This window comes from Drosophila virilis, chromosome 2, assembly GCF_030788295.1.
Source record: "Drosophila virilis strain 15010-1051.87 chromosome 2, Dvir_AGI_RSII-ME, whole genome shotgun sequence".
Taxonomy (NCBI): domain Eukaryota; kingdom Metazoa; phylum Arthropoda; class Insecta; order Diptera; family Drosophilidae; genus Drosophila; species Drosophila virilis.
In genome coordinates this window covers 22,389,979-22,795,093 of record NC_091544.1, presented here as the reverse complement: position 1 = coordinate 22,795,093, position 405,115 = coordinate 22,389,979, and the positions used below count along the sequence as shown (strand labels likewise).

Here is a 405,115-nt window from a genome sequence, read left to right as displayed (position 1 = left end):
CCTTAGAGCGGCGCCCACACACATATGTTTTTGCCTACATGGGAGTAAATATGTGACCAACTATTTCTCAATTTTATTGAAAATTGTCAACTAGCTGAGCTGCGCATTAGTCAAATGCAGGGAGCTCACAGCCTGCCTAGCAGCGACTTTCCTTCACTTTCCTTTGCTTTCCCCTTTGCTTTGCTTTCAAGAAGGCGGCAGTCAGCTGACAATTCAAATGACATGCATGCTATTTGTTTGCCCGCTTGTATTTGCCAGACTCTGTTTATGCGTGTGTGTGCATCCCTTAACTGGAACTGTAACATTTCAAAAGCGAAACGCCATTGAATTCTACGCAGCATGCCTTTATATTTTTCACAAAGTTCCCGGTCAGGACACTGGTCTTACTAGTCTTGTGGCTGCCTTTGGCGACCACCGTTGAACATTTTACAAATGCCATCTGGTCTATAAGAAATACGGTGGGTGGTTATCTGCCTGAAAATAGAACAAAGATTTTGCTTAAGCTTTGAACGATATGAAATGTCATATAACATAGCCTACTTCCAGGCGGGAACAAAGGAGAATCTTACTCTAAGGTTAAGGCCAAATATTCAGTTTCGAGAATATATATTTAAGAACTGTTTTATAAATTCTTATACCCAGTACCAGATAAATCAAATCACGCCTCAGAGCTGAGACGTTATCATCAGTCCTCTTGTCCGTCTACACGTTTGCAGAAGCAGAAATAATACAAATATTGCGGAAAGTGAAAGTGCCGTAGTCTTTACATAAAATTAAGGATATCCCATCGAGTATATTACACATTTTGTATACTTGCACACAAAATTTATAAATTGAATGGCAAAGGCTGTTTCCAAAATACTTTAATATTACGAATATTTGCGATTTGTTTCAGCATGAATCTTTAGAGGATGTCTAAAGTAGTCTTTCGTGTGCATGGCCAAAATGCTTGGAATTTGTCGCGAAATGGATATGCTTTTGTGCAAATAAATGTAACATGCATACGGAAACATCTCCGAAAAAGCATATGGCACATTTATTCTGGATCAGCACGAGCTGATTCGATATAACCATCTGCGTCCATGGACGGGTCCAGGTTTATCTTTTTTGTGAATATCTGGTCCCTTTAGATAATATAGATAAAAAATCTATCGTCGAGCGCAGACAACTATCAAATACCCTGAACTTTCATCTCATTTACTCAAGCTATAGGAAAGATATATACCAGATCTGTATATACTTAACAAATTTGGGGATTCTAATCTAAGCCTAATAGAAAATGCTTACACAATCGACGGGCAAGGCTGGGTAATACCCGCTAGTACCCTATATATTGTCATAGATGCTTCTTTCTGTTTGCTAGATTAATTTTCAGAATAGCTAGCATATCTAGGTAAAAATATCACAAGTAAAAAAAAAAACCAATTTATACAATAAAGGTGAGCCTGAATATGTATTAGTATGCCTGTCGATATGTTGGTATTGTGTATGTGCCTAAAGAAGAAGGCTAGAATTAGCTAAGCGGAGTTCAGGTTAACTCCTCATCGGGTACCCCCTACAAGAGCTCTCTTGTTAGCTTGCGTCTTTCTAAACCGTTTTTGGGATTAGTTGCGTAGAATTGACTTTAAGCAATTTTTCCAAGTTCTACAAATTAGCTTCAAATATGAACAAAAATGAAATGTATGCCCTTTTCCAAAATCACTGAAGGACGTATTCATAAATTATGTTTCTCTTTGGAAATGAGTTTGAAAGGGTGCGCAGGTAACTTGATCTTTCATCTATAGGGCATTGGAACCCTGCTCAGGGGATTGATTTTCCAAAGCACGCCTTAAGTTAATTTTCAGCTTAAATTTACTAGTTAACAAAATTTTCAGACAACAATTCGGTTAGTAAAGAGTTTTATTGGTATAAAGACATTTATATTGAGGATAAATTGCATTGCAACTTTTGACATTCTTATAAAATGGGTGGCAATAATTTCTTGTTGTATTTAAATACTTTTCAAGGATTAAAATGCGCTTCCCAATACAAACACAAGACAAAGCACGATGGCGATAAATCAATTCTGCATCCCTGTGATCTATAATAATACTCTTTAATCAAACAACAATATTTTCTGTGTGTCAAGCATATATTGAAGGTTTTATATCCTTTTATACTTATTTTCATTGAGTACAGTGTATCGTAATATAACAAGGAAACTAAAAGCAATTGGACAAATTGGTTTTTCTTACATACTTAAGGAAATATCCTGGTAATTCCTAATAGCGATTCAGTAAAGGCAAATTGCCAACTAGAAGCCATCAACATTCGCCACCTGCTGAGCGCTTAATAGTAAATAGTTTAACTACGTAACACAAAAATCGCTGGCTAATGCAAAATGTTGAGAAAATATTGGTGTAAGTTTGGAATTAGCACAGCCAGCTCAGGACACAAGTCTCGATGCGGATGCCCCAGCTGTCGTCGCTAATTGGCATTTGGCTGTATGTGTAACGCCATTTGACGAGAGAGCGCACAGCGTGAAATAAATGCCCCAAATCATGATGAACATTGAAATTGCATTGAGATTTGCGAGGCGAAATATGTGTGTTTATGGCTAGCAATAAAATCTAATTGTAACAACAGCAACAAACGCTACAACAACAAAAAGAACAAGTGCAGCAATGACGTCAAATGATGACAGCCATCAGTTGCTTGTATTTCGCTGCAGGCAAACGCCTGCGACATCTACAGGCGGCGCTCCAATTCAAAATCAGCTGCCCTGTGCAGGCCCAGGTGCCTGCCCAACAGATTATTCACCACGGCAAACGGATCATAAATCTTGGCACCAATATCTGACTGCTCATGACGAACATGGCATAACATATCCATATCCAGTACGCGGCCTGGCCAAATGCTCAAAGCGTGCAAGCTAATCTCAAAGGTCGCAGCGCTGCACACCGGAACAGGTTAATAAATTTCCCAGTGGTCCGAGCGCTATTCGAATCATTTGGCAAGTCCCGTGGCATATGTTCGCTCTGTGCTGTCTGTCTCTATTGCGCCTGCGACTGTCAGCGATTCGAGGATATCGTGTGTTACTATCTTACGATTTTGGCCAAAACAGCTGCAGGCCAATGCGGCCTAAACTCAAGTAATTTCAATTTAGTGTTCCAGAAGACAAGTTCAGCAATAAATCATCATTTGCAGCTCTGGCTGTAGCTATGGATATGGCTGTGGCTGTGGGGGCAACAAACCCGCGCAAACCAGGCAGCTAGCTTCCAACCAGTTTGGCCCACACCTACTCCAACAAACAAACACACACACACACACACACACACACACACACACACACACACCTGCTTTAACTTCCCACCGAAAATGCATAAGCAGAAAAATAAACGTCAAAGAAAACATTTTTAGTACTTGTACGATGACAAAAAAAAACAAAAAATAAATAAAATCACGATTCTTATGCAGGTTTTCGGCACAACTAGTTTTGTTGGATTTTAATTGATTCGGCGCATGAGAAAAAGCCAGCGCTGTACAAAATGCACTTGAGATCCAGATGAACTTATGTGGCGTTAGATATCAAAAAGAACAACGACAACAACAACATGAGCTAAAAGTCAGCATCGATGCTCATATACACGCACGCCACATACATGAATATGTATATGTATTGATAGGCTTAAATGTGTACGCCATTATAATTAGAACTCCTAAGGCGATATTTACATGCACTTACATATTTACATGTTACACTTGAATTTGCATCTGAATGCGTTAGCGTGTGTGTATGTGTGTGTATGTGTGTATATTTGTGTAATTTTAAACATATTTGCTGTGTGAGGCAGAAAGTCAGCAAAGAATGCTGCTGGCCTCTCTTTTGTGCGGCGCTGCGACTGCGGCTGCGGCAGCCGCTGCTGCCGGTTTCTTCTGAGTGACACACTTTTTTTGGAAAGAACTGCCAGAGCCATTGGCTGGGCCAGAAGTAGGTGAGCAGTCAACGCCAGCGTCTGTGCCTGTGCAGATATATGTATATGTGTGTATGTATATGCGTATACAAATATGCGTGTATATGTATGTGCGTTATCCATTCAACGCTTCGTTGCATTGAAATTTCTTTTTCGCTTTCTTTTCGAACTCTTCAAAGTGCCAGCATTTACTCTCCCTATTACTCTCTCGTGCTCTCTTTTTCTCTCTGGGTCTCTCTTCGTCTATTTACTCACTCTATCTTTAAAAAAATGTATATCTCTCTTTTTTCATTCTGTCTTTCTTTCTTTCCTTGTCCTTTAACCAGTTAGACGTTCTCTCGGTCCCACTCTATCCGCTCTTGCATTCTTGCTGCCACCGCTGCCACCCACCCACTGGAACCGACCCGCCGTCTCTATATTTGTGAATGTGAATGTGTATGTGACTGTGTGTGTGTGTGTGTGTGTGCGTTTGTAAGTATATGGGTCAACTTGGAGTTCTTGGAGAAAACTGGTAGTTCCACTCTGTGGCTTGTGAATGGAGGAAAGTGATATGGCCACATGATCGAAAGCGAATGCGCTGCTGCCAGCGTCGCAGTCGCTGTTGGCTTTGGCGTTGGCATCGGCGTCGCTGTCACCGCAGCGATTGTTGTTTATGTCATTTGAAATGCGCCTTGTGTCCAAATCATAGAATTCTTGCTTGCTGGAAATGAGGTCAGGTTCAACATTGGTGTGGTGGCATTTCCGTTTAAGGGCCCGACTGCACTACCCTGCGTATGCGCACTCAACAAGTGCATGCAATGTGCAAGCTGCAGCTGTCCAAACAAGAGCAACAACAACAAAACCAACACGGCCTTACCGCAGGGCAGACAGGGCAATTCAAGCCGTGCACTTGTTTACCTATTTGCATTCCAATTATGTAAACTAAACGACACGGCCGCATAGACAAAAGTTTTTTCTTCGAAAACATTTTTACAATATTGTGACTGCTTCTGCTGGAGCGGCTGCTGTCGCTGTCTCTGCCGCTGCCAAAAGGTGAATGAAACCTGATGAATGCCAGCAAAAAAAAAAAAAAAATAAAAATAAAAGCAACAGCTATGTATGAATATGAAAGGCAACAGGTGAGACGCTGCAGCGCTTACTGATTTTCACCTGATACAAACTCATGCGCGTGCACTTATAGTTTACTGTGGTATTGCCGTAATTGTTGCTTTTGTTGTCTGTAACGTGCGCTTGGAATTCGCAAAATGTTATAAACAAAATTGAATAAAAAGCAAAAATACAACACAATTTTCTGCCGCTCTTAAAAGCAACGAAGACCACAACGTCGACGACGAAAAGATTACACAAGCTCAGCGTCGACGCAGGCATCACAAATTACATGCTAAACTGGAGGGGGCAGCGAATGGGCATCAACGGGAATCGGCCATTAGAAACTACGCTGCAATCAAGAAAGCTCTCGCGCTCAGCTCACGGCTAAAGCTTAACAAGCCGCTGCCATCGTCGCCGTCGTCGTCGTCGTCGTTGTGAACGCCAACGTCATCATCGCTGCAGCAGCATCCCAATCCGCGATCTCCAACGTCGCACAGTGCATCAATTATTTGATTCTACGTCAAAATAAAAAACCCATTGCCCAGTCTCCGGCAAAGTTTAATATTTTAATTAAACTTTCTTGATTATTTTCTTTTTCCATACGCTTTTTTATTTTTTTGTAAGCTACCTTTAGCGAATATAAAAAGGTTGTCGACGTCTATTTGTATAAAAAAACAAACGAAAAAAAACACACAATAATTGTTATTTGCACAAGTTCAGCGACATTTGGTTGCTTTCATATATTTATTATTTTATTTGTTATTATTTACAATAGAAAAAGCAATGGATAATTTCTGCGATATATATGTATTTAATATTATAAAAAAGCCACAAATTGGAGATGAGTAATGCTAGTAAAGTTTTCTTACTTTTACTTTGTCATTTATTTCATCCTGAAATTCGCAGAAATATAATTATTAGCGATTTGCGTGGATGTTGACCAATGTAGATGGACTGCAAAGTGTAGAGAAATTTATCATTTCACTGCGCCCACCATCAGCAGCAGCAGCAGCAGCAGCAGCAGCAGCAGCAGCAGCAGCAGCAGCAGCAGCAATAGCAGCAACAACAACAGCAGCGATCGCAGCAGCAGCAAGTTTAGATATTTTTTTTTTCTTTTTATTTTTTTATTTTGGCACTCAGTTGGCTCCCATGTGGCTCACGCGCGCTCAGCTGACGCTTGGGTTGACGCTCGGGCTCTACTCACGCTCTCGTCCGCTCTCTTTGATACTCAACGCTCATCGTCATCGTCGTCGTCGTCGACGCCGCAGACAGCGCCGCTGTCGTCGCAGCTGTGGCTGTGTCTCTGGCTGGCTGGCTGGCTGGTAACGCCACAAAAACAACACCACAGTTTTTCGAAATTAGTTCTAGTGAGTCTGTGAAAGTGTGAGCGACTATCGGACGACGACGACGACAAGGAGCTGAAACGACTTTACATTGAGTTTTGTTTCGTGCACACGCGCGTTCACCAAGCGACCCACACACAGAGAGCTGATCGACTGCTGCAAGAGTTTGACTCTGACTGGGCAAAGGCTATTTAATACAGCAAGTTCAGCTGGGGAGCTGGCAGCGAATAGGCAGAAGAAGTCTATATCCAGACATCCAGATCTTAGGTCGTCGCCAGTGATCGATCGATCAGTCGATTCTATAACTAGAACACGTGCAACATGTCGCATCAGTGCAGCTGTGGTCGCGATTTAAACAACAATTACGTGTCCTATACGAATGCCTACGCCAATGCAAACGCGGGCCTGGATCGGGACGCCAACGCAAATTCCAGCAGCAAAACCAGCGCCTCGCATCACACGCAGCTGACGGCCAAGGTAATGTTCGGTACGGTGGGCGCAATCAAGGAGCTGCGCGACAAGGAGCAACAACAGTCCCGGCATGCGGCTGCCCGCGCCGGCGATCGACGTCAATAAAGGCGGGCGGATGTGCGGGCGCTGGTGGCTGGGCGTGGCTAATGCCATGTCCGCCTGGCAGGTGGCCGGGCGTAGACTTGAGTGAATCGAGTGCTGTGCGGAAGTTTGAAAGTTGGCTGCGGCCATTCCCAAGCCAGGATATATTCAATTTGTGATTTGAATTTTGATAGCTGTCTGCCCGCCAGGGGCTCCAGCCCAGCCCAGGGGTCATGTTAGAGGCTTAAAAGTGTTTAAGGGACAATGCGATTGTTAAGCGAGTGTGCAAAACGAGGTGGAAAGAGTTACAATAAGCCAAGAATCACATTCCGTATTGTAAAAATGATTTTTATCGCGAATAAGAACGGCACAAATATCCGTATCCTCAATCTATATATCACATAGAACATCTAATGGAGTTCTACAGCACACTTAATATATTCGCTCCGTCCCACTTTATCTGCATCTGTATTTGTATCTGTCTCTGATTCTATCTTTCTCTCTCTTTATAAAACACTAAAATGTTCCTGTTTTGCAACACTTTTTTCCCTATATATTCCATGGCGTATCCAGTTGCCAGTTACAAATAGTTGAGCTGTGGGTTTTCTTTATCTAAATAATGTTTGCTCAATTTCCTAAAGTTTTTCAAGCTATTTTTGTTAAAAAGGCTTTTGGGTGTAACTCTTAAGTATATAAGAAAAAATTAAATTTTGATATAAAATTTATGTAAATTGTTTATCATATTTATACATATATAGTACTATATAGTGCAATACTTTAGCTACATATACCCTAAACACACACTCACACACCCCTACATAATGCATAATTTTAAGTTTATGTTACATTTAAACGCGACACATTTTGCAAAAATAATCCGAATTGCTGTTTGTAAATTTTGAGGCCGCGTCTGGAGATTTCCAGACCGAAGCCAGAGTCGCAGCTGTTACAAGATGCAAAGCACGTATACACGCACAGACATATTTCTACCAAGCATAATAAACCTTGTAAAATTGATATTTCGTTCATTTCATTATGAAATTTCAACGTTCCTCCCAATGAAAAATCTGAAAAAATTTGTAAGAAATACAAAACGAAAGAAAAAACCGAAAAAGATATAACAAACTAAATACCGTTTTAATTGATCATCATCCAAACGAGAAAAGCGTTAAGAAGAGCTCGGCAAGTGTCTGCATATAAACATACATATGTACATTATATTTATTATACCTAACTTTAATTTTACTATATACAAATATGTTAAACCTAAATTAACATGCAATAAATGCAAATAAAATCTCAAATTTTTAATCAACTAATTCTACGTACAGCTACTTGCGGCATTTCAAAATTCAATTAAGCTCCACAATAAGGGTAAAGGTAGAAAAGGCAACAAAACAAAAATGAAAAAAAAAAGGAAAAAACTTATCACCAACAAGTTTGGGCGCAAATACAATCGTGGGCGTTGTCATTGTCGTTGTCGTTTTCATTGTCATTGTGGCTGCTCTTAACCTTTTTTGCCTGCGTGTGAAAGTAAAAGACCAGCGAAAGACAAAAAAATACGTATATAAGAAAGCATAAATTTTGAATTACAATGCAGCAATAGAGAAGTAAAACTGAACGAAATGAAAGCGAAGTCTGAATCTGTCAAATGCAAAAGCACACGATTCTTTGTCCGACGCTGTAGTCGCTCTCACGCTGCGTCACTCTTCTAACCAAGTATGACTCGATTCTAACCTCAACGGTGTGTCGTCGATAGCCGTGTGCTCTCTCTCTCTCTCTCTCTCTCTCTCTCTCTCTCTCTCTCTCTTACATGACTGTGTGAGTGTGCTGAGCGCTGAGTGTCTATTCTTACGCTCGTAACAGTGACCCAGTCAGTCCCCAATTAGTCCCGGCCCCGCGTCTGCCTCTCGTACGTACGTCACAATCATCATCAACGCCAACCGCAGCCGTAGTCTGCAACATTCCATTTCGTTTCGGGTTGACGCCTACGTAGCCCGCTTCTTGCTTTTCGCTTCTCGCTTCGCGCATTCTCTGCGCTCGCCGTGCATCGCTTTTGTTGGATCAAAGTTTGTCGTTTGTATTGTTTAGTTCTTGTTTTTCTTTTCCCTCTTTCTTGCCGAACTGCGCACTCAGTTTAATTGAATCCAATTGCCCATGTGCGTGGCTATTGTCATGCAAATTCATTTGCTTACGTATACTTAATTTAAGATATGTATACGTAACACATTTGTAGCTGGAACGGTCTGTGCACCTCTCGCAGATACAATCAGCAATGATCGATGGCTTATGGAATTCCTTATAATTAAAGCTATATATGTAAGCAATATCTTGGTGTTATTTCAAGTATTCTGCGCTTATCTTTACCAATTTTGTTCATGACAGTAATTAAACTTTGGCATGCCACCTCAATACTTTTGTTGAGCACTAATGACTAGATACAGTGAATTCTTTATAGATATTTATATATTATTATTTATTATTAAATCAGAAACTATTTAATTTACAACTTTAGTTTTTAAATAATGTATTTATTGAGATTTCAAATCGTTTATTGTATGCTCAAAATATAAGTTGACATATTTTCCAAGATCTGTCTGAAATTAATTTGACATGTCTTACACACTTTTCCTTTCCCTCCTTGTACTGAAAGTTCGTTTTAAGTCAAGAATATTTTTAGCATACAACTTACATTACGGAACTAATATGTAAATTGCAAATCTTAAATATCGATGTTAGATACATATAAGTTTCCTACAGGCTGGAAATGGGTGAATGAAATATATTTGCATTACAAAATCCATCATTCTTGGAAAAAACTGGTTACGGATTGTGAAAAATCCACCCTGCCGAGTGGAACCTTGAATTCAATGTAGAATGAATAGAATCTTTTCCATTCTTGGATGCCTTTGGTACAGTAAAGAATGTTAGAATGTTAGCTATGTGTAATATACGTATATATATATATATATATGTATATACATTATCATTTTTAATTAATCTTCTGAAAAAGTAAGAAATATAGAGTGATTTCCAAATTATCCGCTTTTTTTACTATTGAAGTGTAGATCTGCAAACAAGAATCTTAAATTCACTTCACCTGTAATTGATGGCTAAAAAAATGTAGGCTTACGTAATCTATACTTATTTTAGTAAGGATTACGATGCCGTTAGTCACTGCTAACTGCTTCCTCGGCATTCTAGTCACTCTGCTTTTATTCGTGGTGTCAAGTTAACCTCTCAAGTCTGAACGGTCCCGAATGCAAGGTAAGGACTTTCTATGGAAACTCTCGCCAAATTCTTTATTACACACTGGACAGCTTTCCGCTCGAACGTGCCAACAACAGTAATGAAATAGGCGTCAGTCTTGATTATAAACTTAAATTCGACCAGATTCGATTTGTCAAGACACAGTTGAAACAAAACATGATGTCCAGTTGCCGTCATAAACTCCAGTAGATTCATCTTAGAATGTTGCTTTGTGTAATATTTATTAGCGGAGGCGTCTCCTCTGGCTTGAGCCTAGACTACCCCGACTAGACTAACACGTAAGTATACAGCTTCATCTCTCAACCTGTCGACCTGACAGCTCTCGGGTCTCAGATGTACTTTTTCATACAAATGTTGACCACCATTTTCCCTACTTTTAGCTCGAATCTTACGGATTGTGCTGCGCCTCGGTCACCATCCAGTCAGCCAATCAGACAATCAGTATGTTTTAGCTTTCCTTAATTTATCGTCGATAAATGTTTTTCCAGAAATGGTGTTATTATTGGTATTAATAACAAAACTTTAGCTGGCTCATTGTCATGTCAATGCACACTTTGGGTCTGATGCATCTCTGTTAAACTTAGGCTCTCGTTTGTTCAGTGACTGTCAGCTTCTCTCACAGTCGAGCTGAAAGTGTGTAACCGTTTCAATGGTAATAAATCAACTACTTAATTTATGAGGTGCAATTTTTAAGATATTTTCGCTATTCTCAACTCGTTTGGGTGGGGCGATAGCTTAGAGTAAAAGCATCTTTGCCCCCGGGTTAAATATTTGTTTGTGTGTTTTTGTGTATTGAGCTTTTTCGCTTTTTCATAGCGAGAACTTTCTCTTCTAATTGAAAGCAGTCCGACAAGGCGGAAGATAACCAGAGTGTGATGCAGACAAGCTCTCGAGTGGGCTGCTGAGGTCGACCCCAGGCCCGTGCCCGGGGCTTGAAGCTGAGCACGCAGCTAGGAATTATTTGATACGAGTGGCGAGTGGCCCGCGCATTGATGACGATCAATGAAGTTGCCCACCATGCAGTAAGACATTTTTGCAGCCGCCGGCTATTTTATCTCTCAATATATACAACAAATTCGTATTGGCGCTGATGGCTGAGGTGACGGCGGCAACGATAAGCGCCAAACTGAAAATAAATAATAAATATGTAGAAGAGTGGAAAAAACAACTGCTACTACGAGATGCCCGCAGCAGTACCAGCAGCATTCAACAGCGAGAACTGGTCGCTCGCCTGGAACTCTTGACGTTGATATATATATATATATATATATTTTTTTTGTGAGCAATGCCGCGTCTCATGGAAGTTGTGGCATCGGTTTGGCTCCAACTCGGGCTCTACCTCTGGCTGCGGCTCTGTTTCTGGCTCCAGTGTGTCGCCGCGTCTGTGTCTTTTTGGCTTCTAATGGTAGCTGTAAGGTGAGAATCGATTTAGTTCGGTTTACGGCGATCAAAGATACAAACGCGAAAAAGTTTCTATTTTGTGCGGCTCTCAGTATTAAAAAGTGAAACCGTGTCAGGAAGAGGAACAGGAGGAAACGCTGTGACATTAACATTACCATTGACATTAACATTATCATTGACCTTAAAGTTAACATTAACATTAACTTTAACATTGCACCAGTGAATACCTGTCGCCTATTCATGACACAAGACCCTCAAAAGTGATCGAGCACATTTCCTGCTACTTTATCAATTGCAGCAGGAGTGAATCAATTTGGCTGCCAACTGAACTAAAGGTATATCTATTTCCGTTTTGTTCAAATAACTACCTATGACTGTTGGCTAAGTGAGCGTGTCCTAAGCTTTTTCATAGTTCGCGAACCTTCGAACAAAAAGTTTTAACGCCGACCTGGTAATTTCTCTATGCCAACGATTTCCTGGCTTCAACTATTGCAAGGCCCGGCTACGCCGGCCAGTCGGAAGAAGTGCCTTATGCAAGTGTGACCATTTGCTGTGGCCAACAACACATTTAATTGCATAATTTGTGCACGAAAATTAAAAAAATATATATATATATATATATTAATTATTATGCACGGCCAAAGTGTATTGGCAAAGACGGTGATGATAAAGCTTAGGTGGGGATGGATAAAATTCAATTTGATGCCGATTTGTGTTATACAAATTAATTACATTTATATTACTACTGCCTTAATAATGGCAATATTTCGTATACATCTTACCTCTTATACTTAATGTCTCTTTCATTAGTTAGTTATATGATCGGACTTGTGTCTACATATATATGTGCACTTTCACATTGTCAGAGGATGAGATCTTAAAGTCCACCCCCTTTCATCAACTTCAGTAGCCACCACTGCATGCAGCTGGGTAATGAACAGTGAACAGAAGTAGATGCAGCAACTATTAACATTACGAGTTAGGCGCATGCACACAATTCGAATGAATTGCAGTTAATATGCTTATATTATGCAGAGAACCGCCACTCTTAATGCCTGTTATACGTCCAGTGAAGCATATAATCTGGAGGTATTGCATCAAAAGATACAAAGATATGCACACCGTAGCACAAAATCACTCGGCCAGAGCCAACAAAAGTGCGGAAAAAGTGTGAATTGATGTAGAATATAGAGATAGCGAAAACGATCTTGTAAAAAAGGAAGAATAAAAAAATATATATTAAGCGGGTCTCGAGCCAGCCAAACAATTAATTATATCACATAACATTTAATGACAACTTTTACTTTGCCGCCGGCTACACAAAATTTCTAAATAAATAAATTTAAATCAAACATCGGCTTGCATTCCCTGATTGTTGATGCAATCTAACACATTTACAACAACAACAACAAAAACAATCGACATTACATTGGCGATCCGCGACGCAACTCCGTCCGTAATTAAAGTTAATTTCCGCGTTGATTGATACAATTTAGTTTTTTATACTTTAGCCAGAGATAATTTTAATAAGCAGTCGAGAATGCCCGACTAATAGATACCATTTACCTGCATTTACCTGCACTCTTTGCTTTTTCTTTCACATTACGAAGGATGTATCTGAAAGATTTTTGTAATTATTTTCGGATTGTTTTAAAATGATATTCCTATTAAAATGAGAATGTGGAAGATAGTATTTCTTATCAACATTAGGGGCCATATATTTATAGCTTTGTTAGTCTCTGAGATCGACGAGCCAGCTTGAAGATAGTCAGGGTATAAAAATGTTGTTTAAGAATTTTCCATGACTTGCATCTAAATCTTCAAACAAGGTCAGCTTAATTTAACCCTGGTGTGTGTAAGTTTTAGCACCCCCCACCCCCCCTAAGTAATAACGAATTGACATATTTCAGATTTACATGTACCCTTTGAATAATTGATACTCAAGAAATGTATATGTACAACATTCCATAGATTCCAATAATTAGCCATAATTGACAAGTTAGAATGCTTCAGTCAAGATTAGGAGAAACCCTCAAGCGGTCGCTACAAATAGTCAAGCTTTTATTAATACATATGTTCGCCATGTTACCCTTTCCCTTAACCTATCTTCTACAACATTGGGGTTTGTTGTTGGATCTTTAGGCACATATAATATGGAAACCAAACGTGTGAAAATACCAAAAAACTAGGCTATGCCTCGTAAAATTTGTTTTGTACAATATTGGATAACGCGAGAAAAAGTTATCAATGAAATAAAATACTTTGGATCTGTATTTATTATGCGAGATACGAGATTTGATGAATCTAGCTCTTATAGCCTCCGAGATATGCGTGTCGACATGGACAGGCGGATGGAAATGGCTACATAAACTCATCTGAAAATGTTGAGCAAAAATATATATAGTTAATGGCATCGGAATGCTTCCCATTTCCCGTGACATAAACAGCAATGTACCTCTTTTTCATTCCATTTATTTATTTTTACAAATTTTTTTTCACTTTTTTTCATTTGCGCAACCAAACATAGCTACTAGTGGATGGGTCTATAAAGGAACAAATTTTAATGAATTAAGAGTTGCAATAATTAGCTTTAGTGAAGCTGCCCAATGGGTATGCCATCAAATAGGTCTTATGACATAGCTCATATTCGAACTTTGATGTGTTTTTACAGTTTATCAGCTCCTGGGCATTGGTTGAACTTTCCACATGAGACACAAAGTTGTTATGCTGCGGTTGTTGCTGTTGACTCTGCTGCTGTTGTCGGACGCGGGTTGGGGGCATGATCAGAAGCCGGAGCCAATAGGGTATGCTAGCAGCAAACCGCCCACCCAAGAGCTACCTCGGCCATTAACGTTGCCAACAGAACTGACATTCCAGCAGAGCCAGAGGAATACGCGCTCCCGTCGACCCACTCTGATGGATGTGGCGTTGCAGCAGAGCGTGCAGCAAGGACTCAATGCCATGGCCGAGCTGTATGGCAGAATACAACCACAAATGCTGCTTAATGGTGTGCGATTGGTTTTTTATTGCTGGAACCACATTTGTAACTTTTTCCTTTTGAAGGTCAAATGCTGCAGGACAACCACCCAGCCGCCCTACTATCGCGCTTCAACGCGCCCAATGCAGAGTCAGAGCAACGGGAGATGGCCGCCTATGCAACCATCGAAGCCACAAAAGCCTTTCGCCAAAAGTAAGTCCTCGGGCCAGCCAACAGAACGGGTGGGTGAGTGAGCAAAATCCTTGCCAAAGGCGCATAATTTAAGCTCAGCTTGCAACAATTCTAGTGTTGTTCGGCGGTAATACTTTTTGGTGGATTGGGTAACAGAAATCATATTTGTTTTTGATTTACTTTGTTTTTTCTTTAAACTAAAACATAATCAAATATAATCAGGTAGAAGTAATAAAAGGTACAACTCTTAGTGAAAATGCTCAAATTTCTATCCTAGAGATATATTATCTAAGAAGCAAAAGTTGCCGCACCCGAAGTTAATTGAAAGAAAACAAAGCCAATAGAAATACATAGCAATAATTTGACAATTTAAGCGGAGACGCTTCTGCATACCGATGCCACCCCCATTCCAAAGCAGCGGTAACTTTCTCGCTTGATTAACGAGTTCTACGACTCCATGACACCCTTTGCTCATGAGTTGAAGTTGAAGTGCGCTGAAAAAAGTGCTCCAAAATGTGACCAGTAGCGGTATGGAGGCAGGAGTGGGAGCGGGAGCAGTAGCGACACCCGTAAAATCATATCTAAAACGACAGCCAACGATGGTTGCCGTGACAGCTGAGAGTAAACTTTCACTTTGACATTGAAATGCCACATAATTGCAAGCCAGCATCAGCAGCCGTCATGGTCTGGACCACGCCAGGCCATTTAAGTTAAGCCAAATTGTATGATAGCTGAAGTTAAATTAAATTTGCCCGCTGGCTGGACTGTGCTGGACTGTGCTGAGCTGAGCTGTGCTGGGCTGAGCCGAGTAGAGCTGGGCAGTGCAAAAGTAAATGACCCCTTTGGCCAGGCAGCGGAAACAGCAGTCGAGCAGCCACCGCAGCAGTGTAGTTTTTCCAGTTTGCAAGTTTTCACTTTTCACAACGAGTTTAAAATTCGAGTTCGGCTTCGGCTTGCATCTAAAAAAAATCCGTGCAATTTTCCACACATAACCAGCATTAAGCACAGCTAAAACAGAACTTTCACTCGAAGACAGTCACAATTACAAAACATTAACACACACACACACCCGCTCGCATATATGTAGGTGCAGGTGCAATGAGCCGAAGCTGCCCAAATACTTTTATGTAATCAATGCAATCAACTGCGGTGCCCAATGAGCTGACAACAATAACAATCCGTGACGAAGGCGCCACAGCACTTAAAGTTTCATCCCAGCTCTTTCGTTTTTACCTACCCTGCAGACATAATAAATAAGCATCAAATTGATACCCCCTTATTCATGAAATATGAATCTTGTTTTAAGAAAGCCTCTTAAATAAATTAACCCTCCTAGCTGAGGGTATCTCCTAGTCGAGCAATCTCGATTATTGCTTGCTTGCTGATTGCCCAAAATTAAATTACGAAATATTTGATGCGGTCGCTTTTATTAAAAGTCACTGCCTTCATCGATGATGTGACCAAGCGTTAGCGCTCATTAATATTGCCAAAAGCAGCATTTGGCCAAATTAGAAGAAAGCGAGTGAATGTGCACGATTGTAATTATATATTATATGTGTGCATTTATGTTTATGGACAGCGACATCAAACCTTAGAAATAATATGGTGAAAAACGCATGACGCTTTCCCATTTACACTCTTCGTCTCCAACTCTGCCTTGGTCTTTCAATAAGTCGCAGTGTGAGCATTCGCAATATGATTACATCAAACGGCGACAACAAAAAATCCATACCGAACAACAAAGTTCGCCGGCGACTTATATGCCAAAGAAAGATACAAACACAAGTGAATAAATAAAAGCCACAAGACGCGACTTTCGTTTTCTACAAGCGCCAAGCGCCGCACGAATTCGGCCTCAAGCACCCAGCAGTACGAAACCTTATGTACACACAAATAAATGTGTATATATGTGCATACAGTGTATATATATGTATATAAAAAAAGAAGCATTTTTTTGTTTTTGTCTGCTGAGTTCATTGAACGGCGCGGCTGCGGCTGCGCTCTACAGCTGTGTATTCATGTGTAGACAAAGATTGCGCATACGCCTCGTTGTCTAAGGTAAAGGGCGTTGAGTGCTTTTATAGGTATTAAAATGAATAGTTAAATGAAAAACCAGAAAACCGAGATCCGAAAAGTACAAAAAATAAGATCAGTCATTTTCCACTTTCACCGCACAAAGTACAATCAACTCGTTGACTTTCTAATACCCTTAATTTTGATCACCATCTGCAGAGCATTTATTTATCTAAAAATTATAAAAAAATTATAAAAAAATATTATAGTGCAGCAAGATCAAATAAACTTGTTAGATGTGAGACTGTCGAAACATAAACTTGATGGATTTGTTTTGACTTCATGTCAAATGTTGAGAGCGGTATCTGACTTTTTATAATTCATTATCCTTTTCTGGATAATAATGCCCCACAAGGGTATTTCGACTTTTGTACTTTCTTGTGTACAATTTTTCGTTCATGAGATGTACGAGTGTTAAATATAAACCCGAGCGTATTTTCAACCCTTTCCATTAAAACCTATAATTGCAGTCTCATGTATTATTGGGACTTTCTATTGATCAGAGTCGTTTTCATGATAAATTAATTATACCCAGAGAAAGAGTAAAAACCTGCAGGTAAAGCCAAAGCAGCTAAAGCAAAGTCAGCTGCTCACGTTGTGATATTTTATGCGTTTTCCCACCACATACTTATACATATATATATATGTATATACATATTTACAAATATAACACTGAAAACGCAAATTGCTTTAATTTGTTGGTGGATCTCGCATCTCAACACCGGCAGCATTGCGACGAACTCGTTTGGGTCTCTGTTGGCCATGTGGCTCCCAACTTCGTGCAACTTGAACGTTTTATAAATAGATGCCGCTAACGTTTGTAGACAGCACTTGAAAACAAAGTTTGAACGCAGCCATGTCGACGATAAAAACATAGGCAGGATTAGGATGAGCTAACCAGAAGTATTGTCTCCTCTCAGCTTCCAGCACATCGATGAGCTAGCGCGCCAATCGCATGCCCACAAGATCTCGTTGCGCCGTACGGCGCTGGAGGGGCTATGCCCTGTTCGTGATCCGCCGCCTTGTATGCCAGCCTCGGAACGCTATCGAACGCACGACGGAACATGCAACAACAAACGGAGACCACGCTGGGGAGCTGCACAGATGCCCTTTAATCGGTTCCTGCCGCCAGAGTACGGCGATGGAGTGGACAGTGTTCGCAGCTCTACAGATGGCAGCACTTTGTCCTCTTCGCGTTTTGTCAGCTTGCTGGTGCATGGTGCACGCGAAGGCGAAGCCCCACTGACTCTCATGATAGCGCAGTGGGGCCAGCTGCTGGATCACGACATGACGTCGACGGCACAACCACGGTTAGGAAAGCTAGCGAATTATTATCCGGTTAACTAAACATTTTACTTTCGGACAGGTCCATCAACGGCTCTATACCCAGTTGCTGTGGCGGCAAGGACTTTCATCCATCGTGCTTTCCAATCAAGGTGCCACTGGATGATCCATGGCTGTCGCCACTCAAGGTTCGCTGCTTGGAGTTTTTGCGTTCGGCCCCTGCACAACGTCGCGACTGTGTTCTATCCTGGCGTGAGCAAACCAATCAAGCAACGTCCTATATTGATGCTTCGCCCATTTACTCAAACAGTGCCAAGTCCTCGGACAACGCACGTATATTTCGTAATGGCCAACTGATCTATGGCCGTGGCAATCCCTCTGATGATGTTTGCCAGCGCGGCGCTATCGCGACACAGTGCATCAGATCCGGTGACGGACGTAGCGGCGAACAGCCTGGTCTGCTGGCCATGCATCATGTGTGGGTCGGCGAGCACAATCGCATTGCGTTAGAGTTGAGTGAGCTGAATCCACACTGGAGCGACGAGAAGATCTATCAGGAAACGCGAAGAATTGTGGGTGCCATGTTTCAGCACATCACATATAGAGAGTTCCTACCAGTGATACTGGGCAAAGAAGTGTGTAAGCTGTTCGATTTGGAGCTACTGAGCACCGGTTTCTACGAGGGCTATGATCCAAAAGTCAATCCCACCGTAGCCAACGCGTTCTCATCAGCAGCCTTTCGATTTGGCCACTCACTGGTGCAGAATTCCTATATGAGATGCGACCGCCATCACAATGTTATCAACAACAGTAAGTTTCAGCGATATTCTTAAATGCTAATCCATCAGCATGCTGTACTATGCTTACCTTATTTCTAGATGTCAGTTTGCATGAGGAGTTCCAGAACGGTGACATTGGTACTGCTGGCTCACTGCATCGTCTGCTCCGAGGAATGGCTTCGCAGCGCGCGCTCAAACGCGACGAATTTATAACGCCTGAGCTGACCAACCATCTGTTTCAGACACCAGGCTTTCCCTTTGGCCTAGACTTGGCCGCTATCAACATTCAGCGTGGGCGGGACCATGGCCTAGCTCCGTACACCTCGTGGCGTGTTCCTTGTGGACTGAGTCCTATTCAAAGCTGGGATGAATTTGGTAATGTTGTGCCTTAGTGGATCGTTCAGCATACTTATACTTCTCATCCTTATCTCTGTCATAGCCAATGTAGTGGGTCCAGAGTCGGCCAAACGAATTGGCCACGCCTACCGGAGCGTTCACGATATCGATCTATTTGTCGGTGGTATTGCGGAAAGACCCGTAGTTGGTGGTCTGGTTGGTCCTACTTTTGCCTGCATCATAGCTCAGCAGTTCAGTAACTCGCGTCGTGGTGATAGATTCTGGTACGAGAATGGCGGCTTTGAGAGCTCATTCACACCAGCGCAGATCCATTCGCTAAGGAGAGTATCGCTAGCGCAAGTTTTATGCCGTGCAGTGGGTGGGGGCACGTTCCAGCCACATATTTTTATTCCTGCTGAGTTTACAGACAACGAACGTCAGAACTGCGGCACTGGCATTCTGGGGTCCATTGATCTTAGTCCTTGGTTAGAGCAAGATCCGTTTTTAGCTGCCAAGCATCAGCCCGATCATGTTTTTAACATTGTACAACCGGAGCTGTCCCAAAATGAAATGAGTTTTACGTCAAATCTGAAGGAAGATAAGGCGGGCTTTTCAAACCGCGTAAAGCCTAGCCAGCCTCATGTGGACTTTAGTCCCAACTCAGCTACGGGCTTTCAGCGACCAAAAAATGGAAGCATACCCAAAATTAACGACAAACTAGACCTAAAACGAAAGACTCTGACCACGACGAAGACCAACATCAACAACAATAGAAATGTGACACCTACTCGGAAGATACCTGTCACCGGAATAAACAACAAGCTAGACAAATCACCCAAAATAACTATTAATATTAAGAACTTGATCACTAGAAAACCAGGAGGAACTACATCGAAGCGAACAGTGATTATAAACAATGTCCCAATCGAGCTACGCAGTGCCGTGGACGGCAACACAACAACGACAGAGACAAGCCACGAAATACTTTCGGATACAGAAACCGAACCGTACTCCAATGACACAGACTTGCCAGAATTCCGAGATACCCACACTTTTCATGAAACACACTCGAACTATACTCCGATAACTACTGACAGACCTACAAAAACGACGCCAATCACGAAAGAAGCCCATCTACAAAACAGTGACGCAGACGACTTGATTGACCCACTAAGACAAACATCTGGGGACCTTAGCAATAGCAAACGAGTGCAGCGTGCTGTGCAAAATTCCAAGGAACTGATTAAATCGAAAACACCTGACACAGTACTTGGCACTAGACTGTTGCACAAGCAACGCAATCGCACAACAGCCCAAATCGTTTCTACAACAAAGGCAATTCCGAGCACAACTGCAAGCCTTTTCCGTGTCAGTCGTACCACAAAATCGTCTAAATCGTCCAAAACAACGAAACGCGGCGTGGAGCTGCGCAGCCATTACCAAAATAGACCCGCCTATCCCCAAAAGGTAGTTGTAAACGGACCCAACGCAAATGACCAATATGAAATTGAGATAAATATACGACAGACAAACAAAAGTCCAATAACGAAACCACTCGGTTCAGAACATAGCGACTACACTACATCGACCATTTATAGGCCCTATAACAACTACGAAAATAGCTACGCTCCACACTATATGGACTATAGCAGCACTACGCCCAGTTACGGGTATTATCTAACACAAAGGGACCCAATCTTACAGTCACAGAAAACGAAACCACCGACAATTATTTACTTAACCGACAACGATGACAGACGCACCACAACACGGGCACCGAACATTTTTCAAAACTTTTTAAGCTTTGCCACCAACAGTTTAAATCCAAATGCCAATCGACGACCCACACAGGCGCCGGAGCCAAGTCCAATTTCATCGATCCACCAAGAGCGACCTTATCAGGAAACTAATGTGATAAACAGTCCAATCAGCGGTGGTGGCTCACATATTATAGCCAGCTCAGCGTATGCACCACGGCCACCTTTCTCACAAGCACACCCGGTTACAAGCAGCTCCCAAATAGGGGCAAGCTCCCAATCTAATTATCTGCATGCGTCCAGCAGCGCCGTTAGCTCTGGACACTTTGGCAGCATTTCGGGTGTGGCCAGTGCAAATGGCGCCGATAGCACATTCAGTTTTAATATACGTCCGCGTCCTGAAGTAAATCCTGTTTTTAGTTCCTACCCGCGCCCGCAAAACCTTGCTGGAAGCTACGGCCTGGCTTCCCAATCGCCATACAGGCCGGACTACCCGCAAAGCCAGAGCGAACTATATTACGATCGGGAGCTGACCCAAAACCTTAGTCCTTTCTCTACTGGCACTGCGGGCCACAGACCACTGACCCAGACGCAGACGTACTATGCTCGCATGCCGGAACTAAAAGAGGCAAGCGGTGCCAACAATGACTTTTCGAATACGGACCACAAATTGGATATCGTACGGGACTACGACTTTTTGAGCCGAACGCTGAACAATATTACCATCGATGAGAGTACACTTGAGAGCAATGAAGATTACGTATATGACGAGGACGAGCTTAACAAAACCATTGACTTCACCAAATTAGGTAAACAGACGAGTGGCATGACGACATCTTCGATGACATACAATAGGAACAGTTCAGGCAACGACGAACCGACAAACTCAACTACGACCACCTCGAATATAACTTACCTGGACGACAACTTCGTACTGCCCATGTTGAAGAACAAGACACATATAATGTACGTGACAGAAATGCCCAAACCAATACTGACATCCTCAAGCCGAAGCGCAACTAACAGCAAAGTGACGATTTTTCCGGACAGCGTTGGGAAACAGCTGGGCGGGCATATATTGGCCGAAACCGAGGACTATGACGAACGATCGACAGTTGTTAGTGCAGCTCCCCAAAAATTTTCCAATCTAGCATTTGCGCCTATAACCGTGCTTACAAAACCGGACAGGTGAGTTCAAAGGAAGAACAGCATGAGGAAGAAGCACTGAAAAATACTAAGTTACGTTTAACTAACAGGCCTGATAATTGGGTTATATTCAACAAAACGAACGAAGAGCCGCCTCTACCGCAGCCACCAGCAGTGAGTACGGGTATGGGCGCAGAGCCCACTGCAGAGGTGCCAAAGCCGTTCTACAGTGTAAGACGCAAACAGAATATACGTGTGGCAGAAGCAATCGAGGCGAATCCTAAAAAGCCAGAAAAAGAAACTGTAGCGCCATTGGAATGATCAGTAGAAATGCCAAATTAGTCTTAATTTATTTATTGTATTTAATGAATATACCCACTGTGGGAAATGTACTATGCATAATCATTTAATTTAAATTTTACTTACTGCTATGATTTAAACATTTTTTTTTGGCGCGCAATCAGCCTTGCCAGATAACAAAAATAAATAGCGGCAGCTAATGTTATCGATAAATATAATAACAACGGTCACACCGCCTATCGGCTAGCCACCACAATTACCATCTATAAACTGAATAAACTGAATAAACGAAGAAATTTTCGCTTCCTATGTAAATTTTTATATAAAAGACTGTGCAACAAAGCAATCGGGATTCGATGTGTGCGGCGGCGTTTAACTGCCGTCGCTGATGCCCGCGTTAAAAGCTTCTTGTGGATATTTGTGTTACGGTGGCCCTGTTGTTGCTTTTGTCGGTAAATTTTTAAGTCTGATTTTCGAGTCTGTGAGGCAATGGAGACTGATTACCAAAATTACGTCGAGTCATTGTCGGGGGTTTCTTCGGATGACGATGATATCTCCACGGTGGATAGTTCTGATGAGGCTGAGGAGCCGACCAACACGCAAACTCACCCATCGCAGACGCAATCGCGAACGCGAAATCTGGTACAAATGTTGTACGACAGAGAGGTATGTGGACTACATACATACGTATGTTTGTATGTACATAGGATCCTCAAAAGTTCACTTCTAATAAATGTGCACCCAAACTCCAATAGCGCACAGGATTTTTCTCAGGTCAATCACGGGAGGGCCAAAAACAGAAACTTCCTTACGACCAAGTGCCAAATAGATTAAAATTATATCTCAAGGACGTGTTGGCAAGCAATGCGTTAGAAGGGTAAGCGCCCCCAAAAAGGATGGGGCAGTCCCAAGACTCGCTCTAAGACCATTTCTTCCAGGCACATATTCATGGGACTGACTGCTTGTGGGCAGTACATGATCAGCCATCGAGTCGTGTGCAACGACAATACATCACTGAACCACTACTCCTTTAACGTAGGCTACAAGTACACGTAAGTGATCGCATTGACATATAAACAGCATTAAAACATCTGTATTTTCCACCACACAGTCTTTACTTTTGGCTCTTCCAACCCCACAAAAAACTGCGATATTTTTTCTCGCGCCGTTTGTTCGATGATCATGTGGTGGACAATCTAAAGTCGGTCACCATGACACAGTGGAAAAATGCAGACCAGCAAATTCTGGTAGTACATGGCGCTGCAACGGAAGAGAGCGAAGAAAGCTATATAACATATGTCAAAGTTCCTAAGCTTGGTTGTTTGGAGTGTCGAAAGCTTTGCGATGACGGTCCATGTGATTAACATTAATGCATATGTACTGATGGCCCAATAACCTACATTATATATTTTCAGATTCCTTTTACAACGCACACTGTCTAAATTGCCATTTGACAGTGCACACAAAGTATTCCTCGACCGAAACGGACCCGCGCTTCGAGCCGACAATAAATCTTCTTTGTCCAGAGCGCATTCTCATTATCTCGAATGGCTTCATGCACATGCTGCGAATCGACGTGGACACGCCGGCCGTACCCAATAGCAGCTCCTTGCCACAGCAAAATTATAGCCTGCCCTGCACTCAGCAAACACTGCTGCTACCACGCACTCCACTAGCCAGCGAGGAAGATCGCTGCTCGGTCCCCTTTACTGGTTCTGAAGCGGATAGTGAGCACAGCGTTGTAGCACGCATTATTGCGGATTTCAGTGACATTGAAACTGATCATACTCACCGCGCTAATAATGCCATTAACAATAGAGACAACGAAATACAACAGCGCAGCAATGCAGAACACAATAGCATCGGCTACGAAAAGTTAATTTTTTCGTCCAACTGCAACAACGGCGTAGCTGCGTCTAGTATGACACTGTTGGAAACGACCTTACCAGTAGTTATACAAAATGTTGTTGGCACCAATGAATCCACCCAATCAAGGAAGCGCAATCAGCGTATTGTCACTAGATCTTATCGAAACGGAATCACAACAATTGATATGCAAGTAAGCTTTCCATGTTATGCGCGCCTTATGCATAGTATAATTTTAAATTTTGTAGAACACATCGGCTTCCAGCTCAATGACAGACAAATCAAATGCCTACGAGTTCTCCGAAGACAACGAAAAATGTGAAAAGATTTCAACTTTTCGCAAACGTCGACTTGCTGATAAAAAATATGAATTCTCTGAGGATAACTCTGAAAACATCATACCGTTCACGAAAATTCGTTCAGCAGGACGTACAACGTTTAGCCCATCAACCGCTAGTTCATCTGGCCAGCGTAGTCTGCATCGTTTTTCACCAACGACACACTACTTTCACAATTCCCCATGTGCTTCCCCATCATCATCTCCACACCCAGCACAGCCATCACATACCCCGCCACCGCCGCTGCATTTGGGATTTCGTTCACCGCCTTCCAGCTCGAGTCTAATGCGGTCACCCAGCCGCAATGCAAATGCAGCCACGGTTGCTGCTCAAATTTACAATCAAAAGTCGCCGCCGCTGTCCCAGGCGACACAACAAATGCTCAGTTATAAGCCCGTTGGACCTTTAGGTGCATTATCCCCATTGCAGGTATCTATGGCCAAGCGCTTTGAGATTGGAGGATCAATGTCACCCAACGCCGGGCTGTCATTTTTATCGCCGCGGCGTGATGAGCAGCGCATTGTCGAAATGCCCGTGCAAGGTGGAGTTATGCCAGAGAAGCCGGTGTGCACCAAGAAGCTGCGACGTCGCTATGTAGATGAGGACGATGCCACGTCTGTAATTACGAGTGAAGAAGGTAAGCCTTCCAAACATTACAATATATAATGTCGTATATCGTATTTGACTTATACTGTTTTATCCATAGACGATTGTATCTCCCCGGGCTATCATACCTCGCTTCCCATGGAGGTGCACGGCTCTTGCTATTCCGAAATGCAAATGATTTCACAGGCATCCTTTCAACGCTTGCGCTGCAGCAGCGTAGTTATAACACAGCACTCCTTCGATCTTGAGACTTTCACATATTATGTTATAAGCATGATCTGTCAAAAGCATCAAAAGATCTACAATGTATTTTACGACTGGGCCTATGAGTTCATCAGTGTTTGCCCACTAAGCCAAACTATTAGCTGTATGCTCATGGCACAATTCTCGGCACGTGATCAAATGCCTGCCACTCCAACAAATTGTATGTACTGCACTGGTCGCATGGGCTGTGTTTTTCACAATCGACAATACGAGTGTCGTATTCTTTTCACCTGGAACATGGAAAGTGGACAATGGCAGGTACTTGACTATGGCGAACTCAAAGAAATGCACGAACTGTTTAGCCCCCTTAAACGGCTGGGGAAATCTCGTTTGACTTTTGCTCAGGTGGCCAGACAGATGGCTCAGGAAATGTCAGCCAGTCTAAACCGGCTGCCCGATTATACCTCTCATTTGCGAGTACTAAACTCAGATATGAAGAAGTCGAAATCATCTATTTGCGATTTGGACAACATGGTGGAGTTTCATCTGAAGCGCACGATCAACTAAAAACTGTTGTACAGTTTTGCCGTTCCCGCGCCAAGTACAAGTGCATCTAGTTCAGTTTTAAACACAATAACTTGTGCTGTATTTAGTTTTAAAAAACTTTTTTAATTTAACAAAACGCTTTTGCAAAAGTTTAAAATGCGTCCTAGTTTTGACTGAAATCCTTTAATTATACTACAGTTAGTAGTTAGTTTTACGACATACATACAATAACGCATTTGTATATACTAAAATACTTTTGATATTTCACATCATACTAAATTCAACTTTAAATAAATAAGTAAAAGAATATGAATGTGGGCTTAGAAATATGTTGCCACATAGCTAGATAAGCCTGTCCTATGGGTTGACTTAAATATACAAATCTAATCATATTTTAGATATTAAGACTTGAGTGAGTGATTGACATTTTGAGAAGCTAATATGGCCAATACATTGCTAATTCATGACAACCAACATTTAAATATAAACTATATGTGCTTTTCAAGCATTTATATTTTGTTTTTTATTAAGCTTTTGTATGGGCAATAGTTACAAAATTTAAACCTATCGCTTAAATGTCAATACCATCTATGGGGTATGTACTATATTCTTAAATTTAAGCCGACAACCTTTCAAATGCTCTTCTGGGTCTTAGAAACATAACCACATTTTGTTGCTTATCTATTGTGCTCGCTCTGAAGACGTTCTCTCAGTTTTTGGCAGCAAACAAATTTCAGTTAGTGGAGTAGATGTTGACGTATGTGACATATCAGTTCGGGACTTCCTTTTTACAATTCTAATATTAAGAAATTATAATTTGTTTAAATTAAAATGCGAGAAGAACTCACCGTTCAGCAATGGGTTTTAAGACATCTTTTTTTATGATTGTTACTACGAACAATATGACACCTTGGCCAGATGTGAGCATATCAGCAAAATTAACCCACATTGAATTTACGTTAAAAAGTGTACAAAGATATGAAATGATTTCAAGAAACCAGATCACGCCCACAATAATGAATAAACGAAAAAACATTTCGAAACTAAAAAATAATATGTGCAATAACTGACCCCATACGATAAATTGTTAATAAAGCTTACTTGGTCAGATTCCTTAAGTTATGCTGGCATTCCGTTTTTTTCAACTGGCGTTTGTTATTTTTATTTTGCACAAATATCCGCATTGCAGTTTTAATAAAAAATGTTGTATTGCATACAATCAAAAGTAATATTGGGCCATAAAAATAGATCATAGCCGACACATCATAAACTAAGCAAAAAGTTAAAGTTAAATAGATATATTAATAAAATCAGAAATTTCTTACTATTGATCCAACACGAATAAAGCCCAACGCCAGGTTTAAATATAAACATATTTGGATCCTCCTCATTCTCATCGACTTCGTATAAGAAATCAGCCAAGCATGTAATCATAAGAAAGATGGCCGCAACACTCCAAACAAAAATATTGTAATTCATAAATCGGGACCTTCGGCCAACTCCAATGTTGTTAAATGTCTTCCACAAATTGTAGTTTATCAACAAAAGCCACAAGAATGTTGCCATGATTGCATAATAGCCACTATAACCTGAAATACAAATTACACTATAGAATATATAATATCTCAATCGGACTTACCTATCAAAAAGCATATGAGACTGTATTTTTTGTCGACCCATCCAAAACTTACAACAACAATCATGAGGAAGCTGGCAGTTAGGCAAGTGAAGTAACATGTGCAACATTTTCCGTGGATTGATTTAAAATTCGGCAGATACAGGTATACCACAATTATAATAGCCAGGCAGAATATCGACACCGTCTGGACTGTAAGTATTAAGTGGAATGTTAAGAGATAAACAATTCAATACACCTTTGAGACATAATCGCCGGGATGATACCCTTTACTGGGATATGCGGTAGCCGCTAAAATTAAATGGAATACTGATTTTGAATGTGATTCCTTTAAACCTGGAATGTGTTCCTTTTCATGCTTCGCTTTTTGAACACAGATAATGATAAGTTTTGCTTATTTGCTAATTTCGAATCACAATTGAAAGGAATACCATTATTATGCCAGGCACAACTAATTAGTTTTGTATTATTGGTTTTTCGAGCATTCAATGTGACATATATATAATACATACAGCTATGATTTAACTCTGCTACTCAAATGCCGAAAATGATGTATCTTACTATATGCGTTGGTCTTCTCAGTTGGTGGCAGGCAATGGTGAGGTTGTAGTTCATAGAGGAGCTGGCTATTCGGTCGATGAATTGGTTGCAGGCAATAGTCACGCTTAGATAAGTGCTCTCCATCGAAATGACGGACCAGAGTACCGTTCTGGATTATTAACAATATTGAACTAATAAAAAGGAGAATTGTCAAAAACTCAAACCTCAAACAAAGTCCAACCATGGTTTTCGTTTCCAGCGGCGTTAAGCATTAGATGGTCGTTACAAGGCACAGGGAGATGCTTTTGCACAATAAATTCCATAACATCCTTTTCTACTTCTGCGCCATCATGCATTGTTATATTCAAAATAGAGCTATAGTTTAAATTAATATTGCCTTCACATATCCCCTCTCCTTTAACAAGTAACTTTTGAGGATCACAACAAAAGCGCACACACGACTTGATTTGGCAGGCACATCCTCTTGTGTGCTCGGGCACCGGCTCGCGGTCCCCATTAAACAATATCTGGTAGTCGTATAGGCCGACTTTCTCCTTTGGTATTAATATATCCTCGTATAGATATGTTCCATTCTCGAATTTGTGGCTATTCGTAAGGTCGACAGTATCAAAATAATCGCAGCCGGAAATATCTGCCATTATTGCAGCAATGAGTGCACTGAGTATACCAAGAGCAAATGCTACATTCCTCATTATTATTATCTAGAATTCACAAAAAAAAATACTTAAGCTTTAATTTTAATTCATTGTAGAGAGTTTCTAGTCGGGAGCTCCCGACTAGGGAGTACACTGAAACCCCTCATTCCAACAACAAATGCAGTTCGCGCAACGCACTCGTTTCAAGTAATAAGGATAAATTAAAAAAGAAGTTCCCTGGGTTCGAACTCGCAACTGTCTTGCTCTACTCAACAGCCATACCAATAATTGAGTATTTTATGAGAAAAAAACAAATTAAAATAGCATCACCGAAAAGCAGATGCGCAAGGATAGTAGATTAGTGGACAAAACAACATGCCAAGTGCGCATAAGGAGGTCAGATTTTTTGTCAGGTGATTCTTTAACGTTGAGTTTATGCTGTGAATCCAGCACATCTGGTTTGATTTGTCAGGCCAGGCAATTCATGAGCTCCCTGATGGAATTTGAATCTCACTTACCAAAGAAGGGGAATTCGAACAAGTTCAACTATGTCTTGCCCTTGAGAAATATTTCGAACGAATACAAGTTAAATTTTGAGCTATTGACGTTGACGATCTGCGATTTAGGCTCCTTACAAAAGATAACCTCATTACAAAAACAAACAATGAAAATCGTCGTCATTTAAAAAACACACCAATAACTCACTCCAGTTATCCGCCTGGATGTAGAAGCCTTGCAGCATTAAAACAAACTGGAATAAAAATCTGTTATTTTTTGCTTACATTTCGTAATGTGAAAATATTTTAAAACTGATTACTCAGAAAACGCTTTTTATATTTTGTATACCCTGCAACTATTAATAACGGCTAATAACGGCTATTAAAGGTTTTTGCAAATGTCCGAGCCCAGAAAGCTGATATATTATGAATCAGGTCGACGAGATATAAAACAACAAAAGCTAGAGACTTTTTATGTGATTTATGTCTCACAAATCAGCACTATAAATCAAATTTGTATTTTTTAGCTACCTTCCCTATTCACAAAAAATGAAAATAAAATATATTTAAAGCTAGAGCCTTGTAATATCGAACCGAAAGTGGGGAAGTTAATCAACATTTAATTTCACATGTATGGGGCAAGTGGTTGTGCATAAATGTATCATAAGTACTTGAATGAGCTTTCTGGAATCCACATTGACGTAAAAGATAAATATAGCCTTACTTCGAACCTTCCAACACAAGGCTTCCCAGAAGGACAACAATTAGGGAGAAGATGGATTATTTGTAACTAATTGTCTTTGTTAGAGCTGCGTTATATTTATAAATCGAACTTGTTACCAATAATAAACTAATTACTTATAGTTAACATTGCCCACATTCGTTGTCGGGAAATATATTTATAGCAATGTTACCCTTCAGTAAGTATTGAAACAAGCATTGTATTTAGCTTTGATTTAGTGTAGAATCATAAGTAATAGGTTTATATTTTATTATAATTTATGGTATTATCCAAATTAAGTTATTTGATAGGTATGTCGTCAAATCAGCATTTGTTCAGTTCAAATATTTTATTTATTTTTTTTAAGAGCTCAAAGTGTAATGCCAAAAACCAAAGTAAAATGTTGACTCAGTGGTACAGGATATTTTGTAGTCGAGCACACTCAGCTACAGCATTTCTACTTGTTATAATTTATACGTTCGACTGCGATAAGATCCATAAATAACATATTTCTATTTATCAAAGCATATGAGAAATTACAAACAAGCTACATTATGAGAACTAATGCTACAAACAATAAGTAAGAGGTTCTAGTCGGTAGCGACCGACTAGGGGATACCCTTAACTCTCTACTCCCAACACCAACTACAACTATATATACTATTCTAGATCATGTTTGGTGACTTGCTCTTATTATTCACCAAAAATTGCTCAAAAAACAGGATTTCGATATAGATTTCTATCGATTGCTTGGAAACGGAGTAAGTTATCGATTATCGGAAACAAACTCGATCTGCGCGGACACTCTCCTAGTGGACCTAGTGGACCTACAGCTAAAATGTCAAGTCTCGAGCTCTTATAGGTTCTGATAACCTTGCATACATACGGACGGACGAACGAACGAACGAACGAAAGGACGGACAGACGGACATAGCTAGATCATCTCGGCTATTAATGCTGATCAAGGATGTATAAACTTTATGGGGTCGGAGGGGCTTCGTTCTGTCTGTTACATACACATATATATTTATATATAGTATAAATAATATATTTATTTATGAGTCAAAAGCGCTGAAACAAATATACACTTTTTACTATTTGAACAGTGTGTTCATAGTTACGGCGTAACACATTTGAATGTACATAAATGTACATGTGTTTGATTATGATATTCTAAAAACATGCCTTTCATAATGTTCGTGGTTCATGTTCGATCTGCGGGTGATTTGTTATATCGACTTGCGAAATTGCATAGAACAAAAAGGCACAAATACTCGACTCTGCATAAATTTGTATTGTAATAATTTCTGTATTGCGTTTACTTCATATGCAGGATTGAGAACAGGGCAACAGAAATTTTCAATCTAATGGCGATGATCAATCGTCATCCGGGAGATTGAAGCCTCCAAGAACAACATACGATCTTAATATCACTGTTCTTATATCTTTTGAATTTGGGTCCAGTTCAGTTTTCTATCGCGATCGAATGAAATTCTCTCTCCAGTGTGATAGTGTCTATCAAGACAAACAGAAGCATGACCTTTGACAATCATGCTCACAAAGTAAATAATAGACAGGTAGAACTTCTTAGAACTTCAATAGCCCAGTAGCAGACGAGCAGACAGGATGAAAATGCATTTGTTCAATAATTTTCATTTCAACTTTATTACGTAAGTATACATACATATATAAAATATATTAAACAGTAATGTAGTAGTATTATATAAATTGTACTGCAGTTAACGTAATAATCATAAAATCCATAAAACATGAATATATTGTGCATAAACTTTTAGTTTTTAAGCAGCAAAAGCATTTTTAGAAAATAATTTGATTTTTTTTTTTCTTTATTTTGCTCGTTTAATTATTTAAAGGTCATATAACATGTCACAACATTCAAATATTTTATTTAATAAACTTAATGACAGAAACAGTGATAAAAAATGTATTTACATATTCATTTAAAACAAAAGTAAAAGTCCCCATTTCGAAAATGAAATTTGGTACAAACTTGAACGAAATTGACGTATTTTGTAGATTTGCCCAAGATTTTAGCAAAAACCTTGAACCCTAAGAACTTAAAAAAGTTGGTTGCTAAATAATAAAACTTAAAACGAATATTTTGTATATAATTTGTATGATAATAATATATACATATCAACATTTAAAATTTTTCTTTTTGTTTTTTTTTTTTTTTTTTCGTTCTTAAATGTTGATTTGACTAGTGGTTTATGAATATTTATTTATTTAAAAAACGCACTTGGAGCCTGATTTGAAACCACAACACTTATTTAAGTTTCAAAAAAAAAAATATGTTACACATCTAAAAATACATTTAATTCACAATTAATTATAATTTAAATCCATTAGATTTTTTAATGTGGGCTGGTTCTTGGCATCAAACATGCACATTTCAATGTGTATATTTCTATTAGAAATTTGTAGAATTTTTCATTTGTTTTTATTATTGAAACTATTTGTAAACAAAATGTACATTAAGTTGGCTTAAAACAGTTCAATTTTGATGTAGACTTTGCTCAGTGGATCAATAAACAGGCGCGCCTCAAAGGCTGCGTCCAGTTCATAACTGGTTGCTCACTGTCCTTCAATTTAATCATCTTATTTATACAGAATAATAATTGTCTGTGTGTGTGTGTGTGTGTGTGTGTGTGTGTGTGTGTGTGTGTGTGTGTGTGTGTGTGTGTGTGTGTTTATACTGCTGCAGCCAAGCGACTCCCAACAGATTGATTTTCGCACAATATTAGGAATTAATCATTTAATGATTATTCACATAAGAGGTGAGGTAGACTTGTTCTCTTCCGTTGTCTGTGGTGCGCCCCTCCTTTCGAGTCAGCGGAGCTTACCAGCTGTTGCTAATGGCCTGCTCCAGCTTGGCCTTAGCCACAGCGGCAGCAGCAGCCGCCTGCACGGCTGCTGAGCTAGCGCTTAGTGTGTTAGCGGTTGGGGCGACCACGGCCTGTTGCTTACCGGCAGCAACAGCAGCGGCAGCAGCAGCAGCCGCTAACAATGATGCCGAGCTGGACATAAAGTTGACGTTTATGTTGATGGGATGCACCACGGGCATGCTTGTGTAGCTCTTCTCGAGCAGATCTACACCGTTGAGGTACGGCACCAGTGCATTGAAATCCACATTAAGTGGAACATAGTAGTTACCCTGTCCGTGCAACGCAAAGATAGGTACAGTAAACGAGTGACGGGGTGGCAGGGGCGCCGTCGTGCTGCTGGGTGTGCTTAACTGTGCGCCTGCAGCGCTCAGCTTAGCCAGTAGCGGACCGGAGTTGGAGTTGCTATTGTGTAGCTCCGCTTTGATGTCCTTAATATCACTGAAGCTAAAAGAGGACTTTTCGTCGCGCACCAACACCATGGGACGTGGCAGAATTGTGTTGCTAGCCTCATTGTGCACATCCAGCGGAAGGTTTCCATTGCAGGCTGCTTCAGCCAGCTTACGCTTCTTGGCCATTATGGGTGCTATCTCAGGCTCGGTACCGTCCTTGGAGTGTTCGGAAAGTGCGTGCAAGTGCGAGTGCTCGCTCTGCAGGTGGGGGGCGTGCTCGCTGCTCGTCTCCTCGTCGTGTAGCTCGTGCACAAAACGCTCCTTGATGTGGTTCTTGTACTTATAATTGTTGTTGTGTTCAATCTCATGCGAGGATTCCGAGTAGTTGCGCATCCGCAGCGACATTAGGCTATCAGTTGTGTGATGATTATGGGCCAAATGAGCATGCTGCTGCAGCAGTGAGTCCCGCGGTGGGGGCGAGTGCATGTTGGAGGTATCCGTATGAAGCAACGGTTCACGCGAAGACTCAAAATCGTGCTGACTACTGTCTGTGTGATGATGAGGCGCCGTCGATGTAATCACTGGCGCCTGATGCGGCTGCTGGTGGGCAGCAATGGCAACAGCGGCCACAGGCGTCTTCGCCAACGTGTGGCAAGTGGATGTCGATGTAGTCGAACTAGCCGCATTGCTGCTTGCAGTGTTGGAGCCTGTTGAATTGGTGGGTACATTATCGGTAGCGATGCCATTGACCATGCCATTTCCGCTGCCCACAGCAAGCTTACTCGGACTTTGGCGCTCCATGCTGGTACTGGAAGTGCTGGCATTGGTCACAGCGGCAGCAGCAACGGCCGCCGCGGCTGCTTGATGACTACGCTGCAGCTGATTGAGATGATTGCGAAAACTCAGATCTTTGACATCATTATGGTCACTGCTGTGTTCAGAGGCGCCCTGAATTTCGCGCAAATGGCACAGAGGCTGATGATATGCCTGATGCGGGCTGCCACTGGAGGCGCTCACATTATCCGGCATGTGGCAGCTGCGGGTGGATTTGTAACAGTCAGCTAAGAAAAGCAGAGAAAAAAAAAGTTAGTATAAAAAGTGATTGATTTCATAGAAAGTTTGGTTACATACCTTTGAACACCTCGTCAATATGCTCCTGCAGGCGGGCCAAAAGTCGATAGCAAAAGTCCTGCATTTGGCTATCGTAGAGGAACTTTGCCGCCTCCTTCATGCAGTCCATGTAACCGCTGCGGTACTCGCTCTCCTTTTGGAGGCACTCGCTCTGCAAGTGCTTCAGGTGTCGGATGGCCATCTCAATGATTTCGGTCTTCTCGATGCGGCCACGCCCCTTGCGCTGATACTGTGGCGGTATGAGGCGGGATAAATCAGCCAAGCAGGAGTTCATGCGATCGCGTCGCCGCTTCTCAATGATGCGATGCGACAATGGATCTTGCTGTGGAAGCATACAAATAAGGAGCACCATTAGTATGATCTTTACCAGAGCCTAGCAGCTAGTGAGTAAAAGGTTATGAAGTTTCGGGACCATTATGCTAAATAATGATTCTGGCCAGTGGTATTCGGTTTTGTTCTTTTTGTCATGTTTATTTAATTTCGCTTTATTTTCGTTAACTTTACTAATTTAGGTATTGTTTTCATTTTTATTATTGTATCTTCATGTTCTTGCGTACAATAAAAAAGGGTCAAAAGCGGCGGCGACTTCTCGGGATGCTGTGCGTGTGCGTTCTGTGTGAGTTGTAGGCGTGTGAAAGTGGGCGTAGTCGTCGACATCACTTGCCATTGCCAGTAACCAGTCGCCAGTCGGCAGTCACCAGTCACCAGTCGCCAGTCGCCAGTCGCCAGTCGCCAGTAATCAGTTACATTATGAGTACAAGCTGAGAACTTGTTGCTCGGGCGCTTTTTCTTTTGATCCTTTGATCTTGTTTTCGAATTTGATTAGTGTCGCGATTTTTCGCTCTAAAATTGTAATATTTACCCTCGATGTTTTATTACGTCTTCCGGTGGCATATTCAGCATCATCCTCGCTGTATGCTGTTGCCGATGTTGAAAAATTTAAACTAGATTCTGTGCAATAAGGAAAACTGGAGACAGCTGCTTCGCTATAATTCGTATGCGTTTTGTTTCATATGCAAAAAGAAGTGGGAAGGATAAGAAACACAAATAAGTCCAAATCTTGTTCAAAAGCTAGTCAAGTTTTTTGTTTTTGTTTTTTTTTTTTTTTTTTGTTTTTCAATTGTTTTCATTGTTTTAGTAATGCATTTATTAGGCGCATAACTTAAACTGACTTAGAAATATAAACGTAAGGCTAATTATTCTAAATATTTATATGTAGTTAAATTGTGTTGTTTTTTTTTTTTTTGTTTTATGGGTAATGCTTTATTTGTTTTCAAGTAAAATTAAAAATAAGCCTAGGCTGCAAAATGAAAAAAAAAAAAAAGAAGAAATATGTATTAATCGAAATGTCAATTTGTGAACAGCAAAACTCTCTGTCTGTCGCGCATCCCTCACTCACACTCTCTTACATATCTCAATATCATTTCATTTCTTATAATGTTCCACAGTTGGTAGTCAACCAGCAGCTAATCCGAGAGTCCCCGAAAAGGGCCACCAATGCTTGCACACCAAGTTGTCGCTTGGCTAAAATCAAACGAGCGATTTGTTTTGATTTGTTTGTGGTTAAAATACAATTAGCATAGTGTACACAAGTTTTTCATACAAAAACATACTCAGCTATATAATCAGGTAACACAAACACACACACACACACACACACCTATACCCAGAAATACTTACACTTATACAAAAATAAAACAAACTCTTTTTTCGCCAATTTGTGGTATGTTATGCTGCTTGTTATCAACACCTTTGATATAAATAAATAATCTCTCTGTTAGATTAAATAATTTCTCTAGCCGAGCAACAACAGCACTTGAAAGTTGCCAACACGTTTAAACAAATAGTCTGCATACATTCTATTTTAAATCTAAATATAGAGTCTACACGTTTTGATAGCATGTGTCAGAAAAATTATAAATGAAAATCTTTTTAAATGCCAGAAACTTAAGTGCAGCGTACAAAACAAATTGTTGCAATTTTCGTTGCATTAAAAAACAAAAACCGTTGCCAAGTGAGGCAAATAAGTAAATAATAAAATAAATAAAAAAAGAGTGAAACAAAATAAAGAATAATGCAAATATTTAATCAATTTCAATGAGCACCAATCTCTGACCAAAACAAACCAAGCTAGAGAAATAAAGGCACAAAACATAAAAATAAAGAAAAGAAAAGCAAACAAAAGAATAACAGAATTGAAAGAAGAAAAAAAAAAAACAACTCGGAAAGGCCGCGTCAGAAAACGCTAGAAAACTTGTTGCGAATGCCAGCAACATTTGCGATAAGCGCCAACACGCAAAGATTGGTCGAGTATGTAAACAACTGACGTACATATATAAGTATACACAAATGCTTACATACATACATACATACATACATATGTAGTGAATACCAGTACCCACCAGCTTATGGCGCTTAGAGCTTGTTTACTTATCCCCCACAGCAGTGCTATCAGACTGTAGTGAAATCTATAAGCTGCGACTACTGAGTACGCCGACTATCTGGCCAGTATCTAGGACCACTTATTGGTTTATTTGTAAGCCGAAGGAAGCTGTAAATGTCACGCACAGATCCGGGCTCACACTGCGTATGAGTAATGCGCACTTTGGCACATCAGAGTTCATTTTGATGCTGTTTGCCAGTTCAATCTATTTGCATATTGAAATACACTTAAGAACTGATCCAGTTGAGTTGCACTCTAGTTGATTTACTGTCATCTGGGCTGCCAATATAGGGCCAACAGGCAGTGCATCCCAGTGGCAGTCCCGTGCGCAGGGCGTGTTCCTATTTTACCGCACTCAAGTAACAGTCGGCCTTTGCACCGAGCGAGCGGCGTCAGTTGCCAAATCACTCGCTTGATTCATGAAATATCTACGCGATTCCCTGAACGCTAAACAATGAACATTGAACCCAATGGACACGCCCCTTATGCTCGCCCAAACTGGCAAGCTTTCTTGTTGGCGTTTTCGAATTTGGGGGCCAGTGGGCCAAAACATTGTCGACGATGTCGTGCCGTCGTGCACCTTTGAGCTATTAAGTAATTGACGAATAGCGGCGCTCACATATACATATATATATATAGATTTGAGCCACTCGAACTTGTAGTGTATTCAACAATTCGTCTATGCGGCATCTAGCTCGTATGCCAAATGACGTTAAATGTTGATCAGCCGTAAGCTGCTTGCCAGGAGCATGAACAGACATCAGAAGCACGCTTTGAATGCGCATTAATTGGAAATCGGAGCATTAAATGAAACGAAAGGAAAGTTATCTTTAGAGGGCCGAAGCGTAAATACCCTTAGGGTAACCGAGTTTTACTAGTTGAGCGATAAATCTTAGTGATGTTTTATTAAAAACTTCAGCTTTATGTAAAAGAGAGCGACTTGTTGAGATTAAAAACAGACAGAGCAACAGATATCAAAGTCAACACAATCGAAGATCTCTACTTTAATGCTATACACATTTCGTGACGAAATTACAACACCCTTTCAATAGAGTAGAGTATAAATATATATATTTGCTAATTGAACGTTTTTGCACACGCACGCCCTCAAAGTTGCTGGCGATATCGTGCGTTAACCTAAAATTCTATTCTATTGATATTTCGATTAATTGTTTCCAGTTCTATTTGACTTCATAGATAAGATATCTTTTCCGCTACACGTGACATAGGCTTAAAATTTCAAGTGTACATACGTATGTATGTACATGAGGGAGTGTAAATATGAGTGTGTATTCACGAATACTATCAGAATTGATTCACATAACTTTAAGATAGCACAAGTCCAAAGTAGGCATCTAATGTTTTGTTAGTCTAATCGCAATACATTGGAAATAACCACCTTATAGACTGTATTTAAATTGCTATAAAGATAATGCGACTAGCTACTTGGAATAGTTTACAATATTTGTGTACGTGCGCTGCCACAAGCAAATCAAGACTGATTGGTCAACAACACATGTCAGATCGAGTGTATTTGTCGGAGGGTGACTAATAAATGGACTGAGTAGAATATTTAAGAGTTATATACTTATATATACGTACCTAAGCAATGGCCAAGTGTAAACAAATTTCTGTCAATTTCTATAACAAATTTATTGCTACCACGACTGCAGAAACAATTATAGAAACAAGTCCGACTGTTTCAATGTCAAGCATTTCCGTTACAAAATCTGGGTCAGATGAGAAAGACCTTCGCATCAGCTCATAGATTTCCAGATTTTGACGCTTTAGTTGAGTGTCGGCAATGAAAATGGGTGCTGCGAATTGTGAAATGCTTAAAAAAAAAAAACCAACCTAATAGAAAAGCGAAAGCACTAAAACGATGACGCACTTCAGGGGAATAACAAAAAGTCAACACATATATAAATATTATAAATCGTTGTCTTGCCTTTGGTAAATTAGCGTCAAGCATTTAGTGAAAAACAAAAGTGATCTGCCTTTACGATGGAGCAATTAGAGCCTGCGACTTGGGAGACTGGCACTGGCACGCCCATCAGCCGTTATAACCTTGACTGCACCTGCAGTCTGAGACGCTGCTGATAAGATAAAACCCATATAAACAAATACTAGTGCAGGCCAAGCCGCCCGCCGCCAGCCGCCAAGCAACAGTCGTAAACAATTATTAGAGTGCTGGAAATTTTTAGCAATAAAACTAGTAGAGTGTTTCACACAAACTACTTAAGCAGAGATCACGTGAGATGTTTTTGTTATGCTTGAAAAACTTGAAATCTCACGCTAACCGGTTGCAGCTGTTCAACTGAAAATTTCAAAAAGCATAAGTATATATGTTTGTGTATGGCTGCCTGGACACGTCATAATATCGCCCAAGCGAAGTGCAGAGTGCTTATCCATCACAAATAAGTCAACAGAGCGTAAACTGATTTGCCAGCAAAACGTGTCCACGTGTCAATTGGAGTGCTTAGCAACAGCGGGACAGCGAACTGAACTGCAACAAGCGGCAGCCACCTCCCCTCCCACCCCTTATAATAGTACTTTTTCTCACTTATGTATTCTCTACATCCAGTAAACAATTCAATAAACACAAACAACAACAATTCATAACAGCAATAAGCTCAATTGAGCACAAGCGGTGAGTGCTGCATGATTTATTTGATGCATTACGTATACGCCTCTTGTTGCGCCCATATACAGACATGCATAGATACATGCCTGCATATGCATATGTATTTGTAGCGTTTGAAAAAAGATGATGCAGCGGATATTAACATCGTTTGAATCAGCCACGTGAATGACTGCAGATTGTCAGAAATAAAAGGCACAAAAGCGGATTGGCACTAGAAACTTGTATTTTATTATGACACATTATTCGATATCTGAAAAAATGTCATAGTGTCAAAGGTATTGACATTACGAAAACATCGTCTACTCTCACATATACATCTCGCACATATATACACACAATACACTCACACTCACGTGGCATACTTTTAGCATAACTGGGTCAAAAGACATAAAAATTCATCTATTTAAATCATTTAGCAGCAATCAAATGCAACGTAGCACCATCTGATGGACGCTGTTGACTCATCTGCCCCACACAGGCCCCGGCGGGCCCAGAGACTCGCCTCACAACATGCCCAGCCAACATTGAGTGCATTAAGCACAGCCAGGAAGCACACATACATATACAAATACACATATGCACGTACAGAAACACACACAGATAACAAATTTCGTGAATTTCTCAATATTTGCATCACGTTTGTCAAACGGCACGAGAGATCGCGAGCTCTATAAAGTGGATGCATATGTATATATCTACATATATACAGATGTATGTACACACATGCATATATATTCAGACACTTATATATATATGGGTTTGTATGAAAACAACATGCATGGAAACGATCATGTGTACGTGCCTCTGGCGGGGATGCCAATGGTCGAACGATGACGATAAGGCGACGCGACTCCGTATGGCATTTGGAATCCGATTTGAAATCAGAATAAGTGTCCGCTCTGAAGAATGGCGAGATCGCTAGGTACCAATTTATATATGTATATGTGTGTGCGTGTGTGTAGATATGTGCGTATAGATAAAATTTGTACTTTTATTTATAGAACGCAAGCATGCGTTTGTTGTTGTTAGTTTGTAAACATTGCTATTATTGATATAAGCTAAATAGATCACTGAAGTGTGTATTAAATAAACGCACATCCTCGATCATTTGCGGCTTGCTTCGACGTGTTGTCTTGCTGAACATTTGGGCGTACTTAATCTACATGACGAGTCTGCAGCAGCCGTCGAGACTTCGCCATGTAACACAAACGTAGTCAGCAAACAAACACACTTTCTCAGAATTCTGTCGCACGGTATTATCGAGAGGCACTTATTACATATCACAAATCGCGGAGCACCAAGCACTTGCTTATCACTGGGTCACGGCCGGGATGGTTGGGATCACGTTGTCGCAAAGATCCCGAAATCGAAAACAACGAGAGACAGCTGCGTATTTGAATATTTGGCATTTGGAGCAGCTGCCTCGTCGTGCAACAAACCCGAGATCTCACACATTGTCTCTCAACCAGCACTCCCTTGATTTATATGTATATTTAGGTAAATCAGTTATCCGGCATCTGCGATGTGCGTCACGAGCTTTTATCGCGTGCTTGCTTATCTCTTTTATGGATGGCTTGTTTGTAGTTAAGTTGTTTTTTATTAAAGCAGCGTTAGAGCAAATTATAAACATTGTAGATATACGACGCTTTCGTAGACGCGTGTTTACTTCAAGTGCCAAGTGACGATTTAAGCAAACTGCCAAGAACTGAATGATATCGGGCACGACAACGATCGCGATAACAATGTTGACGCTAATGCCAAGAGCCTCGTCCTCGTTAGTCAATTAACTTGTTTTTGTTTTAAGCACCTAGAAACCATAACAAGCGATCGCTTAACAATTAAAAGTTATAGACAAATCCCTAAGAACAGGCTTTAGGGTTTAAACAAGCATTTCATTTTTGTCAAAATGGTAAAAAAATAAATAATAAATTAATATCGCCTTCAGTTGTCATGGCTCACGTGATTGCTTGCCTAATAATATACATAATTAATATACATACAGACATATTACATCTTGAAAGGGTCATTTTGAAAACAAGAGCAAAACAGCTTCTGTGGTAAATGGATTTTTGAGTTTTCAAGCAAATAATGCTGTTATTATTTATATCACTGTTGCATATTTGATTATTCAGCATGGGAAGTGACTATGTGTGCATACACATTATTGGGAATCACTTAAAGGCACAGCGCCAGTGTGGACTAGACACTGGTGACACCAAAATAGACGAATAACAATCAACAGCAGCAACAACAACAACAACAGTTGCTGACCTTCAAAAGGACACCGACTGGCACACACGCACGCACACGTGTGCATGTGTATGTGTTTGTATGCCTCAACACGGAGCCAACACGCCCACAAAAGCCAATCAAATATGCGGGGCCAATTGGCTGTTTTTGCTGCTATTTATAGCCTTATAGCATTTTGGCCGTTGACATTTAGTGGGAATATAAGCTGGCTTTATAAAAACCAATCAGTCCGGTCTCAACCCAACCTTTTATTTATTTATGTAATATGTATTGTATTATTATATATACATATATATGTACTATATGTAAACGTATGTACGGTGTATCGACCAATGCCCGCAAAAACAAAATTCCAATTGGAATGAAATGGCGTGGTAAATAAAATTCAAGTTCAAAATAAAAATACAAAGAGAAGAGAGAAGGGAGAGGTGAGGGGCGAGAGGCGAGAGGGGTAAGCCCCAAACTGAGCGTCACGTTTACCCAATCGTGTGTTGTTTTTTGCTTGTGCTTTAGCAAAATGTTTGCATAAATAAATACATAAAATAAAAATCCATTTTGAAAATAGATTCAAAGGCGTCAAGCAAACGCGAGTCTGTCTACCCACGTTTTTACTTGCTCTTCGCTTGATTTTATTCTTCAATTCGCTCAACTGCCAAAAATAGCCTCACGATCCATACCCAATCGCAACTCACAAACACACACACACACACACACACAGACACACATATGATAAACTGTTACAATGCCGGTTGAAAACTAAAGCTAAAACTTAAAGAGATGAATTTTAAAAATAACACTAACTAAATTATGCATAAGCTTAACGCGCGCAGGTGAAAGTGAGTGTGCTTGTTGTTTTTGTAGATGTTGTTGTCGTTTTCTGTGGCAAAGGCTTCCTTATTTATACCTACCTCTCATACTTAACCGGATGTGCGGCATGACCGTTTGCTTCGCTCCAGTAAGGCTCCATGTTGTTGTTGCTGTGACTGCGGTGGCTGCTGGTGCTGCTAGAGGCTGCGATCCTTGGCAAAATTGCGATGGCTGCTTTGCGTGGCTCCGTCCTCTGCTGCTGCTGCTGCTCCTGCGTCAACGTTACTTGCAGTTGCGGTGGAATGGTGGACGGTATCGCTCTTTACGTCAATGCAGGAAAGACAAGATAAAATGCCGGCGAAAGAGCGCACAAATTTATATGACAGCAAACAGGTTGTCGGCCACGGCGAATTTATTTGCGGCGAATTACAATTATTTTCTTGCTTGTATTCTCTGGTGGGGTCACTTTTAATATTACACAAGTCCACTTGCTGAACAACGTATTTAAATATTCTACAAATTTAAATATTTGAATTTTAGTTTTAGGCTATTTAATTTTTATAACAATTTATTGTATCACACTTAAATATCCAATACTCTTTGCACACTTGCGACACCCCTAACCGTTTTACATGTAGCATAACATTTCGAATTGTCTTTCTGTTTATGTTTAAATTGTTAAAGGAGTAATCCGTTCGCGATAAGGCGCATCACTCGTCTTTCGGCTGTAAGTGATGACTGTGCTGCGTTTATCAGCAGCGTTAGTCTTGCGTTTTTGTGACTGTGCCGATAACGGAGACAGCAACGGGTGCGATAAGACCTTAAGTACACAACACTATGATCGCCTTTATGTACTCGCTGATATACTTATGTATGTGTACGTATGTATGTGCTAGGCGGCTTAATTTGTACTGAGCGATAGTAGGGGTTTCGTGATGTTTATCAATGTGTCAATTTAACCACACTTGTTGTACCACTGTAAGCCTCGGGGCCAATGTTTAATTGTATTAGCCTGGTCTGCCCCGCCCGTGTTAACTTGATGCCCACACGTTTTCTGCTGGCGATGCTGCTGCGTTCGAAACCTTGAAATTTTTTGCACTCGCGTCTCGTTTTGGTCGCGGGACTTGCTCTCTGTTAAACACGCACACACGCTACCAGCTCCGCACCGCACAGTACCAAAAGCGAACGATTGTCGAAAAACGTGATTGGTTTTTTTTTTTGTCACACGGCTGCGATTTACACGTTTTGCACTTTAAGCTTTTTTATATTTATTTTATTAATACACAACTTCCTTCGTTTCACAGTGGAATTTTACCAGCACCAGCACCCGCGTGTTTGTGAGCTTTTCGTTTGCTTGTATTTGTATATTTTACTACACAGCACTTTCAGATGTGTGTGTATGTATGCCTACAATTTGTTGTTGCTGCTACTTGCTTGGCTGTTGCTATAATTTTGTATTATTTTTTTTTTTTTTTGTTAAAACACTTGCGTTGACTGCAAACATCAACTGCTCACTTCGAACGGTCGAATTGAAATGAATGAAAAATACGCGGCGAACGGGCTAAAATTAAAACCAAGACGGCGAACCCGAATTCAAAGTATGGAGAGCTGAATACCCTACACAAAATACAAACCCTGTACATTTAATAATTTTGGGATTTTCTAACTTAAAAATTATATTTCAGATAATATAACAAATTCTGTTTATTTCTTAATTTTAAAATTTTGTATATATATGAAGTTTATATACGCCTAATTTGGTATATTGTTGTAAGTGTTTACAAGCCACATCACACTTGAAGTATACTTTTCACAAAGAGTGTGCATATACACAACACGAGACCAAAAACGGTGAGCAAGTTGAGAGAGCAGATGACGTGCCTGGGCTATCAGAGAATGAAAATTGCAAAAGAGCTAGAAAACGTGAGAGAGCGAGAGAGAAACCGCCCCGCTGACTCTGAGCGAAGCACTTTGTCAAGTCATGTTGGGCTGCGGCTGGCACTGTGAGTGAGTGTGTGTTGGTATGCGCTGGCTTTTAGATCTCTGTGAATGTGTCTGTGCGTGCGTTGATGTTATCGCATTTCGTGCGCGGCGAACGTGATTGCCACAGTGGGCCTACGAAGAACACATTCGTACATATTTTTGTAGTATTTATATTTTATGTACATACATGGATTAGCTAATCAATGTTTTCAAACGTAAGTATATCAAATCAAAGACGAAAACTTGTTAATACTTACAGCTTTTAGCTGTGTTTTTTTTTTTTGGTTGTTGTCTTATATTAATGTTCATATGTTCTAGAAATCATTATATTGTCAGTTTTTAAATTGTAAAACAAGCATTAAATATTTGCCACGTGTAAGACTTATAAGCACTACGGTGCATATTTTGATGACTAGACGACGCAATCTTGTAGGCAGCCTGCACCAGCCGTAGCACAGAAGTGCGGTAAATGTGCCTATTTGAATAAAAATTTATGTATACAAAACATGCACATATGTAAAGTGTTCGTTATGTACGAATACGAAAAGCGCAACCATTGTTGCGCGTGAATTTCTACAATTATATATATATGTATAAACAGAAAACTGTATATGAATACGTATGTGTGTTATTAATAAGCACTTAAGATGACTGCAGTTGTTACTGTTGACAATTGTTGAAAATAAAAATGTATATACATATGTCCATGTGTGTACATAGTCCAGGCGTACATAGTTTTTTTTTCGATTTTTTTTTTATTGATAATAAACATTCACCCACACACTTGCACATAAAGATTACCGTTATAGAACTGAGTGGTCATCGGGGCGTGCGTTGCGTGCTCTTTCGAGTTGTTTCTGTTGGTGTTTGTCTGACAGCTTTCAAGTTGAAAGGCAAGCGCAAGCGAAACAAAAACAAAAATAAATAAACAGCAACGTAGAAACCCAAGGCAAGTTAAGCAAAACAACAGCAACAGCAATAACAACGGCAGCAGCACATAATAAAACACGTGAACGTGACAAATTCCAAAGCGATTCGCAGCTGTTACATTGGGCGGCGGCACCATCAACGCCGACATTTGACGGCGAATTGCGACGAGGCGAGGATTGCCTGGCAACAAAGCAACTGTCTCACAGATACATATTCATGCAAAACGCAAGCTCTCATTATTGTTTTTTAATGCAAACATACATACATACATATGTATTATTATTAATCGAAATAATAATCATACGCTGAGTTGGCCGTTCATTACCAGTGCGATGAGCGGTGGGCGCACCGATATCTCTGTCTCGCTTCCATACACACACACTTTTTTATCTCTCTCTCTCTCTCTCTCTCTTTCAGTCTCTCTTCCGATGTTCTGCCTCTCTGTTATACGCGTGAGCAGCTTTTTAATCAAGACACGTTGAAAGCGGCCACAGCCAGCGCAAAAAAATTCATAGCGCATGACGTAATATCTCACGCGAGGCGAGCGTGTCAGCCAATTCACATACATGCATACACAATAAGTTTGTATGCAGAAATATGTGTATGTCAATATGTATGTCGGCTGTAAGCCACACACTCACACAGCACACATGCCAGTTTGTTGTTGGTCACGTGTTGTGCAAATGTTTTAGCTGTGTGCGTGTACGTGTGTGTGTGAGTGTGTGTGTGTGTGCGTTTGTACTATCAGCACAACTCTTTGTTTATACATATATGTAGTGCGCGTACATACATATATAATTTTGTTTATTTCATTTTATTTTCCAGCACTTTAATTAAATTTAAATGCCAGCGGTCGCTACTCACAAAGGCATGCAATCTATTTTTAGCGCTGCCAAAGGTCAAAGCAAATCAAAGCAACAAGTCACTGCCCAGCACGCTCGACTAATGTCACAAACGTGTCCAAGTCCAATGCGCAATGAAAATGGGCGCTGGCTGAATCAGCTTGCATAAGCTGCATTCCTGTTTTTGCTGTTTTTCTGATCTCACAGTCAGCTGGACAGTTGCATTTGTAAAAACCTACAAATGAATGTGTATGTATATATGTAGATATTTGCGAATACTTTGCCTTTGGCTGGTGACACGTGCAACGCCGCAATGCAGCCACTATTAGCTAATGGCGCATCAGATGTTATTACGTATACGTAACGTACTCAAGCCAACCAGCTTTGACATTACACATACGCCCAGAGAGGCACGTGCACGTCATAAAGCTGATACAAATAGTTCAAATTACTCACGCACCTTGCCCCACATTATGCCCCTCAGCCTTATCACAACTTTATATTTATTGTACAATTGTTTAATATACAGTTAGAAAAGTACATTTTTCTATTTTCGTAACTACTCGCACTTGTTTTAAAAGTTGGTTTTTGTTTTAGTCACGTGTTAGAAATGCGTTACGTGGCTTGTAAATTTCCATAGAAATGAAATACAATGCGACACGAAGCTGACACAACAGCAACTAAAAAATGTACAAAGTTGTTTTTTTTCTTCTTTTTTTTAATATACGAGGCGAGCGGCGTGATAAAAAACAAACACTTGTGGATTGTTTATATGGGCATAGTCCCAAGCGCTGACTGAGCTAACTTATGGACACATACATACACACACACACACACATGCACATGTATGTATGTATATGTAAGTCTGCTTGTAGGTTTGCATGCGATTATCTGTATTTGTCTCTGTATCTGTGTTGTTTTCTGTATCTTTATTGGTCTGTTTGCGTTTTCTCAACTTACATTTATACATATACATACATATATATATATATATATATAGGTGTGCACAACAAACTCATGAGCTGCTTGTTAGCTATTGTGAAGCTGCTCAGCAGATGTGCACATTAACAAAATAATATTAGAATAACAAAAATAAAGGGTAATTTTAAAAAGGGTTACAAGATGAATTAATTATTGATTTTCTCAAGTTGTTGGCATAGTTGAGGAAATAAATCAGGGAACTTGCAAGTTTCGAGAATTACCTATGCACAAATATTCGATGATGAGATCTCAGGATTATCATTCATTCGTAATTAGAAAGAGTAAAATACATTTTAATAGCTTTATGTCTTGTCAGACAAGTATTTTCTTGTTTGATTTGGCTATAGTCAAACTCTTACAGATCGATTTTCGTAAAGCTGACAGTTAAACACTTTAAAATTTGCACATACAAGCACATTTGAATTGTGTACGTTATATGTATGTACGTGCATATATATTAACTGCAATTGGCACCTCATATTAGCATAAGCTAATGAAATTGGTCAGCCGGGGGCGGTAGAGTGGCTCAGGCAGCGGCCAGGCCCAAATTCGCTTGGGAGAAAGGCCACGAAACGGGACAAACAAAATGGGTGTGTGCTAACCAATTTGCTTCATAAATTTACTATATTCGATTAGCATCACATTTAATATATGGCTGAACAGCAGTACGTACATACATATAGATATATTTTTATAAAAAATCAAAGAGTCGTGCACACTTTTGGCTCATACAAATTGATAGCGATAAAGTAAGAAGCAGAGGCAGTAGAAATGTGCTTATCAGCCTGCCAAAATTATAATTTCAAAGTCGAGGTAAATTCAATAAGGGTGTATTAGTTCACTGATAAACGTACAAGCAATACAAAGTACCTGAGTATATATATAAAGGTTGATATATACATATATATACACTTGTTGATAATGTAAACACAATTTTCTTTCAATCCAGCTGCAGCAGGAAATCTCGAAAACTATTTGAATAAAAATAAAATGGTTCTGCGCAGTCGGCAGTCGTAAAGCCCGACACGTGTTAGCGCGCATAAACAAATGAGTATTAGAAAACCCCGATACGAACAAACGCACACATTCGTAATAGCTATAATCTCCGTGTGGAAAATGTGCGGCAAAATTAAAATTTTTGAATTAATTCAACGTACATAAAAAATAGTACATTTAATGTATACACATCTGTATGTACATATATTGCGCGCTTTTTACACCAAAATGGGGATTGCCCCGATCAGGTGTATTAGCTGCGGGAATGCCTGAATTGTATTGTATGAATATACATAGAGAATTGAAAATGAGTTTGAGATCTATTAATGAATCAAATTTAATGTGATGCGTGTAGCGGATGTCCTGCTGGATGACCTGCAGTTTCCATTAAAAAGGGTGTGGATTTGGCGAAAAGCGTCAAATACGTATTTGCACAATAGTTTTTGAAAATAAATGGAAATCCGTTTGGTTATAGATGGAATTCTCAAAAACGCTCAAATGGGGCTAATTAACTACTTGTGGCTCTGAAAATAAGTATGAAGCCGATGTGACTAAACTTGAAACTTGGCACACTCTCATTTCTATCCAGGAACGACGCATTTTTAAAAATGGTCTCAAATGAATTCAATCAAAAGTATCTCATGCTTAAAGCCGATCAAATAGTAATCAATACAGTGTTCCAACATTTTTATCAAACTTGCGAGTGGAATTTCCTAAATCCGCGTCCCTTGTGACCCCTAACCCAGTTATAATTTCAGACATGCAGGACAACTGTTTTGTACATAAAGATAGATTGTTAATATAATTATGTATTCTCTAGAAATAATTTCTAATAGATACTAATGATGAATTTATTTGACAGATTTTAGATACGTAGAGAGAAAGCTATAGAGATAGGTTGATATAGAGAGATGCAACAGCTTGGACAGGGTAGCTTCTAGTCGAGCAGCATTGATCTTAATTAGTTTTTATTATTATTTGCATTTCATTTGATTTCAAAGTATTTTGTTATTTGCCTCGCGGTCTCGAGTTCTATTTTCGATTCGCGCCAACTTATGTAAAACTTACAAACTGTGTTACACGTTTTGCATTTAAATGCTGCCGTTGATAAATCAGACAAAGCGGGTTTTTAATTTCCTATCGAGCTTGAGACTCTGGCGACAAGGTGACGCCAAAGCTTTGAACATAGCTGTTGTTGATGTGCATATATAGTTTGTATACTCACGTGTAAATTAACGAGCTCGGTATTACGTTGTTATCTCAATGGTAGAGCTCTGTACTACTACTAGCTATGCCTCGCAGCCCGCGACATCGCCATCTGTGGGCATGGTTGCACCACACTTTGGTGTTAACTTCTCTTTCAGTTGGTTGAAAGCCATCCTTGGTTGTCATGAAATATGTTCTTAGCGTCTCAGCCATCTTGGTCTGGCGTATGGGGGCTTAATAATGGATCGGTATTTTCTCTATACCAGCTGGTAGTCTGCTTAAAGCTGTTATTGGTAATACTTGTTGTATTATCTACCGCACCTGAGTGCAACGTTCTTACTTGGTTGCATTTCAAATTTGTATTTTATGCTCTATTATTATGGTTTAGTACATTTTTTGTTTGTTTGTATTGGCATCCAGCTAGTATACTATAAAATATCGTCAATCAGGAACGACAGCATATATAAAACTTGTCTGGACTGCCCAGTTGTCTGTCTTGACTGCTGTAAGTAAAATAACCCAAGGAGAGCGACGGTTCTTGGCGTTACGCATACGCCACGTGTACAATTCAAAGAAGACGTTGTTATGCCAATCCAAAGCCGAGAAACACTGACAATGTTGCAAAACAGTCGCAGCTAACGCTTGTCATGTCAGTTACATCGGCCCAGTTACGAACGAAATGTATCCACGTCTATACATATATATATGTACCATGTACTCTAAAGCAGGGCCTCTTGACGCACTTTTCGTATCGTAACGAAAATGCATACTGTGCGACTAGAATTTGTGCGCCTGCGGCTGACAGCGACGTTATACAATTTCGAATTAAATGCGTTTTCAGGAAAAATAATCATACCGATATGAAGAAAAAAATGGTTCCCAGTTGGAGACTGATTGACGTGGCTTACGTGTGTTACGAAAGTCGTACTTTCCTGTGCTCAACTACTTGAATAACTTTCTTTTACTGTGCATAGTGCTACAATCTAACTTCGTTAGTTCTAAGGTTGGCTTAGCTAATAAGCTTAACTTGCGAACAAGTTATAAATTACAAATATGTCTTGTAAGCCAGGCAGAGGAGCTGTGTGCCTTTCAAATTGCATGCAGAACAAGCTGGCATTGTTATACCCTGAACCCATTAAAATAGGTATAAGGGTATATTTTTCTTTGTGGAAAATCCAAATGTATGTAACAGGCAGAAGGAAGCATATCCGACCCCATAAAGTATATATGTTCCTGATCAGCATCAATAGTCGATCGAGCCATGTCCGTCTGTCTGTCCGTCCGTCCGTTCGTCCGTCCGTATGTATGAATGCAAGGATCTCAGAACCTTTAAGAGCTAGAGACTTGAAATTATAGATGTAGGTGCTCCTAGTGCCTGCGCAGATCAAGTTTGTTTCCGATAATCGATAACTTACTCCGTTTCCAAGCAATCGATAAAAATCGATATCCTGTTTTTGGGCAATTTTGGTAAATAATAAGAGCTAGAGTCACCCAACTTGACATATAGCTTCTAAAATAGAATATATATATGCATTTGATGTTGGAAGAAGAGGGTTCGGGATATCCCCTCTTACCTGTTTAAATATATTCAATTACGAGCGCAAAATAAAACTACTAAGAATTCTTTTTGGATAGCATATATGATCGAGTAGTGTTTGGTATGATCAAAAAACTCAACTTTGGAATTCAATAATAAATTCCAGATTATTAGCGATCCATCGATGTCTGTGTTTTTTTTTTTGTGGTACAGATGTTTCATATTTACTCGGGTCCATGACAAAATTACTGCCAGTGTCTTAATTAGCCGCTGCGGCTTGCGTTTGTTGTGTCAAATACACATTGAAATGCGAAATGCCACTCGCAAATGTAGATTATTCGAGAACAAAGGTTTTTGAATCTTTTCTGTTGACTATCCGATAGTACTCAAACTTGGTTTCAAACGCCAAGCCCTTCTTGATGAAAAATGGAAGTCAAAAATGTGGTGTAGCTTTTTTTTTTATCATTATTTAGGTTTTTGTGTGTTTCAACCGATTGATTTCAAAGTCTGTTCGGTACATTAATATCTATATAAAATATAATTTAACTCCTGAAGTTGAAAATACTTCGGAAAAACTCATTCTTAGACTCCCTTAAGATACACGCAAAATGGTTTGGAGCCTATGAATGAGCTTCTCCAGATCGATACAAAATTAATATCTCCTTTAAAATTTTGACGGATGCCTGTTTTCACCTTATTATTGTCCCTCGTAGTCAACTCTTTGTATCCAAGCTTCAATTCAAACTCTACAGAGTGTGTATTGATAGAAAATCTTACACTTAAATTCAATTTTAACCAATCGTAAAGTATTAGACTTTAACAATAATAAACTGATGTTTCCTCATGGTAAAGAATAGTATATTATCCTCTTCATTCAAATTGTGCCTCTCCTGTAAAGTTCTTAAATATATCTCGACTCGAACGCTTCCATGCATTATGTGGGACATCATAGCTTGGGATCGTTTAATAGGCGTAAAAGAACGTATAAATGCTATCATGAATTCATTCAATCTGAACGATCGGTCTTGACATGTGCAATTAGTATCCTCTAGTTATGTTTTTAAGAAAATTCAATGTCACAGTCTGTAAAAAATGCAATTCGTGCTAAATTTAAACATGTAAATAAAAAAGCCCGCTCACCTTTTAAAATGACCGCTGTGAACAAACAAAAAAATTGAAAACAATCGCTGTAATGCAATGCAATTTTGTGTGGAAAGTTCAAATATGTATACATCAAATGCCCGGACTATGCGACTGTTGAGCTAGCAGAGCTCGCATGTTCCCGAGTCCACGAGTCAGTCAATGTGCAACACGTGCGCGAGCACTCAGAAACTGCCGGCTGGGTAATTGAGCAAAACTGGACGAGCAGCATTGAGAATATATATATAAATATCTATATATATGTCTTTTTAGTAAATGGTAGCATGTATTACTGGTCTGAAATAATTGATTGGCTTATATGTATGCATGTATTCATATAGATATCTTTATATGTATATACAATTTGCGTGCATACGAATATGAATATATATTCAATTATTGCAGACAAGTAAATTCATTCTACCATTAACTAGGGAGGCATTGCCTTATTGAACCGGTAGTTGTTGTTGCTGTTGTGCCAGTCAAGTGTTAAAATTGCACTTCGCAACAAATTAATTAACAAGTATATAATGTGCAGTAAATTGGTCACGTTTTTTACGAGGTAACGCAAAAACAAATATAATAAATAGATCGTGTTAGATGACAAGCCCAGAGCAACGAAAGTGTACATAAATATGAAACTTTTATGAGCCTTTATTTAATTTTCAACTAGTTTTTCGTTAACTAAAATATATAGTTATTATATTGTTGTATCTCACATATTTAAATGAACCGCCAAATCCAAATGCATGCGAACAGTGTGAATGGCAAAACCAGACATGCAACACTGTCACGTTGCCAGACAGCAGAAATTGTATTCGCATGGCAGTTGCGATTTGGTCGCTTGCCAACACTGCACAATGCCGAGTCAGCTGTTCAAAGTTAAGTGAAACAATTTTACTCACATTTTAACAATACTTACCAATTCCGTGCAATAATATTAGGCAATTAATTACAAAACCAACGTGCAATATTCATCAGCTAGCAACATTAACAGCTGAACCGATAATAGTGTGGTGTTCTGGAAAGCGCCCTTTGGTCAATAAAATGCCAACACTTTGTTTGTTGTTGTCCCCTGTTGTTGCCAAGGAAACGAAAAACCCAAACACAACAAGTTACGTCGCAGCTCGGTCGATCTTCTGTGTGTGTGTGTGAGCGCCACACTTCCTTCCGGTCTGATTTTCATACCAAATGAAGGATATCGTACATACAGGCAACAAAATTTTATTTTCGTTTTATTTCTTTAAAATTAACTAAAATAAAATGACCAAAAAGTGCAAATAAATTACTTTTGAAATGCACATTCTCGGCCAGGATACCGACAGAAGCCCCCGATGATACTACACATTTGATATGGTAAGTGCTAGAAAAATCCATTGGGCTTATTTAGGGCTAACCCACGCTCTGTCCATTCGCCCCCCTGGCAGGTGGGAAATATTTCACATTTTTTTTCAAAAAAAAAAAAAAAAAAATGAAAAATGAAAAACTTTTAAGCAACCGTAAACCGCCGCTAGCAAAGATCAAAAGCACATAACTTTTTCCATTTTGCCAGCATTACTAGCGTTTGTAACATTTGTGGCACAGTAAATGAGTTTTCATTGAACGGGAAAATGAGAAAATTACAGCAACTCACTTACTCCTCGACTTTTCCAGCGCAACACAGTTTTGTAAAGCTCCATATTTAGAGGCAATTAAGACGAGTCCTTCCCGGACACACAAACACACACCAACCCCCATATCCAGGTACAATTTTATAACAGCAAGGCAGCGCATACTTATGTATATATATGTATCTATATGACACAGCCAGCCGCGTGCACCTTCGCATCCAAGTGGCGTGTGCGAGACTCTTACGGCTGCCATGGCCGGTTGCACATTACAACGTGCGCGGTGCGCGAACCGAACGACCACCAGGTGTAAAACAAGCATCTCGGTGCATGTTTCCGCTTTACTGCCCCGCACCATGTTTTGCTTGACTGCCTGGGCCGAAGGTGAGGCGGTGCGCGGGGGCGGGCTGGGTCGGGCTGGGTCGGCACATGCCAAGCGAACGCACCCATAATATCTGTCAAAGCAATTGACGACTGATGCCTGTTGTAATAAGTGTCAACAATGCACACGCTCATCATCAGAGAGCAGAGTTTCGACGTGCTTATTGTGATCTGAGCTTGGTAATTTTGCAATACGAAACTGCACAGGTGTCTTGGCTCAGGTCAAGCTTGTTGCCATTCAGCTAACTCCCAATTAACCATTTAAATTAGCCTGCAACATATTTGGTTAAATACCCATAGAAACAGTCGTAAGCATAAGAAATTGCTGTCCACAGTTTGCCCACAGTCATGATGCTGACTGCGTCTCTGACAATTCTCTTGACCGCATTTTTGCAGCTAACCTCCTGCTGTAGCAGAGCGGATGCTCCCAATTTTAACTAATTAGTGCAAAGGACAGTTGTCGAGTAACGGGAACACGTTAGAGAATAACTTCCTCATGACATATGATAATATTTAAAAATTACAAACGAAATGAAATTGTTGGACGTAATTGAGTTGAAACATATTCATATCAACTTTATTTCAACAAAGCTGCTCATACTGAAAGTTAAACTAACTTAAACTCAAATTAACGTTGATAACATAATGAAATGCACTTTACAATTGAAATATAGTTACGATTATACAAATGCACAAATGTGATTATTTTTTCTTTTGAAACCTGTTTCATCTATCAAGAATCAGGTTAAACCAAGAATTCGCTTGAACATCTCTTCATCATACTCTCCGCACTAACAAGTCGATCGGTACATTAACGAGTTTGTGACAATCCGACTACTGGGACCAACACATACTGGCTGGAAGGTGTTCATGGTTTTCGGGTTATAATTGCGAGTGTTATTAGATAGATGGGTTCACGTGAACAATATTAGAAGGCGCTAGAAAATTATTGATTATTAAAACGAAAAGCGATGAAATACTTGCAAGTACCTATATTTTCGAATAATAAAGCATATGTATTTCTTTTATAACTTTATATAGAGAAGAACATAAGACAGTCTCTGATCTGCACTGCACATGTCCAGCTCTATATTTCCTTTCTCGCAGCCTGTTCCCAAGCGAATCTGTCCGATCTCTCTTTTAGCCTTGGCCCAAACACATTACAGATTTTATTTATGATGGTATTGATTATCATCCATAAAAATGGATTAATTTTGGTCTATGGGATGCGAGGGTAAACTGCCTTCGGCGTGCATAAAAAAGTTTTTAAGGTTTATAAAACATATACACTCGACTGTATAAGGAATAAATGTTGTTGACAATATGTATTTAGTATCCTTTTTAGTATAAACTAAATTTGAAGTTAACGATTAACGACAACAAGGTGTAAAAACTTAGATGGAGCAGGTTGTTTTTGCTAGCTTTTTCGATTTTTCGCTGCTTATAATTCTCAAGTGGTTATAGCTTTGGCTTGAGGGCAAGTCTTAACTTATATATTATTTAAAGTATGTTAAACTTTTACGTCAATATGTTGGTAGATCGAACTTGATTAAAACTATCATAGATAAAACGAAACCAGAACTCGACGCAGTGTCTGATGCTACTCCAAGGCGATTCCTGTTATATTCAAATGTATTTGCGACAACTGGCAGCTGCTTTAAACCTAACATTTTTCTATATAGGTTATATTTTTTCCTGTCGAGGATATGCTGTCTTCCCGCAACCCAGTCGAGACTCAACTGAACCGAACAAATGTTACCTTTTCGGTAAAAGCGTCACGCTGACTGAGCCAACAACTAACTCTTCCTATATTGTCGACACAGCTGCCGCTGGGCATTTAGGACCTTGACGTAATTGCATTTCCAAGGGGGTAGCAGAGGCTCAGCGCCAAAAAGTATCCTGAAACTGCAGTCCTCGTTGGCAGGCCATTTGCGTAGCGTAGTTTGGGCCGTGCCTAAACGCATTTCTGTCTCGCTTGTGCAGCTGAATGTGTGTGTTCTAGACACACCACCACTAGTGAAAAACGCAGCAGCATATTGACCAACTCTATTACCAATTAACTACCCCCTACGCCCCGCCGTTGGCACTTCAGCTCGAGCGGCCACCTGCCCGACAATAATAGCTGCCTGAATATGATTCGTGCTGTAGTTGCACATTTACGCTCGTTGCAAGCACAGCAAACGGCAGCACTACCACATACAAAAACTGCCACAACGAGAACAGTATCAAAAAGTGAAAGATCCCCCGCAGAGGTAGTCAATGGAACCAAAGCTTACGGAAATATGGCAAACGGTTGGTAAAGTAAGAAGAAAAATTCGAGAAAATACAACAAAAAAAATGCTAAACTTATTTGATCAATAATTCGCCGTGGCGCGTCCTTAGTGATTCGATATTAGTGTTAGTGTGTGTGTGTGTGTGTGTGTGTGTTCCTTCTTTATGTGTGCTTGTGTGTGTTTCTCTTAAGCTGCATTTTTCACACGTTAAATTTATGAACTTGTCCGCATGGTTTTACTATTTGATTTGTATACTAATGCCCAGGCGCCTTGTGTTTCCTGGAGGGCAACGCATTAACCCTCTACTTGCAACACAACTTGCCGCCAGGGCAGCCCCATTCCACACCCACTCCACGCCCCGGCACACCCCGCTTAAATGACGCTCAATCGCCGCTGACTTCGTTTATTGTTTATAAACAACAACTCGGACTACAAGTTCGACTATATGACGTATGCCGGGTCGTCGTTGTCGTCGGCGCCCCGTTACCTCAACTCCATCACTACTTCAATGCATTCCCAGTCCCAATCCTGCTCAAATTCCTAGTTGCCGTCTCCTGTCTGGACACTCAACTGGCTGGGCTGGAGTTGCCAGCGGCGTTTCGGTAAATATTATTTACATTAAACCGGTTGCCCAGTGAACAACTGTGGGCCAAAGGGAAAACACAAAGATGTGCCAGAGAGCGTGACTTTGAGTGAGAAATTCATAAATGCAGTTTGTGCAATAACGGATCTAAGTGTAAAAGTCAATAAAAAATATACAAAAATCAATTAGATAAAGGTATTTGCAATAAATAAGTGTGGTGTAATAAGCAGATGCGCTTGACAGAATATAATTGGCGCGGAGCTAAAGTGAACAAAAAAGAGCGCCTGTCTTCGGCACGCCGAAGATTTAATACCCTTATGGGCGCGTTTGCTGAAAACTGGACCTATTAATTGTTGAATTTTGTAAAAAATCTTGAAATTAAAAAGTTTTCAAAACAAAATCTCTTTCTATAGAACAGACGATATGATATGGTAGTTAATGCCAAGATATCTTGAAAATTAACAAAAAACTCATACAAAAATGTATTTCATACCGAGTATTCGTATGGGATCAATCAAATGTATTGCTTGATCATATCGTCTCGGCTTTTAATACTGATCAACAATTCGTGATTCATGACAATATTTTAGTATGCTCTAGAAGGGAATAAAGCAAGTACCACTTCTTTTAAGATGTGTTTTAAAGAAAAATGAATATAAACACGTAAATTGCTGGACCTGGACATAATTTTAGACCAGCCAGAATTGATGTTAATAAAAAAACCTATTTAATAATTTAATTCTATATGAGCTTTGATAAGGCTGCGAGCGAGTCTTGAGAAACTGTGTATATCAATGCTTTTGGCCATATTTGGAATTGTTAATAGCATATAGCATATACATATACAAGCATATACAATGAGTAATTAAAGAGGCTTCTAAGTACAGTGTAATTAGTTCATGCCACCTACACATACGGCCACCTACCTGAAAGGAATGCTACAAATGACATATAGCGCCTAAAAGATGCCACTGAAACGAGCGCAAATCAAAATGGCGTCTTTCTGTTCGATAACAAAGGCTAACAGAAAATTGTGCTGAATGCGGGCTGCTGTTGTTGCTGCTGTTGTTGTTTCTAGTCGAAAAGAAGAACAAAGCGACGAGCAAATCAAAGTATGAAGAAAATACCTGTGAAATGTTTAATTTCATAGCAACGCCCCATCAGAAGCAGTCAACCCCCAAAAGCAAGTAGGCAAGCAACAATGCCATCAAGAGAAAGAATATCAACAAAAACAGCAACAACAACAAGAAATTCCAAATGCATAGCACATCATATAGTAAGAGGCATTTGTATGGCACTTGATTTTGTGTGAAGGCAAATTGGGTTTCTAATTTTAGCGAGGATATTTTAGGCTTTGTAGCGTTACAATCAGTACAATAAATTTTCACTTTCATTGCAGCTGTTAGGAACTTAAGTAACTGAATACATTTAAGCACCGCAATTGCCTTACACCGAGAGAGCGAGTGAGCGAGTGAGCGAGAGGGAGAGGAAGATCAACTGCTGTCTAGTCAACGAATTTCGCATCGAAAGTGCAAAACTCTGGCCTTTTACTTTAACCAAGCGACTTGTAGAATAAATACATTTTACAAATACAATTAAGACCTAGATTGTAGAGCATTAAGCAAATGAAATGAGCACACGCTTGGCAACCCAGCGCCAGTTCATCATCACGACGAGCGCCGCCGTTGAAGCCGCCACGGTAGATGCCAGCCAAACAGATCCCAAGGAACAGCAACAGCAGCTTGTGCCTAAAGCTTCTGGCGATGTGCTGACCGTAGAGCCGAGGACACCCGCAACACCGACAACTCATGCTGAGGAGTTTGAGTTCTGCACCGAGGATGGAGTTGTTGTGGCTGCCACTTTGGAGGATGTCATGACACAGGTTGCCATCTCTTCTCTCTACATCTTACATAAAATCAACAACCTTACGATGGCTTTCATTGATTCTGTTATTCTTACAGAATTGCCAGCTCTTACAAAAGAAACTGAGAGACGGCATTGACGATGACACCACAACGACCACCGATCAACTGGAGGTCATTCGTGTAGTGCTGCCCATGGATACCAGTGACTCGAGCCAGGAAGCGCACCTTCATGCCCATATCCATGCCGTTAATAATGTCAGCAGCAGCGAGCAGGGAGCCACGGACACAACCAACAGCACAACCACCATACACACTTTGCCGGGCCTGAGTACCATCAAAAGTGGCGTCGATCTGGCGCAACAAGTAGCCAATGGCCAATTGACCGTGGTGCAGGCTACCGAGGATGATGAGGGCACACCATTCATCACTGTAACGGGTGAGTCGAAGATACATTTTATATCTAGCCAATATTATTCTACTATCTGTTTTTCAAATGACACAATGTCAGTGTTTCATAAGTAATTCATGCTGAATATAAAGATCCAAGTTATACATTTGAATTCTTGCCAAAAGGCAAGTCCATAACAAACAGGATTATAAATTCACCCCTCACTGTTGTGATATATAAAAGGATCAGGATAACTCTGCTTTGAATTGCTGCAAACTGTTGTTGACTATACTTAGGCTGTCTCAATTAAATTCCAAATCTTTAAAATGTTTCAGTTCATAGCCAACGCAGAAGCTGTAAGAACTGAAAATCGAGACACACACTGAGAAATAGTCTATTAAGAACTCGCCTTCATATTACTAATGAGCTGTGTATCAATAGAAGAGAAGAATTAGGCCAATCTCGATTTTCTTTCATTCTACTGCTCTCACGACATTAACGCTTGTGACTTCTTCTTGTTGTGTTCAAGCTTAACACATCTTCTACAAAAAGAACTCAACCGTTTTTATATATATTGTTTAATTTGTATTTTTCATACGCTTGTAAAGGGTATTATGCTTCTGTCATTATCTGTGTAACACACAGCAAGAGCCATCTCCGACCCCATATATTCTTGATCAGCCTCAATAGCCATAGAGTACCGACTGTTTTCTAAAGGGACCACCAGTCGCAAAATTGGTTCTTGTGTGAAAAACTTGCTTGCTTATCAATATATATTGATTATACCGGCCATTGACAAGTTTCAATATGCAGCTCATATATAGGAGCCAAATCTAATTAAGATCGTATTACTATATTATTCAACTAAATTTTAAGTATGGGTTGTAAATTAAGTGAAACGTATGACAAAATATTCCGTGATGGTTGAGTAAAGCGAGTTATTAGTTATTTGTTATTTCTTTCGATTGCGCTTCGGCTGATTTTTGAAATGGTTTGGTTTCAGATTCGGTTCATTATAGAAATACGTTAAAATTGCAGGTTCGGCTTAAAAAGGCAGAATATGTATATGTTTCCGGGTTCTGTTTAAAACAGTCTTGCATTATAAAAGTTTATTTTCGAAACTTTAAGGTCGATGGACGCCGATAGATGCATATGTATCATCCAACGCCTTTTTGGTATCTCATAATTAGATTTTTGTTTACAAAAATAAAAAAAATGCAGGAAGTGCCACTTAAACAAGCACCTAAATGTTTTAAAAACATAATATCACAGATATGCATATATGTCAGTCATTAATATGTATCCAGTGGCACCCAGTTTTTTTAATTGTTACAGATACATATTTATTATAGTTAAAAAAGCGAAAATTTGCCTGACTTTGGGCGAGCGAGAAAAAACGCGCGCAAGCCCTGGCGGTTTACGCGTTTACGTACGCTCACGCTTGCAGAGTCGTGCGAAATCAAAGCGAAAAAAATCCAGCAAACAAACAGCAAACGGCAAAAGTCGCGCCTTTGTAAACAAACATAATCACAGGATCAGCATGTCGTCCCTGAGGGGCGGTGCGGGCAGGGAAATGGAACCAGCTAAATCCCTGTGCATTTTAAACGTTTGCTTGATATCACAATTAAAGCGACTTAATTTGAAAACTGAAACGAGCAGAGATGAGCGGGTAAGAAGAGCCCAACATATACACTGATAGACACCGACAGACAGATAGACGCACAGACTTAACAGTCACCCCGTTGCGGATGATAGACCTACCTGTGCAGAGGTAGCCTTAACAACAGGACACGGCACCAGTTGCGGCACGTGCAATACAAAGTAACGAAAAGTGTGGCAAAGTGCAGCTGTGTTTTCAAGGGGAGTGAATTGGGAGCGATACCCTACACCCGTACACATAATTATTATATTCCACTTCAGCGCTACACAATGAATTAATCGAGATTACACTTGGTGAGCACTATCTATAGGGCAGGATCACACGCTGCCGACTTCGATTGCGACTGCCAACTGCGGCTGCGAACAGCGAACTGTACAAGGAAGGGCAGGGGGGGCGCGCCGGAAACTAGAACTGTTTGCCCATGATACTTGATTTTATTAGCGCAAATTACCACCACCAGCGGAGCTAACAACAAATACGGCAAGTAATCACAACAAATTGAGGTGGGATGATGAAAATCAGAAAGGGAATGGAATGTCAGACAAGGGGGTCAGAAGGACAGAAGCGCTAGCACCCTTCACGCGGCGACTCATTAATAACCGCCCGTTGTGTATTAATACTACTTATGCCCTCGACTAGGGTATGTCGACGATGTGATTGTAAATTCAAGCATTCAGATATAACAGAAAATATCACGAGTGCATATAAAGTTGAGCTGCGAAAGAGTATACAGACTTCGACGTTCCAATAATCGGTTATCTTTTTGTATTGCTTCACTTCAACGCATTGTGAGGAATATTTGACAATTGAAGGTGGACTACGGCCCAAGTTCAACACAATACTCGAAGATTATATAGGGAGAACACTAACTGCCGCCCCCGCTCCATTCAGCTGTCCTCAAACTTACCTCTGTCTCGCACATAATGGGAATGTTTCAATTGATACGATTTGGTGGGGTGCTCATCAAATCGACGATGCAGAAAAAGCTTAAAAATTTAATAAAGGCAACAACTAAATATGGAACGCTGCAAACTCAATCCTTACCAGCTAACTATAGAGGAGCTTAACTAAGGCACCAAAGTGGTTGTACTTTAGCGGACTGTCCGGGAAAATCAGCATATGCCGGGCTTCTTTTAATTGGGTAAACAGCAAAGTTTTCTAGATCGCAATCATTTTCAAAGGCAAATCGCACTTCATATAGAATTCTCTGCTATCTTAGGGCCGAATCTAAGGCAACGTTTGAAGCTGTATAAAGCGTCCTGAATTCAATCTGCCAGACCCTTTTCTAAGCAAGGTGCAGTCTGTTTACAAAAGGTTAATTTCTTGTTGTTGATTCGACTGCAGCAGATGCACGGATAAACTGTGAGCATAGCACAACAATTGTTGGGGATGAGGCACCCTGCACTTGTCGGCTATCCTGGCAACGAATTTTCATTTGCAAGCATATGGAAAGTTTACTAATTTCCATGGAATATTTATGAAGCATAGTTTTATTTGTTAGCTTGTTGCCAAAAATATGTGGATCTGACTAATCCACTTTTATTATTAACAATGTATATGCGATTATTTTATATAAACATTTTTACTAATAATTTCCTTTTAAAAATCGTTAGGAGATACTCTGTACTCAGTACAGTAAACATTCATATGCATCATATTTAAATGCAGTTCTTGAATTGAGTTCATAAAAAAATAATAATAATAATAATATATATATGAATAGATTATGTTTCTTTTGAGGGCGATAAAAAATTGAAGGTAAAAATTTAACATGTTTAAAATTAAAAATATCTAGAAAGAAAGGCCGCTTTCGGCACACCGAAGACTTAATACCCTCACAGATCCAACCTTCTCATAGTGATTTGCCCGTTATCTAAAAGGCACAGGAAAAATAGTTAATGCCGAGTAGGGTTAAGATATCTTGAAAAACATAAAAGTTTTCAGTGCAAGAAATTACTTTTCGACCGATCGTTCCTATGGCAGCTATATGATATAGTAGTCCGATGTAAAAAGGATTTTGTATAAATGTAGGGACCATAGTGAAACGTTCAAATGGCGGGCTTGGTCAATATATCTTAATAGACAAAAAAGTTTTCCATGCAAGAACCTGTTTTTCGAGCGATCGTTCCTATCGCAGCTATATAATATAATGGTGCGATCCAGCTGGTTCCGTTATGTCGGAGTGCAAATGCACTGCGTGCAACAGAAAGAGGGATTTTGACAAAGTTTAATGACGATAGCTTTTAAACTGAGAGACTAGTTCGCATAAAAACAGAAGACCGACTGAGGGCCATGTCTATATCGACACGGCTGTTGATACTAATCAAGTATACTTTATGGAGTCGCAGATGTCTCCTTCAATGCGTTATACATATCCCGACAAAATTATAATACCCTCTGCAAGGGTATAACAGTTTGATTAAGATCAGCGAAATCAAAGAAGTCAAGGTTAGTCACTGGGATCGACACGTTTATACAGAAATTCAGTTAAAAATATAGCCCAAGTCCACACAACTCTTACTCACTGTAGGATCTGTGATGATCCCTATTCCTATGCCCTTTTTTTATCAAATTTGTATAGTAAAGATTTCAATTAACATTGGTTACATAAGGCTGCAATCTTAATTCTCCTCTGATCTCTATCTGCTGTCGTAAGTTTAAAGGAAAACGTTAACACACAAAAATGTACAGATTGTTGTAAAATGATTAATTCGGCATTTCTCAATATGCTTGGTCAAGTTGAATTATGGCTAGAAATGCGCTCTGAATAGGATTCGGCACGAACAGAAATAGATATGCATTGACAGATAACATAGTTGAGTTGATCTCAGTAAAAAATTGCATTCCAAATTTTTGTCATAGAAAATTTGCGATATAACCGAAACTTCAAAGTAATAAGTGGTTGAGTCAGAAACCACAGAGTAACTTTTCATTTGACTTTGTTGCTTTGCTAAGCCCAGAAATGTCAAATAAGTTTCACAGGTTTGAAGTCTAAAAGCGTCAATGTACCCGAGGCTTCATACTTAAACATGTGTATGCCCATGCTAGTGTCCACAGATCCACATTCAAACAACTGAAATGGACACCCACCGAGTACAACTGATCGCGTGTGCATTTCATAAAGGACCAGAATTAATATCCGAAATATTTGTTTGAATTCAGGAAAGACTGAATTAACACAACGATGCCGAGTGAAAAATATGTGAAAAATACCACGCGTGCACGCAGTGGCAAAGTGGCAGGCATATGTGTTATCTTCAACAACAGCCCACCCAACAGCCCACCTACTGTCCCCCATCCACGGCGAAGAAAAGCGCGTGCCGGCAGCAAACGTTTTGGTTGGCCAGCGCCAGGGCATGCAGCATCCGCTGGGGGTTGCTGAGAAAGCGTGTAACTGCACTTGTGTTTGTGTGTGTATGTGTGTGTTAGCTAGGCGTGTGAGTGTGTGCGTGAGAGTAAGTGAGAGAGAGAGTCGTTGATGTCCTAGCAACCACCAGGCTGTGTGGCTGCGACAGGGTAGGCAGATGGTGGCAGCTCTGCGCCCGAATGATTGGCTGCGTTGCCTTGACGCCGACGTTGCCACATGCCGTACTGCCTGCTAGCAGTTGCTGTCTCACTTGCACCAGCAGCATCTTTGGGCTGCTCTCGACACTTGTTCAGATCCCAGAAAATGCGACTTTGAGCCCGGAATTAGCTGGCGCCGCTTGAAAAATAAAACGCTGCCACTGCCGTCTCCAGCTCTGGCTCCAATCCCGAAGGCTAAGGGTTTGGGTTGGATTATTTGCTACGGCGACTACGTTGCCTGCTGCCAGGGTTGACTGTGGGCGGGCAGGTACAAATCATAACAACGCAGCATCAAACCAAGCACCCACCCATCCACGGAGCCACCAACGACAACACCACCACCACTACCACCGCTGTAATTTAATTCGTTGCTGCGCCGCCGCCGTCATCGCCGTCGTCATCATTATTTTTCGGAGGCATATTGCTAGGATAACATTTGATTTTGAGTTCAGTTGTAATTCTACCGTGCATACGTTCTGGTTGCTCTTGCTCCGTTGCTACGTCACAACGTTGCCAAGTCGTATTTCCGCCATTACATCGCCTGGGGGCCCACCCACCGCACACTGTTCACAGCAGCAACAGCAATAGCAACAGCAGCAGCAAGTTGTGCGGGCGTTTTTCCAATTTTCACTTTCACTTTTCCTTGCCACTGTGAAACAGTTGCCCAAAGCAACCGGGCGACAACATCTCGGCTTACAATCAGTGGAATCTGCACAGTCCGCTTGCGCTTCCGGACATGTGACTGCTGCAGCAGCTGTTCAGGGGCACTGTAACACACGTAGCAACTTTGGCGCCACAGTTTACTCATTTGCGAGCTGCCCACTCGAGAATTAAAACTAAACGAATGCATTCGCGATTCGACTTCGAGTGCCAGACGCGTCACCAACAGCAAAAACACCTGCACCATCATCATCATCAGCAGCAACAGCAGCAACACCAGAGCCCGCACCAATACCATCATCTGCCCGATTTGGATATAACGCCACCGCCGCCGATCACTGCCGCCGCTGCCGCCTACACGAATCTTCTGGAGAAGTGCCGCTGTAAGCTGCAGCCACAGCACCACCATCAGCAGCAACAGCAACAGCAACAGCAGCAGCAGCAGCCACTAGCTCAACATCACCACCAGTTGCTGCCGCAGCATCAGCACCAGCAACAGTTGCCAGTGGCGGCGACAGCAACTACATTAGCGCCGCTGCCAGCCGCCCAGCTGCAGTTGCAACTGCACCATCATCATCATCACCATCACCACCAGACGTTTGTGGCCACCGCCAGTGCTGTTAACTACAGCAGCTGTACGGCAATTGGTGCCGCTGCCGCTTCCTCCGCGACATCCTCAAGCTCAGCAGCAACTACAGCAATGTATCATCACCACCACCACCGACGTCACAACAATTTGTCCTATTGCGGTGGTAAATATTTTGCATAGCCAACAATTTCAGTTCGAATCCTATCAATGGCTTTTAATTGACGCTCTGTTTACACTCTCCGTCGTGTGTGTGACTGCCGGGTGTTAGTGTGTGTGCTTTATGTGTTTATGTGTGCCAACTTTGGGCCATCAAACAAAAGTGTCAAGTGTCTTACTCAGGCATCATTGGCCATGTTGTAGACTTTCAATTAAATGGAGTTAAGCGGCTGTCAGACATATCTACATACATCGGTCTATCCGAAGAAGTCACAGACTTGTTAAAAAGTGGACATTGACAGTTCAGTGAAATGGTTTCTAATATCACATTTTTCTGAAGTTTGTGCAAATAAAACATAGTCTGACAATGTTTAAAAATAATATCAACCGTGCAGAAAAAATGCATATAATTTTATGTTAAACAGAAAGCAGGTCCAAATTTTCTACTTTCCATCTGTCACCTCAATATATGATCATATTCTGATAGAAATATATATAAATTTCAATATTTTTTTTCCAATGGTAGACTTTGCATAACTGTTGAAGCCGAGAAATACTTTTGGAACAACTTAGTCGCAAAGGTTTTAGTTGAACTAGTTAGTTTATAACTAACACTAAAATTCAAAAATTGTAATGCCCATTAAATATTTTTTTCGAGTAAACCCCATTTGTCGAATTATAAGAAACATCACTTGCCCCACAGTGCCCTTTTACGAGACAAGTTTATTCCAGCTCGCATCCCATATTATGCACGGTTTTTGTAGACCGATCATTCCAATTTGCGAGGTTCTGCCTTTAAAAATAAGTTAATTATAATTTTGCAGGGAACTGGGGAGGCGACCCGAAAAGTATTTCTGATCTTAATGTATCAGACGTGTGATGTTTGATGAACCATGTCTCAAAATCGATTTTGATCGACATTATGAAAATGGGAAAAAAAATATTGTAATAAGAGATGGGCAGACGAATGCTCTCCTTTGCCTGTTACATACAATTGCACAAAAATATTAAGTATTTTAAATGGGGTACAACAATTAATCCTGCTTTAGTCGGAAGTGCGCGACTAGCAGAGGGCGATCTGCTGTGGATTCCTTCTATAAAAACATGCAGACAAAAAGAGATAGGAAATTTTGTCCAAACTTTATGTTTAAAAGAACATATACAACCCACTTAAGTGGGTGTTAATACCAAAACCTGAAATGTCCTTTTCCAATTTCGCGTGGAACTAGGAAAGGTATACAAGAGGACTATACGAGAGAGTCAACATACTAAATTTTGTGTTTCTTTAAAGCTCCGAGATAGGTTTCAAAAACAATATTTAGATATAATTTCTTATTCATTTCGATTAGTACATTACGGACATTACGAGTATCTATGCTCAAAATTTCAAGAATTTAGCCTTCACCTCCGGGGTAGACATACGGACATATAGACGGACCTGTCTAGATTGACTCAGCTCTCGATACTAAGTAGTATATAGACACTTTATGCGTTCTGAGATGCCTCGTTCTGCCTTTTTACCTGCATTTACCCATTTGATGAAAAATTGAGTGTTCTGGTTTTACAAGCACAAGACAAAACTTATATTTGGTCAGCAAAGTATATAAAATCAATCAGCTGTATTTTGATTTTTTGTCCATTTCCCGTATCAAATTGCTAAATACATGTAACACATTTTCAAATTCGTCCATGATTTAACATATTGATTTAACAAAGTTATGCTGCATAAAGTTTTGATTTGAAAATTACAAAGTCATTTTTTTAGATCGAAATTATCAAAACTGTTTGATGTAGGCAAAAATTTCGTATAGACGGTTGTTTTTTTTTTAAATTTCAAAGCGCGGGTAGTAGGAAATATTTTGACGAATTGCAATATATTGTTTATCTTTTAATTAATTCTTTTTTCGACTGAGTAATTTATTGTTTGTTTGTTTATTTATGATATTTGTTTATCTCAAATTTGTGTTGTTGCCTTTCAGTTTCCGGTCAGGATCAAAACTATCAAGTGCAATATGTTGACTCGGAGCTGTATCATAGCAATTCCAGCCAGACACAAATGTAAGTTCATCAGCATGGGCAGCATGGGCTCACTGTTTAATATTTTGTCCTGTCCACAGGACGTATCCGTTCTGTCCGGTGGGCGACTACCAGAGCAATGGCCAGACATATTACTCAACCTCGGCAGCCACCGGTAACTATACAACCACAACGGCAGGGAGCACAGCGAATGCACACTCCACGACGCTGCCGTACCTGGTGCCAGTGGACGATACCCTGCTGTTGAATGGGTCCTCGCAATCACACAGCCGGGACTCACCGCACAGCCTGACGGTGAGTAAAAAAACGAGAGTTCAGTGAGCCGGTGACATGCACTAATCATTTGGCTTCTATGTAGCATGAGGTATCCTACATACAGGAGGCGCAGAGCACACCGCAAACGCCCACCTCCACAACAACCACCAATTCAGCCAGCGGCGGCAGCATCGGCAATGGGGTCGATGGGGCGTCGCCCGATAGTGACCAGAGCGCCATGGCCACCAGCAACAAAATTGCCTCGGCAACGGTAAGTAGTAGGGGATCTGTTTTTGCCATGAGTAAGAGCATGGTGGGTCCGACATGCTCTGCCCAAAAGCAGCAGCACTGGCAGCGGCTGCGGCAGCGGCTGCGGCAGCAATAGCAGTAGCAGCGTTGCTAACATCTCTCTCGCACGCTTGTAGATTAAGTGGCTATCGCGCAACTACGAGACGGCCGATGGAGTCAGTCTGCCACGCTCAACGCTGTATAACCACTACATGCAGCACTGCAACGAACAGAAGCTGGAACCGGTGAATGCAGCCAGCTTCGGCAAGCTGATACGCTCTGTGTTCTCCGGTCTGCGCACACGTCGCCTGGGCACACGCGGAAACTCAAAGTACCACTATTATGGCATTCGCATCAAGCCCGGATCGCTACTAATCCATCAGTCCATGGAGGATAAATCGCTGCAGGGCTATGGCACCCCGCCTGGCAATGGAGCCATCGCCAATGTCAGCAGCAGCAACGCCAGCCAGCTAGCCAGCTCAAATGGTAGCAATGGAATGACATCGTCTTCTGGCCAGCGCAATTCTGGCTCCAAGAAGCACAATTTCAAGCCGGAAACCTACGAGGCGTGCATACAGGTAGGCAATGCGTGACATCTCAAATCCGGTTCTAAGCATTACTCACTCTTCATGTTCGTCTCGCTTGTAGTACATTGGCGACGGTGCTGGCGCAATGCCAGTCTTTCCGCCCATCGAACTGAGCCATAGCTTTCACACTGAACTCACCCTGGATGATGTGGATACGTTCCGTGCCCTATATCGTGAACACTGCGAATCATTTTTGGATGCTGTGCTCAATCTGGAGTTTGGCACCGTCGAATTTTTGCTGCGTGACTTTTGGAGCACATCGGACAACAACAATCTGGACGAGTGCGAGGAGGAGAAATACTTGAGCAAGACAAAGCTGTATCTGTTGTGCCACTGCGCAGAAGTGCAAAAGTTTGTTCGCGAGGTGAGTACGGTGGATGCCTCGTATTATGTGTGTGTTCACTGCAAAATTCTATTAGAACAACTGAATATAGAAACCGGACATCGTATATCCGAGGCAAGAAAACAAATGCATATTACAGTTGTGATTGTTAACGGGCATAGCAAATTCTGATTTAGTATTTAAGCTTATTATACCCTTCTATATTGTATTATAACGTTGTCCGGAAATGTATGAGCAGATCGTTTAATAGTAGCTATATAACGTGATAGTTCGTAAGTCAAGAGCCTACATTTCGAACGAATGTTCCTACCGCAGCTATATAGAAACAACACAACAAACAAGATATCTTGAAAAAAAGAAAAGATTTTAATGCAAGAGATCAATTTTCGGCGTATTTTTCTTGCCATAGAACGATAGCTATATAATTCGATACTCCGATATTTTGCTAACCGTTTATATAAACATTATTAAATGATTTTTGAATCCTATCTTAAAATAGGTTGACTATCAGTTCTACCAGAACACAGTGGACGTCATAATACCAGATGTGCTCCGCTCGATACCCAATGCACTAACACAAGCAATTCGCAACTTTGCAAAGAACCTGGAGCTGTGGCTGTGCGAAAGTATGCTGGGCGTGCCGGAGCAGCTGTCACAGATCAAGACCAGCGCCGTTTCGGCATTTTGCCAGACACTGCGTCGCTACACATCTCTTAATCATCTGGCACAGGCGGCACGGGCTGTGCTACAGAACGGTGCGCAGATATCCCAAATGCTTAACGATCTTAATCGCGTGGACTTTCACAACGTACAGGTGCGTCGATTAAATGCAGTTGATCTTTCAAGGATCGCAACTTAAAATTCCATATGTTACAGGAGCAAGCCGCCTGGGTAAGCCAATGTGCACCAGCTGTGGTTCAGCGTCTGGAGAACGATTTTAAGGCGGCACTGCAGCAGCAAAGCTCATTAGAACAGTGGGCCAGCTGGCTGCAGCTTGTCGTCGAATCAGCGATGGAGGAGTACACAGGCAAGCCAAGTTACGCGCGAGCCGCACGTCAGTTTCTGCTTAAATGGAGCTTCTACAGCTCCATGATCATAAGAGACTTGACACTGCGGTCCGCGTCGAGCTTCGGCAGCTTTCACCTAATACGCCTGCTGTTCGATGAATATATGTTCTATCTGGTGGAGCACAAGATAGCCGAGGCACAGCAGAAGACGGCCATAGCGGTCATTTGTGAGCGCATGGTAAGCACCAAAGCAGCTACTAACGAGAGTGCCATCTATTAACTGTCAACCTTTGATCAGAAGAAAGAAATGGACTTTGAATTCGAGTGTCAGTTCGCCTACATAACCAGCGATGGGGAACAACAAACAACGGCTAGCTCGGTCAGTGGAGCTGTCCCATTAGCTGCTGCTGCAAGTGCCACTAGCGCGGGCAACGAAGCCAAGCGTCTGAAGCAGGAATGAGTGGTATGCAGTGCCACACAAGTGAATAGCCTGGCTTTGTATGTATCGAGTAATCATAGAATTTATGTTAACTGAAATTATTTGGGTATACCAAATCGAACACCCATTCTAAAGGTCCGTTTCAACTGTGCATTTAAAAGTCAATGATGTGTGTATGTATTCGTGTATTAGGTTGTAGATTAAGTTCTTCTCAACTGTAAACATAATCAGTTAGCTTTTAGGCATATGTTTGTCTATATGCAAGCAGTTTAAATATTATTATATATTTAAAGAATTGCCCCCACATTCAAGTAAGGAACCGTCCAAGCAGCAAGCTAGTCACGCCCCTGCAGCGTTGGCCTTGTCTGATCTGATTATGTATTAATGGGATACACTTTAGTTTAAGTACATGTGCATTAGTATTTGTGAACTAAGCGTCTAACTAAACTATGATACTTGTGTTTAACTTTAAGAAAAAGCTATTTGTCACATCAGTTTTGTCTGGTTTCAACGAAAATTGTACAGCATAGTGCTCGGCGCATACATGCACAACGAAAAAGCACACACCCACATTTGCATATGCATGTGTAGGTACGCACAAATACACATCTACCATATGCACGCACTGATTGCAGAACTGTATAGATTAGTTAAGGAAGCGAAAAGATCTGGCTGGAACGGCTTGCTCAATGGAAAACTAAGTTAAGTAAACTACAGGCCTTAAATGTGCAAATATGAACACTCAATTTTTTAAAAAACCATACATTTTACTGCATACCTACGTACATGTGTTTATATCTGAAAAATATATAAACACACACACACACACACTTACATATATATATGTGTAGATATATTTAAACTGCAACTGAACATTTGTATGGTTATTCCTGAAGCATATACAAAGCAACAAGTACAGAGAAATATTTTAACAGAGGCACCCAACAAAGTATTTTATGCCATTTTAGGTATTTATTCTAACAAGAAAACCTTTTGTAAGCCATTCAACTAGAATTAGTTAAACGCAGGAGATGCAATGTAAGAAACTCAAAGAAATCTAGTCTTAGAACGAATATCGCTTGCAAACGAGAAAACGAGAACATTTTGCATACGGCAAGGTCCGAATTGTAAAACCTCAGATCACAACCAATCAAAGTGAAATCTTATATTACTGTCAATATATTAGTCAGTATATTATTCCTATTGTGCTAATGCTCTAAACATTTTAAATCTGTGTGTTTCCCAATATTGTTGTATGACCTATCTTTAAGAACTGAGTTTTACGAAATCACCGCGCAATAAAAAAAAAAAACTCAACGTCATTAAGTTTACACAAGCTGTATTGCTGCCCGATTTCGTGGTACAGCTTTAATATAGACGCGAAATCGGACCAGTAGGCTTTACGATTGCTTTCCAAGCAAAATTGTTCGAAACAAAAGAAATTATACAAAATTGATTGCTCAATCTGCAAATACTAAGCTGAAATCTTGAGCTTTATTGGTTGTAAAAGCAAAAACTAAATGAAACGAAAACAAAATGGAATATCAATTCAAATCAAATCTACCTATTTATAAATGTGAAATAAAGATGTCTTAAAAGTAAATAAACGTATTTGTTTCTATCGAAGCGTGTGCTAGCCTTTTAATACTTGCGCTGTATGTGTATTATTGCATTCTGATATTTTTTACCATGAATTCCGGACCATTCCAGCTTGAGGCAAATTTAAATACCTGTCTATTACCGCCAAAATAAATACTTTATTACAGTCCGTTCTTTCAGGAATAATGTGGTATCGACCTTTTTTTTACATTACACTTTTTATTTGCTATTTTCGAAGATCTTTGCTTATATTCATTTTCGGCATATTTGATCGATCGTATCAGCTTTCTCCTTTTCACAGAACTTTCTAAAAATATATGAGTTTTTTTTCATGACAAATGCATTATTAATGTATTAATGCTATACAGAAAAACCAAATCATTTTTGAAAGTCCTGATGCTGATCCTTTACAATACCATTACAGCAAAGGCAATATAAATGCTAAGAGGAGTGAGCCCCATACATTCGAATGAGCTTCAAAATTCGAAGGCTTTTCATGTGGCTTTCCGCTCTTCAGCCGAATGGCTCCTGCTCACCACAGGAACAATATCTTTCTGGCTCGCTGGTGCGAGGAAAAGCAACAAACGTTTTGTTGGTCAGGTAAAGAATTATAAATAAAAAAATAAAGTAATCAAATGGCTTGAAATTTTTTTATTGTTTTTTTCTTTCTTTTTTTTTATGTCAATTGTGTTGTACAAATTGATTTTCTAACAACTCTATACAAAAATTGTTTATTTTGCTTAAAAATTTGATATATAATACACATAATTCGTACTTAAAATATATAATTTGTTAACTGCTATTAAATAATGAATATTTCAACAAAAAATGTATGTACTATGATTATTGATTTTTGCGAAGTGGCTATGGAGAGATGTAAATTAGAATTGCAAACATTTTTGATGGCTTCAAATATATCGATCGATCGTAATAATCATTTACATTATTTGTAACTTGCAATAACCTTATTTCAGTTAACTTAAAAACTGTTTGTACTTTGTATTTAAAATCTGAGGTCTTGTTTACATTCATGTAAACTGAGTCCTGAATGTTCGGCTGTATACGGTGTTTTCAAGTCTTTTCAGTTGGAGAATTTTGACAATTCGTTTGGAATTCTTGCAATGCTGCTCGGTTTTGGTTGATATTAATATACATTTCATTTACAGCTAAAGTAGTATACAATCTTTTTGGGTAAAAAATATTTACATACCATATATGTAATATATAATATATTTCAAAAATGTAATTGACTCTACTTTCAATTATTAATACGAGAATTCGCACTTTAATTATAATCTTATATATATAAATATATAGTATATACTTGGTATGATTCTACCAACATCTGTCACATGAATACTGGACCGGCAAGTTTTGGGTGGTTGTTTTCAACATTACCTTCACAAATATTTATATAGAAAATTCGCTGAAAATGCTTATAAATGCCATTTTTATGTACAGTTAACAAGTGTGTAAATATTTGTAAACGGTGAGTGCTTCATTTTTCGTTGTCCAACATTTTTATGTTTGCATTTAAGTAGAAAACCATTTCAATTTTTGTTGCGTTCGATTTTTACAATTATTCTTGTTATCTTTTTCGTTAGCCAGAAGCAGGCATGATTTGTAAAGAAAACAATCGTCAATAGTAATTACAACATAGATTATCATAAAATTATTTTTTTCGTTGGAGATCAATTTCAAAAATTCTCTTTATAGTCAAGATTTTGGAAAACAATTAACATAATTTATGTTTCGTCATTGTTGGATTCGAGAGATTAAACAATTACAAATACTATATTATTACAATTATTTCTTGAGTTTTCCCTCAAGCGTCAAATATTTGTTAACGGCACTTCCTAGTTATGTGTCACATATTAGTTGAATGCTTGAAACATAGACATTTATTTGAAAGATCCCTTTCAATATACATGGAAATATTGTATTGCGACACAATTGCTATTAGCGACTACAAAGCGCGCGGCCGAATTGAATAACAAACCTATTTTAATCGATAGGATCGAGCTACATACACACGTACTTAAACTCGAGTGTGTTTATATAGAGCGAAACTGCACAGTGCACACACAAAAATCAACTTAGGATTAAAGTTTTAAGCGTAACTGATGGGTGAGCCTTAAACGTAAACCTAACACTTAGTGTGAATAATATATATGTATGTATAAAAGGAAGTCTGTTCCCCTATATGATGCGATTAACTAGAGGCATCTTTCGACGATTGTATGTGGGCGGCTGCTGCTGCATCACTTGATGCACCTGCTGCACCTTAACTTTCTGGCCATATTTCTGCTCGAGCTCACCGGCAGGACCGATGGCATAGTTAATGTCAAGCCGTGCGCGCTTGGGCGACCGATAGCCATCATTCGCATTCAGATCGGCTGGGTTAAGCTCAATGATGCTCGATTTTTGACCGTGGGCAATAGCGTGACGCACTGCCTGCTTGTCATCCTCAATATCGATAGCATCGTACAGCTCGTCAACCTGCAGGGAATAAGATTACGAATCATTAACATAAGCATGAGCACTTGTAAGTTTATCAATCTCACCTCAATGTCGAATTCGGCGCTCTTCTGCGCGACTAGCAGATGATGATCAGTTGGCAGGTGATTGGCAGATTGATTGCTTGGCTCATACTCATGAAGCACGTGATCCTCCTGAACGTTATCTTCATCATCACTGTTCGTCCAGCTAGAAATTGAAGTTAATGTGTTAATAGTGTTCATGGAAAATACTGTATCGGGTTTCATTTTTCGTTTAACTTACTCAACATTATCATTGTCCTCTTCTTCGACTAGCATCGCATCGATCATAGTGTCATCAAAGTCGTGCTCCTCTAAATCAGAAGATTCCTCAATCTCAGATTGCGAATCCAGCTCCACATCAGAATCGGCCGATCCATGCTTCATTTCGCCACGCTCCAGGGCCTCCAAATGCTCGGGATAAACCATAGCGCCGCGTATTGCGCCTGGATCCTTGCGCGACCACTTTTGCACCTCCTCATCCATCTTACAGATACGTTCTGGATTCATGGCCCAGCGGCATCCCTTGCGTTGATTTCCGTTCGTTGCCGGCCGCTCAATCTTCTCAAAGCATTTATTCAGCGACAAATTGTGGCGCACGCTGTTCTTCCAGCCGCTAGGAGCATTCTCAAAATAGGGAAAGTGCTGGCATAAGAAACTGTAGATTTCCGATACGGGCAGTGAGCCTGCACGCGAATTCTTGAGCGCCAGCGCAATAAGGCAGGAGTAGGAGTAAGCGGGCTTCGGAAATGCGCTGTTCATGGCCGCCGGCAGCTTCACCTTCTGCTGCAGTGGCTTGATATTGTTACTGCTGCTGTTGTTGTTGTTGTTGATATTGTTGTTGATATTGTTGTTGTTATTGTTGCTGTTGAAACTGTTGTTGCTCAGCGCGGCAAAGGACAACGGTGAGGATGACGTTGTGGGACGGCCAGTAGTAGAGGAGCAAGTGGACGAGGGCGACCCAATGCTGCTCTGCACATGCATCTGATGATGCGGCGAGTGGGCCGCCGATGCAATGCTTTTGGGCGCATTGCCACGTTTCTGAACACCGCCCGCGTGCAGCGTCGTAATGTTATGCAACGGACTCGCTTCACGATCCCGCTTGAGCACGATGTTGCCATTGGAGGTGAGCGGTGCGCCGTTGGGGGACTTTGCCGACGTTTGCTGCTTCAGCTTGTTGTATGTGGCGCTGTTGGCAAAGGTCAGGCCACCAATGCCGGGACCCAGCTTAATGGTGTTGGTAGCGCCGCCAGCCGTAAGCAGGCTGGTGTTTTTGGCAGTGGCTTTTGTCTCTTCCAAGCCGGACTGCACCTTGCGCAGCTCAGTGCCCAGATCCTTGCGCACAGCATCCACTGCCGATGAACTGCGACGCTGCAGTGCAGAATTGGTTGCCATTGTAGCCGGCGCCGTGGTACCACCGCCGGTCGCAGCCGACGACGAAATTGGCAGAGCCGAAATTTGCTTGGGTATGTGCGCCATCACCTGCTCTCTGCGCATCGAACCGGCGCTTACTTTCATCTGTGCTGGCGAGAAGGTCAAATGCGATTTGTGCTGATCGCATGGAGAGGCGGGCGGCGCCTGTCCAGCCGCAGATCCCGCTCTGCTCTGCGTCGACTGGGCACCACGCGACTTTTGGGGCGATCCAGAGCCAAGCAAGGAATTCGAGCCGGAGTTTGAGTTGATTAGCGGCATCACGGATATCGGATTGACACATGCCCCAACATCCGCATAATAATCGGCTGTGGACCAGAAATTGGCGCAAGAACCCATCCACTTGGCTGTGGGAGAGGCGTGCAGCGCACTGCTGGCCAGCAGATTTGCATTTGCATTGTGTGTCGACGATGATATATTGCTGCTGTTGTTGTTACTATTGTTTATAGCCGAAATGGCTTCCAGTGCGTGATCGAGCGAGGAGGTCAAGTCACTTGAGCTGCCCACAACGTTCGCAATCTCTGCCCTTATGTCCACATCCAACATATCCTGCATGGAGTCGGACACATAAAAGTCCAGCGAAGGCCCCGCCGCTTCCTGTTGGCAAATATACATTATAAATTATCTAATTTATTCGCAAGCACTCTTGTCTGCTTCTTAACAATTCATTAGATCTTTGTCAGATTATGTTCACCTAGACGACAGCTTCTCAAGCCTTTGTGGTGTATTATCAAGCTTATTCAGTTTTTTAAAGAACAACTTTATGTGTGGTAAGATATCTTGACCAGACTCTTCATTTACTAGTTATAGAGATAGCTGCTCAATAAGAGCCAAATCTTATCAAGATCGTGGGGCAAAATATTTGGTGTTCCACATTTTCACCAGACTCAGCATTATAGAGCTTCACATATCTGCTTAATCGTAAGGCGAATGACTACAAGGGTATTTAATCGTCGGCGTGACTTGAAAAACGGTGTGACCAAACTTTACGCTCAACAGTGTTAAAAATGCTGCCAACTGTCGTTAGATTTTCAAAATAAAATATAGATATTGTTTTCCACAATATATTGAATGCATGTTTACATATTTCTTCTCAACGTGCAACTTGTTGACGTTCGTTACGCATTCCATCACACAAACATGCATTTCGTATATGTATACATTAATATGTATGTATGTATGCATGTATGTATACACTTTTCCTTTTCTACGTGCGGTAACAACAAGAACTGCGATGTTCATGGGAAAGAAGCAGGAGCCGTTGTTCAAACCAGTTTTACGCTCAAGGCAGGCAACGAAAGGCAGGCACAGGCTGCATATGGCACAAAACATACTTCTGTACATACTTACATATATGCATACACACACACACACATATACATATCAACATATATATTTGTATGTATGTATGTATGTAACTCGGCGCCAAAGTAATGTCCAGCAACAACAAAATTGACTTACAGCACATGCATTCAAAACATGCACACACATACGCACATGTGCATAATAGCGCCTGAACTTGGAACATATACGTATACATGCATACATATGTATGTATGTAAGCATGTATGTATATTTGAGTCAGAGGAGGCAACCATCATAAACCGGAAATCAGTAAAATTGAAAGTTTTATACAATCACAGGCTGAAGTGGCTGCTGAGAATGTAAATATAAGTACAAGCATACTTAGGTACATATGCACATACATAATTATTTCTTGGTCTAGCTCAAATATCAAATTTACAGTATTTATGCTACAATTTACAGCCGCAAGCTTAGTTGTCTTATATGCATGCATACATGTAGGGATGACCATTCGATGGCCTTCACAAGCACTTGAGTTCTTTATGTTCATATTATTTTATTTAGAGAAATTGGTGAACAAGCGTAAACTTATGATTATTGTACATTTTCCGACATGTATTTCAAAGACAACGAGCAACAGCGAACACATCTTTTCATTGACTCTTCTAGCTTACAACTGAGCTTCTCCTTCTTGTATTTTTATCGATAAATCTATCGTTGATTAAATATCCATAGCAGGGTTGCATATGATAAGTGATTTTATATTACCAAATGAGTATAATGCCAACATTATACTCGCCTGTTTAATTTAACTGATTGTAAGTTCGACCACTCCTAGTTCTGTTTCCAACTCCTACACTCGGCCATCCTGACTCTTCATTCGACCCGAATGACGACTCTTCTGTTAAATTAGCATTTGGCTCCCATTTTTTCATGTATTCTGCTACAGTTGTAGTTTTCCCTGGACCTTCGTGGTCGCCTACCTTTTCTACGTCATATCTACCATGGTTTTGAATCTTTACTATTTTATATGGACCAAAGAATTTAGGTTTCAATTTTAAACCAGTACCATACTGTGTTCTCTTAATGGCTACAAGTTCGTTTATTTTATAATTGGACTCTTTTTTGCGATGTTTATTAAAAGATTTTCGGTTTTCCTGCTGTATTTTTGCTATATTTTGCCGCGCTTCTTTACGAACTTCTTCTCTTTCGTTACTTAGCTCCTCTATAGCAGCTTCTTCTAATAGTTCTTGCAAGTCCGATATTCTTTTAAGTTTCATCTCCACACCAGTCAACAATCTAAACGGTGAAACTTTAGTGCTTCTTGGCGGCGTACTGTTGATTGTTTGTTGAACGATATCAATATGCTTATACCAGCTACAAGGATTTTCACGACATAGTTTAGACAACATTGGTATTACGATTTTGTGTATACGTTCTACCTGGCCGTTTCCTCTTGGAACTCCTGTAGCTATCGTAAGATGCTGTATACCTTCTGTTTCACAGTACTCCTTGAACAGGTTTGAAACGAAAGCTGCACCCCTATCTGATATTATGCGCTTAGGATTTCCAAACACTGCTGCCTGCCGTCTTAGTCGATCTACAACTCCTTCTGCGGTGGTATTTTTTGTTGGATAGAGCCAAACAAATTTTGAAAACGCATCGACTATCACTAGAATATAGTTATAGTTTTTACTTGTCTGTTCTATTGGACCGACATGATCCACATGGTACGTGCCTAAGGGCTTGTCTTCTTTGTCAATTGGTGCCAAAAACCCTTCTTTCTTGCCTGATTTGCTCTCAGATATTATGCATTCTACGCAACTTTTTACAATTTTTGGCACTTTTGACGATAGCTGCGGAATATAGAATGTCTTCTCGATTGCTTCTTGAGTTCGTTTTGCTGAGAAATGCCCTTGCTTGTGTGCAATTCTTATGATTTCGTCTTCCATCAGCGATGGTACTACTATAAGTTCCTTGATGGGATCCTTGTATAAAATACCATGCCTAACATAAAAATCTTCGTATGTGCTACAATCCAAAACAGTTAGCACCGCTCGGACCCAATCATCTCTCGCTTGTGCTTGCTGCAATCTGTGCTGCAGTGAGTCTTCAAGCATAAGACAGGATACGCGGCTTAAAGCATCAACATGCCTCATTTTGCTGCCATTTCGATGCTCAATACTGTAGTCAAAATCTTGAAGGAAGAGTGCCCAACGCGAGACTCTCAATGGAATATCTCCACGTTTTTTTATGGTCAAAGCGAAAGCGTTACAGTCGGTCACAATCTTAAATTTTATGCCAAGTAAGTAAACGCGCCACTTTTTCAAGGCCTCGACTATAGCCAGCACCTCAAGCTCATAAGAATGATACTTCTCTTCTGAGGGTTTTGTTTTCCGACTTAAATATTGAATTGGATGCAACAATTGATCGTCCGAGTCTTTTTGCAAGAGTACACCACCATAACCATTCATTGAGGCGTCCGTATGCACTTCAGTCTTGGCTTTCGGATTATATAATCGCAATACTGGAGTACTAACTAATGCTGATTTTAATTGCCTGAATGCGACTAGTTGTTCTTCATCAACTTTAAATTGCACGTCTTTCCGTAACAAATCGGAGAGCGGTTTGGCTATCAGCGCATAGTCTTCTACAAAGCGCCTAAAGTACGATGTTAATCCGAGAAAACGCTGCAAACTCTTTCGGTCATGCGGTATAGGAAAATTTTGAACTGCCTGGGTTTTTCTTGCAGATGGTCTTATTGTGCCTCCCTGTATAACGTACCCTAAAAAGTCAACTTCCTTCATGAGAAACTGGCACTTGCTCCACTTAATACGCAAGTTAAACTCTGCTGCTCTGTCCAGTACGCGCTTTAACTTTTGGATACCTTCATCTATATCCTTGGAGGGAATTATAAGATCATCCATATAAGTTACGACTGTACCATCCTGTACCAGATCTACAAGAATTGCATGAATGAATCTGGAAAATACAGCTGGGGAGTTCGATATTCCAAAAGGGACGAACAGGAATTCATATTGCCCTGCACTTGTTACAAATGATGTAAATTTTCTCGAATTTGGCTCAATTGGAACATGAAAAAATCCGTTTGCGAGATCAAGTGTAGTAAACACACTTTGGCCCTGCAATCTCTCAATCACATCGTCTATTAAGGGCATTGGAAAATTGTCCCTCGCGATCTTTTCGTTTAGACGCCTGTAGTCACAGCACAATCTTTTGGTACCATCTTTTTTCGGAACGAGGACAACAGGAGATGCATACTCCGATGTACTTGGCTGTATGATCTTTTCTTCTAGCCAAGTTTTGATTTGCGAATCGACAATAGACTTGTCCGCATGTGATATGCGCCTTGGGCGTTCGAAAACTGGACGCTCATCATTTAACAAAATTTTCATTTCAATTGGACATTTCTTCTTCATTTCAGGTGAATAGTTTTTAATTATTGCTTGAACTGCGTCTGCAACAGGTTTTTCTAAGTGATGTAGATCGATCTCAGCCTCCTGATTTTCTGCAAAAAAACATACATCTTTGAATTCTTGTAAAAGCTCTATGTCTGGCTTCTTATTTTCGACAGTATCTTCTGTTATTGTTGATGTCTTGTCAATTACTCTCTCGTTTGCATTGTCCTTCACTTTGGGTCGAAATTCTACGAAATTTTCCGATACTATTAAGTCCGCTTGCTTCAATACGCTGTTTCCTATTACAGCTGAGTATTGGATGTCGTCTCTGCTCGTAACATGAAAGGTTATATCCAGTAAGATACCATCAACTTCGACTTGAGTGACAAAGCTTCCCAGTGTATTTAGCTCACTATTACAGATACCAACAAGACACTGTTTTTCATTATTCAGTTCAACTTTTCCTAGCTCTTTAAGGATATCATCGCGTATCAGACAGAGGTCACAGCCTGTATCGATTAATGCAGAGAAGCATATGTTCTTACAAGACAACTCCTTAAAAATGCATTTTCCACTACTGTTGGCCTTGTTTATCATCGTGTTCGCATTTTGGCCTTCTTTCTTCTCCACTGCACGCGATCCTGAACAGTTAGCTGCCTTATGCCCTGGTTGAGCACACTTGTAACATTTTATTGGCTGTCTACATTCTCTGGCTAGATGTGATGGATCGCCGCATTTGAAACATTTCTTAATTCGTTCTTTATTCAAGTCAGGTTTCTTTTCTTCGGTATCGTTATGCATCCTACCCGTATTAGACGCTTGAGGGCGACTACTACGGATTTTCTCATATACCTTGATTTGTTCTTTTAGTTGCTGCAGAGTCTTGGCCTGATACAGATTACTTTTGTTACTCCTCGAGTCAGGTATTCCCTCAATAAAATATTCTATCAGGCTTGAGTCATCCAGGTTAAGAGGTCCGCCAATTTCCATAAGGCTATACAGATATTCTATATAATCTTCACCTTGACGCTTACGCCTATTCCGCAACATGCGGTGGACGTCTATTGATGAAACTACCGTCCCAAATTCTTCCAATAGCGCTTGCTTTAAAGATATCCAATCTGAAATTCCATGCTGACTGCGCACGAATAATTTTGCTGCACCTTTTAGTAATTGCTTTGAGTAAATAAATTTCTGAAGGTCGTTCCACTGCACTGCCAAAGCGTTATCTTCAAATTCATGAATCCATTTTTCAACAGCTGGTTGATTTGACCCATTGAATTGCGAGAGTGAATCTTCAATGTCGCGTAATGTAAACGTTGTTCGGACTATCTGCATTGGTGAGCTTTGACGGGTATGAGCCGACCCAGCATCGTCATACTCAGATTCATTATCGTCAACCTGCAACCCATAATATTCTAAAAGTCGGTCTTGCAAAGTTTGCTTTCTACCTGTTGTTACCAAACTAAGTGCCGATAACTTTTCTTTTAATTCGTTAACTCTTAACGCCAAAATTTCGTCTCTGTTCATTTTGTTATCGTCGTTGCTCGCTTTTCACAATGCTTAAAATTGAATCTTACAAATAAACAATTCAATGTACTTAACTTAATGGTATAAGTAATTAAACTCTTATGAATCAAATTTTAGTTTTTTTTTTCAGCAACTTTAGAAATTATTAAATTATTATATTCGTCTGTCTTAACTTATACTTTCACTTTGTGTTTGCTTACACTTAATTTCTTCTTTGTTATAATTTGATTCTTTGAAAATTTTTTACTGATTTAACACTCTTTACTCAACAACTAGTTAATTATTTTCATATAATGACGAAATAACATACTCTGTTGTTGATCTGTAACTTGATACACCCTGTGATCATCGTTGTCGTGTTGAAGCACGTTCCAGTCACACGCTCTTTTATTGAAAGATTCCGCGCTCTTCGCTCTTCGCCTCTTTGATCTGCAACTTCTTATTTCATCACGAAGTGAAAATTTTGCGCTATCCAGCCTTTGCTACGCAGAATTTAAAACATCGCCTTCTCGCTTGCGCTTATCGACCACTGTCACGCAATACACGACTGTTTGTCTCGCTCTTACTAGAGCTCTCTAGGCATACTTCGCCGCTGTCGCCATTAATCCTAGACGATTCTTGACTTTTTCCATTTTTTCCAGGGCATACGAATTTTAATGAATTTTCATGCACCCGCTTCGTTTTATGCTCCGATTAATAGTCTTGCATACGTTTGTACTCGTTAATCAATTTACGAATTTCACAATTTCTGTCTATCCCACTTCTGACACCAAATTTGTAGGGATGACCATTCGATGGCCTTCACAAGCACTTGAGTTCTTTATGTTCATATTATTTTATTTAGAGAAATTGGTGAACAAGCGTAAACTTATGATTATTGTACATTTTCCGACATGTATTTCAAAGACAACGAGCAACAGCGAACACATCTTTTCATTGACTCTTCTAGCTTACAACTGAGCTTCTCCTTCTTGTATTTTTATCGATAAATCTATCGTTGATTAAATATCCATAGCAGGGTTGCATATGATAAGTGATTTTATATTACCAAATGAGTATAATGCCAACATTATACTCGCCTGTTTAATTTAACTGATTGTAAGTTCGACCACTCCTAGTTCTGTTTCCAACTCCTACATACATTCATATGTACATATATTATGTTGCATAAACATATTCTCATATTTGTTTGAAGTGCAGGCAGGCAACTGGTCGAGCTAAAATCAACCACCGATAAAAATGTTGCCGAGCTAAACATGTTGCAGCAACATTTACTTGAAGCTAAACGCGACAGGCTGCCGGTTAACAGCAAATATACGATAAAAAGGGGAACAAATACACATACATATACATATATACAGCATATGTAGATGTGTTTGTGCGTACGACCATTAAAAAAAAAAACAAAAAACAAAAAGGGAATAAAGCCATACATAAACAACAATTTCGCAGCAGCGGCTCCACCACGAACAGAGCAGGAATACAAACACCGCAAAGTTGCGTGCGTGTGTATGCATAACAGCGAGCAACGAACAGCGACGTTGACGACTTGTTCATGTTAAAAGCGATTGGAAGAGAACTCACTGAGTACACTCTGCTGCTCTTTACGATGAAAACATAGAACATCGACCGCGCAACAACAGAGTTCTCTGTTGAGCGCACAAGCAGTACAGTTGGCAACAAAACATCCCGCAAATGAAACACCAACAGAGCGAGCTAAAACTCAGCGTACAGCGGTCGTCTGAGCACTTTTTGTGCTGAGCTGAGGGTATTGCTTGAATTCTGTTACGAAAAAGGGTAGTAGGCGCCAGTTTAACAGTAGACACTCTCAACATCTACGTTTTGCCATTTCGTGTTTCGGTTATTAGGCGCAACTCCACATTTAGACGCACTTTACAAAAAAGCTGCTAGCGCCTGTTACTTGCCGGTGGGGGCGGTTTTTTGTTGGCCATGAGCGTGTGTCCTTGGACACATTCCGTCTCATTGACCCGGCCCTGGTTCTCGTCTGCTCATGCTGAAAATCAATAGATGCGGCATACACAACGCCTCGCGTCGCATGCTTCACGAACGATGATAAGTTGCATAATTTAGCAGGATATCATAAATGTACGCACGCTGTCCATGTAGGCGGACGCTCTTTTATCAGTCCCGAAAATGTTGTGGGATGTAAGCACCCACACCTATCGCACACATCTTGTGTCTGGCTAGCTTAATTTTGGGCAATATTCACGGCGCATTTAAACCTTTGCAGCTTCCACAAGTTCTGCGACTTTTTGTCGTACTCTGGAATCGTTTTCCCGCCCATGTCGATGTCCAGCTAATGCACTGCTGCGCTCTTCCCCTGCCGTCCAACACTAATTTGGAGCACGGCAGGTGTTGCACATTTACGTTTAATGTTCTTGAAAAGCGGCAGCTGCCTCACCATGGACAAGAAGAGAAGAACCCAACTTTATTCGGCGCACTCGCTCGATCCTACTGTTAAAAATATCCTACATACACATGTACATATGTTGATAAGTTCTGGGTAATCCTATTCGGGCACAAGATATTTTGCAAATGCATATTATGGTAAGATGGTGACATATGCCAACTTTTGAAGGGAAGATAAATATCTCGAGTAAAAAAAATTAATCCCGTTACTGTAGGAAATATATTTGGAATATTTCGATGTCCAGATATCTATGTACATATATTCTATGAATACACATAAATTATAAAATTGTTCTAAATTTCAACTAAATGTATTTTTGATTTGTAAATAACTAAGCAAAAAATAAGTTACAGTTTTCGTGACGAGTTTTCCCCCTAAATTACATAAATAATTGCGGATTGTCCTACTCTTCATACTTCACTTTTATGGATCGTCATTTGTTTTTTTAAATATATGTATGTATATGTATTTAAAATGAGTGCGTACGTACGTGTATATGTACATACATGTGTGTGAGTGTGCTCCGATAACCTTTTGTCAGGCTGGCAGACAAACCAGGCGGATAGACCGGGCGTTCGGCCGGCAGCTGCAATATTGAAACTCAGGGGTTGTCCCTGTAGTCAATACAGACCTACACGCATACACGCATACACACATACATACATGCATTCCGAATAAATATGCTTGTATATGTATGTATGTAAGTTAATATTAATACATAGTTGGTACTCTGTAAGTTGTGAGCTGCATTCACAAACGGAAAGGAAACTTCCTGCTTCTAATTGGTTCTATTTGCCGATGTTCTTGGGTGGTAATTCATATCACCTGCATAGGTAAGAGTGTTTGTACATATACATATGTGTACATACACACGCATGCAAACGATTGGGAAGGAGTTTCAGTGTTTCCTCTCGCTCTCTCGCTCTCTGTCTACCCGACGTCTGCTCTCTTTGTTTGAAAAAAAAAAAAACAAGAAAAATAAGGTTTTTGAAAAAATGTGCCGAAATAAAAATGCATTGAACAGGCGTTCAAAATTGGCAGCAGGCAGACGAAAGGCAAAACATTTGGAAACTTCGGTTTGGACCAGCTGCTGACTCCTGGATAACCTTTCGAGTTGTGCAACATTGAAATGAAAATATGCATACATGCTGACATGCATGTACATACATCCATACATACATATGCAATTGAGCATTCGGCAGGCAGCATGTTGAACACTCAGTGTCGCACCCTTGGCTCAAATTATGTCCTAGACACTACGCCTGGGGTGCAGCATTTCCTATGCCGCATTTTTGTTTGGTTTTCTTTAATTTGTGTGCGCCTGTGTATGTGTGTGTGTGTGTGTGTTTGTGTGTTATCGGTAATTCCTTTTTGGTGCCTTCGCCTTTGCAGCTGCCGTGCATCTTTTGTAGTTGCTACTACCTCACCTCAGGCTGTTACATTTCTGTTTGCGCCGCTTTCACCTTAAAATTTTAATGGCTTGAGACTCTGACACACAAATCCAAATCAGATCCCAGGCGCAGGTAGGATAAAGAGACATATGCCCGGCCATTTTGCAGCCGACTAATGTCTTTTCCGTTCTTATGAGCGCCTATTTGTAATTTACATTATGGTCCAGAAGAATCCGAAGCATACACACAATTCAGTATCAGAATCAGTATCAAATCTAAATTAAATATAAGTTGTCCCCAAATGGGATCCCAAAGCGTGTCACTGCACACGGTACACGGGTGCCTGGGCCGTGAGAAAATCTATGCGGCATACAGCTGGGCGCTCATATTTAAGCAACAAACGAACGCGGGCAGCCCAAAAGAGAGACAGGTTGCCTCACATGAATGTGAGTTTGAGTTTATTCTTTTTTTTTTTTTTTTTTGTTTTGTGCTGTGGCTTGTGGGTGTCTCATTTACTCACTCAAACTCAATTTTGCCGGCCGGTCGGCACGTTGAACTTTGAAGTTTATGTATGTGTATGTTTGTGTGTTTGTATGCCCTCTGTTTTTTAAGGGAGAGCAAGAGAAAAAGCTTTTGATGGGTGACCGTTGAGCGGTCGGTCTTACTCTCTTCCCCTCACAACTTGTAGAGTTTGAAAGCAACGTATAAGATAAAAGCGTTTCGCTGTGTTTGCGTTTCTTTGTTTCTCCTCACTCACAACATGCACACACATACATGCATGCATACACAGACACACACACACGAATCACACTTGTGGCTGCTCTAATGCGTGTGTTCGGTTTGTGTGCTAGTTTTTGCGAGTTGGTACATGTTGCATTTAACAGGCGCACATGCTTCAATAAAAGATTGCCGCTGCTTATCATGCTAGTAAATGCAAAAACTTTGTAGGAGGTCAGGACTAAGATTATTAATATTAACTAAACATGTTAGTGTGTTGCTGCGAGGCCCATGTGCAAATTTGCTCTAAAATGCGAAAAATAAATAAAAGACAAATGTGCGTTTCCCCAGCTACAAAAAAGGCAGCCGCCAACAAAATCGAGGTGAACGTTTGGCCTTCAAAAAGTTTAAAACGCAAAAGCAGAAGATACTCTAAGAGACAAACCAACGAAGCAGCAGCTCAAAGAACACTGACAAAACATACTCATATACGGAAGATACACATGCACATGTCCATGTATTGTTCAACAATAAATGTTAAATACTTACGCATGATTCAACAATGTACATTTAGCGAGGTTAAGCCACGAGTGGAGAATTAGAATTAGAAGAATTCTGCTGATATAAATGATGACAACAAAAACCAACCCCCCCGTTTCCGCAACTCAAACTTCAACGAACAACAGCAACGTTTTCGCCGCTACTTTTACTGGAAACAATTTTTAGTACACACAACAGACCGCTGTTGAGTCAGCCATAACATTGGCGCCACCCTAACATAAACTTGGTCTCCACACACAATTATAGCCAAGTTAATAACCCGAAATATAAATACTGAGGCATAAAAGAAAAAAAAATAACCGCTTAAAGCCTCAGTAAAGGAAGTCAATTTTATTAGAATGTATGATTTAATATACTCTTTAATATTATCGGCTCTACTTTAAACAACGGCTCTGTTCCGGTTATGAACGCCTGTTTGTCTCCTAAACACCCCCATAAATCAACGGTGCCAATGAGTGGGACTTAAGAGCAAATTCAAAGCAAAGCGATCGCAAATATGTACATACATATGCATAACATACATGTGTACATTAGTGTGCGAACTACTCGCTGTGTTGAGCTGGCGAATATAAATTTAAAATTTGAACGTTACGAAAGCGAATCTGCCGACGAGCACAAAGCGAGCGTAGCAAAAACCCAACAACAATGCTTCGCCGCGCAATAACAGTGTGAGAGAGGGGTCCGAAGCAAACTGTTCTTGGGGCGAATACGAAACAGTGGAGGCCCTGTTCAGATGGCAGGGGAATGCAGGTGCAGAAATACTAGGAAAAATTAACGTTGGAGAGCTGATACTGAGAGCTCTGCTTTTTAGACTGCGGAGAATTCGCATAAAAACGAACGTTACAAATTTGAAAATGAACGATAAAAGCATATATCGTTGTATTGGTTAATGTGCTTATATGTCTTACCGGCCGACAAATATGAATTTGCTAATTTTTGTTTGTCTGTGTTGCTTTCTTGCTTTTCTTGAATAAATACTCGCACATGTGTGTGTGTACATTAATGCTCGTACAATTGTACTTACTGCATATTTACTGAAGAAACCCTCGTGAATACTGCTTGAATAATCCTCCAATTCGAACATGTTGTAGCCTTTTAATTTGCAGATTTACTGTTGCACATGAGATTTGTTTTGATCACTTTCCTTAAGTCTCCTTTCTTAATCCGTTTGTATGTACAAAAACCGTTACGCGTCCGGTATAAGAGAACAACCGTTTCTTTCTCTGCACTTTGTATTTTATGATTTATAATACACTTGTATTACTTTTTATACTAAATACATTTTTGTTTACCATTATTTTATTTTGCTACTGGCACATTTCTTAATTATTTTTTAATTGACTTCCCTTTATCGGCAAAAATAATATTTACAAGCAATCACAAAATCCCGAACCGCGCACACGTCCGCTCTGTTCGGCCTTGTTGTTGCTTTTGACTAGGGATGTTGATGGCGTACTACGATATCGATAGTTCGATAATCAATAGATGAGAACACGATATTTGTGCACGATAATAGAAATACGGTTGTGCTATCGATATAATTTAAAGCCGACTAGGACTTATTGTTACTACAAGAGCACTACAATTTGTTAAGATATCAATACTGAAAACTTATCACCGTAAAACTTTAAACAAAATATTTTAAACAGTTTTTGAAACTGTCCATTCCTTTACAATATATGCGTTTTAAGCAGCTCATGGGCCAACTATTAATTTGAGCATTTCAATTTAAATCATAACGGCCATTCCATTGCAAAAATTAAAAGCAAAATATGGAAAACGTAATTTTTTTTTCAATGGGCTTGGGAGCGTTATTGGATTTGGCAGCACTTTATTATTATTTTCATATAAAATCTGAAACACATTTATGTTGCTTAATAATGAAAATTGTATATAACATATCGATATTTTGGTTCTCCAATATCGTAAATGTTAACTTAACCGCTCAATTGAGCAGCAACAGCCAGCTTACGGATATTTTGAGCATAACATTTGTTGCTATTTATTAGATATTTGTTTATTAGAAATTTGTTATTATATGCAATGAAAGAATGCCTTAACTTCAGTATTCCTAAAAAACAAAAACTTTGTAAATTGTGTGTATAAACTGTACATATTTATTAGTTTTTAAAAATTAAGCAGATCGTACAAAAAAATAACAAAAGTTCATAATGGCGCTTATTTGTTTATAATAATCCAGTTTGTATATGATATTACGAAGTTTATGCAGCACTTATAGTGCGCCAGATCTTATGGAATATTGTTTTATATTTTTATATACATATATTTTTTTAGTAATACATTTTATTATTGAAAATTTACTTAAAGTTAAATCAAAATATTGAAAAAATGCGAATACTAAAGTTGAATTAAATGCCTTTTCCTTGTATGGTTTTGTATGCTCATGGGTACCATTTTTAACAATTAAATTTTAAACTCACAATAGTTATTAAATTTTAACGTGCATTTAATCAGAACAAATGTAATATTTAAACATGTTTAGGTTGGTTAAGCTTTGTTCCGATCTTTTACTGTATTACAAATATATAATTTCCTTTCGATTTCCTTAGCATTAACTATTAACTGCAACAAAATTTCCAATGAAAAAATCCAAATTTAGAACATTTTTAAACTTAAACAAGAACATAACTGCGTTGACAACCAAAGGCTAACTAATTGCTAATATTAAATGTACTTATTTATAACTACTACCAAATATTTCCCTTTTAAAGCGCAAAGCCGCCTCCGTAGCTGGGTTACGTACAGCAGTCGACTTCTTTTTAGACGTTTTCGGGGTGGCAGGCATCTCTTTAAACCCGTGACGGGTTTTGGGTGATGCTAGAACCTCTTTAAAATACTTTTGGGTGGGAGTGCAGGGCTCGACTTCCACGATGCTGGATGATGTTTTAAATGTTTCAATTCTTCTTCGTTCTTTCTTGGACATGACCGTTACATAACCGGCACTCGTTTTAATACGTTTGGGGATATGGTGATTTTCTTCGTCGGAGCTCTTTACTGGGGACTTTTGTACAACTGTGGGCTTCTTTTTCTTTGTCTTCGTCTTCGTCTGCTGCTTAGACTTTGCGGGCTTGGCATTAATATCCGGTTGAGGAGACAGTTTCCGAGCCAGCGACTGGGGCTATAAAAGGCAGCGTTGGGCACATATAAAGGTCATAATTGACACTCAAACATTCTGTTGCAACTCACCTCTTTATTTGCTGCATCAGGCGCTAGCAGCTGCATGGCACGCTTGATAGCTTGCTTGGTGGCTTGCAGACGTTTCACATCCTTTTTAATCTTAGTCGGCTTTTCCGACACCGATTTAGTTGCGGCTGCGGCAACTGACGGGCCATTGGCGGGGTCGGCAATGCAAGTAGACAGAGTAGCAGCGTACAGGCGACTCTTTTGCTTCTTGCCCGCTGCGATACGCTGAAGAATTTTGGAATTTAATTAAATTAGTTTCATTCAGTTATCTGATTGCTTACTTTTTTCTTCTCCTCCAGCTTCGCTTCATTTGCCGCCCGGATCAGGGTATCGCAATATTCTATATAATCATTGCGACTCTTTGGCTGGACTACTTTTTCTACGGACAGTTCATCCTTGGCCTTCGCTTCCGACATTGGAGCGGGAGTGGGCAGTTCCTCTTTAACAGCTTCGACTGCCACACCCATTTCGTTATCGCTAGCTGCTGACTCACCGAATTTGGCCTTTTTATTTTGCATTTCCGATAGTACGCTGGTGTCCAAGCCATCGACAGCTCCGCAAAAACTCTTTGACATACGCTTGCGCTTCATCAGTTGGATCTTTTCCTCGGCCAGAGTTTCTATAAACGATTGCGATGGTTTGACATCGCTGTTCAATTGTTCACTGCGACGTTTCAATTTTGGTTTCGGCTCCTTAGGGGCTTTATGTGGATCCTGTACGTACAGAGTTTGCCGCCGCGACTTCTGGAGGGGATTGAACATTTGCCGCAAGTGCGATAAGTCGCAGGAGGAGAGTTCACCCAGAAGTGCTGCCTCTTCCTCACGCTTTTGTTTTGCATGGAATGACGACGATTCGCTAATAGGTACCACTGACTTGACAACCACCTCTTGTTTCTCTTCATTAGAAATTGGCTTTTCTTCTTTAACGATAGGCGATTCATGAAAATTAGCGAGTTTTTCGTTTGAATTCGATTTTTCATCCTCTCTAGTGGTTTCATTATCTTCAGGTGTTGGCTTATCACAAACATACTCTTTGTCTTCACTTGATTCTTCACCAGAATCGAGCACTTCATAGATGCTCCTGCTCGTATTTTTTTTGACCTCGTGCTCGTCGCTCTCATTGGAACTGGAAAGAAGCTCTTCCACCGATAGATCCGCATCTTTTTGAAACTCTTCGCCCAAGTTTATGCCAATTTGTGGCGCTGTTTTGTTAGGGGGATCGGAATTATTTGGCTTTAATTCCGGTGATTTCTCGCATGTTGATATCTTGTCGGCTTGTTCGACTGTCAGTTGACCTGCTTCTCTATTCATATCGCTCTCATTTTCATCCATTTGTATCGATTTTTCAGTTAGTTTTTCTTCTTCCGTAGAATCATTTTTCTTAATTTCTTTATTCTCTTCAGGATCCTCGTCAGCACTGCTGTCATGAACAATAATACGACGCCGTTTTTTTGGTTCCATGTCAGCTTCTTCAGAGGCAGACGAGAAGCACAAAGATTCAATATCATTGTTGTCATTTGGCTTTAATTCCGGTGATTTGTCGCATGTTGATATCTTGTCGGCTTGTTCGACTGCCAGCTGACCTTCTCTATTCATATCGCTCTCATTTTCATCCATTTGTATCGATTTTTCAGCTGGTTTATCTTCTTCCGTAGAATCATTTATCTTAATTTCTTTATTCTCTTCAGGATCCTCGTCAGCACTGCTGTCATGAACAATAATACGACGCCGTTTTTTTGGTTCCATGTCAGCTTCTTCAGAGGCAGACGAGAAGCACAAAGATTCAATATCATTGTCGTCAACTTCGTTATCGGAGACTATAAACGACATTTTTTCATCAGCACTGTCATCAGAGTCATCATCAACTGTGTCCTGACTGCCCACAGATTCACCATCGTGCGGTATTTCATTTTCTTCGATTTCATGGCGGACGGAACTGTCCATTGAGTCGCCAGACTGATAATTATTAATAACCTCTACCTCGTTAGCAAAAAACTCGCACACAGGACTCTCTTCATATTCATCTTCCTCTTCATCCTCGTCTTCGCTTACAAGACGTCGGGTGGGAGTCTCTTTAGCTGTCTGGACATTCTCTTCCTTGTCTTCCAACGCTGAGAGAGGTTTTATCATATCAATTTGTGGTGGAGGCGGATTTTGCTCATTGGACCCATTAGCTTGGCTCAACAACGGCTCTAGCTTTGTTAGAGGAGTTGAGCTGTTACGTCCCTTTAAGATTATGGGCTTTAAGGGCGTCTCGCTCTTATCCCTTACCTCGCTATTAGCCTTACGACCAGCGAGGCTATAAACATCTCCCGCAGGCGTACTTACGCGTGCAGGGGTCTTTGGATATTTCTGCTTGATAGGCTCATCAACTTGACCATTGTTATTGAACCCTACACTCTTCATAGGCCCTGACCGTTTTTGTTCTACCAAACGAGTCTTTATATTAGGTGTTAGATCTGGCAAACGGACATCTTCGATTACATGAGCATGAGTACATGTATCATCACTCTTAGGCGGCACGTCACGCTGCTTCATAGATATATTCCCGTCAGTTGAAAAGGGTTTATCAGTGATCTCAGCGGACTGCTTTATCTCCTCTTTGTCTTCGATAGGCTCTGCTATTATTCCAACTTGGTCGTCATTCTTGGCTACATCTACATTGGACACAATTATTACATTGTCAACTTTTGACATATCCTCTTGGTTTCCAATTAGAATGTCTTTGACCTTGACCTTAACTTTGGGAGTTGCTTTTAGTGTGGACTTATCCCCCACTTTAGTGGTGGTAACTGATTCTTTAGTAACGCTTTCATCGGAGTGCATCGACTGTTGTGCTTCAACTGGCGAATCTACAATTTCAGTGGCTATTTCAATCGACTGCATTGTTTGTTTTTTTTTTCCTTCAGGTGAATTTTTCGTATCAAATTCCTGCTGAGGCGTATTGTTTACAGCGCGTCCAATCACCGGAGGCGTTTTCGACATTGAACGCGTCACACGCCTCTCATCTGGTGGCGTACCAAACTGTGTCTGCATAGGTCTGGAGTCAACAACAGCAGCTTTAGAATCTTCGGTAACGACGTTCATTTTTTCATTGTCAGGCTCAGCCTTTGTCTGCACTTGCATCTTTGTGTTAGATTCTTCTTCATTTACGTCCTCTGGTAACGGCAACTGTTTACGAACAGATTTTGCCGGTGTGCGGGTGCCCCGTTTGACAGAGGACAAGGTCACAGTAGGGGTGGCAGGCTCTGGAGTCTCTCCACGGGCCACCGACAAGCGCGTGGCGCGTGTCGGAGTCCTCAAATCGACTGTTGCCGAGTTTAAGCGAGTTCTGCGCATTGGACGCGGAGATGCTACAACAACGCCGTTCAATATTGATTACGTTCCAGTAAATACAAAATGCACTTACCCCGGTCGGCGGCCACATCCAGCATGGGCGTCAAAGGGCGACTGTCTGTATCCAGGACGGACAGGCGGCGTGTACGTGCGCGAGTTACTAAAAGTGGTAAGATATGGAAGGATATAATGATATCTGGCATTTACACAACATGCAGATTGGGCCGGAACAACACGGTTTTTTCTGTTCATGGCGTGACATTTTGAATTCAAACGGTTATCTGCTTGAAACAATACTACTTACCACGTGGAGCGTCGTTATTATCGTCATCCATTTCAATTTTCTTGACATGCAATTCTTAACAGTTTTCTTTTAATATTTAAAGTAACAGAAAAATCCTACAATGCTAATTACAATTGTGAAATTTCAGCGAGCAAGCAACCGACGCTAAACTTAGAGATGAAATAACCAAGCATTGCAAAGCGAGCACCGTCTCTTAATTTGGAGATTTACTGTTGCATATGAGCTTTGTTGTGATCAATTTCCGTTAGTCTCCTTTCTTAATCTCTGTGTTCGTACAAAAACCTATATTTTCATATTTATAATACACTTGTATTATTTTTTAAAATATATAAATTTTTGTTAACTTTTTTTTTATTCAATTTTTCTACGCACACACATCACGTTTCTAATAACATTTCTTAATTAATCTTTAATTGGGTTCCCTTTATCGACAATAATAGTAATAACAATCCCGAACCTCACACTCGACGGCTCTGTACGGTCTTGTTGCGGCTTTTGACAAGGGATGTTGATGGCGTACTACAATATCGATTGTTCGATAATCAGTAGATGAGAACACGATATTTGTGCACGATAATAGAAATACGGTTGTGCTATCGATATAATTTAAAGCTGACTAGGACTTATTGTTACTACAAGAGCATTACAATTTGTTAAGATATCAATACTGAAAACTTATCACCGTAAAACTTTAAATAAAATATTTTAAACAGTTTTTGAAACTGTCCATCCCTTTACAATATATGCGTTTTAAGCAGCACGCCAACTATTAATTTGAGCATTTCAATTTAAATCATAACGGCCATTCCATTGCAAAAATTAAAAGCAAAATATGGAAAACGTAATTTTTTTTTCAATGGGCTTGGGAGCGTTATTGGATTTGGCAGCACTTTATTATTATTTTCATATAAAATCTGAAACACATTTATGTTGCTTAATAATGAAAATTGTATATAACATATCGATATTTTGGTTCTCCAATATCGTAAATGTTAACTTAACCGCTCAATTGAGCAGCAACAGCCAGCTTACGGATATTTTGAGCATAACATTTGTTGTTATTTATTAGATATTTGTTTATCAGAAATTTGTTATTATATGCAATGAAAGAATGCCTTAACTTCAGTATTCCTAAAAAACAAAAACTTTGTAAATTGTGTGTATAAACTGTACATATTTATTAGTTTTTAAAAATTAAGCAGATCGTACAAAAAAATAACAAAAGTTCATAATGGCGCTTATTTGTTTATAATAATCCAGTTTGTATATGATATTACGAAGTTTATGCAGCACTTATAGTGCGCCAGATCTTATGGAATATTGTTTTATATTTTTATATACATATATTTTTTTAGTAATACATTTTATTATTGAAAATTTACTTAAAGTTAAATCAAAATATTGAAAAAATGCGAATACTAAAGTTGAATTAAATGCCTTTTCCTTGTATGGTTTTGTATGCTCATGGGTACCATTTTTAACAATTAAATTTTAAACTCACAATAGTTATTAAATTTTAACGTGCATTTAATCAGAACAAATGTAATATTTAAACATGTTTAGGTTGGTTAAGCTTTGTTCCGATCTTTTACTGTATTACAAATATATAATTTCCTTTCGATTTCCTTAGCATTAACTATTAACTGCAACAAAATTTCCAATGAAAAAATCCAAATTTAGAACATTTTTAAACTTAAACAAGAACATAACTGCGTTGACAACCAAAGGCTAACTAATTGCTAATATTAAATGTACTTATTTATAACTACTACCAAATATTTCCCTTTTAAAGCGCAAAGCCGCCTCCGTAGCTGGGTTACGTACAGCAGTCGACTTCTTTTTAGACGTTTTCGGGGTGGCAGGCATCTCTTTAAACCCGTGACGGGTTTTGGGTGATGCTAGAACCTCTTTAAAATACTTTTGGGTGGGAGTGCAGGGCTCGACTTCCACGATGCTGGATGATGTTTTAAATGTTTCAATTCTTCTTCGTTCTTTCTTGGACATGACCGTTACATAACCGGCACTCGTTTTAATACGTTTGGGGATATGGTGATTTTCTTCGTCGGAGCTCTTTACTGGGGACTTTTGTACAACTGTGGGCTTCTTTTTCTTTGTCTTCGTCTTCGTCTGCTGCTTAGACTTTGCGGGCTTGGCATTAATATCCGGTTGAGGAGACAGTTTCCGAGCCAGCGACTGGGGCTATAAAAGGCAGCGTTGGGCACATATAAAGGTCATAATTGACACTCAAACATTCTGTTGCAACTCACCTCTTTATTTGCTGCATCAGGCGCTAGCAGCTGCATGGCACGCTTGATAGCTTGCTTGGTGGCTTGCAGACGTTTCACATCCTTTTTAATCTTAGTCGGCTTTTCCGACACCGATTTAGTTGCGGCTGCGGCAACTGACGGGCCATTGGCGGGGTCGGCAATGCAAGTAGACAGAGTAGCAGCGTACAGGCGACTCTTTTGCTTCTTGCCCGCTGCGATACGCTGAAGAATTTTGGAATTTAATTAAATTAGTTTCATTCAGTTATCTGATTGCTTACTTTTTTCTTCTCCTCCAGCTTCGCTTCATTTGCCGCCCGGATCAGGGTATCGCAATATTCTATATAATCATTGCGACTCTTTGGCTGGACTACTTTTTCTACGGACAGTTCATCCTTGGCCTTCGCTTCCGACATTGGAGCGGGAGTGGGCAGTTCCTCTTTAACAGCTTCGACTGCCACACCCATTTCGTTATCGCTAGCTGCTGACTCACCGAATTTGGCCTTTTTATTTTGCATTTCCGATAGTACGCTGGTGTCCAAGCCATCGACAGCTCCGCAAAAACTCTTTGACATACGCTTGCGCTTCATCAGTTGGATCTTTTCCTCGGCCAGAGTTTCTATAAACGATTGCGATGGTTTGACATCGCTGTTCAATTGTTCACTGCGACGTTTCAATTTTGGTTTCGGCTCCTTAGGGGCTTTATGTGGATCCTGTACGTACAGAGTTTGCCGCCGCGACTTCTGGAGGGGATTGAACATTTGCCGCAAGTGCGATAAGTCGCAGGAGGAGAGTTCACCCAGAAGTGCTGCCTCTTCCTCACGCTTTTGTTTTGCATGGAATGACGACGATTCGCTAATAGGTACCACTGACTTGACAACCACCTCTTGTTTCTCTTCATTAGAAATTGGCTTTTCTTCTTTAACGATAGGCGATTCATGAAAATTAGCGAGTTTTTCGTTTGAATTCGATTTTTCATCCTCTCTAGTGGTTTCATTATCTTCAGGTGTTGGCTTATCACAAACATACTCTTTGTCTTCACTTGATTCTTCACCAGAATCGAGCACTTCATAGATGCTCCTGCTCGTATTTTTTTTGACCTCGTGCTCGTCGCTCTCATTGGAACTGGAAAGAAGCTCTTCCACCGATAGATCCGCATCTTTTTGAAACTCTTCGCCCAAGTTTATGCCAATTTGTGGCGCTGTTTTGTTAGGGGGATCGGAATTATTTGGCTTTAATTCCGGTGATTTCTCGCATGTTGATATCTTGTCGGCTTGTTCGACTGCCAGCTGACCTGCTTCTCTATTCATATCGCTCTCATTTTCATCCATTTGTATCGATTTTTCAGTTAGGTTTTCTTCTTCCGTAGAATCATTTTTCTTAATTTCTTTATTCTCTTCAGGATCCTCGTCAGCACTGCTGTCATGAACAATAATACGACGCCGTTTTTTTGGTTCCATGTCAGCTTCTTCAGAGGCAGACGAGAAGCACAAAGATTCAATATCATTGTTGTCATTTGGCTTTAATTCCGGTGATTTGTCGCATGTTGATATCTTGTCGGCTTGTTCGACTGCCAGCTGACCTACTTCTCTATTCATATCGCTCTCATTTTCATCCATTTGTATCGATTTTTCAGCTAGTTTATCTTCTTCCGTAGAATCATTTTTCTTAATTTCTTTATTCTCTTCAGGATCCTCGTCAGCACTGCTGTCATGAACAATAATACGACGCCGTTTTTTTGGTTCCATGTCAGCTTCTTCAGAGGCAGACGAGAAGCACAAAGATTCAATATCATTGTCGTCAACTTCGTTATCGGAGACTATAAACGACATTTTTTCATCAGCACTGTCATCAGAGTCATCATCAACTGTGTCCTGACTGCCCACAGATTCACCATCGTGCGGTATTTCATTTTCTTCGATTTCATGGCGGACGGAACTGTCCATTGAGTCGCCAGACTGATAATTATTAATAACCTCTACCTCGTTAGCAAAAAACTCGCACACAGGACTCTCTTCATATTCATCTTCCTCTTCATCCTCGTCTTCGCTTACAAGACGTCGGGTGGGAGTCTCTTTAGCTGTCTGGACATTCTCTTCCTTGTCTTCCAACGCTGAGAGAGGTTTTATCATATCAATTTGTGGTGGAGGCGGATTTTGCTCATTGGACCCATTAGCTTGGCTCAACAACGGCTCTAGCTTTGTTAGAGGAGTTGAGCTGTTACGTCCCTTTAAGATTATGGGCTTTAAGGGCGTCTCGCTCTTATCCCTTACCTCGCTATTAGCCTTACGACCAGCGAGGCTATAAACATCTCCCGCAGGCGTACTTACGCGTGCAGGGGTCTTTGGATATTTCTGCTTGATAGGCTCATCAACTTGACCATTGTTATTGAACCCTACACTCTTCATAGGCCCTGACCGTTTTTGTTCTACCAAACGAGTCTTTATATTAGGTGTTAGATCTGGCAAACGGACATCTTCGATTACATGAGCATGAGTACATGTATCATCACTCTTAGGCGGCACGTCACGCTGCTTCATAGATATATTCCCGTCAGTTGAAAAGGGTTTATCAGTGATCTCAGCGGACTGCTTTATCTCCTCTTTGTCTTCGATAGGCTCTGCTATTATTCCAACTTGGTCGTCATTCTTGGCTACATCTACATTGGACACAATTATTACATTGTCAACTTTTGACATACCCTCTTGGTTTCCAATTAGAATGTCTTTGACCTTGACCTTAACTTTGGGAGTTGCCATTAGTGTGGACTTATCCCCCACTTTAGTGGTGGTAACTGATTCTTTAGTAACGCTTTCATCGGAGTGCATCGACTGTTGTGCTTCAACTGGCGAATCTACAATTTCAGTGGCTATTTCAATCGACTGCATTGTTTGTTTTTGTTTTCCTTCAGGTGAATTTTTCGTATCAAATTCCTGCTGAGGCGTATTGTTTACAGCGCGTCCAATCACCGGAGGCGTTTTCGACATTGAACGCGTCACACGCCTCTCATCTGGTGGCGTACCAAACTGTGTCTGCATAGGTCTGGAGTCAACAACAGCAGCTTTAAAATCTTCGGTAACGACGTTCATTTTTTCATTGTCAGGCTCAGCCTTTGTCTGCACTTGCATCTTTGTGTTAGATTCTTCTTCATTTACGTCCTCTGGTAACGGCAACTGTTTACGAACAGATTTTGCCGGTGTGCGGGTGCCCCGTTTGACAGAGGACAAGGTCACAGTAGGGGTGGCAGGCTCTGGAGTCTCTCCACGGGCCACCGACAAGCGCGTGGCGCGTGTCGGAGTCCTCAAATCGACTGTTGCCGAGTTTAAGCGAGTTCGGCGCATTGGACGCGGAGATGCTACAACAACAACGACGCTCAATATTGATTACGTTCCAGTAAATACAAAATGCACTTACCCCGGTCGGCGGCCACATCCAGCATGGGCGTCAAAGGGCGACTGTCTGTATCCAGGACGGACAGGCGGCGTGTACGTGCGCGAGTTACTAAAAGTGGTAAGATATGGAAGGATATAATGATATCTGGCATTTACACTACATGCAGATTGGGCCGGAACAACACGGTTTTTTCTGTTCATGGCGTGACATTTTGAATTCAAACGGTTATCTGCTTTAAACAATACTAGAGAAATAACCCAGCCGCAGGCCAAGCATTTTCATTGCTACTTACCACGTGGAGCGTCGTTATTATCGTCATCCATTTCAATTTTCTTGACATGCAATTCTTAACAGTTTTCTTTTAATATTTAAAGTAACAGAAAAATCGTACAATGCTAATTACAATTGTGAAATTTCAGCGAGCAAGCAACCGACGCTAAACTTAGAGATGAAATAACCAAGCATTGCAAAGCGTGCACCGCCAAAATGGCATTTGCATGTGTTAGTCGGTTTTCGATGATTTGCAACACTGCTTACAACGTTGCACAAGAGAGCAATTGAAAAGTTTGGCGCCAATGAGCAGGTATTTTGGTTTTTCGAATTTTACTTTTGTCAAAAGAATTCAGCCTACTTGTATATCAAGAGTATGCTTGTTTGAATGACAGAAGAAAATGATCCGTGTTCTTTACTGACTCTGGCAAAATTACAAATTCCATTCCCAGAAAGATGACATACGTAAATTCGTTATGGGGCAATAACCGCACTTTATAAATTGTGATCTGTATCACATTTAAAATTAAGCTTACTAAAGATCGATCCATATTAAGGCGACTACTAAAATCCAAATGATTCTTGCTCACCCTTGCAGATATTTTATTTGTCTGATCGCATATAATTTATATGTACATTAGTATCATTATTAGATCAATATATATACTGACTCTCCTAACTGAACGATGCAAGCTAAAATCGCAACTTCTTCCGCAAAATGTACACTGTTCCGGGTGGAATTCAAAAATCACCTGAACATGCATTTATTTAGTTTTTATGTAGTGCTTTGAATCGTGAATTTTCCCTGTCTCTCGCATTTATCCATCAAGAGAGACGGGTTTTGCAAAAAGTGTGTAATAAATTAATTTTCACAAACATCTTTGACAGTGATTTTGAAGCCGATTGGATGGTTAATGAAAAACTTTCATGCAATCGTTTTTCGCCAATGCGGATGGATTTTTCAAAATCAGACAAAACTTAAAACTTCGCACGAACAACCTATGAACCGCATTTTCAGGTCAAGCAGCTTTATATATACAGATGTAATCTTTATTATGTGACAAAAATTCTGTACAAACTTACATAATTGAATGCAAAAATTAAAACATGCACGTTTAAATCATATTCTGTTTTGCAAACTCTGGATTAAATTGGCTATTGTACTTTTGGACTATTCGCGGCGTAGGGGCCGGCGTGTTTGCAGCATTACTTGGCATTGCCGAATCCTTGGGAGCAAATAATTGTTCCTGACGACGTCGCTCTGTTTCTTCACGCAACAGCCGTTCCTTGCGCAGCCGGTTTAATTTATCGCGCTTTGCGTTCGTGGCCAGCTCTTTGTTTATTTTTTCAATCTTGTCCCTTTTATGCTTGTGTTTCTTGTGTTTTTTGTCATGTTTCTTGTCCTTTTTGTGTTTCTTGGATTTCAACATTCGAACTAATACAGGCGATGGTTCTGGTGTCGGTGTGTGTTTTCGTCGCTTGATCGAATTTCGAACAGGCTGTGTTTCTCCTGGGATCAGTGTCTTTATTAATGTGAGTGGATCTTGTGATAGTTTTTGTTTTAATTGGATTTCAGTTCGATCGAAGTCAGCATTTTCGGGACGTTTTGGGGCCAATTCATACCAACTGCGCACCTTGAGAGCTTCATTTGTATCCTGCCCCAGATAGGTGAGGTATCCGATTTGTTTCTCATACTTTTCCTGTTCTTCCTTTTTTTCCTTTTCCAAATCTTTGTTGGTTTTCTTTACATGACTTTTGTAATCCGCAAATAGATCTACTGCAGATGTAACACCAGAACTGTGTGTTGCGGCTGCTTCTAATGTACTCTCACTGCTTCCTTGAGCACCAGTTCCTACTATTACGTTTTCAGGCAAACCCGATTGACGTCTCAAATAGTTGATGCGCGCTTCGCTCTCCTTTACAAGTTAAAAAGTTGGTAGTTAGTGTATCTACGGTTAAATATGTATGTATTCTGATTACTTACGGCCAATTGCAATTTGTCCAGCCGTTTTTTTTCGTCTTCCTGAGCAGCTGCTTCATCCCGCCGCACCCGAGCAATATTATCTTTAGTGCGCACATGCCAGCTATAAAATGTATGAATTAATCAATCAATAGTTGAATATTTTATGCCACATTTAGATTCTACCGTTTTTTGGGCAAGATATTCATCTTGTTGCAGTTGCTGTAAAACTTGATTGCCAATGTAAACAAAACGCGCTATGATGTGAATGGCAGAAACAGTGTTGTGTAACGAATGTGTCGAGTGAAAAATGAAATCAATTTGTACTTGTTATTACAAATAGAATTTGATTTTGTTTGCTGCACATCAAAGTAGCTGTTGATTATTTAGCATTTTTATTTTAACACTAAACTTTAAATCTACCCCTACATGCCTACACAACTCTGAATTGCAGTTTTTGACAATTGGCAAACGCTAAGGCGAATGGCAAATCAAATACTCATCTGTCAGAAGGAAGAAAAGGGGACACATTTAGGAAAAACTGCAGCGCAGCAGCAAGAGTCCCGACGAAAGTAATTTTAATTGTGAAAATTTCTTGATCAATTGTGAAACAACAATTCCCAGGATAGGCAAAGTTCGCGTTGTCAACCAACCTAAACGCGCGCACGACGCCCGCATGTAGTTAAAGAATGGAACAGCGTATTCTAAAGCAAGACGGCTACTTGGATGTGGGCGATGACAGCAGCAACGATGGTGTATTGCCTGGCGGAGCACCAGTGTTCGAAATTCGCAACATCGTTTATCATCCGCAACTAAATGTGCTGCTTGCGTTTGGTGTCAACAATCTAGTGAAAGTTCTAGATGTCAATTCCGGCGTTATACTTCAGACGTATCAATTGAGTACAAATGGTAAGCAGTACCACCAGCAGCACTAGTGTATACACATATATATATATGAATGTATGGAAAAAAATTACTACACAGACGCACAAATACAAATACACGAACAAATGTCAATTTATTGCATTGTGTTTTGTAAATTTGTCTGTATTCGTTAAGTTCCAATATGCATACATACATTTGTATGCAAGTGTATTGGTGCATGTTTGACAGGAAGCGTTGAACGGATGCAAGGATATAATATTGTTTTATTTGATATGTTCTTGATTGCCATAGAGAGTAGCTTAAGCAATCTTGGGGATTTATTTATTTGTTTTGTTTTTGTTTTTGTTTTTTATTTTTTGTTATTGTTTTACTTATTACGCAGTTTACGCATATGTTGCGCTGACATGTGTACATATTTATGTGTGTCTACATGTGTATGTATGTATGTATGTATGCCCTTGCTTGCTCATTCAATCCAACTAATTGCAAGCTTTGATGAAATGAGATGGCGGGCGTGAGTCGTGAATTTCTTGTGGCAAAATCTCTGCAATTTTGTTTCACTTAGAATTATTTTCTTACGTTTTGCAGCGGACAGCGTTATCCATGGACGCTATATGCCATTGCAAGATAAAATCTTGTTCTGGGATGGTCACAATTTGGGCCTACGCGGCGACTACAACGGCGTTTTGCTATTAGACACCATACTGCAGGCGCCAATCGGTCAGAATGATGATTACATTAAGCTGGAGCTTATATTGTCAGAGGCGATCATCTTTCAGAATTGCATAAACGAACTGGAGAGTGAAGGTCTCGAGTGTCCGTGTGATATTAGCAATGAGCTGACACTGAAGATTAACCAGGCTCAGCTTAACGCTAAGAAGGGCATAAAGGCGCAACGCGTAAGTTTATCATCGCTTAACGCTAATGGCTGTTTACATTTACATGAGTCGCCATATAAGTACATGCGCATATTATATAATATAGAATATGTTTACAATTTAAAACTATTTTCACAGTCGCTTACATGGTCGTCTTAATGTTTCTTAAATAGCCGTATGTCATATAAACGTTATAATATATTTTATTTTCGTATTTAACGTTGCAGTGGAATACAATTTGCTTGGAAGTGCCCTATTCCAGTCTAAAATTGGTAGCAAACAATGTGGTCATATTGCTGAAACGTTTGGAACGACACATTCCTGTACTGGCCATAGCATCGGCCATCAATGAGCGCCTAACGGACTTGTTAATGGGCTCCCGTTTGCCGGATTACGGCTGGAATTTTAGCAATTTTCAGCGCGTTCTCATGCACTCGGAAGCAGTGCGGCGCCAAACATTTGAGAAGTGGCCTCACATGGATTATAAATGGGCGCTACCAGATCAAATGGCACAAGCTGGCTTCTATCATCAGCCGTCATCATCGGGTGAAGATCGTGCCATGTGTTTTACATGTAACGTGTGCTTGGTTTGTTGGGAGAAAACAGACGAACCCTGGAGCGAGCACGAGCGCCACTCACCTCTATGCCCGTTTGTAAAAGGCGAATACACTCAAAATGTGCCGCTGTCCATCAGCTATGCCACCAATCCAGCATCGACCGCGCCGGGCATGGGCTTTGATATAATTTCTAACAGCGACTATGCAAATGTTCTGTGCACGAGCTGCACTCAGTCAGGCGAGCTGAGCGTGTGGAGCATTGAGCGTCATCTGAAGCTTATGCACAGTTTCCATGTCCCCACACTGCTCAAAGAAGTTTTCGAAGAGAACTTTGAGTGGGCCCGTATTACGGCCATTTGCGTGCTACCAAATGCGCGTGCCCGCACTAAAGTCAACTATGTATACTCGGAAAACTATAGTGGAACCGGAAACAGCAGTAGCGCTGCTCACGCTGCCAGTATGCACAGCAGCGGCAAGTTTGGCGGCGTTAATACACAGCATATAACATCTACATCGACCCTGCGTGCCGGAGTTGTGGGCTCAAAGATAGTGCTAGGTGTGACTGTGCGGCAAAGTAGTGGAGAGATGGCATTGCGTATGGTGGTGCTCAACATAGTGGAGTTGGATAGGCACAGCGAGAACTCGGCTATTATCAGCAATGACAGCGGCAGTGTCTCAAGCATTGGAGGGCAGCTCAAAAAGACATCTTCGCAGCTGGGTACCAGTAAGTTCTTTTTATCTTCTTATAATTTCACTAATGTGTGTAAATGTTAACGTAGATTATTCCTACTAAAGTTGGCGTTACTCTAAGCATTTCTATTGCTTTTAAAAAAGTTACAAAACTTAACTTGAAATTAATGTATATTACATTGCAACTATAAAAAAAAATTATTTTAAAGCGTTCAACAATCTCACTGTATTATGCTAAATTATTCAGTTTTTTGCTCGGTTAATAACGTTCACTTTACTATTTCTATTTTACTTCCAGCTTCCAGTGACTCAAATGTTGTTGCCAGTCAAGTGAGTCTTGAATCCTCTAAGGACGATGACAACAAATCGCTGACGCCATATGAAAAATTTGCCGACGGCTTCGACAGCAACGGTTTCGTTTCCGCCTTAATGACTTATAACAAAAACAATGATGTCAACCAGAGCGGAAACAACTCTTCTGTTCTGTACGACTTTGATTTGTCCACGTTATCGCAAATACTTGATAGTAATCTGGACGATTCTTCCTCGGGGCTAATGGTTTCCTCAAATACGGTTAATGTTAGCAACAGCTTGTTAGGCATGAGCAATGACATGGACAAGCTTATGGATGAAGCCGAAGTGTCACATCAAAATAACAATAACAATGACAGCAACACTATAGGCGTAGGCCCCACAAGTAACAACAATAACAACAATAATATCATCAACGGCAACAACAGCACTAGCGACAAGTTGACCGCCAGTGAAGAAATCGACTGCCTAGTAGAAAGCTGGACGAGCGTGAAACGCATGAATGCCATGGATGGCGCCCGTAGTGCGAATGGAGTTCCATTAGATTCCCAGGAAATTATAGAGATAGCGGAAATTATGCCCACCAGTCCCAAGTGCAATCAGCTGCTAGTTAAACTAATGCGCACCAAAGCTCCAGATTCGGAACCCACAAAGATCATAATGGCCACGGTCGCTAAAGAAGATGAAGAGCAACACAATTTACCCGCGGATATAGGTAAGTGAAATATTTGATTATTCTTATAAATGTTATACCTATACCTGATATAAAAATAGATAACATTTTTACAAATTCGGAATAGTTTAATACATGAATATTAAGCTTAACTAACTATAAATATTAGTTTAATTATTACATTTTCGATTCGTATGGGCGCGTATATTCAAAAATCTCGTCTCACAATGTCTAATAAACTGTTATTTTATTTGTAATGCAGATGAAAATAATTCAGAATGCAATGTAGCCGCACAGTTGCTCCTCTTTGATTACGATGACATGCAAATCTCCAATGATTATACGCTTGCCATGACCTTCAGCCGTGCTAAGTGCCCCAAGCAGCTGTGCATCCTGCCTCCATATGCATCGTCAGCTGCTTCTGATGCGAAAGAAGTTGGTTCCGTCTGTGTGGTGTGCGCCGATGGATGCATTGAAATTTACTCCCTGGCCGATTTTCAGGCTACTACTGTCATCGAGGAAGAGGGTGAGCACTTTGAAGCCGTGGTCTATTGTCGCAACTTGGACAGGCTTTGCTGCTGTTCGCGCCAGGGTGGCATGCTGTTTTATTCTCTTAACGACGGCGACAATGACTCTGGCGATGAGTTACTGGAAATGGAGGATGACTGCAGTACCACGTTGACACATGGCATGGATTTAAGTGTAACCGATGGAGTGCGCAATGCTGCGGGAATTGATTCTGTTATGAGCGATCCGATGATTTGTGTGGATGTAAGCAATGAGGCAGCCGCCGGGACATCAAGTCAAAACGCACATGTGCAGACATCACCATCGGTTGCATCTTTAATGGGCAACAACACAAATCTGTTGGCATATAAGACCACTGACCTGACGCTCGATGATCTGCGCGTGTTGTACGCACTAACGCAGTTCGAAGAGAAGCTAACAGTGTACTCAGCTGAAGTACCAAGCTGCTGGAACGATCTGGGCCAGGTACAAAAGCAGCGCAAGCAATCGCAAAATATGCGTCATGGAGGCGATGAGCGTGACTTCACACGGACTTGGCGACTGCACAACGATGCGTAAGTCGTTGGGCACGAATATTATGAACTTCATGTTTTAAAAATGTTCTGTCTTTAATAGGACCACTTGGGATGAACACATAATTGAGCTAAACCTGGCACAGCCAGTTTCATTGGGCCATATCGATTTAAAATTTACTGTGTACCAGCAGTGCTCTAATCCAGCAGCCATTCAGGTCACCCTACTCAAGCAGAATACTAATGGCTTTGGCTACAGAATGAAAGGACCGCATGCCAGCTATAAACCCAACGTCATTGATGATAATATTGACTTCTCATATAGTGAGGCACCAAATAGTAAACAGCTTGTATTCTTTGTTTTAAACACCTATCTGTTCATTCCTAATTTACAGTTGCCAGTGAGAATCCGGTACTCAGTGAGGAATATCTGTTGGCTCACAATGCAGAAGTGCTGGCCGGCCCCATCGAGCTCTCTTCATGCATTGATCTGTGTGATCAAGGCGGTACCGCCACCTTAACCTCGCCCAAATTGTTTAAGACGCGCACACGTAATTTTCTTCTGCATATCAAAACCGTATCAGATCCGTCTAAGGAGGGACAGAGCAAAACGAGAGGTTTGTAAGCACTGAAATATTAATGAGAAACGATAAAAGTTTGAATCCATACCCTTGCATAATAATACATAGACATAAACATAAAAACAGCTTGAGCAAAATAGAACAACAAATTATTTTTCAAAGTTTTCTGTAAGTTTTTCCATATAAACATTAGCCAATTTGATTTGGGTATATTAGGTCCGGACCAAAAGGAAATTGGCTAAGTCAGCTTTGTCATGTTTCGGGCCCTTTACTTTATTGAATAATTATTTGCAAGGGTAGTTGATTCTCGGTACACCGAAGATATATTGCTGATCGTTACCTTTTTGGTTTTGGTCACGCTTTTTACTCCCCAACAATTGCAGCTTCATCTGCGCGACGCAAGAGTCCGCACCAAGTTGAAGATTGTGTTAATCGTACGCGAAGCAGCAAAATAACTCCCACGTTGTCCAATGCAAATCAAGCCCATCTGAAATCGGGAAAAATGAAAATTATTTCAGTTTTGAGCGGTCCGCTTTTAAACAAATATGCGAATAATTCAGAACTTCCACATGTTCAAACAATCGTCGTACCAAAGCATTCGTTGAGGTCTCGTCCCACTGCATCTGGTCCTTTTGTTCGTCGAAACACAGGTAGTTCCCGCCGTTTCTGCAACTTTTCCTGTTTTATTTTATTATTAATCTGTTTTGATCATAATATTTCCTCGTTTACTGCAGGTTGCGATTGGTTACACGAGATCTCGATAAGTGTGCGCGCCGTGAAGTCACATAGTCGCATAAGCAATGGGCGCATTCAGCGCATTGCCATGCTGGATAGTAACGGACTGTTGGAACAGCTCTTCCGCATTGCCAGTGATTCTGAATCAACTCCACTGACCAAGAATCTGGCACTTGATGTGCTCAACTGGATTTGTTTCATCCGTTTAAATCGCTTCCGTTCGCCAAAGTCTGAGCGTCTCAAGGACCAGATAAACAAGCAAACAGCAGCTAATATCAACGATCTGCTGGCTCAGCAGTTTGAGTGCATTCACTTGTCCGAAAAGCACATCGAAAAGTTGATGCGCAACTGCATAATCTATAGTGAGCGGACCACGGCGCACAAATGTGTTAAACTGTTGATTATGCTGACAGAGTAAGTACAGAATCAATCTTATTTGTTGTTTGTAATAAAATGTAAACTTTTGTATTTCTTTCAGAGGCATGGCCAATCTTCCCCGTGAATTACAGAAACATGCTTCGCTGGATATCAGCATTAAAACTGCGATCACCAATACTTTCCATGAGCTACCGCGAGCACAGGGCGCTAGTGTGGTTCGCTGGTATACGATGCTTACCTGCGCTACATCCACTGCAGAGTCACACAACAGCATTTCAGAGTATGCTATCAATCTGCTTAAAGACATAGCTAGCGAAATTGATAAACGATGGGACCCGCATTGCGCACTGCTGAGCACGCGTTTTGGACTGTATGGTTATCCCTTTGAGCCGGAAATTTTCGACTTTGATTTCCCCAATATAAATCGACATGGATCAAACTCGTCGGTGGGACTTACAAGTGTGATACGAAGCAGTGCAACTATATTGCCAGTGACAGGTCTCGATATCAAGCGTTTGAGCTCCATAGGTGCTAGGCTATAAATTTATGTCGGTTTCATATATTAATAAATTACTATTTGCAGATGGTGTTGACTTTCGCACCTTTCCGCATCTAATACGCGGGAAGAGTATTAGCAATCAATTGCGTGGACTGTTGGAGGTGGTACAGTTGCATTTTAATTGTGTACAAACATCAGAGGCCACACGCATTGATAACATTGACAGCGTAGTCAATGGTGCTGCCAGTGTAGTCATAGAGGATGTGATGATGATGCCGAAGATGGTTGCGACCAAAGGCAAGGATGAAGAATTGGTAAATAACAGTTCTCAGTAGATTAAATCATTGTTTCAATTTTAAAGTTGCACTAAAATATTACATTTGCAAATATGCTCCTACCAATTTTATTTTTAGCTAAACGATTTGGTTAATGATGTGGAGTGTCTGGTGGAAGAGATGAAAGACAAGGATGTTAAAACCGCTTTTGGTTCTTTTGGCATGGTTAACGGCTTTAAGGATAAAGCTTGTAAGTTTTGTTGAATTATGAAAAGGTTGATTGGGCTATTCCGAATTTTGTCTCAAAAACTATTTCAGCTGTATCATCTCTCACTGATTTGGAGCATGCTTTAAAAGAGGAGGTAAAAATCGAGAAGGCCGCAATCATTGATAAGCTGAAGATATCTAAGTTTTTGCCACAGCTCACACTTTGGAACAGTTACATACAAAAGAAGTTTGGCATAAACGAAGAAAATACCTACGATGCCTTTGGGGAGCTGGATAACTGGGAAAAGCCGGTAATGAAGTCTTGCCTCGATGTTCTACCTGAAGAAGCTTCGTTTTCACAATCGTCAGATCAGTCCCAACCAGCATCCCAAACGGGTGGGAATGACAACTCACAGAACATGACAGATGATGCCGTAGATCGAGAGAAAATCATGGAAAATTTGAGTGCAAATCCTTGCCCGCCAATTGCTTGGCACAAACTACTAACGCCCCCGCCCAAGTTGATGATTGTTGTCGACCGCATGCATTCGGGCGCCCGTCGCTTTGTCGTACTCGACTTTGGCCAACACATACTACTAACGGATGTGGTAATACCCGCCTGCGATGAGCTTACGTCCCTCAATATTGATATTTGGTGCTTTGACGAGGAAACGGACTGCACGCGCCTTGTGCAGGTCTCAGATATACAGACCAAAGCACTGGTGCTCAGCGATATGCAGCCACCACCTATTTGTCGCTATTTGAAGTTGACAATCGTTGGACGTATCGGTATGTCATCCACCAAATGTAAAGTGCCGCTGGGAAGTTTCTTTGGTCATCCTGTTGTACTGGAGCATGATGGTTATGGTGATCAGCTTGTGCGTTTTGTTAAACAACCAGCCCAATCTTTGCAGACGCACCTTAAGTCGCTTAATGCACTTTACGAGGATGTACACTGCCGATACAGTTTGGCCAGCTGCAAATTGATGGAACTTCTGTCGCCTATGCGCAACAGCGAGTTATCCAATGTAGCCCATTTACAGGCCTTTATTAACAAGCAACGTGATGAGGAGCTCAGCTGTGGTATGGACAATAACAACAAGGTTGTTTCTCTATATGAAGAATGCATGCTGTTACAATACCAAATCAACGTTATTCGAAATGTGGTTCTGCGTTTGGAACGTGCTTTATCGCCCAAGGCGCTTCGTTCGCCTACAACTCCTGTACTTATTGAGGAGACGTTACGCAACGCATCGCGGGATAAACTTCGCGTATTGAGTCTTAGTCTGGTCGAGGTGTTGTTGCACTTCTCCATTGAGTATGGTATTAAGAACATACTGCCCGTGCATCAGCGCTTTAATGTGGTTACTGCTAAAACACTATTTAATTCCTTGGTTGTTTATGGCGATGCACAATTGCAGTTGACAACATGTTCCCTACTGGTTCGCATGTGCTGCTTTCAACCTTGGTGGGGTGACTTTTTGGCTGATACTTTCTGTAGTTTGTTCTCGGCGCAAAATTGTAAGGCATTTCCACAGGATCGGTATGTTAATTTACTTACCATCAAAGTATATTGTGCATTTATTTAATTGATTTTTACTTTTCTACAGCATCTTCTTTTTGCTCACATACTTGGGGCGTCGCAGCATTGCAATGGGCGCTTGTCGTTCCATAGTCATAGATGCTGTGCTCAAGACGCTAGTCAAGTTGCTGGCGCCTATTTCGCCGCACTACAAGTTCCAGTCCGAGCAGCCCAGTACTTCAGCCAGTGCAGCCGAACGCAGCGCAGCCATGGGAAGCACGTCCGACCTTCAACTGATCACGTGGCTTTTATTGTTCCTTTCTGTCTGTCTAGATGACAACAATGAGCGCAAGGATAAATGTGAGAATCTTTTACCTGGCACCAATTCGATAAATACTAATGCTTTATATCAACACAGCTGCGGCGCGATGGGACTTTATGAGTTGTGAAAGCGACTTTACAAAGACCAGACCCAATAATACTCCGAATAGTAAGCAATTACGCTGCTTTAAAAAGCGAATAATACAGCAGAACAAATACTCTGTTCAACCCTACACAGATTGGGGCAAGAAAATCTACATGATACAGAATGAGGTAAGACAATATGATTTGCTATTGTAAAAAGCATCAAACACTCTCAATTTTGAATCCCTTAGCATCCCGGTATATTTATGGAGCTGTCGACTAAATCTAAGGCTAGCGGTGCAAGCAAAGCAACGTCAACTGGGGGAAAAATCAATATGGTATCCAGTAGTATGTGTGCGCCTAGCACCAATGCCAGCGGCAGCTCAGTTAAGGCCGCTAGCACTTCCACATCATCGCCTAAACATCTCGACGGCTTGGGAGCTAGTACTGATGGAGACAGTAACTTTGACAAGGGTCTAAAAACGCTAAGCATGACCAACATCAAAGTGGTCATTCGTGGGTTATTCGCGCTGTTGCTTGAAATGGATTTCGATTGCAATATGGATCAGTTTCTTTTAACGTGCAAAGTAATAGCGCGTCTAGTGGCTGCGTGTCGGCCCTCGGTGAGACTGTGCAAAATTGTGACAACAGCACAACTCGAGCAGCTCATACGTTTAGCCGTGTGGAACGATCAGCAACAGCCCTGGGCGGTGCATGCAATTACTTGCCTGCTTCAGGTGATATTTCAGTCAGTTCATTTTAGAAAATTGTCTAATAGTATTTTCGCCTTTAGGACCTGTTGGATGCAGACAAACAGTACAGGGATAACGATGCCACACCCACAAACGATGGAGCTCGTTCTATTGTGACGACAGCTGTGCAGGAGACTCGTGATCTTTTTAGTGATTATAGCTGTAAGTAACTTTCCTTAACAGATTTGTGTTATATTCTTGCAATACGGGTATGGTGAATATTTGACAATTTTCCGGTCCGTTTGATTTTTCAAAACTATAACAGTTATTGATATTTATAGTAATATCGTTAGAATTTGGCTCTTGCTTGAGATGCCTTTATTTTTGGGTAAATTAGTTTACGTATCTGAAAAATGCAAGGGTGTATTTAAGCCTCGGCAATAGCTCGATGGTAGGCTTCCATTGCTATTGTGGATTGCATGGTAGCTTGCGCTTTGCCCTGTTCTCTACTGGTTTTTGAAAAATATATTTCTCATTTTTTTAGCATCCTTCTCTTCCTCCGTCGCACAGGCTGTGCTACATATGCCGACAGCAAGTGACTTTTATCCGGAGGGTAAAAAAAAGAGACCTAAAACCGCAGAAAACAAATTCCTGTTGACATGCGCTTCAGTTGTAGGAGGCCCAAGAGGGGACTCTGTTCCCTGGGATCCCCCGAAAACCGATGCTCATGTTACCATATTACCTCTACTATACTGCACTAGTATTTATTTTTATTTTAATTTGTTAAACATTGCTAATCCCTTACAGCTGCCAAATACAATTACCTACCATCTCTGATCGAATGCGAGGATACTGAGTTTGACGAGATGCTGAACGACATCGATATGATCGAGCGCACAAAACCTATTACTAAAAAAGAGAGTAATGCGCTCTGCAAGAATACGTTTAGCTTCTTTTGCAAGTCCATATCCATCGCTATGGATACTCGTCTGGATGCTGGATTGGAGCTGCACGTGGAAGCACAGCTGCGTCGTCTGACGAATCGTACATCGCTTGATTTGTATTCCTCGCTACCGCAGGTGCTGACTAATGAGTTCGTATCGGCACCACCAGACGCTGCGCCCTGGCCAGAGTATCTTACGCAATTGTGGTCTGGCCCAGATTATAGTGGCCGCAACACATATATTATGCTGAAAAACGTTTTTGATTCTATATTGGCCGATCTGCATTATGAGGATACGTGGGTGCATCTGGAGCAAGTGTTGCAAATGTGGCTAACACTTAACTGCGAGCTGGCCGATAAGCCCTACACGACGGGCATCACTCAAACGGATATACCAAAAATTCCATTTGGTGCTAATGCAGTGCAAGGGCTTTTACTGGCTCTAGCCTGGCACAATGACATTAAGCTGCGCACTTGGTGCTTAGGCTTCCAATGCCTATTCCTTGCTTGTAATTCATTGCCCATTGGCGACGATGTTTCAGACTGCACGCGCATAAATGAGGTCATTGTGAACGATGAGAATTTTGAGAAGATGCTGCTGCGCTTTTTTTCCGGCTACGGCATGAGCTCCTCCATTATTACAAATCGTTGTGTAAGTTACTTTCTCCTGACAAAGTGACCCATTTTGCCAAAATGTTTTTATCTTCCTCTGTCAGGCTGGTCCTACCATTTGCAAGCATCTACACGAACTTCTGTTATGGCTGCATAGCAAGAACGAGAGCTGCGGTGGACTCATTCCATGTAAGCGTCGGCTTAAAGACATTCTGTTGCATGTCGTGCTGCAATTGGTACAGCCTGGCGGCGCTATTAGCAACCAGCAAGGCCCAATCGATGCTCAGAATCAGCTGGTACGCGATCTGCTTTTAATGCCCAATGATAAGGGCGATCTAAACATTGCGCTTAAGATTATCGAAAGTGTTTGTAAGTAGCGTAACTGCTTACTGGCGAAAGTCACAGTTTTAATTTTTTTCTCGGTTTTTTAGCGTTTCTAGTCTTCAACAACATTTCCAATGGCGAAAAGCTGCAATGCCAGCGCGGCAACGAAAATAGCAATGCTGGCAATAATTTCAGCAATTTGTTTGCCAATGTCTTGGGATCCGAAAATCCCTCCAAACAAAATGCCAATATCTGCGATAATTCTTTGATTATAAACCTACTCAAACTGTCCTCGCATATGGTTCTAACGGAGATGCCCAGGCAACCTAGTGTATGTTAATTCAGCCAGAGGATACCATAGTTTTTAATGGCTTTTGTATACTACAGGAGGTCACCATACCTGAAGAGGAGGAGCTATCTAATCAAAGCCAAACAGATGAAACGAAAGCTGAGCAGCTGAACACAGAAGGGCATCGCAGCAAGGTCCCATGTATAGCCGATTGGGGTTCGTACTTTCGTTTTTTTTTTGTCATAATATATTTTTAATTTGACAATTATTTTTCTTACAGTGCTGCGCCAGTTTCCCACTATGAAGCGCTTGTTTGGGGCCCTCTCTCAGTGCTCAACGAATACGTTTACTATGATGTCCTCAAGCTGCTTCTTTTCACTCAAAACGAATATGGTACTGGATGAGCCACAGACCATTGCAGATGCCGTTTTCAGTTTAATGATCACTCTAAGTGAGAGGGCCTCCAATCCACGTCTGGTTGTAGCACCTATATGCCAATATCTAGAGGAGAGTAAGTTTTAATTTTTGTGTTGTAGGCTTGTTATATATGTTAGTATTGTTATATTTTTGTTACAGCCACCATACAACGCAATGCCACATTACCACGTCTTCAACTATCGGAGCCCTTCCTTTGGTACATATCCAAGGTGCTGGAAGTGACAGCGGCTGTGCAAATTTTCACACAGCTAGGTGGCATACAAATCATTTGTCATAATTTGGTGCGACTTAACAAGACTATTATAAACATGCAACCGGGACTGGTAAGTCGCTAAAGTTATGCTTTAGGGTAGTTTTCAGCTAAAAGTAGATTGTATCAAGTAGAATATATATGCTATACATATATGCTTGGCCAAAATTTATATTCTATTATCAGTATATTGATAAAGTGTACAGAACACTAAATATTTCATAAGGAATATTACAGTATTGCATTTGTTTACTTTACAACTAGATCTCAATGATTATGCAACATATGACGCGTAATACTCGGCTCAAGCTCAATAGTCCTGTTAGCAACACTAACGCTTGTAAGAAGACAACGTCAAGTACTGGCGCGCCAACTACGACAACAGCAGCACAACCGTCTAGGAACGGTAGCGCCCAATATGATGGACTTATCAATTTTGCGCCCTTTTCACACATAGTATCGGAGAATGATGCGGCGCAAAGTGCCGAAATGCTAATCTCAAATCCAAATGCCACTCATAGACGACCACGGTCGCCTGCCTGGAGCTATATGTTCTATCCAAATGAGACGCACGTTGATTTGACGATAACGCTGCCCACAGCCATTTTGCTCAAGGAGGTGCAGCTGGTGCCGCATACCTCTAGTTTGGCTTCATGCCCTTCGGCTGTAGCTTTGGAGCTGTCTCGTGATTATGGTGTTGGTTCTATTCCCGTGGGCGCGCCCATGGCAACCACGGGCCTTACCTGTATACGTCTTAAACTAGCTAAAGCTGAAGTGGCTACCAGCATTGTACTGAGACTTTACAAGTAAGCAACACTTGTTGGCGTCACTTTCCAATTACAGTTGTAACAACCATTTTTTTAGACCCAAGGATTGCGGCAATGTGGGGCTAGTACAGATTGCTGTTTTGGGTCAGACGATCTTTGGTAATCGAATGCAAGGACTTCGCAGCCAAGGAGTTTTTGGTGAATCTTTCGTTGCCTGCTCAGCGCCGCTAAGCTCGGCCGCGCTGTCGGCTATGGATGTAGATGCATTGCCGGAGGATGATGCTTTCGCCAAAACTAGTATCGGTTGGGTGCGCATTTTATCTCGATGCTTTCATGTAGCTGCTTTGCAACCTGATAGCAAGTTGGCAGACTTAATCGCTTCGTATCCGGCTGCATATCCCGGATTTTTGGAAGCCTGTTGCTCCCTGCTGAACATTATGCCAATGATACCTAGCTTTGCACAGCAGCATCTTGAAACTATACTCATCAAGCTGGGGGCGTACAATCATGAACTTAGCTTGCAGCTTCTGAGAACTTTGCTTTGGCATACCACACCACAGGGTAAGTCGCAACTCAGTTGCTTTGTCAAGTACTAAACTAATATTTTGCCAAATATTTTTGCAGTGTTTAAACTCTCCAACGATGCTGTGTGTGATCTCATTTACCAAGTGGTCACCGGGTCAACAGCGCACATGCTTGATAAGCTACGCGTGCTTTTGGACTGGATTATGCAACTTCATGACACTTACAGCAAGCAGGCCCGCTGTAATAATCCGCAAAGCGGGTTTGTCAAGGTTATTGCTTCAATTTTATGGCAAGTGCAGCGACAACAACAGGTACCCGATCTGCCACAGCTTATTACACCGGCCTTTTTTGAGACTTGCTACCGGTGGATAGCTGAACTTGAGCATGATGAGCCCTTGAAGAGCAGTTTTGATGCGCTTATATGTGCACTGTGCTACATTAAGCCCGAGCTATTTAATCAATTGTTAGTTAAGTTGGGTGTGAAGTTGGAGCAGCAGCCTCGTGGTAAAACGGATGATAGCAAGGTGCAAAGCGGCTGCGCTTGGTTCCGTCGCGAAGGCACTGAAAATCTCACACAGTTGTTGCAATATCCGGCTTTTCTAAAGACACTCGCACTGGCTTGCCAGTCTCCAGTGGCCGTGTATCAGATGCTGGACTCGGGTTTGCCCAAGCTACTGGCGCATGCAATCTACGAATATTGCACACACATGCTACAAACATCAGAGGTGCAATCTGTAGTGCCAACGACCGCAGCTTCTTGCAGCAATCAGGTTGCTGCTGGTGGAGATTCTTCTCTTACCGACTTTGACAAAGCGGAGGCGAATGTCGGGCTGGGCACAGTGCCACTGCTTAGCTCTGCGAATGTTCCTAAAGTGCTGGACTTCTTCTCCGAGTGCTGTGCGGAGGGTCCCATGCGTGACTGGCTGGGCACCTTGCAGGGCTCAATGTTTTGGAAGCCGCTGCTACAGTTGCTTTGCAACACACACTTGGCACAATTCAGCAAAACGTTGCCCATGCAGCAGACGTTCATTCGTCTTGAACGGGCAACAATTAATTTCTTTACACGTGTGAGTGCGTGTCATCCAGCCAATCAGGAAGTGCTCACTTCGCTGCTCATTGGCGCCATTATCTGCAAGCCATTGCGCTCTGCGGCTGGCAGTCGTCCAACAATCTCCGGCTTTACGCGGCAGTTGGTGTTGCAGCTATTGCTAGAGAACGAGCACATTACGGTCTCTGTGCACAGCCAACAGCCGTTGCAGCGGCGAGATACCTTGTCTGCCATCATGGGTGGTACTGGTGTTGCGGGTGCCAACAACAGCTTACCCATTGCGTCGGTCAATCATCATCCCGCCAAACGAAGCAGCGCCCATCAAATGATCTTCAATGTCACTACGAGCACCACTTGTCAGGAGATCATGCAGAACTGTGTTAGTGGTAAGTGATTCTAACTGAAACCCTTAAAATAAGGAGGGTAGCGTTATTGTTATGATTACTCAGGCTTAATTGACAACCATTATTACTTTACATCACATACAACTTTAATTGAGCGCGTACCAACTAGTACGTTGTTAAAGGTTGAATTGTGTCATTAATTTCGGACTATTTTAAGTTGCAGAATGTGAAACACATTTGTATACTTTGATATTTAGATATGCCTATTCTTATTTTATTTTTTTCTTTTATTAATTTTGCCTTTTTATTATTAATTTCATTTTTGATACCATAGTTTATAGTAACTTAGTGTATCAACAACCAACAGATCAGCGCACTGGTGGTGATGGCTCAGCTAGTATTTCAGCTGCTGCCAAGTCAAACGACACCAAGCTCGATAAGTCGTGCTTCATTAACTTTAACAATATGGACGCAGGCAGCATGGAGTTTCTAACTGTTGGGGCTGCGGTGGCGGCTAAGGACAAGCGCATCAAGGATGCCAAAAACCAGGCAGCAGTTAATAAAGACAAGGAGACCCAAACATCAGGCATGCAACTGCTACCCATTAGTGAGTGAAATAAATAAACGCACATAAATCGCAGTCAAATATTAAAATATATTTTTTACAGATACCTTTAATATTGAGGAGTTTCTACTGCAAGCGGCACATGCTGGTATTGGCAGCCAGTTAGTTGTAGCAGATTATCCGGATATACTGTTGTCTGGTGACGCCACAATTTCGCAGGTGTTGGCCACACTGCAGGATGCTGGTCACTCGTTATCCTCACCCTGCCTTTCATTGGATTTGGTACACCAGCGTTCGTTGGGAGATGTAGCTATCGAATCAAAGAAAATCAAGGCTGTTTGCACTGAGCCACTGCCGTCTCCGTTACAAAGATTTTCCAGCAGTGGCGGTCTATCACTGCTAGCACACTATTTGCCTACTGTGTATCCTGAACACATGGGCCGAAAAGCCACTTCGGTAGCGGCTGAAAAGGAGAAGAGCCTACCACTCTCCGATTGGGTAAAGCTAGAGCCCAATGACGAGATTTACGAAGATCTGGAGGACACCATTTGTGAGCCGGCAGCTAAACAAATTACTGTTAGTTCTGTACCGCAACATTCATTGGCCGCTTTTGGTCTCTTCCTACGGCTGCCTGCCTATTCCGATGTTCTGCTTAGGGACAAACAGCGTGCCCAGTGCCTCCTGCGACTCGTACTAGGCGTTACCGGAGATGGCGATGGCAGTAAGTGCAGCAAATTCATTACATATAATTTTTTATTTGCTAATCTATCCTGCTTGCTCTACAGATGACATCTATAGCCTTTCGTTGGCACCATCTTTACCAACATTGCCGTTTGAGGTTTTCCGCCAGCTGCTCGATAGTGTGTCGCTCTCCACGGATGACGGCGTGCTATTGCGCCGTGTTGTTATTGAAGTAGGAGCCATGCATCTTGTGCTCAACTGTCTTGGCATCTTTTCGCATCAGTCCCATAATAACAAGATTGGTGCATTGATAAGCGAGCCAACATCTAGTGCTAACAGCAATGGCAATGGCAACGGCAACGGCAACGGCTCAGCCGCAAAAAGTAGCACTGCAGAAGAACCCATGGCAAGTACGGCGACGTCGGATGATAAAAGCCACATATACTGGGCAAAGGGCACTGGATTTGGCACCGGCTCTACGACACAGTCGTGGAACGTAGAGCAGGCGCTTTTGCGCCAGAAGAGTGAGGAAGAGCATGTGACGGTGCTGTTGTTGGTATTATCAAGTTATATCAACCCCGGGGATTGCATACCCAGCGATATGCGCGGAGAGGATATACTCGCATACCACGATGTGCGTACTGTCACTGGCGACCTGCCGCCAATTTTCCAGACTTTGCTGCAGCAGTCGTGTCTCATACCAGCGCTTAGCTCTTACCTGCGCAACGATTCAGTTTTAGACATAACACGACACATTCCTCTCTATCGTGCCATTTTAAAGCTGCTGCGTGCGCTTTCCCTATCTAAGAATTTGGTTTCGTTGCTACAGCCGAATGTTAGCGGGGAATGTACACCACCAATTGCGGAGCTTTTAAAAAACATGAAGACCTGCGTTGATACGTATGCCAAGCGGCTTAAGTGAGTCACTCATAGGTCAATAATAATTAAAAGTACTAAGCATTTTTCTGCCAACAGGGTCAACAAAAAGTCCAACATTAAAGGCCAAACTCATCAGCTGACTTTTAACATTGATGATGGCGATGACGAGGGCCTTGCGCTGCTCATACCGGATATACACGAGACATGCGTGCTCGTCCAGAAGACGACCGATGCAGATGCTCTCATTAATATGTTGCATACGCATGAGGATGGCATGGGTTCATTGGATCGGCCGCTCAGCAAATCAGTTGAGCAACGCTATCTGGAGTTGATGAAAAAACGCCAGTTCGATACATACGATATGATTGTGGAATCGGACAACAACAGTTTTCGATTTGTTGTTTCACATCATTTTGAGAAAATGGTTCGTTTAGCCGGCGATCGATATCATCCCTCGCGTGTCAAGCGGTTGGCGCAGGAAGCAGTCACGCTATCTACCAGCTTGCCGCTAAGTTTTAGTAGTTCTGTCTTTGTGCGCTGTGATACGGATAGATTGGACATAATGAAGGTAGTATAAGATCTTATAATATTGATGATCTGATCATTAATTTCTACTTATTAGGTGCTAATAACTGGTCCGGCGGACACGCCGTATGCCAACGGCTGCTTCGAATTTGATGTATTCTTTCCACCAGACTATCCCAACTTGCCCATGCTCATCAATTTAGAGACCACAGGTCGTCATTCGGTACGGTTTAATCCCAATCTCTACAACGATGGCAAAGTTTGTCTGTCAGTTCTTAACACCTGGCACGGACGACCCGAGGAGAAATGGAATGCACAAACTTCCAGTTTTCTGCAGGTTCTCGTCTCCATACAGTCCCTGATATTGGTGCCTGAGCCGTACTTTAATGAACCGGGTTTTGAGCGCAGTCGTGGAACACCCAGCGGCACCAATTCGTCCCGCGAGTATAACAGCAATATTTATCAGGCGTGCGTTCGTTGGGCAATGTTAGAGCAAATACGGAATCCAAGTCCCTGCTTCACAGATGTAAGTTTAAATTTTAAAATGACGCCCTTAAAATGAAGCCCTCAAAACCATAAAAAAATTTCAGGTGATTCACAAACACTTTTGGCTAAAGCGAGAGGAGATTTGCACACAAATTGAGGGTTGGATTGAGGAGCTAAGTAAGCCACAATATACCGAACGCGCTAGTCGCACTATATCCTTTAACTCAATGGTGTTGCGTCGACATTATCGGCATCTTCGGGAAGAGCTGGCCAAGCTAAAGCCACCACGTGGTCTGGAAGATTTAGATGCACCTTTTAATCCGGTGGCTACGCTGCCGCCTATGGATGTGTCTTCTACAACGTCAGCCACCACAACGATAAATGCGCAGGTGGGCACTGATGACTCACTGGTGCCTGAACTGAATCTAATGGTTGACAACGGTGATAGCGATATGTCTATGCCAGCTGATTTCTTCAAAGATATGAAGGATGAAGGGTTGCTGACGGGCGAAGAGGAGGTGGTCGAAATTCTAAGTGATACGGAGAATGAGAGCAGCGTGTGGCAGGATAAAGAAGAAGACACGCCATAAATTGCTCCTTAATGCCGCTTTCGTGCACTAGACACTTTTATTTATCGTTATAAGTTTTGTTTAATGCTCTTTTGTTTTGTTTAATTTTGTAAGAGAGACTGCAACTGCAACAGAACTTGGTGTGCTTTACATAAAGAAAAACATATTAATTAATGTTATCGATGAAGATCCCTTTGAAAAATTAGTTAAAAAATATATTAAACATATTTATCAAACTACCAAACATAAATCACCCTTAAAAATGTGTATTGAAAAGAAAAACTTCATTTTAGCATACACTAACACCGTCTTAAAATCTACACTTCTATCGCAACTTTTATAAATGCTTCATTAAATGGATCTATCGGTATATTGAAAGTAACCATGTGTGTATAGCATAAAATATCACAACTTTAACAACACCACCAAAACTAAATTAATGTATATTAAACTATGTATGTAGTTCTTTAGTTAAATATTTACAAACAAAATGTGCAGAGTTACTTTTACAATAAAAATGCTATGCATATTAAATTTTGTTTCTCCAAAAGCGCTTTTGTTTTTTTGTTTACTCTACACAGAACGTTTAAACTTATTTAAATTTCGGTGAGGTATATCGTAAGAAATCATACGCTCTAAAGCAGCGTTAAAATTCAAGTTGATGAAAGCTTCATATGTTTTTTATGTAATTTTATCAACCTCATACACTTGCCTGTCAGTAAAAAGAAATTAGAAATTGACTTTATGAATATACCCAATATAGCTAAATAGTTGAGACGAAGACAATGTGAACAACACATTCTCCTAGGTTGAGGCAAAGACAATATTAACACTTTAGATTGTCTTTGGTTGAGGTACTCAGTCAGACAGAGTCCACTTATTTGGCTGCTTTGTCTGTGCTGTTTTTCATATAAACTTGAACGCCGTTTTCTTCACTTGAAGACCGAATTTGCTTAGTACTAAGATATGAGTTTATAACTATATTTGGGTTCCCTGCAATTACCGTATATACATATGTATCAACAAATAATTTTAATTAACCTGATAAAAAAGAATATTTATATTTTGAATTTAAATGTTGATGTTTTAATAACTTCATAAAACGGTATATGGTATACTTGATAAGTATATGTGTAGGATGTTATGTTCGAAATTATGATTGTTTATTTTTCTCAAAAACGTTACCAATAAAACGAAAGATATACTATGGTTTATGAAGCTCATTAAGCGGTATCTATATGGCGATCTTTTCGACATTTTTACAGAGTAGCCGCTGACTGCCTTGAAAGGTTTTTATCTTTTACCAACAATAATTATAAATAACTTGGATGAGAGTGAAATAAGTAGAGGAGTATATAAATTTATGCAACAAATTCTTCACTCTCGATACAAATAGTAAAATTCATCAATTGAATCGATCAAATGAGAGCTACACCTAAAGAGATCACCTTCTCTTCTATTGCCATTACTTTTGCTTCAATGCCTTGCCATGTACGCTCTCGCTCTAACTGTACAGTTAGATTGTACAATCAATTGAGCAAATTTCGACAACCTTAAAGTAAGATCTTTCCCAGCACTGGCGTCGATATTTTTTGTAGCTGGTTTCTTTGCTCTTTCTTCAGTCTCTTCCAAGCAGTCGACTGCATCAGTTCACGACGATTGCAGCAGCGAGGATAGCATTGTGTTTAGTATAAATCGATCGATCGATGCCAGGCAAAAGGCTATATACCGCCTGATTATGGAACTTCACAGTGTTGCGATTGGGGATGGATTGCCAGTAAGTGATTGAGCAATGATTTTGCATCGGGGTTTCCTTTTCCGCTATTCATATATAAATCAGTAGATTTATATATACAATCTTCAGCTCAAAGAAGTTTACATAAGTGGTGAATTTTCAAAGGGAACTTGCGTGCCAATTGCCCTTAATTGCCATTTTTTGTTGTGATTCTTATCGGTTAAATGCATTTTTTTTTTTGGTTTTTAACTTGATCTCATTCATTGTGAAGCCAATAATATAGGGATCTGTATCATAATTATTTAGCAGAATATGTTTGCCTGAGGGGCGATTTGCTGTCGCATCGTTTACTAATTGCAATTTGTCACATTTTCCAGCTAGCAATTTATGCTAGTGATTTATTAACTCAACTCAAGTCCAGTATTTTGGCCTGTAATTTATTGGTTTATTAATATATAATAAGATCGAACAAGCTGGGACCCGTCCATTTATTCAATAGTTACTAGTCTGAAACTCACGCTCAATTAATCAGAATTCCAACACGAGTGCTAACATTCTGTCTATCTATTATTTCGAAAGACGGAGGGGAGTGGGTATTGGGAGTTACCCATAAAAAACCCACGATCTAGCTAATCATATTGCCATAAAATAATGCTAATTAATTCAATCGCGGTTGTTTATGTAAGTTTTATAAATAAAACAAAAATGCAATTCCCCTGCATGATGCTCCCTGATATGCCTTTCAACAAGCCGAAATTAGCATAAGTCAATAGAAATTTAATTAAATATGCTATAATTATAAGTTCAATTTCCTAGTTGCATAAATTAGCTGTTATAACTTAAGTTAAGTTTTGTTTGTTTTAGGCCGATGCAGCCAAGCTAAATGATGCCAACAGGGCGCCAACGCCCACAGCCAATCCTCCGGCGCCGCACGCTGAGAGATCCAAGCCAAAACTGCTTTATGCCATTAACGAAAATCCTGGTAAATTGTGGCCCATATTCAAGCAAATTGGCGACTTATTATTATTATGTTTTATGAACAGTTTTGTAATTTCGAATCGATCTGTTTCAGAGTGGTATCTGAGCATATTTCTTGCCTTTCAACATTATCTTACGATGATCGGAGCGATTGTGTCAATACCATTTATACTAACACCGGCACTGTGCATGTCCGATGAGGATCCCAATCGTGGCATTATTATATCTACAATGATATTTGTTACCGGCATTGTTACCTACTTTCAAGCGACATGGGGCGTGCGTTTGCCCATAGTTCAGGGTGGAACTATATCTTTTCTGGTGCCCACTCTGGCCATACTTGCGTTGCCTCAATGGAAATGCCCGCCCCAAGACAAGCTTGATGCCATGAATGAGGCGGAACGCGAAGAGTTGTGGCAGATACGGATGCGCGAGCTGTCCGGAGCGATCGCAGTTTCGGCGCTGGTACAGGTCATATTGGGTTATACGGGACTTGTTGGCAAGATCTTAAAGTATGTGACGCCGCTCACCATTGTGCCAACAGTTTCCTTGGTCGGCCTGACACTATTCGAACACGCTGCGGAAACGGCCTCGAAACACTGGGGCATTGCGGTGGGGTGAGTGTCAGCAGGTAAACTAAACTAGTTTCCATTTCTTAGTGCACATGTTTTTACAGGACTACCGGAATGCTGACACTTTTTTCGCAAATCATGTGCGATGTTACGATTCCAGTGCTTGCCTATCGAAAGGGTCACGGCTTGGAGGTGCGTCAGTTCCAGCTCTTCCGTCTGTTCCCCGTGCTGTTGACCATCATTATTATGTGGGGCCTTTGCGGCATTCTAACGGCCACAGACGTGTTTCCGCCTTCGCATCCATCACGCACAGATGTGCGGATTAATGTGTTAACCAGTGCCAAGTGGTTCTATGTGCCGTATCCGGGCCAGTTCGGATGGCCCTCAGTGACGTTGTCTGGAGTGCTGGGTATGCTCGCAGGCGTGCTGGCCTGCACTGTGGAATCTTTGAGCTATTATCCTACAGTTTCGCAAATGGCAGGCGCCCAGTCGCCCCCCTTACATGCCATTAATCGCGGCATCGGTACCGAAGGCCTGGGCACGGTTCTGGCTGGCCTCTGGGGCGCTGGCAATGGCACAAATACTTTCGGCGAGAATGTGGGTGCTATAGGTGTGACAAAGGTGAGCAGCAGAGCTTGTGACGTGTGCGTACTGACTAATCTTTTCATATTTTTCTAGATAGGTTCTCGACGTGTTATTCAATGGGCCGCTTTTATAATGGTACTACAGGGCGTCATTGGAAAGTTTGGCGCCATATTCATTCTAATCCCTGATTCGGTGGTCGGAGGAATATTCTGTGTCATGTTTGGCATGATCATAGCGTTTGGCCTCTCTACACTGCAGTACGTCGACTTGCGTTCTGCAAGAAATTTATATATTCTTGGTCTGTCGATATTTTTCCCCATGGTGCTGTGCCCCTGGATGCAACAACATCCGGGTGCCATTAATACGGGCAATGAAACCGTCGACTCCACGTTATCTGTGCTGTTGGGCACGACTATTTTGGTGGGTGGCTTGCTGGGCTGCCTGCTGGATAACATTATTCCCGGTAAGTTGTGGTCAATTGACATCTAAACTGGGAGATTACTAACTTAATTTCTCACAGGCACACCCGCCGAGCGTGGACTTATCGAGTGGGCCAACGAGATGCCGCTGGGCGACGACAACATCAATGATGGCAGCGCCACGGATTATGATTTTCCGTATGGCATGGATGCCATACGCAGCTGGAAATGGACCTACTATGTCCCATTTATGCCCACCTACAAGTTAAAGAAACAGAACTGAAGTGATTTTTTTGTCGTTGAACGTTGAACCCGTAGATTAAAAAAGATTTAATACTTGATGATTGTATTTATGCGTGGTGTTTATTGATCTTTAAAAATGTTTGCACTCTCATGCTTTATTACATTTTGTTACTTGAAATTTTCTACCCACTAGATTTTAAATTCGCATTTTGTTTTCGCTACACCCGAATCTTTAACTCTCGTTATTTCTATACGTATCTTCTATTATTTTGCAATAACATCAATAGTTCTAGTTAACGAAAGAAAGCTTCCATATTATCGCCAAATCGAAATATCTCAAATAATCATTCAGTTCTGTGTTGCAAAAAATAGTAGTTAAAATTATTGGTAAAATTTTAACGCATTTTTCAGCGCGAGGCTCTTAAAAATAGCATATAAAATATTTTTGAAATATCTGTTAAAAAACTAACATTTTTCCACATTCCCTCCTGTACCTTCCCCTGCTTATAAATTAAATCAACTTTATGTCTAGGGCTAAATCTAAAAACGCCGAAGGAACCAAGGCACAATCATTTGAAAATCGTATATGGCATTAATGATCGGTCGAACCTAAGACCGAGACCATTTTAACTCTTGAACTACACGGTTACGTTCTTAAGTTCTTGTTTTTGTTTTGATTTCTGAAACGCCACTATGTTTATTTGATTAGTTAATGGGACAACTAAGCGCAGAGCTCAAGCGCAATCTGCACTAAATCTAAACTTTGGCTATATAAAAAATATCAAAAATGATTTATGTCTAATTTGGTGCACTCAATGTGTGCTCCGCTTTCGAATTTGTCATATCTAAGCTGTCCCAATCTTTGGCAGCATTAAACGCTTGGCTTTCTAGAACCTATGCTGATTATGATGGGTCTGTGCGGATTGCATCAACTTTTTGATGCCACTGCTGGCGCGCGAGGATGAGGCCGAGGCTGACGAGGAGGCAGTTGTGTTGGCCGAAACATGAGCAGCCTTTTTTCGTTTTGAGTAGTAGCAGAAAATGCAGAAGCCATTCTGCGGTGTGGAACATCAAATATTTGTGGGACTCCGCGTAGCTGACGAGGTACGGTAGCGCGATCCGGAGCTTTAAAGTATAAAAATGGAAACTTTATTGCCGCTGACATATGACAATGCCCAAACCTGCAGTACTCACCGTGAAATGCTAGAGGTATAGTCACGAACTGGGGTGCGAGTCTCTCGTCGGTGGTAGCTGCCACCCGCGCTGCTGCTGCTGGTGCCTGTCGTTGGCTGTTCCAACAACGACATGGTGCGATGGTCATAGGGTCGAATGGAGCGTCGTCCCAGTGTAGCATAGCCATCCAAATGGCTGCTAGCGCCAGCGCTGCTTCCCGTGCCGGAGGGCAGAGTGCCGTTTAGAGTGTATGAAGAGCGACGTTTCGGATTGTATGTGTTGTAATAGCCGTTGACGCCGCCTACGGCGCCATTGCTGGGACTGGAGCTGGAGGAACTTTTGTAACGCATGGGCACCGAGCTATAGTCGTGCGGCTCATAGCGTCTGCTTAGGAACGATGGCGATGTGTTGCGAATGTCGTTAAGACTCTTTCGAGGCTTGCTAGTTGCTCCACCAGACGCAGAGGTGGCATAGTCCAGCGGTGAGCGATATACGGGCGGCTTCAGCTCAGTGCCGACGGGACTCAACTTTAATGGTCTGAAAAACTGTTGAGTAATGTCCGGGGAATGAGCGCGTGTCTCCACTTCAGGTGCATGCAACTTTTGGCTGGAGCGCGCCTTCACCGCTGCCTGCTGTTCCCGGTAATAGTCCCGCACCGCTGAGGGGCCAACAATACTGCTGGTGCGCCTGGGCTTTTGCTCGTTGAAGCGGCTGTAGAAGCTGCGTCGCTTAATGCGATCAATTACACTCTCATTGGGATCGGAGCTCTCCGAGCAGCGTGTAGGCGAGGACAGCTGAGAGGCGCGGGAAAGGCGTGACACCGTCGGAGAGGGCGTTGCATGCAGCATGTAGTTGTCCTCGGAGCAAACAGACCAATTATCAAAGTACAATTCAGGCTCTTCGGTGGGAGACATAAACGTGGAAGTCGAGGCACAGTCATCCTGGTAACTTCTCGAATCCGAAGAGTAATTGGCAATGTTCTCGAACGAAGGCGTCAGCAGGTTATTGCGATTGATCTCGTGCGCCGACGAGGTGCGATAGCCCGAAGTTTGTGAGCTGCAGTTATTGTTGGTATTGACAGAGTTGTTGTTGGTAGTATTATCCACCGATTGCTGACTCGAGCTGTTGTTGGAGGAGGCGCTCTTCATGGCGCCCGGGTACGGCGGCAAATTCGAGTACAGCCCGTTGCCATTGAGCAGCGCCGGGTTCGTCTTAGCGCCACGGTAGCTGCCACTCGTGTTGGTTGTGGTTGTCGCCGCGCCACTTGTGGCTCCTGAGGCGTTTCCGCTAGTCGCATTGCTCAGATCCAGCATCAGACCCTTGCGTTTCTCTTTGTTGCTTTGCATGTTGCAGCTAGACATCGTCGGGGTTGTCAATGTCGTCGTCGTTGTTGTTGTTGTTGGTGTCGTCGTCGTCTCAATGCTGTCGCCCTTTGCGCTTTGATTTTGTACGCAGTCTGGGCAGATCGTGTCACAGTTGCAGTTCACTTCAGCGGCCACGGCTTTAGTTTTGGCCACATTTTGATAAATGGGCGAGGTTGGAAGTAATGTGTCCTGCTCCTCGCGCACTTGTCTCTCAATGTTACTTGTAGAACGAGTGCTACGCACGCGTCGCTGTTCGCTGTTCTCCCGGTCAAAGCGTCGCAGAAGGCCACCTAACATTTTGTTAACTGCGCCGCTCTGCTTTCCACTGCTGCTGCTGCTGTCGGCGTGCAGCTCCTCAACGCTGGCGGATCGCTTGGGACTGATACTGGTAGCGGGCTGTGTGCGTGGGACGGACCGTTCCCGCAACGAGCGTAGCATGGTGTCAAAGCGCGATCGCTTGTCGACACGCTTGTCCTCTGAAGCAGCATCCTGTGGCTTGTCCGCATCCATGGTCTTCTTCTTTTGCAGCAGCGTTGATGTCGACTTCTCCAGTGAGCCGTGCTCCTCTGGTGAGCCTTGTTTCTGTGTGCAAGCCAGCGCTGTGCTGGGCGTGCTCACTTTCTTCTCTTTGCTCATTGCTGAGTCACGGAGCTTCTCGAATTTTTGACCTATGGCATAGAACAGGCCCTTGCTGATTTTTTTTTCAGGCGATTTATCCTTCGATTTGATCACCGGACTCGACTCCTTGGAGCTGTCGGCTGGTGTAGTTGTTGATGTGGTTGTGGGCGTGGATGGAGTCACTGGTGTAGGCGGCACTAGCTTGGATTTCTTGGAAGCTTTGATTATTTTCTTAGTGGTCGTTGGACGCGACTCTGCAGATGAGGAGCCAGTGTCCTTTTCAGTCAGTGAGCTTGTTACACCTGTGGGTGTGACTGATAATGATTTTTCTTCCGACGTGGTCTTGGAATTTGATGCGCTCGTCGCCTTTAGCGAAGTCTCGGCTATGCTGGGTATGGCGGCGCCGCTGTGAGTTACCTTTCTGAAATCCTTGGGCATGGTCAACCTTGTGGCTGGATAGCTCTTGGGACGCATCAGTCGGCTCTCTCTTTGTGCTGGTTCAGTAGTTGCCTCTGTTGACGACGGGGTTGGTTTACTAGGCAGTTTGCTTGGCAGCGCTGACGGTGCCGACTCGGGCAAAGGCAACTCTGGGTTACCTTTGAGACTTAGACCCAGATCCTTCATGGGATATGATTTGGGTCGCTTCAGTTTAGTCTCCTTTGGTGCGGGCAACTGATTGGTTTGTGTTGCTTCTGATTCAGCTGTTTTATTTACCACCTTTTTAACTTTTCGGACAAGCGGAGTCGTTGTTGTGGAGATGGCGTCTGGGTCATTGTTTAGCTCAGCTTGCTTTTCCTTCGACTTAGCTTTTTTCAATTTCTTTATGGTGGACGTTTCTTCAGATTTGTCACCCCGTGGCGTCTCAGCAGCTGCTTGCTCCGTCGATAAACGCTGCTCGTGCTCGTTCTGCGTGCGCACCGAAGACAGCAGCTGCAACTCCTGCAGTATTTTGTTAGCCAGCTCGTGTTTATCGAGTTCTGTTTCAAGTTCACGTGAACGTGATTGGCTTCGTCTCTTCACAGGCTGCTGTGCAGCGTTCAGAGGTCCTTCCACTGCATCAGAAAACTGCTCCATGCTCTTGTTGCGGGCATGTCGCTTTGCTGTTTGTACTGGCTCCACTTCAGATTCCACATTGGGCAAGCTGTGCTTGCGATGGTGCAGCTCCGTTGTTTCTAAGCGATCACTGGATCTTTCCCGTATCTCCCGTAGGGCACTTTGAGAGTCACGCTCGCGTGGTTCATCAAAGAAGTCGGGCCGCAGAAAGCGTGAGATTCGACGCTGCGAGGAGCGTCTACGCAAGGAGCTACTGCCGTCGGCCACGGCCACACTGGCACCTTGTGGCGGCGGCGATAGGTAGCCGCTTGGTGGACGCCCCACCGCAGCACTATAACGCTTTTCCGGCACCTCCTTCGTAAGCGCCGCTCCATTGGTAGACTTACTCAAATATGGAGAATAGTATTTATACTTGTCATTAATGTCGCTAGTGTAGCTGCTGCTACATAACGAGGATTTGCCATAGTCATCTCGGCATACGCTGCTGCTGCGGCTTTTGTTAGCCAATGCGGCTGCGGAAGTTTCTTGTGCTGGCCCCTGGCTCGGGGCTCGACTCAAACTGCGTCGATAGATGGCTGTGCTGGCTGCTGTCGTTTTGGGCGCATCCGTTTGCGGTTTGGGTGAGCAATCCTCCTCTGGCTGCTCCGGCAGATATCCACGACCGCTGCTCTGACTGCGTTTGTACAACTTAATGGCCGGAGTGGTGGTTGCAGCGCCGCTCTGCACGCTTAGCGTGCGAGATAATTTGCGGGCCTGCGTTGGCGGCAGCTTGGCCAGCAGCTGCTCCTGAAAGCATTTTGGTAGGCCTGGGGTAATGCTAGATAGCGTTTCCAGATCCTTTTTGCTGAGTCGCAAGCGCGACAGATCCAAATCGGCCAGATCCAGCGGCTCTTCGTCAGTGCCAACTGTTGCAGTCGCATATATAGTGTTCTGGGCGTCTCCATTCTCCACATTGGCTGACGGTGATCGAGGTTTGTTGGCACCGCTTCTGAAGTGATGACCTGTGAATGGTAGATGTAAAGGTGTCGCTTAAGTCTCGAGCAGCCTGAACCATAGGCTCCCGCCACGGAGTGAGCTAAATGCTGTTGGGCCAATATGCAAGCTTACCCACCTCGCTGCAGTGCACACAATTCAAGCATCTTACATAACTGAGTACCTGTACTCCATGTCGGTGTCCAGAAGTACCTGTAAACATTTTGTATGTTTGCAACCAAAAGAACTTTGCACACTGGATCGATCTAGAGTAACATAGCGGGGTTAGCTCGTTAAAGCAATTATATAAAAAAAAAAAATAGATTATAATAGTAACATACAACAATATCAAATTCGTTCCAATCAATAACAATGATTAACTCACGTGCAGGAGGACATAAAAAATAACAATTTGTTGGGTTTTTTCGTTTTGTTTTTATGTATTTTGCAATATATCAAGTTAAATGATGTTTATTATTTCATTTGCAAATCGGCATATAAAATAGTTTTAGTCTTTAAATGTAGTTATGTAAGAGTATGTATGAATGCATATAAAAATATTGCTTAGTTGTAATGCTGAATGCTTGAAGCAGCCTTTGCGCTGGACAAATAACCTGTTCGAGTTCAGTAAATGACTTGAAAAATGATGTCAATTGATGATTATTGTTTGTAGTTTTAGGTTTAACTGTGAATATCTTAAATCAAACTCAAATTGAGCATTTACATAAATAACTAAAACTTTTTAATATTAATTTAAATCACAATTAGTGTCAAGTGCTAGTACTTATAACAATCATCTTTGCTACGAGCACTCTTCTCTTTCTCTCTTCATTCTCACATTCTCACTTTCTCATTGACAATCGCCAAATTTGGAATAATTTTTAATTTGCTTTTAGTTTAACAAAACAAACAAAATATAAAGTTAATGTGCTTTTAGCTTAAATAAGCGTTTAGGTAATAGCATTTGCTACGTTTATTGCAGTATCCCCTTGGGCGCATACTGAACGTTAAATGTGTGGCTTATTAAATGCGTTCGACAAAATTGTTAAAGGTGAATATTTAAACAATCAACCAAACAAACATCTATGTGAAATTCAATACTGAAATACAAAAGGTAAATAATTTTGCCAGTTGCTGCCACGCAAAATACCAGCATCAACATTTGCATTTGTATCAGCATTTGCTTGTTTGCATTGTTCGCCTTATGGCTTCTTGAGGTTTCTTGTGGTTGTGATTGTGGCTGTTGTGGTAGTGCTGATGGTTTTTGCTGTCTTGGGTGGCATTTGTTTACTCTGTTCCCGGCTGATGGTTAACTGCGGAGCTGTGGCGATGGCGACGGCGACTTTTCGTGATTTTCTTGTGGCCGTTGCCACCATTTCGGGTTGCAGTTGCGAGTTGCTTTTGGTATTGGTATTTGTATTGGTATTGGCATTGGTGATGGTGGTATTTAACGGACTGTTGTTAATGGTTATAACATGCTTTGTGGGCGTGGTAGAAGTTAAGGATAAACCAACTGTAAACGAAATAAGCATGAAATGTTGTAAACGGCCAACAAATTGCAAATAATCAAATAATCATTAAACCAACAAAATATGTTATATTAATAATATATGCCAAGTTAGCGGCGCCTACAAAGGTATGACAATGAAAGTTGCAGTGCGTTAAGGCTTTCAAGAAAAAATAAAAATAAAATAAAAGTAAATAAATAAATAAAACAACAACAAATATAGAGCAGCTGAAAGTTTGTGTTGTTTGCTGATGATAAGAAAATATGTTTGCTCTTCTTCTGAATAATGACAACAATTAGTAGCTGAACATTTTTGTACATTATCGTATTCAAAGTTTTGGACATTTTTTTTTTTAGTTTAAGTTGTTCTTAACTTTGCTAAAATTATTCAAACAGCGTATCCTGTTTATTATTGGATAAGAATCATAGTTTTTTGTTTACATTATATCAATTGCTTTAAATAAATTCGTATTAAATACATTTTTTCTTGTTGATTAAAAATAGCCCAGAACTCAGAAACTTGTTTTTGGTTTTGTTTTGAATTTCGATTTTAAGTTTTGTTTGGTGTTTCTACCAAGTTAGTTATTGTTGTTGTTGCGGTTTTGGGTTTTTATTTTGGGTTTGGTTGTGCTTGTGATTGTGGCTGATCAGCTTAAACACAGCATTAAACAGCGTGAACAAAATTAACTACATCGATAAGCTTCAAATGCATGTGTGGGCTAGTGTATATATATATATATATATATGTGTGTGTGTGTGTGTGTGTGTGTGTGTGTGTGCGTGTGCTTAGTGGTGTTATAAATTAATTTCTTGTACAACACAAATTTGGTTTAATTATTATTAAACTAAAAACATAAACAAGAACTTTGGAACTCAAACAACTTGCTTGGTTAGCGCATTTTCCTTTTGTTTTTTTTTGGTTGTTGTTTATGGTAAAAAAAAAATTATAATTTTTTATAAATATATGTAAAACTAAAACAAATTTAAGGTAGCGGGGCCATTTGCAAACTGTACAACAATAATTATAGTATTATGTATGTATATGTAGATATTTATTTAACAAAATTCTTTTGGTTGTCAAACGATTTTTCTTGTAATTGCAAATAAAAGAGCCATGGTTTATTTTTTCTTCATCTGTATTTGATTTGGATTCGTTTGTTTCTATATAATCAAAACAAAAGTGGATCGCTTTATTGTCATCAAAATTGTTTTCACTGTAAAATGTAATAAGATTATTTATGTGTTAAATTTGTAGCCGTTTAGCCGCTCGGGCTTCTTGGCTTGTTGTTAAGATTAATTACATATCCTTTCTTGTTTGTTGTCAACAATTTAATATTATTATTATATTTTCTTCAATTTTTTTTCCTTGAACAATTTTTAATAACATACGAGTAAATGTAAATGAATTGAAATTTCGTGTATTTGCCAAATTCTGTTGTTCCTAATTCAATTTGTGTGTACAATTTTTGTAGCTGTAAAACATATAAATATATATATACATATATGTGTATGTATATATGTACATACTTATATTTTGTTGAGCATTTTGTTTAATTGGCCAAGCTAAAAATTCTATATAAATAACTATATAATTGCGCAGATATTCAAAACTTTGAATACGATTTCATATCTCATTCGACCTTTGACATTTTTTCTATCATCATTGCAATATTGCATAACATTTTAATACTTAATTAAATAATAAGAAAATCTGGTTAAGCAAATAATGAAAATAATATCAAATAAAACAAAAATAAATAGATAAATAAATAAACAAAAAACTGTGCAAACATTACGCAGAAAACATTTAACTGAGTCGGCTGGATTCGTTGGGCTACGAGAGCCTAGACATGACTCTTTCAAGAGGTATATAGCAATATATGTATGTATATATGTAGATACATATTATGTTTGTATGTTTGTAAATTGTAAAGCGGCAGCAGCATTAAAGGTTAATAACAAAAGTTATTGTGCTCTAGGACAGGTAGCAATAGATCAATAAATAAGATATATAGATAGATAAAAATATAGATATACTGGATAGATAAACATAGATAGAGAAATAGGTAGATAGATAGATAGAGTACTACTTTTGATAGTTTCGCATCTCATTTAGATGGATATGCTATTAAAGAGATGTGCGCACACAGAATATTGAAAAAAATAAATAAATAAAAATAATTCATAATCGAACAGAAAAGGATTTGTCAAAGTATTAATTGGCATTTTCATTTGATAATTACAGTAAACACTTAATTAATTGCTTATGTTTGTTGTTTTTTTGTTTTTTTTTTGTTGGTTTTTAGGGGTTGTATTCAGGCTGCACAAACTTGTATATACTAAATAAGTAGATATATGTAGTAGTAGTAGTAGTAGTAGTAGTAGTAGTAGGTATTCACTTGATTTGTTTTGTTTGCTTTGTTTGTGTTTTTTTTTTTCATTTTTTTTTTTTGTTGATTTGTTTCTGTTTTTTTGTTTTTGTTTATGTTTTGTTTTTAGAATACATCAACAACTACTAGAAATGTGTATACAAGTATATATCGAAATTGAAATTTCTTATTTACGTAGCATACTTTTGGATCTGATATTTTTATGATTTACGTTGTGTTCGCATCGAGAATTGCAGTTGCTTCGCTTCGGTTCGCTTGGTATCTGTTGCCTGTTGTCTGCCTACTGATCTAAATATTTACTCTTTATTCTGTGATATTCACCTCTTGGCAGCGTGGCGCCCGTGCGTGAGAACATCGACTCCATTTCGCTACCCAAGTCCCGGGACATGCTGTGACGCCAGGGTGCACCGAGACCGCTGCTGTTGCCGGCGCTGTTGAGGCGGCTGTCAAAGAGAGAGAAGAGACCCAGCCAAGATTATTATAGGCACATACCTATACACAAGCATGTGTTTGCGTGCATAACACATTTGAATGCATTTGTGATTGTGAGGAATGTCGGACAACGTTTAGCTAAAGGACTTGCACATTGAATAGGCCAACTTACAGGCAGCATTTGGAACCAGGCCAATCAATCAACCAATTGCGTATGCGGCTCGTAATGCTTAAGACCTTTAGCAAACGTTGTCTGCACCTAAGAAACATAGGCGGATATAGCTGGGTGTATGTAGTACTTTAATATTTAGTTATACTTGTCGATAGATGATAGTTGACAATAGTTGAAGTATTATTATCTGTGCCCCTTTAGCTCCCACTTTGTATACTTACACTTGCTTTTTTTCTACCGTTTGGGTATAGCTATAACTGACTTGTGACCTATGCTCGCTTTTGTTTGTTGTTAGTTGAATGTTTATCAAATCAAATGATTGGAGTTGTTATTTAAGGTTTTAATATTTCGAGAGCAGCATGTAAAAGATTTATAACAAAATCATTGTAATTGTTAACGTTCATAAGCATTATAAAACTTGTTATACATAACTGGGTATGTTGTGTATTGAAATGATTGGATTCTCTCTTTAGGCCTTATCGTCAATCACTCACCTGCCGAAGGGACTGCCCTGACCCCAGAAGGACCTATGGCCTTGTGCCTGCCGCGAGATATCCGTTAGCAGGCGACTAGAATGACTGGGAAATCCGGCTGTAAGGTCACTGTTGACGTTCATGCGATTCGTAACAGCACGCACCTGAAAATGGAATATGATCAGTGGGTGCAACATGTATATATAACGTTATATTTTCAACGGGCATAATATATCAACTTACACGTTGCAGCAAAGTCGAGAATAAGTTCTCCGCGGTTAGTATCTCGAAACCATCGTCGTCATCCTCCTCGCCAGAGCTTTGAGAATCGTTGTCCTGGCTAATTTTCTTGACTGGCCTCGAGCTCCTACGTTATTGAAAATAAAGTAAAATGCAACATTCTGATAAATACTCATGAACTGAAAGGCATAATCTGTTTTTGCAAACCTAAGTCTGTGCGGGGTAAAAAGCGACTCATCATCGCCGCCATCACGAGTAATAGAAGTTGTGCGCATCTTCTGGAATGGCGAACTCTCATCGAACCCGCTCTCACTGAGGAGTGAGCTGTAAACAAAGTTTAAGACACTTAAACAAAATTGGACAAGTTTGCTGCCTACTGAACCTTACCCAATCCGATGCGATGGACGCAGTCGGCTGAATGTTGAGCGACTGGAGGCGGTTGTGTGAACTGACTCGGAAGGCTCAATGCTGCGCTCACGTGGCGTGATTAAGCCTCTACCCTCCACGGAAATCGGTATAATTACTTCGCGTGGACTCTTCTTAATAGGCTGCGAGATGCCCGAACCGCCAGTAACAGTTGATTGCGACATGGTCGTTGCTGTTTCCGTCTCGGATTCAGCAGTGGATTGACGTGACAGCGAACCAGAACTGCAAGGAGTTACAATTATTATCGAATGTGGATTTCTCGCAGTTCCACTCACCGATTTGTGGTGTTGGAGTTGGTGCGTCCATAAGCTTGCTGTGTTGGTGGCCGCTGTATGGTTATGATGTGCTCTTTGGGCTCTAAGCTTGTGGCTCGCGCCTGCAGTGAGGTCTTGATGGGACTGTATGGTATGGGACCCTCGCGAGGTGGCGCACTGCGCAAATCAGCCACTGGATGCTGCATTTCGGTGCTGAAGCGCATCGCCGGCTGCGGCTGCTCAGGAATACGCGGCTTGATTTCCAGCTGCACCTCTGATTTGGCATTAATTTTGCGACGTGGCAACGTCGCTGATTTGAGCGTAATGGATGCGGTAGACGTTTTCACTGCGCTGCCTAATGAGGCATCGCCGCCCGGTGAAGCTGTGTATATGGGATTTTAAAGTTTATTAAACATTTAGTTAATCGGTTTCATAGTGCGCCTGGCCTGTTGGGAAACGAACAATTAAGCAAGAAGCATAGATATGGCAACTTGTGGGTTGGTTGCTGGCTTGGAAGTATTCAAGGACCAAACAATCGATTGTTAAGCGTGTAATTGCTTGTGATTGTGTGTGTGTTTGTGTGTGTGCGTGTGTGTGTGTGTGTGTGGGTGTTCGCGCGCTTATTTGTAGATGGTTAAGTTGCAGCGGCAGTGACTAGCGGCAGCTAAGGCGGCTACAGATACGAATATGTACTAACAACAAAGAGCAACAAGAACAACAACGACAACGACAACGACAACAACAACAACAACAACAACAACAAAGACAGCAACAACAGCAAAGAAGAGCGAAACAATTCTACGAGCAGCAAAGATAATTAGCTTTAGTTTCAGATCGGGTTTGTTGTGAGTTCCATTTATGGGTTAACAGAAAGCAGAGCAACGACACCGACAACGGCAACAAGAAAGGCCAATTCGGTGACAGTGATTGAGAGAAACAGAGACTACAAAGGAACACACACAAAACGCTAGATGCTATGGCGCTGGTTAAGCTATTTCCTTTTATCTAAATATCTGATTCATATGTTGGTGAGTTTGAGGTATCAATAGGTAACCAGCCTCAAGGCAGCTGCTAGGTAACGCAACGGGAACGGAACGGATTTGGTTGACGGCAGGGCAGAGCAGGGCAGGGCAGGGCAGGCAGGCGGGCAAGCAGATAGGTGGGTAGGTGTGCAGTTGGGCGTCGCGTGGCACTGTGGAGCCACTGCCAAGACTTACATTTCAGCCACATAGCCGCAGGCAAGGCAGATGTATTAAGAGTGTCTTGAGCTTGATTATGAAATGGTCTCGTACGCGAGCTGACATTGTAATTGATAATTGGCATCGTATTGTTGTTGCTGTTGCTGCTGGCATGGACGTGGGCATGGCTGGGGGCATACAGCGGCGAGGGCGGTGGCGTAAATAAGGCACTGCTGGCAAATCGCTGATGCTGCTGTGCCTCCTGGCACTTCTGCTGGTACTGCTGCTGCAGTTGCCTGAATGGACTGCTTGTGGGCAACGGCTGGAATATGCTTGCCGTGCTATACGCCGTTTGTGGCTGCCAAATGACCGCCCGTGGTGGCGTCGATATCGCCCCTCCAGGAACGCCGCCCGAAAAGAGTCGCTGTTGTATCATATGCTTAGCAGCTGCTAAAGCAATTGGTGGCGCACTGGTTGGACTGCTGCTAACATTGCCAGTGAAATTGTTGCTGCTCTCAGTGCGCAACGGTAACATTGCACCGCCCCCAATTCCGCCGGCGCCAGCGCCACTGCCGAAGCCATTGCCGATGCCAAATAATGGTGTTGGCCTGCGTATCACTAAAATTAAGATGATGATTCAATGAATATGATGAGAATGTATGTGGATGTATGTGCTTGTGCTATGCGAGTGAATGCTAAAGAGCAAGAGAGAGCAGAAAGACAGACTGAGAGAGGGAGAGAGAGAGAGAGAGAGAGAGAGTGGACAGGTGAATCTGAGACAATGATCAGTACAGAAATGAGTTTGGCATGTGCTCTGTTTACTTTGGGACTATGATCTGTTGGCATGACCAAGCGAGTTGCATTTGGAATCGGTTCAATTTGTAATTGTGAGTGTATCAGATTATATTCCAAAAGCCAAATATAATCCATGCAGCACTCCGCTGGCAAACGGTTTTACATACACATCGACAGTGGGGAGATAGTTATGTAAATATTTGGAAATACAAGACGCATCAACTGAAAGCTATGCACAAGTCTCGATCAGTAAGCAGATAAGAACGGTTTAATCATTTAAAAGTTTTCCATTCACTGTCATAGAGGAGACATTTTATCATTTATTTTGTAAGTGAAATGCTATGAAATCCATTCAAAAAATCTGTCTTAAATTCTTTGAGACCTTTCCTGAATTGGTGACATTTATGTGAATGATTTGCTTTTAAGAAAATTCAAAGTAAGCAATCGAAATTTATATATGTTAGTCATTTTTTTTTTAGCAATTATATCTGTTATTTGTCTTTTGTTATTCAAAATCATTTCATTTATCCGTTTTACTTTCTATTTCCAAGAAGTTGCAGTTAATAAGGGTTTAAAGAAAATAAAAAACAAATAAAAATTGTCAACAACAGAAATAAATATATATCAATTGTAAATGTTTAGAATTTAAGGACATCGGTCTTTTAATCTGGAGAAAAAATATTGCAATTGTATGTAGCTGTTATTGCTGTAGATACCTTATCAAATCTGTCAAGAACCTCATGCGTAGAATTAGATGAAATTGTGATTCAGAATGCAGATATCTTGAGGATCTTAGCCTAATATAAGGATACACATTCAAAGTGGTTCCCCAAAGCGATAGAAAACGTAAAATTGGGATAAATTTCGAATTTAAATTCTGAATAAGATTATCGCTAATCAATTTGCTGAGTGTGCGTTCTAAGAATTCGCTTAACTGCTTAGCCGCTAGACTTGTGCTTGACGCAATTGCTTGGTAATGTATAAAGAAGTGCTGGTAGTCAACTCGAAAGCGCTGCGGGCTTAGCTTAGTTTATCATTATCAGATATTATCATATATGGACATGCATTGGCATTGGCCACTTACCCGGCTGTATGGCGTTTCCGATTATGGCGCGTGCATTCTTCAACTTACGCTCGCGCTCCTCCGCTGTTATTTCGCTAACGCCAATTGTCTCTGTTTGGGCGCAGAGCTGGTCCAGTTCCTTGTTGGACTCGTTCTGAGCCTGTTGCAGCAGCGCAATCGAGTTCTCCATAGAGCGACGCGCCTCTTCAAGCGAAATGGAGGTCACGGAGTTCTTGGAATCGCTGGCCTCTAGGTTTCCAGACACTACTGGCGAAGGTGGTGGAGTGACCAAGGCTTCCTGTGCCTCAGCCTCTTGAGCCGCAGCAGCTGCGGCGGCCACCTGCTCCAGAGCGCGACGCTCACCTGGTGTGGGTCCGGCCACAGGAGTCGGGTTTATGGCCTTGCGCTCGAACTCCTTCTTAAAACTGCCTACGCTAACGCCGGGTATGCTGAGCTTTTTAGGCTTCTCTGGCGCTGTCGATATTGGAGGCGGCGGTTGAAACTTCTCTGCTGTTTCTAGGATGCGTGACTTGCGACGATCCGCATTGAACTTGTTGAGTGTGGACTCATCCTGCAGGCTACACTTACGGACGAAGGGTGCTAGGGGGGGCGGCTGCGATGCAGAATTGCTGCTGGTCGTGGCTTTTCCTGTGGCACTCTCATTGATCGCATTCACCAAATCGGCGGTCTTGTGTTTGTTCACAAATTTTTTTATCACTTTGGTGGCGTCCTTCTCCTCGGGTGTTTCTACCACCGCATCTAGTTTGGGACGTGTTGACTGTCGCGGTAACGCATTGGCGAGTGGTGCAACAGGTTCGCTAATAAGTTGCTCGCATAGATTGCCAACTTGCTGCATATCCTGTGGCGAGTAGCTGGGCGCCGTCGTGGACGTTGACTGCTCGTCAGCAGGGGTAAAGCTCTCAGTCTCCATAGCCTGGGGCGCCGTTATTGGTGTTGGTGTAAGTGGTGCAGTTGGTGTTGGTGGCGCAAGTGATTGTGCTGTGGCTTCGCTGACCACAAATGAACTGTTGGCCGGCTTCTCCTTCTTTTTGGCTGTGGTGCCGGCAGCGTTCTCGGTGGAAACCGTGGGCTGCAGCTTGCGCTTGGCTTGCACGGGGCTCTGGGCGGGTGTTATGGTGCGTGTGGGTGAAGGCATCAGTGCAGCTTCACCACCAGCTAGGAAAGCGTAATTATCACGCCCAGAAGAAAGAAAGAGACAAAGGGAGAGAGAGAGAGAGAGAGAGAAAGGGAGGCGTGGTTTAATGAGTGTGGTTAAATGAATTTGGTTTCAAGTTGTTTAGTGCACTTGAGTGTGGTCCATTTGATCGTTAGGTGGGTAACGGAGTTGGAACAGGGAACCCGCATGAGCAGCAGTTAGTTAGTTGGTGGACAGGGCACATTGTTGTGTATGCCAAGTTAGTTCACAGCACTTTACAATATACAAATATATACAAAATTGTGCACGGAGGAGCTCTAGGGTCTTATGGTCATTACAAGCATGATGAATTTAGCATTCGATATTCGATTCAACTCACCAGCAACCATGTCAAGAATGCGGCGCTCTGCCTCTGTGTTGGGCCCACCAATATCACGTATAGAGCCCACCGAATGCGAGCGTTGAACGCGCTCATTGGCCGCAGCCTTAGCGGCTGCTGCTGCGGCAGCTGCGCCCTCTGCTGATGGTACCACGAGCTGATCTGCGGTAATGGCAGCAGGTGTCAGTGACAGGAGTACATCGAGGCGTACCGGCGTTTGATTAGCCAAATCCTCAGCCAAATCAAGGCAGGAGACATTGTCGTTCTCGTTCACCCACCAATGCGAGCAAATTTGCTCGATGGTGGCTCGCTTCTGTGGAGACACCGTTAACATTTCCCGAATGAGTGTCGAAGCACGCGACGGCTTGCGTGGCTCATAGTAGTCGCCCTGGCTGATCTGTTTGACAAGTCTTTTGAAATTGGAACCATCAAAGGGCATGGAACCATAGACTAGAGTATAGAGCAGCACGCCCAAGGACCAGCAGTCCACCTCGGGTCCCTGGTAGGGTGTGCCTTCTACAATCTCCGGCGAGGCATACAATGGTGATCCGCAGAAAGTTCCGAGCAGGCGCTGATCGTCGAACACATTAGACAGGCCAAAGTCGGCAATCTGTAAGAGAAGAATTTACAAATACTCCAAAGGATTAAATGTGGACTAGCTACTCATTAGCTAACTAAATGAAACATTTAATCCATATAAATAACACGATATTTATATGGTATATATCTCAAATTAGGTATAGGGTATATTTAAAATAGGTTTCAATGTCTAATTATGAATTGTAAGATTTTAGTATCCGAATGTTACCTTGGCATTGCCCTGTTCATCGAGCAGTATATTTTCCAGCTTCAGATCGCGATGGCATATCTTGTGTTTGTGACAATAGTAGACGGCCGTAGCCACCTGACGAAAGATGCGACGTGCTTCCTCCTCGCTAAGCACCTTGCGTTCGGACAGGTAGTCGTATAGCTCACCGCCAGCGGCAAACTCCATGACCAGCACCATTTTCTCGCGATTCTCAAATACTGTAAGTGAGTTACTCTTATTAATATAAATATAATGTTGTATAGTGTTCCACGTGGAAGAATTGATTACCTTCATATATGTGTATAATGTTGGGATGCTGCACTGAGCTCATGATTTGCACCTCTCGCCGAATGCGCACGAGATCTGCCTCAGCCTCGATTTTACATTTCTTTATCGTTTTGATGGCCACCTCCTGGCCCGTTTCCTTATTAATACCAAGCTGCACTTTGCCATATGTGCCTTGACCCAACTTTTTAATAATATCAAATCTGCAAGAATCATGAAACTGTAGTATTTAAATTGGCATGGGAAAAATTAATTACCTTTGCCGCAGCTTCTTGCGATGATTGTTCATTTTGACATCCCCCGTGTTGGATATGCCACTCAAAATATTGTCTATTTGGTCCTGTGGTATGCCCGACCTATGTCCCATGCTATTCGCAGAAGCATCCAGACCTGCAGCTGCACCTGCAGCCGCTTCCGCCGGCGCCCCATTTGTCGACGAGTCGGGTTTGCTTATCACCATGGCTATGGCTGTGGCTGTGGCTGTGGCTGTGGTTGTGGCTGTGCCTGTTGTCGAGTCAAATTACTGCAAATGAAACAGAAAAAGGGCAGGTCTGTTAGTATATGGTTCACTTGTACCAAAAGCAAATATGTAGTTTGCCATGAGCAAAAACAGAGCACACATGTCGCCGCACTCATCCATCAAACGTTCAATCAAACGGACAATCAATTAATTATCCACGATGCGCCAACGAGATGAAACCAGCGCCAGCATGACAGGGCCTTCACAAATCCATACTCGACCTAGTTTTTGATAACGCTAAGGCAAGGCAACAAATTAGTTGCAAGACGAGCAGATTTGCCAAAGCTTAAATTTGCATTCCGAGTACAAAGGATTAGTACCATGAGATTAGTTACAATCTTTTGTTTACAAGTATACATTATGTAAGATACTTGTGATGAAGTTTAAATTAAAATTAAAACCCAAGATAAGAAACATTAGGTGTCCATTAAATGTATATCTTTTATAATATTTAGTATATTTTAAAACCAAATTATTGTTTTTAAAAATTAAAATTGTAATTTTTAAGAAAGAACCAAATTAAATATCATCAGCTGGGATAACATAAATTCAGCCAAGTATAAGCACGGCTATTTATACAGATTTAGCTTCATGACCAGACTAACGTCTAACACCCCAAATATATTAGTATGCCAGTTTGTCTGACTCTATGCCCTGTCATGCTTAAAGCTGCATCAGGCGAGGCATGGCAGGGGTGGATGGGAGTGGCGCACAACGGTCAAGTGAACGACTCGCACTGGACGCTAATATCGATGTCACCCTGATGTACCCGCCTTGTGTTTGTTTCGTTACAGATTTTAGAACACTAATCCGTCAGCCTTGCGCAGGAGCGAAGCTATAAGATACAAGTACAATGTACTACATGCACAAACATGAATACTTATGCAAGTAAGTTTGAGAATCTAAGCACTTGTCTGTGACAGTTATGACTTAGAAGCGGAGCAATGCCCCACAGAAGGGATCGACATGCACGTTGCTTGGCAATGCTCCAATTATAAATGTGCACTTGATGGCCGCTAAACTAGAGTGTAACCAAAACAAACGAACACATATACAAACAGAGCAGAACAAGAAAGAACATCTTCGATGAATAAACACCCTCCAACAAATTGTTTTTCTTAAATTATTATATATATGATTTAACATGGATTTGTCGCCAAGTGATATTACTAATATATCTTAAAAGAAAACCATTTTCCACACAAAAATCATTTTTCGACTAAACATATAAGTTAAAATAAAATTATATATAATTTTACTTATATAATTAACTAAATAATTGACATTAACTTGAGAACTTAGGGACGATCTGATATTGGTACCAATCAAGAAACTTTATGGAATCGGACATATCTCTTACTGTCTATTGCAGACATCAGTACGAAACCAAGCAGACCAACAGTTAAGAGTAACCCAAGAAACACGAGCTATACACACAAGTAGCACGCCAGGCAGCAGTAAAGACATCCGCTGCAAGCCATGTGCAGTGCCTGGCACGAGTCACACTCTCACTCACAGACAGCCAGACATATATACACACACACACACACACGTCACACCGTATAATACTGGGTTTATCTTTGAGATACTGGCACATGCATTACAAATGCGTTGGGGGCGCGTGCTCAACAGGAATAAATAAATTAATCTCGGCACGCAATTGTATTAGCGCTCATCTATCTTGCGGCTTCTGGGGTTCTTTGAGCGGTTGTGCGGTGCAACGAACAGTTTTTAAAGTGCGCTGAACTCTGCTCGTTCATTTTCACTTCAGGCAATTCAATTTGTGTATCTGCAAGATACAATAACAATTGGCGGCGTCCAGTGTTCTTGTTTTTTGGCACACAGAACTCAGCACATGTCATTGGGCAGATAGCGCAACAACTAACTACGTGCCAAGCAATGAGCGCACCGGCCAGAGGAGCCAAAGTTGGACAGACAGCCATCAGAGATAAACACGAGCAACGCATTTTCCTCTCACCTCCCCCTGCTTCATCTCATCTTATCCCAACCCATGCTGTGCCATGCCATGGCATACCAAGGCAAAGTTGCTAAAATATCTGCGCTCGCTTTTCCGTCAGTTTGGAATTTCTTGCATCGTTGTCGTTTACGTCAAGGGAAAATATTTTCCTTTTTTTTTTTTTTTTTTTTTTGTTTACCAATGCTGGTACCCTCAGAGCAGGAGGAACGACAGCCAGAGCCACAACAACAATGACAATACGAATTATAACAGGCGGCCATATAAATATGCAAATGAAATGTTATATCTGGGTCAAGTTGAGCGCCACATTTGCTGCTATAAGAGTTCCACATCCCTGTCGTACATTCCCTGTTGTAGAATCCTCAAACATTCAAATTGGCATTGCCCTTAACAGAGATATATCGTTCTTGCACTGATGACCACATTAATCCAAGCGAAAATCGTTCCATTTAATCGCATAAATTTTTCAATGACCATAAACTGTCGATAAAAAATTTGTGGTTGATGTTGTTGGTCTGCAAAAATAAATCGATTCCTTAATATAATTAAATGGAATCTCTGACAAATTATTTGTATTTGCGGTGCTTTTGCATGGACACACAAATTAACGTATCAATATTTAAGGACGATTCCATTAAAAGAATTTTTATCCACTGTTAAACCAATTAATTTGCTGTTGTTATTCAGCCATATTTGACTGATTGACTGAAGTGTAACCAACTTTCAGAGTCCTTTAGAAATTAACAAGTAATGAATTTAAGAAAACAGCAAAATAATAATAATGAAATACTTATATGCCAAGCCCTAATCAATTAATCAAGACGGAAGACACGAAGAGAAGGCAGACATATCATAATTTCGATTTTATGTTATCTTTTTAAGAAGTTCGAACATTATTTTTTCGCTCGTACAATTGTTTCTTAGCAAATACCTTACAATCGGTGTATTTGAATATTCAATATTATTAAATGGGTGGGTGAGAAGCCAACGATTGTATTCATGCGTGAGGAATATTTCATTGGCCTAACAAAAACGCAGATGGGCAATGTCGCGGCAGTTTAATATTGAAAACTCATGAATGCACCTTGAAATATGAATTAAGACAAACTTAGTACTTTCATATATGCAGGGAACATTGCATAACAATAAGCAAAGTATTCTGACTAGCGGCTATTCACCCGATGGTTTTACAATATTGTAAAAAATATTAAAAGCTTGATCATTAAAATTTTGCACAATAGCAGAAGAAAATGCGCTAGGCAACTCACAAATGTTTACCAAGTATTCACAAACAAACAAATAACAAATAACAAATGCAATTTTTCCTGGTACAGAAAACTTTTTTTTGAGCTATGTACCTAAAGTTTGAAAAATTGGTTGAACTTTTGATAGTATCTCACAACTGAAAACACTCGTTTGTTCAAATCTTTGCACTATATACACACATATTTCGGAATCATACGATTTAATATATATGCACGCATGTACACACACAAATTTTATTGGGTAGTCGATTAATAAATGAAATGTCTCTTGCGACAATTAAACCAAACAACCGGCAATTTTATGCGTCAATAAGTCAGAATATCTTGGCCTCGAATCTACGTTCAATGAACGCAACATAAACCAAATAAAAATGGACATTAATTGTGTTAAATAAATCAGACAATTTATTGTTATTATTAATTTGGCACTTTTTGTGCGGGGGCGATTCACAAAGAAATTATGAATTATATCATTATTGAGATGAAATACGTTTGACAAGACGGAGATGCATGTCCTCAAAGGCGATAAAAGAAAAGCTAAGCACAACGGCTGCGAACACACAAAAGTTAAGAGAAAGGCAACCGGAAGATTAAAAACATTCATGAAATAAATAATTAAAATGTTGAGAACAAAAAAAAAAAAACAAAATAAAAAAAAAAAAAAAGAATCAAAAATGTGAAAATAAATAAAATAACATAAAAGAGGAAGCAGAACGAGCAAGACATGTCAAGCATTTCCTTTCCTTGCACTAAAGTTGGCACACCAACACACACACACACACACACACACACACACACACACACACCCACACCCACATACCCCTTACACCCACAACTGACTTGCAATGGGCGGCCGCCATATGCTGAAAAAGTTTTTCTAGCCCTGAGTACAACAATAACAGCATCAGAAAACGCCGTCAGCCGTCTGTGTTGTGTCCGTGTGTTGTGTGTGTGTTTTGGGGAAAACAAGAATTTTACGCTCTGCTCTTTATGCCGGTGCAATAACAGCTCTGAGCAGAGTTTTCATTTTTCATGCACTGTATTGCTCTTGTTGGCTTTTCATACCCTGTATTTGGTTAACAGAAAGGTAAAGTATACATAATCTCGATCAATGATGAAAGCCATGCCCATCTCTGACTGCATCAGTCTGTCTGTTTAGCTGTCTGACTATACCCACGCGTTGATCTGAAGTTATCTGGAATACTACACATATTTTTCGCAATCGATTAGTATCGACAACATATCTTGTAATTATGAGTGCAAGGGTTTTAATGCATGTATGAAAACAAAACAAAAACAGTTCAAAAGTATAATCTTGCTTTGTGGCTTATGCATATCATAAAGATTGGACTAGAATGTATATATATTTTATATAGTATGGGGCTGAGGGAAGAAGTGTAGTGGCTGCCGTAATTATGCTTGTGTTTCGGTCTACAATAGTTGTACATTTTTGTTAAAGCAATCTGAAACAACGTATAGGGTATCTCCTTGCTTGGCACTTCCGATTTTTGGTTTGTTTTTTTGTGGTTTTGTTGTTGTTTGCAATTTGAATTTTTAATGAGTGCGTTTTATAGTTTCGCGTTGGATTTCCACTTTAGCTATGAGCTGTTTAGTGAGAAGTTGTATATACCGCTTTGAATCTGAAACGAACCGAAATCTATGGTTTTTTCTTGAATTATAATCGCATTGTTTTTTGGTTCTGGTTATATTTGTTGACCAAATAGTTGAAAATAGCGTTCCCACTATCTCATTTCTATCTCACTCCCTGATTCTCTATCTCTATCGCACTGTTTTTGTAGCTGTCTATGCCATTGCCATCGTCGCCTTTTGTTTGACACTTGAGTTGTGACATTGCTGCCATTGCCATTGTTTGTTGTTGTTGCACTCGTTGTTGCTCATGTTGCAGTTGTTATTCGTCTTGCTGTCCACTTTCACGGATACTGCATTTGGCAGTCGGTTGACACGTAAATGTTTGGCCTAATTGCCATTTTGAAAATGTTTGAACAACAGAAGAGTTCTCAAATTTTGTCTACATGTTATTGCCAGAAACAGCTAAAAGGGACATCATAATGTATAGAAGATCAACAATGTTGCACATCCAATTAAGTAGCTCACGATTTGTATGCTTAAAAACTAACCAATATTCCCCTGTTCAATTCATTTGGCACATAGAAATTTTAAAAATTTAATTATTATACAATTTATTTTTAATTATAGCTAAAGTGTTTTACAAGAAACAAAGCATTAATATATATATTCTGAAACACATCCCCACACCATGCTGACTGAAATCGTACATTGCGTATACGTAATATGAACAAAGACGATTATATTTACAACTTATATTATTTGAACAAAGAAACGCCGACGGGGTAAGCAGCTACCTTTCCACCCTTTCTTCGAGCACAGCTAGGCTGTATCCGTAATGATTAAATAATGTGCAACCTAGTTATAAATAATTTTGGGTAGGTTTTCAGCTATTCAATTCAATTAATTTGTAAATAGTTTGGTTATTGCACACTTTCTCAACAAGATACGGAAATGTTGGTATAAATGCAACCAAAGGCGGAAAAATTGTTTTGAAAGAATAAATTCCCATAGAACACTATCGACAGCAACGTCGTCTGTATTTAAAATCTCGTATCTCGTAAATGAGAAAAAATTAAAAGAAATTTTTAAAAATAACTTTCAGCTAACACGCAAGCGGAATTTTTATTCGAGCAAAAGACCCGACCAGCAACGAAAAGTAAAAGCGCCAGCGACAAAAACATACCCAACTAAATAGCACACGAACGAGGAAGCAACTTCGGTCTTCTCTAGAAGAATCAAGCGGGGTAATTTCTCGGGATAATGCCGATATACATAGATACACACACACACACACACAGAGAGAGAGGCACAATTGGGGTATTTTTTACTAGCACTGCCAGTCCCTGTTGTCTGGGCATGATAAGTAAGTGAGCACACATACATATATATATATATATATATATATATATATATATATATATATATATATATATATATATATATATATATATATATATATATATATACATATATATATATGTGTATATATATATGTGGTAGGTATGTACTTTTCATATGTAAGCATTTACCTCGACTGTAGATTTGTTTCAGTTTAATTTCTTTTTCGCTGCTGTACGGTGGGGCATGTAACTTTCATGACCAACACACCCACATGCACACACAAAGACACACAACACACACAAATACGTATCGCACAACGTCAATTTTCACATTTCGCTTTTTGTCAAACTGAGAATTCTTCACTTAAATATTGCTCCATATATAGTATAAGACTTATGTACATATATACCATGGGCTATATTCTGTATATGTATCTCTTAAATTATACATATACTTATGTATATATTTCGCGCTCTGGCCTTTAGCCGCCGTTGCCGTTTGCCACCTTGTTCGCGTTGCTCTATCCGGTCGACTGGCTGCAGCTCTGAAAATTTTCCTCGATTTTCCCCAAATACTGAAATGTTGAATTTCGCTCCTGCTACCCAATGCTGTTGCGGCATTGTTATCCTAAAAATAAACCCCTACATTACTCTCACCATAGCAAGATCGCATCATTTGCATCGTTCTCTCTCACAGTTTCGCTCTTAATCCCGCTCTCGCACACGATCTTACTCTCCATTCTCGTGCGTTCTGCTCACGTGCGTCAGGGAGACTGGAAGCTTGGAGCGGGGCGCGTGCCATCGCATTATGTGTGAAACGATCGCATCGAGATCACGATCGTGCATATAGATTCGACTTGGTGTGTCTATAAGCGAGTGCGTTCTAACCATACGTAGTACATACCCATGAATAACTAAATTTGTACATATGTATGTACATGTATGTATGTTAATATATATAGTGCACTGTATAAACATTAAGGGTGGGTAGTGAGAGCACAGACCATAATGGCAAAACAGCAGCAGAAGTCGAGCACCAAATGGGCAATTGATTTATTTTGATATAATTTGCCTAATGCCCCCACAGATCATTATTACGACTCAATGTGTATGTGTGTAAATATTGTACATATATGTATGTAAGATGGTAAATATATCTGCCTACAGTGTATACACATTGAACAAATTCAAAGGTCATGTGCGCGACTAAGAGAAAGCTGGGTATGCATATGACAAGCATCTTTCATTTGCATGCACAAATTATTTTTGAGCAAATACAGGAAGAGCAGTTCGGTCGCCAGCTAACTCAAAGTAATTAACTGAAATATTTATTTTGGTTAGCATGCCTAATAGAGAAATCCGCACTTGATAATATCAATATCTTTCAAGTTTAATTATATTTTATATGAAAAGAAAGATGTTTTTGTCTCGGCTAAAAGATTATATCTCGATGTTTAACAGATCAAGATTTAATTAAATATACACCTAAATAAAGTTAGTCATTTTATAGGCACAACAGAGTAATTTGAATATATATATACCTATTATTCTGACTTACATGTTGCCTGATTAATGATCAATGTGCAGTCGAAACTACAAAATAACTACGGTAAGATCTGTGAGAACTTAACTAAAGACGTGATTAATTGTTTTTGGAAATATCACTACCTGAGTGAAAATGCAAACGAAATCTTTCAATGCGGTAGCAGTAATGAGTTTATTGCCCAGTGCTTATCTTAACACTGTTTGCCAAAAAGGGAACACAAGGTACACTGACCCTGTGGTAAGTGCTACTCGGACTTGAAATGGAAATATCGCGTTCATGCCTCGGCGTCAGTATGTATTGTTATTTTGATGATCTCCAGCAACGCAATATTTAAGCCAAGCCGAATATGCGCTCATCGGCCCGCTTCTTCAGGATATGTTCATAGGAGTAAAGTAATACTAATATTGCGTAAGCAATACTGAATATCATGTCTTACGCTTACTCATAGTTCAATCAATAAGAAAGATTGGAAACAATGACACCAACATAAGGGTCTGTATATCTATCTATACATATTGTTTTAATTACTGACTAATCGGTTGTCAACGTGCAGAAAGCTCAATTTTGATAATATTTCTCAAAAAGAATATTGGAAAGCTGGCACGAAAATTACGCTTGATCAATCACGAAGCAAAGATTCACAAATATGTACTTAAGTTACTTAAAGTACAAAATCAATTAAGAAGCGCCCACCCTTAAATTTGCAATTTGCGTATCTTTTATGCTTAAATTACAGAGGCTAATAATGGTAACGATAAGTGGCGGCTTGTCAAAAACAGTGAACAGCACAAGAGACTGAATATTCTATGACATTTTATGCGAATCTAGTCAAGCGCGCCTTTTGTGTCTGCGACAGCACAAAATGCAAGATATGTTTGAACGGGTCCAGACCAGAATATAACACACCATACTCCAGCAAAGTTGGAATAGAAAAGCCATATTAAATACGTATTGAATAAATGCACATATATTCAATTATATTCTACGTATTTTCATCAAATCTATGCTAGCTTTAAAAAAGTATATGCAAACGAATTTATGTGTATGCCCAACATTATTTAAAAGTCAATGCACAACTAAATTGGATTGCATATCCTTATAAAAATGCTCTTTCGTATCTTAACGAATTAACAAAAGAAATTCCTTCGTAGTAGTACGAATGCCATTACATGCATTAAATGGATGTTTGAAAATAAAATGTGGAGGGTACATAATGTATGTAAAATCATTCTTCAGTGTCCGTTGGCAAGCAAACATCCAAATTACATCTACTATTTATCAGACAAAACAACTTGGCCAATGCTTCATATCTCCAGCTGGGCAACCTCGAGGCAGTCCTGGAAAGAAGCCCAGCGCCAGCAACATTAATCAAGAAGCTCAATCTTGTAAGCACATTCCAAGGACCCATACGATATGTGCGTGTCTGTCTGTTTCTTTGAGTATCTATGAGCACAGTTTAAATGTTCCCAAGCAGTGGACGGTGCCCAGATACTTATTTTGTGTGGCTTACATTTGCATATGCAAAAGTGTGCAAAACATTTCAAAGCTTATCATCACTGGGCAAACACTGGTTGACGATGATGATGTGAATGAACATAATGATGATGATGGCGATGCTGGTGGCAGCGCAGAAATGGCAAAACTGCAATATAAGTATGCATAGCCTTTTAAATGCCTGTTCAAACACTAAATATTGCATTATGCCAAGTTTATCACCTTATAGTTGAAGCTAGCGCAAATATTTGCCAGGCAGCTTGCCAAGAATCAGACGTCGACTATTTATCACATGCCAGCCAGTCGGCGACTGGGCCGACTAGTTTTGGCCCACTTCCGCTTTTGGGCCACCGACAAGCTTGCCAGGAAGCAGCACAGAAATGGAGCACGGAATTGAACCCTAATTGGGGTCGGGGTACTAAGTCAACCTTAACGGCATAAAGTGAGCTTATATAATTTCCGTACGCGTTTTGCCTGTCAGCGTGCCCGACTATATATACTATAATATACTTTATATCAAACTCAAGCACATGTCGACTAGCTAATATGCATACATGATCACATACGTACACGCTTACATATGTAAAACATTTTCGGGGATGACCCACAGGCCAATCGACCTATTTGGGAGCACGCCCACATTATCGCCAATGCAACAGCGAATAGCCCGTCAAGTAAAAACAAAAGAAAGCACACAAATTGCATGACAAAAGCATTGCTAACAGCAACAACAAAAACAATGAGCACAATATGAGGGCGTAAGCATTCAATGGGCGTGCACCCTGTGTGACGTTCATGTCAGCAAGTGGCCCAAAAATAAACGCGACATTGCTGGAATTTTGCGCCAGCAATAACCGGAAATGTCATTTTGGGCTCGCTGCTCAGTTCTAAAAGTTTCAACACAGCCAAACTCTGCGCTCTTGCGTGTGTACGGGTGTGTGTGTATGCCGCCCATAAATCAAAAAACTTTCGCTTCCCTCAAAGCATAAATAAGTAGTTACCATAGAAGTGCCCAAGTCTTTTCAATGGTCGGCTCGCGTTTATTAAAAGTCTCGCTTAAATGAATTTTAAAACTTTTGCACACAGGCATAACCTGCCCACCCCGCCCCAACACCGGCGACAGCCGGACAGCCTCACCACACACATTACCAGCCTTCATTTCTTTACATTTCAATTCAATTCATTTCATTCAATTTTATTTCTTTGCAATGCATGTGGCAAATTTGCCTCAACTATGCGAATGGCGGCAGGCAGGCTACAAAATGGCGCCCCGTCGCGTGCGACCTCGTGTGTGTGTGTGTGTGTGGGTGTGTATGCGTGTGTGTAGATATGTGCGTCGGCCATTTTCTCGCCGCGCTTAATTGACTTTGCATAATGTAGAAAGCGTTAGTTATGTTGTTCCCTGACCTCAAGTAATCCGTTTCTAGCATTTTTGTTGGAGACCTGCTAATTGATGGCCCTGCGTTGGTTGTCATTTTTAATTTACGTTTAAAATGAAAGGACGACGCACTTTAAAGTCAACTTATCTATGCAAAATGCTATTACAGATCAATTAGAAAATAACATATTAAAGCTTTTAGCAAATCAGTATTCGTGTTAGAGATAAGTAGAAATGTAATTGTTAATCACACATATACCTTGATCAGCAGCGCTTTAATTCTACGTCAAATATTTACTAGCCGTACCTTTTAGTTATATTAGTTTAATATATTTCTCATAATCAGAGACAGAATTGAATTAAAGATTGCTTAATCTAGTTTCGATTTATAGAAAAGGTTAAATGTAAGGATTTAAGCTCTCCAACATTCAGAATCCAGTGGGTTTTTTGTTTTGCTAGTGTATTTTGTATGCTTCTTCGATTTAAGATAATGGATAATAGGAAGTGGGCTTTTAAATGTATTGAGGCATCTATGAAACAATGAAAATGACCTCAACCTGGCCATATTTTTATATACGCGTTGTACACAGGAATGCGTATACAAATACATACATATTTTTAGGGGTCTTCGAGATCTGATAAGTGTCTAAGCCTTTTTACCCATCTCTCAATTATCCATTTTATCTACATAACTAGTGTATATAAACAACAATGAAAATTACTCGCAATAACAACAAAAAACAGCAACATCATCGCCTGGTTATCACTCATTTACTTAATTGAGTTGTCGTTGTCGCGCTCCATTTTGTTGCACTTGGTTTTCATCTTTTGTGGTCACGTCGCAACGTCCAAGTTGTGGGTAGTCAAGCGAGGGGCGTTGCAACATTCCAAAAGATATTGTGTAATGGCGAGGGGGGGGGGGGACATAATAGTGGTTGCCAGAGTCTCCGCAGCGGACTCTTGTTGGCATAATTTACGGTTGTAATTGTCGCACGTTGTTGGCTTTTAGTGTTCCGTTTTGTTTCGTTGTTGTTTTCTGGCTTTATGCACGGTTATTCACTGTACTGTGACACATGCTGAGAGTCTGCGCCTCACTTGACGCAAATTACTTGCGGCAACAACTTAATCAGCAACATTTGTGTGCCAGGCCAGGTAGCTTGTAGGCTAATTGATGCGGCTGAAGAATCTAGACGTGAATTAAAAATATTGAAAAAGCGTCTGCTAAGGAAGTAATTTATGTTTAAGCTTCCGGAACTCTAGCTTTTTATAATTTCTTATTTTCACATGAGGTCAACTATGGCCGTCAGCTCAAAAGCTGGACACAGCCATTCAGAAGTTATGTAATTGTTGGTCTTCTCTTATCCAGAAGCACTAAATAAAAGCTTTTTTTAGTTTAGACTTTCTCTTAGATTAAACATACATTTTTTTCCTGTTTGACATATTCAATAATCTCATTGCTGATAATATTCTTCAACTCTTCAATCTAGCACTACAATTTTAAGCAGATCTTTCGCTTTTTGATGGCAGATTTTTATTTGCTTTATATGTTATTTAAAAAATTCGATATAACTATTTGTCTCTGGCAAAATAATTGAGTGCACTGTGTTTATTCGCGAAAAAAAATGATTCTGTGATAAGCGCAAAAAACGTTTTATAAAAAATCGCACTCAATATGTCGATGATTCGGTTTTGTTTTAGTTGGTGTGCAGAAAAATAGAATTTGTTTTATGATGCAATACAAATTTTGCTGATTGCTTTGCAGTTGCCAACTCGTACAAGCATATAAACTATATATAATATATAGAGAGAAAGGCGAGCGGCCACAAGGTGTATTCGCACATTTATATTTAATTGAAAAACTTTGATTGGATTTGCACGCATCATTGATGAAATAGATTGTTTATCCTGAGGGCACATCTTGCTATGCTCCAAATAAGAAATTTTGTCTCCTCTGGCGCTCAACGTATCGAAGACTGTGAGAGATACACACGTATGCAGATCCGTGGGTTTTTCGTTTATTCCTTTGACATTTATGCAAAAGCTGCTCGCTGTGTTGTTAATTTATTTCGACATTTAAATGAATGCGCGCAGAAATGACAAACTGTCGGACTGTCTATCTGGCAGTTGGTTTGGGTGTCTGTCCGGGAAGGTCGTCACTTGAGGGCGCTCTGATGGCTCTGGCACACTTTTCAGGCGGCACCCTTAACGCCACGCACTGACCGCTGTCCACCGAAGTGGGCTGACCATTTAATTGCGTATTTTTTGCTGCTTTAAGCACATTCAATTAAAGAGCACAGTCTTACAGACACGAGGGAGGAACATGGGCGGGCACGGAGGCGTGTATTGCCACTGAGACGCATGTAATTAAAATGCATTTTCAAGTTGTTTTGCGCTTTTGCCGCTGCTCGTTGTTGAAGTGGCACACGCGGGGAATGGGAGTGCCTGAGAGAGCACAGAAATTCGCAAGGAGCGTGCACAGTTTTGCAACTGTTGTTGCCATTTAGTTTAGTTTAGTTTTTGTTTTTACGCCAAAGTGCCTTTTAAAATAAAACAAAAAATAATGAAAGCATAGAACGTCAAGAGCTGAGTGCTTTTCTCGTGCCTCGGATGAGATGCATGTCCGCAGATCATGTGCATGCCATTAGAAAGAGCTAAGATTTCATTACTGAAAATGTTAAGACAAATTTAATTTAAATGCAATGCATAAACATTTGTTTATGATACGTTTTTTTAGATTTCAAATAGAAAATTGTACTTATTGCGTCGTTCGAAAACTACATATAAATCTCACTTAAAGGCATAATTTAATCGACCAACAAGTAAGAGGTTCAAGTCGAGAGCTCCCGACTAGGGCATACCGTGAACCCTCTTCTTCCAACATCAAATTCATATATATATTCTATTTTAGACGCTATATGTCAAGTTTGGTGACTCTAGCTCTTATTATTTACCAAAATTGCCCAAAAAAGAGGAGTAAGTTATCAATATCGGAAGCAAACTCGATCAGCGCAGGAGGAACACTGCCTGTTACATACATTAGGATTAGGCACAAATACAATATACCCTTATACCCATTTTTAATGGGTTCAGGTTATAAAAATAACTTGTTAAATCTTAGGCGTAGAGTGCAGCGATTTGCGAGGACATAAAATACGATTCAAAATTCTTAAGTTGAAAAACAATAATTAATTTAAAATATTGTTCCCGTTCCGTAAGGTGGGTTTAGTTTATCATTAAAATATCAGCCCTCAATAAAAAACATTCGACTTAATATTATTATCTAGTGTTTATTTTTCTTATATTTTTGTTGAAGTGTTTATGACTTGAACTGCAGATTGGCAAATAAATTTGTATAAATGAAATGCATAAAAACCAATAAGCTAGCAAAGCAAATAGCTGCAATAGTAACAAAAACTGAATTTTATCGAAATAAACAGAATGGACTTTGTTTTAAGGGTTGCTCACTAAAAATTCCATTGGTATTATTTTCAATTCTGAGTATCTATTTATTTTTAATTGAGAAATAAAGAATATACATTAATTTATTTATTTATTATTTATTATCTTTTCACGTCAGTGCTTGCTTCGTTTTATTAGCTTCTAGTTGATAAGCATTGAAACCGTTTGGTTGAGGTTTCGTTCTGAGAGCTGCTTTAAACACATGACGAGGTGGCCGAGAGGTTAAGGCGTTGGACTGCTAATCCAATGTGCTCTGCACGCGTGGGTTCGAATCCCATCCTCGTCGAGGTTTATTTTTTCAGTTTATTTAATTTTCGAAAGTATAAAAGTGTATATATTCATATTACGACGTGTACTTCGATAAAAACAAAGAAATAAGCAAGTGAATGAAACATTTTTTTATACCCTAAGCTCCTTAAAAAACCCTTTTGCTTTTGGGGAAGTGTGAACCATATAGTATATAGATTCTTGATCAGCGTCAGTATGCGAGCCTATATAACAATTTCCGTTTGTATGCTTGTATAAGAGCAATATTCATTTTAACTTCATTCACTTGACTGGACTAGTCTACAATTTGATTCTACAGTTTAGTGTTTACTACCCCAAGATCAAGTTTTTCAAATATATAAAGTTAAAGAGGTATTATTTACAAAAAATATATCTTGTTTTCGTCTGTAACTTTTATTCTGTATAATAAATATAAGCATAAAATTATGTGAAGTATATCAAATAATAAATATTTCATATTAATTAGTTAACTTTATGCATATTTAGTCAACTTACGTGGCCTGAATTAAATGTTGGGTTGTTTCTGAGAGGATCATTTGCGGTTGTAACGTTTGAGTAAAATGCGAATGCATTCAAAGAACCACTTTACTTCAACTTAATTACAGACACTTAAAATAACTCTTTATATAAAACAGTAACATCCGATCGGTTTTAAACTTGTTTTCTAAGATGGTTGTTTAAATTCATTTGAAAAGTATTTCACACTTTCCGTAAAATCCATCTTTCCTTGGTAGAAATGAGGGTACAAGATTTGGTGGATGACGTTTCGGGTTCAAGCAATCTAATCTTTATGAAAATTAATTTTCAATATAATAATAGATAAACTTGTTATAGATAGGTGTCGATTTTGGTTTTCTATTATTCCAGTAGATTTATAATTTGTTCTCTGAACACATTTGTAAAGTGAGAAATAATTTGATCATCTGAAGATTTGCTGAGATGAATGCATAAAGAATAAATTCTCAAACTCTATTGCAGATATATGATATAGTGATCAGAGATTTATAAGATTTGGCATATATATATAAGGAGTAAAGGGAAACTTAAAACTTTCGAATTTTGTCTATATTTCTTAAGGAACAAAAAGTTTTCAGTGGCAGCTGTAGCATATAGAACTACCTGCAACAGAAAGAGGAATCTATGCTTTGATGTAGAATACATATACTATATGCGCTCAGAGATGTTACATATGTCATGACAATCATATAATATCCTCTACAAGATTATAAGGATGCAATTCTACTTAGTATTATAACCAATGAAAGTCTAAACTGCAGGTTATCCGAGGAATTCATCTGAACAGTTTATGGAATTGTTAAGTCATCAAAAAGTTTAACTAGAATTTAATCAATCAATTTAAATAGCAAAGTTTGCCATAATGCCGTGGGAAAAGTATGGCAGCTGTGTTCTTTCTTCGACTGGCTTGAATATGAAAAGGCGTCCTTGATATTATCGCCCTTTCGTTGTTGTTGGCTATTATAAATGGCAAATAACGTTCTATACGAAGACATATTTATATTGTCAATTATGCCCAAAACGAAATTATTATGTTAATTACAAAGAATGTGCTGCAGAGATGAGTATATCAACTCGTCCCAACTCAAAGTCGAAACAAAGAAAAGACACTGCCATAAAACTATTTTAACAACCATAAAGGCAAACACAACAACACGATATTTAAGTAAAAAGCTAAAACAGAACTGTTAGGGTTAGCTCAACGACAAATGATTCTGTTGGGGATGGGGAGAGACAGCACACATAAAACAGCTAGCAATTTTCATATTTTTGGCGCAGCGGGACACAGGAAGCTGGGAGCGGAGCAAATGCGGGAGCACAGATAAAAACAGAGCACAGGCACAGAGCAGAGAACAAAAGACCAAAATACTATTGACTAGGCGGGAGACAGTGACATTAGCCGTTCCACCAAGTGGGCGTCCGTATACCGAGTACACAGCCGTACTATGTTATATACACATACGAGCTAAAATTGCGAACTTTTGTCGCCCATGTGCGTTGTTCGACAGCTTTTCAGTTATGCACTCTTTCACAGTCTCAGCTGTCAAACATTTTGAATCATAGCGTAGACAAATGGCGCTAAACAAGCTATCAGCGCGTGTGTGTGTGTGTGGGCCTCACCCAAAGGCAGCTGCTGTGAGCGTCGAGTCATTGACGTTATAATCAAAAATCATAAGACGCTCCACCACCCACGGCAGCAGCATCAATAGCAAAGTTCTTAAGGCTTTGCAAGCAAGCACCATCAATGTAGGTCAGTCCGAAAATAAAATGTCGAAAAACAAAATCAAGTAGACTACAAGGGAAGCAAGCAAGGCAAAAGCGCACTGAATGTTCTAATACTCTTACTGATGCTAAAATAATGCAAATTTGTGAATGATACAAAATTCATAATGATTCGCAAGGTTTGGACCTTCTCTGATGATCACACTTATTTTTATTTACGTTAGGAATTTATTTTGTAAAAATTAAGATACTAATTAAGATACTAGCCAAGAATAATACAGGAAAATATTTACTTATTTCGTCGAATACTCTATATTTATATATATATGTAAGCGAAAATGTGCATCCTTTTCCGTGTTACATAGACTGTGTCCAGTTTTTTAAGACCAACTTTTAAAAGAGCGCAACTATTCATGTATGTGTTGGCACCGTCGATGTCTTCCAAGGCAGAGGCAGTCAAGAAAAAACACACTGACGACAGCGTCCTCAACGGGGACAGCAAAAAATGCAGTAGCAGCACCAGCAGCAGTTGGAAGAATAACAACAACATTTGGAACTACTGTGCTTCCTTGAGTAAAGGGACTAGCTAAAAGTTTTATTGGCAGGGCGTGACGAGGGGCGGACGGGTATGGCTGGCAGCGCCTTGCTGCAGCAAATGGATTAAGAAAACGTCGTCACCGACGTCGACGTCGATGTCGCTCCTCAGCTGAGACGACAAATGCGTAAGCTTTGGATTCGGATTATTTGCTGCTCTTGGTAAGAATACTGTTTGGCGGGGCGAGTACTCAGCGTGGGCAGCGACGCTTTATAAACAAGTGTTGATGGCAGATTTGAACGCACGTCTTACGGCCGAAAGCTGCAGCCGAGCACCAGCTCAGAAGCAGCTTGCTTAAATGGGATTACACAAAATTTTGCGGCTGCTCGAGAGCTCGCGCAGAAGCGGTTGGAGAACTGCATTCAACTCTTTTCAATAGCGCAATGAGAGTTGTCATAGTCGGTGGTCGTGGTCGTGGTGGCATAGTTAATGTAGAACTTCTTGTGGTGCTACTGATTGCTATTTGTTTGTTTGTTGGTGGCATCTGAGCGAATTTCTTGGCAACTGCATGGCCATACAAATCCAGAAAGTTTCTGGCCTTTTTTATCTCTCTTTATTTATTTATTTTTTTTGTGTCTATTACTGCTTGTTGCTACTGCAGTTTTATTAAAGCTAATTACAGTTGAGGGCGAAGCCTTAAAGCATTATTCGCTAGATGGGTCAAACGCGGCGTATGCGTAATTTGCCACACCCTGCGCATTATTCAACCATTCGAAAGGAACTTTATTTAGTCCGCTTGCTTCAGACTGTAACTTTAGACATAATTAATTTCACAACAACTACGTCAGGCATCACATAATTAATCAATGTAATGCATTGTTGTTGTTATTGTAGCTGGGTGTGCGCTGTTGTGGTAATTGCGTGCATTCAGAAAGGGATATTATACGGTTGAAGAAATAAATTAGTATTCAGCACTTGAAATCGATTTATGAAGTAGCTGCTGGTTAATAATAAATAAATAAATAATCGTTTATAACAGATTATAATGCCTTATTTAATTCTCTGTTCCCAATGAGACAGATCAAATCCGTTTGTTTGTCTCTCTCCTATTGTATATTCACTGATAACATAACCCCCCCAAAGAAACTACAGCAACTATCTTAAAGTCAAAGTTTTAGTCAACAAATTGGATTTTGTAGTTTACTAATGATTTCTGGAGATTTATTACTAATTTGCAGCCAGTATCGATTTCAACTTTTTCGACTCAAGAGAAAACTAAGTCAAGGAAAGCTCAAAAAGTTGTTATCGTTATTTTTTCATACTTTTCTTCTGTTTTTCTATAAAAAGCAACCCGATGAAGATAAATCAATCATTACAAATTTGACTGCTAACAACTAATAAACTTTTCAAGCGGTGGCTTTTATTATATGTTTTTTTTATTTTTCAAAAAGTAGGTTAAAGAACTACTTTGTGGGGTCGGTCTGCCTATTACATTTGGACAAAACTAGGAATATGGTCAAATCGTCTCGACTATAGATGTTCTTCAAGAATATATATTCTGTCTAGGGAGACATTTATACACTTGCACAAACCCATTATATAAAGTTTACCCATTTTTAATGGGATCAGACTATAGTGACTGTGCCAAGGGAAGAAGAAGCCGATTTGTAAACTTTATGTATGCAAAGAAGGAAGCTTGAGGCAGCTCGGCTGCGCGTTCAAGTCTAATGTCAATAATAAATATTAAAAGTAATAATTTGTGTTCGGGTTTCCGTGTAGCATTATGAACGCCTCTTCTTGTGAATTGCACTTATTTGAGTCCTAGCGCGCCCTTAAACTTATCACCTTCAATATGCGAATTCACAGCCACGCCCACCGTTAACTTCTCTGTTGCTGCATGCTAGTTTCCGGCTCAAAAAGTGTGGCAGTGACCACATAAATGCAATATTGACGCCCCGGGCCAACAGACATAACAGCAAAGAAATAACAAACACGCAACCTCCGTCATAAACAGACCGTGCCACGCCTCCAGGAAAATTACTCCGATATATGTGAACCTAGAAATGTATTTGCGACCATCTCAAAGTTTCGCGTGTTGCACAGTCCATATCCTTGACCCTATTTGGGGATAGAAGCAAGCATCTGTACATTGTCATGGAAAAGGAAAACGCAGGAGGCGGGGCGCATGCTACGTGAAAATGTCATTAACGTGCCATCGCGGGTACACTCGGTATTGCTGCAGGATCGGGGGCGAGTTGGAGGCGTGAGGAGGCATCGTCAAAAGTGTTGATTTAGTAGCACAGTTGTCTTGGAATCAGCGTGGCAGCTCCTAAAGCGCCGTTTTAATGCGAGCAGGCTGGCAGCCTTGACCGATATTTCAGTGGCAAGCACAAACACAAACACAAACACTCACCAATACAGACGGAGGCACCTCCCCACACACACAGACACACATGCACATCGAATGACGAAAAAGTGGCAGAAATAGTAAACGCTGCATGTGAAAATGTTGACGCCGCTGTAAGCGTCGCTGCTGCAGCTGCACTTCAGCAAACTTTTCCCAAAATGCGCCGTCATATTTTATGCACACTCAAAATCACACATTCACATACCCACACAAAGTCCCATACACACACATACACACATAAAGCATTTTAACAAATGGCATCAAATTGATTTTGCCACGCTAAGCATTTTTGGGTTTTAGGAAAAGTGCGGCCGGCGCCCGCCACCCCTATTCAGCATCTATTCAATGTGTTAGTTTGTGTGCTGCAAGCTTTGCATATTTACAACATTCGTTGCACCGTAGAGCCGGAGCCGGGGCCAGAGCCAGAGCCAAGAGCATCATTCATCTGCCACATTCTCTGGTATTATTTTTTTTATGTATCTACGTACATACATATGCATACTCGAATTTAAATATAAATACACTATGCTACAAACATAAGACGCGTCATAACAAATGTATCCTTATATTTCTAACACAACTTGAAAGGCCTTTTCCACTGAAATTTATCCATGTTTGCACATTCATGTAACCTTGTGCATGATTATCATGATTGCTATCCATTCTTCTAATCTCTTGTTTAAGGTCAAAGAGTTTAATATTTAACTTTTTCCAGTGGTAAAAGAAACAAAGCTCTTCGCGCTCAACGCATGTCTATTTTCTGTTTGGAATATTGGGTTCAATTTATGAACTCAGTCTATATTTATATATATATATGAATATTAGGATTTTATATTAGAATTTAATTAAAAGTGGCACCTCAACATAAACATTTATTACAAAATAAGCTCTTAGTGCGAATAGAAATAAGTTATCTGATTTGTAAATATCTGGGACATAGAAGCTTAAAATTGTTGGAAATAGTTCATTAATTCTTGTTTTATATGTTTAAATAAATGTTTGCAATCTTGGGGCAGAACACTTTCACCATTTCCCGCAGAAACATTATATAAAACTGCAAATATGTACTTAATTATATGTATATATGTAGCTACATATATGTGTGTTTATTTTTATGGCATATACGAGTATTCGTAATTTTTTATGATGGCGAGCACGGCAAAGTGGCTGCATTTTTCCCTGATTTAAAATGATTGCATGCTGCAGGGGGTGGTGGGAGGATGATGGGGCAACAACTGGCGCCACATATGCATATTTTTTGGCTTGGCGTTGCGCGTTTCTGTAGCTGCCGTGTAGTTGTTGTTGTTGTTGTTGCTGTTTTAACCTGACTTTAATTTACCGCCGTCCTTGTGTCAGATTTAAACATTTATTTGACATGTTTTGCTGAAACGCATTTAGGAGGAAACTTACATTAAGGTATGAAATTAATTAACCATTGATAAGAGTTTTTACTAAATTAAGAAAACAAACGGATAGAAAAGACGAGTTTGCGATAGTTTTGGAGTCTTAGTTTGTTTCGTTTCGTCAATTGACCTGGCTACAGAATATCTCTTAATCGCATAGTTGTCCCCACGTACAACATCATCAACAACGTGCAACATCAAATTAAGTCTGGTCTAGAGCACAACAGTATGCTTCACAATTGGACGAGAAGCTAAAAGGACTATACTTGTACCAAGAGAGCGAGACAAGATACCTGGGCGCCACGCCTAACTTTTCCCAGTCACATCAAAGGAACAGTTTTACGCTGCCGGAATAGACTGGCCAAACTATAATGGCTCCTTAAACACTGTAGCAAACTTTCCCTTGCCCGTAAACGGTTAGTTTACCCTTAAAATGTGTCAACTATTTGGCGAAACGCAATACAGATCTGTGGCTTTGCTTATCCATCATTATATAATCGCAAATGAGTCCTCTCCCTCCGAAGTACAATGCTGCGCAGAATGGCAGCGTACTCTGCAGAGACCTAAAGATCCCCTGCGTGGAAATTCCACAGTGCCCAATATAACAACTGGCTAGGCGCACACGCCAATACGCATGCTAGCAACTTTCAAGGGGCCGCCCCTTTTACCCAGACACCTCCTCCCTACATAGACAACATCCACGCCCAGCTACCTCCAGGACGACGCAATCACCTTCCCTCAGGCACACTTCTTGTTTTCCACCTAGACGTGGTGGATTTACCGAACGGTATAAATTTCTCTTAAATACATTTTGTAAATATATACTATATTTTAGATATGTACTTTCTCTTATAAATTAAAAATTAAGCAAATGAATACTTTTTTAATGGTTTTATAGTTTTATTCGGCTACTTGAATGTAAATTGTATTTTATTTTACAGCCTTTAATGGGCTTTGTGTGAAAAACTTTATTGCTCATCAGGAAATTTTGCCAACTAACCTACCCCGACGGGGTTCTAACCCAGTTTACAAACACCTTACTAGAAATAGCCAATAAGAAGCAATTACCCGCTTACCCCATACCAATTAAAGAGCTAATCCTCTAGCTGGCATGGGAGCCCATGCTTCGACTGGTGCTATTCAACATTTTAGAATAAATGCTTTTCAGTGCTTAAGTAAACTACCCAAGCAATTTTCAAATGAAACTAAAGCAATTTTCCGTTTTTCTTGGTAATACGCATAAAAATGCATTGAAGCGACCAGTTTAAATAAATGCTACAATCTCCTTGAGCTTTATGGCTCCACAACAATAAAAGCAGCAACAACAAATACGACTGGAAAAGCTTGTCGAAGGCGTTTGCTTGGACTCTACACATTTGCCACATCTCTCACAGCCTTCAGCTTGAGTGACTGACGGGAAAGGCATCAAAAATGTGGCTCGGTTTTATTTAACTTGCGGATTTCATTAAGCCCAGCTCAGTGGCAGTTTCAGCTACTCAGAGGCTTCGCTCGAGTATTACAGGAAACCAGCAGAATACAGCCAGGTGCACTCAGGTTGGGAATCTCTGGAGAGCTGGCGAAGCACTTTGTAGCGCCTTTGTGTCGGTATGCATGTGTGTGTGCTCGTGTGTGGACGAATGAGTTAAGAGTAGCGTGCTTCAGTGTTTTCTGTTGCATTGTTAAAATAGAATATTTACTCGGCAACATTGTCTATTTGCAGAGAGTCGTCAAAGTGGAAGTGGCTGGGGAAGTGGGTCAGCCAGCCATCTAGCTGTAGCCAGTCCGAAACCAACAAAAAGTTTTTCTTTTCCGCTTCTTATTGGTCTAACAGTCGGACAAGTTCGCACTGATGATGACGGGCTAACAAAATTCACTTGCTCGTAAAGCAAATCAAATTAAAATCAATTAAAATTAACAAGCAAAGCAGCCGGCAAACCAACGACCAGACCACCCCACAGCGCTGGCAGTGACGCCTTCGCGAACGCCGATGCTGACGCCGACGCTGACGCCGACGCTGACGCCGACGCCGACGCTAAATGCCAAGCGAATGAATCATGCAATTTGCCGTGCTGCTCCTCTTCGCGCTTTACCTTTCTTGCTGTTAATGAAGGTGCGGCAGTAAGTAAGTACCTACACATGTATGCATGTATTCCCGTATGCAAGTAAATTGAGTCGCCGGTACGACAGAGTGGAAATAATATTGATAAGCATAGACGTTGAGGCAGTAGAAGCGTCACAGTTAAAAGAATGCATCCATTTAGTACGAGCAAGCGAAACAGCGCGAGAGATAAAGAGAGAGAGAGAGAAAGCGAGAGAGAGAGAGCCAGGTGCTCAGCGCATATCGTTGCGTGCAAATATTTAGCACCTTATCGGCACGTATATACATACTTAAATACATATGTACATCCACACACATACAAGGTACATATACAATATGCCGTTGGTAGTCTGTGTCTGTTTTAGTAAGCATATGTGTGTATTGAGTCAGCGCGCTGTTAACAGCCCACTCATCAAGAGCCGACTCGTCAACAGCCGCCTACACACACACACACACACACACACACACACATAATTACCTTCAATAGTAAAGGTGAGATAAATGCTTGTTGCCTGCAGAGAGCATAGCTAAATTAATTGAAAACGTGTTGCATGCATCGACTGGCGCCATCTAGCGCTTAGATCGACACTTAGCTCATGCGTAACCATTTGTCTAGCCAAAAGCTAAGCAACATTCAGACATGTTGGCCCATTTAGCACGCTGGCCGAGTTGGTTGTGCAGCTCCTTGCTTTTTGCTTGACAGTTATTGCACAAAGTACAACAGAGAGGCGACAAATGCAAGAAACACAATAACAAAGTTGCAAGTAGAAAGTTTACTCACCCACCCACACACACACACACACCAATATACACATTTAAACACAGAAATTGTTTTCTGTTTTTGTTGGGTCTCTGGCTGCATTTCAATTTTATTGGCACAAGGTTACAAAGAAAAGGCAGCCGCCCACGTTGCAAACGCCAAAGTTTATGCGGTCGCTGCCGTGCTTCTTCTTCATCGTCTTTTTTATGAGCGACTCGAACTGCACTGAAATTAATATGAAATTGAATTTCAAGCTGGATTTCAATGTGCCAGATTTACAGTTAGTCACAGCGTAGGCAGTGAATGACTCAAAGCCTCTGCTCTTAATAAGGCGTTAAGAAATAGAGCTCAAATACTCAAAATGAAAAGAGAGATGAACTCACACGTGCACAAAGCACGAAGCAGCGAAGTGGCTGCAAAAACGTCATAAAGCAGCGACTAGAGAATAAGAGACGCGGCGAATGAGCGAACCGCGCTCAGCTGAGCGTATGACGCTTTTGAAGCCCGACTTTAAAAGTGTTAGCGTAGGCACAGAGACAGCGATGCTGGCAGCTGTCGCTCACGTCATGGCGTGTGAGCGAGACAAACACATATGTATTTTGTGTCTGTGTGTGTATGTACATACATATGTGTGTCTTCTTTTGAATGCACACAATCATTGCACTTGTGTGTTGGGTTGGGGTATCTTGAGGCTAGTGCTTTACAAATTTTTGTGTGGCAGCTATGACTTTTGTGTGGGTGGCGCTTACAAGGCTGCTGTTGGCACTGCTGCTGCTAGTAGCTCATTCACAATAGACTTGTCGCAGTCGGCGCCGCCGCAGCTGTCGCTATTGTTTGCTTGCCTGCTAGCACAACAAACAAATGTTTTTTAGTAATGTTATGTGCAATACGCCAACCAAGAATTGTACAGCTAACTGTTTTGCCGTGGCCACAGAGAAGCCTTTTGAAGGGCACACAATTATGCAGCACGGTTTCACAAGACTATGAACATACATACATACATACATGCAGATATATATACATATGTACGTATATTCATATGACAAGTTGTGCGAAAAGGAAAGAAAAACTGACACAGCAGCGAACAATAAACACATATTTAAAACTGTGACAGTAAGTAGCTGCTTGGCGCAATAAACAACAATAACAACACTGTGCACTGCTCAGGAAAAACTAAACACTAACAACTAATTGCAAGTAAATGGTAGCGTAAGGCTAAAGCGACATAAATTCGTTTTATTGCCTGTCGGGCGAAAATACAGCCAACTAATAAATACGGCGAAAAGCTGCTGGCACTTTGTTATTGTAACAGTTGTTCAACAACGTCAACGCACAAGCTGTTTGCACATGCGTACATAATATGTATACGCGTACTTACATACATACATATGTACATTTCGATTTACGTACGAAACGTATGTAGTACATACATGCATACATTCATATGTATTGGACACTTAGCTGTGGTCAAAATGTTTGAAGAAAAGAAAACGGGCATAAAATTGGGCAACAAACGAAACTGACAGAGAGAGAGAGAGAGAGAGAGTGAGAGAGCGCGCCAAAGTGGGAGAGCGATATCAGCGAGTGGGCGACGTTGTCGACGTCGTCGTTGCCGGCGGCATACATATATACATACATACACACATGTATGTATAAAAATGTGTTTAAATATTTCAGCTAAATTTTCGTCTTAAAATTATATATACACATATACATACATACACACATACATATGTAATGATTTTGAGTTTGAAGTCGAAAGCGCAGATGGGAACGCGAAAACGTATACATGAATATACATATTTATATTTATTATATTTTTCGCAATGGTTGATTTGATTTACGGCGAAAAGACACAAAGCCAGTTGCGCTGGCTTGCATTTGTATGTGCATGCATACAAACATATACAGAAGTGTTAGAGTGAGAGAGATTAATTGGCGAGCGGCTTGCTCAACTGATTAGCTTTTACGCACAAATCAAATCAAAGCGTATGCTTGCAATTAATTTTAATAATCTCATTCATAAAGAAACAGCGCGCTTCGCACAGCAACAAAAACATCAAAGTGTACGAGGCGAACAAAGCAAGCGGTGAAACTAGCGTAGAATTCCAATAAGAATGAAGACGAGGCAACAACAAACAGCAAAGAGCGAGAAAACAAAAACCAGTAGCCGCCCAGCACTTTCATTTTCGCTGTCAGCGACAAACACAAAAAAAAAATACAAAGAAATTATGTAATTTGCTAGCGTGCTGCTTAAATAATAATAACAGTTAATGCCAAAAAAATAAAAAGTATAACGTGCACCCACGCACACACACTAACACACACAGGGACAGTAACACACAGTACCCGTAGACGGTCGGCGGGTAAGGCTATTGCTAATTTGCTGCTTGAGAGGCGAGGCCCCCACTCACACAGCCGTAAACACACACATACACACACAAACACGAATGAGAGAAAATACACCCACTGGCATTCGCACGCACACGTGCACACGCACTTACCGTCTGCTATTTGTTGTTGATGTTCGCTGTTGTTGTTCTTGTTGCGCGCTCACACACACGCGGTATCTTCTAGCTGCCGTCGTTTTGTAGTAGTTGTTGCAGCTGCTCGTTGACCCAAAGGCCGCCAAATGTTTCCATTTTCTTAAAATGCAGCCATCGGAAATGGTTTGACTGGCACCAAAACACAATGCACCGTTTGATTGGTACACAAATAATCATAGGCAATTGTTATAGCGAAGGCGGTATACAAAATATAATGCGTTTACACACAAGCATGTACGTACGCGTAAGCACGCATGAATGTAAATATGTAACGTGTAAATAACTTTAACGGTTAATTGCGCTTTTAGAGGCGGCGTTTTTGTCGCCAACTGATTTCTTTAATTTTTTTTATTATTATTTTAACAACAATTTGACACTTAATTATGATTTACCCGTGTGTATGTGTGCTTGAATTGCGTGACCGTGTTGTATTGACACGAATATGAATATTTTAAATTATTTAAAAATACACAACAGCAAAGCGGCATGCGGAGCACAGAGCACGCACCGAAATATAAAATGTTACTAAGAAAAAAACTCTGTTAAATGTTTCTTATAAGAGAAGTTTGATAACAGAGAAGGGATGCGCTCGTGACAAGAATTGACACGATAGACAAATACGACTCTAAAACGTTACGCCAAATGAGTCGAAATACAATGTTAACACAAAATGTTTCTTTTGGTTTAAGGTGTCGTTGTTAAATAAATAACGTAGTTGGAAACAGTTTTATTGCTTATTAATAGCACCAGTTTAATTGAAAACGCATACGCGCTACATAACTGCCATCTCTAGTTCGAGTCCAATGTACAGTAACAGCTGTCGCTCTGAGAGTAACACAGCTGCTGTTTTTCAACATAGCATATCGATAGATTTAAACCTTATAAACTCGATAGTTCTGCAGCTTTATTCGTAGAATGGAGCATATGGAATTGTATTTTACATGAGATAAGTCAACTTACAACATAAACTTGTTATTCTTTTCAGATAGATGCTTCGAGGAGCGCTTTGCGTCTAAGAACAGCGAATGCACGTCCTCAATATCCTCCTTAGAAATCTGATTGCGCCCATTTACCTTGCACATCTGGTGAGCCGGTGTCAGTAGCTGCACGGCATAGCGTAGAGTTGAGCTTGTGCCAATCTCGCTGAGACGCGAAAACGCATTCTCCTCCAGCTGGAGGCCTTCGGTCTGGGCACGCAATTTGATTATCTGCTCCATGTCCGAGGTGGAATACAGAAGCGTGCGTATGATGAGCAAACGATCGAGCAGATCCAAAGGAATACCGTGCGGTGAGACTATATCGGTGGTGCCACTGCAGGAGAGCAGAAAAATGGTTATAAATCTGTCGAAACGACGACAAAAAGCGTTCACAAGGCTCACCGAATAACGCAGCGTCCTCGATTGGTGGCAAATATGACAATGGGCGCAATCGGCGACTCCAGAGATTTGTGCAGATAGGTGAATGTCTCCAGATCGAGCATGTGTATCTCATCAATGAACAGTACGCCAGGCACTAGCTCAGCAATGCCCTGATCAATGTATTTGTTAACCACTTTGTTAATCTCCATGCGCAGCTTGTCTGTGAGTAGCAACAGTTAGTTATCAGGCTCAGGGAATTGCAGACTTCGGCAAATTTACCTGTGATTTCGGTTTTCTTGGGCTTCATCAGCTGGCCCATCATGGAGAGCACATCTTGGCCGCCCTGGGGGCGTGCATTGGCTACATCTAGATCATGGAGAGTGACATCCTGTATGACTTCCTTCTTCTTGTGCACATCGCCCTTGGGCAGTGGCACATACTCCTCCGTCTCCAAATCGAACTCTGTGGCAAAGGTGTCGCTGCGTCCCTGACGCTTTACGGCGCCACTGTTGGCCTCAATGTAGATGACATCGCCCACCTCGACCTTCTCCTTTTGCAGTGCATCGAAAATGCTTGGATCGAGCTTCAGCTGCTTGGTGCCCTTGGCGGTTTTGAGGCCAATAACCACGTTGCTAATGGTCTTCCCGTAACCACCCATAGGATTCTCAGTCTCTACTGGTGTCAGCTCGGTTACTTCTCCTTCGTATACTTCTTTGGTCTCGCGTATGCGCAGCCCAATGGAGCGCCGGAAATTCTCCATGAGCACTTCGGTCTTCTTGATCTCATTGCTAAATACTTCGGAGCCGACCATCGGGCAAAACGGAACCTTGTTACCCAACTCCTGTGCTATAGCCAAAGCGATGGCTGTCTTGCCGGTGCCGGGTGGGCCAGCTAAGAGCAGGGCACGGCCGGCCATTTTTTTAGATTTGATTAGATCAACCACAATGCCGGCAGCCTCGCGGGCTGCCTTCTGGCCAACCAGGCCAGCGGCGCTCTGTATGGCTGCCCCGGTCTCGTCCAGACCGAGTCCTTTCACGTGGCTGTGCGCCGCTATGCGTTGGGTACGCACAGTACTCTTTACTTCTTCGATTTTCATGATTTCAATAAAGATTTGAAAACCCTAAGTAGCTGTCGTACCGTTGTCGATGCAAAAGCAAATTAATATTATTTATTGATTAAACAAATTCTATAAAATGAATTTTGTTTTCCGCTGCGCACGCTTCTTTTTCTGTCACCAACACAACAACATATGTTGTTGTCGGCATCTAACAGCCTAACATTCTCTCAAATGTTATTAACAGCGTGCCCAGAATCTTGTGTCAAAGCTGCCGGTAATCGTTTTTCAGCGTGAATTATTTTCAAATTATTTTATTAGAATGTGGTTTTTTGACGAACTGTGCTTTTAATTATCATCAATTTGTTGTGAATAAATTTATCAGCGGCTAACCGCTTGCATATCTCATATGTTAACAGAACTGGAGCCAAGCAGCGATATATATCGAATATCTAGCATTGGCTTGTCGTAATCAGCTATTGCGCCGCTCGTTGCGAATGTTTCTGTAAAGAAGAAGCAACCAGTTGAGCGCGCCCTTGAATATCGTTTTTACTTTTCAAAAATGGGTTCGTTGGAAATGCGAAAAGCAACAAATTATTCTGAAATACTGTGGTTTCTTAAAGATCTTACCGATATATTCTTAAATTTAAAAACATTAAACTGCGGCAATGTCTAGACTCGTTTTTCCTTAATAGATTCGTCTACATTTGCCAATTCGTTTTCTGTGATAAGTTGGTGTTTATATTTAGTCAGATTGGCCTTAAATTTATATAAAAAAAATTGATTGCAGATTTTTTTACCAATTTTCAATTTCACCCGCTTTCTTTCATTTGATCCACTTGAACATACTTTTGCAGAGGATATTACAATATTGTCACGCAATGTGAAGCACTTCGAAATATATATATTGTATGTATTCTTGAACAGCAACAATACCCGAGTCGATATAGCCATATCAGACTGCCTCTTTGTATGCAATGTTGTTTTTAAGCTTGTTCCGGGTCGATTTTTTTATTAAATGGGAACAATCATTTGGCAATAAGGCGTCAGTACAAAAACATTCTAAGCTATATGTATATATATGAAGGAAAAAACATTGCCTGGGTAAAGCCGGGTAATAGGCCGTTAGCATTTATACAAGTTTATTTCCTAATTAAGGTAGATTCTTTTCAATTTGATTACAGGTCTGGCAGGATGGGTGGACACGTGCATACCAAATGTTTGTCGCCGTAGGCATCGTCGATTCTACCAACAGTAGGCCAAATTTTTGCGTCGGGCTTCACAAACAACTGAAGGATAATTAATATCAGTAAAGTCAGTTATGTTTGAAAATATATTGTGTTATGTGCTTATGTACACTTACAGCTGGAAAGGCAGCCTGCTCACGTGTGTAGGGGCGGTTCCATTTGTCCGAAATGACCTGGGCCTGTGTGTGCGGTGCCATTTTGAGCGGATTGACGGTTTTGTCCATGCGTCCTTCCTCAATTTCGGTAATCTCTTCACGTATGGATATCATGGCGTCGCAAAAACGATCCAACTCCTCCTTGTCCTCGGACTCAGTTGGCTCGATCATCAGGGTGCCGGCCACGGGCCACGACATAGTCGGGGCATGGAAACCATAGTCCATTAGCCGCTTAGCCACATCGACTGCCTCAATGTTGGCCGACTTTTTAAGATCTCGTATGTCGAGTATAAACTCATGGGCCACCAGCTGTGAGTTCTCCGCCTTGTAGAGTGTTTTGTAGTGCTCTTCCAAGCGCTTGGACATGTAGTTTGCGTTAAGAATAGCAACTTGAGTGGCTCTCTTCAAGCCACGACTACCCATGAGCTTTATGTACGACCATGAGATAGGGAGTATTGCCGAGCTGCCAAAGGGCGCTGCGGAAACGACACCAAAGCTGAGCTCCTCGCTGCTTAGTGGACTGATGACAGGGTGTCCAGGCAAATACGGTGCCAAGTGTGCTTTGACACCGATTGGGCCCATACCAGGACCTCCACCGCCATGTGGAATGCAGAAAGTCTTGTGCAGATTCAGATGGGACACGTCGCTGCCATAGTCGCCTGGCCGACACAGACCCACCTGGGCGTTCATGTTGGCTCCGTCTAGATACACCTGACCACCATGCTTGTGCACCAATGTGCAGATGTCCGCAACTGTTTCTTCAAAAACTCCCATGGTGGAAGGATACGTAATCATCAGGCAGGACAGCTCGTGGGCGTGCTCCTCTACCTTATCGCGCAGATGCGCCATGTCAATGGAGCCGTTTGAGAGGATGCGTATTGGCTCCACCTGTGAAAGATAGTAAATGGGCTCTATTCATAAATTCTAATTGGTAAGCAGGCGCGGAGTTACCTTCATGCCGGCCATTTGAGCAGAAGCTGGATTCGTGCCGTGCGCCGAAACAGGAATCAGGCAGATGTTGCGATGGCCTTCGTTGCGGTGCTCATGGTAGCTTCTAATAGCACGCAAGCCAGCGTACTCGCCCTGAGCGCCAGAGTTAGGTTGAAAAGATATATTATCATAGCCGGTGATTTCACACAGATCCTTCTCCAGCTCCTTGAACATTTGATGAAAACCCTGAGCCTGCTCAACGGGCGCAAAGGGATGGATGTCTGTAAAATGGCGAAACGAGCAGGGTATCATCTCGGTCGTTGAGTTCAGCTTCATGGTGCAGGAGCCCAGTGGTATCATGGAGTGCACCAGTGAAATGTCCTTGTTCTCCAGTTTCTTCATATACCGCACCATGCGGGACTCGCTAAGGGGAAATTATCTGTTACGCTGTAAATCGTCAAGCTTTGAGCCTGGCTTGGAAACCAGACGTTACCTGTGATAGCTGTTGAAAATGGGATGCTGCAGGAAAGGCGATGTACGCAGAAACTTGGAGTTTTCAATGGAGTTTTTAAGCACGTCCTTGCGCGCCAGCAGCTCTGCCACCGTTGTTGGTGCCTTAAAGGTCCACAACAAATCGTTCACATCTGCTACACTAACCGTCTCATCCAGAGCCACGCCCACTGTGCCATCGGACAAATAACGCAGATTGATGCGTTTGTGCTCGGTTCGCTCCTTGAGATCCTCCAGTGTAAGATCCGCCGAGAGCCTCACGCGCAGCGTATCAAAGAAGTTTTTGTTAATTACCTCATGGCCAGCCTCCAGCAGACCCGTCTGCAGAGTTAGCGCAAAGTGATGAATACGATTAGCGATTGCCTTGAGACCTTCCGGACCATGGTAAATGGCATACATGGCGGACATATTTGCGAGCAACGCCTGGGCTGTGCATATGTTGCTGGTGGCTTTGTCCCGGCGGATGTGCTGTTCGCGTGTTTGCAGAGCCAATCGATAGGCATCGTTGCCGTCCATATCGCGGGTGACGCCAATCATGCGACCTGGCATTAGACGCACCAGGTTCTGCTTGCAGGCAAAGAAACCGGCATGTGGGCCGCCATAGCCCAGGGGCACGCCGAGGCGCTGGGATGTGCCGATGGCGATGTCCGCACCGAACTCAGCAGGCGGACGAAGCAGAGTGAGAGACAGCAAGTCGGTTGCCACAACAACTAGCGTCTAAGAGCGAAAAACGGGATAGTAAAGAATAAGTAATCCGTAATTAATTTTGGGCAGAACTTACGCCATTTTTGCGAGCAAGAGCCGCAATGTCCTCGAAGTCTTTGACGTCACCAAATGTATCCGGATACTGTAGCAGGATGCCAGCCAGCTCGCGGCTAGGCAGATCTGCCTGCTCGATAGGACCTACAACAATCTCGAGCTCCAAGGCTTCAGCGCGCGTCTCCACCACCGACAAAGTCTGCGGATGCACTTTGTTTGACAAGTAGAGCTTCCTGCGCTTGTTGTGTCGTGTGGCCAGGCACATGGCCTCTGCGGCGGCAGTGCCTTCGTCCAGCAGCGAGGCGTTGGCGACATCCAGACCGGTGAGCTCGGAAACTAGAGTCTGATAGTTGAGCAACGATTCGAGGCGGCCTTGGGCAATCTCTGGCTGATAGGGCGTGTACTGTGTCGTCCATCCGGGATTCTCGAAAATGTTGCGCACTATCGTATGGGGCACATGGCAATTATGGTATCCCATGCCAATGTAGGAGCGCCACAGCTGATTCTTGAGCGAAATATCACGTATGCGTCGTATCAGCTCGTGCTCGTCTGTAATGTGACCGATTGGAAAAGTATTTAGAGTCAATCGCCAGTCAACGACAGCCGCAGAGACCAAAATCCAACCAACAGCAGATAAGCGCTAGCTGGCGGACCTATTGAACCAGACTTATCGCTTATCATCACACAAAAACACGCCAGGGGGTCCCGAGCTGGCAAGTGTCGGCGTAGTTGCCTATTTTTATATACTTTTCCACTACTTACTCAGAGGCTTGTCCAGGCTTAGATCCCGTTTTAATTGTATGCTCTGTGGCACGGCCTTCTCGGTGAGCTCTGCCAAGGACTGGGTTGAAAGCGGGTTAGATCCTGCGCTAGTCTTTATCATTTATGTCTTATAGAGGCTTACCTTAAAGCCCAGAGTATCGAGCATGGCAACAACATCCGTCTTACGTGGGCCAATGTGGCGACTAGGAAAGTCAGACTTGGTGGGAAAGAGTACATCCTCCACGGATGTGGTGGCCAGGCAGCGCTTGTGTAGCCTCAGCACTAAGCTGCAGCTGCGTTTCGTCACAAGCCGTTGCATTTTCGAGCTATAAACGGCCAACTAATCTACAGTATTATATGATATACTCAGTGACGGTAGCTGGATTGCTTTAGCTGCTCGCTCCTGGCACGTCCAATTTACACGGCTGTCAACCAGCGACTGTTCGACTAGTTCGCCCATTCAAGCTGTTAGAGCGCCGCTTGGACTAATCGCTTATCAAGAGAGATGCTGCCGGGCTCTCAGAGAAGGGCCGCAGAGCGGCTGGATTGGAGAGGTGAGCATGTTTTCGGATCCCAGATCCGATAGAAAGAATTTTGAATGCGTACATGCATTAAATGCATTACATATTTATTTGTTTGCTTTTTCTATTCAAATCAAAACATTACAACGTTTTGTAACAAAAATATTTCGTATCCAATATTTTGACAAATTTTCAACATTAACAAATAAATATTACAAAAGTTTTAACAACATGAATCCACATACATACAAAACGGAAAAATAACATTATAAATATTAACTTTTTGCATAGTTTTCTTCTGTTCTTCATGAACTGAACTGAAGCCCGTAACGTTTTCTGACTACCTTTTTTAAAGCATATATGTTCTTTGCTCGATTTGTTAACAATTGCGTACATATATAACTGTCTGCTACTGACTGAACCATATAGCATATATATATATATGTATATGTCGTTCTATATAAATGAACTCAGATTGCGTATTCATAAAATTTTTCTAATCGTTTTGATTAACTTTTTGTTTCTTTGCTTGGTGTAGTAATAATTCTTGAAGCCATTTTTGTTAGACATTTTTGAACTGGTTTTTCCATAATTGAAATTCTCGAACTGCAAGTGTATGCATGTATAATATGTTTATATATATCTATATATATATAATTGTAATATAAGTATTTATATGTATATGTGTGTACATATGTATATTCAACTATTGTTAACGGCTGCTCTCTGTCAGTCAATGAACATCATTTGAAACGTTCCAACTAACGCCTCATTATTGTGGCTTCATATCATAAATATTACAAAATTGAAATTCTTTGAAGAAATATAATATATAAGTAATTGTAATTGAGTGCCCAGTAAAGAATTCAATTAGACACAACTCTTAAAAGATTGATAGCTTTAGTAATGCTTTTTTAGTAAGTATTTGAAGTAAGAGTTATTTTGTATAAAAATCGTTTCGGTTCTTTCTATGATCAGCTACGTGGATTGGTGCCTTGAATGCAGATGAGGTAATTGCAATTCGCAAGAAGCCAGAATGGTTTAGTGCAAGAGTTTCCTTAAAATTCTGATGTGTATATAATATAGATTTTGTTGGTTATATTTGTAGTTAAAGGTGCCCCTAAGTATGATTTTTGTTTTTGTTTTTGTTTTTTTTTTTTAGAGTATTTGTAAGACCTATTAAAGTTTATGTGTGTATTGCTTGAGGGTTTCGAAGTTATCTTTTTGTTATAATTGCAACGAGTAAAAAAGCATAAAGTAACTTGTTTGAGCTTGTGCTGTGGGCTGAGATTGGGACATGCTTAGATGATGATAACCTTTGCTTAAAGGAGAATGCCCTATGGCTTATCTGGCTCACTTGAGTTGTAGTTCGGGCTGTAACCACTCTTGTACTGATGCTGACCCAGGGAAGCACTGCCATTACTGCCTAGGCCACCAGGCAAGGGGTTTATCAAGGGTTCTCGCAATGTGAATGTCATCATGGGATTGTAGACGCCAGTGGAGTATGTTTGCAAGCTGGAGCTAAGACTAGAGACGCCAGTGGTGGTTACCGGATCGCTCAAGCGACTCGTAAATGAGCTAGTGAAATTGTAGGGCGCAAATGCCGATGCTGTTGTGGTAGCAATTCTGGTGGAAGCATGAGTGCTCGGTGTAGAAGCTTGACCGAGAGCACTTGAATATGGGATGCTTGTGCTTGTGCTGGTGGTGAGTATGTTATCACAGCTGCTGCGCATGCGCAGATCCGAAGCAGTATCGCCTGGAGAGGCACCGAGCTGGGGAGCAATAGCGCTGCTCGAAGCTGGAGCTTCGGTAGCTGTATGGGTGGTGAGGTATGAGTAGTTGCTGCTGCTGCCCGCATAGCTACGGGACATGTGAGGTGAGTAGCTGCTTGAGGTGGTCACATCGAGCATGGGATCATGGCTATATTTGTGAACAGTTAGAGTGTTGGGAATATCGCTGTAGCTTTTGGTTGTTGCCGACGGAGAGACAATGGGTGAACGGCTTCCAGTACGCGGTAGTGATTGCTTCTCAATTTGCCTCTCCGTTAGAAAGCGATCGTAGAAGGTCGAGGTGACGGTGGTGTGCCGTATCTCTAGCTTTGCTGGCTGGTAGACGGGCGTATTGGAACGCGTTGGCCTGTTCGGGTCATAGGGCTGGCGATAGGGCGATATGGGCCTAGGAAAGCTGTCAACGGTTGGGTTCGCTGTTGTTGTGTTGTATCGTGTGGCTGTTGTTCGTGACTCATATGGCGAGCTCAATGGGGATTTGCAGGCCGAGCGTTTGTCGTCAGCGTACTTGGCGCAGGTTTCTTCTAGTTGTCTATCTACTTTATGAAACTTAGTTAAACTATTGCAGCTACTTAGTTCGCTACGATTATCGTCTAAATAATTTGGCAACATATTATCACGTCTTACCCTACTACTTTCCCGTTCCTCTAGCTCCTCCGCTTCCCGTCGGCGTCGCGGCGAGAGCTCCCTGCTAATATCTCTATGCGAACGATGATGCGGCGGACTGGTGGCAAGCAGTGGACTGCCCGTGCGCATGGACTCCACGGATCCCAGTGAGCGATGCTCTGAGCTAATGCGTATGGCAGGTGTGTAGTCACTATAGCGCTGCGTTCCACGTCCTCGACTCTCGCTTCGACTGTGTGTCAGATCTTCTGCTGAGCTCTTTTTACTGGCAAAGTGCATTGAGTCCGAGAACAAAGAGTCAATATACCGCTGACATTTCTCCTTCTGATACGACTTCTCCTCGCACAAGCTGTCAATGGATTTGATGCTGTTCTTAATGGAGCTCAGACGTTCGTTGATGTTGTCTCCAGTACGCAGCGGGACGCCCGTGTGCGTTCCTGTACGAGTGATGGGCGATGTTTCCTTAAAAATGAGGAATTATTAATAAACACTTGTTACTTAAAAAACCTTATTGTTATGCTGCAATCACTCACCCGCATTAGGCGACTGCCTAGGGCGTCGAGTCCCTCAGAGCTTGCGGCTGCGGCCGCTGCGCCGCTGATGTAGCTGCGACTAGCTGATGCTGAGGCTGACGGCTGATCTGCAAGAGTCTTCTTAAGAATACGTTGTAGAATTTTAGAATTCTCCTCCATAAAGCTTAAAACATTATTTGTGTTGCCCACCATTCGTTCGCGTGACTTGGGTCGCCACGAGTCCTCGTAGTAGTCCTCGTCCTCATCGCGAAATCGAATGACCTTAGGGCTAGTGGGCCGATACGAGGTCGTCTCTTCGCGCCGATAGTATTCCTCATTCTCGTCCCGTCTCATTGCTGACTTGGGCGTTGTGGGCGCTTGGCGTCGGGGACTTTGTTCGCGTGACTTGGCTGCTTTGAACTCTTCGTAGGAAACCGAAGGCGAAACCACATCTTTAAGTTTTTGATTGAATTCCTTGTAGTCTTTTTGGGTCTTGAAATCAAAGCGTTGCTCCTGTTCTAGTGCAAGTATCCGTTTATCAAGTTCTTCGGCAGTGGGTGGCTCCGGTTTACTCGGGGAGTAGACTAAGCGCTCCAGGCTGTGTACCGGGGTCTTGGGTAGCTGATCAATTAACATTTTCTTTCGCTTAATATCATCGATAGTGGGTGAACGGGAACGTGACTTATGACGGGCAGGCGACTTCAATTTCTCGTCTAGGAGGCGTATGCGATGCTCCAGCTCCCCTGTAGTCGGTATTTCACTGTCGTCGGGACTCGGATCCAGCAGCATTTCAAGCGGATGAATTGGTGGCTTTTTACTGGGGTCATTCTTGCGCTTAGCCAGATTGTCTTTGGACTTGGAACGCACCAAATCAAGTACGCGATATTTGTATTCCAAGTCATCAGAGATTGGCAAATCATCTATGTGCCTCTGGCGACGAGCAGGAGATGTGTATGGACTTTTTTTATTGACTGTGCGCGATGGTGATGTGTGCGGTGTATTCTGTCCTTGGCGTGTCGGTGAAGTGTAAGGCGATTTTGTGGCACTCTTGTCCTTACGTGCAGGCGAAACATGTGGTGACTTGGCCGCTGACTTGCGAGCTGGAGATGTAAATGGTGATTTTGTATTCTGTTTACGTGCTGGACTGCGGGAACGTTCGACGACCGGAGAAGTCTCTCCTGCCACAGGCACGTCGTCATCTAAGCCCTTGCCTTCGCATAGCTCAATGTACTTGTTTAGGTCCTTCTCATGCGATAGCGAGTACTGCAGTTTGATCTTGCGCTCGATTTCAGTCAGTCTCTGCTCTACATCGATCTTCTCAACGTCCTCGAGTAGTTTGATTTGACGCTCGAGGGAGCGAAAGCGAGCCTCTAGCTCTTTAGTGGACGGCAGATAGACTGTTTTTCGTTTTAAATGATGTTTAACTGGATTCGGACCCCAATCATAGTTGGGCTCATTTTCGACTGCCTTTTCTTCCTTCTGCTCTGCTGGTTCCTCGTCTGGCTTACGACTGGTAAAGTCTTCAATTTCTTTGCTCAAATCGGATATGGCTTGTGCCTGCTCAATTTGCTCGGCAGACGGCTTGTTCTCTGCGTGCACTAGTTTACCATCTTTGGATTTAACAAGATTGCGATCGTTCAGCTGCTTTTCAAGTGCTTGAAACAGTCCCTCAAGCTCTTCAGTATTGGCTCGGGTCAAACGGCGCACTTTCAATGCTTTTGGTTCATTATCCATTAAAAGTACCACAGTTTTGTTATTAGCATCCACCGACCCAATATCACTAGAGTTAATAACAAGATTAGCTGATGACTCGTTGGTTGATTCTTCGTCTAACTTAACACTTTCCTCAACACCATCTGATTTCTCAACATCTACTTTTAGGGGCACATCTTGAGCAGGAGTAGTTGAAGTTTTTTCCTGGTCAGTCGATGGATAAGTTTTTTCCTCCACTTTGTTTTCTTCGTTGCCTACATTGGCTGAAACTTTTTGTTCTTCTTTGATTTTGTTTTCTGTGTCGGTCTCTTTGCTACGTGTTTGGGCTGTTTCTTCATTTTGTAAGGTTTTAGATTCCTTAACAGTCTCAGGCTCAGAAGTTCGCGCCGTTGCCAATGGAGCCTGCTCCAACTTTTCAGCTTCGTCACACTTGACGCTCTGATTGTGACTATCTTTCTCCTGCTTTCGACAAGTATCACTCTCTTCGCTTTGCTCGGAAGGCTGCACCAACACATCCTCAATGGTAAACTCGGGATCAGGGATTATTGTTCCATTTCTTGCACGCTCTTCACTTAACTGCTGTTCCAGTTGTTCCAATCTTCGTCTCAAATCATCTGTTGTTAGCTCTGCTTGCGGCTTCCGGTTTTCGCTGTCTTTGTTGAGCAGCATTTTAATGTTAATGCTTATGTTGATGGGCTTGTCCGACTCCTCAAGCTCACTGAAGTTCTGTGTGTAGCGGACCAGCTCCTTGCCAGTTTCTATATCAGTGTTAAGTTGCCGGAGAGAATTGTCGTCGTCGTCGGTATTTTGTGGAACCTTTTCTTGTTGTTTTTCCTTTTCACGAATAGCTTCCAGCAACTTGAGACTGTTCTCGCTCAGTTGCTTCTCTAGGGCTAGAACACGCTCTTCCAGTTGGGCCTCCGCTTGGCGCGAGGTGCTCGGCTTGTCATCATAACTACTCATCCTCGATGCAACTTCGGAATCACTTGCACAGCGCTGCTTGTAGAATTTCTTGTACAATTTCTTTTCCAAGAATTGTAAGCGATTTTCCAGATCAGCCCTTGAAGGCAAATCGGAGAAACGACGAACCATTCGCTGCGCTTGCCAGGGTTCGTAATTTCCCGATCTGTAGTAAGCGGTGTTTGCAGGTGCTTCCGATGTCTCATCGCCCATTGGTGTGGGTCGCTGTTGCAGCTGTCGCTGTTGTTGTAGGCGCTTTCGCTGGGGATTGATTTCGCTGGGCTTTAAATTCTCCTCGCCCGGTGAAAGACCTTGCATTTTGCTTTGCAGCTCTTCAATGAGAGCGCGCTGCTGATGCTTCCCTGGATCTATGGTGATTCTATGGTCTGGTGGTGGTGGAAGCGGTGGGGCTTCAGGTATATGTGCCTCGATGGCGACATCCACTTGACGCGGAGGCGACTTTATCTTTGGCTCTGATTTCGTTGAAGTTTCTTTCTTATCCTTGGCATGCAACGCTTCATAGCGGCTCTCCAAATTTTCAGTTGTGGGTGGTTGTTTTCTAGCTGGCTTCGGATCTACCTCTGAGTCATCTAATTCTGCAATTACTTCCTGCTCGATACGTTCTAATGCCTCGTTTACAGTTTCGTTTTGCCCGGTAATGTTATTTTTGCTACTCATGCGGCGCTTCAGCCTTTCATAACGTTGATCCAGATCCTCCATAGAGGGCGGCTCAGAGGCTCGCCTTTTACTCAGCTCTTTAAAATTTGCGTTCTCTGGCGGCTTAGTCTCAGGATCTGATTTGAATTCTGATTTGGCAGTTAATTTAACTGCATTTGTTTCGTTTGACAAAAGTTTGTCAGCTGTCTCACATTTGGTCGCAAATGCTTTACGTTTTTCGTCTTTGGCTTTCGTTACTTCAGCTGCCTCTTCTTCAACAGTCATTGAGGTGCTTATTGACCTAACTTTGTCGTCAAATGATTTGATTGATTTTTGAGTATTTTCCTCATTTTTATCTTTTGCAACATTCTCTCCTTCACTTAGTTGTTTTCTCTTTTCTGGCTTTGCTTCATTCGCATTGAAAGTGCTGACGCACTCAGCTTCATCCTTTGACTCTAGTTTGGAGCTGCTCCGCTGCTTTTCCAAGGCATTGAAACGTTTTTCAAGCTCCTCTGTTGAGGGTGGCGTTTTCCGCTTGACCACCTCCACTTCCTTCTTGTCCTCTGTACTTGATGTTTCTTTGCTCTTCTCAAGCTTGGCTTTTCCGTTTTGGTGTGCAGGCTTTTCATTATTTGGTGTTACAGTTTTTTCAGCAACATGCGCACTTTCTTTATCTTCGGTTTCGTGTCTTTTATCTTGAGAACTTTTCGGATCATTCGCATTTGGTGGATCTCTGTGCTCGTTTTCAACATTATCGACTGCCCCGGCTGGCGCCTCAGATACATTTCTTGACTGATTTTTATTATGCTCTAGTCCCTCATCTGGTGGCTCTTTTTTCGCTTTTGCTGGACTGTTTTTTTGAACACTTATTCTTCGTTCTAATTCATTATAACGATCTTCGAGCTCGGCTGTTGAAGGCAGTTTTTTAAGGCGTGGTTTTTCTAGATCTTGTGGACTTTTGGATTCCTTTGTATGGACTGTGTCGCTTAGATTGGCAGGTTGTTTTGTATCCGTCAGTGATTCTTCTGAATTATGCAGCTTGCTAGTTTTTTCGCTTCCGTTTCCCTCTTTTGAGCTGCTACCAGCCGTTTGTTCCTGATCGGTAAGCTCCACGGGAGTCTTGGCATTTGATTCAGTTGAACTTATTTGTTTTGTCAAGGCATTAAAACGTAGTTCAAGATCGGCTGTAGACGGTATGCGTTCTGGCTTCTGAAAGCACTCGGCATTAAATTCAGAGTCTTCCAAACGTTGTTTCTCAGCACTAATCTGCTTTTCCAGCGTATTGTAGCGCTCCTCCAAGGCCGCAGTGGTCGGTATGCACTTTGTACACTCTACGTTATCACTTTGCCGTTTGGGTTTCTCCTGACTGAGTCGTCGCTCCAGCGCCTGAAATCGTTCTTCTAGTTCAATCGTCGAGGATCTGGTCAATGTTTTGCGTCTGGGATCTCGACGTTTACTGCAGGCACTACTTATAGTTGCAGGTAATGGACCCTTCTGTGTTTCTATCGTCATGCTTAGCAACTCTTTGTAATCATCTTTGTTTTCGCCGGGAATATTGTCATCGCGTATTTGGGGCTTGTCTTCCAGGTCGAATGGCAAAGCCTTTGCTATATGTTCAGTACTTTGGCCTTCTACCAGAGAACGCTGGTCTTCTCTGTCAGTAGCCACTTCCGAATCCTCAACGCATAAGGAATATGCAAGCTCCAGTCGCTTCGGACGCTCCACACTATTCACACGCTCGAAATACTGATTGGTAACGCCATCATTACTAACATCGTAGCGACTTGTTGGGCTTTCGTCTTTCCCTTCCATCCTGCGTGCAGAACTACCAGCATCGGCTGGATTAACCGACTCGGTGTCTGACATTACATATATTGATTTGGGCGTAGACAGTGGACCAATGCTGACCGTGCTCAGGCAGGTGGCAATGTCCGGTAGTGAAGTCAGCTGCAAATTGCTGGTGTCTGGTAGAGTGTTTGCTCCCAACGGCAGCGGAGCCTCTTTGCTGGAGGCCAGATCACCTGGTGCTTGCGCCCAATCTAAGTCTCGGGCATAGCCAAAACGATCACATTCCGTGGCACTGTCCTCCTCCTCTTTGGGCACAGGCTCCTTTTCATCGCCGCTGTCTGTTCCCATTAGCATGAATGGTATTTCATGTGTGCTAGGCGCCCATGATTTGGGTCTTTTTCGCTCTACACTTGGATCTCGCAATGTTGCCAGCTTGGGTTTTTCTTTGAGCTTACGCGCCAGCTTTGCTTTGCGTTTGGGACTCTGCTCAAATGATTTGGGATCATCGTCATCGCACAGACTGGTGTCTGTGCTAGAGCCATCTTTTTCATCTGCTTCCTGTTCGCCATCGCTGTCCTCGCTGTACGAGGAGCTATCACTTTTGCCTAAACGTGATCGCAACTTCTGTGACTTAACCATTTTGGCATCAGCTTCATCCCGCAACATGGCCGCGCGATCCGCTTTTATCTCCTTCCACGTTAGACTGTCCCGTCGTTGCCGTGTGGCATCCGTATCCCGCCAGAGCAGCGTCTCTCCGCGTCGTAGCTGCCTCTCTCCTGACGCAGGCGGCTTGCTATGCAGCACCGTTGGGAGAGAGGGCTTGCGAGCTGGCGGTATGGCACCCAGAGGTGCACCCACACGTTTGCCCTTGTTGGTGATTATGGCTGGGCGGCCAAGAAGCAACTGATTGACCGGCAACTGATTGGAAGGCGTTTGGCGCGTTGAAGTGGCTGTGGTGCAAGCGGTGGTCAGTATGACATGGGCCTGCTTCTGACGCTCCCGCAGACGATCATACTGCTTCTTCAGTAACGATATGTCCAATGCCAGGCGATCCTTCTGCTCTGTCTGTGGCTTACCTGCCCCAGACGAGCCGGTTCCCATAGAGCCGCGCCTGCCCCAGTTCAAGCCCCATACTGTGGCCACGGCTAGACGTGACTCGTCGTCTGAGTGCGTGTCTTCGTCGTCATAGTAGAGTCTGTAAATTAGGTATGATTTGTAGCTGCAGCTAAGGTATTCTCAAATTTATGCTTACTGCAATCCCTGTTTGTTGCCCATTGGCGCAATGTTGTACAGATGCTTGTCCCTCAGATGCTTGATATCGGCTATAGGCCCCAGCTGTACCACCTTCTCGATCAGGCCATTGGAATCAATGAGGTGTCCATTCAGTAGCTCGTTGGAGAAGGAGCCCATTTTGCCATAAAAGTCATCAGCAGTGCGTGCATTCAAAACTCGCCTGTAAACACACAGATAATACATTTTCATGAGATTAAAAGCAGGTAAGGTGGTTACTCTAGGTGGTTACTCTGAGCTCGTACGTACACTTCTTCACACAAAAGCAAACAATTATATTCACAAACACGATCAACGTTTGCCACGCAGCTTACACTGCGGCTGTGCTTTATCCTTTAGCCCCGCTTTATGGGAACGAGGTCAATTTTTGTATGTTATGGAATATGTTGACTATGTTAACCAACATAATATTTTTCTAGTTTTTATGGTTGCTAGGCTAATATAGACGTGTTGATACAAACAAATGAACGCACGGACAGGTTAACATGGCCAGATCAATGGATGATCGCGAATATATTAACTTGACGGATTCTGACTTTGCAGAATACTAATATACTCCTTTCAATTAGTCCAGGGTATAAGAAATCCTTAAATTAGAAAAATTTTAGTTTTAACTTAGGGGTTCAAGTCGGTTTGATCCAAGCCCGAATAGCAGCCTTGATTTATTCAGCAGCTTGTCCTTGCCTAAGCCAAAGATTGCTTTTTCATTTCATATCACTTGAAAAAATGTGCAACGACCTCATATATTTTAAGACATAAGTCTAGAAATGCCTTTTTAAATCGGCTACGCATTTCGTAAACATTAATATAATAATATCTGCAAGCGCTTACAAATTGAAACAAATGGAAAAGTCTGTTGGCATTTTGGCTGAAAATTGCGGCACACAACTTGTTTCGACAAACAGGAAAATTGCATTTGGCAAGCGAAAAAACTTTTGGCAAACGGTAGCAACCTTGCGCCTGCCACAAGCCTTGACACAATTTTGAGCCTGAAAGCCACTAGAAAACAGACACCGAAACTGACGCCAGAATTGCCACCCCCCCCAAATTTTGAGCCATTGCACCACTCATCCACCCCACTACTCACTCTTCTAGCAGACTCCATAGAACTAGAGCCGTGCGTAGCAGCACATCGCTGCCCTCAATGAGCACCAGATCCCAAACGCGGAGAACACAGGACATCGGCAGGCAGGTGCAGAACATGGTGAGGAACCACTGCATGGTGAATACGTTGGTGAGCGGCGGCTCGTAGGCATTCTCCACGGGTCCCTGTAGTCGCTGCAGATGCTTGGCCAAACGGGGCAACTTTGTTTGCATTAATTCCCGAAAGACACCCATGTCCGCTTGAAGGCCGCCCATAGAGCCGTAGAAATAGCCTGTGGGCAGCACGCCCTCTACCAAATATATCATGACCTTCATGGACTCCTCCTCTTCCTTGTCCATCACTTGCAGTATTAACGCGCCCAGCATGTTGAAGCCCTGCGAGGCGAAAGCCGTTGTCAATATTTGAACATCAACCAAAAAAATGCCCGGACACTTACTTGACAGTAGCCCACCTCTGGATTGTAACGTGCATAGCCGAGCAATATGCGCTTGAGTTTTGCCTGGTTGATGGAGCCTGCGGGGCCTGTGCATAAATTGGAGCCAGTGCGGTGCAGATCCTAATGGGAAACAGTTAACAGATTCTAGTTGGCTTCAGCAGAGCTAATTTCCTCTTACCTTAACGATTTGAATGCCCAGCTCCTCATCATCCTCACGCCACTCCTCGCAGAAGCACTTCTCGCGCTGCTGTGCCCAGTCCACATTTTTCGACTTCAGATACTTATCCGCCAACGACAGCCACAGCTAAGGGACCAAAGGCATGAGAATAATCAGAATACTAAAGCACATGGCTGTCCTAGCTTGCTCCGATTTACCTTGCGCCGAAACTCTGGTGGGGTGCCGCCTGGCAAGCGGGCCACCAACTTCATGGCATGCAGCCATTGATTATAATCTGAGGCAGCATCATCCGCACCAGCATCAGCGTTGGAGGCCGGCGTAGAGCTCAGCATGTTGTTGTTGTTGCGACTGCGGCTGGGCGCTTTGCAGTAGCCGCTGTTGTTGTTGTTATTGCTCGTGCTGCTAGTGGGTGAGGTTAGGCTGACTTTCGGTGGCGGTGGTGAGAGACTAAAGCGCATTTTAGGCTGTGCATCGTCTGCAAAAGTTGTCAAATTAAAATGTTTATTAGCTGCTTTTAAATATTGGCCACACTTTGCAATAAGTAAATTGTTTTCTTTGGCTATTTCTGTCTGGCCTCACTTACAATATCCGTGCAGTATGCAAACTTTACCCAAGTATATTTATAAATAATTAAAAAGATTTTGTATGGCATATAGGTACGATTTTTTTTTCGATTTTAAAAGAGCACGCGCGAAAGAGAAGAAGAAAAAAAAAATGAAATATATGTATATATAATATATTACACTTGTTCAGTAAAACATTTGAGCCCTAAGGCAATGAGAACGAAATGTTAACAATGAGCGAAAACTTGGAGGCAAGCTTGAAAGCAATCTGAAAAGAAAGTGCTCGCCACATAGTGCAACAAACAACATGCAACGACAAATGCAATTTGCAGACGAGCTTTGTGCCACATTGTGATAAAATATGTTGCAATGAGAACGGCAAACATGACAAGCCACTTTCTACTGCGGAACGTGCGGTTGCTGCTGCTATCCATAGATGGCTTTTATGTGAAGCTGACCATGATATTTGTTATAATAAATGTGTGGGTGTGTGAGAGCTACCAGGCGACACGTGTGTGTATTCCAGTCGTTGGGAGGTTTGCATGTGTATGGCATGACAGTGTGTGCGCGTGTATGTGTATGTGCATCGATATCTGTGCGCTGACTGCTAACTGCTGACAGTCTGACAGTCTGACAAGTCGCATGTGGTGGCCAGTACTTAGTTATTTGCTCTTGGTCTTGGCCATCCTTCAGGACACCCATGTCCGCCACTTGATACGTTGACATTCTGATGTGCAAACTAAATTCACTTGAGCTGGTTTTATCTGCGCCTTCAAGCGTATAAATCTTCACTTTGTTGTTATAGCTGCTGTCGGTTGTTTTCCTTCACTAGCCATACACGTGCCCTTACATAAACACACACATGCACGGACACAATCTAACGCGCGTCAAAGGTCAAGTTGTTAAAAGGAATTGTATCGTTCTGACTTTATGGTAGCTGCATAGATTAAGCGTGCTTCGCTTGTTTCTTTTTTCGAATTCATTTTAGGTGTACTTTAGCTGTTTCTTTTTCTTTTACAAATCATTTTAGCTTTCGAATTTTCAGCTTTTGCTTCATTTAATCGATACATGTTTTTTTATTTTTCACTTGATGGCTAATAATTTGATTTCAGCGTCGTTTGAAGTTTATTAGCTGCATATTGTTTGCGTGGGAAAATATATTTTTCGGTATACGTGACTTAAATTTTAAATATCAAATTAACGTCTAAAAGTTAAAAGCTTTAAAAGATCGAAAATAAAAACTTATTTAAGTTGACGTTTTGCCTAAGTCTTGGATGAACACAGCAATATTGTCGGCAATATTCACAGCAATTGTCATTATCTTAAACAAAATATTAAAATAAAGTATAATTAAATATTTCTCCCACCACTGCGGTATTTATTTCCTGGGTTGATAGTCTTGCATATAAATGTGGAACATGCAGAAGTAAATATCTCGGACTCCATAAGTCGAGTCGTATAAGTAAAGTGTGTGGCTTCGGTCGGTTATCGAAAATAAAGTAAAAACACTTCTAAGCCTTATGTCCGCCAGGGTATTGAATCGTCGGCCTGATAAAGATAGCCGATCTTTCTTGCTTAAATCTGATATGTTAATGTTACTTAAAGAAACATTGAAAATCGCTGCTTTTTTATTTTTCTAAATATTTTACAATTTGCAATTACATTTAAGGGAAATGCGATTGAATCGACCAGCGACAGAAAATTTAACTTGACCTGTGAAGGACACGAGTCTTTCTTTGGAGAAGTGCTTCCTAGTGGAATGTGCATATACGACTAAGTACTTAGCATGGTAAACTGTTCTAAGCTACGTAAACATTTGGAGCAACCCAAAAATAAATTGGACTTAAGATGGAAAATCCGATTGATATCTTTTCCGTTTAGACCAACCGCCAGATGACCAATTTAAACTAGACTTATTTTTATCATACATTTTGTGCCCTTACTACAAATACCTTCGAACATTTTTAGTTATAAGTCAAAGTTTAGTAATGCATGCTAATTTAAGAAATTTGTTTTAATGAGATATAGGGAAAATAAACTAAAGATTGCCAAAAATATTTCATACCCGTCAACTTAACGAATCATCTGCGTATGCTAGCTAAGTAATTAAATGTAAATCACAAACAGAAAATTGGAACATGTAAAGAATGTATTTCCTGTAAACGGAAAATGTTGCGCAAGCTGTCAAGCGCTTCCTTCCTATAAATCCAATGCATTTGAGTAAATTTATCAAATATTACCGAAAACATATCAAGGATTTTCAAATTGAGTAAAATGGACGGGGTGTCTGATGAGTATTTAGTTTTTTTTTCAGGGACCAATGATTAAAAGTATTAATTAATAAATAATTTAATTTGTACTGGTCGGCATTCATTAGAATTCTTATTTCATCGAATCAAGCTATAGCAGTATTTTAATTAAAAATAAAGCAGTTTCTTGACTTTCAATGTCAGCCATTTTAATTAAAAAACCAAACAGAAGTAGGCTCATTCATAATTAAATTGGAAGTACAGCAGAAAAAATATAAAAAGTTAATTGAAAAATTTTCAAAGTAAACAACAACAAAAAGTCTTTTCAATCCGACCTAGGCTCAAAAGAAAGCTCTCAGATTTTTCTTATCTGTAAAGTCTTATGGGAATGCTTGCGGCAACATTCCCAAAGTGTATACATAATGTACACTGTAAGAAATACATATACAATTATGTATTACGCAAGCTTATAACAGATGATGCCAGCAACGAAATGCTTCCCATTTCCATTTGTGTTTGCCAAAATTAGCGCAAAAAGAAAGCAAACAATGATATAAAAATATTTTTGCTTACAAGAGTTCTCGAAAATATGAATCCTAAGAGCAAGCTGAAGATTGTATGCAGAACTTTAATGACAAGCAAACAACAGGCAAATAGCTAATGAATTTCTAATTGCACAAACACTTATGTAATCGCACAAATTAAGTGAGGCACATAAAACAAATTTATGACCAGCGATGGACACGACTCTCAAAGGGACATGTATGGACTCTACATTTGCCTACAAAGGGGCAGATATGCGTGCTGCAAGGCAAGATTTATATAACAATGGCTACAAAAAAAGATACAAAAAGCGTTGGCCAGTTTTAGTTGGGCTACGCGTAATTATTTTAAATGCACTTCAAAGTAACAGGATACAGGCAGACTCGTACGTGTGTGTGTGTGTGTCCATGTCAAGGCTGTGCCAGTCAGTTTGAACGAGCGCTTGACTAGGCCTTGACCAAAACTGAATTCTAAGCCGCATCGCTACCGTCCCTTAGCTGTCCGTGTATGCATGTGTGTGCCATGTGTTTATATTTGGCCAGTCAAGTGAAAAAACGCAAAACGCGACACTTGGCTTAATGAGCCAAGCGCACATTTGGCCTATGCTGTTAGGATGTAAATAAAATCCGCAAGCAACTAGCCCCGTCTGCAATCAGAGCCGTACCCTTACGAGCCCGTTAGAGTAGCACACACAAGCACTTATCCTCGGGGAATGGCTTGACGCCTGAGCAGCGTCACTTAGTCTGCAGCAATGCCACTTTATTATGTAATTCCCTTTTCCTTTTCCTTTCCCTTTCCTTTTCCCTTTCCTATTGCCTAGCAGAGACTGTGAATGAATCTTCTTAGCCAAAGCGCCAGCACGTTCAATGCAATTGGCGTCAATTAAGGCTGCTTCAATCGGTCGCCTGACCAGAGACATAGCCAGACAGACAAGTCAGAGAGTGAGAGAGAAGGAGAGGCATAAGCGATGAGGTTACATATTAAATAAAATTCTGCATGGTTCATTAACCCATTGAACCCTATTGCATTTATCGTTGCGAGTGCAGTTTGTCGCGCCATCACGTGACACGGACAAAAACTTGAAATGCCGCTTAAGCTGTCACTTCACGCACACATGTACGACTACATGCACATGTATATCACGTTGCGTTGTTGCATGCGTTGTTTTGGTGCATGCAGCGCTCACGTGGCTGCCAGTGCTGTCCTGTTCCTGTTCCTGAGTGCCTGTGTAACCGTCTCCATTTTTTAATGGCTCTCCAAAGTGCGTTGGCATTTTAGTTGTTCGCCGATATTTGATACCCTTCCTGCCACTGGCAGGACTATCTTTTGCATAGCTTAAATTCTCTCACTTAAGTAAAACTCGTTTTGTTCAACATTAATCATGCAACGGATCAGCTGTCTGCTGCACTTCAATCAAGGCCAATCAATTTGTCCCAAATTGCGGCCTGTCAATTTCAATAAGCTTTACATTCAACTTAAGCTTTCCCCTAAAAAGTATTTACACGTTTTTCACTCTGCCCTCAAGGTTACATAATCATGTTCAGTTTGCGCCTTTTGCATATAAAAATGCGAGATATTGCTCAGAAATCAGCTGCCTTTTATTGTTGTCGTTCAAAGCAAGCCGTAAAGCAGAAGGAAACGACACGCAAAGGACCAAAAGATAACGCGTACATTGTGATAAGGGCTCATCCTGCAACGTTGTAGCTGCCAGGTTGAGTCTTTTTGATTGGATTTATAAAATTGATGGGAAACACGTCTTCCATTCGAGTTTGGCCAATTTTGCTTGCATATGGTGGTGGCTGTTGAAATTGCGAGTGCAAATAATATTCATTTTAAGTAAACAAAATTATTGCATTATTCGAAGAAAGCGCGTGTTTTTGGTAGTTTGTAGCCAACTACTCAAAACTATTAACTCAAGCTGCCAAAATCTTTGAAAACATTTAAAAGGCCAATTAAAGTCATACCCAATATCGACAACCGTTGAGCTTAAGTTGTTTCTTGAAATATCGAAGTTAACCAGAAAAACCAAATAGGGAAGATATTTCAGACATATACAAATGTATACAAATGGCAACAAATAAACAGTTTTGGCAGAGGACAAATAACTAGAAACCAATTTTCGCCCATTCAATTACCCTACAAATTGTATTTATGTGGAAGTACTTAGCCAATCTGTTTTCTTTGTAAGAAAAATGAAAGAGATCAGGTTAAAAAATCTATTGACTAAGTCTATATAAATCTAAAATTTCGTCTAAAGACAGACAGTCTTAAATCCTTAAGAATATATACCAAATTTACAAAACTCTTATCCTTTAACTATCTTTCCATGGTTCGTCTTTTAAAAGCAATTAATTTAAAATTTGTGTGTGTGTATAGCTTAACGGCCAAATATTAGACATGTATGAAAACCTCTCTCAAAGTTGGATGCATTATAAAAAGGTTCGTCTTGTTTTACTATCGCTTTAGCATTATCCATGTCTTATTTGGTAAAGAGTATTGTTTATTATCAACTTTGCCGCTGATAGCCAAGCTGTACGTTAACCAAAGTCACGGCTACTGTCTCCTTCGTGCTCGTAAGTCCGTAAAGAGATGCGTGGGTGCTTTAATGCGAAATTGTGACGCTTCCTTGCGCTGATTTAGCAGTGATTAAAATTTAATGACAAGGCGCGAAAGGTGGGATAATTCAACTGACACACACACACACACACACACTACCACACACTACCACGCACATACACATAGGAAAGATAAAAGAAATGGTTAAAGTTGTAAATGTAAAGCTAACAAAATCAATAACAATAAGAAATATTCTCCACAAGAACAACACTGGGACAAGCAACAGTTGAGGGTGTATAATCATGCGAATGTGTGTGTGTGTGTGTGTGTGTGTAAACAAAGCGTGGGCGTATTACTTATATTTGAAAACTGTTAATGACAGACGACGTCATGAGAAATTATCTAAAAACAGAATCAAATGGCGACTGCACAAATATGTGGGAAAAGTGAGGAAAATTCTAATTAAACGGTTAAAGTGGAGGGCTGAAAAGGGCGAAAGGGGCTTATGGCCAACGCTGAAACGCGTGTAAAAATAACGAAATGTAATGTAAATGAATGCCGAAGGCAGATCCAGTCGGCGCTCATGTTGGGTTCTGTCATATTCATGTAAAAAATGCAAATCTTAATTACAAGCGGACCCAAACAAGAGCTGTGCGCGTTATGCATATCTAATGCCAGGCGGGCAATGTGTGTGTGTGTGTGTGTGTGTGTGCGTGCGGGTGTTTAGGCATGTGGATGCTTATGAGCTGTTCGATGAACACCAGATGAAAATTGAAGTGAAATGTATGCAAGATTATGGGTTTGCATATAGGTTTTATAGAAAAATTTACCTTTTTGTTGGTAATTGTTTATGTTGTTGCAGTTAAGTTAGAGCAATAATGTAGACAGATTTAGAAAGAAATAGAAAGACATAAACAGATATAGCAATAAATGTACAATTATAAGAAATATCAATTCTGAACACACACACATAGAAAAGGCAAACGCAGCTGAGCAAATGCTCAACAATTGCTTTGATCGCTTCAAGGCGCGCTAAAATGTTGAGGAGCACATTAATTAATAAATACAGCACATAAATGTCACGTGTATATTAATATAAGTTGCAATTAAAGTATTTCATTTATCAGTCAGTTTGCACAGTTTGGCATATTTACCCATGTTAAGTAAACGTGCGCTGCTTGGTATGCTACGATTTCTGCGACGGCTTTCAGTGGCGCCTCATTAAAATCAAGTTGTGGTTGTTCTTGTTGCTGTTGTTGTTGTTGTTGTTGTAGTAGTTGTTGTTGTAGTTTTGTATATTATTTTTACATTTTTGCATTGTTCGTATCAGCTGTATGTAGTTGTAGTTGTAGTTGTTGTTTTCGTGGCCTATTATTAGTATGGTTTACACAATATATACATAGATATAATACATAAATACAGAAGTTTGTTACGAGTTTCTATGTAAATGATATATGCTGATATTAATGTTATATAACATCCCTTGGAGCCAGTATACAACAGGCACACACACACACACACACACTCCAGCTCGCATATTAGCAAATGTTTAATGCGTTTTTCCTAAACTTCTTCAAATATTTGCTTTAAGAATAATGAAACTGAAAAAACTGGCAGCACTCACAGAGAGGTAGTCAAAACCTTGACAACAGCTAGAGCTGCGCCAGTTTTATAGTTGGCCCATGGGCTTGGATTAGGTAAGAGGACGACATCGCATTCGCATTGTGTGACTTTTGCACTGTCGTTCATCGATTCTTTTCTGCTAACTGGCGTCTTGACCCACTTTTTGTTTTGGCGAAGCCGAAACGTCAGCAATAGCAACAAGAAATGCTCGCACGCAACTACGTTTGCATCACAATTTTTACTGCCAAAAAAAAGATGAAAGTTGAGCCTTGCAAACTGCAGATGACCGAAGCCTCCTAGAAAAAATCAGCGAAGCGCAGCGCCAGAAAGGGTTTGACATTGACTTTGGTACAGTTCTTAAAGGCTCAACGGGAGATTTTTGAAGAATTAAATTAGCGATTTGGTTTGAAATTATAAATAATTTGAATAGCTTCACATGCGCAATATATGCTCAACTCGTTAACTGCTTATGACTTCTTGTTGGTTAAAACCATTCACTGTTACGCAATGGCTCAATAAATATTTTCCACATTACTAAAAAGTAACTAAACTAGTTACTGCTTTTGTCCACTGTCATGAATATTTGAAAGTGTGTGTGCATGTTGTGAATCACAAGAAATCGGATACGCCTCAAAGGCGACAGGCCATACACACCAACATGCTCAGTCATATCTATACGTGGGCAGTTCATTTGCATAGGTGACCCCGTCTCCGAGGGTGTGGGTGTGTGAGAGGCGGACTCAAACAATATCAATAGTCAGCAATATACTTTTAATAGCGCTGACGGAAATAGGCCGCTGAAATGGCGCGCGCCCTCGACCGCTTAACGGAAGTCGGCTCGATAAAAGAAACTTTTGCCTGACATACTTTTAGGCGCTGCATTAAAATGGGGCCCTCAATTGCAATTATTGCATTTTTCCGGTCGATCGATAATATTGCGTGATTCAAATAACCGTCAGCACAACAGCACAAACGCGCACATAACTATAGACAATGGAGATTGTGTTATATCTGGATGCAATTACTTGTGCCTTTTCAAATAATAAAAGTATATGCTACAAATAAATTATAAAGCACAACTGCCTTCGCACGTGTGCGTGCTTTTATCGAATGCTGCCGCTGTGGCTGCTGCCGTCAACGTCGGTCGATCTAACACAGTTTTATGTGGTGGACGAATATCAAGGGTAATGCTTAGCAGCCACACAAAACGAGCCCACACAATGACGATGCCAACAACTGGCGGGCGACTGTGGCAGCGCACTGATATAAAAACATAGATAAAAGAGGCAAAATACTTGCGGAGGCCAAGCTCAACAGCAGCAGTGACATCTACACGTGCCAGCACTCTCACATGCATTTATACATATAGAAACGCATTGGAAGCTACTCGTAGTAGGAGCTGTGTGTGTGAGTGTGTGTAAGTGTGTGCTTGCGTGTGCGTTTGTGTGTGCTGCACGTCAGACAGTCTCTAAGAGCCCGCCAGTGAGTTGTTTTCATGTTCACTCGCTTGGCATTGTGTCGTCATCAACCCCCAGCGTGGACGCACACACACGCCAATACACTCACCCACACATATATGTATATACATGCGTAGGCTTACCTGCCTACCACACACACACACACAAGCACATACACGAAAGTTACATTCATTCAATGAACTTAACCAACACACACACACTTGCACACACACACATATATATATATATATCCACACATAAATATATATATATATATATATATCCATATATAACACATACATGCGCGCTGCGTGTAGTTAATTTCCTTCAGCTTTGCTTTCTGTTCTCCGCACTAACGACGCACACAGCTGAGAGTTCCGCACTTGACTGATTTGGGTTTGCTTTGGAGCCACACTGCTTACCCGGAGGCCAGAAGGCCAGCTGTCGGTCATGCGCACTGCGTCCGTACACAGTCGTAGCTCGACAGCTGTTTACACTGTACAAAAGCGGGAATGCTACTTACGAGTCTCCACAACGAGTATGGCAGTGACAAATTCGCACAGCACCTCCTGGTGTCTTTGTAGACGATCCCTCACAACCAGCACGCGTTCCAGCAGATAACCCATCATCAATAACTCCACCTTAAGCATGGCACAGACATCCACCAGCTGGCGCACATTTAGCGTCTCCAAGACATTCTGATTTCCAGCCAGGCTGCTAGCCATTCTAGCCACAGGTCCCTTCTTGGTCGATCTTCTGCAGTGACGTTGCTCCTTGGAGATGCGTCTATCCTGACCCTTTTGACGACGGCAGCGACGCAGACGTCTGGCTTGCTGCTCTTGCTGGCCATAAATGTCGCATAGCAATGCACTGAGTAGAGTTTTGGTTTCGCTGTGGTTGCCTCAATTGTGTTAAGGCTTATCTTGGCCAAATGCTAATTGCAAAGCTCACCTCATTTCGGTGGCCCACTGATAGGACACAGCGGTGGGTAGTTGATTGTTGACTCTGTTGCCACCGTTGGCAATGGCTTTTGCTTGTTAACAGGCTGTTTTTGGCTTTGTTTTCTTATATTTTGGGTTCTCTTATGCAAAATATATAAAAATAGAAAGTGAATTAACATAGTAATCAAAGCCAAGTGTGAGCTGCTTATATTATTTAAATGTAATTTAATTTTGCCACATTTGTGAAATGTCAGTAGTTTGCATAACAGTTTTATTTATTCGAAAAAGTGCACTTTGTGCACTTTGGTTTAGTACATCAAAACAAAAAAACCTCTTCGAAACTTAAGTGAGGCTAACCTAGATCAATCCGAAATCAATATGACGGAAAAGGTAGTTTCAATTTAATTAATACTGCTTAAACTTGCATTATTTAAGAAGCACTTCACGCACTCCAATTCAATTAAAGTATGCAGTACTTATTTTTTAAGTTTCATAAATTTTTTATTTAACTGCTTTTTGCTGTTCAATTAAGTACGTGTGTAAGATCTAAATGTTCTGAGATAATTTTGTGACAGACGTTTCTTGCCTTATAACAAAACCCGGAAGTGGTACAAAATTTAAAAGATGTCAAACATATATATGCTTGCTGGCATGTAACTCAACACAAACAAAAAAGTTGAACATCCTTGGTCTCAGTAGAATGTGCGATCCATATGCGTATTCAGCGAGAAATTTCGATACATTCCAAAGCGCACGACATCATTCGAGAATTTCTGGGAGAGTGGAAAGAAACGCTTAGGTATGGTATAAGCATTGGGCGCATAGTAGCCATATTCGGAGTTGCATGTGCGATACATAGTATTGGTGTCCTTTTCCACGCCGTAGCCCTTAAAGTTGTCTGCAAGCCGAGCGTAGAGATTAGATTGAATGCACGCGTTGCAATCAATATGTTTGGCTACTTACAGGGACATTTGATGTCCTCACGCTTGTGCAGATTCTCATAAAGCTTGGCTGTCTGCACCACTGGCTTACGTTTTATAAATTTTAGAAATTCTACTTCGGGATTGAAGGTCTCCAAATCATCACAGAAATTGTCGCACATTTTGATTTAAATTCGCGCTACTTTTAATATATATAAAATTTTAGTTCTGAGTTGTTTTCGTTAAATTGTTAACTGCGCCTAAATTCGAGCTTATCGAACAAATAGTTCACTTGGGCAAAGGTTGCTTGGTTACGAGATTCGACAGTGAACGGGTATTTGAAACTGACGCAAAGAAGCGCCATTTGAAAGCCACCTGCCAATGACGCCTGCGCCCTATGCGCTGTCAGTTTGACAGATGATGCTGAATTAACCCTGTAAAAAACATATACACAAATTACCAAGCAGCTTGTTTTGTCTTCCTCATGCACAAAATGTACAATTTGTCCAATGTGCTTAACTTTATCATATGCATGGCGAGCTTCAGCCAATCTTTCGATGGCACCTTGGCGGTCAAGCGGGGACCGCATCATCCGCGCGGCGAGACCCGACGCGTGGACCAGCATCTGACACACGAGGAGCAGTGAGTTCAAGGGGGGTTATGCGTACCAATTTGATAAATATTTGGATTTTTTAATGCTCAATGCACAGCCGCATCGATGATGATCTAAGGGACATGGGTATACAGGCGAGCTTGGATGATATGAGCGAGGAGGAAAAGATATTCTACATGTTTAAGGTGCGTAGCTCTCGTTGAGAAGTCCATTGTCGTATATCTGTTACACACTCACACACATGCACACGTAAATAGGCTCACGACAATGATAACAACAATGCCCTGGATGGTCTTGAGATGATACAATCGGCCATGCATCATAATTATGATTACTTCAAGAACAGCGAACGCGACGATTACCTACCAAACGCCAGTGAAGACTTAGATCATTTTATAGGTAAGATAACTTATGAAATATACTTATATATGGGCTGAGGTATATTCAACGATTTAATAGAGGCCATTGACAAATTTCTACTGATTGCGGATGATAACAACGATGGGCTGCTGCACTATCCGGAGTTTGTGAAGGCCGTTACCGGCGGCAAGGAGCAGTTGGCCCTGGAGAGAAATTTACTGCGCTGAACTGAATGCAAGAGACCTCATCTGGACACAATAATAGATATAGCTTAGTTAAATTCTAGCGTTTAGCATATGTAATTCCATGTTGAGCCAATGAGACTGTACAGAATACACTTACACACACATGAACACATTTAAACATATACACTCTAGTCGCAGCCTAAAGCAATACTAAAATATCACTATATAAATACATTTTTCATTTGTACTACAATACATAAAGACGAGTATGATAAACAGCAAACGAACAGGCATCAATGCCCTGGCTATAAGAGGCCATCGCAGGATTGGGTAGTGTTGCAGCTGGCTCCTCGATAGCCATCGTAGGCGGCGCGCTCCATCAGCACGATGAGATCATTATAGCGCGGCTTCTCCAAGGGTGCGCTTTGAATTGTTATTCATACATAAATGCTTGATATGGAAAATATATTTCAATATATATGCTTGGCTCACCCCTGGAATATTTGAATGGCGCCCAGCAGGGCACGGGCTGCCTTGGCGTACTCATAGGCAGCATTTGGACAGGCACAGGCTGCGGCATACAGGCAGTCGTCGTGGCCGGCTCCCTGGGCAGCTAAGAAACCCATTATAAGATAGTCATCGCCGGAGGTGATACCCAGGCCAGAGGTGCCGTCTATGCGGGATGCGGAACGTGCATAGCCATGGCCATAGCTGCTCCAGTGGCCCGCTCCCAGTAGTCCAGCCGAAAAGATCAGCACCTTAAGCAGCACTATAATCAGCAAATTGGTCAGATTCAAGCTGAGCACCTGTGAATAGCTGACACATGCAGTAATTATGTCTCGGTTGTAATATGCAAATATGCACGCACTTGACTATTTCCCGCTGAGCGATGCAGCAGCTCTTTGGCCACCTGTACAACAACATGACCCGCCGGGCTGGCGAACATATCCTGAGCGCTTCTTAGCCACGATAGCGGTCGCATTTCAATCTGGCTGTCATTCAGTATATTGGCTGAGCTCTCCAGTGGCTGCAGCTGGAGGCTTACGCTGGCTGCCTGACAGCAGCTCAGGACTGCCAGCAGTGTCAGGGACAGCCAAAGTGTTGTTGCATAACTCCAGTTGGCTTGCGTTTTGTTTATTGTTGTTGCTGTCATTGTGGCAGATCGCGTGCGCATTGTTGTTGTTTTGTGGTGTTTTTTCGTCAGTTGGCGCGTCGTGACTGGTCCGAGGCATGGCGAGTGCCTGGCTTTTATCTGTCGCACATCTGCCGACCAAAATTGTTCCGCCCATACAGGTAGTTAGCTGCACAGGCAAGGCCAGAAACCCAAGCCCAGGCCCATGGAGACATTGCATGTTTATGTTGTGCCTCGCTGCACCATAAAAGAGAGCACGAAGAGATTACCGGCAAGAGACGGCGATGCAGCGAAAGATCGAGTGTTTTCCTGGTGTCATTAGCCTAAAATTGGCCAGACAGTTTTCCACTTCAAGGATTCGCACCTGCAACCGGCTTACCTGTGCTATTCTCTCGCCAATGTCAAATATTTCCAGGTAAACGCACGCGAAATTGAGCGTGGAATAGTCCCAGCTTAAGTTAAGTAGCACACATTTATCTATTTATTATTATTATTTTTTTTTTGTATCAATCATCAACTCTTTTATTGTTACTTGGGTTTCTGTTGTTGCTGTATTGCCGTTGAAACAGTTGGAAAGTATTTATGGAATGAATAATGAATATAAATGAATAATGCTTTTACATATAGATTCGCAATAAATTTGTTTGTCTTTCAAATGTTATTAATGTATTTGTAGATGCTTAATGAGCACGTTTAATTCAATTCATGTAAATTTTCATTTTCAAAATTTCGATTTTCATATGCAATTACAGACAACATACAAGTACATAATATGTATATAAGTAAGCGTGTATATATGTAGATACTTCTTTACTATACTTTCACAATAATACGAGTATTTAATTTGTATATTATTTTTCAACATATGTAGTATGTATAAGAATTATGTGTGTATTTTATAATATATGTTCGTTTGTTATTTAATATTTTTGTTTGTATTTTTCGTTTATTTTTGTGTTTCTTGTGTACTCTTGTAATATTTCAGCACTGGTTTCATTCATTATGCGCTCCATGATATTATCTTATATGATATATGTATGTTAGCACGATACGTGAATGGGTAAAGCCTTTATGCATATAGGTATAACTCTGTGCCTGTGTGTGTTTACCTTTTGGTCTACATTTGTCATTGTGTAAATGAATGTTTCTAAAAACAATTGAGTATGATTTAATATGTGCCAGTTGTCGTTATATTAGGTATTTGAGTTGATTCAAATGATGATGTTGCAGTTACGAATGTTAAAATGACTAAATAATTGTTAGCTCAGAGTTATTCGTAAATGTTTTTTAAAAATGAACTAGAACCCTTTGTAAACGTTATTATTAAATTCGTAATATGTATTCCGAGAACTGTTCGCTTTTGTAAAACACTAATAAAATTTGAGAGTTTCAATGAATGGAAATCGTTCTGAATTGTAAAGCTTATATTAAAAAGGGCTTGGCTAAAAATATTAATATGTCTATCGTTTCAATTGTATATATTTTAACTAAATAATTTAACTGCTATTTCTTTTTCTATAATTTAAAATACATATTTTATTTATTTTGTTGCCTGGCTCGAGGTCTGCCAACAAAATAATTAAAACGGTCGGAAAGGTCGCCAAAAACCAACACTAAAATACATATTTCTAAAAGTTTTGAACATACAACCCAAGCTAAAAGTTGGTTTAACTATTTTCGCGATATGTAACAACAAAATCAATCTAAATATTTATCTATTGTTAAAAATAATGCTTAAACATGTGCGTAACAAAATGAATAAAACATTTACTGCTGCTAAAGCATACTCTTCAGTTAATACTGCAATAAGCTTGTTCGCATATACATATGCATTATATAACATTTTCGTTGTTGCCTTTAACATTCACGAGTTTTCAATATTATAGAAAATTTGCCTGCCTCTGTTCTTTCAATCCATTAACAATTCGGTGTCACATATATGTGTATATAGCCATATATATGTGTACTATTGCCGCGAAGCATCCTTTGAAATGTGTTCATGTTCTGCTCTCGTAATTTGTTCATTTATTTAAATGTAACATTGCTTGGTTCGCAGCTGGTATTAGGCCCTTCGGTAGTTTGTTGAATACTTTGATTTTTTTGGTTAGCCGGTTAGCCCAATATCATAGACGAATATGTTTGTATGTGTGTATAAACATTAACTACTAATATAAGTACTGTATAATAATATTTGTGGGCATATAATAAACATTTAATTTGTGTGTAATAGCCTTTGTGTATGCCGTGGTATGTAACATTTGCTCATATATAATTATTTTGAAATAAGTACATATATACGTTTGTATATATTTATATATTAATAATAACCATCGTTTGCATTATAAACATTTAGTATATTAGTTGAAGATTCTTTTTCATTTTATATTGTCTTTTATCTAAGCACACGAATCCAACGAAATTTGGATTGTGCTCTTTAGTAAGTGGTTTATGTTAAGATTCATAGTTTCATATCTCATTTTTTGCTCCTCGTTTAACAATTTAATTTGGTAATTTTGTATTATTCGAATGAATTCAATAGCAAGCTAACATGTAAGATACGCTTGCAAATATGCATATTTAGCAATATTTAATATGTCATCAAATTTTTCTCAATAGTTATTAAATTGGATGTCAATAAAGTTATTCCCAATATTTTTCTTACTCTCAAATGGAAAAGGTTTCAAAACGTTTCTCGAGTGTATATCCTCCAGCTCATGCTGCAAAACCAGTCAAGTCATCATCGAAGTTTCATATACTTATGGGCTTTACTTGCATTATTATTGTTATTTTGGTGGTTATAATTATACATTGTGTAGTGTAGTGTATTTTCATAGTCTTCTTCTTCTTTCATTTTCATATTGCAACTGAGTAGTAACTGCATACATATTTAATATATATATATATATGTTAATAAATATATATAGAGAATAACAGGAAATGGTACATATACATATATATTTATATTGTAGCATATTCAAATAACTTGTATCGATAGTGAAAACTATAGTAACTCAATGTGTATAGGTGATGCTGATGCTGATGCTAATGCTGATGCAGTTGAGTATATTTTTATGTATTTCTATGCTTATGTTCATTCCCTCATGAAACCAGGAAACTTCGGAGGCAGAAAAAAGACAGTTTTCCTATAGTTTAAGTGTAGTATGATTTATACTCTGAACGCTGCTTGTTCTGCGTATATGTGTGTGTGTGTGTGTGAGTGTATGTGTGTGTGCGCGTGTGTGGATTTATTTTAAATCCAATTCATCTTCCTCTTCAGGCTTGGGGTTCCATCGTTTACTTGTTGAGTTTATGCTGCTAATGCTACCCGAATCGCTATAATCGCTGAAGGCCGCATTCTGTATGCCCTCATAGATCTTATAGGTGGAGCTGGCTCCAACGCCGCTCGAGCTCATGCTCATGCTTTTGGCAGCGCCAAAACGATCGCTTTTATAGTTGGAGGGCGGACCACCGAAGATCATGTCCGCGTCAGAGATGGAACCGCCGGAGCGCGTGTATTTGCCATTGCCTGGACTAGAGGTTGTTGTCTTGCCGTCCCCGAATATGATGTCCAAGTCGGATTGCTTCGATGCTGTAAATACAAATACAAGTTAATAACGGCATTCACCATCAACTTCGAGATGCACATCAATTTTGCGTGGGTGCAGTTGAGAGCCAATTCTAGCGCACTTAACACTAGCACTACTTATGCCAATTGCTTACACACTGATTAACGTGATATGTATGAAAGATGTCAGAATGAGCGTTACCAAAAATGCGTCCACAAGTGATGCACATATGACAGTGAATATGAGGTATCTTAGGCAATAAAGTATAAGTCATCCAAGAGTCTCTACTCAAGCGTAGCTCGTAATGAGTGTGCATGCATAACTCAAATGAATTATGAATCATGAAATGAATCAATTTGGGGTTCAGTTAATAAAACCTACATGCATGCATACATACATACATACAAGAAGGTATGTACTTATGTATACATCTCTGTTTGGGGCCAGTCTATGTAATTGAACTTTTTTGAACTTTTGATAACTCTGCATTTGCTTTCTTTACTCTTTAGTACACACTCACACTTACATACATACGTATAGAGAACGTTTAAGATAAATTATAGATAAAAACAGAAACAGTTGCAAATACATCTATTGAATTTTGGACTACTTGAAGCGACTGCAGATAGTACTTGTTGTTGTTTTTGTAGTGTCCAGTGTGGGCGTGTCTTTGTGCGTGCCGAGAAAGCCAGAAATTAACTGAGTTTGCGGTGCGGTCTATCGAGTAGTTACTGTACGGCAGAGTTCCTGTTGGTTGTGGCATGTGTTTCGAGTTAGCTGTGTTTGTGAAGATTCGTGCGTGCAGGCAAGCGAATAGCAGCACTGGCGAGTGGCGAACTTACAAACAGTTTGCGGCGCACACGTCGTATACGTTATGTTTGGCTTACACTTCTAAAGTTGGCTATCAATGAAGAAAATCAATGAAGAATACACAGTGGCACCTAATTTTCTTTGGCTAACGCTCGATTCGCTCTCTACTTGGCTAAAGGGGTTGTTATCGATTACATTTTAATTTGGTCGCTGCTAAGCTCGCATTATATATGTAATCTCGGTATATATGTAAAAGTATGTATGTTAGTATATAAGTATGGTATGTATGTATGTGTTATGGGTTATTGTGAGAGTATTGGTTAGTTGCGTTGATATTGCTGCTGATGCTGATGCTGATGTTGATGCTGATGCTATTACTGTTACTGTTACTGATGTGAGATTTAATGACAATGGATATGAGCGTAGTTCAATATATATTTGGCAGCCTAGCAGTCTAGGTCTTGCGCAGCGTTAGGCTGACCAGCAGCACGCCCACCGCTAGATAATTACCATTGCTCTCGGAGCGGGAGTAAGAGGGCCGCGTGTACGAGGGCAGATCGCTGGGATTATTGTAGCCGGCCTGCGAGGCCAACGAATTGGAATCGTAGCCGGAGGTGTCACCAGGCAGAGCCGCTGTGGTTACAGCAGCCGGCGCACTATAAACACTGGCCGATCTTATGCCAATAGCTGTGCGCCAATCATTGTTGGAGGCCGAACTGGTGATGGCAGCGGCGCCAACGGCACCCGTGCTAATCGCTGTTATACCGCTGGCCTCTCCGGCGCCTGTGGCCGTGGCAGCTGTGTTTGTGGTGTTAGTGTCCATGCGCGTTATGGTCTCAATAGAACTGGTGCTGTCGTAGTTGCCGTAGCTGGTCTTGTCTTTGCTGAGTGAGCTGCTGAAGCTGCTGCGATAGGCGCTGGCGCTGACGCTGGAGCTGTTCGTATTCGTGTTGATGTTGGCATTGGAGCTCACATTGGGCGGCGGTGGTGGCGGCCCAGCTGGTGGTGGCGGTGATTTGATGGGGTTGCCATTCCGATTGATGCGTGACGAAATCGAAGACGAGGATATTGATGATGAAGATGAGGTTGTGTTCGAGGCAGCGCCGATGCTAGCGATGCTAACAGACTTGTGTGGCTCCTTGTCGAATGGATTGACGCGTTCCTGTGGCTCAAAGTTGGTTACTGGCTGGTAGCCGCCAGTTGTTGTTGGGTTATCCGTAGTTGTATTAACGCTATCCGAAACGCTGGCAGCAACCCTAGCGGTTGAGCTGACCGCTGTTGTTGCTGCTGCTGGCTCCTCCAGCGGTCGACTGGGCTGTGTAGAGATCACATCCATGCCGCTAGATTTGCCGCCCGAGGCGAACGAGAACTGCTTTCCCAGAAAAGAGCCGCTGAAGGCACTGCCTCCGCTGCTGGTGGGTCCAGCGCTGCTGGGCACGCTGCCCAGGCCGCTGCTGTTACTTGTCTCGCTCGCCGTTCTGCCGCGTTTCTTATTAGCGATTTCCTACATGTCACCAAAGATCCCCGCAAAAGTCTTCCTCAGGTTCTTCATGGTGTCCTCCGCGTCCTCAACGACAGAGGTCTGAGTTTGCGGAGGACGCTGTCCGACCCTGGACACCGACGAGATGCTCGATGCCTGCGACGTTTGCGAATCGCGGCGCACGCCACCCACTGTGCTGGGCACCGACGAGGAAGGCTCCTCTGGCAGCTCTGAAATGCTGCTGCGGCTGCTCAGCCGCCCAATGGAGCCCACCGCCGGAGAGGTGCGTTCCGGAATCGGCGGTGGTCCGCCCATCGGTGCTGGCCTGGGCCCGGCGGGCAGCGGCGGTGTAGGTGCCAGGTCATCAGTAGGACTCTCGGCGCGAGAAGAGACCGATGATCGTGATGGCAACTTAGCAGGTCCAGTCTGTGCCATACTGGGACGGCAGACATTCTGTATGTTGTGTACAAGCTGTAAATAAGAGCTCAAACGTTGTTCTGGTATCTAAACTCACCTGCATGCGTCCCGACACCAGATCGGCTATCTGCCTGCGATCTTCCTCCTGGCTGTCGCCAATTAGAGCGAAGGTGCTATCACAGGCACTAATAATGTACTCGCGTCCATCTTTTCCTACCACCACCGAGACGCCGCACACCTCCATGCCGCCAAACAGTTCCGATATCTGTAAATAATACGATATATAGTATGCACATATATTTACAAGTGACTGTACATAGCTCGACTGCATCAAAATCATAATCTGTTTTCGATTTCATGCACAGTTCACAGTTCTTCTTCTGTGTGGGCTGCTGTTGCAGTTGTTACTTTTTTTGCGTTTGTTATACTCTGTTTCGCAAGGTAGCGAGTATATTGGTTTTATGCGAAGTTTCACTTGTCCCCTTTCGCTATGAGAATTGCAAACATTTATATGTTTTTCATGAAAAAAACATTGAGAGAAAATTTCCTATCTCTCATAATATTTAGACTTAATGAACAGGAACACCGAATATAAAGTACTCTTATATATATATATCTATGCATAATTAAGAATTCTTTTAAAGAAGAGCTTTATATTCAAATGATTGTTCGTTTAGAAACGTTTGCACCCATAATTTAGAGACTGTGATTACGCTGGGCACAGAGTATCGCGCAGTCGGGAGATGGCAGCTGCAACGTTTTGACTGGTTGTTGTTGCAGTTGCTCTCGCCAGCTTTTGGTTTTAATTACAAACACAGTTTGTTTTGATTAGAGGTTTGTTTTGATTAGCTTAGAACTGTGGACATCAGATCTCTGATGAGGTATACGGCCACCCACCCAAAAGCTCATAACTGAACTGCCGCGCTGCTCGGCAGCTTATCTAAGCAATGTGCAAATTGCAAGAATTGCGGCTCAATTATGCGCATATGCGGATATTCTGAGTCAGCCTTGGGCGCAGCTATTTTCGAGCTGAGTTCTATGCCATTTATGGCAATGATAAAATGCCGCATTTGATGGCATTCTCATGTTTCACAGTAATTATTGCGGTACTCAGTGTACCCGTTGCATCATAACTAATTCGCGTAGTATCTAAGTGCACTCTGTTTACGCTAATGCGCTTTGCATATTCATGAATGTTCGAATTATTCGAAGCAAGCGCCGGCTCTCGATCGGCTTGTGGGGCCCAACACCGCCCAGGGTTAAAACCCACCGAAACCAAAATGTGAGCCCAAAATGTGCCGCAAATAATTCAAGTCGATTTTGCAGCTATTTTGATTGGCAACGTTTGATAAATGTGCGCTTCGCTCTGGGCTGCCTTTCACATACATGCTCACAAATGCAGCCTAAGCGTAATTTTTTGCTCTATAAATGGGCATCTCAGCTTTCTGATCAGGCCGCCAAAACATAGAAGACTGCATATATCTATTGGCTAAACAATAAAATGCTGAAGAAGAGTATGTAGTAGAGTAGAATAGCAACATCATTTAAAATGATTTTGCTTTGCTGTTAGTGTATTGAAAGTTCGTAGCGTTCGAATTGGTTTGCATCTGATATTTGACTTACTGTTTCAAGTCAGCCAGCCGAATTGTGAGACTTACCTCATCCACCCAGGTTTTGTACTTCTCGGTTAAAGTGATTTGCTCGAGCATGGCGGAGCCTTGATTGGTCTTCCAATTTCCAGTGATGGATTTGCGCCTGTAACAGAGAGCGGCAAGCATGAAAACATAATAAATTAGTCGAAAAAGCGTAGATAATGTGCAGAGGCAGACGATTTGCATTGGGGTTACTTTGAACTCGCGGTCGAATTTCGTGAACCCAGACAATGAACTGCACTTGGTAGATAATTGCCAATTGGGCTGCATTTAGGTTCCTTTTGTTTGCTGACAGTTGCAGCTAGGCCCAAGGTCAATTGCCAGGCAGCGGCATATGCACTCGACCTTATACCCATCAAGTCAGACGTCGCCATCTACATTGATATCAAGTCTTTCAGCTTTTAGCGTTGCGTTGCCGGTGCCTGTCTGCGGCTTGTGGTCTGGACATGTGGTCACTTACATAAATGCCTTGTAGTTGTTGCCAATCTTTTGAATGTGCACGCTGAACTTGGCATCGATGTAGGGCTCGATGGTGCAATAACAATGCGAATCGTTTCCAGCGCCGCTAACAAGTCCGGCGGCATCTTGCAACGCGCTCTGATTCTCCAGACGGGCTGTGGCCACTCCGCCATGGCAATGTCCAGCCTTCAGTACGCTGGGGAACTTGGTGAATTGGAACTGCAGTGATGAAAAGCAGCAAGGTCTAAAGTTAAGACTTATTGGAAATATGTGTATATGGAATAAAGTATATTGATGATACTTTGTTTGTTGTTGGTTTTTCTTTCATTTGCTGAGCAAATTTGTTGGAAGAGCGCCAAAATCGGGTTGCGGGTCGTTATTTTTGCTCGACTTCCGATTTTTATTTTTTTCTTATTGAATTAGTATATTATAGTATATACGATATTAAACGTGTGGGTGGAAATGTTGTTGAATGTGCGCCAAGTTTTTTGGCTCAAAATGCAACTTTCCACGAATTTGTTTGATTTTTATCGTGAAATATTTTCTAATTGAATACTTGTTAGTCAAGATCGATATTAATAAAACAATAGAGAATAATGCGTAGTTTATTAAACTATTTTTATATTCATTTTTAAATTTAATTTCAAACTCTTGCATATCTTTTATTTATTCATATCTATTTATAATAATTTCCAAGTTCGTTAACATATTTTTAATATTTTCTAATAGGCGCTGAAACATCGCCGAGCTTATTACACATATATATATTCGGTTCACAGCCATTCCCATCCCCATCCCCATCCCCAGATCCAACCCCAATATTTATCTCACAAATAGCACATAAATCATGTACAAGCAACTGCACACATTTTAAATTTATTGAAAGCACCAAAGAAAATATCAACAAACCATAACAAATGATGACGCAGACAGAAAAATTGTCGCAATTGGCGCGAGGCACAGGAAAACGCTCAATGAATATCAATGACAAAGTCGAGCGGATGGCCGTTCTAATGGAGCACTGTACAAATTGTGGTCACACCCCCGCATAGCTGGCATTCCTGGAAGCTGGCAGCAGCTACAACAACGCGTAGTACCTCAAGTGGCTACTTGTCTGGAGGTCTTCTGGTTATATCAGCGCACTTAAAATATGCACTGTGACGCATCCACTGAAAGATACATACATATATGTATGCGTGTCAGCTGGCTGCTGGCTGCTGGCATCTACCTAGCAGCTCCCACATATTCTCGTATATGCAGATTACGCTCGCAGATCAGCTTGTAGTTGTAGTTGTAGGCGTAGCATGAAGCATGGCCATGCCCATGCCCATGCCCTGCACGTGTGCGCGCCACATGGCCAGCCGCTTGGACCGGTCATGTAAGTGGATGTGAGTGTGGACCTGGAAGTAAGTCATAGCTATGGGGCTGGACTATAGTATAACTAAATTATTGCCTGATCTGCTGTCTGAGATGCGCCATTTCTTTGCCATGCTGTGGCATCTGTGGCGCCAAATATGTTTGCCGCCGCGCCGAGAGCATAAACTGTGTGCCCGCACTCGCAATTAATAAAGCTGCCAAGGTAAAATAATGCGCAGAAATATGCAATTGAGCAAGCCGCTGGCCCCTGCTAACTGCAAGTCCCTCGTCTCTCGCCCCTCGTCAGTCGCTCTCACTTGTAATGAATTTATGACGCTTTTGATCGGCCGGCGAAGACGGAGATGGCGACGACGAAAGGCTCTCAAATCAGGCAGTGGCAATGGTAGCCACTTGAGTGGTGCATTGTGCGGGTGCACAAACGACTCAAGCAGCCGAATTAGCTCAAACTTATTGAGCTGCATGCTCCCTATTAAATTATTGACGCTTTTGATCGGCCGGCGACGGCGAAAAACCTCTCAAACCCGGCAGTGGCAGCGGCAGTAGTAGCCCCTTGAGTGATACATTGTGCGGGTGCACAAACGACTCAAGCAGGCGAAAAAGCTCAAACTCGATGAGCAGCATGCTCGCTCTTTAACTGTAACGATCGCTGGCTCTCTCCCGCCACGAACCGAGTGGCTGGCTTGCTTCGGCTATGAAAGCACTTGAAACGGTTGAGTTCACCATTCAGTGCAGAATAGCAGGCGCAACGAAGTAGAACGCACGAAGACGACGACGGAAACGGCAACGGCGCGGCAAAAATTATTGTGAGAAAAATAATTAAATGAAAATTCAACAATTTAAATCCGAATGTGAACAGTGAACAAATTAAGAAAAAGACCCCCTCGTGGCTTAAAAGTGTTAACTAAACAGTTTTGATGCTTAACAATTAACAAGTTGCAAAATAAATTATTTTGTTAAACTCGCTTTCTTTGCAGTCAGCTGAAAAGTCAGGTATTATTAATAATTATTTTATTTTCTTTTTTACTTAAAGACATTAGGCATATTAAAATTAAAGAAATACTCAAGCAAGCAAGCAAGAAACGCGCGCGTTTTGATTGCGTTTTTCAAACGCGCTCTGCTCTGAAAAGTGTGGCAGACGTCGAACTCGCAGTTGCAGCATCGTTGACACAGCGACACAGTTTTCCACACTCACGCACACATATGTAGCTGCATTTCTTTCTATTTATTTGTGCTCGAACATATTTGCGTTTATTTTTAATTTGTTTTTATTTCATTCTTCTTCTCGTTTGCCCGCTTTGCCTTCGCCGCGACGCATTTATTTTATAAATTTTGTGCTCAACTTTGAGTTTTCTTAATAGTTTTTAATGTCGCCAATTTGTAAACAAACTGCAGCCATAAAATATACAAATATTTCAGTGTTGTGCAATTTGGCATCATAAATCCGTTTAATATACATATACATATATAAACCTTAGCAGCTATGTGTATTTGTACGCATATGTGTAAAGCTTTTCCAACACGCTAAAAAAATGTCAAGGGAAGCTGTGCGAGGCGTTTTCATATTACGCATACGTCATGTGTCTCGCTTTTGGCATTGGCCATTTAACGACTTTAGGCCTAAAATAAGTAACACGAAACGTTTAAATTCCTCGAATTCAGTGTCGCTCTTTGCTAATTTATGCAACACTGACAACAAAATGTTTTTGCATAAACATGTGTCTGTCGGCCGCAAATGCATTTTAAATATATTTCTTTTATTTTTATCAATCCTGAGTTTTTGCAATGCTCTTGTAAGTTGCCTTTACTTGAGTTTAATTTTGCTTTCGTTGGGCACACGAATAAAGTCGCTTATGCCTTAGTCAGCTTCTTAATATTTTGCTATACTTTGTATTTATTCTTGGAATTGTATTCATGTAGCTCGCCCGATTTTTATATATTGTGCCAATATAAGTATACACATCTGTTGACTTATATTTACATTTTTTCGGCGAAAGCGATTTTCTTAAGCGGCAGCTGTCTTGTTTTGTTTTTTTCACCACAAAACTTGGGATTTAGGCCATATTGAATTTAATTTGCCCATTTGTATTGGCACGTTTCCGTGTAAAATGTACAGGAAAATATAACTAGCAATGACATTCCATAAGGTCAAACGAATTTCCGACTAACCAAAATCAAATCAATTAAAGGACTATGTCAGTGTAGTTAGAGACTTTAACAAAATATAACAAGAAGCTGAGTCTTGCCAAAATCGGGTTAAATTAAATTATATTCTATTGGAATTGTTCGGAATGGAAAAAGTTAGATTTTTAGTTCTTTGAGCAGAGGATGACTAACGCGCTTGTGTGTGACAAAATTTCCCGCCATTGTCATTGTTCATAAGGAGATACATTTTTTAGAAAGTGTTTTCACAAATTTTTGTTATTCATTAAAAGATGGATACATATATCATATAAATGTACATATACAGAGAGACAGAAAATTGGGCACGAAAATATGAAAATGTGAAATTAAATGAAATGGCAGAAATATTTGATATACTTGTCTGTGTTATTTAAGAACTCATTCATCAACCGAATAAGAATATTTAATGTAAAATGTTTTCACTGATATTTTTAAGATACATACAAAATTGACTACAACTACAACAACAAAATTCTACTGGAATAAATAGAATATTTTGATATCTTTAAAAAATATTGAAATGCCGGAACTTAGGCTTAAATATGTATTATGTACTTTAGATTTAAACTCAAAAAGAACTGATGCGCAGAGTTAATTATTATTTTATTATTTTTATTACTGAGTCAGTTGTTGCAATGTTTATCAAGCTTTTAACACGCCGGCCACAATTCTTCTGCACATCGTTCAGTGTCAATTTTTGGACACTGCACTCAGGTTCGAAAAGTCAGTAAAGTGTTTAAGGCATTTCGCCTTATACAGAGAATGATTGTTTATTATTTTACACTTGTTTGACTTTTGGCACAAGTCTGCGCCGTTGGCGACACACCCACAGCCATTTTCGGGATTATCTGTCAGACATTCGGGTGGGTGTTGTTGGTATTGCCGGGGAGGGGGGGGAACAAGCAGGCGACCACCAGAAATCCATTAATAATTTTCTTGTGCGGCTTTGCAATTAAATATTATTGTACAATTAAAACGAAATGCTAAAGACAGCGCAACAAAGACAACCATACAATTTATAAAGTTCGTTCGTGTAAATTTCAGACTTGCGAAATTTATTGACAATGATTTTTGTTTTTTCTGTCTCTCTGTCTGTCTCTGCTGCTGAAATTGGGTATGGATATGGTTATGGGATGGGGATGGGGATGGGAATGGGTCTACACGGTCTGTTTGGTTTCTGTGTGGGCCAAAGGCGCGCAAATTGACGTCGCCAGTGTTTGTCAATTTGCCTGATTGTCTGTCAGTTTTTAAATTTATTAAACAAGATCTGTCAAAGCGAAAATTTACGAATGAATATGGAATTTGTATTTTAACATTCACGCAGAGCAGAGCGAGTATAAAGACACTTCAATAACTCAAATGATAATTTGATGCATTCTTTAAGAATTTCCAAAGGCTGATTAATTGTCATAAATGCTTTAGCTTCAGTTGCCAAAAATTAAAAAAAAATTACTAAAAACGATGCCGTAAGCTTCAATTATTTTGATTTTATAGAATTTCGAATAGTTTAATTAAACTATGCAAGACAAATTTATCTATTGCCCAAACATATTAACTAATGAGATTTGCTGCAATTGCAACTTTTATGCACAAATAATCGAAGAGATATTTAAATTAAAAGTAGACCAGTTTTTTTTCTGAATCTTCGTAAAGTTATGATGAATGTATATATTATTTATTAATGTTTATTTCTTGTCATTAATATTATTTTCTTGTCTGTTATCAAAGTCTTCGAAATTCCGACATGAATATGTGCCGATGTCACGACACACTGCCTTCCATTGTTGTCTGTGCTTTGATTTCATTGTAGCAAATATATAAAATTACCAGCAATATACATGTGTGCATATATGCACACATTAATATCAAGAAGAAAACAATTGTTTTGGGTCCCAACATAAAGATATGTATATTTTTTTTATGACTTGCGAGGCAAACTTATGAATGCCCCAGGCAAAGCCATCCAAGCATCCAAAGGGTCAAGTTTTATTTGTTCTTGGTGAACATTAGCAATTTTAATTGAATTCCTTGTTACGCATCCTGGCAAGCCTCGGGGTGCTGCGTTTTGTTTACATTCCCAAGCCGCCGGCTCGAAATAATTTGTGTCATAATCAGCGAACGAAACATTTTGATTTTTCGAAACAACAACAGTGCAAATATGTTGAATATTGAATATTAAATGGGGAACGTCGAACGTGACGAACGCCGACACTTTAAAAACTGTGGCAATTTCGCATTTTGTTTATTTACCTACCCGAAACAGACGAGCGTATTGAGTGGCCATATATGAGAAATGCGTAAGATTTATTTTCGGCATTATGATGCCAGCATGCAAGTCACTGCAGGCTCGCTCGTATGTGGAGAATCGTTGTGTGCATAGAGAACGTATGTATCCATATAAGGAGCAACTGCGTTCACATTCACTTGAAGTTAATGATCCATTCAGCCTGAAGCAGCCAAATTGTTTCTGTACCGATGCGAGCCCGATATTTCAATATATATTTGCCAAGCAGCTTTAAGGGTTTCGACCCAAGCCGAAACGAACCATAAACGAATATGGTTTAAAAGGATACAATATTATGTGCAAATATATGCAACAACAAAAGTGAGCTAGAGACTTGATTCTCCTATACTAAACGCAGGATGAGCTCAGATTTCATTTTATCGATTGATTTTTTAAGCTAAGCTCAGAAACTAGAAGAGCTAAGCCACCAAATTAAGCATTTATCGAACGAATAGAATATTGCGCTTAGTTTCTATATTTGGAGTCTTCATATTTCTATATGTATATTAAGTACGTTATGATATTTTCTATAGTTTAGAAATGTATGCAACCATCTGTCTTGAAAGAAATCAAGAAACAGCATTTAGTAAGTATAAGCTTCCAAGTAAGAAGCTCTAGGCGGCAGTTTTTGTGTAAACCTTATTGGAAATGATTCTAATCTTCAGCTAGTAAACATTTGGCAAGCCAGGGCTTGTACCCAATCGAGGCTGCACATATGTGCAAAACCAAGTTCATGAATCGAAGTTAAGGCTAGAGAGTTGGTTCGAAAATCAATTTTTTTGGGCGCATGCAGTTGTGGTCAAACATAAGTGTAACGATTTATTAACCGGTACATGACTGGGTTTCGACAGCGATTTTCAAATAAATGCCAGTTGCGAGCGCTTTGTACTGGCGCCGCCTTGTCAAGATCACGTCACGCTAGAATGGAGCCGTCAAGCTTGGATGCAGTTGCAGTTGCAGCTGCTACTGCTGTCGTTGTTGCTGTTGTTGCTGTTGGTAATGCGTCAGTCGAAGTCAGAATTCAATTAGCAAACGAGGACTGACATTAACATGTCTTATCAGTTAGCCATTTATACTAACTAACAGGTGTCTGTCTGTCTATCTGTCTATTCGAATGCCTGAAGTCAATCGCGAGAGTAAAACGTTTATGTATTTGGCAATCACACGATTCGTAGCAGCAACCACATTTGCATGTCAAAGTTCAGCTGAGAAACGGCTTGACAATGAACATTAATCAAAGTAAACATATTTTGCTTGGCCAGTCAGGGCCATGGTTTCGGGCTCGGGCATCATTGATCATGCTGATTATGGCGTTGTCGATCGTGACTTTGATATTTTCCATTAATTTTCTTTCATTGTGCTCATGCGGCAAGCGGAAAAGCCGCCACAGACAAAAAGGTCGCCAGTGGGCAAAGAAAGTTTCGAGCTTGTTATAGAGATCGCCAAAAAACACCGAAACAGATAAAAAAAAAAAATAGTAGGAGCTTTTAGTTTTGGCGTGCAAACTGCGTTGCATTTTGCTTATCAGCTGTGGCAATACAAATATTTGATTTGGTAAATGGAAAGCAAACACTTTGCGGGGTAAATGCAAATGCTACAAATTGCATTTAATCAAAAGATACAAAATGCCGATAAGGCTTCATTTTTAGTGCGAAAAGTGGCTGCAGTCATGGACATATTAATAAAGCCCTGATATAAGCTGGCACACTATCAACCCATATACATATATACTATTTGCATCATATTCCGACTTAAATGTGGCATGTGACACAAAGGAATTCAAATTTATTACATTTTTCATTTAGACATGTATTTGTGCATTCATCATGTTGCTCAGGCCTATATCAATCAAACCTCAATATAACTTCTTATGAAATTACTTACTCAGTTAAGTGATTCATTTCAAAATTGTTAAAATTTCCATTTTATAAGAAACATATTTCAATCAGTTTTTATAGACTAACTAATAATGTTTTTTATTATATGCAAAATATAGTTTTTTAGAGTGCAGAAATCATTTTGCGGAGGAGTCATTTACTAAAGAAATTTTTTACGATTAAGATACAAATTCGTTGTACCGACCGATATATATATTTATATATATAAGTATATGCCTTTATTTATACATCTGCCCGGCCCCAAAAACGAATTGTTTAGAAAGTCAATCAGCAATAAAAGTCAAACAATTGCGAATTGTCACAAAGCGCAAAGCCGAAAAGTAAATGACCGCTGAGGCAAAAACAGCAACAAAAATAAATATAAATAAAAACAAGCAAGAATGCTCTAGTCGGGAGTGCCTGACTAGGGGTTACCTGAACCTTCACCAAACCCAAATTCAGCTATAAAATGAAGGATTCTTTACCCTGTAAATACTATTTTAACAGCTACATTTCTATATTTCGATTTCTATCTGGTCAAGTTGTCGATTTTCGGAATAAGAAACTCTTACGGCGCGGGCATTGGAAGGACCTAGGTCTTATATATTCGGAGATCAACGCGTTGCCAGTATGCCCTTTTGCCCATGTTTAATTGGTGTAGGGTATAAAAACGAACGTCAAGACAAAACAAATTAAATATTTCGGGCTTTTTATTTCCCTCGATTGTGATTCGATTTTATGTGCATTGATTTGTGAGGCGCGAAAAATAGTGTTGTCTGGCATAAAGACCACAATGTCGGAACTATTTAGTTGCCCCGAGCTCGTGTTGCATGCCGCCATCAAGCGGGAGAGGTCGAGTGATTGTGTGCCGCAAATGGCGCAACATGTCAATATTTTGTATGCCATGCATTATGCAGGCATTAGCGGCGTTTTATGACTCAATTAAGTGGCCATAAAACAAAGTTGTGCAGCTCTATTTACAGAGCAGTTTAATGGCCTGCTACCGAGCCGACCAGCCAGCCGATAACCAGAAGCCCACTAATTATGCGGCTTTTCTCTGGAAGCCGCTTGGCGCGGCATCCAAGTCCGGCCAAAGCCAAAAACCAAAAGCCCAATCGCAACGCTTGAAGTCGGTTTGCGGCGATGTTTTTTTTTTTTTTTTGCCTTTCTTTTAGCCCTGTGCAGTCCTTTTTGCTGTTTACCTTTTTGATTTTTTCAGTCTTTTCAATGCCCAGTTTCAGTCACCCAGTTACCCAGTTACTCATTTACCTGGAAAGCCGCTGTCTGGGCAAGTGTTAATAATCTTTGTAAATAATTACACAACTAAAATATGTGGCTCTGTTATACGATTGTGAAGGGTATCATGACACCTTCGTTTTCATAGTATATAAAGTCGATTTAACCATGTCCTTCTGTGCGTCTCTCTGTTTATCCGTTGGAGCTGCCATATTCAGCCTTTTCTTCAGCCTTTCTGATTTCGGTAGCAAGTAGTATATTTAAATCGGATCGGACTATTATATCATATAGTTATGGACTCTAGAATCGATCAAAGTTGAGCTTTTGCGTGGAAAAGCGTTCTGCTTTTCAATATATACGCCGCAAACTCAGTAGTTACGAGCTTCCTACTGTCTTCCCAATATCTGCAAAACTGTAATCCCTTTGTCTACAAGGGTATAAATTAAACTGCAAAACAGAACCTGCTGCGCCGCACTGTCACGCTGTTTGTGCTTGCGGGTATTACAAGTATTTAAATAAACATGCATTTGTATATCTAAGAGTATAAGTCCTTTCCTAAAAAATTGAATTATTGCATATGATAAGCATTAAATTCCCACAATATGATAAGTTGATGCAGCTGGCAGTCAAAATATTACCGTATTATGATAAAATAAAACAAGTCTACAATGAGAGTATATTATACAATTTTATATTTAATTATTTCTTGGAAATGCATTTAAATAAATAACTGCTAATCGCTTTCGTTTCGTTTCTGGAATTACACTCTCTTAACTGTTACTCGAATCTTGAGTTAAAACAAGTTGCACAACATCACAAGCAAAAAAAAAAGTATTTGGCTCAAATAGCGTTAGTTAATATTAAAATGGTTATATGAAAGAAAGAAATATTAAGCCAAACAAATTTAATTTAAGATTTAGAAAAAGTGGCTGCAATCCAAAATGCAAATTGTTGATTGAGCGAACTAACGAACCTAAGAGGAAACTTTTCTTATTTTCGCCAAAATGTGACGCATCTGGAATCTTTGAAAAATTTCACATTTAGTGCGCGCTTATCGTAATAAGAAATACTAAACACATAAAAGTCCGCGTCTGAATATGCCACATACCACCATATTTGGTATGCACCCATCATTGGGTTACTTTCAGCTTTTCCATCAGTTGCTTAGTACAAACTTAACGACAGTACGCATAAGGTATTATAAAGTATAAATATATGTTCACCAATTCTCGTGTATCTGCATTCTCAAGATGTCAGTATCTTATCTCGATTTTGATTGCAATCGTTTATCTCCCCATCTACCCCATGACACCAATCTGATATATGTCATATGAGCACCAGTTGCTTTAGTTGGGGCACTTTCTTTCACAGAATATGATGCTCTTCCCGCGCCCCTTTGTTTGCAGCTGTTGTTGGACTCGTTTAAATGGGCTTAGGGCAAAGTGGAAATCAATGCTAATTAAAGTCATGTCCATATTTGACTATACACATGCATGCATGTGTGCATGTGTGCATGTGTGTTTCGAAACTTTTGTTGGCGGCCCGCATAGCAAAGTGACAGTCAGATGCTGAAGCCGACTGCCGACTGTTTCAGTGTCAAATGTCAACTTCCATGCTGATGACGATAGGACAACAACAGCAATGTCAGCAACAACAGCAACAACAAGTGTGGCAATTAGACGACTCTCAAAGTGACGTCAAAGCAACAGCCCATAAGTGTTTATTCATATACAATTAAGTGTGTATGCATGTGCCTCTCTCTGTGTGTGTGTGTGTGTGTGCAGTGGTGCTATGATATATAACATTTAATTGACACATGTATAGCTTGTCAACAAAACACCGCTGCCACTGGCATCGATAGTCCACCTCAGTCCTCACCCGTATTACCACCCACCCCATCCCATGAGCACTAGCTTTGGCGTTGACATGCCGCCAACGCCTGCTGGCTGCTGTCCCCCGACTGCTCGTTGGGGCCAACTTTAAAATATGCCTGCGTGATATATGGGTACGCTAATTGTGGCTGCTGATGGCGATGGGTGGGAGCTGCTATCGTGGAAAACTAAACGAATGGAAATCGTGCGAATTTGCAGCGAGTGTAAAAAGTTGTTTCTTGTTTTCTATTGGTTTTCCAGTTGATTTAGTTGCTAAACGCTGTTCACGTTACGAATGTGTGCGTGCCAGTTTTGTGTTCGCTTGTTTGTTGTTGTCTTGTTGGCTGTTTGTTAAACAAATCCACGCCGTTAATTGCCAGCCAAAGTGTCAAATCCAGACCGACAAGACACAACAGCCCAACAAAACAAAACCAAAGAAAACAAATGTGCATTGAAGCCAGGCAAACTGAAAGGAAACTTTCCTCATGAAGAATTCCATGAACATAAAGATATTACGACACAGATCTAGATTTGACAAGCTTCTACTCCAGCAGCGCTCTTCAGTTGGCCCATTAGGGCCGAGGCGTCTGCTCGTCTAGCTGCCACTTTGGACTGCCACTTAATAAATAGTTTGATGCATTATTCTTGCTTGGATTCAATCAATAAGGCAATCGACTGTGCATCCCCTCTTTACTGCCGGCTCCGTCGTCGTCTTTCTCCCTGCTCAGTTGTTTTTCTAGTGGCTTTTCCGCAAAATGCTTTTAATTCAATTTTATTTCAATTTAATTGCCATATTGCCGCTGCCGCTGCCGCTGCTGCTGTTGCTGTTGCTGGTGCCGCCTTTGCTTTTGCCTTTGCCTGGCATAGCCATTGCATATGTTGTCTATATGGGCCTGCCTATCTCTGTCGATCAGTTCGACACGATGACTGGGACCTGGAAATGGGATTGCGACTGCGACTGCAAATGCGAGTTCGACTGACTGGACTGATTATTTTGCCCCGCTCTCGATATTATACAATATTTTTGCGTTGATATATATGCATGGCAGCAGCTTTTCAATGGATTTCGATTTCTTTGGCTCAAGTTTTCTATGAATTTCCCGTAAACAATACTAAATGGAATGGCTGGCATGAATTACTTTCTGGCAATTGAACTACTTTTCGAATTGTTTTCCAATGCGATTTATGCGTACAGCTCATGCAGGGGCATCCGAATTGATAGCACAACACGAGAATAACATTAAATTGAATTCGAATGACCATTAAAATATATGCGAGTTGTTCAAATAGATAATAAAGCAGCTTTTGTTATATACACTTTATAAAGTGGCTGCTAAAGTAAATGTAATCCACAACAAACAATGCGAACACAGCAACCTCTTGCCCACTTGATAATGATGCGTGCCACAGGCGAGACGCATTGACAGTATTAATTACTTGGACACTGGGGCGTATGCGTAATATGTGACACTTGACAGCGCCTTGATGGATGCATGATTGGGTGATGGGTGGCAGCACGTTTAACAGATAAGCCTATAGCATAAGTAAGGCAGAGTTAATGCAGCGCTGACAAGTGACCTTCAGCAGTGGCTTTGGGTTACCGCAAGCAGTAAATCGTCATACAAATAAAATGCAATCATATACATTTCCCTTTGCCTTACAGCACCGCGCACATTTTGTTATTGGTTTCGGATAGTTAGCAAGGCGACACACACGGATTGGAGCTGCCCAGCTTGACGCCGCCATGGAATTAACAAAGCCTTTGAGTTTATTGGCGCTCGCACTGTTCGCAGTGCTGGCATTTTATGGAAGCTCCGCAGATGCCTGTATGTGCATGCCCTCGCATCCACAGACGCATTACTGCACTGCTGATTATGGTGAGTAGAAATGGGAAGCAATGGGGTGTTAAGTGCTATGTGTAAAGGATGCTCACATATCCTTGGAGAATTCTATTAAAATGCCAGCATTTCCTTGACAGTTGTGCAGCTGCGCGTTCTGCGCAAGTCGAATTCCATCGAGCCGGGCAAAACCACCTTCAAGGTGCACATAAAGCGCACCTATAAGGTAAGCACTCGGCACTCGTGGCACTGCCCCTATATCATTCCTCTACAGCCGAATCGTTTCTCTTTTGCCTAGGCCACACCGGAGGCCCGCAGAATGCTGCGTGACGGTCGTCTGTCCACGCCCAATAATGACGCGATGTGCGGCATTCAGCTGGACATTGGCAAGGTGTACATTATAGCTGGACGCATGCCTCAGCTAAATCTGTGCAGCTACTACAAGGAATACACTAAGATGACAATCAGCGAGCGCCACGGCTTCAGTGGCGCCTACGGCTTGGCCTGCAACTGCACGGTAAGTGTGCTCCAGCCAGCATGTGCCCCAATCAAAATAGCTGCCAGCTAAAATCGAATCCTTGCCATTTACTCGCACAGATCACCCCATGCTTTGGCATGCAGTGCCTGCGACAGCGGGAGTACGCCGACGGCTGCAAGTGGTCGCCGTACGGCAAGTGCGAGCGGGACTACTCTGCCTGCGTGCCCCACAACATCAAATCGCCGATGGGCGATATTCAGCGCTGTCGCTGGCGACGTACGCAGCTCTACAAAAAGTGCCTAAGCTATCCGTAGAATATGCAAAAGGCGGCCGGAGTGCCTTCTGTTATGCTACAGTTTTTATTTAAATTTTATATTTGAGTTTTGTGTAGAGCTTTAATTTGTACGTTATGCTTAATGTGTTATTTATTAATGGACGGCTTTTAGATGTGACCACGATTCAATGTAGCTACTTAATTAGTAATTAGCTCTTAATGTTTAATACACTTACCAAATCACGCGGATTCGGGAAGAATGTTTGCTCGATCAACGGAAAGCCGTCGCGTCCCAGGCGACGCTGCAGCTGCAGCAGATGCGAGAACACCCATGGCTTGTCCTGTCCAATAACAATAACAAAGATGCCAAATGATTGCAACATTAACACCCACAACAGGCACTCGGAAAGAGCTCTCAACTCACCTGAAACTGGTAGATGGAATGCAACGAGTTGATGCTGGGCACTCCGCCGTATTTGAGACCCAATATTGTTGATCGGTAATCGCTGGAGCCGTCACGCGGCGGCTGACGGATCAATACGAAATCCGGGCGAAAAGAGCGGGCCACCTGTTTTTGTTTTGTTTTTTTTTTTTTTTTTTTATTTTTGTTTTGGTGTGTGATATTCCAAAGTTACATTAGAAACCAATATGAAAAGCAGAATATAATTTTGTAATTTTAGTTGACTCTTAACTAATTAGATGCAAAATGACAAAATAAATACGAAAAACAGCCGTTTATCTCGCACTCCCAGCATTACTTGCGCACATTTAATAACAGTGGCTCAGGCCAGAATTCAATGTACAATCAACTTATATGCTGCTCCGTAATTATATATGACAGACAGCTCAGCCGCAAGATGCAGACGTGTTCATTTTACACACACACACATTTACGTAATGCATACACTTCTGCCGCACGTAACTATCGGATAATTTTATCACGTACCTTGTGCTATGCAACAATCAAGGAATTGGCGATTTAAACGTTTCACAGCATACTTTCAGGCGGGGCCAAGAAATAACTGTGGTGAAAATGCATGCAACAGTGTCTTGGATACTCTGTCTATCGGATACAATTTCGGATAATTTTGTCTCAATACAAACCATAGATAAGGTTCATAACTTGAATAGAATTAGAGTGTTTGTCAAATATAACTTGAGAAAACAGAATTTTCAATTTTAAAGTACTGCATCTGCCCACAGCAGTCTGTTATACGTAGCTACTACTGACTGCCAATCATTTTTAAGGTACTAGTTTGATGTAAGATAGCTGCGCAGCTCATTAGACTAAAAATTATTTTAGTACCCACTTCTACTGTGAACGACTGTCCTGCTTGAAGTGCTTAAGCTGCAAGTGCTTTGATTACTGGCCCGAGTGCAACCATAACTAAAGAGTTGTGGGATTATTTAATCACCACTATGCACACACGGACACAAGTGATGTGGAATGCTGGAAAAGTGTTGATAAACGTAGTGCTTGAGAATCCTTTGGACTGCACGTAAATTGAATGCGTGGCCCGGTCGGAGCCTTTGCTTGGCGACGGCAGCAAAGCACTTAAGCCACTCCAATGCGAATTAAGTTGAAATGTTAGGGCAATAAAAGCAAAAATAGCTGAACTGCAAATAAACAGACAACTAACAGCAGAAGGGACCAGACAGGGGCTATTGCCTGTGCGCAATGCACTAATTAAGAACAAACATGAAACGACCAAGAATAGGGAAAAACTCACCCGGGTGCCGCTGCGATAGGCGGCCATTGTAACAACCGGTCCGGTATCGGCGCTGGAGACCACGGTTATGTCCTGCGGATGCACAGTAGATAATAGAAAAAGGGCTCACAATTGTTTCAGTGTTCTGTGTGACGCAAGCTTACTCGGAACTCTGCCTGCTCGACGCGTATATCGAAATCGCCATGCAAACGTTTGCCGCGGAAGTATTTCGACCAGTCCGTGTTCTGATCATCCAGCACCAGCAGCGTGAAGTATCTGTCCTTGTTAAAGGTGGGCGCACGCTGGGTGGCACTCTGAACCGCAGCTCCTGCGTGTGGTAAAAGTTAATTGCGATAAGCAAATAATTTAATTTAAGTTTCATTCCCAGGTTCAACTTTGCAGCAGTTGTCCGGGCAACTCTGAAATTCGTTTTCTCTATAATTTCGCAAAGCGAACCCATCTAAATGTTGACTATAACTGAAATTGTTTTCATCTTTGATTTGGCAAATTGTAATAAATATCTAATATTTTAATTAAGAAATAACACCTCAGCGCTGAAAATTAAAAAATTAATTACATTTTAATTGATTTTCGTGAATTCTATTGAAAGCCATAGAAATCCATTTAAATTGTTAATTGATATTGTTTAGATAAAATACAAATAATTGACATTGAGAATTATTTGGAATTGAAAAAGCGAAATTACGAACTGTATGATGTCGATAACATGAAGATTATATGATACACGGAGTTCGATTAAATTGCACCCGAGTATTTGCGTAGGAATTCATGAATTGTATTAAGCCATAACATACCCAATATGGAAGCGCCCTGATCACGCGCTGCGCCTGTTAAACTCTGCACCCGCTGCAAGAGACTCTCTCGCGACTTGGCTGGGCTGGTGGGCGCGCTTACGCCTCGCGGGGGCGCTGGAGCCGCCGAAGCCGGTGCCTTGCCAGCGCCGAAGCTTAGCGACAGCTCCGGAGCTGCGCCGGCAGGCTGCGGCGGCAATTGGCCCGGTGCCGGCGGTGGCGGCATGCTCGGCGGACCGCCGGCAACATACGGCTTAGTTGGCTGGTCCTGTATAGGACGCGCAGCCGGCGGCAAGCTATTGGGATCAACATCATCGACCTCGGAAGACAAGTCTCCCGAGCTGAATCTGCACATGTTGCGTGGATGTGGATTAGATGTTTGTGTTGGGTGTGTGGTGTGGTTGTTGCGTGGGTTTGTTGTGGTTTTCGCCAGGGCGTTTCAAATGCGAACCGTGGAACAAGTAGACAAGTGAAAGGTGCAGCGCATTTATGTGAGAGAGCAAAAGAAATAGAGGAAGAGAGAGAGAGAGAGAGAGAGAGAGAGAGAAAAGCGCACCATTTGCGGGGGGGAGAGAAAATAGACAAACATATGAAATCTCAAATTAGTCTCGTCCTGAACTGAAGCCCCCTCCCCGCTAAGGAAGGGGGCGTTTCCTTTTAAGGTCTTTACCTTCTCTTCAGGAAATTAACATTGGAAGTGAAGCTTGATTTAAACGATGAGAAATTCAGGGTGCTGCTTTTCGGTTCCTGTGCGGCACGCGAACGAAATAGAGAATACAAAGTTAACTTTAGACCAACTTATTAGTTAAGTGCTTCGAATTTAAGGCATTCAATAAACGAATTGTTGTTGTAGTGCATAGACATCGTATATTGGGGCATACACTTAGGCAGTAAGTATGTATGTGTATAATTGAGTATTCAAGGCAAAACGTTCAAAGCGTTACGTAAACATAAAATGCAATAAAATACTGCTCTGACTTTAATCTGTGATCAGTAATCTGTAATTAAGGTTGGCACGATATGGCCGATTTTAGGCCGGAGATAGTGGCCGTGCCTAATTGGCTTGAGTCTTAATTACCGTCATACTAGACGTATACTTGACGGTCACTTCGAATGAAAATTCACGCAGTGAAAGATGGTAAAAATCGTAAAAAAAATATATATATATACAAGAGCTAGCAATAATCGTATTGCTTAGAAAGGAACCCCAATTTCAAATTTCATATGTCATCTTGTTTAGAGAACGATTAGTAAATTTATTTAATTATTTTTGTTGCGTCGATTTGTTTTGGTCTTACTTACAAACTGTCAACTGGTCGTGTGTTAGTAGAACATGGAATGGCAATGAAAATTTGTGAACTGAAAACTAGGTGATTTTTATTGAGCTTGGAATGTTCGAACGAACGCAGTAAAAGTCAGGATAAACGAAACAAAATAATCATTAAGCCGAGCAACAGCTGAATTTGAATAAAAGAAAAACACTCGTGTGCATAATGAACATAAAAACTAACTACATCGAAAAGGATATTAGCGATTCCGAGCAGACTGGCAACAGGTGCCAGCCTAACTGCATTTGGCCAAGCTGTTGCGAAGGACAACTGAGGACACTAGTTACCAAGTGCTAAGCAGCCACATTCATGGAGCCATGGGCTTTGTGCACCCTTGTGGACTCCGCTGACGAATAAAAATCAATGAATTTCAGTGGCCCGTGCAGGGTGGTGCCTTGTTGTCTGTCAAGTATGTCAAACACTTGTAGTCAAAACGCTGCACGGCCTTCTCGTTTTGTTGGACCTCTTGTGTTATATATTTGAATGGGCTGCGCCCCTTGGGCCCAAAACACTTGAAACTTTTCAAGCTGGCATTATGAGCCAACACTTGCAGCACACGCACAACAAACAAGCTGCCCCGGGCTTGTGGGCCATTTCGGGTTTATGCTGGCGATGTGTGCGCAGTGCCAAAGCACTGCATGCAAACAGTTTAAAATTGATGGCTGAGCCAAGCTTTAAAGGCAACTGAACTAAACTGATAAGCGGAAAAATTGAAAAACTACAAAACAGAACGTAAAAAACGGGCATACATATATGAAGCAAGGCATGGCATGACATATCTGTGCGTGTGTATAGCTAAATGAATAGTTGATGCTGAATGACAGTGAATGGCGGTGGGAACGATGGCTAGCATCGAATGATATGTGAATGTGGCACTGCCTTACCGGTGGCGGGGCGCAGATTCGCCCACACCCAGCAGTTGCAATGGCGCTAATATTGACCGTGGACAACGATGGACCCGAACAGTTGGCCTGGGTTCAGTGTCGTTGGCGCAGAGCTCCTGTTCAGTTGGATGGATGCCTTGCAGCTGCGTGTTCAACTTTAAAGGTCTCCGCTAAATCCTGCAATTAAAGAATAAAGAAGGTTTAATTTAAGTTTGTTAAGCAAATTTATTTACTCAGCGCTTGTCACAACAACTTTTGACAATGTCGCATAGAACAAACATCTGATTGGCGAGCGAACAACAAGAAACAGACAGCTATCTGGTCGCCAGCCAGGACAAAATGGCAGGCGTCCCAACTGTCTGACTGCCTGTTTATCTGTCTGTCCAACTGACTGTCAGACAGTCTGTTCAACTGTGGTCGCTACTGTTGTTGCTGTTGGTATGTGCGACCAACTCGAACGATTATTATTGTTGGTTCAATGCACTCCCTGCCGCAAAATAGGACAAAGGATACAGGCAAAACTGAGAGTAAGAAAAAATATTGTAAGGGAAAATGTCGTTTTGTTACAATATGGTATACTTTTCCATACCGACGAAGCCTCTCAATTTAATTAAGAACATAGAAAACTTTTAATACGTTTGCTGGGATCTTGTTATGTAATTAAATTGGATTGAACAAACCTGATAAGCACTAATAAAGATATATATGCATACAAACCCAGTGCTAAGCTGGCACAAGAAAACTCAAGGGCTGAAAACGGGCCGAGACCTAATTCGAACATAGAATTATAATTTCTTTCTTAATATGAACCGAATTAGTTAATAACAATCAAAAGTTGGAATCTCGCGAAGTCGTAAAATCAACTTACGATTAATACAACCGATGAAAGTTCGTTCTTTTTAACCGATCAGATTGAACTGATTGACAAATTTGTATGTCATAATCGATGTAAATCGTAAAACAAACAGATCCATGTACTTCTTTGGAGACGTTCGCTAGTGAATATCAGGGCTTAGGAAAAGTGCGTTAGCAAAGCGTAGGATACGCTATTTATATTGCTAGAACAGTATTTGCAACTTTAGCAGAATAATAGAAAAACATTGTCAAGCATACGTAAATATATTTCTGTGTGCTTAAAGCGAAAATCTCAAACCTTTAACTTAATGTGTCCCAAGGGCGTCTTTTGATGAATCTCTCAGCGCCAAGGATTTAACTTGTTTTGTCGGAAAATTCAAACAAGTCATGGCATGCTGACTAAAACCACCCTCGTATTAAAGTTGTAGTTAAGAAATGTTTTACTGCTGCTCACTCAAAAACTTAAGTGACTTAGCGTGTGCGTGCCACAAATTGACACAACGGCCTTAGACGCAATTTGGTCTTCTCTCTAGTATGTCCTTGCCAGGCTCTAATGATATGTACATAAATTGAAATTCGTTAGACAGCGAATGGGACTTGGAATTGCAAATAGCAAATTTACAGCGTCATAAAAGATGCATGAAGCTACGATTCAGACAATGTTGGACTTGCATTTATGATATAAGCTTTCATTACGGGCTATTTAAAGCTGGCGATATTACGCATACGCCGTGTAGTTCGGCAATGGCGTCACTTGGTCTGGACTGCCGCTTACTTTGTGCCACATTTGCGTGGGCGCACCAAAAACAATTCTCTTGTGGCTTAAGTTTGAGTATGCACGGGTGTGTGTGTGTGTGTGTTTGAGAGTGCAAGTGTCCGTGCTGCTACTTGCCGCTGTGTGACATTTGCCATTTCGGCGAAATCACGCCCCTTCTCGCTTGCTCGCTCGCATTCGCACTCATCCTTGAATACAAATGTCAAAGTTGACAGATGAGTCTGCCGAAAAACGGAATCAGAAAATGGCACATTTGGTGGCAAGCAAGCTGATATTGGCAATGTGTGTTTATTATTTCATGCAGTGTCTCAAATTGTTTATTGCACGCAAACTTTTGCTATAAATACAACAACGATGAATCAGTATCTGTCTCTGTAACTTTTGATTGCTTACATTACAGCTACAGCCCCAAAGGAAAGCGGACAATGTTGAATTTTCGCAATATAGAAACTGCTATTTGTACTCCCGCAAACTGTTTGTTGCATAGCCCACAATGTGGCTTGCTGTACTTGTTGTAATACTTAAATCAAAATAGTCGCAATTTGATAAATTTTGCAAAAAATACACGGTCTTCTACATTTCCACAGCTTTCTTTAAGCCAACTGAAATCTGTGCTTCAAACTACTTTGCAGCGTTTGGCCCCTTAATGGGGCTAGATTGCAGCACAGTGGTCACAAGGATCCATCAACGTCGACACGAGAATGATGTTGAGCACACAGCATACAGCTGTGGCTTAGGAGCAGGTTTTGTGTGCCCTTAAAACAGTTCCCGGACTGGTTGCACACATAACAATGGACGCAGGACGCACAAATGCAAAAGATAGAGGCAAACACCTGCAGCCATATCCAAGAGATATTCAGACCGCATTTCCTTTTCTAGCAGGTAGCACATTTTTTTTTGGTTCATGGGACTTGAGTTGACTTCAGTTTTCCATTAACGAGGCGTTCAATGTGCCTTCAACGGTAATTAAAGCAACATATAATGAGAAACCTCGGGAACTGACAAAAATGTGACATAAATATGACATCGCTTGCGGCAGAGGTCAAAGACTCGTACGCTAACAGCAGCAGAGGAAAAACAACAACCACACATTGTGCACGGTCGCCCACGTGCTGTGTGTGTGTGTGTGTGTATGTTTATGCGGGTGTGTGTGTATCTTTTATTAGCAAAATTACAAAACGCCATTCGTTGCATATTTCAGGGCTGTCTGCTATAAATACTCGTACATATTTGTTTACTGCTCTAATTAAAATTTGCTAACTTGCCAATTAGCACAGCATATAACAAACGCGAAAGTTATCTACCCACTTCCACTACCCCTTTACCGTCCCCTCCCGCTATGGTCAGAGTTTTGGCTCTGTTGTGGGTTTGTGGGTTAGCTGGCTGCCAATCCTCGCGTCTAATTCAATAAAGCGCTTCTGTCTCAGCCTCTGCTTTAGCTTTTGCCTGGGCTTTGTTGTTACGGCGTCTGTCTACGCTTATCACGTACACACACACACACACACACACACACACATACACATACACACAGTGTTTGACTGACTTAGTGATACAGAATTTTTACCGTGTTTCGATTTTTGGCAGTTCCAAATTCCTTTGGGTTTGAGTCGCACCTTTTTCTTAGCTAAACTGAGCAGAGGAATTCACAGTTTATTTTGATTTGTAATTAAGTGATTAATTTTTTAATGAAATAACCGTGTTAGATTTTAGATGAATTTAATTATCAAAAATGAACACAAAAATGCTTCTATTTTTAAAATTTGCTTCTTAAATTTCGAGCACACAATGCAAAAAATAGCTGAACTATCAACGACGGTGATGAAATTTTCACTGAGCGTCAAGTCGAGTTGTTATATATTAATTTCCCACCAAAATGTAATGCGTAACGTGAGAGAGCGAGAGCGAGAGCTATTGGGAGAATGCAATGGATGTAGAGAGGGTTAACACGGCAATTTTTTTTATTAAAATATCAACATGACCTTTCACAATTCTTAGTTAGCTAAACCTTAACAAATTACAATGCAATGTTATGCAAAATAAAGAAATATTGCCCTCGTTAAATGCTAAAAAAGTGCAATTTTTCCGTTATTTTTGCTGCGTTTATCAACACTGAACAACGTGCACATTCTCAGAGCAATGTTACCCTCATAAAGCTAGTGCGCATGCGGCTGATAGTAAAACTGCGGGAGTATCGATTCATTCAAGTCTTTGTACGCGTGCATATAGCAACCACCGTTACACATGCACACACACACACACACTCAGACACTCACACATGCATTCAAGAGACACATACATATACACGTGCCTGCTTTTTACGTTTATCAGCAAGAGCGTAACGTTAACGGTATGAATGATATTAGACCAAGTTGGCGCACATTACTACATCATTTTTCAGCGATCTGGCAACACGGTTCACCGTCACAAGCAGCAGATGTGTATGAAATATCAAACAAACGAAAGATGTGGCCAAAAAGCGAGACATGAAAAAAATGTCTGTATGTAAACACAAAACAATAAAAAGCCAAAGCAAAGAGCACACAGCGCAGAGCACACACAACAACAACAACAACAACAACAACAACAACAACGAACGACAGCAACGGAGCGGCAACTCAGCCAATGCTAACTCAGCTTGGAGCCAGAGCATCCAAGCAAAGGCCCCACGCTGCCAGTTTCAGTCCCAACAAAACTCTCGAGCCGTAAAGTTGTTGCAAACGTGACAAGCGGAAACTTTAACTCCCAGTTGCGTTTCAGTTAAGCGCGTATCAGAACAGCCAGAAACAATAAATTTTGAATATTGTGTGAGTGTAGTTGCCTTAATTTTAACAAAACACATGTTTTAAGCAACAATAAACTGTTTTCGTTAGCTAAAAACAAAACACAAAAAATTCAGCCAAACTTGTTGCATAAAACTTGTTTTCACGTGCTTGCTCGTTTACAACAATAAGCCAAAGAGCGCAACAGCGAAGTGAATTCAAAAAGCAATAGATAAACCACTTTGCATAAATAAACAACAAAATACAAATGGCAAAATTCATGGGAACAAAAAAAAACATTACAAAATAATTAACAAAAATTTATATATAGGAAATGTTAAAAGTTGTCAAGTGAAATGCTCGGAACTTGCGCGAATCTGCGAGTAGCTCTCCGATCTGCGAGTGCCGCTCTTAACTTGGCTTTAACCCAAACTGACGATTTCTCTTAGTTGCTGTTTGTACTTTTAACGAAAAGCGATCAACTGTTGGCCAAATATTTGTAGCGCTATTGCATAAAATGTGTTCAAACAAAAACCATTTCGTTGGGTTCAACTTTTGCATGAAGTGTTAGATGTCTACTCAATGCTTACAACAACTGCGTGTGGGTGTGTTGCTATTTCCGCTAAAAATTGCTCAGAAAAGAAAAATTAATAAGACTCTTTGGTTAGGCTATAGATTGACTTGAATCCACTATTGTATCAGATTGCATCTCACTCATGAACATTTCAACAATTTGGCTTTGTTTTTTGCGACAATGCGATCCCATGACGTAAGCGCGCTCTCAGCTAGCGCTTTTTTGCCAATCTCTTATAAAGCGCGCCAATTTATTATTGTCATTTATTTGTTTTTCGATACCTACAATTGGCATTCACACATATGTGTATCGCAGAAAAACTTGTTTCGAACACTCATTCTCGTTGTTTCATTTGAAGCGATTGGCAAAACCTTTTCCTCGAAAAAAAGCAGCTTCATTTTAAAGTTTAATGCGCGGTGCTCAGATCAATCAGGTCGGGGTCGCTTTTAATTTTGTTTTTACAGCCAACGTGAAATAGAAAATGAAATCGTGTACGTGAGCAGACAGATGCGCCGCTTGTGGTCCACTTTGCAGCAGAAATTTCATAGATAAAAAATCATATTAAAAGATTAGAAATTAATGTAGCCGGCCGTCTACACACTTGTGTCACGTTCACGTACTTAAAATTTCCTAGAAAGTTATGGCTAGAAAACCACAAAAATCTCAAAATTATCTGAACTGCAGCTGTGCAGTTGAAAGCGAGGCAATAAACCGCAGGAAATCGGCTAGCTAGGGTAGCAAAGCAATTGTTTAAAGCTCGCATTGTTCTCGCATTGATGAGTCAATGTCTGATGAGCATTTGAAAATAACAACCAGCCCGACGACAACAATAACAAGTTGAATGAGTAATTCGTTATGAAGTGCAGCTTTTCAGTTGCTAACTGCGTGAGGCGCATGAAATTTGCCATAATTTGCAATAACAATTTGTACAATTGCTTAATGCAAACTGCTTGATCAACGACTTTTTGCAGTTGCCAAAAGGATTCGAATACGCGGCGCTACAAAACAAAAGACTTAGGCAACGAACGTGCCCCCACAATGACACATCGTACAAAGGAAGCTCACGGCTCCGGTTCGAGCATGACGGCTCTATGGCTGCTGCTCAGCGCGCTGCTAGTCACACAGGTAAGTTAACACCAGCACCAACATCCACTCCAGGTGCCCCTTTGGGCTATAGGAGTGGCAGATATACAAAAATAATTATAACTAGTCGCACTTCTCGCGTAGTTTTCTTCCATTTCACTTTTCATTTGCATACAATACTGTTCTGGATGGGCCAGGCATAAAAACGAGGTTAACCGCGAGCTCTGACATTACCTGACCATTTTCATGGGGCACTCATAAACTCGTACAAACAACATTCGCTGCGGGCACGTGAATTTTCCACGGCAATTTTCCAGGCAAGACAAATTAATGAACTGTGCGGCGGCCGCAGCTGCGCCAGTTGCTCACTTCGCCAGTTCACCAGTTCGCTAGCTTGTCAGTTTGTCAGCCTATCAATAGCTAGGCGGCAATTCAAGCGACTTGTGCGCTTGTGCGCTTGTTCTTCTATTTTTCACTTCTCGAATGTGCCACTGACCGATATCGAAACTTTTACCGACCGTGTCTCTACTAGGAAGCCCTTCTACCAAAAGCCAATTTTCAATTGTTTGCGATCGGCCGTGAAATGCTCTGATTTCGTTTTCGGCTTATGAAATGGCACAAATCTATTAAAGCGATAGCTGCACAGGCTTGGCATCAATTGGAATGGGTGTAAGCCGGTCTTTAAGCAGCTGCATGTCCGCGGCGAATGTGTGTCTGTGTTGGTTAGCTAGTTAGCTTCTAGCTGCGATGGAAAGCCCAAGCAGAAATACAAAATAATTTGTTTTGGCCGCAGGCTTTTATTCAGCTTGGCTCTGTGTCGCTTGTGGCCAGTTGATTGACAGCTGAAAATAGCAAAAACTTTCAGTTTCTACGTATGCAAAGCCATATGCATAACGGGTATATTGAACTAACTATTTATTGATGTCAGCGGCCGCGTAAAATGACATCATAAAACATACAGCACATTGCCCAGCGCCCACGTGGGGCGTCTACAAGGCGTTTTGGGCTTGGCGACCGCAAGTGGCAAAGAGAGCTGCCTACAACTAGATGCAAAACTACAACAACAACAACAACAACAAAAAAAAACAACAACGATAAAAGGCAGCAACAACTATTTAGCTCTTTGTTAGCTCTAGCTAATGCAAAACTCACAGAACCTTGAAGCAGAAACAACGGCAAACAAACGCAGCGAAGCAGCTTTGAATCGCTGCGAATGATAATGATGAAAATGATGAAGATGATGAAGATGTAGATGAAGAAGGGCTTAATGTTCATTATGAGGATATGGCTGTTAATGACGATTATAATATAAGTTTACCAAGTTTGTCTTTAAAACTGCACACACACACGCTTACACTCAAACACACATATGAGTGCGTGTTGAATATCTGTTAAATTGAATTTTAGCTACCTTACGGTACTTTTGTTGTTGCTGCTGTTGTTTTTTGCCTTAACGCCGCTTTGCTTTTCACACTCATTAAACAAGAAACGAACTTGCGTTTTCGGTTTTTAGTCTCAAAGGTTGTTCACACAAAGACCAACAGCCGAAATGGTAGATTTTTATATTTGGGCATCGACAGGTATTTAAAATGCGCAACGCATTCGACAACTATCGACCATGTTATTAATTATAATTGTCGCCTCAATGTAAATGCAATACAAATATCGACTTGCCCATTAGCAGAGTTTAGCGAGCAGTTGTTGTTGTTGTTTTGCTGATATTATTATTATTGTTGTTACGGGCCATTAAAATCCATTTCAATGTCACAGCAAACAAAATATGCTAATTTCCGAGAGACACCGAGAGACACACACACGCACATGCTGGGGGTCTTTGTATGTATATGGCAAGTGTCCACATATGAATATATCTTAAATATAAAAATGTGTGTTGGCATGACGTCATTGCGTTCGACTGTTGAACGTTAAATACAAAACGGCAACAAACAAAAGTAAAAAAAAATAATAAACAAGAGTGCTCTAGTCGGGAGTGCCCGACTGGGGGATACCCTGAACCTCCTGCTACCAACACCAGTTATAACTCGCGTTAGGCGCTTCTTTGCCTTATCAAAGTTCCCTCATGCGGAGTTGAAATTGTAAATATAAACATTTTAAGTCTCTAGCTTTTATAAGTTCCGAGATCAACGCATTCAAAAGACAATACGTTATAAGCTTGGTGGTATGTTGCGAAAAGCCAACTAAAATGGCGAATTGGTAAACAAGTGTTTCACAGATGACACTGATATATCTTTACCATATGCATATGTCTGTATAAGAATGTAGTGCTTTTCGTCCGAATGTGAATCATTCTTTTTCGTTTCGCTGGAATGGATTCTTAGAATCAAAGCTGAAGCTTCAGCAGCAACGTAAACAAAAGACTTAGGCAACAAACTTGATGATTGTTGAGGCTATTTTGATTGAAGTTCTTTCATCCCAGCTTCCTTTTATATGAGTCTTTGCTTTGTGCGTAAACTAACGGGATAGGCCTTGTACAGCTACCCGGCATTAAAGACACTCAAAACGTCGGATCGCTTGTTGTTTATTTTTTAAGCTTTTGATAACCACAGAATGCAAATAGAATATTTCTGATGGACGGCATTATGCTCTAATTAACAGTCTGCCAGCCAGTTTTTGTTATCGTTTTTGTTTATCATTTCGCATCCAATCATATCGACCGCAAAATTGAATGCATTGAAGTGAACTGCCCGAGCTGCACCTCGCTGGGTTGTCATTCTCGTACTAGCCACCGCTGGACTGGGGCAATTAGAAGAGCAACCAGTTTCTTGGCCGCACGCAACCGCCACTGGGTTAGTAGTGTGTCTGCGTCTGGAGACGATGTGACTAGTTATGTTGCAGGTACTGGGTATAGGCCAGAATGCCATGCCGATTGCTATTGCCATTAGATTGCGCAGCTGAGTGTGCTGCGCACCTAGATGCCTATGCTGGCCATAGTTCTCACAGTGTAACGAAAAAATATCAAAATAAATATAAACAAAAAGCGTGTTTATGTCATGTCAACAATCTGACCACGAAATCTATTGGCCTGTAGCATTCTGAGTTGACGCAATTTAACGCCGCGTTGATTTCCAGTGCAAATTATTTTGGCCAGTTCCCAGTTCTCAGTTGGCAGTTGGCAGTTGGCAGTTTGCAGTCTACCGTAAAATTCATTAAAATTTATGCAAAAGCGTTTGGCATATTGGGTCATCATCAGCAACAGCAGAGTAGCAGTAGAAGCAGTGACCGCAGTAGTTGGTTCTCAGCAGTGCGCCAACGGAGAAAGTTCTTTCTTTTGTTTAGGCTCGGTTAGTTCACTTCATTATTTGATTAGCTTGCATTGTTCACGTGCAGTGCGGACTGCTCTGCTTCTGCTTCTGCTTCTGCTCTTACCACTTTTCGGCCCTGTCACTCAACGCAGTCACCAGCAGCAACAATAACAACAACAACAATTTAGCAATTGTTTTTTTTTTTTGCCTGGGGTAAAAGTGGGTTTTATTTGAAACTAATGGGAAAAACCATTTGCCAGTTCTGCTTTTGTTGCATTTTTGTTTGCTGTCTCTTGAAATTTCCACTGTGCTTGTCTATTGGCTCGTCATTGGGGCTTACGCTCCCAAACTTGTGCCTCCAAAAAAGCAACAGACTATCTACTTTTGTTACTTCATGCAACCGAGTTGCTTTCAAATACTGTTTGGCAAATGATGCGCATGGAAAGTGGCGTTTATGAAAATTGCTCAGTGCCCTAGGGTATTTCGGAAAGCGTTGTATGGCCCAGCAGCTTAATGATGGGATTTTCGTGCATTAAAGCACTGAGTAAACAATTTCAAGCAATTAAATTAATAAATAAAGAAAGTGTCGCATGATTTGACCTTACCAAAAATCACGATGCAAACTGGTCTTAAATAAACTTATTTATTGGTAATCTACATATTGTCGGCTGGTCTCACATTAGCTGCATTTCGTTACCATTTCAGAAAAAGTTATGGTTAACTACTTATTTTACCACTCAAATCATGATTAATGACAATTAAATTAGGAGCCCAATGTTATACAATTATAGCAAGAACTTTCGGCAGTTTCCCAGCATTATTGTTATTGGGTTAAGAGGGTTATAGCCGAGATAAATTCAATTAAAGGCAGCTTTCAAAACATTTTAGCCCATTTCAACACAACTTAAAAGGCAGCATGATGCCCTCAGATAATCACATCAGAGAAGACGAAGAAAGTGCTTGCCATGCTCATAAGTAGCTGCAGTTTATGGAAAAGCCATTAAACGAAATTTTTCTTTGGCTACTGTTAGACGAGAAGAACGCCAACTGCGGCTGGCCAACTGCCAGGTAAAAACCACTCAAAAAGCAGCAATTAGTAAAACACATAAATAAGCAGAACATGTTCGAGGCACATGACATGTTCTATGGAATTTTTTGTTGTGCATCAGTTAACAGTAAGAAAAAGTTACAAGACTCTTTCTCTATTGATTGCTGGTCAGAAGCAACAGACGCAGCAGCAACAAAAGGCCATACACAAGTGCTTATTATTATATTAGAGCTACGACAACGTAAAAGCCATACAATTGACCCCAGCGTGTGTTGAAAGGGGGTTTGCTTCGGGCACCGTCAGCGGCAACAGCAACGGCACCAGCAGCAGCAGCAGCAGCGCCGATGCCAAGTTCAAGTCCGGGTCCGGGCTGAGGTCTAGGTCTGGGTCTGGGGCGGCTGAGAACGTGCAGAAGGGTACGTGCCATGAAATTAGCGCGTCAGCGTCAAAACATCAATGGAACAGTGCGCCAACAATTGAAATTTAATTATAGCGACAGCGTCATTAATTGCAGCTCTTATTTTTATTCCAAAGGAGTAAAAAGAAACGGCCTAATGGGCTGTGCGAAATTGCTGTTTCAACCAAAGCCTTTTGACAGCCAGCTCTCATTACATAAACGGGCAGCATCAAGAGTTGGTTTAGCCTGTCCTAAGCTCTGGCTTCATTAAGATTTTGGTCGGGCCCAAAACGTCGACGCCAAACATAAATACGGCCAACTGCGCCGGCTGCGGCGATTGTATAGCGCCTGTAATACGATCTGCGACCGCTTAAACGGCAATTTATGCGCTGCCAGCGAAAATACCGTGACAATTTGCAATCAGCAGCAGCTTGGCAGCCAGCAAGTTTAGCGACTGGAGGCTCCAGCTTGAAGACGGAGACTGCATGCGAGTGGCCCGGCTGGTCGGTCCGGGGCTTTATGTTATAATTTACTTGGCAAGCTTTATTACTGCACAGTCGCATAGCGGAAATTCAAATGCACACAAAATATGTTGCGGCGCACAACCCCTGAGCCCCCACCTACCAGCCCCATCGTTCTGGAGGCCGCCTTTTGTTATGCACGAGTTTCGTTTTGCTTCTAACACAAGTTGTTGTTTTGAGCTCCGGCTTTAACATTAGCGAATTTATTTGGCAATCAGTCGAAAATATGCACAGCTGCAATCGCCTAGTCGCAGTTCAGGCTCTGGTGATTGTATCGCTCAGCAACTATTGCGCAATATTAATGTTTTCCAAAAAGGCAGCAGAAGGAAACACACCCAGCCGGAATAGGAGAGTGTGTGTGTGCGCTTGTATAAGAAGTCTGGCCACAATTTAAGTTAAATTAGTTGTGCGCATAAATTACTAGCATATTGTCATACTTTGCTTTGGAAAGAGCATTGCAGCTATGCAGTTCAAGTGGTAACGCCTTATCAGTTACAAGTTTAATATGCCTTTAAAAACAGATCTTAGTGCTCTCATTAAGAGTTTCTGACTGGGAAATATTTCAAATTCGAACTTTAATTTAACAGTTGTCAAGTTTGTTCCCTCAGCTCCACAACATAAAAAACTCATTTCTATTGCTAATTAGTTCTTATAAAGATATTAAGTCGCGTACTCTTGAATAGAACACTCTTACGTTTAATATTTAACATTTCAGCTTGCAAAGCTTATTTAATAACTTGGCTTATAGACTGTTAGCTTTTGGTAAGCGTATATGTACTCCGGTGTTGCTTGCAGATTTTGAATTTACTTCGTATTTCACATTGCTTCTTGCAGTTTTGTCATTCTTCAGCAGTTAATTGCCTACTCGCCGGCAACTTTCTAGTACTAATTGCACACATTTCTGTTCCTAATAGTTAATAGCTAAAGCCGTGTCAAAAGACTTTTGGTTTACGGCAACAGTGTTTGACCCCTTGCAGCTATATAAATTATCAGTGGGCAGAGCTTAATGGCTCAGGCCGGCAACCAGCCAGCCAGTCCAGTTGGAAGTAACTCCAGCTGTGCGTGGCTGGGGCTGACTCTGATTTTGATACGATTTACATGCGGTGCGGCAAACAAGTTTGTGCTGTAAGTCTTTTGTTTCGCCAGTAATCGCAGGCTGAAAGGAATTTTATGAAAAATCACCCAAGTGTCCTGCGGCTGCGGCTCCGGCTCCGGCAGTGGCTAATGACTGAGCACATGAGCCAGTCTAAATCCATCAAAATCAAAGCCTCGGCTCATTGGATTTAATGGTCGCTGGTGCTCGAAGCTGGAGCGATGGCTGTGCCGTGACTGACAGCGCAAGTGTCTAATTGTGTTTGAGATTTTCGCTTTTTTTCGTTTGTTGGCTTTTTTTTTATTTTATTTTTTTTTTTTATTTTGTTTCTATGTAAAACCAGCAACAATCAGAGCGTGTTGCATAATACAAAGGCCAACAGCTGGCAACAATTTTTGTTGCGATTTTAACAAGCCCAACGATAGCGAAACGAGCATGCAAAAACAATTTTAATTGACTGGCTCCGGCTGAGGCTCTGAGGCTCTGAGGCTTTGTCGCGGTCTCTGTAACTGAATGCAAAATGCAAAATTCATACAAAACAATTGCATTTTGCCAAGCGACAAATTGTCATGGGAGTTGCAGTTGCAGTTGGAGCTGGAGCTGGATATAAAATTGGAATTGCATTTGCTACGTGCTGTATGTGACCCTCGAGCGTTGGCAGCGCGCATTGAACTGCGCCGCCAAAAGATGTGGCTATAATTGCTAGCATGGGACAAAGGAAGCGGACTGCCTTTAACTTGGCTTAAACAATATTATGGATATTCGGGGGGGCCCACAAGCGCTGCAGTTACAAAGCTATAAATTCCTTATGCGATGCAAAGTGGACGTTCTAGTTGGCATCAAGCTCCAAAGTAGCTTAGAAAGTGGCACACTGGCCAACATGTTTTTGGCATACACAAGCTGCAGCTGAAATTGGGTCGATTCGTTGCTGAATTTCACTTGACGCACAGTAGCCGCAACAGAATCAAAAGCAGAGTCGACTGCAATATTAAAAGCTTTAATGAACGGGCAGTTGCCGAATTGACTGTAGATCAACATTTTCTCATTTCTCTGGGCACCTTTCGAAAGTAAATATACATAAATCAATGGGGCTTGTCAGGCGTAGGGAATTGTTTCGGCTTTCGTTAGACAGGCGCTCCGGATAGTTGGCCCAGCCTGAGGGCCGACTCCCAAGAACGTGAGCTGGCCAAAGAGAAAATAGCAAGCGGCATCAGTGCGATTGTCATGACATGACTTACTTAACTTTTGTGCTGCTTATCTAGCGCCTACGGTCTGAAACGCCAGTTCCAGCTAAGCTTTGGCTTTGCAGTTGGCTGGAGCTGGAGCACAAATTCAATTATCACGACGTCGCGACGGCAACCCAAGTTGCCCAACTTGCCCAAGTTGAGAGCATGCCAATAAATTATCTTCAAGCCAAATGGCTTTGACAGTGCGCGACTGGAGCTGGACCTGAAACTGGCCCAAAACGTGCAGCATACAGCTTTGCCGGCCCGCTGTGGCCGCTAAAGAACTCAAATTCAAATAGAAAACCAAACTGGAAGCCAAAGTTCTAGGTTCCAAGCTTTCGAGTCTGTTATTGCCGTTGCCGCTTGCAATTAATTGCGACTTTTGCTGACTCGTTGGCTAACCATTAAAATTAATTAGAATTCTTGTGTTCATATGGCTCTCCATGCTTACTCAATGAGTTGGCTAAAAAAAATTTCTACCATATACTCCTAAGTGCGTTCCCAGGGTCCCTAAAGTAGGTCATCTTAATTAGCAAAAACTTTATATCACTTTGTTCTCCTTTTACAGATAACCGCACAGGAGCCGGCGGCGGTGCCCGGGGAGTTTGCGCCCCATGTAACAGCCACGTGCAAGGCGGGAACCATGAACATCAAGGTGAAATTCAGTTCCGGCTACACAGGCGCCGTCCATGCGCGGGATCATCGCACACAGCCCTGCATGGCCATGGGCGACGGCAGCGATTCGGTTGCATTCAGCCTCAACCTGTGGGCCAAGCAAGGAGCGCCAGACTATTGCGGCATATTGGTCAGCAACGTGAGTGGAAGCAATGTAAGCATAACCATTCAACGCTTGCCTAACGATATTAACCTCTAAGATAGCCAGCTCCATTCCATTAGTGTGTTTTTTCTTAATTTATTTTGCTTCAAACAAACAACTGATTTCCAGCTTCAATTCAAGTACTCTTTTTACACCAACTATACCGGCAAACAGGTATACATTGTTCCTTCCGACCCATTGAATGGATCTCTTTTGTCTTTTAAATCAAATCAAATCAAATCAAATTTGTGAATCAATTATTCATAATTAAGAATCAGTAAGTGTCGGATATTTAAATTTTCGTTATCTTCTGTGATTTACAATTTTAATTAAGCAAAGAAGAGAAAATAACAAAGTTGTGCAATGCGCTCAGTCACAGCTTTTTCGGCTATCAAACACATTAAATAGCCGCGTATTAGAAAAAAGTTACCCAGTTTCTACGCTTAGACTGTGAAAGTCACGATAAGCAGTTAATGTAGCAGGCTCCTTAAATTTAAGTTTTGCATTAACTTGTTATGGGAGCAATTTAATTAATATGGAACAATAAAAATAATGTCAAATAGCAAGATAATGATGGACAGGTATCGCATAGTCGGACAGCATGCTCCACTAAGAGCTTGTCTGCGGCATGCGACGCAACCATCGCTAGCTGCAAAAGGGCACGGCCTGGGGCACGCATGCCCATAAATTTAAGCGCGCCTCGTATCTGGTGTACTTGAGTCTTGGCCCCAAATCAAGGCAAATCAGAAGACGACAACGACGGCAACAACTAGTCGTCAGTCTATATAGTAACGATGGCAATAAAAATCAAGTTTAATCCTACGTGCATCACGGGCGTTGACAGACGGCGGCTGCGTGTGGGTAAGCAGCCCCCAAGTTGAACAATGGCAGACAAAGGTAGTCAGGGCCCAGGCAGAGAGCCATTAGCATTAGCCAACGCCATATGTAAGCAGATATCGCAGATATAAATACGCGTGTAAGACGATGTGTTTACCTCACACTGTGTGTGTGCGTGTGTGTAAATGTAGGTGTATCTATTATATTCCAGTGTGCTGAACAGTTTCGAAATGCAAATTATCAGCAAACGCGTCATGTTATAAGTTTAAGCACATACGAGTACAACATTATTAATTGCAATGTCAAATCACAAGGCTGCGCCCTGTATCCCACTTTTATAAATAAACTACAGCTGCGAGTCCCAGAATATCAGGCTTACCTGCATAGGTTTAGCAGATTTATTTCAGAGCTCTTGGCCCACCTTCCGTTTGCCGGCCAAAAAGGGAGGTCCCCCATAAAATTAAATCACGCTTATCGCGACGCCAGCTTTAGTTTTATTTCAGCTCTAGCTGGCTGGCAATGAGGGTGTGGAGGGTAAGGGGTGAGGGTAAGACTGCCGGGCAACAACTGGAGCTGGGAGTGCCGACTGCGCGCCGGCGTCTAGCCGTGGCCCAGGCTGCCGTCGCAGACAGTTCACATGCCCAGACACGGCTTTCCACGCTTCGGCTTTGACAGCATTCCAGGCTGTTGTTGTTCATGTTGTTCTCGTTGTTCTCGTTGTTCGGCGTGTGCTCGGTATTTGTGTCAAAAGAATTTTTTGTGTGTACTCAAAGCTCTTAAGCAATTTTGAATCTATTTCTTGGCAAATATTTTCGTAGAGCTTTAATTGCTTTGGAAATGCCGTGACTTTGGCTGACCTTGGCCAAGCACTCCAGAGACACAGACACAGAGACAGAGTCAGAGTCAGACAAAAGAGATGAAGACGGAGCCTTAAGCCAATGCCACAAGCACAGTCACTGGCCCCAGCTGAAGCCTGGGCTATGTGCAGCCTCTTTGGAGCGCCGTAATCTCTTTGATTTGGTTTTTATGGCAAAGCCCTCGCATTGCCGTACTTGGCAAAGCATGAAATTGGCGCTGACAATGGCAAGACGCCCAAGCCGCAGCCAGCCGGCAATTTAACATAAAGTTCAAGTTGTTATTGTTGCCATTGTGGGTTGAGTTTAGTGTACTTGAACTTATTTCGTATAGCGAGTGGGTCGCTTTGCCCGCAAATTGTTTGCCATTATTTTATGATGGGTGTTACAGTGTGTTCTTTCTTCAATATTATTATAATCATTTAAATGTTAATTGCATAGCACAGACAAACAACAAATTGTATGCCAATTTACCATTTGGTAATTTTTGAACATAGCCTCCGAGCTGTGCCGAGAACTGTGCGCCGAGCCGCATCGCATATGGAAAATCAACACAGTAATTTTCTCGACTTCTGCTTGGTTTGATAATAACTTGATAATGAGCTCATCCGTTGGCTGCTGTCTATCTAGCTGTTCCTCCACTGCTTTACGCCACTCCACCCCATTCTGCCATTGCATTGCATTGCTTCACCTTGGAGCTGAGCTCGTCATTTAATCGCTCCACTCTACTTGGTTTACCTTTTCTCGATCCTGATGCACGAGCTGGCCAACAAATTGTGACACAATTGCCACTCGATCTCTACCCAATTGATATTATTTTGCAGCTGTGCCTGAGGTATTTATACGCACTTATCTAGTGTTTATTTGCTAACAGCTTCCACTAATGTTGCCTCTACTTACATACTTATATACTTCTCTAGTTTGTTGAGTCATAAGCTAAGAACACTGATCAGACTCGAACCTTAAAGGTTAAATTCATTCATAAAACGCTGACAACATTTAATACGTATATAGTATGCAAAGATCTTAGCGCAGGCGTGGGACGTCAACCAGATAAAACAAATATAATTTTTTATACATATTAAAAGTAAACCGGTTTCTCGAGCGACTCGCAGCTGCTAAATGGGACAAGTAAAAATTGTAAATTAAACACAACACGGATGCATATACATAAATATACGAATGCCAGTATTTGTGTGCACATACATGTGTAATTACTATATAAGAAGCTGCCTCATTTGGTCAGCTGTAGCTGCCTCTTTTTATGGCAGTTGCTGTATTACTTAATTGCTGTCAATTGCGGGTCAAGGCTATGTGACTCATCATTGAACAACTTATGATATGCAGTACTCCACTGATATGCCCTACGGAAGCTGGCAAACGACAGTTCAAGAATTCCAATAACTTAACTTGCCGCTTGCATAATGATGAGCAGCAATTATAACGAATATCTCAATTCTGTGCTAGTGTGAGCGCATTCTAACAAGTTGCTCGCCTAAGTCTTTCGTTTAATGCGCGTCTCTTATGCTGGCGCGGGCAGTTACATGTGGCTGCACAATTAAAACGCTAAATTATATCAAATACCAGGCGGCATTCGAAATGAAATGCAAACATGCTATTACCGAAATGTCTGGCAAAGTCACTGAGCGGCAGCCAACTCATTAACTGGAAAGTGCAGCTATTAAAGCGGCTGCAAAGCATAAGATTCAATGAAGTTCAGAAGAATGGTAAACATGGCCGAGAAAATTGTTAAATAGGATAAACAAACAACTGGAAAATATGTCTGTCTAGTATGGGGCCACCTGGCTGGCTGACTGCGTGGCTTGTTGGCTGACAGCGTCACACTTGGCGGCATTTTGCATTTCCTTGTTGTTGTTGTTGTTGCGGGGCCGCAATTACATCACGATGACAATTAACGTTCCACAAGAGCCACAGACTGCAGCAGTTGTAGGATCTGCCGAGGAGTCGGTCGGTATTTTTATTAGCCAATAAGCCCCATAAAGCCGGCGGTTATTAAGAGGCGCTCCCAACGCCTGCAGCTCAGTTTATTAACGTAGCTTTTTAAACCCAATCAGCATAAATGTTCTGTACACTTTTAATAACTAAAGATTTAACTCTATCCCCCCTCTCACGCTCTCACTCTCATTGTCTCTCTGTCCCCCTTAGCGCACGGAGGAGCGGTCCATTCAGCTGGCGGTGCGTGTGCATAAGACTCTTGAACTGGCGGATGATAAATTTTATGTGATTACCTGTGGCAAATCGGGCTATACTCGGTAAGTTTGACTACCCAAACTCTAGCTGTCTAGACAATTGCACTTCTATGTAGATAGGTGTAATTTGGCCGAGCTTCCGTCAGGCCAAAGTGCTTCGCCAATTTCAGCTTATTTCACGAAACTTGTTTTCGGCGTCGGCGCACAACAAATGAAATCTAAAACCAAATTATGCTGACTGAGCTTTATGTACATAAGTATATATGTGTACATGTGTACACGTAGGTGTTGCCTTTCTTTTCACCTTTTTGCCAATGCTGGACATTCCAAATGATTTCACACGAACAACATGCTCAAATGTTGTGCTCAATTAACGGTAAATTATTTATGGTGCCTCTTAAAGATTACAATCTGGAGTTGTACAAACAATTTAATTTGCCTTTGCCTCATTTGCATAATGCCAATGACTTTGCTACAATTTTGAATTACGCAAGTTCGTTGTCTAAGTCTTTTGTACGACTACCGCTTCAATGAAAACAGGCCCACACAAATAGAAAAACAATTTAGAAAAATATGGGTATGTTCAAAAAAAAATCATTTCTGCAAATTGTTGCGCTCTGTTAACTGCACACAGGAAAAAAAAAAAACCTGTAAGCCAAAAGGAAATTAAAAAAAATTGACAGAAATGCACAAAACAGCAAACAAGGCAGCGAAAATTAAACCTATTCATATAATATTGCATATGTTGGTATGTCTGTTTGGTATAAAACGCAACTGTCTATAACGTAATGACCGGCAATTGCATAATGCTGGTGCTGGTGCTCGTGCAGTTTGCTGGCCAGTGAAACTGCAAGCGAATCGCAGTGGGCAGCACTTTTGGGTCTATTGGCTGCGCTTTTAATTAGCAGGTGCAGCTGCGCAATGGGGGAAGTATGCCTAGAAAACCGTTAACTAATGTGCCACTTCCATTCCCATTCAAATTTACAGCGATGACAATGCCCATGTTGTGCTCAAGTTTCTGGAGAACGATCACCGCGTGCGCGAAACAGTATATGGACACGAGTATAAAATACGCGCTGAGTTCTCCAAGCCAAACGGTGGGTAATCACAAAGTCCCTTATATGGAGTGTGTGCTAATAAAGATTCCCTCCAATTATCAGATACCTATGGTCTACGTGTGGGCAACTGCTTTGCCTTTGACAAGAAGAACATCACCCTCAAGCTGACAGATGATCGCGGGTAAGTGCGACTGAATCTTTAATCAGCTCCTGAGCTGTCAGTCAACTAACGGTATATTTCATGCACAGCTGCCCCTATGATGCCAATATTATGAGCCGTTTTGTGCCCACCGCCGATGGGCGAGCTGCCGAGGCTACGCTAGCCTCCATGTTCAAGTTTCCCGAGGGTAGGTAGTCGAAATCAGCTTATACGATTCAAATCGAAAACCGAAATAATTCTAAATGGCCTTCTCAGGATCCGAGGTTCATCTGCAGTGTGACGTCGTACAGTGCTATGGACGCTGCGTCGAAATTGACGATTGCAGCGAGGTGGCCCTGGCTGGTTTCACAAAGGGCAATGGTAATGGACCACGCAAGTTTGGACCCAATGAGGAAGGTTCCAGCATTGCGGGAACAACTGTTTTCGTTTTGGATCCCGCCGAAGCGCGACGTAAGATAGAATAGAAAAATTTAAATCTGAAATCAATCGAAATGATAATACAATTTCTCAACTTTGCAGTAATTTCGCCGAATTGCGAGGATGGCATACGACCCAGCTGGCTCCTGTGGCTGGCCATAACCTTGGGCGTACTGTTCCTCATCATGTTGCTAATGAACATTTTCCTTTGCACTGCCATGAGTTGCAGTTGTGCCAACACAGAGGTAATTATGCTCTAAAAACATTTCGAATGCAAGTCTGTTATACGTGTGACCTGTACTACTCATTGCAGATCATTGAGAAGGAGCCCTCCATCATCGAGGAATACGATCCTTACCGCAGCTGGCATGGCAGCCAATATGGCTCCCGTTACTCGCTACATGGGCGTGATGCGCACAAGGGTTATACCAGCGGTGGCTCGACGATACACTCAAATAGGTCTGATAGATATTAAGCTGATCTATAAACTACACACACAAACACACAAGAACACAAAAGCTCTACTCTACACTTGATATGCATCTACTCTGCTCTTAAACATTTTTTTTCTGGTAGCTGTGGAGCCAACACAGACACACACAAACACACCGACACATATATATGTCTATATATATATATATAGATGTATCTTTATATAACGCATGCCCAAATAGCCTTGTATCGTATCTATGTATCGTATTTTGTTGTATTCGTATCTATTGTTAATTCTACTGAAGTGCCCTGAAGCCCTGTTGGAGAACAACTACAACAAAGCAACACAACTTGTGTTCACAAAAACAAAAGACATAAAAGAATGGAATGAATTTATTTCGTGCCTTGTATTGCAACTGTAATTAACCGTTGATAATTTGCATTTGTTTAAAATGATGACTAACTTTAAACCTAAACTAAACCTATCGAATAGAACGTACAATTTTCTCTGGCCCATACCTGAAAACACTAACAGTCCACTTTAAAGATTTGCTAACTAAACTGTCAAATCCTTTTTTTAAATACACCACATATTATAATTTGATAATGATTTTGTATGAAACTTATCAACAAACTTATCCAACGTACTACTTCGAAGGTCTATACCAATTGATAACGATTATGCAATTGTACATTCACGACCCGGCTCTAGACATTCCTCCACGTTGCATGGACAGCGTGCGCATCGCGGACCGCCCAGTAACATATAAAAATGTAAAACATAAGTCAAAGTGTGACAGTTTTAAAGTTTAACATAGTTTAGTTACGTTTTCCCCATTTCAAGTAAGTCTCAAATGTATATAACTAAAAGCAGTCTATTAAAACTTTTCCAAATTCTTCGCTGGAAATAGGCCTAAAACAAATGATGTCTCTGTAAAATACTAAATGAAAACAAATACTATATATTTCATTAAAATTTGCCTAATATTTAAATAACAACTAAACATAAGTCATTAGTCTATCATAAGTTCGAGCGAATCTGTACGAGTATTAGTGAAAAGTTATAAATAAATGTAAAAAGCCACACGCAAAATCACTAACTCGAAATGCAAAAATATGCAAGTAGCTTAAAAAGTTAAACAAACCCTTAAAGTGCGTTAAACGTAAAACTTACGAATTGTAATTAATTTAGAATAAAACATATATTAAATTTAAAAACCAGAAAATTGATTGATCGAGATAATAAAGTAACAAGATAAACAAATAAATAAATGTTTCTTATTTTCTTAGAAACAATTCTATCTGAGTAGCTCCCCTTACAAGTAAGCATATTAGACATTCCAAGAATATCTGTGATTGACGCACACATAACTTTGCAAAAAAAGCTAGAAAGGAATTCCCAATTTTTGAATCCAAGAGGGATAGATTTTGCGAAAAGTGTGAAACACGAATCAGATGACAAACAAAATAGTTGCGAATATTATTTTAAAAAGATAAGCAACCCTCTCATGAATCGGAAATTTTCCGACTTAGCGTGCCCCTTCAACACATAGTTAACTTAAGTGAAAAGGTCAGCTTGATCTGACAGTTTTATATATAGAGTTTAGAAATAGGTGGCAAACCTAGGACGGACCAAGACCTACATATGTAAATGGACGTGTCGAAACGGGTTCACGAACAGAACATATTACAGATTACAGCGCAGACGTGTATATAATAATATTACATTATTAATAATAATAATATTACTTTGTTAATAATTTTAATCAAATTGAAAGCCAAACCTCTAGCCGACTAAGGCGTCAACGGCGTTTTGCAAATGTGAACACCGCCAAAAATGATGGATATTTAATTCTCTGAAGAGATGAGCTTCAACATTTTTCTCGCATACAAATCTATTCCGACTGCAACCGTATTCTAACTAAGTCGAGATTGAAAACTTCGGGTTGGCTGATTTATTTGCCGACAATATTTGTCCATGTAGTTGTATATAATGAATGCACTCCTAAAAGTATGCAATGATCTCTGAATGTTTATTTTAGTGACATATTTTCTTCTGCTTGTTCGTATGCTTTTATTATTATTGTCGTCTTTAATACGCTGATAGACAAGAAAACATTTCCATAATATTACCAGCAAAAAAAATAAAATTAAAGCAAAGGTTACAAGCTGTGCAATTTCTAAACTAAGAAAATGTTATTTTTAAAATGTTGTTTTCTTATAATAATAATAATAGTGATATTAATAATAACATTTGCAATAATATTCATATTTTGAATTAAATAATCGAAATTTAAGTATTTGCCCTTTTTATTGAAGCTATACATATTACTGTCAAACTCTGATCCCATAAAAGTTAGTCTACTCTTCATCAGCATCAAAGCTAAGAGGCAATTCTGGGTATGCAGGATTTATTTTTGACATACACAAATAAACATAAACATAAACATACTCTTGTTGCTAACGAAGTGCTTATGCAGGTATAGCCGCGGATGGTCTTCCACAATGAATTTACCCAAGTTTTGTTTTTAAATATTATATATTTGTCTCACTAATAATTTAAAATTCATTTTAGTTCATTTTAACATAAAGAGAAAAAATAATAACTTAGTAAATAAACTATAAACGGCTTTTGAAAAATAATTTTGATAATGTACGACTTCATTTCTTTATGACCATAAATAAACAAATCACATTTCAATTTGGTCCATTTGAATTAAACAATATTTGATTATATGTGGTAGATATACTCAACGAATGAAGAGAAATCTAGATGCGTTTAAGCAAAAATTCGGCGCCTACCCTCAACAGTGCTAAATCCAACCCTGTGCCAGGCTTATCGCCATTCTGCGCTCACAACCAGTTGTGCTCTCTCGGGCGTTCGCGGCATGGGCTGGCGGTTCCGCCACAGCTGCCGGCACAGTGTTCCCAGTTCTGTTGGTATTTTCGCATGGCAGTTTCAGTCTGAAATCGTCGGTCGTTGAGCGCGGAAGTGCCGAGTAAGAGAGAGAATACGGCACAGAGCGCGATTTGTTTGAATGGCTGGCACGACAAGCATGGCCACATCCACAGCTACGTTCACGTTCATGTGTGTGTGTGGATGAAAGAACAACAGCGGCAGCAGCGACGTCAAAATAGTAGTGAAGCATAAAGACCAACAAAATAAAGAAGAAATAAGCCCAAAACTTAACAATAACAACAGCAGCACCAACGCCAGCAAACAATCAACGTCAGCGTCTTGTTTTTTTTTTTTTTTCTGTTCTTGAATGCGAGGTGGAGTTGCTGTTGTTGGCACCTCGTGTACCTGGATCAGTTGAGCTGCCGTATTCGCGTGTTCCGCCGCGCTGTAAATCTCAGTTACAAAGTGCATCAGTGTTAGTTAGCAATTGTAAGTGACCATGGCGCGATTTAATAACAGTGTAAACATCCCCACAAACAAACACTAACCAACAATAACTACTTAGTCTATGTAAGCCGCGTGACTCTCAAATTGTGTGCATGGATCCGGTTGCTGTACATTATAATGCGAATCGATTGCAAATAGTCCAAAAAGAAAGGATAAATATTTTAATAGATATGCAGGTTAATAGAAACTCCCCATAGCAATGCGTAACTATGTGGTTATTGCAAATAGTTCTGTTTCTATGTGTTTGCATGTATGTACGACTTTGCGTCTGTATGTCAGCTGAACGCAATGTGAGTCATCACAGAGTCCGCATTGGTCAATGTGCAATCTCAGCACAAAGTACTCCACTACATAGAAATTTATTTTTAACCCTCGGCACACTCAAAATTTGCGCCGCATGCAAATTTCGACTAGACGACACTCGTATTCAAATTTGAAAGTGCGCCGATGCTATAAATACCAACAACAACTACAACTACAACAAAGAGTTCGCCTTAATTCAAAATAATAATTATTTAAATTTTGCTCAGGTCCGCTCAGTTGTCATCAAGTTCGTCAAAATCAAATGCCAATAAAAAGTCATAAAAGCACTTATGTAACTAAAAAAAAAAAATACCCTTACATATATATGTCTGTTTGAAATGTATGTACGCGCATATACAGATGTAAGTGTGTGCATTTCTGTAAATATATGTTTGCATACATGCCATACATATATTTAGACGCCCGTCGAACTGGCAGCAGTCGCCAGTTTTTGCTTTAAATGTCATTAACCTCGACGATTTGAGTTCGAATGTTGTCGTTTGTTTTGATTTACCGTAAAAATACAAACTTATCGTTTATTTAAATGATAAGATTTTTCACGTGACTTGGTTTCCTTCATGTTGCCTTTATGTGTCGTTGGTTTTCATTGTCAAGAGTTATCCAAGAAACACTTACTCCAACGATAACAATGCACTCTATTATATAAGCCTCAAGCATTTGTATACAATGTAAGGTTAGTTGTGTAGGTATTGCATACGTCAATGGGGTATGCATGTAGGTGTGGGCACGGTTCTCCAGGAATTGCAAGGCGAGCTTAAAGTTGACAACTTATAATCAATTAGCAGTAGAGAGTACTATTATTTATTTTCCAGTTCAACTTGCGAGCGAATATGTAAATAATATAAATAAGGTCAGTTAGAACATTAAGTGCAAAGGCGATTAATAATAATAAAAGGTCTTTGAGCCTGTCGATAAGGCGCATTCATTCAGAAATAAAGAGTGAACATGTGAATGCAGTTATGCATGTAATTGTGGATGCTAAGTTAGAGTATACCCTGTAATTATTGCTTGAAATTAAAATGATACTTTTCAAAATTTCAATTTAACTATAATGGATTAATAATATTAAAGGGTTTTTTTATTAAAGAAATTAAAATACGAAAATAATTGTTAGTACAAATGCCATGCACTAAGATTCCCTGTAATGATAGACTAAATTGGAAACACTCTCTACTTTTCTACATTTCTATTTAGAAATAAACTAGGAAAAAAAAGAGGAAAATATAAGAATATAGCTATCGATTTATTATTTAATTATATTATTTATAAGGCATATTAAATAGGGCATATTTATTCAGCATTGTGATAAATCTCGTGTCGCAATTCATCTTCTTGGAAGTCTCTTTGTTTACTTATTACGAAACGGCTCAAGCACACAGAAGACCCAAATGACTCATTTGCTTATCGAATACATATTCATTATACTCGTTCGCTTAAAATTCGTACAACTAAATACTCTAAATACTCACTAATTCACAGTTAGTTGATCACGCTGCCAAATCGAACTGCACGCACGTCGTGATCCAGTTAAACACATATCAGAAGCCTTGCCCCGTAATCAGCAGCCAAATTCAGCATATAATCAGCAAGCTACGTCAAGATTTTGTTTTTGTATGATTTACGATTTTAAGTGCTAAAAAAAAAAAAAACAAAAAAAAAACATGGCTGTATTGGTAAAGGTAAACAGGCATATATACATATGAAAATACTAATGTATGTATACAAAAAGTCTACCATTTTTTGTGCGGCCAATTTCATCTGTAAAACAAGCCAAGAAATGATGTCATGATCCAGACCCAAAAGCCTGGCTCACACTCACACACATACCAAACGTGCACACATACCACGAATACTGTAGACAATTTTATTTGTGCTCTGAGCTCTGTTTGTATTGTGTATTTCGATCATTAGCTCACCGGCTCATTCGCCGAATGCCATTTATTTATTTATTCTCTGCTATACGGAAATTCATCAACGTACTGCTCATTGAATACAGACTTTTCCCACTCGAAAGGGGAGACACATGAGCTCATCTTTACTCATTATTAAATACACTATTTATGCATTTCTCTTTACATACACTCTACATAACATACTCATGTGTCCAAGTACATAAATACCAATAAAAATAAGAGTAGTGGTCTTTTAGTCCGGAGTGTCGCCTTGCTAATATCCTCTACCCAGAACCAAGATGCCGTAGTAATAATTGGAATTTCATGTTTGTTGTTGTTGTTCTTTTAACGTATGAGAAATGCATGTTAGAATAACTTCGGTATTTCAATCTCATTGAAAGCTGTTTGATTGAAAGAAACTAGATCCGCACTGGCTCTATATGTAATTCTCTGAGGTCAACAGACAAACAGTCCAGAAATATATCCAACTTATGAGTTCCACTTGCATATTAAACGATAATGCCCTTAAAAACTAAAGACTTTATTTTACGAGACTTGAAGTGACATTGTAAAATTTGTTTGCTGAACTAATTAATGTGAACTCAAATGCGGCTGACCCTCAGTGACACCTCCAGCTGGAACTGTTGCAGCCTCAATGGCATCGCCCACACGCGATCTGCCAGCGCTTCGATTTGCGTCAATTGCTACTAAAGCAACACACATACATTGATATATTTGGCTTGAGCTCGGAGCTTCTCTAAAGTTTCCATACATTTTTTAAATTGCTGCAATTAAATTAATCAGCTCGTCACTGTTGCATTTGAAATGTTAAATAGAATGCAATGCATGCAGTTCAATTGTATTCCGCATTTTAATGTCGCATGCTTACATGACTTCCAGTTGAAAATATCGATTTTTAAATTTCAAATATATTATTATATTTGTTGTTGTTGTTGTTGCCCCGGTTAGCTGGTAATTATCTGCACATTGCGCAGATTACACGTCAGTTACAATAAAAATGAATTATTGACTCATTATCCTTATTATTATTATCATTATTGATCAAATATGTTTTTGTTGTTTCTCTAAATTTAAGAAATTTATCACCTCGTAAACTGATGACATTGGCTATGCCCCAATTAAAACAAAGCAAAATGTACATTTATCTAAATCGCGAAGCGTGATAAGAAAACATAACTGACTTTAAGAACAAAACCAACATTGGTTATAACAAAAATCTCAATTGACAATATAAAGGAGAAAATTAAATACAACTTGCGAAAATGACAATAACATATACAGGTGAAGTGGCCACCTGCCGTGGCTTTGGCTGCTTTCTCAAACTGCTTCTCAGGTAAGTGCGAGATTTTATTCTCTATATATTAATATATGTACTTAACTTATGTACAGAACTGTTTGTTCTGACCCAACCCTTATAGCTAGGAAAATGATGTGATGCAAGTGCACGCTAAGACGGAAAATTTTGAAAAATATACATATAAATAATTGTTAAACAGCGGCAATATAAACCTCTTTTGTATACCACTAACAAGCCTAAAACTTAATTTCAACAAGAAAATTATTTTCATTCTCAAAAATTCACTTTTTTTGGGGGAAAGCTTTAGTTTTCTTAAATCAGAAAGGTACATTTTTCATTTTACAATATAAGTATATTTATCGATTCCGAATATCTACTACGGTAGATGGAACGGGAAAATTTGACTTCCGGCAGGCGGAAAGTATATATATAATATAATAGGTTTCAATACTTGTATATATATACATGTAGGTGTATCAAAACTATTTTTGCACTTTCAAATTACAGTGCTAAATGCTTGTGTATGAGGAGCGTGTAAAATTGCAAGTCTGGTGCTAATTAAAGAACTGACACAGTTCGACAGAGCCAGTAAATTGAGCGACTCTCCGCTGGCTACAGCTAGTGATAGTCGTCAGACATCACACAATTGCAACTAATGCAAGTAATAGAATTTTCCATGCGTTCCACACACACACACACACACACACACACACACTTAAATTGTTGTGCACACTAGATTGTAGTTGAGCCGATAGCAGCAACAACTCCACCCACACATGATACTCGTGTCAGCACATCCACCTCGTCTCTATTGGACCTGTAGCCTTATCAAAGCCGTTTGGGACGTCATGTGTTTGACATCTGTCATGCATGTAATTTGAATTATAATTTAATATTAGGTAGCCAGTGCTTCTAACGATATCTGTTTGAATGTATGTATGAGATATCTGCACCCCCACTTGTGTAAATGTAGTTCACACTTATTTGCATGATCCGCTGATAGCGTCAGCTGCATTGATTGTTACGGCTAATCAATGAACTGGCTGCCCGAGATTTGATAGTGTAACTGAAGCTCTGTGTTATTGCTAATTTAACACATTATCATACAAATTTAGGGTAAGAGAACTAAAGCACATAAGTAGAAGCCAATAAGCAGATTGTACTTTGAAACTGTTTCCAAATTTAAACTAATTTTAATAACATTCAAAACAAGAACTGAGGCACGGCATCTGTGCATATAATAAATTTAATTAAAATTATCAACGTCGGCAAACCTTGAAATCTTTCTGGCAACGATACAAAGTCAAATTCTGTTTGTCATTTGTTTATCATAAATGATTGTGTTTGTTTTTTTTTTTTTTTTTTTTGCTATTTTATCAAAAATTTTGGTGATAAGAGCGTGTTTTATAATTAGTAGGCTTTCATTTGAAATGATGGTGAGGTTATTCACATATACATACGTATGTATATGTGTGTGTGCTTATTTTTATGACGTTTCGTCAGCCACAAGTGGACGGTGGCATGATTATTATTGTTCAATATCAGGATGGTAAGGCTTTGTGATGACGTCGCCAATTATAGGAATATTGCTGAACACATGCCAGACGCGGTGCCGCACATTAATAAAATTGTCCGTCGTATACGATAAGTTTAGGGTATAGCCCAAACCATAAACGATGATATGTTAGTCGATCTACTATATTAGGGTTTTTCGTGTGCGTTCTATTTATAATAATGATCTGATATCCAATTCCCTTTCAGGTGGCGCGGAAGTATTTACAAATTAGTTTGGCTGGATCTGCTCGCTTTTCTTACACTATATTATTTGCTGAATTTGGTCTACCGCTTTGCGCTCAATGAAAGCCAAAAAGAGTAAGTGCATATTTATAACGAATATAGTCCATATTAAATGTTTCTCTTTTTTTCGCTTAGAACGTTCGAGGCGATCGTGGCCTATTGTAACAGCTATCGTGATCTCATCCCGCTGTCCTTTGTGCTCGGCTTCTATGTCTCAATTGTAATGACACGCTGGTGGAATCAGTACACATCTATTCCTTGGCCGGATCCAATCGCTGTATTCGTCAGCTCCAATGTGCACGGCCAGGATGAACGCGGTCGGGTTATGCGTCGCACAATCATGCGCTATGTGTGCCTGTGCCTCACGATGGTTCTGGCGAATATATCACCACGCGTCAAGAAACGATTTCCTGGCCTAAACAATCTCGTGGAAGCGGGCTTGCTCAATGAGAACGAGCGTACAATCATTGAGACAATGAACAAATCTTTTCCGCGACCCTCCAAGCACTGGCTCCCAATTGTGTGGGCGGCCAGCATCATTACGCGGGCAAGAAAAGAGGTAAATAATACTAAATATAAACAAGAGCACTATTATGCAGCTTTGTTCCTTTGTTTGGGCTACAATATGAAAATTACAAATTTTGACAGGGCCGCATTAGGGACGATTTCGCCGTGAAGACCATCATCGATGAACTAAACAAGTTTCGAGGACAGTGCGGACTGCTTATTAGTTATGATACGATCAGTGTGCCCCTGGTTTACACACAGGTGGTTACTTTGGCTGTTTATTCCTATTTCCTCACCTGCTGCATGGGGCAGCAGTGGACGAATGGAAAAGTCGTGGGCACCAGTAGCTATCTGAACAAGGTAGATTTGTATTTTCCAGTGTTTACCACGCTGCAGTTCTTTTTCTACATGGGCTGGCTCAAGGTGGCTGAGTCTCTGATCAATCCCTTTGGCGAGGATGATGATGATTTTGAAGTACGTCTGAACAATGGTAGCTTTTAAAGTTTTAAACTTATTCATAAGTGTCTGCTTCGTAGGTTAATTGGATGGTGGATCGCAATCTGCAAGTCTCCTATTTGATTGTAGATGAAATGCATCATGATCATCCAGAATTACTTAAGGATCAGTACTGGGACGAGGTGTTTCCCAATGAGCTACCCTATACTGTTGCTGCAGAACGGTTTCGCGAGAATCATCCGGAGCCTTCCACAGCCAAGATCGATGTACCGAAGAATGCGGCCATGACCTCTGGGATGTCATCTGTGCGCATCGATGAAATGGTTGGTAATAATAGCACCGGCGCCTCTGGGTCTAAGCCGCCTTCAGCTGAACAGCCACAAGGCGCACCTATGCAGACAGTTACTTATGATCTTTCCAAAGCTGCGCCAGATGAGGAGGTTAGAATCAAAACGTTGGCAGCATTCACTAGCGATACGAAGTATTGGCACCAAATAATCGGCTACCTTAACTAAACGTACATCCATGAACATCACTCATGTACATGTGGCGGAAAATCAAAATCAATCAAAAATCAGATCAAAACGTATTTTCTAACCTTCTTCTATCCTAAACTGAAAAACAATTCCATATGGGATTCAGATCTATCATTGGCATTTCAAATCACAACGGTGCTTGGTATTTATACCTAACCTTATATATATTTATGATATAAAATGAATTGGATGTTGAACAGTGGATTCTAACATAAGCATTGGGGATCGTTCTCATGCACCTGTCAAAGTTGTCAGCTAGACGTGAAAACTACACATACTTTAACTTCTAGTCAATTAACATCAACTTTGACAAGAGCATGAGAAAACAGATCTGAACCAATATCTCTTAATGTAATCGGTATAACAGAGATCGGTCTACTAAATAATGGACGTAAAATAAACTTTTTAGAGGCTCGCCGAAATGTACATATAGAAACCACTGCGCATTATCACTAATCTAACTAAACTAATTATACTGTACTCTGGTGTTTGTGTCTCTTTAAACTATAAGACTGCATACTAACTTTTGATTCTAACAATAATCTGTTTGCCTACAGCCTCTAACTGCACTACGCACTGCACGGCTTTCAGTTGCTTTTGTGCACCCCAGAAAAAAAACTGCACAAATCGGTTTCAAGTAACTTATGCTCACTTTGAACTCTCCACATTAACAGCAAAGTGCATTTAACTAATGTTTTACATTGTTTCTTTCGTACAATGCAACTCGCAGGGCGACGACGCCAGCGGCATACATTTCTCAGCAGGCAATGGCAAATCGCGGCTGGGGCTAGGCTCCTCGCCCAGTCTGGTTAGTGTATCGGGTACACTGTCCCGGGTAAATACGGTGGCGTCGGCACTGAAACGTTTCCTAAGTCGCGACGACAGCCGTCCAAGCTCTGCCACGCCCACCGAAGATCCGGGCAAGTATCGCTTCCCGAGCAGCGCCAGCTCGGCAAGTTTAACGGGCACCACTGGCGGCCCAGCTGCTGTGAAGCCCGCAGGCAGCATGCGCATAACCCAACAGGTCATTGAGGAGGTGGACGAGCAGGCCACCATTACGTCGATGCGTCCCAACGATCCGCGTCCCAATGTAAAGGATATATTTGCGCCGGCCACTGGTCAGCCGCAAACAGCGCCACTGCAGCCGCCACCGCCTGCAACAGGAGCAGCAACACCGTCACGCTCCCAGCCAGTGGACATACCCAGACGCTCGCCGCAGTACGAGCGCGCCCACTCGCAGTATGATCCGACGCCATCACTCTTTCCGCCTGGTGGCGTGGATGCTCTGCTGAGCACATCAGCCCCAGCCGGAGACAGTCCCTTACTCATGTCAGCAGCCACGGCGCCCAGTTCGCCGGTGGGCGACAGCAGCAAGTCGCTGTTCGAGCAGCACAAGGCCGCCAGCCGTGAGACGGGTAAGTGGTCAGCACTTGTGTGGGGAATGGTACCAATAATGCCTTCCTCTTCCTGCTTCCGATAATCACATTTAACATTTATCTTCATATACACTCACATACATATACACATTCGACGAATGCGCGTTTAAAACTGTTAATACTTAAAGCGATTGAGAGACCCGATGCAGCGCAGATTTTCAGGTGGTTCGTGACGCCCGGTAAAGTTCAATCATTGGCCAAAATAATTTATTTCGTTCCTCAGCTTATTCCACGTAAATGTTGCTAGTCCTCAAATTGTTATTGTTGCGTGATGTCGTTTAATATTTTAAGTTTTCTTAATATCATAATTTTTTTTTTTTAATCGAAAAATATGTTGACTTGTTTATTAAATACTAACCAGAGCTTAGCAATTTTTTTGAATTGGTAGTTTGTATTGTGTTGCATAAGACCCGATCCAACAGTTGTGGGTTTTCAACCAGGTAATGCCCTCCTAACTCCAAATTTGTATTTAGAGTTTGCCTAGCCGTAATCCTTCTAGCCGTTGCACGCATTTCTTAATCTTGATTAATCCCAAATGCCACATAGTTAAATAAGCTAACGCGACTCTCTGCCCTTACAGTCGAAAATCTTGACATCAAAACATCGAACGATATACTGGCCAACACAGCTGCCGATGCTGCTCCGAATGTCGGCGATGATTTTGAGAAGCTGAAAGCTGCTCGGGAAAAGGAGAAGCTGGTGCGCCAGCAAATGAACCTGGCCCGTACCATTAGCACTGCCCCGGGTGTGGATCCCTCCGGAGTTGTTCCGCTGGTGCCAGTTGTGCCCGTGGCCATGCCAATGATGGCGCCCACTGCGCCCCAGCCGAACACAACGACCGCGCTCCCGGCTGTTGCTTCCAGCGCCGATTTACTCGCCGGCGGCGAACCAGTGACCAATTCAACCACTAAATCCGAGGATGCCACCCCAGGAAGTTGAGCTGGCTGGCGTTTAGTATTCAGGCATACAGTTTAAAGTATGCCACTTGTGTTGTACAACTTTTCAAATAAGATAAGTTAATTATTTAGCGTATTAGTTAATTTATATAAGCTACTGAACTTAATGCCTTAACATGCAGAATGACAGAAACAGATTAAGAATGCTCATAACGTTAAAACGATCTTGAGTGAGAATGTACCCATTTAACGCAGTTTAAATACCTATTATTTAAAATGATGTCAAAAGTGATTTGAATCTTTACAATAATATAAGTTTTCTAAATTGCCAGAAAATTGTGTTTTAATTAGAGTAAAACTACTCTTGGGCTTGTGCCTGTCCTTTCAAGAAATGCGTCCGCCCAATCGAGGCAAAATAGAAATGGGTTGGTTTAAATAAGCAACATGTGTTATAGGCAATTAACAATTATCTAGTTTGAGTGTTCGACTAGAAGATATATTGATTTTATGCCTCTTCTTAATGCTTATATACCCCTTTGTAGAAAATGCTTTCACACTTAGCTTCGGTTTTTACTGTGTATAAAATTATTTCTAGCCATATTCCCGTCCGATTGTTAATATTGGAGCCTTATAATGGAAGCCCGAAAAAGCTCGTAAATGCTGAGTTAACATATTTTATAAACTACATTTGACATATCATCAATTCTTCTAACCATTATTCCCGCACAGCTATATGACATGGTATTCCGTTCTTGGAAAGATTTTGCTTATAATAATGCTCGTAACCCTGACCCAAAAACATAACAAGGGTAGACATTGAATGGTAACAACGATAATAACTAAGCGATGGTGCAACTCTCATTTACATTAACCTACTTTCGATTACCATATTTATATTAAAACATTCGATATTAATTATATATCTAATGATATTTAATGTAGTTTTAGAAGCTAAGTCGATACAACTAAAAGAAATTAACATAAACGCCAAAAGCGTTAAAGGAAAATTGATCAAGTTTGTTGGGTTGGTGATTAGAAAGGGTTTTCAATTGCCTCATAAGTTGTGTGCTTTTAGCGCCATCTAATAACGAGCCACCTGGCCACCGTAGCGATCCTGTGTCGGGCGAGTACCTCCATACATCCCACCGGCACCACTGTTACCCTGATACCCGCTGGAGCGTTCGTTGTAGCTGCGATCAAAACGACTCTGCGCCTGCATTGGACGCCAGTTGTCATCAAGGGTAGTCGACTTTTGCCAAGAGTTGTTGCCATGCATGTTTGACGACATTCCATTATTACTGTAGGATTTCAATTGGCCGCCGCCACCACCTAGATGAGCACTACTGCTGCCGCCGGATGGTGCCCATATGTTAACGTTGTTTGAGTTGCTACCATAGCCGCCAGCTGCTCCGCTGCTGGTTGAGTTCTCATAACGTTTGTTGCTACTAAAATTATAGAAAGGGAGATCAGCATCAGCTGTCTTCAATTAAATAAGAGATTTGGGCTTACTGGGACATGTCGTCAACACCACTACGCCTGTAATTGGAGGTATTGCTGCGGTCGGAATCATTGTAGCGCCCACCGCCCCCACCATTACCACCGCTTGTGTTGTTCTTGTGACCATAAGTGCTCGCAACGTTGCCAGTGTTGTTCTTGTGCACATAGCCAGTACCGCCGCCCGCGTTGCTCTTGTGAACATATGAGCTGCTTGATCCGCCAGTGCCAACGCCACCAGATGAAACTGGCAAATGACGTACCTCCACCTCGCGTTTGTAATCATCACGTTTACTGGTAGTAGATGATGAATAATCGTGCTTGGAGCTCGAGCCATAATCATTGCCGGATCGCTTGCTCGGCACCGTTGCGTAATCATCGATGGCACCACGTTTAGTGCCAGTGGAGCTACCATAATCGCTACGCTTATTTGAGGTATATTCTAGCCGCTTTGAACTGGAGTAGTCATCAAGACCACGTTTGGAGCCCGATGATGTGCCATAATCATCATGCTTCTTGTCATAAGTACTGGTACTGTTAAAAATACAGTTGAGTAAATATATGTCTAATACACATTATGAATTATGTGGCCAGGCCATCACTTGAATAGATAACATACTTGCGTGAACTGACCAAAGAAGCATCAAAGCGCGGCGGTGGTGGAGCATCAAAGACAGCGGAACGCTTGCGGTCTGTAACATCGGTATAGCGATCATCAGTACGCTTACTTAGCGAACGCTTAACAGGATCATCACGTGATTCCATAATCCTGGAGTACCATTAGTGGAAAGTGAGGAAAGATGAAAAGAGCAAAGTTTACAACATTAGCAACGTTTAAAAGATAGGCGACGAATTCGGTACATATATGTTAAACATAGTTTAAACTACGATGCAGTTCATTTGCAGTTGCATAAATATACATGAATGCAAAAGCATTTGCCTAGACTGCCCGGCAGTTTTTCGGGTTGAAGAAACAACGTGGCTGCTGCAACTTAATACACTAATTTACACGGCCAAATGCCTTTTGAGAATATGAAAAAATAAATATGGTGTTGTTGTTTTTAGCGTTGTGTGTGCAACGCGTTTACGTTTATCATACTTCATCTGTTGACGCTTCAATTCGAGGCGCTCCAGCTCGATTTTCTCACGCTCCAGTTTCTGGCGCTCCCGTTCCATGCGCAGCAGTTCGGCCTTCTCACGCTCAAGGCGCTCCCGTTCGATGGCCAGCTTACGTCGCTCCTCGGCCAGACGTTCCTCCTCAATACGCTGACGTTCGCGTGCCTCACGACGTCGTCGCTCCTCCTCGCGTAGCTCACGCTCCCGTTCACGCAAACGCTGGCGCTCCCGCTCCTCACGAATCTTCTGATAAGATAGCATCTCACGCTGGCGTCGCTCGCGCTCACGCTGACGCTGCTGAATCTCACGGTCAACGTCGCGTGGTTGGCGTCCCGAACGGCGCTCGTTGGATTCATCACGGTTTTGAGACCTATGACCCGTGCCAGAGCGATGATCACGATCGTGGCGCTTGTCACTGCTCGTCGACGGCTTGTCCTTGTCGTCGCGTGATGGCTTGTTGCGCTCCTTGTCCTTGCCGTCCCGCTTGTTGCTGGATTCACCGCCTGAGTTTTTGCCCTCCCCGCTAGTTTCACCCCCCTTCTTATCATCTCCACTGCCCTTAGCGCCGGACTTTTTATCGTCATCCTTCTTCTTCGACTCATTGTTTAACTTGCTGTTCGCCTTGTTGTTGCCCTTGTTACCAGCATCTTTGGATGAACTTGCGCTGCCGCCGATTTCATTCTTGGTGCGTTCCACTGATATAATTCGGCCGTGCAGCTCCGTACGATGTAAATTCTCAATGCACCGCGAAGCATCCCCAGATGAGGACATGGTCACATAGCCGTAACAGCGTGTGCCTGGGGTACGGGTGTTGGTGACCACCTTGGCTCCAATCACCTTGCCGAACTTGGAGAAAATGGCCTTCAAGTCACTGGCGCGTGTCAATGTAGACAAACCAGACACCCAAAGATTACGTGACAGCAACGCCTGCTTCCCAACAGCACTAGACGAAGCACCAGCCGCAACTGCGCCTCCGCCCGAGCCCGACTTGTTGGCAGCGGCACCCGATGCCGATGCTGCGCCCGCTGCTGTTGTCGATGTTTTCTCTGCAAGTTCCATGTAAATAATAACAATATTGGAAGAGAGTTATGGTCAGAGCTGTGAGTGGCTGGAAAACTGTTTTGGTATTTGGTATTGATTGTGATCATTGATCATTAAGGGAAGCACTTTAAACGCACACTTTGTAGCTGCTGCTGCTTGCTGTTGTATCGTAATTTTTCGACATAACGAACCTGTGACTGATTCTACATTATAAGTACATGTACATAATTATTTACTGCGCCCTACGAAAGCTAAGAGAGTGTGAATTTGATTGGGTTGCTGCTGATGCTCCCACTACCGCTTCTTCGCATGTTGCTTCCACCATTAAAAGGGATCTCGTACAGTGTGGACATTGCCAATAAGTCACAGTGGCATACGTTAAGATATCGTCAGCTGTCGTGTGTGAAGGGTCGTCGTCTGGCGGGAATCGTCTTATCCGTCATCATCGTTGTGGTTCCGCTGAATATTACAAGCTGCAGCTCAAACACGGGTCCGTCCTTCCTAGCTTATTGTGGATTTCGGGCGATGATATGGTGTCCGTAATACAGTTGGATTGTAAAGCGCGACGCAGGACTCCTGGCGTAAATTAATGAAAATCGACGAATTTGGCCAAAATGTAAAATCTTTTTGCTGTGCAAGAAAAACGTCCTCGATAATTTATTTCCATTTTCCAGCGCAAGGCAATTGTCAAATCATTGTAACCTCCAATTCATTGGCGAACGTTCGTTTGTTTTAAGATTATTTTATGATCAAACAGCTCTCTTTGGCAATCCAGAGGCCTTTAGAAGGGTAGCATACTGAATCCAAATTGGATGTTAGATTGAATATGTATAAATTATGTATGAGCCTGGTTTGAAGTATCAGCCGGTGTAGTAAGTGCTTTAGATTTCTGATAGTATTCCATCAAGTTGAAATGCTGATCGCTGAGATTTGATGATTCCATGCCCAACCAAATTCACACTCTCTTGCACACTCTGTTGCTCAAGTGTGCCGCACATGGTTTTATTTCGCAAGCTTTACTTAGTTCATGCATGGCCTAACCAACTTATATATGCGTATATATTTATATATATACATATATAACCTTTCAAGCACACGATTTTCCTGGTAAAATAGTAACTTAAATTACCTTTATCGTCTTTTTGGTTCAACGACTTGGAAGCCAACTTTTGATCGCTATTCGGTCCACGTTAAAAATTTTGAAACGAAAAGAACGTATAAAGAAAAAAGATATTCGTTATTAGTATTAAAAAAAAATTATAATGGGCATGCTTTTAAATGACAATTGGGTAGAAGTTCATCACAACCAACCTAGAGTCCTTTTTATCAACAGACTTGTCATCCTTCTTCTTTGATCGAGCGCTCTCATCATCCTTGTGAATCTTTTTGTCTCCGTCCTTAGAAACCGCGTTCGATTTTTCGGTTTTATTTGCCGGTTTAACTGTAAATTATTCCATTAGTAAGTATGTTAGATGAACAACTCTTACAAGATAGCTTTTTTTCAGAATTCCTCTTCACTGTCTTAAAATAACATTATGCAGTGATCTTATCTAATTCTTGGTAAATTGATTTTTCAGCAAAAGCACTAATGACGGTAATTAATTTAGGCGTACTAAATCTCAAAAAGCTTCGATACGCTTTGATAAATTGGCTAATAACCCAATTTTGACAGTTTAGTATACTATACTTATGATTTATGATTTACATACACATTACATGTGGCACAAGGTATATGAATAAATTAATGCTTACCCGACTTAATAGACTTGTCGTCAGGGGCCTGAAACGACAAGTTTAATTTAGCAGTCGACCACAGACATATATAATAAAAAATACCTCATCATGTAAAAGTTTCTGCTCGTCTTCACCAATTGTTAGGTTGATAGATTCGTCATTGTCCATGTTTACAGTGTCGCCTGTATTCTCTTCCTGCATCTCTTCGTCGCCTGTAGGTCCTTCGCCTTCTTCGGCGGCGTCTCCTTCAATGGCTTCTTCATTGCCATTTTTCTCATGGTCGTACTCCTCTGCTTCCTCTGCATCCTCTTCTTCCTCTTCATCGTCATCTAATATCACACAGACATCGTCCACGTCGCCCACTTGATCTATTTCGTGCCCATCATCATCAGCGTGATGGGCACTGTCTTCGCCGTCTCCATTTGTTTCGTATTCTTCGCCCGCTGCTTGGTTTTCTTCTTCGGGGTCAACGGGCTCTTCCTTGATTACAACATCGGTCATAGATTCTTTCATTGGCATCGGCATCGGCTTTTTTGCCTTTGCAGCCGATACAATTAAATGTGTGTTGGGGTCGACGCCCTCCTCTTTTAAGGCCTACAAATGTGCACAATGTAAACCAGCACCACTGTCGGATAATCCTCGCGTATACATACTCTTTCAAGGCGTTCGATGAGCACAGCCTTTGGTCCGACAGTCTCCAGCTTGCGCTTTTCTAGTTCATCCTTTAAATCACACACCCGCAACTCGCCGATTTTCTTGCCGATTTCGGGCATATTAGTTTACTCTTATGCACAACTATGACACAATAACCTTTACTTAGTTAAAAAGCTCACTAATATCTCTAGAAAAAAAAGAATATTAGAATTTTTCTCGATTTTACAACGTGTTGTTCCGTATGCCAACTGAGAAAATTTTACAATTTTTCCTATAATCAAAATGGCGACATAAGAATACCTATCAGGGTTAAGGTATCGATAGCCCAGGGCTACGCGACTATTTTTTGGCCAAACCAGGGGTGTACCATTAAGCTAAATGGCATTAAAATGCCTATTTTGTTTTTAAGCTATATGGATTGGTTAAGTTTGTCTAAGAAACATTAATAATAAAATTAAGCTAAGTTGTTTTGTAATTTGAAATGGTACTAGAGCTCAAAATACATGTATGTAATCTATTCGAGGGTACTCGAATAGGAGATACCAAACACTATATCATTACAACTCATGCACGCATATGTAGCAGTACCATGGAAATATCAGTATTGGCTTTTATTCATCGCGAAATTACTTTAAAATTAAAACAACATTATATTAAAATGTATAATAAAATTATTAACCGATTTAAAACAATCAAAATACTGTTTGGGAAATGAATATTTTGGTATGCCTTGGGTTGCCGCGCACGGTCTCACTCTTTATGTGCAGTATTTTTTTTTTTTGGAAGCCTGTTTCTGTAAATGATTGCAGATTTGTGCACCGGCTTACTATGTCTGTGGTTATAGAGACCACGCTAGGAGATTTGACCGTGGACCTGTTCACGGACGAGCGACCAATTGCCTGCCTTAACTTCATAAAACTTTGCCAGTTAAAATACTACAACTTCAACTTATTTCACACTGTGCAGCAAGGCTTCATTGCTCAAACCGGCGATCCCAGTGGCGTTGGAGATGGCGGTTCCTCAGTATGGGGTGTTGTGGAAGGCTCCCAAAAACGTTTCTTTGAGGCCGAATACATACCGAAAATACACCACTCAAGTGCGGGGATACTCTCGCTGGTCAGTGCCGGGAAAAATCTTGTTGGTTCCCAGTTCTTCTTTACGCTCGGTGAAAACCTGACATCGTTGGACGGAACTCACTGCGTTATTGGTGAAGTTGTGGAAGGACACGAATTGCTTCGGAAGTTGAACGATGCAATAGTGGACGACAGCTTTCGCCCATATCAGGATATACGCATAACTCACACTGTCGTTCTCGAAGATCCGTTTCCAAACCCCCGTGGTTTTCAAGTCCCCAGCCGTTCGCCGTCTCCTAGCATCGAAAGGCTTAAAAATGGGCGCATCGCCGCCGACGAAGACATAGACGACACCAACGGTAAATCCATGGAGGAGATGCAAGAGATGTTGGCAGAACGCGAAGCCAAGGCACGTGCTACAATTCTGGAAATCGTAGGGGACTTGCCGGATGCGGAGATGGCCCCGCCAGAAAACGTTCTTTTTGTATGCAAACTTAATCCTGTGACCACGGACGACGACCTGGAGATAATTTTCAGTCGCTTTGGCGTTGTTAAAGGCTGTGAAGTGATACGAGACCGGAAGACAGGTGACTCCCTACAGTATGCTTTTGTGGAATTCGAAGATCAAAAATCATGCGAGGCTGCCTACTTTAAAATGGACAATGTGCTTATTGACGATCGTCGCATACATGTGGACTTCTCGCAGTCGGTGTCTAAGGTGACTTGGCGGGGAAAAGGTCGAGGAATTATTGGTGCTGATGGTCGATTAGACTTTAATAACTTGAAAGAAAGGAATGGCAGTGGAAATATTAGTCAACCGAGCAAAATGGATAGCACTCAAGGGCGTAAGGATAGGAATAGAAATGATGAACGCAAAAATCGAACTTCTTTGGAAGAACGCAAGAAGGCTCGAGAGCTACGACACCAAGAACAAAAGGACCGCGACAAACGTGCTCGAGACCAATATGTTCAACGTTCAAGATCAAGAGACCCTAATATTCGGTATAGAGAACGATATGAAGGACGTCATTCCCGATCAAGGGATCGAAACGAACGTAGAAGGGCAACATCGCCTTACAGAGGCGGAAGTCGATACTCACCAGAACGTGGGCGGCGGGAAAATTTACGTAATAGAAGTAGAGACAGAAACAACAGGTAATTTGTAATGCGTTTATGTCGAATTATGCTTAATAAACATATATTTGCAGACCCACGTTTAAATCCCAAGAGAATCCAGAAAGCCACCGACGTAACGCTGAGAAAAGTTACAAGGAAAAACCATCAGAAGATAACACAAAAGACCGAAGACGTTTCGCTGTAGAAATGGAGAGCAAAACTAAGAAAAAATCAAAGCGAACTAAAAGCAGCAGCTCAGAATCCAGCAACACCTCCGATGATAGTGAATCATCGTTATCATCTAGTAGTTCGGATAGCTCCAAAGACAGCTCCTCCTCATCGGATCATCGTAGCAAACGCAAGAAGCACATCAAGTCGAAACATAAGAAAAGCAATGCAAAAAGCAAACACAAGTCCAAAAAAAAACGCAAAAAATAATGCTTTTAATGTATTGACATTACAAATAATTTAAACTATTTCACTAATATCCACAATGTGTTTTGTTTTTACTTCTTACGCGATTCTATCTCAGCCTCTAGGGCAGCCATAGCTGCCCCACCACAACAACCTGTGGACTTATCATTCCGCCGTCTGCGTGGAGCTTCAACCACTGCATCGGGGTCGAACATCACGTTGTCTAGGCGAGTAGTCTCTGGCGTTATACGTAGCTCTGTAAAATAGTCGATATCATCAGTACGGAAAAATATTTATGTAATATTTACTCACCAAAGACGTTGTCATCCCGTTTTTGGGCCTGAATTACATTCGTTCGCAACTCGTGGTCCACCTCCACAGCTAAGTTAATCATCTATAAATATTCAAATTAATGTTTGTTACCGTGTTGTAAAAATATGCATGCCACCTTTCGAATCTCCTCCTCGTTGGTTTCGTTCCGGTTCTGCTGAAATGATTCGTTTATCTTATGCCGGCCGGCCAACAGAGCCCTGTCATCGCCCTGAAACACATATTGGCGAGTGCGATGTAACTTTTTGAACGCGCTTAGCACCTATTGTTTGCCAAAATAAGAAATATTAAGTGTATTAAATTAATATTATCATTATTAAAGCAGCAACTCGCCTGACGCTTCAAAGATTGGGACATTATTTTACGTCATTGACAATCAGCTGATTTTGGAAAAAAATAGTCAACTCTAGGGCAGTGCAGAGGTGCACATTGTTCAGTTATCGAAAATTGTCTATCGTAAATAGTTTCGATAGTGATTTGTTTTTGACATCTCCAGGTCAGTTGCAAGAATTTTTTACGTCGCTTGGTTGTGTGCGACGGTTGTTTCGGCGTAAAGGAATACTGTGGGCATTTTTAAAATGCTGTGCTCTTTGAAAATCTAAATTCTTTAATAATTTAATTACTTAATAAAGCAATGCAATCTAACACAAAGTCTATCAATAAGCAATAACAATAAGCAACATCTATTTGGTCTGCGGTCGTGCGTACGCGGGTGAAAAGTGAAATTAGTTACTATTGGACATTTAATTGTGTTCGTGCTACACTCAGTAACGAAAGAAACTTAGCCGTGGGCGGGGGAGGGCCTTCCTAAACAAACACGAAACTGGCTCAAAACGACAAGCTAACATTCTTCCTTAAGAACATGGAGGAAGAGGAGGAGGAAGTGACAGACCTGAAGCTGCAACTGTTCCACAATACAGTGAGGGAGCACATTGTAAGTAACCACTGCCATCACTATTGTGACGTCACATTACATCAGCACCACCACCCCTAAAAGTACCATGCAAATTGATGCAGCTGCCTTCGCCTTGTCATTGTTGCAGCTGTAACTGTTAACTGGTACACCAGCGTAAGCGTCGCGAATGTTGCCTCAACTTGCAGTTGATCGGCGACGCGTATGATAAACAAATCAGTCGAATAATCGCTGTTTACATGTGTATGTGAGTTTGTTTATGGTTCTTATCAGGGAAACGCTACGCGATTTACGAACTATGCTAAGGCTACAATGTAGAAATGTGCGATAGCTGCTGCCGCTGCTGCTGTCACTTGGTTTCAATTTGGGCTGTAAATCAACTGATTTCCTGTTAGAAAAGCCACTTTTGAAGGCGGCGAATAAGTTAGCTGAGCTTGAAAAACTGAACCTTAAAAATATATACATGCATATAAAAACGAACAGCAGTAATACACTGCCAGCAGCAACAGGTGAAAGTGCTTGGGTATATTAATAAACATTTCGACTTGTAATGCAATCTATAAACACCTATGTGTATGTGTTAAGTATGTATGCACGTGTGTTTGGCTACAAATTAAGAAATACAGCAAGAAAAAGAATAACAAAACATTTTGAAATATGTTCACAAATGTTGCACTTGCTAACAGTTTCAAGTGCACGGCAAACGGGCACGATTTGTGCTCAATCTGTATGACCAACTGTGGCAGTCGTGCGCCGCAGCTGTGGCATTTTGTTTAAACAATATCCATCGGAATATAATTTGGTATTTTCATCGGGGCATGACACAGTCAACACAACTTGTTTGTGTCTGCCCGTGCGATGAGATGTGGCGCTTTTGTTTATGCAGCTAAAAATAGGTAACTAAACAATTTGTTATTTAATTTATACAATTGTGTGTATGTATGTATGTATATGTAACCTGTTCGCAGACGTTCATCAAGTGTCAAAATTGACCCAGGAAATGAACAGCCTGTGGCCGTTGGGGCAACTGTTCTTTGGTTGTTGCATGCATTACCGAAAATTGAATAATGCCGGGCTTGTATGTAGGTCAATAATTAGAGTACGTGTGTCGCATTCACAATGCTTTCCCGTTCGAAGCGCCCATAAATTATGCAGGAGCCCTCGACCGAATTGAATAATATCAAAATGTTTTTGCACTCTCGACACTAAGCCTATAATTAAGTAAATGCATATAAAACGGTTACTGAGAAAAATGGAAAGTATACACAGTCGAATACAATTGCCTTCATTAGGACAGGCAATTGGACATTAAAGAAAACCAATATACCCTTAATGACTCTGTGGACAGTGTATAAAAAAGGAGAGCCAATACCAACAATTCAAAAAGTATTCTATTCCCCTGTTCTTCTTTTTAATTGAATGTATTAATTGTACTATTTCGATTCCTTCTGCATGGAGAATCTTACTTCGATACAGCAGCCTTAACAGCTGCTCGGATTCTTGACACTAAAGTGCCCTTAAAAGGTTGTGCAAAGTAGTTGTATGGTTATTTTGGCCAGCACTGTATGCGAGTAACTCCGAGCTCAGTTCACTTATTGTAGCTTTTACTTTGACAATTGAGCTTTACGTACACTTTGCAAAAATGGCAACACGCTGCCTTTAATCACAGTCAATAATCAAACAAAGCGCCCCATTACTCAAAAAATGGTTTCGTTCAAATATAAATAATAGCTTTGCTTTTTTTTTTTGCCATTTTCAAAACATCTTTCACTTAATGCAAGTGCGCCAAACGTATTTGTGGATCCACCGGCTCGACCATTCACCGGCAATGTAGTTTCACAACAAGATACCGCCCATGTAGGCAGCGTTTATGATTGTTGCTGCAACCCGCGGCAGACGCCTGCTGCCCCCCTTGGCCGCAGTGTGCATCGCTATTTATAGCCAAGATATGCGACGCATTGCATGTTGGCGTTTTGGGCGTTTTTCATCTCGAGTTCATATCGTGTCATTGACTCGCTGCTCATTTCGGGTAACAACTAGTTTGCACAGAACTTGTCGAATTTGTCAGCGCTCCCAGCATCACTTTGTTCGGGTGGGGTTAGTATATAGAGCCGACTTTTCTGCAATCTATCTTTCGTATTTGTCTTTAAGCCTCATGCATTGGATAATAAAACAAATATATATATTTCACATGTGTTTTTATTGCAACCGGACACAACGGTGCGAATCTGTTCTCTCTGGACTCAAATGTATTCGTATCGCATTCATTCACCATTCGTGCCAGACTGAGGCTTGGGCCTTATCTCTCGCATTACTATGTGGACTGGGCCATGCGTTCCAAGTTCGTCAGCTTTGAAAAAACGTCACGTCAGTCGGGATTATATTATATTCACACTGGGTTTAAAAATAAACTACGCACAACTGAGAGCGGAACGGAGTAAGAGAGAGTAATAATATTTATTTTGGCACGAATAAATACAATGCCGCCAATCATAATGGCTATTAACGCTGATTGGATACTTTTAATCAAATCAATCAAACTCAATCAGCGTTGTTGCTCCCAATACGCCATTAATTTAATTGAAAGCTTTCATACTTCATCCTTATATACATTCATAGTTTATGTAGTTGTGATAATTATATTCGGGCATCTGAAATCGGAAAAACAGACAAAAAGCTGGGAAAATACGAATGGGCGAAAAGAACGCCCATTCTACACATGGGTATATATTGTTTAGTTTTGATCATATTCTTTCTGTTGTTGTTTGCTTCTTTTTTTTTTTTTTTGTCTTTGGAACATGAAAAAGTCTTTTATTAATGATACATGTATATGTAGACGTTTTGTTTTGTATTTTTCGCAGCGCAAAAAGCAATGACGTGTGCTTTAAACGACAGACAGCATCTGTTTTTCCCATTTATTTATATTTGTTATCTATGGGCATAGGAATACCTTTGAGTTATTTTAAATTGATACGGGATTGTACCGCAATAAACTAAGAAATTAAAACCAATTCATGGCGTTTCTCTAATCAAATCTGATAGAAGATACTCAGCAAATAAATAATATATATACATATTTAATTAGGCATAGGCACATGCCATATTCCAAGGTGTGTCCAAAAAGTACAGGGAATTATATAAATTCATTTTCTCTATTAGTTTAAATAACACAATATAATTGTTAAACATGATCTTACTAAATTAAATATAAAGATATACGTGATAGACATAATGTAAATGATTGGTTACATGCAACATTTCGTACTAATTATTATAATTATATATTAATTCCTACAGCAATGTACATAATGCTCATGCTTAACTGAAACCCTTTTTGGCACCGACATTTAATTGGCTTTAATGTCTGCAATGTTTCTAATCCTTATCAATGGATTTTTCGTGTTGTCGGCTGCTGATAAGAAATATTCCAAAAGACAAACTCTTGACCTTTGGCCACAACTTTTACTGCGGTAGAAGCGTATTAGTTATTAATCATCAGCTGCTTGCTTATATTGAAAAACTTTTCAAATAATATATATGTACTACCTAGCTATATATATATATGTTAAAGCCATGGGAAATTCCCATTTACGTTAACTTAAGACCCGTATTACGACAAAATCAGATTGTGTAAATAAATCAACTGGAAAACTTGTATGTAAAAAATGACAAAATATTACTGAATGACTTAAAGACCCCAGCATGTCGACCTTCCTGAGCACGGCGCATTGTTTTCAGCGTAGTTAAGAGATATTTTCCACTTTGCCTTTTCTTTTCCGATTATGGTCTTATTATTGTTTTTGTTACCATTGTAGGGCGTTTTAAAGAAGGAGACATCTGTGGTCCCTTAAAGTTAATAAGATATAAAGTAAATATAAATTCTTGATCAGCGTCAAACAATATGTCATTTTCTATCCAAATATTGAAGCTATCCGACCACTATCCAAGATATTTTCACACAAACTCGGCATTTACAAGCTTTACCTCTTTCAAATATCTGCAAAGCCGCTTAAGGTGAATGTTTACCAGGGTATTAATTCTTGAATTGGTCTGGTATTGCTTATATATATTTTTTTATTTATTCTTGATTTCAAAATATAAAAAATGCGCTTTTCTTTCGAAACGTTTCACTTTTTAAGAACTGTCGAGACTAACGTATATACAAATATATTTCTATACGTAGATTGCATGAAAGGCCTTGACGCGAGCATATGCGTATATGTATATATTTAATTATGATAACAATCTGAAAAGTGTCAAATATAAATACAATTGTGGAAAGAAAAGAATGCATATATGCGCAATGTATATAAATACAAAACAAAGTTTTATTATTTTCCCAAAATCGACAACTAACAGAACGTTTCTCCCTTTGCAGATATTCTTGTTGCTCATCATTCTACTGTACTTTAGCTCGTATGTGGTCGTCTCGCGTTTCCGTCGTCGCGACCGCGACGATCTCTATTCAAATGACGAGGACGAGGTGCTGGTCTATCGGATAAGGTAACGTATTGTTGTTTGTGATATGGACAGGTGGGCAGAGCGCTATGACAAAGTCATCCACTTACATCCCAAGACATGCCCATAATCAATGATCAACTCTTTACAGCTTTTGGCTCTGCACCTTCACACTGGCAGTCGCCGAGGGCGCTGCCATGCTGCTGCCGGTGTCCATAGCGAGTAACGAGGTGCTGCTGCTGTATCCCAACAGCTATTACGTCAAATGGTTGAATAGCTCTCTAATACAAGGTGAATATAACCTATATCAAAAATTAAACATAACTCTATATCAACTTTTCACTTTCGGTTCCCAATGCAGGGCTGTGGAATCATGTGTTCCTTTTCTCCAATCTATCGCTGTTCGTCTTTCTACCATTTGTTTATCTTTTCTCCGAATCGACCGGCTTCGTGGGCCACAAGAAGGGCATCCTGGCGCGAGTCTACGAGACCTTTACAGTATTTATATTGATGGCTATCATTGTACTAGTTCTGACTGCCGTGCTCAGCGCAGTGTTTGGCATTGAAAAGTTCCAGTTCTTTTGGTTTCTAAGTAAGTACGGGGAAGAGGAAGCGGTTCCGCCCGATCGCACCCAGAACCGCCTCCTATTATAGATGGCATCTAAATGTATTGCTAATTTCCGCTGTTTACGCTTCACAGATTTGGGCAGTGTTCACCTGCCGTTCCTTTATTCATGTGTCTCATTTCTAGGCGTAATGCTAATGCTGAGTAAGTACAATACATTCAACTATACTTATATGCTTTACATTTGCTCGCCAATCTGACCGATAAATTTCTCAATATAGGCCAACTGCTGGGGATTATGACGGCGCGCTTGGGCAACACTGTCCTCAAAGTTTTCGGCATCATTTTGGTGCTTATAGGCAGTGGCTTTGTACAGCCAGGCGCGCAGATTTGTCTCCTGCAACTTGTCCAATACATACTGGCAGTCGTCAATTGCACGCTTGTAATTGCGCAGCCTGCAAACCACAAGATTTTGTTAAAAACTACGATTGTGGCTCATGGGTTATGGGAACACACACCTGATATAGCACAAGGCGCGATTATTGTAGGTGATGGCGCTATTCTTAACGCGCTCTATTGCCTTGTTGTAGTGTAGAATAGCCTTCTCATAGTTGCCGTTGCGAAATGCCTCGTTGCCTTGACTAAGGATTATACTGACACTTAGGAGATCTTTCTTAAACAAATACTTGCCTGCGCTGTAGTTCCGCCTCATATTCACGTTTGGCACGCGCCTGTGCACGTTCATTGGCATCCCGTTCGACCTCCTTCATAAAGCTCTGCTGGTCGGTAGTCTGTGCCCTGGCCTGCTCCTCGCGCTTATTGATTACAGTGCGATCCTCACGTACAGTCAATCGCACTTTGTCCACGTCGATGTTTTCAAAGTCCTCAGCAGTTTTCGCTTTTGGCTCCTCATTGGCATCGGTCTCGGGTTCACCTTTCAATATGTTGTCGATTTTTTTCAGAGTCGACTCAAAATCGGCAAAATCATCATTGTGATGCTCTTCCATTTCGGCTATGCTATATAATGTATAATGAATAAAATATTTCGTTTCGTCAAGCGTTTGCCGGCTGTAATTTTAGTTTGTTTGTTTGGCAGCCTTGGAAACCGACTAACGCTGTTTACTTTTTTTCACGCTTACTTTGTTTTACAGTTTGTACACCTTACGGATTTGTGCGACTGTTTGGCGTTGTCAACCAGGTGCTGGTTAGGCCCATGCTGCTGCGAGACGTGAACGAGGAGTTCAGTGCCTTCTATATGGAGGAGGCTAGCGTTAAGCGCAAGCTGGCCTACATTGACCTTCACAATGTGAGCATATCGGATGCTAAACGGGGCAGTCGCTTTACAAATGGCAACGGGCGTACACACAGCTATCTGCCACAGCCGCTGCTGCAACATTCGCTGGCGCATTTGTACCAACGCAAATCGCTTGTCGGGAATGTCGATGAGCAACACCAACTGCTAAACGAAAGACTGAAAGAGCTATACAGTGAGCGAAAGGAGTTGGACAAGCTGCGCAAGTCGAGCACTTTTCAACGCACCTTCGTCTATCCGCTTGCCATGCTGCTGTTACTGTTTTGTACAGCCGTAACCATACTGCTGGTCGTGCAAAACACACTGGAGCTGCTCATAGGCATTAAGGCGCTGCCGCTGAGCACAAGGGTAGGTCTTCATATTATGATTAAACTTACACAGATTTAAATATATGTATTTTCAGCAATTTACGCTTGGCATTTCATCGCTATCGAAGCTTGGACCGGTTGGCGCCGCCATGGAAGTGTGTCTCATATTTTATCTAGGCGCCACCTCGGTGGTGGGTTTTTACAGCATGCCCTTCATGAATAATGTGAGGCCCAAACGGCGACAGACTTCGCTGCCTCAGCTGATGTTAAACTGTGGCTTCATGCTGGTTTTGTCCTCTGCGCTGCCACTGCTAAGCAGGATCATAGGTATAACAAGACGAATGTATACTTATCGTGTGTTTGCTAATCTGTGTCGGTTTTCTTTTCAAGGTATTACCAACTTTGATCTGCTGGGTGACTTTGGAGCCATCGAGTGGCTCGGTAATTTTCAGATTGTCCTGCTGTACAATCTAGTATTTGGCACAACGACAGCGCTGTGTTTGGCCAATAAATTTACGGCGACGGTGCGACGAGAGCTTCGTGCACGGTTAGTCGAGAACTATGTGCTCTTTACTAACTACATGAGCTTCATCAACTGATATTTAAGACAGCGACGCGACAAAGCCTTGCCATGCCAGCGCCAACGTTACGCTGACCAGCTGCTCAGGCGCTTTGTCGAGTCGCCCTTTACGAGTCTAACTAGTTTATATGCCAAGTACTACGATCTTAGTCGTAAGAGTAGTCGAAATACCACCGCTAGTCGTCAGGCAGACAAGATGGACTGTTAAGAGAGGAATGTGGAGGTGCAGCTTCCGACATGAATTTAAACTACTTTATACAGAACTGATATTGATATTTAAATGTTGCGCTGTTTATTGTTGTGCTTAATTGTTGTAGTTTATAGTGTACGCACAGCATTTAAACTGCATTTCCGCTTTGTGCGTGTAGACACCCCCACCCCCACACCCACACACACACACACTCACAGGCAAATGGAAGCTACAGTTACGTTCTAAGATTTACATTTGTGAACATCTATCAAATCTATTTTGTATACAAACATTGTGTGCAACATAAACTGCTGTCAACAGATTAGGTTTAGGCTAAATTGTAGGTGTTTTTAAAATTTTATTAGTCTGAGTCTATAGTCAATGTCGATATGTTTATTCGATATCCATTTCATGCATATTTTTACAATAATTCTCGTATTTGTACTAATTTAAAGCAAGAATTTTAACGCATGCGTCTCATTGTCATTCTTAATCATAAACAAAATAATTTATTTTAATATATTCATATGTATGTCAACAATAATGTTCCTTAAATGGCGCATACGCTAACGCGCCTTTCATCATCTTTATTGCACACTAAAAACAATAAAACAACAAACGTACATATACATATGCATCTAAAAGTTATGTGATATAATAAAAATAAAAATCGTTTAAATTTAAATTAATACAGCTTCTTTCATTTGGCATACACTGCTTTTAGCCATTATTAGTTTCTGTGATGCAGAACTGATTTTACTCTGACTTCTTTTATTTACAGTTTGACGGCGCTTTTTTTGCTGGCTTAGCGTGTGTTCAAGGCTTGGTCCAGATATCTCTAATTATATAAATACTGTGATCTTAAAATAAATAGAATATATATTTACACGTATTAACAATATTCTTTTGGAAGGTAAGAAGCCGAGAGCATAAGGCCTTAAACTTTGCCAATTTTCTTTTGTCTGTCTGTTAGTCAGTATTGTATATGAAGATAATAAATAACATGATATAACTATCAGCAAGGGTATAAAAAAGTGGCATACCCCCAGAATGTTAGTGGCGTGAGTGTTATCGATGTTTCCATCGTGTGCAAAACTAATATGCGATAGCTTGCTTTCGATATACCTACAGTTTGCACATCGCTAATTTTTGTATTGGCGTCGTTGTAAAATTATAATTTTATTTATAAATTTCCCATAAAATATCTGCAAAAATATGCTTAGTCGTAAGCGTCGCGCGAGTTCAATATCAAGTCGACAAGATGAAGATCCCCTTCTGCTAGACGATTCGACGCCGGAGCAATCGCCGGTACAGCAGACACAATCGGCGCGCAAAAAGCGGCGCTTGGATCCAACGGAGCTGTGCCAACAGCTGTACGACTCCATACGTAACATTAAGAAAGAAGATGGATCTATGTTGTGCGATACATTCATAAGAGCACCTAAGCGCCGCCAAGAGCCCTCCTACTATGACGTGGTGGTGAATCCCATCGATTTGCTGAAAGTACAACAAAAGTTAAAAACAGATTCCTATGACGATTTGTACGATATGATGAACGACCTGGAATTGTTAATAAGTAATGCAAAGGCGTTCTATAAACCCGACTCGGCCGAATTTCAGGACGCCGTTGCTTTGTGGCAGCATATACAGACTCAGCGTCAACGCATCATGGAAGCAAATGGCTTCGCGGAGGAGGAGCCACGTGCAAAACGTGCGCCCCGCAATGCGCGTCGGCTGACGAGCAGCACTGAACCAGGCGGTGGGGATCTTGACGACGATTGCAATCAGTACGAAGAACTTTTTGCATCGATAATGACGGCCACGGATCCGATAGGTGACAGGGCTATGCATCGCATGTTTCAACTTTTGCCGTCTAAGAAGATTTATCCTGACTACTATGATGTTATAGAGCATCCAATTGATTTACGGCTGATTGCCACTAAGATACAAATGAACGCGTATTCTTCGTTGGTGGAAATGGAGCGCGACCTACTGCAAATGACAAAGAATGCTTGCCTTTTCAATGAGCCTGGATCGCAGATTTATAAGGATGCCAAGGCCTTAAAGCGAATCTTTACACAACGACGTCTAGAGCTAGAGACGGGCAAGGGCAAGCCAGTCCGACGCGTCAAGAGTTTGTCGAGTGCAGCGATAGCAGGTGGGTTGAGTTCCGGAGAGTTACATAAATGGGTGCCTTTTGTTTAAGGGAAACCATAATCTTACCTATATTTTAGCGCTCAAAGAGGAAGTGGATAGCTCGGACGATGAGGAGACCAGCAAGAAAGGCGAGGGACCCATGTGGGCATTATTTGATCACTTGTATAATGCTCCTGGCACATCAGAGCATCCCGGTGTCACTGGTCCGCCGCTGGGCAATTCTTTGTGGAAGCTGCCTGTGCGTCGCTTTCATCCTGAATACTTCGAGCTTATCAAACGTCCCATTTCAATGAGTCAAATTCACACTAAGCTAAAGAAGGGCGATTATGCGAACATAAGTGATCTCACTGGCGATCTCTATTTGATGCTGGATAATGCCAAAAAAGCGTTTCCAATCACGCATCGCACGCACAAAGATGCACTGAAAATGCTGAAACTCATGAATGCCAAACTAGTAGAGGAATCGCTGGAAGAAACCAGTGATATGGATGAGGATGAAATAGACGAAACTTTCACAGCGAGCGTGCAGCCAGAGAAGCGCAAACCGGGCAGGCCACGAGTCAATTCAAATTCCAGTACGGCGCACACGTCCAACAACTCAAATTCACCCAAAACGAATCGCATTGCTATCAATGCGACCATCAAGAAGAAAATTCTCACTATACAAAAATACCTGGTGGACTTTACGGTAGGCAACCGTAGGCCCATTGAGATGTTTATGGAAAAGCCACCGCGCAAGGTATATCCAGATTACTATGATATAATACAGAATCCCATTGACATGAATACCATTGAGCACAATATTCGTGCCGATCGGTATGCCACCGTGGAGGACGTCGTTGCCGACTATCGACTCATGTTTTCCAATTGTCGACAATATAATGAGGAGGGTTCCAATATTTACGAGGACGCCAATTCGCTGGAACGCGCCCTGAACGAAAAGCTCAAAGAATTTCCTGGTCTGGTGGAGGTCAAGAGGCCTCTGCAAAAATACAACAAGCTTGGGCGCAAGCCAAAGGCAGCGCTGCTAGCTGATCGTGATCGCCTCTGGCAGTTTTATGAAACGCTGCGAGACTATCAGGAACCGAAAGGCAAGCGCCAATTGTCGCTAATCTTTACCAAGCTGCCATCAAAAAGCGACTATCCGGAATATTATGACATAATCAAGGATCCAATGGATATGGAGCGCATTGCACAGAAACTAAAGCAGGCCGCCTACGAAAGTGTGGACGAGCTGGCCGCTGATTTTCTGCTCATGCTTGAAAATGCCTGCAAATATAATGAGCCCGACTCGCAAATATACAAAGACGCTTTGGTGTTGCAACAGTTGACGCTGCAATTAAAGCAGCAGCTGCGCACTGAGCGTGATGCACTGCCGGATGTCTCGTTGGCTGTTCAGGAACTGTTCTTAACGCTCTTTACTTCGGTTTACAATCACCAAGACGAAGAGGGACGCTGTTATTCGGACTCTTTGGCTGAGTTGCCCGAGTATGACGAGTTGGGCGATGGCGCGAAAGTACGCGGTATATCCCTGGATCTGGTCAAACGTCGTCTGGATAAAGGAGCCTATAAGCGTTTGGATGTCTACCAGGAGGACATGTTTTCTTGTTTGGAGCGAGCGCGCAAATTGTCGCGCACCGACTCGGACATTTTCCAGGACTCCATCGAACTACAAACGTATTTTATACGAAAGCGAGATGAGCTGTGCAAGGACACACTGAGTTCGCCGGCGCTCGGCTTCACGCTAGACAAATTGCTTTTAGACGTGGAGGTAATGCGGCTGCAGAAGGTGGCCCAAGAGGAACAGGATCAGGAGCAAGACAAAGATGACTTCAATGCAAACACAAAAGGGGAAAGCATGACAATCAACCAGCAGGTGTATTCGCCTGGCGACTATGTGTATGTTCAGATGCCAGAGAACAAGATTCCCAGTATTGCATGTATCGAAAGGCTATGGACTACGCCGAACAATGAAAAGCTAATGCAGGCCTCAATCTTTCTGCGTCCGCACGAGACCTATCACGTAACTTCGCGAAAGTTTCTCGAAAAGGAGGTCTTCAAGAGCAGCATCTCGCAAACCATTTCCATGGATAAGGTACTGGGCATGTGCTACGTCATGCATATCAGGGACTACATTAAGTTGCGGCCCGATGGGCTGCCCGAAAAAGATGTGTTTGTCTGTGAATCTCGATACAATCTGCAAGGGCGTTGTTTCAAGAAGCTTAAGAATTGGCCAACTTCGCGCGAAAGCAACAACAGTTCGGTGAGATTTGTGCCGCGCGACACGCCATTGGAACTGAAGCGTGTGATGTCCGTCTTTAAGGAGCGAATTGAAAAGCACAAAGGCGAGCTAGAGGAGCTTAAGCTGCAGGAAGCGCTGGTCGAAAAGGAAAAACCCAATGTAACCTGCGACGCACCACCAAATGCCCAGGATAACAGTGTATACTATCAGCAGTATAACACCATTTGTAGCGGGGTCATCAAGACCGGTGATTTTGTTTATGTGGCCACGCAAAGTGGAAAGCAATCCGTTGCCCAAGTCCAGCAGATCTGGGAATTAAATGGAAAATCGTATTTTAAGGGACCGTGGTTGCTGTCACCTAGCGAGACAACACCAGCATTAGGCAAGCAATTTTATCGCCAAGAGTTGCTACTAAGCACTGTTGAGGATATGAGTCCCGTCATTGGTATCGTGGGCCGCTGTGCTGTGCTGGAGTATGCCGAGTTCATTAGCTCCCGACCCACAGAAATCGCTGAGAGTGATGTGTACATTTGCGAGTCAGTCTACGATGAAGTTAAGAAAGCATTACGCAATCTGGTAGTCGGCAATTTGCGCAAGTTCCAGCATAGTGCTGAGGTCACCGAAGATGAAATATTTTATTTCAAATCGCCCATTAAACCAGCCAAGGATGTGAAGAACGAGTTGAACGAGTTGTCCATGCTAGAAGATTCTATGGATGGTGATACGCCATCGCTAAGCTCGGATATAGTCGCAATATCGTCCCCAGCGCCGTCCGTGAACTCTACGCCGCTTACCTCTAAGACAAAAATGAAATCGGCAAAGAAGAGCCTCACTGGATACATACTGTACTCTAGCGATGTGCGTAAGGGTAAGCGCTAATTGAATTCCATTCAAATTAAGTTGGTATGACTCGTATCTATATTTAATAATTTCTTGTCGTCTGCAGGTATAAGTCAGAGCAATCCGGATGCAACATTTGGTGACATTTCTCGCTTAGTGGGCAATGAGTGGAAGAGTTTGCCCTCTAGCGTCAAGCAAAGCTGGGAGGATCGCGCCAACAAGCTGAACGAAGAGGCCGCTGCCTTGCGTCGTGAGATTGACGATAACCAAAATTGTGGAAGTCCACTGCCGCAAAGCGCTACTGGCGGTCAGGACTCAGGTCCGGCGCTGACCTTTGAATGCCTATGGGACAAGTGTGACTATCAATTCGAAGAAATGGCAGACTGTACTGAGCATTGTCTTTCCGATGCCACTGGACACATTCAGCGACACCCCCAGGCAGGCGTCGAGATGGAGTACGTGTGTCTCTGGCGTAACTGTCCGCGCATACGCAAGTCTGTCCAAGCTTTTCCCAATGTGTTGCGGCTCATTAAACATGTGCGCGAGGTACATCTGAGCAAGTGTGGTAAACCGTTAGGGATCACGGAGCGCAGTAAAAACTTTGTGCCCCGCAAGCAGAAACTAGGACCTCAGTTAGGGTCCAGTGTACCAATCCCATCCAACAACGCGCACTCACCCCGAGCACCGCTTAACGCGGAGGTTGCGCAGCAACAGCAACAACTGCAGCTTCAGCAACAACAGCAGCAACAACAACAGCAGCAGATGCAGACTATTGTTACGGGACCGCCTCTGGAGCCTATGTTTGTAACTGTACCACCCCGTTCCAACCGTGTCATCCACTCCGAGGCTTATATTAAGTACATTGAAAGCCTGCAGACGGGTAGCCATTTAAGTGTCAGCGCCTGCAATAACAATTGGCGTCGATCACTTACCCACGTGCATCCTACCCAGGTGGGAAAGACGCAGTTGCCTGAGCACTGGCTGGGCCCCAATATACGTGACCAAGAAAATGTGGTGCAGGCGCTATGCCATTTACGGAACTTCATGTTGGACGATGTGCTGGAAATACAGCGCAGCTGCAATTAAATTTGATTCTATGAGAGTTTGAAAATACAAATTTTATCTGTATGTCAAAAAAAGTTAAATAAGATAACTATATAGAAATACCATTAAAAGTCATGATCATTGCAATACGACAAAAATCCATCGATGACCCGAATGTAAAAAAAAAATCTTCATCTTGTCCTCTGTAAAGAAAATAAACATCTTTTTCTCTACAAAAACCTTCATAATTTTTTAATCCTTTGAAATGAGTTTCCATAATAATAAAGGTCTGAGGGGTGTTTCGCACAGCAGAATTTCAATATTCGAGTTACTAACAGTACCCGACAGTTGTTAAGCATATGTCCACACAGGCTTTATTTAGACGAACTTTGTTTCTTAACGTATTTAATCTAAATTGGATTTTATTAATATATATTCTTTAGAAACAATAAGATGTCAAATGGTTTTTGATTGACGGTATGTGACTGGGAAGATATGAGTACTTCTGTCCTTAGCTTTAAGTTTATAATAATTTCATATTTACTATCAAAATACTTGCCAACAATATTTAAAAACGTTTGAACTCTGGCAACATGCACCGACAAGGTGGCAGGGCTGGTCATAATTTGCAGAGAGTGGTCACACTGAATAAACTACAGCTGAGTTTGTTTATTTTGTATGTTGTGTGCGGAAAATTGAAAAATGTCGAGCGAGGAAAAGAAAAAAAGAGGCAAAAATTTTACGGCAGAGGAGGAGCAAGTGCTCATGGAGCTGCTGGAAGAAAGAAAGAATATCCTGGAGAATAAAAAGTCGGACGCAGCTACCTGGAAACAGAAAGAGCAGGCTTGGGAAGAAATGGCAGACACCTTTTACACCAGAACAGGCATTCGGCGCGAATGGAAGGCATTAAGAGACAAGTTTATAAACATGAAAAGGAGGTCCAAGGTAGAACTGGGTGAGGACAAGACCCACAGTTTTCGCATGGGCACAGGAAAGTTTATTGCCTTGATGGGGGATTCAACAGCAGGCTTGAGCAACCAATTCGACAGCGATGCTTGTAAGTATTTGAATTTGGAAAACGCTTGCTACTATCAAATCTAAATCCTCCTTACAGCCAATGTGCCCAATGACATGAGCTTCGAGGGGGAGGATGACATGTTTGCAAGTTCCACAGATGCGCACGATGTAAGCACATATTATTATAAGCATGCAGTTGGAGATTGATATATTTTGGTTTGAAGGTCGCCAATATTTCTGCACACAAGGAAGTCATGGCAAGCACAAGTGTCGACTGGCCCAGTTGGAACCCAAGAACCCTGCGAAGCTTGGATGAGGAAAAGATTAAATTGGTGTTGCTTCAGCAAGATTTTTATAAGGGCGAAAATTTGCGAGCGCAAGAAAAACATGACCACGAAATGCTTAAAGAGAAAATCAAGCTGGATCAGGAAGTCCAAGAGGGAAAACTGCGAATTGAAATGATGGAATTGGAAATCCTTGAGAAACGTGCTAGGCTAGATTTGAAATGTGAGTAGAACGTTGCTTAACTGTAACTGTAAGCATCAATTTATTTCGACTTGTATTGCAGAGGAGGCAGTTCATCTCGTTTGTTGCGCTGTAAAAAATGAGTTGATTATCAATCCTTAAGTAATAGAAAAAACAAAGCACCTTCGGAATGCCGAAGACTTAGTACCCTTGCAGATATATAAACAGAGCTGTTGCTATCGCAGCGCGATCCTAATTAGCGCCCAAAACAATGTGTAATATCCGGCCGATCTTTTGACGGAATCTTCTTTTATATTACAGAGCTGCTTACTTTCGTATTATTTGTTTTCTAAAATCAATCTGATTTCGTTGTTTTGGCCGGATCCAATATAAAAATGTACATATCTTTAAGACTCGCAAACGAAATTGAGCACAGACTGACTTGACTATATCCACTCAGCTGGTCGTCGTAATTAAAAATAGTTTATGGGCTCAAATTATTAGCCCTTATTGGGCTATACATACATTTCGTCAAATGCAAGGGTATAATAAATAGGCCGAGTTAAGTTTATGGATAAGCTAAATAAATTTCGAAATAATTTAGTATTAACGCTGTCTATCGCCTCAGTCATTATTTTGTGTGTTATAGGGAATCCGGCTAATATATTAGGCTCAGCTGATGTTAATTTTCACCCAAAGAACTGAAAGCTGGTTACCTGATCTGAATATTTATTTTAAAAGACGCTATAAGGGACCACGGTACTTGCTCGAATTGTGGAAACTCACCTGTAAGCATTGTATGACTAGCTCTGAAGCTAATAAGTTTAGCTAATACATTAACGTTATAATTAATAACGTTATCAGTAATATAGTGATCGGCACTAGTTTTGACTATCGGCCTTGGTAAATTTGTCTGCATGGTAACTTTATTATGCTCAAAGCAATCTGAATTCAACAAATTGTATAATATTGTATGCCAACTTATTTTAAATAAAATATTTAAAATTTGGCTCGGCAAGGTAATTATAGCGACCACTGTATCTTAAAATCACGTTATTCGCAAACCGCATCAAAAACTATCGTATGAATTTGGTGTGTGTGTGTGTGTGTGCCCGTGTGGGTGCGCAAGTGTGACCATCTGTTGGGCATGACGTCATATCAGGGTTTCTTCTCGCTTTTGTTTTGCTACGGCAGTACGACAACAAACCGGTTCCTATATTGAGCACTGATAGTGTCACTTGGTTATTTTGGCCACGCTTATCTAATTGCCTGTCCAGATACTGCTCACCCAGTCTCAGTAGCGCTCGCATGCTCTCTTTTGATATTCTTATGGCGCGAGCTGTGTATGCCTTGCCTCAAAACTTTTGTAAACGAAAAGCCAGCAGTCAGTCGCAGTTTGTCGGTGGTGGATAGTAGTCGTTTCTGTTGGTCGACATATACGTTTCTAAATTTGAGCAGCAACAATGTCCGAGGGCGAATCAAAATTTGGATTCAAGGACATGGAGAAAGCGTTGGAGACGCTCAAGCTGTTGGAGAGTCATGATATGCAGTACCGCAAGCTGACCGTGCGCGGACTACTGGGACGTGCCAAACGCGTGCTGACAAGTAGGTTACCAACGAGTCTCTTTTTTTTTAACATTTCACAGCAATTTGCCTTTGTACAGTGACAAAAGCAGCAGAGAAGCTAAAGAACATAAATGATGCTATTGGCGTGTTTGAGCAATGGCTAGAGGAGAATGGCGGCGGTGCGTCCAACAAAAATGCAAAGACTGAGGGTGACGATAAGGTGGAGACGGTGCCTGGTCTGGGCTTTAAGGACAAGGCGGCGGCGCAAGCAACTCTGAGGTAAGAGCAACCGACTGTGCATACCAATACAAATCAGCTTTTAAGGCAGAAGGTCATAGTCAGCGGCACTTTGGCTATGCCGCCATTATGATGTCATGTCACAGTTTTAGTGTTTAATACGAACGAAAGAGAGCTCGCCTCAGTTTCCTCTCTGACTGCTGCTCTCCGTGCGTATACACATGCAAAGCATTTGGCATGCTATGCGAACATATTCGGCATCCATAAACATTCCACTGTTTGTCTATACAAATACTTATATTCCTATGTGGGAATTGAATTGATATATCGAAACATTTAAATTGCAGCATTTTGGAGGAACGCGATCCAGAATATCAAAAACTGGCTGTCAAGGGTCTTATTGGCAGCTCGAAAAGGGTGCTCTCTGGGACCAAGAATGAAGATAAAATAAGTGCCATCAAGGAAGGCGTGCAAGTACTTGAAGAGTTTCTTGAAAAATTCGAGACGGAGAATCGAATCATGGACAATCGCGCCTATCTTTCACATGCAGTCGTGGCCAAGTTGCCTGAACCAAAAGACAAACTGGCGGCTGAGTTCCTGGCTGCTTATGGAGGACCCAAGGCCAAGGGCAACTACAAGCACCTGCGAACGATGTATCCGAAGGACGAGACAACAAGTTGGGATATAATACGTAATCGTCAGATAGCAAAATTGCTGGAACAAATCAAAAGTGAAGATGTCAAACTATTCGATAAGGAGACAGGCGCGCCTAGCGAGTTACACTTACAGCTTATACACTGGGCCTATAGTCCGCAGCCGGACAAGGTAAAGAGCTATGTGGACAAACTGGCCAAGAAGTCACCGGAGAAACGCAAGCTGGATACTGACAGTAGTAGCGACGCTGACAACTCCAGTAGCAACTCGGACGAGTCAGACGAGAGATCAGTACCGAAAAAGAAGAAGAAGGAAGAGTGATATAAACACACAAGTGGCATAGGCTGGTTTGTGTAACGAACAAAAAACGGTATATACTTTATTTTAAATACGTCAACTCAACCTTAACGCGATTACAATTTAGTAGTGGACACTTTCTTTTGTATATGTATGTATGTTATTTGATGTATGTATGTAATTGCTGCTGATAAGGCCTCGCTTAGATGAGCTACGCATCTAACGCTAGCCATCTAATAATCAAATACATGAAAATGAAAAACACCTTTTCCGGTCTACAGTCTATGTATATGAAATCCGACCGGCAAGCGATTGTGCCGTTGTGATCGTTGTTCGATAGACATCGATTTTTTATGGTGGCCGACCGATAGACGCTTTTGAGCACTGCTTGCCGAAAGTTTCTCAAGCGGGGCCGTCACAAATTTGGTATTTTTCATTAACGAAACGCAGTCGCACAGCAAAGCAGTGTGACCCCACACACCCATAAAAAATTAAATTACACAATATACATGAGACATGGGTGTTACACCCATACAGTGGTGTTCCCACACTCCGCCTACTGGTACTTATGCAAGCCACTGTCATAGTAATCTGCGGTTGTCGATTTTTGCACGCGAAGTTGCGACTGCGACTCCGGCGATGACTTCGCCAACGACAAGGTCAACTGATGCTGCTGGTCTGCTTGCTTGCTTGTGAGGTGCCCATATGCCATGTTAAAGAGCGCATCGGGATCACAGACGAAGCGATAGACATAGCGTTCACCATTGACTTTTTGCATGATTCCCTTCTCATAGTAGTAGCGCAGGCTACGCGACAGCTTGTCATAGTTCATAGCTGGTCGGTTCTTCTGTATGCCCCAACGGCGAGCTACCTCCTCCGGTTCGATGAGTTTGAATTCCATGCCACGACCTGTCCAGGCGATGCAGCTAGAACTGGATGCATTGCACACAATACGAAACGTAAGCATGTTCAAAGTCATCTACTCCTCCACTTACCTAGTTGCCGGTTCGTCAAGTAGGGCCACCAAAAACTGCCATAACTGGAGCGAGCCACGACGCTGGCTGATGGTCTGCACGTTGCTGCTGGTGGATATTGCATTGCTAGCGTAAAACTGATCAAGGCGCAGCTCCGCATCACTGGAAGTTGTGGAATCAACCACACTCGGACGCAATGGTGGTGGATAGGTGGAAGATATAGTGGCATTGTAAGGCCCACTGTCGTATTTAAGATCTGTTTCGCTGCCCGTCGCTGTGCTGGGTGAAATATCACGATAGACAGTGGCAATAGACCCGCCATGCGTCTGGGCATTCGGCTGCTGTTGGTGGGTGTAGTGTGGGCCCGCGGCATAGACAGCCGAGCTGGATATTACGGCCGTATGACTAAATTTAAAGGCGGAGGCTGCGTGCACCGGAGTCAGGTGAGCATGTGTCTGCTGATGCGTATTCTGCGCCTGCTGATGCTGGGTATGAGAATGCAGTGAATCATGATGCTGCTGCTGTTGTTGTTGTTGTTGTTGTTGTTGTTGTTGTTGTTGCTGTTGATGTTGCTGTGCGGCGGCGGCTGTTGTGGTGGAGTCGGCATGCTCAATCTTGGTGTTGTGCTGATGAAAGTGCTGACCAACTGATACATCATTGCAATACACAGCAGCCGCGGCAGCGGCGGCGGCAGCAGCTGCCGTTTCTGAAAAAGGTGGGCAGAGCCAGAGAGCCAAATAAAAGCCGCTTTTGGGCATGTTTAAACATCAAATTGAGAGTGGGCACTAATTACATCGTATATTTACACTCTTTGCAAGAGTGTTTCATATTTTTTTACCAGGACAGAGACTAAAAAGAAAGGCTTTGGCTTTGTGTAGTTGTCAGACTAACGCCCTTAACCATATTAAGACGCATAGTCACAATTAGTATATAGTCACATATATTGATTTATTGCAATCTCCTGTCGTTCTGTGCGTCCGTCCTTGGGGGCCTCTGTATAAATGAAATTCAATTTGGTAGCTCTAGAAGCTAGAAACATGCGATGTGGAATATATACTCGTGTATATTCGCATAAGTGCCCTCTATAGGGAGAGAAAACAATTCAATCGCAAAGAATCCAAAGAAGAAACCTACAGAAATTCTTAGAATTTGCAATATGTATATAAGCTCTCAGATGCTTGCGTTCATACATACGGACGAACAGACAGACGGGCATGGCTAGATCGACTCGGCTATTGATCAAGAATATACATATATACTTTATGGGGTCTTCTTTTTGCTTGTTACACACATTCGCACAAAAACATTGTACCCTGCTTAACCATTTTCAATGGGTATAAAAAAGAGTCACATAATATTTCAGATTTGACGGCCCCCTTTAAAGATAAACTCAATATCGATATTTAAGGCCACGCCCAAACGAGACGCCTCAAATCGTGGAAGTCTATATCTTCCAATAAAAGACCTTGAAATGAATATAAAAATAAAAAAAAAATATTTTTGTAATAAAATAGTATGCTTGAAAGCTCTTCCCATAGAATGTTGTTTTTTTTTTCAAATAAAAGTGAAGTTTGTTTTTTGAATATTAGGTGTATAATAGAAATGAAGGGTAGAAATACGAGTTGGTCAGCCTGTTTTGTTGTTTCACTAAATGGCCAAGGTATTTAGCACGAATTAATTATTTAAGGAACCCACTCCGAACCCTTGTAAATGCTCAATATGCTGCAATTTAAGGGCAAACAACAGTGAAAACCCCGCCCGCCCACTCATAAAGCCCTTTTCATTAGATGGTCGCCTGGTCCTGGTCTCTCCTTGGCACTCGCTCAAAATCACATCAGCAGGCAACGCGACTCGACGCTGGTCGCATTAAATATTCAGAAGATACCTCTGCATAATCCATGAGAAAGTGTTCGACAAGTAAAAACATCATTGCCGATAACAGCAAACGAGCAGCGAACGGGCGTTGAAAACCTGTTGGCTGCCAAAGCGTACTGCACAGTAAGTATTTCCCAGTGGTGCGACCCACACCCTTAGTAGACATGCTCAACTGAATCCACTCGGCGGCTGATGATTGAGTTGCTTGTTTGACTGCAACCCCCATTCCATCCGCTGCCGGGGGCCAACTAAGAGCATCGCGCTACTGTGTTGCTTTCAAATTGAATTCCATGCCCATGCCACCAATTGGATTAGCGGTTACTAACACCGCGGATGTTGTTATTGTAAATTATGCGCGCGATTTCTTACATTTTATTCAAAAATGCAAAAGTAAAAGAAAACCCAAGTGCCCATGCGAGGCATCTTGTAGAAAAACAAATTGAGTTATTGGCAACAGAACTGATAGCTTCAGCTTCTGCAGCTGCACGTAGCTGAGCATAATTTAAATAAATGATGAACGCATGGCTTTAATAATTTCTTTTCTGACTCTCATTTGATCCAATATAAAAATGTACATATCTTTAAGACTCGCAAACGAAATTGAGCACAGACTGACTTGACTATATCCACTCAGCTGGTCGTCGTAATTAAAAATAGTTTATGGGCTCAAATTATTAGCCCTTATTGGGCTATACATACATTTCGTCAAATGCAAGGGTATAATAAATAGGCCGAGTTAAGTTTATGGATAAGCTAAATAAATTTCGAAATAATTTAGTATTAACGCTGTCTATCGCCTCAGTCATTATTTTGTGTGTTATAGGGAATCCGGCTAATATATTAGGCTCAGCTGATGTTAATTTTCACCCAAAGAACTGAAAGCTGGTTACCTGATCTGAATATTTATTTTAAAAGACGCTATAAGGGACCACGGTACTTGCTCGAATTGTGGAAACTCACCTGTAAGCATTGTATGACTAGCTCTGAAGCTAATAAGTTTAGCTAATACATTAACGTTATAATTAATAACGTTATCAGTAATATAGTGATCGGCACTAGTTTTGACTATCGGCCTTGGTAAATTTGTCTGCATGGTAACTTTATTATGCTCAAAGCAATCTGAATTCAACAAATTGTATAATATTGTATGCCAACTTATTTTAAATAAAATATTTAAAATTTGGCTCGGCAAGGTAATTATAGCGACCACTGTATCTTAAAATCACGTTATTCGCAAACCGCATCAAAAACTATCGTATGAATTTGGTGTGTGTGTGTGTGTGTGTGCCCGTGTGGGTGCGCAAGTGTGACCATCTGTTGGGCATGACGTCATATCAGGGTTTCTTCTCGCTTTTGTTTTGCTACGGCAGTACGACAACAAACCGGTTCCTATATTGAGCACTGATAGTGTCACTTGGTTATTTTGGCCACGCTTATCTAATTGCCTGTCCAGATACTGCTCACCCAGTCTCAGTAGCGCTCGCATGCTCTCTTTTGATATTCTTATGGCGCGAGCTGTGTATGCCTTGCCTCAAAACTTTTGTAAACGAAAAGCCAGCAGTCAGTCGCAGTTTGTCGGTGGTGGATAGTAGTCGTTTCTGTTGGTCGACATATACGTTTCTAAATTTGAGCAGCAACAATGTCCGAGGGCGAATCAAAATTTGGATTCAAGGACATGGAGAAAGCGTTGGAGACGCTCAAGCTGTTGGAGAGTCATGATATGCAGTACCGCAAGCTGACCGTGCGCGGACTACTGGGACGTGCCAAACGCGTGCTGACAAGTAGGTTACCAACGAGTCTCTTTTTTTTTAACATTTCACAGCAATTTGCCTTTGTACAGTGACAAAAGCAGCAGAGAAGCTAAAGAACATAAATGATGCTATTGGCGTGTTTGAGCAATGGCTAGAGGAGAATGGCGGCGGTGCGTCCAACAAAAATGCAAAGACTGAGGGTGACGATAAGGTGGAGACGGTGCCTGGTCTGGGCTTTAAGGACAAGGCGGCGGCGCAAGCAACTCTGAGGTAAGAGCAACCGACTGTGCATACCAATACAAATCAGCTTTTAAGGCAGAAGGTCATAGTCAGCGGCACTTTGGCTATGCCGCCATTATGATGTCATGTCACAGTTTTAGTGTTTAATACGAACGAAAGAGAGCTCGCCTCAGTTTCCTCTCTGACTGCTGCTCTCCGTGCGTATACACATGCAAAGCATTTGGCATGCTATGCGAACATATTCGGCATCCATAAACATTCCACTGTTTGTCTATACAAATACTTATATTCCTATGTGGGAATTGAATTGATATATCGAAACATTTAAATTGCAGCATTTTGGAGGAACGCGATCCAGAATATCAAAAACTGGCTGTCAAGGGTCTTATTGGCAGCTCGAAAAGGGTGCTCTCTGGGACCAAGAATGAAGATAAAATAAGTGCCATCAAGGAAGGCGTGCAAGTACTTGAAGAGTTTCTTGAAAAATTCGAGACGGAGAATCGAATCATGGACAATCGCGCCTATCTTTCACATGCAGTCGTGGCCAAGTTGCCTGAACCAAAAGACAAACTGGCGGCTGAGTTCCTGGCTGCTTATGGAGGACCCAAGGCCAAGGGCAACTACAAGCACCTGCGAACGATGTATCCGAAGGACGAGACAACAAGTTGGGATATAATACGTAATCGTCAGATAGCAAAATTGCTGGAACAAATCAAAAGTGAAGATGTCAAACTATTCGATAAGGAGACAGGCGCGCCTAGCGAGTTACACTTACAGCTTATACACTGGGCCTATAGTCCGCAGCCGGACAAGGTAAAGAGCTATGTGGACAAACTGGCCAAGAAGTCACCGGAGAAACGCAAGCTGGATACTGACAGTAGTAGCGACGCTGACAACTCCAGTAGCAACTCGGACGAGTCAGACGAGAGATCAGTACCGAAAAAGAAGAAGAAGGAAGAGTGATATAAACACACAAGTGGCATAGGCTGGTTTGTGTAACGAACAAAAAACGGTATATACTTTATTTTAAATACGTCAACTCAACCTTAACGCGATTACAATTTAGTAGTGGACACTTTCTTTTGTATATATGTATGTATGTTATTTGATGTATGTATGTAATTGCTGCTGATAAGGCCTCGCTTAGATGAGCTACGCATCTAACGCTAGCCATCTAATAATCAAATACATGAAAATGAAAAACACCTTTTCCGGTCTACAGTCTATGTATATGAAATCCGACCGGCAAGCGATTGTGCCGTTGTGATCGTTGTTCGATAGACATCGATTTTTTATGGTGGCCGACCGATAGACGCTTTTGAGCACTGCTTGCCGAAAGTTTCTCAAGCGGGGCCGTCACAAATTTGGTATTTTTCATTAACGAAACGCAGTCGCACAGCAAAGCAGTGTGACCCCACACACCCATAAAAAATTAAATTACACAATATACATGAGACATGGGTGTTACACCCATACAGTGGTGTTCCCACACTCCGCCTACTGGTACTTATGCAAGCCACTGTCATAGTAATCTGCGGTTGTCGATTTTTGCACGCGAAGTTGCGACTGCGACTCCGGCGATGACTTCGCCAACGACAAGGTCAACTGATGCTGCTGGTCTGCTTGCTTGCTTGTGAGGTGCCCATATGCCATGTTAAAGAGCGCATCGGGATCACAGACGAAGCGATAGACATAGCGTTCACCATTGACTTTTTGCATGATTCCCTTCTCATAGTAGTAGCGCAGGCTACGCGACAGCTTGTCATAGTTCATAGCTGGTCGGTTCTTCTGTATGCCCCAACGGCGAGCTACCTCCTCCGGTTCGATGAGTTTGAATTCCATGCCACGACCTGTCCAGGCGATGCAGCTAGAACTGGATGCATTGCACACAATACGAAACGTAAGCATGTTCAAAGTCATCTACTCCTCCACTTACCTAGTTGCCGGTTCGTCAAGTAGGGCCACCAAAAACTGCCATAACTGGAGCGAGCCACGACGCTGGCTGATGGTCTGCACGTTGCTGCTGGTGGATATTGCATTGCTAGCGTAAAACTGATCAAGGCGCAGCTCCGCATCACTGGAAGTTGTGGAATCAACCACACTCGGACGCAATGGTGGTGGATAGGTGGAAGATATAGTGGCATTGTAAGGCCCACTGTCGTATTTAAGATCTGTTTCGCTGCCCGTCGCTGTGCTGGGTGAAATATCACGATAGACAGTGGCAATAGACCCGCCATGCGTCTGGGCATTCGGCTGCTGTTGGTGGGTGTAGTGTGGGCCCGCGGCATAGACAGCCGAGCTGGATATTACGGCCGTATGACTAAATTTAAAGGCGGAGGCTGCGTGCACCGGAGTCAGGTGAGCATGTGTCTGCTGATGCGTATTCTGCGCCTGCTGATGCTGGGTATGAGAATGCAGTGAATCATGATGCTGCTGCTGTTGTTGTTGTTGTTGTTGTTGTTGTTGTTGTTGTTGCTGTTGATGTTGCTGTGCGGCGGCGGCTGTTGTGGTGGAGTCGGCATGCTCAATCTTGGTGTTGTGCTGATGAAAGTGCTGACCAACTGATACATCATTGCAATACACAGCAGCCGCGGCAGCGGCGGCGGCAGCAGCTGCCGTTTCTGAAAAAGGTGGGCAGAGCCAGAGAGCCAAATAAAAGCCGCTTTTGGGCATGTTTAAACATCAAATTGAGAGTGGGCACTAATTACATCGTATATTTACACTCTTTGCAAGAGTGTTTCATATTTTTTTACCAGGACAGAGACTAAAAAGAAAGGCTTTGGCTTTGTGTAGTTGTCAGACTAACGCCCTTAACCATATTAAGACGCATAGTCACAATTAGTATATAGTCACATATATTGATTTATTGCAATCTCCTGTCGTTCTGTGCGTCCGTCCTTGGGGGCCTCTGTATAAATGAAATTCAATTTGGTAGCTCTAGAAGCTAGAAACATGCGATGTGGAATATATACTCGTGTATATTCGCATAAGTGCCCTCTATAGGGAGAGAAAACAATTCAATCGCAAAGAATCCAAAGAAGAAACCTACAGAAATTCTTAGAATTTGCAATATGTATATAAGCTCTCAGATGCTTGCGTTCATACATACGGACGAACAGACAGACGGGCATGGCTAGATCGACTCGGCTATTGATCAAGAATATACATATATACTTTATGGGGTCTTCTTTTTGCTTGTTACACACATTCGCACAAAAACATTGTACCCTGCTTAACCATTTTCAATGGGTATAAAAAAGAGTCACATAATATTTCAGATTTGACGGCCCCCTTTAAAGATAAACTCAATATCGATATTTAAGGCCACGCCCAAACGAGACGCCTCAAATCGTGGAAGTCTATATCTTCCAATAAAAGACCTTGAAATGAATATAAAAATAAAAAAAAAATATTTTTGTAATAAAATAGTATGCTTGAAAGCTCTTCCCATAGAATGTTGTTTTTTTTTTCAAATAAAAGTGAAGTTTGTTTTTTGAATATTAGGTGTATAATAGAAATGAAGGGTAGAAATACGAGTTGGTCAGCCTGTTTTGTTGTTTCACTAAATGGCCAAGGTATTTAGCACGAATTAATTATTTAAGGAACCCACTCCGAACCCTTGTAAATGCTCAATATGCTGCAATTTAAGGGCAAACAACAGTGAAAACCCCGCCCGCCCACTCATAAAGCCCTTTTCATTAGATGGTCGCCTGGTCCTGGTCTCTCCTTGGCACTCGCTCAAAATCACATCAGCAGGCAACGCGACTCGACGCTGGTCGCATTAAATATTCAGAAGATACCTCTGCATAATCCATGAGAAAGTGTTCGACAAGTAAAAACATCATTGCCGATAACAGCAAACGAGCAGCGAACGGGCGTTGAAAACCTGTTGGCTGCCAAAGCGTACTGCACAGTAAGTATTTCCCAGTGGTGCGACCCACACCCTTAGTAGACATGCTCAACTGAATCCACTCGGCGGCTGATGATTGAGTTGCTTGTTTGACTGCAACCCCCATTCCATCCGCTGCCGGGGGCCAACTAAGAGCATCGCGCTACTGTGTTGCTTTCAAATTGAATTCCATGCCCATGCCACCAATTGGATTAGCGGTTACTAACACCGCGGATGTTGTTATTGTAAATTATGCGCGCGATTTCTTACATTTTATTCAAAAATGCAAAAGTAAAAGAAAATCCAAGTGCCCATGCGAGGCATCTTGTAGAAAAACAAATTGAGTTATTGGCAACAGAACTGATAGCTTCAGCTTCTGCAGCTGCACGTAGCTGAGCATAATTTAAATAAATGATGAACGCATGGCTTTAATAATTTCTTTTCTGACTCTCATTTGCTTACCTTCGTCGCTCTTCTTCAAAATGCCCGCGGGTGGCGATGGTGGAAACCTGGCGGCAGCATTAGGAAAAATAAATATATTGAAAATAATAATAAGAAAAAAAGTTGATTGACTTAAAGTCGCCTTTTGGTTACAATCTACTGGCTTGTCTTGTCAGCGGCTGTAGTTGTGGCTGCCACTTCCACCTCCGCTTACAACTTACCTGTAGCAGTAAGGATGTGGGTGGGTGTGCGGGTGCGGGTGCGGGTGTGGGTGTGTCACAGCGGGTATGTCGAAGAAAGTTGATGTTCTTTCATGGCGCACGCCTTTGACATTCACTGCAGATCCAGAGCGGCATCGGACAGGTGGGCACAAGAAAAGGAAACATTTTTAATGTGATTTTCAGCAGTAAAAGTTAGGCAGCTCTGCAACTTTTGTTAGATAATATTTCGCATTACAGCTCGCGCCGGGATATCTTTGAGCCCGCAAATCGACCTTGTCATATGCACATGGTAAGTGCTCCTAAGAAGACTTTCATACTAATACTGGAGCTATCGAATAGTGGAGCAAACGCACATTATAAAAAATCAAAATCAAATAACTAAAGATGCTAGCAAATCCTATGAATTAAAGTAAGTTATTAATAGAAATACAGAGATTATTAGAATTTATCAAGCTGTATGTACATTAATCTAACGAATCATACATATATATATATATATATAACAATTTAACAAGCTGTAAGAACATTTATCTGAATAATCATATATATATTTGCAGACCAGCCAAACAAGTTGTTAAGGTCTTAAAAAAACTCAAAACTTTTGTCGGTTTAGTAACAAGTGTCAAATCTATTAATTATCAGAATTTTATACTCAACTTAAAATGTATATAAAATGTATGTATATCTCTTACGTTTACGGAGTAAATGCCAATTTAGTTATATGTATTGAAGTTAAAAATCGTTTCGATATTCTGTAATTCTTATATGAAGCTCGAGTATTCAAAATCGCTTCAGGTTAAATTGCCCCGCAATATTTTCTTAATAAAAGACGCGTGCAAAGCAAAAAGTTAAGCTATTTAAAACAAACAAAAAATAAAATAAAAGCCTTCAGGCTGAAGGAATCGCAAGCAAAGCGAAACTCATGCCACATCCCCATTTGATTTGTTCTACGAGAAAACTCATAATGGGAGTTAATAAACAAAGCGTGTAAATAGCAAAAGCAAACAAGAAGACGTTGATGCACTGGACGTGGAGCTGCATCCAGGCGGACGTGGACGCTTACCATTGTACCTTGCGTTCAAGTAACCCTCCGTGGAAGTGTCCAGCCCAAATTTGCCAATGGCGGCTGCTGCTGCCGCCGTCGGCGCTGGCGTCGTGTACATAACTAGCTCATCTGCCAATTGATGGTGGTGATGGTGATGGTGATGATGCGCGTACCAGGACGTTTCTCGAACAAGATCTGCTTAGAGAAATAGTTAATGGTATCCTACATGTGGCACGATCCACTGTTAAGTCACCATTGCATAGAGCAGTAGTTCCCCCATTGACGTTGGTGGCCAAGCCGTTCATAAGAGCTCCTGCAGGTGGCGTAGAATTTCCGGACATGGACAGACAACAGGGTGGCGACCTTTGGCCATGCGTGGGCAGGGGGAGAGTACAGATGGCTTCCATAAGCGTGTGGCTCACTTCCATTTCGCCGTGACTGTGATTCTGGCATTTCTTGCGCTCCGTTTCTGAGTTCGCGCAGCTAGAGGAAGATGCGGAGGATGTGGCCTTGCCGATAACCGGCAGTGTTGAGGTGACACAGGAAACCACCGAATCTGTGGTTATAGTCGATGTATTTGGCGCCGGGTGATACAGCCCATGGTGATGTGGATGCGAGTGCGAATGGGGGTGATGGTGATCCAAGTGCGTCAGTGTCTGCTGTAGCTGCTCAAGATGAGTCTTGGCCTCGCTGTAGTCGGCCTGTTGAATAAGGAAATGAATCAAGGCGCAGCAGGAAATTATGAGTTTGTTTTGGGTCCTTCTTCAATTTTGGCAAATGAATTGCCAATCTGGAATTGGTCCTGGGGTTGCCGCTCGGGCTTTAAGTGACCTAGCCCACAACTTTAAAGCCACCTGCTGTGGTGACAGCGTTACTACCCGTGGCGCTGGTCGAGCAAAGCTGGTTACGGTTAGAGTTACGGTCACGGCTACAGTTACAGATCCCGGTACAAACAGAATAGAAGCAAAGTGTTCGTCACATTGACATACTCAAGTGTGAAGAAGTTGTGGCAATTAGCTTAACAGCTTCTAGCTCCGGCCTTGCATTGTGTGTGGTGTACGGGTGTCAATTGTCTTTTGTTGTGCTTATGGCTGTGTCATTAAGTAATGAGGCATTGTCCACGTCAAAGCGAAATTCACTAAAAGAGTAAAACAGGGATTGGGACTGGGACTGGAACTGGGACTGGGACTGGAACTGGGACTGGGAGTGAGAGAGTATCATACACATAGCACTACATATGACAAAGACAATAGAAACCTGCGTTTTATTGACACTTTTACACTTAATGAGCTGCGTAGACTTGAGGTCAGCCGAGTTTAAGGGCGGTGACACCTGTCACTCTCTCCGCTCATTACGGCTGGCAAGCATTTCACTTTCTAGCTGGTCAGTAAGATCTAATGATGCAGGTAAATTTAGCGTTGATCTGCCATTCGTCTTGGCTTTTGGGGCAAGCAATTTAAAGTTTGTTTTAGCTGTCAATTTCCGCATCTTTCCGCCCACTATCGAAGTGTATTGGCACTTGACACCCAGAAACTAGCACACACCAGGCGTTGCGCTTCGGCGCGTTTGAGAATCATTTGTACTAAAGATACCCCTAATTTCGTAAGTGTGTAACTACATACATACACACATACATACAAACAAGCTGCAACAACTTTAACTTCATGCGGAAACGCAGAAAGCGGCAAGTTTCTCAGCTAGAAGGCACAGAACGTGCAATGTGCAGCTTTCTCCGGCTATTTACACAGAAACTAGAGCTAAAGGTTATGTTAATTTAGTACATTAAGCTTGAAATGTGGCATTATATTTTGCAATATTTAAGTATACAATAATAGGAAATACTCCGCCATTGACGGTGGTTACCAATTTAGGTATTGCAAAATATGGCTGCAGCCAGGAAAGACTCTGTCTGTGCTGAATTTAATAAGTGCAAGCAAACAATTTGTAAAATCAAATTACCGACATAATTTAGCGTAACCGTTAAACGCAGCCGGCGAAGCGTTGCCACTTGGCACGCGGTTAGTGCAGACACAAGAATTATCGGAACTAATCGTTTTTTGTTTGACAGTTTTTTTTTTTTTTTTGGTAGATGTCAAAACGGAAAAAAGCTTTGGAAGTTCATACTGATAATGCCAGAAAATTGTCAGATTACCACCTTGTGGGTAATAGTTCATTCAATTAACTTACAAACCAGTTGAGCAAAACCAACTGACTAGCTGGCTGATCAACTTTGAACTTTTGCAAACAATGTGGGTGCGGGTGGCTAATATTACGACGCATGCGCGCCCGCAACTTAAATTACGAAACGTGGCGTCGAGGCTAGCGTTGATGTCGTGTTTGCTTTAAGTTTGTAAGTTACTTTGATCTACTTTGCAGCCGCTGCGACAGAAGACAATGCTTTTCTTTTTGCCTTTGTGCGAGCTGTTTTTTCCACGCTCGTATGCGTTGCTGTACCTGGCGCTTGTCGTGGAAAACACTTTCACTGCACATGATGAGGCAGTGACACGACTTCGGCGTCTCTCAGCGTTGTCGTCGTGAACTTCTTGTGGGTGCTGCTGCTGCGGCTATGTGTATGGAAGCGCGACCGAGCGAGTTTCTCGGTCTCGCATGCGTTGCCGCCGAAACTGGGAGCACATTTTCGGTTGAGCAGTGGACCAGACTGGTGGTGCTTTATCCGACTCTACTTGACATATACGTCGAACACTTCAATGCGCAGCGCCAGCTTTAAGACATGCCAGGATCAGAATCAGACTTCATGAGTAGACCGAATAATTTGATGCGCTTTGTGCTACTAAGCGCCTTACTACTGCAAGGTGAGTCCACGTACAAATTTGGCATATAGCGTTTCACATTGACTGACTGACTGAATTATCTGATTTCAGCTGTTTTAAGCCAGCCTTACCAGACGCCACACCGTTGTTCGAATCGTCTGGAAAACGCACTCGAGCACATGCGCCGTCGCAGTGCTCAAAGCAAGGAATCGTCGCGAGGGCGTTCCCGTTCCATGTGGGAACAACCGTTTCAGACTCCATATCAGCTTTATCATAGTTTTTATGGACAGCATACCGAACCTGAGGATGATTTCTACAATGTAGGCGGCAGCCCAAATTACGGGCGTGGCTATTATGCCAAGCACATACGACGCAATGGACGTCCGTCCTATCAGTCCGCCAGTGGATTAAGCGGCAGTGCTCTGGAATTTGAGGAGTTACTGTCTTCACATCAACAAAAACAACAGCAGCAACAGCAACATTATCAGCACCGGCAACCGCACAAATTAGCCATATCGCGGGTGGAGGTTGAGGATCTTAAGGTTAGGGTCCCGCCGGCAAAGTCCTCCTCACGCTGGGTGGAGATAGACAAGTGCAAGTTCAGCACTGAGAATTCTACATTGGACACGCGTCTTATTTTTCCGGACTTAACTCTCAGTGGCAAGGTAATCCTGCAACCTACAGGTGGACGTTGCCACATGATATTGCGCATGAGGCACGCAGGAATTGAGTTTCGCACGGTGCCGTTGGGCCCAGCATCAGCGGCGCCCTCTTATGAGCAGTCTCGAAGGTTGGGTGCCGCCTCTGTGCGCACAGATTCGCATTTTGCAGAGCCTGGTTTTATCTCCGTGTTTGCGCACGGCTGCCAAGGACCAAGTGGCATCAGACTCCGCCAAAATTCGAAACGCCGGTTCGGCTACGGCGAGGGTACGGCACCACAGGTAGAATTGGGTGAGCCACACGTAATCCTAGGCACCACTGGCAAGTATCAAAAGCCAAATTACGATATCCGGCTGGAGCAAACTACTCAGCGAGATCAGAGTCTGACTTTTGGAAGCAACGAGGGATTTGGTGATTCAACCGAGTTCTTTGATGTGAATGGCGACAACTTTTACCGACGGCGACAGTTGGGTAAACGACGCCGACGGCGTCGTCGCAATACGTTACCCGCCGATTACTCGGATGAAATACATTTCAATGAAGACGTATTGCACTTTGAGGATGAGCAGCTGCAGCAGCTTGTCGAACCAGATGCCCGTGCTTTTGCTGATATTTTCTCTGGCGGAAGTGGTGGCGCTAACGGCAATCACGAAGAGTTTGTAGGTGATGCCATGTCCAATGAGCTGGAGAAGCTCTTTTCCATGGGCGTGCGTGGTTTGCTTACCACCTACATGCAGAGAGCCCTTCAGCCGGCCATCAAAGAGACGCTTATGGAAAATATGGGCTACACGCTTAGCTACGGCTGAGATCTGTGATCCGCCAGGATTTAAGTTTATTATACGAGTTAATGTATGAACAAGGTCTGAACGAATTAAAGCTTTAAGTACTTAAGGTTAAGCTATCATTCCCTTTTTAATTTTCCTGCGGGATTAACAGTTTTTTTTTTTTTTGTGTGTGTTGATCTTACCAATTTGACTGTATCCATGTGTTTAGGTCGCTAGATCTCGCACTTGACTGAACTTTACACACACTGGCGGATGCACTCTTGAACTTGATTGTTTTTCTCATGCAAAATTTCACTAATGGGATTTCACCTTGTTTCCGTGCATCAATAATTTTGAATTATTAATCACTTCATGGCATTCACTAGTCACAGCCAGTGATCGGCGCATTCCGTCAATACCGTGCAACGGTTATGAAGTGGCCGTGGCAACTGTTAGCTCTGCACAAATTCTTAGAATGCGTCCAACGTTCTCTATGATTTATGTGTTGGGGTTCAAGGGTTGATGGGCCGTTAGGATGCTGCGTCACATTGCGCAGACTCAAAACGCCCACCAAGAATGTAATTGGCGTGTAACTTATATTTGCAACAGCCAATCAGGGCTTTTTATTTTTTTTTATAAATTATTGTAGTTACATGTAAAAGATAGCAAAAATATAAGAAAATAATAGGAAAAGCACAAACGGAATCTTTTACGTTTAATGATATTTCATCAATAAAGAAACCTCTTAAATATAAAATTGCTAAGTGCATATAGTATTAATATTTATAATTATTAAAAAAAAAAAAAATTTTAAATTAAGAACCTAACATAGTTTTATTTTGAATTTCAAAAATTCCGCGCAAGTACCAGTGCTTTCGTCCAAGCGGTAAGGAAGAGAGTTGCCAGTCTTTTTAAGTTCCACGGCGATAGATACCTAGCGTATTCTGGCGTATCGATATATTGAATGAAAAAAGTATCGATTATCGTTACTAAAATAATAAAGTGTATTTATGAAATGTCTCTGATAACTTGTAGTAAATGTCGGTAATAAAATTAAATGATTTGTTTTCACCTCTACAAATGAAATATAATTATAGAAATTTACAATTACTTACATATATGTGAAAAAGAATGATTTAAATATTTTTTCCTGTTTCAAATATCGATTGGTCGATACAAAATCAGCATCAACAATAATAATTGAACAGGGTGGGTGCGAGTGTAGGTGTCTGAATAAACAACAAATATTAATATACCTAAGTAGAGTTCATACGCTGGACTATTGCGGAAGTAAGCGATATCTCTATTGAGAAAAAATCATATTAAAAATATGCTGATTACGCATTGTGTACGGCCCAATTGATAACAGAGGTGATGACGCGGTCAACGGTCAGGCGGTGGTGTTGGTTGTGTCTGTACGCATTATATAATTACAAACACATCTATAAACATATGGCTCTAGGTGATCCTTAAGCCCTTACCGCCAAGTGAACAATAACAATATCGGAAACAAAGACCAAAAAGTCAAAATACAACAATGAATGCATAATAATACTTATGAATCCGTGCGTTAACCTTGGGAACACAATGAATTTCGTGCCATCTCCAATTGCGTCAATGTAAATACATATATTTCAATACCAAGGTATTTTTCCCATTTCAGATCGTCCAACATCTTCATTGCACATAAGAACATATAACATACTTAATGCATGCCAGGTTGGTCGGAAACTGCCTCAGACAATGATGCTGTAAACAAAGATTCAGAAACGGTTTAGCTGATTTCAATTTACGAGCGTGTTTCTTCTGCTTCACCTGCATACTGGCGACGTATGCAACAAGCGCAGCTTGGCAAGCGCACGGTCTCCGACAGCTGTTCCAGATACAGCTAACACAATGTCGGACTGCACCGGCGTGAATATGGAGGCCGATACCGGAGCTGCTGGCACGAGCAGTTTCAATGGGAAGGAGGGCTCCTACATACGCACAATAGAGTGGGACATGATGAACAAGACCAAGTTCTTTCCACTTTCCATGTTGAGCTCATTCTCGGTGCGGTGTTGCTTGTTTCCACTGACTGTGATCAAGACTCAGCTGCAGGTGCAGCATAAGAGCGATATATATAAAGGCATGATTGATTGTGCCATGAAAATCTACCGCTCCGAGGGCGTGCCTGGTCTATATCGCGGCTTCTGGATATCTTCAGTGCAGATCGTATCGGGCGTGTTTTACATCAGCACCTACGAAGGTGTGCGACACATACTCAGCGATTTGGGTGCTGGTCACCGTCTTAAAGCTTTAATTGGTGGTGGCTGTGCGTCGCTCGTTGGTCAGACTATCATAGTTCCTTTTGACGTAATATCACAACACGCCATGGTACTCGGAATGTCGGCTCATGCCGGCGCGAAAGCTGATATAAACCCCTTGGGTATTAAATCTTGGCCTGGTCGCAGCCGCTTGCATATATCTATGGACATAGGGCGTGAGATAATGCGACGTGATGGATTTCGCGGCTTTTATAGAGGATACACTGCCAGCCTAATGGCCTATGTCCCCAACTCTGCTATGTGGTGGGCGTTTTACCACCTATATCAGGGTAAGTTGTCTTGCTAGTATACATTAATGATTTACGCTTCACACATATATTTATTCAATATGTCACCGAAGACGAACTGTATCGTATATGCCCCAACTGGGTCTCTCATCTTTTTATCCAATGTGTGGCCGGCAGCTTAGGTGGCTTTACAACGACAATACTAACTAATCCATTGGACATAGTACGGGCACGCCTTCAGGTAAGTCTTTGATTCGCCTTCAAAACTGTCTCCTATCACATATTAAAATTGTATTGGCTTGCAGGTGCATCGTCTAGACTCAATGAGTGTTGCTTTCCGTGAATTGTGGCATGAGGAGAAACTCAACTGCTTCTTTAAAGGCTTATCCGCACGCCTGGTGCAGTCGGCAGCCTTCTCGTTCAGCATTATACTAGGCTATGAGACCATCAAACGGATTGCCATAGACGAGCAATACAAGCATCAAATACGCTGGTAACGGAACGCACAACTCTAAAGAAAACCAAATAAAATCGCATTTGCATTTACGCAACGTACTGAGGAACCACCAGAGATTTGTTGCTGAACCAGCTGGAGCGCATCATGTGCTCCACTTTTGTAAATAACTGACGAGATGAATAGTAAAAAGCACAGGTTAATTAGCTAAATTAATAACAATGATAATTTTTGTTAGGGCGTTTAAATGTATCTTACAAATAGTAAAAAAAAATTGTTACGCTCTGCAATGTTTACGTACATAACTAATGCAATTTAACTTAAAAATACTTAAAGTGTTATAGCTTAAAGTGTACATTTTTTGTTATAGTGATTTTTACATTATACTACCAGAGGCAATGGAACGCAGCTTAAAAGCAGAAAATATAGCTCGCGTATACATAATAACAGACTTGTACATTATTAATTTAAGTATGTAATTGATGATGATGTTGATAATAATGTTACAATAATACTTTTTTAAAGCCAAACTGGACATTCTAATTCTAGTACTTACCTAGCTGTGTCCTTTTTATCACAACAGGGCGCCCTATTTAGGCACTTATTGGATGTATGTGTGTTCGAAAGAAATGTAGTTTTAGCATGCATTGTAATAAAGTACAAACCAAGAATTTATACACTTTTAGAACTGTGAAACATAAATTTGATGTGTGTTCGGTCACTGCGATCCCTACATACAGAAACTTTCCATCTTACTATATTTACCAAAAACGTGAATTTCATAGTTTTTGAGCCTTCGAAATATATATAGAGATAAGAAACATTGAAAATCTTGTTTGCTCCATATTCTAGGTATGTATTTTTCGCATAGTTTGGTAAAATGAATATCGATGAAATTTCATTGTAAGCGACCAACTTAATAATTAAATGTACAGGTCATGTCTTCAGAAATTTACAACTGGATTGCCAATCAAGGCAATGTTTAATATTTGTGGCGTCGAGTTTAAATAATCAACCATTGTTTTCAATATCAGACTGGTATAGAGATGACAATAGATTATTTCAATTTCAAAGTGGATAATAATGGCAGCCATGATAAGCAATACCAAACTGTATTAGACAAAATCAAAAAAGTTAAAGCCCATACTGTAAAAAATACTACAAAAGACAAGATCTTTAAGTAACTGATCAATTCTTTCTTATTTGACCATTCTTGTTAATGTCATCGGTATTAGTCGCATGTTGTGCTTGAATGGAGATTTTTTGAGAGCTCCAACTAAATTTCATTTCGGTACCTATACCAACAATTATCAATTCCATAATAGAACTTACCTATATATATAATGTATACGCCTAATGTAATGGAGGGCACAGATTAACCTCTATATAATGCGTTGACTAATAATTGACTAATATGCTGATTAGAAAACTATGCACGATATGTGGATGCAATCAATTTATTGTAATATTCAGTCGCAGTAGCTATAGACGATGCCATTGTGATAAGGTTTACGGTCTCAAGGTTGAATACATTTGGAGATATACAGGTATATTTATTTAATAATTCAGTGGCGCGACACAGTAAATGTACCTATGGAAACGAACAAAATATATTCAGTTGTATACACTGTGAAGTGCACACTTATTAGGAAATAAGTTGCACGAAATTTTGGCTTAATTTTTATTGGTTCGACCATTTATCAGGGTAAGCACCAGCACATATTGAAAACTTAGGAGACTACAATGTACAGTATTAAAAATGCAAGTGGAATAAGAAAATAAAAGAGGGAAGGTTTAGGAAAGCATCTTGCGAATCATGTAGTTGAGGATGCCGCCATTCTGGTAGTAAGTGATGTCCACCTCGGTATCAAATCTCAAAATAGTCTCAAACACTGTGCCATCGGCCTAAAAGAGTATACGAATTGAATTATTAATTAATGTTACCAATTCTTCATTAACAAAAATACATACTTCAACTTGAATCTTTTGCCCAGGTTTTATACCGCTTTCGGGCAAAGCAATGTTGTAGACCTCCCGACCGCTTAACTTCAGAGTCTCAGCACTCTGGCCAGGTAGGAACTGCAGGGGAATAATGCCCATGCCGACCAGGTTAGAACGATGTATGCGCTCGTAAGATTCCGCAAGCACTGCCTTTACACCCAATAAGAATGGACCTTTTGCGGCCCAATCACGAGAGCTGCCACTGCCGTAGTCCTTGCCAACGACCAGCACCAGTGGTGTACCTTCTTCACGGTAGCGTTCTGCTGCATCAAAAATGTCTAGTTCCTCCTGGGTGGGTATATGCAGTGTGCGCGGACCGGTCTTTGGAACCAGTTTATTCACTATACGGATGTTGGCAAATGTGCCACGTGCCATTATGGCGTCATTACCACGACGCGAGCCATACGAATTAAACTCACGGGGAGTTAAATTGCGTTCGGACAGGAAGCGAGCCGCAGGCGAGTTTCTGGCAATGGAGCCAGCGGGCGAGATATGATCAGTGGTCACAGAGTCACCCAAGAAGAGCAAACAGCGCGCCTTTTGAATGCTCTTTAGCTTAGGCAGCGTGCGCGTCATGCCCTCAAAGAAGGGCGGACGCTTAATATATGTGGATTCGGCACTCCACGGGTACAGCTTGCCATCAGACACCTTTAGAGTTTGCCAGTCCTCTGAGCCCACTTCGATCTTACCTATAAGCAGATAACAGTTATTATATATAATTCCCAACATTTTACGTTCACTTACTATAAACCTCCTGGAACATAGCTGGAATAACGTGCTTGTTCTCTACTACTTGTATTTCGGTGCGCGTTGGCCAAATATCGCGAAGGAACACGTTCTTTCCATTACCATCCACGCCCAACGGCTCCTTCTCGAAGTCAATATCAACGCGCCCGGCTATGGCATACGCAATCACTAACAAGGGGCTAGCCAAGTAATTGGCGCGCGTGTTGGGATGAATGCGACCCTCAAAGTTACGGTTGCCCGATAAGACGCCGGCACAAACTAAGCCATTCTTCTCAATGGTGTTTACCACGTTCTCCTCCAGAGGACCTGAGTTTCCAATGCACGTCATGCAACCATAGCCCACAATATCAAAGCCAAGCTTTTCCAAATAAGGAATAACACCAGACTCTTTCAAATAGTAGGTCACTACACCTGATCCAGGCGACAGTGACGTCTTGATGTAAGGCAAAATGCTAAGTCCTTTCTCGACAGCTTTCTTGGCCAGTAGACCTGCACCCAACATCACAGAAGGATTTGAGGTGTTCGTACAGGACGTTATGGCAGCAATGACAACGGATCCATGCTGGAGTTTGTAGGTTTTTCCATCGTCCCACTGGAACTCGGCGCTGGCCGCAAGGGCTTCTGGTGCAATAGCAAAACCCTTGAAGCCGACCTAAAATGTGGCAACAATAGAAAACGCTGATTAAATTTATGCGGAAAGACAAATCGACTGGTAGTTCAATGACCCTGCTGTGCCCGAACTATTTGTAGGTCAGTTTGTTTGCGGAAGCGGCCGCGTGAGGCCCCATCAGTGCAGTCAGGCCAGGCCAGGCCAGGCCCGGGTTCAGAAAACGTTAAAGTCCAACGAATTGCAATAAAAACAATAGCACTTCACAATTTTAGAAATTCGGCATAAAAATATCGAGCGTGCCAGAAAATATAGCGCATTCTCAGCAATTTTTGGTAATAACCAAAACCGATCAGCCAGTGCTGCTGGCGTTGGAAACTTGATGCGTTGGCAGCGGCCATTGAACGCAACGGTGCTTATAAGAGCTAGCTGGCCAAGAGCCAGGTTTCAGTTCTGAGCGTTACGTGGTGGTGTCTTGCCAATGCACTTGGTACGGCATTTCACAATTAACTGCATTGGTGTGCCCGCTTATGAGGGACTCGCAATCATTAAGCTAACACATCAATACAATTCGCTGTGAGAAAAAAGTACAAGTGATACAAAAAGTCTACGTTCCAGCGATTTTGATTTATATCGAGTTATCTAAGGAAATAGTAGCCGTGATTTTACATTAGAAGCTTTCACATATCACAGTTGCTGTTTCTTTTAGATAGCTCTTTTGTAAGCAGCCTAACAGACGGTTCGGGGAGCAGTTTGAGAATTTTTTAGAAGTGATTTGGATTTCAATTTATGGGATACACCAAGTTCAGTTTTGTCAGATGTCCAAGCATCACTGGGCTTTGTTTATCTCATAAGAGTGAAATTTGTTCAACTTACAGGGCTGGACAAGCATGACTTAAAGTCTTCGGGCATGTTTGAAACAGAAACACGATCGTGCGGACGTTTGGGTCCTGATACAGAGGTAACTACCGTTGAAAGATCCAGGGTGATGGTCTGGAAGTAAGATTATACGTGAATACAAATTTTATTAAGGTATGCAATCAACTAACCTGAGTAAACTTTGGATCTTGAGCTTCCTCGGCATAGTTACGCAATTGTTGCGTGGCCTTCAGATACTCACGAATAGTGTCGATTTTCTTCTCAGATCGATCTGTAAGTATATAAATAATTCAATGAGTCAAAAACGTAACATCTGACAGTTTGCTACGCACTTGTTTGCCGCATGTAACCGAGCGTGTTCTCGTCGATGGGGAAATAGCCCACGGTAGCTCCATACTCGGGACACATGTTACTGATTGTGGCACGGTCCGCAATACTTAGCTCTGCTACACCTGGTCCATAGAACTCAACAAATTTTCCGACCACGCCCAATTGTCGCAAATGCTTTGTAATGGTGAGCACCAAATCCGTGGAAGTCGCTAGAGGACTTAGTTTACCAACCAGCTTATAGCCAATGACTTCGGGCAACAGCATAGAAATGGATTGGCCCAACATCACAGCCTCAGCCTCAATACCGCCCACACCCCAGCCCAGCACACCCAAGCCGTTGATCATAGTAGTATGTGAATCGGTGCCGACAACGCTGTCGGGATAGAGAATCTTGCTGCCATCGCCAGAATCACTTTCAAAAACCACACGGGCCAGGTACTCCAAGTTTACCTGATGCACAATACCCGAGCCAGGCGGCACAATCAGCATATTATTGAAGGCACGGGCACCCCACTGAAAGTCAATGGAGATTATAAATCTAGCACAGAATGTTAGAGTTCATGCTACGCAAATTTCACCTTTAGAAACGTGAAACGTTCCTTGTTTCGTTCAAACTCTAGATTCTGGTTCTTTGCCAAGGCATCTGGGACGCGGGCAAAGTCAACCTGCACGGAGTGATCAATGACCAAGTCGGCAGGGCAGATGGGATTTATTTTCTCGGGATCGCCACCCAAATCTAAGACAGCATCACGCATGGCCGCAAAATCCACAACGGCAGGGACGCCGGTGAAGTCCTTCAAATTCATCCATTCAAATTACATAAAGCAACAATATACCTGTTGATCACAACATGCAACGCACCTGCAGAATAACACGCGCTGGCTTGAATGACACCTCCACATCATTGGAGCCCTGCTTCAGAGCTGGCGTCCAGCTCAAAATGCTCTGTACATCCTTCTCGAGTACATGAAAGTTGTCGCAGTTGCGAACCGCAGATTCCAAAAGTACACGAATCGAGTAGGGCAGCTGATCTGTAAGCAAATGGATTTTTACTTACGGTTAGTCACCTTCAAAATCAAACAAGACAGATACTTATCAGCAAACAGCGGCGTTTATTAGGGGCACTTGTTTTCGATTCAAGCACTTGCCCTTTGTGATTGGGTAACAAACAGTACTTGGAAAGTTCTCACCTTAGGTGCCCAGAAACACGCGCCTCACTTTAAAACATTCCGTTACTATATGGATGCATAGAAAATACACACAAGCATACACAAAATTATGTTTTCCACACGCATGTCTGAAGCATCAGGCCACGATTTTGTCCGATAACAGCAGGTTGAATTTGTCTAGCTCATGCTGATAACTGTCGACATAATACCAGAGCTATATTAACGTACAATATAATGTAGTCGGACCTTATCAAAGCATGCCGGTGTCGTCGTGTGCCTGGCATGCCCGAACGATCCGCGCCGACCCCTCACCTCCCTCAATAAAGCAAATCACATTGATAACTTTCGCTTTCAGCTAAGCGCTAGGCGAGTTTTAGAAAGCTGAGACTGGACTAATGACGCCCCATGTCGTTAAGTAAGTCTCACCTACCCACTGACACTGTTTGGACTTGCAAATTAAAGCGGTCGCTGCTGGGAAGTTGGGGTCAAACTTCAAGTCGTTGCTCTTTGCATTGAACAGGTGTTGATGCAGCTATTTCTGTACCTTTACGATATCGGCGGGTCGACAATGTTACCACGTAGCCAGGGAATCGAGATTTACATAAAACTTACCATATTTGCTATCAATGGAAGCCAGATCAAAGTACTTGTACACCGTCCCATCTTTAATGAAGGATTTCTCGAATTGCGCAAATGGATTTTCACCTGTAAATTATTGTGCGCCTTTATAAGTAATTATATAAGACCCTGGACAAGCTTAATACTTAATACTGCAAGTGGGGCTTACCAGACATTGCTTTGCTTTTATTTATTGAGAGCGATTTAACCTGAACTGCGGGCGTTTACTTTGTGGAATGAACAAGCTTTTGAGATTTTACCTCTGGTATTTGTATGGCATTGTATTTGTATCAGTTACAAGTCACGGGTGGGACAAAATATTAAATACTTGAGATGGCGGTGGTACGCAGCTCACAGAAAAATATCAGTGCAAAATTAACATTGTATTGCATGCTGACGTAAGTTGGCAATGCAAATGTTTACCAGCAGGAAGGCTCATGCTCAAATAAATAAATGCTTGAAATAAACTTGTGATTTACAAAATGACAAATATTTTATTAAAGTGGCTTGCGTGCTTTTCATGTGTACAACCTGTTGATTCGATATTTATTTGTAGGCCCTATAATACATGCATCGAGTAACTGTTGGGTATATATCGCTCATCACTAATTCGCTTTTTGTTAAATCTCATTCGCGCACGTTGTTTTTCGGTTTGATTAAATATTAAAATGAGTAAAACAGATATTGAAGAAGCCTCGAAAGATAAATTGCGCGAGATGCACTGCAAATTTAATGCGCTCTCCCGCTGTGATGGTTCTGTCATGTATAGCCAAGGTTTGTAATGCTTTCCGCATTGTGTTAGAATGCCGGCTGAGATAGTCACTTTATTCTGTAGGCGCCACAGTAGTCATAGCCGCTGTGCTGGGCCCGATTGAGGTGAAGACACAAAACCTAAGCATTGAAGGCAGTTACTTGGAGTGCAATTATCGTCCTAAAGCCGGTTTGCCACAGGTAAAGGAGCGCATACGTGAGGCGGCCATACGAGATGTCTTGGAACTGGCCCTGCTGAGTGAAGCATATCCGCGTGCAAAAATGTCAGTGCAGGTGCAGGAGTTAGAGGATCGTGGCAGCGTAAGTTATTCAAATTGTATTGCTAAGCTTATCGACTAAAGTAGTTGCTTTGTAGATAGATGCGTGCGCCTTGAATGCAGCCTGTTTAGCCATGCTCATTGGCGGCCTGCCCTTAAAGTACAGCTTTGCGGCAGTACACTGCATAATCAATGAACAGGGTGAATTTGTGCTGGACCCAGATCAGAACGAGACCCTGCATCAGCAAGCTAGCTTCACATTTGCCTTCGACTCTGTGGATGGGAATCTTCTGTTGGTGCAAACGAAAGGCGCCTTCAAGATTGCTCAGTTCAATGATATTGAATGTATTTGCCGCGCGGCCAGTGCTGAAATCTTCGAGTTCTATCGTAGAAATATAGCCAAATATCATGGCAGTAGTGCTGAGCAAGCCGCGGCGACAAAAGAAGGCAGCAATGGCGATCCCCCAATGGAAACGTGACGTACAGTAAATAAGTGTGATTAAATCTGGAAAACCATTTTTATTGGCCGCATAATTTAAATTTATCTGCTATGGTAGTAACTGCCAATGCTGCTGATATGCAACGGTATGCCTTTGAGGACTTGTGAATTGGAATCTACGATCCGTGCGACCACAAAATCACCCACGTTAATATCCTTTGCGCTCACATTAGCTTCGGCTGTAGGCAGGGAGGCGGCAGGCACAATGACTTTTATATTGGCATCATTGCGGCCAAACCAAAAGTTTTCGGACCGCTTACTCTTGCCCTCGATCAGTATAAGCTGCTCCTGCCCCTCGAAACGTTTATGCAACTGCGTGGCACCTTCTCGGAATGCCTGCACCATGCGCTGCAGCCGAGCGGTTTTCACCAAAGCTGGGACATCGTCCACATAGCGTCTGTGGGCTGTGGTCTTCTCGCGCATGCTGTAGGCAAACAGAAAGGCCACGTTATAGCGCACACTTTCGATGAGTGATATGGTGTCTTCAAACTCAGAGTCCGTTTCACCGCAAAAGCCGCAAATAAAGTCACTGGAGAGACCTACATCAGGTAGCATTTGACGAATGTGTGACACCAGCTCCAAGTAAGCTTCACGTGTGTATCCACGGCGCATTCTGGAGAGAACCGCCGTGTTGCCCGACTGCGCGGGCAGATGCAGCTGCTTGCAGACATTGGGATAGTCGCGAATGACGCGCAATACTTCGTCGGAGAAGTCTTTTGGATGCGGCGATGTAAAACGTATGCGCATTTCCGGCACAGCCTCGGCCACACTTTGCAGCAACACTGAAAATGGTAATCCGCCTGTTTTCGGCTTGTAAACCGTACTAAAACCTGAGGCCAAATTGACAGCGGGGTTGTCCGGATGCTCGGAGCTTTTGTCTCTGTACGAATTGACATTTTGACCCAAAAGGGTTACCTCTTTGACACCCTGCTCCTGCAGCGTCAGCACTTCACCCACTATTGACTGCAGTGGACGGGAACGTTCGCGACCACGTGTAAAGGGCACAATGCAGTAGGAACACATATTGTCACAGCCGCGCATAATCGAGACGAAGGCTGTGGGCGAATCCGAGCTCAAGCGCACGGGCATGACATCCGCATAGGTCTCGTCCAGTGAGAGCAATACATTGATAGCCGAGTTGCCATAGTGGCGAGCTACGGCTAACAGTCTTGGTAGATCCTTGTAGCTATCAGGACCGGCAATGACATCCACGCATTGCTCCTGCTCGAGTAGTCGCTCTTTCAATCGTTCCGCCATGCAGCCAAGGATTGTCAATTGTAACGGCTGACGTTTGGTGCCACGCCGCTCCTTTAATGCTCGCAAGTGTCGCAAACGATTCCATATCTTTTGTTCGGCTCCATCGCGCACCGCGCAGGTCACAAGCATTACGACATCAGCATTTGCAGCATCTTCGCAACGCTGGTAACCATGTTTCTGCAGAATGCTCCACACTACCTCCGTATCGTTTGTGTTCATCTGACAGCCATACACCTCGAAGTGCACCCGCCGACCATGGCCATTGTAGTCTATTGAATTCAGGTATGGTATATTATTGTCCTCCGCATGCGAGTTGTCCTCTTCCCTCAGCCTCCGCTTAGGTTTCACTGTGAAAAAGTCCTTCAGGCCGGGTCCACGTTCTATGCGTTCAATGAAAGTTTCACGTGTGCTGCTGTGCGAGTAGTTGGTGGGTGACGTTTGTGTGGCAGGGGTAGCAGAGCCTGCAGCAGCAGCTGTGGTTGCAGCTGCATTGCTTTGGTTACGCCAATTTTGTCGCAGACAGCCACTGACTATCTGCCAGCGCAATCTCATGACAGCTTGGTTTAAAAACAATCACTTTTGTTTAGGAATTATGTCACAAGCTAGCTAAAACAGGGATTTTTTTTTATCGATAAATAACTTTTTATATTTTTGAATGTTATTTATCGATATTTTTCAATAGAAGTGAAGTCGTTGGTTGAGGAACTGAATAATGCACCGTAGGCAGGGCTGTTAGGGAATATAAGGTTACGAAAAGGTGCTAAGCTATTACAACATTGACTCAAAAAACCAAACCAAACTAATACTGTAAACTGTGCACACAAAACTTGGTACATTTTACGTCCGATAGGTGAGGCTATTAAATTATTTCAATATTGTGTACAAATCAGTAAGTACTGAACGTAGCCGATAGGTGGCGCGTTTCAATATTTCAAAATTTTGTACCCATAAATAGGTACTGAACTTGTCCGATAGGTGGTGATGCTCAATATTAATACATGTATTTGCTAATATTGGTCTGGTTGGGCACATTGCTAAATGAAAAATATTCCAACGTGTACATGAATAAGTACAAAATATATCCGCTAGTCGGCTATCAGAATTTGAACTTCCGGTCACTGCACCCATTCCAATTGGCTCCAATTGATAAGCCAGAAAGCCGATGCAACCTAAGATTGATTCAGATATCTCAAATCAAGGCACTGCGAATCGTTTGCAATGCATATTTACCATGACAACGCTTTCTTCCACAGTATTCTCAAGAACCCATGGGTCTGGGACGAAGTGTCAAGAGAGTACACCCGCTGGATTTTCCAAGGAACCAAAATAATTCAATCATGCCCCCTCCCCTCACTCGCGCTAATTAAACATCGACATAAATAACAATAGGAAATAACTTTAAATGAAGCACAGCCAGGTAAGTGCCCTTCAAAACATTTAATAATTGTCGACGCATGTCAGATTTTAAGTAAAATAGTTTTTTCATCCCAAAGAAAAAAAATTAAGTTTGATGACATAAGGGAAGATATTCAAGATATTCAAGAGTGAAATATTAATTACTATACAAGAATTGACATATTAAGTGTATCGAGATATTCTCATTTTCGAGTTATTCAAAAATCTAAATTTATCAAAATTTATATGTTGCTTTTAAGTAATTTGTGTACATAAAAAAGCTAGAGACAATTTCTGAGGACTGACGAACAGAGTGACAGACGGACGAACATGGCTAGACCAACTCAGCTTGACGGAGGTGTTTACCCCTGTCTTCCGTAACATTTGCACAGTATACGCATTTAATCTATTTTCCATGGCTTCCGGATGTACAAATTATATAGAAAGTAACGAAATCCTTCAAGCCACCTTAAGGTTAGTCTAACACGACTGAGTAAATGGGAAACATACAAACTTTGAATAAAGTCAAAGTTGAAGTGAATAAATAAATGTGTCGTTACAAGCACCATGTATTTTAGTTTGCTTGGCAAAGACAAATAGCTACAGATACAGATTCAGATGCAGATACACACAAGACCGCACACTTGAGGGTACCAAATTATCCGGCCTCATTATGAGCTTATCGTGGTCGAGTTAATAATGCACATGCAAGTAGACACTGCACAAAATGTGGGCCTACTTGGCCAAGTCAACGTCGTTGATGATTTGCGGCTTTGCGGGCCAATAACTGAGTAATTGCGTCAGCAGCTCGTAAACAGATGCGGATCTGCTGGCCAAGCTGCCAAGTTGCCAAGTTGGTTAGATTTACAAGGCTCATATATGAGAGTGTAAGTGTGTGGGGGAGAGATATGGGGCGTGGGCGTGGCGTCTGGCATATTTGTAAACACTTACTAGCAAAAATATTTTAATGAAAACGAAATGAAAATTCCACTTTTGGCCAAAAGAATTTTGTAATTACAGCGAAAAAATTCGGTAATTAAATTCATGAAGTTTTTGGCACTGCGCAACGAAGCGTTTGGCATTTTCGGCTCTAGGGCTCCAATGCTCCAGGATCCCAAACAACTGTAAGTGGGATCTCTTGCGCGTGTGTGCGAGTGTGTGTGTGTGTGTTTGTGTGACTATGCCACTCTGACCGCCTTGTTGGTTAAGCATTTTCTTGTATTTTGTCGGCACTTTTCCGCTAAAGTTATTTTCGTATGGGTTTCGCTTCTGGCTGCCGCGCCAGCAGCAGCTGCTATAAATCTTGGCGCCGAAGTTTCACTGTTCCACTGCTCCATGGCCTCATAGAATGGGGACGTGGATAGAAGTGGAGCCAAACAGCTTAAGCTGACTCGGGCCATTCGTAATGCGTATTTCGGATTGTACGTACATTTTAAAAAGCTTCTCAATAACTCACCAACTTCGACTATGAGTGCCTATGATAATCATTTATGTTGTGTTTAGTTATTGCAATTAAGCTGACAATTCTGCGCTTAAACACGAAACACACTCGTGGCCACTTGAAAGTTTACTTCGACTTAAAGCAGTTTCCAAATTGATTTCCCAACAACTAAACAAAGTGCATTGCATAGTTTTAATAAGAAATGTTCATAGCATATAAACTTTTCCTATTGAATTTGCTTTCACTATTCGTGGATCAAGCTCGTGTCTCAGTTGGCTTGCCATGCCAACGCTCTGTGGCCCCTGCCCACCCTTTCTCAGTCTTGTTCGCCCACCATCCAACCAAAAACGACACATTTAGGCGCCATAACGTGGGCGCACGCATTATGATCCCCCGAATGGCTCAATGTGTATAGCGTGGCCTTAAAATGCGCCCAAACTTTGCTTACAGATTTCCCATTTTCGGAAAACCATTCGCTCCTCGCCTCCCCCTTTGCCTGATTCGTTATACAGCACTGCGCTCACCGTGGGGCTGCTTGGGGCCGGCGTGTTGGGAGTGGGTACGGGGTGTGGCTACACAGTGGTGTTAACGGCACTGCTGAGGGTAATTCGCTACCCAAAACAAAGCAAATGGGGGAAAAAAAAGTAACCCAATGTTAATAGAAAATTGTGCGCTGTCGTCGTCACCGTCAGCGTCAGCGTCGCCGTTGCCATCGTTGTCGTTAAATTGAAATTGTCGCGCAAATAAAAATTTGCATATTTTAGCATTGATTTTGCGTCCCCACAGCCAGAGCCATGCAGCAGTCCCTTTGCGAGGCCCTTGGGATACGCGTCGTATGCGCAATGTTTGAGTGCAGTCAATAAATTAAGCAAAATCGCAAAAATTGCTCAAATTAATTACAGAACAGTGCATAAAACAGACAAAGGCTCTGCCCAGACACTAAGCCATGCTATGCCCTGCACCCAGATCGGGTGTGGGGTGTGGCGCTGAGGCCTCATTACTGGCTGCTAGTTCCAGTTGTTGTCCATACTAAATCCTGACGCTGTCACAATAAAATCCACTCAAGCTAAACATACGTCAGCTGTGATGAGCAGCAGCAGGCCGAGTCCAAGAACGGGGTCGGGGACTGGCGCTGACACCCTCCAAGCCGAGTCCGTCTCCAAGGCAAGTTGCACAAATTTATGCGCTGGTCAGGATGAGCATGGAAAAAACGGTGTCCCTGTCAGTGACTCGAAGGCGCAGCGTGTACTGCAAAACGGCTCATTGATTTATTTACGAGCTCGACTGATGTGTCCACTCGGCTAAGGGCTGGCTGGGTAGGCTGCAACAGTGGGCGTGGCCGGAAAATGCATTCACGAGATGACCATGTACTGAGTTCCTCGAATGCTTCGCCAGCAAGGGTGGAAAATAAGATTCTGTTAATTTGTAAAAACAGTTTTTCTAGACATACAAAATAAACAGGCGCCCAGCCTTTAAGTCTGGGCACGTCTCTATTATTCATTTATTTATGTCTATGTATAGTATGTTTTAAGGTTAGAAAGAAAGAATTACTTATTTGAAAGGTTACTATCTGGCCACGGTTTTTGGCTCCACTGTGCTGAGACCCCCACTGCCAAGTCAGGCATCCCCATATAGATTCTCATTCTCGCTGTCTTTGCTGAGCATTGTGACTTACATAAACTGTACTCGACTTGTTCGTGGAGTCATTTGGGGCCAGGACCGTAGATCTTTAAGAGCAATGGCTTTTGACACACAATATGCCTGCTGCTGATGCGGGGCGCTTCAATATTTATGTTGTGATTCGGTCGGCAGCTTTAAAGGGTGTGTTTGCTGGTAATTTCCAATGTCACGTGGCGGTAATTACCGGTGTTGCCAGACACACAAACACACACACACACACACACACACACACATACACAGTCACATGCGCACACACAGGCATACAGACATACGTGATCACACAGCCCAGGACATAGCTTTGAACTGCACGCCAGTCAACACCCTGGAGGTGGCGCAGCAGGCTCTGCAGGCCCAGTGCGCTGTGTTGCAATGCGTCGCGACGCGTTTTACAATTTCAATTCATTGAATTTTAACGGCGCCTACAACAAAAGCGCGCTGCCTCCTGTCGCCCCCTCTGATCCATGTCTCGCACATGACCGCCGCTTACCAATGTTTGTAAAACGTTGTGTGCAACATTTGGCGAGTGTCCTGCTTCCTGCTGACTGCCAATTGGCGACTGGCAACTGGCAACTGGCAACCGGCAGCCTCAGACTGCGGGCGGCCCTCCGCTGCCTTTGTCAATATCCATTATCCATTGAGTGTGTAGGTCGTTGGCTGCCGCCCGTGGAGCCGGAGTGAGCCTCGATATTAAAACGTGTTTTATCACGCGCCGCCATTTCGCGGCCGAGTATTCATTCCAATTGCGGCCAGATTGCACTTTTCAAGTGCCTGTTAATGCACTTGGCCACTTGGCCAGATCTGATGCGCTGTTGGACAAGTTAAAGCTGCCGCCGTTTGCTTATTTTCTAGCAGCTATTCAAATTAGAAAAACAAGCTGAAAGTGTCAACAAAAACGGAAAGGGTTGATGAGAGGCTATGCACATACCAGGCAGCAGCTGCTGTTTGTCCTTTGCCGCCATTTTGTGCGTGCCAATGTTGTCGTATTCCCTCCTCTGCCCTGTGGCAGCTCCATTTGCTCCTGCCCTCGCTCTAGCATTCTCCTGCTTCTTGTTTCGTTTGGCTCTCCGCTGTGTGTCTCTCTCTCTGTGTGTGTGTGTGTGTGTGTGTGTGCGTGTTTCTGTGTTTGTTACATTTTCGTTTTGCAATTTCATTAAATTCCAGCATCGGCCATAAATCTTCCACTCTTCAGCACGGCTTCTGTGCTTTGAAGCGATAAAGGTACGTCTGGCACTGTGATGGCTGCCCCCGAAATGCCAACGGCAACAACAATAACAACATTGCCAGCATTGGTTTTATATTGGGCCACACACACACACACACACACACACACACACACAAACACATACACATGCAGAGCAACACACAAAATGGCCGTTGAAGTGGTTGAAAGCGATTACGTTGAATACCAAAGGTTGATGTGTGTTCCTCTGTGTGTGTGTGTGTGTGTGTGTGTGTGTGCAAGTTTGCGTGTGTTTAAATGTTGTATGAATGAGCTTTTTGGGGACAGGCTGAGGCTGGACAAGCAACGGGGCCATGAGAGTTATGTGGGGTCTACTTTTGGGGTTTTGCGCTCGAACTCCTCAAAAGTTGTTGTACAGTGTAAAACATAAACATGGGTTAGTTACACTAGCACATGGCCTATTAACTTGTAAATTTTGCTCTTGGGATGGGCCGGGTCATGCATTTAAAGTTCTTCCATAAGCATATTAAATACTTAACAAGATAACATCAAAAATTGATCAATTTGACTTCAACTGTAGCAATTCGAATTGTTTTTAACCCTCCTCTGTCTTAAATAGCCTTAAAGCCCTGCCTACACACATTTCGGCGGCCGGTCAACCAACAAGCCACCATTATCCTATTCCGGAGCTCATCTAGTGCCAACCCCTTGGCCGCGTTAGTCCAAGGCTCAGGACAGAAGGAAACGCAGCTGTTTTGGCGCTCCTGCTGCTTATTAAACTGAAATCCTCGCTTCAAGTTGCCACTGCTGCAGCAGTCAAACACTTCTGCAACCGCCGGGCAAATTATTATTTTATTTATATTTTTCGCATTCCTTGGCAACGTTTTCCAAGCACAAATTGGCATTGGAGCACTTATTTACAATACACACCTTTGGATACGCTACAATATGCTAATTTTTGAATTGTTCTCTCAACTTTCCTTTGTTTCAGTTTTGGTTTAACTTAAACGTTTCATTTTCAATTTTCTTATCAATGTTCAGATTTTAAATATAGATTTTTGTTTTTGTTTCCAATGCCTAAACCTATAGGCTAAGTTTTAAGGCAAGTTGTGTGGATATCTTCGCTTAAATATCAAATCTCTAACCTCTATCCAAGTATCTGTGGGCTTCACCTAAACTGAGTCTCCAAATAAGGGCCATTTGCTATGTTGGTATGAAAAGTGGAATATGTTACTCTACATACAATTCGACAGATTATTCTTTTCTTGTTATTTTATTCTTTTTTATATGGCTTAATTAAAAATGTACAGTCTAGAGTTCAGCTCAATTTGTTTCTATTAAGAACACAAGTTTGAAATAATTTTTCTATTGGCAGCTTCCGATAAATTCACATGTTTAAATAGTCCTGTCTGTAAAATTATTCGAAAGCCATTGCCTATTTTATTGTACTTTGACTTAATAAATATAAAAAAGAGCATTTTTAGATTCGTCTATTTCTCGGCGTGAATGCCAGCTCTCATCTTGTATTGCTGCTCTCTATATAGATATATTTTTAAATTTGTTCCTGCTGCTGCTGTTGTTGGTTGACAATTTTATAAGCCATCGTCGTCTCTTCTGACCCGCCTGTCGCAGCTGTCTCTGCCGACTTTGCTGTCTCTGGCGTTTGTGTTGCCACAGCGCGTGGCACTATAATTGAATGTCTCAGGTGTTTTGTCAGACATTGCTTAAGCCTTTGCCAGGATTTTCTTTTATAGCGCTGTGGGACAGGTTCCCAATGATTCTTCGGGCCTTGCAGCAAATGATTGCGCCTTTTAAAGCTCTTAAAGTGTTGCATGCTCCATGATTTGTTCGACGGAAGCTCCGGGGCAGGCATTTGTCCTGGGTTGGGTGGCGTGTGACATTCAAATCCGCGCTGTTTCACTGGCCTGGCCCGCCTAATTAAAACATTCATCTTCATTTTCACCTTTTGCCTAATTAATTCACACAAAAATCAACTAAATTAATATGAAAAGAACCAAAGAAGCTGCCAGGTTGCTGACCAGGTCCCCAGGCTCCAGGCCCCACTACCCGCACCCCGCACACTCACACTCGACCCTATTACCGAAGTTGTTGTTGTTGTTGCTGCTTTTCGGACGCTAACGAGAATTAATGGTTTGCAGTGTGGCACACAATTACGACGACGAAAATCTTAGGTAAGCAGCAAAATTGTCACCACGCGCTGGAAAAACCTTAGCTACGTAATTGGCTTTGTGTACGGCTGGGCGAATGGCGGGGGTGGCATTTGGGTGGTGCCAGTGTCAAAAACTGCTCAATTTACGTGTCGTGAAATTAATTTATGCCCAATGCAATAACCTCGACAACGTCAATAAAATACATTACAAGAATATATCCCCCGAAGTTAGGCCGGGAGGGGTTGCTTCCCTGACGCGGTGCCTAATTGTGTTCTGTCAATTTGAAATTAAAATCGTATGCTACACACACCCACATCTAGCCATACACACACACACACACACACACACACACGCTCACACTAGTGTGGGTGTAAGGAATGCGCCTTGCGAAAAATTTCCATAATTTAACGATCTATATGCAAGTGGCGCAATTGAAGCGTAATTAGACTTTGGCACTTACTCACACACGCACACACGCACACACACACACATAAGCACAGTCAGAGCACACGAAATTGGCAATCGTCTGGTGCGGGCTGCTGGCGCTAATTGGTTTCTGGTCAACAGCATCGGAGCAGCTAACGTCGCCATCTTTGTACGGACTGCCTTTCAGCGGACGCCAATTAAAAACGTGCGCATATTATGCTTTATTGACCTCTCACTCCAGCCCCCCACGACATCTATGGCATCCATAGCATTTGTGGGTGAGAGCTGAATGGGTCGATCCCCTTGTTACCTGTTCCATGGCCATTGTCTTGCTTGGCGTCGGTGATGTGGGCGTGCCTTTTAGCAATAATAACGTCCTCGGTTGGCCATAAAACAAATCATACAACTTTATGGTCACCTTACCAATACCTTCTGCAATGTCCACTGCGAACTTTATCTTTTTATATGCAGCATTATTGCCGCAGATTAGACACGGGATTTGGTAGTGGTGTGTGCATGTGTTCGTGTGTGTGTGCTCCATGCTGGATGGGGATATGTTGCCTCGCATCTTTCTGTTTTTTTTTCCGATTGCCAGCAGAACGAATTAAATATGACCATTTGTATAATGGGCGAGACTCGAACTCGCCATGCGATACTCGTATCTATTTAATATGTGGGCAGCTGGCAAATTGGACGTGGAGCGGGGCGGGTAGCACTCATATTTGAATACATATTTGTTATGCTATGGCCTCTGCCAAATGCAAAATGCATGACATTTTCTGTTTAATTTTCAGTTCTGTAAGTGCTCCGGCTTAACTCTGGCTCTAGACAGCAGGAAAGAGAACGTCGCGTAGGCTTTTAGGCTATTGAGGATTTTAGAGATAGGCACAGTATTTGTATATAGGCCTGTGCCATCAATTTGGACGAGTCCTTGCACTGTTGTTATGTCTGTTCATTTGTGCTTTTTTGTTGGGAATCTTGATTGTGTTCAGTTAGTTGCACTAAGCTGAAATCTTAGAGTAGGTAAAAGACGTTACAAATTTAAAAATTAATAAAAAAATGCAAGCCCGAAATCTTTGATTAACGATATTCAATATTTAGGTGGGAAAATTGAGTAGAAACATCCTAGCATATGTTCAAAGTACTGTAAGCCTAAACTATTGGAGAGCTCTTATACAAATAGAGTTTTGATGTAAGATGGTATAAACGCAATAGACGGGGAAGGATTATATATTATGTTGAGTCAATTAAGCTATTTTTCTGTTTGTCTACATCTCGGAGACTATGGCTAGAGTAAGAGTTACGACATCAAATTTGGTCTGTAGATGTGATTGTAAATAAATGTAAGTTCATTAAGAATGGCCGCTCTAAACTATCTGATAGCTGATCCCATCAGCTACCATAACAGCCATTGAAAGCAGACGAAGAAATTGACAAATGCCATAAAGATCCGACATTAAGTATTTAAGCTAATTCCTACAGAACACTTTCTCAAAGAATGGGGCTCAAAAAGTAGCAAGCAGGAGTATTTATGACCGTTTGCCTAGAGTATTATTACTTGTTTGTTATTATTTTAAGTGCTTGCAACTGTGTTTTTTGAAGAAACTGCGTTGAAATATCTTTAAATGCAAAAATGTAACCATGTACGCAGACAACAGGAGAAGGTAAATTAGAAGCTAACAGTGAGTGACTACGTAAGAGTGTAAGCAGGAGAGGGAGGAAGCGAAAGAGAGAGAAAATGGCGGTGTGGTATGGTGGGGCACAGTGTGGGTCGCTCTGATTGCGGATGCTCCGTTCGGGCACCAGTGTGCGTCATTTTATTTCGCATTAAGAGATTAAGATCAAAATTAAAATTTAAATTACCACGCGACACACAGCGTGACATCCACTCCCTCTCTCTCTATCTCTTTCTCTCTCTCGCGCGCTCTCTCTGTCTCTCTATTTTTTCTTGTGCGTGTGCGTGAGCGCATGTGGATATCTGCGCTTGTTTTTTGATGTTGTCTTAAATTGCTGCAATGTTTTGGCACTTTGAGGTAGAAGTAGAAGCAACCGCCTTTCCAGTTGCGAAACGTTGCAAGATGCTTTAATTAATTAATTGGCATGCCAGACAGACGCAGCTTACCCAGTAGCTGCCGCCGGACCGGATAGCTGGGGCCGTGGCAGCAGCACAAGTAGCAGAAGTAGCAGAAGTGGAACCATCAACTAGAGGATGACTGACAACTTAATTGGCTCTCTTTGCAAAACTTGCCATTAACAAGCCGAAGTCGCTTGCAGAGCACAACAGGCCTTCATATATGTAGCTGCGTGAATCGCGATATGCAGACCAGAAATATGTATGTTTGATTGTATATGTATCAGCAATAACAACAACAGCAAGCTGACAGCATTGAATTAAAGCGACCCAAAAATGTTGCTAGGAAACCGGAGCTCATCGTTGCCGCTGATTGACTTTAAGCAAAAGTTTTCACAATGCCAGCAACAGCGCCAGCAACTGTCACACGCCCCACCGACGCGCTTTTCATGCCGCTGGCCACGGCCAGGTTAAGGACTGCAAGTGACGCGCTAAGCCGAAACGAAACTGCAAATTCTCCAAACAGAAAAGCTCTAGAAAAATGTATGAGCACTTAAGTTGATTCAATTTAAAATTGTGGCCCCACCGCCCAGACCTGTCCAAACAGCCTCCGCAGCCTCCGCAGCCAGGCGCAACAGCAGCAGAGGTAGCCACAAAATGTGACGCTGACGTTTTTTTTTTTTTAATTAGGCTAAGCCCGTGCCTAAAGCCAAGTTACCAACTGTGCCTGGTTGCTAATTGTGCAAGCGTTGCGGATGGGGAAGCTGGAGAAGCGGCTCTGGTCCTGAGCACTGTTTCCGCTGCTAGGGTAGCTCTGGTCAGGTCACAGGTCAGGCTGTAAACAATGCAAAACTTTTTGGCCGGCTGGTGTTGTTGTTGCTGGACTTTGCTAGCAGAAAATAATCAAGAGCACAGCCGCTGCAACAGCGGCACGTAAAACTAACAAAAATAATAACAAAAACAAAATGCAGCGTGAGGAAAGTTTTGCGCCTTTTCAAGTGGCATCAATTTTGACATTCACCTGCAGCGTAGCAAAGTTTTCGAAGCCTCCTAGCTCTTAGCTGGCTGGCTTCGCTTAAGCCGATTCTAGAACGAAGTTGGGCAGCTATTTTATATGCGCTGACTGCTAGCCCATTCACAAACACACACACACACACACATAAGTGCAGACGCCAGTTTGCTTTAAATCCTATTGCAAATGTTGCAAAACTTTTTTGATATACAAAATCAGAGAAGCGCCTTGGCGTATGCAATGGAAAAATTATAAAACTCAGAGCGGCCAGGATGTGTCCGGATGTGTGTCTACAAAAATAACAATTACTTGTATGTGGGTATGTGTGCATATGTGTGTGTGTGTGTGTGTGTGTGAGAAAGTTTTTTGGCGCAATGGCACGGAAGTTGCAGGCGGTTCCTGTTGAGGGGTGGGCGAGGGGCCATCACTAGAAAAGTGCAAAAGCTCGACCGGAGCATTAAAGATGCCATAACTGAGTGTTTGTTGTTGTAAATATTGCTGTTGTTGTTGTCGTTGTTGTTGTATTTGTTGTTGTTGCGTTGTGTGCCGGCCGTCAAAACTTTGCTAAGTAAAACCTCATGTGCATCTAATTAAAAATATAAAAAGTTTATTTTAAAGCCGCCAAAGAAAACTTTGTCTCCAACGGAAGTGAGCTTGTGTGCGTGTGTTTGCGTGTGTGTGCGTGTGTGTACATGTTGTTTATGCTGGCAGGAAGCGGGGCGGTGATACTGAGTGCTGTGGAATATTCAAAAGTTGTTGGCATGTTTATCAGAATGAATGTGAATAAGGGATTTTTGCAAATGAGCTTCCAAATTGGCATAACTTTATGTACAGTGAACTTTTGCATATTCGCATGTTTAATTAGCTCTTTTTCCAGTTTCTTGTCGCCTCTTGCAATAAGATATGGACATGCTAATGCATAGGTATGATTCTCTACAAGTGAGTTTAAGACATGACACAGCACAGCATTTGAAGAACCTACGCAACAACAGGGCTTCTCATTAAGTGTTTGAGGTACACCATTTAAGAGAATATCATTCATTAGACTTCCTTCACTCAAAATGCTAAATACTTGTTTAATGGTCTATGCAACCCACCAGCAGTAGCTGCACAGAAAACCCATTCTGATGGGCACAGCTGCATGCACAATGGGTTGGGTATGAGTAGCGGCCCTTAGCTACAAGTCAAGAGCTTAATGGTTTGCTTGTGTCACACACGAAATGCTCAGCGCCAGCAACAGCAGTGAAAACGAAAAATTTTGGCTGCCAACTAACCAGACCCGGACCCGGACTCGGCCACAGTTCCGTTCCCGTTCCCCTTCCCGTTCCCAGTTAAAATCCAAAACCAGAACCCTGTAGTTGTGCCCAGATAATGGCTGCACTGACAGCCACAGCCGCAGCCAGTTTGAGTGACTGCCTCTGACTTCGACTTGTGCGTCTCCGGCCAGTCCAGATGTCATTAATGCAACTAGCATCTCACAGTTGGGAGCCACCTTAACCCCCGACAAGCCGGAATGCTTTGCATGGACGCATGTGATATGAGCTCGTCCCCTGGTTTCATTTTTATCTACGCCCCCACCTCTGTCTCTCTATCACTCCTTGCTAACCCTTCGCGGCCAGCAAACAGGGGCAGCAAAAAATAACAAACGAGCACAACATGAGCTGAAAATAAGATTTTTGAGTCATTTCGTTTTGTTGCGTTTATGTTGGCTGGCGCTTGTGCTGCGGCTGCCTCGAGTCCTTGCTGCAGCCTGTGCTGTCGTCGTCATAGTCGTCTGGCTGCCTCTCTGCCTGGTTGGCTGTTTGGCTGGCTGTTTGCCTGACTCTGTGCTTCACTGGCTGATGTATTCATGAAATCGTGTGATTAATGGCTCGCACAACATTTGCACACTCTACCCGGCCATGGGCAACGCCAGTTTGAGCTTCCTCTCCGGCTCTCCAGCTCCTCAGCTCTCTCTAGTTGCAGCTTTGGCTGGTGGTTTGGCTGCTGTTACAGCTACCACTGCTCGACATGCGGCGTATCTGTCTGAGTGCAGATAAACATGCCAGTCCCCAACACCGCAAGGCCCAATCTCACCCAGCAAATGCTGCGCATGCAAAACGAGCAAAGAGCACGAACTGCGAACTGCGAACTGCGAGCTGCGAGATGTGAGCTGTGAGTTGCGACAAGCAACGAAGGCAGCAGGACGCAAAGCGAACGATGGCGACTTTGGTCACCAAAATTTTCCGGCTCTGCGCGTTTCACTGCCATTTTATCTGAGCCGCATGAGGCGATGAAATTAACAAACATCCTGGCGCGCTGGCGAAAACAAAAATGCGTCGTAATTAAAGCGAATTTAATTGCTTTATCCTTACAGAGCTACACACAACACACCGACACCGCAGCCACATCCACACCCACAGACTTTGCCTATAACTATGCCATAATCTTTGACACTTTTATTGCGTCTCTAAAAGTTATTAACTTGATTTAATAAGCAACTCGGACAACAATAACAACAACAATATTAAGCGTGACTTCTTAGCATTTTAGAGTTTTATCTTAAACTTTGAAACCCTAAGAATTTGATCTCGCCTTGGCATTCGGAACGTGGCTTTAATTAACTCATTTTTCATTTGAATCGCCCCGCGGCATAGAGCACAGAGAGCTGGCAGAGCTTAGCTTATCTTATTGTCCTGGAACTGGAGTACAAATACCGTAGCCTGCCTGCGGCCGCTCCAGAGCCCATCAGTCATCCATGGCCCAAGCCTTTGTCTGACTTTCTATTGCGAAACGCTGATAAGCCGACTACGAGCCTAGATTCATGTTCTGGAATTGGGTAGTGGGGTCAGCTGCTCCTGGGCTTATCCGTTGGCATTGGAACCTGAAATTGAAATTGACTTTAGATTGCGTGAAATTATGCGCTGGTGCGTTCCCAAAGGCTTAGCAAATTTCGCATGGCCTCCATTGATTTGGCAAACCAAGAACTAACCACAAAGCGCCGCATTTTCAATTATGAAGACTGTAATTTACTTTATGGACTTATCTAGAAAAACAGCAATGTCGTTTGTAACATTAAGCATAATTTTATGATGGCCCGCAACTTGAAGTGAAAGTCCTATAAAGCGTCCACTGACAGCGGCAACGATGCCTCCCTCGGGCTGTGTCAAGACAACGGCAACAGCAATAACAACGGCAATGGCAACTGGGGCGACTGAAGCTAAAGCAAAGTTGTTTCACTTTTAATCAAGTTGGATGTTGAAGTTTTTGCATGCCTTGGTCCTTGGCAGCGTTAACGTCTTGACAATGTCTGTCATTTGGTTGGGTCAAAGGTAAATACGTACAGACCGCAGCAGACTTTAAGCCAGACGCTTTTTATGGCCAAACAAAACCCCAAAATTGCAGATTTCATTTTATTTCATTGCACTTTTGTTCGGTTGCAAGAAAATTGTTTCTTTATATTGTGTAAGGATCGGGCACTCTCCTCGGCTGGATGTGTTCGGCTTTTGTGTATCTTTCATTTGAAATCAAAAAAAAAAAAAAAAAACAATGCAGGTAAAAATTTGCAATTGAAATTGAGTTTTACATAGCGTGTATTCCGCCTGAGTCAACAAAAAAGCTTATAGAGGAAAAATCCCAACAGCATGTCGATAAGGTCTCTCAATACAGCTGTACTTAACGAAACCTCGCGGGGATATGGTAGATATAAGAGTTTTCATCCTATGAAAAGTCATCCTAAGAGAAGTGGAGTCGAGAAGAAGAAGAACTAACGACATTTTTTGTGGGTTTGCAACAGACTGACAGACTGACTGTCGCCTGTACGATAAAGGTTTTGGAGTGGACCCAAAATATTCCATAACAAAAACTAGGGCGGTAGCCGAAAAACATATATACTTGATCTAACAGAAGCTATATGTCAAATTTGCTGACTCTAGCTTTTGAAACTTAAGAGATATGCCCAGAATTTCAATATCGTTTGCTTGAAAACGGGCTATCTCACAGCGCCGGATCTGGTAGGACTTACAGTTAAAAGTAGCTACAGTCAAGTTTCTAGTTCTTAAAGGGTCTTAGATTGACTGGGATTTTGATGCTGAACAATAATGCTGGGGTCGGCGATGTTTCCTTCTGCCCGTTACATACAAAGATCGTTTTGGGATATGTCGCCGAATGCCGAATTCTTATTATAATAATTGTATTTATAGCTTTATTATATATAAAAAGCTGCAATCTTTTAAATTATGGCTATTTTAAGATTACTGTAACAAAAAGTATTTTAAACATTTTGCGCTTTAATGAAAGGTAAAGCCTTCCTTTGATTTTATTGAGAAAATGATTTTCCAAGAGTTTGTACATGTCTGCGGGGATTTTATGTGTTTATGCCTTGCTGAGCGTTCAGAATATAGAGCCTGCAAACGATGATGTCTCATTAATAAACATAAGCGCCAAATGTAAAGCTGAACAAAGCAAAACCAAAATCGAAACCATTTACAACCTCAGTGAGCAACGTAAAAAACGAAAGACCTGAGGGGGGACACATTTCGTGGCATAATATTTGTAATCAAACGCAGTCATAATAATCAAGTCGTAAAAAACAAATCCATTTTCGCGCTTCAATGAACGCCAAGAGGATGGCAAGAGTCAGACTACAGCAACAGCAGTAAAAACAATAATAGTAATGGCAGCGGGCAACAACATTTTTACACCTTTTGCAGTCGCAGCAGTAGTCGCAGCCAGAAAGGATCAAGGATAACGGCAACAACGATGCTGACATTCGATAATAATAAAGACTATCTTTGTTTAAGCAAAAAAAAAAAAGAAAGAAAAACGAATATAAAAAAAAAAACAAAAGAAGTGAAAAACCAACATGGCCATAAAAAACAAATAGCTCAATGACTCAGGCTGAGTTTTATGAGCTGTGGAGTCTAGATGGAATAGCTTGAGATCTGCAAAGAAGCAACCTGTAAATTTGCGTGTGGTTTATTTAACATTTGGAGAGGCGTTGACAAATCTGGGAGTGTACCCATTACAGCCATTAAATGGCTGTAAAAATCAAACTGTAAATGCTGTAAATTATAATGTAATAGAAATATAATAAGCGAGAGTTCAACTCAACGCAAGGATAATATCGTAAAATCGGTTCGCTCGTAAAATTTGCCAGGAAGCGTCAAATGAAAAGCCCGGCACTAGTTTTCACACCAAGCAGCCAAAAGGCATGGCTTGCAGTGTGCCACGTGGTGGAGATCCTATGGGTTGGGAGCTGGCATCATTACACTTGAGTGTTTTACAACTTCCGTTAAGTTCGCCGGGGCTATAAAGCGTAATCTTCATGTTTTTATTACAAGGATGGTCGCCAGCGCGCCCTGTTTGCCAGGCAGCTGTGTTGTCAATGGAGCATCGAGGACATCAAATTGACAGCTCCTTGGAGTCGTAAAACTCTGCGGACTACTGTTGCGTACATATGTTGATGATGTTGGCACTGGCGCTGGCTCTAACTGGCATTGGGGTAATGATTGTCACCGGTTAAACAATTAAATTGAGGTTAGAATGAAACATAAAAAGCGCATAAAAGGGACATAAACCCGAGCAGACAAAGCGACGACCAGAGATGCGAGCCCCGACGATGTCGTCAACGCATCGTAAAAGCTTTAAGCCACAGTTTATTTTCATTTCGAAAGGATAACAACCAAAACATGACCTGTATGCGATCTGTGGTCTCGTAAAACTTGGTGATAAGACACTCGCCGTTGGTAATGATAATAAAATTATAATTTACCCTCTACATATGCTGCCCCGAAGTGTCTATGATGTCGGGATTCTCTGGGTCTAGTCTTGTTTCTGTTTATGGCCCTCCCTCTCCGAAAGCACTTCATTTTGGCATTTCGCTTTTAGGGCTCGATGCCATGTGAGAAATTGTAAATTGCGCTAATAAGCATTTAAAATTAACTAAATGCCCGACTCGTCGGGCCAAACTTGATGGCTTTTGCCCTGGTTCTGGTTCTGGTTCCGGTTCTGGGAATGTGCGGATTGCTGGTTCGCTGAGTTATCAAATGTGCAAAGTCGTTTTGCGGCTTTAAGTGGATAGGAGATGCGTTTTTCATGTTCTTTTCGGGCAGTAAACGCTCTAGACATGTTTTTAATAGCAAGTCCTCAAGCCAATCGAAATAAATTGGCCATTTGGCAATTGATAGTCTTAAGAGATTACAATTGCATTGCCAATTCAACTAACACGAGTATTAGTACTAGAATTGACAATGGAAACTATAGAAATGGTAAAATGCCCAGACCGGGATTGAGCCTGACTACGGGATACTAAGCCGCGGCACACTAGGGGAATCCTTTTGATCGACCCTTTGGAGAGTTTTTGAGTCATGTTACATTTGCAAAGCGTAGCTTAGCAAAGATTCTTTAAAAGATTTCGTAATGCACACGTCCTTGGGGCAAAGGCGCTCAAAGATATGGTGGGTGAAGTTTTGGGTTCAAACTAATTTGAAATTATCTTTACTAAAATTCTCATTGATAAAACCATATATAAATACACTATAAATGCGCATTTTAGCAGTTGAAAGCAATGAAAATTAGATTAGCATCTAAGAACTGAAGTTAAAAACTTGGCCAGGGCAATGCCCGGGAGCAAGCCATATATGTCAAAGGTATTTTTATAAGTAAAATTAAATTTAAACAATCAGATCAAATAATATTTCTTGATTAACAATTTTCCATCAAAAGGCATCAAATGTCTTCGTTTCTGTTAGGTTCGTGAAACAAATTTCTTAGTATATTGTTTGATTCTAGTTAACGATTGGCTGTTCTTTTTATAAGCAATGCGAATTTCGGCTTCCATACGTATAGCAATAGTTTTTTAATAATAATATTAATATTTAAATATGGGCTAGAATCAAATTTTTAGGCGAATATACATATATATGTTTTGAAGCATGTAGATTTGGGTAAAATTCTAATTTCTCGACTTGCAAAAATAGAAACGGCAATAAGCAGAAACACTCAGGCGCACTTAGCCACATACACACCCCCATAAAGAGACGATTACTTCCGCCATTTTCTATGATGAATTGCTACTTTTGCTTAACATACACAAGCCCACACACATAGACATTCATTCACATACCCATTAGGCAACAGAGAGGAGATGCGCAGACATCTATCCAGATCCCGGGACCCAGGGCAGTTAGCGACACAGACCCACATATACGTATATACAATGGCAGAATCCCTGTTTCTGTGGATACACATTTATCCAGTCGTCGACGGCGTTGACAGAGCCAACGGCAGCAGAAAAAGCGCAGGACGAAAAGAACGCCGCACTGGCAATGTAAAGCAGGTGAACTCGAGCCAAGCTGCGCAGTCTTGTTGGTGTTGTTAGTGTTGTTGCTGCTGTAGCTGGCAGCAATTGGTGGCAAAACACTGAAAGGACACAGGAAGTGCACTTTGCCAGCATACTCACAAGCACACACACACATATACACACACACATACACACAGTATATATATACAGATACAGGACACCCTTGCCGTCATTGGGGTGCTTTTGCCGTTTATTTATGCCTGGCAATCATAAAGCGCGCCCCAAACGCACGCACACACACAGAGACTGTGTGTTGCCCGTAAGAGAGAGTGCAGGTTATGGCTTTCTATAACCCAGGTTCTGTTGTCGTGCCGCCTCTTTCTGGCCAACGGCAACGGCTGTGTCTGCTGCTGATGTATTCCATACAAATTGCAAGTTTTAGTGCTTTTATTTTTCGGCACTCTCCGGCAAAAGAATCATCCATCAATGGTATTACGGCAAGGACAGAAGCCAGCAAGCAGACGCGAATGCTTTTTGAGTGCTGCTGACGTTTTTGTGTCGCAGACGCAGACGTACCCAATGCCCAACGGGGCCGGCAGCAGGACACAGAGGATAACAACCCCCTTTAGCTGAGGCATGCGGCGAAATTTGTAAATTTTTCGCTGCAAAACAAAAAGAAAAATTCTTTGCTGACATAAGAAGGGGGCAGACATTAATGCTTCTCTTTCTCACTCTCACTATCGCTCTCCCCTTTCTCTTTATCTCTCGCTCTCTTTCTCCAACCGGCTGATGTTGTCGCTCAGTGCTTGTGCTGCGTTTGTAGAATAATAGCATAAAATATTGTTGTCCTTGAACAATTTACTTTTATTTTATTTTTATTGCCTACATTGCGGAGTTGCCTCTGTCCCTTGCTGCATATGTGTGCTGTGTGTGCGTGTGAGTGTGTGTGTGCGTTTGTGTTATTGTGTTTGCTATGGTGTCTGCATTGTTGTTGTTGTCGTGCCGCGTTTTTGGCTTCATTAAATTTATGTTGCAACGAACCATGCCCCTTTTTATGCCGCCGCCCCCGCGGCAACGTTTCGGGCCTAGTTGCACGTGCCGCGTTGCCGTAAAACAGATCGTAAAAGTTTATTACTTGCGGCTTTTTGTTTGTATGTGTGTCGCGGATACTGTTGTTGTTGCTGTTGCTGTTGCTATTGTTGTTGTCGTTGTCGTTGTTGCTCCTGCCGCCGTTGTCGCTGTCAGCTGTCAAATTGAATTTGTTTATATTGCCAACAGCAGCAGCAGCGATGCCGTCGAGCCCGTTAAGGCCACAGCCGCCAGTCAGCTCCAACAGGTTTCATTTTCACTTGCCGGAAATCATTGCGTCATGCTGATATTTTGTATTTTAACGCCCAATGGCACCGCCCCATTTCCCGCTCGGGCTGTCATGCTCAGCTTTGTGTTTAGGCTGCAAAGTCGATTTTTGTTGGTTTAGGTCAGTTAGTTTTTGGCTTTGACAGCTCAAAGTCGAGGTCAACTTTTGTATGCCCATCATCAGTTGGCGTGTCTGTGGCTGCTGTTTGTATATATGTGTGTTAGTGTATGTCGCAGTGTGTGTGTGCTCATATTTATGTGCCCGCTGGACGAGACGCGTCCCAATGCCCAATGCGACGTGCCCTTGTCAGTGGCCAAACATAAAAAATCGATTTTATTATAGCCGTTTGTCTGCTATCGTATATAGATTTTCTGTCAGCTGCGATATTGCCTTTTGTCTGACTGGCAAAGTTCTGCCAGTGACAGGCTTAAATTCTGCCCGTTTCTCTTGTTTAGGTTACCATTTTTAAAGCCTGAAAGTGAAAAGTGAAACGGTGCGTATGCATAATATTGAGAGCCCTTATAATAAAAATAAATATAATGGAAATTATCCAATAATAAATTGCCATGCAAGTGAATAGATGCGAGCACACGGACAATATATATTAATGTATAAACAGCAAGTGTATATTAAGACAAAGGCGATATTTATCTGTGCGAAATTACAAAATAATTAGCCAAAAATACTACAACTCTTGAATGGGTATCTTTAATTTTACTACACTTGAATTTGATTGGACTGAATGGCACTAAAAAGGAGACTAGATCAAGACTAAAGAGAAGCGTAAATGTAGTTTGCGTAAAATTATGAAAACTAATCGATAAAATCAGACTCATCAACTAGATAACTAGAAAAACCTTGTACTAAGAAAAATGTTTCTCTAATTTGTTATACCAAACCCATTGGAAATGCTTAAAAAGGTGATAATTTTTGCAAAAAATGTGTGTTATAATATAGAAATATTCTTGATTAGATTAAGAAACTTAGTTCATCAAAACATTGAAATAGACATTCTTTTACTATATATATTATACGCACAACGAGCTTATAACGAACAAAGCAAAGAGTACCAATGTATCAACAAGGTTAATAGATCAGAGCTTTTAAAGCTTTATTCAATAAATTTGCCTGTTCCAAGAAAAGTTTCAAAACGACGAAAAATAATAATATATGAGAGTAAGAACAGCTAATCAAATCGCATCACGCTGGGAGAACGAAAAGCTTGCAAAAGCTTGCTCAGCACGCTATCTTAATAAGAGGCAGAGGGAAATAATTAATAAAACATATAGTCAAATACGTACGTTGAGAGCTTCAGTAGGCAAAATGTTGTCGAGACAGTTGTGTGGGCCCCAAAAGCTATGTGTTCGATTTCTTCAAACTGAGAGGGCGTTTGCTACAAAGGCGAGTACAAATATTAAGAAAATCCATCATTTTTACCCGAACTAGTATTTTATTCATAATTGTATTAGCAAGGCGCAGCAGCTGTTGTAGATGCCACGCCTTTGGACCAAGCAAAGCCCTTCTCGGAGCTACCCGGTCCCAATAAAATCAGCTTTTTTTGTTCTTTTCTGCCAGGCGGTAAGAGATCTAAAGCTTTTGCTTAGTATTCTTCTCTTTATTTCCCCTTTTTGCATATTTGCTCACTTGTTTTTTTTTTTTTGGAATTTTGTTTATAATTAATGACCAATCACAGGTCGCTATAGGAATGTTCCGGTGAATGATATGTTTTTGGATATGAAGAAACGGTATGGAAACATTTTTCGCATGCCAGGTCTCGCTGGCGCTGATCTTGTCGTTACTATGAATCCTGTTGATTATGAGACGGTCTTCCGCAACGAAGGACAGTTTCCCTATCGGCTTGGTTTCGAAACATTTGAGTATTTCAAGAAGGTCCACAGACGCGATTTATTTGAGGGTGTCGATGGTCTTACTTCAGGGTAAGTTCTACGGGAAAACTTCTTTGCTGTAATTGAGATATCTGTGGTTTGTTATACAGCAACGGACCTGCTTGGGGCAAGTTGAGAAAAGCTGTAAATCCGATTCTGTTGCAGCCGCGTAATGCCAAGTTGTATATAAACAATCTGCTGAGGGTCAATGATGAGTTTCTGGAACGGTAAATCGAGACTCCAAATGGTGTAAAACTGTTGACAGTTAGCCTGACTTTCAATTTGCAGCATACGAGCGATAAAAAATCCAGAAACTCAAGAGATGCCTGGTGACTTTGGCGAAGATATTCGCCGTTTAATCCTAGAGTCCATTGCTTCCGTGGCGCTTAACACGCGTCTCGGATTGTTGAGTGAGAACCGGGAGAGTGAGGAGGCGAAACAATTGATCATTGCATTGGAAAACATTCTTGATCTGAGCTTTCAGCTAAACTTGATGCCACCGATTTGGAAGTATCTACCAATGCCCAAGTTTAAGAAGCTCATAGGATCCCTCGATACTATTGTAGATATTTGTTATAAACACATACAAGAGGCGCTGCAGCGCATCGAACAGGATGCCAGGGCTGGACGTCTTACCACTGAGCCAGGTCAAGAAACAAGTATATTGGAGAAGCTGGCCCGTTTCGATCGCAAGGCAGCGGTGATTATTGCCATGGATCTGTTCTTTGCCGGCGTGGAACCTGTTAGTAATCGATATAAGACTCTTTGGTGTAGTAGCTAAGATTTTCAGTTTTACTTTTAGACCCTTGTCAGTTTGACCGGCATTCTCCTTTGCCTGGCTAAAAATCCTGCACAACAGGCACGTTTGCTGGACGAGATAAAGGGTGTGCTGCCCGATAAGAACTCATCATTGACCATGGACAATATGTCACATTTGCCCTATCTGCGTGCCTGTATCAAGGAGGGCATCCGTATGTATCCTATTGGCCCCGGTACCGTGCGCCGCATGCCCTGCGATGTGGTCTTGAGTGGCTATCGTGTCGTAGCCGGTACGGATGTAGCCAATGCTGCCAACTTCCAGATGGCCAATATGGAGCAGTTTGTACCGCGAGTCCGCGATTTCCTACCCGAGCGGTGGCTACGTGATGAGTCCCACTCGAACCTTGTGGGTGATACGGCCACACCCTTCATGTATCTACCCTTTGGCTTTGGACCGCGCGCCTGCGCTGGCAAGCGCATTGTCGACATGATTCTGGAGATTGCCGTTGCCAGGCTGGTGCGGAATTTCGAGATCGGCTTCGATTATCCGATTGAGAACGCATTCAAGACAGACTTCTTTGTGAAGCCAAACATACCCTTCAAGTTCAAGCTTGTGGAGCGTTCTGTGTAATTTCTATATATAAGTCTATGGTAATGAAACCTTCAAGATATAGCGGAGTAACGCAGCTCCTTCAAAACGAGTAAACGACTTTCGAGGGTTCTGGGCGGCCGCATGTGTTCTTGCTCAAGTATCCTCTTCAGCTAAGCATTACAGCAACAACAGCAGCTACTTGACTCAATTGAGATTGGTCGCTGTCCCGCAGCATACCCACAGCTCCTGTGGGTGTGTGAAGTGCACTTGTCTGTGCCCGCAAAGGAACAAATACTTGACTGCTTCGAATGTGTCTATGACGTAGCGAATCATGGGCTCTGCTGCTTGAGTAGCATCTGTAATAGCCATCTCAACTGTAGTTAAGAATCGAATACCTCAGTGAAGTGCGACTCTCTCCATTCTTTTGCGAATAGTATCAATGTGTTCAGGCACATTGTCATAAAAAAGTTATGTCTTTTGGAATGCTCAAAGTGAGATTCAATGGGGCAACTATCAAAGTGGGATTTATCTCTCCTGTTTAAAAATTGCTAACTACTAAAATGTATCAGTTTCTATCAGTTAATGTTGCTAGAAAATAAGTTCATATTCAGGGAAGGGTCAGTTAAATTCCAACTCAATTTCCCACTTTCATTTGATTTAGTTGTCAAAATTGTTAAAACTATTCCATAATATTTGTGCCAACTGTCTGATTAATCTGTTCTGATTTGTGTTTTATTATGGAGTTCAAGTCAATACGTAAATTATAAAGAAAGAAAAAGATAATTGTTCAAAAAAAGAAAATCCTTTAGGTTTTTATATACAAAAAGAGCAGTAACAAAATCAATGTAACAAACAACCGAATCGTTTGCTGATACGGAAAAATAACTTCGAAAAATTAAATCTTGAAGTTCTTTGACTCACATACCTATTAAAAATGGGTAAAGAGTATAATGTATTTATGCAAAATGTATTTAACAGGCAGAAGAAAGCATTTCCGAGCCCACAAGGAATGTAAATTCCTGATCACCATTGACAGCCGACGCGATCCACCCCCTGCCTGTCTGTCTACGTATTTATGTATGCAACAGTCTAATAACATATAAAAGCCAGAGGTTTAAAATGTGTCCACCTAGTGCCCAATATCGAATTCATGCTTTTTGAGCAAATCTCTTAAATTGTAGAGGCTATAGTTACTACACTTGACATGTAGTTTTATGAATAGTTGATATATATCAAAGTATCTTTCACTTTTTACCTTTCACCACATGACTATAAATCAACTAATTAAACCAATTATTACTCTCCACTTATTAAAGTCACAATTTTAATGCAATTGTCTATCGGTTAAGAACCACAAAATGATTGAAGAATATGTGTTTTGCCTGCATCCGTGTTTGCGCCATCAATTCCAAATTGCAAGACATTGCGGGTATGGCTATTGCAAGTAGTGTGGCCTGTTAAGAGCTCGAATCCTTTCTAATAAATTTTTTTTTAATTTATGGTTTTTAACGAAAGCAAATATGTTCGTAACTTCAGGGGCAGGGTATACCCTAGTCGAAATCTGCCGCCTCTTGTTGTTTTCTTATTTCATGCATCACATAATATACGGTATACTTTGGGGCTGCCTTTAAAATGGTTTGTGACTTAAATGCGAACGAGTAGATCAGCCTCATGATGGTTCAATTATAAACATCGGCTTTGACTTCCTGCATAAGTTGATTGTTGGGGAAATGGATTCTTCTTTTCCGTTCGGGCATATTCAATTCTCTGATCCGTCCAGAAGTACCAGAAATGATCGCCCCTTATTCCTACCTACCAGGACAAAAGATTTTCGTGTACTATGCAAAGATTACAACAGTTTGAATTACGTTTTTTTACCTTCGGGAACTCACTGACTTTTCCCAGCTATGATTAGGGGTATAGCTTGCCGGACAGGCTAAAAATTTTCGACCACCAGGTCGGTGATTTCCCATGACTATCTCTTCAGCCTAGATTACATTATTGAGATATTTATGCAGGTGCATAAGCCAATAACAAACCTTTAATATGTCAGGATGGATCAGACAGATCATACAGCTTCCATGATAATGATGGGTTATAAATTGTGATATTCTATTTCTTTTTAGCATTTTAGCATCGCTTTAAGGTTGACAACATATCTATAATGCCGAAGATAATATTTCAAAAATATATATGTTTCCTTTTCTAATCATTTGTATATAAAATATTGTTTTTTTTTTTGCGCCATTCCCGATAAAACGAGGGGGCTCATTCTTATATTTATGACATGAATAACACATATTATGTGGAGTAGAATTGCTCACTTATAATGCTTATTAAAATTATCAAAAGGATTCACAATAGTTGTTGTTGACCAACATTGCAGAGGTTCTGGTACTGAGTCACTTCTTAGACTAGTTAGGACAGTTTTGCCTAGACAGTTAAGTAAGTGATTTATATGAATAAATATTATTCCAAGCATAGTTATTTATGGAAAGGTACGATTATTAAAGAATATTATCTATTAACCCAATTTTTTAAAAAGCGCTCGCTAATTATGGCGTTAGGTTGAAATCAGGAAGGTTTTTTGTTTGGCTTGTGTTCTGCTTTTAAAAATTATATTTTGTCAATTTGGTAATATTTTGCTTGTATCAAATACATTTATTAAAAGAAAATACCATTTACTAAAGTATTTGATTCTTAAAGCTAGCTATGTCATTTTGCCATTTCTCATTGGACTTTGTAAAGAATTCATCGAGTTTTTGCGCTTCTTTTCACTTCGTTATCAGAACAACAAATAAATGCGCTGGCATAAATAATGCAAAAGTATTCATTTTGACATCAAATAGACACAGTTGCATTGCCCATCCATGTTTGCTGCTGGATCTTGCCACCTTTTCTGTTACTTGGGGACCTTGTTTTTGTTGCTGGCTGGCTGTACAAGTGCTTGGGCGGAACTTGGACGGTCCGGGTCTTATCTTTGTGTTCTCCGCCGTTGCCATCGCATCGCAGCTCTCGTATGTCCTGCATTTTATGCTACTTTCCGTTGGAGTCGTCGTCTTGTGCATTATTAAAACTATGTTCTCTGATGGTGCCAGTCTTGGTGAACCTCCTCCGAGGAGCCTCCATCGAGCGAAGCGGCAGCACTTGAAATGTCAATGCTGGCCATTGCAGTGCATAAAGTTTTATCATGTCCTGCACAAGTAAGCGGGCAAAGTGTGGGGGGGGGTTCTCTGTCACGATGCTTGTGGGGTCTGAACTTTGGTCAGGACGATGGCAGACAAACAAAATGAATGGAATTCATTATTGGACGGGTAGGCAGCTCTTAAAGCTACGGCTAAATTGAAAATGCATGTCAAATATCACACACAAATCACGGCCGTGCTCCAAAACAGCAGCGCAGCTTGCTTACTGCAAGCTTTGTTGCCTGCTTTTAGGCGGGGTGGCATGCATTTGCACTTTATGACATGCAGCCCTCATAAACTGAGCAATTAGACATGTCCGGCACATACAGGCATAGACATAGAGACAGGCATACATATTGGGCTGTGCAGCAAGATCTTGACAATTGGAATTTGGCTTTCGCAGTGAACTTTGAACGGTCATCAAGGCCCGTTGCTGCTGCTCGAGCCTGTGACATGACATGGCCGTCCATTGCCGAGCTGCCAATTTGCAGTGGGCAACAAGACGGGCGTGGCAAACGGACCACGTCTAATGATGGTACACATAACCTGCCTATCTGCCGCCTTCAGTCTGTGCACGCCCACGACCACGGCTAGCGCCTCGTTCTGGTAGTGGTACTGCTACTGGTTGTGCTCCTGGTTCCCATCCAAGTGTCATGTCACAACGCACTCGGGTTGCCTGTCAATTTCGCAGCTGGGCGTGTCTGTGCATGGGTACGAGCATGACTTGGGCCCCAGTGCCAGGCATTAGCATGTAAAAGGCAAAGTTTAGAGGAAAAAATATAACACAACATTGCAGCGCAGGACAATCAGTAGACAGACTACGACGACGACGACGACGACGACGATGACTACCCCCATCCAGTCACACCCAGCCTGTGACCCGCCCTGACAGGCGTCCATGATTAATGGTTGTCAATGGCATGCTGTTGTTGTTCTTGTTGTTGTTGCTGCTGCTGTATCCTGACTTGGCTGCATATAAAAAGTAATTTTGTTATTTTAAGAAAGCGCCCAGGACTAAGGCTCAATGCCGGCTTTCGGTTTTGCAGGAAATTGATTCTCCGTCGCATGCGGCGCACTTTTTTCCAGGCCGTTGCCGCAGGAATTTCCCAACTGGCTGCCAGCCCCGCAATTTCGCAACCTTTTGCACCCCGTCAAGAAACTGTGCTGGTTGCTTGAACTGCCTCACTGCGAGGAATTCCCCCAAGCATCCGCCAAGCGCGTAGACTGTGCTAATGGCATTGGCAATGGGGCAACAGGCGTAGAAAGCAACAAATTTAATTTATTATTTCGAAAAGTAAAGCATTTCTAATCGAATTGTATTCTAAATACGCCACGCATACGAAATTGAGAAATTGAAAAATTGTCCCCGGTTGTATTACCTCTCCACTTGTTGTTGTTGTAGAATATCGCTTGGCTGCGTATTAGTTGAAAAAATTTAAATTGTTTGTTTGCCTTGTCTATTTCATTACAGTTTGTTGGGGATATTGCGGTTATCAGATTCTTGACATTAATGATTTCTCTGTGTGAGTGCGAGTGTTCCGAGTGTTGTTGTTGAAAGTATTTATTATGCTGCGTCTCCACAAGTAGAGTCAGCGAGACGCTTTGTATTGGCTATGTATTGGCTTTTAAGGTAAAAGGATATTTTTGTATGTAAAACATGTTTTTATTCAACTTGAGGAACGAACTGTCGAAAATTAAGTTGTATGAAAAACTTTTTGTTTTTCAGAATATCTGAACCATACTCTTTCCCTGTATCGATCGTATAAAGAATATATTATAGATCAGCATCTGCGACTGTCGTCTGTCCGTCACTCTGTTCCTTTGCAAATTAGTCTCTCAATTTTAAAGCAATTATCTTTAACTTTTCTAGTCTGGCTAGCATACATATGGTAAGACGGAGGAACGATCTGTCTTAGCCAAAGTCGTTTACGAGCTTCACTATTGTCACATATCTGCAAAGCGTTTTCGTTTTTGATTTGAATTAAGACAAATGTATATTTTTTGTGATTATTGTGAAATTTAGACATTCAATTAAATGCATTAAATACGTGTCTTACGGCTAATGGTGCTTTCCACAAATAGTTCGGCTATGTATAAATAAGATCTCTCAGACTAAGGCAACTTCCCAGAAAATGCCGCGTATATTCAATTTTCTTCAGCTTAAGTAGGCAATGATGCCGACTTCAATTCACCACAAATTTAACAGATTTTTTATAGCTGGCGTTATCATTGTATTGTTACAATAGATATTCCTTCCATAGCTATATTGCACGGTTAATTGTATATTCTAAGCAAGTTCTAAGCCGGAACCGTAAGACTTGATAGCTCGATATTTGAAAAAATATGTTTTTCTTGATTTTCGTATTTTTTAAAATGCTTATTTTACAACCCATTTATGTTATTTTGTGCTCCAGTCGATTTTCGGTTTATTGTCGAGTGTATTAAAATGATAGAATATATTGCGCTAAAAGACAATAATAATTGTACAAGTATTATGATCCAATATTTTAAATTTTACTACGGTATTGATTCCTGTAGGCCTTGGCTGTTAACAAGCCCCGCTGTATTTATATTTTCTATAAAGCCTTTCACCTTGTGTTATATTATTTCTCACCCGCATAATATAATCTTAAGCGAGGGGGGTCGGGGGAGGCAATGGTAACTGTGCTCCAGTGTTTTTCCTGCTGCGTCGTATATGTATGTGTATGCGTGTACACATATATTTTTATTAATTTTCCAAATGAATTCCTGGCAATGGCGAAAGGACAGACACAGTGCCAGACACCAAACAACGCTGTCAGAAAATAACAAAAAAGGATACAAAAAATGGGGGCCATTTGGTGGAATCTCAGAACTGAAATCGTCCAAAAGCTGGAGATGCCCGCTTTTTGGTAACTGTTGGCGACATTATTACGTTACACACTTTACGCAATAAATGTGCTCTTACGTCATGGTGGCCCCCTCCGCGCAAACCGCTTCGTCTCCCAGTCATACTCCTGCTATTCAAAGTCGGGCAAAACAAAGCGGAATGTCTTGCATGCTGGGTATACGGCTGCCATCATTGTTATGTGAATGTGACGACTTTTTGACTTCCGTTCCGCTGATGTGTTTCCGTTTCCTGTTTTATGCAGAGCTCATGTGCTTTGTTGCCTTTTTTATATGTCACTGACGAAATACACATAACAAGGATAATATCAAAAGCAGCAGCTGTTGCAACAACAGCAGGAAGAAGCACACGGCCTGGCAATTTTACGCCAAGTTGATTTGCAGCCGACAACTCGGTTGCTCTTCCACGGAGCGAACTGTTTTCTGTGCATCCTCAATTTCCTTTTTATGTTATTTTAATTTTATGTTATTGTTATGACACAATGAAAATAAAATTGAATTGACACTGAAGCATCTCGACAATGCCTGTACGCCCCGATTCCGCCCAGCTTTGTGATAAGTAAGACTCTTAACGAAACTGGGTATGTGTGTGTGTGTGTGTGTGTGTGTGTGTGTGTGACAGTTGTCGGTGACGGTTTTATTGCCCGGTCACAGGATATTCAAATGGGCCATAAGTGCGGTTAAAGCGCTTCGTTCGCTTGGCCAAATCCCAATCGCAAGAACTTTCAATTTTCGATGCTGCCAGCTGACGGCGTGACCTATTCACAGCTCAGTGTAACCCTCGAGTCCTTGGCTGACAATCTTATTTGTCGCGCAGGTTCAAAACAATATCATAAAGTAATTTATATGCCAGCACTTGGACCAGAGGCATGGGCGTGGCTCTGATGATATATGGGGGAAATGGCTTTTTAATGACAACGACGACAACAGCAGCTTGTACAAATTACACACACACACACATACACAAACACACACTCGAGTATAATGTACGTGTGTTAAGCGTCGGTGCCGGGGGGAAAGTGAACGATTGTGATTGACCAGACCGAGCTGCACGCCCACCGTTAATTTTGATTGTCTTTGGGGCTGCTTGATAAATGGGTCACACGTACGAGTCTCTAATAGATGGCTGTTGTGACGGCGACTTCATCAAAAGCGGTCGCTTTAAGGCCAACGCATTGGCCGTCGGCCATTGACCATTTTGTTCATTGATGGGCATGAGATTTTTCTGCTTAAATATTCATTTAGCTTGAACATGAACCGCGTTCAAATCCGCTCTCTGGGACAACGCGACAAGGGCTATTCTGCCTCTGACTCTGAATCTGACTCTGGCTTTCGCTCCGACTCTGTGGTCGCGGCTGTTGTGTTGGCTTTGCGCAGATAAGAGAATTGTCCTGTCAACTGGAATGATATATGCGCCAGCGCATTCAAATTGGGCTAACAGACGAAGCCGCCAACCAACGAGCTGCCCATGGGCAGGGGCAACGGGGATGTGCGATGGCAATGGACGATTCTGGGGCTGCTCCAACCGGGCGGATGTGTTTTTCTCGCACATCAGCGTGCGTTTCCTATGGCGTAGCGCTGAAAGTCGACAGGCTGCCATCCCCACCTGCCCCTTGCACATTTCTTCCCATACATTCATATATGAAATGGATTTTTTGCGAGCGGGTTTGTCGAGTTGAAAAATTGGTGTGAAAATTCAAAAGGAGTTGCAAGTGTCTGCGTGGGGTGTTGCAAAATTACTTCGTGTGTAAAATTATGCGAATTGCGTACTGAGAAAAAAAAAAAAGTAAAAATATAAATAAAAAAGCAAGCAAAAAGGTGCGCGCATATTCATGCAGTTGGTAAAGGTGTCGGCGGCGTGGTAGGGCTGACGCTTCATGCAGGGTGAGTGGGGGAAGGTCTGCCGCTTGGCATCTCACTTTTATTGCATTTCAACACTTGCGTAAGCGCGCATGCAAAATTTCTCATAATAAATGTAATAAATAAAAATGTGAGTTGAAATGTGACAGTTTCTGAAGTGCGGGAACAAATAGAGCTCTGAAATGAAAGGATACCAAGGATTCGGATGGTGTGCGTGTATGTGAATGCGTGATGCGTGACAATAAGACAACTGTGCTGCTGTGGCAGCTTTATAAGTTATTAACGAGACTTAGATGAAAATGGAAAAGTGTTGCTAAAAAGAATTTTTGAATTCGGATTGCATCACTCAGCTTGCCTTATTGATTGATTGAGAATGTTGAAATTGTGTTAAAGTATGAATTGACAGCAAATAACAAATATTCAATAACCGTTGCGGCAAAATATTGCTGCGGTCAATTCAAGTAAGTGAGAGAGAATTGGATGCATATTTGAATTTGTCATTTGTGCATTCCCGGATATATTACAAACCTGAGACATTTGGAGCAGCTGTGCATTCCCGGATCTATTGCAGTACTGAGAGATTTGTAACAGCTGTGCACTAGAGTAAATCCTACGATTATTTAAATAGGGAATATTATTTTCAAGACTCTACTTAAAAATGACGGCAAATTAACACCATGATACTCGTTTAATCGTGGAATAGCATATTCTGTGAATTATACTTGCGCATATTCAATTTTCTTTTTAAAATAACTTTGAAACAACACGTGAAAATTTCCAGAACGCTCAGAACAATAGAATTTGGGCATACGAGTTTTTTTTTATTGTATTACTTGTCACTTTTTGACATTAATTAACATCAATTCTTAACATCAATTAACTACAGCAGTAACGTGCTAGCTTTTTAAAAGAATATCGAACTTATATTATTCGAACAGATCGATGTGTGTCAATTATTCGAGCAATTTCAGTCTCTCATACTACAAATTCATCATTATTGGACTATTTTTCAGTTGCATTCATTTTTTAACTCTCACGCTATTGCTTCTCCAAATTCCCTGACTATTAACTTACATGCTGTCAAATTTGTCAAATTACGTAGTAGAAAATAAAAAAAAAACAAAAACAAAAGCAATAACAAAAAAAAAAGAAAAGAAAAACGAACACGATTTCATGAGTTAACAAGGGGAAAAATAGACATTGACATCAAAATCGCTTAATGCAAAATCAGCACAAAATGTTCAACGCAACGAAAAGCAGCGTCATCAGTTACAAAACAGATACAACAACAACAACAACAACAATAATAATAACAACAACAACAAGACACAACACTAAAGGCAATGAAATAATTGACGCCAGTTTGGGGTAGGATCCTTCGGATTGGGATTGGCATAGGGATAGGAAGAATGTTTCGCAGCAGCATTCTTTGAGAATTGAGCTCATTATGGCATCACGACTGCCACACCACGCCCCCATTAGTGTAAAAAGCATGCCCACGCCCACTTCAATGTACGAACACGACTGAAAGTCAAAGTGTAGTCAGCGCGTGGTCAGACACGAGCGGAGCATGGGACGAAAATGGGCGGGATGCCATCGCCCGGCCACTGTTCCAAGGGATGTGACTTCGTAACGATTTCAAATTGCGTCAAAGATGAAAAACTACGAGAGTGTGTACATAGTGTGTTGGTTTTGTGATTTTTGTGTGCGACAGCGAAATGAGCGCCAAAAATGTTGCTTAGGCAGGAGATTGATGCCAGCATCCATTTGAGTGCTGCTTAGGTGCCACGGGCGGGCACATCATCAGGCGATGCCTCTTGGTTCGGCTTAGTGCCAGCCTCAGCTCTTCGATGTGCAAGTTGCCCGCTCTTTGGGGCGTTCAGGCTGAATAAATGGGTGTAAAGGGCAAACAAAATGATTAATTGCTCTGAGCTTTGATCGCCTGCATGCACACAACAACAGCAAGAGCGGCAGGCATAGTGAAAGGATATGCCCAACAAAGGGAGCAAAGGATGTGGATGTAAATGTAGATGTAGATGTTGTTGTAGCTGGCAGGGGGTTTGGCTCTGGGCTGCTGGCACCGGCGTTATAACAGAACGACTTTGCTTCCGTTTGAATAAACAAACACGGAAATGTAACCCTCACATTTGAAGCCAGCAGCAGCAACAGCAGGCAGCAGCAGGAGGCAGCAAGAGCTGACCAGGACAAGAACTATTGCTGACCAAATAGCCAGCGGCTGAGCAGTAGCTTCGGCACTGCAACTCCCACTCCTGGTGCGACTTACGCAAAGTATCACTCAACAACAGAGCGGCTAGCGTCGCGTTTTATCCTTTAAAATCCTCTAATGAGAAGGGTTGAAAATTTGCTGCGGTCGCTGCTGTCTCTGATAACGTGGCCGGCACTGGCCAAGCACTGGACGGATAAAAGGATAATGCGGGTCTGCTCAGTCTACTTCTCTCCAACTCTGTGCGTGTCTATGTGTGTGTGTGTGTGTGGGTGTAATGTAGCATGCCAGGAAGGCCATTCAAGCGACTGTTTGTTTTAAAATTACATAAAAATTGCTGTGTATTTAAAAAAAGGATTTCAAGGATCAGGCGGCTTGGCGGACAGTATGAAACGAACAGTAACTGCCATATTTTCAGCTGGCATCGTAAACTAGTTAGAGTCAGGTTCATGCTGCATCCTGAGCAGCCTGTTAAGCCGGACCAAAAGAAAACAAAAATTTAATGAAAAACGTTGCGCCCATAAACATTAAGAAATTTTAGCCAGCCTTCGGAGCCCCTTCCATCCGCCTGGCCCCATGCTTGCTACGACCCGGCGATAAGCAGACAAATCGCTAAGAAAAATACGCAATTTAAATGCATAACACACACAGGACATGCCTAATGCCAATAATAGAAAAGGAAATCCCGTCACAAATCCTCCGAAGGCAACGTTCCGAGTATGAGAAAAAAATTATGTAGCTATATGGAGCAGATACACACACACGCACACACTCGCTCACACTTGTATGTTGGCCAAAGTAAAAGACGTTAGAAAATATAGAAAGTAATCTTACAGAGACACTAGAGCACACGGCCTCGTCCTGGCAAACCACCTTTGGCGACATTTTGTTGCAGATTAAGTTCTATTCGCACATGGCTGACTTGAAATACGATACACTCACACAGACGCACACACACGCTTTGAATCATATCTGTATGTAACTCTCTGTGCGTGTGCGTTTGTGAGTCTCAAAGTAATTGGGATATCCTGCGAGCATATAAAGTGGATATAAAGTAGCAAAAATCGGCCTCAAGGCACAACGTCGCACCGGTTCTGGCATTTTTATGCGTTCAAATGTCGTCGTGCTTCATCCGTTGCCTCATCCCCTTCTTCAGACCGCCCCATCGTCATCTGGGCCAACCATGAAGCTGCCTGGCCGTGTTTTTCGGTTTGCTGAAATTATTACAATTTCATGGTTCTTTTTTATTAGTTGTCGCGTGGAGCTTATGATTTCTGATATATGACATGGGGCCAAGTTCAAGTTGCAGCTTTCGTTGAAATATATTAATAAATTTTCGCACATGTGTGTTTCTCCACGGCGTGTGTTTTAATATTGAAAACGTACAAATGTCTTAACTTTTCTATATACTGATATATATTTTGATTACGTTGACATTTTTGGTTATATTAGTTGATATAATAGCCTTACAGGCATTAGATGTCTGAATAATAAGTGGACCTAGTCTGATAAGATTTCTGAATAATATATTTATTCATACAAATTTAAAAAAAAAAAAAAAACGACTGATTAGCAGCTTAAGTTAAGTGAAATCATTTTAGCAAACAAATAATAACAAATATTTTAGCTGTGAAAATTAAATCAAAAAGACTTCGCCAGTAAGTAGTATTGGCCATACTTTGTTATTATTATTGTTGGTTTTAATTTATTCTCTTTGCTTTGAATTCATGAAAAATGTACACATGCGAGTGCAAATGTACGTAATATACAGCATATTTCTTGACTAGTGCGACCAGCAGTCTCGCTCTGTGCGAACACTTCGGATAGTTTGTAAGCGAAAGTCTGCAAATTTGATATATGTACTAGAAGGGGCTTAGATTTTCATTGATAACTGCTCCCAGTACAATAGATTGGCACACATAATTTGGTATGCAGCTGTTATATACAGATTAAGAAGACATGTATAAGTATGTTTGCCAAGAGTGCATTTGCCATACTTCAAAAGGATCAAAGATAGCATGGGTGAAGTTTCAGCTTTCGTTCCATGAGCTCCAAAGTTATTTTCAAATCATAAATAACAACTTTATAAATAAGGTTTTAAGCGATTGCAATTCGCAACCACATGTGTGGCGGACTGAATAAAGTTGTATGCTACTTTTTTGTTTACCATGTGATCGCTATCAAACTCATTAAAGGTTTTATGAAAAATAAACTCGATAAATGCTTTAAACCTTTCACAAAATTCATCACCCCAGAAGAGTGAGAGGAAAATCTTGATTCCAATATTTGATGCCTAATTTGATGGACCACAAACTAATTGTGAAATATCTATGTTGAGCATAACTTGACATAGAACGATTAAATGCAAATTCTCAATGAACGAAAAATGGGTAAATTATTGAAGGCCAGGGAATATCCGTTAGCAAAATATATTATATATATATACATATGTGTGTATATACGATGTGTGTTATTTTGTCCCAAGTATTTATTGTAAGGCATCTTATTTTATATACACTAAGTGAGTGTGAGTACAAGTGCCTACGCTATACAATTGCCCCTTCCGCATCTATACATTTAATCAAATGTGTGCGCTTGTGGAGCTTAATGTCAACTATAGTATTTGTTGTTGTTGGTGTTGATGGTTTCATTGCTGCAAATGCCAATATGCCGATGCGAGCCATGGATCTGGGAATGCAAGGTAAATATAATGCAATGCGAGTACAATAGATAGCATTTTTATCACATGTAAAATAACAATGAAAGCAAAATGCAATTGCTGAGCATCTGGCAACACCACAAGCCTCCAATCCCGGCAAAGCCTCCAGGCCCAATCGCAGATCTCTGTCCTGGCAGTCCTGAAACAGAAGCCATTTGTCAAATGCATCGCCATCGTTGGTGGTTGCGTCGGTGAAGCGGTGCAGTGGTGCGGCGGTTCGACGTGACGGCGGCATCGCCAAATGCGCGGACGCTGAGCCGCAGATAAAACCGTTCGGAAAGCACAAAACAAACATCAAACAGGCAAACAAAAAGTACAACAACCAGTACAACAACAAAACATGCGCGTGCATGAATATCAAATGCGACACGCAGACGACAACAACAACAACAACAACAACATCAGCGGCAACAACAACAATAGGATGCGTAGCAATATTTTTCACGCGCCATACATTGATGTAGATATAGAGGCAGAGTGTGAGAGAGAGAGAGAGTAACAGACAGAGTGGGAGAGACATTCAGAGGAGTGCCGGCATATCCTTGCGCCATAATGGGATTATGGCCGATTAATGCATTGACATGTAACGATTTTCGATTGAATTTATCGTTTTTCGGCGGCTCGAGCCATTTTATTCATTTACGCCCACACGTATGCAACGGTATTTGCTCGCACGCACACCACCAGCCCATTCGCACACACACGCGCACGCACACATTGGGGACATGTGTGTGTAGCTGCGGGTGTTAGAAAACAAAAGCGGCATTGAGACAAGCCAACACAATGGACAACGGACAGCAGACAATGGACAATAAACAGTGGACAACGGACAGGACAGTATGCAAAACAAAACTAACGCCAAATGTTGACGCTTCCTTTCATAGGCCAACAAGCAACACTTATGTATACACTGCAAATATGTTAGCGGTACCGCACAGGCTTTGCAGAGATGCCTATCTATAGTCCATTTATTCCGACATGCTTCGAACACCTACCGTTACGTATGACAATTCAGGAGAGAGATTCAGGCTTAGCCCTGTTATTCCTGACTTTTATTAATAATGATATTTTATCTACCATTAATTGATATATATATTCTGACCGACTGACTAGTTAGTTGGCGTCTGACTGTCAGATCGGTGGTCAACAAACTCTTTAACACTTTAAATGATTGTATGGAACAATTTGGTTTTCATCCGAACGAAGTATATTTATTTCAATGACCTTTTTGACAATTACTTTAGGACATGTTTAATACATATCATAGCCATAATTGTGAAAAGTAAATGTAAAATGTTATTTGGGATGCAAATTGGTCAAGTAATAATCTATTTTACCACTTGCGGGAAATTTGAAAAAATTGTGTACAATAGCTTGATTAAAACAGCCTGTTGAATCCCCACGTAACACAAATAGTTAATAACACAGGACATAATAATATTCGAGATCAGAGCACAAATCCTAAGTTAACCGAATAATTGGGCCACTGTTTTTGTTGCTGGTGAGATTGTTTGAAAGCACTTTTTAGGCAATTAAAACTAACAATGCGCCGGAGCTGGTTGAAAGACAAAAGAGCCCCCGACGCGTCGGCAGCGCCGGCTGTGATTAACACATGTAAGCGACACAGTTGGCGAGCACCATCGGGGTATGCAGGATTTGCAGTAACAGCAACAGCAGGAGGAAGGATATGCAAGCACATGTGCACACTGTGCCCATGGTTTGACTTTATTAATTGAGCGGCATAAGCTTCTCCAGGGTGGCTTGGTGGTTGCTAACGTTGGCTCGATTTCGTTGCAACTGTCGCCACTGGCGTCGATTAAGTCGTAATTAGATTTAAGGATATGGCACCAGCGGCACAGCAAGATGATGAATTTCTCTTGCTCGCATCCTTTGCGTGCACACCCCACGGGGCCAGAGACTGCGCCTGCACGGACACGGCCAAATGAGCAATCCACTGTCCACAGGCGGCAATCGGAGCTGGCACCCGGCAGCCGAGCAGCTTATGGCATGTTGTGCGACGTTATCAGCAGGAGTCGTAGTGGTGGTCTGTTCAGGAGCAGGAACAGGGACAGGGACCGGGGTATGGGCTGCGGACTAGGACCAACCCCTGCCGGCGCTGACGCGTGTGTTAATCAGCGTAATGGTACGTTAGTCCTGGCTCACATGGGGGCTGAGATGGCCTGCTGGTGGGCCATAAGCTTGGCCCGATTTCTTGAACTTACTTGCGCATTATTAGCAGCGGCGAAGAGTATCCTTTGTGTCCTTGCTGGTGGCACTATTAGCGTGGTGTCTGTCTGTCCGTCTGTCACTGGATTTATTGCAATCATTAATCTTATTTGCCGCCCGACGCACTCGCACTCGCCACCCCTTACGTATGTTGCACTTGCGTCTCGCAGTTTTTATTATTAAATTTTTGTTGTGTTTTCTCTCTCTGATTTTATTAATTTGGCCTTTGTGCGTACGTCGACTGGCGAAAATGTTTCCATTATGCAGTCGCGTCCAGTCCGAGCTCGTCTTGTGATTGACGTCTGCCAGAGATTCTTAATGTTTTGCAGGCCTTAGCTTATAATTGCTTAGCACTTCAGCAAGAACCCGCTGCCGTCCTCTGAACATCTGCCCCTCCCTGCTGGAACCAGAGTCCAGCCATTTGAATCACTCCTGGTCATTAATCATGCCAAATTGCAGCAACGTTTGGTATACTGAATGCATACTGCATTTTCAATAAATTGGGGCGTGCCCAATCTTAACGGACCCAATGGCTGAGATTGACGGTAATTGGAAGAGTAAATTGTACTGTAAATTACAAATTATTGTTTTCCTTACTAATCAATTTATTGGTTTTAATTTTAATTAGCTAGAACTTTTCGCAACATACAGAATCCAATGCAACGTTAAAAAGTAAAGCTTCAGTTCTGCTGCTTGTATTGATTTTAATTTCATTAAAAATAGCTAAACAGTATGAGAGATGTTACATTCAATTTATGGTAATAAATAAAATAAAATGATTCGTTTTCAGGGGAAATTTACATCTAATAAAAGAGAGCATCCTGAAAAGATAAAATTCTTAGATGGGAAAAAATCAGTTAAATGTTGTTATTATATTCCTTTGATATTCTTTTTTCATAGGTCTTGGCTAAATTTAAAACCTGGAAGTGCAAAACATGTTTCCTGACAGGCTAAGGCTAAACGGCAAGGGCTAGAAAGCCAAACAAACACAAACTTAGGAGTTTGAATATCGGATTCACAAGCGCGAAGTCGCGAGAAAAAAGCAGAGAAATAAATGGAATGTATAATGACAAGATGGATTCGTAAGGAATCGGTCAACTACGACCTAAATGTTTGCATTCCTTTCTAAAATGCCAACTGAAGTCGTTTATACTGACTACAGTGAAGCGTTTGAATTTCCCCCCTTCTTCTCTTTTGCATTAGATTTTTTCTGTTTTAAAGGTAGTTTCTGGTGTTTCTCAAGGTAGTCATCTAGGACCTTTACTATTAACTCTTTTTACAAATGATCTACCCTCGGTTATAACACATGCCGGGTACTTATGAATGCGGACGATGTGAAACTTATTCTTTTATATACTAAACCCCACATCATTCTCGTACACAAGATGATTTGAACGCTATATAAGTTTGGTGTTCGGCAAATCTAAAATTTAAAATTGTTGCTTAAGTCAATTTTCGTTAATCATATTTTTAGATTGATGGGTTAGCTCGAATTAAAAATTAACAAAGACTGGCTATAATATATATTTAAACAAATTTAAAGTTTACGCTTTACTTCAGGAATATATAAATATCGACACGATGTTCATTTGCACTTATGTGTATGCAGAATGTGGGTTTTTTTTTATATTGTATTCACAATTGGTTTGTGATTACAAAAGCGTATCGTGGGTCATGATGTGTGCAAACATTAAATGGCGTCGTTACAGGCTCTCATCCTGTAGGCCCAGCGGCAGCCATGGCTCTCAATCCAACACACTTGCCGTACGCACAGATATATGATGCGTATCTGTGAGATACATTCCATATAAATAAAACAAGAGGAGTTTATATAGCTGGTAGCTTTACAATTTAAAAGCAAACAACAAACATTACACGCACCGCTGTGTATACGTGTGTGTGTGTGTGCCAAATGTGCGTGTAATTGCAAATTCAATGAATTGTTTACATTTCTTTGCGCTTGTTTGCGTCACAGGCCCCTCACTTCACCTTTCTCTCACTCTCAACTTTTGCTGGTCATGTTTTGTTCTTTTTGTTCTATGTTGTTGTTGTTGTTGTTCCTGTTTTTTTTTTTTTTTCTGTAGCTGATTTCATTTATAATTCGTGTGCAAAATTAAATTAAAGCCAACTGACAGGCAGCGGGAACAACAGCAAACGGAGTCGAACCGCCCGCCGGCTGGGCATTGCGTTTTAGCTGGCAATCATTTCCATTAGCCATGGCAGCCAGCAAATTTCACATAATTCACAACTGGAAAATTGCTGTCAGTTGCGCCAAGAAGAAAATTTGAGTCGAGCCTTGCATGGCTTGGCTTGGCGTGGCGTGGCGTGCCGTGGCATGGCTCCGGCACGCATGCATCAAAGTGCAACTACAAGACGGCGCACAGCAACAAAAGGCTAATTGCAATTTGACTGCGTTTACAAAAGTTTTGCAGTCAAAATTGCTTTTTTACTATGAATAATTTAACTTTTTTGGCTTTCGATTTGGAGTATACACGAAATCACGAAACCATCCAAAATAAAAACCGAAGCTGAAATTCTTTTGACATTGACAGCAGTACGAAACGCAATTTGCTCGCCTCGCTTCGCACTAAAAAGTGAAATATGAAATTCCAACAAATGTCAGGCCGGTCTAGAATTGAGAATTGAAAAACTATTTTATATTGCACAAGTTTAGCTTTCTTAACAAATTGGCGCAATTTGCCACACGCAGCAAATTAAACGGCGCCTGGGAAACTGTACACATGTATGCACCCTGCTAGAAGTCGCAACATGTACTGAAGCTCTATATATCAGCTCCCAGGGGCGCAGACTATGTACATGTACATATATACTATGCGTCCATATCCAAGACAACTTCTCCAGTTGCCATTCCTTGCTACTTGCGAGGGGCAGCGAACCCTTTGCTGATTCATTCATCATTCATCACGTTAAGCGTTTTATTACACGTTGCGCATCAGTCTCTTAGGTTCGGCTTAAATCCCATTACGGTAATTAAATCACATCCATATGAAAATTACATAATTACAACACTCACACATACACACACACGCACGCTGGTTCATACAGAATTGTATATACCCATAGTTCATATACGCAAGTCTATAAACATATTAAATATAATTTACTTAATGTCAACCCTGAGAGGCATTTTTAAACGCCGGGAAATGAAATTTAACACTTTGTCAATTAGTGCGCCCGGGTTCCACAATTCCAGTGCGTGGCTCAGTGGCTTACATAATTTTATGACTGGTTTGGTCTAGTGCAAAGTTCAAAGGGTGACCAAGCAGTCGACGGCTCTATATGGCTATGGGCCCAGACTGACCCCGAGCAACCCTTAGGCGAGCGACGAGTCCTTCACATATTTGCACACATTTGATTTGCGCGACATTTTGCCATCCAGGCCCCCCAAGGATTTAATATTAACATTGGTAATTAGAAGTCATTTTCGGAGGGGAAGATACATAAAGCAAAGTTTGCTTGCTTTGTTTTTGCTAGTTGTTCGCAGAGCTGATTTGGAAAAGCTAAGAAAACATTAATCAAGTTAAGATTGCCATGAAAATGTTCACAGTTTCTCCTGGAAGTGGGAAAAGCTTATTTCATTCATTTAGGCATTGCGGCTTGTTACTAATTAATAAGCATTTGAATGCCTATATGGTTCAAATATTATTATTTTATTGTTAACAAAAGCTAATAATAACATATTAATATTTAGCTTAAATTTATAAAGTGTATCAAGAAAAACTCATGAGTATGTGCAGTATGCTTTTAGTTAATCAACCAAACAAAAAACTACTTAAATAATTTTCATATTAATGAACCAGAGAGTAGAACTCTCTGGGAACAAAACTTGGAAAGTCTGCAACTGTTAGTAAGTACTGGAAATGTATCTTAAAGGAATGTCGTTTCATGTATTTCATGAGGAGCACTTGGATTATTTGAAGATTATAATGTAAGTGTGGATTGTTGTGCATATGAGCTTTAAAAACATATTAAATACCCCAGCTTCTACTTATAACAACTGGTTTAGCAATTTTGTTAGTGCCTTGTGGGCAGCCACATCAAAGTCAAAAAGCTAATTGAGTCTCACAAATGAAACACCTGCAGCTGAACACAAAACATGTTATATTTTGGATCGACAGGTCAGCCGACATTTGTACACATTTGGTGTGATAGAAAGAGATGCATATATTCGGACAATGAGAAATTAACGTAAACGAAAACGTAAACATTTAAAAGCCTCGCAGAGCGTGATAACTCAAATTGTATATTACGTAGTGGCCGTGCCAGAAATGTTTTGCATTTGCCACTCATATCGGGGACGAGTACTGTTTGGTAAGTGGCAAACAGAAACTGGCAGACCAAGCCTCCAGGCTCCGAACTGCAGCAAATGCAAGTACAATGGATATAATAACAACAACAACAACAACAACCACAACCATTGCACAGAAGCAGTATTCGATTGTCGTAAAGAGAGCTCGTATTTTTCGGATACATTGCCGAATGACAAAATCATAATTGCTTTTGCACAAAATATTTTGTGGTGGAACAGATATCGGTGTGCAGTTGCAGGGCCAGATGCAGAGCTGGAGGGGCAGCGGCAGGGGCAGGTGCAAGCACTCTCAAAACAGACAACCTGACAATGGTTTAAATGTATTGATAATGCATTTTATGAGAGTGTAAAATTAACAGGGCTACGGACAAACAGGCCAACCGACAAAGGTTAGCAAATTACGAGAAGCGTCGGTTGTCGGGGCTCCTCGTCCGAATCATTGGTGCCCAGTTGGGGCTGTGGTTTTGCATATGGAACCCAATCGAGAAAGAGGCGTTTTATAATTAAACCACAGTCAATTACAGACAAAAGCGTCACTCAGGCATCGGGCCCAGTACCATGGCCCGTGGGCAGTGCCGATAATTGGTTTTTCATATTAAAATTGGTTTGGCAAGTGGGCGTAGATTTGGTCATTTCTAAATGTTGCGATTGGTAATTGCATTTCACAATTAAGCGACAGGCAATTGAAAGCCACGTTTCTCAGATGCACCGCCAAAGGAAACGCACCACAACTTGTTGTTGCTGCTGCCGCTTTTGCTGTTGCTGTGGCTATTGGGCCGACTCACATCACTTTTTGCCAACCAGCCAGACAGACAGTTGACAATAATGTTGCAAATAATATGACGAAATGTAGAACATAACCGCCGACAATGGTCAGCCGGCCTCCTCTGCAACTGGCCTGAATCGGGCCCCAGCAAACGGCCATCAAACATAAAAATTTACGACAAAAATTGCCAAGAAACACATGCTCCACATATTTGCCGGACATTTATTGAAGTTAAGTTCGCTCTGCGACGCATAAATAAAACATAATCCTTTGCAGCCGCAAATGCCGCAAAGATCGGGCCGAGCAAAAAATTCAGCTTCAGCTTCAGCAACTGCAAACAATGAGCCAGAGCCAAGTAGCAAACGAGAAACGCGCCAAGAACCTGTGCGCATGTGCAATTGATCGAACAAGACTGATGGAGCAACTGGGATTACGTGATGCCCCCTTCACAGCCCCCAGAGTGGTTGGCATCTACAAGAAACTCCAGCTTTTTCCAATTGAGTTTGCAAGTTTTTGCTGCCGTGGATTGCGGATTTTTTCGAGATTAAGCTGAATGTGTCTGCTTTGTGGCTCAGTGGCTCAGTGGCTGTGCGACTCAGCGGCTCGGTGGCTAGTGGACAGTGGTTTGGCTGGCTCGTTTGCTGGCCGCTGAATTTATTTAATCTGCTGCGGCGTCGGCGGCGACTGCTCAAAGCCACAGCAACGCATAATAATTTTTCACATTCAGCCAGCCAATGTTCCGAGATCGCTTCCAGCGAGCGACGAGAAAGCATCGTACAAGGGGACAAGAGCGTCAACAACAACCACAGGAGGAACGACAACGACTGCGACAACTGGCTACTGACTTACATACCCGAAAAGCGCATTTATCAAAGCCCAAACGAGCTGCCGATGTGTTCGGCTGCTGCTGGGACCCAGCAACCTGACCATCCACTTATGAATGAAGAGGCCCCTGATCTGAGCCCAAGCTGCTGCTCGTACTGGGACGGAAGTCGCCGTTAAGTGCTGCATTGAAAGCGTGGAGCGCACTTTGGGGACACAGATTGAGAAGTCATTAGATATGAGTAAGTGGGCAACTGGACAGCCTTATGAGCTATGCCAAATAACTCATGCCTTTGGTCGGTAAGAATATGTTAAGGAAATTGCAAAAGTCTCAAAAAAGGTTGAAGAACAAAAACTAGTATAAAAAAAAAAACAGTAAAAGCAGAAAAATAAAGTTTTTATTATACATACTTGTAAATATTTGAACAAGGCAGGCTGTGTAGAATCAAGCGCTAGAAGCGAATATAGCCTATGACTCCAAAATATTTAAGCCCCTTATTTTCTGATACTGACTATATTGATAAAATCACTTTGTATTTGTATTTTAACTTGGCCTGCATATTATTTATATGTGAAATTTGGAAAACAATTGCATCCAGAAGCGACATTAATTCTCGTTTAGTATCTAGATATTATTTTCCTTAGCTCAAATTGTTTACCCAAAACAAAATGATAAATTGAGCGAAAGGGAGTCAGAGAAAGAAAAAAAATCAGCAAAGGAAATTAAAAGACATAAGGCTCTAACCAGATTACAAAATCAGCAAACAAAAAAGTTTAGAAAAGGAACTTGCAGCAGCGGAAATGTCAGCCAATGCAAGGAAACAAAGGACACAAAAGGATAAAAGCAATTAAAGCCCGTAACCAAAGTGGAGAACAAGCCCAAGAAAAGAATGTGAAGGAAAGGCAAATGAGCAAAAAAAGAAAGAAAAAAAAAAAACAATAACAAAATGCAGCCGAAGTCAACGACATTAAGTAACCAAATTCTATGCAAAACATTTTTAATTATAAATTATTCAAATTTACAAACATAAATCATGGCACGGCGGCCGCACGCACATTGCCCGAAAGCGATTGCGATTGCGACGGGATGGTCTGCGATGGGTGGCGATGGGCGTGGAGGGGATGTGCCGCAGGCTTGCCAAGATCCTGTTTTGAGGAGGGTTGGTGGGAGACAACATTAGAAAAGGTGCTGGGAATGTGGAAGCCCAGGACTCGCTTTCAGACTCATTGGCTTTGGTTCTGGTTGTGGTTCTGACTCTGGCTTTAGGCCTGGGCATATCGCACACATCGCGCCACATTCGCATAATCCTGATTTATTGCCGTTTTGTAGTGATTGCACAAGATTACGCGACAACAAATAGATCCTTCATTCAGGCCTCAGTCACGAAATGTTAAATTGTAATCAAACAATGGGCCATAGGACAAACTCGGCGTGGCCCAACAAAAAAGTCAACTCGGTGCTCTTAATTTACAAAACAGGACAAAGGCAAAACAACTGAGTGTGCAGGGTGGGATGGTGGTTCAGCTGGAACGGGAGAGAGTTCGTTCAGAAAATGAGATTTGAATTTAAAGATTAGGCGCATGTCCTGCCGCGCGTCCTGGTCAAATGTGGCTGCAAGTTGTTGCCCGCTTACCTTTTTGTGCTTGGCTACACCCAAACACATACCAACAGCAACACCAACGAACACACGAACACACACACACGCAAACACGCAGAGCAGAAAGATAATGCCAGACAATGGCCAAAGTTGTCAGCCAATGCCTGGTGCCCCGGACCGCCACGAGGACACAGCCAAGTTCGGTTAGCTCAGTAGCTCACTTTGCTCATCTCCTTGGCTCCTGCCGCCAGATAAACACACAAAAATCATTAATTATCCTTGTTTCTTGTTTTGCTCGACTTCTGATTCGCTTTTAGCTCCTGTTTTTTGGCAAAAGAAAAAAATATTGATTTGTTTCTAATTTTAATGAAAATTCTGCCTTTTTTTTTGGGTTCTGCCTTAATTTAACTTTTTTGATGCTCGCCCAGCGATAGTACTTGCTTCTTTTTTGCTATTATTGTTGTTGTTGTTTTTGTAGATGTTGTTGCTGTCTCTCAATTCAGTGTCCTTTCACTTATCGCAGTCTTGTGCTTGGCTGCAGCAGCAGCAGCAGCAGAAGCAGCGCCCCGAAAATGTCACGCAAACCATTTTCCATTTTCCGAAACTAATGATGGAAGGTATTTTAATTATATTCTATCTGCTCGCTTTTATTCTCTCAGGACTTTTTCTGTGCACTGCTGCAGAAATTTTCTTATCATTTTCATTTTCATTACTCGCTGTCTTGGCTTTTGCTTGACTGATTTTGAATTTTGTGCTGGGCTCAAATTGCGTATTTGTTGGTATCTTTTTTTTTCAGTTTTATTCATTGTTTGAAATGCAATTTGCTGGGCAGCATCATTAGCAAGATTAATGAGCCAATCCAATTGCAGTCGATGGAAGGAGAGAAACCAGCATTTAAAAAGGAAAATAAGTAAAGAAAAGGAAGGAGTTAAGTGTCCTCCATGTTGATTACAGTCGCACCACGTGCGAATTTATATGCAATAAGAATTGGAAAATATATGTATACGTGAGTGAGTGCAAGTGGGTGTAGAGCTTTGTAAGAGAGCAACACACATACATACACATACACATACACATACACACACGCACACAAGCACATATAGTTGGCAACATTTTGCGCATTCACCTCGCCGCACAACAAATTTGGCGGCGCGTACATTTCATGCATACCAAAGAGCATGAAGCTGGTGCCAGACTCAAAGCCGAACCTGGATCCGGAGCAGGTGCCTCGAAGGATAACATGCGCGTGCTGCGCGCTCTGCTTGGGTCTGGGATTGCGAGTGGTCCTTGTGCTTGTTTATCTATTTGCTTTAGTATCTTTTTGTTTTTTTTTTTTTGAACGTTTTTTTCCTTTTTTTAAGAAATCTACAGGATTAAAGCGGCAATGTACCTGCAAGGTGCTCAGCTGAAATATTTCGTTTTGCACAAATTGAAATCCAAAGTGCTTTTCAGACTCTACCCAAACCCTTCTGCCCCCATCCATAGCTGGAGCTGCTCTGACAGAAATATTAGCATTTGTGGTTTTCGGGCTATGAGCGTTGCGAATAAGGCTTAAGTGAATGGGAGGATGAGGTCTGATGTACTGAGCTTGTGGTTATGCTTGCGTGAGAACGCGGCATGTGCTGCATCTAAATTTCGCTGTGTGGCAAAAGATGTGTGACACTTACAGTAACATGCATAAAATAACTCGCAAATAAAGAACACAAAGGTTGAAAGCTGGGTTACCAAATTAATACAACATTGAAATACTTTATGATCGGCCTAGATACTGATTAAAAATGGAATATGAATATGACGAAATTTTTTAATTATCTGAATAACAGAAAAAACATAGGATTGTGTAGATAAACTCTATCATAATACTACTTGTTTACCTATGCATGTATCTATACATGTATATCTTCCGGCACGTGTCTGGCCAGCCGGATTTGGTCTTATCCAGTTATTCCAATGGCACGTTGCTGGAATTTATGTGCATTTCGCTAGATGTTCAAAAATTCCAAAAGCCAATGCGCAACTTGTGGCCCAACGAAACGAAGACATGGCCCAGCAGCCAGCGGGAAGATAGGCTGTAAGGCATCGGGTAAATGTACTTGGTCTTGGCTGGCCAAAGGCAGTTCTTTTGCGCCTTTGATGTTGTCGTTGTCACTTCAGCGGCCATGTCATAATTACCAAAGTGAAAATTATTAATTTCGACGTTTAAAACAAAATGTGCATAATTGCCAGGCCGGGAAACACAACGACAACGACAACGACAACGGCAACCCAAAGAGATTTATGCAAGCTGTGCAGAAAAATTGTCTAAATCGGCTGCGACTGCGGCTGCGGCAGCTTCCACCGAATTACGCGGAAACGGCGGCAATGGTAGCATTTGCCACGCTAATTGCGTACGCGATAAATCTTGTCAATTAAATTATAATGTTTGCATGCAGCGATGGCAAATGGCGATGGCGATGGTGATGGTGATGGTGATGGTGATGGCGAAAAACGCTGAAGAGGCAACCAACGGCTGCAAAACGATCTGTGCGATTATCGAGTGTTTTATCACCTCAGCAGGCCCCATTCCAAGCGCCTGTCTCTCCTCCAACTCAGAGATTCGCTGACTCGTTCACTCTCCTCACCATATAATTAAAGTGTTCACAAGTGCCACATCGCATTGGACTGAACGCGGCTGCGAAAGGAGCCCCAGTGACAGCGCCCAGCCGTCGGAGACTCAGAGTCAGAGTCAGAGTCAGGAATTTTGAGGCGCATTAGTTGCGCTGCATTTGCTGCTCATGCGAGTTGCAACTGCAACTGCAACTGCAACTGCCGCAGCCACTGCTACTGAAATGAGCCAAAATTGTATTGGCAGCGGCGCCGGCTGCCATTTCTGGTTGCCTCTGCGATCCGACTGGTTAGTTGGGCACATAAATTTCCAGCTTGTCAGCTTTTGATATATTTTCATAAATTGCTAGAGTGCATTAATTAATTAAGCGGAGCTGCAGCAGAATTTTCGGCAGGGCTCGACAAAGGCGCGTGGAGCTCTAGTTGCTCACTTTATCAAGGCTATGCAAGATGGTTTGACCGTATACTTGTGCACAGAGAGTTCTACTATTTTATGAAATATGCAACGCATTAAAGGATATCTTAGCATATCCGAGTCCTTAAAATATGTATATCCTTCTCTTTATATTGCTCCTAGTATTTCATTAATATATCTTTATTTTGGTTGAAGATTTGTTTGATTTTAATAACTAGACACATGCATAAATTGTTCTTAAATAAGGACAAGTTCCACTTTCTTCGTTATTTTGGCGACAGCAGGATCGTATGACCATATTCTATTATAGCGACTATAAAAAGTTCGCTCACACAAAAATTAAATAAAATAAGTTATTTTTGCAGCACTAGATGCCCTTTAATTTTGCATCATTTTGCAACCAAATCTAAAGTGCGTGGAAGTCCATTAGGAAAACATTTTCTTAATCTTTCTTTTCTTTCTTAGTATAAAAACTATCCTTACTAAAACGGGCAGTTGGTTGCCATTTACCTTAATTTTCTTTAAGAAGTAACATATAAGCAAGATCTCATCAAAGTCGAATTACATTAATAAGGATTAATCGTTTAAAAATTGATTCTTTTTGTGATATCTGAACAAAACTTCAATTACGAGATGCATAATGATAATTAAATGCGTAAAATAAAATGAATGTAATATAAAAAATTACGATTTGAATCTCTGGAACTTTCAGCATTTATCGCAAGCGCCCCGAAAGTATGCATGAACTTTTTTAATTCGTATATGTCAGCCATTGTTATTGTTGGTTTTTCGGATGTTGTTAACCTTCTACTTGATGTGAGTAAGAAAAAAAAATAACAAAAACTAATTACTCTTGGCATATAATTACAACTTTTAAACAATTTAAATAATTTTCTTGCTGACTTTTGGAATATAATAGTATCATGTGCTGCAACTGAAACTGAGACAATCAGACACACATACACACTTTCACAAACACACACACTCACACACACACACACAAGTGAATAGACACTTGACAATTTACTGCACGCGATGGTCAGTGGTGACGGCAGCAGCAACATATACAAAATCGGAGGCCGACTGTAAAATTCCTTTAAAGTCGTCAGTCGACATTTGAGTGTAATTTTCGAAACTGATTTTACATTGAAACCAGTTAAATTGTCAGAAAAATCAACTGTCAACATGTCAAAAAATCGTTGGCTATGCAAATGTACACACAGGCTCACACACAGATATACACACACACATAGGCATATGTAATGTTGCCACTGCAGTGGGGCATGCACCAACAGCTCTAATGTATGTGTACGGCGCGCTTATGTGTGAGTAAAGACGTGCACCGCTTGCATGTGGCAACAATGCTGATTGTACGCTTTTCGATTCCTCAATTCAAATTATCTACTGTTATCTGTTATTGTTGTGCTTGAGGTTGTTGTTGTTGTCGCATATTTTGTGTCGTAGTTCTTTGACTATTCAAATTTAAAACTAATTGGCTGTACGTTAGATTGTGCTAGAATGTCGTTGTGTTGCGAGGGGTGGTGGTGCGGGTATGAGGGCTCATATTAAAATCATGATAAAAGTTTGAAATTGTAAAAATACTACTCGAACGAGGCATTAAAATGTCAGAATTGTTATTCAACGAACATTTTATTGTCCAATCAGTTAATTGATCATTTAATATTTAGCCTTCTATACATTGCAATATGTAGTATGCCTTACTTAGTTATTTATGCTATATATTGCTTTAGTTTGAGATTTTCCTTTTTATTCCCGAGTTGAGTTGTTGATATTTTATTGTACGTTGCTACAAATTATGCTTAAATTGGTGTTTTTAGAAGAAGGGGCAAGTATTGAGTTGTTATACATTTACACAACTAGGATCTGCGCTTAATAATTTGGATGTGCACAACTGACATACAACATTTTCAACTGTTATTCCTGTGATGGCTTTAATCATTTACTGCTGAAAATGATATCAAGTTCTGTTAAGAAACAGAGCAGGTCTTTCTTTATACATGTCCATAGATACATGCGACTAGAATATAATTGCCATTTCGATATGAGGCGACGGCAAGAAGCTCGGATGACTAAAGGGAGTTACTTAGTTCAAGCCTCGTTGAGGGAATACATCTTATTTTTTCTTTTGAATAAGTAAAAATATCACAAAAGTGTATTTTCTATGCTTAAAGCAGATCAAGCGATCACGTTATGTATTTAAGGTATTTACATGATGTAATCGATGCTCTGTTCTTAATTATACTTTCGTCTAAAGCCATCCATAGCACGGTCAGTTCAGGATTTCTCTAAGTTGGGCACTTTCTAAAGAACAGGTCTGCCTAACGGGGATGTTTTTCTGTAATTTATTAAACATATATTTAATTTTGCCATAACCTGTATAATTGACTTTTTGCTTTGTCCGATATAAGGGCAACATTCGGTGGTCAACGTAAGTGCACTAATTAGCTATCACAGCCACGCTTGCTGGTTACTCAAATTACCCAATTATAAAATGAGATATTAAATTTTCCAATCGAATCAAAGCCTTTTGTTTGGCAACAACAATGCATCGCAGCAACCGCAAACACAATGCCCAGAAGAAACAAACATACTTGTAAAGGCAGAATTTCATGCAACTGTCAAGTCAACGGGAGGCTCGTTGACATGTTGAGCAGCTATGGATAATACAAAACTCTGGCCGCAACCCGGCCTCTGGCCCTATTTTTGTCCCAGTCCCAGACCCGGTCACGGACATTGCATTCAAATTGTTCATGCTATGTGTGAGTGCGAGCTGTCAACAGTGTTTAATTTTGGGAGTCTTCGCTCCTTGGGTACTGCTTATGGGTTTCCAGTGCCGTGCCACATGCAACAATTGAATGAGCACAACCTGCCCAAAACCGCAATGCACTTTGACCAGGGAAGACCCAGGCTGATCCCTGCCCAAACCAGAGCCTAGGGGACTGGGAACGCATTATTTCCTACTCGAACATAATATAAAGTTGAGAGGTCTTTGCAAGCGTCTAGCAACTCAACAGGCTCACAAATTATCAAGCTGTCGCTGGCTCTTTGGGCAGTCGCCGGAATGTCACGCAAATGTGCCATGTATCGAGGACGATTCCGAGTTCGAGTTCCGAACGGTATCCTTAGCATGCAAATAGCCGAATTGCGATTGCATTCGATGTTGTGCCTGTGGCTGTTTAATAGCCACACCTGTTCAATTAGTCAATGTAACCACAAATTCTGGTTAAATTATCGCATTAAAATGTTCGTGCCTAACCTCAAAATGTGCGTGCGTGTCCAGCGTCGCAGCTCTCCTGCTGTTTCACCGTAGTCCAGGCCAAACAGTGCCAGACCGAGCCCCAACCCCTTAGGGTTACTGTTACCATCACTTTGAACTTGGCTGCAACCGCTGCCAGTTAATCAGCGCCGCTGCTGCTGCCACCGCCGCCGCTGACCACATGCCCCTAACCCTAACCCCAAACTGCAGCTACAACTGTGAGCCTTCGAATACACGTACAGTTGAGTGCGCGGCAAATTTAATCGCTAATTATCAGCAGCAACTGACACTTACACTGGCAACAACTTACGCATGCGTGTCCATGTCCTGGCGAAGCTTATGAGCAGCGAACGCATGTCATCATTAAAAGCGAAGAGCTCTGCACACTTTTGAATCGACGCTTAGATACCCTTGCGCCTTTAAAGGGTCTACCCTAGCTCAATATCTGTTTTCTCTCAGATTGTCAAATATCAGCTTAGCTCTAAAGATCAAGCAAAATCAAATTTATGTTTATTTCAAGAAAGTGATTTTGAGGTTGGCCGAACGTGGCCTACAAATTTAAGCCTTCATTCAACCTAAAGGTGTTTTAGCCAAACTTCCTTTTGTTCAAGACAAATGTATGTTTCACATAGGTGTACACTTTTTTTCTGATGTGAAGCTCTTAGGTGAAGGAACAATAACATAAAATAAAGTGGTTCTTAACGTTCAACAGCCATGTGAGGTAAGGTGTGTAAGGACTAGCTTCTATATGTCACTTATAACTTAGACTATTAAATACTAATATAATAATAATTATGCTAATTATTATAATAATAGTAAAAATAATATTATTATTATTCCTATGGAAATCAAATTGAGAACTAGAGATTCTGTATTCCTTAAGGAAGTTCATTGACAAGCCCCATTGAAAAGTCATAAGGCCCTGACCGAGAGGAAGAAGCGTGTGGAACAAGTTTCTTGTTCGCTTTTGTTGATATTCCGAGCCCAGGGGCTCTGCGGCTTTGACAAATTATCAACTGTCACTGCTTAATTTTTGGCGCACTCGGCCAAGTTTTGGACCCAGGTAGTCTTAGGTATTGCCAGCCGCAGCGAGACCGCATCGAGTCCCTGTTTTCGCTTTCGTTGCGCTGTTGTTTTTGCATTTTTATCTGCAACTGGCGACTGATATCGTGGGCTTCATTAATTGAGAATTGTTGTTAAGCCCAAGCCTTTTTTCCGGTTCGCGTTTTTCCATTTACATAATTTATGATAAGCAGGCGCGCCTGGGCAAACAATAATTTTGAAGAAATACATTAATGCAATCAATGGGATGTTGTCTGGAATGCGAATGCGCCGAGGACGGAGCTGTGGAGCCTCTGACGAGGCGGCTGCATTGATGCTCCTGCCGCCTGGCGGGCTTAATTAAGTTGTGCCTGTGACTGGAGCTGGCACTGCAACTGGGCACTGGGTATAGTGAGTATAACTGCGACTGTAGCTGGAGCTATGGCTAAAGCTGGTGCTGGTGCTGCCACAAACAGTTGATGAACTCTACGTGTGAATGTAAATTATTTTGCACGCAGCGGGCGAGCGTCACTTGCAAAGGCTTAACCTACACTCGACTCCTCCCCAGGTCCATGTTCAGGTTCAGGTGCTTGCTCTCTCTCTATTTGTTTTCGCTGTCCTGGATGTTGGCTGTTCGGTGCGATTGAGTGCTTTTAAGTCATTTGTGTCACGACATGCTAATTTCACATGAAATCTCTCGCCGTCGGCTCGACCGTTGGCCCGGCCATGTCTGGTGAATTTTAGCTTGAAGCCTTGACAAACAAACACACACACACACACACATATATATACTCTATATCCAATATACACACACAGAAACAACACTTCTTGCATTGGTGAATGCAGCCTAGAGCTAAAAGAGCTGGGACCTGCCTATGCCTGTGCTTGTGCCTTGACATCAACAATTTCGTGCATGTCCCAGCCACGTTTATATCCACATCATGGAGGCGAATAGCACCCCATACCCCATACCCCATACCCGGTAACTGGTATGCTGGTAACCAGCAACCAGCCCCCATTACCCGACTCCCGGCTTCGACAACAGCATCTCGAGTGCAGCACTCAAGTGTACTTGCGGTTTTTGCGTCCACTGCTGCCAATGACATTTCGCCTGCTAAAGTGCAAAATTTACCGGTGCACAGCTGCCGCAGAATGAGAGGCGGACGCCCACAGTTCGGTCTGCCGGACACCGGCCATCGGCAAACGCCTTGCCCAGAAGAACAATGCCTGCTGCTACCGTCCGAGTTGCTGCTGCTGCAAGTGGCTTTACTTTGGGCATTTCATACTCCTGCCATGATTAGATGTCGTCGGTTGTCGGTTGTCGGCTGTCGGTTGTCGGTTGTCGCTGGTCTGTTGGCCTGGCTGTTGCAGTTATTAGGTTGTTAGTGGCATAGTCTCTGCCATTTTCATCGATTTATGCACTTCAAAGCATCTAATGTGGGTTTTTTCTGTCCCGGCCGCACCTTTGCATTTTGCCAGGTGCTCATCCTCGTTTACTTAATGGCGCGAGCCAGTACTCTCCTCCACTTGTCCTACGGCCGACCTACTACAAGTCTGTGGCGTGGCTATTGAAATGACCATGTCAGGAGAGTGCAGAAGCCGGCAGGCTTTTGGTTTTTGCACCTGATTCAAAATGGAAGCTATCCATTTGGTTCGTTGAGCACTGGTGAGCTTGATTTGATATGAACATGCGCTTAAAGTATTGACATTCTGGATTAGTAAACATGTATATGATGAAAACAGGAAATATATGGAAACTGTCTTATTTAATTATTATTATAAAGGCTTTACCACAGCTAAGCAAAAATATAATAAATATAAAAAAAAACGAGGAATATTTATATTCGGAAACCTGTAAATTAAATACATAAGCCGATAAGCAGAAAATGTAAAATATGTTTACTTAGTTGTTTTCACACAATTTATTAGAATTGAGCCGATTGCTTCCCTTGGATGTTAGAGCCATGAGGAAGCTTGTTATTTGTAATCAGAAATCTATTTCATGTCAGCTATATAATATGAAAATGTTGTTAAAAAAAAAACAATTTCAAGCATTTATTTATCAAACATGATAATCATAGAACTAATGAAATTAGAATATTTTCATACATACTTTTAATTTCTGGAATAAATAATAATACAGTTAACTACACTTTAAATTTTAAAGTGAATACATTGTATATTTTGTACATAAATATTGTATCAGTGTGGTTTGTGTCCAGCAGCGCCTGAAACATTAAAGTTGAAAAAGTTCAGGCATCAGATTTGCAGCTAGATTGTACATATGATAAAATATAGGGTGAGCACTATCAGTTCTTAAGTTGAATCGAACGGAATCAGTTTTTTGCGTGCCCCGCACCTGTAAGAGCTTTTTTTTTTGCCTGGGTCCGTGCCTGTCGCAGCCTCGGTCAACGGTCGTGCCTCATATCCAGAGCTTGCAGCGTATTATAAACAACGTGGATATGTCTTTGAAGCGATTCTGCTGGGCTGTCTGAACAGTGCCGGCGGCAGTGTCTCTTTGATGTGGGCCAACTATCAAGATCTAAACGCAGTCATTAAGAACAAACAAAACGACTTTATGGACGGCAAAAAGTACGAAAGCAAACCGAACTGAACTGAACCAGGCGAACTATACGATGCGATATGAGACGAAGCTCTTTGGCAATCACACATCGATGCCGATGCCGATGCCGATGAAACCGAAGCCGGAGTTGAAGCTGGGCTGCAGCTAGAGCTGGAGCTGGTCAGGTGAACGAGCGTCTGTGTGATCTTTATCGAGCTGCAGACAACTAATGATCTAATAAAACCGAACCCGAACCGCACCAAAAACTACAGCGAGTGCAGCAAGCGATGGCGAAACCAGTTCAACATTGGCGTGGATTACCAACCCAAACACAGGAGCACAGCTCCCGATTCGGCTCTGAATGGCAGAAAAAAAGAACAAACGCAGTTGCACAACAAGCCGACAAGTGGTGGGTGAGAAGACAGGGATGTGAGACGTAGGGCGTGCAATGTCTAGAGATGCTACAGAATCTGAAGCGTTTATCTATGATCTTATATCATGTACTTTCGACATTACAATTGCGGTAAATGCTTCTAGTTTTTAGTTTCAGCGCGTACATGAGGCAGCCGCTGCTTTATCAATGGCCAGCAATCATCGGCATCGTTGCTGCTGCTGGCGGGAGTCGCATCCGCACAGCGTCGTCGTTGGGTCTGGGCCAGAGACAAGAGCCCAGAGATGAGAGAGCTCCTGTTTTCTGCACTCAGGCGGCAAGCAGCAAGCGGCACCCAGTTGCCTCTAACTCTGCCCCTACAACAAGCTTTGCTGCTGCTGCTGCTGCTGCTGCTGCCGCCTCATCTTCTGCCTCAGCATGCAAATGCGACTGTGACTCTGACTGGCGGTGTTCCTCGCAAGCTGCTGATCTGCATACCAAGCAACCGTTTGTCCGTCTGCCTCCAGATCGTTGGCGGCGATTGTTTGTAGCTGTTTTTTCATTTGCTTCGGCACAATCACAGTCCCAGCTCCAGCTTTACCACTGACTGGGGTACGCAAATGTGGCCAATGTAGCCGATCATTTTGATATAGTTCGATAACAATGAGCCTCCGACTGAGTCTGAGCCTGAGCCTCAGCCTCGACTAGCGGTCGCTGTCGCTGTCGTCGCACATCGTCCACATCCACATCCACATTCACTAACAAGCCCGCCATCGGCAGAGGCATCGTCACCGGAACCGTTCAACGTATTTCGTTACGTTTCGATTCGTTTGTTTACCGCCGCCGCCGCTGCCGCCATTGCGATCCGCAGTTCCCGTTCCCGTTGGCATTGCTTTTGCCATTGCCGTTGCCGTCCTGCCTGGATGCCTGCCTCCTTGGCTGACTGCACTCGGTTGGTTGGCCGGCTCTGGGGCTGCCCCTCAGGCTGTTTTTATGCCTGCTTCCATTGAGCATATTATCATAAATATGTATCAAATTGACGTTGCATCTTCTTGAATTTTCATCTTGTGGCTACTTGTCATTGTCTTTGATTTTTCCTCAACTCCTGCAGCTTCGCGCATCCTTCACTCCCCCTCTGCTCTCCTACCACCACCCAGTCATTGTCTATGGCCATCGAAATGGTCACTGGTCGGTCAGTCGTCTTTGATAAGCCGACATTTTCTGTTCTGGCAGTTCAGTTTTTGGTGTAAGTATCTGTCGCTGTATGTTTGTCAATTGTCTTCTTCTGGTGTCTTATACTGTGTGATTGTAGCATTGTCTTTTCTCCGAGTTTGGCGAGAAGGCAAGTAATATACAAGTCAATGAACCAATGGTTTTTTCTCAATAGCTAATAGTACGGCGGTATCTTAAGACAGTCTAGAATATAAAAAATAACATAAGGAATCGCAACTTCATAGACCGAATTTTCTACAGTTTAATATCTTCAATATTAAGAAAACTAAAAAATAAACTTTTTTTCATACATATTTTTACTTTTATTTGTGAGAGAAATTTGTAACCACCAAAAAAATATATGGAACCAAAATAATAAGCATATTTGAAGTATAATTTTTGAAGTAGGTGCTCGTATGAATTTCATTTGAAACTTATTGCATTAAGGGGCGTTAGCTAATACAAAGTGATTGTGTCTGATATGCATCTTTTCTTTTACTACTTATTAGTAGTTACTACTGATATTTAAATATATGTATCTTTATTTCATGGCTTAACTTGATTGACTTTGAAAAGGCTATTATTTTGTGTAAGTTTCGTGTTGGGAAGAGTTAAGAAGATATCAGAGTCTTGCTAAGGAGAGTCTAGTTTGATGTGGGATATCTTTAAAGAAGTGTTGTGGAATTACATGCTGGTAACGGAGGCTTGCGTGGCTCCGAGAATATCGCTATCATTAAGACCCATGAAGACCTAAGATAGGGCATGTGTTGGTCTAAGTTAATGCACCGTTGAGGACTGTTACATTTTGGATTCATTGGATTCCCGGTTAATGTGAGACTCAGCACGACAGTTGTAGCAGAGTTGGTCATTTTGACAGAACGGAATGAGGTCATGAGGTTTCATGAGGTTAAGAAAAGGGTGGACGGTGACCTTGATGTTGATTTTATTTGACAGGGGGGATATATCCATCAGTCTAGATGTTTGTAGACTGGTTTTGGTTCAACTGGTAATTTTCTTATTAATAAGAAACGGGGAGACACTGGAATTCACTTGGATTTGTTCTACTGATGGTAAGGAAATTAGGTCCTGGTATTTCAGTAGTGATAGTTATTTAGATTTGCACAGTTGTCGTATCATCGTGGCGGTTGCACGACGGTTGAGAAGGTTCCCCAGACATTTCTGTGGCTCTTTTGTTTGTTAGAAATTTTCACTGTTTTGTAGTATACTTACTAGTTTTTCTTTGACTTTTGTGGAGACGCTAAGTGCGTAATTGTATTGCAGATCGTTTTAATTGAAACTAGGGGTCGCACTCTTAGGATATCGCGATATATATATATATATTTTATTTAGTAGTTTAATATTTCTCACAGTTGGCTGCACAACAATTTTTCATGTTCAGCTATGACAGCACCGTTGTGATACTGAAAATATGGTTATTTATTTATGTTTAATACTTAAATTAAAAAATGCTCCAGTTCTTATATTTTTAATAATATAAGTATTGAACTGTGTATAATATAATATATGTAATTCTTGGCGTAAGCAAGCGCCTTAATTATTCTTTCGTGTTCCATATATTACTCGACCCAGGCAAAAATAAAGGAAAAACCAACAATTTTGATATAAGACAATTCTGAAAGTTAAGAGCCAACCTAAAATGTTAGAATGCTTAAACTCTTTCGTAATCATAAGTATGACTACCTGCAAATCGCATGCTAGGCGAATGCAACAGCTGTTTTTCAGCTAAAATATTTTAACAGCCGCTGGCTTTGGCACGAAGACATTGGCAGCAGCTTCTGTTGGCTGTCGTTTTTCCAAGAAAATTAACCAGCCCAACAAGCGCCTCATTCGTCGGACCCGTTCCCGTTCTCGTTTCCATTCACTTCCATTTCCTTAATACAGCTGCAAACTCCGCGCGGGCAGCTACCAACGAGCGATGATAAATGTTCACTTAATCAGCATTTAGCGTAATTTTAGCTTTTACAATTTCTGGACTCCACTCTAGTCGGCTGGCATGGCCTGGCCTGGCCTCGTTCCTGCTCTCCTACTACTGACACTGCTTGGACCAAAACTTACTTCAGCGGCTGCCTTCAATGTTAACTTCGACTTCGACGGCAACTGCAACTGTGCGTCTCCAACTGCGAATGCAACTTGTACGGGCCGAGTTAGCGTCCAATTATTTATGACACGAAATTACAAATTCATTTTGTTTAATTTTTCACAAACGCTGCCCGCCGCTCCTGCCCTGTCCTGCGCATGGCACCTGTTGCCTCGTTTGGCTGGGCAGTGAGAGTGTCCAGCAGTTGCCATTTCTATGGGCCTGAGGCTGCCAGTCCAGCCATATTGGCAAATATGCACCCCGACGTAATTAACTCGGCTCGGAATCGTAAGTTAGTCACCATTAAACAATTTAAAATTCTTAACTGCTTGCGGGGATGAGGCTCCCGGATAGAGACTGTGACTGCAACTGAGACAGAGAGGTAGTCGAAGACAGAGATAGAGACAGAGACAGAGACGGGGCCAAGCCAAAGGTAAAGGTAAATTGCAATTAGGCTTCAGCTTCTGGTTGCAAATGCAACAGCAACAACAACAACAACAACAACAGCAACTGAACGGCGGCCCATTCGGTGCATGTATTTATGGCCCCAGGGCCAGGGCTGGGCAATGTCTTTGGCTTGGCAGCCGTAGACGATAATTTCGTAATAGCCGATGACTTTGTCGTTGAGTGAGTGAGACGGCACGTTGACTTGCGTGGTGGGGCGTGGCACATGCAAAAGAGCGAGTCAGCAAGTCGGTGAGTTAGCGAGTCGGCGAGTCGGTCTGTCGGGTGAATCGACTTGGTCTGGGCCCCCATCAGCTTTTATACAACTGCATTAGAGGCACGGCACGGGCACCATTAATTAAAACTCACCTTACGGCATTGGTAAAAATGTTAATAACAATAATAAACGTTGTCGTTGTTTCTGCTGCTGCTGCTGCTGCTGTTGAGCTGATTCTCACTGCTCGTGCTGTTAATTGTTAAATTGCGTTTTTGTTGCAAACTATTTCATAGCCGTAAACTTTATTGAGTTGTGGCAACCATACTTCCCAGACCCCAGACCCGAGACCCCAGACCAGTGGCCGAAAACCGGACACCAGAACCATAGATTAGAGTTAAACTAAAAACTCCGACCTAGAATGCTTATCATTAAATTGTCGTTCGTTGAGTCGTCCACAGCAATTTGTATGAAATGCTGCCCACTTGTCACTCTATTCCAGGTGCTCAAGTTTATCTCAAGCACTTGGCCAAAACGAGCTCACGACTGAGTTCCAACTATGACTATGTCGACTCTGCCTAAAGGAGCCGGGAACGGTGCCGTTTGCCAGTGTCGGTGCCAAGTGCGACTTTTATGGGCATTAGTGCGACTTATGTTGTTTGCTGCGTCCAGGAACGTTTCTCTTCAACCTGGCCCTTAGAGGAGGTGTTCATGCGTGCGACACGCTGTGTTGTGCAAGAAGGTGCAGATGCGGGCGGAGGAGCAGAGGAGCTGTTGGCTGTCATTGCGCCGCATTTGAATTTCTGAGTTGCATATACAAAATTTCATATGAAAATCCACTTTTTCAGTTTATGAATTTCTCAAAAAGCTCACAGTGACAGTTGTTGCTGTTACCTTTGGTGTTGTATTTGCTGCTATTGCTGCCGCTGCTGTTGTTTTCCTAGTCATATTTCTGACTGCCTTTGGGTCTCGGCTCTGGGTTCCTGTAAATGCCAGTTCTTAGTTGCCATATGCAAATGTATACAGCTCTTAGCTAGAACTGCGCCAAGTGGCATGATATTCAACATATCAAAGGATTGCCGGGCTAACGTTGGTTTGGGGGCTGCCTAAAAAGGGGTTTCGATGATAAAGCTACTTACGAATTTATGCGCAGACAGCGAGATTCTTAGGACTACAAAACTATTCACATTTTTTTACATCCTCTCATATGCACCGCCTCGATTTGTATTTGAACAAACAAATAACACTTTGTAATCTGAAGACAGATTAACAATTAAATTGATCCATTTTCAAAGCTTTTAAGCTGTTAAGAAAATGTGTGTCGTGAAATGTGATATGTAGCGACCCCATAATCTCTATATATATAAATGTTTGTCCTGACTGACTTATTGACTGACGGATTGCTGATCAACGCACAGCCCAAACCCTAAGAGCTAGGAAGCTGAAATTTTCACTGTAATTCCACCCGCAACTGCCTCAAACTCATTTTCAAAGATCTTTCTTTAAATTAATTTGAGGCGTGTTTCACACTTTTCAAAAAATTCTATCCTCTTTGGTGGAAATTCATTTCCAATTTTCCATATGAAAATTCATTTGAGAAGTGAGACGTATTTCACAGAATCCAAACTTCATTGGTAGAAAACCGGTTTCAAGCTCATTTTTAATGATATTTGAGAGAATTTATTTTATACGTGCCACGGGCAAGGCCGAACGATACCAGCTAGTATATATATATTCGTGTTAACCGATTCGATCGATCCATGTCCATATGTCTGTTAATATGCAAATGATGCTTTTAGATTAAATGTTATCTGGATAACATTTTTCAGTTGGGTCACTATCTTTTTTCAAGAAAAACAGATATCTTTCTTTTTACGACTTGTTAATCAACCTCAACGTTAATACTCAATTTATATTAGTCATTGGCAATACTTGTATGAATGGAAAGCCTAGAACTGCTCCATTCTGGCTTGGCTGCTGAGTGAATGAAAATATAAAGGATGTAGGATGTAAAAAAAGCAAATGTTGCGAATGCATTTGAGTGACTAAAAGTCAAATTTTGCGACAGATACGACAATATATTTTATGCAGTTGTCCGTGGGCGGTCGGGTCGCACAGAGAGACTGGGTCCAAGCTCGCGCTTATGAGCATTTTGGTGTTAAATGAGTGGAGCGAGAACGGGAGTCGCCGCATGCTGTGCCTTTTTGTGTTAGTATATATATATAAATGTATTTATGTGTGTGTCTGTGTGTGTGTGTGTTTACGTGTTTGCTTGTTGGTGTGCTGGTGTGCATAATGCGGGACAGCCATAAATTACATTTGTAGGCGTTGGCAGGTGTCGCCAGTGCTGTCTGGAATCGCGATAAATCTTCATGTGAAATAAATTTCATAGAAATTGCTTCACTGAATTTTGTTTGTTGCCTTTTGCTTGAGTTCGGATAGTCGTTTTGTAGATGTTGTTGTTGTTGCTATTGCTGTTAGCAAATGTAAAGTGGGGAAGTGCCAGGCAAGTCCTGCGGGACACTCTAATAAACTTGCCAAGGAGGCCGCACAAGCTTGCTGCTGCCCCCACTACCCGTCCTCCTTTGGCTAAGCAGCCGCACTTTATACAATTTCACAGTGCACAAGCTGTTGCATTTAAAAGCCGCTGAGCAGCAAAAAGTCAAGTCTGAAATTCCGCCGGAAGTGCGCATGGAAGTCTCTCTCCTCGAGTGCTGCTGCTGGACACTGCAGGCTACCAACGAAGCAGCTTCCACTGAGCAACAAACAGCCGGCACACATAAATCATACGCACTGTCAAACAGAAGTGCTCCAATTGTGGCCCAAAACATTTGTACAACTCATGAGGCCCCAGACGTGACAAGCTTTATTTGAGTTTCAAACGTGGCCGCTCCTACGACAACTTCGTCTACGTCTATGTCTTCGACTACGACTACGTAGCTGAATCTGTGTCCAGGTACAACTACAACTTGTACTTACATGCTGCATTCACATGTAGCTCATTTTTTATGATCGATCAGTCCATTAAATAATGAGCCAGCCAAGCAGTCAGCCAGGCAGGCGACTGGTTGCCGGTTGCCAGTTGCGAGTTGTGAGTTGCCAGTGCGCCTGTCTGCCATTTATCGCTCCCTGGGCTGTGCTTTGCTGGCGACGTCTACTTCGACACGGCTCGGCTTGAATTCCATCGTGATTTGTAACGACATTTATTTGGTCCAGCGAAATTAGAGACAACAACGGCCACGACTACGTTGAAGACCGCAAATGTCTCTGACTGCCTTAGCTTCAGTTCGCAGTTCGACCTGCTGGCTCATCCCATCCTCAGCATTAGTCTCCGATTCATCTGCAGTTTCAGCCTACGCACTTTTTCATTTTCGTTACGCGCCAATGCTTCTGCTGGCTATCATATGCTTCGCAGGGCTCTGATTCAGTCATACCTAAAGATATTGTACTTATCGCATATTGTTGTTGTTGTTGCACAAATAGTTTGGCCTTCTGTTGATTAGCCGGATAATTCTGCTAGTCAGAAATTTGCGCCATCATTTGACAGTCTGGGAGTGGCTAAGTCTTATTGTTGGCTGATCTTACGTCAGGTTCCTTTTGTGTGATCTCAGGGCAAAGGAATTTGGTTGTATATCGAGTGAGTGAGTGAGTGCGGATCTCGTATTCAAAAAAGAATGCGAAGTAGATGAATGCGATATGTACAATGTTATTAAGCTTAAATAACATTCAAACCATGTTGGATTTTTTTAAAATAAAAACTTATTTCAGACAATACAAGTTTTTTACAATAGTTTGAAATAATTATTGCTTGAACAAATGTATATAGGGTATTAAGAAATTCTTTATATATATTTTAACTAGTACAATCGTAAGTTTAATGAAGAAAGTTCTCACTCATTATTTTTTTTTTAACACTTTCCCAAAGTATTTTAATATTTTGAAAAACATATATTGTTATTATTATCTGTGCTGACAATTTTTATGGATACTGGAGGCAGAAATCTATAAATTGAGATACACAAAATTTTGTGTCTATATCTCAGATAATTTAAAATGTTGGCATAATAATTGAAATGAATATGAATAGTTACTTTTTCTGTAAAGTTATCTGTTTGAAAGTTATGCCAGAACTTGTATTGCAGTCTGTAGATTGTGGAATTTATTTTGCAAATATTAGGTCTCTAGTTCTTATTGTTCCCAAGATCGAAGCGTTCAGTAGTTAAATATATAACGGGCAGATGGACCTGATCGACTTGGCTGCTGATCAGGATTTTGTAAATAAATGTGTTAATTTTCGAGTATGTACATAAATGTGTGTTTGGATCTGGAAAGCTTTCTTTCGCGATGAAACTGAAAGATGTTATTAAAATTGCTTTGTCGTTTTAGCTGAATTGAATAGAATTGCCTAGGGAGGTTATATATATGGATATTTGTTGTACATTGCTAACGCATATTCCGGTTGGTACAAACAATGAGTTATCGATGCACTTGTTGTCATCAATATCCATAAGGAATAGCCGCAAAGGGTCAGCCAACGACTCAATAAGATGAAATATATGGATAGCAATAAAAATCGGTTATAATGCTTTGGGAAAACTGATGTCGGTCGTATTCGTAGCTGCTGCTGTTGTATGTCCCTCATCGGCTACTGCGACAACTTTCAAGTGAGTACCGCGGATGCCGACAAAGGAACAGAAAACGGGCGCCGTGCCACGATCCGAGCGGGCCAAAATGGTACACAGGTAACCCAAGCATCATTAAGAATGCCATTTGTACCAATAAATTCGAATGCGAACGCGTTCGAGCTATTGCTGCTGCTTCTGCTGCTGCCGTTGAGGCTCATACTGGCCATGCCAAAGGAGCAATCGATACGGCTATTAAATTTAACAATTAGAATTTATCAATGAGAGCTGACGAAGGCATGGATTGAAGAACAGGCTTTAATTATGGCAGTTGCAGAGTCAGCGGGAAGTCATAACTCCTTGGGTACTTGGCTTGTTGCAGCCGGGACTCAGCTGAGACAAAGGAAAACTTTGTTTCATGTTGCAGGCGGTGACAAATTAGGTGCATTGTAACAACAGCAACTGCAACGGGCAGGCGGCCAATACGCGGAGCATTCCAACTGCGGATATCCAACATGGCAATTTCCGAAATTACATCGTGATCTGAAACTGCAAATTTCCAAAGTGCAGCAAAGTTCAGAGCAATTTTGTTGCAGCAAGCAGGCCAACAACAACAGCAAATCGGCAACAAGCGCCCGCCAACAGCAACAACAGAAACAACACATTCCTTGAGAGATCTCTGCGCCTGCGCTGCGAATTCAAATTGCTTCGTGTGCAAGAAAATTAGTCTTGCCTGGCTGTAATCCCTTGCCAAAAGGCAGGCGGCAGGCAGGCAGCAGCAACAGCAACAAAAACGAGGCAGCCAATAAGGAAGAAAAAAAAACAAAAAATAAAACAACTTTTATATAATAATAAGAGCAACTTGGCGGTATCCTCAGCGCTGCGAAAACTAATCAAGGGCTAAACTAAATCCAATCCGATTGCGACAGAAACAGAATGCGCTCCAGCAAAGCGCAGAAAATAGCCTCCGACTCCGGCTTCGACTTCGGCTTTGGATAAGGCTAAGGCTTGGACTGAGTCTGAGATGGAGGCCCCGACCGCAGCAGTGCCCGCGGTGCCCGCAGATAAGCGGGTTGAAACAGCAACAACAACAATAACAAAAGCAACATAAGCAGCAGCAGCCATGACTGTCTGAGTCTTTGGCCAGCCCGCAGCCATGGGTATCAATGAGTTTGCCAGCCCGAAATGCTGCGCTGCGTTGCGCCATGTTGGTCAGCTGGAGCTTGAGTTGGAGTCGGACCCTCAACGGCTTGCAGTACGCGGTGTCTGGTCCCGGCAACTGTTGATGTTTTTAGGCGGTCGCACGTCGTCAGCGACAGCAACAGCAACAGCAACAGCAACAGCAACAGCAGCAGAGCCACTACTAGCAGCAACAGCAGCAGGAGCAGCGTTCACTACTTGCGATTCGTGAAGTAATTACTATAATTACCTTCAAGGTAGATTTTCCAAAATGATGCGAGTGCGAGTGGCGGGCAGTTGTTGGCTGGGCAGCCCAGTTCTGGCCCGGCACGGAGCCAGTTTGCCAGCCTGCCCTGCCTTTTGTAATAATTTTGTTTTGCTCTGTTCTTGTTGCTGTTGCCGTGGTTGTTGTTCTTATTATTATATGATACACCATTGCAATGGCCGTTTGGTGTGCTCAGTCCCGGCTGTCCAACTGACTGCCCGGCTGTCCGTTTGTCCGTCTGTCCGTCTGTCCGTCTGTCCGTCCACTTGCATTTGGCTTGTTTGCTGCCAATTTCTTATGTTGTTACAGTTTATTCTGCTCTTTTTTGTTGCTGAGTTTTGTTTAAGTTGTCGTTTTTGTTGTTGTTGTTATTGCTGTTGTTGCCCCCACTTAGCTTTTTCCTTAGTTTAATCGGAAATTAAAGCTAAAGGGGCTGCCAGCCACGACTTTAATTTTCGTTGCAGTTCAGCTCCGTTTGTGCCCCTCTGGTTGCCCCTTTCCGTCTAATGCCTGCAACATCTTTGCGGTCTCGGCGTAATTGTTTCGCTCATAAATCATAAATTTTCGCTTGGGTCCCATCTTTTCTTTTACATTTGACTGCAATTTAACTTGTCCAAATTTGAAAACTCAAAAAGAAGGGAATTTTCACAGACTTCAAATTAGCTATTTGGATTCCTAAAGCACTTGAGAGCTGCGAGCTAAGTCCCCATGATATTGTGAACTTCTAGCAGATTTCTTTCCCGGCTATTAAATGAGTTATGGTACAATAAAGAGAACTTATAAATAAATATAAATAAATAAGTGAAATTTGGTATATTTACATCTCAATTTGAAATTTACTTTTCGATTACAACCTTGGGCATATAACCTTAGAATTACGATTCACAAGGCATGTCACTAAAAAGAAGAGTTTAAAAATGGGTTAGAAGTCAATAAATGGATGGACATAAATGTTTAAACATCACACAAGAAATGAGACAATTAGTCAATATAATCATATAGAGACTCTTACTATCAATATATATATATATAGACCATCAGTTTAGCTTATGAATAGCTAGTTGGCTGATTAAACGAGCTATTATATTTACTTTGGAAATGCGAATCATTATTTCCTGCCGGTTCCTTCAATTTTCACAAACGATACACAGAAAGTACCGCAAAAAGTTCGAATCAAGAAAGTTTGAACATTTTAAGATTTCTTTTACATTGCAGTGGACACTTTTCCCCCTTTTCCTGTTACGAACTTCGAACTAACTACACTTTAATGTAATTCATACAATTTCCATTTGTCTAAGCGTCCATTAATCATTTGCACGCTGCTGCGCACGAGCAGCCCTGGGCCATGCCCGGTTCGGGGTGACTTGACCAGCTTCCTCATTCTCACCGACCGCTGGGCGGATCACCAAATTTGAGGCTTTGTTTACGTGTGACAATCGGGCGACAAGTTGGAAATCAAAAGCATCGCCCTCGAGCTGCGATGCCAGCAACTAAAATTTATTCATTTGCCCTGACAACTTTGGGAGCAGCCTGAAAAAAATAAAAGAACTTGATGGTGGCCTTTTGTTGGCATTGCGGTGGCGAACTTATTAGACGCAGTGAAGCATGCGCTGCAAATTGGTACACCTTGACGCTTCAGTAGCTCGGGGAGAACGTGCGCCACAACGCGCTGCAAAGACAAAAGGCGGCCAAAGGGGCATCAATCCAAATGGGGCACACACTGAAATACAGAAAGTTTCTTGGCTATCTGGCTGATACTTAGCGGCGATAAAGACAACGCGCTTGATTATGAAACGATTCATGGGCCTGGAATTTATTTGTTTGGTAAATTTATTTATGAGCTTGTTCGACTGCGCAGAAACAAAGAAAGACAACCCACAGGCCCGAACTCAATTCCCAACAAAATCACTCAAGTGCAAACGGAAACGGGCGCCCAGAACTTGGTCCTGCTTCTGGCTGATGTCTGTCTGCCGTCCTCTGGCCGTTGTCGGTTGTCGGCTGCCGGCTGCCGTTTGCCGGGTCCGGCAGGAAATCAGCGATTAAACAAGCAACTAACCAGCAGGCACTTCAAATCTTCGCCTGCGGCTCGCGTCCATCTCATGGAAGTGTGTAATTTTTGGTATTAATTGCTCCGACAAGCAAAACTTTCCAGCTTCCAGTTATCGCCATAATAGCAATGCTAAGCCGAGCCTTAGAAATAATTGTAGTATCGTCTTGTAATTGCTTGCGGCGACAGCCACAGCCATAGTAAGAGTCACGTGTCACGCCCACCGTCCAAGCCAATTGGCAAGACGGCTGTTTTAAAAATTCTGCTGCTGGTTCCAATGCAACTGGAAGCATTTACTGTCAGCCGCCTGCATTAGTTGGGCACGTTTATTTGCACTTCAGATGATGGGATCAGGGTACTGTGGCAGACACACATTGCTCGTGACCTTTTGCATTTTTTGGTTTCTGCGACGGCGCTGACGACGCCCAGAAATTTATGCTCATATGGCGCCTTGGATAAGATCTTCGACTGCCTCGTGCCGCGGGCCAAGAGTAAATTTGCCTGCGCTGTTTTGCGTAGATGTGCTGAAAGTCCTGGCACAAATAACGACAGCAGCAGCAACAACAACGAGGACATGTATTGTATGTCGCTGAAAGCATTATCAAATATTATGCATATTTTGTGAGCTCTAATATACATTTTTTCCCGCATGGAAATTGTTGTCGCTCCTCCGCCTTTGAGTGTCTACAAAGTTTGTTTTATCTCATGCATAAATCAGTCGGCAAAATATACAAAAATTGTATGCGAGTATGTGCCAGTGTGGGGATTTAGATTTGATATACATAAAATGGTGCGGGTTGAGTCAATTCGATGGGCTGTCTGATAGAGAAATTGAAATTTGCAACAACACGCACAGAATGGCAGCTTTAGCGTATTATACTGTCCTATTGGATTATAAATTCACAAAGATTATCAAAATTTTATTTACAGCCAACTCTACCTGTTATATATCAAGCACAAAACAAGGTGCCCGCGTAGAGCTCCTATGAAATACTTAATTTTCCTCTCTCTAAATATTTAATATGTAAGAACATTCTATGCCATTTGATGATTAACTCTAAGTTATGACTCATTGTATATCTGTACATGGCTTGGCTAAATTTACCCTGGAGGAAATAATCAAAAGAAAAAAATACAAAAGTAATATGTCTTTTACATCATCATATCACAATAAGTATGAAAAGCCACAACATACGTTGAATTCGTTTCTATAGATTTTATGCTGAACATTGAGTGGCATATGGGCTAGGGCTTGGCTCATCTTTCACGATTGCTGATTGCTGAGCTGCATTCTCTGTTTCTCTATCCCCCTCTACTATTGTCTAATGCCTTTGATTACAAAGCACTCGCCTGCCGCCTCTAATGACGCCTCCCACACAAATTAAGCTAATGCGACTGTGCCTGGCCAGCTGCGACCCTAACCTACTCGAGCCATGCCTAGCTACCAAGTTAGGAGCCAAAGGCTGCACTTGTGCCCGTGTCAGGCGAATGCAAATGCTAGAGCCTACGAGAAACGAGCCGACGCCAAAAACTAACAATCAAAGGGGACAACAGAGGCCATGGATGGGGACGGGGACGTAGATGGGGAATGGGAATGGGACAGGAACAAAAACAGCGACTGTTGACCAAGCCAAAAGAGGCTCCATCTCCGCACTACAATTCTGTTCTCTGGTGGCATTCGCTTCGTTTCATTCTTGTCGTTGTCGTTGTCGTTGTCGTTTGTCCCTTCATTTTGACACGATAACGCGCACGGCCGCCGCCGCTGGCCAGAACAGAGCCAACCATCTTTGGCAATGCGCTGGCGCTCGACATCTCATAAAGTACATGACAGGACATTAGAAAATAGCAGAGCACCAGCAACTGCAATAGCACCAGTCGGGCCCGGACCAAAAGTTAAACCAGCAACGCCTCCACATGCGCCTATGCAGGAGAACGAGGCCGCTGCAGCCAAAGTGCGGGTGGCGGTGCCGCAGCCGTAGTCGGGGCCGTGGCACATGCAAATTTTGCAGTGTTGCCATCGCCCTGCCGCCTTTGCCCCCCTGCGACCCAACATTTGTCGTAAACATGAAATGGGTTTATATCGTTGCTAAAATTATTTGACATTTCTTGGACTTTGCGCATTTTTACGAGCGAGTGAGCGAGCGTCGCGTATATTTGACTGTTGACTTGGAGGACCCGTAACGCCTCTTTAGCTCCACATCGTTTCCAGCTGTTTTCTGCCTGCACTTCGCATGCAATATTAGTCATCTTCCCATACTCTTATTATTTACTCCATGAGAGCATGGTGTGGAGCTTTGTCTTCCAATTAGAGCAAATTGGTTAATTTATAACATCGATTGCATTTTTCTAGTTTGCATTATATTTAAGATCTAATCTTACGAATGGCTTATATACTTGCAAACTTTTGTATACTTATTTGGAATAAGTGTATTATTTGTTCGCTGTGTGAAAAGTGAACTCAACTGTCGCTCTATTTTTATGTTTGTTTGTTCATTTGACTTATTGTTGGGCGCTTTGTTGTTTGTTGTGACGTCGACGTCGGCGTTGGCGTTGACGTTGGCGTTGGCGTCGACGTGGACATGGGCGAGAGCTCGTGGGCGTGACATGCTTCGGGTAGCTGCTGTGGCAGACGTTGACAAGAAAACGCCATTTTGTGATTGAATGTCACACAAAAGGCAACAGCAGTGGCAGCGGCAACAGTAACAGTAAAAGCAACAGCATAAGCAAAAGCAACGGCAATGGTAATGGCAACAGGAATCAGGAATCGCATTCGGAATGCGACCGGGAATGTATGGAGTGTGGCAATGTCGTCGTCTTTTGCTGGGGGTTGCCCTTTGGGAAAACTTTGCATGCATTTGGCTTATCAACATGCACACGAAAATGGCCAAAAGGGCAGCCCAAGCAGCCAATCGCAGAAGGCAGCTGCTCAGCTGCTCAGCTGCAAGAGGGCAAATGGCCAACACCAATACCAAGTTGGACATGCGCGCGCCCAATCTGGCATGCAAATGGGACGTTTGCAGTCGCCACAATCGCCCTCCTCTCCTGCTCCTCTTCTCCAGGCTGGAGATGGCGCAGAATGTTTGCTTGGCACGCAACATGCAAACATTTTTGAGTTAAGTTCGGCATGGAACGGGCGCTCCTAAGTGCATATGGCACACTCTACGCACTTTTGACATTTGATAGTGTTAAACGCCACACACATGCACATGCATACACACACACCCACACGCATTTCAAGCGACAGTCGCTGTGCAAAACAAACCGCAATTTCTTTTTAGGCACGTCGCGGCCTCAATGTCACCACATGCAGATATGACTGCAGAAATATTACGGCCACAAGTTGCACCGCAACAACACTTCTTAAACTAAAGGCCACTGAATGGGTGTGGCTGCAAGTGTGTAAGGTTGGGGTGCAAGTGTTTAGTTTCGATAGCGTCGACGATGGTTAATGGCTCATAGGATGGCGTGGGCGAACAAATACAGGACTTGAAACATATCTAAATTTTACCAAAGTGCATATTGCATTTCTTCTTGGCTATCAGAGAAATGGGAGTACACATTTGGGTTTGAGTATGAGTAGTATGAACCCGAACAAAAAAACTATCCATATTAACATAATTATTAATATTATTGCTGTTTAAATGTCGAATTCTACGAAATAAATCTGAAAGAAAAGTAAAGCGCTGATTAAAACTAAGACTAAAGTCCTCATTTTTCAAAAATAAGAGTTCCTCTTCTCATTAATTTAATTGAATAATGAGCTGACTTATAAGTATTACAATTTCTTGAGATTTTTAAGATGCTTGGGCTTTACATTTTATAAGCCTCAATTAAAACCGAATTTATCTTTTTGTCGTCTTTTTCGAATGTCCTCGACAATTTCTTATCAAGTATGAACACATTTATTTTTCAATCTGACTGACTGAATGTTAGATTACGGCACAGCTTGATATGATGATATCTAGAAAGCTAAAAAAAGCTGAAAGTGTTGTGGAAAGACCTTTTTGTAAGTAAATTTGAGATATTTTCAAAGGAAAGAAGCAGTATATTCATTGGCTTGAAGATGGGCGAAAAACGTTGAATCCAACTTTTGGTTTTCAACTCGAAGGACTTCAAGTCCATTTTCAAATGTGTAAGATATATCTTAAGAAAGCTATATCTAATATGTAAGCCAATTATCGTATATTAGTGGGAAACCTTCCTATTAAATAACACCAATTGCTTCATTTAAATTTAAGTGTACAAATTTTGAAAAAAATCGAGGTATTTTAGAGTATGTAGATGTGTATGTTTATTTTTGTTTGTGTGTAAAACTTAATTCGTTGAAAAATGCGTACAGAAATAATTAAAAATTTAACAATTGTCGCATGTTGCACAAAATAATTGACAAATTTTCATATTTAATTGAAGAGCGCACAGCTGTGGCAATGGCTGCTGTCACGAGGGGCTGCCATGGCTGAAATTCATAAACAATGCAGAATGTACGTGTGTGCGAGTGTGTGTATGTCTGTTTATGTGCCTCCACATGAAAGTCATATATTCACGCACACAGCTGCACATGAAATGACAGGCGAGCAGACGAACAGACCAGCCGACGAACAGATAGACGGGCAGACAGTTCGACAGAGAGTCTGACTGACCATGGGCTGAGGGACTGAATGGAGGTTTAAATGTTAAATCGGGGCGTGGCTGAGCTGTGATACGCTTTGTGGCAAAAATTGCAAAATTAAGCAGAAAAAGGCGAATGTGAAAAATGCTGACGTCTGATTTGTGTCGACATCGAGCTCCACTTGCGGTTCCAGAAAGAGGGTTTTTATTATGCATTATTATTATTTGGGCTGGCCGATAATGCAACTGCAACTGCAAATGCCATTGTCACTGCAAATGAAATGCATACACACAAAATGCATATGCATAAATAAAAATTGAAAAATTATGTACATTATATTAAAAAGCCAAATAAACGACAAGCGGAAACGAAGCCATTTAAGTGGAAGTTAACATCCGTCCGACAATGGCCGCCGGTCAGCAAAATGAATAGCAAACAGGGCCTCGAGCCCAACCCCAGCTGGAGCCCCGCCCAACCACCTCTTGGAAATAAAATAATATTGCATTATTATTTGCGTATTGTCTCTGTTAGTGTTCGTGTGTGTGTGTGTGTGTGTGTGTGGAAAGGAGGGGGGATATAATCGGACATTTCAGTTGTCATTTCATTGTCGTGTTTGTTGCTGTTAATGCAAAAATAAAAAGCCACCGCAAGCCCTAACCACAAGCCGCCCTGGCAACAACCACATGAGAATACCATGAGAGAACTGCGGGAGTCCTGCTGGAATTTGCCCAACAACTGGCCACAGTCTGCAACGGTGTCCAGCACAAATTTCATGCCACATTTGCTACCGCCTGATTATACGAGAGAAGTCCGTTAGTTAGCCAGTCTTTTAGAGCGGCATGCAACTAAATTTTAATGGCGCTCATGATTTCCGAAAATTGAAAATAAATTAGTTGTATATCATATTTGCCTGGTCAAGCCTTTTTCCATTTTTTCCACTGGCCGTTTGCATAATTAAACTCTGGCGTATATCCTGCTTCCAAATTGACATTTGGAGCCGTCCAATTGGCATGAACAGTCTAAATGGAGAGCTTCAGAGGGTGAACATGACCATGTGGGAACACAATTTATTTAAAAGCTCTACGGATGCTCGGGTATCGCATACCCTTTCCTGGTAAGCTCTGGGAATCAAAAATATATTTGACATAAGTTGAAAAATATACTCTATCATAAAAGTGAAAAGCCTTGTGCTCGTCGTATAATATGCTTTTAAACTAACTTAACAAAATGCATCTATGATTTTATGATCATAACTATATAAATTGATACCCAAAAGCTGTTTTACTAGTAGTTTATATACATTATAATTGACGATATATATTTGATTATATCTAGTGTAAATTGCCTGTGCTCGGAACAACTCTTCCAGAATTTGGCAACTTCTATCTGCGGAACTTTACACATTTCGTTCAATAAACGAATTTGTGTGCTGCCTAATTAGCAACGCATATTTAAATAATTCCCAATTTGATAAGCAGACATTTTTAACTTGAGCTGTCAGTTAGCGTTAAAACGGCATTTTGTTTGCATGCCAATTGTGTGCCCCGGAGCCGGATGCAAGCGCCCTCCCGCCCATGCAACTCGATATATGTGTATGTGCGATAAATGCCGAGAAGTGCTAAATTATTGCCGATTCTGTGTTTAATTTGTGCAATTTTGTTGGAATTTTCGCAAATAAATGCAAAAGTCAAAGGTTGTTATTGTGGTTGTTTATTCTTTATTTTTTGCCGTTACGGGTAAACTTAATTGACTGTTGCAGTGACTACCCCCTGTATACCTATCCCCTTTTCAGAGGACTTTTCAAATTGTCAATTAAGTTTTATTTAATGACATTTGCCAGTATCCAGCGGCACTTTTGAGGTTATGTACGCCGCGTAAAAGTATGCAATGGTAATTATAATTGCGCCTGTCGGCCGCCATTTTGAAATGTATTTTTAGTTGCCGGCTCTTCCCTGGCGATGGTGGTTAGCGGTTAGGCGTTGGGGGTTGGAGGAGACTGACAGCAATTTATGCAATTTCAACTAATTAAAAATTAGCTTAGCGGCTCCGAAATTGCGCAAGAAATATGCCGCCACCTGGCGGGCAACTGCAGAGGCTTCTTCGGCATTGGCTATGGCAGAAAGAGTTCAGTTTCTGTTAAATTTTAATTAAACTTGCAGCTCTGGTAATTAAAATTTCCTAGCGACTAAGAGCCTTCTGCTTCTTGCCTCTTTGGCAAACCAAACAGATGCCCATGGCCAGATCTCCCAACCCACTCATAGAAAGTGGCCCAGAAAAGCCCAATAAACAAATTCCCTGACATGTTTAACACTTTCCGCTGGGAGAGCACCACAATAACCGAGCAAAGCCGCTGAAGCTATCTGGCCTTTGTCAGGCATCTCAAAGACAAAAGGGGAAAACTTTGTGTAAATTTAATTTTGTTTGGCGATTAGTGTCGCTTCTCAGGGCGGGTTCCATTGTTGAAATTGTTATGCGACCATTAAGACATTTTATAATTCTTTATGGTGCAGCGGTAAAGTGAAATTTAACTAATGGAAATGGGCCTACAACAAAGGCATAGCGGGTGCTTGTCGAAGGATCTTAAGTACCTTGATATATATATAAAATTAGCCTGGATGTTCTTTTCTCCTGATTATTCGCATTCGCTATTATTTTCTTTATCACAAATGCATAATGCGATAATTCGCAACATCCTGAGCGGCATATCAATTTCTGGGGGGAAGCGCGCCGAAAAATATACGAGTATTGTAAAGCACATTCACAACTCAATTATCGCACACACTCACACGCATACATACAGACACAAACATACACAAGTGTACAACCGTAGACTGTGGCAGCGGCAACCCCTTTCTGATAAGGTCTATATCGAGGGGGTTGCAGGGCGAGAGTGGCGTGATTTACGACACCCAGGCGGCGTCACCTGAGATTAAAAAAGTAAAAAGCTTGTCGAAAGTAAAAAATAAAAGGAAACTCACCCAGGAAAGGAAAGTAACTTGTGTTCGAGAAATATAAAGGCATTAAAATCACTGACAGGCAAAAGGATTGAGCCACACTCACAAACATAGCCCTACATACACACACACACCCGCACACAAGCACCCACACACACACACACACACACACACACACACACACACATACACACACTCGAAAACACATAATAACGGTTTGTACAAGTGCTCCAGCTACAGCTTGGGCTTGGCTTTTGTTGTTGCCACCAAAAAGGGCAACGACGACATCATTGGCACCATATGCTGTGTAATTTGTGTTATTGCCATATGAAGTAACTCACACACACATAAACGCACTCTTACCTCACTTGTACATACCCTGGTGTGTGTGGTGCGCTCTTTTTTTGTAGACCTTTCTCGCAATTCCATTTTGAAATCGATATTTACTTAGTTTTGAATTTTAATTCCAATTACTGCATAAAATATTGCATTGCACTTCATTTTAATTGAATTTCCACATATTCGCAATCACACACACACAATCACACATGCTTGAGTATGTGCTTGCGCATCGTCACTTGTGCGACACGCCCATTTTGGTATTCATATAAATTACTCAACTGGCGATAATTGCGGCCCATCAATCTTGAGCACATCACACAGGAAAATTGTCAACGCAAAAAGCCGTCTGACATGAGCTGCAGCCTGTTTAAAGGAATGCGGAGGGGCAGGGCTATAGGGAACTGGGACCGTTCAACGTGAATAGGCTTCATTAAGGTCCGCGTTGATGGGTGGCTTACAGTTGACATACATATAATATGTATACTCACTTGACAATTGCTAATTGTCGATTGGTCAAACTTCATTATTATCCAAGGGGAGGACAAAAATTGAAACTATGCTTCTAGCCTCGGTCGAGAACCAAGTTTTATTTAGAAATTCAACTTTTGAGTTGCTGATTTACTACTGATTTACTTCACGCTTATGTTTGGTTGCAGTCGAATGGCACATCATTAGATGTTCGTTGCTCTCCTGACAGCCTCCATATCTTACAGTGCTAGCAGCTGTCTTGCAGTAAGCCATTACTCAATGCAGAAATCTTATCACGTACCCCAATGTCGTTCATCTCCGTCTCTCTTTCCTTTCCGCTAGCTCACCCACCTTCCAGCACGCACATCATTAACAAGGCAGCTCAGTTTCACTCGCAAATTACTCATTAGAAAATTTGTGCGACTGGCAGCAACAGCAGCAGCCACGACAAGCAACAACGACAGCAGCAATAGCAAGAACAAGCCGAGTCTGGTGGGTGGCAATTCATCCAAAATGCCACCAAGCTCGTCTAACAGTAAATACATGCGATACAATACTGTGTAGAAACTACTCAGGCTGGTGGGCTATCCAATCGCAATCCCAATCCCAATTCAAATCCGAGAAGCTGCGACAACCGCAGCAACAGCAGCGGCGACTGGGGACTTTGTCGGCGTCGCAGACTGCGCCAAAAGTCAAATTTTGTAGATTGTAATAAATCAAATAGCAATTACACGAAATTAGGCATGTTTTCTCAATTTCGCACATATTCTCATGCACACACACTGGGCACATGGAGCACTTCTGTGGCATTAATTGCAGCAGCTGGGCAACGGGAAAATGTTTGGCGCGGTCCCCGTTTCAAATTGGTTGAAAGGGTTCAAAATGGCAACTTGAACTTGTCTGGTGGATGCGGTGGTTGCAATGGAGAAACGGTTCCTGATGGTGTTACCGATGGGAAAGATGATGGTGTGGGCGGCAGCATATGTGCCAGCTTTCTAATTATGTAAATTTGTTGTTGTAGTGGTTGCTGTTCTTGTTCCTGTTCTTGTTGTTGCTTTTTAGTTGGTTACTATTGTTGCTAACTTTGGCCAGCAATCCACGCAGCACTCAGCTACAACAACAAAAACAGCAACTACAACAACGACAACAGCCAGCTGCCCCTGGCCATGGCCAAGACGCCGACAACAGCGATGACAACAGGCGGTAGACAACATGCAGGAGTCTCAGCCGCAGTCACAGTCGCGGACCAGATCTTTCTCCTTGTTGTGCTCAGTAAAGTGCGTGCTTTGAGCATATTTATCTTATTTCTGTAGAGTTTTGGATTTTTATTACAAATCAATTGAAGCATCATTAGCATAATTTATACAAAGCGTTCGCTTAATGAACGATCGCATGGCTGGGACCGACTGGGTAGACCTGAAGGCAATTGGCTATCCCTGGATTTTATGTCGGGCACTCTCTACGCACGCTCACGAGAAGATCTGAGCAGACTACATTTTCGAAACTTTATAGAGGATCAGTGAACATGTTTTGTAAGCTGAAGATTTCGAATTAAACAAAATCAAAATCTAATGAATACGATTGCTTTTCTTTGGGCTAACGTGGTTGGCTCTAGTTACCCCAATTTATATGAACCTGGAAATTTGAATAGATACCTCTGATCAGTTGTATTTCTAGCTAATTGTAATCCTTACAAATAGAATACAGAGCACTGTAGCCTGGGCTCAGTATTATCAATAGTCCAAACGAAGCATAATCACGATCATCAGTCAAGTTGCAAATCCGCCGCTCGAACGGCGCCCTGACAATTGGAGTTGTCTTGTCTTGGATTGGATTGTCATGGGCCGTCTTACATTGTCGTTGCATTGGTGTTGGTCTGGGTTTTTGTATGTGGCTGGGCTGGAGACTGGCGGCTTGTCGCTTTCCTGCACCCATATCTCGAACAGCGATCGGTCACGTAGCGCCTGCTGCATTTTGTGGCCAAATGTAGCGCCAATTGCTACGCATTTGCGAGCACCCAGGCGCCTATAACAAATGCCAATCGTGTCGTGGACGACGCCAGCGATATTTAATTGTTTCTGCGGCGGCAACTTATCGGGGAATTCCAATCGGAATTTTTAATTTCTGCAAGGCCTCAGCGCGGCCAATAGTCGCCGGAGTGGCTCCTTGTCTGATGAATGTCACTGCAGAATGCATAAGGCCCGCAGTGGCCGCTGCTGCTTTATGCAAATATGATACAAAGGCCAAAGCTGCTTTGGGGCAGCATCTGAAAAGCATATGAAAAGTTGGCCAACTGTAATTACCGGCCCCAGCCACATCCCCAGCACCGGCAGTGACAACTTTTTCACACCTGTTCAAACAAGTTAATTAACAGCTCGCAAAACTATATACAAAAAAAAAAAAAAAAAAAAAAAAAAAAAAAACAATAATAAAAACAAAACAAAAAAATATTATTAAAACAAAAAGTGAAACAACGAATACCGAGAGCTGGCTCGAGCCTATGGGAAAGTTTCTAATTAAATGATTGTCATCTGTTGTGCGCGCCCGGCCAGTGGACAACACTGGGCACTGACCACCACGGAGCAGATGAGCGCCAGCAACAATATCCACAGCAACAACAACTGTATAGAGAAACAGAAACTTTTGTCATTATGCAGCCAGCGGTAAAAAAATAGCAAACAACATCTGAAATTATTAGCCAAGATGAGGCAGATGGCGATGGAGGCAGGTTGGCCAGCGTGTTATTTTTTGCATGGGCAACAACATAATCCCGAACAGAGTTTGAGCTGAAATGTGTTTGTATGTGTGTTCCACTAGTAATGAGGTCATCATCATCATCATCATCATCATTATTATCTGCAACAGCAGCAGCATACATCATCTGTAATAAAGTGCCAAAACCAAAAAATGAACACTGAAAAAATGTTTTATCCACAGAAACTAGCTTTGGCTCCAGTTGGGGACAAAATAGGCGCTGCAAGGTAGCAAAATAAAAGCTTCGCTATTTAATAAATAATAAATAATGGAAAAATTTTAAACTTTGGCATAGCATCTTAACATGCCATCTTAATTAAGAGCTAGCGAAATCTCTGCGATCAGCCAGTAATGAAGTTGCTTTGCGAAGCGCAGTATGCGCTGAGTTGATATCAGGTTGTAGGTTTCACATTTTACGATTGGTATATGTATTGACAACTATCTGCAAACACTACATACATACATGTATCACAGGCAATTTGAAAATGTTATCTAGCGTTGTGGCCACTGGTTTAAGCAATACAAATATTACCATCTTGATCTTTTAGCCTGGCAGTTGCCTGGCGAAGGTGTTGGAGGCTGTCTAAATGAGCTGCTCCCATAAGTGGGAAAGACTTATAAATTTGTATACCAGAAGAAATCGATTTTAACCGATTGTATATTTTAATGCAATCTGAGTGAATAATATGAGTTTTGGCTGATCAATTCAATGGGCAAACGCTTCTTGAGTTTGAAATCACTGAAATCATTTCGATTTGTTCAAGACCAATGCACACTTTCTGCACATTTTCAAATTTAAAAAAAAATCGTCTGATAAGTCTTCTTTTTGGTTTGCTATGGAATATTTGTTTGGTATGAGCAAAGGTATCGGATTTCGTGTACGTTTATTTACCAGCAATTAGGCGACAGCGAAGTGTTCTTCCTTTCTGCATTTGGTTGATTCCTTTGCACATTATTTGCGCAAAATTATGTACGGTTGCCTGTATTCGAATGATCTTTAACAGTAATACAAATATGTTCGTAATCCATCTTTTATTCCAAGAACTTTTTAAACTAAGTCTCTACCACCTTTATTGAAAATGCAACATAGCGCAATGAGTCGAGCTTTCTACTGTCTTTTCATTAAACTAAAAGCTTGGCCTTCCAGAGAAAGAAAAACGTGAGGTAGTGAACAACTTCTGGGACAGCTGAAAATCGATGCATTTCGAATGGAGTTCAGTTCATTAAGCGGCCGTTGAATTGCAGTACGCAAAAGTGAAAATCGCCAATTGCCAATCGCTTGAATCTGTGGGTGGGGGCGGTGGGCGTGGTGCTATCATTGCTGTTAGTTCAATATCAATGGGCAGTCTAGAGGTAGTCGAAGCAAGCAGGAGGTCTGCAAAGGGAAACCCAGAAAACAGCGAACGACAACGAAAGCAAATCAACTAAAAAAGGGTTAAAAAAGCAATAAATAAAACAAGCATCGACGGCGACAGCGAAGCTATTTTCTGGACAGGAGAGTGCTTTGGGGGGGAGTGGAAAGAGCATGCTGCAGCCCTGTGACAGGCAAATCGCCAAGCGAATACCGTGGGGGATGCTGCTCAGCTGTCTTGTGTGTGTTTTGTCACCCGACCCCCAATCTGCGAACCCGTTTCCATCTCCCTCTCCCCATCAGCCTCTGTTGATGTGTGTGCTCGAGGTTGTGTATGTGTGTGTGTGTGGGGGTGTGCGGCATTTTCATTTTGTAAATTTGTTTTGCTTGTTCCATTTGGCTTCATTTCCGTTTCCTTTGCCATGCCGTCTGCCCCCAGCTCTCACCGGTTTTAATGGGGAATGGGTATGACAATGGTAAAAAACAAGTTTTTTATTTGCCAAGCGTTGATGTCCCGCTCCTAATCATATGGTGTCGATAAGAAAGTGCGTGTGAAAAGGGTTTTTGGCTGCATAAATTTGAATTATAATATTGCAATGCTCAGTTTCAGCTTGGAAGCTGACAGCACCAGGGAAGGCAGGACGACGGCTTCTTCGGACTGGTCAGGGCGCTTGCTGTGTGCAATTTGTGTGCGGAATATGTTCCGGCATATATTATGGAGATTTCTTTCTTTCCGGCTGGAGCACTGCCTGCCAATGCATGATATAGTGGCGTTGGCTCCACACACACAAATACGACTTGGGAGTATCCGTGATCTCATATCATAGTGGGGATTTGCCTAAATCAAAAGTGCGTGCTTTTGAATTTATCAAGGTGCTGGCGTTGCCCGTTTCGCAGTTCGCTCGGCCCGCCCCTGGCTTGTTTGTTTGCCTAGCTGCGGTTCGAGGATTCCGGGCGGGTTTTGTTTTGTTTGGCAAACGCCGTGATTTATGGCCTCAAAGTTTTTGGCGTTTGTTATGGGACTCAGCGCGTGCCAAGACTTGGATTAGGGATCTTGCTGGGCCGTAGCATTATGGGGGATGGTGGTCATTTCAATTCATATATTTAGTTAGACAATTTGTTAGGCTTTAGATGCGTGGCCGGCTTAGCTTAGTCTCGAGCTAGTTGTCGAGCCGATTGCCATTTGGCGACTAAAAGTGCAAAACATGACACTTGGCGTTTATGCTAATCACCTTCGTGAAAGCCTGGGCAGCTGCAACTAGAAGGAGTCATCGCTATAGCCATCGCCATGTTCTACACCAATGTTGACAATGACAAATACGCACACGAGCCCCAGCCACAGCCACAGCCACAGTCACAGCCACTGCAGCCCCAACTTGTGGCTAATATATGCAAAGAAACCAAGTGGAGGACAGAGAGATTTACACTTTTTGGCTAGCAGGAAAATGCAGCTAATGAGTTGAATTGAACATCGCTTGAGAACTCATTAAACGCACTGCGCAGCCGGCTAGCATCCAGAGTCACAGATAATGATGAATTTCCATAAGTCGCCAAGACGCGCCACAGCCACAGCAGAACGCAACTCGCACATTAATCTTCGCCAGACACGGAACTCCGTTCACTATGGCGGTTGTCGGCTGTCGGTGGTTGGTTGGCGGTTGTCGGTTGTCGGTTGGCGGTGACTGCATCTCTGCCTTGTGGCCATTAGGTTGTTGCTGTTGCAGTGGCTGTTGTTGCTGTTGCCCGCTGTTGTGTTGACATGCGTATGTGTTGTTAATTGCGAAAAAAGGATTACAGGCAGACGGTGAGACGATGCGTCGTTGGTTGCCTGCTGAAGATTACACGCGCAGCGTTTAGAAAGTTGAGCTGTATGAATAGGTCTTGAGATTAGCATATTTTAGATGGGAATATAAACATCCAGAGGAGATCGACATATAAAGACATTCAGCTTAATCACATATTGCTGCTAATAGACAGATGTCAAATAGATGTGGGATTAGAACAATTAAGATATGGAATAATCCACATATCTATGAATTATAGTAGTTTTGATGTGTATAAGAAAAAAGCATTGGAACGGTGCTTTGAATAACTTTCCACTAAAAGTTGGAAAAGGCTTCAATACGGTTGCGAGTGTTTTTTGTTGCCCTTCTAGTATAACCGATTGCGTGCTTTAAAACTGGCTCATTCTAGACACTCATTTTGCACTCCAGACACACGCCCTCTGATAATTAGTAGACGTGCCCATTTAGAGGTTGTCCATTTGCAAGCAGCTGGACCCAGCCGGAAGGACGACCATTTCGGGCACGACATAAATCGTGAGGCCAAACGTCGTTTGCAATTAGCAGCGCTCCGATGTCGAACTCTTAATCAAAAGTATTGAGACCCAAAAACTGTGGTCCTTTTATGGTCCACACTCGTGGACACACTCGTGGTATCTACCATAGGCACACTCACAGATACATATAAACATGTAGTGTGAACAATACGAGAGGAACAACAACAACAACAACAATAGCAACAAACATGCGGATGTCCTCTGACACTTCCTGTTTTTCTTATTCACTGATTTTTATTCGCTGTTTGAGGATACGCAAATGACCCATTTGGGGGATGTTATTACTACAACAACGGGCCAACCCGCCGTCTTGTACACCCCAATTCCATACTCTCGGTGGCATACCCTCCTCTCGTGTCTCACTCTCCGTCTCTCTCTCTCTCTCTCTCTCTCTCTCTCTATCTTTCTTTGCTTGGCTCTGATGCTTGGCTTTGCCATTTTGGCATAAAGGCACAAGCCAAATGGGCACATAAAAAGGATAAAGAAATTATTTTCACATTGAATACACGAGCAAGCTGCCATGATAAGAGAGAGAGGACCAGGACTAAATCCATTGATGTAATTTTTACAATGTTGCGTCTTGAGATTCTCTGGCGCCGCTTCAAGCTCTGAAATTTCATGGCTCCGAAACGAGCGCGCGGGGAGTTGTTTTGTGTGCTGTATTTGGTATTGTTGTTGCTGCTCCTGTTGTTGTTGCTGTTGCTGCTGCTATTATGAAGGGAGCTTTTCTTATTATTTAATAGTTGCTTTCCCGCCTGCTGCTGTTAATTTGGTTGTTATTGTGCCATCGTTGTGGTCAAAGGTTGCGTATACGACACGTGGCGCGTCTCAAATTCGCTCTCCAGTAATATGCGAAGATAATAGACAAAAATAAAACCAATGCAACCGACTGCGTCATACTCTGTTCATTTATATAATAACTGAAATTCTGTAAAAAACAAAGTTCAGGGAAATTACCATTTTATTTTTATTTTTTTTTTTATATTTTAAGAATATTCTTTAAAGAATACAGTTTATTAAATAGTTCGAAAAGATTGAAGTCTCTAGATAAAGAAGAAGTTAGCCAGACGGACAATGTATCAAGCCAACTTACTCTCTTCCCTCTCTGAGCAGAGTATAAAAACAGGCTTGCAAAGTCAATGTGAAAAATTGCAGCGCGTGCCAATAATTAAGTTGCCCTAACGCACGGCTGAGCCTGCGAGTGCCTGTGCGATTGCGATTGCTGCTCAACCCTTTTGGACAGGGGCATCAAATTGCAAGGCTGCAGTTGGTGCTTCTTTGTAAGCGGGACAGGGTCGAGGATAGGAGTGAGCATGGACATGAGGTTGGGGACGACGTTGAGAAGAACGACGACAACCTTTCAGGTTTTTGTGTGCAGTGTGCACAGCTTTAGTGTCCTGCTGCTCATTGTGAGCGACTATTGTTGTGGGTGATGTTGTTGCTGTCGCTGTTGTTGTTGTTGGCGCTTGCGTTATATTTGGTACGCCCTTTGTTGTTGCCTGCGCTTTGTTTGGCATTCTAAAAATTAAATGCACAAAAGGCGGATTTTATTTCATCAACAAAACGGGAAGCAGCAGCTTCTGTTGTTTGTTAAGCATCGCCCACGCAACAACAACAACAACAATCCTTGCAACAACAACCACAACAGAAGAAGACATTTTTTGCGCTTGGCCTTTGTTGCAGTCGACGAGTCTTCGTTATTCCCTTCCTCCTGAATCTACTAAAACCACAATAAAAACAACAAACGCTCTAGAAACAGACGTTCCACTCAACGCAGTTGAGGTCTCTGCTCCTGCTCCTGCTTTTGCTACTGCTCCTTTGTGCTCTCTGCCTGCTGATGCTGCTCCTGCATTTCATTCATTTGAGCGAATCTTGCACAAAGGTAGAGAAATGAAAACTGCTGCGCATTGCATTGTTTTCATTTGTGACCCAGGCTTTGGCTTGGGTTTGGGTGGTTTTCCATTCTTCGACTTTCTGAATTTTTTAGAATACGGTCACCGTATCTTGCTCTTTTTAGCTGAATTTGAATTTGTTTGAAAACATACGCTAAATGTGTTCGGACTATGATAAATTGTGGCTTATACTTGACATACATATGCACATACATTCATTTAATTTCTGCCCGAGCCAGCGTAATGTCGTCCTGGTCTGTCCTATTAAAGCTAGACTTCGTTTTGATCTTGAATCAGATAGTGTGTAATTCGTGAAAGTGTCTATCTCTAACCGCTTTCGTCCTTATATTTAAGAGGTCGAATTGTTGCTTAAAGGTTGAGCTTAATATATTTTCACCACCAGCATTTCGGCTTCTATCACATTTTGAACAGAGTATTAGGCAGACAGTTGCATTAGACTGCAAACGGTTGTTCATATCAATATTATTATTATTATATTATATATAACGAATAGAATCATAATGATAAGACGAGACGAGACAGTGTCATATCTCTATCGCAACTGTCCAGCTCTGTCCAACACTTGAATTCGTCACAATGGAACCTAGATCCTTCCGGATCTATTAAAATTATTAATATATTCTTCCGTAGTGCTCTGGGAAAGTGGATGTTGATCAATCCATGGAGCCATCACATGCAAACTATATTTTTATAAATGAATATAGATATTTTAATAATTTATTATCCGGATTGTTACCTTCACTTGTTAGCCTTCAAATACAGCACTTCACTAAGCAGAATCCACGGTAGGATCAACTATAACTGCTTTCAAGGGTTCTTTGCTCTCAAATGGGACATGCTCGCAGGCACTTAAGTAATTGTAACTACTTGCCCCGACTGATATTGCCCATTTCACAAATTATTATGAGGCCCATTCTGGGCCCCGTTGATGCCGTTTTGCCATTCCCATTTCCGAAAGCATTGTTGTTGTTGCTGTTGTTGTTCTTTACGCCTGTTGTTTAACGGCTTGATGGCAAAAAACGACGCCAACGATGGCTATGAGCCTCATCGCATTCAATTATTTCGGCATTGTGTTTTCGTCCATGTATCTGTATCTGTAGCTGTTTGTCTGTCTGTTACTCTGCCCGTGGGCTAGGCGGGGTGGTTTGGGGCAAGGGTAGCTTGAATGGGTGTCGGAACTGCTGTGGTGCGTACGCTGGAGTTTAATCTTATCAGCCAGCTAAGATCGCCCGGGTCCAAAACTACTTCATTTGACTCGGGCAACACGACACGTGGGGGAGGCCAGAAGAGGAGAGGTGAAGCGGGGCAAGGGGAGGCGACGGTGAGTGCGAAAGCGTATTGCATAATTTCACAATTTTCCATTTGATGCTCGTTTTGTGCTGCCGCCGTCGAGATGTTTGTCTAATCAACTGTCATTTGTTTGACGTTTCCCTGAGGGCAGGCAACGTCGCTGGCACTGCCGCCGGGACGCACCAGGACGCGCCAGGACGCAGTGCACATCGTCGCCATTGCCACTCTTGTTGATTACTGCGGGGTGTGCGTCGCTAGATGGCAACAAAAAAGTTAAAAGCCCAAACGCGTCCCCCGTCCCAGCTTGTGTCCCGGTGACAATGACAACAAAACGTAAACGTAAAGCCAAATGTTGTTTTCAGTGAATTTGATGACTTTTATGTGCGTTTAGACAAGAGATCAGACGCTTAAGATGGCCATGGGGTTGCTCGATGTCGGTTGTTTCGGTTGTTTGCTTGCCCATTGTGTGGTGGCCATGTCAATTGGCTTAAGGCGCTTAAAATGATTTCTAATTGGGCAATGGCCCTCTAAGTTGTACTTGTAATCAGAATAGCGCCAACAACAACCAGTCACTTACTCATTCAAATAAAATACAGTATATTTTAAAAAATCAGCGCTCAGAAATCCTTCCTAAACTTGAAACTTGGATTCTAACTGATTAGCTTTTCTAAAAATTTAAAAAGCATAGTCGAGTCCCGCAAAATGCTATTCTTGCTATAGAAATACGGCTTTTACAAAATTATCTACTTCTGCCCAAGCTATAAACTTGCTTCAAAAAAAATTTCATTAGTTCTTACTGTCTAATTGCCTTTAAGTTTTATGATAAACATTATTTATTTTTGAAATATATTATATATTTGTATATTATATATTATATACTTTTTCGATAGTATATATTTTTTTTTAAATTCAAAATAGTACTGAGGGAGCTAAAATATTTTATGGGCAGAGGGGATGGGTTGGCAAGTACCTGCTATTGCGCATATAAACAATTGTAATGTTAAAAAAAAAAATACAAAATATATTACACTCTCAAGACTAATTTATATTATCCCGATTGCCCAATACTTAAATGAATAATTGATTAGATTCATTATATGTGCGCTTCACTTTGTATGCGAATGCACATATGCAGGTAGTTTTAAAGCTTTTAGAACCGATCTCAGGTGTGTATATAACAGCATTAGTCTGAATAAGATATATAGTTTAACAGCATTAGTCTGAATAAGATATATAGTTTAGCAAAAACCCTAATAAGCCCGTAGAAGTGGAAATAAAAGTTGAGCACTAAGAATAATGTTCTGAGTATTGTTAAATTGAAAAATAATTATTAAAGTATATTTTGTATATTAAAAATGATAACAATTACGGTTCCTGGCTTATATAGTCAAATATAATTGCACTCTTATCTTATACATACACTTAAAGCTATTTACATTGGGGTTTTAAAATAAAAGTTGCGGGATACATTTTTTATTTAATAAAAAATTGTATCTACATTTTAAAACAAAAATTGAATCACAGATTCTTTACATAGAACCAAAATTAAACGAAAATAGTGACCATTTAGATAGTACTTATCTTTTTTAATGTAATTAGTATTCGAGCCAATAACATTTCCTCTATTGTTTGTTTGTTTGTAGGCAAATCTTTTATGCGAGATTTATTTTTTTGTTGGGACTGTGTCACATAAATTCCAATTATGTCAAATGTAATATTTTAATAAACACTTTCGCAAAGACAGCGCTAAGAGTACGAGGGACAATAAATCTCTCCTCTCGACCGTTGGGCTGGTTTGGCAGTGTCAAAACGCGCAAGCGGCGCAATTAATTAACGCCTCATTAAAACGAAGCCGCAGTCGCCTTGGTTGACTTTCTCGTCGTCCATGTGCATGAAAACTTTTCTCGACAAATGTGAGAAAATGTCAGACACCAAATTTGTTTGCCAAACGTCGCTGGCCAGGTAGCGGACACATGTGCAGAAGCATGGATTGGGTCTGGGTCGGGCCTGGAGGGTTAGGACTGTGGAAAGCGGTAACAAGAGGCCTCGGTCATATAACGGTTCAGCAACTTATCGACGGCTTAATCAGCCTGGTTCGCATAATGGCTTGATAAAGAGCTGGATGGCAGCCCAACTAGATGCCAACTCCCAGTTGGAACATTGAAAATCAGCTCAAATTGCCATTAAGAATTTCGGGCCAATGGCAAAGGTAGATAAGGCCGGTTGCACTGCCAGGATAATGCAAAAGTTCCACCCAAAATGATGTTGTTATGCTTACCATGATTGGTGTGTGGCATGTACTGACAATACATATGTATATTGAGATATAAGTCTATGCCTATGTACATTCAGTGTGGTACTTTCAAAGGGTTGCGCTACCCATAACCCACAATCCGTCGCATTCCCTGGGGCAACATTTTGCGTTTTGGTTTATGCGTCAGAAGCAAAGATGCCGCCGTCATTGTCTTGAGCTGCCTTTTGCCTCTCCCACGGCTCACTCGGCTCACTCGGTTAGCTTGGGCGGCTTACTCTGAGGACCAGTTTCGTGGGGAGCGTATAAAAAATTGCATTTTTAATTATCAGCTACGCGCCCGCAGGTTAGAAAACTAATTCCGAAGCAACCCCAAGTTGGCAGGGCTGTCCAGAGTCCTGTCTTTCATTTTAAATTATGCGGTCGGCCCAAGGACCAGGCCCTCATCGAAATCAAGTCCGCTTTCGAAGGAGCTGGGCGGATCGACTGGGTTGGCTGGGCTCGCTTACCTGACGCATTGATTTGTCTTGTAGAACATCGCCAATTATTGAACTTTTACAGGGAAAATATTTGCATAAAAAGGTGCTCTAATTGAATACGCCTCGGTTGCGGCACACAATTGTGGGGCAACGGGCATGTCGCTGCGAAAGGATTTGCCCCACAGGATACGCTGAGAAAATTAAAAAAAAAAAAAAAAATAACCAGACTGCCGCCCTCACATTGCCAGCATCCACCATAATAAGAAATTCAAATAAACCGCGCGCTGTCATCTTAAGCTATGCCACGCCTTCTGCCAAC

The 405,115-nt window shown here is 41.6% G+C and overlaps 41 protein-coding genes, 3 long non-coding RNA genes and 1 other non-coding gene across 83 annotated transcripts; 25 read left to right on the top strand and 20 right to left on the bottom strand.

Annotated features, from left to right (window-relative positions):
- Positions 1 to 6,368: 6,368 nt before the first annotated feature.
- On the top strand, positions 6,369 to 8,241 carry LOC6630644 (uncharacterized). Its single transcript, XM_002052991.4, has one exon. The coding sequence runs from the start codon at positions 6,707 to 6,709 to the stop codon at positions 6,959 to 6,961; it is 255 nt and encodes an 84-aa protein (XP_002053027.1). The 5' UTR covers positions 6,369 to 6,706; the 3' UTR covers positions 6,962 to 8,241.
- A 3,356-nt stretch (positions 8,242 to 11,597) lies between these two features.
- On the top strand, positions 11,598 to 14,908 carry LOC138910898 (uncharacterized). The gene is made up of 3 exons (XM_070206949.1): positions 11,598 to 11,943; positions 14,280 to 14,615; positions 14,672 to 14,908. The coding sequence occupies exons 2-3, from the start codon at positions 14,315 to 14,317 to the stop codon at positions 14,800 to 14,802; spliced, it is 432 nt and encodes a 143-aa protein (XP_070063050.1). The 5' UTR covers positions 11,598 to 11,943; positions 14,280 to 14,314; the 3' UTR covers positions 14,803 to 14,908.
- A 2,754-nt stretch (positions 14,909 to 17,662) lies between these two features.
- On the top strand, positions 17,663 to 22,572 carry LOC6630646 (uncharacterized). Its single transcript, XM_002052993.4, has 5 exons — positions 17,663 to 18,160; positions 18,217 to 18,944; positions 19,013 to 19,288; positions 19,353 to 22,194; positions 22,263 to 22,572. The coding sequence occupies exons 1-5, from the start codon at positions 17,877 to 17,879 to the stop codon at positions 22,471 to 22,473; spliced, it is 4,341 nt and encodes a 1,446-aa protein (XP_002053029.4). The 5' UTR covers positions 17,663 to 17,876; the 3' UTR covers positions 22,474 to 22,572.
- Positions 22,573 to 22,707: 135 nt separating this feature from the next.
- LOC6630647 (uncharacterized) lies at positions 22,708 to 26,517 on the top strand. The gene is made up of 7 exons (XM_002052994.4): positions 22,708 to 23,118; positions 23,208 to 23,329; positions 23,391 to 23,504; positions 23,564 to 23,808; positions 23,868 to 24,511; positions 24,567 to 25,293; positions 25,363 to 26,517. The coding sequence occupies exons 1-7, from the start codon at positions 22,942 to 22,944 to the stop codon at positions 26,031 to 26,033; spliced, it is 2,700 nt and encodes an 899-aa protein (XP_002053030.1). The 5' UTR covers positions 22,708 to 22,941; the 3' UTR covers positions 26,034 to 26,517.
- Positions 26,518 to 26,604: 87 nt separating this feature from the next.
- On the bottom strand, positions 26,605 to 29,613 carry mthl11 (methuselah-like 11). Of its 3 annotated transcripts, none has more exons than XM_070206947.1 (8): positions 29,539 to 29,613; positions 28,413 to 28,910; positions 28,210 to 28,357; positions 27,652 to 27,840; positions 27,338 to 27,601; positions 27,114 to 27,282; positions 26,861 to 27,055; positions 26,605 to 26,808 (listed from the first exon to the last, which is right to left on the bottom strand). In XM_070206947.1, exons 1-8 carry the CDS (start codon positions 29,584 to 29,586, stop codon positions 26,694 to 26,696), a joined length of 1,626 nt encoding a protein of 541 aa, XP_070063048.1. In that variant the 5' UTR covers positions 29,587 to 29,613; the 3' UTR covers positions 26,605 to 26,693. The 3 variants fall into 3 exon arrangements, with proteins under 3 accessions (XP_070063048.1, XP_032288745.1, XP_070063049.1); XM_032432854.2 differs by having other exon boundaries at positions 29,550 to 29,583; XM_070206948.1 differs by lacking the exon at positions 26,861 to 27,055.
- Positions 29,614 to 32,750: 3,137 nt separating this feature from the next.
- On the bottom strand, positions 32,751 to 44,166 carry cwo (transcription factor cwo). Of its 2 annotated transcripts, XM_002052996.4 has the most exons (4): positions 42,734 to 44,166; positions 35,351 to 35,474; positions 34,489 to 34,810; positions 32,751 to 34,418 (listed from the first exon to the last, which is right to left on the bottom strand). In XM_002052996.4, exons 1-4 carry the CDS (start codon positions 42,790 to 42,792, stop codon positions 32,923 to 32,925), a joined length of 2,001 nt encoding a protein of 666 aa, XP_002053032.1. In that variant the 5' UTR covers positions 42,793 to 44,166; the 3' UTR covers positions 32,751 to 32,922. The 2 variants fall into 2 exon arrangements, with proteins under 2 accessions (XP_002053032.1, XP_015027267.1); XM_015171781.3 differs by lacking the exon at positions 35,351 to 35,474.
- Positions 44,167 to 45,486: 1,320 nt separating this feature from the next.
- LOC138910975 (uncharacterized) lies at positions 45,487 to 47,078 on the top strand. Its single transcript, XR_011416223.1, has 3 exons — positions 45,487 to 45,564; positions 45,963 to 46,146; positions 46,371 to 47,078. It is a non-coding gene; the product is annotated as an uncharacterized lncRNA (long non-coding RNA).
- Positions 47,079 to 53,096: 6,018 nt separating this feature from the next.
- Rfx (regulatory transcription factor Rfx) lies at positions 53,097 to 72,246 on the top strand. Of its 4 annotated transcripts, none has more exons than XM_015171870.3 (11): positions 53,097 to 53,603; positions 58,491 to 58,973; positions 59,062 to 59,392; positions 67,953 to 68,031; positions 68,091 to 68,304; positions 68,369 to 68,536; positions 68,691 to 69,131; positions 69,202 to 69,504; positions 69,983 to 70,297; positions 70,360 to 70,728; positions 70,789 to 72,246. In XM_015171870.3, exons 2-11 carry the CDS (start codon positions 58,722 to 58,724, stop codon positions 70,948 to 70,950), a joined length of 2,634 nt encoding a protein of 877 aa, XP_015027356.1. In that variant the 5' UTR covers positions 53,097 to 53,603; positions 58,491 to 58,721; the 3' UTR covers positions 70,951 to 72,246. The 4 variants fall into 4 exon arrangements, with proteins under 4 accessions (XP_015027356.1, XP_032288737.1, XP_070063800.1 ...); XM_032432846.2 differs by having other exon boundaries at positions 59,053 to 59,392; positions 70,792 to 72,246; XM_070207699.1 differs by having other exon boundaries at positions 53,098 to 53,603; positions 59,053 to 59,392.
- Positions 72,247 to 74,406: 2,160 nt separating this feature from the next.
- Positions 74,407 to 89,289, bottom strand: jumu (jumeau). The gene is made up of 4 exons (XM_002052998.4): positions 88,875 to 89,289; positions 75,310 to 77,093; positions 75,093 to 75,234; positions 74,407 to 75,027 (listed from the first exon to the last, which is right to left on the bottom strand). The coding sequence occupies exons 1-4, from the start codon at positions 88,932 to 88,934 to the stop codon at positions 74,728 to 74,730; spliced, it is 2,286 nt and encodes a 761-aa protein (XP_002053034.1). The 5' UTR covers positions 88,935 to 89,289; the 3' UTR covers positions 74,407 to 74,727.
- A 655-nt stretch (positions 89,290 to 89,944) lies between these two features.
- Positions 89,945 to 95,182, bottom strand: LOC6631139 (protein slender lobes-like). The gene is made up of 5 exons (XM_032433050.2): positions 94,694 to 95,182; positions 94,463 to 94,549; positions 91,336 to 94,406; positions 91,058 to 91,279; positions 89,945 to 90,989 (listed from the first exon to the last, which is right to left on the bottom strand). Exons 1-5 carry the CDS (start codon positions 94,722 to 94,724, stop codon positions 90,546 to 90,548), a joined length of 3,855 nt encoding a protein of 1,284 aa, XP_032288941.1. The 5' UTR covers positions 94,725 to 95,182; the 3' UTR covers positions 89,945 to 90,545.
- Positions 95,183 to 95,847: 665 nt separating this feature from the next.
- LOC6636996 (protein slender lobes-like) lies at positions 95,848 to 100,821 on the bottom strand. The gene is made up of 5 exons (XM_032433048.2): positions 100,643 to 100,821; positions 100,372 to 100,458; positions 97,239 to 100,312; positions 96,961 to 97,182; positions 95,848 to 96,892 (listed from the first exon to the last, which is right to left on the bottom strand). Exons 1-5 carry the CDS (start codon positions 100,671 to 100,673, stop codon positions 96,449 to 96,451), a joined length of 3,858 nt encoding a protein of 1,285 aa, XP_032288939.1. The 5' UTR covers positions 100,674 to 100,821; the 3' UTR covers positions 95,848 to 96,448.
- Positions 100,822 to 101,657: 836 nt separating this feature from the next.
- On the bottom strand, positions 101,658 to 102,923 carry LOC6631140 (leukocyte receptor cluster member 1 homolog). Its single transcript, XM_002053000.4, has 3 exons — positions 102,767 to 102,923; positions 102,605 to 102,704; positions 101,658 to 102,536 (listed from the first exon to the last, which is right to left on the bottom strand). The coding sequence occupies exons 1-3, from the start codon at positions 102,787 to 102,789 to the stop codon at positions 101,736 to 101,738; spliced, it is 924 nt and encodes a 307-aa protein (XP_002053036.1). The 5' UTR covers positions 102,790 to 102,923; the 3' UTR covers positions 101,658 to 101,735.
- A 65-nt stretch (positions 102,924 to 102,988) lies between these two features.
- Positions 102,989 to 122,390, top strand: Bruce (BIR repeat containing ubiquitin-conjugating enzyme). Of its 9 annotated transcripts, none has more exons than XM_032433038.2 (34): positions 102,989 to 103,152; positions 103,205 to 103,489; positions 104,054 to 104,364; positions 104,571 to 105,624; positions 105,889 to 106,617; positions 106,838 to 107,657; positions 107,719 to 107,954; positions 108,011 to 108,232; positions 108,580 to 108,846; positions 108,931 to 109,345; positions 109,410 to 109,837; positions 109,893 to 110,122; positions 110,222 to 110,333; positions 110,402 to 111,833; positions 111,901 to 112,172; positions 112,231 to 112,406; positions 112,469 to 112,954; positions 113,011 to 113,131; positions 113,454 to 113,522; positions 113,717 to 114,504; positions 114,569 to 114,833; positions 114,896 to 115,119; positions 115,176 to 115,293; positions 115,358 to 115,588; positions 115,654 to 115,838; positions 116,030 to 116,571; positions 116,630 to 117,093; positions 117,157 to 118,491; positions 118,784 to 119,056; positions 119,118 to 119,735; positions 119,800 to 120,613; positions 120,671 to 121,142; positions 121,197 to 121,625; positions 121,690 to 122,390. In XM_032433038.2, the coding sequence occupies exons 2-34, from the start codon at positions 103,270 to 103,272 to the stop codon at positions 122,173 to 122,175; spliced, it is 14,844 nt and encodes a 4,947-aa protein (XP_032288929.1). In that variant the 5' UTR covers positions 102,989 to 103,152; positions 103,205 to 103,269; the 3' UTR covers positions 122,176 to 122,390. The 9 variants fall into 9 exon arrangements, with proteins under 9 accessions (XP_032288929.1, XP_032288932.1, XP_032288930.1 ...); XM_032433041.2 differs by having other exon boundaries at positions 102,989 to 103,489; positions 110,402 to 110,445; positions 110,506 to 111,833; XM_032433039.2 differs by having other exon boundaries at positions 102,989 to 103,489; positions 107,719 to 107,939.
- Positions 122,391 to 123,771: 1,381 nt separating this feature from the next.
- Positions 123,772 to 126,792, top strand: LOC6631196 (solute carrier family 23 member 1). The gene is made up of 6 exons (XM_002053003.4): positions 123,772 to 123,931; positions 124,754 to 124,871; positions 124,962 to 125,484; positions 125,544 to 126,060; positions 126,118 to 126,487; positions 126,545 to 126,792. The coding sequence occupies exons 1-6, from the start codon at positions 123,893 to 123,895 to the stop codon at positions 126,724 to 126,726; spliced, it is 1,749 nt and encodes a 582-aa protein (XP_002053039.1). The 5' UTR covers positions 123,772 to 123,892; the 3' UTR covers positions 126,727 to 126,792.
- Nuak (Nuak family kinase 1) lies at positions 126,788 to 170,790 on the bottom strand. 8 transcript variants are annotated; one of them, XM_015171775.3, is made up of 16 exons: positions 170,228 to 170,790; positions 143,682 to 143,947; positions 143,428 to 143,627; positions 143,140 to 143,357; positions 142,332 to 142,941; positions 140,818 to 141,972; positions 138,978 to 139,556; positions 137,782 to 138,142; positions 137,468 to 137,728; positions 137,288 to 137,404; positions 137,084 to 137,207; positions 136,862 to 137,004; positions 136,589 to 136,645; positions 136,085 to 136,206; positions 127,881 to 131,895; positions 126,788 to 127,811 (listed from the first exon to the last, which is right to left on the bottom strand). In XM_015171775.3, the coding sequence occupies exons 2-16, from the start codon at positions 143,882 to 143,884 to the stop codon at positions 127,757 to 127,759; spliced, it is 8,220 nt and encodes a 2,739-aa protein (XP_015027261.2). In that variant the 5' UTR covers positions 143,885 to 143,947; positions 170,228 to 170,790; the 3' UTR covers positions 126,788 to 127,756. The 8 variants fall into 8 exon arrangements, with proteins under 8 accessions (XP_015027261.2, XP_015027260.2, XP_070063125.1 ...); XM_015171774.3 differs by lacking the exon at positions 170,228 to 170,790 and adding an exon at positions 150,307 to 150,512; XM_070207024.1 differs by lacking the exon at positions 138,978 to 139,556.
- Positions 158,199 to 158,280, top strand: TRNAS-GCU (transfer RNA serine (anticodon GCU)). The gene has a single exon. It is a non-coding gene; the product is annotated as a tRNA-Ser (tRNA).
- A 366-nt stretch (positions 170,791 to 171,156) lies between the features above and the next one.
- On the bottom strand, positions 171,157 to 172,874 carry pont (RuvB-like helicase pontin). The gene is made up of 3 exons (XM_002053006.4): positions 171,907 to 172,874; positions 171,649 to 171,847; positions 171,157 to 171,580 (listed from the first exon to the last, which is right to left on the bottom strand). Exons 1-3 carry the CDS (start codon positions 172,721 to 172,723, stop codon positions 171,226 to 171,228), a joined length of 1,371 nt encoding a protein of 456 aa, XP_002053042.1. The 5' UTR covers positions 172,724 to 172,874; the 3' UTR covers positions 171,157 to 171,225.
- Positions 172,875 to 173,806: 932 nt separating this feature from the next.
- On the bottom strand, positions 173,807 to 177,484 carry LOC6631201 (glycine dehydrogenase (decarboxylating), mitochondrial). Its single transcript, XM_002053007.4, has 7 exons — positions 177,187 to 177,484; positions 177,045 to 177,123; positions 176,305 to 176,831; positions 175,507 to 176,240; positions 175,035 to 175,437; positions 174,045 to 174,971; positions 173,807 to 173,970 (listed from the first exon to the last, which is right to left on the bottom strand). The coding sequence occupies exons 1-7, from the start codon at positions 177,361 to 177,363 to the stop codon at positions 173,860 to 173,862; spliced, it is 2,958 nt and encodes a 985-aa protein (XP_002053043.1). The 5' UTR covers positions 177,364 to 177,484; the 3' UTR covers positions 173,807 to 173,859.
- A 128-nt stretch (positions 177,485 to 177,612) lies between these two features.
- Positions 177,613 to 198,715, bottom strand: LOC6631247 (microtubule-associated protein futsch). Of its 9 annotated transcripts, none has more exons than XM_032433009.2 (11): positions 198,558 to 198,715; positions 198,130 to 198,497; positions 188,813 to 189,090; positions 188,616 to 188,741; positions 188,438 to 188,557; positions 187,984 to 188,375; positions 186,859 to 187,059; positions 180,699 to 186,801; positions 180,510 to 180,629; positions 179,980 to 180,438; positions 177,613 to 178,171 (listed from the first exon to the last, which is right to left on the bottom strand). In XM_032433009.2, the coding sequence occupies exons 1-11, from the start codon at positions 198,560 to 198,562 to the stop codon at positions 178,049 to 178,051; spliced, it is 8,295 nt and encodes a 2,764-aa protein (XP_032288900.1). In that variant the 5' UTR covers positions 198,563 to 198,715; the 3' UTR covers positions 177,613 to 178,048. The 9 variants fall into 9 exon arrangements, with proteins under 9 accessions (XP_032288900.1, XP_070063691.1, XP_032288893.1 ...); XM_070207590.1 differs by lacking the exons at positions 177,613 to 178,171; positions 198,130 to 198,497; positions 198,558 to 198,715 and adding exons at positions 189,199 to 189,219; positions 195,681 to 195,894; positions 197,907 to 197,998 and having other exon boundaries at positions 178,814 to 180,438; XM_032433002.2 differs by lacking the exon at positions 177,613 to 178,171 and having other exon boundaries at positions 178,814 to 180,438.
- A 324-nt stretch (positions 198,716 to 199,039) lies between these two features.
- On the bottom strand, positions 199,040 to 199,728 carry LOC6631249 (piercer of microtubule wall 1 protein). Its single transcript, XM_015171773.3, has 2 exons — positions 199,511 to 199,728; positions 199,040 to 199,445 (listed from the first exon to the last, which is right to left on the bottom strand). Exons 1-2 carry the CDS (start codon positions 199,647 to 199,649, stop codon positions 199,240 to 199,242), a joined length of 345 nt encoding a protein of 114 aa, XP_015027259.1. The 5' UTR covers positions 199,650 to 199,728; the 3' UTR covers positions 199,040 to 199,239.
- Positions 199,729 to 199,821: 93 nt separating this feature from the next.
- LOC6631250 (multiple coagulation factor deficiency protein 2 homolog) lies at positions 199,822 to 200,701 on the top strand. Its single transcript, XM_002053012.4, has 4 exons — positions 199,822 to 200,109; positions 200,178 to 200,265; positions 200,338 to 200,479; positions 200,540 to 200,701. The coding sequence occupies exons 1-4, from the start codon at positions 199,952 to 199,954 to the stop codon at positions 200,665 to 200,667; spliced, it is 516 nt and encodes a 171-aa protein (XP_002053048.2). The 5' UTR covers positions 199,822 to 199,951; the 3' UTR covers positions 200,668 to 200,701.
- Positions 200,702 to 200,715: 14 nt separating this feature from the next.
- LOC6631251 (uncharacterized) lies at positions 200,716 to 201,867 on the bottom strand. Its single transcript, XM_002053013.4, has 3 exons — positions 201,494 to 201,867; positions 201,118 to 201,431; positions 200,716 to 201,048 (listed from the first exon to the last, which is right to left on the bottom strand). The coding sequence occupies exons 1-3, from the start codon at positions 201,797 to 201,799 to the stop codon at positions 200,931 to 200,933; spliced, it is 738 nt and encodes a 245-aa protein (XP_002053049.2). The 5' UTR covers positions 201,800 to 201,867; the 3' UTR covers positions 200,716 to 200,930.
- A 375-nt stretch (positions 201,868 to 202,242) lies between these two features.
- Syn (synapsin) lies at positions 202,243 to 226,732 on the bottom strand. The gene is given in 10 exon segments (XM_032433011.2): positions 202,243 to 205,346; positions 206,644 to 208,066; positions 208,128 to 208,295; positions 209,689 to 209,785; positions 210,143 to 210,360; positions 223,794 to 223,898; positions 223,982 to 224,125; positions 225,288 to 225,359; positions 225,431 to 225,594; positions 226,082 to 226,732. Coding segments are annotated over 10 exon segments (3,087 nt in total). The 5' UTR covers positions 226,434 to 226,732; the 3' UTR covers positions 202,243 to 205,002.
- Timp (Tissue inhibitor of metalloproteases) lies at positions 212,242 to 224,308 on the top strand. Of its 2 annotated transcripts, none has more exons than XM_015171871.3 (5): positions 212,242 to 212,508; positions 222,631 to 222,844; positions 222,946 to 223,031; positions 223,104 to 223,322; positions 223,403 to 224,308. In XM_015171871.3, exons 2-5 carry the CDS (start codon positions 222,712 to 222,714, stop codon positions 223,595 to 223,597), a joined length of 633 nt encoding a protein of 210 aa, XP_015027357.1. In that variant the 5' UTR covers positions 212,242 to 212,508; positions 222,631 to 222,711; the 3' UTR covers positions 223,598 to 224,308. The 2 variants fall into 2 exon arrangements, with proteins under 2 accessions (XP_015027357.1, XP_002053051.1); XM_002053015.4 differs by having other exon boundaries at positions 212,243 to 212,321.
- A 5,849-nt stretch (positions 226,733 to 232,581) lies between the features above and the next one.
- Positions 232,582 to 249,937, top strand: LOC6631254 (uncharacterized). Of its 2 annotated transcripts, none has more exons than XM_002053016.4 (11): positions 232,582 to 232,724; positions 234,225 to 234,378; positions 242,453 to 242,698; positions 246,559 to 246,665; positions 247,590 to 247,699; positions 247,763 to 247,841; positions 247,910 to 248,007; positions 248,076 to 248,270; positions 248,340 to 248,482; positions 248,551 to 248,696; positions 249,328 to 249,937. In XM_002053016.4, the coding sequence occupies exons 2-11, from the start codon at positions 234,292 to 234,294 to the stop codon at positions 249,437 to 249,439; spliced, it is 1,323 nt and encodes a 440-aa protein (XP_002053052.2). In that variant the 5' UTR covers positions 232,582 to 232,724; positions 234,225 to 234,291; the 3' UTR covers positions 249,440 to 249,937. The 2 variants fall into 2 exon arrangements, with proteins under 2 accessions (XP_002053052.2, XP_015027358.1); XM_015171872.3 differs by having other exon boundaries at positions 232,583 to 232,724; positions 242,453 to 242,713; positions 249,328 to 249,936.
- A 1,689-nt stretch (positions 249,938 to 251,626) lies between these two features.
- Positions 251,627 to 261,573, top strand: Best1 (Bestrophin 1). Of its 5 annotated transcripts, none has more exons than XM_015171878.3 (9): positions 251,627 to 252,057; positions 255,388 to 255,645; positions 257,371 to 257,481; positions 257,542 to 257,965; positions 258,055 to 258,387; positions 258,450 to 258,692; positions 259,636 to 260,320; positions 260,470 to 260,520; positions 260,922 to 261,573. In XM_015171878.3, the coding sequence occupies exons 2-9, from the start codon at positions 255,575 to 255,577 to the stop codon at positions 261,278 to 261,280; spliced, it is 2,277 nt and encodes a 758-aa protein (XP_015027364.2). In that variant the 5' UTR covers positions 251,627 to 252,057; positions 255,388 to 255,574; the 3' UTR covers positions 261,281 to 261,573. The 5 variants fall into 5 exon arrangements, with proteins under 5 accessions (XP_015027364.2, XP_015027363.2, XP_015027365.2 ...); XM_015171877.3 differs by having other exon boundaries at positions 258,450 to 258,809; XM_015171876.3 differs by lacking the exon at positions 251,627 to 252,057 and adding an exon at positions 252,125 to 252,251 and having other exon boundaries at positions 258,450 to 258,809.
- A 575-nt stretch (positions 261,574 to 262,148) lies between these two features.
- Saf-B (Scaffold attachment factor B) lies at positions 262,149 to 267,545 on the bottom strand. 3 transcript variants are annotated; one of them, XM_032440826.2, is made up of 9 exons: positions 267,276 to 267,545; positions 266,725 to 267,216; positions 266,641 to 266,668; positions 266,200 to 266,329; positions 266,018 to 266,064; positions 263,831 to 264,893; positions 263,351 to 263,500; positions 262,747 to 263,265; positions 262,149 to 262,679 (listed from the first exon to the last, which is right to left on the bottom strand). In XM_032440826.2, exons 1-9 carry the CDS (start codon positions 267,393 to 267,395, stop codon positions 262,319 to 262,321), a joined length of 2,910 nt encoding a protein of 969 aa, XP_032296717.1. In that variant the 5' UTR covers positions 267,396 to 267,545; the 3' UTR covers positions 262,149 to 262,318. The 3 variants fall into 3 exon arrangements, 2 of the variants coding, with proteins under 2 accessions (XP_032296717.1, XP_002053054.1); XM_002053018.4 differs by having other exon boundaries at positions 262,149 to 262,682; positions 267,276 to 267,544; XR_011416015.1 differs by lacking the exons at positions 262,149 to 262,679; positions 263,831 to 264,893 and having other exon boundaries at positions 263,062 to 263,265; positions 267,276 to 267,544.
- Positions 267,546 to 268,044: 499 nt separating this feature from the next.
- Positions 268,045 to 269,952, top strand: LOC6629322 (peptidyl-prolyl cis-trans isomerase sig-7). Its single transcript, XM_002053019.4, has 2 exons — positions 268,045 to 269,504; positions 269,558 to 269,952. The coding sequence occupies exons 1-2, from the start codon at positions 268,105 to 268,107 to the stop codon at positions 269,901 to 269,903; spliced, it is 1,746 nt and encodes a 581-aa protein (XP_002053055.2). The 5' UTR covers positions 268,045 to 268,104; the 3' UTR covers positions 269,904 to 269,952.
- LOC6629323 (complex III assembly factor LYRM7) lies at positions 269,880 to 270,674 on the bottom strand. Its single transcript, XM_002053020.4, has 4 exons — positions 270,543 to 270,674; positions 270,328 to 270,471; positions 270,192 to 270,273; positions 269,880 to 270,135 (listed from the first exon to the last, which is right to left on the bottom strand). Exons 1-4 carry the CDS (start codon positions 270,564 to 270,566, stop codon positions 269,972 to 269,974), a joined length of 414 nt encoding a protein of 137 aa, XP_002053056.2. The 5' UTR covers positions 270,567 to 270,674; the 3' UTR covers positions 269,880 to 269,971.
- A 63-nt stretch (positions 270,675 to 270,737) lies between these two features.
- On the top strand, positions 270,738 to 279,359 carry lili (LMBR1-like protein). Of its 2 annotated transcripts, XM_070207514.1 has the most exons (9): positions 270,738 to 271,143; positions 275,501 to 275,625; positions 275,732 to 275,871; positions 275,942 to 276,172; positions 276,281 to 276,349; positions 277,297 to 277,805; positions 277,861 to 278,092; positions 278,156 to 278,312; positions 279,317 to 279,359. In XM_070207514.1, the coding sequence occupies exons 1-9, from the start codon at positions 271,072 to 271,074 to the stop codon at positions 279,342 to 279,344; spliced, it is 1,563 nt and encodes a 520-aa protein (XP_070063615.1). In that variant the 5' UTR covers positions 270,738 to 271,071; the 3' UTR covers positions 279,345 to 279,359. The 2 variants fall into 2 exon arrangements, with proteins under 2 accessions (XP_070063615.1, XP_002053057.2); XM_002053021.4 differs by lacking the exon at positions 279,317 to 279,359 and having other exon boundaries at positions 270,739 to 271,143; positions 278,156 to 278,789.
- On the bottom strand, positions 276,267 to 277,246 carry LOC6629325 (tetratricopeptide repeat protein 12). The gene is made up of 3 exons (XM_032432924.2): positions 276,836 to 277,246; positions 276,664 to 276,786; positions 276,267 to 276,600 (listed from the first exon to the last, which is right to left on the bottom strand). Exons 1-3 carry the CDS (start codon positions 277,150 to 277,152, stop codon positions 276,384 to 276,386), a joined length of 657 nt encoding a protein of 218 aa, XP_032288815.1. The 5' UTR covers positions 277,153 to 277,246; the 3' UTR covers positions 276,267 to 276,383.
- A 300-nt stretch (positions 279,360 to 279,659) lies between the features above and the next one.
- Positions 279,660 to 285,057, top strand: polybromo (protein). The gene is made up of 3 exons (XM_002053023.4): positions 279,660 to 280,693; positions 280,770 to 283,802; positions 283,881 to 285,057. The coding sequence occupies exons 1-3, from the start codon at positions 279,751 to 279,753 to the stop codon at positions 284,858 to 284,860; spliced, it is 4,956 nt and encodes a 1,651-aa protein (XP_002053059.1). The 5' UTR covers positions 279,660 to 279,750; the 3' UTR covers positions 284,861 to 285,057.
- Positions 285,058 to 285,471: 414 nt separating this feature from the next.
- LOC26531054 (myb/SANT-like DNA-binding domain-containing protein 3) lies at positions 285,472 to 286,906 on the top strand. Its single transcript, XM_015172366.3, has 4 exons — positions 285,472 to 285,875; positions 285,933 to 286,003; positions 286,060 to 286,342; positions 286,404 to 286,906. Coding segments are annotated over exons 1-4 (711 nt in total). The 5' UTR covers positions 285,472 to 285,520; the 3' UTR covers positions 286,406 to 286,906.
- Positions 286,907 to 287,462: 556 nt separating this feature from the next.
- Positions 287,463 to 289,318, top strand: Ude (Uracil-DNA degrading factor). The gene is made up of 3 exons (XM_032432923.2): positions 287,463 to 287,905; positions 287,965 to 288,145; positions 288,451 to 289,318. Exons 1-3 carry the CDS (start codon positions 287,764 to 287,766, stop codon positions 289,076 to 289,078), a joined length of 951 nt encoding a protein of 316 aa, XP_032288814.1. The 5' UTR covers positions 287,463 to 287,763; the 3' UTR covers positions 289,079 to 289,318.
- On the bottom strand, positions 288,862 to 290,797 carry LOC116649793 (ETV5-related protein Ets96B-like). Its single transcript, XM_032432922.2, has 2 exons — positions 290,050 to 290,797; positions 288,862 to 289,986 (listed from the first exon to the last, which is right to left on the bottom strand). The coding sequence occupies exons 1-2, from the start codon at positions 290,784 to 290,786 to the stop codon at positions 289,611 to 289,613; spliced, it is 1,113 nt and encodes a 370-aa protein (XP_032288813.1). The 5' UTR covers positions 290,787 to 290,797; the 3' UTR covers positions 288,862 to 289,610.
- Positions 289,894 to 292,042, top strand: LOC116649796 (uncharacterized). The gene is made up of 3 exons (XR_004302739.2): positions 289,894 to 290,013; positions 290,073 to 290,471; positions 291,392 to 292,042. It is a non-coding gene; the product is annotated as an uncharacterized lncRNA (long non-coding RNA).
- A 1,241-nt stretch (positions 292,043 to 293,283) lies between these two features.
- Positions 293,284 to 295,099, top strand: LOC6629327 (uncharacterized). Its single transcript, XM_002053024.4, has 3 exons — positions 293,284 to 293,684; positions 293,744 to 293,924; positions 294,230 to 295,099. Exons 1-3 carry the CDS (start codon positions 293,543 to 293,545, stop codon positions 294,855 to 294,857), a joined length of 951 nt encoding a protein of 316 aa, XP_002053060.2. The 5' UTR covers positions 293,284 to 293,542; the 3' UTR covers positions 294,858 to 295,099.
- Ets96B lies at positions 294,877 to 304,129 on the bottom strand. The gene is made up of 7 exons (XM_032432926.2): positions 303,889 to 304,129; positions 299,744 to 300,191; positions 299,509 to 299,685; positions 298,446 to 298,560; positions 298,246 to 298,292; positions 295,831 to 296,515; positions 294,877 to 295,767 (listed from the first exon to the last, which is right to left on the bottom strand). Exons 1-7 carry the CDS (start codon positions 303,904 to 303,906, stop codon positions 295,392 to 295,394), a joined length of 1,866 nt encoding a protein of 621 aa, XP_032288817.1. The 5' UTR covers positions 303,907 to 304,129; the 3' UTR covers positions 294,877 to 295,391.
- LOC116649795 (uncharacterized) lies at positions 295,674 to 297,823 on the top strand. The gene is made up of 3 exons (XR_004302738.2): positions 295,674 to 295,794; positions 295,854 to 296,252; positions 297,173 to 297,823. It is a non-coding gene; the product is annotated as an uncharacterized lncRNA (long non-coding RNA).
- Positions 301,572 to 303,810, top strand: LOC6629405 (uncharacterized). Its single transcript, XM_002053026.4, has 2 exons — positions 301,572 to 302,303; positions 302,373 to 303,810. The coding sequence occupies exons 1-2, from the start codon at positions 302,222 to 302,224 to the stop codon at positions 303,725 to 303,727; spliced, it is 1,437 nt and encodes a 478-aa protein (XP_002053062.1). The 5' UTR covers positions 301,572 to 302,221; the 3' UTR covers positions 303,728 to 303,810.
- Positions 304,130 to 304,884: 755 nt separating the features above from the next.
- Positions 304,885 to 307,368, top strand: LOC6629406 (solute carrier family 25 member 44). The gene is made up of 4 exons (XM_002053027.4): positions 304,885 to 304,975; positions 305,349 to 306,281; positions 306,353 to 306,480; positions 306,545 to 307,368. The coding sequence occupies exons 2-4, from the start codon at positions 305,582 to 305,584 to the stop codon at positions 306,734 to 306,736; spliced, it is 1,020 nt and encodes a 339-aa protein (XP_002053063.1). The 5' UTR covers positions 304,885 to 304,975; positions 305,349 to 305,581; the 3' UTR covers positions 306,737 to 307,368.
- Positions 307,369 to 308,360: 992 nt separating this feature from the next.
- On the bottom strand, positions 308,361 to 313,364 carry Irp-1B (Iron regulatory protein 1B). Its single transcript, XM_002053028.4, has 10 exons — positions 313,214 to 313,364; positions 313,039 to 313,131; positions 312,119 to 312,288; positions 311,836 to 312,051; positions 311,260 to 311,770; positions 311,098 to 311,198; positions 310,925 to 311,041; positions 309,439 to 310,093; positions 308,665 to 309,383; positions 308,361 to 308,598 (listed from the first exon to the last, which is right to left on the bottom strand). The coding sequence occupies exons 1-10, from the start codon at positions 313,218 to 313,220 to the stop codon at positions 308,488 to 308,490; spliced, it is 2,700 nt and encodes an 899-aa protein (XP_002053064.1). The 5' UTR covers positions 313,221 to 313,364; the 3' UTR covers positions 308,361 to 308,487.
- Positions 313,365 to 313,652: 288 nt separating this feature from the next.
- Rrp46 (exosome complex component Rrp46) lies at positions 313,653 to 314,606 on the top strand. Its single transcript, XM_002053029.4, has 3 exons — positions 313,653 to 313,818; positions 313,880 to 314,115; positions 314,171 to 314,606. Exons 1-3 carry the CDS (start codon positions 313,713 to 313,715, stop codon positions 314,549 to 314,551), a joined length of 723 nt encoding a protein of 240 aa, XP_002053065.1. The 5' UTR covers positions 313,653 to 313,712; the 3' UTR covers positions 314,552 to 314,606.
- On the bottom strand, positions 314,567 to 316,452 carry LOC6629411 (CDK5RAP1-like protein). Its single transcript, XM_002053031.4, has one exon. It carries the CDS (start codon positions 316,378 to 316,380, stop codon positions 314,614 to 314,616), a length of 1,767 nt encoding a protein of 588 aa, XP_002053067.3. The 5' UTR covers positions 316,381 to 316,452; the 3' UTR covers positions 314,567 to 314,613.
- Positions 316,453 to 337,137: 20,685 nt separating this feature from the next.
- On the top strand, positions 337,138 to 339,200 carry Cyp12e1 (Cytochrome P450 12e1). The gene is made up of 6 exons (XM_002053032.4): positions 337,138 to 337,244; positions 337,313 to 337,421; positions 337,537 to 337,780; positions 337,840 to 337,956; positions 338,018 to 338,471; positions 338,532 to 339,200. The coding sequence occupies exons 1-6, from the start codon at positions 337,167 to 337,169 to the stop codon at positions 339,117 to 339,119; spliced, it is 1,590 nt and encodes a 529-aa protein (XP_002053068.2). The 5' UTR covers positions 337,138 to 337,166; the 3' UTR covers positions 339,120 to 339,200.
- Positions 339,201 to 405,115: the final 65,915 nt, after the last annotated feature.

Excerpts from the sequence above, each read along its gene's own strand:
- LOC6629327 (XM_002053024.4), top strand. The coding sequence starts at position 293,543 with ATGTCCGAGGGCGAATCAAAATTTGGATTCAAGGACATGGAGAAAGCG. Across the intron at positions 293,685-293,743 it reads TGCCAAACGCGTGCTGACAA|TGACAAAAGCAGCAGAGAAG; the intron begins GTAGGTTACCAA and ends GCCTTTGTACAG. Across the intron at positions 293,925-294,229 it reads GCGGCGCAAGCAACTCTGAG|CATTTTGGAGGAACGCGATC; the intron begins GTAAGAGCAACC and ends TTTAAATTGCAG.
- LOC138910898 (XM_070206949.1), top strand. The coding sequence starts at position 14,315 with ATGAGACACAAAGTTGTTATGCTGCGGTTGTTGCTGTTGACTCTGCTG. Across the intron at positions 14,616-14,671 it reads ACCACAAATGCTGCTTAATG|GTCAAATGCTGCAGGACAAC; the intron begins GTGTGCGATTGG and ends TTCCTTTTGAAG.
- LOC6629323 (XM_002053020.4), bottom strand. The coding sequence starts at position 270,566 with ATGTCCCAATCTTTGAAGCGTCAG. Across the intron at positions 270,472-270,542 it reads CCCAATCTTTGAAGCGTCAG|GTGCTAAGCGCGTTCAAAAA; the intron begins GCGAGTTGCTGC and ends GGCAAACAATAG. Across the intron at positions 270,274-270,327 it reads ACGAGGAGGAGATTCGAAAG|ATGATTAACTTAGCTGTGGA; the intron begins GTGGCATGCATA and ends GAATATTTATAG.
- Rfx (XM_070207699.1), top strand. The coding sequence starts at position 58,722 with ATGAGCACACGCTTGGCAACCCAGCGCCAGTTCATCATCACGACGAGC. Across the intron at positions 68,032-68,090 it reads AATTCCAGCCAGACACAAAT|GACGTATCCGTTCTGTCCGG; the intron begins GTAAGTTCATCA and ends TCCTGTCCACAG. Across the intron at positions 68,537-68,690 it reads ACAAAATTGCCTCGGCAACG|ATTAAGTGGCTATCGCGCAA; the intron begins GTAAGTAGTAGG and ends GCACGCTTGTAG.
- LOC6631247 (XM_032433002.2), bottom strand. Across the intron at positions 189,091-198,129 it reads CATACTCGTTGTGGAGACTC|ACGATGCACAGCCTAAAATG; the intron begins GTAAGTAGCATT and ends CAACTTTTGCAG. Across the intron at positions 188,558-188,615 it reads TGGGCATTCAAATCGTTAAG|GATCTGCACCGCACTGGCTC; the intron begins GTAAGAGGAAAT and ends GTTTCCCATTAG.
- LOC6629406 (XM_002053027.4), top strand. The coding sequence starts at position 305,582 with ATGTCGGACTGCACCGGCGTGAATATGGAGGCCGATACCGGAGCTGCT. Across the intron at positions 306,282-306,352 it reads GTTTTACCACCTATATCAGG|ACGAACTGTATCGTATATGC; the intron begins GTAAGTTGTCTT and ends ATGTCACCGAAG. Across the intron at positions 306,481-306,544 it reads TAGTACGGGCACGCCTTCAG|GTGCATCGTCTAGACTCAAT; the intron begins GTAAGTCTTTGA and ends ATTGGCTTGCAG.
- polybromo (XM_002053023.4), top strand. The coding sequence starts at position 279,751 with ATGCTTAGTCGTAAGCGTCGCGCGAGTTCAATATCAAGTCGACAAGAT. Across the intron at positions 280,694-280,769 it reads GTCGAGTGCAGCGATAGCAG|CGCTCAAAGAGGAAGTGGAT; the intron begins GTGGGTTGAGTT and ends CCTATATTTTAG. Across the intron at positions 283,803-283,880 it reads CTCTAGCGATGTGCGTAAGG|GTATAAGTCAGAGCAATCCG; the intron begins GTAAGCGCTAAT and ends TGTCGTCTGCAG.
- LOC6631140 (XM_002053000.4), bottom strand. The coding sequence starts at position 102,789 with ATGAATATCTTGCCCAAAAAACG. Across the intron at positions 102,705-102,766 it reads AATATCTTGCCCAAAAAACG|CTGGCATGTGCGCACTAAAG; the intron begins GTAGAATCTAAA and ends TACATTTTATAG. Across the intron at positions 102,537-102,604 it reads TGGACAAATTGCAATTGGCC|GAGAGCGAAGCGCGCATCAA; the intron begins GTAAGTAATCAG and ends TAACTTGTAAAG.
- LOC6631249 (XM_015171773.3), bottom strand. The coding sequence starts at position 199,649 with ATGTGCGACAATTTCTGTGATGATTTGGAGACCTTCAATCCCGAAGTA. Across the intron at positions 199,446-199,510 it reads TGAGGACATCAAATGTCCCT|ACAACTTTAAGGGCTACGGC; the intron begins GTAAGTAGCCAA and ends CTCGGCTTGCAG.
- LOC26531054 (XM_015172366.3), top strand. The coding sequence starts at position 285,521 with ATGTCGAGCGAGGAAAAGAAAAAAAGAGGCAAAAATTTTACGGCAGAG. Across the intron at positions 285,876-285,932 it reads CCAATTCGACAGCGATGCTT|CCAATGTGCCCAATGACATG; the intron begins GTAAGTATTTGA and ends TCCTCCTTACAG. Across the intron at positions 286,004-286,059 it reads GTTCCACAGATGCGCACGAT|GTCGCCAATATTTCTGCACA; the intron begins GTAAGCACATAT and ends TTTGGTTTGAAG.
- jumu (XM_002052998.4), bottom strand. The coding sequence starts at position 88,934 with ATGTTCGAATTGGAGGATTATTCAAGCAGTATTCACGAGGGTTTCTTC. Across the intron at positions 77,094-88,874 it reads GTTTCTTCAGTAAATATGCA|GAAGCGGCGGGGCCTTCGCT; the intron begins GTAAGTACAATT and ends ATTTGCCAACAG. Across the intron at positions 75,235-75,309 it reads GAGGACAATGATAATGTTGA|CTGGACGAACAGTGATGATG; the intron begins GTAAGTTAAACG and ends TTCAATTTCTAG.
- Irp-1B (XM_002053028.4), bottom strand. Across the intron at positions 312,289-313,038 it reads TTCCATTGATAGCAAATATG|ATCAGCTGCCCTACTCGATT; the intron begins GTAAGTTTTATG and ends ATTTGCTTACAG. Across the intron at positions 309,384-309,438 it reads TATGTTCCAGGAGGTTTATA|GTAAGATCGAAGTGGGCTCA; the intron begins GTAAGTGAACGT and ends ATCTGCTTATAG.
- LOC6631251 (XM_002053013.4), bottom strand. The coding sequence starts at position 201,799 with ATGCGCACGCGATCTGCCACAATGACAGCAACAACAATAAACAAAACG. Across the intron at positions 201,432-201,493 it reads GCTCAGCGGGAAATAGTCAA|GTGCTCAGCTTGAATCTGAC; the intron begins GTGCGTGCATAT and ends AGCTATTCACAG. Across the intron at positions 201,049-201,117 it reads GCCATTCAAATATTCCAGGG|CGCACCCTTGGAGAAGCCGC; the intron begins GTGAGCCAAGCA and ends AACAATTCAAAG.
- LOC6630644 (XM_002052991.4), top strand. The coding sequence starts at position 6,707 with ATGTCGCATCAGTGCAGCTGTGGTCGCGATTTAAACAACAATTACGTG.
- Rrp46 (XM_002053029.4), top strand. The coding sequence starts at position 313,713 with ATGAGTAAAACAGATATTGAAGAAGCCTCGAAAGATAAATTGCGCGAG. Across the intron at positions 313,819-313,879 it reads TTCTGTCATGTATAGCCAAG|GCGCCACAGTAGTCATAGCC; the intron begins GTTTGTAATGCT and ends TTTATTCTGTAG. Across the intron at positions 314,116-314,170 it reads AGTTAGAGGATCGTGGCAGC|ATAGATGCGTGCGCCTTGAA; the intron begins GTAAGTTATTCA and ends GTTGCTTTGTAG.
- LOC6631254 (XM_015171872.3), top strand. The coding sequence starts at position 234,292 with ATGACACATCGTACAAAGGAAGCTCACGGCTCCGGTTCGAGCATGACG. Across the intron at positions 248,271-248,339 it reads GGATCCCGCCGAAGCGCGAC|TAATTTCGCCGAATTGCGAG; the intron begins GTAAGATAGAAT and ends TCAACTTTGCAG. Across the intron at positions 248,697-249,327 it reads TCGACGATACACTCAAATAG|GTCTATACCAATTGATAACG; the intron begins GTCTGATAGATA and ends ACTACTTCGAAG.
- Timp (XM_015171871.3), top strand. The coding sequence starts at position 222,712 with ATGGAATTAACAAAGCCTTTGAGTTTATTGGCGCTCGCACTGTTCGCA. Across the intron at positions 223,032-223,103 it reads ACATAAAGCGCACCTATAAG|GCCACACCGGAGGCCCGCAG; the intron begins GTAAGCACTCGG and ends TCTTTTGCCTAG. Across the intron at positions 223,323-223,402 it reads GCTTGGCCTGCAACTGCACG|ATCACCCCATGCTTTGGCAT; the intron begins GTAAGTGTGCTC and ends TTACTCGCACAG.
- mthl11 (XM_070206947.1), bottom strand. The coding sequence starts at position 29,586 with ATGCTGCAAGGCTTCTACATCCAGGCGGATAACTGGAGTGAGTTATTG. Across the intron at positions 27,056-27,113 it reads AACTTAAGGAATCTGACCAA|TTTCGAAATGTTTTTTCGTT; the intron begins GTAAGCTTTATT and ends ATTATTTTTTAG. Across the intron at positions 26,809-26,860 it reads TTAAAACCCATTGCTGAACG|AATTGTAAAAAGGAAGTCCC; the intron begins GTGAGTTCTTCT and ends TCTTAATATTAG.
- LOC116649793 (XM_032432922.2), bottom strand. The coding sequence starts at position 290,786 with ATGCCCAAAAGCGGCTTTTATTTGGCTCTCTGGCTCTGCCCACCTTTT. Across the intron at positions 289,987-290,049 it reads CTTGACGAACCGGCAACTAG|TTCTAGCTGCATCGCCTGGA; the intron begins GTAAGTGGAGGA and ends CAATGCATCCAG.
- LOC6636996 (XM_032433048.2), bottom strand. The coding sequence starts at position 100,673 with ATGGATGACGATAATAACGACGCTCCACGTG. Across the intron at positions 100,459-100,642 it reads TAATAACGACGCTCCACGTG|TAACTCGCGCACGTACACGC; the intron begins GTAAGTAGCAAT and ends TACCACTTTTAG. Across the intron at positions 100,313-100,371 it reads GGATGTGGCCGCCGACCGGG|CATCTCCGCGTCCAATGCGC; the intron begins GTAAGTGCATTT and ends TTGTTGTTGTAG.
- Ude (XM_032432923.2), top strand. The coding sequence starts at position 287,764 with ATGTCCGAGGGCGAATCAAAATTTGGATTCAAGGACATGGAGAAAGCG. Across the intron at positions 287,906-287,964 it reads TGCCAAACGCGTGCTGACAA|TGACAAAAGCAGCAGAGAAG; the intron begins GTAGGTTACCAA and ends GCCTTTGTACAG. Across the intron at positions 288,146-288,450 it reads GCGGCGCAAGCAACTCTGAG|CATTTTGGAGGAACGCGATC; the intron begins GTAAGAGCAACC and ends TTTAAATTGCAG.
- LOC6631196 (XM_002053003.4), top strand. The coding sequence starts at position 123,893 with ATGGAACTTCACAGTGTTGCGATTGGGGATGGATTGCCA. Across the intron at positions 124,872-124,961 it reads TGCCATTAACGAAAATCCTG|AGTGGTATCTGAGCATATTT; the intron begins GTAAATTGTGGC and ends GATCTGTTTCAG. Across the intron at positions 126,488-126,544 it reads GCTGGATAACATTATTCCCG|GCACACCCGCCGAGCGTGGA; the intron begins GTAAGTTGTGGT and ends AATTTCTCACAG.
- LOC6630646 (XM_002052993.4), top strand. The coding sequence starts at position 17,877 with ATGCCAGCCTCGGAACGCTATCGAACGCACGACGGAACATGCAACAAC. Across the intron at positions 18,161-18,216 it reads ACGTCGACGGCACAACCACG|GTCCATCAACGGCTCTATAC; the intron begins GTTAGGAAAGCT and ends ACTTTCGGACAG. Across the intron at positions 19,289-19,352 it reads TCAAAGCTGGGATGAATTTG|CCAATGTAGTGGGTCCAGAG; the intron begins GTAATGTTGTGC and ends TCTCTGTCATAG.
- Ets96B (XM_032432926.2), bottom strand. Across the intron at positions 299,686-299,743 it reads AACTACTGCTCTATGCAATG|ATCTTGTTCGAGAAACGTCC; the intron begins GTGACTTAACAG and ends TTCTCTAAGCAG. Across the intron at positions 296,516-298,245 it reads TTTGAAGAAGAGCGACGAAG|AAACGGCAGCTGCTGCCGCC; the intron begins GTAAGCAAATGA and ends CACCTTTTTCAG.
- Best1 (XM_015171877.3), top strand. The coding sequence starts at position 255,575 with ATGACAATAACATATACAGGTGAAGTGGCCACCTGCCGTGGCTTTGGC. Across the intron at positions 255,646-257,370 it reads TTTCTCAAACTGCTTCTCAG|GTGGCGCGGAAGTATTTACA; the intron begins GTAAGTGCGAGA and ends ATTCCCTTTCAG. Across the intron at positions 257,482-257,541 it reads CTCAATGAAAGCCAAAAAGA|AACGTTCGAGGCGATCGTGG; the intron begins GTAAGTGCATAT and ends TTTTTCGCTTAG.
- Saf-B (XM_002053018.4), bottom strand. The coding sequence starts at position 267,395 with ATGCCCGAAATCGGCAAGAAAATCGGCGAGTTGCGGGTGTGTGATTTA. Across the intron at positions 266,065-266,199 it reads GTTGATAAAAAGGACTCTAG|CGATCAAAAGTTGGCTTCCA; the intron begins GTTGGTTGTGAT and ends TGGACCGAATAG. Across the intron at positions 263,501-263,830 it reads TTGAAGCGTCAACAGATGAA|GATTATGGAATCACGTGATG; the intron begins GTATGATAAACG and ends ATGGTACTCCAG.
- cwo (XM_002052996.4), bottom strand. The coding sequence starts at position 42,792 with ATGGAGCCTTACTGGAGCGAAGCAAACGGTCATGCCGCACATCCGGTT. Across the intron at positions 35,475-42,733 it reads CATCCGGTTAAGTATGAGAG|CGAAGCAGCTGTCTCCAGTT; the intron begins GTAGGTATAAAT and ends TACGAATTATAG. Across the intron at positions 34,419-34,488 it reads TATTGACGAGGTGTTCAAAG|CTGACTGTTACAAATCCACC; the intron begins GTATGTAACCAA and ends TGCTTTTCTTAG.
- LOC6629405 (XM_002053026.4), top strand. The coding sequence starts at position 302,222 with ATGCCAGGATCAGAATCAGACTTCATGAGTAGACCGAATAATTTGATG. Across the intron at positions 302,304-302,372 it reads AAGCGCCTTACTACTGCAAG|CTGTTTTAAGCCAGCCTTAC; the intron begins GTGAGTCCACGT and ends ATCTGATTTCAG.
- LOC6631250 (XM_002053012.4), top strand. The coding sequence starts at position 199,952 with ATGCACAAAATGTACAATTTGTCCAATGTGCTTAACTTTATCATATGC. Across the intron at positions 200,266-200,337 it reads AGATATTCTACATGTTTAAG|GCTCACGACAATGATAACAA; the intron begins GTGCGTAGCTCT and ends ACACGTAAATAG. Across the intron at positions 200,480-200,539 it reads AGACTTAGATCATTTTATAG|AGGCCATTGACAAATTTCTA; the intron begins GTAAGATAACTT and ends ACGATTTAATAG.
- LOC6629411 (XM_002053031.4), bottom strand. The coding sequence starts at position 316,380 with ATGAGATTGCGCTGGCAGATAGTCAGTGGCTGTCTGCGACAAAATTGG.
- LOC6629322 (XM_002053019.4), top strand. The coding sequence starts at position 268,105 with ATGTCTGTGGTTATAGAGACCACGCTAGGAGATTTGACCGTGGACCTG. Across the intron at positions 269,505-269,557 it reads AGTAGAGACAGAAACAACAG|ACCCACGTTTAAATCCCAAG; the intron begins GTAATTTGTAAT and ends ATATATTTGCAG.
- Cyp12e1 (XM_002053032.4), top strand. The coding sequence starts at position 337,167 with ATGTTGTCGAGACAGTTGTGTGGGCCCCAAAAGCTATGTGTTCGATTT. Across the intron at positions 337,422-337,536 it reads TTGTTCTTTTCTGCCAGGCG|GTCGCTATAGGAATGTTCCG; the intron begins GTAAGAGATCTA and ends GACCAATCACAG. Across the intron at positions 337,781-337,839 it reads GTCGATGGTCTTACTTCAGG|CAACGGACCTGCTTGGGGCA; the intron begins GTAAGTTCTACG and ends TTTGTTATACAG.
- LOC6631139 (XM_032433050.2), bottom strand. The coding sequence starts at position 94,724 with ATGGATGACGATAATAACGACGCTCCACGTG. Across the intron at positions 94,407-94,462 it reads GGATGTGGCCGCCGACCGGG|CATCTCCGCGTCCAATGCGC; the intron begins GTAAGTGCATTT and ends GCGTTGTTGTAG. Across the intron at positions 90,990-91,057 it reads CTGATGCAGCAAATAAAGAG|CCCCAGTCGCTGGCTCGGAA; the intron begins GTGAGTTGCAAC and ends TGCCTTTTATAG.
- Nuak (XM_015171775.3), bottom strand. The coding sequence starts at position 143,884 with ATGGTGATAAGCAAACCCGACTCGTCGACAAATGGGGCGCCGGCGGAA. Across the intron at positions 143,358-143,427 it reads CATTATACACATATATGAAG|TATTTGAGAATCGCGAGAAA; the intron begins GTAATCAATTCT and ends ACTCACTTACAG. Across the intron at positions 139,557-140,817 it reads CGGAAACGCCATACAGCCGG|TGATACGCAGGCCAACACCA; the intron begins GTAAGTGGCCAA and ends TCTTAATTTTAG.
- pont (XM_002053006.4), bottom strand. The coding sequence starts at position 172,723 with ATGAAAATCGAAGAAGTAAAGAGTACTGTGCGTACCCAACGCATAGCG. Across the intron at positions 171,848-171,906 it reads CAAGAAAACCGAAATCACAG|ACAAGCTGCGCATGGAGATT; the intron begins GTAAATTTGCCG and ends TGCTACTCACAG. Across the intron at positions 171,581-171,648 it reads CGAGGACGCTGCGTTATTCG|TGGCACCACCGATATAGTCT; the intron begins GTGAGCCTTGTG and ends GCTCTCCTGCAG.
- Bruce (XM_032433038.2), top strand. The coding sequence starts at position 103,270 with ATGGAACAGCGTATTCTAAAGCAAGACGGCTACTTGGATGTGGGCGAT. Across the intron at positions 104,365-104,570 it reads AGGGCATAAAGGCGCAACGC|TGGAATACAATTTGCTTGGA; the intron begins GTAAGTTTATCA and ends TTAACGTTGCAG. Across the intron at positions 108,847-108,930 it reads TTTTGTTCGTCGAAACACAG|GTTGCGATTGGTTACACGAG; the intron begins GTAGTTCCCGCC and ends CGTTTACTGCAG.
- lili (XM_002053021.4), top strand. The coding sequence starts at position 271,072 with ATGGAGGAAGAGGAGGAGGAAGTGACAGACCTGAAGCTGCAACTGTTC. Across the intron at positions 275,626-275,731 it reads GTGCTGGTCTATCGGATAAG|CTTTTGGCTCTGCACCTTCA; the intron begins GTAACGTATTGT and ends AACTCTTTACAG. Across the intron at positions 275,872-275,941 it reads GAATAGCTCTCTAATACAAG|GGCTGTGGAATCATGTGTTC; the intron begins GTGAATATAACC and ends TTCCCAATGCAG.
- LOC6629325 (XM_032432924.2), bottom strand. The coding sequence starts at position 277,152 with ATGGAAGAGCATCACAATGATGATTTTGCCGATTTTGAGTCGACTCTG. Across the intron at positions 276,787-276,835 it reads GAGGCGGAACTACAGCGCAG|TCAAGGCAACGAGGCATTTC; the intron begins GCAAGTATTTGT and ends TATAATCCTTAG. Across the intron at positions 276,601-276,663 it reads CGCGCCTTGTGCTATATCAG|GCTGCGCAATTACAAGCGTG; the intron begins GTGTGTGTTCCC and ends TGTGGTTTGCAG.
- LOC6630647 (XM_002052994.4), top strand. The coding sequence starts at position 22,942 with ATGGAGACTGATTACCAAAATTACGTCGAGTCATTGTCGGGGGTTTCT. Across the intron at positions 23,505-23,563 it reads AACGTAGGCTACAAGTACAC|TCTTTACTTTTGGCTCTTCC; the intron begins GTAAGTGATCGC and ends TCCACCACACAG. Across the intron at positions 23,809-23,867 it reads GCTTTGCGATGACGGTCCAT|ATTCCTTTTACAACGCACAC; the intron begins GTGATTAACATT and ends ATATATTTTCAG.
- LOC6631201 (XM_002053007.4), bottom strand. The coding sequence starts at position 177,363 with ATGCAACGGCTTGTGACGAAACGCAGCTGCAGCTTAGTGCTGAGGCTA. Across the intron at positions 177,124-177,186 it reads TCGATACTCTGGGCTTTAAG|TCCTTGGCAGAGCTCACCGA; the intron begins GTAAGCCTCTAT and ends CTTTCAACCCAG. Across the intron at positions 175,438-175,506 it reads ATTTTCAACAGCTATCACAG|CGAGTCCCGCATGGTGCGGT; the intron begins GTAACGTCTGGT and ends ATTTCCCCTTAG.